Source organism: Pimephales promelas, chromosome 12 (assembly GCF_988280905.1).
Source record: "Pimephales promelas chromosome 12, fPimPro1.hap1.1, whole genome shotgun sequence".
NCBI classification, from domain to species: Eukaryota; Metazoa; Chordata; class Actinopteri; order Cypriniformes; family Leuciscidae; genus Pimephales; species Pimephales promelas.
This window is the reverse complement of record NC_142780.1, coordinates 19,873,004-20,384,584: the sequence shown is the minus strand read 5'-3', so window position 1 is coordinate 20,384,584 and position 511,581 is coordinate 19,873,004. Positions and strand designations below refer to the sequence as shown.

General features: G+C 37.8%; 32 protein-coding genes, 1 long non-coding RNA gene and 1 pseudogene across 42 annotated transcripts; 5 read left to right on the top strand and 29 right to left on the bottom strand.

The window, feature by feature from the left end:
* Positions 1–17,174: 17,174 nt before the first annotated feature.
* On the bottom strand, positions 17,175–18,662 carry apoc2 (apolipoprotein C2). Its single transcript, XM_039679323.2, has 4 exons — positions 18,605–18,662; positions 18,090–18,152; positions 17,809–17,968; positions 17,175–17,634 (listed from the first exon to the last, which is right to left on the bottom strand). The coding sequence occupies exons 2-4, from the start codon at positions 18,136–18,138 to the stop codon at positions 17,538–17,540; spliced, it is 306 nt and encodes a 101-aa protein (XP_039535257.1). The 5' UTR covers positions 18,139–18,152; positions 18,605–18,662; the 3' UTR covers positions 17,175–17,537.
* Positions 18,663–23,317: 4,655 nt separating this feature from the next.
* Positions 23,318–24,853, bottom strand: apoa2 (apolipoprotein A-II). Its single transcript, XM_039679930.2, has 4 exons — positions 24,763–24,853; positions 24,467–24,503; positions 23,824–24,052; positions 23,318–23,739 (listed from the first exon to the last, which is right to left on the bottom strand). Exons 2-4 carry the CDS (start codon positions 24,501–24,503, stop codon positions 23,583–23,585), a joined length of 423 nt encoding a protein of 140 aa, XP_039535864.2. The 5' UTR covers positions 24,763–24,853; the 3' UTR covers positions 23,318–23,582.
* A 1,874-nt stretch (positions 24,854–26,727) lies between these two features.
* On the bottom strand, positions 26,728–27,741 carry apoc4 (apolipoprotein C4). Its single transcript, XM_039679884.2, has 4 exons — positions 27,613–27,741; positions 27,455–27,497; positions 27,234–27,315; positions 26,728–27,136 (listed from the first exon to the last, which is right to left on the bottom strand). Exons 2-4 carry the CDS (start codon positions 27,495–27,497, stop codon positions 26,953–26,955), a joined length of 309 nt encoding a protein of 102 aa, XP_039535818.2. The 5' UTR covers positions 27,613–27,741; the 3' UTR covers positions 26,728–26,952.
* Positions 27,742–29,296: 1,555 nt separating this feature from the next.
* apoc1 (apolipoprotein C1) lies at positions 29,297–30,881 on the bottom strand. The gene is made up of 4 exons (XM_039679343.2): positions 30,762–30,881; positions 30,065–30,133; positions 29,793–29,931; positions 29,297–29,625 (listed from the first exon to the last, which is right to left on the bottom strand). Exons 2-4 carry the CDS (start codon positions 30,117–30,119, stop codon positions 29,565–29,567), a joined length of 255 nt encoding a protein of 84 aa, XP_039535277.2. The 5' UTR covers positions 30,120–30,133; positions 30,762–30,881; the 3' UTR covers positions 29,297–29,564.
* A 6,555-nt stretch (positions 30,882–37,436) lies between these two features.
* Positions 37,437–39,729, bottom strand: apoeb (apolipoprotein Eb). The gene is made up of 5 exons (XM_039680195.2): positions 39,646–39,729; positions 39,194–39,263; positions 38,838–38,991; positions 38,403–38,690; positions 37,437–38,279 (listed from the first exon to the last, which is right to left on the bottom strand). The coding sequence occupies exons 2-5, from the start codon at positions 39,234–39,236 to the stop codon at positions 37,919–37,921; spliced, it is 846 nt and encodes a 281-aa protein (XP_039536129.1). The 5' UTR covers positions 39,237–39,263; positions 39,646–39,729; the 3' UTR covers positions 37,437–37,918.
* A 6,222-nt stretch (positions 39,730–45,951) lies between these two features.
* Positions 45,952–47,611, bottom strand: LOC120484784 (uncharacterized). The gene is made up of 4 exons (XM_039680197.2): positions 47,568–47,611; positions 47,415–47,470; positions 47,157–47,307; positions 45,952–46,784 (listed from the first exon to the last, which is right to left on the bottom strand). The coding sequence occupies exons 2-4, from the start codon at positions 47,452–47,454 to the stop codon at positions 46,208–46,210; spliced, it is 768 nt and encodes a 255-aa protein (XP_039536131.2). The 5' UTR covers positions 47,455–47,470; positions 47,568–47,611; the 3' UTR covers positions 45,952–46,207.
* A 5,540-nt stretch (positions 47,612–53,151) lies between these two features.
* LOC120484779 (uncharacterized) lies at positions 53,152–54,493 on the bottom strand. Its single transcript, XM_089117644.1, has 4 exons — positions 54,457–54,493; positions 54,309–54,364; positions 54,053–54,203; positions 53,152–53,960 (listed from the first exon to the last, which is right to left on the bottom strand). The coding sequence occupies exons 2-4, from the start codon at positions 54,346–54,348 to the stop codon at positions 53,384–53,386; spliced, it is 768 nt and encodes a 255-aa protein (XP_088973770.1). The 5' UTR covers positions 54,349–54,364; positions 54,457–54,493; the 3' UTR covers positions 53,152–53,383.
* A 2,537-nt stretch (positions 54,494–57,030) lies between these two features.
* Positions 57,031–58,548, bottom strand: LOC120484780 (uncharacterized). Its single transcript, XM_089117643.1, has 4 exons — positions 58,499–58,548; positions 58,345–58,400; positions 58,089–58,239; positions 57,031–57,996 (listed from the first exon to the last, which is right to left on the bottom strand). The coding sequence occupies exons 2-4, from the start codon at positions 58,382–58,384 to the stop codon at positions 57,420–57,422; spliced, it is 768 nt and encodes a 255-aa protein (XP_088973769.1). The 5' UTR covers positions 58,385–58,400; positions 58,499–58,548; the 3' UTR covers positions 57,031–57,419.
* A 1,734-nt stretch (positions 58,549–60,282) lies between these two features.
* On the bottom strand, positions 60,283–61,991 carry LOC120484664 (uncharacterized). Its single transcript, XM_039679981.2, has 4 exons — positions 61,676–61,991; positions 61,517–61,573; positions 61,020–61,173; positions 60,283–60,930 (listed from the first exon to the last, which is right to left on the bottom strand). Exons 2-4 carry the CDS (start codon positions 61,554–61,556, stop codon positions 60,540–60,542), a joined length of 585 nt encoding a protein of 194 aa, XP_039535915.2. The 5' UTR covers positions 61,557–61,573; positions 61,676–61,991; the 3' UTR covers positions 60,283–60,539.
* A 703-nt stretch (positions 61,992–62,694) lies between these two features.
* Positions 62,695–64,904, bottom strand: LOC120484785 (uncharacterized). The gene is made up of 4 exons (XM_039680198.2): positions 64,814–64,904; positions 64,646–64,700; positions 63,752–63,902; positions 62,695–63,657 (listed from the first exon to the last, which is right to left on the bottom strand). Exons 2-4 carry the CDS (start codon positions 64,683–64,685, stop codon positions 63,081–63,083), a joined length of 768 nt encoding a protein of 255 aa, XP_039536132.2. The 5' UTR covers positions 64,686–64,700; positions 64,814–64,904; the 3' UTR covers positions 62,695–63,080.
* Positions 64,905–69,242: 4,338 nt separating this feature from the next.
* LOC120484792 (meprin A subunit beta) lies at positions 69,243–85,682 on the top strand. Its single transcript, XM_089118199.1, has 16 exons — positions 69,243–69,264; positions 69,332–69,399; positions 70,690–70,830; positions 72,252–72,264; positions 72,458–72,499; positions 72,671–72,702; positions 72,801–72,873; positions 72,987–73,104; positions 74,379–74,557; positions 74,708–74,926; positions 75,057–75,212; positions 81,285–81,509; positions 81,617–82,048; positions 82,179–82,337; positions 82,489–82,597; positions 84,948–85,682. Exons 1-16 carry the CDS (start codon positions 69,243–69,245, stop codon positions 85,012–85,014), a joined length of 2,055 nt encoding a protein of 684 aa, XP_088974325.1. The 3' UTR covers positions 85,015–85,682.
* A 46,071-nt stretch (positions 85,683–131,753) lies between these two features.
* gtpbp10 (GTP-binding protein 10 (putative)) lies at positions 131,754–140,227 on the bottom strand. The gene is made up of 10 exons (XM_039679506.2): positions 140,059–140,227; positions 139,127–139,320; positions 136,784–136,875; positions 136,159–136,303; positions 135,804–135,877; positions 134,636–134,688; positions 134,137–134,244; positions 133,975–134,052; positions 133,261–133,384; positions 131,754–132,843 (listed from the first exon to the last, which is right to left on the bottom strand). Exons 1-10 carry the CDS (start codon positions 140,089–140,091, stop codon positions 132,602–132,604), a joined length of 1,143 nt encoding a protein of 380 aa, XP_039535440.1. The 5' UTR covers positions 140,092–140,227; the 3' UTR covers positions 131,754–132,601.
* An 8,175-nt stretch (positions 140,228–148,402) lies between these two features.
* On the bottom strand, positions 148,403–171,732 carry nbn (nibrin). Of its 2 annotated transcripts, XR_016145730.1 has the most exons (19): positions 171,577–171,732; positions 170,758–170,879; positions 166,525–166,652; positions 165,522–165,681; positions 165,126–165,229; positions 164,886–165,003; positions 161,664–161,854; positions 161,211–161,308; positions 160,816–160,954; positions 159,138–159,213; positions 158,019–158,293; positions 156,456–157,062; positions 156,303–156,365; positions 155,972–156,136; positions 155,745–155,858; positions 154,085–154,134; positions 152,388–152,451; positions 148,928–149,079; positions 148,403–148,819 (listed from the first exon to the last, which is right to left on the bottom strand). XR_016145730.1 is itself a non-coding variant. In XM_039679504.2 (17 exons), exons 1-17 carry the CDS (start codon positions 171,605–171,607, stop codon positions 152,421–152,423), a joined length of 2,472 nt encoding a protein of 823 aa, XP_039535438.2. In that variant the 5' UTR covers positions 171,608–171,732; the 3' UTR covers positions 152,263–152,420. The 2 variants fall into 2 exon arrangements, 1 of the variants encoding a protein (XP_039535438.2); XM_039679504.2 differs by lacking the exons at positions 148,403–148,819; positions 148,928–149,079 and having other exon boundaries at positions 152,263–152,451.
* Positions 148,430–152,349, top strand: osgin2 (oxidative stress induced growth inhibitor family member 2). Its single transcript, XM_089117642.1, has 5 exons — positions 148,430–148,513; positions 148,691–148,827; positions 148,954–149,145; positions 149,378–149,469; positions 149,838–152,349. The coding sequence occupies exons 1-5, from the start codon at positions 148,447–148,449 to the stop codon at positions 151,123–151,125; spliced, it is 1,776 nt and encodes a 591-aa protein (XP_088973768.1). The 5' UTR covers positions 148,430–148,446; the 3' UTR covers positions 151,126–152,349.
* Positions 171,733–174,971: 3,239 nt separating the features above from the next.
* On the bottom strand, positions 174,972–183,203 carry entrep3 (endosomal transmembrane epsin interactor 3). Of its 3 annotated transcripts, none has more exons than XM_039679408.2 (14): positions 181,849–183,202; positions 181,596–181,652; positions 181,393–181,500; positions 181,166–181,282; positions 180,639–180,746; positions 180,375–180,535; positions 179,986–180,085; positions 179,247–179,319; positions 178,751–179,027; positions 178,347–178,672; positions 178,076–178,144; positions 176,416–176,585; positions 175,636–175,770; positions 174,972–175,527 (listed from the first exon to the last, which is right to left on the bottom strand). In XM_039679408.2, the coding sequence occupies exons 1-14, from the start codon at positions 182,074–182,076 to the stop codon at positions 175,276–175,278; spliced, it is 2,181 nt and encodes a 726-aa protein (XP_039535342.1). In that variant the 5' UTR covers positions 182,077–183,202; the 3' UTR covers positions 174,972–175,275. The 3 variants fall into 3 exon arrangements, with proteins under 3 accessions (XP_039535342.1, XP_039535343.1, XP_039535344.1); XM_039679409.2 differs by having other exon boundaries at positions 178,751–178,976; XM_039679410.2 differs by lacking the exon at positions 181,393–181,500 and having other exon boundaries at positions 181,849–183,203.
* A 316-nt stretch (positions 183,204–183,519) lies between these two features.
* Positions 183,520–188,139, bottom strand: rab13 (RAB13, member RAS oncogene family). The gene is made up of 8 exons (XM_039680015.2): positions 187,583–188,139; positions 186,944–187,004; positions 186,395–186,455; positions 186,151–186,228; positions 185,480–185,569; positions 184,827–184,892; positions 184,529–184,579; positions 183,520–184,270 (listed from the first exon to the last, which is right to left on the bottom strand). The coding sequence occupies exons 1-8, from the start codon at positions 187,704–187,706 to the stop codon at positions 184,199–184,201; spliced, it is 603 nt and encodes a 200-aa protein (XP_039535949.1). The 5' UTR covers positions 187,707–188,139; the 3' UTR covers positions 183,520–184,198.
* Positions 188,140–191,062: 2,923 nt separating this feature from the next.
* Positions 191,063–194,185, top strand: rps27.2 (ribosomal protein S27, isoform 2). Its single transcript, XM_039679875.2, has 4 exons — positions 191,063–191,160; positions 192,205–192,313; positions 192,738–192,848; positions 193,906–194,185. Exons 1-4 carry the CDS (start codon positions 191,155–191,157, stop codon positions 193,932–193,934), a joined length of 255 nt encoding a protein of 84 aa, XP_039535809.2. The 5' UTR covers positions 191,063–191,154; the 3' UTR covers positions 193,935–194,185.
* On the bottom strand, positions 193,908–204,056 carry LOC120484598 (nuclear pore membrane glycoprotein 210-like; annotated as a pseudogene). The gene is made up of 15 exons (XR_016145888.1): positions 203,952–204,056; positions 203,370–203,552; positions 201,577–201,794; positions 199,507–199,592; positions 199,080–199,254; positions 198,827–199,002; positions 198,556–198,749; positions 198,097–198,233; positions 197,727–197,850; positions 197,162–197,314; positions 196,438–196,721; positions 196,126–196,327; positions 195,632–195,748; positions 195,489–195,524; positions 193,908–195,296 (listed from the first exon to the last, which is right to left on the bottom strand). The product of XR_016145888.1 is annotated as a nuclear pore membrane glycoprotein 210-like (transcript).
* A 266-nt stretch (positions 204,057–204,322) lies between these two features.
* On the bottom strand, positions 204,323–211,129 carry LOC120484244 (nuclear pore membrane glycoprotein 210). Its single transcript, XM_089117641.1, is given in 11 exon segments — positions 204,323–205,211; positions 205,213–205,380; positions 205,481–205,517; positions 205,519–205,625; positions 205,690–205,827; positions 208,121–208,258; positions 208,319–208,331; positions 208,333–208,420; positions 208,497–208,565; positions 208,656–208,805; positions 209,450–211,129. Coding segments are annotated over 11 exon segments (1,287 nt in total). The 5' UTR covers positions 209,595–211,129; the 3' UTR covers positions 204,323–204,977.
* A 2-nt stretch (positions 211,130–211,131) lies between these two features.
* Positions 211,132–212,281, bottom strand: LOC148977008 (uncharacterized). The gene is made up of 3 exons (XR_016145729.1): positions 211,985–212,281; positions 211,806–211,884; positions 211,132–211,712 (listed from the first exon to the last, which is right to left on the bottom strand). It is a non-coding gene; the product is annotated as an uncharacterized LOC148977008 (long non-coding RNA).
* A 900-nt stretch (positions 212,282–213,181) lies between these two features.
* LOC148977007 (nuclear pore membrane glycoprotein 210-like) lies at positions 213,182–214,835 on the bottom strand. Its single transcript, XM_089118198.1, has 2 exons — positions 214,589–214,835; positions 213,182–213,413 (listed from the first exon to the last, which is right to left on the bottom strand). The coding sequence occupies exons 1-2, from the start codon at positions 214,747–214,749 to the stop codon at positions 213,182–213,184; spliced, it is 393 nt and encodes a 130-aa protein (XP_088974324.1). The 5' UTR covers positions 214,750–214,835.
* Positions 214,836–220,538: 5,703 nt separating this feature from the next.
* Positions 220,539–271,673, bottom strand: kcnn3 (potassium intermediate/small conductance calcium-activated channel, subfamily N, member 3). 2 transcript variants are annotated; one of them, XM_039679661.2, is made up of 11 exons: positions 271,191–271,673; positions 269,464–270,528; positions 255,940–256,035; positions 246,632–246,928; positions 241,472–241,593; positions 239,118–239,259; positions 230,564–230,674; positions 226,224–226,351; positions 224,829–224,898; positions 222,150–222,189; positions 221,799–221,901 (listed from the first exon to the last, which is right to left on the bottom strand). In XM_039679661.2, the coding sequence occupies exons 2-10, from the start codon at positions 270,481–270,483 to the stop codon at positions 222,151–222,153; spliced, it is 2,025 nt and encodes a 674-aa protein (XP_039535595.2). In that variant the 5' UTR covers positions 270,484–270,528; positions 271,191–271,673; the 3' UTR covers positions 221,799–221,901; position 222,150. The 2 variants fall into 2 exon arrangements, with proteins under 2 accessions (XP_039535592.2, XP_039535595.2); XM_039679658.2 differs by lacking the exon at positions 222,150–222,189 and having other exon boundaries at positions 220,539–221,901; positions 271,191–271,671.
* A 10,400-nt stretch (positions 271,674–282,073) lies between these two features.
* Positions 282,074–300,105, bottom strand: adar (adenosine deaminase RNA specific). 2 transcript variants are annotated; one of them, XM_039679386.2, is made up of 15 exons: positions 299,963–300,105; positions 293,852–296,004; positions 293,380–293,584; positions 290,481–290,629; positions 289,215–289,350; positions 288,864–289,102; positions 288,554–288,707; positions 287,624–287,795; positions 287,444–287,537; positions 286,645–286,764; positions 286,426–286,556; positions 283,406–283,588; positions 283,074–283,186; positions 282,857–282,984; positions 282,074–282,714 (listed from the first exon to the last, which is right to left on the bottom strand). In XM_039679386.2, exons 2-15 carry the CDS (start codon positions 295,879–295,881, stop codon positions 282,363–282,365), a joined length of 4,206 nt encoding a protein of 1,401 aa, XP_039535320.2. In that variant the 5' UTR covers positions 295,882–296,004; positions 299,963–300,105; the 3' UTR covers positions 282,074–282,362. The 2 variants fall into 2 exon arrangements, with proteins under 2 accessions (XP_039535320.2, XP_039535319.2); XM_039679385.2 differs by lacking the exon at positions 299,963–300,105 and adding an exon at positions 297,569–297,707.
* Positions 300,106–303,299: 3,194 nt separating this feature from the next.
* snx27b (sorting nexin 27b) lies at positions 303,300–325,869 on the bottom strand. Of its 2 annotated transcripts, none has more exons than XM_039679605.2 (13): positions 325,402–325,869; positions 317,144–317,375; positions 316,837–317,029; positions 316,654–316,718; positions 307,963–308,067; positions 307,790–307,868; positions 306,569–306,732; positions 306,390–306,479; positions 305,247–305,396; positions 304,980–305,108; positions 304,845–304,904; positions 304,707–304,769; positions 303,300–304,617 (listed from the first exon to the last, which is right to left on the bottom strand). In XM_039679605.2, exons 1-13 carry the CDS (start codon positions 325,725–325,727, stop codon positions 304,573–304,575), a joined length of 1,701 nt encoding a protein of 566 aa, XP_039535539.1. In that variant the 5' UTR covers positions 325,728–325,869; the 3' UTR covers positions 303,300–304,572. The 2 variants fall into 2 exon arrangements, with proteins under 2 accessions (XP_039535539.1, XP_039535538.1); XM_039679604.2 differs by having other exon boundaries at positions 304,721–304,769.
* Positions 325,870–329,114: 3,245 nt separating this feature from the next.
* Positions 329,115–335,230, bottom strand: LOC120484306 (ictacalcin). 2 transcript variants are annotated; one of them, XM_089117640.1, is made up of 3 exons: positions 335,098–335,230; positions 329,783–329,913; positions 329,115–329,532 (listed from the first exon to the last, which is right to left on the bottom strand). In XM_089117640.1, exons 2-3 carry the CDS (start codon positions 329,897–329,899, stop codon positions 329,389–329,391), a joined length of 261 nt encoding a protein of 86 aa, XP_088973766.1. In that variant the 5' UTR covers positions 329,900–329,913; positions 335,098–335,230; the 3' UTR covers positions 329,115–329,388. The 2 variants fall into 2 exon arrangements, with proteins under 2 accessions (XP_088973766.1, XP_039535337.1); XM_039679403.2 differs by lacking the exon at positions 335,098–335,230 and adding an exon at positions 331,361–331,428.
* A 3,151-nt stretch (positions 335,231–338,381) lies between these two features.
* LOC120484255 (ictacalcin) lies at positions 338,382–339,690 on the bottom strand. Its single transcript, XM_039679328.2, has 3 exons — positions 339,561–339,690; positions 338,886–339,016; positions 338,382–338,629 (listed from the first exon to the last, which is right to left on the bottom strand). Exons 1-3 carry the CDS (start codon positions 339,565–339,567, stop codon positions 338,489–338,491), a joined length of 279 nt encoding a protein of 92 aa, XP_039535262.2. The 5' UTR covers positions 339,568–339,690; the 3' UTR covers positions 338,382–338,488.
* Positions 339,691–349,522: 9,832 nt separating this feature from the next.
* s100w (S100 calcium binding protein W) lies at positions 349,523–351,600 on the bottom strand. Its single transcript, XM_039679438.2, has 3 exons — positions 350,947–351,600; positions 350,258–350,400; positions 349,523–349,938 (listed from the first exon to the last, which is right to left on the bottom strand). Exons 2-3 carry the CDS (start codon positions 350,396–350,398, stop codon positions 349,771–349,773), a joined length of 309 nt encoding a protein of 102 aa, XP_039535372.2. The 5' UTR covers positions 350,399–350,400; positions 350,947–351,600; the 3' UTR covers positions 349,523–349,770.
* Positions 351,601–354,870: 3,270 nt separating this feature from the next.
* On the bottom strand, positions 354,871–356,495 carry s100a10b (S100 calcium binding protein A10b). Of its 2 annotated transcripts, none has more exons than XM_039679790.2 (3): positions 356,336–356,495; positions 355,649–355,798; positions 354,871–355,277 (listed from the first exon to the last, which is right to left on the bottom strand). In XM_039679790.2, exons 2-3 carry the CDS (start codon positions 355,787–355,789, stop codon positions 355,107–355,109), a joined length of 312 nt encoding a protein of 103 aa, XP_039535724.1. In that variant the 5' UTR covers positions 355,790–355,798; positions 356,336–356,495; the 3' UTR covers positions 354,871–355,106. The 2 variants fall into 2 exon arrangements, with proteins under 2 accessions (XP_039535724.1, XP_039535725.1); XM_039679791.2 differs by having other exon boundaries at positions 355,649–355,794; positions 356,336–356,473.
* Positions 356,496–359,302: 2,807 nt separating this feature from the next.
* Positions 359,303–363,623, bottom strand: krtcap2 (keratinocyte associated protein 2). The gene is made up of 5 exons (XM_039679789.2): positions 363,465–363,623; positions 362,147–362,301; positions 361,961–362,024; positions 361,407–361,473; positions 359,303–359,638 (listed from the first exon to the last, which is right to left on the bottom strand). The coding sequence occupies exons 1-5, from the start codon at positions 363,466–363,468 to the stop codon at positions 359,521–359,523; spliced, it is 408 nt and encodes a 135-aa protein (XP_039535723.2). The 5' UTR covers positions 363,469–363,623; the 3' UTR covers positions 359,303–359,520.
* A 201-nt stretch (positions 363,624–363,824) lies between these two features.
* trim46a (tripartite motif containing 46a) lies at positions 363,825–376,987 on the top strand. The gene is made up of 12 exons (XM_039679882.2): positions 363,825–364,232; positions 366,511–366,766; positions 367,309–367,459; positions 368,684–368,882; positions 369,599–369,745; positions 369,980–370,075; positions 372,148–372,401; positions 372,609–372,730; positions 372,846–373,193; positions 374,157–374,386; positions 375,354–375,421; positions 375,520–376,987. The coding sequence occupies exons 1-12, from the start codon at positions 364,173–364,175 to the stop codon at positions 375,902–375,904; spliced, it is 2,316 nt and encodes a 771-aa protein (XP_039535816.2). The 5' UTR covers positions 363,825–364,172; the 3' UTR covers positions 375,905–376,987.
* Positions 376,988–378,828: 1,841 nt separating this feature from the next.
* Positions 378,829–381,455, top strand: LOC120484482 (uncharacterized). The gene is made up of 4 exons (XM_039679663.2): positions 378,829–378,919; positions 380,524–380,644; positions 380,835–380,965; positions 381,083–381,455. Exons 2-4 carry the CDS (start codon positions 380,575–380,577, stop codon positions 381,215–381,217), a joined length of 336 nt encoding a protein of 111 aa, XP_039535597.2. The 5' UTR covers positions 378,829–378,919; positions 380,524–380,574; the 3' UTR covers positions 381,218–381,455.
* Positions 381,456–387,836: 6,381 nt separating this feature from the next.
* slc50a1 (solute carrier family 50 member 1) lies at positions 387,837–398,209 on the bottom strand. Its single transcript, XM_039679662.2, has 6 exons — positions 398,009–398,209; positions 397,437–397,514; positions 397,190–397,313; positions 394,323–394,484; positions 391,471–391,590; positions 387,837–391,389 (listed from the first exon to the last, which is right to left on the bottom strand). Exons 1-6 carry the CDS (start codon positions 398,074–398,076, stop codon positions 391,282–391,284), a joined length of 660 nt encoding a protein of 219 aa, XP_039535596.2. The 5' UTR covers positions 398,077–398,209; the 3' UTR covers positions 387,837–391,281.
* Positions 398,210–399,501: 1,292 nt separating this feature from the next.
* efna1b (ephrin A1b) lies at positions 399,502–410,848 on the bottom strand. The gene is made up of 5 exons (XM_039679991.2): positions 410,559–410,848; positions 401,493–401,788; positions 400,963–401,028; positions 400,754–400,849; positions 399,502–400,599 (listed from the first exon to the last, which is right to left on the bottom strand). Exons 1-5 carry the CDS (start codon positions 410,654–410,656, stop codon positions 400,478–400,480), a joined length of 678 nt encoding a protein of 225 aa, XP_039535925.2. The 5' UTR covers positions 410,657–410,848; the 3' UTR covers positions 399,502–400,477.
* Positions 410,849–447,231: 36,383 nt separating this feature from the next.
* efna3b (ephrin A3b) lies at positions 447,232–509,636 on the bottom strand. Its single transcript, XM_039679685.2, has 5 exons — positions 508,935–509,636; positions 462,448–462,734; positions 461,839–461,904; positions 458,954–459,031; positions 447,232–451,189 (listed from the first exon to the last, which is right to left on the bottom strand). The coding sequence occupies exons 1-5, from the start codon at positions 509,039–509,041 to the stop codon at positions 451,068–451,070; spliced, it is 660 nt and encodes a 219-aa protein (XP_039535619.1). The 5' UTR covers positions 509,042–509,636; the 3' UTR covers positions 447,232–451,067.
* Between the last annotated feature and the right edge of the window lie 1,945 nt (positions 509,637–511,581).

The following is a 511,581-nucleotide window of genomic DNA, read 5'->3' as shown; positions in this document are numbered from 1 at the left end:
CCTATCTTCTGGGTTTCTGTCTTTTAAAATGGCTCTTCGTGGGATTAAGCGTTCATTAGTTTATATATTCTCTCCTGAACTTTTGTTTTTGAATGATTAAAGTGCTAAAAAGTGATTGGAAATGATCTACTTAATGAGCACAAATCTAAATGCACATGCTGTCTCAATACACTTTTCTTCAATGTCTTTTACCAACACTATTAATATCACTAGGTTGGCATTATTTATACATTTAGAGAAAACTATATCAAATTAAATGCCTTCAGCCTTTTCTTTTTCTTTTCTTTTTTTCTTTTTAAGTTGTTGCTCTGTGTTTAGTTGTTAAAGGCATAGTTCACCCATAATAATTTGCTCATTCTCATGTCATTCCAAATCTCTATGGAACACAAAAGAAGATATTTTAAAGAGTGTCAACTCTACATCATTAAAGTTAGTGGAGTCTGAACAATGCTGGATCTCACTAATTTTCATTGTATGAACAGATTTTTTTATTAAATGTAAGCCTATATATGAAGAGCTCAGATGCAAAAGCCTCTAAGTGCCATTTTAAATTTTCTTCTAAAATGATTGTTTTTATCAAGCTTGTATATTTAAGTTCAGTAATTTCACTTAAATGGCAATGAAGATTACCTATTAATTGTCATTTAAGTGAAATTACTGAACTTAAATAGACAAGATTGATAAAAATGGTCATTTTAGAAGAAAATTTCAAATGGCATTTAGAGGCTTTTGCATCTGAACTCTTCATATATCTTCTAATAGGTTTGCAATGACATGAGGGTGAGTATGATGACAATTTTAATTTTTGGGTGAACTATAACTTCAAATCTGAGAGTAAGGGACAGATCATTTTTCCATTGTTGTTACAGAGTGATAATATTTTTGTTATACAATTTTATATTCGTTGCAGCTTTTATTTTGTTTTGTTTTTTAAACCAAAATATGAAAATTGAGTGTAAAAGCTAGTTCTTTAAGCTCGTATGTGATGTTCCAGGGTTTTATGGTTGTATCTTTCTCAGTAATAATAGCACACCGTTGTTCAGATGGCACAGCTGGAACATTTTAGAATCACTATGTTGTTGAACACCTTGTCATTTTTTTCCCTGGCCCTAATGTTTAACAAAGCCATGAGCGTTGTTATTTGCTTCAAAAAACAGGTTCACAATCTGCTGTTCTTTGAGTTGGGTCCTCTGCGTGTCAGAGCAAAACCCAGAGACAGTTTTTCGAACACTACGCAATTTCTCAATAAGACACATATACACAAACATGCAGTGCTTTTCCAACAAAACAGTGATTCTAGATTGTCTATGCAGCAGGTTAATTACAATTGAATGAGGTTAAAGAGGGGACTGAGGAGAAATGAGATTGGTGGAGAGTGGGAAAGGGTTTTGATTGGATATAACATTTTTCTTGTTGTATGTAGTTGAGTGTTAATGAATTGGTATGCTTTAATTGTCCACTAGACACATGGAACATGAGCTAATACATTTCTGAACATCTCAAACACTGGAAAAATTATGATGGCCATTTTGTAAAGGCCTCTGTTTCAGACTCCTCGTGGAATTTATTGTGCTTTTTTATCTCAATGCTATTTTTTCACATTTATTGATATAATTTAGCAAAATGTACTCATATGTTCTGTCAGTGCGATGTGTGATTTAGAGTTATGGTCAATATTTGCATACCAAGATATTTGAACACCATTTTTTTTTTTAGAATATTGTAAATGGAAAAATACGTTTTTCTCAAAAAGGATATGGGCTACATGTCTTAACTACTGAATGTTTTTGCAAATTTAGCTGGCATTGCAAGAAAGAAGAGCGCTGTTTCGAAAAAGGTGTCCTACTTTATTTCTGTATGTATGCTTAATGCCCTCCAGGTCTACTGTATATTTTGTGGTACGCATTTGTGAACTTTGTAGCTTGTCTTTTCTTCTGATTGGAACTGTGTAGAGTTTATACTGCCAAAAAAACAACAACAAATCCCAAACTGTCTCATGTTTTGTGTCCAAAAAGTTCTAAAATCGCTGATTTGCTGTAACCTTGAGGTAAACGGTTTAAATGGCTGAATCAGTTGAGTGTGTTAAACATTGTTTCTCACCTTAACATTCATCTCGAGTTTCCCTTTGGAGTTTCAGTTTTTGTTCTATACCTGTAATGACACTTCAGATTTAACAGGCTTTTATCTTTTGTAACAGTCAGGTAAGTATATCATGCATGATCTTCATTAAATGAACCCCCTCAAGGGATTTGTACATGTGAAGACACCCAGTTAAAGACACACGCTTCCGTAGTTGAATGACATTCAACTATGATCATTACATTTTGTAATCTGATAGGTGTGGGGTTTGGATATTTCATCTTTGTGAGAATAAAGTGTCGTATTTATTCATATGCATAGGAACCTTGCTGAGGATTGTGTTTACTTGCAATTGAGTTGTGGAGCGACACGATTAATAGGCTAGGCTTGCTTCCTTAACATGTTTATGGTGCTAAAACAGTTTTTTTATCTTGAATTCTCATTGATTTGTGAATATGAAATTCAAGTAGAACAAAACATGTAAGTCTCAAATCAATGTCAAACCCAGAGATTATTGTAAATCCAGAGAGAACACAAAGATTAGAAAGGCCCAAATATTTTCATCATGATAGGCTACATTTGGACACATTTTTAATTCAAAATCAAAATAATGTTTTATTTAATCATTCATTTTGTAAGCCGTCATTAGCCTATAGAAAAATATTGAGCAGTAATGACTGGCTGACTGTATTATAACCTAAGATATGATCACATTAATGACGTTTTGCAGACAAAAAAAAAGTCAATTGCCTATTGTTAATAGAGCGAAACTGAGTGCTCCTCACAGGATTCGGTGTCAAACTGAGCAGAAAACTGATGGTCAACATGTGACAGACTTGTTGAACAAATTGAGAAATCTGTGTTGGGAAATAATGTTGTTACTTTTGAAATTACTTGATTTCGCCCACGAAAATCAAAACAATGGTAAATGTGTCAGCACCTTTACTTAGTGAGCTGTCAGAATGGTGGTGGTCTGTATTTAACAATGTGTGCCCCCCCCCCCCCCCCCCATTTAGCATATTATGAAATATTCTATGACATTTTGTAGCAGTGTATTCACACTGAAAAGGCAGTTGTAGTGCACTAAAAGTTCCTTGATGATGTACTAGATGATTTGTGAATACACTCCCTCAAGATAGTTGTGTTTTAAAATAGTCAGCTTCCTATAGGCCGCTAGACCGTGTATTTGGACAGCTGCAGTGGTGGAGGAAGTACTGAATCTCAGTACTTAAGTAAAAGTACAAATACCCAGATAAATATTTACTTTAGTAAAAGTAAAAGTAACACAATGACAACCATACTTAAGTAAAAAGTAAAAAGTACTTTATTTTAAATGTACTTTAAGTATTAAAAGTAAAAGTACTTGCATAACAATTTATTATCTTAATGTCTATTTTCTAATGATTAATAAAACATTTAATTCTAACTCATTCAACCTAATAGCCTACTCCTATAATGATGTTCAATAATGATGGAAAAAAATGTCACCATTTCTGAAACAAGCTTGCAATTAGGCAATATCATGCTTATCCTTACTATATGTTAATAACTACAGTATGTTTGGCAGTAGACGCGATTCATTTATGGTGTAATTCTGAACCTCTTGGCTTGCCATAATCCTAACCAAACCAAACATATATTACACACGGTGTGTTTCACGTAAAAACTAATTTTCGCGTATGAGTTGCATGATAAACACACTGCGTGTGAGACGCATTTAGTGACCGGGTTGATATACTGTATCTATGGCAACCAAACGTCACTGGTGAGACAAATGTGCAACGAACGGACGGTCAGATTACGTTTTGGCAGGGGAAAAACTGATCAGAAAATGTAACGAAAATGTAACAGAAGTTGTATAAATGTAGTGGAGTAGAAAGTATAATAATTGCTGCAAAATGTAACGAAGTAAAAGTAAAAAGTAGGCACTATTTATTGTACTTAAGTAAAGTAAAGATACGTGAAAAATGTACTTAAGTAAAGTAACGAAGTATTTGTACTTCGTTACATTCCACCACTAGACAGCTGACACCGCCAATATGTGTCAAACCGTTACCTACAGCCTTGTTCATCCTTGTCTCGGCATCCTGTCTTTACTGAAATTGCTCCTCATTTTCATGTGAGGGGATCATTTCTATGTAGTAGTCATACATAGACAAGTCAGATACACCCTCAGGTGTGATTAGCATTATTTGCCTGTGCTGTCCACTTGAGTTTAGGGAACGAGACAGATTTACGAAGCATCTGCAGATCCCTCTGATTCTGACAGCTCATTCACCCCATCAAACCATGCAACAAATGCATGTTAATGCAGTTTTATATTGAGATGAAATAAGGTCGGAAAATGGAAATTAAATTTTTGATTTATGGGCTGGTGATGGCGCAGTGGATAAGACACATGCCTTTGGTGTGAAAGACCCGGGTTCGAATCCACTGTGAGACACCAATGTGTCCCTGAGTAAGACACTTAACCCCTAGTTGCTCCAGAGGCGTGCGACCTCTGACATATATAGCAATTGTGAGTCGCTTTGGATAAAAATGTCAGATAAATGTAAATGTAAATAATTGTCTGCAGATAATAAAATGTGTTTCATATAAGGAAATGACATGTTCCAACAGGCAGCAGTTGAAAAATATTTCCAGTCATTTTAGATCGGTAAATATTCTAATGGATAGAATTAGGAAGGATGCTTGAAGAATTATGTGCATAATAAAGGAGATTGAGGATATGAGTGAGTCAGCTAATCAGATCCTTTCAAGCACATTGCTGTGCATTTCATTTAGTATATTGAGACACAGATGTTTGAATCTATTCCATTGATTTAAGGATGATTTTCCCTAATCAAAATGCCTCTCCATCTTCTGCCAATACCAATCCACTCTATACTTATCGGTAGTACGTGTCAGGCGTTGTGCAGGATGCAGAAGACGAGGACAAAAGGAGCTCAATGTAGATGCTTTATATTTACAAATTTAACTTAGAGAAATGAAGGGAAAACACTCCAGGACTTCAATTCATACAACTATACATCAACAACGGCCAACCAAGACTAACTGAACAGGAGACTAAATCCAGATACAAATGAACAATAACGAGGTGAGGATAGCTAACACAGATGATCATAAGACCAGCAGGAGACCAGCAGGATCCTGAGAAGTGTAGTGATGACAAAGACAGACTGGTGCAGACGATGACTGTGACATAACTCCCCCCTCCAGCTACGCGCGACTCCCTGGTCCAAGCCCTGTCCTTCCCCGCCTAAAATTGCGGGGCTTCAGGAGGCTTTTGTCTAGGCAATGGAAGGTGGCAGCTTTAGGTGCGTTTTCAAAGGTTATCCCCATTCAGTCGACCGTTGACTAAGTCCGACGTTATCGACTGAAAGGGAACGTCCTGGTTGCATATGCAACCCATCATTCCCTGAAGGAGGGAACGGAGGACGTAGTCCCCTTGCCACTATAGCTGGACCACCGCTGACTCCAAGTTACTCTCGGCTCCTCAGCGAAAAATCGCATTACGCACGCCAATTACATTGGCTCGTTCATTCAGTCGACTGTCGACCACGTCCTCTGTTCCCTCCTTCAGGGAACGGTGGGTTGCATACGCAACCAGGACGTTCTTCACACAAACTGAGGGCTAAGTTCTAAGAAGTTTTCATACTCTTCCAGTGACTCATATTTTCTTACCCATAATCACTTTCTGTCATAGAAGGGAGTTTTGTGGCTTGATTTCATTGTGATATCTCTTAAACTGCTAATTGCAGATCTGTGCATGTGTGCTCATATTATGTGTTGTTGCACGCACACTTAATTTGCTCTTTAATGGTGCAGTGAGCGAGACCTTCATTTTTCACCATGTTCGGCCCTCCATGCTGTGTTTGGGTTCAGAGCAGAATGTTATCAAACCAGCCTTGAAGATTTGTGAAATTATCTCACTTTGCTACTTCAAGTGAGACATTTTTTTAATTAGCTGCTTTTGTGATGAGTTTATTCTTTTTTAATTTGATTCTGTGACTGATGGAAGAGATTTCAGTGACACGTGAACCAGCAGGCGAAATGTGAGTGGGTGTAATTATTGTCAGTATTTGGGAGGGAATTTCTCATGCTTTAAAGGAGGGATAGCAGAAAAGCCTTGACATTACTCACATAGCTGAAACCTTTCTGTTTATCAGTACAACTCAGGCTTTAGCCAAGCACTCGTGATGACCTGTCTAGCTCCCAAGAGTGTAAGTGACTGTGTTCCTTCCAAATTTCTTTTAGCAGTTTTAGCAAATCGGGTAATATTAAGAGGGTGATTTCAAAATTATTTTGAAAGTGACACACTTCCTGCTGCCAGTTGGTGGCGCTATAACTTTGACTCACAATAGTCACATCCATGTGATCGGCCTCTTACAACAAACACACTGCTGAAGTTTCATCAAGATCAGTTAATGTATGAAGAAGTAATAATACACTTCCTGTTTCACGTTTCTCGCCATAATTTCGTTTCCTCGCCACGATTTTCCAAACAACCCTAAATAGCCGACTTCCTGTTGGGCTGGGGTAAAAAGAAATAGTATGAAGGATATATGAACCGAAGAGATCTATATGTGTACCAAGTTTCTTATTATTGCATGCAAAAGTGTTTGATTTATGGACCAAGTTTTTGGACCCTGTTCTAGGGGGCGCTGTCGAGCCCCCTACCGGGTACCAGCTTCAGCCCGGCCCTGATGGCTGCATCTTCTGACCCATGTGCAAAGTTTCAAGATTTTTCGAGCACGTTAAGGGCCCCAGAAGTGCCCGAATAGTCGTCAGAAAAATAAAAAAAATGCTCCCAGATGTAAGATAGTGTAACAGTTACAGCCTGTTACTATCTTCTCTGGGGGCTATGTTCATCCAAGCCACTAGGGGTCACTAGTAGTACCCCGTGTTTGTTACAAATAGGGAAAGTAGTATATCCAGTGTGATTTGCCACATGGTGTTTGCTACTATTTTTGAAAATCCTGGTTTGGGGAAACTATTTGCTTGCTGCCCAAATGTAAGTGATTTTATTTCATGTTTTGATTTCTTTGAACGTCTTTGATTTAGGTGATCTGTTTTTCTTTGTAAATTTATTGTTTTGTTTTGTTTTTTTATGGAAGAGGAGGTGATTTGTTGTATTTCTTTTTAGAGGATTTTTGTGCTGTGGTGTTACTCCTGAATTACTTACCAGAGGACCTATTTCCTTGATTCCCTTGGGAGGCAGTAATCCCAGTAGCCAAGGTATGAAAATAGCCTTTCTGTTGGAAAGACATCAATATGATCTCTTAAAAACTGAAAACAAGTCTGATCTCATCCTGAGGAAATTGACTTTTGATGTCTTGTGTACCTACCACTTAGTCATTCTCTAAAATCCTCACCTAATTGCCTACAGTTACTATGTTTGCTTGGCATGGTGTTAGTGTTTGGCATGTTTGTCAATATTGTCTATATATCAATATATGTATGTAAAGAGTTTCTAATTTTTATGACTGTTTTTTCCATTTTTCTTAGTTTGATTCTTGATTTACATTATATTCCTCCCTGGGTATTTTGCAAATATGATCCCCCCTTTAGTTTCCGTGACTCATCAGTTCTAAGCAGCTGGGATAGTTATAATTGTGATATCATAATAGTAGGATAAGAACCCCTTCCTTAGTTATATAATTCTTACAGTATAAATTATTTTTTAGTTCTCCTGGTTAATGCCCTTGCCTTTAATTTCCCAAACTTTGCATATTGTTCCCTTATACTTACATTTAAGTACTTTATATGTACAATATAATTACCAAAAGTTACACTGTAGATTCGTCTTAATTACCCAGTACTTTCTGGGCTGTAATCTAAAGCATTACTGATCATGTTTATACCATGGGAGTGTGAATGAATTCATCTGTGAGTGATTTTCTATATCCCCTTGCTTAGTTTGCACATGCTGGTAGTGCCAGTTACAGCTTTGGTCAGTTTCTTCTCCTCACTCATGGAGAGTAATGGTAAACCTCTGTGAATAGTGTCTGTGAATAGTTTTACTAAAAACAAGGATCAGGTTAGCAATGTCATCATTCTTTTTGGCTTGTTTACATTGTGAGTTGCAAAGACCATCCCTCTGGAGTAACATGGTGAAGGGGTTTACTTTAGAGCCTAATAATACCTCATCAGTGTCCACAACCAACCGTTGTCTTTAACATAACATCCATCCCACTGTTTGTGGAATTAAAATGCTTCTGAAATGTGTTTCCAGGGGCCACCTAACTCACAACATAAGATATATCTGTCTGTCTATCTGTCTGTTAATTATGCTTTCATATTTGTTTTGTTTTTTATTCGCTTTGGTACTATTTTTACAGATAAGTTGTACATTTTTCAAAATCTTAATATGAAATCTTAGTACGAAAATCCAAACTGATGATCTTGTCACGCAGCTTGTCGTTATTTCAAGATCCCATGCTTTCATTACAGTTATACAGTCCACAATCATTTTCAAACACAAGATTATTGTAATACGTAACGAGAACATTTGGTTTAATCACACAAACACAACAGATCTTATTTCAATTCAGTACTTTTAACAGGCAGTTCATTTAATAGTGAACAATGATACCGTACATGTTTCAAGTCAACTTTGTTACTGAAATAATTACAGTAACACCAGCTACACATTCCACATTAGAAATTACACTTATATAATAAATTAAATAACATAGTTAGCATAACATAATAGTTTTTAGTGCAACACAATTGAAAACATGCTGAAAGGTTGAGGAAAAAGTGCACTTTGTGGTTTTCACATCTGTTGTATATTAGCACTAAGATTAAGAATAATTAAAAAAAAACCTGTAAAGACATCTGAATAACTTTGTTCATGAAAAGTAAAGCCATGTTATTTGTCACTGTAGGCTGTGTTCCGCCTCAGGGTTCTGTTTGCAATGCCATGAAAAGTGCTTTTAAGATGTGAATTCCTGTAAGTGCCGTTATAAAAAGCTGATGACAGTTATTGTCAGTTCTTTTCACATTTTGTACTGTTTGTGCGCACGTGTGTAAATGACCCGTGGAGTGTAATCGCTCCTGCCTTTTTCTTGAGCAATTGTTTTATGTTAAGTCTCTTGAAACTATTCTTGGTATTTTATGTTGGCATTTAAAAGTGTGTTTCAGTTTTGTATGTCCTCAGGCTACAAATTCTCTTCAGCGTTCTTTTATGGTGTGTACTACTAGACAAACACACAGGTGTTGTAAAAAGGAAATTCTGGGTCTTTTGAACACACTGGATGTGTGTAAACACGCTCTATCAATGCACGTCATGCCTTTTAACAATCTATTCTCATTTCTCAGATTGACACACACACACATGCACACAATATGCAGCTTGTCCTGAAGTTGCCTTAGCTTAAGTAAACATGCTTTTTAAACCACAGTGGCAAAAAAAAAAAAAATGAATTCAGGTTCCTGAGATTGGCAGTTATTCCAATAAATTGGAAAATAAAATAGTGTAAAACAAGAAGGGTGAGTTTTATTTGTATTCAATTTGCTTTGTAGACAAAATGTCTTTTTTTTTTCTTTTTTTTTTTTTTTTTTACAAAATGTGTCTATGCTATATGCGATTAAAATGGTGTTGATAGGTGATAGATAAATATGTGTGGCAACCAGAAATGCAGTGCTACTATCAAAGTGGTCGATTTGAGATGTGAGGCTGCTGCTGTGTTCATTACAGGTCCTCTTCAGCTACATTTATTGTAAAACCTTTTGATCTCTCTGGATCATCTACCAGCAAAAGAGCCAATTGAATTCAAAAGTAGCAAGACTGAGTAAAATTCCCAAAAATGTAAATTCCACTCAATCCAGAGGTTAACCTCCATTTTCCATTAGATATCTCAAGCAGTTTTGTGATCTTGAAAAAAATGTTTCAAAAAACGTTATGTCTGACAAAATGATCATAATTGGGTCATATGTAAATATTAAGTTATCAAAAAATATATTTTTGAAACATTTTGTTTTAATTTTACAAAATAAAAGCTGAAAAAAAATGCAGTCGGATCTGTTAATTGTGCTCTCTGAGTTATTTTATGTAATAGTATTTATTAATATTTTGAATTAGCTTTTATATTAAATGTTTTCATCTTAATATTTATAGTAATTGTTATGTGTTCTTGTAATTAAATATATATTTTAGTAGCTAACTTTTGTAGCTACTTTATAGGCTTAAATTATTTCAGTAGTTGCAACGCCTTTCGTCTGATATTTCTTTTATTTTATTTAAATTATTTGTTTTAATTTATTTAATATTTTATGGCGTTGCCATATCTATTTTTTCAATTATCATTATTGTTTTTTATCGAGGGCGGAAACAAAAATGTGAGTTTGTTTTGTTGTTGTCAACATCGCGCTCCATGTGGGAAATTGGAAAATCCGGAGTGGAACAAAGCCGAGTGATTAATACCCATTTTCGTCAGCGGAGAAGAAATAACAAACTATCTAGCCTCCAAGTTCTGTCTGAAATGTAAGTTACTAGTTAATCACTTTAAAGTTTAGGGTAAGTGTACCCATTAAGCCCATTTTCAACAATGAAGTAAAATTTAAAAAAAGAGAAAATAACAATTTATGCTGTTCATTGTTTTAATCAATCCAGTTACTTACCTGACATTTTTTATTGCATACCAATCACATTTGGCAATGTTTTGTTAGCCCCACCCACGTGCATGCTGTAGCATGTCAGGGGACCTCACACAAAGTCATCTCACCAACTTTGGTATTTTGGGATCGGGAGCCTTCAGAAATCAACACATTTCTGCAATTTTCAGCTATTTCTTTGGTAGCTACATTATGTCAAATAAGAGTTACATGTTTTTTTGTGTATGAACAAATAATACTTTATCATTTTATATAATTTTCCTTTAAATGGAGGGATGAGTTTTATTAGCTTGCTTCAAAGCTAATATCTAGGTCAAACCATTAGCCTTACAGAAAGAAGGACTAACTTCCGGAATTAAGCATGTGAACTCCAAAATGTTTTGTGATTCAGATTGGCTTCAATGGCAGTGCCACAAAACGCATGCCAACTATAACCAATACAAGCTAATCTTGAATGAAAAAAATAATAATAATAATAACATTTCTCAATGTGGGCACAATAAAAAGTACTATGATACTTGTACACTCTAAAAAATGCTGGGTTGTTTTAACCCAATTTTGGGTCAAATATGGACAAACCCAGCTGTTGGGTTAAATTTATTAAGTTCATTTTTTAACCCAACATTTGGGTTGGCCATATTTGACCCAAAATTGGAGTGAATTTCGAGTATAGAGTGTATTTGTATACATATCTTGCGTTTTTAAAGGAAAACATTGTCTTTTTTTTTTCACCGTCTTCTTCATCGTCTTATGTTTTTTAATGAAGAATCCCTCTAATGGGAAACTTTGATACATTTTCTGAAAATGTTTATGATAACATTTCTTTGTCTACTTTTACCTTTAACCTTTTAGTTGATGTCATCTTACTCACCTGTATGCCATCGCCATGCGATGGCTCTCGCACAAGAAAAGACTCCAAACCTTACCTTACGTTCTACCTTACAACTATATTTAGATAGGCCTACAAATTACACAATTCTTTCAAATTATGTATAACTGGTCATAATTCAAGAGCCAAGTTGAGTTAAGGCTTGAGATTCCAGACATGAAGAGAAACCCTGCATTCCCCACAGCTTAGAGTCCCTAGGACTGTTTGCTATTTCCTGTCCAGCCTATCTATCCCACCCAGGGCCCTAATCAAACATTATCAAAAGGATTTTTTTTTTTTAATACTTCCCTGTCACTGAATAAATATATTGATGTTTTGCTTTTTTTAAATCAATTAATTTTTTTACATTTTGTGAATCAATGAGGATGTTGGTTTATTTGGAACACATGCAGGCTTAAATGCCAAAGTACCAATTAAGCCCATGCCAGACTTCTAACCTTATTGCTAAATTATCTGTATTTTATATTCTAAATAGTATTATCAAGAGATAAATCTTGCATTTAAAAAAAAATATTTTTTTTTTCTTACAAACGTCAATATCTATGAAAAAACCTAGTCTTAGATTTTGGTGGGCTTATATGTACACTTACCCTAATCTTAATTACGTTTACTTTAAACATTGTTTTAAATTATCTCACTCGCAAATGGATTGAAGGCTAATCTGAAATATTCAGAAAGGTAGAGTTTTATTTAGCCAATTAGGCCCAACTTTTAGCAAAAACAAAATGCCATTTCAGTGTGTGTATTATTATTATTATTAGCATAACAGACAAACGAGCATGATGCATTATCCACTTACCATCAAACATATAATTATGTTGGTAAACCTTGAGCTTGAATGCATGCTGTTATTATGAAACACAGGTGTCCTTTTAGCGTAACACTCTTGAGATCAATATGGTGGCTGTTGAAGACTCTAGATCACTCAGTCTGTATTAAAAGCCCTTCAATGAAACCATTAGAACAGAGAATCAGCACTCACTTAGCGGCCTGGGGAAACAATGGAGGAAGGAGGGGTGGCATGGAGCAAATGACCACAGAGAGTTTACGCAGCCACATAAACAGAGGTGTGTAGACTAGACAGTCTATCTATCTGCTATGCAAAAGAGGGCGACAGAATCCAGCACCATTTACACTATTGTCTGTTGCGACCGTTTAACGTGCTGAATGGCACGTGTAATTAGACACAAATGGAATCCAAATACAATGTTGTAGCTTATTTAGGGGACATGAGAAGAGAACCGATGAGGGGAGAAGGTAAAATGAGATGGAAAAAGCACTTACTGAGATACAGAAGAGATTTGCTCTACATGAAAAGTATGTTCTCTTTAGAAATATGTTGCTAATGTGCTTCAGTTTATTGTTAAAGACCAGTCACATGAGATAGATAAATGGGAGTAGAAGCATGCAGTGTGTGGGGTCTGTTGAAGGATGCCCATGGCTTGCAGGGGAATGTGTGTCCTGGTACAGTAAGAAGTCTGCTTTCCATCTCTATGTAGCTTGGAATTCGTAAAAAATAGAGTGCAATTTAATTTTATATGTGACAAATAACTAGAGTGTTTAAAAAAACAAGTGCACTGCTCTGTGTAAATGAGAAGAAATTATGTTATGCAGGTACAGTAGATTACAACAATGTAAAGAAAAAAAGGGAAATTTTGGGGGTTTATTCAAAGTATTACTAAAAAATTTTAAGAAATAAATAAAACTTAATTTATTATATTTTTAATAATACTTTAAAAAAATATATTTTTTTACTGAAACACACGAAATAAAAGGCGATAGTAAATTGCAGTGTAGTTGACTGCTGAAACAGACGCACCTATTGGAGGACAGATAAGGGGAAAGGATAGAATAGGCCAAGAGGGATCTGTTGGGATGGTTGATGGGTGGAGAAGAATAAGGTAGCGAGAGAAAGAAAACAAGAGAGATAGATGACAGTGGAGGAAAAACAGATGGTGGAATGACTCCAGTTTTGGTCGAAGTATTAATGGACACAGCTGTCACTTGTGTGTGTGTGTGTGTGTGTGTGTGTGTGTGTGTGTGCGTGTGAGAGAGAGAGAGAGAGAGAGAGAGGGAGAGAGAGGGAGAGAGAGAACACAAAGGAGATGTGTGTGAATATAACTAACACTCCTAAAATAAGAAGATTTTGAAACATTTGATTTTCATTCTCTTTTTCTCTTGATTAATTGACGAATCCATTTTCAAGTTTTCCCAAAAAGCCTCTTTCTCCATTGACTGCCTTTCAGTGGTAGCCAAATGCTCTGACTAAATATATTTTTTCAAGCAAAATATATAGTGTATTTCATTATATTATATTAGATCTTTAACAAGTGATCTTTTTAAATAATTTTAATATAAATAAACTTTTTGGTTGTTATTTACATTTATTAAATATTAAAAAATGCGGACAGAGGTAGGCTATTAGACCAGTGATTCTCAACTAAGGTGTCAGAGCCCACTATAGGGGCCTCTGCAAACATCAAATGAGACCTCAGGATGACCTAAAAGGATTTAAAAGAAGACAACAAGTTTTAAAACGAGGTAAAAGCTAAAACGGCAAATATTTCTTATTGTAATGCTCTCATCAACAGCCATTTTTTCTTTCCTTTTTTTCTTTTTCTTTGAAGAACCAGGGTTTCACAGTATTTTAAAACTAGAACAAATTTAATATGTGAACTAGACCTAAAAAAGATAATAGGAGGCCTTGGAGTCATTAAACAATTATATACATCTTCTGCCACCTAGTGCTAATAAAGGAAACAGCACAGATTTAACATGCGTTGGTCATGTAACAGTGAACTCATTAAAACCAAAGATTAATTCAATATCAAGAATCTCTCTCTCTCTCTCTCTCTCTCTCTCTCTCTCTCTCTCTCTCTCGCTCTCTCTCTCGCTCTCTCTCTCTCTCGCTCGCTCTCTCTCTCTCTCTCTCTCTCTCTGTGTGTGTGTTCCTCATGCAGCATTAATGGCTTTTATCAAAGTAAATTAGGCATGAAGAATTGAAAACCTGAGGTATCCCAGTGGATTGCACATCAATGGAAAAACAGAGAAATGTAAAACACTCGCTCAACACCTGAGAGCAGAAAATTAGCCTAGAGACACTCCTCCAGATAAAGAACCCATTAAAGAAAGGACACATTAGCATAACTTTATTGTTTGATTTTTCTGGTTATTATTTCTATATATATATATATATATATATATATATATATATATATTTCCAGGTGCTGTCTGCAAGGAGAGCACGTTTATTTATGCGATCACATAAAGCCACAGAGAATCTCAGATTCTCAGAGAAAGAGAGTGATGGAGAGATTGGTAAATACAGAGAAGGGAGGAATAGAGGAGATCTGTAAGATTCAGTTCTCACAAGGCATAACATATATAAGAAATTAGTGTAACTATATATAAGACTTAATTTGCCAAAGCACATTATGTTTATATTGACTTTAGCTTTTGCTTTTGTTAAAGTCTGTCAGACATAAACGCACACGGATGCATCATCTGTCACAGGAAACATATACATTAAAGGTGCTCTAAGCGATGTCACAAGTCCAAAAGTCAAAGCGATGTCACACATTAAAAGTTAATGTGCCATGTTGTTGTTGTTTTGTTTTGTTTTTTTTTTAATATGGAAGCCCCAGTATAATTTATTATCATAACCAGCCATTTGTAACCTGAATACATATAAATAATGAATGAATAAATAAATAACATGTCAAAGGAGATTATTAAATAGTGCAAATCAACATCATCGTCAACTTTTTCTGCCGTTCCACCATTTTTATGCGATGTGAAGGCCAGGCGATAGTTTTGCCAACAAGATGGTAAGCAACATCAGTTAATAATTGATTGTCACTGTTGCACAATATTATCAGAGTGCATTCACATTTGTTTTTCTTATCAGGCTTAGTCAATGAATTTCACATTACGTGTAAAACTCATTCGAGTCTATAAACAGTTTACAATATTATTTAAACATATTTAGGAATATTATCAACAGAATTATATCAATAACCCACTTGTATTTTTACATTATAATTGTGAATGGGGATCTGAAATCAATCAATTCTCAGTTGAAAGAATAGATGATAGTTTATTCTATTTTCGATGTGGGAGGTGATTAAACAAGGTTGTTGTTGTTCTGAATTCCTTTCAGAAAGCTTTTCGTCAGAATTCAGCTGTTGCCCTGGAGCAAAGTACACTGCCTGCATGCTGTATGGCCACGACTGACCCTTTTCTGCTACTAGATCTGATTGTGCAAACCTGAGGATTTATAAATATTTAAACCTAAAATACGTCTGTATAGACAGCATGACTATAGTGTTGTAGTGTGGGGTTAAACATGAAGAAATATTACTGTCATTACTCTTTCTCATGGTATGCCAAACTTTCTTCTTTTTTTAAACAGCTCTTGAACCAGTGATCATAATGACCACATCTGTTAATCTCCAAAAAAGGACTAAATCATTGAACTCAATCACTATATTCCAACTCTTCTAAGAACAGACTGAAATTTAAATTGTTATTCCCTGATAATCTTCTGCCTGAAACCACAACCGAGTTATGGTCAGATATGTAATTGTAGTGGTATTACATCTTTAAAAAGGTGAAACAGTTGTAATGATGCAGATATGTAGAAATGATTATTGACAAAAAAATAAAAAAATAAAATTAAAGTAGCACAATTGTATTCAACAGTCAGCATATTAGAATGGTTTCTGAAGGATCATGTGACACTGAAGACTGGAGTAATGATGCTAAAATTCAGCTTTGTCATCACAGGAAGAAATTACATTTTAAAAATAAAATGGAAAACAAAGATAATATTTCATATTTTCATTATTTATTACTGTTTAACAGTAATTTGATCAAACAAATGCAGCCTTGGTGTGGATTAAATACTTTTTAATAGTCTCAAAAACAAATATTAAAAAAACTTGCCCCAAATTTTTGAACGTTAGTGTATAGACATGCTTTCTTGTTTAATTTAATATACTGAATATCTTAAATGAAATGTGACAGAACAGTCTGGAAAGTAACCATAAGTAAATAAATAAAATTAATTCTCAGTCTTGTAATTTTCTTAAGTTAATCTAATGTTGCATGATAATTATATGTAATAGCTTATCAGTTTCAGCAATGTCTGACAGACTTATTTTGTGTAATATTTAAATCTTTGAATTATTAAACAAAGAAGATCATTTTACGCTGCTAAAATGTTATTTATTTATAAAGGTCATTATATTGAAATTCCTTAGTCAGTCATGACAAATTGTATACTTAACTGATGGAGAGACTGTTTGCATTCCGTCATAAGACCTAATGTAAATAGTTGATCCCTCTAAAAAGACTTCTGTTTGCAGATTCCATGGAAATTATTCCTGATTCTTCATGGGAGTGTGTAAACTTGCAAATTTTGTGGCACTTATGTTTCCAAATGATTGCTCATTAGAGTGTTCATATTTTTGATCTGTTTGGTATTACATACGCAAAGGCCCACAAGCAAACAAAATGGGTTGTTTTTCTAAAAATGTGGAGTTTTATTGCAACGTGTTAATGCTCATGGACACAGAACCACTAAAAGTTGATATCATACAAGGATTTATTTAATCTATACAGACTACAATGAAACAGTCGATGATTGTTTTAACCTAGACGCATGTTAGAGGTGACCAGGTAACAGTCATGCGTAGAATCTCTGATCTTCATCCAAAAACAGCATGTGGTTGAGCCTTTTACCTGATTTTACTTCACATACTTTGTGTGTCAGGGTGCTTTTGCAGTTGACAGGGCAGAGGTAACTGGTAATTGGGAAATACGAGTTCAAAAGTCATGTTTTCACTCCAGACTGTGCCGTCTTCTTGCGGGATGCATGTCATTGTGATTCCAGCGTAGTGACTGACTCAGGACCAGAAAGAGATGGAGCGGTGTTGAGGTCTGATATAACTTAAGAGCTGTCTTGAGGGTACAAAATGTGGTACACCTGGTCGTTGAAGATCCCGGCATAGGTGCTGACGGCCCGAACCGTCTCGTCATACAGGTTTCTTGATGAGGGAGGAAAGAAAATGTCAGAACAAAATGAATATTGAGTCATCATGGTCAGGGTGATGTGAACATTAAAAGCTCTTTATTGACCATGTAAATCTAAAAGTCCAGAGGAGTTGATAAAGGGGATGTTTGTGAGTACGGACTAGGGCAACATATAAAATTGGACTTACTTGGCTTTCTCTTCCAGCTTGTAGCCCTTGATGCTCTCTACATAGCTGCTGGCAGTGTCAATGCTCTTGTCGTAGTAAGACTTCAGGCTGTCCACCACAGTGGCAATGGTTCCCTTCTCCTCCTCCTCTGCCTGCCTGGGCACACGGAAGCTCTCCGCTCCTGCAGGAGGAGGGAAAGTTTGACCGATGTTTCATCGTCACTTTACAGTACACTATCAGCCACAAAGAGGACATAATACAAATCTAATTGTGTGCGTGTGTTTATGAGTGTGTGTACGTACCCAGAGCAAGGAAAGCAATGAGCACTGTGATCGCCAGAAGCTTGTTCATAATTCCAGGTAGGTCTGAGGGATTCAGTAAAGCACTAGTCAGATCATGAAAATAGGACCACAAGAGGGCAGTATTTTATCCCTTGTGACGAACTCAATGAAGTGATCAATAAGCCAAAAAGCAGATATATTCTGTTACACTATAGATTATGTCTTGTGTTGCTGAACATTACAAGGCAGTTTTAGTAGTATATAATCAATTCATTTTTATTTATTTTACTTTACTTTTTTTTTTTGTAAGAAAGCATATACCTAAAACCTTAAACATTTTTCATGCTTTTTAAAAAAATATATATCTCGTATAGTCCTCTATAAAGACTTGCGTCATGTGCATTATAGGAATTCAGAAGATTTATGGATTCATACGTGCTAAACACTCAAGCATCATAAAATCTGTCCTATCTGAACGTTTTTATAATGCCCTTTAATTAATACAAGTGTGTACAAGAAAACATGGCTGTACTCACAGTTTCTCTTCTGCTGAAAGTGTGTCAGATGGGTTAGAGGCAAACACTCTTTGGCCTATCTTATATATGTGGTTGGATATTTATTGACCTGATAACCCAAGTGCCAAAGTGCAACCATCTCAGATAAATGCTATGCGAGTATGTGTATGTGTGTTTATGTAGCTGTGCTTTTTGCTGGAGTTTGTTGTAAGATAAGAAAGACTAAAATGAGATTACTTGTTAAAAAGATATGGCTTTTCACATAAAGAGACAAACTGACTGATCACATTATACAAAAGTGCTGGCTTTGATCAACAGTCTACAAAAGCTCATACCTGAACTCTTTTATTATGACAATACGCTACGATAGCATCTTTTATATTCTGTGCCACATTCACCAGCAGACAGATTAATGCCCACAGGCTCTTGTCTTGCGTAATTGAACTTCCAACACGTTTCCAAATAAAGTCCTAAGTCTGTTTCACCATAGACACGTCAGCCTGTTCAGGCTACTTCAGGTTATTTGTGTAAAAGTGTGTTTGTATTTGGAATCAAGGTGGGATGTTTTCGAGTTTGTGAAATCAATTTCCTCCCAAATATGTTTGTATAATAGGCTATAATGCGTGGAAATGTTATGAAATTCTTAAACAACATGGAAAGATATGAAGGGGGGAGGGGGGGGGGGTATGTGTTATGTGTTATGCAAAATGGCATATTAGGAGCTTCAGTTTTGACTGACACACTATTGTTGGACACTTGGGGGCATTATTACATTAAAGAAAGGCAACGCTTCCGTTGGTCAGATCGTTCTATAGGCACCTTAACCCTTTGTAATGCATTTAAAGCTAAACTGTTGCATTCTCAAAAAAAGTAAGCTTCTAAAAACTGTAATATTTTTAACTAAACTAACATGCTTATCAAGCATCAACATTAAATTACAAATTATTTGAAATGTACAATTTTACAAGAATTACAGCAAAAGCCTTTCTCAGGCTTTCTCAGTAACTGAGTTATGGTCTGGCAAAGCTTCATAGACAAATCATTTCCAATTTCCAGACAGTTGGGTAATAAGCCATAAAAACGTAACCATACATGGTAGACTTAAAACCAGCTACTGCTGTGCTAAACGATTGTATGCTCATAAAAACGCCAAAAGTTCATGGGACACTAACCTTGTTTTAAGATAAATGCCTTTAATTCGCTATATCTTGGATAAGTACTTCATTACCCACAATCCTGAACAATCCCACAATGATGCATTTGATTGGTGGAAGTCATGTGACTGGTTAACATACAGTAGAGCTAGTTCATTGGTCGCAAGTCAGAGGCGCCCACGCAATTGGATGTGAAGTTGCTGCAGCACAGCCTATGAGCGAGCCAGATGTTGAATGTGTTAGCTGTGCAGCTGCAAATGCGTTTTACATATAAGATCTAAAACTCTTTAGATACGGATTTTCCAAAACGTCAATGGGAGAAATGAATGGGAAATTTACTTCTGGCACCAAAGCTCTCTTGGACTGTGGACGGGACTGTGATGCTCTATGCCTCTGGGAGCAATTGGATAGACCTAAAACCAGTCAGAGCGATGAAGGAGATTCTCGTCTGTTATAGAACAACTTAGTTTGAATAAACAAGCAGACACTGATTAGCTACTTGCTCAACGTTTATTTAAAATGAACAGCAAGACAACTAGAAATGATTTTTTTTTCATTAAATAAATCACACACCGTGAACAAAACCTTAACAAAAAAAAAAACGTTGCAATTTAGACACGCAAATTTAGATGATGTGGAACCAGACGATAGGCTTAAATGTTTCCCAGCTTGACTGTTAGAAAGCAGACGATTGCTGTACCAACCCCGTAAGACCTTCGTTCATCTTCGGAACAAAAAATAAAGATATTTTTGATTGAATCTGAGAGCTAGATCAGTCCTACATAGACTGCCTAAGGGACTGGCTCTTGACGGCCCACAAAGTCATTAAAGAAAAGGTTTAAATATTCCATGTGCCTACAGCGGCTCAATTATAAGTTTATCAAGCGACGAGACTACTTTTTGTGCGAAAAAAACATAAATAACGACTTAATTCGACTATTCTATTACTTCCTTATGTGCGCATGCGCGAGAACTGAGACGAGGACGTTCTTTTCCTTCGACTACTTTTTGTCACCGGCTGCTCCGTTTAGGAGTATTACCGCCACCTACCGTATAAAATGATGATCCATATATAAGGCGCTCCGGATTATAAGGAACACTGTCGTTTTTTTGAGAAGATTAAAGGCTTTTAAGTGCACCTTGTAGTGCGGAAAATACGCTAATTGAAAAGCGTATGTACAGCGTGCATCTTCCTCTGCTTGTAAACAGAAAGTTTTGCGCTTCCAAAAACTGGGCGGTAAAACTCCTAAGCGGTGAGCAGCCGGTAACAAGTCGAAGGAGAACGTCCTCGTCTCAGTTCTCGCGCATGCGCACATAAGGAAGTAATAGAATAGTCGAATTAAGTCGTTATTTATGTTTTTTTCCGCACAAAAAGTAGTCTCGTCGCTTGATAAACTTATAATTGAGCCGCTGTAGGCACATGGAATATTTAAACCTTTTCTTTAATGACTTTATGGGCCGTCAAGAGCCAGTCCCTTAGGCATTCTATGTAGGACTAATCCAGCTCTCAGATTCAATCAAAAATATCTTTATTTGTGTTTCGAAGATGAACGAAGGTCTTACGGGGTTGGTACAGCATGGGGGTGAGTAATTAATGACTTAATTTTCATTTTTGGGTGAACTAACCCTTTAAGTTCACTTATCTGTTCTAAAAATCCGTTCAAAACTGTGATGACGTCACACAATAGCAGAATGCTAGCGTGTTCCAGCCAACAATGGCCTAACCTGTAATCAAAAGGACATAAGTACTCGTTCATTCGACTTTTGGCCTATAATCTATATTGAACTTGCGGAATCAACAATAAAATCTATGTTGATTTAACGACAAGCAGGTGAAAGAGACACATTTAGCCGTTTAGCCCCATAGTCTCCCATTCATTCTGCACTTGCCCGCGATCACCTCCAGTGGAATTCTAATGGAACTGCAACCAAGATGATACACAACGGGGCTAATAGGAAGTGCCAAGGCTCTCCGTTAGACAGGCTCTGGTTGTATTAAGGATTGAGGAAGTGGCATGTCTCCATATAAATAGAAGCATCTCCAGCAGTAGCAGCCTCTGAAGCACCACTAACTCCGCCTCTGTTTCTCGGAGCTCATCTGCAATACGTCACATTTCCTGTCAGAAGTCAAATAGACGTTTAGAGGATGTCTTTAAGATATAATGATTTAGAATGTATGTTAAACTGACATCTTGAAGATGTCTATCAGATGTTGGTAAACAGCAGATACTTTCCAGATTAAGTGAACAGACATCTTGCAGACGTATGTGTGCAATCTGGGATGGAGAGGCAGGGTTTATGACCTATACTTGGACCGGTCACTGGGATACGATCGAGACGTTTTGGCTTCACTTTTGAGGGCTTGTGCGGCACGTTTGTGTTGTGCTCTCGTCATTGTGTAAAGCCCGCCCCATCGTTTCTGATTGGTGCCACAATTCCGATGGATTAGAAATGGGGTTGAATGAGCTCTTTGCCTGACTAATTTGCAGAGCAAATCTAAATTTGCCGGAAGTTGTCTGTTTTTTTTCCCAGGCTAGCAAAAGCCAGTGTAATGCAAGAAAACTACACGTTATTATTCTAACGGATCAAAACAAAACAGCATCATTATTACTCTGAATTGTTTTCAAGCAAAATATATAATTTTTACTTGCATAAATTTTAAGATGTAAAAAGACATTTTCATCTATAGGTGGCAGCAGAGCTGTTTCAAATTTAGATTATTTGATCTATGAAAATCTGATCTACTGACATTAATTTAAGTTGTCAATTTATTATTTACAATTTAAGTCCGGAATTTTGAGTGTCTGTGCGCAAAACCCTGACTCTCTGCTAGTAGGAGGAACCCTTTCTATAGCCCCTTTTTGCAGAAGCGTCAGCACTTCCTGCTCCGTGCCTGCTCGGGGACCACCACCGTGGGGAGGACCCCTAGAAATCTGGGTGGACGAGAACCGAACTGAATTCTGTAACCCTTTTCTATCACATGCAGGATCCACTGAGAAATTTCTGGCAGTAGTGTCCACGCTGCCATGAACTCTACTGAGGGAACCAGTCTCTCGAGACTGGCCTCTTGTATTTGGTTAAACGGACGCTTCGGCGCCCTGAAGCGGCAAACCAACATTTTGCAGATTCTGCTTTTTGAGCATGACTGTATTATTATTATTATTAGTTGACACTAAAATTCTATAATCCAAAAGCTAAAAGTGAAAATTGAATGAAAATATATATTTCTCATTGATGGACAGAATGTGTCGAGTAACAGTAGCTGCTTTTTAGCCTATTATTTGATTCCCTTTCTGTCGAATAACACATTTATCGTTAACACAAGTCATTTTGTGTTTTTTTTCGCTTTCCAAAGACATTGAAATATGATTTAGTTGAAATATGACAATTATGCCATGAGGCTAACGTTATTCTAGAGTCTAATTATGTTCATGTCAGAGCAGGACTGTGGACCTTATCAGTGGTCATAACATAAGTGTTCAATACATGTGTGAAAATTGACATTTCAGGTGTTTAAATAAATACATCATGTTTACATTAATACTTGTGTTCTACACATTAATCACATCCGAAACCAGGGTTTGCATTTTCCAGAGGTTTTTTTTTTATTTCGAATAAGTCTTGTTTCTTTATGAGGCACACAAAATCACTTGACCGAATGTTATTTTTTCTCTGCACTTAACAGAACAGTTTCAAATACACAGATACAGTATATACATGCAAATAAACTGTACTGACATGCTGACTGAGCTGGACAAGCAGTTTCAGATTTGGATCTATTATTGAAGCAATGAAATTGCATGTTTGCTTAGTTGAAGTAGTCAGTGTTTGATGAGCAGTGGACTCTATTCTTGAGGCAGGACGGTATCCAGCACTGGCTTGATGCTGGTGATCGCTTTGTCCAGGGTTTCGCCAACGTAGGGCCGAAGGTAATGGCCATAAGCACCGAGAAGAGACAAGCGAGCTTTGTCCACCACAGGCTCCATCTCACTGGCCAGACCGCTATAAGAAGCACACATGGATTTACTCACAGTTTCCTCACATGATGCTGTAAGAGCCATATGACTAGTTTGAGGCAGCCCTCACCTGATAATTTTGATGGCACTTTCCATTCTTGGGCTTTTCTTAAGTTCATCATAAATCTCCTGGGCTCTTCCTCCTGTTGGTGAGCCCTCTAGCGCTGGCTGAGCTGAGCTTTTGACCTTTTCCCAAGCAGTGACAATCCTCTTAAAGAAAACTGCCTTCAGTCCCTCATATTTCTCAACTAACTCCTTGTCAGGCTCGGGCCATTGCTGTGCCCAGACACACACCGACACTACGAGAGGAAGAAAAGACCTTGAGAATGATATAAGACCACTGTGTCCACCTAAAAACAACATGCTTACCCACATTCACTAAATAATTTCTAGTTGTTATGTGTGAAAAAGAGTGTGTACCCGAGAAAGGTCTGCACAATTATGTGCACTTGGTAAACTGCTTTTCATCGTAACATGTCTGCATGCCACCTACAGCTAAAATGTCAGTCATTCATTTATACAATACTAAATGCAAATTAGACTTGTGACTTATTTCTTGTTTGAATTAAATCTGCCTAAAACTTCCATTAGGGTAATAATTTTGATGAGCAAATCGAAATTAACAGGCTAAACTTCTGTTCTAAAACGTCTTTCTTTTGTCCAGTTGTACACCGGTTAACAAAGCAATACAATTTTTAAGAAATAGTTTTTACCTTGGAGTGCAAGGATGAGAGCAAATGTCAGCTTCATCTGGGAGAGGAGACAGACATTTAGACATGAATATATGTGAGTATCATCAGTTTTCTCTTAAAGTTGAACTCTTACGAACAAAAAAATCAAATGAATAAACAGTCATGAAAATATGTTTATAATGCAATATGCCTTGTTTTCTATTTGCGGAAAAAAAGAGATGCATTTCAATTCTTTTTAAAATAGTGAGGTATTGTAAGTAGTTTAGCCCAATGTTAATGCATGAATGCAAAAGCAACATACTGAAGACTCACTTTACCTTGTGCTAGTGAGATTCCTGTAGAGAGAAATAAAGGACTGGAGTCAACTGCACCAGCTGAGTTTGCAGTTATATTGTCTGCCGTCCATCCCTATATCTGCCTGACCGCTTGACCAAACAAACGTCATCACACACACACACACACACACACACACACACTCAATAACTTACAATCAATCACACACTCATGCTGCATGTATACACACCCACGCGGGTGGACTTACTGTTCCCACAGGGCAAACATGTCCACCATGGTTTGTCCACTCAAAGTCCACAGTTCCCTGTATGTGTATTAATAAGACATGAGACTGTACTTATGAAACCCCTAATTAAAGACGTTTATGTGCTCTGAGTGTTGAAAGATGCACTAGGGATAAATGTATACACTTAGCAGGTACTTTTTATACAAAGCAGCTTCAAAGCAAAGCAATGCAAAAAGAAAAGAAAGAAAAGCAAAGCTTTATATACTTTTTTTATATTAACAATATCCTTTCTTTTCTACCCATTATTAGAGTGATGTTAGATGTTAGCCAAACCTATAGAGAAATATTTCAGCTCAATTCAAATTTATGTGCCTTTCATAATACTGTTATTATACTTTTGGGAGACCTAAAATATTTCATTGGTTTTCCATTGACCCCCTTTGCGACCTCTTATTTATTAAAGCCATTGATGTGAGTGTTTAAAGATAAGAATAGATGTGTACACTTAACAGGCACTTTGATACAAAGCAGCTTCAAAAGAAAAGCAATGTAAAAAGAAAAGAAAGAAAAGCAAAGCTATATTTATATATAGTGTATATATGAAGAGTTCAGATGCAAAAGCCTCTAAGTGCCATTTGAAATTTTTTTCTAAAATGATCATTTTTATCAAGCTTGTATATTTAAGTTCAGTAATTTCACTTAAATGACAATTAATAGGTAATCTTCATTGCCATTTAAGTGAAATTACTGAGCTTAAATATACAAGCTTGATAAAAATGACCATTCTAGAAGAAAATTTCAAATGGCATTTAGAGGCTTTTGCATCTGAACTCTTCATATACTCTATATAAAAGAAAGGATATGGTATACATCCCAATAAATTATTAAATATGATCTGGAAATTTTGCAATTAACTTTTTTTATTAACCATATCCTTTCTTTTCTACCCATATTTAGAGTGACGTGAGATGTATAAACTCTGTATAAACTATAGAGTTATAAAATATTTCACTGGTTTTCAATTGACCACCTTGAAACTTTTTTCGACCTCTTGGGTGACCCCATCCCAGCTTAAAAAAATCCTGCCTGTAAAGTATACATTTTAGTAGTATGTATTTCCCCGGGGTTTAAACCTAAAATCTTGGCATTGCTAGCACCCTGCTCTAGTTGAGCTACAGGAACATAAAGATGAGACAAAAGAGACATTGTTGAAATCATAAATTGCATATGATGGCTTTTTTAATAAAAAATAAATACATAATATTAATATATTAAATATGTGAAATATACTTCTCAACAAGTCTGTAGGCAAACTGAAAGGCTAAAAAATGTATTTTTTTTTACCATTTTTAGACATTCAAATAAACTTTTATCTCTTAACCTATTCAGACTGTGCTTGGACAGCATTTTTTTTTCTTCCATGAGTGCCAGAATCAATATTGTTGACTTTAATGTACATAAACTAATAAGGTTTGAGCAAAGCCTGTCCAAAGGTTGTGAAAAGCTTTCAACATGCCAAATTGACAAAATCAGACTCCGTGAACTTTCCACTTTGGAACATAACGTGTCTAATCTAAATCCGTGGACCTTTCTTTCTCTTTTTCTTTATTTTTTTTTCTCCTTTTTTAATTTTTTTTTTTAATTAGATAAAATATCCTTATTCATATATCCATTTAGCATTTTTGTATCTCATTTTCTTCCTTAATTATTTTCCCATTACCTAATCCATCCACTGTTTCTCATTCAAAGATTCCACAATCCATTTGTTCTGTGACATTATCCGGCACTTTTATTAGTTAGGCGTTAAAAGGAAACATTCTTGCAGTTTAGTTGCACTTTTTACATTACATCATGTTTGCATTATTGCAATGGAATGTCTACATTGGTGGTATATGATTTAGTGCATTATTTCCACAATATCAGTATACTTTAAAACTTAAGTGAGGTTTGATCAGGAGTCTTTTTGTTCCTTAAAGGTCTGTTCTGCTTATTTATCTTGGGTTGATCTGAAGGTGGACACTTTTCTTTTCAGTCTCTCCCAAAAGGAACTTGCACCGTCTTTAGCCCACTCCATGTAAGAGTCAGCTACGGGTTTGAGATGGTCCTCGTAGTACATGCCAACGAAACCAGCGGCTGTGCTGCCAACATTTAGAACTTTAGTCTTTGTGTCCCTGTGTAAGTCAGACGCACAAACAAACAAACAAACATAAATAAAATAAAATAACATGTAAATTTTAGCAGTGAAAAAACATTATGCATTAGCTGTACCTGTACACCTGCTGTGCTCTTCCAAGAAGTCCAGCATTGTCTGGAGCAGCAGAAGGCAACGGGTTGGACAACGTCCAACACACTAGGAGGGCCGTAGATTTACACATTTTAAAAAAGTTGCATGATAGATGTTTCCATTTTTTTTTTTTTTAAATCTATCTATCTTTAGTCTTTTATATCAAAAGCAGTGATGCATAAAATATATACATGCGTAGACAGACCTTGCAACATCACCACCAGAACAAAGAGCACCAATCTGGACATCTGGCAGAACAATCAGTTAAGTTCATCAATTGGTAATAATAGATTTGGAATTGCTTACATATACATTATTACATGGTGGTAACAAATCAAACTTAAACATATAGTACATATGTACCTTTACAGTTAATGTAGAAGTGGAGAAGTATAGATGAGAGAATTTTTTTTTCTTCAGAAGAACTGTTTGCCAGACGCACTGTGGTTTTTCTGAGGCTTTTGCGATGAGGTTGTCTTTAGTTCAGTGTGTTCTTTGAAGAGTGCCAACTTGCTTCAGCAATGCTGTATTTGTATCAATTCAGACAAACAGATCACACCATTTCCGAGTAGGCACTGTCTGCTGTTTACTCAGCAAAAACAAGCTCTTGTGGAGTTTTTTGGTGCAATTTTATATTTATAAATGTATATTTAAAAATAAAATATATAAGTAAATAAATAAAAATCACAATTATATTTGACATATTATATTAATATAAGTATTTATATTTCTCTGGGTTCCATTTGTGGGGTGTCCATAAGGCCCTGAGCCATTTGAGTTTCTCCATTAATTTTTTTTTATTATTTATTATTTGCAGAATGTACATAACAAGACAGGGAACAAACAAAACTGTAAGACACTTCCATTTAGATAAATATAGAGTTTGGATTTAAAAAAAAAAAAAAGGAGCAAGGATGAAGACAAGCATATAGCCAGTATACATGAAAGGAATGAAAATACTAAAAAAAGTAAATATTTTGATAAAGAGAGACATAAAGTTTCAGACTTTTCTATTAATTAATCACATAGAAATATATTAAAGGAGGGCTTTTTTTCCATTTACAAGTATTACCCATCCATACAACTTCTCCATTAATCTTACGATGTTTTAATTTGTTTTGGCCAAAGAAAATGTAAGAGATATTTGGAGAATAATATACAGTATCATTGCCAGATCAGTTGATTTTTAGTTTAGCAACGCATACAGCAACCTTCATGCTGTTGAACTCATCTAACAACTATAACCACTGTATTGTTACAATAATTTATATTTGAACAATAGTATTGGTTCATAGGTATATATTCATGTTAAATGTGCACAGCCTTCCACAAAAGGTCTATAAATATTAGATTATTATATAGGCTAAACCAGTGGAGTAGGTTTGATTTTGAAATTGGTGGGGACGGGGACATCAGTATATAAATATATTTTAAGTTTTGACCGAAATTATTGATAATGTCATGATTAATATATGTCATGATTCCTGTTACCAGCTGACAGTTTTTCGATGACTGTTAGCACATATGGAGGATGTTTCAACCTTGATCCTTTGAAGTACTGAACAGATAAAAACAAGTTAACATTTGTTGCATTTAGGCCAGAGAAATTCAATAGTGGGATGCAATTCAAAGAAAAGGGGTCAGTTAGTCAGTCCTATTGACTGCTGAACTGCATGGCTTGATATTAATCATGGCAATGTAATGATCATTAACTGAGGACAAACACTGACTTTAGCCTGATGTGGTCTGATGCGAGAAGCCCTTTGGCCTATGATTTGCAACTTTCCATAGTGGTCTATATTATATATTTATTGGTTGGTGATATTTTGATGTTATGGCTATCATCATTTATAGTGTGTCTGTATATTGCTCTTTATTGGTTTACCTGACTTAACTACTAAAATTGATTTATAAAATGATGTAGCATATTCCTGTTATGTAGGTTGATACAAATATAAACAATTAATTCAAATTTATATTCAAAATAATTATTTCAATATTTCATTTTTGATATGAACACATTTCAAATTAAACAAACACAAACTGGTTCTTTTTTCATTGTTTATTGTTTTGAAAAAAAAAATTCAGAATGAATTTTTAGATTTCAAATGTTTCCATAATATTTAACAGGATCCTACAAAATTGCCAGATACATTGAGTACACAAATGACAAGCAGATCATCACAGTTTGAAGTCATTTTAAACTGTAACAAATGCACCAGTTGGCACAACAGGGTGGGGGTGATATCACATATAACAGAGTAATTACAGGGTTGCAGAGATGAAGGGTATGGTCATCGTTTTTTTATTTTATTTTATTGGAATGTTTCGGACACCTTCTGCTTCACCTTCTCAAACTGCTCACTAAACCAGCTCCTGCCAAGACAAAAACACAAATTCATTTTAGAAAAAGCAAATGTGAAGCAGCTGCAGTACAGATACAACATGACCATTTGAATAATGCATTTTATAAATAAATATAACATGTAAAGTTAAGTTACATTTGATATATTTAAAATAAAATATGAATTATATGAACTTACTTGGTTTTAGTAGCAAACTCGCTCTGATCCAACTGTTGAAAGGTGGTCTTGGTCTTCTCTGTCAGGTCCTCTGCAATCGCCTTCACCTGGGTCTGGAAAGTGGCGAAACGCTGCTCCAGTGTGGGCTCATCCTGGGCCTCTGTTTAAATTCAGGTAAACATTGTCAATGCATAAATCTCATTTGTACTCATGTGAAATAGCATTATATACTAAGAAATTATGTTTAATATGTCATTAGAATATTTTATCTTAAAAATCAGATTGACAATTACCTGTGTGTACAGCAAGTACAAGCATCAGCACGGCTGCAGCCAGGTACAGTTTCATCTTTTCAGTATTTTCTGTAACACACAGAAAATAAAACGAGTTTAGAGACCTGATTACGGACGGTGCGGCCATTTCGACCGATTTAAGATGAAGTTATTTGATTATATCCTACGTCACAAATAACGTAAACAAGTCACAAGCAGTGCGTATAGACGTTTTTTCCCACTTGTTATTCTACTTCGAAATATATATATATATTTATAGGCTATATATATAAAATGCATTGTAATTTTAAAGAACTATCTGCTTCGACGAGAAGAGTTCAAATAACCTATTTGAGAATGTCTGCTGAATACACGAAGAAGTTCGCTTTTGGAAAACAAAACAAACGAAGATACAAAACAAAACTAAATAAATGCTTATTCTAATCCTTTTTTTTTTAATCATATTTTTAAAGTGTTGTAATTGAATAGCCTAGGCCGATTGTTTTTAACATGGGAAATAAACTTAAAAGCTGAATGTACAGATGACAAGCAATGACGCCTAGATGTCGCCATATACTATTTATTTAGGCTACTTAAGGTAGGAAAAGTAAGTCAGTTCTAATGCTTCTCTGAAAAGCTCGGTAGATTAGCTCCTTACTTTAGACGTTTAGAAATGTATCACGAGAAGAATAAATTTAATGTAGCCTAAAATGCATACCTTGCTTGTAGTCCTCAAGAGAATTGGGTTGAGATTGTGATGACCCACAGATGGCTTGGCCATTTATAGCTGGACTGAGCTGACGTATAGTGTGATAACACCACCTCTGACCTATCAAGACCAACTGTGATCATTTACTCTTCCCGTAGGCCTACATCTCTGTTGTACTTCTTTTTGTTTTGCCATGGCGACAATGGCTCTAGTAAACATCTTAGGTGAGTAAACTGTTTGCCCTGCAGCTGCATGTTCTCATATTGTTCTGTTATTCCTGATACGCATAACATTAATGACTATCAGTTCCATTTGAAACAGTAAATTTCAACTACAAATGTTACAAAACAGTAGCCAATTTTTTTTATGGTGCACAGCCACTGTTACAACGTAAATTCATATCAGGGATTTTACAACTGCTTACATGCTCTTCTCTTATTTTATAACTGCTTACAACACTTACACAATTTCAAATCTCATCTGAAAGTCAAAACAACAGTGTCTGTGGACTATAAATTCAATAAATCTTTCCTCAGTCAAATTCCTCAAGCAAACCTCAGTGTCTACTGCCCCATTTTGCAAAAAAAAAAAAAAAAACCTTTTAAGTTATGCTAAAAAAATAACATTAATAGTATTGTGCTTCATTGGCAAAGTCATTGCTTATTGTAATAAGATAAAAAAGAATCTAAAACTTCAGTTACCATTGTAGCTGACAGCAGTTTTGTTAATATCGATTTCAGTGCTATTTAAAGTTCAATAATAGTCACGCTATGCTATTGAATGGCTGAAACTGGAACTAATACTTGGAGGGACCTCTTATCTGTAATAGAGAATGCATCATTTCTTTGTGTCTATGGAGGCCTTGTAGGTGAGGAAAGAGAGGAAGTGGGCAAAATGCCAACATTTGGGATTCGGGAAATGCAAACAGATAGCAAGCATGTCATGTCATGCTAAGATGGCATACCTTCACCATTCCACTTTGCTGTCAATTCCTTTTAAAAGAAAAATAAAATGATTCAAGTGTTCTATACTTATAAGAAGGTATACTCTCTGTCTACATTCTATATACTTCTCAGAAATATACTTAAATTTTTACTTAAGTGTAAAAATTGTAAATACATTTGGACTGTATTTGGACTCAATCTTTTGATCGAGATATACTTAAAAGTATAATTAGGTATTCAAAGTATACTTGCACTGTAACAAATTTACCATGCCATGGCTTGAAGTTGTGTTAACTCTTTTGGTCAAGTATTAAATAGACTATACTTTTTTTACATAGTTTTTCATACAGTCTTATGAAACTTACATTGTTTGAAAATATTGATTAGAATATTAATATAAAACAGATATGTTTCTAATTCTGCATATCTGATTTTTTTGTGTAGGCTAGCCCACTGGTAAAGTAAATAGGAATTTACAATTAATTCTACTTTACTCTTTCCAAACCATTGACTGAATTTTCCAGTTATCCATGTTTTCACTGTTATATGGTACGGGACACTATTACACATCTTCTAATACAGAATCTCTGAATCAAAACACAGAAGAAGAAGCAGCTGAAAAAAGTGATTGAAGATTGCTCACTCAAAAAATAATGTGATCATCAAACATTAAACAGCATGTAAATCAAAAACTGCTTAATGTTACCAAATGAAATGTGAAGCTTTTTTAGGTTGGATCAATCTACTTCATCTGTTTTGATTATCAGTCTGAATCTATGACAAAAATGTGATTTTCTCAGCTTTTTTGTTTAAAATGTTGCCTTTCTTAATGAAACTTACAGACATTCAAGTGTTGATAATACACTAATAAAATGTTTTTTTTTTAAAGTAGCCTACAATTAAAGGAATTTTTCTAGTATAAAAATATCTACATTTGAACATAGTATAATGCAAGTGCAAAAATATATAATATATAATAATAAATAGTAGGCCTAAACTACAGTATAATGTTATTTTCACTTAAAGAAAACTAGTATACTTGCAGTATAAACTACTAAACTAGTAGTTTACTGAGAGTAAACTTCAGTGTCCATAAGCTACAAAATGTAAACAAATAAGAAACCTTTAAGTTGTGTACTTAAAGTTTACTAGTACACTTAAACAAATACTTTTATACACTACAAGTGGGCCAACTTAGTCCCAAACTGTCAAATTGTCACCTACAAGTTTACTATTAGTACACATTGATATTAGTATACTGACTTCATAAAGTATACTTAAAAATATATACTTGATATATATTTGATAAAATATACTTCATAAACTTAAGTAAAATTATTTTTCTTAAGGGTGTATATGACGTATCTTTCTGGAGACGTTGGATGTCTGAACAAATCTGCAAAGACATTCTTCCTGACTGTAAAGCAAAGATAATGCTGTAGTCTTAGCCTTAGTTGTTTATCAGCGATTAAAGCATACTTCAGTCTAACTATCTGTTTTAGATCTGGAGGTGCATAACTTTGTTGTTTGATGTAAGGACACACTGATTTACTCCACAGCTCTTTAACCTTTTAGCCACATGAGATAGAGATACTGAATTTGGACTGAAGTAAATTGAAGTTGTTTATCTCGGTGTAGTTGCATAACCTTGCTTCATCATACCTATGACATAACAAAGATGCAGGATTGTCTGCTTTGAAACCACCTTTGGATTTTAGGTCCGCAAGATGAGTAGATCTCTATAGTCAACTTTATTGACCTAGTGTCATGCACTAGCCTTCTTAATTGTATTTTAATAAAGGATTGCATGTTCAGTGCTGTAGAATATTTATGCCATAGTGTGCTTAAATGCCCAACACATCACCTTATATGCCAAATTTTACTTCATTTCCATGAAGTTACAGGTCTGGAAATGTATTTATTTATTTATTTATTTATTTATTTACTTAATGTATATACAAAACAACAACAACAACAACAACAAAACATAAATGGTGTTTTTTTTTTTTTACATTAATATATAATAATCAAATAATCCTTAGAAATGTATAGCAGTTTGCTGGTTCCAAAAATATTAAATAATGTTTCCATTAGAATCAACATTTACATGTTTCATTTGAATCATTTCTGAAAATCATTTGACACTGAAGACTGGAGTAATGACTTCTGCAGTACAATTGCTGTGGAATAATTTAGTTAAATATGTTACAATTAAAAATATATTTTATGTATGTTATTGAACTTTTTATATGTAAATTTAGAATAATTATAATGGTATTAATATTTCCCCTTTATTACATTTTTTTGTACTCTATTTTTGATTAAATGACCTTTTTCAAAAACATTAAAATATCCTAAATTATTAATGTCATTTAATATGTTAGCATTTATTATATTCATTTTTAGATTTTAAGTTCCCAAGCCAAAAGTTACAATCTTGCACTACTGATCTTAAATCTGTCCTGAAAAAAAAAACCTGAAAAAACTGGTATTACTCTCATTATAGTGAAGTTTGGTCCCCATAATGGTGAGAATACCAGGTACATGCACACACACACACACACACACAAACTCAGCAGTTTTTGATGAGCAGTGGCCAATGAACTTTGTATTTTTTATTCTCTTGGTCAATAAGATATCTCTGCTCTTTTATTGATTTTTTTTTTTCTCTTTTTTGCGAAATAACATGCTTTCTTGTACTATGGTAGATCTATTAAAAGACTCGATCGTTATAGAAAATGCTGACAGAGAAAAGTGTTCAAAGTGCTTAAGTGCATCATGCAAAGTGTTGAAAGCGTCTAGACTCAGAAGAGGGGAAGTGAGGCTCTGTGCAAATGAGGACATTATGTTTATGCAAGATCACACCAAGAGGCAGTGATCTGCAGTTACCTCTGCTTGGGGGGTTCTTTTGTTAGTCATCTGCAGTCTTTGCTGCACCTTTAGACCAAAGCCATTCAGACAATCCTGCGAACTGCTTACAGCTTTCCTTGTCATGCATGCATGCATTGTTTGCCACTTCTTTTTCTTTGTTTCACATATTCGATGGACCACAGTCTTTCATTTAATGTGAGTGAGAATAGAAGGACTCATAGTGTCTATAGTCGGCGACATGCTGTGCCATCTCAGGTTCATTGTTTCACCTTTGAGACAAAAGATGTGTTATTCTTCGTTTGTGAAAGATTACCTAAAACTTCAAAAACTTACATTTTACAAACCTGCTTTTATTTTATTTATTTATTAAACAAATATTAAGGATGTGTTGTATACAGGAAAAGGCCTAGGCTGGGCTTCTAAAGCTTTATATTATTATTTTTTCTGCCGGACCAGCTGCGTGATTAAAAGCTAAAATCTTCAGATCGAGACACAGTTTGCTACTGAAAAGGAATGTTATTTCTCTTTCACCACAGGCTAACTAGCAAATCCATCCATCTACAGTGAAGAAAGGGACTATTTTTTTCCTTGAAAAACAGGGAGTAACCAGGATTACGACAGATCCTTTCAGGAGTGATTCTCAATAACCTTGTTATGTAATCTTTTCTTTCGTAGTATTATCTTTTTAAATGTTTTATATAGACCATTTCACAAGATGTAAACAACACTGGTCCAGAAGCACTTCCTGTTTCAGTTCGTAATTGTTTTTTTTATTTCACATGTAAAGAAAACATCTTAAAGATGTTTGTTTAACTTTTTGATTCAGTTTTATATGTTCTGTTGGTTGTATTTTATCCCAGCTTTTATGTAGTGTTAAAAAACTGAAACAGGAAGTGCTTCTGGACCAGTGTTGTTTACATCTTGTGAAATGGTCTATAGCTAACACAGTAATAACAAAAGTGGGTTACAAAGACAGAAACTATGATGATAAAAATAAAAAATAAAATAAAAATTAAAAGAGAGGGAGTGAAAGGAAAGGTGGAATCTGGTAAAACGTATGTCCAAATACTGCAGATGGAACTGTTTGTTTGGTAGTGCATTGTTTGCATGCAGTCCCAATGCATTTGTTGATGTGGTGTGTGTTGCTTATCCAGATGTGAATACAAAATAGCAGAGATTAAAAAGGAAAAACAAAGACAGCAAACATAACCAGGGGCACAGCATGTTCCTTTATGCTGCAGTCCCGCAGGCAAATAAATGGAATTTGCCAACACATCTCAACATGTCTTTCTTGAGATTCAAAGCAGCAGGAGAGAGAGAGAGAGAGAGAGCGAGAGAGAGAGAAACAGGGTAACTGTTTGAGAACAGATCCTTTGATCATGAGACAATCAAAGCTGAGAAACATGGATCCGAGAGTAAAAAGTTCTGTGCATCAAGAGTTTGAGGAGAGAGTTTACTTGAAAAGACAGAAAGGTGCATCCTTCTCAAAAGGTGATAGGAAGTGTTTATAATGTTTTTCCTTTTTTCACAAAGGATAATGTCAAACAAAGATTCCTCTCAATGCAAGTCGCTGTGGAAAGTAAAATGTGCATGTAAGCTGATTTGGCCAGTGGATCGTTTGTTTTGTTGTGTTTTTCTTGTAAATGAACAATAGTAAAAATTCTTCTGATTAGGTCATGGCGAATTCCATATAGTCTAGTCTTAAACATCCCCCATGGATGCAGTTTACCTTTGTCTTTAGAGTGTTATGAGTTATGTTCACTATTTAACCCATATCTACACACACACACACACACACACACACACACACAATATGAAAAAAATTGGTTTAATTTGCACCCAATTGGTAATAATTCTGCAAAGTCTTGAATGTATTTAAAAATCCAACATTAACAGACCTTTCCTTGAACTCCAGAACTTAGGAATGCATGGTTTAAATCTCTGGTTACTGGAGAAAGAAAGGTGTTACCTGTGATCTTGCCCACACAAGTCCTATTGAAAAAGCAAGAGGTGGCAGAGAGATGCGTGACAGTGAGCTTAAGTTGGAAATATAAAAAAGTGGAGCTGTCAAGTCTAAACATACAAACACTGAAATGTGAGACCATGCTAACTGCTTTTTGCGAGTGCATTTATGTGTTCTCTGACTATTATTATAGGCCTATTAGTTGTGTGTGTGTGATGTTTGCATGTTTTAACCAGACTAATTTCTTAGCCTGTTATTAAGAGGTTAGTTTAGATTATGGGCCAGAAATATACAGAAAAACAACCTGAATACTTCAGGGACAAGCATTATCTGGTTGTTGTTGATTTGTAAGATGCACTACCCTTCAAAAGATACCGTTCAAAAGATAATTGCGCGTTCTGAGAAAAAAGTCACAATTGTGAATTATAAAGTCAGAATTGTGTGATGAAACTGTCACCAGTGCCTTTGTTTTTGTTTTTTGTTTTTGTGGCGGAAACAAGCTTCCATAATTATGTTCACCAAGGCTGCCATAAAAACTGCAATATTGTGAAATATTATTACAATGTGAAATTAATTAATGCTGATTTGCTTCTCAAGAAACATTTCTTATTATTATCAATGTTAAAAACAATTGTGTTGCTTAATTTTTTTGTGGAAAAAGTGATATATTTTTCACGATTCTTTGATGAACATAAAGAACAGCATTTATTTTAAATAATAAAGACATTTATAATTTTACTCAATTTAATGCATCCTTGCTGAATAAAAGTTTAAATTTATTCATAATTGATTTTTTTTTCTTTTTTTTCTAGTGTTGGGGTGTGTGTGTGTGGGATTGTTATAATGGGAACAGGGAACAGAAATATACTTAGCAAAACACTTGACAAGAATAAAATGAGAAACCGGTTGTGTAGTAGGACACACATTTATTGCAAACAAATTCAAACACAGTAGTGCACAAACATGTACAGTAAAGGAGCATTAATATGTGGATTTGAGGCTAACAACATAATGCTATCTTTGCATATATTCGGATTATGTTCAGTAGATGAAGGCACTTTTGAATTTTATTTTGAATGGCACCAGGTTGGCCCCACTTAGTAGAAAAAAAATCTTTTAGATAACTTCCATGACAAGTTGATTGATCTTAAAATTACTACTGTAAAATATTATGGAAAGTATATCCTCAGACAGTGGGTTAATACTGAGAAAATAAACATGGTGAGTACATGGTATTCTTTTGTCCAATAATGGACAGTGCTAGTCCAGTCAAATCTGGTTCTTAACCACTTATTAACCTCTCACAGAATGAAAAAAGCACATTTCAGTAACACAAAACCTCCCTTCTTGTTTCTGTTTGGTGTTAACACTAGATAAGCGTGGAGCTTTTAAGCTTGAGTGGGAAGAGCTGCTGAGGCCTCCTTGATCTTGTCCATGACAATCTGCAGCTGCTCACGGATCTTCTCGGAGTAGGGGGTGAGGAGGCTGGTAAGCTCATCCACGCGGCCTTCGAGAGAGGTACGCAGTTCCTCTGCGGTCTTTTCCAGCTTCTCCTTCAGAGCTCCAGCCTGGACCTCCAATTGCTCGCTCATCTCCTGCGCCTGGGACTTTATCAGCTCGTTAATGGCACCCAATTTCTGGCTGGCACCATCCTGGGCCTGGGTGAGGTATGGCTCTAAACGGTCCTTCATGGCATCAGCGTTTTGGGAAGCACGAGACTGCAGCTCACCCATGTAGGTTGCCACAGTGCTGTAGAGAATGAAGGTGAAGATTTAATATCTTTAAAAATGACCCATGTTTTCATTGGTTAAATGCTTTATCTACATTTTTTTAAGCTTGCATTTGACCCTATGAAAGCACATCCAGACTCACGTGCGGATCTCCTCTGTGTCCTTGTTCAGGCGTTTCTTTAGTTTGCGTGTGTATGTGTTGACACGGGCTTTCACGTCATCTGCGTTCTGCTCTACCATGGTCTTCAGCTCTTGCACGTACTGAGTGGAACGCTCCTTGGCATCGGTCATGTCAGTTTGCAGTTTGCCAGCCAGTAGCTGGAGGTCTTTGGTCAGCTGACCAGCAGCATCAGAGGCATATGGAGTCAGTTGGGTTTGAAGATTTTCACTGTACGAGCTTAGCTCAGTCATGGTGTCATGAATTAGGGTACTGGAAAACAAACAAACACAGACAGACACACACACACAAAAAAAAAATGGTCACAAACAATGCTTTAGCAGCACATATGCTATTTGATAATGTGAGGATGAGTATGATGGTGCTGTAGATAGATGTTAAAATGGCTGCTGAACTTACTCAAGCTCTCTGCTGATTTGGGACTCCTTGATGTTCAGCACCACACCGTTAGCATGTGTGTTGAGTTCGGACACATACTGCCAAAATCGGTCCACCATCTCCTCCCATCTGGGTTGAGGGGCATCAGCTTGGAAAAGGCTACGAGCATGGCACCCTACGAGGGGTGTGAAGAGACGGTTAACTTTATGCCATATTAGGATATTCACAAATGAGAGAGATAGATAGTTTACAGTGATTACAAAGCTTAGCAGATGACATTTAAAAAGTATGTTTAGTAGTTGATAAGATTCACTATTAATCATTTAATTATGCACTGATATTCAAAACAGAAAAACATTTTTTTTTTTTTTCCATACCAGTAAAAACTGCCAGAGCAAAGATAACCACCAGAGACCTCATTTTGATGGACAGACAAGTACGTTACACCTGAGGAAAGATCAACACAGCAGGAAAAAAACTATTTTAAACCACTGGCACAAAAATAATAATACATAAATAAATCAGATCACCGCCCACATAAAATATAAACTTTGGAAATTTGAACTTAAAACAATTTAAATCCAAACAGTATTTTTAAAAAGCACCTTCTAAAAATGCACACAAAACAAAACCGCATCTGAAGGTACGAGTATGCATGCAGGATTTGCTTTACGAATATGCGTTCAATAGCTTACTCAGTAACAGTAAACTATAAGTTACGTAGACTAAGTAATAGTTTTACTGACAAACTGGTTATTCTGTATATAAACGGTAAGGAAAAAAGTTATTGTTTAGGCTACTTCATTAGTGAAGAGCGAGCGTTACTCACCTGAGAAGTGTGATTTTCCTCCGTGTATGCGGAGAGGGATGTTAGGTCTTTTATACAGTCCCGGGACTCGCCTGCTGCCTTCACAATCGCTGCCACGTGATTTCGCCTTTGTTCAGCTCTCGCGCATCATCCCACGCGTCACTGACTGCAGCAAGTGTGCGAAGTCCGCATCTTTTCGAACCAGGTCGAGAAATATTGCGCAATTTATGTAGCCTAGTTTCTTCTTGAAATTTTTAAGGTCACATTTCCTTTTTATATTCATGTTCGCGAATTGCTCATGTATGGTCTGGTTATTACAGCAACTTTGCGTCCCATATAGCTAGCCAACTCTATAGACAAATAATTTAAAAGAATATCGTTGGCGGTACATAACTTGAAAGCAAAATCTTTATGATTGTCCTTAATAACAGGTAGGCTATTTAATAATATTTATAATTTACTTTTATTATTTTTATTTAATTATTTAGTTTCAGTAGGCTATTTACTGTGTGGATAAAGTTGCTGTCCTCAAACGGAGTTTATAAAGTCAAACAACTGTAAATGTTCCATGCTGGACAGATTCCTCGTGATTAAAGAGACAATTGAGCCTTTTTTGCAGGCGCCAACATTGATGCACGTATACGAAATCGAGATGGATGAGCCTATTTGCATTTTTATAGAGCCCTATTGGCCATAGGCTATTAATGCTATACTAAACTATTACTGTACTCACTTTACACATTCGAATTAGCATTCATATGAGCAACGGCAACAGTGCCCAAGAACAACAGCCTACATTTAAGAAAAAACAAATGTTTCTTTATAACATTTCCTTTCCTTGTAATTTTAGTTGCAATATAGGCTAGTTATTTTATGATGTTATGGTGTAGTAATTGCCTATGAAGGCAAGTGATGTCATAAATTTCAAACAACTGCTGATTGAAGTCCGATCACAATGCCCAAGTTCCACGTCTAAATGGCATAGTGTTTACCTTAAAAGATAAGACATTCCTTAGCATTCTCTGTAGCCTATAATGTAGCCTACAGCCCTATATTTGTTTCAGTGGTTTCAGCGGTTCAACATGATCGTGTTTTTGCAAAACTAATCTTTTTTTCCGGGCCAAAAAGCCTTGGGTAATTGTTGTTGTTGTTTTTTTTTTCCTTGTGACAACGGAAGAAAGCCTTATCACCCTTAATTTGATTCCACCTATTCAGTGATCTTTAGCCCCTTGTCCCAACTTGTCCTTTTTCTGGCTCAGCTCTGTCTGCAGCTGATGAAAACAATGGCTTTATAGTATACAGAGGGCCCAGTATGATCACTGCACATGCAGACTTTACACGCTATTATTTATACTCCTCTGTACGTTCAATAGTTGATCCTTCCTGCGAATAAATTTTATTTTATTTTATTGAAATAGACCACCTATAAAATATTTTATTTTATTTTATGGTCAATTTAATGTTCTTGGATGTTTATGCCTCCTAAGGACGAATCAGGTTGCCACACTTCATATGATATGACGATAAAAGCATCAGACTATCGTAAATGTAACGCCCGTTTCACACATAGGCCTACTCCGTTTGCAGTGTGTATATAGTATACGTATTACGGTATTACCTTATTACGGTACAGGAGCAGCACGCTCTATAGTGCTTTCACATATGTTGCGTTTGCAGTGCGTAACTGATCCGCGGCTGTACCACGAACACATACTCACTATTTTTATTTCAAATCCAGACTTTATGCAGCAACTTTTATTTAAAAAAAAGTTTTGTCAGCATTGCGATTCTCTTTGTACACATACACAAACTTGAATGGACGTATGCAATACAATTTAAACAAAGTAGGCCTATAATTCCATGCATTAATTCTATATACAGTAGTATAGCTAGCCTATTATGTTGCTCAAGCAAGTGGTCAAATATTTAACCATGTAGCCTACTTATATTATCGCAAACATTTTAAATTAAAACTTAAAATTGACAAAAGCAGATTCTTATGCCTTTTCTTTTGCATTTAAATTTTATTGCAATGAATCTTGCATGTCACAAAGAACTTGTTTTTCCACCTCCGCGAATGAGACGAGATGATCATCGTTCATCATGTCCATCACTCAGCCGAGTGTTTTAGCTTTAATGGGGCCGCGTTGAACAGAGCACTCGCAGAGGAATTGGACCTAGATTCATGCCGAGGATCGGCCAAGTGTTTTAGCCTTATGCCACGTTTCCACAAAGCCGGGAATTTAGCGAAACAAACATTTTCCTCCTCTCCGTTTTCAAAAATAACATCGTTCACACACCCGCATAAATACGCCGTCAAACGCCATCAAAACTATGCTAAACCTATTGGCGGCAGTGTAGGGATAAAGATAAAGCCATGCAAGCCAATCACAATCCTCAGAGTCGACAAGAGAGAACCTAAAACGCCGTTTCTCCCAGTTCACACGACAACACAACCGGCGTTTTCAGAAATCTCCACTTTGGCCGGAGTTTTTAGACATGATCGTTTTCTGTGCTAAAAACGGGGTTTTCGTGTAAACGAGAGGCCAAACCGCAGGGAAATATCTGCGCTTTCCCTTCGTGTAAACGGGGCCTTAAAGGGGCCGCTTTTGGGCCGCACAATTTTTGCTAGCTGAGTCCTTGTTGAAGTGAATACTTGCTTAAAACCACGGTCTTAAAGTAAAAAGATGAAAAGTAGTATTTAATTAAACACATTTATGGTGAGATTACTACATTTTAAGGTAGTATCTGTGTTCATTTTTTTGACCACGAACTGTGCGTTGTCAGTTTAATTCAGCGTTTGCAGCACAGCAAAAATAGACTCGGTGCGGAAACGATGCGCCACGCACCTAGAACAGAACGATGGACTGCTTCCGCGTGCAGTGTGAAAGACTTGTTTACATCGAAAAAACGCACCGCGTACGCACTGCAAACGGAGTATGTGTGAAACGGGCGCAAGACGTTACAATGACGTTTATTTTTTGTTGCAATGTGTGTGCCACATGACCACTGACACTGATGAAACGTCTGTTTATCACCAAAATGCTGATGCATTATATCAAAATAGATCCTTCCCGTTTTTGAAAAGAGAGTATAGGGCAACATATGAATACTGCAAACTATGACTGACAGTACAATAAATACATTTTAATTGACCACGAAAGAAAAAGGCAAGATTAAGAAAGATTTATGACTGTTATGGTTGCTTCAGACAGTTTTCGCTTTTGTGTTACCCTCTTAATGGATTAGTTTGATGAAAACATTGCAAACAGTGCTCCCTCTGTAATTCATTTTTTCTGCTTTTGATAACAGTTCTTTCATAAGGAGAAGATCAGTGCCAAATGTTGGACAAAACATTTTCTGTGGGTTTACAATTAGGTAGGAGTGAACTTTTTTTTTTTTGGACTGAATTTTCATCATTAAGTATTTGACATGGTGTTTCACCAGAGTGAGTATTTATTTGGTGTTGCATCTAATAAAGAATGTAATTGGAGAAAATATGGCTGAAAAATTATGACTATCCTGTTTTCAAAACAAACAAAAAAACAATTTAGCTTGATGATTTAATTATAAGCCCATGAAAGGACTTGGTTGTTTATGTCCCATGTGGTTTTTGGATAAATGTGTGAAAGGTGAATAGTAAGCAATGAACGCATGTAACCTCGGCCAACTCATCATTTAGCAGAATGGGGCTGCTACGTCCAGTCTACCGTGTGAGAGGGTCTATGCGCTGATAGCATCTATTCTTCATCACAGCCATGACTCAAGCAGATACACTGACTGGATTTATCTAACACAAACAGCACAAGTAGGCCTAAAATGAGGGTAAATGAACTCTAGTGACTCTAATGTTTTTCTCTTTTCATGCTTTCTGTGGTTTGTGGTTAAGTCCTCAGTTGTGTCATTGGGGAAGATTTTCTACAGTCATTGTTTTCAACATTCAGGCATTCCAGGTCAAAGGCCTCTCAGCTGCTTTGTGTCAGATGAATCAGTCATCTGTATTGTAATCTGTCTTAACCCCCTTGTCTCTGTGCAAAAAGTTATTTGTTTACACTTTATATTAGATGTCTTTAGCATGTACTATACATAAGTTGTTTGGTACAATGTACATGTTGTATTGCAAAACACTTTTGCTGCTATTAAGGTGGGATATAGGTATGGTCAGGGACTGGTTTTGTGATAAAGTTAGGTACAGCATGACCCTTGTCAACAGTGTAATTATAGATGTAATTACAGAAATTGTACAGAAAAGGAATAATTACAGCTGAAATCACATGCAGGTATTTTTTAAAAAAAAATAATGTTAAAATTATTACTTAATGTTACATTACACTTAATATAAAATGGGGCCAGTTATCTTGTGCTGCAGATGCACACATGCAGAAAACTCAGCAGAACTGCTATAAACAACTTTCACAAACTTCTACAAATCCCCTTCCACCCCTTGCATGTTTTTTAAAATGAAATGTTTGGGCTAATTTGATAAAGCTTCCAGTTGCCAATAAGAATGCAGTACTCTCAGTCATTTTTAACAATTCCTACCATGTTCATCAGTGAATTTTCACAATATCAGTGCAGAATGGGCTAAATTAGTTAATCTGTGTCTACAAATGGCCCACAAAACGATATTAATAACAAGCAGATATATGGCTTTGAGTAGAGTTGTGATGTTAACACCCAAATGTTAACTTAACTGTAAGTCAGTTAACTTAAATGCAAAAGTGTACTAATAGTAATCCAAATGAAACAATGAACAATGTTTGATCCAGCCTGATGCCAATGCTAGCTCTGATTTAATAGGGCCGTCATCCTCTGTGTTAGAGCCAGTTAGAGCAATAGTAACCAGCTTAGACTGGTTACAGCTGTTTTTCCAGGAAGGTAGTGTCTTAATAATGATGATATGCTTGAACTCTTGAATGTGAGGATTAGCTTCTTTGTGTGAGGTAGAAGATGAAGGTTGTTGTTTTTTTTTGTTTTTGTTTTTTGATGGAAGTGTGTGGGAGACTCTTGGAAATTTCAGGACATGTACTTTTACAAACCTGCAAGGGCAGCTCCTGACATGTTGCCCCTGGCATTTATGTGGGATTTTTATGTGTTGATCATGATGTGGGTGTTTATAATTTTCTGGCAGCGCACATGTGTTTCAATGCATCCATTAAAAAGGAACTGGCAATCAGTCAATAACAAATGGGTTGCATGACCTGTGTTTGTGGTGGTTTGAAATGATAGTGGGCATCCACTAGGTGGCATATGTGGTTCACAAACTAGTACATAGTACATGGCAGCACCATTGTCCACATAAAAACTTGTGATTGGTGCAGCTCTTATTTTTATAAATAGGCCATTGTTCTAATGATCTATATTTCCAGAGGTCCATTGTCAAATAGTCCTTTGTGTGCATGTGTATGTATATGGGTGCGTGTGTATATATATATGTGTGTGTATATATATATGTGTGTATATATATATGTGTGTGTGTGTATATATATATATATATATATATATATATATATATATATGTGTGTGTATATATTGTGTAATAATGCTATTGTTTTCCACTTTCTAGATTTTAAAAGACTGTATTATCCAATCATGTCACTGCTAAGACAAATGATACTGTCCCATCCTGTAAATTTTTACAAGTATTAATGACATTTGATTTTATACTCTATCATTTAACATCCCGACTTAAAAATAACTACAAGTATAGCTACCGTTTAAAATTTTGAAGCTATGAGATTTGTTTTTTTAAAAGGAATTAACATTTTATTCAGCAAGGTTGCAATAAATTGGCCAATCAGAATCAAGGATTGGAATTAACCGTTTTATAAATGTTATAACAGTTTTTTATTTATTTATTTATTTTTTCGTGTGGTAGTTATGTAGCCATGTCTATATACCTTGTTTGTTTATTTTATCAATGTAAACCAACAACTGTAAAGCAGTTGTTGGAGTGTTTAGAAAAGCGGGATAAAAATTAAATGTATTATTATTATTACTTCCTGTTCACATTTTTTTTCCACCATTAATGTGTTGCCTCACCCTGACCAACTCTTTTGAGATATCAAAAATCTGCTGGAATTTAGCATACTCAATATCTTGAGGAATCCTCTATAAGACTGTATAAGAATGCGAAAGTTGTTTGGCCTGATAAGATCTTTAAGTGTGTGAAATTTGGTTACAAGTGAAAAGCAGAGCCCCTTAAATACAACCATATAGTGTGCGCCACAGTGACCCCCCCCCCCCCCCCCCCTAAAGTTCAAAACTTGCCATACATCTGTCACTCTCTGTTACCCTGTAACTAGTAAAGAAACATTTGAGACATCATCCTTGAACAAAATTTTTAATTCATTTAAACAAATTAATTTCAAACATAGAAATCATTGTTCAAATGTAGATACACGTTTTTCATTGGACCTTTGTGTTTTGTTTCATGGTTGTGAATACTTCCATCAGGTCAATGTATACTGTCAGCAGCGTTTGTTAATGTCGACTACAGAAAGTGAAGAACACACTTTCACATTTAACTGTATCTAAGATCTAATTACATTAGCAGCAATCGGCAAAAGTCTGTTGGTAGGATCTAACTTCTCTTAATGAAGGACTCATACAGGGAGGTGAGCTGGTCCTTCAGGTCCTGTGCGTAGGGGTCCAGCTTTTCCTTCAGGTCTTCAGCGTAGGGTGTGAGACTCTGCTGGACCATCTGGGCTCTCTCTCTAATCTGGGCCTGAAGATCCTCAGCCAGAGGGGTCACGGTCTTCTGGAACTCCTGCAGACGCTGGTCAACCTTCTCCTTGATTTCAGCAGTGTAGGGCTCCAGCTGAGCCTGCAGCTCCTTCACGCTCTGCTCCAGGTTTCCTCTCAGCTCCTCACTCTTCTGGAGCAGAGTGGCCTTCAGGGTCTCAGAATCCAGGGATTCGGCATATGGAGTCATGGCGGTCCTGAGCTCCTCCACTCTCTGCTGGATCTGGCTCTTGAGGTTGTCGGCATAGGGCTCCAGCTGGTCTCTCACAGTGATCAGGTCCTGGCCCAAACGCTCCCTCAACACTTCAGTCTCTTTGGTGATTCTGGTCATCAGCTCTTCAGCCAGAGGATCCATCTGTTTCTTGAGGGTGACGGCATATTCGCTGGCCACATCGGCACTCTGGGTCAGTCTAGCACTGTTAAATGGAGAAGGACATTTGAGTTTCTTATCAGGGCATAAGTGACCAAACTCCATCGCACACCTGCAGGTGATAGGTGCGTCGGATAATAAGACCAGCTAGTCATTCAAGCAGATAAGGAACTCCCGCACACTATCATTACTTGCACTTTTCAATCAAGTTTATTCACACACAACGTTTCGGTCACACGACCTTCGTCAGGAGTATACAAAATGTTCGAAAACATCTCTTTTTAAATGCGTACATGACCACTCCACAGAACTCCATCTGTAAACAATTAAGCTCATTAGGAGTACATATTAGGAGTATATCAGGGCATAAGAAATAATCTACATAGCAGTGTTCTGCAGGTAAATATTCTTGACTTACTTGACGTCCTGTCCCAGTTGGGAAGACCTGATCATCTTGACGGTTTCCTCTGCGGTTTGTGTTGCCTTTGACACATAGCTCCAGAATGCATCAGTCAGCTGCTCCAGCTGTGGCTTGGGCTCATCAGCAGAGAATAGGTTGGCCTGGCAACCTGTTGATGGAACATTTCAGTTTGATCACATGGTATTGTTAATAGATTCTGTAAATTGTTCAAGCCTCGATACATTTTCATATAGTTATTTTCTCTGAATTTCTCACCTGTAAAAACAGCAAGTGCAAGAACCACAAGAACCTTCATGGTGTTCAGTTTTAGTCTATAAGTAAAAAAACAATTTTAATGAATATCTCTCTTTTACATACATGCAAATAGTGCTCTATTTCGAATTAACTAAAAATTGCGAAAGTTCTTACCTGTATCTGTGTGTTTTGATTGACGCTGTCCTGTCTGAAGAACAAGTGTGAAGGTTGTGGTTTCACATCTGTATTTATATAGGATAGGGAGGTGATTGTCATAGTGGAAACCCAAAGTCCAGTGGGTAGCGCATTGCTGTCACTACTCCACATCATAATGCCCTGACTGTACCTATTATCACCAAAGATTCCTGAATTAAACGTAGATTATGATGACTAATTGGACAGTAAATTGTACTAAATGCCAAAATAAATATTGTTGTATATGAACACAAAAGACTTCGTAAAATATCAGTAAAAGAGGCTTATCAATAAGTTGGGAAATGTTTCTCATATCATAGCTGTTTTTTTTTTGTTTTGTTTTTTTTTTTGTTTTTTTGTCTTTTACAATTACAGGGAATTCAACACAGACAATCATTCTAATTTAATTAATTTTCACATAAAGATGTTTTGAATACCACCATTTACTTGATCCATAAAACCAGACTGAAGCTAATGTTGAACCTTTGAACTAATAACAGTAACAAATGATACCAGACTTTGTTCGCTTCCTGATAAGATTTGACACATCACTAAAAAGATATATGTTTTTGATCCTGGTTGAATTGTTGAGTTATATACGTTCATTTCAAGAAGGTGGATACAGTATATTTCTTACTCTTATGTCTTAAAAGTTTGCAGTAAGTCCTTTCAGTTCATTTTAATGAACCCATCAGATATAAACTGACCTCAAGTGATTCTTAGGAGGAGTTGTTATCAGAATCAGGGACTATACGCATTACACTCTGTCCAGGTTGCACATCCTGCTAAACACCTATAGATAAGGGGGGCTGTTTGACCTAGAACCAATTTATTGCTGCTGAAGGATGTATGATCTTCCTATCATTTAAAAATGCAGACTATGGAAACTTGCTTTTTTTTAAGGTACAAGAGAGTTCAAACAAATTGATTTAGAAGGTCAAGTTAACATTTGTCAATGCTATTTGAGTAAGTTAAATAGCATTTTAACTCCTAAAAGTTGACTCTGATGAATTTCAGGGATAATCTGTGAGTGAAGTTTAATTTTCCTTTGGCTAAATGATAGACCTTAAATCTGTTTCACTAAGACAACAATGATTATGAGTTGGCCTTAAATAAGCCATAATAGCCTACTTGTAAACTCAGAAGTTAAAAACTAGATGGAAGTTGAATGTATTATGCTCATATAATTTACCTATACAAATGTGAAGAGACTGTGTGTGACAGTATACAAACTAGTTTGAACATCCATAAAACCAGGGACTCTTTGAACAATGAAATTTTGATTTACTCATCTCAGCAAAACAGTGGAAAAAAAAAAACGAATAATCGCAAAACATGCTATATGTTTTAAAGTGCTCAATATGTAAAATATCATTTATTGGTTTTTTTTTTTCAAAGGTAGCATGTTTTTACAGTAACTGCACAGTAACTGGCACTCACTCTGTGTGTTCGGGTTTGAGGGAGAATAAAACGATTGGCTGGACTCCCGCAAACTAGAACAACCCGGTCTCATCCCAAGACGTCATATAACTGACGTTTTGGGACGTCTTTTGACCATACGTCAATATTCGCCTTTTTAGGGCCCCCTTAAACGTCGGTAGATGAGGTTATGGGATCCTAACTCTACCCCAGACCTAAACCTAACCCTAAACCTAACCCGTCACCTAACTGACGTTAAAGGTAAAGCGTCAGTTGTATGACGGCCCGGGATCGCCATCTACCGACGTTTAAGGGGGCCCTAAAAAGGCGGATATTGACGTATGGTCAAAAGACGTCCCAAGACGTCAGTTATATGACTTTTTGGGATGAGACTGTGTTAACTAGAAATATCTATGAATAAAACATAAAAACTAATACATTTTAATTCATCTGTTGCAGAAAAGCAAGAACAACTAAAACAAAATAGAAACGATTTAAAGGCCAGAGTTTATATTTGTAGACTTCCCTCACCGCGTAAAACTGACTTTTTGTTCAGTGATTAATTCTGTATGCTGGCAAATCCTAATTACTGTACAACAAAGTGTAGATATTAAAGATTTGTTGATAATAACAGAGATGTGTGAGATCGCGATGAACTGATGTCAGCTTTTTAGGAATTATTATGGGAGCGCACTTTGCGCAGTCATGCCAAACCATGCATGACTGTAATTTAGCCTGCTAGTTTTTATGTTGGAGTGTGTGTTAATTATGTGTGGTTTGTGTGTTAATGCTTTAGTAACAAATAATTTATCAGGAGCATTATGCTGATGTGTATTGTGGCGACATGTAGGCTAACTTGAAAGTATTTAGAGGTACAAAAAAATATTTTGCGGGCAGGAGCAGGACAAAACAAATGTTGTGGGCGGGAGAAAGTGACATAGAAAGTAGTTGAGAACGTCAGTTATAATAATGACCCAGGTATTAAAAAATGGAAAATGGTCAGGTTAAATTGGGTTCGGGCTCATAATTACAGTTAATGTGTCGGGCTGGGCTTGGACATGCTCGTGTAGGGTTGCGCTTGCATACCCGAGATCTACCTCGGTGTGCCAACACTTACGGGCACGAATCAGTCGTTTGTCATTGGAGAACTTGTGGAGCCTCTCCCCATTTTTGATGTATTCGTACATCCTGCACAAACACAACCATTTTTGCTAGCTAGGTCTCCATTATAACTGTTAGCCTACTTGGCGTTTAGACTAACAGTAACTAATGGGAATGTGACATCACGCGTATAACTCCGTGGTGCATTGTGGGAGGGATCTGCCATCTTGGGAGGAAATGCTATCCATTATGAGACCGAGAAAAATAGCCAAGTGGGTAATCCATCGACCGGAAGTTAAAGCCTCGCAGGAGCTGCCATCTTGTAGCAGAACTTCACTTGCATTAACATTCCCATTGACTCCCATTCATTTTGACAGCGATCTGAGGCGTTTGAAGACCCCATTTGTCCTTTATTTATTTCAAAAGAAACACGACAATGTATAAAATGCTCCACTTACTACCTTGTAACGTATGTTATGGCCCCGTAGAAGCAGTTTTAGTGAAAGTAGGCTACCATTGTGTCATAACCAAGGGACTCTCTGTCGCACAGTAGAGAGATTACCGTATGGACAGGAGAAGAAGCTCGCGGGCAATCGGGGAAACGTGGAGGCAAAATGACAAAATAATTAATCAGAATACCTAGCAAAAGTTTCTCCTGCTCCTCGCTCATGGACAGCTCCTACTCAAACTCTCCGCCTCTGCAAGTTTCGGAAGGGAATTATTCAGATTTCTTATGCCACAGCACTAGAAGACAGACGGGTTGCTCCCGTCACATCTACGTCGTCTAGCTCTGTTTGAGTCTGCGCGTCAGGGACGGAAGTGCTAAAAAATCGCCAAAAACGGGCTTCACTTGTCTCAATGCAGTTCCAATGAGATCGCTCTGTCCACTTCTTATACTGTCTATGGAAATATGGAAATCTATGGCTTGATGTTTATTTGCATTTTTGCAATAATGCACAGTTTCTTGGGAATAAATGAAGCAAAAGGATGCTGTGCAAAGGGGCTATAGAACTGGTATGGCCTTCTCTCAGCGAGTCAGGCTTTTACAGCCGTTATTTTCTCGTGCCCAAGAAGGACGGTGCCCTCAGGCCTATCTTTGATCTGAGACATTTGAACAAAGTGCTTATAAAAAGACTGTTCAAATTGCTTACGACCAGGAAAATCCTTGTGCACGTTTGCCCAAGACACTGCTTTATCTCTCTTGATGGCTGATTTTGGCACAGTCAGAGTCAGAACTGCTATCTCGCATAACTGTGCTCCTCAGTCACATGGAAAGCTTGGGTCTCACGGTCAACTGGACCATTACTACCCAGTCAGTCAATTTCCTTTCTAGGAATCGAACTGAACTCTGTGGCCATGGCGGCTCGTTTATCGACACAGCCCTCGCGCTCTTTCCAGGAGGGCAGCAGCATCCCCCTGAAGACATTCCAGGGGATGCTGGGTTCAACGCTGGGTTCAGCCCGCTTAGGCTGAACGCTTGTAAATGGTAAATGGATAGCGCTTTCATAGACCTAATGGCCACCAAAGCATTTTACATATTGCCTCACATTCACCCATTCACACATTCATTCATACACCAACGGCGGTGTCAGCCATACAAGGCGCCATCCAGCTCGTCGGGAGCAGCTGGGGTTAGGTGTTCTGCTCATGGACACCTCGACACTTGGTCCGGTTGAATCGAGGATTGGACCACCAACCTTTCGGGTTTGTAGACAACCCACATGAACCACTGAGCCACTGCCGCACCACAAAAGACTCGAAATTCATCCTCAAACCTAGACGTCCCTAAAGTGATTGGGACTCCTTTCATTGCACGGGTCATTTCTCTGCCATCATCTGATAGCGAGAGCAATGTTAATTTTCTTTGCCCAGTCAGGGCGCTGAGGGTTTACACTGCGCGCTTTGCTCCTCTCAGGCACTCGGAGCAGCTTTTCGTTTCGTTTGGTGGGCGCACCAAGGGTCTCACCGCCTCGAAACAAAGCCTGTCCAGATGGATTGTCGATGCTTTTAATGTATTGTGAAAAGCATTATACAAATGAATGTAGAGGAACAGCTGTCCTATAATAGGTCCTATAAATGTCCAATTTAACACACCCTCTTAGGCAGCCTAAAAAACAGCGCCACAAAATGGGCAGAAAATGTATTAGGCAGCTAATTGTGCACTGTCAAAAAAGCAAAATCGAGAAATTCATAAAAACAAACTCTAAAAACTGGTCAAAATTTGGATGTCATTAGAGTAGTGGCTCTACTGTAATGGGACAATGTCAAATTTAACGCACCTTCTGAGTTGGCCGAGAAACAGCGCTGCCAAATGGGCAGAACATGCATTAGGCAGCTTACTGTGCACTATAAAATGCAAAATTCAAAATTTCATTAAAAAAATATTATACAGTAAAAACTGCTCAAAATGTGTATTTCATTGTAGTACCTCTCCTATAAAGAGGCAATGTCCAATTTAAGGCACCCTCTGAGGCGGCCATGAAACAGTGGACAGAAAATGCAATGGGTGGCTTATTGTGCATTGTGTAAAGTGCAAAGTTTCATAAAAAAAAAATTCCACAGTAATAATTTCTCAAAATTTGCATTTCGTTAGAGGAGTAGCTCTAATGTGCTCATGTCCATTTTAACGCACCCTCTGAGTCGGCCATGAAACAGAGCCGCAAAATGGGCAGAAAATGCAATTGAAATCAAAAATGCAACTTTAACTGCATTCTCTGTCAACTTCATTGGTGCATAACTTCAAAATGCAACAGTAAAAATGTCTAATCTTGTGCAGGGTGGCAGTCAAGCACAATGGGTATAAAGCCCCAGAGCAACTTTAACGCCCCCTCAAACACACCTGAGATATAGATCCCCCAATTGAGCCAACAATGCAATGGCTCTTCTAACTGTACTATGTCAACTTCATGGGTCCATGATTTCAAAGTTATACAGTAAAAATATCTGAAATTGTGTTTGATTGTATTTAAGCACAGAAATAAAATGGAAATGGAGCATTTGTAAACTTACAAGAAACAGAAACATCACACAAATTTTTCTCAGAAATAATAAGTTTAGTATTTATTCTAAATAAATATTCACTGTTAAACAAAAAAAGAGAGAATTTGCAAATGTGAATGACATCTGATTTTGCAAAATGTAATTTAGACTGTATCAAACTTTTTTTGGCTTTAGTGTAAGGCATGGTAGGTTGAATAAATGGAGAAAAACAGATCAAATATGTCAAATAGAGTAATTCTGTGGTTCTGTTAAGAACAAAGAAGTCTTTGAAACATCTAATTTCTCTTAATGAAGGACTCGTACAGGGAGGTGAGCTGGTCCTTCAGGTCCTGTGCGTAGGGGTCCAGCTTTTCCTTCAGGTCTTCAGCGTAGGGTGTGAGACTCTGCTGGACCATCTGGGCTCTCTCTCTAATCTGGGCCTGAAGATCCTCAGCCAGAGGGGTCACGGTCTTCTGGAACTCCTGCAGACGCTGGTCAACCTTCTCCTTGATTTCAGCAGTGTAGGGCTCCAGCTGAGCCTGCAGCTCCTTCACGCTCTGCTCCAGGTTTCCTCTCAGCTCCTCACTCTTCTGGAGCAGAGTGGCCTTCAGGGTCTCAGAATCCAGGGATTCTGCATATGGAGTCATGGCGGTCCTGAGCTCCTCCACTCTCTGCTGGATCTGGCTCTTGAGGTTGTCGGCATAGGGCTCCAGCTGGTCTCTCACAGTGATCAGGTCCTGGCCCAAACGCTCCCTCAACACTTCAGTCTCTTTGGTGATTCTGGTCATCAGCTCTTCAGCCAGAGGATCCATCTGTTTCTTGAGGGTGACGGCATATTCGCTGGCCACATCGGCACTCTGGGTCAGTCTAGCACTGTTAAATGGAGAAGGACATTTGAGTTTCTTATCGGGGCATAAGAAATAGTCTAAATAACAGTGTCCTGCAGGTAAATATTCTTGACTTACTTGACGTCCTGTCCCAGTTGGGAAGACCTGATCATCTTGACGGTTTCTTCTGCGGTTTGTGTTGCCTTTGACACATAGCTCCAGAATGCATCGGTCAGCTGCTCCAGCTGTGGCTTGGGCTCATCAGCAGAGAATAGGTTGGCCTGGCAACCTGTTGATGGAACATTTCAGTTTGATCACATGGTATTGTTAATAGATTCTGTAAATTGTTCAAGCCTTAAAACATTTTCATAGTTATTTTCTCTGAATTTCTCACCTGTAAATACAGCAAGTGCAAGAACCACAAGAACCTTCATGGTGTTCAGTTTTAGTCTATAAGTAAAAAACAGTTTTAATGAATGTCTCTCTTTTACATACTTGTAGTGCTCTATTTCAAATTCACTAAAAAGTGTGAAAGTTCTTACCTGTATCTGTGTGTTTTGATTGACGCTGTCCTGTCTGAAGAACAAGTGTGAAGGTTGTGGTTTCACATCTGTATTTATATAACATAGGGAGGTGATTGTCATAGTGGAAACCCAAAGTCCAGTGGGTAGTGCATTGTCACTACTCCACATCATAATGCCCTGACTGTACCTTCAACCATACAGACTTTCAGATTCGGCACAGATAATGGTAACAGTGGACCTTTGTCTAAGCAGTAATACATTTTTTGATGTTTTAATTGGGCTAAAAGGAAAACACATAAAATATTTTTTTGGGCTTAGCACTTAACATTACACAGAGTATGACATTATGTAGTATGACATTTACTGCAATGTCAGAACCAGAACCAGTTTCTTCTAGTTCAGATGACATTTTCTGGTCAAAATTCTTTTGTTGGTCATTCTTCCAAAAAGAATAATCGGTGATTCTGAATGACAGTATCCACACCGGCACTGTGACTGACAGCCTCACAGTCTCCTCAAACATTGTGTTCATTCTCAATGTGCCGTGTCGAAGGTGTTGAAGTACAACTCAAGAAAAATTGATGATTCCGCAAATGACTGCAAATGCAGAATTCGAACAGATATGGCGTCAAAGAGGAAAAACTGCAGACTGCAGCTTTTATATAATTAAAGTCTTAAACCCTAAACAGAGATATCCAGAAAATATCTGGTTTAAGGATATTAAATCCAATTATTTATAGTCAATTTTAGGTACTAAAGACAGTGCCCCAAGTTTAATATTTTACCTAATAAAACAACAATAGTAATAAAGGAAAGATCTGCACATCCTGATAAGATCTAACATCACAAAATTAATTTACTGGCATTGTTTCATATTGATTCTTATGCTTAGCTTCCCAATAGTTAATATGTTTTATGTATAAATGCAGATTAATGATAAAGATATGAAACAAATTAATCATTAATTATTCAATACAAATTAAATGAATTTCAATGACCAATGTCTATTTCAAACTTTCAGCATGCTGTTATGAAATATAAATAAAATATCTATAAACAAAATGCACAAATAATAAGGAATAAATAAATAACATACAAACTTTCAAGGACCTTTGTAAACTGTGGAAAAGCATATGTTTCAATAAAACTTATTTGTATAATGCAGTTGGAGTAATTATTTGTAAATTATTAAAGATATTTTAGTTAAGCTATAGCTATGCTATGCATGTCCACATAGTTGTTTATTTGGAAAGTAACATATAAAATCACATATAGCCTATGTATGCATGTATGTATGTATGTATGTATATATAGCACAAATATTGCAGTATATAAAGATAAACTTTAAAAAGACAAACTAGCCTTCATATAAAAAATATAGTGCCCTTTTTGGTCTTGATTGCAATATGTATCAATATACAGAATATACACATATGGACTATGCATATATTGCAATGTATTGGACAATATAAATATTTAATCCTATATATGTGAATATATTGCGTAATATATCACATGGTATTTTCCAATATGCTGCAATATATTTTTGTTTCGTACGGGCATGTAGTCCCATTCAGGTCGTAGGCATTAAACTTCCTGATTTTTAAAAGACGATATCTCTGCTTACTTTGCAGATACTATTTATGCACCAATAGCAACATTACACACTATTTAAAATGAAAAAGGTGAAATCGCAATCAACCACCCCTTTAAGATTAATATATTTATGGAGTAACCAGGCCCTTTAGCTGTTCCAAATTCACTGTAAAACACAGCTTCATGGGCTTTTTGCTTTATTTTAGTCTGAGACTTCAGCCATGTCTGTGAAACTGGGGGAATGTATTTTATTAGAATAATTTTGCACTCTTATTCAGTGCAAGATGACCACTAAGGTCCACAACACATAGTCTGGTATTATCAACGGTGTAAGCAGGGAATTATTAAACTCTTTTTGGGAAGTTCCCAACCTTATTTAATATTATGTGTTTCAAGAAATCAGTTGAGATGACCTTAATCATTTCTGCCAGCCCATTCTCACACCCAAGGCGTCACTTAACTGAGGGAAGCATTTGGACATGCTTCAATATCTGACGCTTTAGGCGCCCTTTAGCGTCAGTAAGATGACGCCCTAGGATCGCGTGTACCCTACCCCCACCCCACACCTAAACCTAACCGCGTCCTCTAACAGACGCTTTCCTTTAGCGTCAGTTAGATGACGCCGTAGGATCGCGTCATGTAAGTGACGCTAAAGGGCGCCTAAAACGTCAAATATTGAAGCATGGTCAAAGGTGACGCCTTGGGGTGAGAATGCGTTGCATATCCACATATGTAGAGTTGCTTTATTTAAATAATCTTTCGTCACTCTTACAGACTTTTAGAACTATTGTATTAATCTGTCTGTATATAGTGTAAAATACCCCACTTCTTATGTGTAGATAACAAGGCCATTTATAAATCCTGTTTTGTCTGGTGATTTTATTAAAAAAAATGCCCTATTGGCCTTGAGCATTTTCTGAGGGCTATAGAAACTTGTCTTTTTTGAATGATAATTCAGCTATGCTGATCTACGTTACTGGACATAATATTCAGAAACATTGTTTAAAAATGGCATGTGTTTTATTGTTGATAAATAAGACAAATTATTCAATTAGCATTTATAAACTTGCCAGAAGCAACACATTTTCTGTCAGAGGTAATAAAGATTTACTAAACTGAAATAAATACACAGCAGTTTTTACTGAAAGAGAGCAACATTTCTGCATCTAGATGAATGGTTAAGATGCAAACAGCAGCATTTTATTAGGCCAAACACTCATAAATAACTTTATGAGTGTTTGGCCTATCAACTGAAGAGATCTAGTTGATGCCTAATAGTATGATTTAGGTCATGGTTGTGGGAGAGATGTGAGATTTTGGAGTCACAATTCTCATGGAAGGAAAAACAGTTCTGTTAGTGACAAAGAAAGAAGTCTTTGAAGCATCTAGTTTCTCTTGATGAAGGACTCGTACAGGGAGGTGAGCTGGTCCTTCAGGTCCTGTGCGTAGGGGTCCAGCTTTTCCTTCAGGTCTTCAGCGTAGGGTGTGAGACTCTGCTGGACCATCTGGGCTCTCTCTCTAATCTGGGCCTGAAGATCCTCAGCCAGAGGGGTCACGGTCTTCTGGAACTCCTGCAGACGCTGGTCAACCTTCTCCTTGATTTCAGCAGTGTAGGGCTCCAGCTGAGCCTGCAGCTCCTTCACGCTCTGCTCCAGGTTTCCTCTCAGCTCCTCACTCTTCTGGAGCAGAGTGGCCTTCAGGGTCTCAGAATCCAGGGATTCGGCATATGGAGTCATGGCGGTCCTGAGCTCCTCCACTCTCTGCTGGATCTGGCTCTTGAGGTTGTCGGCATAGGGCTCCAGCTGGTCTCTCACAGTGATCAGGTCCTGGCCCAAACGCTCCCTCAACACTTCAGTCTCTTTGGTGATTCTGGTCATCAGCTCTTCAGCCAGAGGATCCACCTGTTTCTTGAGGGTGACGGCATATTCGCTGGCCACATCGGCACTCTGGGTCAGTCTAGCACTGTTAAATGGAGAAGGACATTTGAGTTTCTTATCAGGGCATAAGAAATAATCTACATAGCAGTGTTCTGCAGGTAAATATTCTTGACTTACTTGACGTCCTGTCCCAGTTGGGAAGACCTGATCATCTTGACGGTTTCCTCTGCGGTTTGTGTTGCCTTTGACACATAGCTCCAGAATGCATCGGTCAGCTGCTCCAGCTGTGGCTTGGGCTCATCAGCAGAGAATAGGTTGGCCTGGCAACCTGTTGATGGAACATTTCAGTTTGATCACATGGTATTGTTAATAGATTCTGTAAATTGTTCAAGCCTTAAAACATTTTCATAGTTATTTTCTCTGAATTTCTCACCTGTAAATACAGCAAGTGCAAGAACCACAAGAACCTTCATGGTGTTCAGTTTTAGTCTATAAGCAAGAAATACTTCTAATGAATGTCTCTGTCTTTCAAATAAATGTAAATAGTGCTCTATTTCGAATTTACTAAAAAGTGTGAAAGTTCTTACCTGGGTCTGTGTGTTTTGATTGACGCTGTCCTGTCTGAACGTGTGAAGGTTGCAATTTCTCATCTGTATTTATAGAGCATAGGGAGGTGATTGTCATAGTGGAAACCCAAAGTCCAGTGGGTAGTGCATTGCTGTCACTACTCCACATCATAATGCCCTGACTGTACCTTCAACCATTCAGACTTTCAGATTCAGCTCAGATAATGGTAACAGTGGACCTTTGTCTTTAAAAGCAGTGAAATGTTGTTTGATGAAGTTTTAATTGTGCCAAATAAAAATACATAAAATATTTCTATGGCCTAGCACTTAACATTGCACAGATCTCATTAAAGGGAAGTTTAACTAGAATTCTCCTACTTCCTAAATCAAACAAGAAAAGTATACATAATGGAAATTTTAATTTAGTTAAATTTTAAAGCCTAAACTGAGTTATCCAGAAAAAAATCCAATTGTTTAAGGTCCATATTAGGTACTAAAACCAGACTGAGCCCCAAATTTGAACATTCGACCTTTAAAACAATAAATGATAATGTTCTGCACACTATGATAAGATCTGACGCATCACACTGCTGGTATTAAGTATTTGTACTCTTGACATTTAGCTTTAAATCAAGGTGTTAACTTTATTAACAATGATAATAATTTGCGCTTTATAGTCCAGTCATTTTATGAAAAAATGTTGAACAAATTGCAACAGAAGCAAACTCCATTTTGTATCTTCGATATGTCCTGAGTAAGGAAAAACAAAAGCCCCGAAGAATCCCATTAGGGGAAAGTTTCGAAAAAGACCCAAATATATCCCATTCATACGCCTATTCGTTATTTTTCTCACGTGAAAAGGATACACATTTTAACCTTTAGATATCATCATGAAAATCACTGAGTTGATTACTTACATCAAGACAAACAAAAAAATGTAGTAATATTAATAATTTATCAATACTTCTGCCTGGATTAACATTCATGGGTAGCCTAAATGGGTTCAGACTTTAACGTTAAATCTTTTACTATTAGATGTCAACAAGATTCAAACAAGCTATACCCAATGTTTAGATCTGTTTGGGTAATTATGCAAATATAGCTAATACGTAATTATATTATGCACCGTTTGTCCATGTTAACAAACAATTGCAAAATAAACTTGTAATACATTTTTTGTTTGTCTTGATGTAAGTCATCAACTCAGTGATTTTCATGATGATATCTAAAGGTTAAAATTTTTACCCTTTTCATGGAGAAAGAATAAGGCAAATGAATGGGATATATTTGGGTCTTTTTCTAAACTTTCCCCCAATGGGATTCTTCTTAGCTTTTTTTTTTTTCCTTACTCAGGACATATTGAGGATACAAAATCAGTTGAGTTTGCTTCTGTTGCAATTTGGCTTAAAATGACTGGACTATAATGTGTTTAGAAGGAAACTCCACATAAACTAAGTCTGTATCCCATGGAACTGTCATGAACTCCAGGGATAAAAGAACAGAAAGCAGTTTAATTGTTCAATACAAATATTTGGCTGGTTAAACTACAGGAAAATATTTTGTCACTTTATCATATAATTAATTTTCACCAAAGTTGATGCGAAGTAGGCCTAAATGAGAGATGCGTGGAATAATGCATTTCTCACCAGGTAGAACAACCACTAGAGACGCTGTATGGGTTAGTTAACTCTTTATCTATCTATATCATACTGTATGTATGTATATATATATATATATATATATATATATATATATATATATATATATAATCATTTACATTAAAAAAGATCGTATCACTTCCTGCAAGAAGTAAAACATTTATGATGTGCTAAGAGTGCATCTGCATTTTTTAAAATCAAGCCTGAAGTGAAAGGTAAGCCTCAAATGAAACAATTGTAGAAAATTTTCACATTTCTACTTATCTTTTACATCAGTAACAAATAATAAAATATGGGAGATGTTTTATTTTTGCAATAACAAGGAAGGACAAATGCTAGAAATAATATAATATGAAATATATTTCAAAAATATGAAAACTCAAAAAAAAAAAAAACTTTGCAGATTAAATCTGGGACTGGAGGTCTTCGGTTGTTACAGCAAAAGATTTTTTCATTTCCTGCAGATTTTGGTCAACATTCTCCTTGATTTCTGCAGTGTAGGGCTCCAGCTGAGCCTGCAGCTCCTTCACGCTCTGCTCCAGGTTTCCTTTCAGCTCCTCACTCTTCTGGAGCAGAGTGGCCTTCAGGGTCTCAGAATCCAGGGATTCTGCATATGGAGTCATGGCGGTCCTGAGCTCCTCCACTCTCTGCTGGATCTGGCTCTTGAGGTTGTCGGCATAGGGCTCCAGTTTGTCTCTCAGGGTGTTCAGGTCCTGGCCCAAACGCTCCCTCAGCACTTCAGTCTCCTCTGTGATTTTGGTCATCATATCTTCAGATGGAGGAGTCTGTGTTAGTCTAGTGTGGGGATGTGGAGGGGGAAAGGTGTAATTTATGTTTGGTAACAGAAAATATTTATAATTATAATGCTGATAAATATGACTTACTTGACTTCTTGTCCCAGCTGGGTCGCCCTTATCATTTGTGGAGTTTCATTAGTAGTATGCACTGTTTGGGCAATATAGTTCCAGAATGCATTTATTAAGTGTTCCAGATGTGGATTTGGCTTGTCTTCATTAGATATGTTGGTTTTGCAACATGCTGTGGGAATTGAAAATATCAGATGGTTTAAACGTCATTTTTGAGGCAAACAGAAAATTACAATTTGTGCACAGAGAGAGGTGAGAAAGCCTTACTGGAATAGCATATTTTTAACATGTGTTTTCTTATAATAGCTTCTTCGAACAGTGTAGAAGTAGGATGTTCCTTCAAAACTATAGTCAAGCTTCTATTCACAAGCCTAGATCAAAAGTGTTTTAAACAAATGTATAATGTATCCAAACTTTTGTCTGGTAGAACATGATTTAATATCCTGTTTGGAATTTAGAACCTTTTTTTTCTTCTTCTTTCTTCCGTACTTTATATCAATGGTTATAAATCTAACCTGTAAAAACAGCCAATGCAAGAATCACAAGAGACTTCATATTTTTCCGGGCTTAGTCTGTAAAATAACAACACATTTTTCATTTAAACAATTCAATATAATATAGAACATTTTATATAAAACAGTTTTTAAACTGGTATAGTAAATGTATCTTCTTACCTTTGTCAGTATGATTTAATTTACACTGTCCAGTGTGAATAGCAAGTGTGGTGGTGACTGTGTCATATCTGTATTTAAATAGTAATGTGGATGTGTTTTAATCCCCAGTGGATGTTTTCATCTATATGTTGTGACTACACACTCTGTGTGACAAGATGTGCAGATCTGGATGTCATTTGAAAGGAACAGGACAAAGAGTTGCTAACTCCGTCAGCACTGATAATGGAGTACAGACATTAACATAATGTATGATCTATCATTATTACAGCTAGAAGATACTGGAAAAGGTCCATTTGGAAAGTTCTCAACTTTATCTATCTTTATGACATTTCTCATTTCTGCATGTCCATACATGTGTGTATATATATATATATAGAGAGAGAGAGAGAGAGAGAGAGAGAGAGAGAGAGAGAGAGAGAGAGAGAGAGAGAGAGAGAGAGAGAGAGAAGCTTTATTTAAATAATCACTCCACTGTAAAAAAAAAAATATATATATATATATATATATATATATATTGTTGGTTTAACTTAATAAGTAAGCTTGTTGCCTTAAAATTTTAAGTTGATTCAAACGGAAAAAGTGAGTTAATACAATGAAAGAGATTGATTTAATCATCAAAAACTCAAAATAATATGTTATCTGAACTAAATAAATCATTTAAGTTGATTTGACAAAAGAAAAATTGTTGTGATAACAAATCTTGAAAATATTTTTTTACAGTGTACAGAATTTTGGAAATTTTGTATTAATCTGTCCGAGTATCATATTGTGTCAAATGCCACACTTCAAACGGCTAGATAACACGGCCATTTATAACTCCTGTTTTTCTGGAGTTTTTTATTAAAAAATATGTCATATTAGCCTTGAGCATTTTCTGATTAATTAGATGAAATATATATATATATATATATATATATTTTATATATATATATATATATATATATATATATATATATATATATTATGAATGACAATTCAGCTATGCTGATCTACGTTACTGGACATAATATTCAAAAACATTGTTGATAATGGCAGGTGTTTTATTGTTGATAAATAAGACAAATGATACACTTGGCATTTCTAAATTTGCAAGAAGCAACACATTTTCTGTCAGAGGTAATAAAGAGTTGCTAAACTGAAATAAATACACAGCATTTTTACTGAAAGAGAGCAACATTTCTGCATCTATATTGATGAATAGTTAAGATGTAAACAACAGGATATTAGCTAAAAAATCACTTATCCTATATATTAGTGTCTGGCCTATCAACTGAAGACATCTTGTTGATGCCTAATAGTATGATTTAGGTCATGGTTATGGGAGATATGTGGGATTTTGGTGTCACAATTCTCATGGAAGGAAAAACAGTTCTGTTAGTGACAAAGAAAGAAGTCTTTGAAGCATCTAATTTCTCTTGATGAAGGACTCGTACAGGGAGGTGAGCTGGTCCTTCAGGTCCTGTGCGTAGGGGTCCAGCTTTTCCTTCAGGTCTTCAGCGTAGGGTGTGAGACTCTGCTGGACCATCTGGGCTCTCTCTCTAATCTGGGCCTGAAGATCCTCAGCCAGAGGGGTCACGGTCTTCTGGAACTCCTGCAGACGCTGGTCAACCTTCTCCTTGATTTCAGCAGTGTAGGGCTCCAGCTGAGCCTGCAGCTCCTTCACGCTCTGCTCCAGGTTTCCTCTCAGCTCCTCACTCTTCTGGAGCAGAGTGGCCTTCAGGGTCTCAGAATCCAGGGATTCGGCATATGGAGTCATGGCGGTCCTGAGCTCCTCCACTCTCTGCTGGATCTGGCTCTTGAGGTTGTCGGCATAGGGCTCCAGCTGGTCTCTCACAGTGGTCAGGTCCTGGCTCAAACGCTTTCTCAACACTTCAGTCTCTTTGGTGATTCTGGTCATCAGCTCTTCAGCCAGAGGATCCACCTGTTTCTTGAGGGTGACGGCATATTCGCTGGCCACATCGGCACTCTGAGTCAGTCTAGTACTGAGATGAGAAAAGTTGAAATGTACATTTATGTTAATGCAGTTCAAGATTTGAGTATTGCAAATATAAACTGAGACTTATGGACATTACTTACTTGACTTCCTGTCCCAGTTGAGATTCTCTGATCATTTTCAGGGTGTCCTCTGCGGTGCGTGTGGCCTGGGAAACATAGCTCCAGAATGCATCAGTCAGCTGCTCCAGCTGTGGCTTGGGCTCATCAGCATAAAACAGGTTGGCTTGGCAACCTGGAAAAAAATGCAATTAATTACAAAACCACCAGACAGTTTTCAATCTACTCAAACAGCTAAATATTGCAGTCTATGTATTTGTTCATGTCTGTATTTGTCTGTTTAATTAATTTCTGTTTCATCGTTTCCCCCATTATTTTGGTATGGTATTTTAACTTGAAGTTAAAGACTAGGTAACACTTTATTTTGATAGTCCACTTTAGACATTCAACTAACTATAAGTAACTTTGCCGCTACATGTCAACTAACTATCATTAGAGTATTAGTAGACTGTCAGCTGAATATCTGCTAACACTTTATTTTCTTGATCCCCCAAGAGACATTCGACCGACTGACTATAACTTTTCAACTATATGTCAACTAACTGTCATTAGAGTATTAGGCTGTAGTAGACTGTCAGTAGACTGTTAGATTAGGGTTAGGTGTTAGGCTTTAGGTTAGGAGAACAAGTTTACTTGTAGTTGCTAAGTTACTTATAGTCAGTCAGTCGAATGTCTGTTGGGGGATCAAGAAAATAAAGTGTTAGCAGATATTCAGCTGACAGTCTACTAATACTCTAATGTTAGTTAGTAGAATGTCTAAAGTGACTATCGAAATAAAGTGTAACCAAAGACCATTCTTTTTCATTAAATGGAAGTCTTGGATTCTTGACATAGGCTTTATCTAATATTACATAATGTGTTGATAATAGGTAAAGCGCTTCAGCTTCTTGGTCACAAAAGAACAACAACATGATTTACCTGTGAATGCCACAAAGGCAAGAATCAGACACAGTTTCATCTTCACAGCTTTTTGCTAAAAAGTAGTAAAGAAATAAATGTTATGTTTAAAACATTTCATATTTTTTTGCACAGTGTATTTTACAGACACTTTTAGTAATTTATGATAGGTTGTTAATCTTAAATTACCTTTGAGTCCCCCAGGTATTGCTTAGTCCAGTAACCCTCTGTGAGTCCAGACAGTCTGAGGCTTTATATATATACATGTATGTGTGTGTGTGTATGTGCACAGTTAAATAATCTACAGAAGAAAATCAAAGTCCAGCATCCAGTGCCATGCTGTCAGTGTCACTCCCCCCACAACCTGCTGTAACACGATGTTGTGCTTTGAACCTACTGATAATGAATCTACAAATAAATCGCCTTAGACAACCTTTCTCTTGACTCTAGACAGAGCCATGGTGTATTCAGTGGGAATTTAACTCGAATCTCTTTTGTAAGCTTTGGATAATTGAAAGTCTTTGAAAAGAATATTTTTTCTTTAATTTACAGTTTATTTGTCATTATAATTCACTGATTATCAATTATTGATTAACCTTTATTTAGTAGAATATCACAAATAAATAAGCATACTTCTATAAGCAAATGGGTAGAAAATGCTGTTTCTCTTCATTTTGATTTCATCTATCTATAAATTACAGGAATGCCTGTCTGTCTGTGTGTCTGTTACGCGCATATCTCTCGAACCGTTAGTCCGATGGATTTCAAACTTAAGGGCATGAGTAATAGTGCCAAGTTTGACGTTGTTTGGATTAGAAATGCAAAAGATATATAAATATACCGGTAAATATATCGGTAAAGCACTTAGAAGGTTGTGGTTTAAAAATAAACAATCTGACATAAATACTCTGTTAGCTAAACATTAAGTCAGCTACACTGTTTACTTCTGTATATTATATTTTATTCATGGCCATCATTTGTAGTAGCCTATTCACAAACTGTTTGCTCAAGCGTAGCGTTTTTCATAGTTCACTGTGTATAGCCTGCTCCCTGAATCATCATTTATTTGTGGATGTTAACTGAATCTGTAAGTCAGCTTCGCTGTTTACTTCTGAATATTACATTTCATTCTGGTGCGCTTAACTAACTAAACATATCCTATTCAGTGCGTTCACAGTCTCTTTCACGGCCATCATTTGTAGTAGCCTATTCACTATCTGTAACTATGTGAAATTGAATATGCAATGTTAAATTGCTATGTAATCTAATCTAAACTCCTGCTACCTGTACACATATACCCAAATACATGTCACCTAATATCACCAATATAAATTGTTATGCAACCATGTAGTTCCATTTTCCATATTTACCAGTATGTATGTCATTATGTCAGTATCAGTATTATTTGATTTACCATGCACAAATAAAACTGTCACTGAACTTTTCTTGTGTAATTGTAACAATGAACCCTCAAATACACCAAACCAACAATTACTAAAAATGCACACAAAGAATATTTAACACTAGAATATTTAATAAAACACTATAAAGTTGACCTTTGTGCCTCCACAGTATTTTGTTCAGATTAGGATGTAAACATTTAACTGTGAGGCAGTTCTCGCCTCATCACTTTTTTGTTTGTTTTTTGTAAACTTTTTTTTTTTTGTAATTTACTTTTTCTACACTATAAAATTAAGATTATATCACATAAAAATTAAGAATAAGAATACATTTTGCCATGATACATTCTGTAGAAAACATGACTTGAAAGAGTGCTTTTAAAATGTTTCTAATCAATGGCAACTGCATGCAAGCTGTTGCATGTCTCAAGTCAAGTCACATTTATATAGCACTTTTAACAATACAGATCTTAGCTTTACAGTGATAATAGAAAATTAATGCAGCTGTACACCAGCTCTAGAAGAAAGTCATTGTCTAGCTTAAGTAAGTTTTGGATTTATTAATTTTCTGTTGTAATTTTCTTAATGTGATATGTTTATTTGACAATCTCCCAAAATAATAATTTATTATTGTGGTTTTAATATATATATATATATTAGGGCTGTGCAAAAGTTAATTGCGATTAATCGCATCCAAAATAAAAGTCTGTGTTTACATAGTATATTTGTGTGTGCTGTATATAATTATTTTGTATATATAAATACACACACATGCATGTATATGTTTAAGAAAATGTGTTATTCCTATATAATATATTTATATTTATATAATATAGATTATGTATTTATATATATACAGAATTTAAGCGCAAATAATTCTTAAATATATACATGCATGCATAGGTATTTATATATACAAAATAATTATATACAGCACACTCAAATATATTATGTAAAACAGACTTTTATTTTGGATGCGATTAATCGCAATTAACTTTTGCACAGCCCTAATATATATACATTGTATAATTTTTTTGAGGCTTGAAAGCCTCAGCGCACATCTAACATGAAAAAGTGTGAACAGTTCATTATTCACAATTTCTAATTTTTGTGTTCCACACAAAAAAGAAAGTCATACCCAATTCTGATACTGATTATTGTAAAGGTTTGGAATAACAAGAGGGTAAATGATGACAGAATTTTAATTTGGGGGTAAACTATGCCTTTAAGACAATAGTTTAAAAAAAAATATGATCAATATGTCTGCTCAAGGACAATGGTGCTTTTGTTGAATAACACTAATAATTGTTTTCCAAAGATTCTTTAAATGCTGTTATTAGTACTTTAGAGACATTTGATACGATCATTTGTGTTGAGCTTTGATTTGCATGTGAGAGTTGTTGTTTTCACATAAATCAAGCTGTAGTTTACACTAAGTGGCTCATTCAGCATTATTATACACGTTCTGTTAAACCCCAAACCAGACACACCTCTCTCGTCATTCAGCCAACGTGGAGGGGCAGAGTCCGCTTACAACACTTTTACTGTATATCTGATTTCCTCTGCACATAAAAACCATTAACTGTAGCCTTAGGAATTCAGAGCACAGAAAAAAAAAATGCAATCTGTGTCACACACTGTGCTATTTTTTGTAAACAGTGTAATATTTTCATGAGGTTTCATGTAGCCTACAGTATGTTTCATTTTCCACAAATATCTAAAAAGTAAAACATCTTAATTTAAACCAGACTTATATGACCCACAAATGCATGCAAGTAGAACTCATGTTACAAGGAATTTAAGGAAATGCATACCGGTTTTTCAAAAACATAAATTACATGTTTTTGTCTAATAATATTGTGGGTAAAATCAAAGATCTGATCTGAATACCATTCATTTGTCAAATACACAAGCAGTTTGACTTAAACAATCTGTGTCTTGCACTGTCAGATGACTGTCATCCACTGTTGTCTGAAGGAGACGTGCAGGCAAGCCGGATGCACGGGAAACAGGGTTACATACCTGGGTAACACTTTAAAATAATGGTCGGTAGTTAACAAGTAGCTATGCAGGAAATAATAGGTAGTACTGCATTAACACCTAACTTAATACTATTAACTAATATGGAAGCAATATTAACTAAGCAGTAAGTAATAGGTAATTTAGTACAAAGGTAGTTCCTTGGTAGGTATTTGATCGTTACTAAAGAAATATATCCTCATTGAGAACTACTTGTGAACTAAGAATTAATAACCAATTAATTACTAATCACAAAAGTAACATGTCTAAAAAGTGAACAATTGTGGGGGTTTTATACTCTTAACATGGTCATAACATTTCAGAAGCATGTGCCTCAAATGGGTTCTTTGTGGAAACCAGTTTATAGTTTATATATCCCCCCAAATACATTAGCTAGGTTGAGATTGTGACCACTACTCTTGCCAGGATGGACGCATGTTCTCTGTTTATTTAAAACTTAAACATAAAATAATCCTAATAAAGACAGTTTTTAAAAATAAAATAATTAGGAAGTGATGCTGACACTCTCATGATTGGATTAGTTCACTATTATGAGCTCTATTGAATGTCAGTCACATATATCTCAGACTCCAAAGACCTATAACTTTATGTTACAGTAGCTGCCTTAGGAGGACTTCTCTTTAGGACATGAATATAAACATTGATGTTCACTTGTCAAAAACAAAATAAAAACCTTTGAAAGAAATTGAATATGAAATTGAAAGAAAACAAGTTGACAAAAAGATAGAATCCAATATTTGGTGATAATATAGCATATTAAAAAGATATTTTGAATCTATTTTTTGTAGGCGTTGTCAAAGCACTGCAAATATTGTAAGACTGGATTTCCACTAAGACTGAACTTGAGAATCCTAACCTGTAATAAAACAATAAAGCTCATTAATCTGGAGAGATTTGAAAGAAAGAGTATAGGACCCCAGGACCTCATTTATATATTCATCCCCCTCTTCCTCCTCCCCTCCTTTCACCCTGACTCAAGTCACTGAAAATTCACAAAAAATGGCAATAAGACATTTGATGCATCTTGTGAATCTTTTGTTTTTCCCTTTCATGTTTGGTATCATTTTAAATAGCTTTGGTGAAATTAAGCCCATTTTACTAATCACACTGATTTACCTACTGTATGTGAAATATTGATTCTGTTCTTCTTTTTAATCCTGATAAAGTTCCTGATAATCATGGCTCATTTGGGGCACGAAAGTAGGTTCATCAAATCCAAAATATATTGGTGTAGTATAAATATTTATAACTCTTTTGTTCTGGTCAGGTTATTTAATGGAAATTGGCAGAACTGTCATTGGGAAATCTGTAACTAGAAAACCCCCACACTACACAGTGCTGTGAAGAGTCCTAGAATTCACATACTGCAACACTGTGTTTCTCCCTGCTGTCATGTCTTTGTATTTTAGTACTTTAACATCAGGTACATTCTAAAAAAAAGATGAATAGCAAATGACACATTTATGCTGTAACATTTTCATATTTTATTGTGTCTATGATTAACCAGTGTTTTTTCCTTGTTTTTGTTTGCCAGAAAAGTATGCTTGAAAGTATGTTTCTTTATACAAGGTGGAAACAGAAAATGGAAATGAGCAAAAGGGAAATTTGGTTCTTGTTTAGTTCCTCAAATTAATTGTTCTTGTTCCATGGTGCCTTTTGTAAAAGGGCTGTATTAATAAAGCGTAAATGTCAGCTGAAAATGTTATAGCCTGACTAATACATACGCTCAAAAATTACCCTCACCCTCATATCACTCCAAACCTCAAAATCTTTCGTTTAACTTTGGAACACAAATGAAGATATTTTAAAACTGAGATATTTCTGTCCACTTTGACACTGTGTAACTACCACTTTGATGCTTCAAAAAGTTCATGAAGAGATTGTAAAACTGATATATATATTGAGTGGTTTGGTCCAAAAGAGACTCAATCGTTTTATATGATTAACAGATATATTTTAGACTTTTATTCACACTCATTAAAATTGATCAGCAAAAACATAAACTTAAATCTGATCTAATTTCGGTCGGCTATGCACAAAAATCTGATTTGGACTGACAGTCTGAATTTAGCCTTAGATTCTTCTTGAAAGTACTTGCTTGCATTTAGTGTGCTATAGTTTAGCTCCTGAGATCTCCAAGTGACAACCTGCTGCCCCATGAAAATATCATTAGAAAGCATGGGATTAGTTTCCATTGCTATAAAATTGCCGAATAAAATATCATTACAGAGTATATAAAGATAGGCTAATACACACTGGATGACCAGTAATTTGTTTCTATTAAAATCTGATAAAAAGGGATACTATTCACTTGACTAAAGACAAGTAGGCCTACAAGACCTTCCAAAGTTAAAGACCTCATTATATAGCCAGACAGCAACTTGTCTTTTGAAAATCATATTTTGCATGTTATAGCCTCCTTCCACCTAAGAAACATTGCCAAGCTATTAAACTATGACTAGGAAACAATTTTAAATATTGCCAATACAGAAAAACTAGTTACCAGAAAGACTCGGGAGATAATGATACAACAAGCATATACTGTATTTATTTACGGCTAGGCAAGCATGAATTTATGAAGTTCTTTGTCGTAGGCCCGGTCCTTAGTGAGCAATGCGAGGGTAGCGGAATCTGCATGTCCTGCCTGAAGATGAAGGCAGGGGCGCAGCCGACCCACCTGGAGGTAAAGGAGGGTATACCATCTTGGTGGTGGTTGGCGAGGATGGATGTAATTGGCACCGTCAGTCTCTGCGAACTCAGACAAATGTAAGTACCAATCTTTTATACTGTGAGTGTTAGCACACGATTGGTTAGAAGTGAGGTGACACATGAGACACTGATTGAGTCTCAGAACTTACACTAAAGCTTTCATTTCATGCATTCATGACGTCAAGACTGGATGATTGTAATGCAAAACTACTTGGTGGTGTCCTTCCTTCTCCATTAACAAGCTAGTTCAAAATACAACTGCTAGAGTCCTTAGAAAATATGATCGTATCACCCCAATTGTATCATCTGTAGCCTATATTCTTCGGCACATCCTGCACCAACAATAAAATGTTGCTATTTACTTACAACAGAGGTTCTTAAACCTGTCCTGGAGGACTCCCAGCACTGCAAATTTTGAATGTCTCCCTTAAACTGACACACCAAATTCAGGTCTTGCAGTCTGCAGAGCTGATGAGGGAGACATACAAAATGTGCAGTTCTGGGAATCCTCCAGGAGAGTTTTGAGAAGCACTGACTTGCATGATCCTAAACTGTATAGCTCCACTGTACATAAACTATGAACTTGTACCACACTACAATCCATCATTCTTAAAGTTAAACTTTGGCTCCTAAACTTTGTGATAACCTTCCTAAAAATAACCTCAGACACACTTTTAGTTTACTACAGACCAGACCTTTACTACAGGCTCTAGTGTGAACCCATCCTCATTTGCAAAGACTACAGATGAAGCCAGCAATGTTGTCACAAGGGTTTGCCCTGTAAATCCTCATAGTAGCCCCAAAAGGTAAAACAGCTGGGACCTACATGGGGCCTGAAACAAAAGGTGAAGGATTTATGTGGGCCATCCACTGTAAGGATTTAGAATATGTATCACAATAATCAAAATTATTTTAAACACTTAAATTAATGTCTTCATGTTAAATGAGTACTTGTATGCTCAAAAAAATGGAACAAATGGTTCTTTTTTAATGGAAAGTGTTTGATCATTCAGTGAAGGTTGGAAACAAAAAAAAAGTTTATTCTGTTGTGTAAATATGTAAATGTATAATATGTAAATATATTTTTCTGGGAACTTGGTATGTGGAAGACCAGAACTATAAATATGCTTCTATATTTACATGTAAATATGCTTCTACATAATACAATTTTCCTGTCAATCTGGGTGGAAGTGGCAGTTTTATGTTCTCTCGAATCAGTTTGCATCCGTTTTAAGTTTCTTGTATATTTTTAATATTTTGATGACATGACAAATGTAAATGAGATTATTATTTCAGTAAAGATGCATTTATGCACATTTCTTTTGCTGAGTTTGGCTTTGGCTTTTGGGCCAGCATTACCTATGGTAAGTTGAGAGCTTATTCTACAGCACATTGTCACTGAAAGGGGGGTATGTAGAGTTAATTTTTAAATCTATTTTTCTTAATGTCTGAATTTTGTTTTCATATCTCGTTCTCAGCCCCCACCAGATGGTGAGTACAACACAGTCACTGACATTTCTCTGTTTTAACGTTATTGTAATAAGTGTGCAGGGTAAAAGATCCTGTTTTTACTCCTCACCACTGCCCGATGATATGATTTACTTTTTAGGCTGATTCAATAAAACCGTTTTGTTTTGCACTCAGTGCACACAATGCTGTGTATGTCTTCATATTTTTCTCAAAGGCATTAATGAGCAGTGGAACGATATTCCCGATTTAAACAAAGGTAAAACTCTTTTATAAATGATTAAAAATGCATTTGTAAAAGCAACTTAGTATTCGGCTATGCATTTTTTGTTCTGTTTTGTTTTGCTTTGTTTATAAATCATGATTCACTCCTGTTTATTTTAAGTATATTTATTGTAACCTGAATAGGCTACTTCTTTTATTACTGTAGGTTTAAGTCTCAGAGAAGGAGACATCATGGAGGTGAGTTTTGTTCCAAGACATTCTGCAATATGGGATCATTTATAAATCAGTCGATATAGTATTCTCTGTCTGCATACTTAAAACAATCTGCTTTAAAGCCCCCGCAAAGGAGTGCCATTCTTGGGAATCGGTGGAATATTCCCGTCCCCTATGTGCTGAGTGTGAATCTCAGTAAGAAATGATGGATTTCTCACTTACAGTTTACCAAATCAACTTTCAAAAAGTATTTTGATTCAAAGTTGTATGTTTTCCATCCATCATATGTTTTCGATTGCTGTTTATAGGCATAAACTATAAAGGAATCATTCTGAGAGCCTTTGAGCAGTTCAGACTGAAATCATGTATTGACTTTAAGCCCAGAGCAGCAGAAGCTTTTTACATCTCTGTGGAGAGTCTTCAAGGGTAAAGTATGCTTTCAGTTAGTACACCTAGTCCATAGGGCATAGACTACTCGCTTTAACCTTGCGAACGAGCAGATCTCCTCTGAATCTCTTAAACGGAGAAGCATTCAGTTTCTGCATGCAAATTTCTTTATAGAGAATTCGCCATGGCGCGAGCGCAAATGGCTTTTAAAGGGAATGTGATATGAGACTCTTATTGCACGTTATGCCCAAAACGGACTGCTGTGTAACGCTTCACAATGGAAACCAGACATTCATTTTTCAATGGATAGTTGCCTTAAAATCAGCTTGTTTATTCGTTTTTTCTTTTCTTTTTTTTTTGTTTAAAAAATGAAAAATTTGATTTTGGCTTGATCTTTTTTATTTTTTGTTTGTGGTTTACAAATCGGTTTATGGATTTGATATTTCATTTGCACACGTGGGCGGCGCTGAAACGCCCCTTTCATCTGATTGGTCAAACCGCTCCGCCTTCAGTACGAGCTTTCTTTCTGCCAGGCAGAATAAGAGTCACAAATGCGGCACTGACAAATGCACTAATAAAATAATGCCTGAAACCATCACTCACTGTTAACTACGCACAATATTTGAAGCAGAAATATGTTGCTGGTCAACTCGTGCAAGCGAGCCTTGCAAGCGAGCCACAGTAGGCCTACAGATTATTTTAGCATGATGGATTTCCCATTGATAAATACAGTACAAAAATAGACTGAACTGTACTCTGATAAAATATGTCCTTTACATTAGATAGATGATCTTCCCATAACGGTTACATTAAGTTTGGGGATAACCCAGTTTGTGCAGCTTAAAAATCATTATGTCTAAAGTTCCCATAAAACATGAAATTTGATGAAATAGCGTACATAATTGTAGAAAAACGAATTGCTGTATTGACCTGCCTCGAATGGCGAATTGAATGCTGGGATATTTCTGCCGTCAAGTTCACACAAGTTACCAACGATGCACCGCACCTCGGTAAAAATGGGCGTGTCTACGAGCTAGCAGCAAGGATCAACTTTATGGCTGTCTATGGGCTTCTCCCTTGACTTTGATAAAACATTTGATAAACTCCTCATTTGCCACGACCACAGCTGTAATCTAAGGCTACTTTGCAAATAAAGAATCTTAAATACATAACATCTTTTTTTGTATTTTTTATGACATTTTTGTTGTAAAGTAGACTATATAATTTGACTGGTTGTGATGTCAACATTTCCTTTATTCACTTATGTGTTATGTGAATGTGCTGTTATTTCTTACTTATAACTTATTTTGCAGGTGTTGGTCATTTGTTGGACGTATTTTTTCTGGAGGCCAGAATCTTTCCATTGGTAATGGCTGTGGACTAAAAGCCATTGTCGAGCATGAGTTTCTCCATGCACTAGGATTTTGGCATGAGCAGTCAAGATATGACAGAGATGATTATGTGACAATCAACTTTGAACACATCATTAGAGGTTGCCCTGTAATATTTTTTTTTGGAAAATACTAATTTTATTAATTTGCTTTACTGACCCTGAAGTTGAACTTTCCACTAAAAACTAAAAAGCACTTATAGTAAAAAAAAAAAAGCCATTCTAAATAACTGCTATAGTCTTTATTTTCAGGGCAGGAGCATAATTTCAATAAATACAGTGAGAATGTGACCACCACCCAAGGCACCCCATATGACTATTACTCTGTGATGCATTATGATAAAAATGCCTTCAGTAACGGTAATGGATCCACGATCATCACCAAGCTTCCTGAGTTCCAAGATGTGATTGGTCAACGCCTGGACATCAGTGAATATGATGCGATTGAGCTCAACAAACTCTATAAATGCAGTGAGTATTTTAATTTATTTGGTTAATTTATGGTCTTTATAGCTGTTTTTTTCTTCTTCTAGATAAGGACAATTAATGGATTATTGGAAATTGTAATCAATTTACCTCAGTGTTTGTCTGTTTGCATTAGATTCCTTCATCTCTTTCCTTGACCACTGCAGTTTTGATGATGCATCTCTGTGTCAGATGAGTGTCTGTTCTGCTTCCGTTTATGGCTGGCAGAGAGTGAAGTCAGTGAGTGGCATCAATGTGACTGACCACACCTACTTGAGCAAAGAACAAAATGGTGAGATCCGTTTTAGTCAGTCAGTCAGTTATGGAGGACCAAACCTATAACAACTGTAAAATAAATACATAAATATTATGCAAATAAATGTAACAAATAAAAAAAATAAATGACTATTTATAGAAATAGTCTAGAAATGACTAAATGACTAGAAAATGCTCCCCAAATTCAAAAATTATTTCACATTTCTTCTACATAAATGACCTATTTTAAATACACGTTCATCTTTCAAGAGGTGAAGTATCCCTTTAAGCACTGACCACATTTCTTTATATTTGAGTCCAAGTTCAAACACTATGAAACGCTCCATTAAAGCTAGTGTAGGTCAGAATTTTTTTTAAAAAAACTTTTTTTTCCAAATATCTTTAAACATTCTATATATATCAATGCATAATTAAAATCCAAGTACTCTGAAAAAGAAAGTATAAAAATCGAGTGTCTGTTGACCTCTCACCAGTGTTGTAGTATTTGGGACTCGGACTCGGTCTCGAGACCATATTTTAATGGTCTTGGTCTTGTCATGGACTCGTGTGCATTTGGACTCGGAATTGACTCGTACTCGAAAAATTTTTTTTTTAGGACTCGGACTTATTCCCGAGTCCACTCAAGTTCAATTCAAAATATTTTTCATGATTATTAATGTATGTTAATAAAATATTTCTTTAAATTGATTGACACGCCCAGTGATTGATTTTCTAGTGCACAACTGCACATGACAAATTGTAATAAAATTACTTTTAACACCACCTACTATGTGGCCTTTTTACCCTAAACTGATCACATTTTTTAAACTCTAAGTAAATTCAGTAAAATAAAAAAAGGATTTCTCTTAGTAAATAAAAGTAAATTAGGTAATCAACCCTCACTGGTCTCGGTCTCGACCATCTCTGGCCTTGGACTCGACTTGGACTCGACTCTCTATGGACTCGGTCTTGACTCGGACTCGACTCTCTCTGGTCTCGGTCTGGACTCGGACTCGAGTGAGGTGGTCTCGACTACAACACTGCCTCTCACGACTGTTTTAAAGACAGCTCATTATTTCCATTCACTTCATCCCCTCCCTTCTGGGCTCCTTCCAAAGCCACGCCCCCAAAACACATGAACGCGCGACTCCGACAGCTGAACTGAAGACGCATTATTTACCTGAGACGAGAGGAGAGGAGAGGAAGGAGTGCATGTAGTGACATCATGTCAGACATCATGTCAGAAACACATGTAAATAAAAAAAATCTAACTATCATTATGAAGATAAACAAATAAATTGTATTTTATTACTCACTATCAAGCTAGCATATTGATATTGGTAAAGTTTACAATATATATTTATGGATTCGCTAAGGAGCTAGTTATCTATAAGGCAAAGCTAAAAACAGGTTGCATGATACACGTTTTTCCATTGCCATCATTTACACTGTGATGAAGATGAATTTCGTGTTAGATTCATAACATATATATGTTGTTGTGCATGTAAGAGTTTGCTTGATGAAAGCATTGTTGATTCTGATGAGGACTACACTCCCGAGACAAGACGAGACAATGCGAACAGGTACGACATGCGCAAGTGGGCAGGTCCAGTGTGGCAAAAGGGTGGTTGCCATGGTTGCGAGAGAGTGACAGTCGCCTAAGCCAATCCGTTGTTTCGCCCCGGTTTGAAATAATGAGATGTGTTTAGTGCAGATTAAACGGTCTAGAGTCACTCGATTTTTATACTCTTTTTTTTTCAGAGTACTTAGATTTTAATTATGCATTGATATATATATAGAAAGTTTAAACAAATTTGGAAAAAGGTTTTATAAAATTCTGACCTACACTACCTTTAACGTACGGATCTCTGAAACACTGCCAGCGGGACATTAAACAGGAAGTGTCTGTCCGAGCTGCCAACAGGTTTTGCCTGGGAACGCAAATATCTTTGCAAGGGAACGCAAAACTTTTGCATGGGAATGCAAATAACTTTGCGAGAGAATGCAAAAGTTTTGCGAGGGAACACAAAGTTTCTCTGGGGAACCCAAAAGTTTTGCGAGGGAACTTTTTTCCACCACCACGTTCCTTTAGGGGCTCCGTACATGCGAAAACAGGCTTGTTCGAGATGCGCCTTGCCTCGCCTGAAATTTAGTCGAGAGTTGGCGGCTGCAGGAGGAGTGAAGAAAGCGCAGGCAAGCCGGACAGATCTCTCTTTTCGCAGTGTATCTGACGTGTCAAAGGCGGATTTCACAGGATTCATGGAATTCAGGCCCGTGCATGGTGTTGCTAATAAATTGGATGCTATTGAAGTTTTGTTGCTTTTATATGAAAATAAATATAATGAACAAGACACCCAAAGTACTTATTTAATTCCATTTTAAATTGGCCTACGTGTTATCAATATTTTTTTCTTTAATACAGATATGTGTTTTTAGAAAAAAATAAAATAAAAAAAAATTACATCACATAGATCGCACTGTCAGAGAGTTTGGGAATATCCACATATAATTTATACACATAAAACATGATATCAGAGTTTTAAAATCAAACATTTTAAAAGAGAACAATACATCACGGTTGTTTAAACCAATGAGCATTAAGCTGTGTCGTCAGCAAGTCGTTTCCTATCGTGCTTCTGATCAGCGCAGTCGGTGGAGAGCAACTGCGCGCAACTGCAGAATCCGACAGGTGCGTATGGAAGCTTGTTTCCGCCACTGAATAAAAAAATATAATAAATAATTATGACTTTTTATCTCACAATTCTGACTTTTTTTTCTCAGAATTGCGAGTTTATATCTCACAATTCTGACTTTATTTCTCAGAATTGCGTGATATAAAGTCGCAATTGCGAGTTGTAAAGTCAGAATTGTGTGTTATAAAGTCAGAATTGCGAGATATAAAGTCAGAATTGCGAGATATAAAGTCAGAATTGCGTGATATAAAGCAATTCTGAGAAAAAAAGACAGAAGTGTGACGTTTTTCTCACAATTGCGAGTTTACATCTCGCAATTCTGACTTTATAACACATAATTGCGAGTTTATATGTCGAAATTCTGACATCTTTTTTCAGAATTGTGAGATATAAACTCGCAATTGCGACTTATTAGGCCAATTCTAAGGGGAAAAAAAGACTAACTTTTTTCCCCCTCAGAATAGTTTAAATCTCACAATTCTGACTTTATATCATGCATTTCTGACTTTATAACACGCAATTGCGACTTTATATCTCGCAATTCTGACTTTATAACTCGCAATTCTGACTTCATATCTCGCAATTCTGACTTTATAACACGCAATTGCGACTTTATATCTCGCAATTCTGACTTTATAACTCGCAATTCTGACTTCATATCTCGCAATTCTGACTTTATATCACGCAATTCTGACTTCATATCTCGCAATTCTGACTTTATATCACGCAATTCTGACTTTATATATCGCAATTCTGACTTTATATCACGCAATTCTGACTTTATATCACGCAATTCTGACTTTATATCACGCAATTCTGACTTTACATCTCGCAATTCTGACTTTATAACTCGCAATTGCGACTTTATATCACGCAATTCGGACTTTTTATCTCGCAATTGTGAGAAAAAAAGTCAGAATTGTGAGATAAAAAGTCGCAATTATTTACTTAATTTTTTTATTCAGTGGCGGAAACAAGCTTCCATAGGTGCGCCTTGCGGTCGCGAGAGTTTTTTGACGTACGTCAGCATGACATCAGAGCCAGGCAGACCAATCTCGGACACATTTCTAACCGGCATGCATCTCGCGCTGATCACTGTTGATCGGTTCTGCGCAGTTTTTGCTCATCTCAAAAAAGCCTAAGGATACATATCAGAAGGACATTACATGTAGTCACACAATGCTGACGTTGTTAACTGTAACAAGTTGAGAACAAAGTCTAATTTGCAATGTGATGAATGATAAGCAATTTTTAGATTTAATCAGCGCGATTTACTGCAATGTCAGAACCAGAACAAAAGTGGATGTTACTTACTTGTTCAGATGGCATTTCCATGGTGAAAATGAATATGTTAATGTACTTCCAAAAAGAATAATCTGTGATTCTGAATGCCAGTACCGACAACGGCGTGGTGATTGACAGCTCTCCTCAATCTGTTCATCCGCGCTGTGCAGTGTCAAACTCGTGTAAAATTGATAATACCGCGAATGACTGCAATTGCAGATTTCGAACAGAGATGGCGACAAAGCCAAGTAAACAATGCGGACTGCAGCTTTAAAAAACTTATTGAATAGGCTATAAATGCGTCATAGTAGCCTATAAGTTTAACTGGTCAATTTACTTAATAAGGCACTGCTATAGGGCTGTTACCAGGCAAATAAAATCATTTTCAACAAAATCCATCTTCACACTGCAAATGTGGGATGTGCAGACGCTGACTCTGAATGGCATTAGATATTATTAATTGAGACGATTTGTTCAAATAGGCTACTGATTCTTATAGTGCTATTTGCTATTCTTGCAATGCTGTAGTCTATTTGAACGAATCGTCTAAATTATTTGATTGAACTCACTCGTTAAGACGGTGGCTTAATTGGCATTCTGTTTTAGTTTCATATTTAAACGTATAATTTCATCAATTTTATCATTTCATATTTCAATATTCAAAATGTTATAAAAAAAAAACTAACATAACATTATTTATGCTATTGTAATTGCAGTGCAAATGCACCCACGGCTCCTCTGCATCTTTTTCAGTAATAGAATGCCATTCAGAGTCAGCGTCTGCACATCTGCTGTGTGAAGATTGTGTTGAAATTGATTTTATTTGCCTGGTAATAGCCTAGTGCCTTATTAACTAAATTGACCAGTTAAACTTAAGAACTTAGGCTACATTATGACACATACAGCCTATTTAATAAGGTTTTTAAAAATGAAATTTTTGGAAGATAGGCCTACATTAAAAATGCAGTTAGCTTCTGTAAACGGATCTAATGCATAGCATAAAATGTGGATATAGTGGATAATTTGACGCGCTTCCATGTAAAAGTGTCTGTTATCAGTGGATTCATTTCATGTGTGCCCAGACATTTTAGAAATCCAGACCAGCTGATGTTTTACGGCCATGTCCGGAATAAAGAGTAGACCTATCAATGTATGATAGGCCTAAATAGCTAAGTAAAGTTAATGGACATAAATCGTGATATAAGATTTTGGCCATATTGCCCATCTCTAAGTCATTTATTTCCTGGGACACATGTAAAGTCACGTCCACAAACCTCTTGCGTAGTGTTTGGTCACACCACAAGGTGTCCCTGTGGCCTCAAAGCTTCAGCACTGCCACTCTGAGCTCGATTGTTATGTCTGAGGTAAAACACGCCCCCTCATTAGCATACAGAGCAATAAATTAATAAATATGTAAATGTATGAATAAATACATTTATAAATAAATAAATGTAGACGTAAATGCAAATATACATTGATAAAAGTGAAAATAAATAAAAATGGAAATAAATAAATGAATAAATAAATGTGGGAAAATATATAATTATTCATAAATACACTCTTAGAAGAAAAGGTTCTATATAGAACCTTAAAAGGTTCTGAAGCGCTACGTATTTGGAACCCCAAAAATTGTCTATATCAAAATTCAAGATATGGGGGTTAGAAAATGTATATACTGTATTTATATCATTTTATGTAGTGCCATTTCAGATTTTCTCCTCCAAAAATCAGCATGATTAAATGTGATATTAAGTTTAATAAACAATATTTAATTACAACTACAAAATATTGCAGAATAATGTAATATATTAATGAATAATAGCCTATAAAGAACCTTTGTGCCGAACGGGTTCTTTCTTGTCATTATAGAACCTTTTTTAACATAAAATGTTATTTGGAGTTGAGTAAAGAACCCTATGCTACATATATAGAACCCTTTTTTCTAAGAGTGTAGGGAAATAAAAGTATAAATAGTTTTTAGTAAAAGTAAAATTTTTACATTTATTCGCGTATTTATTTATTTATTTTTAGTCATTCAGTCGCCCAAAAAGAAATGCGCCACTACCATCCACAGTTGCAGTCACTCTACCACCCAGTTCTACACAACTGTTCACCTGTTTTCATGTCTGCAGGGATGTCTTTTTTCATGCACTTCAGCACTGAGGGGAGAAAGGAAGGGGACACAGCCATAATGGAGAGCAAGACAATGACCCCTAAAAGAGACTGCAAAGTCCAGTGCCTGCAGTTCTACTACTATCACAGTGGTAATGAGTCTGATCAGCTCAACATCTGGATCCGGGAGTACCAGAATAAAGCAGACAACAGAGGAACTCTCAAACTAATGGATCGGATCAGAGGTCTGTCTCTTCTTCAAGTACTGTAATACAGGGGAAAGTCAGCCAATGCTTTTAAAATGTTCCTAATTTTTTTTTTTTTTTTTTTTTTACTGTTTCATTTCTTGCAGAACTCCCAGGTAATTACTGGAAACTGCACCATGTGCCACTGAATGCAAATAAAACTTTCCAAGTTGTATTTGAAGCCCGTAAAGGAGCTGGAAACTCCCGTGGAGGCTTATCACTGGATGATATCAATATTTCAGAGACTGAGTGTCCCCACATATGGCAGATAAAAGACTTTTCAATAAGGAAACCTTTAGTACATTACAGTCCATTGTATTACTCCAGTGATGGTTATCGCTTTCAGGCTGCATTAGAGGTAAATCAGAATTTTCATGCCATGAAAATTCATCTGGTATCTGGTGCATATGATGACCAGTTGCAGTGGCCTTGTCCATGGAGACAAATAACCTTCCAGATGCTTGACCAGAATCCACACATGCAGAAGCGCATGTCCTTAGAACAAAGCATCACCACTGACCCTGCTTTGGCATCTTCAAGTGAGAGTCCGATTATTTTTCTCTCACATCATGTGTTTATATGTTACATTTTAACTAAGTTGAGAATCAAAGTTGTTATGTGTAGCTTTGAATGGTCTTTTTAACAATATTTAGCAATATTTTTTAACAGATTGGAACAATCCTCGAAACAAAGGAAGTCAAGTTGTCATCGGCAATGAGTCTGTATTTGTGGGTGATTGGGTTTATATATATCGCATAACAAATGATTATCTGACTAGAAGAGAGTTTATCAAGGGTGGTGACATCATATTTCTCCTCACCATGCAAGGTAGGTTTTTTGGAGTAACCTCAGACTACACGTTTAACTTAAAGCAAACTGAACATAATAAGAAGGATGACAAGGATTCAGTTGGGCGGCTATGATATATTTCTATTGTGTCCCACTTTCTCATGTCTATAAATGTTGTTTTCCAATCCAGATATCTCAGGGCTTCTTCAGAAACACTCTCTACCCTGCCCTAAAGTGACAGTGAAGAACTTTAATGTTTCTCCTGATGCAAGTGCCCAGCAGGGACCATGTGCTACAAGGTGAATATCCTTTGAACCTCTGTTGTGTCCTTAGTCAAAGCACAGAAAAGTAAAATATTTTTTGGAAGTACTTTAAAATGTAAAACAAAATTTAGGAGAGAACATGTATACTGAGTGGTCAGAATTAATGGCATCCAAGCCCCTTCTGATTGGAATGGTTTAGGTATTTTAGATCGATCTCCTCTTTTCACCAGTTTAAGAAGATGTCTCTTCTTAATTATTTGCATATAAGCTGCAACTGTTTTCTTCATGCTTGATGTGTGTGTATATATATATATACATACATACAAACATACATGCATATATATATATATATATATATATATATATATATATATATATATACAGTATATATATATATATATATATATATATATATATAAATGTATGTATGTGTGTGTGTGTGTGTGTTTTCTTTTTTGGTTTTATTATTATTATTCTCAATTTTTTATGAATGACCTTAACTGTTTACTTCCTAATATCTAATGGTTGGATTGGGGAATATATGGGTGGTTTTGGTGCGATGGAGAGCTTTTGTCTTTGTTTTGTATGTATGTATGTTTGTGAAGTATGTTTTTCTTGAGGTCCCCTCGAAAACGAAATGTCACATTTCAAGGGGTTTTCCTCTCAACAATAAATTTAGCACATATTATCTAAAATGGCTGTAAAAAATAAATCAGCATTGTTTATCCTTTTGATTTTTCATTCAAAAAATTGCAAAAATCTAACCTTTCATTGAAGTCAAAGAATTGAAAGTGGGGAGTAAATCACATTATGAAATACATGCTTTTCTCCAAAACACACTGGCCATAATTATTGGCTACCTGTTATTAAATACTTTTTGCAACCTTCTTTTGCAAAGATAACAGCTCTGAGTTTTCTTCTATAATGCCTGATGAGTTTGGAGAACAACTGAAAAGAGATCAGAGACCATTCCTCCATACAGAATCTCTCCAGATCCTTCAGATTCATAAGTTCATGTTGCTGCTTCTTCTCTTCAGTTCACCCCACTCATTTCCTTGGGTTCAGTTTATGGGACTTGGACGGTCATGGCAGAAGCTTCATTTTTGTGTTGATTTTGATGTTTGTTTTGGACCGTTGTCCTGATGGAAGATCCAACCACGGCCCATTATAAGATTTCTAGCAGAATACCATGCATTTGAACAAGATGTCCAGGACCTCCAGCAAAAAAAAGGCCCGCAACATAAAAGATCCAGCAGTATATTTAACCGTAGGCATGGGGTACTTTTTATCCATGTTTGCACCAAACGTATCTGGTGGGTTTGCTGCCAAAAAGCCCCTTTTTTGTTTCATCTGACCATAGAATCCCATCCTTTTTGAACTTCCAGTCATGTCTGTCAACTGAAAACGCTGGAGTTTATTTTTGGAGGAGTGAGGAAGATTTTTCTTGAAACCCTCCCAAACAACATGTGGTGATTTAGGGGTTGTTTGATATATATTTTTAGGCTTTCTGACCCCCAAGACTCAAGTAATCTCTGCAATTCTCCATCTGTGATCCTTGGAGAGTCTTTGGCCACTTTCCTCCTAACTGTGCATTAAGACAATAGACACATGTCCTCTTCATGCAGATTCGTAACATCTTTAGTTGATTGGAACTTCTTAAAGGGATACTTCAGGATTTAGCATTAAGCTTTGTATTAGTAGAAAGCCTGTAGTATTTTCGAATTACCATGCTTTCCTCCCTCAAATCCCCCTGAGACGAGAGATTTATGTATTTTTTGTCTGGAAAAAATCCTCAGATGATGCAAAATCTCATTTTGCGTCATCTGAGGATTTTTTGGCAAGAGGCTAAAGACTACAGCCAGTTGTAGGGGCTGTCCCGCATGTTCTCAACCCGTCCATAGAGGGTGGGATCTCACTCACAGAATGTACAGTGTCAGCCATCTTTTTTTTTTTTTTTTTTGGAAGCTAAGCTAGCAGGATCTTGTTCTGCGGAGAGTATGTTAACTTAGTAGGAGAAAGCTGAGTAGTAGGAGATAGCTGAGTAGTAGGGGTTACCATCCTCTTTTTCCCGGACATGTCCGGCCTTCGAGATAGCACAAATGTCCTGGTTTCAGCTTTTTTTGATCACTTTTGCCATTAATTCTGACCACAACTAAGGCTGGAAACTTACACTGGTATATTTAACTAATATTAGTAACAAAAAGCATGTTTAAGGATGACGTACATGATCAGTTATTTTTCCTCCAATATAACTCCAATATAACTAATCTGACTACATTGTAGTTGTTATCCTTTATCTTCTAATTTTTTTAAATGTGAAAAAGAACTGATTGGTTCTATTGCATTAATAATGTTTATGTTCATATTTTTACTCTTTTTCTTTTAGTGAATGTGCCAAGACTGCTTCCTCACTGATCATCTTAGTGCTTTGCTTTCTTTTGCTAGTGAGTTAATCACGAGAAATCACTAGTATCACTTCGTCTGACTACACATGAGTTCAATGCCAAAGAACTACATCTATCTTCAGCCTGTGGGATATGATAGCTAAATGTGTATGTTAATGATAAGAGCTGAACATTTTAAGTTTATATTCATTTATTTACAATCAATGTTATTCTTAGAGTTAATTATAACAAACTATAAATAAGCAATTTATTGTCAAACTCTTTAATAATGTTATATTAACATATTCTCTGTGGAGATTAAGGTAAACATTTCCCATATCTGAATCTTTTCATTTTTATTAATCACTGCATGAATACTATGGTCTGTAAAATACAGATCCAACATTGAAATGCTATTTTCAATATAAATCACAAAACAGTTTTGCAAGTAATCAGTTTAATAGATATGACTTAAATATTCAAGTGTGTTGGAATGTCAATGTAGAGAATATGCATACAAATTTGACAGATGAAAACTCTGCAAATTCTGAAACCACCCACTGCCTAAGTTTGGCTCTGTCCCAAATAGCACATTTCATAACATTTTCTAAAGCAACATTTTCTAAGGTGTATTTACATTTTGTATATTTTTTTGCCAGTATTTCATAGTTTGTATGTAAAATATAAAGATCTTATTAAATATTAAGAACTTAATAAAAATCGACTGTAGAATTGCACATTTTAAATCTGAATTTTTTTAAATGTGTCTGACCATTAGAATGGACAGTAGGTTTGAAAGCCTGTTACTCACATTTTCAGTAATGCTGATTGAAATTTATTTTATAAAAAAATATATATATATATCACAGTACCGATACATTTTTCAAACTTTTTCACGTGCAGAATATACCGTTCTGAAGTGCTTGAACATATAGCTGATGAAAATATCCCAGATATCGACTTTATGTAGAGTAATGAGTAATGAGGAAGAATATCCATATTTAAAACTTCATAAAGAAAAATAACTTCCGGCCAAAAGAACATATAATTTTGAGTTTCTCTGATCTTCTTGAAACTCTGGGTTGTGATAAAGGGCCATGTGGTACCCCTGTCGTTTTTTTGTGCAAAAAAATACATTTCTCCAATCTTCTTGAAACTCTGGATTCTGATCCATTCAAAATGGAGACTCTAGACCCTTCCAGAGCTGAGATATTGAGATCCCACATAGCATTTATGCCATTATAAATATCTCAATATCTCAGCTCTGGAAGGGTCTAGAGCCTCCATTTTTGCACTCAGGTCTAAGTCCCATGGCCCTCTATCAGAATCCAGAGTTTCAAGAAGATTGGAGAAACTTATTTTTTCGCACACACAAAAAAAAATAACAGGGGTAACACTGTCGTTTTTTTGGGGTCGAAATTTTGAGTTTCTCTGATCTTCTTGAAACTCTGGATTCTGATAGAGGGCCATGGGACTTAGACCTGAGTGCAAAAATGGAGGCTCTAGACCCTTCCAGAGCTGAGATATTGAGATCCCACGTAGCATTTATGCTATTATAAATATCTCAATATCTCAGCTCTGGAAGGGTCTAGAGCCTCCATTTTTGCACTCAGGTCTAAGTCCCATGGCCCTCTATCAGAAACCAGAGTTTCAAGAAGATTGGAGAAACTTATTTTTTCGCACACAAAAAAAAAAAACAGGGGTAACACTGTCGTTTTTTTGGGGTCGAAATTTTGAGTTTCTCTGATCTTCTTGAAACTCTGGATTCTGATAGAGGGCCATGGGACTTAGACCTGAGTGCAAAAATGGAGGCTCTAGACCCTTCCAGAGCTGAGATATTGAGATCCCACGTAGCATTTATGCCATTATAAATATCTCAATATCTCAGCTCTGGAAGGGTCTAGAGCCTCCATTTTTGCACTCAGGTCTAAGTCCCATGGCCCTCTATCAGAATCCAGAGTTTCAAATAGATTGGAGAAACTTATTTTTTCGCACAAAAAAAAAAAACGAAAGGGTTACCACTGTCGTTTTTTTTTTTCTGGTCGAAATTTTGAGTTTCGATATCTCAGCTCTGGAAGGGTCTAGAGCATCCATTGTTGCACTCAGGTCTAAGTCTCATGGCCCTCTATCAGAATCCAGAGTTTTTAGAAGATTGGGGATACTTAATTTTTCGCCCGAAAAAAAAAAAAAAACGAAAGGGGTACCACTGTGGGTTTTTTTTCTGGTCGAAATTTTGAGTTTCGATATCTCAGCTCTGGAAGGGTCTAGAGCCTCCATTTTTGCACTCAGGTCTAAGTCTCGTGGCCCTCTATCAAAATCCAGAGTTTTGAGAAGATTGGGGATACTTAATTTTTCGCCCGGAAAAAAAACAGAAAGGGGTACCACTGTCGTTTTTTTTTTCTGTTCGAAAATTTGAGTTTCGATATCTCAGCTCTGGAAGGGTCTAGAGCCTCCATTGTTGCACTCAGGTCTAAGTCGCGTGGCCCTCTAACAGAATCCAGAGTTTTGAGAAGATTGGGGATACTTAATTTTTCACCGAAAATAAAAAAAACGAAAGGGGTACCACTGTCGTTTTTTTTTTCTGGTCGAAATTTTGAGTTTCGATATCTCAGCTCTGTAAGGGTCTAGAGCCTCCATTTTTGCACTCAGGTCTAAGTCTCATGGCCCTCTATCAGAATCCAGAGTTTTGAGAAGATTGGGGATACTTAATTTTTCGCCGAAAAAAAAAAAACGAAAGGGGTACCACTGTCGTTTTTTTTTTCTGGTCGAAATTTTGAGTTTCGATATCTCAGCTCTGGAAGGGTCTAGAGCCTCCATTTTTGCACTCAGGTCTAAGTCTCGTGGTCCTCTATCAGAATCCAGAGTTTTGAGAAGATTGGGGATACTTAATTTTTTGCCGAAAAAAAACAAAAACGAAAGGGGTACCACTGTCGTTTTTTTTTTTCTGGTCGAAATTTTGAGTTTCGATATCTCAGCTCTGGAAGGTTCTAGAGCCTCCATTTTTGCACTCAGGTCTAAGTCTCATGGCCCTCTATCAGAATCCAGAGTTTTGAGAAGATTGGGGATACTTAATTTTTCGCCGTTAAAAAAAAACGAAAGGGGTACCACTGTCGTTTTTTTTTTGGTCGAAATTTTGAGTTTCGATATCTCAGCTCTGGAAGGGTCTAGAGCCTCCATTTTTGCACTCAGGTCTAAGTCTCATGACCCTCTATCAAAATCCAGAGTTTTGAGAAGATTGGGGATACTTAATTTTTCGACGAAAAAAAAAAAACGAAAGGAGTACCACTGTTTTTGCATTTTGGCCCTCTATCATAATCCAGAGTTTTGAGAAGATTGGAGAAACTTAATTTTTCGCCCGAAAATGAAAAAAAAAAACGAAAGGGGTAACACTGTCGTTTTTTTTTCGGGTCGAAATTTTGAATTTTGATATCTCAGCTCTGGAAGGGTCTAGAGCCTCCATTTTTGCACTCAGGTCAAAGTCTCACAGCCCTCTATCATAATCCAGAGTTTTGAGAAGATTGGAGAAACTTAATTTTTCGCCCAAAAATGAAAAAAAACGAAAGGGGTAACACTGTCGTTTTTTTTCGGGTCGAAATTTTGAATTTTGATATCTCAGCTTTGGAAGGGTCTAGAGCCTCCATGTTTGCACTCAGGTCAAAGTCTCACGGCCCTCTATCATAATCCAGAGTTTTGAGAAGATTGGAGAAACTTAATTTTTCGCCCAAAAATGAAAAAAAAAACGAAAGGGGTAACACTGTCGTTTTTTTTTCGGGTCGAAATTTTGAATTATGATATCTCAGCTCTGGAAGGGTCTAGAGCCTCCATTTTTGCACTCAGGTCAAAGTCTCACAGCCCTCTATCATAATCCAGAGTTTTGAGAAGATTGGAGAAACTTAATTTTTCGCCCGAAAATGAAAAATAAACGAAAGGGGTAACACTGTCGTTTTTTTTTCGGGTCGAAATTTTGAATTTTGATATCTCAGCTCTGGAAGGGTCTAGAGCCTCCATTTTTGCACTCAGGTCAAAGTCTCACAGCCCTCTATCATAATCCAGAGTTTTGAGAAGATTGGAGAAACTTAATTTTTCGCCCGAAAATGAAAAAAAACGAAAGGGGTAACACTGTCGTTTTTTTTTTCGGGTTGAAATTTTGAATTTTGATATCTCAGCTCTGGAAGGGTCTAGAGCCTCCATTTTTGCACTCAGGTCAAAGTCTCGCGGCCCTCTATCATAATCCAGAGTTTTGAGAAGATTGGAGAAACTTAATTTTTCGCCCGAAAATGATAAAAAACGAAAGGGGTAACACTGTCGTTTTTTTTTCGGGTCGAAATTTTGAATTTTGATATCTCAGCTCTGGAAGGGTCTAGAGCCTCCATTTTTGCACTCAGGTCAAAGTCTCACAGGCCTCTATCATAATCCAGAGTTTTGAGAAGATTGGAGAAACTTAATTTTTCGCCCGAAAACAAAAAAAAAACGAAAGGGGTAACACTGTCGTTTTTTTTTTCGGGTCGAAATTTTGAATTTTGATATCTCAGCTCTGGAATGGTCTAGAGCCTCCATTTTTGCACTCAGGTCAAAGTCTTGTGGCCCTCTATCATAATCTAGAGTGTTGAGAAGATTGGAGAAACTTAATTTTTCGCCCAAAAATGAAAAAAAAAACGAAAGGGGTAACACTGTCGTTTTTTTTTTCGGGTCGAAATTTTGAATTTTGATATCTCAGCTTTGGAAGGGTCTAGAGCCTCCATGTTTGCACTCAGGTCAAAGTCTCACAGCCCTCTATCATAATCCAGAGTTTTGAGAAGATTGGAGAAACTTAATTTTTCGCCCGAAAATGAAAAAAAAAACGAAAGGGGTAACACTGTCGTTTTTTTTTTCGGGTCGAAATTTTGAATTTTGATATCTCAGCTTTGGAAGGGTCTAGAGCCTCCATTTTTGGACTCAGGTCAAAGTCTCACAGCCCTCTGTCATAATCCAGAGTTTTGAGAAGATTGGAGAAACGTAATTTTTCGCCCGAAAATGAAAAAAAACGAAAAGGGGTAACACTGTCGTTTTTTTTTTTCGGGTCGAAATTTTGAATGTTGATATCTCAGCTCTGGAAGGGTCTAGAGCATCCATTTTTGCACTCAGGTCAAAGTCTCACAGCCCTCTATCATAATCCAGAGTTTTGAGAAGATTGGAGAAACTTAATTTTTCGCCCGAAAATGAAAAAAAACGAAAGGGGTAACACTGTCGTTTTTTTTTCGGGTCGAAATTTTGAATTTTGATATCTCAGCTTTGGAAGGGTCTAGAGCCTCCATGTTTGCACTCAGGTCAAAGTATCACAGCACTCTATCATAATCCAGAGTTTTGAGAAGATTGGAGAAACTTAATTTTTCGCCCCAAAATGAAAAAAAACGAAAGGGGTAAGTAACACTGTCGGTTTTTTTTCGGGTCGAAATTTTGAATTTTGATATCTCAGCTCTGGAAGGGTCTAGAGCCTCCATTTTTGCACTCAGGTCAAAGTCTCACAGCCCTCTATCATAATCCAGAGTTTTCAGAAGATTGGAGAAACTTAATTTTTCGCCCAAAAATGAAAAAAAACGAAAGGGGTAACACTGTCGTTTTTTTTTCGGGTCGAAATTTTGAATTTTGATATCTCAGCTCTGGAAGGGTCTAGAGCCTCCATTTTTGCACTCAGGTCAAAGTCTCACAGCCCTCTATCATAATCCAGAGTTTTGAGAAGATTGGAGAAACTTAATTTTTCGCCCGAAAACGAAAAAAAACGAAAGGGGTAACACTGTCGTTTTTTTTCGGGTCAAAATTTTGAATTTTGATATCTCAGCTCTGGAAGGGTCTAGAGCCTCCATTTTTGCACTCAGGTCAAAGTCTCACAGCCCTCTATCATAATCCAGAGTTTTGAGAAGATTGGAGAAACTTAATTTTTCGCCCGAAAATGAAAAAAAACGAAAGGGGTAACACTGTCGTTTTTTTTTTCGGGTCGAAATTTTGAATTTTGATATCTCAGCTTTGGAAGGGTCTAGAGCCTCCATTTTTGCACTCAGGTCAAAGTCTCACAGCCCTCTGTCATAATCCAGAGTTTTGAGAAGATTGGAGAAACTTAATTTTTCGCCCGAAAATGAAAAAAAAAACGAAAGAGGTAACACTGTCGTTTTTTTTTTTCGGGTCGAAATTTTGAATTTTGATATCTCACCTCTGGAAGGGTCTAGAGCCTCCATTTTTGCACTCAGGTCAAAGTCTCGTGGCCCTCTATCATAATCCAGAGTTTTGAGAAGATTGGAGAAACTTAATTTTTCGGCCAAAAATGAAAAAAACGAAAGGGGTAACACTGTCGTTTTTTTTTTCGGGTCGAAATTTTGAATTTTGATATCTCAGCTTTGGAAGGGTCTAGAGCCTCCATTTTTGCACTCAGGTCAAAGTCTCACAGCCCTCTATCATAATCCAGAGTTTTGAGAAAATTGGAGAAACTTAATTTTTCGCCCGAAAATGAAAAAAAAACTAAAGGGGTAACACTGTCGTTTTTTTTTTCGGGTCGAAATTTTGAATTTTGATATCTCAGCTCTGAAAGGGTCTAGAGCCTCCATTTTTGCACTCAGGTCAAAGTCTCGCGGCCCTCTATCGTAATCCAGAGTTTTGAGAAGATTGGAGAAACTTAATTTTTCGCCCGAAAATGAAAAAAAACGAAAGGGGTAACACTGTCGTTTTTTTTTTCGGGTCGAAATTTTGAATTTTGATATCTCAGCTCTGGAAGGGTCTAGAGCCTCCATTTTTGCACTCAGGTCTAAGTCTCATGGCCCTCTATCATAATCCAGAGTTTTGAGAAGATTGGAGAAACTTAATTTTTCGCCGGAAAATGAAAAAAAAAACGAAAGGGGTAACACTGTCGTTTTTTTTTTTCGGGTCGAAATTTTGAATTTTGATATCTCACCTCTGGAAGGGTCTAGAGCCTCCATTTTTGCACTCAGGTCAAAGGCTCACAGCCCTCTATAATAATCCAGAGTTTTGAGAAGATTGGAGAAACTTAATTTTTCGCCCAAAAATGAAAAAAAAACGAAAGGGGTAACACTGTCGTTTTTTTTTCGGGTCGAAATTTAGAATTTTGATATCTCAGCTCTGGAAGGGTCTAGAGCCTCCATTTTTGCACTCAGGTCAAAGTCTCACAGCCCTCTATCATAATCCAGAGTTTTGAGAAGATTGGAGAAACTTAATTTTTCGCCTGAAAACGAAAAAACGAAAGGGGTAACACTGTAGTTTTTTTTCGGGTCGAAATTTTGAATTTTGATATCTCAGCTCTGGAAGGGTCTAGAGCCTCCATTTTTGCACTCAGGTCAAAGTCTCACAGCCCTCTGTCATAATCCAGAGTTTTGAGAAGATTGGAGAAACTTAATTTTTCGCCCGAAAATGAAAAAAAACGAAAGGGGTAACACTGTCGTTTTTTTTTTCGGGTCGAAATTTTGAATTTTGATATCTCAGCTTTGGAAGGGTCTAGAGCCTCCATTTTTGCACTCAGGTCAAAGTCTCACAGCCCTCTGTCATAATCCAGAGTTTTGAGAAGATCGGAGAAACTTAATTTTTCGCCCGAAAATGAAAAAAAACGAAAGGGGTAACACTGTCGTTTTTTTTCGGGTCAAAATTTTGAATTTTGATATCTCAGCTCTGGAAGGGTCTAGAGCCTCCATTTTTGCACTCAGGTCAAAGTCTCACAGCCCTCTATCATAATCCAGAGTTTTGAGAAGATTGGAGAAACTTAATTTTTCGCCCGAAAATGAAAAAAAACGAAAGGGGTAACACTGTCGTTTTTTTTTCGGGTCGAAATTTTGAATTTTGATATCTCAGCTTTGGAAGGGTCTAGAGCCTCCATTTTTGCACTCAGGTCAAAGTCTCACAGCCCTCTGTCATAATCCAGAGTTTTGAGAAGATTGGAGAAACTTAATTTTTCGCCCGAAAATGAAAAAAAAAACGAAAGAGGTAACATTGTCGTTTTTTTTTTTCGGGTCGAAATTTTGAATTTTGATATCTCACCTCTGGAAGGGTCTAGAGCCTCCATTTTTGCACTCAGGTCAAAGTCTCGTGGCCCTCTATCATAATCCAGAGTTTTGAGAAGATTGGAGAAACTTAATTTTTCGGCCAAAAATGAAAAAAACGAAAGGGGTAACACTGTCGTTTTTTTTTTCGGGTCGAAATTTTGAATTTTGATATCTCAGCTTTGGAAGGGTCTAGAGCCTCCATTTTTGCACTCAGGTCAAAGTCTCACAGCCCTCTATCATAATCCAGAGTTTTGAGAAAATTGGAGAAACTTAATTTTTCGCCCGAAAATGAAAAAAAAACTAAAGGGGTAACACTGTCGTTTTTTTTTTCGGGTCGAAATTTTGAATTTTGATATCTCAGCTCTGGAAGGGTCTAGAGCCTCCATTTTTGCACTCAGGTCAAAGTCTCGCGGCCCTCTATCGTAATCCAGAGTTTTGAGAAGATTGGAGAAACTTAATTTTTCGCCCGAAAATGAAAAAAAACGAAAGGGGTAACACTGTCGTTTTTTTTTTCGGGTCGAAATTTTGAATTTTGATATCTCAGCTCTGGAAGGGTCTAGAGCCTCCATTTTTGCACTCAGGTCTAAGTCTCATGGCCCTCTATCATAATCCAGAGTTTTGAGAAGATTGGAGAAACTTAATTTTTCACCGGAAAATGAAAAAAAAAACGAAAGGGGTAACACTGTCGTTTTTTTTTTTCGGGTCGAAATTTTGAATTTTGATATCTCACCTCTGGAAGGGTCTAGAGCCTCCATTTTTGCACTCAGGTCAAAGTCTCACAGCCCTCTATAATAATCCAGAGTTTTGAGAAGATTGGAGAAACTTAATTTTTCGCCCAAAAATGAAAAAAAAACGAAAGGGGTAACACTGTCGTTTTTTTTTCGGGTCGAAATTTAGAATTTTGATATCTCAGCTCTGGAAGGGTCTAGAGCCTCCATTTTTGCACTCAGGTCAAAGTCTCACAGCCCTCTATCATAATCCAGAGTTTTGAGAAGATTGGAGAAACTTAATTTTTCGCCTGAAAACGAAAAAACGAAAGGGGTAACACTGTAGTTTTTTTTCGGGTCGAAATTTTGAATTTTGATATCTCAGCTCTGGAAGGGTCTAGAGCCTCCATTTTTGCACTCAGGTCAAAGTCTCACAGCCCTCTGTCATAATCCAGAGTTTTGAGAAGATTGGAGAAACTTAATTTTTCGCCCGAAAATGAAAAAAAACGAAAGGGGTAACACTGTCGTTTTTTTTTTCGGGTCGAAATTTTGAATTTTGATATCTCAGCTTTGGAAGGGTCTAGAGCCTCCATTTTTGCACTCAGGTCAAAGTCTCACAGCCCTCTGTCATAATCCAGAGTTTTGAGAAGATCGGAGAAACTTAATTTTTCGCCCGAAAATGAAAAAAAACGAAAGGGGTAACACTGTCGTTTTTTTTCCGGGTCGAAATTTTGAATTTTGATATCTCAGCTCTGGAAGGGTCTAGAGCTTCCATTTTTGCACTCAGGTCAAAGTCTCACAGCCCTCTATCATAATCCAGAGTTTTGAGAAGATTGGAGAAACTTAATTTTTCGCCCAAAAATGAAAAAAAACGAAAGGGGTAACACTGTCGTTTTTTTTTCGGGTCGAAATTTTGAATTTTGATATCTCAGCTCTGGAAGGGTCTAGAGCCTCCATTTTTGCACTCAGGTCAAAGTCTCACAGCCCTCTATCATAATCCAGAGTTTTGAGAAGATTGGAGAAACTTAATTTTTCGCCCGAAAACGAAAAAACGAAAGGGGTAAAACTGTCGTTTTTTTTCGGGTCGAAATTTTGAATTTTGATATCTCAGCTCTGGAAGGGTCTAGAGCTTCGATTTTTGCACTCAGGTCAAAGTCTCACAGGCCTCTATCATAATCCAGAGTTTTGAGAAGATTGGAGAAACTTAATTTTTTGCCCGAAAATGAAAAAAAAAACGAAAGGGGTAACACTGTCGTTTTTTTTTTCGGGTCGAAATTTTGAATTTTGATATCTCACCTCTGGAAGGGTCTAGAGCCTCCATTTTAGCACTCAGGTCAAAGTCTCGTGGCCCTCTATCATAATCCAGAGTTTGGAGAAGATTGAAAAAACTTAATTTTTCGGCCAAAAATGAAAAAAATGAAAGGGGTAACACTGTCGTTTTTTTTTCTTGTCAAAATTTTGAATTTTGATATCTCAGCTCTGGAAGGGTCTAGAGCCTCCATTTTTGCACTCAGGTCAAAGTCTCTTGGCCCTCTATCATAATCCAGAGTTTTGAGAAGATTGGAGAAACTTAATTTTTCGCCCGAAAAAAAAAAAACGAAAGGGGTAACACTGTCGTTTTTTTTTCGGGTCGAAATTTTGAATTTTGATATCTCAGCTTTGGAAGGGTCTAGAGCCTCCATTTTTGCACTCAGGTCAAAGTCTCACAGCCCTCTATCATAATCCAGAGTTTTGAGAAGATTGGAGAAACTTAATTTTTCGCCCGAAAATGAAAAAAAACGAAAGGGGTAACACTGTCGTTTTTTTTTCGGGTCGAAATTTTGAATTTTGATATCTCAGCTTTGGAAGGGTCTAGAGCCTCCATTTTTGCACTCAGGTCAAAGTCTCACAGCCCTCTGTCATAATCCAGAGTTTTGAGAAGATTGGAGAAACTTAATTTTTCGCCCGAAAATGAAAAAAAACGAAAGGGGTAACACTGTCGTTTTTTTTTTCGGGTCGAAATTTTGAATTTTGATATCTCAGCTCTGGAAGGGTCTAGAGCCTCCATTTTTGCACTCAGGTCAAAGTCTCACAGCCCTCTATCATAATCCAGAGTTTTGAGAAGATTGGAGAAACTTAATTTTTCGCCAAAAAATGAAAAAAAGCGAAAGGGGTAACACTGTCGTTTTTTTTTTCGGGTCGAAATTTTGAATTTTGATATCTCAGCTCTGGAAGGGTCTAGAGCCTCCATTTTTGCACTCAGGTCAAAGTCTCACAGCCCTCTATCATAATCCAGAGTTTTGAGAAGATTGGAGAAACTTAATTTTTCGCCCGAAAATGAAAAAAAACGAAAGGGGTAACACTGTCGTTTTTTTTTTCGGGTCGAAATTTTGAATTTTGATATCTCAGCTTTGGAAGGGTCTAGAGCCTCCATTTTTGCACTCAGGTCAAAGTCTCACAGCCCTCTGTCATAATCCAGAGTTTTGAGAAGATTGGAGAAACTTAATTTTTCGCCCGAAAACAAAAAAAAAACGAAAGGGGTAACACTGTCGTTTTTTTTTCGGGTCGAAATTTTGAATGTTGATATCTCAGCTTTGGAAGGGTCTAGAGCCTCCATTTTTGCACTTAGGTCAAAGTCTCACAGCCCTCTATCATAATCCAGTGTTTTGAGAAGATTGGAGAAACGTAATTTTTCGCCCAAAAATGAAAAAAAGCGAAAGGGGTAACACTCGTTTTTTTTTCGGGTCGAAATTTTGAATTTTGATATCTCAGCTCTGGAAGGGTCTAGAGCCTCCATTTTTGCACTCAGGTCAAAGTCTCACAGCCCTCTATCATAATCCAGAGTTTTGAGAAGATTGGAGAAACTTAATTTTTCGCCCAAAAATGAAAAAAAGCGAAAGGGGTAACACTGTCGTTTTTTTTTCGGGTCGAAATTTTGAATTTTGATATCTCAGCTCTGGAAGGGTCTAGAGCCTCCATTTTTGCACTCAGGTCAAAGTCTCACAGCCCTCTATCATAATCCAAAGTTTTGAGAAGATTGGAGAAACTTAATTTTTCGCCCAAAAATGAAAAAAAAAACGAAAGGGGTAACAATGTCGTTTTCTTTTTTCGGGTCGAAATTTTGAATTTTGATATCTCAGCTCTGGAAGGGTCTAGAGCCTCCATTTTTGCACTCAGGTCAAAGTCTCACAGCCCTCTATCATAATCCAGAGTTTTGAGAAGATTGGAGAAACTTAATTTTTCGCCCGAAAATGAAAAAAAACGAAAGGGGTAACACTGTCGTTTTTTTTTCGGGTCGAAATTTTGAATTTTGATATCTCAGCTTTGGAAGGGTCTAGAGCCTATATTTTTGCACTCAGGTCAAAGTCTCACAGCCCTCTATCATAATCCAGAGTTTTGAGAAGATTGGAGAAACTTAATTTTTCGCCCGAAAATGAAAAAAAACGAAAGGGGTAACACTGTCGTTTTTTTTTCGGGTCGAAATTTTGAATTTTGATATCTCACCTCTGGAAGGGTCTAGAGCCTCCATTTTTGCACTCAGGTCAAAGTCTCGTTGCCCTCTATCATAATCCAGAGTTTTGAGAAGATTGGAGAAACTTAATTTTTCGCCCAAAAATGAAAAAAAGCGAAAGGGGTAACACTGTCGTTTTTTTTTTCGGGTCGAAATTTTGAATTTTGATATCTCAGCTCTGGAAGGGTCTAGAGCCTCCATTTTTGCACTCAGGTCAAAGTCTCGTGGCCCTCTATCATAATCCAGAGTTTTGAGAAGATTGGAGAAACTTAATTTTTCGCCCGAAAATGAAAAAAAACGAAAGGGGTAACACTGTCGTTTTTTTTTTCGGGTCGAAATTTTGAATTTTGATATCTCAGCTCTGGAAGGGTCTAGAGCCTCCATTTTTGCACTCAGGTCAAAGTCTCACAGCCCTCTATCATAATCCAGAGTTTTGAGAAGATTGGAGAAACTTAATTTTTCGCCCAAAAATGAAAAAAAGCGAAAGGGGTAACACTGTCGTTTTTTTTTCGGGTCGAAATTTTGAATTTTGATATCTCAGCTCTGGAAGGGTCTAGAGCCTCCATTTTTGCACTCAGGTCAAAGTCTCACAGCCCTCTATCATAATCCAGAGTTTTGAGAAGATTGGAGAAACTTAATTTTTCGCCCAAAAATGAAAAAAAGCGAAAGGGGTAACACTGTCGTTTTTTTTTCGGGTCGAAATTTTGAATTTTGATATCTCAGCTCTGGAAGGGTCTAGAGCCTCCATTTTTGCACTCAGGTCAAAGTCTCACAGCCCTCTATCATAATCCAAAGTTTTGAGAAGATTGGAGAAACTTAATTTTTCGCCCGAAAATGAAAAAAAACGAAAGGGGTAAGTAACACTGTCGTTTTCTTTTTTCGGGTCGAAATTTTGAATTTTGATATCTCAGCTCTGGAAGGGTCTAGAGCCTCCATTTTTGCACTCAGGTCAAAGTCTCACAGCCCTCTATCATAATCCAGAGTTTTGAGAAATTTGGAGAAACTTAATTTTTCGCCCGAAAATGAAAAAAAACGAAAGGGGTAACACTGTCGTTTTTTTTTTCGGGTCGAAATTTTGAATTTTGATATCTCAGCTTTGGAAGGGTCTAGAGCCTCCATTTTTGCACTCAGGTCAAAGTCTCACAGCCCTCTGTCATAATCCAGAGTTTTGAGAAGATCGGAGAAACTTAATTTTTCGCCCGAAAATGAAAAAAAACGAAAGGGGTAACACTGTCGTTTTTTTTCCGGGTCGAAATTTTGAATTTTGATATCTCAGCTCTGGAAGGGTCTAGAGCTTCCATTTTTGCACTCAGGTCAAAGTCTCACAGCCCTCTATCATAATCCAGAGTTTTGAGAAGATTGGAGAAACTTAATTTTTCGCCCAAAAATGAAAAAAAACGAAAGGGGTAACACTGTCGTTTTTTTTTCGGGTCGAAATTTTGAATTTTGATATCTCAGCTCTGGAAGGGTCTAGAGCCTCCATTTTTGCACTCAGGTCAAAGTCTCACAGCCCTCTATCATAATCCAGAGTTTTGAGAAGATTGGAGAAACTTAATTTTTCGCCCGAAAACGAAAAAACGAAAGGGGTAAAACTGTCGTTTTTTTTCGGGTCGAAATTTTGAATTTTGATATCTCAGCTCTGGAAGGGTCTAGAGCTTCGATTTTTGCACTCAGGTCAAAGTCTCACAGGCCTCTATCATAATCCAGAGTTTTGAGAAGATTGGAGAAACTTAATTTTTTGCCCGAAAATGAAAAAAAAAACGAAAGGGGTAACACTGTCGTTTTTTTTTTCGGGTCGAAATTTTGAATTTTGATATCTCACCTCTGGAAGGGTCTAGAGCCTCCATTTTAGCACTCAGGTCAAAGTCTCGTGGCCCTCTATCATAATCCAGAGTTTGGAGAAGATTGAAAAAACTTAATTTTTCGGCCAAAAATGAAAAAAATGAAAGGGGTAACACTGTCGTTTTTTTTTCTTGTCAAAATTTTGAATTTTGATATCTCAGCTCTGGAAGGGTCTAGAGCCTCCATTTTTGCACTCAGGTCAAAGTCTCTTGGCCCTCTATCATAATCCAGAGTTTTGAGAAGATTGGAGAAACTTAATTTTTCGCCCGAAAAAAAAAAAACGAAAGGGGTAACACTGTCGTTTTTTTTTCGGGTCGAAATTTTGAATTTTGATATCTCAGCTTTGGAAGGGTCTAGAGCCTCCATTTTTGCACTCAGGTCAAAGTCTCACAGCCCTCTATCATAATCCAGAGTTTTGAGAAGATTGGAGAAACTTAATTTTTCGCCCGAAAATGAAAAAAAACGAAAGGGGTAACACTGTCGTTTTTTTTTCGGGTCGAAATTTTGAATTTTGATATCTCAGCTTTGGAAGGGTCTAGAGCCTCCATTTTTGCACTCAGGTCAAAGTCTCACAGCCCTCTGTCATAATCCAGAGTTTTGAGAAGATTGGAGAAACTTAATTTTTCGCCCGAAAATGAAAAAAAACGAAAGGGGTAACACTGTCGTTTTTTTTTTCGGGTCGAAATTTTGAATTTTGATATCTCAGCTCTGGAAGGGTCTAGAGCCTCCATTTTTGCACTCAGGTCAAAGTCTCACAGCCCTCTATCATAATCCAGAGTTTTGAGAAGATTGGAGAAACTTAATTTTTCGCCAAAAAATGAAAAAAAGCGAAAGGGGTAACACTGTCGTTTTTTTTTTCGGGTCGAAATTTTGAATTTTGATATCTCAGCTCTGGAAGGGTCTAGAGCCTCCATTTTTGCACTCAGGTCAAAGTCTCACAGCCCTCTATCATAATCCAGAGTTTTGAGAAGATTGGAGAAACTTAATTTTTCGCCCGAAAATGAAAAAAAACGAAAGGGGTAACACTGTCGTTTTTTTTTTCGGGTCGAAATTTTGAATTTTGATATCTCAGCTTTGGAAGGGTCTAGAGCCTCCATTTTTGCACTCAGGTCAAAGTCTCACAGCCCTCTGTCATAATCCAGAGTTTTGAGAAGATTGGAGAAACTTAATTTTTCGCCCGAAAACAAAAAAAAAACGAAAGGGGTAACACTGTCGTTTTTTTTTCGGGTCGAAATTTTGAATGTTGATATCTCAGCTTTGGAAGGGTCTAGAGCCTCCATTTTTGCACTTAGGTCAAAGTCTCACAGCCCTCTATCATAATCCAGTGTTTTGAGAAGATTGGAGAAACGTAATTTTTCGCCCAAAAATGAAAAAAAGCGAAAGGGGTAACACTCGTTTTTTTTTCGGGTCGAAATTTTGAATTTTGATATCTCAGCTCTGGAAGGGTCTAGAGCCTCCATTTTTGCACTCAGGTCAAAGTCTCACAGCCCTCTATCATAATCCAGAGTTTTGAGAAGATTGGAGAAACTTAATTTTTCGCCCAAAAATGAAAAAAAGCGAAAGGGGTAACACTGTCGTTTTTTTTTCGGGTCGAAATTTTGAATTTTGATATCTCAGCTCTGGAAGGGTCTAGAGCCTCCATTTTTGCACTCAGGTCAAAGTCTCACAGCCCTCTATCATAATCCAAAGTTTTGAGAAGATTGGAGAAACTTAATTTTTCGCCCAAAAATGAAAAAAAAAACGAAAGGGGTAACAATGTCGTTTTCTTTTTTCGGGTCGAAATTTTGAATTTTGATATCTCAGCTCTGGAAGGGTCTAGAGCCTCCATTTTTGCACTCAGGTCAAAGTCTCACAGCCCTCTATCATAATCCAGAGTTTTGAGAAGATTGGAGAAACTTAATTTTTCGCCCGAAAATGAAAAAAAACGAAAGGGGTAACACTGTCGTTTTTTTTTCGGGTCGAAATTTTGAATTTTGATATCTCAGCTTTGGAAGGGTCTAGAGCCTATATTTTTGCACTCAGGTCAAAGTCTCACAGCCCTCTATCATAATCCAGAGTTTTGAGAAGATTGGAGAAACTTAATTTTTCGCCCGAAAATGAAAAAAAACGAAAGGGGTAACACTGTCGTTTTTTTTTCGGGTCGAAATTTTGAATTTTGATATCTCACCTCTGGAAGGGTCTAGAGCCTCCATTTTTGCACTCAGGTCAAAGTCTCGTTGCCCTCTATCATAATCCAGAGTTTTGAGAAGATTGGAGAAACTTAATTTTTCGCCCAAAAATGAAAAAAAGCGAAAGGGGTAACACTGTCGTTTTTTTTTTCGGGTCGAAATTTTGAATTTTGATATCTCAGCTCTGGAAGGGTCTAGAGCCTCCATTTTTGCACTCAGGTCAAAGTCTCGTGGCCCTCTATCATAATCCAGAGTTTTGAGAAGATTGGAGAAACTTAATTTTTCGCCCGAAAATGAAAAAAAACGAAAGGGGTAACACTGTCGTTTTTTTTTTCGGGTCGAAATTTTGAATTTTGATATCTCAGCTCTGGAAGGGTCTAGAGCCTCCATTTTTGCACTCAGGTCAAAGTCTCACAGCCCTCTATCATAATCCAGAGTTTTGAGAAGATTGGAGAAACTTAATTTTTCGCCCAAAAATGAAAAAAAGCGAAAGGGGTAACACTGTCGTTTTTTTTTCGGGTCGAAATTTTGAATTTTGATATCTCAGCTCTGGAAGGGTCTAGAGCCTCCATTTTTGCACTCAGGTCAAAGTCTCACAGCCCTCTATCATAATCCAGAGTTTTGAGAAGATTGGAGAAACTTAATTTTTCGCCCAAAAATGAAAAAAAGCGAAAGGGGTAACACTGTCGTTTTTTTTTCGGGTCGAAATTTTGAATTTTGATATCTCAGCTCTGGAAGGGTCTAGAGCCTCCATTTTTGCACTCAGGTCAAAGTCTCACAGCCCTCTATCATAATCCAAAGTTTTGAGAAGATTGGAGAAACTTAATTTTTCGCCCGAAAATGAAAAAAAACGAAAGGGGTAAGTAACACTGTCGTTTTCTTTTTTCGGGTCGAAATTTTGAATTTTGATATCTCAGCTCTGGAAGGGTCTAGAGCCTCCATTTTTGCACTCAGGTCAAAGTCTCACAGCCCTCTATCATAATCCAGAGTTTTGAGAAATTTGGAGAAACTTAATTTTTCGCCCGAAAATGAAAAAAAACGAAAGGGGTAACACTGTCGTTTTTTTTTTTCGGGTCGAAATTTTGAATTTTGATATCTCAGCTTTGGAAGGGTCTAGAGCCTCCATTTTTGCACTCAGGTCAAAGTCTCACAGCCCTCTGTCATAATCCAGAGTTTTGAGAAGATTGGAGAAACTTAATTTTTCGCCCGAAAATGAAAAAAAACGAAAGGGGTAAGTAACACTGTCGTTTTTTTTTCGGGTTGAAATTTTGAATTTTGATATCTCAGCTCTGGAAGGGTCTAGAGCCTCCATTTTTGCACTCAGGTCAAAGTCTCACAGCCCTCTATCATAATCCAGAGTTTTGAGAAGATTGGAGAAACTTAATTTTTCGCCCGAAAATGAAAAAAAACGAAAGGGGTAACACTGTCGGTTTTTTTTTTCGGGTCGAAATTTTGAATTTTGATATCTCACCTCTGGAAGGGTCTAGAGCCTCCATTTTTGCACTCAGGTCAAAGTCTCACAGCCCTCTATCATAATCCAGAGTTTTGAGAAGATTGGAGAAACTTAATTTTTCGCCCAAAAATGAAAAAAAGCGAAAGGGGTAACACTGTCGTTTTTTTTTCGGGTCGAAATTTTGAATTTTGATATCTCAGCTCTGGAAGGGTCTAGAGCCTCCATTTTTGCACTCAGGTCAAAGTCTCACAGCCCTCTATCATAATCCAGAGTTTTGAGAAGATTGGAGAAACTTAATTTTTCGCCCAAAAATGAAAAAAAGCGAAAGGGGTAACACTGTCGTTTTTTTTCGGGTCGAAATTTTGAATTTTGATATCTCAGCTCTGGAAGGGTCTAGAGCCTCCATTTTTGCACTCAGGTCAAAGTCTCACAGCCCTCTATCATAATCCAAAGTTTTGAGAAGATTGGAGAAACTTAATTTTTCGCCCGAAAATGAAAAAAAACGAAAGGGGTAACACTGTCGTTTTCTTTTTTCGGGTCGAAATTTTGAATTTTGATATCTCAGCTCTGGAAGGGTCTAGAGCCTCCATTTTTGCACTCAGGTCAAAGTCTCACAGCCCTCTATCATAATCCAGAGTTTTGAGAAGATTGGAGAAACTTAATTTTTCGCCCGAAAATGAAAAAAAACGAAAGGGGTAACACTGTCGTTTTTTTTTTCGGGTCGAAATTTTGAATTTTGATATCTCAGCTTTGGAAGGGTCTAGAGCCTCCATTTTTGCACTCAGGTCAAAGTCTCACAGCCCTCTGTCATAATCCAGAGTTTTGAGAAGATTGGAGAAACTTAATTTTTCGCCCGAAAATGAAAAAAAACGAAAGGGGTAACACTGTCATTTTTTTTTTCGGGTCGAAATTTTGAATTTTGATATCTCAGCTCTGGAAGGGTCTAGAGCCTCCATTTTTGCACTCAGGTCAAAGTCTCACGGCCCTCTATCATAATCCAGAGTTTTGAGAAGATGGGAGAAACTTAATTTTTCGCCCGAAAACAAAAAAAAACGAAAGGGGTAACACTGTCGTTTTTTTTTTCGGGTCGAAATTTTGAATGTTGATATCTCAGCTTTGGAAGGGTCTAGAGCCTCCATTTTTGCACTTAGGTCAAAGTCCCACAGCCCTCTATCATAATCCAGTGTTTTGAGAAGATTGGAGAAACGTAATTTTTCGCCCAAAAATGAAAAAAAGCGAAAGGGGTAACACTCGTTTTTTTTTCGGGTCGAAATTTTGAATTTTGATATCTCAGCTCTGGAAGGGTCTAGAGCCTCCATTTTTGCACTCAGGTCAAAGTCTCACAGCCCTCTATCATAATCCAGAGTTTTGAGAAGATTGGAGAAACTTAATTTTTCGCCCAAAAATGAAAAAAAGCGAAAGGGGTAACACTGTCGTTTTTTTTTCGGGTCGAAATTTTGAATTTTGATATCTCAGCTCTGGAAGGGTCTAGAGCCTCCATTTTTGCACTCAGGTCAAAGTCTCACAGCCCTCTATCATAATCCAGAGTTTTGAGAAGATTGGAGAAACTTAATTTTTCGCCCAAAAATGAAAAAAAGCGAAAGGGGTAACACTGTCGTTTTTTTTTCGGGTCGAAATTTTGAATTTTGATATCTCAGCTCTGGAAGGGTCTAGAGCCTCCATTTTTGCACTCAGGTCAAAGTCTCACAGCCCTCTATCATAATCCAACGTTTTGAGAAGATTGGAGAAACTTAATTTTTCGCCCAAAAATGAAAAAAAAAACGAAAGGGGTAACAATGTCGTTTTCTTTTTTCGGGTCGAAATTTTGAATTTTGATATCTCAGCTCTGGAAGGGTCTAGAGCCTCCATTTTTGCACTCAGGTCAAAGTCTCACAGCCCTCTATCATAATCCAGAGTTTTGAGAAGATTGGAGAAACTTAATTTTTCGCCCAAAAATGAAAAAAAGCGAAAGGGGTAACACTGTCGTTTTTTTTTTCGGGTCGAAATTTTGAATTTTGATATCTCAGCTCTGGAAGGGTCTAGAGCCTCCATTTTTGCACTCAGGTCAAAGTCTCGTGGCCCTCTATCATAATCCAGAGTTTTGAGAAGATTGGAGAAACTTAATTTTTCGCCCGAAAATGAAAAAAAACGAAAGGGGTAACACTGTCGTTTTTTTTTTCAGGTCGAAATTTTGAATTTTGATATCTCAGCTCTGGAAGGGTCTAGAGCCTCCATTTTTGCACTCAGGTCAAAGTCTCACAGCCCTCTATCATAATCCAGAGTTTTGAGAAGATTGGAGAAACTTAATTTTTCGCCCAAAAATGAAAAAAAGCGAAAGGGGTAACACTGTCGTTTTTTTTTTCGGGTCGAAATTTTGAATTTTGATATCTCAGCTCTGGAAGGGTCTAGAGCCTCCATTTTTGCACTCAGGTCAAAGTCTCACAGCCCTCTATCATAATCCAGAGTTTTGAGAAGATTGGAGAAACTTAATTTTTCGCCCAAAAATGAAAAAAAGCGAAAGGGGTAACACTGTCGTTTTTTTTTCGGGTCGAAATTTTGAATTTTGATATCTCAGCTCTGGAAGGGTCTAGAGCCTCCATTTTTGCACTCAGGTCAAAGTCTCACAGCCCTCTATCATAATCCAAAGTTTTGAGAAGATTGGAGAAACTTAATTTTTCGCCCGAAAATGAAAAAAAACGAAAGGGGTAAGTAACACTGTCATTTTCTTTTTTCCGGTCGAAATTTTGAATTTTGATATCTCAGCTCTGGAAGGGTCTAGAGCCTCCATTTTTGCACTCAGGTCAAAGTCTCACAGCCCTCTATCATAATCCAGAGTTTTGAGAAATTTGGAGAAACTTAATTTTTCGCCCGAAAATGAAAAAAAACGAAAGGGGTAACACTGTCGTTTTTTTTTTTTCGGGTCGAAATTTTGAATTTTGATATCTCAGCTTTGGAAGGGTCTAGAGCCTCCATTTTTGCACTCAGGTCAAAGTCTCACAGCCCTCTGTCATAATCCAGAGTTTTGAGAAGATTGGAGAAACTTAATTTTTCGCCCGAAAATGAAAAAAAACGAAAGGGGTAAGTAACACTGTCGTTTTTTTTTCGGGTTGAAATTTTGAATTTTGATATCTCAGCTCTGGAAGGGTCTAGAGCCTCCATTTTTGCACTCAGGTCAAAGTCTCACAGCCCTCTATCATAATCCAGAGTTTTGAGAAGATTGGAGAAACTTAATTTTTCGCCCGAAAATGAAAAAAAACGAAAGGGGTAACACTGTCGTTTTTTTTTCGGGTCGAAATTTTGAATTTTGATATCTCAGCTTTGGAAGGGTCTAGAGCCTCCATTTTTGCACTCAGGTCAAAGTCTCACAGCCCTCTATCATAATCCAGAGTTTTGAGAAGATTGGAGAAACTTAATTTTTCGCCCAAAAATGAAAAAAAGCGAAAGGGGTAACACTGTCGTTTTTTTTTCGGGTCGAAATTTTGAATTTTGATATCTCAGCTCTGGAAGGGTCTAGAGCCTCCATTTTTGCACTCAGGTCAAAGTCTCACAGCCCTCTATCATAATCCAGAGTTTTGAGAAGATTGGAGAAACTTAATTTTTCGCCCAAAAATGAAAAAAAGCGCAAGGGGTAACACTGTCGTTTTTTTTTCGGGTCGAAATTTTGAATTTTGATATCTCAGCTCTGGAAGGGTCTAGAGCCTCCATTTTTGCACTCAGGTCAAAGTCTCACAGCCCTCTATCATAATCCAGAGTTTTGAGAAGATTGGAGAAACTTAATTTTTCGCCCGAAAATGAAAAAAAACGAAAGGGGTAACACTGTCGTTTTTTTTTTTCGGGTCGAAATTTTGAATTTTGATATCTCAGCTTTGGAAGGGTCTAGAGCCTCCATTTTTGCACTCAGGTCAAAGTCTCACAGCCCTCTGTCATAATCCAGAGTTTTGAGAAGATTGGAGAAACTTAATTTTTCGCCCGAAAATGAAAAAAAACGAAAGGGGTAAGTAACACTGTCGTTTTTTTTTCGGGTTGAAATTTTGAATTTTGATATCTCAGCTCTGGAAGGGTCTAGAGCCTCCATTTTTGCACTCAGGTCAAAGTCTCACAGCCCTCTATCATAATCCAGAGTTTTGAGAAGATTGGAGAAACTTAATTTTTCGCCCGAAAATGAAAAAAAACGAAAGGGGTAACACTGTCGTTTTTTTTTCGGGTCGAAATTTTGAATTTTGATATCTCAGCTTTGGAAGGGTCTAGAGCCTCCATTTTTGCACTCAGGTCAAAGTCTCACAGCCCTCTGTCATAATCCAGAGTTTTGAGAAGATTGGAGAAACTTAATTTTTCGCCCGAAAATGAAAAAAAACGAAAGGGGTAACACTGTCATTTTTTTTTTCGGGTCGAAATTTTGAATTTTGATATCTCAGCTCTGGAAGGGTCTAGAGCCTCCATTTTTGCACTCAGGTCAAAGTCTCGCGGCCCTCTATCATAATCCAGAGTTTTGAGAAGATTGGAGAAACGTAATTTTTCGCCCAAAAATGAAAAAAAACGAAAGGGGTAAGTAACACTGTCGTTTTTTTTTCGGGTTGAAATTTTGAATTTTGATATCTCAGCTCTGGAAGGGTCTAGAGCCTCCATTTTTGCACTCAGGTCAAAGTCTCACAGCCCTCTATCATAATCCAGAGTTTTGAGAAGATTGGAGAAACTTAATTTTTCGCCCGAAAATGAAAAAAAACTAAAAGGGGTAACACTGTCGTTTTTTTTTCGGGTCGAAATTTTGAATTTTGATATCTCACCTCTGGAAGGGTCTAGAGCCTCCATTTTTGCACTCAGGTCAAAGTCTCACAGCCCTCTATCATAATCCAGAGTTTTGAGAAGATTGGAGAAACTTAATTTTTCGCCCGAAAATGAAAAAAAACGAAAGGGGTAACACTGTCGTTTTTTTTTCGGGTCGAAATTTTGAATTTTGATATCTCACCTCTGGAAGGGTCTAGAGCCTCCATTTTTGCACTCAGGTCAAAGTCTCACAGCCCTCTATCATAATCCAGAGTTTTGAGAAGATTGGAGAAACTTAATTTTTCGCCCGAAAATGAAAAAAAACGAAAGGGGTAACACTGTCAATTTTTTTTTCGGGTCGAAATTTTGAATTTTGACATCTCAGCTTTGGAAGGGTCTAGAGCCTCCATTTTTGCACTCAGGTCAAAGTCTCACAGCCCTCTGTCATAATCCAGAGTTTTGAGAAGATTGGAGAAACTAAATTTTTCGCCCGAAAATGAAAAAAAACGAAAGGGGTAACACTGTCGTTTTTTTTTTCGGGTCGAAATTTTGAATGTTGAAATCTCAGCTTTGGAAGGGTCTAGAGCCTCCATTTTTGCACTTAGGTCAAAGTCTCACAGCCCTCTATCATAATCCAGAGTTTTGAGAAGATTGGAGAAACTTAATTTTTCGCCCGAAAATGAAAAAAAACGAAAGGGGTAACACTGTCGTTTTTTTTTCGGGTCGAAATTTTGAATTTTGATATCTCAGCTTTGGAAGGGTCTAGAGCCTCCATTTTTGCACTCAGGTCAAAGTCTCACAGCCCTCTATCATAATCCAGAGTTTTGAGAAGATTGGAGAAACTTAATTTTTCGCCCGAAAATGAAAAAAAACGAAAAGGGGTAACACTGTCGGTTTTTTTTCGGGTCGAAATTTTGAATTTTGATATCTCAGCTTTGGAAGGGTCTAGAGCCTCCATTTTTGCACTCAGGTCAAAGTCTCACAGCCCTCTATCATAATCCAGAGTTTTGAGAAGATTGGAGAAACTTAATTTTTCGCCCGAAAATGAAAAAAAACGAAAGGGGTAACACTGTCGTTTTTTTTTCGGGTCGAAATTTTGAATTTTGATATCTCACCTCTGGAAGGGTCTAGAGCCTCCATTTTTGCACTCAGGTCAAAGTCTCACAGCCCTCTATCATAATCCAGAGTTTTGAGAAGATTGGAGAAACTTAATTTTTCGCCCGAAAATGAAAAAAAACGAAAGGGGTAACACTGTCGTTTTTTTTTCGGGTCGAAATTTTGAATTTTGATATCTCAGCTTTGGAAGGGTCTAGAGCCTCCATTTTTGCACTCAGGTCAAAGTCTCACAGCCCTCTGTCATAATCCAGAGTTTTGAGAAGATTGGAGAAACTTAATTTTTCGCCCGAAAATGAAAAAAAACGAAAGGGGTAACACTGTCATTTTTTTTTTCGGGTCGAAATTTTGAATTTTGTTATCTCAGCTCTGGAAGGGTCTAGAGCCTCCATTTTTGCACTCAGGTCAAAGTCTCACAGCCCTCTGTCATAATCCAGAGTTTTGAGAAGATTGGAGAAACTTAATTTTTCGCCCGAAAATGAAAAAAAACGAAAGGGGTAACACTGTCGTTTTTTTTTCGGGTCGAAATTTTGAATTTTGATATCTCAGCTCTGGAAGGGTCTAGAGCCTCCATTTTTGCACTCAGGTCAAAGTCTCACAGCCCTCTATCATAATCCAGAGTTTTGAGAAGATTGGAGAAACTTAATTTTTCGCCCGAAAATGAAAAAAAAACGAAAGGGGTAACACTGTCGTTTTTTTTTTCGGGTCGAAATTTTGAATTTTGATATCTCACCTCTGGAAGGGTCTAGAGCCTCCATTTTTGCACTCAGGTCAAAGTCTCACAGCCCTCTATCATAATCCAGAGTTTTGAGAAGATTGGAGAAACTTAATTTTTCGCCCGAAAATGAAAAAAAACGAAAGGGGTAACACTGTCGTTTTTTTTTCGGGTCGAAATTTTGAATTTTGATATCTCAGCTTTGGAAGGGTCTAGAGCCTCCATTTTTGCACTCAGGTCAAAGTCTCACAGCCCTCTGTCATAATCCAGAGTTTTGAGAAGATTGGAGAAACTTAATTTTTCGCCCGAAAATGAAAAAAAACGAAAGGGGTAACACTGTCATTTTTTTTTTCGGGTCGAAATTTTGAATTTTGTTATCTCAGCTCTGGAAGGGTCTAGAGCCTCCATTTTTGCACTCAGGTCAAAGTCTCGCGGCCCTCTATCATAATCCAGAGTTTTGAGAAGATTGGAGAAACTTAATTTTTCGCCCGAAAACAAAAAAAAACGAAAGGGGTAACACTGTCGTTTTCTTTTTTCGGGTCGAAATTTTGAATTTTGATATCTCAGCTCTGGAAGGGTCTAGAGCCTCCATTTTTGCACTCAGGTCAAAGTCTCACAGCCCTCTATCATAATCCAGAGTTTTGAGAAGATTGGAGAAACTTAATTTTTCGCCCGAAAATGAAAAAAAACGAAAGGGGTAACACTGTCGTTTTTTTTCGGGTCGAAATTTTGAATTTTGATATCTCAGCTTTGGAAGGGTCTAGAGCCTCCATTTTTGAACTCAGGTCAAAGTCTCACAGCCCTCTATCATAATCCAGAGTTTTGAGAAGATTGGAGAAACTTAATTTTTCGCCCGAAAATGAAAAAAAACGAAAGGGGTAAGTAACACTGTCGTTTTTTTTTCGGGTCGAAATTTTGAATTTTGATATCTCACCTCTGGAAGGGTCTAGAGCCTCCATTTTTGCACTCAGGTCAAAGTCTCACAGCCCTCTATCATAATCCAGAGTTTTGAGAAGATTGGAGAAACTTAATTTTTCGCCCGAAAATGAAAAAAAACGAAAGGGGTAACACTGTCGTTTTTTTTTCGGGTCGAAATTTTGAATTTTGATATCTCAGCTTTGGAAGGGTCTAGAGCCTCCATTTTTGCACTCAGGTCAAAGTCTCACAGCCCTCTGTCATAATCCAGAGTTTTGAGAAGATTGGAGAAACTTAATTTTTCGCCCGAAAATGAAAAAAAACGAAAGGGGTAACACTGTCATTTTTTTTTCGGGTCGAAATTTTGAATTTTGTTATCTCAGCTCTGGAAGGGTCTAGAGCCTCCATTTTTGCACTCAGGTCAAAGTCTCACAGCCCTCTGTCATAATCCAGAGTTTTGAGAAGATTGGAGAAACTTAATTTTTCGCCCGAAAATGAAAAAAAACGAAAGGGGTAACACTGTCGTTTTTTTTTTCGGGTTGAAATTTTGAATTTTGATATCTCAGCTCTGGAAGGGTCTAGAGCCTCCATTTTTGCACTCAGGTCAAAGTCTCACAGCCCTCTATCATAATCCAGAGTTTTGAGAAGATTGGAGAAACTTAATTTTTCGCCCGAAAATGAAAAAAAACGAAAGGGGTAACACTGTCGTTTTTTTTTTCGGGTCGAAATTTTGAATTTTGATATCTCACCTCTGGAAGGGTCTAGAGCCTCCATTTTTGCACTCAGGTCAAAGTCTCACAGCCCTCTATCATAATCCAGAGTTTTGAGAAGATTGGAGAAACTTAATTTTTCGCCCGAAAATGAAAAAAAACGAAAGGGGTAACACTGTCGTTTTTTTTTCGGGTCGAAATTTTGAATTTTGATATCTCAGCTTTGGAAGGGTCTAGAGCCTCCATTTTTGCACTCAGATCAAAGTCTCACAGCCCTCTGTCATAATCCAGAGTTTTGAGAAGATTGGAGAAACTTAATTTTTCGCCCGAAAATGAAAAAAAACGAAAGGGGTAACACTGTCATTTTTTTTTCGGGTCGAAATTTTGAATTTTGTTATCTCAGCTCTGGAAGGGTCTAGAGCCTCCATTTTTGCACTCAGGTCAAAGTCTCGCGGCCCTCTATCATAATTCAGAGTTTTGAGAAGATTGGAGAAACTTAATTTTTCGCCCGAAAACAAAAAAAAAACGAAAGGGGTAACACTGTCGTTTTCTTTTTTCGGGTCGAAATTTTGAATTTTGATATCTCAGCTCTGGAAGGGTCTAGAGCCTCCATTTTTGCACTCAGGTCAAAGTCTCACAGCCCTCTATCATAATCCAGAGTTTTGAGAAGATTGGAGAAACTTAATTTTTCGCCCGAAAATGAAAAAAAAACGAAAGGGGTAACACTGTCGTTTTTTTTTCGGGTCGAAATTTTGAATTTTGATATCTCAGCTTTGGAAGGGTTTAGAGCCTCCATTTTTGCACTCAGGTCAAAGTCTCACAGCCCTCTGTCATAATCCAGAGTTTTGAGAAGATTGGAGAAACTTAATTTTTCGCCCGAAAATGAAAAAAAACGAAAGGGGTAACACTGTCGTTTTTTTTTCGGGTTGAAATTTTGAATTTTGATATCTCAGCTCTGGAAGGGTCTAGAGCCTCCATTTTTGCACTCAGGTCAAAGTCTCACAGCCCTCTATCATAATCCAGAGTTTTGAGAAGATTGGAGAAACTTAATTTTTCGCCCGAAAATGAAAAAAAACGAAAGGGGTAACACTGTCGTTTTTTTTCGGGTCGAAATTTTGAATTTTGATATCTCACCTCTGGAAGGGTCTAGAGCCTCCATTTTTGCACTCAGGTCAAAGTCTCGTGGCCCTCTATCATAATCCAGAGTTTTGAGAAGATTGGAGAAACTTAATTTTTCACCCGAAAATGAAAAAAAACGAAAGGGGTACCACTGTCGTTTTTTTTTTCGGGTCGAAATTTTGAATTTTGATATCTCAGCTTTGGAAGGGTCTAGAGCCTCCATTTTTGCACTCAGGTCAAAGTCTCGTGGCCCTCTATCATAATCCAGAGTTTTGAGAAGATTGGAGAAACTTAATTTTTCTCCCGAAAATGAAAAAAAACGAAAGGGGTAACACTGTCGTTTTTTTTTTCGGGTCGAAATTTTGAATTTTGATATCTCAGCTCTGGAAGGGTCTAGAGCTTCCATTTTTGCACACAGTTCAAAGTCTCACAGGCCTCTATCATAATCCAGAGTTTTGAGAAGATTGGAGAAACTTAATTTTTCGCCCGAAAATGAAAAAAAAAACGAAAGGGGTAACACTGTCGTTTTTTTTTTCGGGTCGAAATTTTGAATTTTGATATCTCACCTCTGGAAGGGTCTAGAGCCTCCATTTTTGCACTCAGGTCAAAGTCTCGTGGCCCTCTATCATAATCCAGAGTTTTGAGAAGATTGGAGAAACTTAATTTTTCGGCCAAAAATGAAAAAAACGAAAGGGGTAACACTGTCGTTTTTTTTTCTTGTCAAAATTTTGAATTTTGATATCTCAGCTCTGGAAGGGTCTAGAGCCTCCATTTTTGCACTCAGGTCAAAGTCTCTTGGCCCTCTATCATAATCCAGAGTTTTGAGAAGATTGGAGAAACTTAATTTTTCGCCCAAAAATGAAAAAAAACGAAAGGGGTAACACTGTCGTTTTTTTTTCGGGTCGAAATTTTGAATTTTGATATCTCAGCTCTGGAAGGGCCTAGAGCCTCCATTTTTGCACTCAGGTCAAAGTCTCACAGGCCTCTATCATAATCCAGAGTTTTGAGAAGATTGGAGAAACTTAATTTTTCGCCCAAAAATGAAAAAAAGCGAAAGGGGTAACACTGTCGTTTTTTTTTCGGGTCGAAATTTTGAATTTTGATATCTCAGCTCTGGAAGGGTCTAGAGCCTCCATTTTTGCACTCAGGTCAAAGTCTCTTGGCCCTCTATCATAATCCAGAGTTTTGAGAAGATTGGAGAAACTTAATTTTTCGCCCAAATATGAAAAAAAACGAAAGGGGTAACACTGTCGTTTTTTTTTCGGGTCGAAATTTTGAATTTTGATATCTCAGCTCTGGAAGGGTCTAGAGCCTCCATTTTTGCACTCAGGTCAAAGTCTCACAGGCCTCTATCATAATCCAGAGTTTTGAGAAGATTGGAGAAACTTAATTTTTCGCCCAAAAATGAAAAAAAGCGAAAGGGGTAACACTGTCGTTTTTTTTTTTTCGGGTCGAAATTTTGAATTTTGATATCTCAGCTCTGGAAGGGTCTAGAGCCTCCATTTTTGCACTCAGGTCAAAGTCTCACAGCCCTCTATCATAATCCAGAGTTTTGAGAAGATTGGAGAAACTTAATTTTTCGCCCAAAAATGAAAAAAACGAAAGGGGTAACACTGTCGTTTTTTTTTCTTGTCGAAATTTTGAATTTTGATATCTCAGCTCTGGAAGGGTCTAGAGCCTCCATTTTTGCACTCAGGTCAAAGTCTCACAGCCCTATATCATAATCCAGAGTTTTGAGAAGATTGGAGAAACTTAATTTTTCGCCCAAAAATGAAAAAAAACGAAAGGGGTAACACTGTCGTTTTTTTTTCGGGTCGAAATTTTGAATTTTGATATCTCACCTCTGGAAGGGTCTAGAGCCTCCATTTTTGCACTCAGGTCAAAGTCTCGTGGCCCTCTATCATAATCCAGAGTTTTGAGAAGATTGGAGAAACTTAATTTTTCACCCGAAAATGAAAAAAAACGAAAGGGGTACCACTGTCGTTTTTTTTTTCGGGTCGAAATTTTGAATTTTGATATCTCAGCTCTGGAAGGGTCTAGAGCCTCCATTTTTGCACTCAGGTCAAAGTCTCGTGGCCCTCTATCATAATCCAGAGGTTTGAGAAGATTGGAGAAACTTAATTTTTCGCCCAAAAACAGAAAAAAACGAAAGGGGTAACACTGTCGTTTTTTTTCTTGTCGAAATTTTGAATTTTGATATCTCAGCTCTGGAAGGGTCTAGAGCCTCCATTTTTGCACTCAGGTCAAAGTCTCACAGCCCTCTATCATAATCCAAAGTTTTGAGAAGATTGGAGAAACTTAATTTTTCGCCCAAAAATGAAAAAAAGCGAAAGGGGTAACACTGTCGTTTTTTTTTCGGGTCGAAATTTTGAATTTTGATATCTCAGCTCTGGAAGGGTCTAGAGCCTCCATTTTTGCACTCAGGTCAAAGTCTCACAGCCCTCTATCATAATCCAGAGTTTTGAGAAGATTGGAGAAAGTTAATTTTTCGCCCGAAAATGAAAAAAAACGAAAGGGGTAACACTGTCGTTTTTTTTTCGGGTCGAAATTTTGAATTTTGATATCTCAGCTTTGGAAGGGTTTAGAGCCTCCATTTTTGCACTCAGGTCAAAGTCTCACAGCCCTCTGTCATAATCCAGAGTTTTGAGAAGATTGGAGAAACTTAATTTTTCGCCCGAAAATGAAAAAAAACGAAAGGGGTAACACTGTCGTTTTTTTTTCGGGTTGAAATTTTGAATTTTGATATCTCAGCTCTGGAAGGGTCTAGAGCCTCCATTTTTGCACTCAGGTCAAAGTCTCACAGCCCTCTATCATAATCCAGAGTTTTGAGAAGATTGGAGAAACTTAATTTTTCGCCCGAAAATGAAAAAAAACGAAAGGGGTAACACTGTCGTTTTTTTTTCGGGTCGAAATTTTGAATTTTGATATCTCACCTCTGGAAGGGTCTAGAGCCTCCATTTTTGCACTCAGGTCAAAGTCTCGTGGCCCTCTATCATAATCCAGAGTTTTGAGAAGATTGGAGAAACTTAATTTTTCACCCGAAAATGAAAAAAAACGAAAGGGGTACCACTGTCGTTTTTTTTTTCGGGTCGAAATTTTGAATTTTGATATCTCAGCTCTGGAAGGGTCTAGAGCTTCCATTTTTGCACACAGTTCAAAGTCTCACAGGCCTCTATCATAATCCAGAGTTTTGAGAAGATTGGAGAAACTTAATTTTTCGCCCGAAAATGAAAAAAAAAACGAAAGGGGTAACACTGTCGTTTTTTTTTTCGGGTCGAAATTTTGAATTTTGATATCTCACCTCTGGAAGGGTCTAGAGCCTCCATTTTTGCACTCAGGTCAAAGTCTCGTGGCCCTCTATCATAATCCAGAGTTTTGAGAAGATTGGAGAACCTTAATTTTTCGGCCAAAAATGAAAAAAACGAAAGGGGTAACACTGTCGTTTTTTTTTCTTGTCAAAATTTTGAATTTTGATATCTCAGCTCTGGAAGGGTCTAGAGCCTCCATTTTTGCACTCAGGTCAAAGTCTCTTGGCCCTCTATCATAATCCAGAGTTTTGAGAAGATTGGAGAAACTTAATTTTTCGCCCAAAAATGAAAAAAACGAAAGGGGTAACACTGTCGTTTTTTTTTCGGGTCGAAATTTTGAATTTTGATATCTCAGCTCTGGAAGGGTCTAGAGCCTCCATTTTTGCACTCAGGTCAAAGTCTCACAGGCCTCTATCATAAACCAGAGTTTTGAGAAGATTGGAGAAACTTAATTTTTCGCCCAAAAATGAAAAAAAGCGAAAGGGGTAACACTGTCGTTTTTTTTTTCGGGTCGAAATTTTGAATTTTGATATCTCAGCTCTGGAAGGGTCTAGAGCCTCCATTTTTGCACTCAGGTCAAAGTCTCACAGCCCTCTATCATAATCCAGAGTTTTGAGAAAATTGGAGAAACTTAATTTTTCGCCCAAAAATGAAAAAAAACGAAAGGGGTAACACTGTCGTTTTTTTTCTTGTCGAAATTTTGAATTTTGATATCTCAGCTCTGGAAGGGTCTAGAGCCTCCATTTTTGCACTCAGGTCAAAGTCTCACAGCCCTCTATCATAATCCAAAGTTTTGAGAAGATTGGAGAAACTTAATTTTTCGCCCAAAAATGAAAAAAAGCGAAAGGGGTAACACTGTCGGTTTTTTTTCGGGTCGAAATTTTGAATTTTGATATCTCAGCTCTGGAAGGGTCTAGAGCCTCCATTTTTGCACTCAGGTCAAAGTCTCACAGCCCTCTATCATAATCCAAAGTTTTGAGAAGATTGGAGAAACTTAATTTTTCGCCCGAAAATGAAAAAAAACGAAAGGGGTAACACTGTCGTTTTCTTTTTTCGGGTCGAAATTTTGAATTTTGATATCTCAGCTCTGGAAGGGTCTAGAGCCTCCATTTTTGCACTCAGGTCAAAGTCTCACAGCCCTCTATCATAATCCAGAGTTTTGAGAAGATTGGAGAAACTTAATTTTTCGCCCAAAAATGAAAAAAACGAAAGGGGTAACACTGTCGTTTTTTTTTCTTGTCGAAATTTTGAATTTTGATATCTCAGCTCTGGAAGGGTCTAGAGCCTCCATTTTTGCACTCAGGTCAAAGTCTCGTGGCCCTCTATCATAATCCAGAGGTTTGAGAAGATTGGAGAAACTTAATTTTTCGCCCAAAAACAGAAAAAAACGAAAGGGGTAACACTGTCGTTTTTTTTCTTGTCGAAATTTTGAATTTTGATATCTCAGCTCTGGAAGGGTCTAGAGCCTCCATTTTTGCACTCAGGTCAAAGTCTCACAGCCCTCTATCATAATCCAAAGTTTTGAGAAGATTGGAGAAACTTAATTTTTCGCCCAAAAATGAAAAAAAGCGAAAGGGGTAACACTGTCGTTTTTTTTTCGGGTCGAAATTTTGAATTTTGATATCTCAGCTCTGGAAGGGTCTAGAGCCTCCATTTTTGCACTCAGGTCAAAGTCTCACAGCCCTCTATCATAATCCAAAGTTTTGAGAAGATTGGAGAAACTTAATTTTTCGCCCGAAAATGAAAAAAAACGAAAGGGGTAACACTGTCGTTTTCTTTTTTCGGGTCGAAATTTTGAATTTTGATATCTCAGCTCTGGAAGGGTCTAGAGCCTCCATTTTTGCACTCAGGTCAAAGTCTCACAGCCCTCTATCATAATCCAGAGTTTTGAGAAGATTGGAGAAACTTAATTTTTCGCCCGAAAATGAAAAAAAACGAAAGGGGTAACACTGTCGTTTTTTTTTCGGGTTGAAATTTTGAATTTTGATATCTCAGCTCTGGAAGTGTCTAGAGCCTCCATTTTTGCACTCAGGTCAAAGTCTCACAGCCCTCTATCATAATCCAGAGTTTTGAGAAGATTGGAGAAACTTAATTTTTCGCCCGAAAATGAAAAAAAACGAAAGGGGTAACACTGTCGTTTTTTTTTCGGGTCGAAATTTTGAATTTTGATATCTCACCTCTGGAAGGGTCTAGAGCCTCCATTTTTGCACTCAGGTCAAAGTCTCGTGGCCCTCTATCATAATCCAGAGTTTTGAGAAGATTGGAGAAACTTAATTTTTCACCCGAAAATGAAAAAAAACGAAAGGGGTACCACTGTCGTTTTTTTTTTCGGGTCGAAATTTTGAATTTTGATATCTCAGCTCTGGAAGGGTCTAGAGCCTCCATTTTTGCACTCAGGTCAAAGTCTCGTGGCCCTCTATCATAATCCAGAGTTTTGAGAAGATTGGAGAAACTTAATTTTTCGCCCGAAAATGAAAAAAAACGAAACACTGTCGGTTTTTTTTCGGGTCGAAATTTTGAATTTTGATATCTCAGCTCTGGAAGGGTCTAGAGCTTCCATTTTTGCACTCAGGTCAAAGTCTCACAGGCCTCTATCATAATCCAGAGTTTTGAGAAGATTGGAGAAACTTAATTTTTCGCCCGAAAATGAAAAAAAAAAACGAAAGGGGTAACACTGTCGTTTTTTTTTTCGGGTCGAAATTTTGAATTTTGATATCTCACCTCTGGAAGGGTCTAGAGCCTCCATTTTTGCACTCAGGTCAAAGTCTCGTGGCCCTCTATCATAATCCAGAGTTTTGAGAAGATTGGAGAAACTTAATTTTTCGGCCAAAAATGAAAAAAACGAAAGGGGTAACACTGTTTTTTTTTTTTCTTGTCAAAATTTTGAATTTTGATATCTCAGCTCTGGAAGGGTCTAGAGCCTCCATTTTTGCACTCAGGTCAAAGTCTCTTGGCCCTCTATCATAATCCAGAGTTTTGAGAAGATTGGAGAAACTTAATCTTTCGCCCAAAAATGAAAAAAAACGAAAGGGGTAACACTGTCGTTTTTTTTTTCGGGTTGAAATTTTGAATTTTGATATCTCAGCTCTGGAAGGGTCTAGAGCCTCCATTTTTGCACTCAGGTCAAAGTCTCGCGGCCCTCTATCATAATCCAGAGTTTTGAGAAGATTGGAGAAACTTAATTTTTCGCCCGAAAATGAAAAAAAAAACGAAAGGGGTAACACTGTCATTTTTTTTTTCGGGTCGAAATTTTGAATTTTGTTATCTCAGCTCTGGAAGGGTCTAGAGCCTCCATTTTTGCACTCAGGTCAAAGTCTCGCGGCCCTCTATCATAATCCAGAGTTTTGAGAAGATTGGAGAAACTTAATTTTTCGCCCGAAAACAAAAAAAAACGAAAGGGGTAACACTGTCGTTTTTTTTTTCGGGTCGAAATTTTGAATGTTGATATCTCAGCTTTGGAAGGGTCTAGAGCCTCCATTTTTGCACTCAGGTCAAAGTCTCGCGGCCCTCTATCATAATCCAGAGTTTTGAGAAGATTGGAGAAACGTAATTTTTCGCCCAAAAATGAAAAAAAGCGAAAGGGGTAACACTCGTTTTTTTTTCGGGTCGAAATTTTGAATTTTGATATCTCAGCTCTGGAAGGGTCTAGAGCCTCCATTTTTGCACTCAGGTCAAAGTCTCACAGCCCTCTATCATAATCCAGAGTTTTGAGAAGATTGGAGAAACTTAATTTTTCGCCCGAAAATGAAAAAAAATGAAAGGGGTAACACTGTCGTTTTTTTTCGGGTCGAAATTTTGAATTTTGATATCTCAGCTCTGGAAGGGTCTAGAGCCTCCATTTTTGCACTCAGGTCAAAGTCTCACAGCCCTCTGTCATAATCAAGAGTTTTGAGAAGATTGGAGAAACTTAATTTTTCGCCCGAAAATAAAAAAAAAAACGAAAGGGGTAACACTGTCGTTTTCTTTTTTCGGGTCGAAATTTTGAATTTTGATATCTCAGCTCTGGAAGGGTCTAGAGCCTCCATTTTTGCACTCAGGTCAAAGTCTCACAGCCCTCTATCATAATCCAGAGTTTTGAGAAGATTGGAGAAACTTAATTTTTCGCCCAAAAATGAAAAAAAACGAAAGGGGTAACACTGTCGTTTTTTTTTCGGGTCGAAATTTTGAATTTTGATATCTCAGCTTTGGAAGGGTTTAGAGCCTCCATTTTTGCACTCAGGTCAAAGTCTCACAGCCCTCTGTCATAATTCAGAGTTTTGAGAAGATTGGAGAAACTTAATTTTTCGCCCGAAAATGAAAAAAAACGAAAGGGGTAACACTGTCGTTTTTTTTTCGGGTTGAAATTTTGAATTTTGATATCTCAGCTCTGGAAGGGTCTAGAGCCTCCATTTTTGCACTCAGGTCAAAGTCTCACAGCCCTCTATCATAATCCAGAGTTTTGAGAAGATTGGAGAAACTTAATTTTTCGCCCGAAAATGAAAAAAAACGAAAGGGGTAACACTGTCGTTTTTTTTTCGGGTCGAAATTTTGAATTTTGATATCTCACCTCTGGAAGGGTCTAGAGCCTCCATTTTTGCACTCAGGTCAAAGTCTTGTGGCCCTCTATCATAATCCAGAGTTTTGAGAAGATTGGAGAAACTTAATTTTTCGCCCAAAAATGAAAAAAAAAACGAAAGGGGTAACACTGTCGTTTTTTTTTTCGGGTCGAAATTTTGAATTTTGATATCTCAGCTTTGGAAGGGTTTAGAGCCTCCATTTTTGCACTCAGGTCAAAGTCTCACAGCCCTCTGTCATAATCCAGAGTTTTGAGAAGATTGGAGAAACTTAATTTTTCGCCCGAAAATGAAAAAAAACGAAAGGGGTAACACTGTCGTTTTTTTTTCGGGTTGAAATTTTGAATTTTGATATCTCAGCTCTGGAAGGGTCTAGAGCCTCCATTTTTGCACTCAGGTCAAAGTCTCACAGCCCTCTATCATAATCCAGAGTTTTGAGAAGATTGGAGAAACTTAATTTTTCGCCCGAAAATGAAAAAAAACGAAAGGGGTAACACTGTCGTTTTTTTTTCGGGTCGAAATTTTGAATTTTGATATCTCACCTCTGGAAGGGTCTAGAGCCTCCATTTTTGCACTCAGGTCAAAGTCTTGTGGCCCTCTATCATAATCCAGAGTTTTGAGAAGATTGGAGAAACTTAATTTTTCACCCGAAAATGAAAAAAAACGAAAGGGGTACCACTGTCGTTTTTTTTTTCGGGTCGAAATTTTGAATTTTGATATCTCAGCTCTGGAAGGGTCTAGAGCCTCCATTTTTGCACTCAGGTCAAAGTCTCGTGGCCCTCTATCATAATCCAGAGTTTTGAGAAGATTGGAGAAACTTAATTTTTCTCCCGAAAATGAAAAAAAACGAAAGGGGTAACACTGTCGTTTTTTTTTTCGGGTCGAAATTTTGAATTTTGATATCTCAGCTCTGGAAGGGTCTAGAGCTTCCATTTTTGCACACAGTTCAAAGTCTCACAGGCCTCTATCATAATCCAGAGTTTTGAGAAGATTGGAGAAACTTAATTTTTCGCCCGAAAATGAAAAAAAAAACGAAAGGGGTAACACTGTCGTTTTTTTTTCGGGTTGAAATTTTGAATTTTGATATCTCAGCTCTGGAAGGGTCTAGAGCCTCCATTTTTGCACTCAGGTCAAAGTCTCACAGCCCTCTATCATAATCCAGAGTTTTGAGAAGATTGGAGAAACTTAATTTTTCGCCCGAAAATGAAAAAAAACGAAAGGGGTAACACTGTCGTTTTTTTTTCGGGTCGAAATTTTGAATTTTGATATCTCACCTCTGGAAGGGTCTAGAGCCTCCATTTTTGCACTCAGGTCAAAGTCTCTTGGCCCTCTATCATAATCCAGAGTTTTGAGAAGATTGGAGAAACTTAATTTTTCGCCCGAAAATGAAAAAAAACGAAAGGGGTAACACTGTCATTTTTTTTTTCGAGTCGAAATTTTGAATTTTGATATCTCAGCTCTGGAAGGGTCTAGAGCCTCCATTTTTGCACTCAGGTCAAAGTCTCACAGCCCTCTATCATAATCCAGAGTTTTGAGAAGATTGGAGAAACTTAATTTTTCGCCCAAAACTGAAAAAAAGCGAAAGGGGTAACACTGTCGTTTTTTTTTCGGGTCGAAATTTTGAATTTTGATATCAGCTCTGGAAGGGTCTAGAGCCTCCATTTTTGCACTCAGGTCAAAGTCTCACAGCCCTCTATCATAATCCAGAGTTTTGAGAAGATTGGAGAAACTTAATTTTTCGCCCAAAAATGAAAAAAACGAAAGGGGTAACACTGTCGTTTTTTTTTTCTTGTCGAAATTTTGAATTTTGATATCTCAGCTCTGGAAGGGTCTAGAGCCTCCATTTTTGCACTCAGGTCAAAGTCTCGTGGCCCTCTATCATAATCCAGAGGTTTGAGAAGATTGGAGAAACTTAATTTTTCGCCCAAAAACAGAAAAAAACGAAAGGGGTAACACTGTCGTTTTTTTTCTTGTCTAAATTTTGAATTTTGATATCTCAGCTCTGGAAGGGTCTAGAGCCTCCATTTTTGCACTCAGGTCAAAGTCTCACAGCCCTCTATCATAATCCAGAGTTTTGAGAAGATTGGAGAAACTTAATTTTTCGCCCAAAAATGAAAAAAACGAAAGGGGTAACACTGTCGTTTTTTTTTCTTGTCGAAATTTTGAATTTTGATATCTCAGCTCTGGAAGGGTCTAGAGCCTCCATTTTTGCACTCAGGTCAAAGTCTCGTGGCCCTCTATCATAATCCAGAGGTTTGAGAAGATTGGAGAAACTTAATTTTTCGCCCAAAAACAGAAAAAAACGAAAGGGGTAACACTGTCGTTTTTTTTCGGGTCGAAATTTTGAATTTTGATATCTCAGCTCTGGAAGGGTCTAGAGCCTCCATTTTTGCACTCAGGTCAAAGTCTCACAGCCCTCTATCATAATCCAAAGTTTTGAGAAGATTGGAGAAACTTAATTTTTCGCCCGAAAATGAAAAAAAACGAAAGGGGTAACACTGTCGTTTTCTTTTTTCGGGTCGAAATTTTGAATTTTGATATCTCAGCTCTGGAAGGGTCTAGAGCCTCCATTTTTGCACTCAGGTCAAAGTCTCACAGCCCTCTATCATAATCCAGAGTTTTGAGAAGATTGGAGAAACTTAATTTTTCGCCCGAAAATGAAAAAAAACGAAAGGGGTAACACTGTCGTTTTTTTTTCGGGTTGAAATTTTGAATTTTGATATCTCAGCTCTGGAAGTGTCTAGAGCCTCCATTTTTGCACTCAGGTCAAAGTCTCACAGCCCTCTATCATAATCCAGAGTTTTGAGAAGATTGGAGAAACTTAATTTTTCGCCCGAAAATGAAAAAAAACGAAAGGGGTAACACTGTCGTTTTTTTTTCGGGTCGAAATTTTGAATTTTGATATCTCACCTCTGGAAGGGTCTAGAGCCTCCATTTTTGCACTCAGGTCAAAGTCTCGTGGCCCTCTATCATAATCCAGAGTTTTGAGAAGATTGGAGAAACTTAATTTTTCACCCGAAAATGAAAAAAAACGAAAGGGGTACCACTGTCGTTTTTTTTTTCGGGTCGAAATTTTGAATTTTGATATCTCAGCTCTGGAAGGGTCTAGAGCCTCCATTTTTGCACTCAGGTCAAAGTCTCGTGGCCCTCTATCATAATCCAGAGTTTTGAGAAGATTGGAGAAACTTAATTTTTCGCCCGAAAATGAAAAAAAACGAAACACTGTCGGTTTTTTTTCGGGTCGAAATTTTGAATTTTGATATCTCAGCTCTGGAAGGGTCTAGAGCTTCCATTTTTGCACTCAGGTCAAAGTCTCACAGGCCTCTATCATAATCCAGAGTTTTGAGAAGATTGGAGAAACTTAATTTTTCGCCCGAAAATGAAAAAAAAAAACGAAAGGGGTAACACTGTCGTTTTTTTTTTCGGGTCGAAATTTTGAATTTTGATATCTCACCTCTGGAAGGGTCTAGAGCCTCCATTTTTGCACTCAGGTCAAAGTCTCGTGGCCCTCTATCATAATCCAGAGTTTTGAGAAGATTGGAGAAACTTAATTTTTCGGCCAAAAATGAAAAAAACGAAAGGGGTAACACTGTTTTTTTTTTTTTCTTGTCAAAATTTTGAATTTTGATATCTCAGCTCTGGAAGGGTCTAGAGCCTCCATTTTTGCACTCAGGTCAAAGTCTCTTGGCCCTCTATCATAATCCAGAGTTTTGAGAAGATTGGAGAAACTTAATTTTTCGCCCAAAAATGAAAAAAAACGAAAGGGGTAACACTGTCGTTTTTTTTTTCGGGTTGAAATTTTGAATTTTGATATCTCAGCTCTGGAAGGGTCTAGAGCCTCCATTTTTGCACTCAGGTCAAAGTCTCGCGGCCCTCTATCATAATCCAGAGTTTTGAGAAGATTGGAGAAACTTAATTTTTCGCCCGAAAATGAAAAAAAAACGAAAGGGGTAACACTGTCATTTTTTTTTTCGGGTCGAAATTTTGAATTTTGTTATCTCAGCTCTGGAAGGGTCTAGAGCCTCCATTTTTGCACTCAGGTCAAAGTCTCGCGGCCCTCTATCATAATCCAGAGTTTTGAGAAGATTGGAGAAACTTAATTTTTCGCCCGAAAACAAAAAAAAACGAAAGGGGTAACACTGTCGTTTTTTTTTTCGGGTCGAAATTTTGAATGTTGATATCTCAGCTTTGGAAGGGTCTAGAGCCTCCATTTTTGCACTCAGGTCAAAGTCTCGCGGCCCTCTATCATAATCCAGAGTTTTGAGAAGATTGGAGAAACGTAATTTTTCGCCCAAAAATGAAAAAAAGCGAAAGGGGTAACACTCGTTTTTTTTTCGGGTCGAAATTTTGAATTTTGATATCTCAGCTCTGGAAGGGTCTAGAGCCTCCATTTTTGCACTCAGGTCAAAGTCTCACAGCCCTCTATCATAATCCAGAGTTTTGAGAAGATTGGAGAAACTTAATTTTTCGCCCGAAAATGAAAAAAAATGAAAGGGGTAACACTGTCGTTTTTTTTTCGGGTCGAAATTTTGAATTTTGATATCTCAGCTCTGGAAGGGTCTAGAGCCTCCATTTTTGCACTCAGGTCAAAGTCTCACAGCCCTCTGTCATAATCAAGAGTTTTGAGAAGATTGGAGAAACTTAATTTTTCGCCCGAAAATAAAAAAAAAACGAAAGGGGTAACACTGTCGTTTTCTTTTTTCGGGTCGAAATTTTGAATTTTGATATCTCAGCTCTGGAAGGGTCTAGAGCCTCCATTTTTGCACTCAGGTCAAAGTCTCACAGCCCTCTATCATAATCCAGAGTTTTGAGAAGATTGGAGAAACTTAATTTTTCGCCCAAAAATGAAAAAAAACGAAAGGGGTAACACTGTCGTTTTTTTTTCGGGTCGAAATTTTGAATTTTGATATCTCAGCTTTGGAAGGGTTTAGAGCCTCCATTTTTGCACTCAGGTCAAAGTCTCACAGCCCTCTGTCATAATCCAGAGTTTTGAGAAGATTGGAGAAACTTAATTTTTCGCCCGAAAATGAAAAAAAACGAAAGGGGTAACACTGTCGTTTTTTTTTCGGGTTGAAATTTTGAATTTTGATATCTCAGCTCTGGAAGGGTCTAGAGCCTCCATTTTTGCACTCAGGTCAAAGTCTCACAGCCCTCTATCATAATCCAGAGTTTTGAGAAGATTGGAGAAACTTAATTTTTCGCCCGAAAATGAAAAAAAACGAAAGGGGTAACACTGTCGTTTTTTTTTCGGGTCGAAATTTTGAATTTTGATATCTCACCTCTGGAAGGGTCTAGAGCCTCCATTTTTGCACTCAGGTCAAAGTCTTGTGGCCCTCTATCATAATCCAGAGTTTTGAGAAGATTGGAGAAACTTAATTTTTCGCCCAAAAATGAAAAAAAACGAAAGGGGTAACACTGTCGTTTTTTTTTCGGGTCGAAATTTTGAATTTTGATATCTCAGCTTTGGAAGGGTTTAGAGCCTCCATTTTTGCACTCAGGTCAAAGTCTCACAGCCCTCTGTCATAATCCAGAGTTTTGAGAAGATTGGAGAAACTTAATTTTTCGCCCGAAAATGAAAAAATACGAAAGGGGTAACACTGTCGTTTTTTTTTCGGGTTGAAATTTTGAATTTTGATATCTCAGCTCTGGAAGGGTCTAGAGCCTCCATTTTTGCACTCAGGTCAAAGTCTCACAGCCCTCTATCATAATCCAGAGTTTTGAGAAGATTGGAGAAACTTAATTTTTCGCCCGAAAATGAAAAAAAACGAAAGGGGTAACACTGTCGTTTTTTTTTCGGGTCGAAATTTTGAATTTTGATATCTCACCTCTGGAAGGGTCTAGAGCCTCCATTTTTGCACTCAGGTCAAAGTCTTGTGGCCCTCTATCATAATCCAGAGTTTTGAGAAGATTGGAGAAACTTAATTTTTCACCCGAAAATGGAAAAAAACGAAAGGGGTACCACTGTCGTTTTTTTTTTCGGGTCGAAATTTTGAATTTTGATATCTCAGCTCTGGAAGGGTCTAGAGCCTCCATTTTTGCACTCAGGTCAAAGTCTCGTGGCCCTCTATCATAATCCAGAGTTTTGAGAAGATTGGAGAAACTTAATTTTTCTCCCGAAAATGAAAAAAAACGAAAGGGGTAACACTGTCGTTTTTTTTTTCGGGTCGAAATTTTGAATTTTGATATCTCAGCTCTGGAAGGGTCTAGAGCTTCCATTTTTGCACACAGTTCAAAGTCTCACAGGCCTCTATCATAATCCAGAGTTTTGAGAAGATTGGAGAAACTTAATTTTTCGCCCGAAAATGAAAAAAAAAACGAAAGGGGTAACACTGTCGTTTTTTTTTCGGGTTGAAATTTTGAATTTTGATATCTCAGCTCTGGAAGGGTCTAGAGCCTCCATTTTTGCACTCAGGTCAAAGTCTCACAGCCCTCTATCATAATCCAGAGTTTTGAGAAGATTGGAGAAACTTAATTTTTCGCCCGAAAATGAAAAAAAACGAAAGGGGTAACACTGTCGTTTTTTTTTCGGGTCGAAATTTTGAATTTTGATATCTCACCTCTGGAAGGGTCTAGAGCCTCCATTTTTGCACTCAGGTCAAAGTCTCTTGGCCCTCTATCATAATCCAGAGTTTTGAGAAGATTGGAGAAACTTAATTTTTCGCCCGAAAATGAAAAAAAACGAAAGGGGTAACACTGTCATTTTTTTTTTCGAGTCGAAATTTTGAATTTTGATATCTCAGCTCTGGAAGGGTCTAGAGCCTCCATTTTTGCACTCAGGTCAAAGTCTCACAGCCCTCTATCATAATCCAGAGTTTTGAGAAGATTGGAGAAACTTAATTTTTCGCCCAAAACTGAAAAAAAGCGAAAGGGGTAACACTGTCGTTTTTTTTTCGGGTCGAAATTTTGAATTTTGATATCAGCTCTGGAAGGGTCTAGAGCCTCCATTTTTGCACTCAGGTCAAAGTCTCACAGCCCTCTATCATAATCCAGAGTTTTGAGAAGATTGGAGAAACTTAATTTTTCGCCCAAAAATGAAAAAAACGAAAGGGGTAACACTGTCGTTTTTTTTTTCTTGTCGAAATTTTGAATTTTGATATCTCAGCTCTGGAAGGGTCTAGAGCCTCCATTTTTGCACTCAGGTCAAAGTCTCGTGGCCCTCTATCATAATCCAGAGGTTTGAGAAGATTGGAGAAACTTAATTTTTCGCCCAAAAACAGAAAAAAACGAAAGGGGTAACACTGTCGTTTTTTTTCTTGTCTAAATTTTGAATTTTGATATCTCAGCTCTGGAAGGGTCTAGAGCCTCCATTTTTGCACTCAGGTCAAAGTCTCACAGCCCTCTGTCATAATCCAGAGTTTTGAGAAGATTGGAGAAACTTAATTTTTCGCCCGAAAATGAAAAAAAAAACGAAAGGGGTAAGTAACACTGTCGTTTTTTTTTCGGGTTGAAATTTTGAATTTTGATATCTCAGCTCTGGAAGGGTCTAGAGCCTCCATTTTTGCACTCAGGTCAAAGTCTCACAGCCCTCTATCATAATCCAGAGTTTTGAGAAGATTGGAGAAACTTAATTTTTCGCCCGAAAATGAAAAAAAACGAAAGGGGTAACACTGTCGTTTTTTTTTCGGGTCGAAATTTTGAATTTTGATATCTCACCTCTGGAAGGGTCTACTCTAGAGCCTCCATTTTTGCACTCAGGTCAAAGTCTTGTGGCCCTCTATCATAATCCAGAGTTTTGAGAAGATTGGAGAAACTTAATTTTTCGCCCAAAAATGAAAAAAAACGAAAGGGGTACCACTGTCGGTTTTTTTTTCGGGTCGAAATTTTGAATTTTGATATCTCAGCTCTGGAAGGGTCTAGAGCCTCCATTTTTGCACTCAGGTCAAAGTCTCACAGCCCTCTATCATAATCCAGAGTTTTGAGAAGATTGGAGAAACTTAATTTTTCGCCCGAAAATGAAAAAAAAACGAAAGGGGTAACACTGTCGTTTTTTTTTCTTGTCGAAATTTTGAATTTTGATATCTCAGCTCTGGAAGGGTCTAGAGCCTCCATTTTTGCACTCAGGTCAAAGTCTCACAGCCCTCTATCATAATCCAGAGTTTTGAGAAGATTGGAGAAACTTAATTTTTCGCCCAAAAATGAAAAAAAAATGAAAGGGGTAACACTGTCGTTTTTTTTTTCTTGTCGAAATTTTGAATTTTGATATCTCAGCTCTGAAAGGGTCTAGAGCCTCCATTTTTGCACTCAGGTCAAAGTCTCACAGCCCTCTATCATAATCCAGAGTTTTGAGAAGATTGGAGAAACTTAATTTTTCGCCCGAAAATGAAAAAAAAACGAAAGGGGTAACACTGTCGTTTTTTTTTCGGGTCGAAATTTTGAATTTTGATATCTCAGCTCTGGAAGGGTCTAGAGCCTCCATTTTTGCACTCAGGTCAAAGTCTCGTGGCCCTCTATCATAATCCAGAGGTTTGAGAAGATTGGAGAAACTTAATTTTTCGCCCAAAAACAGAAAAAAACGAAAGGGGTAACACTGTCGTTTTTTTTTCTTGTCGAAATTTTGAATTTTGATATCTCAGCTCTGGAAGGGTCTAGAGCCTCCATTTTTGCACTCAGGTCAAAGTCTCTTGGCCCTCTATCATAATCCAGAGTTTTGAGAAGATTGGAGAAACTTAATTTTTCGCCCGAAAATGAAAAAAAACGAAAGGGGTAACACTGTCGTTTTTTTTCGGGTTGAAATTTTGAATTTTGATATCTCAGCTCTGGAAGGGTCTAGAGCCTCCATTTTTGCACTCAGGTCAAAGTCTCACAGGCCTCTATCATAATCCAGAGTTTTGAGAAGATTGGAGAAACTTAATTTTTCGCCCGAAAATGAAAAAAAAACGAAAGGGGTAACACTGTCGTTTTTTTTTTTCGGGTCCAAATTTTGAATTTTGATATCTCACCTCTGGAAGGGTCTAGAGCCTCCATTTTTGCACTCAGGTCCAAGTCTCGTGGCCCTCTATCATAATCCAGAGTTTTGAGAAGATTGGAGAAACTTAATTTTTCGGCCAAAAATGAAAAAAACGAAAGGGGTAACACTGTCGCTTTTTTTGTCTTGGCGAAATTTTGAATTTTGATATCTCAGCTCTGGAAGGGTCTAGAGCCTCCATTTTTGCATTCAGGTCAAAGTCTCTTGGCCCTCTATCATAATCCAGAGTTTTGAGAAGATTGGAGAAACTTAATTTTTCGCCCGAAAACAAAAAAAAACGAAAGGGGTAACACTGTCGTTTTTTTTTCGGGTCGAAATTTTGAATTTTGATATCTCAGCTTTGGAAGGGTCTAGAGCCTCCATTTTTGCACTCAGGTCAAAGTCTCACAGCCCTCTATCATAATCCAGAGTTTTGAGAAGATTGGAGAAACTTAATTTTTCACCCAAAAACGAAAAAAAAAACGAAAGGGGTAACACTGTCGTTTTTTTTTCGGGTCGAAATTTTGAATTTTGATATCTCAGCTCTGGAAGGGTCTAGAGCCTCCATTTTTGCACTCAGGTCAAAGTCTCGTGGCCCTCTATCATAATCCAGAGTTTTGAGAAGATTGGAGAAACTTAATTTTTCGCCCAAAAATGAAAAAAACGAAAGGGGTAACACTGTCGTTTTTTTTTCTTGTCGAAATTTTGAATTTTGATATCTCAGCTCTGGAAGGGTCTAGAGCCTCCATTTTTGCACTCAGGTCAAAGTCTCACAGCCCTCTATCATAATCCAGAGTTTTGAGAAGATTGGAGAAACTTAATTTTTCGCCCGAAAATGAAAAAAAAAACGAAAGGGGTAACACTGTCGTTTTTTTTTTCGGGTCGAAATTTTGAATTTTGATATCTCACCTCTGGAAGGGTCTAGAGCCTCCATTTTTGCACTCAGGTCAAAGTCTCGTGGCCCTCTATCATAATCCAGAGTTTTGAGAAGATTGGAGAAACTTAATTTTTCGCCCGAAAATGAAAAAAAAAAACGAAAGGGGTAACACTGTCGTTTTTTTTTCTTGTCGAAATTTTGAATTTTGATATCTCAGCTCTGGAAGGGTCTAGAGCCTCCATTTTTGCACTCAGGTCAAAGTCTCTTGGCCCTCTATCATAATCCAGAGTTTTGAGAAGATTGGAGAAACTTAATTTTTCGGCCAAAAATGAAAAAAACGAAAGGGATAACACTGTCGTTTTTTTTTCTTGTCGAAATTTTGAATTTTGATATCTCAGCTTTGGAAGGGTCTAGAGCTTCTATTTTTGCACTCAGGTCAAAGTCTCACAGGCCTCTATCATAATCCAGAGTTTTGAGAAGATTGGAGAAACTTAATTTTTCGCCCGAAAACGGAAAAAAACGAAAGGGGTAACACTGTCGTTTTTTTTCGGGTCGAAATTTTGAGTTTCGATATCTCAGCTCTGTAAGGGTCTAGAGCCTCCATTTTTGCACTCAGGTCTAAGTCTCGTGGCCCTCTATCAGAATCCAGAGTTTTGAGAAGATTGGGGATACTTAATTTTTCGCCGAAAAAAAACAACGAAAGGGGTACCACTGTCGTTTTTTTTTCTGGTCGAAAATTTGAGTTTCGATATCTCCGCTCTGGAAGGGTCTAGAGCCTCCATTTTTGTACTCAGGTCTAAGTCTCATGGCCCTCTATCAGAATCCAGAGTTTTTAGAAGATTGGGGATACTTAATTTTTCGCTGAAAAAAACAAAACAAAAGGGAAGATTGGGGATACTTAATTTGTCGCCGAAAAAAACGAAAGTGGTACCCCTTTCGTTTTTTGGACGAGAAATTAAGTTCCTCCAATCTCCTCAAAACTCTGGATTCTGATAGAGGGCCATGAGACTTAGACCTGAGCGCAAAAAATGGAGGCTCTAGACCCTTCCAGAGCTGAGATATTTATAGTGGCATAAATGCTACGTGGGATCTCAATATCTCAGCTGATATGAGATCTAATATGAGAGCTGAGATATTGAGATCCCATGTAGCATTTATGCCATTATAAATATCTCAATATCTCAGCTCTGGAAGGGGCTAGAGCCTCCATTTTTGCACTCAGATCTAAGTCCCATGGCCCTCTATCAGAATCCAGAGTTTCAAGAAGATTGGAGAAACTTATTTTTTGCTTAAAACTTAATTCATTGTTATTAATCACTGCATGAATACTATGGTCTGTAAGATCTAACATTGAAATGTTTTTTTTCAATATAAATCACAAAACAGTTTTGCAAGTAATCAGTTTACTAGATATGACTTAAATATTCAAGTGTGTTTGAATGTCAATGTACAAAAGAAATATGCATACAAATTTGACAGGTGAAAACTCTGCAAACTCTGAAACCACCCACTGCCTAAGTTTGGCTCTGTCCCAAATAGCACATTTCATAATGCACTTTCGGTCTTGTGGATTTACAATGTCTGCTGCGTGCACGTGTCCATTAAGTCCATGAGACCGTAGAGTGTCCCATTTGTCATTTTAGGTCTCAGAAGAGTGCTCGTGAGCACCCCTTTTGAAGTCGATATGTGCCCCCGATGCTAATTTTTGCCGAAACAGCACTGATGCGAGCTCTGCAGTAGACTACTTCCCAACAGTCAAAGTGGTGTTACGTCAAAGTGTGACGCAGTGCGAACTCATAGGAAGACCGCAAGTGTTTAGGGTGCCATTTGGGAAGAAGCCTATGCACCCTGGTTTGGCCTGCAATTGAAACCACCTACAAGATTTTAGTTCCATCTAGTGGCATATGGTGGAGCTGCTACTTGTCTGCAGATGAACAAGAGGACATGCACATTTATGCTAGAAAGGGAAAAAAAATCATGAGGAAGGTTTTCTGATAAACAGCATAACAATAAAACCACTTGAGAACTCAGAAAGAAAACATTTGCACTAACTTTGGCTTAAGTGCTTGGTCAAGTGGTGATTGGTTTAATAATGCCATGCCACAACGGTTACCATAGAAATAATAACAAGGAATTATATATTTATTGTAACAGTTCTACAAAATTTTAAAGTCTCTTTGAACTTATGATTCCAGATTTTCAGCTTGCTGACTTACAAACAAAAAAACAACAACGGTTAAATCTGTTTCTGTGCTTTGCTTTGCTGTCCAAACTTTAATTCATACTTGGATTTGATCAGCATGTGACTTTTTTTGCTTCCCAGTTCATCCTTCCATTCACTCTCACTCTTTGACAATATCTGGTATAGTATAATCTAGTATGAAACAAATCAATGAAAGCATGAGATACCTACATCACAAAAACAGCATAAAATCTCAGCAGATGGCAGTAGTGCTCTAATTCTGCCATAAATTTCTCTGCAAAATGCAAGACCTTGAAAAACAGTGATGCTAACTGGGTAATAAGTAATGAATAAAACTCTGTCACTCAATAGAATTAAATCAAATTTAGATGGAACCATGTTCTATACTTTGTGCCTTTTTAGAGTCTTTTTAGTCTTCCTTACTTGTTGAGGGAAAAAAAAGTTTAATCCAGGCAATATTTTTTTTTTCTGGTCACCCAGCCTGTTCAAATGACAATTTCCCAAAACCTCTTAAAAACCAGACCAGCCTAATCTGACTGCGAGACCAGCTAAACATTACATGAATACACAGATACATTAAAATATAAAGGCATTTAAGGCACAGATGCTACAACCTAGACTGATTTGTTAAATGAAACCATGCCATTTGTGTTCCTTTTAGCCACACATTGAATATTTCACAGGTCTACAAATGTTCAACAGCATCTCTGAGGATAGTTTATGGCCTACCATACCCAAACCTGAATATGTGACCTCAGGTTGGTTGAGGAAACCCCCAGCTGGGTATGGATGAAGTGGGAATCTCCCTTCTCAACTTAAAAAGCTTCTCACTGCGCTGACCCTCAGTTTCTATGACATCCTGTTCCTCAAGTGATTGGCGAATGAGGGACTTGAGCAAGGGCAGTCCAAGGCCAGTCGTCGCAGAGACTGGGACGATGTGCATAAAACGCATTAGTGTTTTAGGGGTGACGTCCTCAGGAAAGATGTGGCTTGAATCTAGGGAAAGCAGAGCATCACTCTAAAGTTATCAATCAAGGAAAAATGCAGAAAAATGTGAAGGTCAGTGCAGTGGAACTATCACATTAGGCCTTCATTTCAGCAAAATGTACTTGTGGTAGAAACTGCCAAAATGGTCAAGTACAAATCACCATTTTTATAGAAATATTGCAGTACATACTTGTGTAAAGAATGGTCATTCTTAAGAGTACTATTAAAACAATTATATAATAAAGCAACCACTTTATTGATAAAAATATCTGTCATAATATGAAATTTCTGACTCACCCACTATATACCTAAAATAACACAAAACAAAGGCTAAGTCTAAACTAATATACATATCTGTGACTAATATTCATGATATTATCTGTATAATATTCCCTAATTACCTTGTTTGCTTCCAACAATACCTACCTTCTTGGTTCTCCAAGTGAGCTTCCAGCTCTCTGAGCTGGCCCTGAGCCTCAGGGAGGTCCATCTTATTTATGACCAGGATGGCTGGCTTGTCTAGCAGTTCCTCCTTATACAACTCCAGCTCCTGATCAACAAAATAGATCAAGAGCAAGTTTTGCAGCAAAATCTTGTATACAGACGCATTTCATTGAGAAAAGCAATTGTTTGAATTAGTTCACGTGTGTGAGTGTGTGTGTGTGTGTGTACACTTTACTTTTTAAAGGTTTGGGGTTGGTATGAGTTTTTTAATGTTTTAAGATAAGATGTCTCTTATGCTCACTAAGGCAACATTTAATTTATTATAAAAAATTGACTTGAAAAAAAAAATGCAGTAAAACAATATTGTGAAATATTACAATTTAAAATAACTATTTTCTATTTTAATATATTTGATAACAATTTATTTCTGTAATGGCAAAGACATTTTTTAGCAGATATTATTTGCTTAGTTGGCTCTCAAGAATATTATTTTCAATGTTGAAAACAGTTGTGCTGCCTATTTATTGATTCTTTCATGAAAAGAAAGTTTCAAAGAACAGCATTTATTTGAAATAGCAATCCTTTGTAATTTTATAAATGTCTGTTACTTTTGATCAATTCAATGCATTCTCGCCGAATAAAAGTTTTTTTTTTTTTCTTAACCCCAAACCTAGGAACGGTAGTGTGTATGTTTACCTTGGTTAAAAGCAGTACAGTTTCAAATGCAGACCTAAACGGGGTGTTATTAGCTAGCTGAAACCCACAGATATCGACCTGAAACAGCAGAACATGAGATTACTATAAAACTCTCCCAGTTCTTAACATTAAGTTCACAACATAACAGACTGAACGCATTACCACAAACATGAGCTGCTTGGTTCTTTCCACATGTTTGAGAAACTTGTGTCCCATGCCTTTATTCACGTGAGCACCTTCAATGAGTCCTGGTAAGTCTGCCACAGAAACCTTCAGAGAAAAATAACTTCTGTAACTCAATCTGAAGAAGTGTGAATTAAAAGAAACAACATATAATATACAATCACATTTGCTAAAGATCTGTTTAAGAAAAATGTAACTGCATACTGTAATTTTTGGTTTAAATCTTGGTTTAACTGTATATTTTAATTTTGGTTTAATTATCTTTATGGGAGAAGGTCAAAACCAAGCTTGTCAATCAGTATGCAGAATAAATTTAATTTAGCTATATCCTTATTAAACACAAAGACTCTTCACACAATGTGGTCTTCTAAACAGGCATGCCACTATTGTAACTACATTAAGTAATGACATCATAGCATCCTGAAATGAATGAATATGTATATGAGTTCAGCACATTTTGAAGAGCATGTCATCCTACCTGCTTGTGGTCATCATACATGATCTTTCCGATTTCAGGTCTTAAAGTTGTAACTAAGGTGGGGGAAAGGGGATGATTGTAAAAACAGCAATAAATATCATATATGCAACATTCTCCCACTTTCAGCTGCTTTTTTCCTGAAGATTTCTTATTATGAGTAAATATTTGTAAGAAAATAAAAAGATTTAACAACATTTCACAGACATTTGACGAAAAGAAATGAAATGTGTCCCTGAAAGGGAGGCCAATATCAAAAGCAGCAGGTGGTATCTGTGTGCCTAGCACACTGTGGACTATGACATGTTCACACAGGTGATTAGGGACCCTGGGCATCTTTCTCATGGTGTTTGTCCAAAGACAGCGAAAAGGTATCTTTAAAGTTATTGAATAAATGAATGAGGCACTTTATATAGCGCTATCAAATGTACTACTGTACACCCAAAGCGCTTTACATTCATATCAGAGGATCTCTCCACAACCACCACCAGTGTGCAACATTCACTTGGATGATGTGATGGCAGATACAGAACAGTGGCACCAGTGCATTCACAACACACCAGCTATAGGTGGACAGGAGAGAGTGAAAGAGCCAATTAAATGGATGGGGATTATTAGGAGCCAATGGGGGAAATATGGCCAGGACACCAGGGTTACACCCCTACTCTTTACGAGAACTGCCATGGGATTTTTAATGACCATAGGGACAGAACCTCGGTTTAACGTCTCATCCGAAGGACTGAAGTGCTTTTGTAACAGTGACCTTAATTTTCTTTTGGACTTTTCCACAGGTGCATGTGCAAAAATTGTTTATGGTTCACTGAAAAAGCATGAAAAACATTGATTAAACCCTTTTCAATAAAGAGCTGTACTTATTTGGATTTTTACAAAATTATCTTTGAGATACAGTCTCCTGAAAAAGGGACATTTCTTTTTTTGCTTAAGATGATAGATAGATAGATAGATAGATAGATAGATAGATAGATAGATAGATAGATAGATAGATAGATAGATAGATAGATAGATAGATAGATAGATAGATAGATAGATAGATAGATAGATAGATAGATAGATAGATAGATAGATAGATAGATAGATAGATAGATAGATAGATAGATAGATAAACTTTTCACTACATTGTTTTAATTTGTTACTGATTTTCAGTACTCACAGGGATAGCTGGCAATCATTGGTTTAGCATGAGACAAGGCAGTCAGCAAGGAGGATTTGCCTGCATTGGGAAACCTGTCAAAATAATACAAGCCTATCAAACCTGTAAAAAATGTTTGATGTGTGTGAGTGAAATACACAGAAAAACAATAACACAAGGAGGGTCACAAAGAATGACACATAGCAGTTGTATGACTTACATCACAATCAGAAAGTATTTACATACCAAGTATAGTTGAATTATGCATTATATTTTTTGTGCAATTTTCCTACATAATGTATAGCACGTTATGTGCTTTACTTTTGACAACAATACTTCCCACCCAAGTCAACATTCTGTGTAGAGATTCTCTCACCCTACAAGTCCAAGATCTGCAATGAGTTTAAGGTCCAGCCGAATCTGTCTGGTTTGACCTTTACTGGGTAAGAACCCAGAGTGAAAAGAGCCACCATGACCACCTCTAGCCACCAAAAGTCTGTCTCCTTCACAGTTCAACTCCCCTAAAGTGAAAAGAATAAAATGTTCAATGACACAGAGTACACTGTTGTCCCTTTTCCACCAACTCTTTGATGGACTAGAACCGTTCTTTTACCATGTTGCTTATGTCGGGGGCCAGGGCGGGTTTCTGTGAACAACAACATGACTGGGAATGGGATAGCTAATACGTATGGCGACATACAAAGTGATGTAACGACGTCGTTCGCTGGGCTCTCTAGTCAGTGGAAAAACAAACAGGTTTTGAGAAGGTTCGCAAGTTGAACCAACTTTGAACCAGCACCAGTTCTGAGCCAGTCCTTTTTTTTTTGGTGGAAATGAGGTATGTGAAAAGGAACAAACAACACAAATTGGCATTTGATATAAAAGTTCAAATGTGAGAGAAAATGTGTAGAAAAACAAACAAAGAAGTGAAGTGATATGAGGAATGTGAAAGGAAAACACTGGATGATCTAGATGTTATAAAGAGGAGTAAATGAAATTACCTAGTATTCTCCCCCCATCCGTTGTGACACTGATCCCAGTAGGTGCGAATACCTGGATGTCCTCTCCTTTCGCCCCTCTCAGAGCATGAATACTGACAAACACACCACACAAAACTTAGTCAATAAACAGCTTTGTGTGAGAAGAAGTCCAAAAAATATGTGTTTATTTACTGCCTTGCGCACATTCTCTTAAATGAAACATACATATTCTGCACATTTAAATCTGAAATGATAAACATAAAAATTAAAGAAATTGTCCACAAGAATCATCTCCTCCTGGTTTGTTCACTGTGCTGATTTTCTGGGTGCATGCAAACAATGAAAACATTCTTGCATTTATCATTATCTGAGCAGCTGGAACGCAAACATATTTAATAAATAACGACAAAGTGTTCCTCACAAAACTTTAGACACGCACTACTTTGATTTTTGGAGCTTGACATTTGGGTTTGCAGTTTCGTTTCGTTACATGGAAAAACATATTCTGCTAAATATCCTGAAAGTTTAATAGACTATTTGATAGCAACTATTTAAAAGATTGTGAATGCATCCTCAGCATGGAGCTAGTAATCCTTCACAATATCAGAACAATATAGACCTCCTTACATCAGATTCACCAGACAAAAGAATAACACCTCCTACAATGCATCTGTTTTAGATTTCTCACTCCAACACAATCAATCAATCAATCAATAGGAGAGATTGCACAATCTGTTACTGCAAAAATAGAGCCCTGTGACATGACACATGCTGCGTCCCAATTCGCTTACTTATACTATGCCCTAAAAGTATGTACTCTTTTTGTGAAGAAAAAGTACATACTTTTGAGTATGTAGCAAAAGAGTAGGCAAGCTTTGGACATACTATCACGTCATCTTTAACGGACGGCTCTGTCGCGTGCTGCGTGCATCCTGTCACCGTAAACTGCCCTGTCAATCATCTTGTCACAGTTAAAATCCTCCATTCAATCTAATTTGATTTTCTACCGTCTCGGAGAGCACGTTGATCTGCCAGTCGTGGGTCTTTCATGCCTCGTGTTTGCAATTTGAATATAATGATGCATTTAAAAGGTAATGGTTAAACATATCTTTACAAAAGTTCACAATGCTGCTGCAGATGCAATATAATGTGGACACCATTGAATAAATTCATTTTCGTTAGGTTAGATAATGATAATTAATCACTCAAACCTCTTTATCTAAACCATGAACCTCTCAACATAACCGCAGGACTCGAACGTCCTCCATGTCTGTAGTTTCTTAACACTTTTTACTCGTGTTTGTAGTCCCAACCGAATCCTCGTCCAACGCGTGATGGTTTGTGGGCAATATCAGCCGTTAAGAGTGTGCAACGATCTACACTTCGGATTCTGACTGGAAATTGTAGACCATCCGTGTCTCTTTAGAACACTCATTTCAACATACTACGATTGGGGATGTACTTATTTTCGAATACTATTTAGGACGTATAGTATGCGAATTGGGACGCAGTTTGAATGTCAGAATGGGAAAGAAAGGTGATTTAAGCAATTTTGAGCGTGGCATGGTTGTTGGTGCCAGACGGGCCAGTCTGAGTATTTCACAATCTGCTCAATTACTGGGATTTTTAATTCACAACCATTTCTAGGGTTTACAAAGAATGGTGTGAAAAGGAAAGAACATCCAGTATGTGGTAGTGCTGTGGGCGAAAATGTTGATGCTAGAGGTCAGAGGAGAATGGGCCGACTGATTCAAGCTGATAGAAGAGAAACTTTGACTGAAATAACCACTCTTTATAACCGAGGTATGCAGCAAAGCATTTGTGAAGCCACAACACACACAACCTTGAGGCGGATGGGCTACAACAGCAGAAGACCCCACCAGGTACCACTCATCTCCACAACAAATAGGAAAAAGAGGCTACAATTTGCAAGAGATCATCAAAATTGCACCGTTGAAGACTGGGATGTGGTGGAACGGGAGCTTTGAGCCCTGGATGTGCATCCAACAAATCTCCATCAACTTCAAGATGCTATCCTATCAATATAGGCCAACATTTCTAAAGAATGCTTTCAGCACCTTGTTGAATCAGTGCCACGTAAAATTAAGGCAGTTCTGAAGGCGAAAGGGGGTCAAACACAGTATTAGTATGGTGTTCCTAATAATCCTTTAGGTGAGTGTAAAATATACATGACACACAAAAATATCTTATTGTGGATTAAAAACATAATAATATTTTGAAAAGACCAAAAAAAAAATATTATATTATACCTACAATATAAGAAATTCCTTCCTATTCCCATTCAGAGGTATTACTGACCATTTCTCTCACCCTTACAATTTTTTCTAAGAAAAAAGAACTCACCTGCTGTTTGAACCAACACCTGCAGTGAAACGTTTGTTAGGGTGTTTGTCCTTGATTTGCTTCAATGTAGTGCCTTTTTTAGCCACCACACTAACGTCTCCACCATTTCCCCCATTTCCCCCTAAACGGGGCAAACCCATTCCTCCACTTCCACCCCTCACATACAGCCGTATATTATCCACAAAGTTGCCATACTGAAATAAAAGAGATGCCGAATTAGTTAAGTTCACAAAACTGTTTATTTCACTTTTGAAAGCATGGATATTTTCAAGCATAAAGATTTTTATTTCTCTAGTGTTGACAGTACAATCAAAAGTATCTTCATTTGTGTTCTGAAGATGAACGAAGGTCTTGGTTTGGAATGACATGAGGGTCAGTAATTAATGACAGAAATGTCCTTTTTGTGTGAACTAACAATTTAAAGTCACGTTTTGCGTTTGTGGTTCAGATAAATCATACATTTCACATAAATGATGTCCCATTTGAAATGTGACCTGAGTGAGCAGAAAATAGCTACGTCTTGAGCATGGTCTAGAGTCGAGGAAGGAGCTTACAGACTCAAGGCACAAACGCTTTGTCAACATTACGCACGGTGCACTTTGCAGCATGCTAAATTTCATTAAAAAGTGTGGTCTGGGCGCATGAGGAAAATGACCTATAGCCTGGGCTACTTATTCACGTCATCACACAGCTGCTAGCCCTAACCATAGTGAGATTTGCCAATAAACGCATTCATTTGTGAAAATAGTCCTATAGCCCCCATTTCACCACATGATGACAATATGGTAAACAAGTTAAGTGTGTTTGTGACAGTAATAATCATATAGTAATTCGTTACACGATCTGTTCATGACACAAAAACTGAGCATGTGAAGGTCGGGCCACCTATGACTTCCTAAATTTCATTCTGTATATTTGCCAACGTTACTAACCTTGCGGAAGCAAGCTCTGCTTGTCCAGACCATCCCGAAACAACTCCTCAAATCCGATATTGTCCTGAACTGGGACACAATCTATCCGTTATTAGTTACAACGTTCCTGATTCTGCATTGCTGGACCAAACACGTGTGTGCTTCCGGAAACATGGCGATGTGTGCTGTGATTGGTCGAAAGTGCTGATGTTTCCGCCTCTCCCAGTCATAACCTATGGTCATAACTAAACTGAAAAGTAAACAATAAATAAATACATTAAACATTTATTTACTTTTTTCTCATGATTTCGCTATATAATTCATAAAATTATATTATAAAATAGAATAGCATTGTTCTAATAGGGGCACGTAACGCAGTCTTGGTATGGCAAACTAAGTTTCATCATGCTAGCATGAAGTATTTAAAACAAAAGTGTTACAACTAGCCCTGTTAGTTTGTGCACCGCTCACCCCTAGTTAGCTTTATAACTTGTTTAAAAAAAAAAAACTTGATTATTTATTTCATAAGACACATACCTAAAACCTGGCAGTATAAATTATGGCACTGTGTCAGAAAACAAAACTGGCATAAGGTAAATATGAGCAAACTCCCTTTGAGAGATAATTAATATTATTATAATTACCATTGTTGAAAACTACGACTTTAAAAAAAAAGGTGTTTAAATATTGTTGGCCCAATGTGTAAGATAAAGTGGGCATGTGGGATTCAGGTGAAGTGGGCGACCTTTACACTTCATTATACTCAAATTAATTAGGCAAAACAAATTGACATTCACTGGTTATTTTGGCATCTACTTTTTAGAAAACAGAAATTGAGTCTGTGCCATTAGGAAATTCAAGTCACAGATGGAAGAAAGGAAAGAAAGAGCAGTATAAGTTATAAGTTAAATATAATTAAATAAATTCAATCTATGGAGTGAAGAAAAGATGAGAGGAGGAAAATGTAGATGAAGAATATAAAGTTTCATAGTATTTATACAATTTATGTTAATTTAAATTGTATATACAGGCAGCATTTTTGATAAATCAGGATTTTTCTAATTTATCAATAAATTTTACATGACAATAAATGTCTGGATTGCATCATCCTTAAAGGGATAGTTCACCCAAAAATGAAAATTAAGTCATTCCTCACCCATGCTGTACCAACCTCGTTAGACCTTTGTTCGTCTTTGGAACACAAATGAAGATATTTTTAATTAAATTTGAGAGGTGGATCACTGCTACATAGGCTGCCTAAGGGATCAAAACTTGACGGCCCAGAAATTCAATGAAGAAAATGTTTAAAAGTATTTGTGTCGCTTGATAAACTTATACTTGAGCCACTGTAGGCACATGGAATATTTAAACATTTTCTTCAATGACTTTCTGGGCCGTCAAGTTTCGACGGCATGTATATATAGCAGTGATCCACCTCTCAAATTTGATCAAAAATATCTTCATTTGTTGACCTACTTTTTGCCCTCAAACTTGAAAAGATTATTTGGTGTTAGAATGAAACCCGATCTTTTCTTGAAATCTTGGAGCCCATTTTTGGATTATTTTAAGAAGATGAGCTTTGGATAAACCCCTTTTTTTTCTATCTCTCTCTCTTTTTTCCCCCTCTGGTATACTTTGTTGTTTAAATGCGTTACTGTGATTATAGACCATTTCACAAGATGTAAACAACACTGGTCCAGAAGCACTTCCTGTTTCAGTTTTTTAACACTATAAAAGCTGGGATAAAATACAACCAACAGAACATTTAAAACTGAATAAAAAAGTTAAACAAACATCTTTAAGATTTCTTCTTTACATGTAAAATAAAGAAAACAGTTACAAACTGAAACAGGAAGTGTTTCTGGACCAGTGTTGTTATACATCTTGTGAAATGGTCTATATTCATCTGCATTTGAGCATTTATTATGTTTATTTTTTTATTCCCCCCCCCCCCCTTTATTTAATTATGCAATCTGATGCTTGCCTCCCTTGCAAATAACACATTAGGCCTATATAAACTGTATTCAAATTGATAGCCTATTATATAGGCTAGCTGGACCTTAAAGTTAACAAAAGCAGGGTAATGAAAAAATTAAATGGAAAAAACATATAGGCCTATCTAAATACACGTGTAACAGTAAGAAGCCCACTTTAGTCACCCTGCAAAAAAAAGAAAAGAAAAAAAGAATAGTATCGGTTAATCATATGCTCTACGTTTTGTGTTGCTTTGATTGTAATTTAATTGTGTTCTTCACGTCAAGAGGTTTTGAGTGTAAGTGGAATGGGCTACGGTCAACAGCATGACGTTTGAAACGTGGGCGCGCAGAGCTTTAAAAGTCTCCAGAAGTCGTTAAACACTCAGTCAAAGTCAATTATTCGCCTCAATAGTATGTCAGGAGACGTTGCAGAACAATCGCAGAAAAGAAACAACTGAACTAAACATTGTAAGTAAATTATCTTGAGTAATGCTATACATGCAGGTATTTCACTTGTTGTAGTCGGAGAAAAAGGACTTTTTTGTTGCTTTTCCAAAAGGTTTTGTTTGACGCGGCATATTTGTATGGGTCGCATAAACCGCAACAGTTTTCAAATCCTAAAAGATTTCACTGTTGATTCCATAGGTTCCAATGGAACGATTAATTGGATTCCTTGACGGCCAGTGGTTGCGCCTGTCAGTGTGTCTGCTCATGCTCGCCACCGCATCATCGGTCTTCATACCCACTCTCGAGATGCTGAATACCGAGAGGGCAGGAGGCGGCAAGACTCCCGGTCACCTGGACGAGATAAACCGTGAATGCTGGGACACATCGTCACTAGCGGTTATACAAGCGCGTAAATTACCCGTTGCCGATACGGTTTCTGGTCTCTGGGACTTCATGACATACTTGAGCGAGTCTAATCAACCCAAACATCAAGGCGTGTTCATGGGGCTGGCGCAGGTCTTTTGGGAGCGGTATGTAGACTGTGTGCTCGCTCGCGCGCACGGACTGGGCAGAAGGGCCAGTGCGTCCAGGCAAGAGATCATCAAAGTGCTAACTTTCCATTAAAAAGGGATTCAAATCTAGTCACTTTACTTTTGTTTTAATTTGAATGTTTGTCAAAATGTATAGTTTGAATGTATTTTATTCATTTGTGACTCATATCAAACTTAAATGAGTAGTTCACTTTAAAAAAAAAAAAAAAAACTGTTGCTAATAATTTAGGCTACTCACCCCATGTCATCCAACGTGTCCATGTCTTTCTTTCTTCAGTCGAAAAGAAATGAATCTTTTTGATAAAAAAAATGGACTTCAATGGACCCCAACCGATTCAAGGTCCAAATGACAGTTTCAGTGCAGCTTCAAAGGGCTTTAAACAACACCAGACGATGAAAAATTGTCTTATCTAGCGAAATAATCAGTCATTTCAAATAAATAAAAAAGTTATTAGTTTTATAAGCACAAATTTGCCTTGCTCTATGTGATGTCGATGTGTGTTTGTGACTCTCCTGTTCGAACTCAAAAATCAAAATGAATGAATCTTTTTTTGAGTCATTTCGTTCATTCAATAACCCCTAAAAGTGAACTAACCCTTTAAGCTAAATTAGCTTGTTAAATGTCCCTAATTCTGGTGCAACGGTGTCAGAATGACATAACACATGCAAACCCATTATATTAAAACAAAAATCTTTTTAAGAACATGTTGTCTCGGTCTACCTGTCCATGTAGGCCTACAATCTGTCTACCTTTAGACATGTAATTTATAAGTTCAATTCACAAATTAATTCACAAACATGTATGAAAAAATGCATAATTGATAAAGCTGTTACATTTTACATATTGTGCAAAACAACTAGACTTATTTATTGCGATAGAGCTGTACAACAATAGGCCTACTGTTTTTTTAAGGAAACACAACCTATTCACTTGGATACAGTCAATTTTACATACCTGTGGCAACAGCAAAATGCCCCTTGAGTTCAGTTAGTCATCAGTATAACACTATCACTCTGGCAGATCTCATGCAGTGCCACAAAAGTCTCAGACAATAAACACAAATTGTGTTTATTGTCTGAGACACTTGTGGCACTGCATGGGATCTGCCAGATCGCCTTGATGACTTCACAATCAATCACAAATCAGCATCTAATTAAGGTACCAGTTGCTCAATTAGTCAACAAATATTTTTTTTAAAGTGAAATTGTAAGTGTAGACCATGTAAAAGCTGATTGCATGTTTGAAGTTGATTGAAAAGTGTGAAAAGGTCATGTTCTTTTCTGCTACAGAGTCATGTTTAGTAGCCTACATCATGCAGTACACAGGTTTCAGAAAGGGTATTGTAGTTGACTAAAACTAAAACCATAAAAAAAAATTCTCTAGGCTACTTAATAATGATTTAATGTTAACTGAAATAAAATATATAGCCTTATTATTATTACTAAACCATTACTGAAACAAAATAGGCTATAATAGCTTGACAATTGACATTAACACACATCAACCCACCACATTTGTTTGGTTGAATTTTATATATTATATACAGTTAAACAGGGCATCAGAAATAATAAACTAAGTGCAATGTATGTTGTCAAAAATATAGATTCTTCTATATCAATACTGAAATATCTGAAACGCTTCCAATACTCATTTTCACACATAAAATCTCCTCAGTACTAAATTGAGTTAATTCTCACTGCTTATGCACTTTAACAGTCAAATACACACAAACTAATGTCAAAGCAGGTTTTGGCGAGTATTCACATGAACACAGTTATGTTTTAAGTGAAGCTAAACAGCGGAGACAGAAAATGACGTAGGCCTAAACAGTATAACAGATCTGTGTGTCCTGTTTAAAGTGACAGCAGCCTAACTTTCGGCCAAATTATGTGATAATTTTTCACCATGGTGTCAATGTCAAAATTATGGCCAGTGAAAATGCTGAGTGGCTGATTTAACTTTGAGAGACCACTAGCCACAGTGTCTGGTGAGCAAAAAAAGATAATGTCAAGCCCTGCTGCTGTGTATGTATGGTCAAGTCAAAAATTAATAATAACAATCTTCATTTCTTAGTGGAAAAACATCCACGTTTGATAGAGCTGATCAAGAGCTGTATTATTGATTGGTTAATTCATTTGAACATCCCCATATGTGGGGTGTGTCTGTGTGTGTTGGTGAGATCTGGTTTAATTTTTTTTTTTCAAAACCAAAAAGCAAATGTTCACTATGATAATTGTACATGTATCATGATAAACCACCATATACTGGTATACCGTTACAACCCGAATATATGTATATATATATATATATATATATATATATATATATATATATATATATATACTCTCACCTAAAGGATTTTTAGGAACACCATACTAATACTTTCGCCTTCAGAACTGCCTTAATTCTACATGGCACTGATTCAACAAGGTGCTGAAAGCATTCTTTAGAAATGTTGGCCCATATTGACAGGATAGCATCTTGCAGTTGATGGAGATTTGTGGGATGCACCAGGGCACGAAGCTTCTGTTCCATCACATCCCAAAGATGCTCTATTGGGTTGAGATCTTGTGACTGTGGCGGCCATTTTAGTACAGTGAACTCATTGTCATGTTCAAGAAACCAATTTGAAATGATTCGAGCTTTGTGGTGCATTATCCTGCTGAAAGTAGCCATCAGAGGATGGGTTTGTTACGTAAGAGAAGAGTCATTTAATGACTGAATCAACGTGTTTGAACCAATATAGCAAGGAATCTAACGAGGCCACTAAAACCACGCTATGACAGATATTGACAAATTCAGTAGAATTAATTATTTTATTAAAATAGTCCAAATGTCGTTTTAGAATTAAAAACCCACTTATACTCACACATTTATGGAGATAAAACGCAAAAAGGATATTTAATTAAAGAAATAAAAAAAAACATTGGCATTTTTGCTAAAGAATATGACTTTTTCTTCTTTTTTACATGGGCTGCGTTGGGTGTGTTTTTGCAATCATGACGCACGCATCGAGTAATGATCGATTGAGATTCCTCCCGTTTAACGGGAAAAGTAGGCTACTGTTATTTCACTGCCATGTGCACGATGCAGACTCTGCGTATCTGGGCTCGCTCTACATGCCTGCCGGTGAGGGACGAGGAGCAGGTGATGCTGGATGGAGACTGTCGCCTGGCAGCTTTCAACGCTGCAACTCACACCGCAGCGACGTGTTATATTGTTCACTATCATCATCATCAAGTTATCTGGCGCTTTCCTAGCGAAAACAGTCAGCAGCATCTTTAGAAAATCATTCATCCATGTTATCCTGATGACTCGGCTTGGAACCTCCCACTAGGGATACGGACTATTTATACCGCGTGCAGCATCTCGAGCCTTCTGATACGCGAATCCAAAAAAAAAAAAAAAAAAACCGCTTCTGAAGATCGTTCGCTTGGAGGTAAGAAAATCACTATTGAAACGTCTTTATTACCATTCCGAATATTAGTCTGCGACTGAAATGTGACCTCAATTATGCAGAAAAATATCAAACATCATATTCGCTTCTGATGTTTTGACACGCATTTGTCAGTGTTGTAATTTTATCTCAGTGTTGTAATTTTAGCAAAAGATTAAAACAACTCCCATTCCTGTGCTCTAAAGGAAGCTGTTTGGTAGCTACTCAGAATTGTACGAATAGATAGGCCATGAAGACAAAAACAGGCTGAAGCATTTTTTTTAACATGCACGTTATTTAAATGTACTTATTCAGAGAAAGTAACATAACTATCACTCCATTAGTTAATATCTGAAATTAGTGTTGTCCTAACTGTTAAAACGTTCTAAATGATTTTTTTTTTTTAAAAACAGTATGCATTTTTGCCAGTATTTTCAGTGTGCACCTACTATTTTAGGGGTGTAAAAACTTATACACAACAGCATATACACTTGCTTTCACAGACACGTGCACGCATGTACAGTACTCACACTCAATCTAGATTCCAGTCTAAGCACTGATAGCCTGTCTGAATGGCACACACAGATATAACATTAGCTATGTACTCTCAGTTATAAGATGCTTATTAAGTATAGTGTATCCTGACATGTCTAATGTTTTGGTTTCCCATCATGTAATAACAGATATCAGGTTTTAAGAATTTAAACAACTTGAATATAGAGATTTGAATGTCTAATGTCAATGAAAAAAAGTACAGCAGCATACAATTCTATTGACTTAACTTATTATCTACGGTTTAATGCAGCTGGAACATTCAAAATTGGCATTGGCTTTGTTAAAAGAGATTTATATCTGAAAAAAATAAAATAAAATAAACCTGTCAGAATCAAGTATTCTAGTGAAAGCAGCGCAATACACGTTATGAGGATTAAATCTTTTTTGAAAACAGACAAATGAGTGTGAAAAAACAAGGGAGCACTGGTCAGCCCATGTGAGTACCCCTTGTAAATGTGGTCAGGAGACTGTTAAATGGGGCAGTGGGGTGGAAATGCCAGTTCCAAACCCTGCCAATGCTTCCCTCCACCCCATACACACCCCGTCCCGCCATTCTCACACCCGGTTATGGCTGGAATCCCACGCACTCTCTCTGGAAAGAGTAAACAACCTGGGTCAAAGAAAAACAGGTTGGGACGGGTGGCTGCGATGTGCCGACTGTCAGCATGCCAAGCCTACTTTTTTTTTGAAAAACATAAACATGGGCAGCATGGATTATAGGCCAAACTGAGGTGTAATCAGGGGGGATTTACACCCGTCAGGTCGAGACAATGAGTGTGCTCATATAACACTGCCTCACTCCATAAAACAGATTATGATTTGCTTTTGTCAGGAAGCTGTGGCAGTGCTAATGCTAGCATTAGCACAGCAGGGTAGTGTTTGAGCAAGGCCATCTTTGCCTACATAGTCGGTGACATTTTTGTTATTAGAACCTTTTGCATATTTAAGATATGACAAGAGGGCAGAAATTGCTGTACATTTGGTTCTGTGGTTATTAAAACACTTTCATACATTCTAAGCTCTCACGTGGAAAAGAAATAGCTTGTAAATATGCAACAACACATCAAAATAGACTTGTGTACAGTACACTCAGCAATCATTCTAAAGCTTAAAACAAAAACAACAATAGACCGGATAAAAGATTTAGAATAGAATTTTCAGGCTATCACAAGTTGGTTACCATGTATTTGTTGTGCATTAATCAATTTCAGATATTCAGTGCGAGTAATAATACGCAAACATCACAACACCATAAGGTACTATTTTAAAGTGGAATGGTTTCTATACAAAGGCTGTTTTAGCAAATATCCACCTATATGGCATTACTGTAAGATGCTAATATGTTGCAGCCAGGATTCATTTGATGTTGATTGACAGATGTCTTTTTTTTGTGTGTGTGTGTGTGTGTGTTTATCAGTGCCAGCTCTAATTCTGGCTACCACTATGCCTCTGCTGGAAGAAAGTTCCGTGCCGAGGGACTGTACTCGAACTGTGCCAGTAGTCATCATTGGTGAGTCATCAAGGAGCAAACATTATCAGATGAATGAAAGACGGGTGTTTACAGCATCAACCAATCGTGATGGCTCTTAGTTAGTATGGATGTAAAGAAATATTTCATAATAATATTGTACAAGAATAAAAGATGCACAAAAATATTGTTACCTTCTCTCCCATCTCCCCTTCACAGGTAATGGCCCTTCCGGAATATGCTTGTCATACCTTCTCAATGGGTATACTCCTTATTTAGATCCCATGGCTGTGCACCCAAGCCCCATCCTCTTTCGTAAACTACAGGAAGCCAAGCATCTTCCTATCACTGAACAGGTACAAACATGAGTGGTGAAACAGGTTGTGGAGTTTAACTTAGAAAACTGTGAACAATTAAAACAATCAAAAACGTTACACAGTCAACTGTGCAATAAACCTATTGCCCGCTGTGTTGTCTTGTAGGATTTGGAGTATCTTTGCGAAGGTTTAGAGGGGCGTTCAGGAAACCCTGTGGCAGTGCTCTTAGACACACTCCTCCATCCAAATGCAGATTTGGGCTTTGAGTTCCCCTCTGTACTGCAGTGGAGGCTGGAAAAGAAACATCACATTCCTCATCTGGTCTTGGGCAAAGCTACACCTGGCGGTGCATGGCACGTGAGTGATACTTTTGTAATAGTAGGGCTTATGCTCTTCACTTACAACTGCCTAAGCTAAAAAAAAATAATAATAATTGAAAAAATAACCTTCCCTAACTGTAAGGTTAGCTTTGAGAATGTTCTGTCATGCTAGTTATCCAATACAACTTAAATTATGTGAAGAAAACCTGGATAGATATTTTTTGTCTAAATGTCCTTCTTTGACAAACTATGTCCTTCTGGTCTCCTAGGCAATGGAAGGTTCGATGCTGACCATTAGTCTTGGTATATGGATGGAGTTACCAGGAGTCAACTACAGAGATTTGACTCTGGGCAAACGGAAGTATGCACTATGGAGGAGAACTGCATACATGATTAAGGCAGCTTCCATTAGTACAGGGACGTCAAGTCCCACTCTTGGAGAACCAACTTACTGCAAAGTTTAGTTACAACCCTAATTAAACACATATGAACTACCTTGTCAAGGTCTTCACTATTGCTAGAAATTCCCAGGCAGGTGTGTTAGAACAAGTTGAGGCTAAGCTCTGCAGGAAGGTGGGCCTCCAGGAGCAGGATTGGACATCTCTGCATACGTATTTCTCAATGATATCACGGGTCTTATCAAACAGAAATATGGTCTAATTTTTGTAATGTTTTAGTAGGTTCTGAGGTTGATGGGTTCCTTTGTGCATCTGTGTGATTTTCTCACAGGGTGGTGTCCAATGATCGAGCCACTCCAGATGAAATCTCCTCCTACTACAAAAATTATGTCAAGCTCATGGGTCTCCAGAAGAACTTTGTGGACAATACCTATGTCACCTCTGTTCAAAAACTTCACCGCAGTCAGGAAAGCAGTATTGGGAATGAAAAGGACACTGTAAATGGTCAATTGAATGGTGTGAAAAATGGGTTTGATAATTGCAATAAGAATAGCACAGAGAACGGTCAGAATGGAGTGGGAAATGGGTTTAGTAATGAGTTACAAACTGGAATGGAGAATAGCATTAGATGGGGAGAGATTGGGGAGGAAGATGAAGATAAAAGAGGCAAAGAAGGAATGAAAGAGACTACTGGGGCGCCCCAAGGGCTTTCACAAGGACTCTGGGAGGTCAGGGGCTACCAACAGTTCCAAGGTGACACTCATGTCCCTTTTAGCTTATTTGCAGAGAATGTTGTCCTAGCAACAGGGGCATCTGACTCTCCAGCACGATTGGGAGTAGAGGGAGAGGATCTCCCTTATGTGTTTCACAGTGTGCGTGACCTTGGGGTGGCTGTCAGCTGTCACGGCAAACTGGGCTCTTCCTCTGACCCTGTGTTGGTAGTGGGGGCGGGGCTTAGCGCAGCTGATGCAGTGCTGTGTGCCCTGAACCATAGGGTTTCCGTGTTGCATGCATTCCGAAAGCGCACTGATGACCCAGGTCTCATCTTTAAACAGTTGCCAAAGACGGTTTACCCTGAATATCACAGGGTCTACCACATGATGTGTTCCCAAATTTACCCAGCATCTCCTGTTGCAAATCCAACAGCTCCAAGTCCATCTTTGTTTCCCGACTACACCAGCTTCCCTGAGCACTGTGTGCTCTCCTTCCAGCCCGACATGCACTGTGTGATGAAGGGATCCAATGGTGTCCTTAGAGTCTTCAAAGTCTCAATGGTGCTAGTTCTGATCGGGACCTATCCCAACTTGTTTTTCTTGAAGGACCAAGGGCAGTACCTTGGCTTGGATCCCAGTAGGCCAATCTCCTGCAGACAGAATCCTGTCGACATAAACCCTTACACCTTTGAGTGCAATGCTGAGCCTGGGCTCTTTGCTATGGGACCCCTTGTTGGTGACAACTTTGTACGCTTCTTGAAGGGTGGCGCTCTTGGCATTGCTAGCTGTTTGCTCAAGAGACTGAAACAGAGGATGAAGAAAAACAGGAAATTGATCGCCGATGAAGGAGGGTGTGGAGGACGGGGAAGAGAAGGAAGTGGGGGTGGAGGAAGAGGATTTGTCTAAGGCTGTTTCATGACAGTAGTCATCTTGGGATGTATGCAGTGAATACTAATGAAACTTCAACTTTCCTTCCACCTCTAAAATAAAGTACATATATAAAAATGAGCAGAAGCTAGGAGAAGCTACTCTCTTCCCAATGGAGTCTTATGTGGACTCGTATAAAAGCATTTTTTTTTTTTGCTGGTCAGAAATACAGTAATGTGCCAAAATGTCTGTCATTTAAAGTCTAGATGGAGTACACTTTACCTCTTGTTGCTGTCAGTTGCCTTGTTATTTGTAATTAGTAATCTGCTCTTACATTACATCACAGAAAGTGCCTAAAGGGCTGTTCAAAATGATAGCGATTTGTAAGCATCAAAGCAACTGAACATCATTCATAATTGGCGTCACAAGCAACAGACTGTTGCTGTTGAGAAGTGACGAGGTTGAGCAGAGCAAAGAGAAGCATCTTCAGTGAAAGTGTGAGAAGCAGCATAAGTCAAGGAGGAGTCTTTAGCAACAGAGACAGAGAAGTTTAACTGGACAAGTTTGGTATTTATAAGGATTACTGCTGAAAGAAAAAAAATATTAGGAGGCCATTTTGTAAGACCTGAGCTATGTGTATCTTTTCTATCAGACAAGATCCAAACCAACTTTACTCTTAACAAGTGCCAAACCTACTGTACATTGAAATTTATAGTAACCATGGTGTGTCTCAGTCGCTAAGGTATTTTTAAGTAAAATAGTTAAATAAGGATTTTCTGATCAGAGAATTCAGATTAATCCGTGTGATATGGTTTGCAACAGGCGTTGACTCCTCAATAAGGCATTTCACAGTACTGAATACTAGTGAAATGTTTCATTTCATAGGTATCTATAGTGCCAAATAAATGTTATAATGCTTTAAAATAATAACTTCTAAAGCATAACGTTTTCACCTCAGCCATTCATACTGTAAGTTTAGATTGCTGAGAGTATCCTTGTGTGGAGTGACAGTTTAGACCGCAGATTTCATCTAAAAACATGAAGGTACACTTGAAGGAACCAAAGCATAAGACAAATCTGAGCTGTAAGAAATACGGAAAGTGCTTTAATTCAGTGCAGAATGGTTGAAGCTGCTTCACAAGGAGATATTAATACAAGGAAGAAATATAACTGCTCAATTTTTTAAAACTTCAACATTTATTACATATAAGTTTTGTACACAGTATTTTTATTATAGACAAATAAATCTCTAATTAAAATGGATATGTGTTTTGCTTGGCAATCTTGTCACAGATATTTACCTTATGAACATTGAGTGAGTATTACGAACATTATTATCTTCTCTTTGCAGGTTTAGGGTTGTACCTGAGAGAAAAAGAGAAAAACAAAACAGATTCAACACAAAAGTAACTTATACAGTCCAACCATCATTCCCAGAAAGGCCCATTCCTGCCCCATTACTGCCAAACGGTGACAATTAGTAACTAATGTCTGAATGATTGAATAACTGAGCAAATTGATATAAACTGGTATGCACTAAAAACCAAACATTACTTAAAGGTCGTCAAATCAGACATCCCCTTCCATAAAACATGTCTGGGACACTTCATTAGCCTGGGGGAGGGAGCTGGAGCAGATTTTAGAAAAACAGAGGTGCCATTTTCTTTTCATTCTTATTTTCTGTGTGATGTTCCCACCCCATGCATGACTGGCTGAGCTGATTCAGAGATCAAACAGTTGTGTTGGACACAACCACACAGCCGTGACTGCCTGTTTGAGGGCAGAGTGTGAGTTTTTCTGCTTTGGCAGGAGGTTTTTTCTGCTTTTCTGCGTTAGCCAGGTTCAGTCTCCAGGCAACAATTCTGTGCCTGACAAGGCCCAACCCTTCTTTTTTATCTAAGAAGATGCAAGCCTAAAGGCTCGGCCAAAGAAGCATACTTTTAAAAGGCTTGCGCACGGAGCGGAAAACAGAAAATTAAGTATACCCGGGCCTTAAGACACAAGATGGTGGCGACATTTCAGTTGTATGAGGACAAAGTCTATGCCAATATCTGAAAGTAAAGTTATGCCAATTATTTGCATTCCATATATATATATATATATATATATATATATACACACACACACACACACACACACATTTGATATGAGTGAATCTACCAAAGAAATAATCTAAAGACACTGACCACTAACTTAAATCATCACTTTATTTTCTGTCCTAATCACTTAGTGTTTAATCAGCAAGAGCTTGTTAGAAATATCAACGGGTCATCACAGCCCAGCGTGACCTCAACTGTGAACAATGACTTAAAAGCAGTTGGGAAATCATTGACGTCATATTTTCCAAGCGTGCTCTGCGAAAATGAAGGATCTGCTAAAAGTAGAAAACACCCACTTCAAGAACTCATGCGTAATGCTGTGACACTGGTGTATCAGACCTGGTAGCTTATCAGCAGCCTGAACACACAGTTGATGAGTTCATGAATCAAGTTAATAAAAAGCGTGACTTTACGAAAGAAACTTTCTGCAGTTGAGTGAAGTTTTCAAAGGTATTTCAAAGCTGTAGAAGTCTACCGCCAAATATCTGAGAGCCTGTCTGACAGAGGATTCAAAGTGGGGCACGATACTGGGAATCGGATCCAATACCTCTGTTCTGCCTAGCCTGCCTCAGTGCGTAACGCTATCCCGTTGCTTAAACCGGTCTCAGCCAGTCCACTCCAGGCTAAGCCCATAGTGTGTCAAAACAAAGGTTATTGTCTCATTGTGAGACTTGATATCTGGGGTCAGAGGTCAGTGTCTTGTTGAATGTAGTGTTAGTTTAGGCAGGTGGCGACTGTCTGCATGAGTGAGAAATGGACTGGGACCAGACAATCTCAGACAGGGTTCAAAAGAGCGATAAATTGCTCACGTCCCACTTGACGTCACTCACTTGATTATGTCTGTTTGATCTATGTCCCACCCCCCCATCCATGTCTGCACAATCACATAGACCACATACCTGAACAAATCTTCTCCCAAAATCTCCTCCCGTTCATTCTGTTTTTCCTCCTAAAAGAGAGAGAATTTATGTCAGGGTTTGGCAACCACTAGTAAGGTTTGAGGTAGTCCTTCTTTTAATTCACAAAGGATTGCCGTAAAGCAGGTTTCTGGTCGTACAATGTGTATGACGTCATTGACATGTTAAAAGACTTTTTAAAGCAAATAAGTGACTCTAAAAAAAAAATCAATCACCCAGTAATGTGTAAATTTTAGGGGTATAGCTCCATAGACCTCCATTCATTCTGCACTTGTCCTGTGAGCACCCTCATTTGGACCCAGAGTAGAACTGCAACCAGTTCAGAACCCGGAAGTTTAATGTGAGTTTTTACTGTCACTTTTGATCAGATGCTTTAATTTCTTAATAAATGGTTATTGCACAGTGATTACCAAGGAAAATCAAAATGTCATTTCATGACAAAAGGCTTTCACACCCTGGCAATCATCTGTATAAAATAGCATTTTATATGGTATGATAAGCATAAAGCTTTGCACAAGAGTAACTTGAAGGGACAATGTGTACTTTTTTAGGTTTTTCATTATCTAAAATAGTTTTATTCATAAATATGTCCTCAATGGTGCACAAATACCTCTGCCAATTATCTGACTTATCCTCGTAAACAAAGAATTTATTATCTTTATATACATGGGACGGGTAGGTCCAAGGAGGCTTCCATGTCGTTCCCCCATCTTGAAAAACTATAATAGCAGAGAGGGACAAAAAGTGCTAGGCCAACATGTTTCCACAACGAGTTTTCATTCAGAGCCAGCATCACGTGACTGAAAGCAGCAGAAACGGAGGAGCAGAGCAGTGAGAGGCGCTTGTCATTGCCCCGGCAAGTTTAAGGCTGCATTGCACTGTTATTTTTAATGTTGGACCATAAATATGCCGAGCCACAGGAGAAGGAATCGCCAAAAAAAGTAAAAAATTTAAGGGACGCTGAAGTTACTTTCTTCTCAACAGTCAATGTTATGGCCTAAATTGCAAGCTTTTTTCATTGCTTGGTTGTGTAATTCATTATATAGGCAGCATAACAGTAGTACATGTAATCTTGATAAAGTGCAATTAGAAGACATCCTGTCATAGCTTTCTGGTACATAACGGCTAACGTAGATGAAACACATTTGAAAAAGCGAGGTCCTGGAGAGCATAATTCGCTTGAATACAAAATACAATTACACTGATAGATGGGAAAAATTCCTACGCAGTGTCCCTTAAAATTATCTAAGGAAAAAATGTATGCAAACTACTGTTTCAAAACAAGCAAAAATACAAAAAAAAATTACAATCTTTTTTTTTTTTTATCTCTTTCATGCTATACTTTAATGTCATGAAAGGCAAAATAACACCCCTGCTAAATGGTCAATGAAAAACAGCAGCCATTTATATTTATATATATATATATATATATATATATAGTATATTTATTATAAAAATTAATGATTAAATAAGTGATTTTAAATATAATTGAGCTTAAAAAATACAAAATAATCAAATTCTTAAAAAAGGCACTATTAAACATCCAATAACAGGCAATGCCATAAATATAATACAATCTATGTATAATGCCCATTTCCCATGAATTGTTGCCACTCATTTCCTTGCTTCTATGGTCTCTCACCTCTGTTGCCTGTTTAAGCCATTCCTCCAGTTCCGAGTTCTTGCTGCGATTGTGAGCCACCAGATCCGAGCCTCCAATAATGTTGGGCAGCCCATTAAATCCAGGGACATTTGCCTAAACATGCACACACAGAAGAATCCATTTAAATTGTCATATACACAGATAAACAGACACTGTGATGCTTTGCCATAATATTACAGAAGCGTGCATGAGACACTCGCTCAGACCTTGCGGAACGTTTTGACATTTTTGGCATTGGAGTCACGGGTCTGTAGTGGGCCAGGTCTTGATCTGGAAGAGGAGGTGCTCACAGTCAGGGACTTAAACTGAAGCTGTATGAGACTCCTAGGCAGCTCAGCATCATTCTCAGATCCAGTTTTGGAGGTTGAGGCCTTTAGATCAACAAAGATTTTATTACACCAACAAGGTTACAAAAAACTGAGGGAAAACAGGGTGAACATTGTGATCATGACCATTGTGAAACCCCGAAAAGATCGGTATTATTAGGTAGCATTGGTCAAACCGACTCACAATAATGTCTGTATTTAAGCCTCTCACCTGCACTTCCTGATTGGCTACACTCACACTGTGTTGAGAAATGCCAATTGGAGTCCTTGAATTCTGAAAGAAAGAAAAAAAAAACATTACTAGATGTTCTATAGATAAAAACAAAATATATTTATGAAAAACAAATGATGGCTGTCTCCGTACCACAACAAAAGACACTTCCTCCTCTTTGACGTCTTCAAGTTCTGGTCTTTTCCCCTTGTTTGCTGACCCATGTGCCGCCAGATCTGGCGTTTGATTGGGTGACTGCTTTGACTGCCTCTCTGAGCCCTGATTTGTTGAAGCTGGGCCTGTTCTGTCCAACTGCAAGTTCTGAATGTTGTTCCTTGTGTCTTTTCTGCTTTTGGACTCAGTGCCCTCTTGCTGATTGGGCAATTGTGGATTATTGCTTGTGCGGTTCGGTCCCAACTCAAGACGTTGTTTTTTATTAGCTGCAGCACATGGAGGCTCATCCATCTCGTCAGACATTATGGATTCAAGCTCTTCAAGTGACATTTCTAAATCAGCAGCTGCATCAGGTTCTTCAGGGGCTGATGGGACGTCTAGCTCTGGTTCCTTCCTCTTTTTGCTGCCAGAGTTTTGACTGGACCCACAAGCCTGACCCAGACTGGCACTGAACTCAGATTTTGACACTGAGCTGTGTTGGTTTTGGGCAGAGGAATTTTGCTGGATTTCGTCTTTTTTATTTTCACAGTCTTTTCTGAAGATTTTGATCTCTGACTGGATAGAATTGGCACTGTCTTCACGGGGCCTGCAATCATAAACGATACATAATCATAAAATAGTTCAAACATCATGCAACCTTTCAATATGAAAATTGAAAATACTGTCACAGGACCCTGTACACCTGGTTTTAAAGTCCATCCTGGGTGATTGATTATGAGTGATCAGTTGAGGTTGAGACACATTAGTTGGTTGTCCTTGAGGCATGTGACTTCTTTTAATCACATTTATTAGACTACATGCAGCATTTTCTGTCTCATTACTTTACATATTGATAAAGCACAAATTTAAAAGTAAAAGAAAAAAATGAAAACAAACTAAATAAATGAAATAAATTTCACTACAAACATCACTTATTCTAGGCAAGCAACTGTATTAACTTCATTTGTGTGTGCTTTTCAACATTGATACTAATAAAAAATATTTCTTGAGCATCATCAAATCGGCATATTAGAATGATTTCTGAAGGATCAAGAGACTAAAGACTGAAGTAATAGCATCTGAAAATCCAGCTTTGAATAAGTTCAATTTATTTTGAAATGTCTATGGCTACGTTCACACTGCAGGCAAAAGAATAGGCATATCAGAATTCATGCAACATTTATGTTACTCTAGTCGAGATCGACATTCGTCACAACTCTGAGCTGATGGACATCACTCCAAAGATTTTACATAACGGTAGTTCTTTGAAAATGGAAGACGGCAGCAAAGTTAGTCAGGGGAGGGACGGCGAGTTGTTATACTCTTAAGTAATACGGTGACAGCTCTATACAAGCAAAACTTGACCTCATCCTCGTCAAAATTCGCTGGCTTCCACGGCACATAATCTTATAAATGTATGACAGTGAGCTGTCAGTCTGATATTGGCCATATTTAAAAAAAAATGACCAATAATCTTAGCAGAAAAATCTGCATTGAGCATTAAGGCTTTCAGCGTGTGTAATGTAATGTAGCTTTAGTGATGTGGTGTGGCATCAGACTTGCCTTTTCTTGCCGCTAGCCTGGAAGAAGTTTGTGAGGGCTGTCTGTTTCTGGGGGGACTGTTTAAGTGTGGTGCTGCCATTGAGAGGTGCTGTCCCAGAACCTTCAAATTCAACTTGCCCCCTGCCCGAAGGTGCAGAACCTTTCTTCATCCTCTGCTCAGGCTCAACCATGCTGCAGCTCTCAGATGACCTCACCGTCTCACTGATGATGTGGAAAGTGGAAGGTTCCGGGCCGAGGGATGAGGATTTATGGGTTGCTGATAGTGTGGAGCCCTCCTTAATAATAATAATAATAATAATAATAATGCAATTTATTTAAGGCGCTTTTCAAACCACTCAAGGTCACCATGCAACAAGTGGCAGCAATAACAATAGTAAAACAGAAAACAACAGTAAATAACAATAACAATAGCAATAAAAAATACCAGTAATAAAAAGTGCACAAAGTAGTCATGGAAGAAAAGTAATTCTGAATAGATGAGTTTAAGTTTGAATTTAAATTGAGCTAACGAGTCTGAATTATGGATGTTGTAGATTAGAAACAATAGGGGACCTAGGACAGAACCTTGTGGGACACCATAGCTAACAAAAGAAGGTTGGGAATGAAATGTTTTTAATTGTACAAACTGTGTACGGTTTGATAGGTATGAAGTGAACCAGGCATAAGGAATACCAGTGATACCAATATCGAATAAACGGTTCAAGAGAATATTGTGTGAAATTGTGTTAAAAGGAAGTGGCAACATTCTAAAGGTTCCAAAAGGAAGCAAATATCCATAGACCCCATGTTAAAATGTCCGTTTTCACAGCATAAATTCATGTTTTTACAAGTTGGTCCTTGTACTTTTATTGTATTTTTCGATGGGTTCCAAGTGCCTGATAGCTGGGAGAGGGTGAATTTTTTCTAATTTGTTAGATTAGTTTGTATTTAGATATAAAATTTATGACAAATAAGGGCATGGTTAACTTTGATTGAGCAGTCAAAACTGAGGGGGTCAATCTTTTTTATATTCCGAAATGTCATCAAGCGTTGTTAGGATTTAGAGATTGTAACATTAGCATTAAAAGAAAACATTTTATGATCAGATATGGTTATTGTTACATCTGCAGTATTTAATACCTTCTTTTCCACGTTCTTTGCGGGACGTGTCTTCTCAGGAGTCTCACCAACTGCACTCATTCCACTTGTAACCATCCTGAAAATATGACCATTGACTTACTTTACAAGACAGGATTGACAACAGGACCGGAAGAGAATACAATGCTGAATAAAGTCATAGTTTTTGTTATTTTTGGACCAAAATGTATTTTCAATGCTTCAAAAAATTCTAAACTAACCCACTGATGTCACATGGACTACTTTGATGATGTTTTTATTTCCTTTCTGGACAAGGACAGTATACCACATACATTTTCAATGGAGGGACAGAAAGCTCTCGGACTAAATCTAAAATATCTTAAACTGTGTTCCCAAGATGAACGGAGGTCTTACGTTTGGAATGACATAAGGGTGAGTCATTAACGACATAATTTTCATTTTTTGGGTGAACTAACCCTTTAACACTTCTTATTATCATTATTTGCAAGTGCTGTAAAACAGTGGTTTTTGAACTCTGGTTCGCAGACTGTGAATTGGTTGGTTTATTTAAAAAAATACAAATAAAAAAACAAATCCAATAATTATAATTTTTAAAAAAGGACCAACACTGGATAGATGGAGAAATCAGACTATAACATTGAATTAACTGATTGTTTGCTTCACTCTAATTTGTTGACTCAGTTCCAAAAGTAAATGCATTTGCTCAAAGTCTAGTTCATTTTAAAGCACAAAAAGCTGTCAAATAAGGCTACTTCTAGTTATAAGGTTTGAACACCACTTAAAATGTTAGATTATTGTTCTGAGGTTCAGGGACTAGTTGCACCAGCAGTGCATAAGTTACAGCCAGTCTAGTTTAGACTTAAATGGACACTAAACCCCTATTCAGATGGGAGTAAGTTTACAAGGGTAGATGGAGTATTGTAATTTTACCACAGGACGTCTGTGATATTAATGGCCAATTTGCACAAGATAAGATATGTCAGTAAAACTAGCAGAAGTGGGAGGGGTAACTCGATTTGCGCATCGCTGTCAACCTCCTGTTGTCATGTGCTTATTACGTTGCTTCCTGATATCACACGGCCAAACATATATATCCTATATTGTATTTATATTAATAAAACAGTTATGTCCAGTCGAACGATGTATTAACTTCAGATTGTGTTGTGTTGTGATCGTGCCTCTAACAAGTGCGTTTGATCTTCTTTCTGATCTGAATGGTATGTGGAAAACACTTGAGTTTTGTCACAGACTTGTTCCAGTGTCTAGAACGCAACTGAATGCTTTTTCAAGCATCTCCATACAAAAACATGGAAAACTACTTTTAAACACGAAATGAAGAAATACGTGTTACCACATGTTAAATGCGTTTATGTTACGTGAGGCAAGACAAGAGAAGAAAGAATGAAGGATAAAGTGAAATTCATAGCCTTTAAACACAACTTTTGCTCACATATTTGAAGGCTTCCAAATAATATTTGAAGGCAACCAAATAAAGTACAGAGTTAGTTACAAACTAGCTAGTAGTTGCTAAGCCTCTAGTGTGGATTTTACGCTACGATTTAATAAAGAACTTCCGGATGGCTGGTGCAACCCTATCCACATTCCACCACATCTAGAGAAGTAAGGTGGTCCAATTTGCTTTATATTTCTATTCTTGAAGACAGAGGTATTCTGTATGATTCATGGCACAGACTTGTACCTGCTCGGGTCCTGAGAGAGCTCAGTGTTGACCACATAGGCTGTGATATTCTGGGAAGGTGCCGCGAGCGCCGTCTCATCCACAGCATTGTTCTGAGAAAGTGTTGCTGCAGAAATGACTGTCTTCACTTTCACAGATTCTGTTAAGAAATGTTGAGATATTGTTATTGATATGTCAGTTTCTGCGTAAAGCCAATCCTTTTGGCCAACAGGAAGTCCAGTTATCAAATTCACTGCCATGAAAAGTCCATAATGCACACAATAAAAAAATAAAGTACAATCAATACTCATCATATTCATCATTATTCAGTCAGTTAACATACTGAAAAAAAAAATACTAAGAAAGAGTAATGTTCTAAAACAGTCCGTCTGCACCGCATGTGAATGTAAACCCACCAGATTGAATAGAAGAACAGGGATTGCAGTATGTTTGATTATTGACATGAATGGCAGCCAATCCAATCTCAGATTCTGTGATAAAGCGCAAGCCGTTTCTGTGTGAACAAGACAAAACATTAGAAAGAAAAAAGATCAGAAAAGATTGAGCTATCTGACTAGAACAACAAAAATGAGTAAAGTAAAACATTTAATATATTTTTCCACAATGTATGCAATATATATATATATTTATATATATATATACATTTTAATATACTTAATCTAATTATATTTAATGATATTTTTCATTATTTTTAAAATAATGGGCATTTTTGCACTAATGGAGCAGGAATGCGTGTTCTGGCACAAACAAACAAGAGATGTGGCCGAAACAAGAGTAAATCCGAAAAAGGGGTATTGGTCAGACGAGAGGTTGAATGGCGAATCCGCAAAAAATAGACACACACACACCTGTGCAGAATTTGGGCCACAGAATCCACCCACTTCTTGGAGTTTGGAGGGATCACAACCTGGGAGTTTCCCGATATCATGTCAACCACACAAGTGCTGCTCGACTCCAAGAGTGAAACGGGCAGAGAGCCCTCATCCAAAAGCCGAAACATCCCTCCTCCACAACTCACTGCCAGACTCAAACGCTTCATCTGAAAAGATACACAAAACATCAGTGACTACAACAATAAAACACTGACTGTAATTCAGATGGGATTACAATCATTTTCTAAATTGTTTTAACCTAATTACAGATTATGTCCTGCAAGAGAGAAAATTAAACTGCAAATTAAGACTAAACTGATGTAATTGAAGCAGGATGAACAGGATGAGCCTTTTAATTTGTCACAAAACAAGAAATTGAACATTTGTTTGCTTTAAACATACATTTAAAAAAAATGTTAGTTTTAATTTTGTAAAAATCAGTAAAGAATTTATGGTTCATTTAAATGAAGATGAAATGAAAAAAACATATACAATTATAAATACCTTAACAACTTTTCTGAAATAATATTTTAGAAAATTAAAGAAAATTGAATATAAATTAATAAATAAAAAAATGAAAACCAGCACACAACTAAAACCAAAATGAAAATAAGTTGACTCTATTTGTAAATAATATTATGACAACACTGTTCCAAATACTAAAAAACTAAATTTGACCTTTTGGAAAAACTAACTTTCTGGGTCTCCAGAGGTTAAAAACTTCCCTCCCTCAAAAAAGAATATGACCATGTGACCCCACTGCACTGCTGTAGTTTCTATCAGCAGGTATTCGCTCACAAACGAACCTGCTGGCTTGGTTACAGCGAATATACCAGCTGTTCGACATCACATGGTCTGCTCTTACTCAGAGCTAATCAGCACTGTTTTACACCTCCTGATTAATACAGAACAGCAGGGATGAACTCCTATGTGACATGATCCAACTTTCACTGTATTTAACAGCCAAGTGAATTAAGATTTTTCAGAGGAAAAAGATCAAAAGATAAAGAATACATTAAATTGGTAAGAAAGGTCAGAGTGCTCATAACTGGTAATATTGTCCAGCATTACAGTATACTTGAGAAATTAAGTAAAAATGAAGGAGTCTTTTTGTAAGTTAACAAAAATGAAGATGCCTTAGGAAGAAAAAAACTTGCACAGACTTGGGTATAGACCATTTTGCAAGATGTAAACAACACTGGTCCAGAAGCACTTCCTGTTTCAACACTACATAAAAGCTGGGATAAAATACAACCAACAGAACATATAAATATGAATCAAAAAGTTAAACAAACATCTTTAAGATGTTTTCTTTACATGTGAAATAAAGAAAACAGTTACAAACTGAAACAGGAAGTGCTTCTGGACCAGTGTTGTTTACATCTATAAAGGTAACATTTTTCTTAACATGTAGTAACTGGGCATGTGAACTGATAGGAGGAAACATGAAAGTGAGACAATAGTCACAATCCTTTGGCCTCATATTTAGTGAAATAGGCCACATCCCATTACGATGCCAGCAGCCAAACCAGAATACAGTGGGGGACATCATTTTTTCATCCCCTGCTGATGTTAGGTTTGCCCACATACAAAGAAATGAAAGGTCTATAATCTTTATGGTAGGTTTATTTCAATGGATAGAGATAGAATATCAACCAAAAAATTCAGAAAAACTCATTATATAAAGGCTGTAAATTGATTAGCATTTGATCGAATTAAATAAGTATTTGATCCCCTACCAACCAGCAAGAATTCTGCCTCCCACAGATTGGTTATGTTCCCATGTGGAACACAGATTAGCCCTGTCACTTTAAGAAAGTCCTCCTAATGTCCTAATGTCAGTGGACACCTGTCCACAGAACCTGTATTTTCCATTCCAACCTCTCCACCACCAGCTCCATGGTCTGTAGCTCCATGCAAGATCTCGCCTCATAGGGCAAGGATGATCATGAGAAAAGTGAGAGATCAGCCCAGAACTACACGGGAGGAGCTTGTTAATGATTTCAAGGCAGTTGGGACCACAGTCACCAAGCAAACTATTGGTAACACACTACGCTGCAATGGATTGAAATCCTGCAGCGCCCGCAAGGTCCCTCTGCTCAAGAATGTTCAGGCCCATCTGAAGTTTGCAAAAAAACATTTTGCAAGTCCTCCCACTTAGAAATCATGGAGGGGTCTGAAATTGTCATCGTATGGTAATAAGCTCTTTGGTCTAGGCCATATTAGTAGTTGGATTATTACTGATTGAATGGGGTGGACAGGTGCCTTTATGCAGCTAACAACCTCAAACAGGTGCATCTAAATGGAGTGGAGGTGGACATTTTAAAGGCAGACTAACAGGTCTTTGAGGGTCAGAATTCTAGCTGTTTTTAGATTATGTCTCTCACAGTGGACATGCACCTACAATGACCATTTCAGACCCCTCCATGATTTCTAAGTGGGAGAACTTTAAAAATAGCAGGGTGTTCAAATACTTATTTTCCTCACTGTGTATCATGCAATGAAATGCAAATGAATTCCCTAAAAAAAAAAAAAAAAATCATACAATGTAATTTTCTGGATTTTTGTATTCAATTCTGTGACTCATAGTATGAAGAGTAACTTCTATATGCGTTGTAAGTGTGAAAAGCAGCAAAATCAGCATTGTATCAAATACTTGTTCTCCCCACTGTATATCCAGCTTTTAATGTATATAAAATATGTCAAACTTTTAATGCATTCTTTCTGACCATTCATTTACACAACAACAGCGTCAATGTGAATATGTGAAAACAGTGGAAATAATTGTTTATGTATTGTTCTAACTATGACTAAGTAGGTTGTATAATTCATAAATACACTACTAAATACTGTTCAAAAGTAAGGGGTTGGTAAGATTTTTTTCTTTTTTTTTTTAAGTTAAATTCACATTTAATCTCCAGTCATCAATGTCACATAATCATTTAGAAATCATTTTAATGTTTATTTTGGGATTAGGATTTTTCAGTATTTTTTAAATAGAAGGTTCAAAAGAACAGCATTTATGTGAAATGGAAATCTTCTTTCTTTGCATCCTTGCTGAATAAAAGTTAATTTCTCTCCCTCCAAAACAACCCTTTGAATACTAATGCATAACAGTCATAATAAATTATATAATGTTAATAGTTACAGTAATGGTATAATTTATAATATTAGTAGCAGTTAAACAATCCCTCTTGCCTGTTTAGAGTTCAAAAACAGAAAAGTTTTCCCCTTGAAGAGGCTCTGTCTCTCGGGTCGTGCACTCAGATCCACGTCCTCTTTAGCCAGGCTGGGCTCATCAATCGGAGGCCTAAATCTGATCAACACAAAACACAGCAACATCTGATCTATAATGTCGATTCAAAATATTGCGTCACAGCTATTTAAATGAAAAAGAACAAGCAACTGTGAGCGAGCGAGAAAAGAAACATTCTGTACCTCTCAGCTTTAGGCATTGGCAGTTTCTGCTGCACAGCCTTGCTAAATGCACTGAAGAATTCAGGCTTTACTATAGGCCGACAGCACAGCAACGCACAGATCGTCTGCCAAAAGAGACATTGATTCAGTGCATGTTCACCAGGGAACTGAATAAGCCCTCAAGGATCAAATGAAGTGCTTAAAGATATAATTCACCCCAAAGTGAAAATTCTGAAATCATTTCAGGTTGTTACAACCTGTGAAAAAAAAGTCAATGGTACCCCAGAACTGTTGAGTTTCCAAAGAACAGACCAAAGAAATTTTACAGGTTTGGAACACCCTGAGGCTGAGTAAATGATTGCAACATTTTCAATTTTTTGGTGAACTATCCCTTTAAGAGGTAAACGGCTTTCTTACCTTAATGGTAACCTTTACAGTGGGCATGACGAGATGCGTGCATTCAAGTGTCCAGGAGTTGACAAGTTGCCCTCCGATAGAATGCACATCTTGAGAGAGGGAGGCTTTCCCTTCATTATCGAGACACGAGGAACACACCACACTGCACTCTTTCTCCAAACTGGGAGGGGAAACAGTGCTTATAATTGGCCTCATAAATATCAGAAATAAATGTAATACAATACTAAATACATAAGCATTAAACATAATGAGAGAATAGCCTAAAGCAAATAAAGTAAGCAACAATGTCCCATTTGTGAACAAATTTTTTTTTTTTTTTGTTGAATCTTTTCAAGAACTGTTTGATCAGAATCACAAAACTGGTCTAATTGATACGTTCACAAAATTGGACAGCAGTGGCTCAGTGGTTCATGTAGGTTGTCTAAAAATCAGAAGGTTAGTGGTTCAATCCCTGCCCGCTTCCACCTGACCAAGATGCATCCTGCTGTGTATACACGAAGTGGACTGACTTTATAAAATATCTTCTTATTAAACAATCATTTCACTTACAAAGTTCTCAATGCTTCGTTCTGCATGTAGGGACCCTCATTATGCTACTGTGTTAGTGTGGGGCTATTTTGAGCCTTATTAGTGGTATTAACTAGTGATTTCTTCATTCATAGCGATTAACTATCATCTCTGCTGAAGAACTGCTTCACTACATCTTTTATCAGTTCTTTTCCCTACAATAACTCTGGTGATCAAGCTAACTTATTTTCTCGAAAGCTTCAATAATCATTTATTGTAGCAACAAGGGGGAAAAAGTGTCCAGTCCTCAATTGGTTCTCCATTTGTAGTGCATTCAGAGATGCTCCAATTTTAGTGCACAGACGGAGCACCATAGGCTTTTGGAACAACATATGGGTCATTTATTTTTATTTTTGGCCCATCGATTCCTTTACCACTATCAGCCATTTGTAAAGCATCCTTACATACACAAAGGAATACATAGTCACATACAAACCTGAACTTGCTCTGAAAGACACCAAATGTGATTTTGTCTCCCGTCTGGAGGGTCTTTGTGGAGCCAGTCTCAAGCTTTTCATCATTGATGAAAGTGCCGTATTTAGAGCTGTCCTTCAGAGTGACTGCCTGCCAACAGTATAAAAACAAGAAAGCACCCTGTCAGACTCAAGATTTACCACAAACCACTGTTAAAGAGCCCCTATCATGGATTTTTGAAAATGACTGTTCACGTGGTGTGGAATATAGCTCTAAGGGAATGAAAACATCCTGCAAAGATTTATATCTGAAAGTGCACTGTATATAAAGTTATTGTCTTTCAAAAGTGAGAGTCGACTCTGAGTCTATGAAATGAATTGTTTTTGAAACGAGTCATTAGCTGTTTCGTAGTGACATAGATACGAAACATAAGCAGTTACTGCACGCGCAGATGGAAGTGTAAACTTGAAGTCTGAAACACAAATCCTTCAGATGAATAGCATCATGTCGAGAAGACGTCGTGTTCTACAACGCAAAGATAGTTCAGCCACTTTGTTTTCATTTACCAGGGACGAGCATGTGAGGAATCGGTGGTTATTAGAGTTCATATTTGCAACGATACCACAACAGTATACGCACAACACAATATGCTGCGTCTGTTTCTTTCATGCTCTATGGCAGGCAGGGTGGACATATATACTTGACATGTTTTATATAAGTGATTTCTTAAGTTATTTACGCCTGTCGGCTGTGTACGGACGTTGGTTTTTGCCGTTATTTTGTATTGAAGTCTATGGGGAGTCTAGTTTGTTTTCCCCAAAAGGGGGGGGGGGGACAAAATTGACAGTTAAGTTCCTGGATGTGCCGGTTGTGCGTATTTGTCGCTGTTATTGGAGTTGTCATAAAGAATAAAGCATCTTGTTGTACTGCAGTGCTTTATCAATATGTTTATACGTTGGGCTAACAAACAATAACTGACTGGGTCATCTGACCAATCACCGCCAATTAGCGTCACGCAAAGGAGTGGTTTGGAGAAATGAGTCGTTGTACGAATCATTTGGGAGTCGGTGAGCAAATCAGGTAAAAATAAATGCATATTAAAAGACAACAAAAGTGTTTTTTGTCATTGCATTCATGTAAAACTGTTGTTTGGGACTCTCAGAAGAATATTAGGAACATTTTAAATGCCATAATAGATGCCCTTTAACTAATCCATCTAAAATACAGCTGTAAGGGAAACAGGGCCCTCTAGGGCATGAAACCTGCAAGCACAAATTTACAGACTGGAACACCATCTCAAGTTAAACATGATACACTTAAAGGTAGGGTGTGGGATTTGCAAAACGGCCACTAGATTTTAAAAAATACACAACTCAGAAGGTCCTACCTTCTTTCCTCCAACGCTGGCCCTGACTCAACCCATTTGAAGAACATGGACATGCAATCATGCATCTGCAAAACTCAGATGCGTGAGATTGCACTTACTCTCTCTCTCTCTCTCTCTCTCTCTCTGTGTGTGTGTGTGTGTACCGGGGCGACTTGCACGAACTGTGACTGGTTTACAAACTTTGAGTATACGCACGAAGGGGACATGCGCACAAAGGGGATGGGGGGAGGGGGGGTATGGTATGACCGTTTGATTGACGCATTTTCTGGCCAATGAATCTAGGTGGTCTTGGAAATGATTGGCTGGGGTTTTTCGAGTCCTGCTCATTCCACAGATGATTAAATTGCTTAATTTTAATTTCAGTGCTTCTAACTCAGTGCCTGTAAGTTGGTTAGGAATAGGATTTCAAGTGATTTTGAAAAAAAAGGTCTAAAAAGAAAATCACATACCCCACCTTTAACTATCAATTCTTATGAAGGTATTTATGAAGGTATTTTTGGAGCAAAACAACTGAACACCTGTGACATTTGAATTTGTAGAGAAAGTTGTAGAGAATAGCCACACATATTTATCAATACATTTAAAGTCACAGAGAAAAATCTTTTAGTTTTGTTGGATTTTTTTTTCTCCAGCAAAGACAGCACCTTCTTAAATTCTGCACTGCAGGTGCACAAATCCTATTCGTTGAATCACAGTCACATACGCTCCCATACGCACATACGCACTAGCTTTTTTGCTACAGTTGATGCAGTGAATAAACACACACTCATATAAAAATGTGAAGTCATAGATAAATTTAGCAAATCTGCAAATTAATATGTGAATTGTGAATTCATGCAATGAGAGTTGCACACCCATAGAATATTTGGTCACAAATACATTGCTTTTCTTGGATTTTTTTCTAGCACAATCACAAGTCCATATCTACAACTGTTTGCTTGTTATATTTTTAACCTGTTAACTGTCACCCCCCCTTTTTTAAATAGACATGAAAATGCACATTTCGAACTTAAATGGTTGTAATTCAAGAATGCTTTGGAATATAGACATATGATTGGTCTTGTTTTAAAGAAGACATTTGGCAGATTTTTGTAAAAGTGAAATAAATTAAGAAAGTGAAACAGAAAAAAAGTTATAGAAGTTTGAGTTTATGGAAATGTACAATGTAAAAATATTAATTATTCATATTTTACATAAAATATATATTTTCAAAACCTGGGCTACTCTAAAATGTCAGAAAGATCAAAGCCAAAAATCTGAACAAGTTGTGTTTCAAATTTTAGGTTGATATCTCAAAAAATGAGCTTTCAGTAAGATTTTGTTTGAGCGCAGTACCAAACTTTTTCACTAGGGCACAATCAGACTCCATTACTGCCCATATAAGGGCGTCTGCATTTCCATTCGTGTTTTGAGTGATATGAACCATTATTTTCACAATTTTCATACAATTTCTGAAGTAGAGATCCTATTCAGAAGTAGCATGGGAAGTTTGGCAGATTTTGATATGAATTGAACCTCTAAGAAACACATACAAAGAACACGCATGTAAGTCATAGCTAGCTGCCACGTCACAAATGGTGAATTTATTATATTTTTCTTGATATTTCAAACTTTTCAGACCTTTTTTTTTCCAAAATAATTGAATGGATTCTATCTTTTGAACTTTTGGCATGAAAACAAACTGAGGTATCTACCATTTTTTCATGATTTTTCATGTTTACTGCTATTTTAAAATAAAGGTCTGAACACGCCTTATAAGTATGAAAATATTCTTGTTTTATATTGATAAATTATGGCTCCTCTGTAATATTTTTTGAAAATCAGTCACCAAATATGGAAACTAGAGATTGTAAGCTTTCAAATGATATATAGTTTGTCAATATTATTTAAGGTATTTACTAAGATATTATTGTTTTAAAAATATAGTGGCAAACGTCCCACCTGTGGGACGGTGACAGTTAAGTGGTTAAAGTGTATTATTATTGTATTTGAATGTTGGGTGGAAAAGATTATTTTTGTTAGTTTAAAAAAAGGTATGCAACTGATTATTAAGAGGACAGCACTGAAGTTTGCTTATATTTTCAACACGGTTTGGTATTGTAATTCAGTACCGCGGTACTATCATATACCATTGTTTAAAAGATGACAAGTGATCAATCAAAGCAGTACATTAATTAAAATAGAAAAAGTATAGTTTTAACATTTTTGACCATTTTTAAAATACCTATATCAAATTAATGTACTTTTAAAATATCTTTTATATTTCTAATGGATTTAGCAATACAAATCTATATTCTTAGTTGTATTCAAAGTCAGTACATTTAATTTTCTTCCCCAAAAACTTTCCAACAAGCTATTAGTAATATACAAATATAATTTATTGCATCCTGAATTTAAATAAGGACTCCACAACAATAATGACTACGGGAAATAATGATGCACATGATTAAACTTCTGCTGACTAATTAGCAAAATAACACACACACACACACAAAACAATAAGTGGTAAATTAAAATTGTATTTCTTTGTAAAACAATTTACATAATGTTGCCTTTAAGACAATCTCATTAAGCAAACTAAGATATACGAACAGACTAAGCAAGCCAAGGAAAAACAAAGCCAAGATGACTTGTGCATGTTGGAAGAAAAGTGCAAACAATGTTTTTGACAATATAAGTCAAAGGCATTGCTATCATATTCTCCAATATGAGCACACCTTTCACTCACTATGGTGGTTTGGTGTATAAGAATGACAGTGGGAGGATGTACAGAAGCAGTCATAGTATTAACGGACTTAAACATCTCTTCATGGAAGAATCTCTTTGTTTTGTTTTTTAGTCAACATTATACAGCACAGAGTTACTGACCTGCTCAGTGACAGTGAGTTTGGCATGTACACGGCTGATGGACTGATCATTGGACAACAGAATCTCACAATTCTTACGGCCGACCACATACTCCTGACCCGGGAGCAGAACGACACATTCCCCTTCAGAAACATAAAGGAAAGATGTGAATTAAGGCATCCCAAGCTATCTAGATAATAATTAGGGGAAACGTGGGGAATTTCTCTTGTTTTGTGACACAATCTTTGTCTGTAAACAACAATAATAAAATGTAACCACTTTTGTAACCACCATTTACTTTTGAAGGGTCTAAAAGTGTTGTTGAACTATAGTTGTCCATTAGTTAAAGTGCAAACTGTCTTGATTTCATGTCAACAGAATGGCAGTCAGAAAGATGATGTCTGCTTGGTAACGTTACAAAAAATATTTCAGGGGTCTGTTATTGATGTGGATCTGTCTGATGAAAATCATAACCATAAGAAATGTAAGTGGTAACCTTTGTGACTGAATTGTGAAACCCAGAGCCACGTTTTGAAAGTAACTGATTGATTCACATTATAAAATCAATTTTTCCTACTTCTTATTGAGAAAATTATCAATTCCAACTCTACATCAGTGTCTGATACACTGTCACACTCTGCCTCAGTGTCTATCCGTGACTGTATACAAGTCTTTAAAAATCGTCCAATAAACAGGAAGACTTGTTATGTAACGTAAACGGAAACATATTACATTACCATTTTTATTGCTTGAATGGATTGCAGTTGGTCTGGATTTTAAGTGCTGCCGTAGTACTCTAAAACACCGAAAAACCGAGTGATTTTGTACATAAAACGTTACCTCCAGCTTCGGATGTTTGCAGTTTCCACATTTCTATACTTGTCGCTTTCTAGAGAATGAATGCTACTAAGAAAAATACACTGGAGCTGTATGAAGTGGCCCGCCACATTTACATCTTCATGTGCGACGTAATCAACTTCAGTTTCAAAATAAAAGTCCTACAGCGAAAGCGATTCATTTCTAAGAATCGTTTCTTTCAAACAGTTTGATTCAAACAACAGCGATTCTTAGGGAGCAGTGAACACCATAGACATCATATAGTGAACACTGCGTAGGGACCCTGTCGAATGGAACGCACCTATGGTCATGGCGTATCGTGCAGTACAGTTTCCTAAACAGGAGTTCGGGAATATAATGAATATAATTAACAAAAACGAATGAAACATTAAAATAAATTAACGGGGCCGCACGATTAATTGAAATAAAGCTAAAAAATCGCCATTATTAAAATACATGCATGTGACCTTTATATTTTACGTATAAAGGGTTACTTAAAAAAATACAGTCTATGATAAAATGCTAACAAAAAAGTTTCGAAACCGCTGGTTGTGAACCAGTTCAACCGATCGTTTAAAAAAAAAAAAAAACCTTGTCCGATGGCACCTGGCGGCCATCTTGTCACAGACAGCTCGATCACCCGTCACTCGTAACATTGCATTTAATGGTGCATGTACTTTTTAAATAACCATAACTTGCTCAATTTTCTACCGATTTTCCCCACCGGTTTGGTATGTTATAAACGCCAGATATGTAGTAAATTATGACACTGCATGTATACTTATGAATAATAAGTGTATAAATAAATAATCATCCAAAATTATAGCCATGTTAATAACGTTTGTAAGAAACCAAACTTTTTGTAAATCCGTCAAGATTTCAACGAGATAATTTGTGTTCGTGCTGATCACTCTTACATCAGGTACCACAGAGCCTGCCAGAAAGCTTGCCTGTGACAAGATGGCCACCGGTGATAGCGATAGAGACTCCGCCATAAGAAATCAAGCCTTTATTATAGAAACAGACACTGCCTCTCACCAGAGACTTTTCACTTTCAAACTAAATCTAAATGTGTATTTTTCATTGTTAAAAATAGACACAACGCATGAATAAATAATAGTGAAATTACTAAATGATTTTAAAACTTTCCAAATTAATTTGATGTGTATACATTTATTCATGTGTTCTTTTTAATATATTACATAACTTGCATTAAAAGTTCATTAAATAGAGCTGTTTTTAAATGTTCTTTTTAGGCATCATATTTACAGAACAACAGTTTTTTCGTCAGTAGTGTACAGTTTTTTTTTTTCATAAATAGGCTAGTCCATAAAATCCTTAAATTAAAATATTCCACTGGGCCATAACATGTCAGTGTATGCCATAAAAGAGGTAGAATATCAAGCTCTTTTTCAGACTTGGTTTCAGTGCATGAAAAAGTTGCAGAATGTGTGTGAGTATATATGATTCCATGCATCAAAGTTATTTACAACAATTAATGCATTTTTAAGCAGCATTGCTACCAATTTAAAGCCATTAGCACCCCAAAGCACTTCTAAACAACTGACAACTGCAATTATTTCTTTAGATGTACATCCATTTCCGAAGACAAAAAGTAGACACACCAGAAGTCCATGGCTGTCTTTCCAATGTATTAGTTCCAAAGAGTCTAGAATGACAAATCCTTAGACATATCGGTTTGACAGTGTCCATTGTCTCACTTCCAGTTCAGTTTTCATGTATAAGCTTTTCAATATAAGGTCACAACTTTTTTAAAACTTCAAGTTTGACATAACTGTACAAGTATATTTATTGCCAGATAATCATTTATATGATAAAATCCTAAATTCCCTCACACATTCTTTGCATTCTAGCTTTGTCAAGACATGTTTGTGTATCTCTGTGTTTGTTGGTGCATTTGGTGGTTAGTCAAAAAGAGAAAACAAGCTTTCTCATTACATGCAGAAGCATTCTGTATGAAACTATTTTACAGAATGGGAAGCAACATTCCACCAAAAATAAAAAAAAAATAAAAAAAATAAAAAAAAGACTCAAATGAATGATCTTAGTTGTTTAAAAAAACAATGAATCCTAATACATAATTGCTGCATCAACCTCAGCTGTTGTGACAATATAAGGTTAAAAAGAACAATTTTATATATGCAAGATGATGTTTTGATATATTTTAGATATGCTAACCAAGATGGTCAATTTGTTAAAAGCATTTTGTGGCTGGTTACAATATTTGAGTGTGTGGTCAATCATGCATTTTGCATGAGCATGTTTGCAAGGCCGTATTCTTGATACTACTCTGATTTTTAGGAAGACAAAAAGTTTTAAAAAAAAGTAAATTTTAGGCTGGTCTGCCTCAGCACTAAAAAAGGCAATTGTCAATGTCAAAATGGCAAAATGGCCTTACTGTTCACAGATTCACAATGTGAATTCCAGCACAGTTTCTAATGGGGAAAGAGTGCGAAGTTAGGTATAAGTAGCAGAAGATTTTATATATGACAACTGTTTTATGACAGAAATGTTAAATGGGTGACAGAAATATCCTATGATGCAAACTACTCTTTTTTTTGTCAAATTTCGCCATTTCGAATTGAAATAATAGGCTGTATTATGTGCATGATTCATGTAATTCATAACTGAATGTAATTACAACAGAAACAATTTTCTTTTTTTTAAAATATTGGTTTAAGACAAGGTTACGGCCATGTATGTTTGTATTTGCATGAGTGCATTGTTATGAGCTGTATAGATAAGAAGAGGTGCCAGAGGTGCTGCATTCTTTCCATATCCATGTAAACACAATGAGCAAGTAAAGAAGCACTAGACGGAACGAAAAATAAACAAAATGGAAGAGAGTTTGTCAGGCACAGAGAGCAGTCGGTATGAAGGTTTAAAGGAGTAGTTCACTTTTAAAAAAAACTTTTGCAGATAATTTACTCACCCCATGTCATCCAAGATGTCCACATCTTTCTTACTTCATTTAAAAATAAATTAAAGTTTTTGATGAAAACATTTCAGGATTTTCTCCATATAATGGACTTCATTGGGAACCAAACGGTTCAAGGTCCAAATGAGTTTCAGTGCAGCTTGAAAGGGCTTTAAACGACACCAGACGATAAATAAGGGTCTTATCTAGGAGCCTTCGAGTCGTGACTCGAAAAATGTCACGAATGCTCATCACAGAACAGAGCAAGGCGAGCATTTGTGCTTATAAAAGTTTTCATTTTTTAAATGACCGATCGTTTCGCCAGATAAGACCCTTATTCATCGTCTGGTGTCGTTTAAAGCCCTTTGAAGCTGCACTGAAACTCTCATTTGGACCTTGAACCGTTTGGTTCCCAATAAAGTCCATTAAATGGAGAAAATCCTGGAATGTTTTCATCAAAAACCTTAATTTCTTTTCGACTGAAGAAATGGACATGGACATCTTGGATGACATGGGGGTGAGTAAATTATCAGAAAAAGTTTTTTTAAAAGTGAACTACTCCTTTAAACTCACAAATATTGGGTGTAGTTTTCAGTCTTTTATTATGGTGAGAACAGGTAAAAACTACATCAAGGGTAGCTTTGCATAACCCTGTCTGCAAGATAAATTCCTCACCTCAAACCTATTTCCCACCTGTTATTCTTTCCTCAAATTTCCCCTCTACCTATTCATGCAGTGATTTATTCCAAAATCCGTGGCCCATTTCAGAGGGCAGATTCAGAGTAAAGAGCCCCTGATGATCCGTGCAGCGGTGGGTGGAGCCTGCGCAGTGATGCGACTGATGTTGAGTTGAGGTCTCCGCAGCTACGCAGGTGGATTCCCCCGGCCCTTAAAGGGTCATCATCGTGCCGACGGGCGTTATGGCGACTGTCGCTATGGGAGTGGTGGTGTCCACGGCAATGGTGGTGGACGTGCTGCTGCTGCCCCCTGTTGGCTCCTAGAGAGTTCCGAAGCACCTTCATAGCAACACAAACATGCAATGGGTTATTCTACTACTAAATTGTACCATACAAGATTTCCATCCGAACTAAATGATTTTATTTATGGTATTGGCTATGCTTTACCTGCTCTAACGGCAGATTTCCATCTCCTCCTGTCCTTCTTTTAGGCCCCTGAGTACAGTTTCCAGCATGCTCAGTTGCAGGGGCCAAGTTACGTTTGGATCTTTGCAGGAAACGTTGAACTAAATTTCTGGTGACCTGAAAGGAAAGGTGAGAAATGAAAATGATAAATGTGAACATATGTACTCGTGTGGACATGTGAATTATTTACACAATACAAATTTGAATTGAATTGAAAATGTTTGTCTTCATATTTATACATTTAACATTACAGAAATATAAGGATGTTTTAGTTAGCGCTTTACTATGTACTACTGAAAGTGCTTTAAAATCATATCTCCCTCAGCCACCACCAGTGTGCAGAATCCACCTGAATGATGTGACGGCAGCCACAGAACATCGACGCCAGTGTGTTCATAACAGCTATAGGTGGAGAGGAGAGAGAGTGATATAGCCAATTCAAATGATGGGGATTATTAGGAGGCCATGATTGATAAATGCCAATGGGGGGATTTGGGACACACACACTTTTGAGAAGTGCAATGGGATTTTTAATGACCAAGAGAGTTGGGACCTCGGTTTAACGTCTCATCCCCAACGTGTCCCCAACGTTACATGAGCAGCACCCCCTGCTGGCCTCACTAACACCTCTTCCAGCAGCAACCTAGAAGGATTCCTATCCTGATACTGACCAGGCTCAACCCTGCTTACTGTAGCTTCAGTTAGCAACCAGGGCTACAGGGTGATCTGGCTGTAGGGGATCAGCATATTTCGGGGTCTAACCTTGAGGTCTCCAAGTGAGCGTGCACAGTCTTTGGGTAAACGCAGGGAAGTGGCTGGAACCTGTTTTGAAGGCAACCGGCTACTTACAGCCTTAATACTGCCCTTTCTGGGCAGGGAAGCAGGAAGTGCCTGAGAGGAGCGAGGTAACAAACCAGCTCCAGACGATACCCCTGGATGACACAAATAAACCAAAGAAAATGTAAATATAGGGGGCAGAGAGACAAATTAATAATAATAATAAAAATGTAATACAATTTTATAATAATGTAGAAAAATAATAATATAAAATAAATTATTTTACCTAAGGAATGATATTTTAGTGTTACTTATATTCTATTCATGTTCGAATTTATATTAACTATTTAATATAAATGATTTTATAATTATATTTTAATATTTATTACAAGTTTCAGTATTTTTTTGTTATGTAATATTGTCATTTTTTATTAGTTTATTTCTATTTAATTTTTTTTTTCAGTTAGTGCCAACAAGGCAACATTTCTAATATTAGTTTATTTCATCATTATTTCTAATAATTATTTAAAAATATTGCATGAGAAATGAACTCCCTTGCTTTGGATGGAGGTTTGCCAGCAAGTCTAACATAGCACTTTATCTGATCCATCCTTCCACATGAGGGATCTTTAAAAAAAAAAAAATCTAATTATAAAACAGATGCATGTTTATAACATTAGCATTCTTCAGAAGGATATGCAGTTTAGCAGGTGCTTCACAAAAAACAAAAACAAAAAAAACAGCACAAAGTTTGACAAGCCACATTCTATTGTTCTCATTATTTAGGAATGATAGCATTTCTCTAACTTCCTCCTTATTACTGTCATGTACATGTCTTGCTCAATTTCATTTTGTTTTCATTGTCACCATTTGCCGGACACCTAGTTCATTATTAGTTGTGGTTTTTAATTAGTTCCAATCTGTTCCCTGTTCAGTTGATGATCTTCCTTTGTGTATACTGTATAAGCCCAATATTTCTTCTGTTCATTGTCTTGCATTTACGTTTATGGTAGTTGTGTTTATTAAAGTGTTTTTTGTATTGATTTTCGTAATCCTGTGTCACGCATCTCTTCTTTGAGTTATGTTGCTAAACAAGAATAGCTGCTGCAGAAGTGCAAATGAAACATGAGATTTTCACAAGAAACTCAGTCTCAATAAATGGTATTTTTACATGAAAGCAAGTAATGAGTTTTGAAACTTGAAATTAATTTGAATTTTTTCTATTTCTCATGAAATTAACCCTTTAAATTTACAAGGGATAGTTACATGTTTAAAGTATACTTTTATTATGTGTTACCAGGGTTATTGTCATTAACTAAAAGTATTTTAAACTTTAAAACAAAATTATTCATTGAAATGAAGCTTAAAAAATAAATAAATAAATAAATAAAGATAAACTAAAACTAAAGCTGAACTAAAAATAAATTAAACTTGAATATATTAATATAAAAAATCTAAAACTAAAAAAACTACAAAAAAGATATATATCTAAATTAATATTTATTTATATTTATTTTTAATATTTATTTATATTTAAATCTAAAATATTATATACATAAAATTAGAATAACACTGTGTGCTACTCCTAATCATAATAATTATACATAATAAACGTCTCTGTGGCCTGAGAATACTAAACTCTTACCAGTTTCAGATGAGGTCTGCGATCCCCCCTCACTGACTCCTTTAGTGCCTCCTAAGAGACTAAAATCACCTGAGGACAGAAGAGCACATGCAAAAACACACGTGACGTCAGACGCTTTACAAGTAATGTGCATTACGTAATCAAATTACTTTGTAACAAACGTTGTAACAAAAACTTTATAATTGAAAGAATTGAAAGGCAGGAACAGACAAAATTAATGTTTTCACATCAATCTCAGACAATGCAGTTTGTTAAATATGTATGTTTATACCAGTGTCAGTCGAAGAGGAAAGCCCTGGTTCACTGTGTGACCTCAAAAGGGGCAAGAACCCATCGCTGTCTTTCCGATCCCGCCCAAATTGCTCACGTAAGCATGGCCTCAGAAGGAGCGGTCCAGGAGTGTGGTCCGTGCGGTCTTCAGCAGGACCTGATAGAGCTGTGGTAGGTGGGTTGCGAAATGCGGATGAGGAGTCCCGTCGGGAGGGCGTGCAAAGCCGAACTCGGATTTCCGGGACAAAGGAATGCTGAGATCCCGCTAAGAACTCCAACTGAGAGCAGCTACTCGCCAACAGAGCTTGACGCCTCAGCAATGGAGACCTATGGAGGAAATAATTAAGATTTACACCTGAGAAGTGATTTTGTTTAACAATTTTTAACGATTTAACTCTTTCCGACCTGTAGGTAGAGGTGTTGTATGAGCTGGGGGAGGAGCAGGAGTTCGATCTCTCGCCTCTGAAACAATGCCTGCTGGAAGGAGCGGCCACCATTCCCTCAGGATGCTGTGTGGAACGGAAGCTGGCATACTCTCCCCCCTCCCCTCCCTCGCTGTCCCCCCGTGGTTGTGCCCGCACACCGACACCCACTTCCATGAGGCAGGAGTCCTCGGACGGGGAGCTGTCATCTGGAATATCCACAATCTCAGACATCAACAGAGAGCCACTGTCCATTGACACTAATAGAGAGAGAATATACAAAATGTGCACATATACACATGGATTCAATAGTATTCATACGCACTCAGCACACCAGTGAAAGAGATGGAGGATTACATAAAAGATGGCATGTCTTACTCTTGACAAAAGTGTATCACAGAAGACACATTTGAAATGAATGTCACTGAAAACACATCTTCACACAAGGTGTAAACAGGGCCTGTTTCCTGAAGGCTCACCTTCAGCACTGAAAGCCGTGGATGTTCCTCTCTCTCCAGACAGCTCACCAGCTTGAGTGTCAAACACTGTGGCCTGTAAATAGTGAGAGTGTCATCATGACCACAGAATTAAAAGATAATGATGATGATGATGATTACAAAGCATGACGATAAAATACAGAATTTGGACTTAATATACACTACTATTTAAAAGTTTGGGGTTTGGTGAAATTAAGAAATTAATCATTTTATTCAGCAAGACTGCACAATATAAATAATAATAATTTGTTACATTAATGTAGCGCTTCTCTCTGCACTCAAAGTGCTTTACATATGGTAGGGGGAACCTCCACCAATGTGCGCATACTGTACACCTGGATGATGTGGCGGCAGCCATATTGCGCCAGAACGCCTACCACACACCGGCTTATTGGTGGAGAGGAAACAGAGTGATGAAGCCAATCATTAAGGGGATGATTAGGAGGCCACGATGATGGACAGAAGCCAAAGGGCAAGTTTGGCAAGTAATCAAAGATGAGTCAACTCGATGCTCAACAAGGCTGCATTTATTTAATCAGAAATACGGTAAAAACTGCAATATTATTACAATTTAACAATGTAACCATTAGGGATACAATTATTGACTACAGGGGGACTTTAAATTGACTAAAATTGACTACAGGGGGACTTTATGTGACTAGAATATATTTTTTTATATTATTTATATTATATATTATAATATATTATTTATATTTTTTACCTGACTAGAAGCCCTTTGACCCATCACTGCCTCATAAGGAGGAGGACAGTCAGTAGGGTACAGAGGCACTGGACTCTCCATTGATCCATTATACGTGACACTGCAGGTACACACAGAAAAAAGGGCATGAGGAAAAAAAAAAGAAAAGGCATGACATGGACGGCGTGTAGTTAAAATGAGCAGATGCCTATTGAAATATAAACATAAATGAGAACCATTTAATGGAACAATACTCAACCAGAGCAGCTCGTATGTAAGCTTCATTACTAAACATACAATTTTGAAATGTTTTAAAGGTTTTCCTAAAAGATTTGTTGGGTGGGATATTGTATTAGCTCAGTACGAAACAACCAAAATAATGGAAGAAACAAATGTGTGTGTGTTTTCACCTCTGTGCATCAGTCTCAGAGCTGCAGGTGTATTCAGGAGGGTAGTAAGGTGGTGGGGGAATGGGTGGAACAAACTCCTCAAAGTCCATCATGTTACTGAGAAATGCATCCTGAGGAGTGGTGCATTCTGGGTTTACAGAACGGGAGCGATGAGGAGCCAGCTACAACAAACAAAGTTGGACGATAGGAACATGTTACATTGTAACATTATACTATTAGTAAACCTAGTGTTTCAGTGTAAAGATGTTGTGCATTTTGTCTCACTAGATGCAGCAGGTCCAGAGAGAAGATATGAATGCTGCAGGTGACTGTGGACAGAGTGCAGATAATGGTGGAGAGAATACTGAGACCACAGGCACTGAACAGCAAGTCCTGCACACACATATACAGTAATATCATGGTTAAATTCATTCTTATTTAGGCACTATTTATATATATATGAAGAGTTCAGATGCAAAAGCCTCTAAGTGCCATTTGAAATGTTGTTCTAGAATGACCATTTTTATCAAGCTTGTGTATTTAAGTTCAGTAATTTCACATAAATGGCAATTAATAGGTAATCTTAATTGCCATTTAAGTGAAATTACTGAACTTAAATATACAAGCTTGATAAAAATGATAATTTTAGAAGAAAATTTCAAATGGCACTTAGAGGCTTTTGCATCTGAACTCTTCATATATATATATATATATATATATATATATATATAGTCACTGATTAATTACACTGACATAACATTTTCCTTTACTTGAAAAAAAAAATCTTGTTTACAATCTTAAAAAGCAGATACCTTGAGCTGGTGACGCACAGCGTGGCAATCAGAATGTTGGTAGAGCACTAGTGTCTCATCTTCTGTTGGAGAGCACGTCTGCTTTGGGTCACAGCAAAGACACAAGCGATTCTCCATCTGGAACAAACACACAGATATTATTTAAAGAGAAGAGAAGAGAAGAGAAGAGAAGAGAAGAGAAGAGAAGAGAAGAGAAGAGAAGAGAAGAGAAGAGAAGAGAAGACTACCTGACAGGTAACATAAGATTTGACCATCTGTGCATTCTGACATGACAGCATGGAACCAGCCAGACTGAGAATCACACACACTGCAGACAGCAGCATGAACAGCGACACCTGAACGAAACAAAAATAACATCACTGCAAAAACTAAAGACTAGCAGACAAATGGACACACTTAAGAGATCATGTTGTGATGATACGGTACATACGACAAGAGTGAAGGGCCTCCTCCATGATATCACACCTACTACTCCTGATGCCACAACCTGTTCAACAGACACAAAAAAGTTATACTGTAAATCAAGGGACATTTTCTGTCCAATGTCCATTATTTTAAAAAATCTGCAGAATTTTTTTTAGATAGATAGATAGATAGATGGATGGATGGATGGATGGATGGATGGATAGCTAGATAGATAGATGACATGTCATGCCATTGTTAATATATTCAAAGAAACTTACGAAGAAGCCAGCCCAGAAAGGACAGGACTGTCTAACACGGGGTGATGAGGTGAAGGCCAGGCTTGTGAAGCTGAAGGCCAACACCATGGCCCCAAGTGCAAGGTGACACAAGCCCAGGTACAGCAGCAGGCGCGCACTGGTCCTCCCAGACATTCCTCTGCGACTACCAGACAAAGCTCGAGACCCCGACATCGAGGCCACGCTACTGGAGTCCGACGGTGAAGGCATGATGGCAACTGAAATACCTCAATGTGACAGTTCAAAGTCAAACGATATGGGATTTGAATGAAGATACTTCTTTAAATACAGTTAGGGTCTATATAGGGTCCTAAAATGAATCCCACCACAGCTGTTAAAACTGAACTTGACACACATGTGTTGTGTTAATATTTTTTCTTGGCGTCGTACATCTGCATTCTCCAATCCTTGATTTCGCCCGCTCCATCGCCCACCTGCCGTCTCTCTCCCTCTGTCCCCGCGGCATTGCGGTACCCAGAGCCTTTAGCAGGCCGAGTGTCTGCCGCATCCGCAGGCCAGAGAAGCAGCTTTGGCCTTCTGGCTACACCGCGGAGGAGGACGCGCGGAACAGGACTAAAGAAACTATCCCAGTCCAGCTCACATCGAAGTGTGTCTTCCCCGGGTTTCTACTACAGAGCCTTACATTCCCCGCCTGAGCTCGGAAGAGACGTCTCGTGAAGCAGAACAGTTTCAGGAGAGGAAAGGGAACGATCGACAGAAAAAGGAAATTACATTTACGAGGAAAAACTCGCTCACTCGCTATGTTGTTCCCATGATGCATCCGTTTGTTTTGTATAATAATTATAACGCCATGGTGTTCCAGGCTGTGAGGGAGTTTGATCCTATAGCCAGTCTCCCCGTTTTCCTCCCGCAGTCACGAGGACACCCGTCCCGTCCGTATCCCGGACATGAGCATCACTACGTAATCGCGCCAGACTTGTAATTGTCGTAGTTTACGTTGTCATTCACGCTGAATATATTTACGTCACGTAAATGTTATCCGATGCCATTTCAGCTTGACTCCGTTTTAGAAAGAAAAATATAGGCAGCGCATTGTGGTAGCACGTGTCCCTAATATTTGTTCAATGCGGCACCGCATTCACCCAGAGCGAGGTGCTGATGCTGCACTGAATAAGCGGTTGCTTGGCAACCTACTTCGACAGTCGCAACGGTTGGCGACATTTCCGCGCACGCGCAGTATATAGCTTTGCGCTTGCATCGAAAAAGAGGTGAGAAATACCGGAGTGGCCAAAGGGGATGTCCGGCCCAGGATTGACATCTTCAATCTACGAAATATTAATAACTGATTATGTTGAAGTCAATGTATGCTTTTTCCTATCAGCTTTTTGTTTGAATGTCTTTTTGTTTTGTTAATGCTTTTGTAACAAGTTTGCTTAATAATTTTGTCATACAAGTACCTTAACCAAGTTTAGTGTTTTGTTCTTCCCTCATATTTAAAGTTTTAAAAAATATTTATTTAAAATATTTGAAAAATCTAAAATATTTCTTCATAATTTAATGGACTAATTAAACTTGTATGGGGTAATTAAAAACAAATATCGCCTATGGACACTCTGGCCACAACTGTACATACAATTTAGATATATATATATATATTTTAATTGCCAGGAAAATAAAAACATTCACAAAACGTTGAGCATTGTTCACTTTATTAAAAGCAGATCATTGTACATTTTCTGAGAAATATGCAGTGTCAAAGAATATTAAAAAGTGTAATAATGCAAAAAGACAGAAAGAAACACACTGTAAATTTTCAGAACACTATTATATCCATCATATCTATTACATCCATCCATACACCCACCCACAATCCATCAATTCTTTTCTCACACAACTCATTTAACATCCTAAATTCTCTTATCCATCCATTTTAAGCGGTCACAGTCGGTAAAAATTGAAGTTATTCACCTTTTATAGCAGCGACCATTCGAACCATTTGTCAGAAAGTGCAGATGAGCTGTCAAACTGGACTATATTTTTATATCTACACCTGAAATATTGCTGAAGAGCGCAAAACTAGGACTTGAGCAAGTAAAACCAACATTGTCAGCATTGTAGCCTAGTCACTGTTTGTGTAGTGCGAAAACAAACATGAAAATAAAAAAAGGTGATTTTCCTCTACATGAAAGCTGTACCCTGTATATCATTTAATGCATTTCATCATACTACTGCCATCTTTCTTGGAAACCACTTCCTACTAGCATTCCATGATCACTTTACAAATAACATTCAGGAATTAATAAAGTTCTTTGTAAGAGTGTGTGTGTGTGTGTGTGTGTGTAGTGAGGATGTCCTCTGGGTAAAGGCATATCTAAAGAAGAAGACACTTGGAGGACTTTTTCTCTGTGCTGTTAGTAATTTTAACCTCTTGGCCAGATGGACCCTGCAAAAACACAAAATATATTAACTCTAATAAAAGGCCTACAGCCTTGCAGCTTTACAGTTCATGTTAATTTATTCTTTAGATCTGTCTGATGAAAAAAAAAAAAAAAAAAAAAAAAAAAACTTGATACCAGTCATGGTGAAATCTACAAATAAGTTTAGTACTTCAAAACTGATTGTGTGTTTGTTTCAGTATTAACATGCACAGACACTAAGCATTCTTGTTCATTTTCTCTATGTACACACACTGGAAACTTACCGACTTCTTATTTGACTTCAGCAAAATGTCTCGAGCAAGAGAAGCAAAAGACTATGGAGAGAAAGGTAAATTTGTCAAAATGTAGACCAACTATATAAAATTCAACTTATTAAAAAGCACAGAATACAGATTTAGTACTTTTTAAGGACATTTTTGCCACTGAAATAGATATCATATCTGAGTAACAGATAAAGATTGACTGTCCCTATAAACAAATCCTACAAATAAAAATAGCATTTCTCTGTTTGCCTGTTAATTTTTTTTGCTAAGTGAACATAATGAATCAGCCAATTCATACCTCCTCAACGTTGATGCTCGATTTTGCACTAGTCTCAAAAAATCGAATACCATGTTCCTTTGCAAGCTATAAAGAAAGAAAAATGACAACAACTTTATGATGAAAATTATTTAAAGGGATAGTTCATCCAAAAATGAAAACGCTGTCATCATTTACTCATCCTTAAGTTGTTCCAAACCTGTATGAAATTCTTTCTTCTGCTGAACATAAAAGAAGACATTTCATAGAACATGGGTAACCAAACAGTTGAGGGATCCCATAGTATGAACAAAAAAATAAATAAAAAATACTATGGAAGGCAATGGCTAATGTCAACTGTTTGGTTACTGACATTCTTCATTCTATCTTCTTTGGTGTTCAGCAGAAGTAAAAACTCATTCAGATTTGGAAGAACTTGAAGGTGATGACAGAGTTTTCATTTTTGGGTGATATATCCCTTTAAGTTTACCAAATGTGCCAAATGTAACAAATTATACATGTGGTAAATGGTGATAAGTTTGTATGTTATAAATCATGATATGCAATGCTGTAAATCATATGACTGAAATGTCATTCAAAGCAAAAACAAAACTCCTTTTACGCACTTGGATGGACAAAGAAAGGCATCTTTTCTCAAACTACATACTGGTAGTGTGTATGACAACAGCACTCACCTTCTCACCCACCTCCGTTGACACTTTCCGCTTGGTCTCGATATCACACTTGTTACCCAGTAACATCCGACTTACACCTGCGGATGCATTCTGGGAAACACAGAAAATAATCATGTGCTCACTTCCTTATTTTGCTTTAAAACTGATACTTGTTTTAACAAAAGGCCCCATGTATTTCTAGTGCGTCTCTTTTCTGGTAACCTGTGCAGGATCTGCTTCCTATGGCATCTTATCAAGAACTGAAACTCACATTTAATGAAGCCTGTTTCATTTTCATCAGAAGAACTAAGTTCAATCCAACTACATATTTTACACCATTGACAAGGGAAAAGCCACTACACACGGTGCTTATGGCTAGCTTCTAGCTTTCTGCGGCTTCTCTTTCAAGCTAGTGACGAAACACGCTCTAAACATGACGTCACAATTTGTCGACCTTCATAGAAGGGGGTGCCCGCGGTTATGTAGATCTAAAAGGTAATAAAAGCTTTACGGTTTATTAATTATGTTCATTATACACCACTGAAAACATTGTTATGTATGTCGTATTCCATTTCTGTTAATAGATACTCAAAATTTTGACACATTTCACCTTTAAAATGTACTATGTCAACCTGTAGGCTACCTAAAACTCCTATAATGACAGACAGATTTAATTTTCCTTTCTCTCTTACTTCTTTGATGCCCTTCATCCAGTTCTGAATATTCTCAAAAGATTTTTCATCAGTGATGTCATACACAAGGATGATGCCCTGAAAGAGATGATCAAAATAAAACACCATTAACATTATGTGTATGATTTGTCATATCCAAATAACTCGAATTAATCTTGGTTTCACAATAATCACATATGTAAGTTTATGGCTATTTAAGGACCAAGAAGATTAGATTTGTTAACATTTGTGTTTCTTGTCTCACCATTGCCCCTCTGTAGTATGCAGTAGTGATGGTCTTAAACCTCTCCTGTCCCGCTGTGTCCCTAGCAAATAAAACCAGTTGCACACATAAGACATTGGAGCAGTCAGAAAGCTTGTCAGTAAAAAAACAAAATAAAAAAAACATGCGACTTATGTAACAACAATCTCATTTGGCATGTTTAACACACATATTTTATAGCAACTGGACTCTGTACTTCCGGCTGTCACTGCCGTTAGACATTAATAAGTTTATTGAGTCAGGTCTGGGACTGAGACTAAACTTGACAATCAGACTCCACCTTTGGCACATTTACACCAAACATACAGTTTTAACAGTCAGCTGTCCAACAGATACACACACTGAAGACTTCTTGTGTACATAACACTGCCACCATATTTGCCCAGACATTCTGTACACATGTAGAGAAATTCAGCTGAATAGATGTGCACAATTTAACTTCTCCGATTTATCAAACAAACAGGACTCACAGCAAATCAAATGTGTGCATCTAATTTTATAATGTGTTTTTTAAATTTATTTATTTTTTACCAGACTTGCAGTTTAACTTTCTTCCCATCAACCTCAATAGTCTTCACTTTGAAGTCAATACCTAGGAAAAAGGGGGAAAAGGAAATGGATAAACAGGAGGGGCAGGAAGGAAGGGTGGACATATTTTAACCCCAAGAGGCTCAATAAAAGTGGACTAGTGCTGCTGCATATGTTTGCTACATTCAGAAACACAGGAGCAGGGATAATGAAATATATGGGTTTAATAAACACCCTGGTTTGTTTTTCAGTGAATTAGGAGGGAGGGAGGGTGGGGGTCTTTTGAAGATCTGGGTGAATGCACTAAATGCCATGGAAGATGGCCTTCATCTGATGCAGAAATGAAGGGGGTGTAACTCGTGGACGTGAGATTGGGGAAATGAGATACAGAGAGGGACATGGAAGAAATAAAGTAACTTAGTGCGAAAGGGCCGGAAATGCAATCAGGGCGGAGGAGGATCCGCAGGACTGATTAAGTTATACTTGGGAAGAGGCTGGAATGAGATGACGTTTAGACTACTAGTACTGACATGAACAAACACTTGGGGTAGCACTTGCTTTGCAAGGTAAAAAAAACTGAGCAGTAGAGGGAAACATCTTGCCTTATCAAACAGTAACAGTTTCATTGTGTAAGTTACTTACCGATGGTTGATATGTACGTTGAATTAAAATTGTCTTCTGCGAAACGGATGATCAGACAGGTCTTGCCAACACCACTATCGCCAATAAGCAATAATTTATAGAGGAAGTCGTATTTCTTTGCCATTGCTAATTTCGCCTGTAGCTTTAATCGCGTTTCAAAAGACTTCCCTCCCGTTTTTGTTAACAAACAGTCACGCGCAGTGTTTTAAAATCCTTCCGACTGAAACGTTTCCTCGTCTGAAACTTCATGGGTTTTCTTTCCTTGAAAAAATGTCACCGCTAAAATCAGTTTTGCTTTGTTGCCGTTGTCCGTCCAGATAAGAGGTAAAAAATCCATTAAAGTTGAAATGTTTTCTTACAGCTCTTTTTCAGAGTGGTGCGGATGCCACGCATTTTCTATTTCTGGCTACGCTGCGCTAGTTTTCTCTCTTGTACGATATACTTAAAGGTATTCATCCATACATAGACAGCAACAGACTTTTTTTTTCCTCCCTAAACTTTCCCTTGCCCGAGTTCCCAAAAGCTGACGTCGAGGGAGGGAGAGGTTTAATAAAGCACTGCTGACGAGAACCGATCAGCGTTTATCAACAGAGGGCGCCATTGCCACACAACACGATGCTGAAACGAAGCACCCGTTGAACTCTTCTGTATTTAGGTCATTTTGTCATTTTTGGTGTTTGTGACGTTGTCAAAATATAAAATATTTTTAGTGTATATATATATATATATATATATATATATATATATATATATATATATGAAGAGTTCAGATGCAAAAGCCTCTAAGTGCCATTTGAAATTTTCTTCTAAAATGATCATTTTTTATCAAGCTTGTATTTAAGTTCAGTAATTTCACTTAAATGGCAATGAAGATTACCTATTAATTGTCATTTAAGTGAAATTACTGAACTTAAATATACAATATATATATACTCCTCCGATGAAATTTTATCCAAAAACACACTACCCCCTGCATCAGAGACTTAAGCCTAGTCCCTGTATCAAATGCATGTTAGAGCTATCTTAATTGAAAGCAACTTGCACTGACATATCTGAAAATATTGTTATGTTATCTGCCATATTGTTTTGTCTCAAGATATTTTTTCTAAGGCACATTTATAAAGCTAATTTAACTAAGGCCTAATCATGCTTACAGTTTTTTTCTGAATGCTTAAGCGCTAATCGTGATTCTTGTAGCACAATTTCTAAAACTATTAATATGTATGGCAAAACCACTCACTGAGTTTGCAAAACTAAAAGCACAAAAACTGCTTTGCACTCAATTTGCAATTTTGTAACACACACTTTGCAAAACTGTAGGCACAATTCACTGCACAACACTCTTTTTGAAGAACTTTAAACACAACTCACTGCTTACACTCAATTACCAAATTTCCAACACACTCCTAGCAAAATTGTACACATGTATGGCTATCATTAACACTATTTTGCCAACTGTCTGGCTCACTTTCACATGTGAAAACTGTTTTAGAAAATTAGTTCACTTTGCAATCAGCCTAAGCACTATAAATAAGTCACAGGTACGCTGTCTGTGTGGAGTACAATGGAAGGAGCAGTAAGAGTGAGAAGAGTGAGAATCAGAGGAGGTCGAGGAAAAGGACGTGGAGGTGAAGAAGTTGGTGGAAGGAGCTAGAAGAGGACAAGGAGGCAGAGGGAGAGGATGTGGAGTTGAAGAGCATACCCGATATGTCATCATATGGGACAATGTTAGTTTCCATAGGGCTGCTTTGGTCCGCAACTGGTTTACAGACCACACATTCTTCATGGCACTCAACCTCCCTCCATACTCTCCATTCTTACGTAAATCCCATTGAGGAGTTCTGGAAAGTGTACGACCGTCATCCTCATCAACAGGTAGTACTTTTACAGGCAATGGAGGAGGCATGTGGAGATATTGACCAGGCATCATGTCAGGCCTGGATAAGGCATTCAAGGGGATATTTTCCCCGGTGCCTTGGACTGGAGGATATTGCATGCGATGTGGACGGAATTTTGTAGGCTGATTGTATTTTTTTTTTTTTGTGTGTGTGTGTGTGTGTTTTTTTTTTTGTTTTTTTTTTTGCAAAATTACTCTTTTGTGTTCTGACTTTGTCTTGGTTTTTATGAGTGTGAATAAACACCAATAATTGAAGTTTGTATCCTTGTATGTTTACATGACACTATGACAAAAGTATGACCTCAAATTGACATCTGTACACAGAGACAGCAAAAGCCAGATGCGTTTTGTATTCATACCATCAGTGTGTAGTTGGCACATTGTGTGCTTAGTAGATGATGGCTTGTGTTTACTGTTTGATACAAAAACACAATTTTTACGAAGGTGTGAAGAGTTAATCTAGCTGTGTTTGATTTTGCAAGATAACTACAATGTTTTGATAATTGGGTGAAAGGTTTTCTTATTTGTGTGTAGAGTTTTGCAAAACTAGCCAAAAGTTACAAAAAATGTGCTTAAGCAATCAGAAAAAACTGTAATCATCATGGCTTATTCTAAACCCTGTCTGTGAAATCAGGCATACTGGCAAATTTTCTAAACAATACTGAAAACAAGCTTTGTTTTTTGCATTGGCTAAGTAGGGATTAGTTGTGCAAATTGTGCCCATATCAACTGTTATTGTCAGAGTAGAGATTTATGTTTAAGTATTCTAAGCTGCTAAATTAAGTAGTCATAGCAGAATAACACAGAAGTTGTTAGTGGTGTTATTTTAGTACTGTTTATTACTATAGCCTAACAACATATTAAGTTTTTATTTTTATATTTTAATTTTAGTTTTAGTAATTTTGTTGTGCTTTTGTCATTTTAATTTAATTTGATAATATTTAGCAAATCTATAGTTAAAAAAAATATTTAGCAAATCTTTACTTAAAGCTTTAGTTAAGTAATTTTAATGTTTTTTTTTTCAGATAGCCTAAACTAAAATTTTAAATTCCATTGCTTTAATTGCCAAAAGCATTGAAATTATTTAATTATAATAAACATGTTTCATACAATATAAAACACCTAATTATGCTTTTGAATGCCGCCTTTATTTATTAAAGGATGCCTTTATGTATTATTAACCCTCTGGGCGTCTTCAGTCAAAAACTACCGAAACCGTTAACGTCTTGACATTTTTTAATGTTTTGCTTCATCGGAGGGGGATAAAACTTGTTGACTTTTGTTGCATTACATTTGTGAACACACAAAAAAATCAAGAAGATGATTCGGATGTTAAAGGGTCGTAAAAGAAATAGTCACACTTATCTTCCTTCCGGTCAAAAATGACCGACCATAGGAAATGAATGGGAAATGTGAAAAAAAATAGGAAAACTCAGAGAAACTTTTGGTGGTACAAACTAGGGTTAAGCATGATATGAGAGAGCCTATGTCACAATTCAACATTCCAACATAGCCCACCGCCTGTCTCAGCTCAATACTTAGTTAATATGGGTTAAGAAGAAATGCTTTTATTAAATATGAAGTGTTTCCTGCCCCTGCTCACGAGCCCCGTTCATATACGCCATGTATTTCCGCTCGCCCCCCCCTTTTCGGCTGCTGCTCCACTGTCGCCAACATGCCTGTAAGTGCGTGCTATTACAATCAAGTCCATTTAAAACGTAATCACACCTGGTATATGGTTTACATCGCATCGATTGATTGGAGGAGGCTTTTGTCTCCATGGTCTAACTGGCCACGTTAAATTAATTGAACATATTTTGAGGTTAAAACTTAGTAGAAAAGGGCGAAGCTCGTGCTATGTGTATAAGACGACAAGATGGCCGCGTACATGCGTTAGAAACTCGTGGAGAGCATCGCTCTTCCCATATAAATAAAACCGTCATTGTTATATGTAGTTGAGATTTAGTAAATGAATAATACGTTAAATAGAATTAATACGTGGAGTAGTGCGTTGATGTGCCTCCGATAGTTTGTTAGACGGAAGTGTGTCATGAATCAGTTCACCCTTTTTAGTGGCAGTGTTGACAATCGGTTGATCAGTCTATCATCGCTCTCAACTTATGTTATTGTTAGATATGTAAAAAAAAAAAAAGTAATTTTTCCCCTGTTCAACGTTTAACTTTAGACGAGTGCACATATTATCGTTGTTGCTGAGTTAAAATGCCATAACATGGCTGCGCCCTGCACTCTTGGAAATGGAAACAAAGGTTCTTTGTTGTCATTTGATGGTTCTATGAAGAACATTTAACAACCATAACCTTGCCACTGCACAAAAACAGTTTCTTTTAAGAATTGTTCACTGAAGGGTTCTTTGGGGGACCTAAAATGTTTTTGTTATAATATAGAGCAGGGATGGGCAACGTCGGACCACTGTCCTACAGAGTGTAGCCCCAACCCTAAAAAAAAAATATCACCTGCCCGTAACTTTGTAGTAATCCCAAAGACCTTGTTTGGCTTGTTCAGGTGTGTTTGATTAGGGTTGAAGCTAAACTCTGTAGGACAATGGCCCTCCAGGACTGAAGTTGCCCATCCCTGATATATAGCATCACTCTGAAACTCTGCTTTTGTAACTTTTTTTATTTCTAAGAGTTTAAAATAAATCTATCATAGCTGAGATTATCTACGCCAGTTGGCAAAGGTGATTGACACATCTCATCACTTTCAGCTCGCGAAGGACTTGTTGCACCCAACGCCAGAGGAGGAGAAGAGAAGACACAAGAAGAAGCGTCTCGTACAGAGTCCCAATTCTTATTTTATGGATGTCAAATGCCCAGGTAACAAGTAGCACCTCAATGCAGTACATGAGATCCACAGGGAGGAGTCGGATCAAGATCCAAGGGGTGGAGATGGGTAGGATTAGGGTTGGGTTTAGGGATCAAGGGATGGATTTGGGTGTATGTAAGGTGGGAGTAGTTGGATCCGGATCTCCAGGTAACATTTGATTTGATAATACAGGATTTGATTTGAAGAAAAGCAGTATTTGACAAGTGGACAAAAATAAAAGTACAATACTTAACTTTAATGAGGGAAATAACTACAATGACCTGGAACATCGTGAGTGACAATCAAAATAAAAATTCTGTATGAGCTGTTTATTTGTGTGTATAACACAACACTGAAAAATTGTGTTCCACATACAATAGACGTGATTTGTGAATTATATTATGTTTGAACCTATTCGCCATTCTCTCTTTGTAGGCTGTTATAAGATCACTACGGTGTTCAGTCACGCACAGACGGTGGTCTTATGTGTAGGATGCTCTACAGTGCTATGCCAGCCTACCGGAGGAAAGGCACGCCTCACAGAAGGTATCGGCAGTGCACAGACACCACCCAAAGCATGAAAGAACTTAGTTTATCAATTTAGAGGTCGCACGGATTCTTAATAATTCTCTCATAAGCAGAATCTATCTTACAGTGGGATTTTCTTTATTTCTGCAGCAGAGCATTTAGAACATGTTGCACTAACACACAAAAAAAAACGTCCTTCAGAATATGACTAATGAATTCATGTTTTCGTGTGGGAGAGCTATGGCTAGAAATGCAATCATAGATCACAGTTGCGCTTAAAGTTATCAGCGCCATGGCAACACACCGACACAGACCTATCTAGTGTTTCCCACTTAATCATTGTTCTCTTCTTGAGCTGTAGCTTGATTGGTGAAGCTCTGAAACTCGCTGCCCTGCTGGCGCACAGTTCACAAGAAAAGCCAATGATTCAGTGGCAGATAACAGTCTCAATGATTCAACACTATCTCATAGTTTGGTTCCCTGTCCAAAAAATAGAAGTTCTATCTAACACATGTTCTATTATTTGAAAATGTTTATAACTACTTTAAAGCACAAATTTATAAAACCGAACGATTTTATAATGTTTTGAGAATTTTGCAGCTGCTAACAATTATTTGATAATTCATTTGTTGTGGAGATTTTTAAAGAGAGAAACATATGTACATATTAAGCAATGTTCTTGGCCAAACTGTGTAAATTGAAGGTTATATATACATATATGAATATGAATGTATTTCTGTTTGTCGCACTCTCTTGTTCTTTTGAAGTCTTTGAAGTTCAAAAGCCCTGTCAATATACGTTATTCAAAATGAAACGACTTTAATTTCTAACATTTATAGATAAGAAAATAACTGGAAAATGTAAGCAATGCACTGGTGAAAACACCTCAAGCACAATAAACAAGCACTCGCTAGCAACTAACATGCAATGATATGCTTATGACCTTATTTAAAACGTTTAAGCATCTTGGACACCTTTTCCTCGCTCTGCTTCCCATAGAAATGCATTTTCCGCTACTGTGAAGTGTGACGAAATATGGAATTAGTTTTTGACTGAATTGTTTCTCTATAAACAGGATGCTCGTTCAGGAGAAAGCAGCACTAGTCTCTCATTAACCAGTATGCAAGGATGAGAGAGACCACGGGAGGAGAGACAGGATTGGCCACTCCACAGGGATTTCAGTGACTCCACCCACAACGAGGCCATGTTTATCATCTATAATGAGATGAATGCTAAACCGAGAAGAGTGCTAGAAAACTGTCAAAGTGCTGTCTGAACACAGAGCATGTGAGGTGTATAACCACCAAACCTGTCCCTCTCTCCCTCTCTTTAAATAAAGGTTCATTTTTCATTTATGTCTGTGTTGTGGTAGATCATTTGCCAGCCAATCTGTATCATCACAGCTACATAAATACTATGGCCTGGTTTCACAGACAAGGCTTAGATGAAGCCAGGATTAGGCCTTCGTTTAATTGAGACATTTAAGTAGCTTTTATAAACGTTCCTTGAAAAACATCACTGAGCATGTTGAGATAAAACTAGATCACTAATTTTTTTTTTTTTTTGAAGATATTTCTGCAAATTGCTTTGTTCATTTTAGTCCGGGACTAGTCTTAAGCTTTGTCTGTGAAACCAGGGGAAAATAAGAAATTCAACTTGATGAGGTTTCGTGTCATGCTTGCCTGTTGACTTGATCTCATCAAATCGTAATTGAAATATTTTTCTCTGAAAATATTGTCTGTTTAAATGGGGGAAATTCAGATTGTACACATGGAACTATAGCACTATTGATCTAAAGTGTGGGGTCAGTCAGATTTTTTAAATATTTTTCTCTTAAGTCTCTTATGCTCACCAAGGCAGCCATTGTTTGATCAAAAATGCTGTGAAAACATTAATTCTGTAAAATAAGTTTCACTATAAAATGTGTGTTCTATTTAAAATGTTATGTATTCCTGTCATGGCAAAGCTGACTTTTCAGCATCATAAATCGTGTTGATTTGCTGCATTTCTTTGAGAACAGTTATGCTGCTCAATGTTTTTGTAATTTTTTTTTTCTTGATTCTTTGATTAATATAAGTTGAAACGAATGGAATTTATTTGAAAAAAAAAGGAGTTTAAGGGAGTTGTAAAATGAGCCTATTTCCAAAAAAAGTGGAGTATCCCTTTAATAAATGTAATGAATTCATGCTGAATACATTACTTTAAAAAATCGTATTGACCACAAACTTTAAAGTAAAAGTAGTCTGAAAATGAGAAATGATACTCTTTAGGAACCTGAAATGTTTTTACTGCTGAACTGTAGATTGAACCATGACAAGAATCTTTCAAGTACATGTTTTTTTTTTTTTTTTTTTAACAGAGGTGCAGTAAGTTAGTTAGTATTCCAGAGCCACTGTTTTCTCTGCAGGACATTTTGTGTTTTCAGTGATGGTGTGATCTACCGATAGAAATAGTTTTTGTCCTCTTCTGAAAAAAGTTAGAAAACATTGATTAAAAAAATAAGCATATCAGGCTCGCACTTTTAAACCAAAATAAGCAAATGAAGGTGACTTTCATACTGACTTTAACATAAAAGTACTGAATACACCTTTAATCTAAAGCGGCTCTATCAAATAAAATGTGAGGGGGTGTCATGCACCTCCTTGAGGCCAAACACACCTGTATTAGAGGGTCTGAGGACTGAGGTATTGTACACTGGAAATTGAACACATTTAAGAGAATATAAGATGTGCAGGGCCTGAGTCTGAATCACATGTCAGACAGCACTGAATCACTGGACAGCAAACATATTCAGTGTTGGTAAAAGTTAAAACTCTTATGTGTGACCCTACCTATGAAAAAGGCAGCGGTGGAGGCCAGTGCAGCAAAAAGAGCAAATGTCAAAATGCACAAAAGCCCAAAATTTGCTCCAAGGTGACCTGAACATTCAAATAAAGAGCACTGTAGTCGTTACAGAAACAAAGTCTGTCTGTTACTGTCACTACAGTACAAACATTTGGGGTTGGCAACATCTTCCATCCTTCAGAAATCGTTCTAATATGCTGATCTGCAGCTCAAGAAGCATTTCTTATTATCAATGTTTAAAATAGTTGTGCTGAGTACAGGGGCATCCCTATTTGCACTATTTTCAGGAATCCTTTGTACATCACAAATGTGTCACTTTTCAGTTTAATACATCCTTGCTGAAGGAAAGTATTAATTTCTTAATAATAATAAAAAAAAAATCTTACTGACCCAAAACTGTTGATTGTTGAACAGTAGAATTTTGCGAGAAGTGTGTTTGTTGCTCTCTAACCTGACTCCTGGCTGTCCATCACTCTAATCACCATCACGACGTGTGTTTGTGGAGAAAGGTCTGTATACAGGGTAATGCTTGCAGTAGACGGTACCTGATCCAGGAAATGTGATGCTGAGTAGACTCTAATGAGGAGGAGGGTCGGGTCTTCATCTGACCGGACCGGATCAGACAAAACAATGTCTGTTGTGTCTGACTGAACCTAATTAGATAAGAGAGAAGAAATAAGAAACTGAAAAGTAATTTAATTTCAAATGCATTTTAAATCCAATTAATTCAGTCAAGCAGTATAATGATTTCTCCCATTCTCACCCTTAGAGCACTGAGCATGTCTGTGGTGCCAAACACTGTGATTTCAGCCACAGGCTGCTGGGAGGACAGTTTGATCTTGGTGACAGGACAATGGAACGCTGGCACATACTGGAGCCGAACAGAAGATTGAAAAGAAGGGGGTGAGTTAGGAAGCGACGGCAGCGCGGCTGGGGTTGATTGAGTCTGCAGACGTGCAGACAGATAGATAGAGACAGGCAGAGTGGACAGAAGATGGAGGATGGAGTCTGACTGGGGCTGCACAGAGATCCTGCAGCTGTACTGAGCTGAAAGAGCACGGCAAGACAGGTCAACCATAAAGGCTAGCTTCATGGGTAAATAAGAACATTTAAATAAAACAAATACAAATTTATTGAAGGATGCTTTAAACATGTAACCAAGTTTGAAAATGTGTTTATAATTCATTCTCATGGAATTAGGTTTATCAAATTGATACTTCAATTGTTTTAATTATTATAACACAGTTGGAATCTCTCAGACGCTAAGCATAACAGGAGGCTTTAAAAAAAGTCAGCGATACTTTGTTGCTGTGGTTCTTCTTCTTTTTTCTTTGAATATGTAAAGGATAAAAGTGCAGACAGTGTTTTCTCTTTTATGCCTTTCTCTTCAGTGATTTAATGTACACTTTTCTTTGTCTGTACAAGAAAAATTGTTTAAAAAAAGTCAGCATCTTAATGTATTTTAAGTTTTGTAAAATGTGTTTCACCTGTGTCTGTACTGTAGAACGGTGTTGAGTGAAAGATTTCCTGCAGAATCCTTATCTCTAGGTAGGGGGCGCCAAAGTGTAAAGAGCACAGTCGCTCTGCCTCAGGATGTAGTTTCTCCTCAATGACCTCCCACTGGTCCAGATTGCATTGAGCTACCAAGCAGAAAGAAAGAGAAAGAGTCAGTCAGACTCAAAACCTCATATTCCATCTGCACAGACATTTGTCAATGTCTCTGAGAGTGAAGATAAGAGTTGAGATAATGAAGATGCATAAGTAAAACCTTCCACCCACCACTTGTTTTAATTGTACTTATTAAACAGTTAGATATAATCACCACTGAGAATCATTTCTAGCCTAAGGACTAAGTATTTAAACAATATGGATTCTTCAGATGGAAATTAATATTTGGAATTATAATTTATCCCTTAATTTCTTTAATCTCTTTAACAGTCTAAATATCCCTCATTATTCTTTAATAATCTTTACGCAATCGGATTGTTGCCATGTCAGATGCTTTGTGTACACTAGCCTTCCTGAATCTCATGTGGAGGTGAAAAGAGTCACCTATGTTGGCAGCAGAGGTGTTCAGATCCACTCTGACTGTGTATTCTGAAGCTTCGGGCCAGTTAGTAAGGACCCTATCAGCAGGAAGAATGATCACAGGAATGGACGCAGACTCCACTGTTACCTGCATGACACCACAAGAGTCTTTGAAATCAAAACATTCACAATGGGTCTGTTCCAAAACTTAGTGAGCTACCGTGCCACATCCTAACAGAGATGGAACCACACAAGTGATCGATTTGGATTTTTTTTCTTCTTCCATTGTCAACTACAATTTATATATGGCTTCACTGTATAGGTAAGGGGGAATAGAGCTATTATGTCACAAAATATGAGGACACTTATGTAATACCACAAATGCACTGATCACCTCTCTGAAGGTTTGCTGCCCACCCTCTAGCCTGTAGTAAACTACTACTGTCCCAGAATTCTTTGCAAATGCCACTCCAGTCTCAGAGTTAATTTGAAGGATCTGAGTTGATGACACATCCCATTTCCCTCGCCGACCTTAAAGAGGAAAAAACAAATGCAAAAACGATCTATACAGTACTATAATGCTCAAAGTATACTTCGGTTTTTATGCGTACACAGGGGTCACATTAGATAGCTTTCCATCAGCTGTGGAGTTGAAGATGACAATTCCCATGATTCCACGTACATTCACGCCAACATCAAGCTACGCTTTTGTTATTGTTTTAAAAAAGTGACCTCTAGCGGCGAAACTTACATACTGTACGCATCGACTGTACGCATACATAAAGTGTTCACATCAAAAATGGAGTGTACTTTGGACTTTACAAAAACTAAAACTAGTAATCGACTGATTTACCCTGCTGGTCTGTTATGGGAGAGCTGAAACAGATGATATCCCCAGAGTGCAGAAATCCTGGGGGCTTGGTGTAATCACTCAGAAATGGGTTTCCAGGGTCTCCGTGCACCCACAAAACAGTTAGACCAGGTGACACCATCTGAACCAAAAACAACTGATTGCCTTTGTCAACTATCAGTTGCACCAGGTCATCTCTGAGACAGAAAAAAAGAGGTTAGACCACTTCTGTGAGTACTTGGAGTCATACAAACATGTCTATCTGTATAATTGCCTGTTAGTGGTGACCAGTGTTTGCATATTATGAGAGTGGAATTGTTGTCCCATGTTGTCATAATATAGAGCTTTAATATGGATGCTCCAGCCCAGAGGGTAGGCAGGAAGGGCTCTCTCATCATCACTGTTCACTGATGACATAATCGAAGCACGTACAAACCACACTGTTGACACCTAAGGAAGGAAAGGTTGACATAAGGATATAAAATGAAAGTTACCTATGGTAATAAATTATTATGATGAACACTCACCTTCACACTGATCAACATTGTTTGGTTGATACCACAAATGTCCACGGCAAAAACCTCCAAAAGAGCCATGCCTGTATCAGGTCCTGTTCTCAACACCCCTTGATCATCATGAGTAACAAGCCCTGCCCCTGAGACACACCGGCTAAAGGTGTAACGGACTGGACCGACTGAGTCTCTGAAAACACACGTTTAAAAACCTGTATGATGTTACCTAGTCACACGTAACCAGTCCGTTGACTAAACAGCAAAATATCTGTGGTTGTTTCTGAGATTTAATGAAACCAACCAGGATCTTCAGAAAATTCTTCAGTAAAAGGCAATGATGTGGAAAAACTTCATGGAGTGGATGCTAAAATATTTTTTTAAAGTTGTGCAAAAAATAAACAAATAAATACACTTTTCTGACATGAAACATGTACAAACTCACTTATTGCTCTGCATGGTGTACTGAGAAAGGGGAGACATGACGATGGAACCCAGGGTTCCTGTTGTTAATTGCATCTCTTCAAACACCTGAGAAAAGAGGGAGAACAAAAGAGAAGAGATACATTTAGAACAAAAAAGAAAAAAAAAATTAGGGAAACCAATTGAATTCAGCTTCTCGAATTAAAAATGTTAGGTGGGACTTGATTTTGTCCATCGGGAATTGATTGGACGGTTGATGTTTCGTGACAGGTTTAGAGGTGTAACGATACTCTCACGTCACGATTCGATACATTTCACGATACTGAACTCACGATATGATATTATTGCGATACTCCAAGACATATGGTAAAAGATTAACAAAAAATGTACTGTTGATTAAAATGGTAACTTTCATATTACATTGTGGGTTTAAAAGCATAGGCTTGGACTTGCTGCTTGTAACCCAAGGACAATGGTGACATCAGAATAACAATATTCATGATTCTGAAGCTGAAAACAGAATTATTTTAGACGAATATGCTTGCACTCTATCACTGACTAAATAGATTTAAAATAATGTAGGACACTTTTACTGGCAACATCAGACATTTGGCATTATCAGGACCCAAATTGAATTATTTTACATTATAATCAACATTATGTATAGTAGTTTAATGTAGTACTGACACTAAAACTTTTTCTCACACAGTAATTTTTATTTTGGGGGAATTGTCCACGATACATTTTGTCACTATCCACGATACGTATTTTAGCATTTTTGTATTACGAAATATTGTTACACCCCTGGACAGGTTGTCCCGCCCTCAGAGACTGATACTGCAGTATCGACACCATTATTTACATTTGACAGGAGGGAACACACATGCAACTTCGCCCGTAAAGGTAATGGGTGTTAAGTATCTGGACAACGTGCACTACTCAGTTTAGCCAATCACAACACACCGGCCCAAACTAACCAATCTGAGCCCATTGCCTCTTTCTGAGGGAGTGGTTTCATAGACTCAGGAAGTCAACCGGAGAACGCGGCTTACAATAAAGGTGAAATTTATGAAAAATAAGACTTTAAAAAAAGAAAAAACACGAATACATGTTAGATTACACCCCATAAACACAATTATGTTATAAACAGAATTATAAATGCCACTCTTTTCACTAAACTCTCTATTCATCAAATAATCCTGAAGAAAAATTATAATTTTTAACAGTAAAATATAGTAAAATACATGTGAAGACAGTAAAATATATGTGTGTATACATAATGAAGAAAATATGAATACTCTTTTCTTTGCCAGCTTGTCAGTTATTCCTTAACATATCATTACTATTTTGGTGTGTGCACTGCACACACTCATCATGGTTTGTAGAAATGTGTGTAAATAAGTGAGCATGCAATCACTGGCATTCTGCCGGATTGTAATTATTCTATCCATTTTGTGTGTGTGTGTGTGTGTTTCACTTTGACTAATGATATGCTTTATTAAATTGGTAAATCTAATGCAATTTCTGCCTCTCTCAGTGTGCTGCTGTGACCAAAAAAGGAACATTTATGACCAAAAATCAAAGTTTTGCTCATCACTTATGGGTGCCCATCGGTTTCAATTAGAGATATGATGTGATGTTTCATTCTCAGAAATGGTTTTAGTATATTACTGAGGGTATATTGATTGCGAAGGTTTGACGTTGATCAAAGGTTTCTAGTGCATCTATGTCAGGAGAGGAAAAGACCTCATGCAACCTTAACACACACACACACACATTGAGGGCCCATGCTTGCAGTTACTATGGAAACTGCCATAACACTTCACCCTGCATATCTCACATAATTGCATGGCAAATGAGAGCAGCGAAAAGAGGGAAGGAGAGAGACTGAGTTCTGGTGTGGGTGTAGGGGTGAAACAGAAAGAAAGAGAAACACCTGGAGGATGAGAAAATAAAATAATGAAAAAAGAGAGGTCTGGGCAGGTGAAGGGAAAAGAGGAAAATGAGTGATTCATAAAAGAGTTTGTGAGAGGACATAACAGCAGGAAGGGGCAAAACGAGAAAGAGAGAGGATAAAGTGGGCATTACTCACCAGTCCACAGGGGTACTGAGGCTGAGTGCAGGAATAGTGATGGGAGAATAGAGGGATGGATGAAGGTGAGGACTGGGAGGAGGTGGTTGACGATAGAAGAGAGAGAGAGAGAGAGAGAGACTAGCAGGGACGCCACACGCCACATGAACTCTGCTCTCCTCGACTGGGGGAATCTCGTTGAACGGTCCTGGAGTATTACCACATCCGAAGACCAACCACTGCACACATAAACACAGACACACACAAGTAAAACAGCGTTTCACCAACTCAATGCCTGCTTATGCAGCAGAGAAATGTCAAATTTAGAATTAATTCATTAATATGAAGAATGCTATCTCAATTATTTATTTTTTTCTATCAATTTGGTGGATATTTTGTGGGTTTTATGCAAAAAAGAACATTTTTAAATAATAATCATTGAGATTGTGTTCTTCATGAATACTATCTCAGTTATTTATAATAATACTATCTCAACTACATATATATATATATATATATATATATATACTGTATATATATATATATATATATATATATGGGAGACTATATATTTAGAGGGAGAGAGAGAAAGAGAGAGAGAGAGAGAGAGAGAGAGAGAGAGAGATTTTTTATGTTTTTAAAAGTCACTTATGCTCACTAAGGTTGTATTTATTTGATCAAAAATACAGTAAAATAGTAAAATTTTTAAATATTATAACATTTAAAAAAAGTTTTAAAGGGACAATGTGTACTAGGAATTGCTGCCATCTAGCAGTGAAAATGTATTTTGCATTCAAACGAATTTCAGCACAAATGCGCGTTGCATCTACGGTAACCATTATGTACCAAAAAGCTATGATATCTTGTATGACGTCTAGCACTTCGTCGAGTGTTCCTTCGGGTGAACGGGTTTGTTATTTCAAACGAACAGCAACTTGACACAATGAACAAACAACTGTTACAGTACGAATTACTGACTGTGAAAAACATGTAAAAACATTGTAATAAGTAGTTGTGCCTTCTTTATTCATTATATTTTCTGACAATGAAACAAACAATGAAAAAAAAGCATATAATTAAGACTGTAACATTGACTTACCTGTCGAGAAGAAAATTTCAAAATCTCTTTTGAAATCTTTCTCCTGCATTAGCTCTATCCACCTGGAAAAAGCTATCCATGAAGCTATCCTGACATTAACTAGTGTTTTTTGTAATCACCGGTCACGTTTCCTTTTACAATCTATTTGAGACTTTTCTGGCGACGAGGATTTGCAATGCAGCCTTTTAAAATTGCCAGGGCAGTGACAAGCGCCTCTCACTGCTCTACTTCTCCGTTTCTACTGCTTTCAGTCAAGTGGCACTGGCTCTGAATGAAAATGTGTTGTGGAAACACGTTGGCCTAGCACTTTTTGTCCCTCTGTGCTATTATAGTTTTTCCAAGATGGCGGAACTACATGGAAGCCTCCATGGACCTACCCGTCCCATGTATATAAAGATAATAAATTCTTTGTTTACGAGGATAAGTCAGATAATTGGCAGAGATATTTGTACACCATTGAGGACATATTTATGAATAAAAAATGTTGATTTTAAATAATAAAATACATAAAGAGTACAGATTGTCCCTTTAAAATGCGATTTATTCCTGTGATGGCAAAGCATCTTCAGTGTCATATGCTCCTTCAAAAATCAATTCTAATATGCCGATTTGCTGCTTAAGAAACATTTCTTATTATTATCTATGTAAAAGCAGTATTTAGTGTACATATGCAGTACATATGAATGATCCTTTGCAGTTAAAGACATTTCCCAACCTGTTTTCCCACGGAGGTGCACATGACCTGATACGCATATCGAGGTGTCCTTGCTTGGGCCGGCCTCAGTGACTCCACGGTAAGACTCCCTGTTGGAAGAACCTCGATGTCGCTATAAAAACGGAAGGGGGCAGGGGGCCAGGGCTGAGGCCCCCCCTTGAATATAACCACATGAGATGAGCCTCAGGCACAAGCGACTGAGCGGAAAAAGGAGAGAACAATGTCACTGAGAGGTTAAGTGGAGTCAAAAGCTCCTGATAATGTCCTTGTTAAATCTGTTGTTGTCTTTTATTAGTGTATGACTGACAAAGGTAAAAGCACTGATCCATCACACTGTCCTATTAAACTCTCATGAGTGTACCAGAGAGCTCCACTGCTCTCTATGTCCCTGCCATGCTGCAGAGTCATACATCAGTGATCAGGAGTGCAGTTTCACATTAATCTTCTGCTACATCCAAACAGTTCATTATCTTAATAAATAGCCACCATAGGGCTGATATAAATCACCCTTTATACAGACATGACACTTACCACAAATCATACGCGCACACACACGCACACACACACACACAAACAGCATACTTTAAGAGGGCTGTAGGCCACCAGTGTTGTCGTCTCACTGATGTTGCATGGCTCTGTTACCACTGTGATGGTAACAACAGCGTGTCCTTGTGAAAGAGCCTCCATTCGGACCCCTCCACAGAATTCAGAACCTGGAGGCAATGATCCTAGGAGAGAGGGAGAGAGAGAGCCAGAAATGTAGAAACAGACAGAAAATATGAATGTGGTGTTCTTGCTGGTTTAAATCACATTAATACATTAATAGGTTAAGAAAAACACAATAAATAATATGTGTACAAGTTGCGCTACCACATTGATTTCAATTAAATAAAAATTTGAGTTCATTAGTTTGACAAATCTCCAACAAACCTTCGAGCGAAAAGTTTAGGAAATAATTATTTTAAAATAAATACAAATAATTTTGGTTGGCTTTTTGAGATTGCATGTAACATCTCAGGCAGCTAAATTTAATCTGTCATGTTTCAAGTATTCAAGTATATCTAAATAAAGCCTTAAAATTATCCCAGTTGGCAAATTGTTTTTGTTATATCATCATCTTTCTTTTTAATGAAAATGGGGCACAACTGTGATGTTGGTCATTTTTATTCGGGTGTAACAACTGCAGTCTCTTTTGTGAATATAAGTCCAAAATTTGACTCTAACAATGTTCAAGTTCACAATCCAAGTGCTGGCTTCACATGCCAGACAGATGTGCGAATTATCGTACATAAATCCTCTGTCAAACGCAAACACGCATATACTCCATCAACTTGATGTTTACGGGCTAATGTACTAACCGGATTTCACAGAGAGAGCATATTGACTTTCCCAGTGCTTTAAATTAAACCAAGAGAAATTAACTAATTAATCCTATTTTAATTAGTACGTGCAGTGGAGAGGAAATCCTAAATGGGGGGGTGTCTGTGTGTGTGTGTGTAAGCAATGAGAGGGTCTCTGTGTGTGACTGGGAGTAGATGATCACTTATTCTTTATGTTCGATATGTCCAGAGGTAAACAATTAGAGCAGGCGGGTGAATGAAAGGGCCATCAGAGTAAGAGAATATTGAAAAAATCAGTGGAGTGTGAATGGATGAACCATGCACAATTGTAGAGATGTAGATGCACCTGACATCTGTGTAAAGATGCCGGAAGGTTCAGTGTGAACGTCCAGAGAGAGTTGAGAGCAGTCTGTGATGGCCACAAGATTTCTGTCCTCCAGTAGAGATTCTCCACATTCAGGATTTTTTGTATCGAAGAAGTTTGCCAGAGAATTTGTACTGGTGCTCCTGTGAGTGTTTGAATGTGTATCAAATACATAACGTGTCTGAGAGCAGGTGTTTGGTGGCTCCTGAATGCCCCAAAGAGCCAAGGGAATATCAATCCTGTCCCCCACATGACAATCGCCTCTCTGAGGAATTAGCTGCAAACGGCCAGGCCTTACAACCATCACCTGTATACATATAATGAGAAACATCAGACACACACACACATATATATATACATAAATATATATATATATATGTTTGTGTGATAGTGAGTGCCAATTTTACCTTCCCAACTACTTTATGTAGGATGTTTTTGGAATCTTTCTGCCTGGCCCCTCCTCTTTCCTGCTAGGACCACCCCTTTTACTGTAACTGTGGCAATTCCACTATCAGACACTTCCCATTTCACAGAGCCACTTCCTCCCTCCACCTGAAAACACAGTCAGTTATTATGCTCCAACATATATAGATAACGATATTGATTTTAACAGCACCTGAATTTTGTGCTGATACAGCTTATTGTTGGTTTGCCACGGAAACACAATCACAGAGGGCTGAAGGGTTAGAGGGTTGTAGATTTCGACTTCCTGTCGCACTCTGATTGGTGGGATGACAGGCCACTCTTCACCATCCTGTTACATAAAACGGTTGTCCAAGTAAAATAAAAATAAAAAATAAAACTAACAGTACTCTAATGGGTAAAGTACTTTATGAAAGAATAAAAAAAAATATTTTTTTATATTAAAAAAATAATAATATATTATTTTAAAGTATAAATGGGACTTTTCAATTTACTGTGCTGAAATATATACTGCATTTATATTTTAAAAACACAGCACCTTAAAAAAGAACCATCAACAGGTCTGTGGAAACAAATTTTTTTAAGAATAACACATGATAGTTATCTTAAATAACTACTTTTACAATGATATAACAGAACATGTCATAGACAACTCTAGATAAATATCACTTTAAGAAAGATGGGAAATCCCATCTTTGGGGTGGTGACGGTGCAGTGGATAAGACACATGCCTTTGGTGTGAGAGACCCGGGTTTGAATCCATTGTGAGACACCAATGTGTCCCTGGGCAAGACACTTAACCCCTAGTTGCTCCAGAGGCGTGCGACCTCTGACATATATAGCAATTGTAAGACGCTTTGGATAAAAGCATCAGCTAAATGAATAAATATAAATGTAAATCCCAACCTGATACCGATACTAACCAGCTCAATAGTCAGCCAAACCACAAAGCAGCACCGCAGCATTTGCGGTGAAGGTCTGACAGGAAAATGTAGACCTGGCTAAAGGATGATTTCCCTTGGAGGCAGTTTGGAAGGTTTTCCCTTCTTTTTTGTCCCATTAATCGAATGGATGATCCCTTTAAGTTAGCGGTTGCAGAACAAAACTAATGAGCAATGTTTCCCCCGGTCCTCATTTTACAGAACCATAACGCCTGCATGACGATCGGATAAAACGCCCCCCCCTCTAAGACGCGTTTCATCTTCTGCAACCACAGTGCCTCCCGCAGATGGAACACGCTGTCTTTTCCTTTTTAAACAATGGGTTTCCCAACACACCCCATGCCTCTCTTTACACTTCACAGTGTGTGTGTCCTCATTTCCTGCTCTATGTCTTATCATGCCCCCTCAGGTGAGGCTCCCCTCTAGATCTGCAAACAGCTTGTGCCATTTACTCCAATAAGACTGAAATGCACTTTTGTGAAATAACCCTCACTGAACTCCTCAAACTGACAAATGAACTGAACAAAATCCCAGAAGTAGGATTTTGACATACTGATGACATTGGTATTGTCTAATTAAACCCATGACAATATCCAACAGGACATTGGTATTGTCTAATTAAACCCATGACAATATCCAACAGGATACCAGTAAAACCATTTTTCAGGGTTCTGGTAATGCAGTAAACATTGATATTGATGTCTGTGTGAAACTATATAACCATCATGTATACATTCAGGTTGCTCACTGATGACAAAAAGACAATTTGCTAAGATTTATCCTCCTTAGTTACTGTTGCTTGCTCAGAAAATGTTTGCAGAACACCCCACAGGAATGAACTGGAGTTACACATGATAACACAAGTCTTGTATTCTTCTGTATTGTAAAATTGTGTTCAAACCTATAGCACAAAGTAATTCTATAGACATACACTACAGTTCAAAAGTTTGAGGTCAAGTAAATTATTTTTTTATATACTACATGGCTGTTAAATGCTTGATTCTGATTAGTTTATGAACGTTTTAAAGTGTTATTTTTCAGTAAGCACACAGCTGAAGTAAGTAGTTCCAGGAAGGTCGCATTACAGCTCCATATCACTTCAGCTAATTATTTAATTTATCTCAAAGGTCCTTATTGCATACAACAGCAAAAGACACTGACAAAGCAAATAAATAAAACAAACAATAAGATGAAAATGACTATTCCTATGTTTTTACTACAAAACATATTCCTATGTTTTTGGTAAACAAAACGTACAAAATAGGTACGTTTTGTTACCTATGATGAGCATACACTTTTTCTCCCGCATCAAACGTACACAAATATATGGAGACACACACACACACACACACACACACACACACACACACACACACACACACACACACACACACACACACACACACACACACACACACACACACACACACACACACACACACTCTCACTCACTCACTCACGCGCGGAAACTTTATCAATATAATAGTTTTGGAACTGTAAAGCTACTGATATTTCAGAGAGGGGGCAACATTGTTGAAGGTAAACTTCGCTTTTTAGTAGAGTTTCTGCAAAAGGAAGGAAAGAAGAACAAGCTATTACCTTTTGAAGATTACAAAAACAAATGAATTCTTTCCTTGGAATAATGTGCACCGATCAATCGTCAAATCTTTGTGTATGTGTTACCTCAGAGACGATGCTATAAAGTGAGGCCTGTATTAAAGTCTTTCCTTTCATGATGGTCTGCAGGAGATGGCAGGATGGATCAGACAAAGACTCGAGTGTCACTAACCCCTCAGTCTCCTCCACAGCAATCACCACATTCTGCACAGTCAGGGTTAAAGATGCAGTGGAGCAAACAGTGCAGAAACTATAAAGCACAACCTGTGACAGGTGAACCCTCGCTGTCATGGATACGGACAGTCAAATAATACTTCCGCCCTGTCTCCAACACCCACCTGTCCTCTTCCTCCTCAACACTCAATGCTGAAACACACAGACAAATGCAAATAAACATAAACTCTCATATGGGTGTGTAACTCTCATAATGTGTGTAACTCACTCATATAGCTGGGCTTCACCACATATACAGAAGTGCGAGGGAGTTGGGACATTATTTCAGGGGGCAGATCTGACTCACAATTGAGCTTGGAACCATAACAATATACTCATATGCCCTTCAACACAATGTTTCAGTGAAAAACACAGTTGTGTCGGATACTGTTGTGTTCAACTGATAGTATCGCATGACCCGGCTTGAGGGCGGTGACTGTTGCTGTTTCACGCTCAACACAGATGATGTCATGTTGGTACATCCTGCCCCTGCATCCATCCACAACCAGGCCGTATCCCTCCTCAGAGAGAGTGACCTCTACAAACAGACAGGACAGTGAGTAATTAGATGCAGGTGTAAAAAGTGTCACATATCTCTCTTGACATATGCAAAGATGTGTTCATGTGATGCAATATAATTATCTAAAAGTGTGAAGTCATGTTGTTAGGGTGTTAAAGTGTTAACATGCAGTTTAAATGCCACATTGGCATGAGCATATAAAAAACACTGGCAGATTGGTAATCTCAGGTGTGTGTTTATGTGAAGAGGTGTTGAGGACACTTGTAAAATGAGAGTCCTGCGTTCAGTTGGCTTTAGAGGAAAGCTCAACACACTCCAGAGCTTAACCAGTGCTTGAATAATAAACATCATGCAATCATTTTTAACATTTTTCTGTCAATGAAAAAGAGTTGGTTCCTGAACTTTAGTAAAGTTTTACAAGCACAAAATTGTATTTGAATCAGTATGTCATGATAAAAAGACCACTATTGCTGGTTTTGGATGCTGATATGCTTGTGTCCCCATTAGAGGGAGATGGATTGCTTTTTTATGATCAGCAAGCTGTCCTTGGTCAATCAGTTTCACCAGCTTCATCAGCATTTTTTTGTTAGTAAACAACATGGCTTTGATGGCCCACCAGCTAAACCAGCACCAAAACAGCATGAACCAGGTTGTATTTGTACCAGTCTCTCCTCCATGCTCTGTTTTCCACAGACTGTATCTGATTGTGGATCCCTGTAGCAGGTATGTATCTCCAGCTGGACTCAGGTGTAGTCTGTCTATCACAAACAAAGTCACACTGGCTGCTTCTACATGCTGAACACCCATTCATACACACACACATACACAAATTACTGTATAATATATTATCATTATCTTCATTATATTTGATCAGCCCATACAATACAAAACAATTTCTACAAGTTTTGTTATCTATGGATAATGTGTCTGTAGGGATGCAAAATATGTTAGTTAGTAGACCTTTTTTTATGTATTATTTATCAGTATACATATTAATATTCTGTTCAAAAGTTTGGGGTCAGTAAGGTCTTTGAAAGAAATCAGGCCTCAGCCTATTTTCAGACTAAAATACATGTTTAAGTTGTTTTAACTGAAAGCACTGATGCAGTATATCTTACAATATGTCAGTTCCATTGTTTTGTCTCATGATGTGCTAATGATTTTTTTCTAAAGCATGTTTATTTGAAGGAATTTCACCGCACTCACGGTAAACAAGGTGCCAGACAGATACAACTATCTCTGAGGTTAAATGTGGCAAAAACAGTTTGTATGTTCTTTTCTAAAGGACATAGATCTTATAAAAAACAGGACATTTTTATTTCAGGAGAAAGAGTACAAGTTGTTTTAGAATGTAAATATCTAGGGGTACATCTGGACTCCTATCTTGGTTTTAAAACTCACGTAAAAAAAGTTTTCAAAAAGATTAAATTTAACTTGGTTAATTTTAGGTTCATTAGAAATTGTTTATCAAATCAGGCAGCAAAGATATATTTCCATTCTATGATTCTTTCTCATGTCACATATTGTTTGACAAGCTGGTCAAACACACATTTGATAGTCCTAAAACCATTAGAATCATTATACAAACAAGCACTAAAAATTTTAGATAAAAAAGAATTTAGTTTTCATCACTGTCACATTTTAAATAAGTATAATCTGTTTAACTGGGAAAATCTTATCAAATTTAAAAATGTTTGTTTAGTTTATAGGATTATGCATGGTTTGGCTCCACCTCCTTTGGCAGATTTTATTAAATCTAAATCTGTTGAAAACAGAATTACAAGAGGTGCAATTAGAGCGGATTGTATAATTCCACGTAGGAAAACATCGTTCGGTCAAGCTGTTTTCTCATACAAAGCTTCACATCAGTGGAATACAGTACCTCAACCAATTAGAGAGTGCTCATCATTTAACTCTTTTAAGCTTAATTTTAAGAAATGGCTTCTACATAACCAACACTGTGAACATTAACGCTGCTCCTCTATTATTATTACTAACCTTATTATTAATTTTATTATAGACCTATTCTTTCATACTTAATTAAATTATATTTAGTTTTTTTTTTTTTTTTTTTTTTTAATTGTATATCCAAATTTGTATATGTCTGTATATATATATGCAGTGTCTTTTTGTATACTTCTAGTTTTATGACTGTTGTATTGCTGTAATTTTTAACTCTCTCTTTTTTTTTATAGTTAAGAGCCTAATAACATCTGGCAAAGGGACTACCAATGAAAACTAGCCTTTGGGCTAATTTGGGTACATTTACATTTAAGAATGTTTATTAATGTACACTGTCCCTTTTCTAAATAAATAAATAAATAAATAAATAAATAAATAAATAAATAAATAAAAACTAGACAACTCAAAAAATAAATAAACTGTCTGCACACTTGAGTCCTATTAATAGCAAATTTAATAGCCAAGCTTTCGGTCACAAAACCATCCTCAGGGCACACAAAAACTCTAAAACATGTTTATAAAAGCACCTTAAATATCCTAATTGAACTAAGGCCTAATCCTGGCTTAATCTAAACCCTGTCTGTGAAACCGGGCCATATAGTGATCCCTAAATTCACTTTTTAAACATTGTATTTAAAACTATGAGTTTTATTTTTAGTATGCTATAAAGTATTTATTTATTATTTTTTAGGGAATATAGTATATTATTTTAAAATTGGCCATTTAATGGTTACCAGCCATAACTTGAAAGTAATTATTGGCTTCTGACAGAATTTTAAAATCTACCTATAGTGTTATATGTGCTATCATACCATATGTTCTGAGTGTAGAAAAGAAGCTTCTATAAGTGCTGAACCACTGTGAATCCCGTACAGCAGGACAGTCTCATCCCTCTGACCAACTTCCTCTAGAGACAGGATATGAGGTGGGGGGACGTACCCGGCATCGTGATGCCGCACAAACCTATGTTAATCAGAGAAAACAAGACGTGCTTTATGCTGATGTGTTTTCCCCATCTCGCTCTCGCTCTCTCTTCACTTTAAGATCCTTGTTCACCTCACTGCCTCTATTGCATCAGACTCCTTCGCCAGCCACCAATTAAATTTCAAACCAGCCAGACAGCTAAAAGTATTTCCTGTGGATCAGGCCAAAAACAGAGCACAGTAATAACCTTCTCATTCTCAACGAAACGGATCTTCACAGTGTCCAAAGGAGATTTGTGAAATGAAAAGTACCTTCAGAGTCAAATGCCTGGACAGATAACTGCAGTGGGGGGTCGTCGGTAAAAAGCTGTCGAGCAGTCGTGACGATCTTAATCCTTTCAATCCGATCAATGATGACATCACAGCGCAAAATATGACCCGTCACTAAAATGGTAATGGGAAAAGTCACACTTCAGAACCCCTTCATGTTCTGTTTTGGATCCGAAACATAAAAAAGGATCATTTTCAACTAAAATTACCCTTGTGTTGTCCCAAACCTGTATGAATTTCTTTCTTCTGTGGAACATATACAGTAAGAGGATATTTTAAAATTGTATTTGAAGTATTAATCATCGGAATTATCCATACACACACAAAATATAAAGTGCTGGGATACACTCAAACGGTCAGTTTGGCATGTCCAATCCACCTAACAGTCTTTGCACTGTTTGGGGGAAACCGGAGCACGCATAGAAAACCCAAGCTGACACGGGGAAAACATCCAAACTCCAGTGGAAAGGAGCAGGGGCTCAAACCAGGCAACTTCTTGCTGTGAGGCGACAGTGCTACCCACTGAGGCGTACAAAGAGACATACTTTGTCCATGCAAAGTTCTGTCATGATGGCGCAGGCTGCTAGGTAATTTTTCAAATTTCAAATGCTTGTCATTATTTTCTGTAGCAGTTGCAGTGCGCTTTCAGAAACATCCACCTTCCCTTGCTCCACCTGTTCAGATCTGCTATGGGCAATTCATGTATGCCGTTTTGTATTACTTGCTCACAGCAGCGTTGTGTGTACAGTATGTATTGGCAGTAGAAATCTCGTACTTGCTCTGAAGCAGCAAATTAACCGCAGCAGCGTAGCAGATCTATCATATCCATAATCATGCCAAACACTCAAGAGAGTTGTCATGACAGAAATCCAATGAAAGTCAATGAAAGTACTAAAACTGTTTGGTTACCAACATTCTTCAAAAAATATTTTATGTTTCACAGAAGAAAGAAAATCTTACCGGTTTGGAACGACATGACGGTGAATAAATCATGACAGAATTTTCAATTTGTGGTGGACTATCCTTTTAATAGATTGAGTACTGTAATGAGATTTAAATGGATATGAGATTTTTAATTCAAGCAGTCAGTGAGCCAAAGAGTGAGCAGACTGACTGCATTCAGCATTTATTTGTCAATTAAAATGACGGTTAATTTCATATGGAAAATGGCTCCATGATTCATAAATTGCTCGTGAAAAAATAACCTACTGCTGTAATGGCGGTGTATTCTGTCTCCCTCTCTTTCTCACCAGGGTCTTGTGCTTGGACCACACTACGAATAGGGACAGCCTGGGAAAGGGACAGAGCTGACACCAAGCACTGCTGACTGCAGGAAGAGAGGGGCAGCGGAGCCGGAGGGCTGAGTGCAGAGAGAGGATGCACCCTGACAATCTCAGGCTTAGAGGACACCCTAAAGTCAGACAGAGACAGCAACAGAGTAGGACACATGACTGCAAGTAAAGCATGCTATTGTCGATATTATTCTTTTCATACTTACTTTCCTGAAAATAATTCAGGCATGTTTCTTTTCAAAAATGTTTCAAATGTAAAAATGTCATGATATGAAACTCTGACACCAATTCAATGAGTTTAGGCCAAAACCAGGCTACAAAACTGTATTATGGAATTATTTTGGATCAAGAAAATATAATCATTATTACTTTAAATTATACATATAAAATAAGACTAGTGTTTGTGATGTTAACTCACAGCAGGTAAAGAATTACTTTGATAATTACACTACAGGTAATTAGGGCAAACATAGCTTTTATTTTAGTTATTTTAAATTGTGAAAATATTTCACAATATTACTATCACTGTATTTTTGATTAAGTATATGCAGCCTTGGTCAGCATAAGAGACTTCTTTGAAAAACATTTTAAAATAAACCCGATTACAAACTCTTGAATGGTAGTGTGTATATAATGTAGGCTAATGCCATCATGCTGATACAATGAAGAGGAAATGAAAAATTGCACACGTGTTAAGAACATTATAGTCATCATTTCACATAAAAACAATTAATAAAATAAAAATAAACAGGTAAAGTTGTGGGACCGCTGGGACGTTTCTTCTCATGTCTGATAAGTGAGGCAATCAAATTCCAGTCTAACTTAAATTGATACGTGTTGTGTATATACACATTATAATTGCAAATTGCGCTATATTTTCTTTATCAGACTATTTATCTTTATCCTTCCATTTATAAATGGAAAGGCCTGAGTGAACCATTAGTATGGTCCAGTCAATCAATCTCTCTTTCCCCTTTTCTCCCTCAATCTATTCAGGCTTTCACACTATTATCACACCAAAAAACACATTACTCTAACCAATTTTAAGTTTTTAACATTCTTCTTGCATTTGCATACATTGGTAGGCCAATTCTTCAGGAAACGCATACTGATTTGCAGGGCAGTAAAGGGGCAAAACAAACTTCACCCTGGAGATGATGCCATAACAAGATTTTTTGAATTTTGTTATTCAGAAAATAAACTGATTAAATTAATTACTTTTCAGACATGACAGCTCGTAATGAGACAGAATGGCATGTTAAGCTGAGTATGCTCCACAGCCCCTGTCACTCACCATTTGTAGCATCCTCTCTGTGCTGTCAGTGTGATGTTCACAGGCACATGAACGCTGAGAGGTAACAGCAGCTTGGGGACGTTCAGTTTAGTCGACTTACTGAGTGCAATCAATGAGCTCATTAGCAGAATCACCCAAACTGCTTTCTCCATCATAGGCATGTTGATATTGCAGCTCTGAAAACCAACTACAATACACAACTGAATACTTCTGGTGGCTAAACAATTATTTTGACATCATTTTCAAAGCAAGACACGAGCAGAAAGCGCAAACAAGTTAATCTCATTTGTAAGAGCTAACAGTTAACTTACATTTAGGTTATTTATTATGCAATTAAGGCGATGGTAACGGCACTTGTCGTTACATGACGCTTGTCGAGGTTGATTTTTTGAAATATGTACTGTAAGCTTTTGATTGTAATCATCGTGTAACTTACTGTTCTCTTACGAGAGGTTCTCTCGTATTGCGTAAGCTAGCTTACGCTACGGGAAAGATTCATCTTTGCTGAGAAGTTGAAGCCAAAAAATTATTCCATAATTTTGTAATCATTGTCAACGCAGTCTCTTCTGAGGCAGACCATGAGCGGGCTAGCTAGCGGCTCATTGGTTCGCTCAGAGAGAATGCACGAACCTATGGGAGAGCGGCGCTGAGTCCGCGGCCAATGAGCGGACGGCGCTCGCTTACTGCGTCACAGCCCGCCAAAAGGGGCGTGGCTACAGTGTATAAAGGTCGCTCTCCCAGCTCGTTCGTTGATTCTTGTTCATTCAGCGAGCTACACGCATCCGCTGTTCTGGGAAGAAGCCGCCGTCGTTGAGAAGGCACCGTCTAGCGAGCTCCGGAGTCTGAGGAAGCCGGCCGTCTGCCACCTTCAGCCGCCCAGCAAGCTAGCGCCATCCGACGCGTATCCTTTCTTTATTATTCCTGCTAAAAGAGCACGAGCGTCTTTTTAAAGATGCCTCGTAATTCCTGCGGCTCTTGCCGCTCTCCGCTCGAGGATGGAGACCGCCACCCCATCTGCGCTCTCTGCCTCGGTGTGGAACACGCAGAACTCGCCCTCGCCAACGGAGGATGCGACCACTGCGAGGACCTGCCGCTGTCAACCCTGCGGGCTCGACTACAGGCGGTCAAAACCGCTCCAGCGCCGCCTCTAACTTCGCCGCGGAAGAAGAAACGCCGCTCCCAGAGGCCGCCGGAGCCCTCTGCGGATCCATGTGGGCCGCCGCCCACCGACCGCTCTCCCTCTCCGCCCCTGCCGGACTTACAGTTGCCGCCGAGTGGCCGCTCTGTCGCCTCCGAGGACACCGCGGATGAGAAGGACTCTTGTTCGCTGCACGCTTCGGACAGCGAGGATTGGTCGTCGATCGGCTCATCGACTAGAGAGTCTGCGGGGACCCGCACCGGCATCGAGGAGGAACTAACGCGCCTCCTTTCTCAGGCCGTTAGCCGCCTGGGTCTCGAGTGGTCTCCTCCCCCTGAGCAACCACCGAACCGCATGGATGGAAAGTTCCTGCACCGGCGCCCGGCCCCCGCCTGCAGCCGGGCTGCACCCTTCCTGCCTGAGCTTCACAGCGAGCTCACGAAGTCCTGGAATGCTCCTCTCTCGGCTCGTAATCGCTCTGATGTGTCCGCTTCGCTGCGCTCAGTGGACGGAGCTGCCGAGAAGGGTTATACTGCCATGCCACCCGTCGAGGACTCGGTCGCCGCTCATCTCTGCCCGCCCTCTGCTAGATGGCGGTCTGCTCATACGCTTCCCTCAAAAGCGTGCAGAGCGACCTCCAACTTTCATGCCCGCGCCTATTCCGCCGCCGGTCAGGCCGCTTCAGCGCTGCATTCGATGTCTGTCCTCCAGGTGCTCCAGAGCGACATCTTGTGTGAAATGGCGAGCAGCGGGAGGCAACCGCTCGTCCTTTCGGATCTGAGAAGCGCTACGGATCTTTCCCTTCGCGCCACTAAAGCCGCCGCACAAGCTCTAGGGAGATGCATGGCCGCCCTCTGTGTCGCCGAGAGACACTTATGGCTCACGCTGACCGACATGGGAGAGTCAGAACGTGCCGCGTTCCTCAACGCGCCTATTTCCCCCACCGGGCTCTTCGGATCCGCCGTCGGATCTCACCGCTGACTACAGTAGTGTTTACCGCCACAAACAAGCCGGTTTCCCTGCCCGCTTGCGAGCGACTAAAAGCCGTTTTCACGGCTACCCAGAGAGTTCAAAGAAAGAGCATAAAAGCCTCAAGTGTAAAAAATGTGCCCACAACCATGTGCTCACGTACACACACAAGCACTTTATGCCCAGGGTCTCTCGCAGAGCCCATTCTCACGGAGCGTGCACTTTCCGCTCCAGCAGCAGAGAACATAAGCACGCCCACGAGCCCGTGCGCGTGTCCCCCCTCTGCCCGCTCTGTCTCAAGGCCCTTAAACTCCTCTCTGAGTGTAAGTCCCGTTGCCTTCCACATTATAAGCGAGCCCACACCCAGTGTCCAGCCCGCAATGTGCAGCAATCAGGGCGAAATCGCCATTCAACCACTAGCCGTATGCTACAAAGCGTGGGAAGCCATCCCCGGCATCTCCCCGTGGGTTTTAAGCATAATAAAGAATGGTTATCGATTACAGTTTCGTCGCCGCCCGCCACGCTCGCGCGTGCGGCTCGAATCCACTGTCAGCCCGGCTGCTATGAACACGCTTCGCTTAGAAATAGCCAAGCTACTGCAGAAGGGCGCTATAGAGAGAGTCCCGCCATCTATGACCGAGTCGGGGTTTTACGGCCGTTATTTTCTGGTCCCCAAGAAAGACGGCGGCCTCAGGCCGATCTTAGATCTCAGGGTTTTGAACAAAGCGCTCATGAAGAGACCGTTCAAAATGCTCACAGTCAGGAAACTCCTCGCGCACGTCCGCCAGGGGGACTGGTTCATCTCTCTAGACCTGAAAGACGCCTATTTTCAGATCCAGATAAACCCTCATCACAGGCCATTCCTACGTTTCGCCTTCGAGGGCCAAGTTTACCAGTATGCCGTTCTCCCGTTCGGCCTATCCTTAGCACCCCGTACGTTCACGAAGTGCATGGATACAGCGCTCGCCCCCCTGCGAACTCAGGGGCTGCGCATACTGAATTATCTGTCAGGACGTCGCAACCGTCAGGGCGGCGTCAGATCCAAGAATCTCTTTCATCTGACACGCCGCATCCTATTGTGGTCCCAGAGTCACCTGCTTTCGCTCAGAGCGACGCACGTGCCGGGCCATCTGAACGACGGTCCAGACAGGCTGTCCAGGAACCTGGTCTCCCCCGGAGAATGGTCCCTGCACACTCAAACAGTCCAAACACTGTGGCGCCTATTCGGCAGAGCGGAGATAGATCTTTTCGCGTCAGAAGAGAACGCTCACTGCCCAATATTCTTTTCAAAGAGCGAGGACGCGCTAGCCCAGGATTGGCCCCGCCGCCCGCTCTATGCTTTTCCCCCGATTTCTCTGCTACCGCAGGTCATTCAGAGAATCAGGGACTCACGCCACTCGGTGCTCCTCATAGCCCCGCGCTGGGAGAATCAGATTTGGTTCCCGGAGCTAACGCGGCTGTCACAGACAGCCCCGTGGCCCATTCCAATCAGAGCAGATCTCCTCACTCAAGCCCGCGGCTCGATCTGGCATCCCCATCCACAGCGCTGGGCGCTTCATGCATGGGTGACCAACGACTACGCGTCGAATTGCCAGAAGGGGTTTTGAACACGATCAAACACGCCAGAGCGGATTCTACCAGAAAGCTCTATGCTGCAAAATGGTCTGTGTTCTCCAAATGGTGCACCGACAAGAATTTGGACCCACGGACGTGCGAGGTTTCGTCTTTGCTAGTGTTCCTTCAGGAGATGCTGGATAAGGGCAGGTCCCCATCCACTCTTAAGGTTTACGTGGCAGCCGTCGCGGCGTTCGCTGAACCCCGGCGCGCCCAGTCTCTGGGCAAAGACGAGCTTATCATCCGCTTCCTCAGGGGAGCCAGAAGGATGAACCCCCCTCGCCCCCCTACGGTGCCGGTCTGGGATCTTTCTATAGTTCTAGAAGCTCTGAAAGCCCCACCGTTTGAACCACTTGAGTCCGTGGAGCTAAAATACCTCTCGTTAAAAACCGTTCTTCTGACGGCTCTCGCCTCAGTAAAACGTGTCGGGGACATTCACGCGCTGTCTTCGAGCGCCGCGTGCCTAGAGTTTGGACCGAGTGACTCCATAGTCATTCTAAAGCCTAGACACGGTTATGTTCCAAAAGCGATTGGTACCCCTTTCAGGGCGCAAGTGATCTCTCTATCGGCGCTGCCGGCATCCGATAGCAAACGTGACGCTGACCGCCTCTGCCCGGTTCGGGCTATCAGAGTGTACACTACACGCGTTGCCGCGTTCAGACGCTCGGAGCAGCTGTTTGTGTCGTTCGGTGGCCGCACCAAGGGACTAGCCGCCTCGAAACAGACCCTATCCAGGTGGATAGTAGACGCGATTGCCTCTGCTTATGCCGCTAAAGACCTGCCTTGCCCTCTGGGCATCAGGGCTCATTCCACCAGAGGCATGGCCTCATCGTGGGCATGGTCCTGCGGGATTTCCATCCACGACATTTGTGTGGCTGCGGGATGGGCTTCCCCCTCCACCTTTGTCAGATTTTACAACTTGGAAGTTCCAGCCTTACAGGCTAAAATTCTGGCGGTCTAGTACTCACAGCCCTCCTATAGAAGCCGCACTATCGGGAGTTCCATCACAACCGGTTCACCCCTTGTGTTCCCCTATGTGCTTATGCATTAGCCTTCACATCACGGCCCGCCTTCGCCGGCCGCCTTGGGCGTTTTTGCACTAGATAGTAACGGCCGCTATCTGGCCGCCGTATTATCTTCATCCACTTATAGATTCCCCCGGTGTTCCCCTGGGATGCTTAGTGGTTACTTAGCGCGCACGGCGTTGACCAGGTGTTCCCGTAGCGTAAGCTAGCTTACGCAATACGAGAGAACCTCTCGTAAGAGAACGAATCGGTTACCTAACGTAACCTCGGTTCTCTCTAGATGAGGGAACGAGTATTGCGTTCCCGGCCGTGCTTGCGCCACTAGCGTTTCGCTTCATGCTACAGAATCAACGAACGAGCTGGGAGAGCGACCTTTATACACTGTAGCCACGCCCCTTTTGGCGGGCTGTGACGCAGTAAGCGAGCGCCGTCCGCTCATTGGCCGCGGACTCAGCGCCGCTCTCCCATAGGTTCGTGCATTCTCTCTGAGCGAACCAATGAGCCGCTAGCTAGCCCGCTCATGGTCTGCCTCAGAAGAGACTGCATTGACAATGATTACAAAATTATGGAATAATTTTTTGGCTTCAACTTCTCAGCAAAGATGAATCTTTCCCGTAGCGTAAGCTAGCTTACGCAATACTCGTTCCCTCATCTAGAGAGAACCGAGGTTACGTTAGGTAACCGATTCGTTTTTACATTAACGTTACCATCAGAACGAGGCTGTAAGCTAGTTACCTGTCTGCGCTGTTTTCAAAGTAGCCTACATGGGTTTTTTACATAGGAGTTATGAGGTTTATAAAACCGAGAAGGGGGTCAATTATTTTACAAGTTTATTGTTGGCTAAAACTATTCTCGTGGCAAAGCATAGAAAGCCTATCATACGTTAGAGCCAAGAGAAATTTGAATTTCAAACCGCGCGGGTGACACGTTGTAACGTAAGTTACATTATACGCTATATAAATTTATAATAAATCCACAATAAAGGTCATTTTATCGACACAGCCATAGTAGACCTAACGTTACCGTACGAAACAAGAACGTTTAAGGCAGCACGGAAACAAAGTCACATTTGGTCTTGTCTGTTGTAAATGTCACTAGGCCCATGAATGTTAAAACTTGAACGATGGTGGATTTAAAGAGACAGATGCTGCTCGTTCTGCCGCTGACAGTCACACAATGATACTCACACACAGACACAGTCAAGTATAGATATATACTTTATTAATTCTCTCTGGTAAAATAAAATTACAAAATAATTTCAACCTCAAACGACACCTCCATTATCTATTTTAATATTAATAAAATCGTTATTTATACAGCAATCATAATTTCCATGAACGAATGAGAAGAATGCTATTGTGTAATTATAATAAATATGAGCTAAAACTGCGTTAGTAATTATTAATAGTAAAAAACCGAGCGATACAAAGCTAGTTCAGTAATGGCATACTGTACAATATTCCAAGCGGATGTAATTCAGTATTCCGGCCACAGGATGTCACTATTAGTCAGTTATCAAAATGGTCTCTCCATTCAAATGGGTTAGAAGTCTCTTATTCCAACACCATTATAATAGAAGCAATTCCACTAAGAAAATGACTATAATCACTCATTCTACAGTTATTTCCGTGTGAGCAGCTGTTCCACCTTGATGGGGTGGTTTTTATAATGTATCGACTGGCTTCAGAAATACTTTGAAATAATGCTTTTCTCAAATGGCTGTTATTCTCTTGCAGACTGTAAAAAGTGCTGTCCAGCTCTCAATGATGATTTGCCATCATAACATTCTCGGTCACTGATTATTTATAATCTCTCTAATCCCAACCACCCCGATCCCCTGTTTTGCAACACACACCTCAGTCCATTTCAGTCAACTATAGACAAAGCACTTTGGTAGCAAAGACGGAATTAGAGAAAGTATGTGTATGAGTGTCCATGCATGTCAACATGTCTGAGACAGTCTCTTCTAAAATGTATACATTCATGGTAACAGTAAAGGGCGTCCTTCTTTTGGACTACGTGAAATATGGCAGTTTTGTCAAAGGGTTTTTGTGCAAATGTTAGCATCTCCTCCAATTGTGATATATTCTGTGGCGTTAAGCTGCGTAATGCTCGTAGTTACAGTGCATCGTATGAGTATGCGTGTATATGGTTATGTCATCACTTCTCTTCATTACGACTGATCATCCATCTCTCCAACCTGGAGGGAACTTCCCGCACCAGTGCTCTCAGCAACTGGAGCTGCTGGTGTTGGGACTGTCCTCGGTGGGTTGAGCCGGGACGGAACCAGAGCCTGAGCCGGAGGGGGGGTTGGCTAGAGGCAGGCTGGCAGCGGTGGGTGAGAGCACAGAGGGCACAGTGGGGCTCAGGACCTTGGCATCACGCTCACGCAGCAGCTGAATGAGTGCGGCATGCTGGGAGCTGAGCGTGGCCGACAAATGAGCGGGCAGAGCGTTAAAGCCGGCCGTCAGCTGCTCCACCCGCTGCTCCAGACTTAACATCTGCCTCTCCAGATCCTCACTGCGGTCATTCAGCTCAGACATCAGTTCATACATGACACTCTGCATCTATGTGGAGAGAGAATGACAGTGTAGTTAGATAAAAAAAATACTGTGGTAAAGTAAAGGGAGGGATACAGGACAGTTAAAGGACAGGGAAAATAGTACAAACACTAAACGAGACCATGAGAAACATTAAATAGAAAAAGTAGAGACAAAGTCAACATGGTGTAGACAATGCATTTTACTTCTTTATGTAATACATGTCTGTGGTTGGATGGGACCCAAAAATGAAAATTCTGTCATCATTTACTCACCCTAAAGTTGTTCCAAACCGGGTTGTATTTCCTTCTTCTGCTGAAAAAGACAAAAGAAGATGTTTTGAAGAATATGGGTAACCACATAGTTGATTGACTTCATTAGTATTAGTACTATTGACTTCCATAGTATGGAAAAAAAAATGTCAATGGGGTCAATCAACTGTCTGGTTACCGACATTTTTCAAAATATCTTCTTTTGTGTCCAGCAGAAGAAATTCAAATAGGTTTGGAACAACTTGAGGGTGAGTAAATGTTGACAATATTTATTTTCTGTTGAACCATCCTTGTAAGGCCCGTTGTTCACACCAATAACGATAACTATTAATTGTATGAGAACAGGAAAGTTCACACCACACCTAACAATAACAACACAAAAATATTATTGGAAATACTTCCAGAATTATTTTTTTCCAGCTAATGAACAATATTTGACAGCCAATCAGTATCTATTTGACTTTAAAGAGCTTGAGCATTTAAAGCGGTAGACAACATAAATAGAATGTTATCGTGTGTTTGGTACAGTAATCTTTATAGCTATCGTTCTTGGTGTGAACTGGCTTTTATCCATCAGAAACTGATTGGATCGTGAACAGTGGAGACAAAATCTCCAAAATATTTTATACCACGCATGGAGTTTGCAAAAAAGGAGCTATTTGGTTGAAAACAGGAAGAGCAATTTCTTATATTTTGATGAAAGATTATGATGACAAACAATTCTTTTTAATACAAAAAGGAAAGAAGTAAATAGGGTCCATTTTGATTTCATCTGTATTATCTTGGTTTCTTTGGCTAGACAGCAATACAATTAAATGGAGACTTTGGCATGGGTCTTCAGTTTCTCCAATTTTTCTTGAGAAAAGCTATGGGCTTGGCTTAGTGTATATAAGCAGGGCTAGGAGGCTGTTTCTCTGATTTTCATCTCTTCAGCGAAGCTCGTCGCATCGCTACAGGGCAGTCTATGAGGACGCTAGACAGCCTGCTGTACTGCGTTGACAATGAATACAACATTAAGGATCATTTTTTTGGCTTCAATATCTCGAAAAGATTAATCTTTCCCGTAGCGTAAGCTAATTTACGCAATACTTGTTCCGTCTTCTAGATACGTTACTTCAGAAGCAAAATACTAAAGGGTTAGTTCACCCAAAAATGAAAATTCTGTCAGTATTTACTCACCCTCATGTTGTTCCAACCCCGTAAGACCTTCGTTCATCTTCGGAACACAAATTAAGATATTTAAGATATTAAGATCACTCCTGCATACTAGTCCATAGGCTTCTTAAGGGAATGACTTGCTGTCCTCGAAAAGTCATTAAAGACATCGTTAAAATAGTCCAAGTGACTACAGGGGCTCAAGCTAAGGTTTATCAAACGACGAGAACACTTTTGTGCGCAAAAGAAACAACAAAAATAACGACTTTATTTCAACTATTCGTTTATTTCTCCCTCTGCGCGAGTCAGGTTACTAGTTTAATAGCGTAAGCTTCTGTTATTGTACGTCACACGCATCACACACATGACCAGCGTCGGCCAATAGTGAGCCTACGTGTGACGTAGCTTTACGCAATCACACTACGTTAACTGACTACAGGCCCATGGAGAAGGAAGTGAATAGTTGAAATAAAGTCGTTATTTTTATTTGTTTTTGCGCACAAAAAGTATTCTCGTCGTTTGATAAAGTTAAAATTGAGCCACTGTAGTCACGTGGACTATTTTAACAATGTCTTTAATGACTTTTCGATGCCAGCAAGAGTCATTCCCTCAAGAAGCCTATGGACTAGTATGCAGGAGCGATCTTAATATCTTAAATATCTTAATTTGTGTTCCGAAGATGAACGAAGGTCTTACGGGGTTGGAACAACATGAGGGTGAGTAAATACTGACAGAATTTTCATTTTTGGGTGAACTAACCCTTTAAGACTTGTTTTCAGAGAAAATATATTGAATAAAGTTTATTTTCTTGCTAGATAAGATCTCGTTTTTTTTTTTTTTTTGTCTTTAGCCATGGGTCTAGTCAAATTTAGTGAGGAATAAAACTTACCAGACAGGCTCACTGAAAACAAGTGTTAATATCTTATGCAATTAGATACCCACACATGCAACATCTTCAAATTTCTAAAGACAAAATGGTGCACAGTGCAGGAACACACAACACACTCTCTTTCACACACACAAAAAAGCACAAAATAAATAAAACACTAGTAACATTCAGAAAAAAAAAAGCCCAAACAGGCACACACCGCCATCACGAATTGCACACATTTTATGTCACTCTTCAGCTTCCTGTCTCTCTCCCCTCCCACCCTCTCCCCATCTCCTCACTCCCACTGTCATCTCATCCCTGCTTTAACACTTGCTCAGGTTGCTAGGAGACACAAAGCCACAGAAACAAATGGGTCATCATGGAAACAGTTGAATGCTGAGATATATTTGGGAAAGCAAAGGTATGTGTGTGTCACCGGGCATTATGTGTTCCCGTCGACGTACTTGCAAGCCTTGGGCATTATAAAGTGTTTGCGTGTATGTAGGTATGATAAAAAACGGAACACAATGTCATCGAAAGTGTGTGTGGGTGTCTACAGTTTCCTAACAGATGTAACGTGCATATGCGTGGGTTCTGATGTGAGACCATGTCTGTGATTTGTGTTGATGATGTGTGTGCATGGACAGTAGTCTTACCTTTGATAAGTCCACCAGAGTATTGGCTTGATCACTGAGTTTTCTCTGTTCCATTTTAACACTTCGCAATCTACAAAATAGAGACAAACACAGCCCATTAGACCCCCTCCTTATCTCACTAGCACCAAAGGCCCTGAGTTGTAAAACGTCAACTAGCTAATCAACTTAATCAGATTGTTTTCTTTATTTGTTTGTTGTTGATGAGAATCCCCCCAAGATGAATGCGCAATTACGGTGTAAATCATGAAAGCTTCAGACTTAAAAGGATTCCATAAGTGTAGGATTTCTTTAAAAAGAAAGGCTTCGGTTTGAAAGGAGCTCTTAAAATTGGCGGCCAGGACCACAAAAAAACAGTGACAGGAGGATTAGAGCTCTTAAAATGATGAGTATGTGTGTGGTGGGCACCCACACAGAGACAGAGACAGAGAATAGTATTAGCCATACAGCAGTCATAAGAAACATGGTCGCTTCAGAAGCATTATGCCGATCTGAAAAGTCAGAGGGTCATGTTATAACTAAATTGGGCTGGCTTATGAATTTGAATTAGGTGACGCAACATTTGCTCAGTAGTTCTAACAAATTTGCTAAAAGGCAAGAGTGCTCTAGACATATTAGCATCAGCACTTGTGTATTCTTCCAGTCCACTGCCAATCCTAACCATTTGGCAGAGGCTTCTGATTGGTCTAAAAGGATAACCCATAAATGAAACGGTTTGGGGCGACATTACGGTGAGAATCAGAAATGTAATTTTTGGATGAACTATCCCTTTTAAGCCATTGTTTTAATCAATTTATCAGCACTAAAAATGCAATAACCATGTTTCAAACAGTGGAGAGCAAAGTTTCTATACACCAATAGAAAATAATGTTCTGTTTACTAAGTCTGCACTGCAGTTTTAATGTCTGCCTCTTAAAATACTCAAGCACTTTAAAGCCAGATTCTGATTGGATGTCAGAATTGTATCGTTCACCATCTGAAAAAAAAAATGTTCTTAAAGTAATTCCAACAATACCAAAATGTCAATAAATTGGTATTTGGATGATACAAGAGATGAATGGTACAGAAAACCATCACAACACTTGTACACAGATTTTTTTTTTAAACATGAAGATTGATAAGTTAGCTCTTACAGCTAACCATTATCAGAAAAAGCTGCCATTCGTGTGCATTTCCATGGGCAGGTCAGACATGCTAACTGCCACAATCACACTTATCACACAATTGGCCACTCAGCCTAAATGTGAAGCACTCCCGATGCTTTTTGTGCGGTTTTAGCGCACATCGCTAAAGTTCTTTGTTGTTTATTGGTCCATCTGCGTGTGTTTAAAGTAACAAGTGCATAGATGAAGGCTTAAGTGAAATTGTGGTGTCTGTGAAGGGAGCTGTTTTTCTCACTGGTGAATGGCTTGAAGGAACTTCCTCTGATGCTTGCGTACACGGGAATGGTCAATTTTCTTCATCAGCTTGGTGTGCTTGTATATCAGCCAAGTCTCTCGTAGAACATTCGCTGCTGCGTTCTTTATCTGAGGGAACATGTCGCCATAACAACAATATTAGCAACAGGAAAAGCACCTCAGAAGAGAGTATTGACAAGTATAAGCTCGGCTTTGCCAATACACACACACAACCTCAAACATCTGCCAAATTAAAGGTCTTTTAGGGAGATATTCCAGAGTGACTTGACAACAGACGTTGTAGCCCATAATTCTGTCGTCTGGTAAATTCATTATTCTGACTGCAGACCAGTGATGTCCAATAAATCGTCTCTAAAGCTGTAAATTTATACATTTGTGGTGAAGTTTTGAAGGACAATGGTAGTGAAGTAAATCCACCTTTTAAAGTTGCAATCATCTGCGTATATGGGATTTTTGGATCTGAATTGAGTGAATTGATATGTGCAGGACCACTTTCCAAATGTATATTTAATTAAGTGATAATGCATTCAGTTAGAGTTGGCGGTATGGTTCTGCTGTCGGCAAACTCCACACCCAAATGCATCAAGACAAACCCTCCCTTTGCATAATTGAAATTCACAAAAATATAATAAGGATTATAGTAAGGATTATTACAATGTAACTTTACTGGTATAACCAAAGACAATAACAGCATTTATTTGCACACTCGGCTTGCATTTTCAGCAATTGATCCACTACATACACGCATTTAAAGACAGCGCAGTCATTGCTATGCTAGCACATTTAGCGCCTGATTAAACAGGATTGGGTGGTTAGATGTGAGTTTTTGCACTGAAAGAGGTACAACAGAATGTCTAGAGTTTTAAATATTTAAATATTTTAAACTCTCAACTCTTGAAGACCTGTGAATTGAAAGATTCATTTGTGAGGTCTTGAAGCCACGAATACTCTTTTAATCTCACATATGGCACCAGAAAAGGGCGAGCAAATAAAGGACAAAATTAAACAAGAAAATCTGCTGGAAAAAAAAATGAATGAGGAGACTTCAAAGGGGCGCCACTTTGGTGGAAAGAACAATTACATCCTCTTTGGGCAATGGAGGGATGACAGAACCTTCCCGTTTTTAATAAGCTCCAGATGTGACAGTATTCCTCCACACATAGGGCAGCACCAACCAAGCTTTTTTAGCACTGCACAGCTCTGATTAATTAACAGTGGTCAGTGTATTTAATAATACAAGAGTAGGAGCTCTGCTCAGGTCTCATTTATGAAAAGAGCCAAAGACAAGGCGAGAATGATGATACCAGATGTAATTTAGGCAGGGATGCTCATAGCTGTCTACAAGTGGAGTTTTCTGGAATATGGAATCCAAAAGACAATTAAGCAGTATTACAGTGATACTGTAGTAAATACTGCTATCACACATAACAGTTCATTACAGCCCCTGTATATCTCCTAAATATACAAACTAGATCATTAAATGTCCTCATTCATACAGTATTGCCATATAGCATTTTTTTTCACATGGTAGTACTAGCCACTGTATGGAAGTATGGAAGAAAATATGGAACAAGAGAGAGAGAGACTGTCATAGATATTGAAGCAGTTAAAAATGGACGTCAGAGAAGGGGGAGGAAAAGGCCAGATTACTGTAATGAAGTCTTCGGCCATTATTGTTTAATATATGGTCAAATTGAAGCCTTCCCATTATAACAGTTGCCAGACTGGCTCACCTTAAGCCACAACTTCACGGTACAATCTGTTACGGTCATTTCTATTATAACTGTAAAGCTCCTTTGAAACTGTCCATACTGTTAAAAGCACTTTATAAATAAAGGTGATAACTGTCAATTCAATCTGAACATTTCTCCAAATACAAAAGATATGCACTTTACAGGCTTCAGCACCAGGTAGTTATAGGAACTACTGGGTGCCCCTAGGACACTGTGATTTTGCCAAGACATGTTCTTGGATCAACATTTTTTTTAATTAGGGATATTGTTAGGACAAAAAAAAAAAATTTCAAAAATTTTGTCCTAACCATATCCCTACCCCTAAACCTAACCTTATCCCTAAACAGTTGTCCCTAAAATCAGAGGGAAATTATAAGTGAATAAACACTGATGTAGAAATCTAACCCTGGTTGGAAGCCTAAACTTGACATAAACTGTAAGCATCCTTCAAATCTGATTTGTTGAGTGGAATGTTGTTCCAAGATCAACAAAGATAGTGATCCAGGAGTGTTGCACTTGGTGAAATCACGTTCACCAGTGGTTCCCCAAGAACTAAATTTCCCCCTGACATAAGCCGACCAACAGTGACATCATTTAAGCACAGCATTCAGCAGCGCAACAACTGGGGATAGAGGACAGTGTGATTGGAGCTGTGTTTTTGTTGTGTGTCGTATTGTTGTTTTCCATGCTCGTGAAGTTGTTTCGTGGAGTAAGCATTTGTAAACTCTGTGTTTAAAAATGGCGGGTGGCGTTGTTTCATATGGCATATTAACGTACACAAATCACTGGTAGATATTATTGTGCTGGGTTAGACCCTTAGCTGAAGATGTTTTTTAAAAAGATAAGAAATCGTTCTTAGTTCCCGTGGCCATAGAAGAACCCTTCTTGGTTCAAAGAACCTTTCTGTAAACTGTTCATAAAATAAAAATTATAAACAATAGTTCAACACATTAAAAATGGGTGTTAAAGGTTCTTTATTGAACCATTAGCCTTAGGCTTTCGCACTGGGGTAGTTATAGGATTTATTAATTAACTTAATTATAGAAACTAGCCACCATGGTGGTTCCCCGAGAACTACATGTTCCCATAGGGCCATTTTCCTGGTTGCATTCACACCGCCTGTTGAAACTGAAGTGACGTAAGCTGACCAACAGCGATGTCATTTAAGCGCGGCATTCAACAACGTCAACATCTGGAGAATGGAGGGCGCCGTGACCGGAGCTGTTGTGTGTCGTGGGGTTTGTGATAACAGGTGGACGTTATGAGATAGAAAGAGCAAAAAGGGGGGCTAAGAGACAAAATCTCCCATAACAACATATCATCATGGCAGAGAAAAAACACAACGCCGCAGATAAAGGCGATAGGTAAATGCTGTTAAACTGTTAGATAGATACTATAGATCTGTAGCCTAGAAATCTAGACGCACCCTAGCGGCAGCAAAAATCATTTCTCAGCCAGTGTGAAGCCATCTTGATGTAGGTCTGGCGTGCCAGGCTAATAGATCTGAACAAAGAACCTTTATTTTTAAGTGTATGGATGATTTTAAACTTGTATCTTGCATTATTTGAATGTCTTAAAAATGATTGTTTCCAAAGTTTTTTTTTTGTTTTTTTTTGCTGAGATGCTATAGAAGATTAATTTGGGGTTCCCAAAAGTGAACATTTCTTAAAATAACCTTTTTTTTCTTAGTGTGAAGACAATTTCCACTATAAACTATGTGCAATGCAAAAGTTCCACGGATGCTAAAGGATTCATCATGGAACAAGATACCAATAAAGAGCATTTGTTTTAAAAGTTTACTGAATAAACAAGTAGTTAAAAATTATCATTTTGTCATGTTCATCAAACAGTAACCTTTAAAAACAATAGTTGCATCAAAGAAAACATTTCCAACCCTCATGAACGCACATTAATTACTGAAGACTGGCTGCTATACGTGTAATTAGTTCACGAGTGCACTTATGAAAACTTGTGCAAATGGTCCCGACGTGATTAGAAAACTTGAATACTTTAGAAAGATCACATTAGCATTTCTATTCAAGGATAGTTTGTGATAAACAATTCTACCCTGAGAAACTTTGTTTGTTACTGTGTCTCCATAGTAACATGTTTGTGAGGTCGAAGTGACGAGAACATTTTTCTGCTTTTTGTAGAGATTTGTAACCATAGTAGCGGCACATTTATCAATCTCTCTTTCTCTTGTACCCCAAAAGCCTGTTAAGCAGAGGCAACTGAGTAAGCTTGAGGTAATAAACTTTTTAAAAAGAGGCTTGTCGTACTCTCTTCACTTGTGGAAGGCATTTACTTTAGCTGCTCATCTGAAGAAGCACTCCACAGCTAAAGTGATTTTTTTTTTTTTTAAATCTGTGTTGCAATTATTGATCACCAGCCTTATAGTCACTGCTGTCAGCCATGATGTTGATACATATTTGATACAGGGAGCTATTTCTGAGTCTTTCATGAGCATGAAAAATTGAAAAGGACCTATTTAGAAAAAGAAAAAAAAACTGGTAGGCTACATATATATGGTTCTCTGAATATAAAGCTGTGCCTACATCTTTATTGAAGCGTGTGTGAGTGTGTTTACCCGTTTGGTGAGCTGTGTGTCCATCATAAAGTTGTGCACATGCTTCTCCGCCTTTGTCAGCTCAAGCTTCCTGGCTACCACGGCAACAACCAATGCAGTGCAACCTGCTCCCTGTGAGAGACAAGAGATGAGGTCAAGGTGTGAAAACACAGAATTATAAAAATACTTTATACTTGTGTCATTAGCAGAGATCACATGGAGAAACATGGAAACATGTCTGATAATAAATGTGATGCGATTGTGGAAAACCCGTCAGATGTCCGCTGGGCCGTTTTTAGGAAGATCAAAAAATAGTTTGAATGATGTTTTTTTTGTCAAATTATTTTTTTCATTAAATTATTATTCTATAACATCTTGTCTCTTATCTCTGAAAATATATTGGCAAAATTCTCTTGTTTATTGGAGAAAAATAGCTATTTATTGTTGCAAGCTGAAAATACTCTCTCAAATGCGACCATTTCTCTGACGCCCGGCGAAGGGAAATGGTTCTCACTGCAGAACATGAAATCCACGGTGAGGAGTCGGATCCAGATCCTACTCCTCCCACCTTACATTCACCTAAACCTACTCAACTCCGCCCCCTGATCCCTAAACCCACCCCTAATCCCTAAACCCAACCCTAATCCTAAAAAAAAAACAAAAAAACAATCTGCTAATTCCTGGGGATGGCAGTGCCCCAAATTATGTCATAATAGACATAGTGTATACACATTAAATATGTGATATGAAAAAAAAGCAATAAAAAATTAGTGCCAAGCATCCTGCTAGCGGGACGGTGACAGTTAAAGGTGCTCTAAGCGATGTCAAATGTTTTTTAGGCCCAAATATTTTTTGTCACATACAGCAAACATCTCCTCACTATCCGCTAGCTGCCTGTCCCCTCAACACACTGTAAAAAACGCAGTCTATGCAGACAACCCAGGCTCCACAATTGGCAACAAAAACAAACAGTGGCAACCCGCTCAATGAAACATAACAAACTGTTCCAGCCAATAACTGACAAGAAGGCCAGTGCAGGGTCAGTGCAGATGAGGAGGAGGGAGGGTCTATCTAGCCTCCGTTTTGTTTGAAAATACTTTAAACGTCAACAAGAAGTCACGTCACCCGACATCGCTCAGAGCACCTTTAATTAAACCTATTTTTTTTTTCTTCAAAATTCCGTCCCTGAAAATCATAGCGATCAGCCAAATTCAGATAAACATAAATTTTGCTACCAACAAGATGAAAAAATAAATAAATAAATAAAAACAGATTTGGAAAGGGCTTGATACCAGCTTTCATATGAAATATGTTATAGGTTTCACCATGTGGTGGGTTTTCCTGGATCGCATCACAAATGATGATTGAAGGAGATCAATGTACGGGCCAGGGAAACATCCAGTTCATGAGAGCATAGAAAAACAAATGAGAAAAAAAAAAATGCAAAGAGCACCTCCCCAATAATTTACTAATATTTCAAGCAAAAATCAAAAGAAAAAATGAAAATGAAAACAATTTCAGCATTATTAGGATTTCTGCAGTGTTACATTCGGTGGCATCATGCACCTATTTCTTTAAAGGGGAACCAGTGGCAGTTCTGTTTGCTTGGTGCCCTAGAGGAGTCCAAGCATGACCAAAGGATAAAAAACTGTCTCTAGTGGTACAGGACTTTTATTCAGTGTGAAAGTTGACCACTTTCAAATCTTGAAACTTTCCGTAGATGTGATGATTTTTATACTGTCCAAACTGTATATTCTATCCCTTACCTACCCCTCACAGAAAATTTTCTGTATTTTTACATTTTGCAGTGTGTGATTTTCACACACTTTACAAGGTGCAGTGTGTGATTTTTAGCTATTTTTAGCTGAGGATCAAGGGTCTTAATATATATTATAATATAGTAATCAGCTGATTGTCTCACTTCAGGAAGTGAAGATAAGACAATGCTGCCACTTTCAGGTGTGCATATGGCATTTGTCGAGTCAGATCCTGAGATGACGGCCATGCTTTCCTGGGCCGCCGCGATCATCGGACTACAGTGGAACCTTCCACACTGTCCTGAGCGCTCGCTGCTGGACGATTGGTTTTTGGGCGATACCTTTTTTTCCCAGATGTGTATTAGGAGATCTCGATATCCTTGAAGACCCCCCAAGTCTTCCAGCGATCCCTCGTTGATCTCCTCCGCCCTTCCTTCCCTAGACGGGGCCACTGCCCATGGGTACACTGGGGTCCCACGCTCTGTCGTGATGCAACAGTGTCCTCAGAGTGCTTCTTCTTGGCACGATCCTAAGCACCCGTTCGAAGCCTGTAGCTTTTCGTCTACACTTGTGGCGAAATTCTATAGTGCTACAAGACAGCATTGTATGCCATGGCTATTGTATGCTATGGTCACTGCATGGCATGGCCATTCTGCTGGTCTACCAGACCCAGATGCCCACAGACATGCACAAGGGCGGGCAGACCCACGGCTCTTCAATGAGCTGTGTGCCGCCACTCACGTTGCTCCCCGAGTGACGAAAGTGGCCGTACGCTCTCTGGATCAGGTGATGCCCACCATTCTGTGGCTGAACCTGTCCGATGTGCAGGATGTCGGGCGGACCCAGACACCCCCATATCCCAGGTCGGCCTCTTCGGCGGTGCGGTTGAGTACTTTGCCCAACAGTTCTCAACCGGCCACAAGCAGACTGAGGCTTATTCTGCCCCAATGGCTGCGCCGTCCGCTCAGATACCTCAGGCTGCCCAGTAGAGGGCGGACAAATATGGGCCGCAACAGCTTCTTCTACTAGAGGAAGAGAGTGGTATCCTCTGTCTTTACCACCATCCACCACGGAGAATGCTGCTGAGACAGAGGTACGCAGTCCCTTTTTCAAGAAACATCCATCCAGTCGGTTGTGCGCAGGCACCGCCCACTCAAGGCAGAGTCTCGCCACGGCCTGTGAGAGCAGTAACATCAGCTTGGATTCGATGCTGGCCCAGTTCCCTGATGACTGGCGGGCAGAGGGGGGGAGGTCCACAGAGCTCGCCCAATCCTCACTGTCCGACGCAAGCATAGAACAGGCCTTCTCTACAGATGCAGCTATCTCGTCGTCATTATTGATGGAAGCAGCAGCGGACGGTGGCCGCTGTCCGTCGGTGAGCGACTCAAGTGAAGCTGGTGAAGCTGACGGGCGAACAAGGATAATCTTTGTCTTCAATATCTTGTGGAAAAAAGGTTTTCCCCTAGCGTAAGATATTATGCAGTATGAGAGAACATCTCGTAAGAGAACTAAAAAGTACACTTGACACAGGACTGAGACTAAGACAAAATTTAAAAAAATAGTTGACAAATTAGCAATATGTGTTAATAATAACTCCTTTTGAGATAGTGTTCAAAACTTTGGGCTGTGATCAGGGGTAAGATTCTGTAATGTTTTAAAAAAATCCCTTATCCTCACGGTCAGGCTGTATTGATTTGATCCTGTTATAGAACTGTTTTATATAGTAGTATAAGATGTAATATACTGTAATCCTGTGATGGCAAAGCTGAATCATCACAGCTTCAGTCCTCAGTGTCACATGATCCTTCAGAAGTCATTCTAATATGCTGATTTGATGAAAAAGAAACATTTATAATTATTATTATTATTATTATTATCAATGTTGAAAACAGTTGTGCTGCTTAATATTTTTGTGGAAGATTATGTGATAAATAGAAAGAACAGATGTAATATATACTGTATATACAGTATATATGTAATATATATACATATATTGTAACATTATAAATTTCACTTTAATTGCTTTTTAGCTAAATAAAATTACATATTTTTTTATCTTCTAGAATCTAGACCCCAAACTTTTGAATAAACCATAATGTAGTTTTCTTGTTCAGGATATGCAAACAAAATTATATTGGGTATATATTATAAGTATTCACATTGTTGTACTGCCTTTTCCCAATTTGGATAAAAACCAGTATGATAATGAGTATGATTGTTGTTACTTTATAAAAGTAATAGTGAATTTAATCAAATATAATTTCATACACTTTACATTTAAAAAAATGTTTTGATACTGGGAAGAAATATGACCCTGACCTGAGATTCTTGATTCATCCATGTACTGAAATAGACTAGGAAACATTAACAGTGTAGACATCACTGGAGAGACTATGATGATACAAAAAACAAAAAAACAAAAAACAAAAAAACAAACACACACACAAAGATTTACTCCCATCTGCACATCACACATGTGTAAACTGAAGATATCAATGACTACACCAAAGTAGTAGAGGTACACAGAGTAAAAAAGACTGAGGCAGGTTGAGGGAAAATGAGGAAATAAACACTTTTGGTAAAGAAGTGGAGTGAGGTAGACAGGAATACAATTTCTGATCAAAAATAGAGGAACACAATAGTTTAACACAGAAAGAGAAGAGGTCTAGAAAGAAATGTGGAGTATAAAGTGATAAGAAGAGGAGATGAAGTGTTAATGAGGTCGGAGAACTACTAATAAGAAATGAAATGGAATTAAAAAGTGACTAATGAAAGTGTGTGTGCTTCCTGTGTGTGGGGCATATATGTGTATAGTGTACTGTATGTGTGTGTGGAGACGCTAATGGAATGTTTTAGATCCACTTGCAGGACATATGGAAGAGAAACGCACACCCCAAAATACTCTAGAGCCAGACATAAAAATAAAACGAAAAAGCCCATTTTCAAGAAGCACTTTTGTTGCCCATATTCACCACTTAATAAAACATGGCGACCATCCACAGAAAAAACAACAACAAAAAAAAAACAGGACATTGTCAAAATGTGTAGAGTTTCCATTTGGCAGCTTGTATATAACAATTTCCAGGCAAAAAAAAAAAATCTCTTAAAGTGACAAAAGAGTGTCAGAATGATCAATTTTTCTGCAAACATATCCCATTGCAGTTTATATTTCGCCTCTTTCCAGATTTTGCAGAATCTTCACTGTTATGATGCGAGAGAAAGGCTAATACTCATCTATAACAATCTTTTATCCTTAAGTTGGTGTTTGAATGAGGAAATTCAAGACACTTTGACCAAATATAATGTCCTCGATTCCACATCTACATTTGCAGACAGGATAGACAGGTGCTTGTTGCATCCCCAAATATTTGAGCTGCACTAAACGACTGGCAAACTAAAGCCCTTCCCAAAAACTCCTGTTTCCGCAGGGCAGTGGTACAGTCTAGCAGAGTTGGCCTTCTATGTTGTCATAGCAACAAGTCCCATAATTCTGCCAATAGAAAGTCATTACAATCACTATCAATAGTAAAATAAATCACATCTGACTCTCTCTCTCTCTCTCTCTCTCTCTCTCTCTCTCTCTCTCTCTCTCTCTCTCTCTCTCTATCTAGAAATATTCAAACCATGATGCAGTTCACACATACAATAACCTGAATACCTGTTCTATGATGAGCAGGTATTTAATTAAAATTAATTTTGGGGAAAATTGAGCCAAAAATGTCAAGATGATACAACTATCCTGATATCATAGTGAATAAACATTAAATAAAAACATTATTAAAGGGTTAGTTCACCCAAAAATGAAAATTCTGTCAGTATTTACTCACCCTCATGTTGTTGCAACCCCGTAAGACCTTCGTTCATCTTCGGAACACAAATTAAGATATTTTTAATGAAATCTGAGAGCTGGATCACTCCTCCATAATAGTCCATAGGCTTCTTGAGGGATTGAAACTTGCTGGCCTTCGAAAAGTTATTAAAGACATCGTTAAAATAGTCCAAGTGACTTCAGTGGCTCAATCTTAACTTTATCAAATGACGAGAAAACTTTTTGGGCGCAAAAAACAACAAAAATAACGACTTTATTTCAACTATTCATTTACGTCTCTCTCTGCCTCGAGTCAGGTTACTAGTTTAATAGTGTAAGCTTCTGTTATTGTACGTCACACACATCACACATGACCAGGGTCGGCCAATAGTGAGCCTACGTGTGACGTAGCTTTACGCTATCACACTACGTTAACTGACTAGAGGCTCATAGAAAAGGAAGTGAATAGTTGAAATAAAGACGTTATTTTTGTTTGTTTTTTCGTATTCTCGGCGCTTGATAAACTTAAGAATGAGCCACTGAAGTCACTTGGACTATTTTAACAATGCATTTAATAACTTTGAGGACGGCAAGTTTCAATTCTCAAGAAGCCTATGGACTAGTATGCAGGAGTGATCCAGCTCTCAGATTCTCACCTCTCAGAGCTCTCAAAAATATCTTAATTTGTGTTCCGAAGATGAACGAAGGTCTTATGGGGTTGGAACAATATGAGGGTGAGTAAATACTGACAGAATTAAAATTTTTGGGTGAACTAACCCTTTAAGCAACTTGGCTATAAAAAATAAAATATAACCGTAAATTATATCATAGAGGATCCTGCAAACCCACATGACGGTAGTATGACTATGTCAGACTTTGTACTTCCACTCAATTTAAGTTCGCTTCTGTACTCAGTCTGAGATAGTGTACTATCTCTCAGTTTTCCTCCAGAAAACGGCCGGTCAATCAACGAACAGAGGATGGGCTGAGAGCTGTGACGTAGATACTAAGAGCAGAGTTTAAGATTGTATTTTAGGTTAGAGAAAACGACCACAGATACGGAGATACGGGATGCAATTCACTCTGTTGTGATATTACAGGCATTTGCAAACTGAAGCCTGAACAAGAAGAGTGTTTGTTAAACATTTTGAATGGAGGTGATGTTTAAGTTGGAGAGAGAGGTGATTGCGTTATGTGATTTGTTTGCAGATAACCAATGATTTTATAGCCCAATTCTAACAATTATAAATTTTATATATTTTTTTTAAACTCATAGTGCAACAAAAATAGCTTTTAACTATTTACTTGATAATTACATCACATGAAATTTTAGCATCATTAAGTTTAAAATATCTATATCTATATATATCTATAAATTGCAGGAACATCTGTCTGTCTGTCTTTCTGTCTGTCTGTGTGTCTGTGTGTTGTGTCTGTCTGTTAATCGCATATCTCTTGAACCGTTAGTCCGATGGATCTCAAACTTCACAAGTGTCTTGCTACGGGCACGAGTAAGTGCAGTGCTGAGTTTAAAGTTCTTTGGATTAGAAATGCAAAAGATATTGCTAAATATATCGCTAAAAGAAGCACACATTGGCCTTTGCCACTCTAGCCGCTGGCCACTCCCCTCTGAGTGAGCACAGCGCAGGACCAGAGACAGAGGGACGAAGAAAGCAGATTTCCTCCCTGAATCGTCGCGCTTATTCATTTGAGCACTCAAACGTACCAAACCAAGTTAACAATTGCTAAAAACACAGGGGCACACGAGCATTATTAGCGCAGGACCAGAGACAGAGGGACGAAGAAAGCACATTTCCTCCCTGAATCGTCGCGCTTATTCATTTGAGCACTCAAACGTACCAAACCAAGTTAACATTTGCTAAAAACACAGGGGCACACGGGCATTATTTTGCACGGGCATTTTGCACTATCTATCTATAAATTGCAGGAATTCTATCTATAAATTACAGGAATGTCTGTCTGTCTGTGTGTGTGTGTGTGTGTGTGTGTCTGATGGATTTCACACTTGACGGGTGTCTTGCTACGGGTGCAGTGCCGAGTTTGACGTTGTTTGGATTAGCTACGCACAAATAAAAATGTCACTGAACTTTTGCTGTGTAATTCTAACAATGAGCACCCAAACACACCAAACCAACAATTACTAAAAAAACACACAAAAACTGATTTTGCACGGGCACTTTGCACTAGTTCTTTAAAATATTAAAAAAATTTCCTAAGCCCATGAAAACAATAGGAATACAAAGATAACATTTTAACAAGTTTTTTTAAACTAGAATTTTAAAAGACATAGACATTTCCTTTTCTTTATCATTGACATGCTTATTTTGAAGTATTGTCGTTATTGTATTGTGTATTGTATAGTGTGTGTGTGTGTGTGTGTGTGTGTGTGTGTGTGTGTGTGTGTGTGTGTGTGTAATTGAGAGAGACAGTCGAGAGAGAGAGAGAGAGAGAGAGAGAGAGAGAGAGAGAGAGAGAGAAAAAAATAAAAATAAAAATCCCAAAACTAAAATAAAAAGAACCAAGTTAACTTGACCAGTTATGGTCAAGTTAACCACGCTTCTCTGTAGTCTCTCTTTAGAGACAGAGAAATTGACAGCGTGTGAAGAGGAAAAACAAATCAAACAGAACAACAGAGAGAAGAATGAAATGAGAGAAAGTGGCCTTTACTAACAGATATTTACACCTGCAAACTCAATATAAATATAAACACACTGCTAAACCATTGCTCTACACCACCTATCAATTATAACAAGAAATACCTGGGGTTTACATTAAGATATCGCCATCATAGCATTATAAGGAAGAATGGCAGTCCTTAAACAGCCTAAATGTGCCGTCCCAAAACACACAAGAGGATTCATCCTAAAAACACTGTTTGCATGTTTGGATTTCTAGAAATAAGATAACGAGAAGGAAAATATATCTTTAGACTGTCCCCTGCCACTGTGGGTGTGAAACCTCTGTGCTATTTGTGTGTGTGTGTTTGTACCATAATTCCTGTGAGCAAACACACTCCCTTGCCACAGTAGGTGTGAGGCACCATGTCTCCATATCCAATGGAGAGGAAGGTGATGGAGATGAGCCACATGGCACCCAAAAAATTACTGGTCACATCCTGAGCATCATGGTACCTGAGAGAGAAATAAAGAAGTAGCGGTTCAGTCTGGAAAGATTTGATTTTTGAAAGCAACTTTGAACAAGGTTCTGGCTGTGGAAGGTGTGGCGAAGCAATAACTGGATGTGAAATAAGCACAAATATCACATCAAAGTTTTCAAATCAAATTATTTGATCTGTTTCCATCTTAATCTGATCTGCAAAGCACTTTGAAGGAAATTCTAGAAAGTCTAAGTGTTTGCCCAGAGGCCTGTCGAGAAACTTTGAGACGGTACTTAAATGTTGGTTATATTTTTGATGCAGCAAAAAAAAAAAAAAAAAAAAAACTTTTCTTATCCTCCCTCCCCGAGAGGATCTCAATAATGGCAAACCAATACAAAACCAAAACCAAACATAGAATAAAAAATAAATAAAAGAAAATAAAACTTAATAAAAGAAAAACAACAAAAGAAAAAATGTTTGTAGCCAATCTTTCCATCCTACTCGTATATACGAGTTCAAAGTAACAACATTTAAGTTGCAGTATGTAATACTGACAGTTAGCGGTTGAAAGCTGTGCTGTAATCGTTATAGCTGTGATGTGAACTTTGTTATTCTTTAATATTGAAAATGATTTTTAGAATTATATCTTTATCGGTACCTTTATAGTTATCGTCTTTGGTGTGAACTGACCTTTAAGGAGACACAACATGAACGAGTACAATTGTAAGTTGATCAGGTAATGTAGAAGGTTTTTATTTTATTTTTAGGTCAGGTCAAATTTTGATCTCTGTCCCAGTTCATTTGCTGGATTGCATGGTTGTAATACACTAGGTTTTCTGCCAACTGACAACTGGTGGTGTTAAAATAGGCTACTATTGGGAAAATTGGGAGTGAGCAGAATCCCACAGACCAAAACAAAACAGACATTCCGGCACGGAACGCCTTTCAGAGAAGAATAACTGTCTGTAGCATTGTTTTTCAGAGAAAAAAGTAATTGAACTTAGCATGTTTCCTGAATCTCTGCATTCAGGAAATATATTTTGGTATATTATGTTTTAGTACAGTCAAAAAAATTGCATACAGCACCTTTATACAAAGGTATGACATTTAATGCTATTTTGATGAATACAAATATTTTCCATTTAGAAAAATAAATGCTTTCACAAATTCTCTACTGAGCACTTTGAAAGAGAGAGCAGGCGTATAACACCACCAAGGTCGTACTGTAGGTTTGATTCCCAGGAAACCCAAAAACTGATCAATAAATATGTAAACAATGTGATTTATTTTTTACTAACTTGAACAAATGAATTAAGCAGAATAAGATCGAGAATGTGTATTAAGAACATGAATAAAAACAATTTCATGTTGACTGCAACAGAAGAAAATCAAAGCCTTTTTATACATTTTTTTTTACGGTACCATCAATTTCTTTAAGTCCTCTTAAGGCATAATAGTAACTTCCCGAGAATATAGTTCACAAAACAAGATCATCCAGTCAGGGGGAGGCCTAAAGCCCACTGTGTGCATGCCAGACTGAGTAAGAGCAGCATACAGCCTGCAGGGAAACTCCTCCTCTGGAAAGGCCTTTAACGTGATGACTTTGAGTGCAGTGCTTATAAATAGACCAGATCCCTGTAGGATCATCTCACAACGACTCTGCCCTGATCATATCTGGCAATGCAAATGTGCAAACCGTCACTCATATAATGCTGCTCGAGCCTACCCCTATCAAAACAATCATCAAACCTCAGGTCCCCAGTCCAGGGAACACTCAAAATTTTAAAGCGTATACCCCGAGACTAACACACATCCAGAGTTTGTAACTATGACAACATGCCTGGCAGAGTCGGAAACACCCACTCACTGGCCTGAGGGCTTAGTTTATCCTGTGACCCTTTTAAGATGCAACATGGGAAATCTGATGATGCATGTCGCAATTGGCTGCTGCCCAGAGTGCATACATGTCTGGAAAAACAGGAAAGCTGTTTAGATAGACAGGTCTCGGGTTTCAGAAACAAGGGTGTGAATGAAAGTGCTCCTTTTCTGTCTCTTTCTCTCTGGTCTCTCTCAGAACAGCAGACGTGTAAGAGCAAGTGTTCGCACACGCGAGTGTTGTCATCCAGGCAGTGCCACTTATTGGTGGGGATTCAGGTGAGTCCTCATTAAGCATTAGAAACTTGACAGCGTCTAGACACAATGGCGCAGTTCCATACACAATGATTTATTTCTTCATTCTTCCTCACCTCTCACAAACTCTTACGGTCCAGGCAGCGATGATCCACAGGGAGATGCTGAAGACTAGCAGCACCGTGCCTGGGCATATGGTCATCAGGGTCTTCATCACAAAGCGTGTGTTAAAGTGCACCTGAAAAGAGAAAAACAACCAGTCGTGTGATTCCTTTCAGTCTGGATTTTACTGCAACAGTAGATGAAGTTACACAACAAGTTGCAAGAAGCTTTACCTGATGGATATGAGCAGTTTTAATTAGATTTTAATTTTATATACATTATATACAGTGGGGAGAACAAGTATTTGATACACTGTCGATTTTGCAGGTTTTCCCACTTTCAAAGCATGTAGAAGTCTGTAATTTTTAGGTACTCTTCAACTGTGAGTGATGGAATCTAAAAGAATCTGTTAGTTTTTCTTTAAGAAGCCCTCCTGTTCTCTACATATCATGTCATTGATAAAACACATATCAGTGACATGATGGGTTTTAACTTCATTCAGGAGATTTTGGTTAACTGCACAACTGACAGATGACTTTGAGCGCACCACCAACGGTGTGTGTGTGTAACCTTAGCGACAAAACGACCAAATTCCGGATCCTGTATTTAAGCCAATAATTTTGTTTTTAAAAATATAAAATAAAGTTGCAAAATGGATTAATTTGGTGACTTTGAAATTGGCAGAGATTGGCAGGCAATGCAAAACAAAACCTTACAAGATATTGCTTAGCTTTGACACTAATCTGTTTTTTGTTTTTTTTCCTCTGGTCTCGGCTTGGTCTTGTCTTGGTCTCGATACCCTCTGGCCTTGGTCTCGGTTTAGGTGGTCTTGACTACAAGTCTGGTTTTTACAAGTCAAGTTTTTGATGACGGTCAATCTCCCTCAGTCTGGGGCTCCATGCAAGATCTCAGCTCGTGGGGCTTCAGTGATTATGAGGAAGGTGAGGTATCAGCCCTGAACTACACGTCAGGACCTGGTAAATGACCTGAAGAGAACAGGGACCACAGTTTCAAAGAAAACCATTAGTAACACTGTAATGAAGTTGCAGGTTCAGAATGTGTGGATGGAAGACAAGGGGTCGGTGAGACTAAACCTCGCCCCCCTTCCCATAAACACACTACGCCATCAAGGATTAAAATCCTGCAAGGACCATCCCAACCGTGAAGCATGGAGGTGAAAAAATCATTCTGTGGGGATGCTTTTCTGCAAAGGGGAAAGGATGACTGCACCGTATTGAGGGGAGGATGGATGGGGCCATGTATCGCGAGATCCTGGCCAACATCCTCCTTCCCTCAGTAAGAGCATTGAAGATGGGTCGTGGCTGGGTCTTCCAGCATGACAACGACCCGAAACACACAGCCAGGCCAACTAAGGAGTGGCTCCGTGAGAAGCATCTCAAGGTCCTGAAGGTCTCCAGGCCTGAACCCAATAGAAAATCTTTGAAAGGAGCTGAAAGTCTGCATTGCCCAGCAACACCCCCGAAATCTGAAGGATCTGGAAAAGGTCTGTATGAAGGAGTGGCCCAAAAACCCTATTGCAGTGTGTCCAAACATGGTCAAGAACTACAGGAAATGTATGACCTCTGTAATTGCAAACAAAGGTTTCTCTGTACCAAATATTAAGGTCTGCTTTTCTGATGTATCAAATGCTTGTGTCATGCAATAAAATGCAAATGAATTACTTAAAAATCATACAATGTTATTTTCTGGATTTTTATTTTAGATTTCGCCAATCACAGTTGAAGAGTAGGCTACCTATGACAAAATTAAAGACTTCGACATGCTTTGTAAGTGGGAAAACCTGCAAAATCGGCAGTGTATCAAATAACTGTTCTCCCCACTGTGTGATAAACATAATATACACAGTACCAGTTAAAAGTTTGGAAACATTACTATTTTTATGTTTTTGAAAGAAGTCTCTTATGCTCATCAAGCCTGCATTAATTTGATCAAAAACAGAAAAAACAGTACTATTGTGAAATATTCTTACAACTTAAAATAATGGATTTCTATTTTAATATAGTTAAAATATAATTTATTTATGTGATGCAAAGCAGAATTTTCAACATCATTACGCCAGTCTTCAGTGTCACATGATCCTTCAGAAATCCTTTTAATATTCTGATTTGATACTTAGCTATTATCGATGTTGGAATTTTTGGAAATTGAGATATTTTTTTCTGGATTCATTGATGAATAAAATGTTAAAAAGAAAAGCATTTATTCAAAACGGAAATCTTTTCTAACTATATATATATATATATATATATACACACACACACACATATACACATAAATACTATTATATATTTGATATTGATTAAACTAAAACATAAAACTTAACAGTATATATTTTTAAGATAGCTTCTATATAATACAAGCAAATAAATGCAAATATAAATCTTTTGCACAGTAAAAAAAAAAAAAGATATATCCTTGCATTGTATTTAATGTTATTATATGCATTTTCTCTAAAAAACAAGCTTCTGTAGTGGTGAGTTGGGTCCCAATAGTTCCTATGGTGGTCTTATTCATATTAAGACCATCAAAAGATCATGTTTGACCTGAAATGTGTCCCACCGGTTGCACACTAGGACGTTAAAACAGCTGTTGTAGATCAAAGGTTGTTCAGTGTCTTCGTTCAAAAGTAAAGACTGTGACCTGAAATACCATAAATTATGTGAAATACTGGGTGTCCTGACTGAAATTTACAAGAAGCCCTTCAATGTTTTGATTTTCAGGTCAGATTGATTCTAATTCAGTTCTTCTCCAAGGCATTGTTGCCATTGTTTGTTTTTACTCAATTTCATCTATACTTCATTGAAAACAATTTTCATCATCGTCATTATTATTATTGATTTGTGTTTCTGAAAAGTCAGATAAAGGGCAGCTCTCCAGAGGGAAGGCGGAGATCTCTGAGCTAAGATGGGCCACACGATCATTAATGATAAAACAGCACATGAGAGGAAAGAGAATTTGCATTTACATCTCTTTGAAACAAGTGCTTCTCTCAAAGGACAAAGTGATTACCCTCTACAATCACCCATTCAAATTAAAGTAAATCAGGACTCTTTTCCCCTGTTTTGGATCATTTCAAATGGCACTGAAGGACAAAACTCAAACTTTGAACTATCAACCACTTGACAGCCACGGCAGTCATTCTTCAACCTCTCTTAAGCACAAAGCTGAAGAGATACACAATATTCAGAGACATCAATCATCCATCTAAAGGGGAGCAGAGATAAACCTGCTTGGAAAAAAAACACACAGCCATCAATCATAAAATCCATTACAACAGAATATTCATCAGTCACATCAACTGACACCGAGCTGTGATGCTGCATCCTAACAATGCAAAAACAATTAGATTAAGCTCCTGTCCAACACTGACCTTCAAAATAAGGTTCGTCTTAATGCTAGTTCACTCTGACCAAACAAATGCCAACACACACACCAAATAGCAAGTGGGTTTAGTTGGATCCAGGGGAGTAACTAAGTAAACATTACTTTTAGTAGCATGCATGACAATAGCTTAGCTCTTATAATAATATTTATAGCTTTTCTAGTAACAGGCCACTTTTTCAGTGGTACACTACAAAAAGTCCAGCACAGTATCACCGTAGAATAACAATGTCATTATGTCACATTTTATGTCACATTGTGTTGTACACTAAGCATTACAGCTGAGCCAACTAAATAGTAATCAAAACCAGGTCCTCTGCATTGATTTGATTCGTTTTAGTGATCAGTTCAATCATAAGGTGCATGTAAATCATCTGGTTCCAAAAGAAACTATTCTCAGATTTTAGTGTCTAAGGGCATTTGCAGCCGTTTTGCCTTTTTTTTAATTATTGTTTTATATGTTTTCAACTAATTTAAATTGCTGTTTATTTAAGGCAAACTTACCTGAAAATTTAGCTTGTAATCAAGATTCAGCAAAAAACCCCAATTGGTTTTGAGAAATTTTGTCTGATAAAATTAAGATTGATTGAATAATTCATTGATTGACCATTGACTTAAAGAAAAAAAAAATTCTATGGAAGTTAATAGGGTCAATCAACTGTCTGGTTACCAACATTCTTTAAAATATATTATTTTGTGTTTAGCAGAAAAAAGAAACTTATACAGGTTTAGAAAAGCTTGAGGTGAGTAAATGATCATAAATGATTTTTATAATGGGTCTTGAAACTGAGGTCTGAGGAAACTGAGGATGCTTGGAGGTAAAAAAAAAAAAAGTCTAAAGAAAAATAGATCAGAAAAGACAGTTCTGTTTCTCTTCACATTTATACAGCTAACCGTTCTCGAATGGTGGGTAGTCAACTTGATTGAAAATAAAGATTTTCAAAATAACCTTTAATACAAAATTATAATATTCATATATTTACAGTTCAAATGGGTGAAAATATCAGCGTTTGTAAAGGGATCATTATATTTGAAAGTCCAAGGAATTGAAAAGTATGAAACCCTTCTGACTATTAGACTGTAGTGTAACAAATTTTCATTTTTAGTTGCTTGTAGCAGTTTTAAAGTAGCTTCCCAAAAACTGTCTGGATCAGTGTTAACCCTGTTGCTGTTTTGTGGGTCAGTGTGAACCAGCAGAATATTTAAACTGTCAGTAAAGCTGAAAGGTTCATCTTTCTCAAGAGACTGAACAAACCACATAAATCCACACAAAACCTCTTTCCTCTAGCGGAGAAAACCACAGGCCTCGATGCTCATGACTGTCCACATTAAAGGGAGCTAAAACATAAAGAGGATCTGTTTATTGAATCTAGGCGCAAGTGGGTCATTGAAGATAGACAGGAAGGGAAAAGCTGACCAGCTGATGAGGTTTGGACTAGTTGGTCTATAATACCTGAAGAAAGCTAGCTGTTAGCATTCCCAATCATCTCAATGGCAGTTGCTTGGATAGCGCAGAACCCTCCAGAAGTATGTGATTTCATGCTTTTAAGAGACCTTCGAACAGGAATCAGGCGATGTGTTACTTGCAAATATATCATTTAGTCAGAATACAATGCTATCAACCAACAGAGGCTACTGGAACCATTCTAACTAGCCAAAAGAATGTAAACAGCAAAAAAAAAAAAAGAGGAAAACCACACTCAAAAACAAATGCTACACATATAATTAACACCCTAAATTCTTTGTTTTGAATCATTGAGTTGACCTCTGACCTTGTTGAGTGCCCCTATGCTGCGGGAGGAGGCGTCGGTGAAGAGCTTGCTATGTAGCAGCATGACTCTGGCGATGAGGTAGAGTCTAAGGAACATGGGTACAGACAGGACCATGTCTAGATCTGCCTCCGCCTGCGAGGGAGCGTAGGAGAAGGCCAGCCGTGCCCGCCACATAAATTTGAAGTCCCCCGGCACCGGGTGAACCGCAGAAACGATCAGCTCCAGAGAGATGAGCAGCACTCGCTCCATGGTCATGGCGATCCGCCAGTCGTCCGCACCATTGTCAATGACGAAGAGCTGAAGGGGAAAAGTCAGAATGGGAAAAGTGAGCACAGTTTCCCGTAAAACCAATAAAAACCAAACCCCCATAAAAACTGCATATTTATATCAAATCAAACCCAGAATCCTGCTAAAATCCAAAAATGACCTTTCATTTGAGGTATGGCTATCTGTAATATATGTTGAAGAAAATAGTTCTTTTATATGTTCTTTTATATTATGCATTTGTTCTTGTTTTTAAATTGTTTTTCTGTGTGTGTGTGTGTGTGTGTGTGTGTGTGTGTGTCTGTGTGTGTTGTTTTTCCTGAGTAACATCCTTTAACCAGCTGATTGATGGCTCTGCCTGTCTTCATTGGATTGGATGGCACTGATTGCAGCAGGTTTAAAACCATCTCTTCCGCTCTTCAAGGAGCGGCTGCGACTTCGGCCCGGTCGCGCTTCTCCTGTCTCCCCACCAACAATGTTATTGTTATATAATTGTTATATATTTTAAGAAGTGTTGGTGAAACGTTCACTCGGTTTTGATAGTGTATTTAGGTTAATCAATTGGATTCTTCTTTGATCTCTCGAGGGAAGATATTTTGTTTTTTTTAAAGTTGACCTTTATGTATTTTTTCAATATCTTAATAAAACATTTATCGTATAACTGTTTTTTTTGTTTGTTTTTTTTGTATGGGAATTTATTTTCTTTTTTCTTATCTGAGCACTGGGCGGAGAGTCGCTTTTCTTTTTATTTATCGTGACTTAACCCTAGATCATAATAGTACACATACAGTAAAAAAAAAAAAATTCATGAGGAAACTCATTGCTCAAATTATCATACTCTATCATATGCATACTAATTTTCTTCTGGATTTTAGAGCAAAACGAAAGAAACAAAATACATCTAATGTATTATTTAATTATTTATAACTAATTAAATTAACTTGGCTTAATATATACGTAGATATAATGTCAAGAGTAAAATCTCATTGGTCAAAACTTCTAAAAGCCAGAAGAGAATTAGCAGGGCCATGTATGAAAATTAATAGGGAACAAAACAAGAAATTAATTTCAAACCTAAATGTATTCATAAATCAAAAAGTGCTATTCAAAAAACGTACAGTATATTAGAAATTCCAGCCCAAAAATGTAAAAGTTTCTTCCTGATTTTAAGACCAAACAGCTCTAATAAATAAAAAATGTTCTTGTGTTGCATTGCAGCATTTTTACTTTAAGCAAAGAGACTAATTGCTTGTCACACCGAGCTACTTAGGACATGCATTAAATAGAGAAAAAAAACGAACGTTATATAACAACAATTCATCATCCATTTAATCAAAAAACTTCAATTACAAATTAATAATTCAGATTACCTCATTAGAACAACTAATAAATAGAGCTGCCGTACGACTAACTGAATGAGTAAACTGTTTTCTCAGAAGCAGGCAGGAGGCAAAATGAGAGGGAAAAGGATTGATGAGTCCCACAATGAGAACACGCTCAGATAGTCATTTTATCCTGCCAGGAACGCCAAACAGACAGCAATAAGCAAACAGAATTCCGCTGGCATAATGTGCACTGACAGTTAAATGACTCTCTCTCTTTCTCTCTTCCCAATGCAACTTCATGTCAGGCGGTATATCAGCAGAGCCTAACGATGGAACGGGAAACTAATTGTGCTGGCTGGCGGTGTTAGATGTGTTTAATGTTAATTGTAAGTGTTAGATTGGCGAGGTTTGTTTAATTGATAAGCAGAAGGCAAGCAGGGTTTTCCCCACTGAGACATACACATCCACACACACACCGTCACCCACACACAGGAGGGGCTGCAAATGATTATACGGGAATCCTGAGAACTCATGAATGAAGTCGGATATCTCTTCTGCTATATATATAATGGCACTCTTGTCTATATTCATCGCAAGGTTGTGTCACAGCACAACAGGTCTTTCGGCATCTGAAAAAAAATGTTTTGTTTGTCTAATTGCTCGTGCATGCTTGACTCTGTGTGTGCGAAGGGCACAGAGCATGTCGTGTGCCTGTAAAATGCGCATGTTTTTTTTTTTTCTTCTGGAAAAGCCAGCTTCGTCATGGTGACTGTTGCCTAGGCGACAACATCAAAGACCAGCCAAGCTTAATTAGGATCCCCTGGTGAGAGAGGGAGAGAATGACTATGTGTTTGTATGTGTGCAATCACAAAAGAGAGCGAGAGCATGAGAAAAGTGAGAGGGAGCGAGATAGAAAGGAGGTGAAAGGCAGGGAAAGAAGCCGAGAAAGAGAATGAATGTGCGGGAAAAATACACGCGTGTGGGTGGGTGGATGGAGAAGGAAAGAGAATGTGTGAGAGTGTGCATGAGAGTGCATGTGAATCTGTGAGAGGTTTGTCTGGATGGGTGTGTGATTTATGAATAATGGTTGACGAATATGGGTCTTTATGACTGATATTGACATCTACAGTGGACGGCGGCTGATTCAGTGTTTGGTTTATTGTAAATAATAAAGGAGAATGAGACATAGAATTCTGATGAACTCAATTTAAAAACTTATTCAACACATATTACACAAAAAAAATATTTTAAAACCATCATTTAATAATTAAATGTTTAATCATTTTATGAAAACTTTTCAGAAAGTTTTTATATAAAATTCACTCTAAAATAACTGAAAAAAGATCAATATTAAATATTATTGTCATAATAATATTAAGTGTTTATTAAATGTTTCAACTTTTAGTAAACAGCAATGATACAATACATTGATGACAAATTTAATTCACACAATTATTATTCTCAAAACATATTGTTTATCATTAGAATGTTAATTAAAGTTACATTGTTTAAACTTTTAAATACATTCAATTGATTAAATTTAATAAAACACTTACTTGAAGAAAAGTACTAAATTAACAAAACATTTTGAAAGCAGTTAATGTTCATTATCATCATCTCTCCCTTTCCTCCTCTGCACGTTACTCCTAATTCATCTCTCCACTACCTCACCCCGTCTCCCCATCACCCATTCAGTCGTTCTTTTTTGGGCCAAATCACCACCAGGATATGCTGAATAATTAAATTCCATTAGTTAAGGTAATCAGTCAACATGAGTGACTGGACCGAGCTGCCTCTCTAAACCCATCAGAGAGAGAGAGAGAGAGAGAGAGAGAGAGAGAGAGAGAGAGAGAGAAACCCAGAACCTCCCAACAAATGAAGGCCAGAGCCAATTAGGAAAAATTAGGGAAAGAAAGGAAGGATGAAAAGGAGAGCAGACAGCAAAATGATGAACGAGAGAAAGAGAAAAATGCAGAGGCTAGAGAAAAAGGGAAATCCAGGAGGAAGACGCATACACACTGCACACAATCACATTACATACTAATACTAAGTCCCGGCTAACATCGTATGATTTTTACTGTCTTTTTTCATTGTTGCTTGCCAGATTATATATATAAACAAAATGAGATCTTAAGTAAAAGTCAAGGCAGACATCAACTGTTTTTATGTCAGACTGTGTGATGCATCATGCACAATTCCACAGACTTTAGTCAACTGACAGCTTTGGGCAGTCAGAGACTGTTCTGACATCCTAACTCACATACAAAAACAACTGAAGTGGTTCTGCACAAACCCTCGCAAACCTGTAATGATGGCAATATTTTGCCAGAAATCGGCAAAGAAATAGGCAATAGGAAAGAAAGAAAAAAATGTGTTGACTGCTATCAGAGGGGAATACTCATGTGGGTCGGAAACTAGAATTCCTGCCATATGTTTATTCCACCCATGACCTCAGCCAGCTGATTTCTTTCTCCTGGCTGAAAAACTGCAAGTTAGCAAATCCAAGTGAGTTGAACAAAATATTGAGGAGGACTTTTACTTTCTGAACATGGACTTCACACCTCTGACTGCTATGCTTATTCTTCTGAGCAAACTCAAGGTATTATATGAAAAACTTATTGAAAAAATTATAAATGTTGCCTAAAAATTAAGTACTAAAATTGCAAAAAAATAAATCAATATTTTAAAAAACAACTAATAAAATGAAAAAAATCAATTAAACTTAAACTAAAATTAAAAATGAAAACCGAAAATATAAAAATAAAAGCTAATTCAAAATATTACAATAGTAGGCTATATAAATAATACTAAAAATAACACACATAACAACATTAATGTGGGTTATATTTATAATTGAACACTTGATGTGTCTTTACCAAGCAGCAACTTTCTCTCCTGAATCCAACACGGAAGTGACTTAAACTGCAATTCTCTACTGGCCGCTAGAAACAGGCTACAAAAGAGAATCAATCCCATATTGCCCCCCATGTTAAAATGGCCAACTTTACAGCCTGGTACAAAAGCACAAATAGTGCTTTTGGTCTGTATAGCTAAATTTTCCCTTCATGACAACTGTAAGGGAAGTGACGTGTGGTGACACACTGTCAAGATGGCGACGGCCAGCTCCACTCACTTTGGGCTTAAAAAATGCTCTTCAAAAACCTACGGGCACTTCGTCCATATTTTTTTAATATTCCATATTTCAACAAATAGCTGTAAATTTCATTGGAAATTTACCATTGACAAATTTGCTAACCAATGTTTTATTCCAGCAAATACCTGTGATATCCCACATCAATGATTTATCCTTTTATAGTCTTTTACAGTGTCTCATGTTGTGTCACCAACCAAATACATGAACTCAAATGTGCAGTGTGTTAAGTCTCCAAGGGCCAAAAAGCTTCCAAAAGCTCATCATAAAAACCACTCAAGCAAAACGTTTCTAGAATAAGCCCAACCTTGAAAATTGGCTTCATGTAATACTGGTGATTTACCAAACTCTTTAATAGGTCTTAGCTGAAGCTGCACAGCCATGAATCATATTTAATGTGGTGATCCAAGCAGTTCACAAACTTTTGCCAAGGATGAAGCCTGTTGGCTCTGAGGAAGAGCTGCACTCACATTAACACATACACTTGAGTTCAAACGCTACCTTGGAGGTCCTTTCAACCATAACGGCAAAGTGGATTTTGACTGAAATGAACGCTTTAGCGTAAGTCCAATCAAGTTCTAATACTTAAAAGTATAAAAGCAGTATAAAAGATAGGTACTTACACATGTCCAAGTTCGCAGATGCTGATGCAAACAATTACCTCCATTCTCCCCACCACCCACCACCAGGATGGTCCCTTCCCCTTCATCCTCCCCACCACTACCAGGATGGTCCTTTCCCATATCTCCTGGGTGGTCGGCTGCTCCCCTGCCTTCAACTTCAGGCAGGAAAAGCAGATTCCGCTCCCCTCGGATTGCACACTACGAAAAAAACTTTATAAATATTTACTTGGCGGGCTGTTAATTAATATATACTTTTGTTAATTTTTTTTCTCCCGAGACTTGAAGTTCGGTTCGCTTGGTTCATTTTATCCGGACCAAAACAACCAAACAAACAAACATTTAATCCTGGTCTAACTGTTTGGGTTCAGATTGGCATTTTTATCACCGAACATAAAAGCCTTGGGAATACGTTCACAACCTGATTGGTCTGTTTTTTGAGACGAAACTTACCGAACATCCAAAACAATGCTGTGTGCTGGGCTAAATGCACTCATTGTATTTGCGGTTAGCTTAAATGTGATAGTATTTTGACCAGCTGCGAACTCGTGAAGAGCTTATAAAATGTGTGGAGGAGTCAAAACAGCAGGGATCCCTCCATCACACACAAACGAAGATCTCCTACGAGACGCGGTTCTGATGACTGTACCGAACTGTGATGGAGAACTAACTTAAAGGTGCCAAATAATAATGAATCTGTATTGCTACCTTTGTAAATCTGGAAATGTAGCGATGAAGAACAAACAGTCATTCCAGTCGTATTCCTTAGTCTCTCTCCTCAAAAACATCCTTAATCAACACCTACTCACATCATGATTTTATCTCCCTTAAACTACATCGATAAACAAAAACACACACACACACACACACACACAGTCTCTGTCAAGGAAAGAGCTACTGACGTCTGACTCACACACATTAGGAGAGAGAGTCTCTCAGCACCACAAAAACGCTTGCATAACGCCAAACGCAACCTGCATGAGAAACTTCTCAATCCAACAAAATGAATGAAACACTGTCTGCACCTTCACAACCACACATTGGCCTGAAACGGAGAGCAAAATGAGTGCCGGAGCTGTATATCTGTGCATATCTGTGTATATCTGTGCATCATGTGTTCAACAGCAGCTTAAAACAGCCTGAAGCAGACGAATAATTCACAGACTCACAGACAGAGGGGGCAAGGGAAGGTTGAATGAAGGTAAAAATACAACCAGAGAGAGAGACCGAGCAACTAAGGTGGGAGAGAGAGAGAGAGAGAGAGAGGAAAACTGATGAGAAGCAGGGGGATGAAGGGAAGGAGAGGAAAACATAACACGGCGTGAGCGAAAGCACACAATGAATTGATTTGAAAAGAGAGAGAGAGAGGGAGAGATAGAGAGAGAGAGAGAGGAAAGGGCATAATTTGATAGAGGCGAGAATGTTAGATGGCAAAAGAGTGATGAGGGAAATTACAAAGTGGGTGGAATACACAGAGATAAAGTGAAAACAAGGGAGAACATTTTGTTTGCATGTATGAGCTTGTAAAGATATTCTGTTGGATAAATGTATGAACAGATTTCACTATGTAAAGAAACACTTTTTTTTTTTTTTTGGCACCATTGACTTCCATAGTATTTTCTTTTTCTACTATGGAAGTCAATGGTCCCAAACATTTTAGGTTCCAATCGTTCTTAAAAATATCTTCCTTTGTGTTCAACAGAAGAAAGAAACTCATACAGATCTGCAACAACTTGAGGGTGAGTAAATGATGATAGAATTTTTATTTTTGGTTGGAGTATTCCTTTAAGCAACACAACTGATTAAATTTAACATATATTTTTATCACTCCATAAATCAGAAAATACTGTCAACAACAGCCATAAATAAATAACTTTTGCCATTATTTTTAGGAATAAAATGTTGTATCAGGAAAATTATATATGAACAAACCCCTCAGTAAAAACCTTCAGATTATAGAAAAGAACAGAACTAAAGTTTAGTCTATGCAAGTGCTACTGAAGTGGCGATTCTGGCTCAATAGGAAGAAAAACTCATTTTGTGAAAACCGTTAAAGATATAAAGTGTAATTGAAATCTACAGACGCAAATAGATAAGTGCTCTAAGTTACATTTAAAAGTGTATTTTTTTGGATGTTTTCTTTCCACTAGTCTGAAAAAATAACACTTTATGAAAATGTCACGATTCATGTCTTGAGTTTTCCTTGTCATGTGTGGACTTTAGTTATTGTTCCGTGCCATGTTTTGTAGTCCTTTGTAGTTTTTCTTGTTGATGAGTTCCCCCAGGTGTTTCTGATTAGCCACGCACCCTTGTTCCCTTGTTTAGCTTGTTTGTCTGTGTATTTAAACCTATGTGCTTCAGTTGTAGCGTGTCGGTCGTTGTTTGAATGTAGCTTTGTTCTGAGATTCTGTTTCTGAGTTTCTTTGTTTCCCGTGGATTACCCTTTTATTTTATTTTTATTATTAAAATTAGAGTCTGCATTTGGATTCGTCCTTGCCTCGTCATTACAGAACGACCGACACCCAACAACTGAAGCACATAGGTTTAAATACACAGACAAACAAGCTAAACAAGGGAACAAGGGTGCGTGGCTAATCAGAAACACCTGGGGGAACTCATCAACAAGAAAAACTACAAAGGACTACAAAACATGGCACGGAACAGGAAATAACTAAAGTCTACACAAGACAAGGAAAACACAAGACCGGAATCGTGACAGAAAAGCCACAAAGCTCAAAATCTCAAAACGGACAGATGCATGAAAAAAAAATGCCTGTAGTGTCTTGCCTTAATATTTAGCGGAAATGTTATGATGAATGGAAAGTTGGAAAAAAAACAGCAATAAACTAAAATCATAATCTTTTGTAAGAAAAAGTATCTATTGTCACTTTTGATCAGTTTAATGCATCCATGCTGAATAAGAGAAATATTCATTTCTTTATTTTTTTTTTTTAAACATACTGACCCTAAAACCTTTGAGTGGTAGTTTAAGGTTTGTGATTTGATTAACTTGACCTGTTGCTGTACACCACTATTATCATTCATCCCTTATTTTTTTTTTGGCCTCCAGCTGATAAAGAATCTTATTTTCATGGGCAGACAGCTTATCTTATATGGTGCAGACAGATAGTGAGACAGGCAAAGTAAAAGCCCAGGACACCCCTTGAAAAATGTGTTTCCAGCTACATCACTGCTGAACACAGCGTCCCTGTGCCATCCCAGAGAACTTGCTGGCCTCAAATGCCCATGTGACATGATTCACCACTGCCCAAAGCAAATATTTTAATTATTAATTAACAATTCGTTTAATAATGGAGTTGCATATTGTGGCTGTAAAACAGAGTGAAACACACTGGAAAGTTATAATAGTTAGGTCAAATATCACATATTGGGCGGCATATCACAGCCCAACCCACAAATAGGGAAGATTTTGCAAGGGAGAAAATAACTAACTACGCCTATAATACATCAATTAACATTATAATATCAAAATACAATGCACATGTGTGTCCTCCTGGTAAACCCTATGTTATGGGGATAAAAGGTCCTCAGGAGGAAAACAGCATATAAATCAATTCTAAATGCAGAAAGAAAGTTTTCAAATGGTTATGTCTATGGAATGTCCGCATAAAAGACATAAAAAAGACTCGCAATTTCAAGTTATAAAGTGTGATATAAAGCCGCAATTGTGAGTTATGAAGTCAGAATTGCGAGATACAAAAGTACAAAAGTCACTGTCAAACCAAAAGATATCTGTTTGTCAATGCAGCAAATTCATCCAACCTGCATTGAAACCAGGTCTGCATTGAAAATTCCACTAAATTCCAGATCGTATGAATTCCTTTTTGAAATAAATAGATTTCGCCCACGGAAATTCATAGAACAATGGTGAATGTGTCCACACCTCAACAATAGACACTAATGTGAGAACATCATTTGTGTGTTTACCTGGACCTCTCGAGCATGGTAAGCGATGATTAGTCCAAGAAGGATGACGGTAGAAAGGCTGATAAGACACTTCAACGCCAGAGAATACATTGAGCTCTGAAAAACACATACACATAATGTTATTACTACACACGCCATTTTTATTTCACGGAGAAATGTTCACTTACAGGTGCTAAGTGAATATGGGGTGGGGGGTCACGCAGAAAATTAAAGAGCTATTTAAGCAAAAAATGAAATGTCTGGCAATATGTCATTTCATTTTATTATAACCTCATGTGACTGACTTGACATGAGCTACAAACAACATTGTTTGCAATTTCAATGAATGGGGAATGGATTTTTCAAGCTTCGGAAGGATGCAAAAGTAGTAGAAGTATTTTAAAAGTGGTACAAATGTCTCGTGCACTACATTCTGAAGTAATACAGTAGATCTGTGTGATGGCATTTTTGGAAATTTTTAATCATGTGATAAAATTCCCTACAATGACATCAAATAAGAGTCTGTCCGATGTTACATTCCTCATGAATAACAACTGGAATTTCAATCAGTTTCTCATACAATTCTATCATATGGCTTCAGAAGATTTGGAATATACACAACTGTTCAGTGGTTTAGGGTCAGCAGGATTTCTTTTAAAGCAAGGAATACTTTTATTCAGCAAGGATGCATTAAATTGATCAAAACTGTTAGTAAAGGCATTTAAAATGTTACGAAAGTTTTCTATTTCAAAAAATATTAAGCAGCACAACTGTTTTCAACATTGATAAATATAAGAAATGTTTCAAATTCAGCATATTAGAATGATTTCTGAAGGATCATGTGACACTGAGGGCTGGAGTAATGATGCAGAAAATTTTGCTTTGCTATCACAGAAATAATTTAAAATATATTGAATATATAATATATAATTTAATATATATTGAAAATACATTAAATAAAAAAGTATTAGTAATTTTTGATCAAATCGAAAGCATCCTTGTTAAGCATAAGACGCTTCTTTCAAAACCATAAAAAAATCTTAAACATTTTACCTCATTGTATTGATACCACTCTTATGATTTCTCCATAGGCTTTTTAAGAATCAATAAATCTCAGGGAAAAAATATGACATTGTTCAAAAATTCACCTTTTGTGTCCCATGGAAAGGCACAAGGGTGAGTAAATGATGAAAGAATTTTCATTTTTAGGTCAACTATCTCTTTAAATAAAAAATGAACAGCACAATCACAACATGTGCATCTGTGCCATATAGTCTGCCAAGACATTTTTAGTGTCTTTTCATAATCTGTGGATTACATGCGCATAACTACAAACTACACACACACAGAATGTCAAGGTAACTTAAATGTTTGTCTGATTGGGTGTGATTGTAGGGATCTCACCTTGACACCTATATACTTTATACACTACCAGCTGCACAAATTGGATTTAATTTACACACACACACACACAGCTTGCTTAAACTCTCTCTTGACTGAAAAGCTAAAGTTCTTAATCATTTCCAGCCTGAGCCTCAATGCTGTCCAGCTGAACCACACACATTATTAGATTGGCCACCCGTGGGTCTAATTTAAGGCTCCATACTGGAGGCATTATTCTACAAGGACAGACAGACAGTGGTGTCTGGGGGACCAACGACTCCTCAGTCTCTCACTTTCACACTGACACACACCCACACACACAATATAAATACACAAGGCTCCTAACTGGAGCACATCCAGGGGCTAACAGCTTATCGATACAACAGCTGTCGCATCATTCTCTGTCAGGCTTTCAAACAAGTCCTAAAGATGATTTTCTCTAACAGGTGGCCCTATTAGGTGGCCCTAGATTGATTGGCCCTTTATGCTCAATGTGATTTATCCAAGAAGATGTTCCTTCATCAGCCCCATGCACTGTTGGTCCTGGAACAACATCAGGAGATGTTGGATATGGTAAAGCCACGACTGTCTGGAAACTAATTTAAACGCACCCAAAACGTACAAATATGCACAGACAATAATACAAATCCACATTAACGTATAATTATTTATATAATGCAATATAATATAAAATATGAAATAATATAATTATATTTTTTAACAAATAATAAAGGCAAAACTAATTAATAATATATTATACCATACCATATTCTATTCTATATTATTATAATAAACAAATAAATACTTTTGCCTTTATTATATTATGTTAAATATATTATAACATAATATAATAAATATAATATAATAGAAAATTATCATCAGTGTTCGTTTTACATTTTTCCTGTGTTTCTGTTAGTTGGTTTCTCATTGTTTCATTCTCATTTGCTCCTGTCGTTCATTTCGTTGATAGGTTTGTCTATGTATTTAGGCTCTGGGTTTCTGTAGCGTACGGGGCCACATTAGGGTAAATCATGCATTCCAACACGGAACCGTTCTAACCATTGACTTCTGTCTAATAATTCACCAGCTCAACTCCAGAAAGTCTGGAGTAGATTGGAGTAGACTGTTGGCCTCCTAGGGCAGCGAAGCAAGTGCATTCTGGGAGTTGTTGTCTTTCATCCACTAAAGATACATAAAAATACATTTTCTGGCTTTTCTCAGTCTAGAATGTTCCAAATTCAAAAATAATTTCACATTTCTTCTACATAAATGACATATTTTAAATACACATTCATCTTTCCAGAGGTGAAGTATCCCTTTAATGCATGGTCATGGAGGTTAAAATTTTATGTTTTTTTTTTCTTTTCTTACCCACCCTTGTAAGTGAGTCCTCAGTGTCTGTGACATGACTATCAAAGCTCATGTTATATACTAGCGTGTGAACAGTGAGTATGATGAACAGACTCATGGCTAGATTAGCAGTTATTGATCCAGGTCATGATGGACACCATGCAGAGCTAATAGGCTTTCTGAGCTCCATTAACTCCATCAGCATTTTCTCACACGCTCAAAATATCCCTCTTTTTCATTTCTCCTCCATTTATACAGCATCCTCTCTTTACTTCTCTCTGGTCCTTTTATAAACACCGAGCAAAACGGCTATGACGTCTGAATAGACAGTCATCTTCGAGCCTTCTGCCTCTCACACAGTTACACAAACACATTCGCACACAAACACACGCACACATTTGCAGTTGAATATACCGCCACAAATACACACAGTCATCTGTGATTCTAATGCAATTACTTCCTCTTGTTTCGATTTCATCATTTACCGCTGCAGTTGGATGAAGTGACTCACTTGAAAAATCTCAAACACAAGCCACATACAACCTGCAGTGCACACACACACACAACGAAAAAAAAATTTTTCAGATCCTGAAACACAAACAAGACTCATGATGTCTCAAGATGGCATGAAATGGAACTTGCAATAATCCTTTTTTCCGTAATTGTAACTTATATTCAAAGTTTCTTGAACAAAAAAAAATGTAGGCCGGGACTTTTTGAACATTAATTGGATTGATGGAACGTCTCTTGATGGAATGATCTCTTGTGAGTGACGGGTTGTCGTGTCCTCGCGTCAGTAAACATATCATCAAAGAATTCATTGCAAAAGGGAGGGGAAGTTATTTTCATTAATGATTATGATGAGATCACATTCATTTTTGAAAAAAAAATTTGATGTGCATGGATTAATAATAAATAAAAAAAGAAATGTCCATTCTGATATCATGGTGACTTTAACCACCAAAGGAAGGATGGTGTGTTCTTAAACTCAAACACAAAAATGCTTCAAGAATATTTTGATATCCAAGACCAGAGAAAGTTAAGGAGGATGAAGTGGGAAGAGATGGACCACTCATATAGGCTAATCACCTTTTGATAGAGTTTGTTTACGCGCAGCTGGACCAGACATTTTAGCATGATTTGTGCAGAAGAAGCTAAGTTTGTGACACTATCACTGTCAGATATAATTGTTCATTTAAAATGTGCAATTGCGATGGAGATTTTGGTCTTTCTGTCTTTCAAGCAGACAGAAAATGTACTTCTCCTGACATAGAAAATAGCTGGTACCAAGATGGCCGCCGTATGAAGTGAACCTTCCCTTAAAGGGGCTTTTTCCTGGACAAACACAGATTTGCAAGATGATTAATGTCACTGTATGTGCAGTGTTGTGTGCGTGACCCTTCATTCGGAGCTCTTTGTCTAAGTCAAGCAGTCTAATGATCTGAACCCTCTGGCCAAACCAATCGCACACACGCCACACTTTATCATTCACCCTGAGACCTACACTCACCCCATAAAGAAACACACAGCAAATAAACCACAATCAACCTTTATAAACACACACACATAAGCCAATAAATACATCACCAGCACACACACACACCACCAACCACAGCTGGTAATATGAGAACCTGATCTGTCACCTTTGCTCAGAGATTGCTCATACATAGATCAGATTACTTGGAGTTTCTGTTTTCTCAAAAAAAAATGTAAAAAAAAATCCATAGGCACAAATTACACAGCTGTGGACATACAGAAGAGAGCAATGAAAATTGTGCCTCGCATAGCTCAACCTAGCTAAAAGTACGGTAAAAGTAGCATAGCTATTAGTTTGGCTGATGGTAGCATTGCAACATTTTAAATCATGCAGCTTTTCATGTAGGGAAGCTAGCCTATATTATTGATTAGTTACATTGCAGGCAGCGTTGAGTAAAGGTTACATAGCCAATTATCATAATTTCAGCAATAAATGTATTTTATGTTGGATGAATCAGAACGAACAATATAATAATTAAGGAATAGATAACTCTTTTGAATCTAAATTGAACTTACGATTTTTAATATGCACATGAAAAATAAGTAGCTTATTGCTACGTTTACACTGCAAATGTGGCACAAGAGCACTTCTGAATTGCCATTTAGGTGTCTTTCCACAAATGCTGCTCTGAGGAGACAAATGCATTTACACAGCAATTTCAACTGTATACTTTGATACTGAAGGGCTGAGAACAGACAGGGTCAGAACAGGTAATTGGTCTGTCTTTTATGCAGTATTATGTCTTTTTGAGCAGGCACAGAGCAGCCTTAACTAAGGAGCCTTAAGTAACAAGGTACTTGTGACTGGAAAAAAATGTCAGTTCCTGATATCAAGAATTATAATTTCATCTAGTGAAGATTGAATTCTAGATATCTATAAATCATATCCAGCAAATCAATGTTAAACTGGCTTGCCATGTTCCTTACAGACCAAACTATTATATTAAACCACAAAACACACACCACCACCAAAAACAAATGTTACAAAAAACAGTAATGTATCTCTCTTAATGAAAAACACACTGATAAGCCCAATTACACACCGAATGGCACACACACACACTTGATTAAACACTGTCATACACCATTACACCCCTGAAAACCCAATTACATACTCCGAGGCCAAGGAAAAAATTGAAACGCACACACAGCCTCACCTACATGCACGCAGTCATACAGGCACATACATTAAGCTTACAGCATTAATGGCCATTTGAAGGTCCTTTTAATTCCGTGAACTATTGCCCCCTCGCTCTTTCACTGACCATTCCTCAGGATGTCCATCTAGTCTCATGTTTCCTTTCCTTTTCCCACTAACTCTTTTTTTTCCGTTATGTACTAATGATTATTGCTCCGGTGAGAGTGCTGTAAAAGCGTTAGTGTGGCAGAAGTGGGATTAGGGTTGGGCAGCCCACTGGATCACCCCTTATATATGTCTCAGAGATGGATTACACATAAACGCAGTTTGTTTTTTTCTGTGGTGGGGACTTTCCATTGATTCGTATTGTTTTAATAACGAGCAAAATACATCTTCTATCCCCTTTTCACCTAAATCTAATCCCTACAGAAAAATGTATGTGTGTGTGTTTGGGATTAAATATATTTTAAAAATGTAATATATTTACGTGATGTCTTTCAGCATCATCATTCTAATATGCTGATTTCTGATCACACTGAATAAAAAACCCAGATACACACGCACAGTGCCCCACGACCTTGTGCATTGGCAACAGGTTGATCAACCAAGGCATTTTGCATGCTTCCTTGCATCTAATAAACAAGTCCAAGCTAAGATGTTCCCAAGGGACGCGTGACAGAGTGTGAAAATTAAGTATTGATTTGACAGGAGCTTTTTCCAAGTATTTAGGGCTGTATATGGTTTGAGCAGACATGCGAGGCTGCTGCATGGCTTTAATGCATGTGGCCTCGTGCAACTCTACACGCTATTGAAACATTTCATCAAGACCTAAAATTACCTTTTTATGACCACATTGAAAACTCAAAATGCCTCAAAAAAATATTCCAGAATATTTCAAAATGTAAAATGCTGTGCCCAAAAATATTGTCTAGTCAAATAAATTGGGTGTCGTTGATCAGGCTCATTTCTATAGACAGTCTGATGATTTGCTTTCTATGAAATTCAAGAAGCTCTTTGGATCATTTGAAATCATTCTGGAAAACATGATCATCAGGTTTTCATCAGGAGTTTGTGCAGCTTGAGTGCTGCTGTAAAAACAAAAGAGGAAAACCAAACGCCAAGACACTCATGAAACTCATGTTTATGCTAACAACATCATTTCTAATGAAAAAAGAAGTCTAAGTAGATGCCTTTTCATTAGTTATCTCAGACATTTGAACCCCACTGTACCGCATATATCAGTTGTGCTTTAGGACAACAATTCTATTATTTAGGATGTAATATAAGGAACTAGTTAATGTAGACGGAAAATAAAAAAGTCGATATGAAAGAAAAAATATTTGCATGAAATACAACAATGCTAGCAACCCACAATGGTTCTGATTTAACACTTGCTGTTCTTATCAGCTCTCCTTTTACCTGTCTATTTAAGGAAGGAAGGAAGGAAGGAAGGAAGGAAGGAAGGAAAGAGTGTGAAGGCACCGGACATCTCCGGAGGTACGACAACTGAGCGTGTAAGGAACACACGCATCTTCACACATACAAACACCTATACACATCCACAACATAGTACCTTTGACAGTTGTATAAATGATATTTAAATATATACATGATTTGAGGATTAATTCATTATAACTAATGGCAATTAACTGCATGTCACTATTTTCAGAGAAAAGCCCCTAAACAAAGATAAGTGAAAGAATTACATAATTGTGTAATGTCTCACTTATATTAAATCACTGAAATAGCAAACAACAACCATCCAATCACCTCCTGATGGACTGGACAAAATCAAGTCCAGTCCTACATCACTCAGATATGCAAGACAAAAGGGAAGTAAAGAGTCGCAAATTCCATTTTATGCTGCCGTTTTGTTATTTAAAATTCCTTATTTAGGGAATAAGTGTATAGTTCAGGAGTTGTGATTAATTCCATTCTTTTTTATTGCATTTTTTGTTAGATGAGTAATGCACTAAATCAGTGCATTGAATCGACAGCCATAATATGCACATAACACTGCTATCCAGAACAGCATACACTTCACATACTAAACTAATGAAATCTTAATTTTTATATGCTCAAGCATATAAAAGTCTTTTTCAGCTTCTTTGATTCAATGCGCACGCACGCACAACTGCCATTTCAAAAGAGACGAGAGCGTTAAGAGGTTAGGAAAATGTTTTGGACATAATGATGCCTCAACAGGAATTTCCTGCTGGTTTCCATCCTTTCAAAAGCAGCTGTCACACACGCACACACACAGTTCAAGCGGTGCAGTTAAGCCATCAATAGGCGCTTGATGATGTGCAAAGGTGATTATCAATAATCAATATAGCCAGTCACTCAGAGATGTGAGAGTTCGGCAGCATCTAAGCAATCGCCTTCCTTATTTATTCCCTCTGCCATCACTCAATTTTCCATTTTAAATAATCTTGTTTCAGATGGGAGTTAACATTCACTATACAGGGGGTGTGAGGAGAGGTAATTCCCCATTAGATGAGTCGAATCAAATTGAAGCAGTTTGGAGGAAGCGGAGGAGCATCAGAATCTCGCATGTCTCTGGACCTTCAACAGTAATGCACTGAGAGAAAAGCCCTTTAATTGCTCTGAGGGGCGATGCAGCACTAACAGGCTTCTATTGTGCTGTTTTATAATGGCTATAATGGTATACAATCAGCATGGACATTATTCATGTGCAAACTTGACTCACTCACCCGTTTTCCATCTGAAATAAAGAGATTTTATTACAGCCTTTCATTTCATCTCTTCTAACACTCACTCGCTTTTTTCTCCCTCTCCAATAACACTCCCCCGTTCACCGCCCACTACAATAACAGAGAGAGAAAGAGAGAAACAGCACTAAGGATAGTGAGTACAAGAAAGAAAGTGAAAAATATCCAGACCCAGAATAATTACCAGGAGAGAAGCGGAAAGGAATCGCCAGAGAGAGGAAAGGGAAAATGAGTAGTAAAAAAATGAGAAAAGAGAAGAGAAAAAAAACGTGTGTGACAGAGAGAAAAAGAGAAACAAAGCATAAGTGGAAAAGAGCGATAGACAAAAGAGAAAGCCACAGGGAAGATAGGCAGCGAAAGAGAGATACTGAGAACAAATTTCCTATATATCTGCCATATCACAAGCACAGGTGCTTGTGATATGGCAGGACCACAACCAACCACACGTACAAGGGATTTCCAGAATACATGCTGAGACAGATCCATTCAGAACAGTGCCAGATGCAAGAGAACACCTCATAACGCTCGCACAGACACACACTTCAGATGACGGAGCTGCTCCAAAACCTACTGAGCATTTTAAGCAACACAAAGACTTGGTTATTCTGCCTTCATTTTAGACAAATTTCAAAGGAGCATTGCATGTAGCGTTCCAATGCAATCCCAGAATGCACTGCAGCAAGCTCATCATACAATAAATCCAATACGCCAGACAATGCAATAGAACTAACGATCATAATAATGAAAATTATCAATAAAAACATTACAGTGTCATTAAAATGTACAATTTACTCAAAATTTATGTGTGCTGTGTTTTTAAGCTCATTGGAGTATCCAGTGGTCAGCTTCTTAACAGGCTAACGTCAAACTCTTATTGGAGTCAATAGAGTTGAGTAATGCTACGTAAAGCGTCCCAAATCATACGGTTTTACCTAATATTTATGAGTGATATGGGTTTTTAAGCTTATTTGAGTACCTAGCTTTTAGCTAAGCATGCTAACATCAAACTCTATTGGACAAAATTGAGAGGTGAAAACCGGTATATAATGTCCTAAATCATGCATGTACCCTAACATGTGTTGTTAAGCTTATGTGTATATCAAACTGTTTTCAACATACTAACTCCAAACTGAATCAATTGAGAGTTGAGTATCTACTGTAGCCTACATATAAGGTGCCAAATGGGTCACTTAAGGTTCCATAATGCTTTTATCGGTTAATATTAGCATATTAGCTTCCTGCCATCAACAAAAATCAGGCAACTGACACCAAAGTTAAATAAGTTGATAATAAGCTCGGCTCTGTGTGTCCATTTCTTACTCACTAACATTTAGTTTTCAATCTGAGGCTGTGGCGTTAACAATGTGTCAGTTACATTCAATCATTTTAACGTATCAACAATAATCATTCACTTACATAACTTCAGCCTCACTGATTTTGAGACTTCGGCTTTATATAAAATGTCACTAGTCTGTAATTCAGCTGAACGTCAGTTCTTGTCTCGAGTAACACTATTTAGGCTGTTACATCTACTTTGATCATCAAGCAACACTCGATGTTTAGCTCAAGCGCAAACTGCTTGGATGCGTGTTCTCATCTCCCATGGGTTCGGAAATTATGCAGAGCAAAATGGTGGTTTGTCATGCATAAATAAAGAAATTCCTTCAAAATGTATAAATCTGTTTTAGGGGAGCTAAACAACACAGTCCACCCAGACCACTTTCTGTATTAAACGGTTTCAGTATTGGGTTTATTGAGCTCAATCATCAACATGCTAGACAGTATGGTGGGTTTAAAAGTAGAAATGTGTCGCTTGAATGTTGGCAGTAAATTGTTTATAATTCACTGATTTTCCCTACAACTACTTTATCATTTAAATTTTCAGAAAAGTTCAGAAGGTCTTCCAGGTCAGACCAGCCACTAGTCATGTACCTGAAATCACTGAAAACTGTAAGTCACACAGAGTTTGATCACTGGATTTACAGAAATCATTTTACTTTTTGAAGCGAGTTTTCTCAATGCTGCATATCTAAACAACTCCTGAAGAACACATTCATTTCTATTTGAATTATCATTCAGCGAGTCATTTAAGAGTCTTCGGAAGGCTTTTCTTGTCTTTCAAACATATAAAAATGTACAAGTTTAGGTTATTTCATATTGTCATGCAATTCCTCCAACTTTTGTTTTTCATTTAATTGAAGTGCCCCCTGAGATTTTAAGATCAAGATCAATAATAAAATTACGTCAAAAATAATGTTAAATAATACAATTCATGTGTATTGTATTATTTAACATTATTAAATAATACAATACACATGTAAATGTGTAAGGATTATGATACTAACTAAAATTTTTGTCATGTAATTTTGAATCAGTAACCGACTACAATTTGTTATTACTAGTAATCTACCCAGCACTGGCCACGGTATGTTTGTGAGGGATGATTAAATGTTCTTCTAGGAACTTGTTTTGGATCCAGAGTCAGACCATCCCTTTAAATAAAGTTTCTAAGCATTTTCTTAATCACACAAATATTACTGATCTCTGCACCATTTAAGAAATCTCAGCTGTCCAAAATTCTTTCTGAGCCTACAGACATCTGATCCTGTCAACATTACGAACCTTGAACTTCTACTGCAATGTGTATGCTCACTAAGATAGACAACTATTTAAAACATTCATGCTCACGCCAGAAACACAGGTGCATCATTACTATCCTCTGTTCCAAAAAGGTGACAAATGCCATACCAATTCTCCATGGATGTTTGTTTTGAGAGTTGATTTTCAGCTTAGCTTGTGAATCCAGATATGGCCTTGCACCCTCTGAATAACACAAGCTCCCGTGATGGGTTTCTGCGATCACACACTCGTGCCCATTCAAACTGAGAAGGCTTTGAATGCAACTACCGAAAAACATTTATTTACATCTCTGATGATTAAGTCGCAGGATTATTGTTGGTGTTTGTGACAAAACAATCGCGCATTCACATTGCACATCTACATATGGTCACTCCAAATGAGTCACACTTTTCGCAGATCATTTGCTTTAAACAAAATGCTGTCATCATCTAATCCACCCTCTCATTGCTCGAAACCTGTGACTTTTTCCAGTGGAACACATAAGCAGTTACTATAAAAAAGGTCTAAGCCGCTATTTTTATAAAAAGAAAATGCAACTGATCATTGGCTTTAAAAGTCAGTCGGAAAATTTTGCTTGGTTTATTTAAGTTGGAAAACAACAACACTAAACAGAAACTATGGCATTTCTGTAACATTTTATGAGGAAGAAAAGGTCACATTGACAAAAGTGTAGAAATGTATGAAGCACCATTTACGCAAACGTCAAACCAAAAGCAGCTTTCTGTTGGTCCCAATGAAGCCGATGCAAAATTCGCATTGTTAAATGTTTTGCCATTATGTGAAATTCCCAATCGCATGGATTGGATACCTATTGAAATGAGGTTTGTTCTCACATGTCAAGCAAGCACTGTTAGGCTGCAGTTTTTTAATCGTATTTCACGAGTTCACACTTACATATAATTTTCTATCTATAGCATGAATGTCATTTCTCGTGGCATTTATACGCCAAAAACAGTTTTTGCGTGTATATGGTACGCGTTTTTCGCGTGCGTATGATTCGCACTTTTTGGCGTAGGCCTAAAATACACACGAACTCCCCACCCCCTCCCCCCTAAACCCACCCCAGGGTTTTTTAGTGCGTAACATAAGCACGGAAAAAGCTTTTTTGACGTATAAATGCCACGATAATAAAAGTTCATTTGATGTGCTCAATGCATGTGCATTGATCAATGTTTACATATGAATAAAAGTCTAAATTAAATCTTTGTATCATATAAAACAAACGTCTCATTGTAAGACTTGGATTAAACTGCTGGATTCATGGGAATTACTTTTCTGATGTCATTTTGTACTTTTTGATGCTTGAAAGTTTTGCTTGATAATAAATAAGATCTGTGTTCAACAAAGAGTTGTGACCCTTACACGTTTTGTCCATCAAGACAATCTTTACAAGTTAATCCAAAATGTCTACATTTTGAAGCCTATATAAAGTTTTTTAAAAACACAAGCAGACACAATAAAGTTAAAAAACCACAAGCAGGTTATAACTGGTGTGTTTTATGTCATAGATAAAAAATGTAAAAATATTTAGAGGCTTTGTAAACCACAGACCTTATTTCAGGCGATTTAGCAAAAACCAATTTTAAAAACCCATAGACTTTAGGGAGAGGGAACCGGAAGTGCTAAAATGCTAACTCACTTCCGCGTTTTAGCCTACAAAGTGACATCGAAAATTCGGCAATCTATAAATGATGACAGAATTTCGTTTTTGTGTGAACTATCCCTTTGAGTGATTTTTTGTGTGGTCAAACATCTGTTCGTGTTGGTTTAATCTCGTTATGTAACTTATATACTTCTTGACTTAAAGGATTAGTTCACCCAAAAATAAAAATTCTGTCAGTATTTACTCACCCTCATGTTGTTCCAACCCCGTAAGACCTTCGTTCATCTTCGGAACACAAATTAAGATATTTAAGATATTAAGATCGCTCCTGCATACAAGTCCATAGGCTTCTTGAGGGAATGACTTGCTGTCCTCGAAAAGTCATTAAAGACATTGTTAAAATAGTCCAAGTGACTACAGGGGCTCAATCTTAAGTTTATCAAACGACGAGAACAAATTTGTGCGCAAAAAAACAACAAAAATAACGACTTTATTTCAACTATTCGTTTATTTCTCCCTCTGCGCGAGTCAGGTTACTAGTTTAATAGCGTAAGCTTCTGTTATTGTACGTCACACGCATCACACACATGACCAGCGTCGGCCAATAGTGAGCCTACGTGTGACGTAGCTTTACGCAATCACACTACGTTAACTGACTACAGGCCCATAGAGAAGGAAGTGAATAGTTGAAATGAAGTCGTTATTTTTGTTTGTTTTTGCGCACAAAAAGTATTCTCGTCGTTTGATAAAGTTAAAATTGAGTCACTGAGGTCACTTGGACTATTTTAACGATGTCTTTAATGACTTTTCGATGACAGCAAGAGTCATTCCCTCAAGAAGCCTATGGACTAGTATGCAGGAGTGATCTTAATATCTTAAATATCTTAATTTGTGTTCCGAAGATGAACGAAGGTCTTACGGGGTTGGAACAACATGAGGGTGAGTAAATACTGACAGAATTTTAATTTTTGGGTGAACTAACCCTTTAATAGTCTGCTCTACTATATGTATGGCTGCATCCAAGAGTTACCACCGATATTTTGGGAACATTATATGGGAAGCATGTGCACTTTCATTCTTATTCACACAGACAGAGCAGGACCAGCAGGAAGTGTCCTCGTGCCCGACCATTCACCCAAGTCCCCGGTACACAAAGTCCTCACCTTATTGTAGACACCCCAGGACAGCTCGGTCTCAATCACCATGACAACAATGCCAAACATGCCGAAAATGAGCGCATAGTCACTAAGTCTCTTCCTCTTTTCGAACAGTGCCCTCCTGTGGCCTAGTTTGTAGCCAATGTTCTGATTCTTACGTTTAGAGGCTTTGGAAGCAGTCCTCCCTGGCCCTCCCACAGCACCGCCCCTCCTTCCATTAGTCCCGCCCCCCGCCGCGCCACCCAGCATGCCCCTGCTCTCAGAGAGGGCGTGGTTCTGGTGGTAGATGGACATTTGATTGGCTGAGGCCTCTAGTTCGTAAGCGAGTCCGTAAGGCGGATCCTCTTTCGAGGAGATGATGATCTCTGGGGGGTTCTGGGATTGGGGTTGACTGTGCTGAGAGGAGGCTGTGGTCACCTGGCCCGCGCTCGCCCCACCCTCTTTGGTGTCGCTTCCACTGTCGGACTCGATGAGGTTCCGACGGGAGGCGCTGAGGCGGCTGAGTGGCTTCATCACGCCACCACTGTACTTGCACGAACTCATCGCGATCTCTGTAAAGGGGTTACTGTCTCGCCTGTGCACCAGGGGACTGGCCTGCCTATGCTTACATCCCCTCTCTCGCTCCCTCTCCCGCTCCCGTTCTCGCTCAGTGGAAGGTGAATGTGAGGAGTAGAACAGCGCATTGTAGACAGGAGACGTCTCCCCGCTCAGGCTGTGTTGGCTACCCAAGCAGGAGGAGAGCGGCGTGCTAGTGGGGTGGAGCGCGTTGGGGATCGGCGTGGACAGCTGAGGCGTCATGGACAGGGGTAATTTTGGCAGCGACGCTGGGGGAAGGTTCGGCGTGGTGGGTGAAGGGGTGCCATTGAGACGCTCCAGGCTACTGTTGCCTCCCGTATGATTTGAGTGGTTGGTCCCAGGGTAGTTGCTAGAAAGGGAATGGGAGATACCACCGAGAGGGAGGGGGAGACGTTGCTCTTCGTCTTCGCTCCCGCTGAGGACCAGACTCAGAGAGGGAGGGGGATCCATGGCAACCAGGCTCCAGCAGGTTTGTTTGTGCTCTGCTCCTCAACTCTGGAGTTTAGTTGGAGGGAGAGAAAGGAAGAGTTAGAGTGATGAACGGATCATTACGTTATTTATAACCGAATAAAATTAGCAGGATCAAAAAAAAAGGCTGGAATAAATAGGGGACTTCCCTCAAATGAATAAATTAAGGATGGATTGAAAGTGTTGGGTGTGAGTGAGACACCAGACCAGACTGAGTGAGTGTCTTTTCGTTGTGAGTGAAAAAAGAGAATACTGATGAACCAAGGAACCCATCCATATCTACTAATCGCTCTGAGCCTTCTCTCTTCCTCCCTTTCTCTCCCTCTCTCTCTCTCTCTCTCTCTCTCTAACTGACACCCCCTCCTCTCCTCTATATCCTTCCAGCAATATCTGTCACATAAATGCTTGGAAGATTCTCACTATTTTTAAGAAACTTATGCAATAGTTAAATTGTGGTCTCTGGACTGACCTGTGACAAATGCAAGACTCATCATATTACCATCATTGCTCTGCACTATTTGGGCATTTGTATTGCATCTAAAATAAATACACGGAAGAGAGCATAATATTCATCATTTAGTACATTTATAACCTTGTTTTCACAAACCTTGTTAGTACATTTATAACCTTGTTTATTCATAATTACAAATATTTGGATTCCATCAAACATCTTTCTCTGTGTCACTTACCTCTCTCCTGTCAATCTATCTCCACCTTCATATGGTGATTTCAAAAGCAGTGCAACAATATTCCTCCACACTTTTTCTTTTTCATGTTGTCACAATCATGCCATCATTTCTTCTTCGGCTCGTTGTCAAGCTGTGATTCCAGGTTGAGGGTTTTGTAATGACATAAGTATAAAACGGTTTTTATTTAAACGAGACTCCTCCCGACGAAAGCTGTTGCGTTGAACACCTGAACAATGATATAAATAAAAGCGGGGAAGGATTTAGAGCGCTGTTTAATATGTCAGGAAATATATCCACCCGTTGCGTTAATTAGCATTATTAGCCTCCTGTGAAGAAAAGCGCTTTAAAGTAGCGTCTGAATATGAGTAATGGTAAAAGTAGCGAGAGTCTGATGTTGTGTAGAAATGGATGCATGTCCTCCAGCTCTCACTCTGACAGCACGTCTCTCATACTCTCTCTCCCTCTCTCCCTCTCAACTTCTCTGTCTTTTGGGCTCCTTCTCTCCGCCCCAGTCCCTCCTCTCTTCTCCTCTCATTGGACACACATCGCTGAATCAAGCAAATAAGGTCTGGAAATACTAGAAGAACATTTAATTTAGAAAAAACACCGGCCCCCTCCACTCCTCTTTCTGCTTTCATAGCACAAATATATTTCTATAAAACCTAACAACAAACAATCGAGCCTTAAAATATGCTTATTATTACAATTGTTGTTAGTCATAATAATAATAATAACAATAACATTAATAACATTTTTAAATAATTAGATATTGATAAAGAATAATTCCAGATTAAATAAGCATGACAAACAAATAAATAAATACAATTATGACACTTCTAGCTGACCAAATCCCAACCAATTACAGTAGCGATGTCTGTTGGAGTTATCATTTTAATTTGTCATTTTCTTCTCTATGTTATGTTTTTATCTTGAGAATTAGAGAGAGATTCGTTGGTATCTTCAGTGATTAAATTCAAGTTGTCAAAAAAAGTGCCATGAAAAAAAATTAAAGCAGCATTACAATTCAATTTCAGTGGATTGCCAACTTTGCAGTGTAATCTGCACTCTTGCTTCAGGTCACCGAATCATGACATTTCTTGTCAACTCTCATCAGCATAGGAGTACAAACACAAAGCTGCAGCAACAGTTTGAAGTGTCCTACCAACAGGTGGCAAAGGGCACAGCAGGACCAAGCCATTTCCCACAAAAGTAGACCTACAGTAACTGCCCCTTTGTCAAACAACAACACCATGTCACCAGGAAACTGCACGGCACCCAATCCTAGTCTAACAGACATCCCTTAAACGGACAACTTTGTATTTAATAAAAATGTGTTTAATAATGACAAAATAACTCACTGTGGCTGGCATTTCTCAAAATATCTTCTTTTGTTTTCCACAGAATAAGATATTTTGAGAAATGCCACAGTGATTTATTTTGTCTCCACACTCAATGGTAACCAAAACTGTTTTGTCACCAATGTCTTTCAATCAAAATGTCTTCCTTTATGAACTTTATTTTTTTGGGAGAACTATCCCTTTAAGATATACTTCAGCCAAACCTTTAAGTGACCTCATTACCAATGTTGACATCCGCTTTTTATGATGATCACAAACCGCTGCCTATTCAGCGCATATGTCCACCACCGCATAGGATGCTGACCCTTGCTAATGCATGTAGATCTAGAAAAAATGGATAAAAAGAAAAACAAAAAAAGCACTTTAAATGAGTTTCCAGGTGAAAGTGGCTCATCACTTTGCTATCTCACGGCAACAGTGTCCTCTCCATCATGTCATTATGTTCTGGCTCCGGTAATTACCACGTAAAATCCAACATTTCAGGCTCCCTAAACCGGATATAGCAAGATGGCACTCCATCAACGTGGACAGAGAATATTTTTCTTGACAGGAACGAATAAATTAAATACTCATGTCACCTGGAAAGACGATTTCCCCAGATTTAGTGACTATTACAGCACAAACCATATGTCGACCCAGTGAAATCATCGGCAGCAAGCGCTGTACTCCTTATCCCGCGCGGTAGTCATGGTGATGATATAAGGTCACGCTATTCCCATTCCCATGTGTCCGGTATCACATCATCTAAGGGGCATGACACAGGCTTAATTCCCCAGCGGCCAATCCAGGAGATTTTAAAACAATGACAATCCAGGAGATATTAAAACAATGACAATCCGGAGATATTAATACAATGACACAGAGTGAAAAGTGGGCAGCTCAAAGACTTAAGGCACTGTCATAGATTTTGAGCATGCAAAATTTCCTCGGACTCTCCAGCGGTCGTGATATGATGTCATTTGATGATGTCTTTTTTAAACATGAATTCAACCTAACAAATAGGCTACACTCAAAATTTACTGCAAAAACATTGGTACTTTTAATAGAGCCAAGAGGTTGTGCCGTGACATATCGATCTTCTACTGTTCACACGGCTTCATGTTTTGCGATTTCACATCCTAGAGGTCACCAAATTTGAACATTGGAATGCATGAAATTCATAATGCTAAACTTTTTTTTTTTTTTTTGCATGAGCTTGCATTTGCGGCTGGATGCGTTTGCAGTGTGACCACCCCTTTATTGTGACCACCCCTTTAAAAAAATAAGTGAAAAAAAAAACCAAAAACAAACCAGCCACTTTTGAAAGGGAACTCCAGAGAAAGGAGAGTTACAGCTGAAAGACCAATGGAACCAATGGAACGGTCAAAGGTGACCGTGCGAGGACAGGGACAAAATGCGACACAGCTGTCCAGTTCTAACCCGGAGAAGATGACGGACATGACAGCTAAGAGACCAGCTCAGAGGACATGAGAAAGAAAAAGGGAGAAATCTGTCATGCCGATTTCAGTCTCTCCGACAGGGAAGATAATGGATAAGCAGAGATGGGAATAGTGACTCCAAACAAGTGATTTTGTTGCTTTTGTGAAGAGAAAAGGTCAGCTCGTTCCTAAAGGACACATATCATATGAAGTGGTGTAATACAGCGTGAAAGTTCGAGAGAGAATGGTAAATGCTGGAAAAACACTGGTCTAATATATATATATATATATATGTGTGTGTGTGTGTGACCAAACAACAGAATGAGCACAGGCAGAATGGTTACCATGCCAACACCAGAGTACACAGACAGTTGTCTTGTCTTCTCTTTTCCCCCCTGTTGGATGAACTTCTGTCTAAATGCTATAGACTAGTCTGCATCGACACAGGAGGAGGAGCTCTCCATCTCACCTTGATCTTGTTTTATTTTAAATTGCACTTCTCGCTAATAGACGTGTAGGCCCAGCGTGTTTGATCCACGAGTGCGCGGAGGGGAAGGCCGCTTCCACGCATCTAAACAGGCCATAAAATTCCCATCATCTCCACCAGGATCGAAAACACACTCACACACCCACCCATGGATGCTAATCAATAGCAGAACAGCATCACTCGGTGGGCAGCGGGGCGAAAACAAACCCACCTTATTTACTGCTAATGTGAACTCAGCAATACTACACTTGAGCTATGCCTCCGCCGGTCCGTTCAAAACACACCGTGTTCTTGAAGTCAGTGGGAGGCGTTGGTGACCCCTATGATTCAGTGGACATGCTAAACTCATGAAACGATCCATCAAATTGAGTCACGGCCCATAATCTTTCCTCCTTCCAGCCATTCGACTCTTCTCGCGGGGCAGTGCTTCCACACCGTTTGATGGTAATGAACAAAAAGGGTTTGCGGGGCTGACAGAGGCAGAGAAATTTGAGAGCGCAATGAGAGCGAGATAAAAGGGGTTAGGAGTGGGAGCAGGACGGAGCCAGGAGAGAAACAAGGAATAATAAGAGAATGGAAGAAGATAAGGAGAGAAAATGACAGGCCGAGGGTGTGACTGATGGGGGGCAGAGGGAGAAAGAGAAGGAGAGACAGATGGACAAACAGAGACATGTAAACAGAAAGAGAGAGGGGTGCCACAGTAACAGTCTGGTGCTATAACGTCAAACACTTTGCTTTAGATCCCATACGAGTATGAACACACACACACACCGCATATCCCTCTTCCAAACAAATAACTACACCCTTTAATGGAAAGATATGGAGAAAACATGCACTTGTTCTAAAAATACACATGGCCCCCCCCAAAAAAGATAGCAGGCTTCAAAAACAGCAGGCGCAGAGTCTAAATAATCCACACGGACAAATGCAACACAATTGTGGTGACGTCCTCGCTCTTGAAACAAACACACTCAGAGAGAAGTATTCTTCATGTTCGCTAATGGACTTCCTTACTGCCCACACGCTCAGGCTCAGTGCTACATCAGCACTCTACACCATCACATCCGGCCATAATGTTCTAGCAGGGTTCGCTCAATGTTCCCCTACTGTTGGCTGATGAAACATGTCTTAAGTGTTTTGGGAGACAATTTTGAATGGACAGAGTAACAAAAGAGTAGACTCGTGGCTCTGTGATGCTGGAGAATTCGATCAAAGTCTGGCAATATAAAGATGCTTTCAATTTCTGATGCAATCACTGAATGATTGAGGATCATTGGCATCGCTTTTGTTGCCCCAATAAGAGCAAAAGCTAGACTCTTTTGTGATTACACTGGTCTACAGCCAAAATACTTCTGAAATAAATAGTGAAACTGCTTATTCTGGGTCACTGAGAACAAAACAATAGACTACTTAAAATTGTTGATTGCTCTAGTTTTCAAGATATGCTATTGGGTCAGGCTACAAACCTTGACTTGGGAATGGCTAACAAAGCGAGTAATAAATGGAAGGGATTTCATTTTAATTCAGAATTGACTAAGAATGCGTTGAAAATACATCTTTGACTGGATCTAGGTTTTGGACAGTACTTACTTTTTAGTTCAAAGTTTGTTTTTATTGATTTTAACAATACATTCTCTGTCCCTCACCCCTCACCATCCAATATGGAGAATGACGCCCATATTATCCATTGATACAAAGTGGACTTGCAAGAACAGAACATACATACAATACTTACAAGCATAAACCTTTAACCAAATACATAAAAAAAAAAAAAAAAATAATAATAATAATAAAATAAATAAAGGAAAACAATAGTAAGCAAAGAATCTGAAGCTGGTATGCATGCTAATTGCATCTTGTTTTTGTGAAACTTACATCACTCAGCTGAAGAAATTGCCTATCAGCTCTAGAAATCATACACAAGGGAGGCAAAACTGGACCACAGCCCTGCAGATTTGAACCCTTGTATGGTGTTCAGGTCTGTTGGACCCGTTTTCATTTTATATCAAAAGAAAAATGATACGATTAAATATTTTTTTTCAAACTCGGACTCATTGGCCTTGGCTCATTTTCTGTGAAGAATATATATCAGAACACATTTTCAATGAAAAGACACTGTACGCGCATGCGAGTTTTGTGTTTCTACACCTGCCGTTCCCACACAAGGTCACAACATTGTTGCAAAATTCAAGCACGGCACATTTTACCCTCTGTCTTACGGGAACCAATCTTTCTTTTCTCATACTCTATCCCAGCTGTGAATTGGGCATGGGACACAATAAATAATAAGCTTTGCAGTGTGGTGAAAATTTCAGGCTCAGTGTACCTTCACTCTGTCCGGGCCTGCTGTTATTGTGTGTGCGTGTGTTCTTTTATGTGGTTTATGAGGACACAAGTGTGTATAATGGGTATTACAACATAAACATGGTTTATGAGAACATCTGTCTCCTTATAAAACAAACGGCTTAAAAAACCTACTAAATGGTGTTTTTTGTAAAAATTGCCAGCATTTTCTGTGATTGGTAGGTTTCATTTGTAAATTTGTTGAATTTTTCCACTCATATCTTGATTATAATTGATGTTATTTTTTTATGTAATTTTAGTAAAAAAAATAAACAAAACAAAAATATGAACAACTAACAAGGGTTAAGTCCAAACCTGTATAAAATCTACATAGAGGTAAAATGTAAAAACTTAAATATTTTTGAAGCAGTAGCCAATCAGTTGTTTGATGATCATATTAGAATTCATCACATCAAAATACATAATAAATAGCACATTTTATCTTCTGAAGAATTGTTGACCAATGTTACTAATGAATACTCATCCCCAAATATTTAAAATCAGATCAATAACAAATCATTTTTGTAACCTTTGCCACCCTGCATATGATTCACAAAAAGCAGATGACAGCGTTTTGTTTCTCAAATTAGCATCTATTGCAAACATGAGCTGACTGTTATTCCTCACTCTAATTAAATATTGCAGACGTTCTGATTGAATGTAGGCTTACATTCTAAGATGTACTTTCACTGCAATAAATGAGCTAACGTCAATAAATATTGTTAGGCAGAAAATATCTATCAGGATTTTCAACCTCTCACCAGTAATAACAGCAATGAAAATCACTTTTGAATTCTATAATAAGGGACTCCACCATAACCCTTACCACAATTTGAACACTGCCAGCTGTTGTTTGGCGTGTGGTGAGAACATACTTTGTTCTCTCCCTGCCGTCTATGTGAGACATACCCTCTGCAGCCCCTGGAAAATTCCCTAAACTAAAGGTGATGCGGTCAGGGTTCGCTTTCTATAAACAGATTACTACCTAAATACCAGTCTATCATCCCTCACCTTTTCATTCCCCACTTTCCCCATTTCAGTGCTCCTCTTTTTCAGCCACTGCATTTTGCTTTCAACCTTTTCAACCTCTATTCATCAGCCTCTTCACTCACCTTCTTTTCACTGTCACAAAATTAGTTAATTATAAGATTTATTTCATTAACATTAAGTAGGCTATCAACAATTAACAATAGGCTACTTGCATGTATTCATGAAAAAAGGATAATAAATGTAGTTTTAGAGCATGCTGTTAACAATGGCACGGCATTTTGACTTTGAACTATCAAAGTGTAAGTTTAGAATTTACATGAACATGATAAGGTGGCGTTTATTTATTACAATTAACAAAGAGCAATGCTTTAAATATTGCTCAATATATGGGGCATTCTAGCTGTCCTTGAATTGTTACAGTGAATAAAATGTTTCATCCAAAAATTTCTAAAACTGGCTGATGGTTGATTTCTGTTCTGAATATCTCATTCATTAGGTTCTCAGATATATTTTTCTTTATTAAATCACTTTAAAACACTAAAAACTTTCACATCAATTGATCAAAAAAAAAGAAGAAAAGAAATATATAAATATTCCTCAAATAAATACAATTTTACAACTGTCCACATGTTTTTGTTCAGTCCTGTCACGTTTACATAAAACAAGCACTGACTACTGTTATCTTGTGATGTGTAGCCTAACCATCAAATCTTTCAGTAGCCTAGCCTACATGGTTTTGTGATACCCAAATGATGCCCTTTGAGGGAAGGTTAGTGGTTCAATATAAAATGGATTCATTTATGAAAGAAACTACATATATTTGGCATGCAGTGCATATAGCAGCACAACCTCAGTAAGCCCCAGATATGCACAGATTTCTAAATACAGTAATAACACTTGTGCTGCCACAGTTGGTGTGTAGGTGGAAGTTAGAAGGGAAAGCCCTCAGAGGTTGATTCCTCTCTCTCTCTCTCTCTCTCTCTCTCTCTCTCTCTCTCTCTCTCTCTCTCTCTCTCTCTCTCTCTCTCACACACACACACACACACACACACACACACACACACACACACACACACACTTCACAGTACATTAGCGCATTTGTCATTCTAGCCTATGCAGGCCTGCAGAACAACTTTGATTCTACTGACTCAGCTGGTGGAAGGAAGGACCGTGTGTGTTTTTCATGCTGTGAGACGTCCAGCAATGTTTGAGCAGTCTATTTCGTTTTAGGGCTCAAAACAGTGTCAGCTGTTGCGATACATCATGCCTCGACATCTACACCCATAAACACACAATGCTAGCGTTTAGCGACCTTAACTTTACTCATTAACCAAGCTCAGTTTTCCCTGTTGTTTTCACCTGGGGCTTTCCAGCTACCCACACTTCATCTTCGCCCTGATTCCGTCTTCTTATTCATTCTTTTCACGGGCATCGATCACCTCGGTTGTTAAGTCTGACGTCACGCGTGACGTTTAGCCTCTTCCGGGTCCAAGCGCTCCGCTCGTCCATATCTAATTAACGTTACAAACGTTAGACTAAGCCCTTTTCTTAAAGGACTGGCTTCGCTTCAGCGCCAGTGGGTGTTAGGGATAAAGGAAAGAATTGTAACTTACCTTATCAACTGCAGCCATTTTCTCTTTTCTTTCTCGTCACAGGGAAAGCGGTAGAATGACAGTTGAATGTCACTTGTTTTTTTTTTAACTCCGATCTATTTAAACAACATGGGACACAGCACTGCGGCATGTTAAAACTCGGGCAAAAGCGGTAAGCAGATAGAGAGGACCCAGCATTTGGACCCGGAAACAGTATTATCAGAGCGTGATTACGTCACTACTTAACAACCATTACTTGTTTGACATATCCGTCGAAAGAAATAGTCGCGCGGACCCGGAGTAGCCCAGATAATTACTTTTTTAGTTGGAGTGTGACCCCGTTTACATCGTCGTAGACACTGTGTACGAACGCTTGATGTGGACTGGCTGTCAGTGCGAGTTATTAAGCTCAGGTTAATATAGATACTCCACGTGCTCTTTTTAATAAAGTGTGAAATTATCAATAAATTTCACTACCGCAGCTGGTGGTATTTTACTCATAACCCATCCTATAAAAATGCTCATACAGAATCAGCAAACCTTCCAGTCAAATTAGTGAGGTGAAAATGAATAATTTCACACTAATGTTCTCTCAATGCAATCTCGCCAGGGGTTTGATCCTTCTCAAAACCTGTCACCTGTGTGTGAACTACACGAAACAGGGAAAGGTCGCCATCCAGCGGTTGTTTAAAAGGTAAGCTACACGGTTGTGAGAAGTTTTTAATTGGTATGAATTCCACTTTCAATGTCACATTTTACGCTATATTTACATTTATGCTAGCTGTTAAACAAACGTCACTGGCATACATCCAGGCAAGAATCAACTTAGATGAAACTGTGTTAGGACAAAGTTTTTGATATTTATTTGCTTTTATTAAATTGTTAGGCCAAGGCTGTCACTTTTTAAATGTCATTTCATACAATGTATTAATTACAAAATTGCTTGATATTTTAAATGAACGTAGATGAAATGCTTAGTTGTCAAATCAATTCCACAGAGGCATACAAGGAAAATAAACACAGCCTAAATACTTATTTTTTAATTAAATGTATAAGATATGAGGATACTCAATATAAAGGGAAACGCATCATTCAAAAAAAGATTTTCCTCACAAAGTTAAGTACTCTCGAAACTTTTGTTTCGTTGCAATCTTGAGGGTTGGATGTCTCATTTGCAGTCCAATAAAAATATTTTAATACAGTTTATATATGGGTGGTTCTGTTACTATTTCTTCATAATATTTAAGGGTGTATATACACACACACACACACACACACACACACAGATACAGAGAAATATAATTAGGCATATTAGTTTGAACTATTTACTCCTTGATTAGAGATAAATAGCAGCACTCTGACCTAAATATCCCCATCCACCTCTCCTGAGGATAGACATACCATCACAATTGTACTGTACTAAACAGAGCGCGTTTACCAAATTTGACTGTGAAATGCAAAAATCACAAGACATTAATCTGCAGCTCATGGAAGGAAAATGGTTTTAAACTGTTTTAATAGAACAGAACTTGTCTTAAAATAATTTGAATAGGCTTCAATGGTTTGATGACAAATGTTTGAGGCATACAGATTCACATTTGCTGAAAGAAGAAACAGAATGTTAATATTGCTTTACTCTCGAAGCAGTGCATTAATTAACAGTGTCTGAACACATGAAACAAGCAATGCAGACTTGAGCTTACAATATAAAGGGTAAAATAATATTCCAAGAAATAGTTCAGATCCACAAAGGTACACACACACACACAAACAAATGTGTATATGATTGGTTTTTGCCATTCACCCATACCTTTCACCACTCAAAATGTAGACTGTTTGGCTGCATGCATTATCTACCACAAGCCCCCCACGCCCGTATAACAAACAATGCACATCAACGATAGTCAAAACAGAACATACACATCTCGTATAAAATTACATCCTAATAATTAAAAGATAGAAAATAAATTGGATTTCAAAGTTACGAATCATTACAAAATATATACATACAATATATACACATACATAAACACACACGCATATGTATAAACTCGTTCAACAGACCTTATATATACATCTGTGTGCATATGTATCTGTATGTACATTATGTATATATTTCAAGCAGTCTAGTCAATTGTTGGTACGTGGAACTTCACAATAAAATAAAATTAAAGTAAATACAGAAGCAGTTTATTCCGTGCAGATTTAAAGCAAACTGAGCATTTAAATGGATAAAAAAAAAGTAGGTAAATGACAAGTTGGTACATGATGAGCAATTTGAAATGATAGTTTACCCAAAAATGAAAATTCTGTCATCATTTACCCTTATGTCATTCCAAACCTTTATACATTTCTTTTTTCTTTTTTTTGAAAAAACACAAAACATCTCTTTTATGATGTCTTTCACTGAAGAAAATAAAAGTCATACAGGTTTGGAACACTGAGGGCAAGTAAATGAGAATTGAAATTTTTGAGTGAACTAACACTTCAAAACTCACAAATAACCAGTGTATATGAATGTCAGTAAATATATCCCTGACTAGCAAAAAAAAACCTGTTATGAAAAATCTCCATTTAATGAAAAATATCTAATTGTAGAACTCGAATCAAAGACTATGAGAGAGAGTGAGAAACAGAATTATCTCTCAGCTATGTAGCCACACAATCGTGTAACAGTATTGAGATGGTCACAAAAGGGAAGAAAAACCCCTATAGTTAAAACTTTCCACAAAAAAAAGAAGACAGAAAAGGGCCAAGATTCTACTTCATGTCTCATCTAGTCCAATTTTCCTTGGGTTTATGGCTCTGTTGCCATGGTAGCATCCGTTACTGCTTTGTCAGGATGGTTAAAGTTCAAATATAAAGCCACAGGCTTACCCTGTTCCTCCCTCTCTGTACCTCCTCAACTCTCTCTCTCTTGCTGCCAGGCACTCTTCCACTCCATCCATCCCTTAATTTGTTCTCTCTTCATCTCTCTCTATCCCCTAAATGCCCTGTGCTGCAGACTGTAAATTGTTGTTTGAGCTCAAAAAGCTATTGGGGTCAACTGCGCAACCCGGAGCCCGCATGTCCGCGGTTCCTCCCCTTAGCTCTATGCCTCTGGCTTCTCCCTCAAAACTTTTTTCTTCCAAGGGCTTTCCGATCCAGGAGCCATATCCATGTTGGTTCAGTGCCAGGAAGAACAGCCTCTTGGCGTCCTGGAATGAAGTGGCAGCCATCTTAGCGTGGGCGTATGACGGCAGTGCCAGCAGATCGGCTCGCCCTGCACGCTGACACAAAGCTTGGAAGAGACGGAACAGATTGGACTTGGAAACCCGTGATACCTCCATCTTGGTACTGGCATAAAGAGAGAAAGACAGATCATGAATGCAAGCAGGTGTCTAGGTCTCGAAGTGCTTCGGATAAATATTCAATTAGCTGGATAAGTGGGAGCTCCTTTTTACAATGGTGATGTATGATGGATGGGTCCGTCTCTCACCTGTCCACTTTGCCCTTGGTGCCATCCAGTACCTCAACGCTGATCTCGTCCGGGTGACTCCAGTTAACGCTGGACTCTTTGGTCTTGTTTGTGTGGCGTGCTGAGTCATACACACTCACCCTGCCCACCTGCAGAGAGCAATCCAGAAAAAAAATGCATGAAATCAAAGGAAAAACAAAAGTTTCACAGTACTAAATGCATTGTGTTGTGTGTGTACCTCAGGGTGGTTGAGAGTAAAGTTTGCTGGTAAACTGTTTTTGAACGCATCACCGTCTCTAGCCAATCGGCAACATACAGCTCGAGTCAGGTGGCCATGGCTGTAGAGATACCCTGAGAAAAAAAATAAATAAAATTTGTGTGTGTGTGTGTATATATATATATATATATATATACACACACACATACACACACACACACTCACATCAAAGTCAAAAAGCTCTAAGTTTCATCAAAGTCAAAAAGCTCTTACTTTGACACATTCTAAAATACAATTTATAATAAATGATCATTTTAATATCTCATTACTCAAAGCATGGCAGCAGTGTTTACCAAGAGTGACTGAGCGCAAATAAACGGGGTGGATGAAGTGGCTAAGAAGCGCCCCCTGTAGGCCGAGCACATTCCAGCGCAGGATCTTGTCGCTGCAGCTCATGGTCCTCAGGCGCTCACCATGCTGAATGCCATCCCAGGTGGGCACAATGTCACTGGACTCCACTGGGATGGTGCCTTCACCTGAGAAAAGGTAAGGTTTAATGAGAACAGAAAAAGGAAAACATGAGAAATCTTGACATGTAAATTGAATGTACAGTTGAGGACCAAATGAGAAGACAATGTAGCATTGTCTACGGTAGCTCTAGAAAACTAGCTAACTAAACAAATAGCATTATCTGTAAGCATAATATGGCTTATATCAGGACTGTCAGAAAAATGTCTGTCACAATACATCATGAGGCTGTTTTTTTACTTCCATGTCAAAAGTCAGGGTCAGACTCAGCACAACAGCTAACCAAGCACAACGGCCAACATCATGTGCAGACTTGTCAAGTTGAATTCAAAAGAAATACATCCGCTTACCTGCCAACCGCTTATGTCACGTAATTGCTTTTCTACTGTCCCACAAGACAATGGCTGTTTTGCCTGGCAAAAGGCCATGTTCACGTGGCTATAGAGAACCTCTTTGGCAAGATAACTGCAACCAGATGGTACAACAAACACTGCTGAGCGCGTCTTATTTAATCTGACATTTAGCGGACTAGAGTTGTGTACCTGAGGTCCTGGAATTACGCCACAGCATGTGCATGCAGCAGTTGGCCAATTAAAGTCACCATGAAATCAAAATGGACACTACGTTTCTTTTTTTTAATGGAATATTGTTTTATTTATTTTAAATATTTATTATTAAAAATGAATGGTGGTACAATTAGGCCTGTCGTGATAGTCAATAAATCAATTAATCGCACAAAAAAAGAGCTTGTTTCACGTTTTACGCTCGAGATCATTTTTCCGGCCACGATAATTTCCATTTGCATGCCTGTTTGTTTTCCTCCTCTCTCTCTACCAAAGAGACCGGACGACAACTCTTGGTTCCTTAGCATGAACTACAGCTTGACCCGACCCGCGGGACGATATTTCCCGACACCATCCTCGAGCGGGCCATTGATGCTTTTCCACTGCATCCATGTGCAAAGTGAGCTGTACCGAATCATATCATGCAGTGAAAAAGCACCATTTGTACCGAAAAGAGGATCTTTTTACCAAAGTGAGGACTTTTTTCGGTTTCAAACCAGATGATGATGCTCAGCAAACCATACATTGGAAGCAGTGTTTAGCCATCGTTTCTCAACCAATCTGTTAAATCACCCCAAACGTCATCACATTCTACAGTATGAGATGGTTAAAAACAAAACTGCTCAATCACAAAGTACCAGTGGCCAGACGAAACAAATGTCTATAAAAGCAACTCTATTCAACGCAACATCATACCCATCAAACTCCCTTAGGCACAAAAAAATTACATATGATAAATTTTTTTTTTTTAAATGACATAATAAAATTACATCTAGCCTGGAAAATACCTTTGAATTTTGTCAATGTTAAATTGCCATTTTTTACATATTTATATATTACATTCTTTTTTTGTTTACCGCATTTGTTTAAATTCGACTGAAGCAAAGAATACTATGTCTTTTTTAATTCTGTCTCGTTCAGGGATGTCTCCATCCGATACACAGCATTGATATCGTGCCGATACTGGCCTAGAACTCTAGATCGGAGAGGGAAAAAAAAAAAGATCCGATACCATATCCAACAATCCTTGAATATTAGCAAATCCCTTGCTGCGACATCAGTTAAGCGACTGCAGATTGGGCGGTTTTGCAATCTATTTTGCGAACAAAAACGAGTTTGTGTGTGTTGATCAAAAAAATTGGGCTGTTTCGGTGGGTTTTTGTAGCCGAAACACCGGCACTTTAGATCCTTCTTTCGGTGACCCTCTGTTCAGCAGGCGGAAGTCTCACTCACTCATACACACACACATCTCTGGCTGACGTGCCCCCTAAACACACTCCCTCCCATTACCTTCGGAGTACTAAAAAATGGTTTTGCAATTCGTCTCCTCAGTTTATAAACCATAGGCTGTAAACACAAGATTTTGATGCATATGCAAGCAAGGGTTTGTGCGGAGTGCGTGCGCAATGCATGGCACGGAGGCGAACACTTGCGTTTTCCTTTCAACAGTGGAAACAACTTAAAATACTCTATCATTTCTCAAATTAACTGAATAAAGTTGTTTTATTTGAATAAAAGGGTGGCAGTCTTTTATAATCAACTGTTGTTGTGAGATGTTTTTAGGTTGCTAATTGAGCAAAGTGCTTCCATATATTTTATTAGTATTAGTTCAAGGAAAAAATATCGGATTGATATCGATATCGTCAAATAGCCAAAGCTGCTGCATTGGTATCGGAAGTGAAAAAGTGGTATCGTGACAACACTAGTCTTGTTTGGTAACCTAATGTTCAGGGTCTGTAGATCTTTAAAATAGTAAATCTTTTCAGAACCGTGATCTTTATTCCAAGCAAAAAATCGTGATTCTCATTTTAGCCAGAATCGTGCAGCTCTACTGTCAGCTACAAGAATTTACTTGAAGAGGAGCATTTCATTAAACACATGCACTACATTGCATTTTTACTTGCCTGTTCCTTCAATATTTAATGTGTGTTTGAATAAATTCATGTTTTTTATTACAAGGTTATTATTATAAAAACTTCCTTGAGTAATTTAAATACAAGTAGCCTACAAATCAGTTAATTTTAACATTTAATATTATTATGAGGTTCAAAATCAAGTCACGACCACATGTTTTCTAGTTCGAGATGCCATTACACTCAGATCACAGACTATCACAACTGCTGTTTCATGCTGACTTTAGGATCGGGAAATTCAAACAAACTATGACGGCATGTGACAGTTGACACTGAAAGAAAAAAAAAATTATCAAATCCTTCAGAAGATCGTGTATTTTTTTATACCCCATTTATGCAGTTATTTACAATTCTTTTTCAGTCGCTTACCGTTCTCCACCTTGGTTCTGAGCTTGCCCTGTTTTAAGTTCTCGAAGAGAGGCATGTGTCCAGAGAGATTTTCTTCAGCAGCCTCGCTGCACGACTTATCGAACAGAGCACCATCGCCACATGGAGCAGTGCTTTGAGACAAAGAAATAGGCATGCGTTATGTTTCCATATAAATCTCTGTTCTAAAACCAGCTCGATGAGAGGAAGTGGATGTCTCACCTAATATAGAGATGAAAGGTGATGTCAGATTTGATCTTCAGCTTGCCATCATCTGCCACCTCAAAAATACTCCCATCACCAGGGCTTTCCCAATGTTTCATCAGCTCACCGTACAAAAACCTGAGCCATACAGATTTTACAAATAGGTGTTTTGTCAATATATTGCTTTTTTATTGCAATAGGGCTGATCAAAATCAAATTTGTGTAACAGTTACAAGTTGGTTCTTTTTGTGCATTAGTCTTATTTTTTTAAATTCTAGATTAAAAGTTAACTGTGTAAAAAAGTTACATAAATAAGTTACATAAAAGTTACATTACCTTTATTACTGAAATATTATTAAATTAAAAAACATATAATACATTAAAAACTGTACTAATGTACAGCTACATATGAAGAGTTCAGATGCAAAAGCCTCTAAATGCCATTTGAAATTTTCTTCTTTAATGATGATTTTTTATCAAATTTGTATATTTAAGTTCAGTAATTTCACTTAAATAACAATTAATAGGTAATTATCATTGCCATTTAAGTGAAATTACTGAACTTAAATATACAAGTTTGATAAAAATCATCATTAAAGAAGAAAATTTCAAATGGCACTTAGAGGCTTTTGCATCTGAACTCTTCATATATATATATATATAGTACACTGAATATATTAGTCAATATTATTTATGAGCTGCTATGAAATAAGACTCCATCTTGAAGAATGAGAAGGAAAAAGCTGTAGAATGAGAGGAAAACTGAATCATGGGATTGAGAGTGAGGGAGAGAGAAAGTTCTGCTGCAAGCTGATACCGGATAAAGCCTCTCCTGGAGATGATTTCTGCGTGGCAGTCATTAACGGTGTCCCCTCGAAGACTAAGCTCCTCTCCCTTAACACAGCGGTTTCCTACATGCGTAAGACAACAATTATGGCATATCTCTAATTAGATTGCATACATCATGTTGGCTCTGTCTGTGTTTAAGTCTATGTACCTGTCCCAAGGCTGACAACTGTTCCAAGTGTATCTGATCCGTTTCTCATAACAATGGTGGCAAGAATCTTCCTACCCAGAAGGCTGTGCTGGATGCGAGCTGTGAGTGCATTAAAGCGCTGATGGCTTAGCATGGCGATCTGATCATGCATCGTACTCCCTGATACTGGCAACTGAAAAATACAAAAACAATTTTAGTAACTATTTCATTACATATCTCATTTTAAGATTTTGATAGGTCAAGAGCAGAATTGACTGGTCAAATACTTCTGAATAATGACAGTTGTACAGGGAAATAACGTACAACTGTCTCTAATCTAGGAAATTTGTTTCCTATAGATCATTTTGCAAGATGTAAACACTGGTCCAGAAACACTTCCTGTTTCTTTATTTCACATGTAAAGAACAAATCTTAAAGATGTTTAACTTTTTGATTCAGTTTTATATGTTCTGTTGGTTGTATTTTATCCCAGCTTTTATGTAGTGTTAAACAACTGCAAAATGGTCTATAGAATAAATATATCAAAAGAACAGCATTTGTCAAACATTAAAATGTTTGAAAACTCCAAAGCGCAGACCAGGAGACTAGGGTGTATCTTTTTAAAAAGGGTTCTTTATTGCTGTTGCATTGCTGAAGTCTGCTTCGTCCAAAAATCTTACAAGGGTTACATAGAGGTGGAGACACCCTGAAACAAAGCATGTAAATAAAGTATACAGGTTTAACTCTTACTGGAAATTCCCCAGCCCTTATCTCATGTAAATGTTGTGCACAAAATAGTTATAATCAGACCCATTACCATTTTTTTTGTTCATTTTGTACTGCTTTCAAATATATTGACCCCTCCATATTTAATGGTAACTTTGTTGCATAGTTAAAAGCTACTGCTTATTTTATTATGAACTTTTATTAAAGTGTCTGCGTGCTTAGTACCTCTGGCGTGAGCTCTCCAGTACGTGCTGCTTTCTCTGCTTCTCCGATGAGCACTCGAAGAGCAGCGTCTGCTGCCTCCTGCTTCCCCTGCTTCTTATTACTAGCACACACTGCAGGAAACCACCGCCCTCCCAATTTAGCCTGGTAAGTAAACCTTTAAGAAAAGAGAGATGAAATAAAATGTGATATGAACTTTTTTTATTGTGTGCCAGAGCAGTGCAGAGTCAGACACCGAGATGAAAATCCTGCTGCTTCTGTAATAAGCACATATAGATCAATAAAATGTGACAAAGTAAGAGTGCAAGAGTACTTGGGCTCGTGTGAGAGTCCGGACTGGCCCACAAGGCGGATTTCAGCTGCGAAGCCTCGAGCACGGGCATACTCGAGGAGGCCGGACACTGCGTTGTTGTTCAGGTGGTTGATGAGGTCACCCACACCTGCTTCATGTGCCGCCTGGAGCTCAGATGCCGTCAGGGGGGGTAGCGAGGGGCACGCAGGAATCGCTGGTTGAGCCTCATTGTCAGCCAGAGCCACGAAATTACCGGGAGGCTGGAAGAGAAAGATTGAGTTCAGTTTATCAGCATATACAATTCTCTTTTTTCCCCTCCCATCTTTCAAAGTGCTCTTTTTCTTCTTGTACTGTTGCCAAATCTCTCTTCACCTTGTTAAGATGTAGTAGTCCATCTCTCATTAGCTCCTTCACGGCCTCCTCCGCTGCCAGCTGTTTCGCTGCTTTCTTACTGGGCGCTGAGGCTTCTTGGAAGAAACGTTCCCCAACCTTAACACGGAACATAAACCTGACAGAGGAAGTAAGAAAAAGCAAAGATGGTGGGAGAAAGGAGTGAAAAATGACAAATCAGTCACAATGGACATTGGCCTATATTTTCAAATCTATTAAGGCAGTTTTATTCCATTGAGCTCTGATTCAAATAAATGCTTGGAAAAAAAGTTTGGTTTCCACAAAAAATATTAAGTAACAACATTTTACACCATTGATAAAACATCCTTCTTGAGCACCTAAGACTAATTTTAAAATGATGATGTGACACTGAAGACTGGAGTAATGATGCTGAAAATTCAGCTTTGCCATCACATGAATAAATTAATTTGAAAATATATTAAAATAGAAAACAGTTGTTTTCAATTGAAATAATTTTGAAATATAGGTTCATAGGTTCATTAAGCAGCCTGGGTGAGCTGAGCATGAGCAAAAGACTTCTTTAAAAAACAAACCTTACGACACAACTACAACCAACTACCTCTACCTTCATCAGCTATTCAGATGTACTTTGTTACACCGATAAAGCACACTGAAACTGAGAATGACACAGAAACAAAAATATGCAATTTATGCATACAAGCATGCTGTCAATTCCTGTTTTTGCCAACTAGAGCCAATCAGTAAGGCAAGTTTGGCAGGCAGTGCTACATTTGCATCAAGGCCAGTAATCAGAATCGCTCTCTTTCTAAAGGCCATGAATATCCACTGGCACATGACAGAACTATACATGCATGTTTGTGGAGGCTGTTCTGAACCTAACAATACTAAGATTTCTCATTTAATAAGTTCATTGTTAATAAGTTCATTGTTAAGTTAATAAGTTGATTGTTTCTTTTACACAAAAGAGGAACAGATAAAGAGATAAGAATAGCGCTACCAAAAAGACAACATAAAAGCTCAGTAGGTTCTATAGAGGGAACAAAATTAAATGGGGAAAGAGTGTCGAGGACTTTAAAAGGAAGAACGAGAATGAAGAGAAGAGATAGTACAGAATGTGCTTGGAGGTGTGGAGAATGTGAGGAGAGCACAGGGACAGAAGAGCCTGGCAAATAGAGACACAATACCATGCGATAAAAAGCATGTGGCTTTCTGTAGCAGGATTAAAGGGATGTAACCTAAAGTTCTTTACTGTGGGATGCATTTTACCGTGGATCATGGGGTGGCCCTTCCTGTCCTGTCTTGATAAACTGGATGGCATTCCCACTGCGCTGACTGTGCTCCATCAGGACAGAAACGGGATTCTTTCCTCCAGGTAGAGACCGAGAAAGAGCCTGGGGCGGAGTATCGGTGTCACCCTTTAGAAATGATATGAACAGAACGATAGAGGATGAATAAATAAACAAATTAATCAATTTTTATTTTAAATTAAAGGATTAGCTCACTTCACAGTTGAAATTTCCTGATAATTTACTCACCTCCACGTCATCCAAAATATTCATGGCTTTCTTTCTACAGTCAAAAATAAATTTGAGGAAAATATTCCTGGATTTTTCTCCATTTAGTGAAGTGGACTTCAACGTTTGTCGACAGGTCGAAGGTCCAAATCGCAGTTTCAATTTAGCTTCAAAAGGCTCTACACGATCCCAGCCGAGGAATGATAGGAATACCGCTTTACCGCTTTTTAATTCTAGGACAGGAAGAGCTAAATAACCTTATCATTGCATCTAAACCAACAACATGTTTATTAGATCCCACTAAACTAATGAAAGAAGTGTTACCTATAGTGGAAGAGCCTCTTCTCAATATTATTAACTCATCTTTATTCTTAGGTCATGTTCCAAAAATATTCAAGCTGGCAGTAATAAAAAGAAACCGATCCAAATAACCTAGCAAACAACAGACGCATTTCAAATGTTCCATTTATGTCTAAAATACTAGAAAAAGTTGTGTCCGCTCAATTGCGCTCTTTCTTGCAGGAAAATGATATCTATGAAAAATTCAGTCAGTCAGGATTCAGAGTCAGACCGCATCATAGCACAGAAACTGTGCTAGTTAAAATTACAAATGATTTACTTTTAGCTTCTGACCAAGGCTTTATCTCAATACTAGTTCTACTTGATCTTGGCGCTTCTACTTGATTAAGCCGGTTTAGATCATACTTATCAGACCGCTATCATTTTGTCTGTTTAAACGTGGAAAAATCGAAGATAACGTCAGTAGACTGTGGAGTGCCGCAAGGATCGGTGTTAGGCCCTCTGCTATTCTCAATATATATGCTGCCACTAGGTAATATTATAAGAAAACATGGAATTAATTTCCACCGTTATGCTGATGACACTCAACTATATATTTCATCACGACCAGATGAGAACATTAACTCATCTAAATTGACAGAGAGTCTAAAAGATATAAAATGCTGGATGACGTTTCCTGTTATTAAATTCAGATAAAACGGAGGTATTACTTATTACTTACAATACAAATTCAATATAGAAGGATGTCTTGTTACTTTATCCACTACAGTAAAAGACCTAGGTGTTATACTAGACTGCAACTTGTCTTTCGAAAATCATATTTCATATGTTACAAGAACAGCCTTTTTCCACCTTAGAAATATTGCAAAGCTACATAACATGCTATCTGTTTCTGATGCAGAAAAGTTAGTTCATGCATTCATGATCTCGAGACTTTACTGTAATGCTTTATTAGCCGGTTGTCCAGCATCCTCAATAAACAAGCTACAGTTAGTGCAAAATGCAGCTGCAAGAGTTCTTACTAGGTCAAGTAAAAATGATCATACAACACCAATTTATCATCTCTACATTGGTTACCTATTAAGTTCTGTATCAATTACAAAGTATTACTACTGACCTATAAAGCCCTAAATGGTTAGCTTTAGCTCCTGTGTATTTAATGGACCTTCTATCGCCCTACAGTCCATCGCGTTCTTTAAGATCACTAAATTCGAGGCTTCTGGTCATTCCTAGGATATCTAAATCCACCAAAGGAGGGAGGGCGTTCTCGCATTTAGCTCCAAAACTCTGGAATAGCCTTCCTGATATTGTTCTGACTCGCTGTCCCATTTTAAAAGTAGATTAAAAACATCTCTTTAGCCAAGCATTCAAATAATGCTTACCTTTTATTCATCTGTTGAATCAGATCGAATGCTTTAATATTATGAACAGTAGCTATACTAATTATTTCCCATTTGCTTCTCCGAGGAAAATGGCTTTTGTCAGCTCCAGTTTGTATCCAACCTCTCACGGAGAGTTCAGATGCCCCAACACCTCCAAAGAGACGACTAAATGCCTGTGAAGAGACGACTCGATGCCTGTGAAGAGACGACTCAACGCCGGCGATATGTTATGCCCTAAATTATTACATGATTAACCAAATGTATTTTTCCATGTACATTTCTGAAATGCACTTCCTGTAAAGCAGCTTTGAAACTATGTATTGTGAAAAGCGCTATACAAATAAATTTGAATAAGGGTCTTATCAAGCAAAACTATCCATCATTTTTAAAAAAAAAAACAAAAAAAAAACAATTATATACTTTCTAACCATAAATGCTCGTGTTGGATGTCCATGACTTCATGTATTACGTAATCGCTGTAAAGTTCAGGCAGTAAATGTCTTTGCACGTTCACTTTGTAAACACTAGGTCGGTAATTTTTTGCTCGATAAACAAAATTATTCCCTATTCCTCGGCTGGGATCGTGTAGAGCCCTTTGATGCTGAATTGAAACTGCGATTTGGACCTTCAATCTGTTGAAGTCCACTTTACGGAAAAACAAATCCTGGAATGTTTTCCTCAAAATCCTTAATTTCCTTTCGACTGAAGAAAGAAGGACATTAATATCTTGGATGACATGGGGGTGAGTAAATTATCAGGAATTTTTTATTCTGAGGTGAACTAATCCTTTCAATATAATAATCCTAAATCAATGTAATATTTTTAAATTTAATATTTTTATATTGTAGGTAATATACAAAATACATATTTTATAAAATGCACATTTAAATTAAAGGTAAAATAGGACAAAGATATTATCTGTAGAAGATTAAATGATCAGTTTTCTTGCAACTTTGAAAACAAACATACTAGCATTTCATCTGACAGGTCAGTGGTTGGCTCAGCTCCCTCCATGCTCGATTCTTCCTCTTCATCTCCATCTCCACCTGTTCCCTTCATCTCCTTCCAAAGAATCTTCAGGGTTACGGCTGCAGCATCTTTTTTGGCCACTTTTTTGTTTGAACCCTCAGCTGGTGGAAACCTGCGACCATCTAACATGACCTGCATCCGAAACCTGGAGACAAAAAAAAAAAAAATCTCAAGCTATAAACTTTATTTAAATATAAACAGTTTGTTTCTACTAATTCTTAATCATGCAATCTCATTAAACTAAAAATTCACTAACAAGAGAAAATTACTTTATAACTTCTCCAAGAATATATGGGCTGTTTCACAAATTCTTAAATTAATCACAGCTGTGTGATTACAAAAACAGGTCTTAACACAGGCAAACAAATGCTGACATGCATTGCAACCATAAACAAACTTTTCATCTACTGACCGGGGATCATGTGAGGGTCCAGACTGCTCCAGAAGTAGGAATTCACAAGTGTGTCCAAGATGCTGAGCAAACTCCATCAGCCCGCTAACTGGGTTCTTACTGCGGGCCTCCTTGAGTTTCTGGAATCTGCTTGACTCCAGGCTTTGAGCTTGGGGAGGGGGAGCAGCCAATGAAACAGCGACCTCAGAGCGGATCGTGTTCAGGAATTCTGGAATATCATCAGATGCCCACTGTGAACGTTCTCCCCCATTACTGGCCGTATCCTGATAGTATGAGAACTGATGGGGAGGAGGTTGGAAGGAGCTGAAGTTGGAGGAGGAATGATCACTGGGATTTGGGGGTGTTGGCTCAAGGCCAGGTATGTCAAGCTCTGAGTTACCAAAAATGTTATTGTTGTCCAACATCTCCACCAATGGATTTTTACCCCCATCCATCGGCACTGCTCCAATATCACCTGAAAAATCATATTCATCATCTGGTTCCAACTTGACCGCAGCTACATCTACAATCCCTTCAGCTGCCAAGTTAAACATCTCGGCACTGTTAACATCCCGTTTTTCAGTCGCCGCAGCTTTTCGTTGGCGGTCCATCTTCTCCTGCCGGTGTGCACTAAGTGACCATGTAGGTGGAGTTACTTCGGTGTTGCGCCTTACATCACCTTGTTTCTCCATGGCATAGAGTGTGGGATTAACCTGCTTGGCACTGCGCAGCCCGAGGTTCTTGGAGATCACAAGCGAATTACCCGAACCCACTTCATAGAGGTACTGTAGGATCTTCTCTTTGCCATCTTTAGAGTCAGCCATTGTTGACACGGTTACCAACTGTACTGCAGGTAAAAGAGTCTGTTGATCCTGGACAGGAATCAACGTTTCACAGGTAACGTCACCTTCAGAGTCCTCCGACTGGTCACTGATATTGCCGTCAGCCTCTACGAGGATCTGTGATGCAGAGGGAGCACTGGTGTTGGTGAGATGCTCTGTAGCCTCTTGTTTTATGGATGAACTCTGACCTGGCTCTTTCACCAAATCCTTTGAAGACTGCGATAGGTCTCTTCCTTTGATTGGCTCACTGTCCTCTTCCTTGCAGAGTCTCCACAGAGGAGGGACCTCACCTTGCTTCACTGCTTGGTTTGTCTTTAAGAGGGCATATAAAGCCTTATTAACAATCTTTTTGGGAAGACCAAGCTTTTTGCCCAAGGCTCTTGCCTGAATGGTCTCGTCTGGCCCGAGTGATGTCAAGAAAGCAAAGACCTGTTGCTGGATCTCTGGGGTCAAATACAGAGACTCTCTGACCGAGCCAGAAGAACTGAAAACCTTGCTGGAAATACTACTACAGGACAAAATGTCAGAGTTGTCTACCCTTGTTATTCGGTCACTTAAACTCAGACTATGAAGGCTAGAGGACACATCATCTGCCTGTGCATTCCAGTAATGCTTAGTCTGTTGATTTGGATAATACTGTCCCTTCTGATGAGGGTGATTCCACCCCGACTTTTTCTTGGGGTTAAAGTTAGGCTCCCTTTGCCAGTTTCCTCTGCCCCTCGTGTAGCAGTCTCTTCTTCCGAAACTGTTACCGCTTGTTTTGAAGTCTCGATAACCTGTCTGGTAGTGGAGAGGCCCAGTTGATACCTTTTCCCCTTGGCTAGGGGTTTGGGACCCTTGTTGCTGGGGTGCTTTGAACTGTGGAGCCTGTGCACTTTGCCCCCTGAGGAACTGCACCTGGTATTGTCGGAAACTTACACTATTTGGGTCGGAGATCTGATCATTGCTGTGGTGGGAGGATGCCCACAGGGGTGAATCAGAAGGACTAGGGGGAAAAGGATGACCACGTGGAAGCACGCCAGGAGCACCCGGGTAAGAGGAGTTAAGAGAAGGGTGCAGATAGTTGCCAGATACAGAGCCGGGGCTTGGGACACAAGGGCCCCGTTGGTGTCCAGTGGTCGTGTGAGAATGAAACTGAAGTTTTCCCTGTTGGGGAGGGAGGGAGAATCGCTGGCAATCTTTGTTAAACCCTCCTCTACCTCTGCTCATAGCGCAGGGGTCGGGGGCGAGGAGGGAGTAGCGTTTGACTTTGTGGACGTGTTAGGATGAGACTCAGCTCTCTGGATGTAATGTCACAATGATAGCAATAGGATAGTCTGTGCACTGCTTCCTCTGCAGAGAGACATAGAAAAACAGAAAAACCCATTAAAGAATGCAAAGTGAAAGCAAGCTTTTTGATGTTGCAGTGTCACTGTCCAGACACACAAATTCTGTTGGCACATTTCTTGGCAACAGAGCAGACTGTAATTTGAACACTTGGTAAAAGGCTCACAGATTAATTATTCATGTTTATTGTGACACAATCAATTTATTTCTGGCTTAGCGAGTAATTTGCGAATCCTTATGGTGAGGAAAAGTGGTCATGGGTATTAGAGGAAAGCATTTTCAAGGATATTCTCTCTCAACGCGAGAAATTGTAGTAGCTTAAGCACAATGAGTAAAGCTGTGAGACTGGAAAAACTTTGGAAAACAGAAAAAAACACTTTTTTTACACAAAATGCAGTACTCTACTACAGCATAGTACATGTATGGTGAATTGCTGTGAGTTTAAAATAAGTTGATTACTAAGATTCACAGTACAGCAGGTCAATAGAGAGTTTAGCCATCATTCATTATTTTTAATAGATTCAGGAAACAATAGCTCAGAAAAGTAGCAAGGTTATCACACATTACATAATACACAAAGTAAAAAAAAAAGATTGTGGGAGGTAGGGCCTACATTTTTCTAACCACTTAATTTTTGCATGTTACTTTTTGTTACATTCCAGTGTACAATGAAAATTATTATTAAAAACCCACATACCTCATATCCTCCAATCAAACCCTAGCATAGACGAGAAATAATTCAGCACTTTGATGCAGCTCCACATTTTACTTCAGATATAATAGTGGCAGCACACTTCCTAATTAAGCTTAAGCAAGAAGGAAAGTTATTCTGCTGCTCAATCTCTTTCCGTGTGCTCCTCCATGAGCATTCTGAAGAGACAGTCACACTTGACACTTTGATATCCCTAATACAAATCTGATATTTAAGTGGCAAGTGATATTAAGTGATATTTACACTCCTTTCAAAATACACTGAGGTAGCACAGTATAGAGATGGTATTCAAATACCCACGGTACTAACACGGCACTCCAAGGTAATTTCCTTTTTTTTTACCAAGGAAAAGCCTGTTGTGAGAGCAGAAAGTTTAGCCAATTAGCCATTTAAATAAATGAATGCCTTCAAAACTGAGAGTTGAGGTAGATGGGTTATTAAACATTTAAATATTGGAAAATGACAATATTTCTAAGAAAACAACTGCATATGACTCCTAAGTTTTACACATTCCCATGACTTTGGAAATATCTGTATTATGTTTCTGTTCAATTTTAAAATTCCCTGATAGTTCTAGCTGGGTGTTCTATCTATGACCATGGAGAGATGGGAACCATATACAAATTTAGAATAGGCTATTCTATCACCAAAAAGCGTAAGTGGGGCCCTCTAAGGATAAAAATAATAGGGTGTTTGCTACAATACTATGTATCTAAAGCCTTCTTTAAAATTAATTACTGACTCCTAGTTTTAGCACAGATTCTATCTACAGTAATGGTTCAGTCACTTTGACAAAAAGAGTGTTTACCTACACAAGTAAAACCCCATTCAGACGAACACGAATAATGATATACATACCACAAAAACAACTAAAGGTAAAAGACAGATGAACTTGACAGATAAACTAGGTAAGGCCCAGACTCGTGCACTGACTAAACACTGTTCCGCGTGCAAAACGAAAATGAAATAGACGGATTAAACTCCAGCAATACTCCTAGGTTTTCCCTGGTGGCCTCTGCAAATGGTTTAGATCCACAAACTCCACAACACGAGATGATCCTGAAACTTGTATACACTTTTGTAACGCGTGTTGGAAAAACTATATAAGCAATAAAAGAAAATAGAAACCAATCGTAAACGCTGAATGTTGCGAACTAATTACAGACCACTTTAAGTTTCGTTTTCTATTCTCCTCCAAGCTCGCAACCCGCATTTCGCTAAAGTGACAGCAGGCGGCGCCATTAGTCAGGAGCTTTTGAAAGTTTCATAGGCCTATTTTACAGTTTCATAAACTGTAATTACACCATTTGGTAATGACAAAATCTTAATGGAGTAAAACGTATCTGAAAACACAAATACCAAGAAATCGTTCCACGGTTTTAATAAACTGTGAAACAACTCGTGCGGGGACGACTGTATTCATATTACTGCATATCAGTTAACAGCGCGACAGATTAATACTGCACTGCACTACTCATTTTATCATAGGCGTTGAACTATTGGTTTCGTTTCAGATTTCACCAGCCAGCAGACGGAAAGCAAACCTCCACCTGCGACCCTCCCAGATGCATAATACATGAGGTTACAGTGCGGTGACCGACATGAAACTGCACTGCAGTTTATAACCTCCTGCTAAAGCCTGAGGTGGCTTAACATCTTCAGGAGCTCGTGCTAAGTGTAAAACGGTTCTGAGGATGAGCGTGCCTCGACTTCACTTCTCTAAAAGAAAAGGCCTGGAAAAATATTGGTCATGTACAAATGTCTCCAGGAGGCGCTTAATAACAGAGTTTATCCAATACACACAGTCACGCAAAGTTATCACTATGTAACTAGCTCAGGGCTTTAGGCTACATAGACAGCAACTGCTTCACCATATTCAATAGTTGATGTATAACGTATAGCCTACGAGTATTCTTTAAAATTCATGCTAATATATTATTAATATGACTGCCATCTTTACAATTATTATTTTGCGTCACTACATTTATTGTGAGGTAAATTGTGAAACGAATAACGTACTTTTTAATTTAACGTTAAATGTTTTCATACAGCCGTAGTGTGGCCGTAACAGTGTGAAGTGATTGTATAAATAATCATTATGGTACTTACTTTTTTGTTTTTGACCAGAATACCTATTAAAATGTGAATAGCTCGAGTTTTTAAAATAGTATTTAATAAGTAACCACGGAGATATTAAGATAACCACGGTCTCTCCTTCGCTTCCGTCTCATGGGACCTTATTTCGGAAGAAAAAAAAAATATATATATATATATATATATATATATATATATATATATATATATATATATATATATATATACATATATAGGCTATATAAGTTATATTTCTTGACTTTGAAAGTCAAGAAATTCACAGTTTTTCATAATACAGAAGAGTAACATTTAGTTTTAAGTGAAAATCGCTAAATAACCTACATCTCCGGGAAGCGAAACAACGAGCAAGATCCGTTGCTTGTATGTGTGCAGTCTGATACAAAACACTCAGGCATGACGGAGTAACGTTGACTAACTGGGGCTTGTAGTAGGCTATTTGGTCTTAAACCACAACCGTTGTTCATCAAACTGCGACTTTCTTGACTTTAAAATGCATCTTTTAAATTGACAAACATAATATGTAATTCAGAGCACAATTCAAACGAGATCAAAAAGATTTGTTGTCTTTCGCCATTGACTGCCATATGGTCGACCGGAAGGGGAGGGACTTGGCCTCTCTAATAGAGAGAGTTCCGTACGAAAAAGAAATGTGGTACAATGTCTTTGCGTTATAGTAATATCATGGTTTTATTTTTGTTCTTACAAAAAAAAAAAAAAAAAAAACATGTTTTCTAAACTAATCCCCAAATATCTTCTTGGTCCAGTATCAACAATCCCTTTAATTTATGAAAACCGAAAACTAGGTAACGTTACAAGGACATCGGAGGTTGCTCAGTTTAGATGAAAACATCGCTTTATGGGCAAGTAAGCAAATACAACGAGCTATATTCCATTTGCTAATCATCTATTCAACTGCAAACATGCAACAACATTCAATTAAAGGTAACTAGGGTAAAAAGAATCAATGGACACGGCATATTGACTATTCTTTCGACAGCCAACGCCAATCCGCGATCGGAGAAGCTTTGAAGCATTTCTCTCACTCCAGGAAAATCCACTTCCCACTCCGTTCCGAAAACGCGTTGATGTAGTAAGTTACATAAAGCTATGTAGGTTACATGGAGTAAATATACTTACATGCGCACTGCAGACGACGTAAACAATCCTGCAACGTCCCTGCAAGTCAGGCCACATGCAGATTGAAAACACAGCGCTGGTGAATGACAATGAAATGTGGCGCGTAGCTGCGACGGTGTTTTTGACGCTCTCTGATGACGTAGGGCTTCGCAAGAAACCGCAATGTGATCCTGAAAGCACGATTGTTTATTCATTTATATAAATGAAACAGCGATTTGTGTAATGCAGGACTTGAAATTGTTTTAGTAAATAATGCTCGGTGTGGTTTATAGCTATTCACTATTCACATGTCGATCAGTATGAAAAAATGTAATATGATATCATAATATAAAGAATAATATTCAGTTGCCTGATTTTCCCACGGATTTTCCTCAATCCGAAGAAGGGGTGGGGGGGTGGGGGGGCCTTGGGAGTAACTAGGGGGTCCGTGGAGAAGTTTAGAGAAATGCAGTGTAAAAAAAATAAATAATAATAATTAATAATAATAATAATTTAAAAAATGATTAAACCAATAGCCTACTTAAACATATAATATAAAATAAAAAACATAATATATTAATCAATTACATTAAATTACTCAATAAATAAAACGTTTTATTAAATTTAAAATAAAAACAGTACATTAATTTAGGGTACAAATAGGGTACATTTTAATAAAAAAATAAATAAAAATTGATCTGAAAAGAAAAAAAAAAATTTTTTTTAAATAATATTTTACACATTTAAAATAGGCCTATATTTTTAGGTTAATTGGGTCTTTTACATGAAAATATGTAGCTGCCTTTAAATATGAGGATCACTAGGGATTGCAGGAGTCATAGCCTATTTGGCAGTTCATGGCATCTAAAAGATTAAAAGATAACCTGCTCTGGAGGTAGCGATATGTCCAGACTGTCGGCTGCAGCCTTGTTTTGTCTGATTTGGTGAGCAAACCTAACCAGGCAGTTCTAAAGGTGTACATGACAGACTCTGTGACAACTTAATAGACCCATATCAGCAGCGTTAGTGGCAGGTTGAACTTCCTCAACTGGCAAAGGCAGTAGAAACTTGTACTAGGCCTGACGCTCACGCTGCTGCTGAAGTGACACAAGCCGTCTTGTGTTTCAGGTCCCATTTGTTCTTTAATTGTTAAATGCCTGATAAAATCACTGGGGTGAAGGTCAGTGACATGACCCACAGAGAGCAACACTACTGTTACTAATCCCATTCACAATTTATACAGCTGCTAAATTATTCCTGCGTTGGCACCTCTGCCCACATCTTTTTGATGTGTATAAGATACACTTTTCAGTGTATCCGTCACTGGTTCTCACTGAGAGGTCACCAAAAGGTCACACAGACAGAAGCTTTGGGTCAATAAATCAATTTATTTAAAAGAATATGTTACATTTTATTATAATGCTATGAACAAACATTTTGCCTTTACATTAATTCATATCAACTTGAGATATCGATTTCAAAACCTCCAGGTACTGTATAGTTTGTTTTGTTTTATTTGCTGTGTGTCCTACATTGCTTCTTTAGGTTCATACTAGTCACTTTGTGCCTGATTTTTTTGAAAAGGTTACCCAAAACTCACAACGCTGAAAATACTGTACAGAGATATTTGAGTTTGAATTCCATATTCAAATAAATAAAAGTTTTCACCAATAGAGAAAAACAACCAGAGCAAACAAACGGAGAGAATGAAAGAGTAAAGAATGAGAGAGGGGAGAGACAACGTTAAAAGTCTCATCTTAAATCTATGACAAGCCTTTCTGACAAGAAAGAAGAGACATTTGTTCCGTATGCTTGCACAGAGGCTTTGCGTGAATCTGTGAAATCCCATGATAACCAGCATAACTGTTATACAAGACAGTAATCCAACACAACATAAATGGTTCTGATCAAAGTCGTTGCGTATTCAATTTGTCTATTAAATGAATATTCCTGGTTGAATACTAGCCAATTCATTCACCTCTTTAGTAAAAAGGTTAATCAAATAAAAAAAAAATACAATCAAGGATATGGTGGAGCCAATATTTAGAGGATTTAAAAGCAGAAATATGAAGCTAAAACATAAATTCTTCTTGTAAAACTTGTGTATTATTTTAACTGTAAAGTCTTCAAGTTGGATATAACATTTTACAGAAAACAAACAATCTGAGAAACACACACAACACACGTGTTAATACACATTATGCATTGTGACTGTTTTAAATGTCAGTATTTATCTTTTCCAGATTGGCCCCATTAGTTTCCATTATAAGTGCTTTACTGTAACCCAGATTTTTAATTGAAACTACTTTTCTTGTAATCAACATTGTGCCGATAAATATGAATTTGTATTGAACCAGGAATATTTCTTTTAAGTCAATGAATGTGATGAAACTTTTAAAGGAACAATGCAGTCTTTTAACACACATATGTTATTTAAAAACTGCAAAACATGTCCTGACTGGTCTGGTCCGACAGATTTGTATGCGCCTGCGCTACAATAAGTAAAATTGGAGCGGGAGTGGAAGGGGGAAAAAAATTAAATGGTCACACACTCACACAGTTTGATGTAGATGGCTTCCTGTGCGGTCAGAGCCACCTACTGCTGAATGAAGGCATGACAACCTAAAGCTCATAAAACAAACAGCCCAATATTCAAGATAAACACTACTGGCTTTCCAATTCAGTGCTTCACATTTATAACACTGTTAATACTGTTCAACTGAAGTAACATATGAGATGAGTGAACACCCACACAGCTCTTTTACAGATGATTTGTTCTGCGCAGGTGTTTTTTTTTTTTTTTTTTTTTTTTTTTTGTGCCAGATCCACACAGACTCTGCAGATTTACAACACTCATAATTCACAAGTTTTTCAGCCCTTGATTGTTCACTCATTCATTTATTCATGCATTTAGCTATCAATATAGGTATGTTTAGCTGCATGTGTTCAGGTCAATGACAAGCAAGAGTGCCCATGAGGAGAAAATATATAGAGTCTATTAAAATTGAAATAAAATAAAAACAGGCCTAAAAATCCAAGTATATATATATATATATATATATATATATATATACACTCAAAAAAGTTGTAATAATTATACCAAATTTATCAGTAAAAATATAGCAAATATGAGGGGCCTTTGAAAATGGTGCAAGAGAAGTCAAAGAAGTTGAGAATCACTCATTTAAAACTTATTTTGAAAATGTATTTAAATTAAAAAAGTATTGTTTTTACCATTATTATAAATGATCATCATTATGTTTTTGGAGGGGAGGGAGGGGGGAGTTAAACCACATGACTTTAAATCCAGAACCACCCTAAAAAAGAAGGAAAAAATTAATAAAACTTACAAAAGATGTGTATTTAATATCTTTATATTTGAATCGCATTTTTAACATTTTGATTTGAATAAATAAAATAGATTTAAAAGGAACGTCACGTCATTGACCCATTTAACACATTTTACCAGGAGAAAATTCCATTAAAATCTGCACAGAAATTACATCTGGACCTGGTGATAGCTAATGCAACCAAATACTGCTTTGAAGAATAAGACAGATGTGAGCACAAAAAACCCAATTAAATTAAAACCTCAGTTCAGCTAAAGGGCTGAAAATCTGTACAAACCTACTACCAACACAGTGGCAATAGTGAGGTAAGAGACAAATTAATGTGGAAAAGCATGGAAAGTATTGATCCGTCTCTCTTGCCCTTTTTTTCTCTTTCTCTTTCCCTCTCTCAATCTGATTGTCCAAGTGGAAAATGTAGTAATGTTTTTGTTTTATATTCTTTTTTGTTTAAAGGTCCACCATGTAACTTTTTGGTTTTCGAAATGTAGGCTATATAATGAGCGAGTACATCATGAATCCATCTTCCAAACTGCGTCTCTGCATTATCCTGAATCACTTCGGTACGCCTATAATATGAGTTTATATTCGGGCTATTTTAAACCGAGCAGGATGCCATTACCGGCGCGACCTGTATAGACATAAACTCCGGCCACAATGTTCTTCCGCAAGACTCATGCAGTTTTGTTTAATAATCGCTAGAGCGCTAAAAGTTACACAGTGTACCTTTAAATTGTCACATTCTGAGAGAGCATCTCTGCCCTCACAGGTATACGTGTTAGTGTCAGGATGATACATTAGTCAGTTCGCTGACATTTCCATGTCTTTAAATTGACACACTCCTCAGAAGAACAGTTCAGTCTCTCAGTTGTCAGCATCTGAAGACCTCGTCTTGTGACCAGTCACATGACATGAATTAATCACAATGCTGGTGCCATGTCAATGACCACGTCCGTCTCCTGGAGCATTACAGCCTCTGAGTGCCGTCTCTTCTGTCCTGAGCTGGCGGTCAACTCCAGTACGTCCAACATAATTCTGTCCAGTCCAATGAAATGAAATGATGACGGAAGTCTTTAAAAGTCTCTTGTAGTTTCTTATTTTCATCATTGCACTGTGATTGTGTCATTTCCTGCTTCATATCTTCGTATTTCGTTATGTGTGTATCAGTGGTGGAGTGCATGTAAGCATATGGGACTGGTTTGAAATGTTTTCTGAGTCACTGTATGCAGATTTTAGTGTACGTGTGCATGTTTTCGAGAATTCAAGAGGAGATGATCTCTTCATTCATGTGCCTCCATCCCTTCTGTGTCTCAACAGCTGGAAGATATTCTGTCAAAGATAGACATGCTTCAGAAGAGCACACATTATAGATGGACATTAATGTCCACAATTCAGTATGGAGGCAGGCATAGCCTTACCTTACCGCACATACCATCTTTACTGCAGTTTTTATTGTCCTTGTCTGTGGCCTCCTCTTCAACCTGAAAAATATATCAATCTTATAATAACACAGAGCAAAAGACAAGCAAACACTAATTTACAATACAAGTACCCACCTCTTTTCTCCATTTGAGCTCACAGAAGACTCTCTCAAAGCACTCGTGCATGTAGTTGAACTGGAAAAGAAAAGGCATCTTTAGTGCACAAGAATAAATGCAAGTTCCAAGATCACATGGACGTACAAGACTCACATAAGGAGTAAAGATTTTGACCCAGCGAGGTTTCTTCTCCCCTCGCGCGTACTCGAAACAGAAAGCCATTCCCTCTTCATCCGTGTCCCATCTCTGCATCTCGGACCATTCGAACGCTATCACCTGATTCTGTAATCGCACAAATGGAAAATCATTAAGCTGTTGAACAGTTTTTTCTTACTTATAAAAGTTAGTTTCTGAGTGGTATCAACAACATGTACTACAGTTAAATTATGACACCTAGCAAGCAATGTTTCACACATTCACCTCTAGAGTGCCATCATCTGTGCACGCATGGAGTTTAAAGTGGTGGATGCTTATCGCTGTGACGACGTGACCTTTCCTCCGTGAGTCACAGGAGCAGTGCGGGAAAGTGATCTCATTGTAACCCTCACATGTCCTCAGAATACCTAAATACTACACAGGAAGATGGTACAGAAGATTAAGATTCATTTTTCACAATCACCTTTCAATTAGGGATGTACTGATATTAAAACTCTTTATTATCAATGTTGAAAACTGTTGTGCTGTCTGATATTTTTGTGGAAACTACCTTATTTTCCGCACTTTAAGGCGCATCGGATTATAAGGCGCACCTTCAACGAATGAGCTATTTTAGAACATTTTTCATATATAGGGCGCACCGGATTATGAGGCGCATAAGATACTGCAGTCAAAGTTCCGTTTAACTGGGTTTGCGTTATGCATCCACTAGATGTGCTAAAGGGAATGTAGCGAGTGCGCGGCGCCGGAGGTGAGGCGTTTATTGGTGTGAGCGCGCTGGGGCGGGCACGTTTACATTCGCAGCCTGACTCCTGAGTATTCAATGTTCGGCGGCTCGTTGACAGCAACAGCTGGCCGTTTTGAATGAGACGACCCGGTTACTGTGAACGGGGAGCGCTTTATGAACATTCTGTGACGCGCGAGCAGCGCCGGGACAGTGTGTCTGTTCGTGTGAGCGCTCGTGAGCGGGAGACACACATAACCTGATTTATACGAGGTTGAACTGGCCGTGTGACAAAGCAGGCATAAGATGGACACAAGCGCGAGTTCGCGGGCAAATTTAATAACACTGAGCGTTGTTAACCAACTGATCCATATATAAGGCGCGCTGTCATTTTTGAGAAGATTAAAGGCTTTTAAGTGCGCCTTATAGTGCGGAAAATTCGGTACGAATAAAAGAACAGCAATTCTGGGGCACACATTATAGATGGACGTTAATGTTAATGAAACTTCATGATATTAAACGTTCGCCATAGAAGCGATATTTGATTTGAGAGCTGGATAATTCAAAATGGAAAAAGGATTCAAGATTCAAAACTTTTTTTGCCTTCCGCAGAAAACATAACAGCACACACACATTTTTCATTTTTGGATGAACGATCCCTTTAACCCCCAGACCAGACTCACCATGGTCATTTTCCTCTGTTCAGAGAGCTTTTGGAGTTGGTAGGATGTCTCTCCCACTTTGATAAATCCCTTTTTCACATCATCCAGAGCCTAAAAGAGAGAGGAAACAAGTAAACACCAGTACAGACTGAAAACGCTTAGACACAAACACACAATTTCTTGAAAAAGTGCACACAAACCTGATGGAAGCAATAGTTGATAGCCAGCTCGTTGTCATTGAGAAGAATCTCTTCCTCTGTGGTGAAGAGCCACTTGCGGAGTGTGAGGCAGGTGCCTGGGATGGCAGATGTGTAGTTCTGAACATACAGCTTGTGTGGAAACTCATTAGGGGCCAGCTTGCGTGCTGAGAGATCGAGAGACAGAAATATAGAGGCAAATAAGCAGTAAGAAACCGGGACAGAGAGAAAGTGTGACAAATGATGAGTCCGAGTAAAAAATCATAGAAGGACTTTATTATGTACTTCATTTATCATTATATATTACTTTACATCATTAATATTATATATTGAGGTATGAAAGTTATATAAAACCAGTCAATAAATATTGAGCTTGATTAGAACACAAGACCCTGCTACTTAAACACATGAGTTGAGACATGCTAGCCAAACATGTTCATTTCAAGTACAGTGATTTTTGACGCATCAAATCATAAAATGTGGATGGGTGTTTTTTTTTTCACACTGGAAAACTGGTGTGCACACCTACACATACATTTTGGTTTCATTAAGTGACTGGATAAGAAGATTAGTAAACAAATAGGCATGAGATAACAAACCCCATACATGCAGATAAGTATGTGTAGGTGTGATGTTGACAAGTGTATTTGATTTATATATATATAAAAAAAAAAAACATCTGGTCTGTTTCTGCTTCAGAATAGAAAGGTAATTAATAAGGTTTAAAATAAATACATTTACATTCTGCAAAATTAGGTCACAATTGTGAGATACAAAGTTAAAATTTAGTACAAAAGTACAATGTATTTCTTATGTAATATGTGAAATTGGTTTCCTTTAAATTCCTAGCTGTATTTGTAGCTGAGGCCTGGAAGAGTTTGGTTAGTGTTGTTCATATCAAGAAGACTGTTTTCAGGGATGAAAATGCAGACGATTTGTCTAATACTTGCTAGAACTGGTAAAGAAAAACCCGACGCCTTTATTACTGTTCGTATCTTTGTGTATCAAGTGCTGAGGAAGCCTCTGGAGCTGGTATTCAGATATGGTAATAGGCATTCCCCCACCCCTGAAAAGCGATTTATACTGGAACGCAATCTTAACCGAACACGATTTCAAAAGATTTAAAAAATCTGAACGAATAGTCACCTTAGTCACTAGTAATACTTAAGACATATAACAGGCATATAACATTGTCATTTAGGAAAAATGATGAAGAGATCTCACCAAAGGAGTGGTTAATGACTTCAAACAGAGCAAAATAACTTGCAGTAATGCTGTCCATCCCAATCTTCATTACTACAGCCTGGGGGGGGGGGGGGGGGGGGGGCAGTGAGAATTAATGAAATGTGTGAATTTAGAAACTGATTTAGATAACTCAAATGAGTTCAATACATTACCTGGTAGACCTGGTCTGTTGTGCAATTCTTTCTCACCCGGACCGTAACTGTAGTTTTGTCTGGCATTGCTATCCTTAGCTCCACATCAGAAACACCATTATAGTTCTAGGAGAAATGAGAGAGGTTCTTAAAAATACAGTCCAAACAGATAGAGCAGCACTAAAGGCTGCTTGTCCATCGTGTGCCTGAGAAACACCCCGACAAGGTACAGATTCACACTCACAGCTGAGCAATGGAACATGCAAATGCGTACACAAACAACGACATCTCTGCCACATTTTCAAATGAAGGAAATTCAAAATTCCTCAACAAATTAAACAGATAAGACAAGATCCATCTGTTTTGAAAAGACATACAGGTCATTTTAAGCCCTGAGCGGACTGTTCAGAAAGTCTTTATTTTAGCTCTCTCTCTCTCTTTTAAACATTGTTCTATTATTGCCTTTAGCTAATGTTTTGGTATTAGAAACGTATAATTGCTGTGATGTCAATCGTGCCACTCATATGAAAGACAGAGGGCGTAAGAAAACTGACTCTCTGACAGGATAGCTGCATGGATGGATGGATAGACTGACAGGCTTGTAGTTTTAGGGTCATTAATGGGGAGAGAAGGAGAAGGATCAATTTACGGGAGTTGTTCTTAAAGGGCATATTGCAGGTTAGAGGACCCAACGAGTCAATGCATAGAAAAACAATGTAGGAACTAGATTTTCTTTAAAATATACATATAAACACGCCACAGAAGCTTCTAGAAAATTTTACTTCCGCGTCTGAAAATGGGCGTGGCGGGCGTGACGCAATGAGCGGGAGAGCGGTCGATTCACACAACAGGAAAACAATGAATCGCAATGACATTTCGGACGCTGAGGAAATACTCGTATGACGGATCAAGCCATAAAGTTATGAGCCTGCTATGCTAAAGAGATCAGGGACAGGCCAGGATAATGTCAGACAGAATGGTCAGAGAAAAATTGACCTGTGATGTGAGGAGAACCAGTGGAGAACAGGACAGGTGCCTTTTAGGTGAGAGACGTACTTATAGTATACACGTTCGCTAACGATATACACTGTGCTCACAATACTGTACAGATTATTATGATCCTATAACAGGCCAGCAGACATTAGTATGTTTAGGGTAGATTTATATACTATTAAATGTATAAAAACTTTACTTGAGTATATTTCTATACTAAAAGCATAGGCTATACTCGGGTAAATTTTTAATACATATTTTTCACCTTGGTTATAACATAAACAGAACATTAAAGGTTTGAGTATTTAAACAACCAATTTTGTTTTTCAATTACAAGTTTTATTTAGGGCATGACATGACTAAGTTACCTATATAACACTATTTGATGCCATTGGTAGTATACGACGATCAATATTCTTGCTTCGGCATACCATGTTGAACTCCATCATATTGCCGGGATGCTAATCATTTGATCTGAAGTGAACGCTACACACGACCGTGTTTTCCGAGCCGAGAGGAGAAATCCCGTCTCTTCACCTGCTCAAACCGCACCAGGAACGAAAGATAGGCTATATAGCACAGTCACTTTTATTGTAATGGAAACTTGTGGACTCGATCTTGAAGTCCTGACAGGCTGGAGTTTTTGCAATCTCCACAAACACAATATTTACCATGACGATGATAAATTAAAATGCAAAAACTAACGAAAGCACACTGACTGACGAGCGCTCTCACTGAACACCAGCCTGCTCTCACTGAGCCGAGGCTGCGGCTCCCTGCTATGACGTCAAATGACGCGACGTTGAAAAAAAAGCCGTTTTTACTAGCAGTCCAAGAAACGCTCACTTTATCTTCTAAATTAGTGTCCTTATGTTGTTTTAAAACATTTTAAATCCTGCATTAACTTTTCATATGGTATTTTCATACAAGGTTATCTATAAATTTCGATTTTTTTTTTTACCTGCAATATGCTCTTTAACATTTATGACTGCAAGGTCCCCACTGTCAAAACCAATACTTGAAGGCCCCTCAAGATATTCTTATACTTCTGTTAAAATGGCAAAGCTATTCCTTTTTTTTTTTTTAATGTCGGTTTTCCTTTTTGTTATCATGGCATGAGCATGGAGCGGATTAGTTCAACGTCAAGCTGATAAAAGTAGCCTATTATTGTAACATTGAAGTGGGAGTTTACATGAGTTTCCAACATGTTGTGTGATGCTTTCTCCTGTGTGTTGAAAGTCTCAGTGTGGCCGGTAGTGAGTGCTCGCTCTTGAGTTCGAGCCTTACAGTCTATGGTTTGAGCATGCACAAGTGCACGAGCGCTGTTGTTGCAATCTGAAACATCACCGCTAGAGGCCACTAAAAACTACATAAAGCACCTTTAACCAGCCCCAGTTTTTTGCAATTCCGTGATCGCTGATTAAGCTTGCATAATTTGCCATTTCACCATAAAATTGATTGCAAAAATTAGATCGATAAGTAGATTGTTTGGTCATTATTGCATCTGCACATTGTAGGTCTTAAAATGACATACATCTAATATCCACCCTGCTGTTGGTGTTGTTAATGTTAAGATGATAATGTTAAGACTGTTTAGATGATTATTTGAGAACTTTTTACTTACATTAGGCAAGTATTTGTTTCACTGTGGATAGCTAAATAGATTTTGGTAATAATCCCACGCTAATACGCCTTATTCACGGCAGCGCCATCTTTGATTTTTAATGAGAATGAAAGCGAGGCTGTGAGGGATAGACATCTGTTCAATGGGCTGTACTGTTATTTAATGTGGTTTCGTTTTGTTCTGCTCATGAAACACTGGAAAAATATCTTTCCAAGAAATTTTAGTTGACAAAAAACTCCTGAAAATATAAGCTGTGGAAAATTGCAAGTAATCTAGGAGTTTTATTCACCTTTTTACAGCGGATGCCATTGGAAACACGGTAAGTCTATCCCTCACAGCCTCACTTTCATACCTGTCATGGCGCTGCTCTGAATAAGGTCTATGGATTATATTATTAAAGATAGATAGTAGGCCTACATCATTAGACTAGTCTAGCTAGCTATATGATTGCCAAACAATTAATATATATGAAGAGTTCAGATGCAAAAGCCTCTAAATGCCATTTGAAATTTTCTTCTTTAATGATGATTTTTATCAAACTTGTATATTTAAGTTCAGTAATTTCACTTAAATAACAATTAATAGGTAATTATCAGTGCCATTTAAGTGAAATTACTGAACTTAAATACACAAGTTTAATAAAAATCATCATTAAAGAAGAAAATTTCAAATGGCATTTAGAGGCTTTTGCATCTGAACTCTTCATATATATATATATATATATATATATATATATATATATATATATATATATATTTGTTCATATTTGTGGAGACTGGGTAAGGACATGCACCACACTAAATATCATAGGTTAAATATGACACTAAAAAACATAGGTTTTAAAAGTTAAAATGTGTCAATATTTGAGAATTTGAATATAAGAGACCTAAATAAACAAGATTTAGGCAATGGGCTTTATGCCCAGCTGCACTACTTCCTGAACTTCAGCCAGCTCCTTGTTTCCTGTCTGCCATTATTGGCCAAATTGATTAATTCAGGTGTGTCTGATTATTGTTGCCATGACAACTGAGGTCAGGCACACCTGGATTAATCAATTTGGCCAATAATGGCAGACAGGAAACACAGAGCTGGCTGAAGTTCAGGAAGTAGTGCAGCTGGGCATAAAGCCCATTTATTTGTCCTTTGTGTGATGTATGGCTATTGGGCATTTAAACAAAATATGGCAAATGTGATATCCTAATCATATATTATTTTTATAACAAATCGCAAATTTTTCACACATTTATTGAAATTACCACCACAAAATTGATAGCCAAAAAAATAAAAAAATAAATGTGAAATCCTGGTGGGACTGTTTTTATTTAAGGTTCACACAACCACTGCTTTAAGCAACACTTTATAATCGACTGATAAAGTACTGTGATTCAATAAACACACTGCATTCAATTCGAAAACAACAGCAACAGAAAAGGGAATTGAGTTGAAGAGTCTATAGTTGAATACATGGTGATGTATGAGAACCTCTCTATCAGTTTGTCCTTTTTGAGAGTCAGGACATGTGTAAACAAAGGCGTGTTTTCCTTGCTTAACTTATCTATCACACTTTGTCTTTGAAGGGTCTTTGTGACTCAGTCACATTCTTTGATCGGTGGCCATCGTCCATGATTCAACTTTTGAGTCAATGAGATTGCAATGCTTTAAGTATGGTCCTTATGTTTTTATGCAGATGTATCAAGATGAAGAAGGTTTTTGCAGGACTACAGATTTGTTAATTCTCTTCAACCTTTTTTTTAACTGACAAAAAGTACAAAGAAAAGTTTTCACTGAACAAAATAATTGTATTTTGGGGGGTGAGTAATTAATGACTTAATTTTCATTTTTGGGTGAACCAACCCTTTAAAGGATCTTCTGGTGGTACTCAAGTCTTTCCATCTCTTCCCGGGCCTATTCGGCAAACAAATTTATAACAACTCAGGGTAATGGTACACAGCAGCCATCTGACAACAAACCAGGGTGGTTTTCATTCACCAGGCGGCTACAGTTGTATTACCATCCCGACAATGGTCCAAACGTTTCACCAACGACTGTTTCCTTAACTTGGGCCAATACAGAGCTGGCTTCGATGAACGTCTTAAAATAAAACGATCGAGCTACCAAGCAACAATTTCTGTTTTACTGTACAACAATTACTGTTTATGCATCAGTAATTCAAGCCAGTGACTAAAATATCAACTTCACATTGTTTCTTTAAGTAGGGTGAAAATAATCTAATTTAAATTGTGAATAAATTATATACAGAAAGCGATCAAAGAACAATCTTTCCACACAGCACGAGTTTATCTGGACAACTCGTTATGAGTCAATGACACACGTTACACAGCACAGCAAACCTCTTAATGCATTTGTGAAAGCATTAGAGAGAGTGCAGAAACTGCGTTGCAATGATAAGATCTTCATACTCGGGATCAACAAACTGTCATCTGCTTGCTCAATGCTCACCATGGCAAAATGTGATGTGATGGGAACAGATTGAAATACTTTAAAAACTTCTCACGATTCGTTAATCTCAATAGCTGTAATTGTAAAAATGTATAATAGTTGCAGTTAAAGTATTTGAGAGAGTTTAACATGTAATATGTTGGACTTTGGGACTTCTAGACTCATTGGATCTGGCTCAGTCCATTTCCTGTCCCACTCATAGGTTAGGTCATACTCTTGGCCTTATCATGACTCGCGGGGTGTGACTGTGTCAACTTGTGAGGTCTTGATCTCTGACCACTCTCTTATATGGTTTGACATCTGTGCTGTTCATCGTCATCGCATCATTACCTCATCTACAGTTGATGACTTTGTTGCTGCTTTCCCTGTTTCCGATTTCGCCTCTGGTGCTGGACTGGCATCGCCTCTATGTCCTGACCTTTTACTCTCCTCTTTCCATACCATCTGCTCTCAGATTATGGACTCCGTTGCGCCCGTCGAGCAAAAGATGACCAAAGGTCCTATAGACCCCTGGCTTAATGATTCAACCTGGGTTGCCAGGCGTCAATGTAGACAGGCTGAACGAAAATGGAAGAAGGATAGATAGGCTGCAGGTGTCACTGGAGATGTTTAGAAAGAGTCTTGTCACCTATCAGAAAGCAGTGAAGGAAGCTAAAGGACAGTACCTTTCTAATCTCATCTATAGCAACAGCCACCATCCTGGAATCCTGTTCAGCACAATTAATTCTGTTATAAATCTCGAATCTGCTGCTTTGAATGATGTATCTGAAAATACATGCAATGCATTCAAAGAATACTTTATAGACAAGGTTTTGTCTGTCATCACACAAGCCCCTGCTGTTGCCTTGTCCACCCGAGTGGTGCAATGTATACTTTAGAACTTTGAGGTTGTTTCTCTTGCGGACCTTAAAAAAGCTGTCCATGAGTTGAAGCCTACCACCTGCATTCTAGATGCTGTTCCCGCTAAGATTTTGAAGGAGGCTAGTGACATCATAGGTCCCTTCCTTGTCCCCTATATAAACACCTGTCTAAGTTTGGGCACTGTGCCCACTGCTGTCAAACACGCCATTGTTAAACCGCTGCACAAGAAAACCAACCTTGATCCCACAATACTATCCAACTTCCGCCCAATATTTCACCTGTCATTTCTGTCCAAGTTAATGGAGAAGCTAGTTTTCTCCCAGCTTCAGTCTCATCTCCAATGACATGACATTGGTGAAAAATTTCAATCTGGTTTCAGATCTAGACAGCACCGAATCGGCACTGCTGAGGGTCCATAATGACATTCTTGGGGCCCTGGACTGTAAAAGCTCTGTGGTTTTGGTGTTACTGGACCTGACCGCTGCATTTGACACCATGGATCATGCAATTCTCAACTCCCGTCTTCAACATGTTGTCGGTCTGCAGGGCGGAGTGCTTAATTGGTTCACTTCATTTCTTACCAAAAGAACTTTTCAGTAATGCTTAATGACTTTTCCTCCTCACCAGCTTCTCTTTCCTCCGGTGTGCCTCAAGGATCCATCCTCGGTCCGATTCTGTTTTTTTTGGAGATGAGTTGACCAAGTGGCAACATGTAAAATCACAACGTTAATTTCCATTTCTATGCTGACGACCTCCAGATTTACCTTCCTGTGATTCTGAGTAATCTGCGCTGGATCCCCTCCACAACTGTCTTCAGGACATCAAACAGTGGCTTTCCCAGAATTTCCTTCATCTGAATGAAGGAAAGACTGAGTACATCCTGTTTAACCTAGACTCACCTAATGGGTCTCTCAGTTTCAATTCTCTAACACCTCAGTTTGCACCCATTGTGCGTAACTTGGGTGTTATTTTAGACAAGAGTATGCAGTACGATGTACAGATCTGTACAGTCGTGAAGGCAAGCTTTTACCAGTTGAGGCTCTTAAGGTAAAACCATTTTTGTCCAGAGCTGACCTTGAAAAGGCCATTCATGCCTTCATCAGCTCGAGGATAGACTATTGCAATGCCCTTTACATTGGACTTAATCACTCCTCAATAGGCTTCAACTGGTACAAAACTCAGCAGCACGTCTCCTTTGTAATGCCTCCAAATGCTCACATATCACCCGAGTCCTCCTTTCGCTCCACTGGCTTCCGGGGCGGTTTAGGGTGGAGTATAAGGTTCTGCTGTTTGTGTTCAAGGCCATCAATGGTATGGCCCCGGCCTACCTCGCAGAACTATTAACGGTCTATCAACCAGTCAGAACCCTGGGCTTCTCTGAATACACCTCTTTGGTGACTCCTAAGTTCAAATATAAGAAGTTTGGAGGTCAGTCATTTCCCATCCAAGGCTCAAGGCTATAGCCTAGAAATCTAGACGCACCCTAGCGGCAGCAAAAATTATTTTGCAGCAAAGTGTGGTCTAGCAACTCTCCATAGACATTTTAGCTGGAAAAACTCAACTCTGGTAGGGCCAATCACATCGTGTATAGAGTCGGCGGGCGGGCTTAACATAATGACGACAGAGTTGAGCCGGTCAGAGCAAGCTCGGACATATTCGGTTTGAAGTCGTTCATCCTCGCACGCGCTGTTACAAAAAAGCTGTGGCGAAACGATCAACTTGTCATTTTTGCCCACTCGTGCTGTGTCGTCGAGTATAAAGGCTTTACTCTGTGTCATATACTCTGATCGGTATAGGTGCACGGACCTCTCCCGAATCATCTCCAGCACCCCGAAGCACCACTACTCCGGCTCCGTTTTCCTCGTAAGCTGATATTAGTATTTAAACATTCTCTATGATATAATTTTTTTTAATGACACACTGTCTCTTTCTCTCTCATACACACAAAAACACACACATACTGTCTCTTTCTCTCTCACACATATGTAGGCTAGTAGTTATAAACTCTTTTGACTTTTAATGATTAGTGTTTTATAAGTTTGTGGGTCATGTAAAAAACCAAAAAAATCCCTTATTTTGGGGATGGATCCTGGGAAATCTCTCTTATTTTCAATGTTGACAGCTGGACTGGATGCGGTAAAAGTTTAATATATCAACTCGCTCCGCTGAGTACGTCACCGGCTTCGTTGCTCTGATTGGCTGTCGCGCTATCCAATTGCGTGCAGAGAGAATTTGAAAGACAACCGTTTATCCCGCCCCTCGGATTGAGCCCTGTCAATGAAGAGTTTCCAGACCTAACATCTTGATGTAGGTCTGGCATGCCAGGCTACCAAGGCTGTGGAACGCACTTTAACCTCACCTATGAAGTATTACTACGTTGAGTACTTTTAAATCGCAGTTGAAAACACATCCATTTAGACAAGCTTTTTTTCGATTCAATTGCTTATGTACACTTAGGTTTTTATATATTGATGTTTTACTGGAAAGCACCTTGTGCACCTTTTGGCTGTTGTAAGGCGCTGTTGTTGTACGCCCCCTTCAAACAGTGTTCAAATCAGAGGCTAAATTCAGGCTAGGAAAAAATGCCTTTTATTTCTAAATTATGACTATTTTGATCTAAAAAACATACTAACATTATAAGGGCAATCCAGGAAACATTACAAAATAATAAAATAACCCCATGTCATGGGACCTTTAAAGTTACAAAGTCTATTGCAATAATATCATTACTGTAATCTGGTACCATGCCAGGCCTAATATAGACAATGCCTTACCTCATCAGACTCCGACAGAAACTCCTGCATGACATCGCTCTCCCCGATTACCCGAACAGAGCATACTGGTGAGATGAAGAGGGAACGGCAGAGAAACACAGAGAAAGAATGTTAGAAACATCTGTAAACAGTTATTTTCTAGATTTTCATCTCACGTCTCCTTCCTGTCTCGTTCCCTATTACCTTTCTCCAAGTATTCCTCCAGCCCTCGTCTGCGAGCATCTAGCTGTTGCTCAGACAGGGAGAAAGGCCATTTCCCTGGCAGCTTGGGAAATGCAAAGTTAGCAAATTCCCTCTTCAGATTCTGATGCAAGATGGCAAACTCTCGATAGCGCTTGGAGCACAACTGCCTGCCTGCCATGTACACGTTGTATACCTGACACACACAAACACACACACAATCCTTTAAAAAATAATACGGTGAAAATAAATCATCAGGGAAAAAAAATACCAGTCATGCGTAACCAGGGACGGAGGATAAAACACTCACAACAAACTTCTCCCCGTTCTGTTCCACATGTTTGTAGGTGGGCACTGAGATGGGCACGGCCTGCTTGTCACTGTAGTCATAGCAGGACTGCGAAGAGCCATCGTCCCCAGGATCAAGACTGTCCGTCTCTGGCTGAGGAACCGACAGAATGGCCAAGACCAACTCTTTCTCTCCTGCTCGGATGAGATCTACCACCTGCTTATGAGTGGCCCCTTCCACATTCACCCCATTTCTGCAGATCGAAAAAGAAGAGAGAAGGATCTGGTTACAGAATTAAGCTGGTACTCTCAGGCAATACCTTATAGCAATGTGACGTTAAATGGTTAATGCTTTAAATCTGGCCTTACCCGCACCTTTTAGAGGGTTAAGGTCAGATCAGATATCTCTTAATCCTGAATTACTACTTAGGTGGAGATCCTGGAGCTCCTATTTTATGGTCTAATCTTTACAGGACTCAACAATAAGGGTGTGAGTTTCGGTTCAGTTGACGGAACTGTTACTTGCCCTTTCAAGCTAGTGCTGTGATGCCACTGAAAGTTAGTTTATGCCTGTATAATATCCAATATCTAGCTTGTTACACATTTTATTTTTGTAAAAATGTATTACTGTTCAAAAGTTTGGGGTCAGTAGTATTAATTAACACTTTTATTAAGCAAGGATACATTTAATTTATTGAAAGTGACAGTTAAGACATTTATGGCTTGTTTCCACCGAATACTAAAGTACTGTTCGGGACGATAAACCCTGATCAAGTGTTAGATGTTGAAGAAGATCCCGTTCTTGCTTCTCGTAAAAAAATAACATTATGTTGCAATGGTATTGTTTCAACTGTATATATATAAATTACGCCTATTTTGTTGTCAATCCCCTAGTAGTATGCGCAAGTGACGATTCTCTGTCAACCAATCATCGTTCTGCAGTGAGTCTAGCTCCACCCTTTAGGTACCGTACTACTGTGCTAGGTACCCCAACAGAAAGATCTCAAACAAAGTAGTAAGGTACAGTATTTTGGTACCATTCACAACTTCTGAAAATTGAAAGAATTATAATTGCATTTCGTACTTCACGTTCACGAGTCCGAGTGAAGCTGATGAAGTAAGACACTGCTGACGTGTTCTGGTGTGTCCGTGTATTTGGGTTCAAATAAATATGGCTGGGTAAAAAAAAAAAAAGTCTTTCTCTGTGTCGAAATCCTTAGACATAAACGAAGCTAAGGCACACCAGATAACACGTCAGCAGCGTCTTACGTCAACACTTAACGCGGATTAACAAAAGAACCGGAAGAGAATACAATGCTGAATAAAGTCGTAGTTTTTGTTATTTTTGGACCAAAATGTATTTTCAATGCTTTAAAAAATTCTAGCCCACTGATATCACATGGACTACTTTGATGATGTTTTATTTCCTTTCTGGACATGGACAGTATACCGTACATACATTTTCAATGGAGGTACAGAAAGCTCTCGGACTAAATCTAAAATATCTTAAACTGTGTTCCGAAGATGAACGGAGGTTTGGAGCGACATGAGGGTGAGTCATTAATGACATAATTGTCATTTTTTGAGTGAACTAACTTTAAAGCTGCAGTAGGGAGTTTTGAGAAAACAATGACTTAGCATGAAAATTTGAACAAGCACAACTTACAGGTCCCACCCCCTTTCTTTCTGCTGCGCTACATACCTCCCTCAACAGCGGAGCCTGCTGTGAACACGCAGGCTAGTAAGCAGGGCCACCTATAGATATCCATAATAAAGGCTAGATGTCTTATGGCGGAGTCTCTAGTTGTGTCCCAATGTGAAGGCTGCATCCTACGAAGGCCATTTTTGAAGGCCGATTGCATCACACCGGCGCGGCGAAGGCTTCCCTGATTCAAAAGCGATGCCACATGCATTACACCATAAAAAAAAGGATACATAAATGGATCCTAAGCGGCCTATCTTACCCTATAAGTCATTGCGCTGGTGACAACAGCATTTTTATTTAAAAAAGAAGGGCGGCCAAGAGTTTGGTGGTGGACAGCAAATTCACATTTAAATGCAAGTATTATGTTTTAATTTACTCACATAGCTAGAACTCATTCGTCACCATTGTGTGGTTTCATTTGTCATGTGGTTTGAGGCAAAACTTGAGCTAATATTAGTTTAATAATTCTTTTAGGGAACAAGGAGATAGTTCAATTTCCTCAATTGCGGTCTGAAAATGGCCAGTGTAAGACAATAACCTATTTGTAATATTTGCACTAGTCTGTCTCACTTGTGCAGCCTACTATAAAAAATATAAATGGCAATGGGGTTTCACTTGTATGTAGTGCTGTCAAATTGTCATTTTATTTTCCTGTCTTAATATTTTTGAAGTGGTTCCCTTTTGTTTTAGGAGAATTCTGGAGAAAATGGACCTGCTGGAGAAGGTGACTATAATATATATATATATATATATATATATATATAGTAAGAAAGTTTGAGAGATCTTTGTTTCAATGCATTGTGTCATTGTTGTTGTTGTTGTTAACCGACATGCTTTATTTGCTCTGCCTTAGGACTGCAAGTGTCCTGGGACAGGTGTGTGAGCGGGAAACCCAATGCTGAAACTCCTCATGGATGAGGTGTTGGAACAGACCCACTCCACCAACCGCCCTGTCCTCATTGCCTCCATCCCTGAGGAGACACCAGGGCCGAGTTCAGGAGTGTGTGACCAAGAAGAGGACGACCCAGCAGCACCAGCAGGAGCATCAGCACCAGAGAAGGCGAGACAGAGAAGACGAGTTTTTGGACTTGATTAGAGAAGACATGAGACTGCCGAGGCGACGAGAGTAGGAAAAGGATGGACAAGCTGTTTTCTCCTCTAATATATTCTTGTTTAACTTTTTTTTTCACTTATTTTTGTTTTTAAATAAAAAAAAAAATTCCGTACATTATTTTTTTATTATTCATTATTTCATTATTTTATGCAACTTTAAATGTGTAAATAAAAGAGAATTCATGGCTCTGGACATTGTTTAGTTTTATAATGGTCTCTGAGTGTTTGCAAGGTCGATACATTTAAACTATATACTTTTGTGTAGTTTAATGTAAAACAATGCGTAGTGTTGCTGTCCTGTGAGGGAAAAAGTTACTTCACATTTGTACGTGAACGAAGTATCTACTTAACGAAGTACGAATTTCCTTACATTTCACCGCTGGTTATTTTGAAAATTAAAGTAACAAAATGTAGGTCTGTATATTAACAAATATAACAATATTAATCAATTGTTGCTAACTACAGCTGCGTCCCATATCAAAGTGCGCATTTGAAGCGCTCGGACCAGTCTAGCCTACGGAGGAACCAGTCTAGCCTACAGAGAATTGTTCTTGTTGCCTAGCAACTGTGACTGACAGCTGCCGATGACGAGCGGGAGTAAGGTTTGCGCTACACTTTTATTATATTCAACTGGGTTTTATATTCAAATAGGGTTGAAAACCTGTGTAAATATGTTCACCCTTGTCCATTTCTGTACATAATAAAAATAATATATGACTAGCCTATATATATATATATATTTATATTTTAACATACATATGTGCTTATGTACGTTTTCTTTTCTTTTCATATTTCATTACATTATTTACACAAGTTAACACCCAATACTTGAACAGTTTAAAGTGTATTCCGGCCATTCAGGACGCAGCCTCTGAATTGGGACGCAGTAAACCAGCTCTGGCCATGGTCTTGGCTAAGCCAGAGAATGTCTAATTGAAGAGAATTGGCACTGGCTGGTTACTTCCGGGTTCTGGACTGGCTGCAGTAACACGTCTCTGTCCATGCGGGGGCGCTCGAGGTCGAGTGCAGAATGAATGGGAGTCAATGGGGTTTCACCCCCAGAAATCCTTTTTTCTCAGGATGTAATTTTCTGTCAAGTAATTTGAAAGTTGCATTCAAAAGGGAGGGTTAAGATAATGCACTCAGCTGAAAATTGCATTTTTAAGTTCACTTATCTGTTCTAAAAATCCGTTAAAAACTGTGATGACGTCACACAATAGCAGAAGAGTGTTCCGGCCAACAACGGCCTAACCTGTAAGAAATCAAAAGGACATAAGTACTCGTTCATTCGACTTTTAGCCTATAATCTATATTGAACTTGCGGAATCAACAATAAAATCTATGTTAATTTAACGACAAGTAGGTGAAAGAGACACATTTAGCCGTTTAGCCCCATAGACTCCCATTCATTCTGCACTCGCCCGTGATCACCTCCAGTGGAATTCTAATAAAACTGCAACCAAGATGATACACAACGGGGCTAATAGGAAGTGCCAAGGCTCTCCGTTAGACGGGCTAATATATATGACTCAGCGGCACCGGGGCTGAAACATCCTCCCCATGTCCTCCAGTAAAATATAAAACAAAACAAAAAAATGTCAATAGCCAATTCTGTCTCCATAGCTGTTTACTCAATTATATCAAATGAATGATCAGGATGGCAAGTGGCAACTGTACTCTCCCACCGTTGCTTGGCACCAGGAGTGGTAATAGGGAACACCTGGTTGCGCAATTAGGAAATCAAACGAAGGCTACATGGTGCGTCCTTCGAAGGACGAATAGGTTGCATCCTTCGCAGTCTGCGGCCTTTGAAGGATGCAGCCTTCACATTGGGACACAGCTTCTATTGTCATCACCGTTGGCCATCTTGTCACAGGCAAGCTTTCTGGAGGGCTCTGTGGTACCTGATTTAAGATGAGTGGTCAGCATGAACACAAATACTCTTAATTTGTTGCAATCTCGACAGATTTACAAACAGTTTGTTTTCTTACAAGCGTTAATAATGTGGCTATAATTTTGGATGATTATTTATTTATACACTTTTTATTCACAAGTATAAGTGTCATAACTACATCTCTGACCTTCATAAAAAACCAAACCTTTTGAAAATCAGTAGAAAATTTACCATTAAAACACAATGTTTTGAGTGAGCGAGCTGCCAGTGACAAGATGGCCACCAGGTGCGGACGTCGACCTCAATTGGCCAGCAGTGCGGAGAAGACATCTAGCCTTTATTATGGATATCTTTGGGGCCACCGTTGACGGCGGATAAACAGTTAAGGCACATTAACTAGTAGGAACATCACCAATATGCTTTACATTGACTAAGGCCGGCCCATACTTAGTTAGTCCTCAAATCATTACGTACTTTGCTAAACAAGTAATGTAACTTTATAACTTTTGCACCCTTACTATAAGTTATAAATAGCTAGTAATTGATTTTAAGTAGGGAGAGAAAAAAAATCTATTTAAATCGTAAATCAGATTTTTTTAGGCCATATCGCCCAGCCCTAGAGCAGGTGCCACTCAAGAAATTGGCAGTTTAGGTTGTTTCTCTGCCATTAGCACATGGACAATCTTGAGTTTAAACGACGCACTGTGCAAGAGAGGGGTGTGATCAGCATGTACACCAGCGTGATTGACACTGCTAAGACATTCCTCCTGGCTCTGATTGGTTGTTTCTGACCGGGAGCGGTGTATTTCTCCAAATGGCAATAAGACCACTGGGAGGAACCAGAGGAGCTTGATTTTTTTCACAGATTATCTGTCTCATATTCTACTGTCAGGACATAATGACAGTTTTAACAAATATGTAAAAAATATATATATATTTTATATAGCTTTAAGAACAAAATCAGCAGATTAGTATGTTTTTCTGAAGGATAATGTGAGGCTGAAGACTTGAGTAATGATGGTGAAGATTCAGCTTTGCCATCATATATTCAAATAGAACAGTTATTTTCCCAATATTTTGAACAAACTAATATTCTGAGGTTTCTTCAAAAAACCTATGTGGTGGAGCCAGGAAAAAAAATTAGCGGGTCAAATAAAAATTGTAACTATTGGCCCAACTGATTATTAGGAAAAAAAATCCTTATATTTGAGCTCTGCTAAAAGTCAGACTTTATTTAAAAACTGAGCAGGTCTTACTCAAAGTCTCATATCTTCTGCCCTGATAACCTGAGTCTGACCTCAAAATCTGTGCTGTGCAAGATGTCATTCTGACTGTAATGCAGATTTCAGAGCAGAAATCATTCAGGACATAAAACAAACCCTGATACCAAAGCGATGTGGTCCAAAGAGAACAGAAAATGTTTAGCAAAAAAAAAAACCCCTAGTAAAACCACTGGAACAAAGTACTTAAAGAGTTCCTCAACAGCAATCACCAGTGCATTGACATTCCCAGTCGTCTGTTTCTCGTAGACACTCAAATACGCTCTCACTCAGCCGCTCAAAGAGCTTCACTGAACGCTCACTCTTCCTCCTTACTGTACATAAAAAAGCGGTAAATATCATGTCGCCACTGAATCATAGTTTTGTACTGCCTACAGTGTGTCCTCACACAATCCCTCTCTTTATGACACAATCATGAGGGTTCTCAACTCTGGGCCTCGAGGTCCACTTTCTAGCAGAGTTAACTCCAGCTCAAATCAAACACACCTGAACTAAAAATCTACAGGCAGGTGAGTTTGATCAAGATGGAGCAAAACTAACATACAACTACAAGATACAAGAGAGTAGGTTAACCTGCTTCCAGACAGCCCAGTTCCAAATGGACTCCTGCTTTCTGAAAACTGAGCCCTCCATTATATGTTTGACATGACATTCAACGTGGTAACTGGGGAGCACAAAAGATTGAGAAATTTTAAGGTCTGGGTATTGATACAGATTTAGAAACCATCCATATGTTTTTCAACTGCACGTAGAAAGTTATTAGGTGTAATATTAAAACATTCGCCAACAGTACATCACCATTACAAATGGAAGTGGAGTTTATAAGATGGATGAGAATTGTTTTGCCTCCATGTCTTAACTTTACACTGGCTGATGCTGAGCTCTGTCACCTTCAACGCCACAGAAACCACTCGTCACCATGGCAACCAATGCCAGCATCAATGAGGTGCCCTGTGAATATTAACATGCAACCGGAACCGCTCCAGTGCAGATTAGACACAATAGACAATACCATCAACAAAAAATAAATTGTAACAAAAAAAACCCCAGACATTTCTCCTAACAGACATCCTCTAATGTAGTCCACAGATAACAAGTCTGCGGTTACATAATCATGCTGCAAATGTTTGAGATCACCACGGTTATAAAAAAAGGATGTGCGGATCACTGAGGAGTGTGCGAATAAAAGCTATTGTTCGCCCAATTGTCCACTGAGATTCATTTCGATTTTGACCCAGTGTTGCTCAGAACAGTGCGCAGTCAAGATGAGAAGGAATGAGAGAGCTTGTCTGTTCACTGTGCTGTATGTGACCTGAATCTGCAATGAAGACAAACGCGACCAAACACAAACCCCCTTTATCTGGTGGAAATGAAGCAGCCATTCACGCAGAGACATACACCGATGCATATGACAGGCAGAGACACTGTGTGCAAAGACAAGTTAAAGGGATGTTTACGAAACAAAAAGCATGTCATCATTTACTCACCCTCATGATGTTCCAAAACTATTACTTACTTTATTCAGAGAAACGTAACATAAGAGGTTAGCCTGAATGTGACAGACTTCATCCACCTTTAATTTTTTCCCCCCCATACAATAAATAAGTCAAAGTGTAGTTCTGGTCTATAAAAAAGTAATACAGCTTTGGAAATACATGAGGGTCAGTGAATGATGACATAATGAAAAATGGGAGACTGCATTGTAAAACCTAACAAAGGCAATTCTGTGACTGTATGCAATTAGATGGCCTTGAAATTGGTTAATAAAGTCAGTTTAATAATAATGTTTGCTAAAAATACGATATGGAATGCTTGCAAATCCTAGATGTTTCAATGACGAGCTCTGATGTGTTTTGAATATGAAATTCTTCACATAACTGTAACCAAGTTGACTATATTTTTTGAGGGAAGCACTATTGCATTTGTATAGCCTACCATATAAGTGCTATAGATTCTGAATATACTGTAGCCAATATTTCGAGACTTCACAGATGTATAACTGCAGTGACATGGTTGGCTAACTTTCAACTACTCAATCCAATATAGCTACATCCCATCAACCCATTTATTAGCCAGGTTAGCAGTTGTACTGGATTGCAGCGTGATTTATCTTATCGGAAACCTTTAAGTGTTTCAAAAACACTGCTTCCTTTCGCTCCTGATATTTTTAAATCCGAATTAGGTCCGTTTCTGTCTAATAAGGGACGGCGGTGGAGGTGGACAGCGCGGTTAAGCGGCTGCTCGCGCTCCTCACACGCGTCCACAGATTATTTACATTATAAACTTACACTTCAAGAATACGGTCCCCTTTTGAGATTCCAGCTCGATCAGCCGCACCGCCCGGTAACACGGCGCTGACGTGCTGCAGCGGGGCGTAAAGTTCGCCGTTGATGCTTCTCAGCTGCCCTCCTTCGCTTACTTGACCGCGGACGTTAAAGCCGTAGCCCGAATCCGACTTGACGATGCGGACCAACCGAGGCCCGGAGATGACTGTGGTCGTGACGAGGCCGCCGGCGCACGTCGCCGAGCTCATGCCGGACCCGTTGCGAGCCGCCGAGTGAAGCATGGAAGGGGCAGCGGAGCGAGTGCCGTCTCCTTCGACAACATCTGCCATCTTTATTTAAAGAAATCCTGCCTCAACAGCGGGTACGGGCGCCGAAGTGCTACATGAGCTTATTGGCTGGCGGAGCGCGTCAGACTCCAGACGGGAAAGACTGACGCCAAACCGCCCCCGTCACGAGACACTGCTGCATTTGCGTGCCTTGAAAGTTACTTCTGTCACGTAACAACAAAGCAGTGCACCATGGGATATGTAGTTTCATTTAACTACATGTTTTGCATAGAATAGATTCCAATTCTATTAATAATTTAAAATACATTTTATGTAGATTATATAAATAATAATATAACAATTTTATTAAATTGAGGAGTCACGTGCCGATTTGGGCGGGGTCTGAGCCGGTGTGGTGAAGAGATGGGTCCCATCCGTCTATGGTCCCATCTTAGTTTAGGACCCAAGCAATCCGATTGGTTCAAAGCTAGTTTTCTGCTTAATCGCTTTAGTGAAAATCACTTTATTATAGAAGACGTTAGAGTCTACGTTATAACGAGTCATTATGTCTTATAATTTATAGCCTATGTTTAAAGTTCTCGACTGAAAAACTAGTAAATGTCGTGACACAATAAAATTTGTATTTTTAAATTTCGCTGCCTTTTCTCTTCTGCTATTGACACAACCTACTATGAAAAACACTATACCTCTGCTTTTATCTTTTATCTTATCTTGCACATTCCGTAGGATTTAGTTAAAACTTGAGTTAAAAAAAATATCCCTTAAGACGGCCACCACAAGATGGAGACATTTTCTTCACATATTGCACGAGTGCAAATATGACAGTGAATGTTAGTGGTAGTTAGTTGCAACTTGTCTGATCCCTGAATTGGGAAACTTGTGCTTTATACTCCAAACGAAGTTTATAAAAAAAAAAGTGACTGTACATATGTGTGCATCTTCCCCTTTAATGGGCTTTATGCACAGCTGCACTAGGCCTACTACCTGAACTTAAACTTAAGCCAGCTCCTTGTTTCCTGTCTGCCATTATTGGCCAAATCGATTAATTCAGGTGTGCCTGACCTCAGTAGTCACGGAAACAATAATCAAACACACTCATCAATTTGGCCAATAATGGCACACAGGAAACAAGGAGCTGGCTTAAGTTCAGGAAGTAGTGCGGCCTGACAGGTTATGATGTTATAGTTTATGTCAAGATGTCATAACAAAGACATCTTAAACAATGTCATATTTGCATTCAAAATGTAATTATAGAGCTGGTAAGTCCCGCCCCTTCCGCTAACCCCGCTGGACCGTCAATGCAAGTGAATGAGAGAAAATAATTATTTTCTAATCCCGTTTGAATTGTGCAATGAACGTGACATATGTTGTCTGTGAATTTGTTATATAATGTTTCGTGTAAAGAATGCTGCAATTTAGCGGGTAGAATTTTCATACGGTTAGACTTTGTGTGAGAGCACTTTGTGGACTACAACTCTTTCGACGTGTTTGATATACATCACCCCCACTAGCACACGGATCCCGCTAAACATGCCTGTGTCTTTGGTGCACTTTACCACCTTCTTTTAGGGGGAGGACAAACTAGTTGAGATGGTGAAAATCGTGATTTGCATAGACATCATATAGGATATCTATGGTGATTTGTGGAGGGTAAATGTGTTATGCGGCAACGTCATATGCGACGTGTGGTCTTTCTCATTATGTCTATTCCACAACTGAGAATCATACAATATACTGTCAAACTCGTTACATGAGAAATTATATAAAAAATTCACAGACAACATATGTCACATTCATGGCACAATTCAAAAGGGATCAGAAAATATTTATTTTCTCTCATTCACTTGCATTTTTCAACCTAAAGGTCCACTTGGAGTTTTACGGATGGGCGGGACATACCAGCTCTATTGAGCGAAAGACACTTAATGACAGTTGCCGTTATAAACATGCATAAACCCTATTTCATATTTAAGACATATGTCATGTCATGGTTATGAAGGTGTCATGTCAGTCTTATGCACACCCCTTCAAGTAAAGTGTTACCAAGTAATTTATTCATTTTGAATCTTATTTTGAAAGGTTAAGAAAGTATATTTGCCCTAAAGTCAGAACATTTTGTTTTTATGTTTTGGCCTTGTCAGTCAAAAAAAGGGGAGGGCATCAATAGGGTTTAGGAGGTCCTAAATTGATGCCCTCCCCTTTTTTTTGTAATTTGGACTAATCTAAATGAAGTCATTTGAGTGTTTCAAAAATTATTATTATTTATTTTTTGTTTTTGTGAATGCTGGGACAGGAGAGTTCTTGGTTGCCAAACTGTTAGTAATGTCCTGTTGTGGCCTTCCTGATATTGCATATAACAATATGTCTCTATTATGGAGGGTTTATATATATATATGAAGAGCATGCAAAAGCCTCTAAGTGCCATTTGAAAATTTCTTCTAGAATGATCATTTTTATCAAGCTTGTATATTTAAGTTCAGTGATTTCACTTAAATTGCAATGCTAATTACCTATTAATTGTTATTTAAGTGAAAATACTGAACTTAAATATACAAGTTTGATAAAAAATCATCATTAAAGAAGAAAATTTCAAATGGCATTTAGAGGCTTTTGCATCTGAACTCTTCATATATATATATATATAATGTGTCTGTGAGTATATGTGGTTAAAATGTAATAAGACTTTGGTGTTATCTTAATATTATATGCAGGGAGAGAAATAATATTCTTTTTGTTTTGCTTTTCACCTCTGGTGTTTAAGTGTTTAAGACCAATTAGGTCCCTCTCTGTTTAATATGGGGGCGGTGGTGATGGAGTGCACTAGTGTGGAGCATGCTCAATGCAATGGGCTGGGATTCAGAATGATGCACAAATTGGCTGGTTTCACAGACAAGGCTTGCGCTAGTCCCAGACTAAAATGTTTGAGCTGTCTGAACTGAAAGCAACTTGCACTAATATCTTACAATATGTCAGTGCCATTGTTTTGTCTCACGATGTACACCAGTAATGTTGTTGTTTTTTTTTCACGTTTATAAAATCTACTTTATTGTCCTAATTGAACTAAGGCTCTATTCCGGCACTGTCTGTGAAACCGGGCCTAAATGTTTCAGAAGTCTGATCTATGAACTGTTCATATCATGACATCTATCAAAATATACATCTCTCTCACTAATCAATTCATGTGAGGCCCCCTTTGGTGTGGTGTGGTATTGTTTTCACATTTCCAGGAAATGATCAGTCTAAATGCGTCACTGTCATTTTATAGTGTAATTTGACAATTGTCATTGTGAGTATGTTATGTTAGCTGTGTCAATGAAAGGTGAATGTTTCCATATAGTATAGTTTTAATATAGCCTTAAGATTTAACAGATTAATTAAACTGCTGCCACAAACACACATTTCCAGAGAAGAACACCCACATATTGTAAGTTAATTCAAATCTTTAAAAAGTTTATTTTATTATTTTTTTTTTTCAGATGTACCATAACTTTACAGGCAAACAATTTCTGTTTGGACAAAGTGTAGGACTTTATTTTACAGTCCTGTTCCCCATGTGCATACTCATTATAGAAATGGCAAAATAACTAACCATGAATATACCCCTAGAAACTAACCTTAACCCATGTTATATTAACCGTATCTTACCCAGTGCTTTCTTGGGTAAGTGCACGTACTGTAAATGTACAAGTGCAACCGGACTAAGTTATTTACCCTTTTTAAAGTTTTCATTGCAAAGCATAGTGATGCTGGAGATCAGGGTGACGTACTCCTGGAAGTCCACAACACCATCAGCATTTGCATCCAGATCCTTAAATATTTTGTCCAGAGCTGCCTTGTCTTGGGTTTTCTTTAACACAACACATTCAAAAGTGTTGTCAGAAACAAGATCAGTGCAGTGATGAATCAAACGCCCCATATTTATTAGCTCAAAAGATATTCATTATGAGAATTAATTTAAAAGGAAATAAAACATTGTTTTAAAAAAAAATTATAGAAAGGAGCCATTTTAATACCTAACTCTTAACAAAAATCTAATAACGAAAAGAAAAATTATATTTCAAATGTTCAATGTATGAAACAATTACTCCGAGACTCACTCCAAATATGTCTCCTAGCTCTGCGGTGAGGAGGTCCTTCAGCTCGCTTTTGCTCAGGGTCAACTTGTCTCCCTCTTTTCCTGAGTGTTTATGAAAGACTGCAATCAGCTGAGCCATTGCTTTCTGAGTTTCTGTGAAATTAGAGTGATACAAAACAGGTGTGTCATTAATAACAATAATCAAGCAAAGTCTACGTGTCCCCAACATCCAAAATTATTAGTAGTGGAGTGGAGATGTCAAAAATACACATATATGAAATGTCACGTCCAGCAACAGCATAACAAACAGTTCAAGTTACACCCCTCTGGAGTCAAACATAAGAAGGGCGGGACCTGTAATTGTCTAAAGAGTGGGAGTTTTCAGAAAAGGGGGGATTAAAAAACACAGTTTTAATCACGGCCAACACCCTGCACATTCCCTTTAATTAAGACGTGAAAGAAGGAAGGAAAGAGGTCTACTCAATTTTGTAATTTCATCCACTACCAACATGCTTCCTCTTCCCAAAACACACAAACTCTTAAACTATTGTGTCAAAATAAAAACTATCTATCTAAGGCTATCCAAATAATTAATCAATGGTTGAAAAACATACCACATACAACAGGGCTAAAGGCGCACCGGGGTAAAAGGCACATTTGACGGTCTTTTAGACCCAGATGGCACAAAAATTCAGCTCAGCACTTTTCTTAACCAACCAATTTTGATGAGGCATGTGGAAATTTGGCAGGTTTGTTTTTTTTTTTTTTTTTTTTGGTGCTGATTTGATCTAATATATATTTTTCAAAATGTTGTTGATTTATGTAGCAAAGGAGAATCGATAAAATCAACAATTTTTTGAGACCGGTCCTGTGAATGATTTTAAGTTTTATTCAAGGTACAACAGTTTATCAAAAATGGAGGAATCTGTAAAAGTATGGTATTTAGGGTAAGAATCATATTTTAGAGAGAATCACCATTTGTAATGAAACCATTATTTAAAAAAAATTATATTAATCATATAATAAAATGCCATATTTATTTTTTATTACTATAAAGCTATATTAAATTGTTATGGGATCTCATTTAGTGCTTTCAAAATCTTTACTTTTTAAAATAATTTTGTTTCTGTATTTTTAAAATGAACATTTTAATCAATTTCTTTACTGAATAAATGGAATTATTTTATTGATCAAAATACACATTAGAATAGTGAAAACTTTGCTAGTGATTGTTGAAGTTTTAACTTAAATATTATTAAAAATCTAAAGTTTGTGCCTTTTACCCCATGCTGGTTTACCCCATGTCAGATTTTTAAACAAACAAACCATTTTTATTTATTTTCACACAAAAGCTGTTACTCCAACAAAGTTAAATAAAAAACACTTTTTTGTCTGCAAACATAGGAGTAGTGAAAAGTACAATTTTCTTAAGATTTTGCATTTAGCCCCATTGTACCGAATATAGGCAATAACTCAATATAAGAAAAGGAAGGCTGCAAGAATGCTTAAACCATCAAATACAGCATAGTGCTCTATATTACAGTGCCAATCATTAGTTCAGAAGATAAAACATTCAGTAAAAAAATGTAAAGTCTCTTACGTGACATGGTGTTGCAGAAGATTGAGGTGAGCAAGGCGTGATAGAAAAGTAGACCAAGCGAGTGCGGACTGAAGGGACAGATCGAGTGTTATATGCAGTGTAAAATGCCACACACCCCTAAATTCACCCTCTCAACATTCCAACCATTTACACACAAACACACCTACATTCACATCCCTCTCTTGTACTCTGCCCTACAGGCTATGCTCTCTTATTGTTCATCCCCTTAAACCATTGAAACACCTGTTGACTTGGAGTTTGCCAAATATTGCTACACACTCTCAATGAAAGTGCGTATCTATACCACAAATGTAATTTCTTGTGCCATTTGTATGCCAAAAATGTTTGTTTTGCATGCATAAGCTATGCACTGAAAACCCCTTGGGTAGGTTTAGGGGTGAGGGGAGTGGGGAGTGCATGGCATGCGTATTAAACAACATAAAGTGTGTATCATACTATGCATGCGAAAACTGCGTATCATAAAGACGCAAAAAATATTTTTGACATATAAATAGAAATAATATTTGTTGTATTCGGTAGATACGCACTTTCATGAGATCAAGCAGGTTAGCTTGGCATCTCCTTGTAAAGTCTCCAACTCAAGTTAAACCAGTTCCTAACTGTAAATAAAGCCTCATATTTGAGCCTTTGGGCAAATCCATTGTCAATTGCTTCTGATTTGTCAGTTACATGGGTGTATCTGAGAACCACTTTTTGTGAAACAGTGAAATAATCTTATAGCCTACTACAGAAATTAAATCTAACAGTAATTATGTTGAAACTCCAGTTGTGAAATCATTATACGGCATAGGCTACTCATTTGCTAATATACTCAAGTTGAATGAAAATGTTAAGTATTCTTTTGCAAAGATGTCACCTGTATTCGTCAAAATGACAAAGCCCATAATTTGTTTTCTTTTAGACTGGAAATAACTTTTACATAAAACATAGATAGACACAAATATAGTGAGTGACCTGAAACTGAAATGAATACAACTTTTGAATGTTATAACAACAAATTCATTCTTTGAGATTAAAGTTCTGAACATGAGATAAAGTTCATTCCATGTGGCTCTGAGGACTAAAGTATCAGTTTAAAGATCTATTATGAGGGCCACCACAAGATGGAGACATTTTCTTGAAATATTGCATTCCATGAGCTGCAGTGAAGATTGATGTTTAGAAGTTATTTGCAACTTGTCTGATCACTGAATTGAGAAAAGCACTTGTGTTAAAACAACATGTGTTGAAAAAACAACATGTGTTAAAAATACTCCATAATAGAGTATCAGTGGTTAAAGCTAAACGTATATTGTAAAACTTTCATGTTAGCTTAATAATACAAGGAAAAACGGACAATAACAGTTGTGTTTTGAAACATAATTTCAACAACATAATAACAACAGTAAAAGAGAAAAAAAAAGTTATCTTGGTTTCCTGAGATAAGGGAACGACTATTGCGTCTGCTAGACGTGATGGGGAAAACTCCCTTAGTGCTACTTCATAGCTATAAAAGTTTAGTGATCTACATGCATGCTTAATGGCTTCTCAGTACGAAATGCACAAATCAATGGTGGGAAATGCACAAATCAGTGGCGTAACTGCATGGAACAATCATTGCACAGCCCTCCAATCCGAGTGCAGATCCCGCAAGAAGGGGCGGGGCATCTGCCTGTAAAGTGGCTCATTTCGCCATATGATTCAGGTTAAATAAAATGAATCGATAAACGCCGTACACAATAGTAGTTCCCTTATCTCAGGAAACCAAGGTTACGTTAGTAACCAAGTCTTCCCCTTTTGAACGGTCACTTCGTATTGCGTCTGCTAGACGCGATGGGGAACTAACCCAATCATGCCGTGCTACTGTATGTAAGCAGAACATGTTCTCTGGCTCCAGCCTGGCACACTTGGACATGAGCCAGGAGGGCAGTAGGGCTGATGGGCTAATCGTGCCCTGAAGAGTGTTCAGAGATTGTTCGGAATGGTGGGCCGGGCTCGTTCAGAGGTCAGCTCCAACTATACAGAGAGGATATGTGAGGATAAAATTTGGTGAAGTTGGGTGGCGAGGACCAACCAGCTGCCTGCCGCACATTTGTCACCAATAGATACCCACTCACGAAGAGCTGCTCCGACTGTCTGAACTGTGCAGAGCACTCTACATGCTCTTCGGGCCCATACCGGGCAGAGCAGGTGTAATTGTTGCTGGACTTCAGATGTGTGAAATGCAGCAAGCAAAATTACTAGAGCTTTGAACGGAGTCAGAAGTCAAAAGCACTTTGGGCACGTAGCAGTGCCTTGGCTTGAGGGCGACTTTAGAGGTCACTTGGTCCAAACTCTTTGACAGAGAGTGCTTGACGGTCGTCTACTCACTTGACTGATGCGAAGGCTAGCAAGAGTACAGTCTGCAAGAGTGGCTTTAATTCAACCGACTGTAGCGGCTCGAATGAAGATCCTTTAAGGGCTCTGAGGACCGTTGATAGGTCCCAGGAAGTTATGGTAGAGGGGCAAGGCAGTTTGAGCCTCCTTGCCCCCTTCAGGAAGCTGAAGAAATTGTAGAAATGAAAAAACCAGCAGTACTTCACATAATGCAGGGTCTTCTTGGCTCTGGGCTGAGTACCATCTGGAGAAGACGGACCACTTAAGGGCATAGAGGCATCTTATGGACGGGGCTCTAGCCTCATAAATGGTGTTTTTGATTCTCGCTGAGATCTCCCATCGAGGGGTCACACATGGAGTGCCAATAGTTTGGGACGGGGGTGCCAAATCGCCCTGTTCGCCTAGGAAAGAAGGTCTTTCCTCAAGGGTATCAGCCATGGGGCTGTTGTCAGCAGCTTAATCAACTCAGGGAACCAAGGTTGGGTCCATACAGTGAGGGGTCACTAGAAGGACAATCTGTTTGATGACCTTTTGATCCGTTTGATGACCTGAGGGAGGAGCGCAACTGGAAGAAAAGTGTAAAGAAGGAGGCCGGGCCATTTGTGGGCCATAGCATCCCTCCCTTTAGAGATAAATATTGGGCAGTGAGAGTTGTCGACCTCTGCCCTCCCGAAAATACTCAAGATCATTTGGACCGTCTGGGGATGAAGGGTCCATTCCCCTGTGGACACATTGCCCCAGAACAGCATGTCTGCTCCCTGGTTGAGTTTGCCCGGCACATACGTCGTGAGCGCAGACCTGCTCTTGTCAGTAGCTGTCAGTGTGGAGTGGTGAAAAGGAGAGTAAGGTATTACTTACTCCGTCCACTTTAGTGGCATGCAGCTATATATATCTAAATTATAGGTGGGGCCCACCAACTAAGAACGTATTGCTGCAAAATCTTAATATGTTACCCAGTGTAAAACCACAAACAATAAAGACAGAAATGAACTTTTTATACATTTATATCAATTTAGGGAACAGAAAACAAATAAATAAACAAAACAATGCATTTATATGAACATAAATTGAATTGAAACCAGTTCAACAAATGAAAGCAGTATACACCCAAATAGTCAAAAAAATCAATAGAAAGACATTTATAAATGAAATCTTGCAATTGAGTGATTCTTTGAGTAATTAATGAAATCACTATAAAGAAAGTTGAAGTAGTCAATTTTCAGGATGAAGTCCATATACAAAAAAACAAAAACCTTCAAAAGTTCTTCCAGTAATCCAAGGAAATCCAAAAAAAAATAAAAAAAAAAATAAAAAAAATAGATAGCCTACAGACATGGTGATGCAGTGAGATCAAAACTTACATGATTGAACTGGAAACAAAGTTTCTCAATCAGGACTCCAATGAGCGTTGCAGGAGGTGCTTGGATTAGTTTGATAAAACCAGTGTGCTGCGTCCCATTTCGCATACTATCCGTCCTAAATAGTATTAGAAAATATAATTAGTACGTCCCAAATCATAGTAGGCCTATGTTGAAATGATACCCGGATGGTCTACTTTTTCCGGTCAGAATCCGAAGTGTAGATCGATGCACATTCTAACGGCTGATATTGCCCACAAACCATTGAGAGTTGGACGAGGATTCGGTTAGAACTACAAACACGAGTAAAAAGTGTTAAAAAACTACAGACACGTGGAAGATACGGAGGACGCGCGAGTCCCCGCGGTTGTGTAGAGAGGTTTAGATGGCTTTGAGTGATTAATTATCAGTATATAACCTGACGAAAATGAATTTATTCAATGTTGTCCACATTATATTGCATTTGCAGCAGCATTGTGAACTTTTGTAAAGACACGTTTAGCCATTACGTTTTAAATGCATCATTATATTCAAATTGCAAACACAAGGAGAGCATGAAAGACCCACAACTGGCAGATGAACGTGCTCTCCGAAACGGTAGGAAATCAAATTAGATAGAATGGAGGATTTTAACTGTGACAAGATGATTGACAGGGCAGTTTACGGTGACAGGTTGCACGCAGCACGCGACCGAGCTGTCCGTTAAAGATGACGTGATAGTATGTCCAAAGCTTGCCTACTCTTTTGCTACACACCCAAAAGTATGTACTTTTTCCTCACAAAAAGAGTACATACTTTTAGGGCGTAGTATAAGTAAGCGAATTGGGACGCAGCACACGTTTCCCTCTTCCAAACTGACTTGTTTTATACTACTCTCCTTTTGAATACAAAAGATACTAACGCTCATGCGCCCCCTAGTGGTGTGTATGATACCAAAGTAACAGCTACTGTTACAGTATGTCATTGGGGTCATCAGGTGGGCACCCTGCTTCATTGACGTTTCATTGATTGAAGCCCAGAACGTCTCCAGAAGGCACAAAGGTGTTCCCAGTGTCCCAGGTACACCCCCCTCCGTGCCATACACTCCATATCCCTGATGGTCTCTGCCTGGCAGGGGCGTACTCCCTGAGTCGGGCATAAGCCTGTAGAGTCGGGCATAAACCTGGCCTGTGAAGGCCAATGCAAAAGCGAGGCGTGTTTCGGTGCAAACATTCCCTAGTGCTATTTTTCAGTTCCAGAACAAAATTCCATCACTGACCAGAAAAAAATCTATTCTTAAATCAGTGGCGTGTTTCTCGTTGTTCATAATCCTGTTTTAAGCGTGCATGCTTGGCCATAATGTAGCGGGTGCACAACGTGCATACGCTTGCAGCAGATGCAGCAGTTTTTATTTTTGCAAATCATATATTATAACAGGGAAAAATATTAACACATGAGGGAAATCATTGTGGTGTCCATGAAGATGTAAAAAATGTAAGCCTAAATCTAGCTTACACATTTGCCCAAATTTTTCAGGCTAATTGTAGGTAGATTTATAATATATAGAATGTACGTTAGACTTAATGGCAATAGGTTACTTTCATTGCCATTACAGTGAGGGGTGATAAACTGAGAAATGAAATTTTCTTTGAGCTTAAGAGCTGTAAGTTTCAGAACTGAAAACGTCCTTGTTAGTTCAATATAAGCTTTTATTGACACCAGCCCCAGCAAACGACTCATTTTTAAAAGTGGGGAACTATGATGTCAAAGAGGATAAAACACCACCCCCGCAGTAGAAGATCAACTCCTATACAGTCGGTTGGTCTGGGAACGCCCATACCACGTCACGTGATATGAATTTAGCCCGTGGGGGAAAACATTGCATTGGCGCTAATTGAAATACATGTGACAATCATGCCAAAGAGTTGCTGTGTCGTTTTATGTACCACCAATAAACTAACAAATTATAAATTGAAGTTCTACATCCTTTCTAATAAACATACAGAACCGGACAGGAGGACAAAATGGCAAAATTAATCATAACTTATTAGATTACTGTGTGAGTAGATCCCTGTATGAGATGTTTAACTCATATTAGGCAATGGGCCAGATTTGTCTGATTACATCCCTTACGAAAAAGAACTCCTACGGCTATAAGTATAATACTTCTGTGATGTTCTGTAATACCTCTGTACTTCTAGGCTATATGTCCCAAAATACTATGGTATTCCTATAGGATTAACGTTACTATAATATTTTGTCCTAAAATACTACAATATTCCTATAGTTGTTTTTCATAAGTGATGTCTCATTCACATTAGCGTTATCACCTGAAGGTTATCAGCTCAATACTGTAAGCACTGTCCATAAACTTAACATAAACTGAGGTCCCAACTCTCTGTGGTCATTAACAACCCCATGGCACTTTTCGAAAGAGTTGGGGTGCAAACCTGGCCAAAATCCCTTCATTGGCCTCACCCTCTATTAATCATGGCCTCCTAATCCCCCTCATTTAAATTGGCTCTATCGCTCTCTCTCTTCTTCACCTATAGCTGGTGTGAACATGCTGTTCATTCGGGTGGATGTGGTTGACATTATGTATAATATAATATAATATAATATAATATAATATAATATAATATAATATAATATAATATAATATAATATAATATAATATAATATAATATAATATAATATAATATAATATAATATAATATGATATAATAAAAAGGTCACGAATCACCCATTATTAAAACAAATTGCTTTAGCATTCTTTAGAACAATGAAGAGTAGTGAACACAAGAATACCAGTGTAAGACAAATGTTTCTATTGAGGCCACTAGAGGGGACTAGACATGAGTTTGGCTTCAGTATTCCCTGGCACTACTTTCAACAGCAGCAGACCACATAGGCTAGCAGTCAGTATTCAGAGACAATGGGCTGGGATTCAAGAATGATGCACAAAGACTGTTGGGTGGTTTCACAGAAAAGGCTTAAGCTAGTCCCAGACTAAAATGCATGTTTGAGCAGTCTGAACTGAAAGAAACTTGCACTGACATATTTTAAAACAAGCCATTGTTTTGTTTTAAGATTATTGTTCATAAGAAATGGTCAGTCCATATATGTGTCACTGTTCTTTTATAGTGTTATTTGACAATTCATTGTAAGTATGTTATTATGTTAAGTGTCAATGGAAGGTGAATGTTTCCATAAGAAAAATGGCAGTTTTAATATATCCATAGGATTTAATTAAACTGCAGCCACAAACAATAAACACACATTTTCAGATAAGAACACCCACACTCACATATTGTAAGAATACAGTTTTAATTCAAAACATTAAAAACATTTATTCTTTTTTTCCCCAGATGTACCATAACTTTACAGACAAAACTTTTCTGTAAGGACAGAATTATTAACCCTTAGTAAAAAAATCATTGCAAAGCATAGTGATACAGGCGATCAGGGTGACGTACTCTTGGAAGTCCACAGCACCATCAGCATTTGCATCCAGATCCTTAAATATCTTGTCCAGAGCTGTCTTGTCTTGGGTTTTCTTTAACACAACACATTCAAAAGCGTGGTCAGAAACAAGATCGATGCAATGATGAATCAAACAGCCCATATTTATTAGCTCAAAATATATTCATTATGAGAATTAATACAAAAGAATGAATCATATTTATTTATAAATAATATTATTTATTTAATGAAAATATATATATTTCATTATAGAAAGGAGCGATTTATGTAATAATGAAAAGAGAAATCATATTTTAAATGGAAAATGAAACGACTAGGCAGAAACTCACTCCAAATATGTCTCCTAGCTGTGCGGTGAGGAGGTCCTTCAGCTCGCCTTTGCTCAGGGTCAACTTGTCTCCCTCTTTTCCTGAGAATTTATGAAAGACTGCAATCAGCTGAGCCATTGCTTGCTGAATTTCTGTGAAAACAAAGTGATACAAAATAGGTGCGCCATTAATAACAATAATCAAGCAAAGTCTATGTGTCCACAACATCCAAAATTATTAGAAGAGGAGATGTCAAAAATACACATATATAAAATGTCACGTCCAGCAAAAGCATAACAAATGGTTAAAGTTACGAGTCAAACATAAGAAGGAGGAGAGAAGGGAGGGATCTGTAATTGTCTAAAGAGTGGGAGTTTTCAGAAAAGGGGATTGAAAACCACAGTTTTAATCATGGCCAACACCCTGCACATTCCCTTTAATTAAGACAGAAGTGAAAGAGAAAGAAAGAAGGAAGAAAAGAGATATACTCGATTTTGTCATTTTATCCACCACCAACTACGAAAATGGTAAGTTAACAAAAGCTACCAAAAAATGAATGGTTAAAAACAAAATACTGGACTAGCCTTCAAATCAACATCAGAAAATGAAGGCTGCAAAAATGCTTAACACATCAAATACAGAAGCAATGCACTACAGTACACTTAGTTCACTTTAAGTCTCTTAATAGTCTCTTACCTGACATGGTGTAGCAGAAGTTCACGGTGAGCAAGAAGTGAAAGAAAAGTAGACCAAGCGAGTGCGCACTGAAGGGACAGATCGAGTGTTATATTCAGTAAAATGCCACACCCCCCAAATTCACCCTCCCACCTTTCCAACCATTTACACACAAACACACCTACATTCACATCCCTCTCTTTTACCCTGCCCTATATGCTCTCTTATTGTTCATCCCCTTAAACCATTGAAACTCCTGTTTACATTGAGTTTGTAAAAAAAAAAAAAAAGAAAGAAAGAAAAAAAAAGAAACAGGTTGGTTTAGCATCTCTTGTCCTTATAAAGTGTCTAACTCAACTGGTTAAACCAGTTTCTAACTGCACACAAACAGCCTAAACCTTATACTTGAGCCTTTGGACAAATCCATTGTCAAATTCAATACCCTCCCCTGAGTGTCAATGTAGTATGAGAACCACTTTAGTGAAACTGGAATCACTGAAATAATATTATAATGCAGACATTATATCTAATAGTGATTATGTTTTTTTTAAGGCCTAATCACTTATGCATGAAAATGCATGTTTTCTGGTATACAAAACTTGAATGAAAATGTGACGAAGTCTTTAGCTAAACGAATACAGTTATATTCATCAAAATGACCATGTCTATATTTTTTTTTCTTTACGACTGGTAATAACCTTTACATAAAAAACATAGATTGGCCTAATTTTAATCTGAAAAGTAAGACTGATTGCCCCAAGTCTAATCTAGTTGGTCTAGTTCTTAAGACACATTCTTAACATAAAGGCTGGATTCATGCAATTGGCCTATCTAATTTTTCCACAGCCAAAGGGCACAAGTTTAAACCATTAGGTAATGAAATTGCACACTGTATTTGTCATTAATCAGAAAAATATGTCATGAATACACTGCTTTAAGTTGTGTTGCAATCATAATGGAGCTGCTCCAGTAGTCTTATCAAGCCCCGCATGGTTTAAATGCACAGGATTATTGTGATTATTAAAAACAACAGAAAAAAAAAAAAGTACTGTCACCGGGACATTATCCTCAAATGTACACCTTTGTACCTAATCTACCCTAAGTGTAGATTCGATCTTAAAGGGACAGTACATCTCAAAATTCTGTCATAATTTACTCTCCCTATGCTGGTGTTCCAAAATTGTATGACTTTTTTTAATTTTTTTTTTTTTGTAGATACAGTGAAAGTCAGTGAATTCCAATGTTGACCCCATTGACTTTCATTGAATGAACAAAAACAGTTATTTTCAATCTACACTATCCCTTTAAGGTACAGATATGGACACTTTAGGAGTAGATAAGGTTCATATGTATTCCGCCCTAATAACAAGATGTTGTACCCCTAAAGAGACAATAATGTACTTTTTTTTGTCTGACAGTGCACAGCCAAACAAAACTAGTCACACAAAATATTAAATAAAAATAGAAATAAGGAATACTGTTTACAAAAAATGCAAAAATAGCATTCATTCTGATTTGAAGGGGGAACGGAGAGGTACAAAGTTAATGTGAAAAGTATTAAAAAGTACTGGTATTCCAGTGACCGATTTAAAGACAGAGCTGGAAATAAGAGAAGGGAGGGAGGGGCGAGGGAGGGGTAAAGGAGGGGGGGGGGGGTGGAGGAGATGTCTGTCCTTATTTAACATCTGTCTTTATGTAATAGTGATGGTGACTCATTCGAGTAGAATTTCAGGGGGGGGAGGGTTTTTCTTTTTTTTTTTTTTTTACCACAGTTGTTCTTTGTGTGCGTTAATACATTTTACTTTTTTGGTGTGCTGTTTATTTCCCTTAAAGGGATAGTCCACTAAAAAACAGCAATTTTCTCATCATCTACTCACCATTCTTTAAAAAAACCATTCTTTTGTGTTCTGCAGAAGAAAGTCATACAGGTTTGGGATAACAAGAAAAAGTTGATAAAGTATTTGCATGGGTGATCTGTTCATGTAAATGAGTGAGAAACATACACACATGCTCACCTATGTGTTCATATAAAGGCAAGTTTGATGCAGCAGCTGCTGGGAGAAGACAAACAAGCTTGTGATTAAATCTCATGCACTATGTGGCCAGTTTCCTCGTGAGTCACCATCAAATACATTCTCTGAGTAAGTGGGACCTCCCTAGTGCCATTTTGACCACGAGTGTTAGTTAGGGTTGGCTTCAGACTCAGTGTTTCACAGTGTGTGTGCGTGGAAGAGAACGTGAGAGGACAGGACATGGCAGAAATGCTTGTCATGACAGGAAGTATGCCTTTCATTGAAGTTATGAATAAATGTGCACAAAAGCTTGGTACAAACTCATTCCTTTTTCATAACAAGAAAAAAGAAGAAAGTGATTGTGTATAGATATGAAAACAAGACTTTTCTGCAAGTCAAAAGACATTATCTTTGCTCTGATTAGCTACAGTTGACATGAACCACTTATTATACTGTGCATGTTGACAGCTAGTATACAAAACACACACACATCATGAAAAACAAAATGAACATCTCTCCCCTTCCCCTTTCCCCCTTCCCATTCCTATATTAAATACAGACATCTGCGTCACTAATAAGAATTTAAAGCAAAATTGGAAAAAGATGGTAGTTAACAGAAGACATTTATCTTTTTTTCCTGCCGCAATGAACCAGCAGTCATCCAGAACACAACAGGTTGAAACATTCATTTTTTCAAAGCTCACTCTAATTTGCATTATATCTTAAGCTGCCTTTAAAAGAGATACCTAAATAAGATGTCACACAGGCAAGTTGGCAAAATGCCCTTTTTTTTAATAAAAGATAGAGTTCTGTTTTCAAGGAGATTGAATTCAGATCAGCCTAACAATTGAAACTATGATGACATTTCTAATAAGGCCCTATGAAGGGAAGCCTACAGCCATGTCACACAGCTGTGTGTGTGTGTGTGTGTGATGAGGCCTGTTGGTGTGAATTTTAGGGCTATCAGTGAGACTTTACATCTCTGTGAAAAAAAACAAAAAACAGATTGCTGTAAGACCTGAGAGCTGCACTGAATCTTTGGCCTTTTCTTCTGTATAATATTGAATTAATGAATCAAAGGTATCCAGCTAACACTGAACATTCTTGGCAAGGTTCTTTCAAAGTTATGTACAAAGTTCTTCCAGAAACATAAATAGAACATTCGTTCAAAGTGATCTGGTCTTTAATAACTTTATCAAAACATTATCAATTCAAACGTGACTACTTCCTACTTTTTTTCAGATGGTTCAGAGAACAGTTTTTCTGAATTGCTAAAACACTAAACCCCATTCTCTGAACCAAATTCTCAATAGTCTAAACCAATTTGTCGAATGAATCACTCTTTCTGCAATACATTAAACAAGTTCATGTATTTTTTTTTCCAAAACTCTAAACACAGGTAGGCGAAAGCTAAACACAACTACAACATAGTTGTCACCATTTGCGTTTACACACAACGACTCAAAATTGTTCACATTTCTAATGATGTGATCAAACCAACTGTACAAGTCAGTTCAGATTCCCAAAATTTGCTCAAAATGTTGCACTGAATGTTGATACCCAACAATGGATGGAAACAATATAAGAGGGAGAGAAGGAAGAGTGTGCGTAAGAGGTGGTGAACGAGAAGGATGAGGACGAGGAAGATCAAGGTGTGTATAGTGTTGTCAATGCTGACTCTGCTTTAGGGGTTTTCTCTTTCCCTCAGAGATGACAGTGTGTGTGATGAGGAGAAACTCCTTCGGCCGGACCAACATGAAGACATGATGATGAAGCTGAATCAATCTCTCTCACTGACCGTGATTCTGCAGTCGCACAACTCTTCTGAGTGTACTCAGCCCATTCTCACTCAAATGCATGGTCAAATGCTTCCCAAGGCGTCAGTTAGGTGACGCCTTGGGAAGCATTTGACCATGCTTCAATGTCTGACGCTTTAGGCGCCCTTTAGCGTCAGTTAGATGACGCCCTAGGATCGCGTGTACCCTACCCCCACCCCATACCTAAACCTAACCGCGTCCTCTAACTGACGCTTTCCTTTAGCGTCAGCTGGATGACGCCGTAGGATCGCGTCATGCAAGTGACGCTAAAGGGCGCCTAAAACGTCAAATATTGAAGCATGGTCAAAGGTGACGCCTTGGGGTGAGAATGTGTTGGTGTACTCTACTGTAACATGCTTTTCATTGAGAGTTTTTTTACTGTAACCTTTTTGGCTGTTGTAGTTGGGTCGTTGTATTATGGTGAATATACAGACATTCGATAGGCCTACTATTCAATATTCAGTACAATACACTTGCAGTGGATATAGTATAAAATGTTTTCACCTACTGTAAGTTGTCATTATACTTTTTTTATGTAATTGCAAAATTTGTTTACTTTGTTATAATACACTTTTTTTCTGTAGCTGCATGCTTTAAATTCTGTGTTCTCCATTTTTTGATGTAGTGTCTAATGAATGATCTGTAGTGTTTATAATTTTGACTTGCTGTGTGTATGATCTGAGAGCATTGTGTGATTTTGAGCACAGGTAAAATGGCTTTGAGGCAATTGTTTGATTTTGCCAGTAGAGTCAGCGGTTCTGTGAATGTGGTTAAAAATGTGGTTTTGTGTTTAAGGTTTTGAGAAAGTGAGTGATGGTTTCAAGAAATGTAACATTCAGCTCTGTGAGTATTGTGATCTGTCTGTGAATGTTCAAAGTTCTGTTTTATGGTCAAGACAAGTTATTGTTTGTTTGCCCCATCTTGGGTCTTTGTTTCTGGTTGTAAATATCCGTGTTTTGTGAAAGTTTTGCTCTTGGGTTCTATTTCGCGTAATGTAACAGAAACGCTTTGTTTTCTTATTTAACTTCTATTCTTTTGTACATCAGAATGGAAAACCACGCCTCCAAATCCCATGTCTCTCTTTGTCTCCCTTTGTTTCCTCCTCTCTCACCCTTTCTCCCCCCCTCTCTCTGTGGGCTGATAAAAGAAAATGTTTTCCTGCTGCCAGCTTCTCCACTCTGGTATACTGGAAATCCTCCAGTTTTAAGCTGCTTGTTCTGTGCTGTGTTTTCTACTCTTGTTTGCTTCCATTATGCTTTCTCTGCTCAAAATTTGTCCCTCAAGTGAAATAGTCAAATTAAGTTTTGCTTTTGTAATTTGCACAGTTTATCCAGGGGAAACTGCTGGAAGTGAAATGGTGCATTACAATCAGATTAGGTCAAATAAAACAGTTGCACACTGTATAATGTTACACAAAGTATAATGACACGTGATACATAGCAACATATCAATATAAATCACGTATAAAATCTGATTAGCCTTGCATCAGATTTAATGAATTGATGAATTCATTCAAGTTGATAGAAAATAAGCCTTAAATGTCCACTACAACAATCACATTAAGAACCGAGCCCTAGCATCCACTACACAGAGTATCCTCTCATGGTGAGCAACGTTTTTAAATTTCCATGTGAGCGTGGTTTAGCACGATATGTTTACCTTCATGATGTGATCATCCTCCAAACTCTTTCATCACCAAGGTTATATACAGCCTAATACTGATTATGTTGCATCACGCTGGAAATATAAACTGTAACCGTGTCAACTGAGACAAACTGAAATGTTGTGCGATACATGGTGATAAAGAATATTAAAAAACATTCTAATCAATTGGAATTTTAAGTCAGATAAGGACTGTTTAATTGTCTTTTTTTCAGAAACATTTACCTGCAACAAACTGTCCAATTTGTCCCCCGAACAAATTAAATTAACCACATTTGTTCCCTCTTTTGTAATACTAATACTATCTAATACTATCTAAAGCAGTTGACTTCCAATCACGTTATTTAGAGAACAGCCAAAAGTGTGAGTGTGTGTTGTTTGTGAGCGTGACTCTGAGGTATTGAGGTTTTTTTCTGTGTTTCTCATCACCACTGTCCCTAACTAATTTAACTTTGATCATGCAGTCATCTCTCACTAAACCTATACCGCAAAGTCAGCAACCCATTTTAAACTTTCCACAGGATGTATGTTTTTTTTTGGCTTACTACCATGTGATCCATTTTTACACAGTGAAAGTCAGTATGTTTCTAAAGTACGCCGACATTGGCAAGTCACCTTCATTTATATAGCACTTTAAATGTTGTTTCAAAGGAGCTTAAATAAACAGGAAAATAATGATCAATGATGTAAACCGAATTCAATTCTTCTGTAATGCAGCTCCAAAGAGACAACAGTGTTATTTTTCTACATTCTGAGCTCAATTCGGTTCAGTTTAATAATTGTGTAAAGTTAATTACGAAATGAGTTCAGCTATAAAGCAGCTCTGCAGAAAACAGTGATGTCATCGTTCGTCTTTTTACTTCCGTTCTTATCCAATGCTGTCAGTGCATTCAAGTCAATAATATTGCAGAAGATTAAGTGTCCTAACTAAGCAAGCTAAAGGTAACATTGGCAAGGAACCCAAATATCATGAGACAGAAATGATTACAGTCTGCATCACAATTGTATTTTACTGTAGAAGCACCTACATTTGGAACTTGAGTATTTTTGTGCAAAATGAAGGTGTGTCTGACCCCTCTGAGACTAATAACCCTGGAGTCTTTGTTAGTCTTAATAGGACTTTTCACACTGTGCTTAACAACGGGTTATCATCGCTCTAAACACCGCTTTTAACCCTGGGTAAAGGAATGTTTCACACTTGTAATTTAGAAGGGGGGTTAGCACCATTTTTTAGCCGGGGTTATGAAACTTTTGTGGTGCCAAAACTTGCAGTGTGAAACAATGCAGTGTTAGAATGTTACAGCTAGACACTTAGCAACAGACAACCAATCGCGTACATATTTGTATGCTCATGTGTAGTAAATTCAGCATTTGAAAGGAAAAATGTCTAATGCTAACAGGAAATGCAACAATTTGAGTGAAGAAGAGAGCGTTTCATTCTTACTTTTATTGTCCGAAATGTCAATTCATTATAAACTCGATATTACAGTTGAAAAATATGAGGATGCACAATGCTAGAGCTTTTATGTAAACAGGTTGAACAGGGTAGACACGTAAACACTATGTGTGTACCAATTACCTCCATTCACTACTCCAAATCCATGTTCCAGTCAGAAGCCTGCGGTCAGTGTTCAATCTGTATATGTAATACTATTCCCATTACAGCTCTGAAACTTGATAGCATTATTACAGTGACAGTCAATTGGAAATCACTTTTGTTGTTGTAGGTGTATTCTTTTTCGCTACATGGATTTATGTAAATGTACATTTTAAACTCTATTTATCACCTCTGAACATTATTATTTTTATGCTTATATTTGTCTTTTTCCTGTGCCTTTGTTCAGTGTCTTTGTTAGCGTTTAGTTGGCTTTTCTTTCATTCGTTCTTAAACAATTGAAACTGTCACCATGTCACCACACCTAAATCATGCCAAAGGAATGGCATGCATGGGTGGGACAGCAAATTAAAGATCAAGTCTTCAGTGACTGGATTTAAGCTCTGAATTTTGCTCTCTTCTTAATTTAAATAATTGATTTATGGAAAATTTTTTCCTGCAAGTTATCAGGCATCTAAACGGGCAAAAGATGAGTCACAGCCAGCCAGTATTTGAATGCGGTTTAAAGTCATGCATCTCATGCAATCATGTTTCACATCTCACATAAATGGGGTGGTGATGGCGCAGTGGATGAGACACATTTCTTAAGTGTGAGAGACCCGGGCTTGAATCCACTGTGAGACACCAATGTGTCCCTGACCAAGACACTTAACCCTTAGTTGCTCCAGAGGTGCGACCTCTGAAATATATAGCAATTGTAAGACGCTTTGGATAAAAGCGTCAGCTAAATGAATAAATGTAAATGTACATAAACAACCAGTCTCTAGCAGACTTGGTGCGTTCTGACATTGAGTTACATCATGTGATCTTCCAGTAAGAGATTAATGACTTTATAACATTAATAATTGAATACACAATGTACGGTAGACTAAGTCGAAAGATTACACACACATACTCGTCACCAACAACACAGTAAATACACTCATACATTTGCTAAGGATATACTTATAAATCTGTGTTATACACATTATGACTTTTGTCCAGGTTTCATTATGTTGGGTGCAGAGTATTTCTTCCAAGCAAATGCCATCTGTACTGTGTAAACAAGCCTAATCGAGATACTGTTTGTGTGCTTTGTGTGTTTAGGAACATGTGGGTGTGTCCGCTCTTACATTAGACTGCGATACAGGTGTGGAGGACAGGGACTGCACTCTGGGAAAAACAATATATACTGCAGAGAGACAGGTCTCCCTGCAGGAAGCCTCCATGCAGCATGTTTCATGAATTGATTGATATAATACATAGTGCGGCTGAATATGTCTATGAGCACACTGAAAAGTAAAAAAATAAATAAACATTATAATGTAAAATTAATTATTTAAGATTAATTCCTTAAGACATTTAAAAAGATGCACTTTTTGAATTTATAAAGTAAATTAGTAACACTTATTGTACAAATGGTCACATGCTCTTGATGTTCTTAAACATTCACATCATGCTAGAACATTAGGTTTCAGAACCTCACGCCGAATGCTGCTTTAATTAAAGTAAAAGGAAGACAAATTAAATAAGGTTATTTTTTAATAATTTAAAAAGAAAGAAAGCAGGCCACGATCTCTTTCGATCTCAGCGAGGAGAGCTGCATAAAATTTTTAGCTGCTGCAAGAGCCAGGATCGAACACAAGTCTCTGGCATGGAAGCTTTGTGTTTCGCCACTGAGTCACAGGGGCAAAAGTCCCTGCTAATGCTGTTAGCCCTTGCTAATGCTACATCTCTTCTGCCTCCCTTTAGCTACAAGGAGCCCCAGAAGAAAACCTGAGTTATAGTTTTATTCCCACGTTTTGAAGAATAAAAGTTACGTTTGCTGCATTGAAACTCTGCCTCGTGTATTGTTCTGAGTTAACCCTTCCAAGTCTGGTCTTTGAAGGTTACACTTTGCAGGTACATGTTGTAATATTTTGGTATGGCCTGTTCGCATACACAAATGTGAGAAAAGAATTAGTTGACTGAAACAGGTACAGACGTGCTCCTGAAATACACTTCTAAAGCGCCTATTATGTAACAATCTATTATCTTGATCTCTTTGACTGTTATATTGGAAATTTGAATGTAGATTTTTTTATTACAGTCCTAAATTTCATCTTGGGTCTGTAAATGTGACGTAACCTAACCGACCGATCACCTGACAATCAGCTATAGCTGGATTGCCTGTAATCAAAATGGGTGGGTTATTTGCCTTTGCATTGCTGCAGAAACGTCAATTTCAATAAGTCAATGAAACACTTCAAACAAAACTGCCTGCAAACTGTCAGCACACCTCTGTTTGATCTAGGCTTTTATGAAATACATACACGATAGGGCAAGGTAGGGTAGGTTAATTGTGTTTTTTTAATTTGATTAATATATAGCATATATTTCATGTAAATTTTATTGACTCTTTCAGACAGACTTTTAAATGACTTTTGCAGGGTATTACCTACTTTACCTAAAACATTTTGTGAGATTGTTTTAAGGTTACTGCACATTCACAGAGGATGACAGCATTTGTAAAAAAGGTGTGACAGAAACATTTGTGCCAAAGAATGTATCAAAGCGATTCTCTTATTAGAACAGATTTGCATGCATGTTTGCATGGAGCAAGTAGGTCAACTGCCATAGAGTACAAGAGTACAAAAAGTCAAATTAGTTGCATTCTTATAGCGTTTTTTACATGCACTCAAATATATTTATGAGTTGAAATTAGTTCATTTCAAACATTATTGATAATTAATATTAGTGTTCTAAATTATATATTTAAAAACAATATATAAACTCATTGATTTAATTTAAGTTTTCTGAGCAGATTAAAACAAATAATTAGCCGACATGATATAATAAATGCAATAATTGGTGTGTGATGTCATAAAAACTAAATGAAGAGAAAAAAGTGAGAAGTCCTTATGAGTACACAAGAGGGTTTTATTAGTGTCAACAGAACTACAAATTACACTTTTGCTAAATGTCTATAAGTAAATACAAGAGAGGATCAGCATTTTGCACAATTCTGTCATAACACCATTTTTTTTTTTATTGTGCTATACTGTCTAACGTCATATCAAATTGTTGACAACATGAAAACATACAGTGTGGGACACTGAGAGGTACTTTGGGAGATTTTTTACTTTGGGCATGTGAGAAATGTGTGTTCACTTATCCTGACCCCCTCTGCCCGTTTCCTTGCCGTGCTTCTTCATATAGTAGGCCCTGGCTAGACCAGAAATACACTGACTGAATTCACGGAAGTTCACTTCTCCATCATGGTTCTTATCCAGTTCTTCCATCACCTCCTTAATATTCTCTGGATCCACTTTATCCTGAGACAGACATAGAGGGAGGAATGTCAGTCCAGTTATTACTTACCACTCATAGCTCCAAAAAAAATGATGAAGGGTAGCAGTGCATGAGATATTAAAAAGTATGTTAGCAAAGGAATGAAGAGCATGAATATTTTTGAGATTCCATCATGCGTGTTACGACTTGTTTGGGTAAACACTTCTCATGCAAAGTTGCCATAATATGGCTTGAGCCATTGCACAACATTATGCAATAGATTTGTTGCAACATGTTGGGGGTGTATTACTTCTCCCAACCAATGACTATTTTTCTCAAAAACTTCATGCATCTCATTCGAACCTTAAATTCAGGACTGGTCAGTTGGGCTTTAATGAGCTGTCCGAGTTCAGCCTTACTGAGCTGGGACTTCTTCTCATCTGTACCTGCATAAACCTCAAACATCTCCACTATGGCCATGATTGCTTTCTCCAGCTCAGACATGTCTATAAGAAAGAGATTCATGAAGTGACAGTTATAACCTCTTCATGCTCAATTATCATCCTAAGTCACCATAAATAAGGTATATGGCCAATGCAAAACAAACAACACATTTATATTTGCTGCAAGATGTATCCACAAAATGATGGTCTGTAACTCAGGAATGCAATGCACTGTTAAAATACAAAGAGTCTGAATGCAATTAGATGTTGTATGTTTTTTTTCCCCAGTACAATAACAGTCAGTGGGTTCCAATGATGCTTTATTTTGGACCCAACTGACTTTAAATGTACGGACAAAAATTATTGACACTTCAAATATATACTTTTCCGTGTTCTACATGACATGATGGTGAGTGAATAATGACAAAACTTTAATGAGACATCCCTTTAAATAAGACTCGAGTAAAAAAAAAAAAAAATAGTCATGCATTACATTTTTTTTCATCCATCATATTTTGCTGTAAATTTCTCTAGTCTGTTTTTAAAATCTGTATTTCTTTATTTGTGCACTTTCTTTTTCTCTTTCTCTTCTTATTTCCTTGCACTTACCTCAGTGTTGTGGTTCCAGAGAAGTTATGGAGATGTTTTGTTGGAGTAAATCGTCTGCTGCTTTTAAAGCACAGATTTTACTCTCCACAGCACACACACAGCGGGAGAAATGATTCATTCTTGGGCTATGAAGGATTCACACCCTATGCAGTCTGGTGAGTCTGTAAAATAATACAGTAATCTGTTCCAATTTTTAGATTCAAATATGACATCCTGCTGTGTTTTACTATGGTTATGCAATTTGATCATAGTAAAACAAAACAAAAACATTGTTTTGGGTATTTCCCAAGTCAGACTGTATGGGGAATCTGAGTCACAGTAGGACATGAGTGACTCTTTCGCGTTCGACTGGGTGTTGCCCATTGTACTTCCTTCCACGTAGAAAACTGTCGAAGCCTGAACTAACTGTTTAATAATATCTCATCTTCAACATTTAGGGAAAAGCTGAAAGACTCATTGTGTAGCTATGACGTTGTTGGCTATATTTTTGTGGAGGCTTGAATCACAAGCTTCAAACGAAGCTTCATATTTGCAGTAAACAGTGAAACACTTATCCTCTCTAAATCTAGCCTTCAGACATCAAAGAATGCCTGATGTTTGCAAAATGGTCATTTTTAAAGGAGACTATACATAAATACTTTATCCGCAGTACACACAAACGCTAACAATAATGAAGCCATCTGCAGACAATAATGCATGCAATGATGCACAAAACCATAGGGCCTACTAGACAATGCCTGCTCATCTTTATGCTCTGTTGAAGTGGAGCAACATGATTTTTCAGTATTTCCCTTAAGCTTTTTCTACATGACATACAAAGACACTGACTCATCATCCAGTGTCGTAATATAAGCTACTTCTTGGAGACCGAAGAAGTAAACAGCCAGATAAACAGCCACACCCTAAATAACCAAACATTTTTATCATCTTCTATTATTGATCATCACAGAATCTTTTTTTTATATATTTGCAAAACATAACCAAGATGGTAATACTAACAGCAAAGTAATGTCGGTGAATGTAAATTCCACTGAAGTCTACCTCTAACCTCTGAGAAAACCCTTTAGGCTGTGGACTATTAAAAATAAGGGTGTGTGCTTTTAACTGTGCTCTATTTAATTAGGCTATCTTTTGTTCAGTGCAGGTTCTTCTAGATTGTAAGGTAAGTCTAACCTCAGGTGTTTTAATGAACAACCACACCTAAGCAAATATGCACACACAAAAAGAGCATTATAGGAGCCATAGCCTATGTATAGGTGCCATATCCATGAAGACTCGGGAGATCATGAGCTCTACTGAAAAACTAGGTCTAGTGACCGTGTTTAAGTGCATAACGGTGTTACAAGTACTTACTGTAATAGTAGTAAATTGCATTACGCATACCTGAATAACATACATAACTTAAACAAACCCCTTTAAGTTGAATTACTCAGTAGTATCTACTAAAATGTGTAACACTGTAACACGTCTTAACATTGTGTCTCCAAAAATTAGACTATTGCCCAGGGGCCTTATAAAGTAAAAAAATAAAATAAAATAAATAGCAAATATAATCATTGGTGTCACCATTCCAAAATAAAAATGTTGGAACACAAGTGTTTATGTCAGTTCTAAAATAATCCATCACAGACATTCAGCAAAACAGCGGTCTAAATTTAATACTACAGACATGTTTGATCTTATATGTGGAGGGGGAAAAAATAATTGTTGAGTTACTTTTCTACGAGACAGAAATATAAAAGTAGGCTATGAGAGAAGAGGAAGGAAGAGCCAGATGATGGAAGAACTGAAGTGTGGAATACTGCTGACATCTAGTGATCATCATCATCCTAAACTGTAACTAAACTGAGCTGCGTCACATGAAGTGAGGCTTTCCGTGTTTACCGTGTTGTGGCATCCGCTGTAAGAAGCTGTATAAAGCTCCGATGTCACTTATAATTTTAAACAGCTAGCAGCTAATAGGCTTGTCTGTTTTTTTTTTTTGTATACTGAATTTATCTAGTATAGATAATGCTGTGATTCGCCAACAAAACACGCCAAAAACACAATACCAGTACAACTCACTGAAGTTACGTCTATCCCTTACACAGCCTGGCTTTCATTTTTTTTTTTTTCATAAATAAAGGAAAAGATGGCGCTGCTGTGAATATGGTCACATGACAGACACGTTTCCCTTTAAAAAAATAAAATAAAAAAGTGTCCTTTTAGAGTGTTTATGTATTATATCAAGTATTATAAATTATGTGCATACTAGTGGAAATAATAATTGTAATTGTATTGATATATTGATAGTTGAACTGAAGATCCAAGGTAGGTATTTTTGTATTTTAAGTCCAGACAAATCAGGGGGGGGGGGGGGGGGGGGGGCATTAGCACGGGTCCCATGACTCATGTGACTGACACACCCTTAAGAGTCATTCTGGTTGCAAAGAGTAATTCTGGTTGCAAGGCAACGCGACTGTTTACCATAGACTGTTTACACGGATTTCAAACACGCCCACACACATTGCCTATAATCGGTGGTTCCCAGTCTATGGTGGTTCCTGAGGAGGGAGGGGACACATTTTAAAACCACCAAAATGGTTTGAATCATAATCCTAAAAGTATATATTATTATGTAAACTGAAGTCAGGTACATGTAGCCTATCTACAATCAACACCAGCTTGCAAACACTCTGCATGATGTCGACTGAGGTAAAAAAAAAAAAAAAAAAAAAAAAAAAAAAAAAAAAAAAACCAGCCGAGTAATAATGCTCCACAGATCATACAATAAAAGACCCAAGGAAAATAAGATTCAATTAATGTGATTACAGGGTTGCATTAAATATTGATTTGCCTGTGGTTCAAAGTTAAATCTGTGTTTGGTGTTGTTTACTGAATGTCTGATCTGTGAACAGAGGATTAAGTGAGGGCAGGGATGATTATCGATTCAAAATAGAAAGCATTCAGAAACATATTTATTTTTTAGTTATAAAAACTAATTTCAGGGCAATTCAATGTGTTTGTTTAAATAGGCTTTTATCTTTATATATTTTAAATGTTTATATCCTGGGCAGTGATCTGATTTATGTAACAAACTTATGTATCATACTGTATGTGTAAGTGGATTGGAAGAGACCTTTGTGATATTACTCATTATTATGTCAGACAATAAGAATCCCATTATTTATTTGAATTTTAAAGGAAACATGGATAAATAATAAAGGCAGTCTGTGAATTTGGCTGCTCTTTGAACATTCAGTCACTGTTGAAGTCTGTAATTGACCCATTTATGAAAATGATGTTTCCCCCAGTTGGGTTGCTCTTAAGGATTGGCATTTCTGTGTTATGTTGTTGCTATCATGCCATTTGTGTGTCTATTAGAGTTTTTTTTCTGGGTAAAGCGAAGGTTGTTTTGTAGCCCTTCTCTCACTATAAGAAAACCGAATTCAAAACAGAAACGTATAAAAAATCTATACATTTTTAAAAAATAATTTCAGGTAGCCTATATATTGCATTATCATTTCAAGTTGAATAAATATGCTGTTTGTTGGGACATAATCATGCCCACAGAAAGTATAACAGAGCTGACAAGTAATTTAATATTACAAGCATTGTGCTTGAGTAAAGAGAATTTAATTCTGATATATATAATCAAATGTGGGGAAATCTGCATGAAGGACAAAAATAGAACCGTTCTGTAGAATTATCCTTATTATATAAATATTCATTCAAGCTAGTTCTGGAAAATATGTTAAGATTGTATTTGATACTCTCAAACTCAATCTGAGATGTTTTAAGTTCCAATGTGTCTGCACCCTTAAAACAATCATAAAGGGCATTTTGCATTTTCTTTTTAAAATGTCTCCAAGAGTTTCATCAGATTAACGTCTGATCTGATATCTTTCTAATTTTGCAAAGTATTTTGGAATCCAGCCACGAACAGAAAATTAATGAGTGTTTATTTCCATGGTCGAACTTACAGGACTTTGGAGAATATATTTTGTGCCCGATGCTGACACTTATAAAAACTTAAACATTTGAATATCACTGGACAAAAATGACAAAACATAATCTTTTGCAAAACATACATACAGTGTAACTGTAGTAAAAACTTCAAGGTATGTGGCTGAAAGTGAAAAACATATTAACATATTTTTTTTGCCTTCACGTTTGGTTATTTAATTCTTTTTGACACCAGCAGGAGTCTGCTTATGCAGCTGGTAGATCTGTTCACAGGCAATGGAGAGGCCCACCACAAGAGACACGAACTCTTCAAAATTCACCTCTCCATCTCCATTAGAGTCCAGATCCCTCATAATCTTGTCAATGGCAGCAGGGTCCTTCTGAGTCTAGCAGAAACAAAAGATACATGTTTGCAATTTAATAGAATCATAGGTTTCCACAGATTATGGAAAAAGAGTGAAATATGAAGAAGATCTGAATAATTCGGAATGGATTTCAGAGGTTCCTTGCTCAGGGCCCTCCTACAAGTCCCCGCACTTGAGGGGAACGGACCAGGGGGCGCTTCCACTACCTTGCAATGGGTCCCACCCCATGCTTAGTATGGCCCTGCCCGTGCTATACAGTTAAATTTAAAGGTTCTTTATAGCCATTCATGGTTCTTTTGTGCATTAGAATCTTTCCACAGCATAAAATCATTACAGGGCCCAGGCCAATGTTTAAAGATATCCCGTCTTGGGTGATAGATGGAAATGTGTACCTTCAGAAAGCTAGACAGTTCTTTCTCCATCAGCAGTTTGAGCTCTTTGCGACTCAGGGATGCTTTGCTACCCTCTGTGTCGGCATAACGGTGAAACACCATGATCAGAGTTTCCATTGCTCTCTCCAGGTCAGAAGGCATTTTGACTGTCTGCAGTGAGAGATAATGTGTTAGTTTTTCTGTCTCATCCCTTAATCAAACTGGATATTATGCAAACAGACATTGTTCTCCCATTGAGCAGATTGGGAAACAGAGGTGGATTTTTCCATTTGGAAATGAGCCAAAGTGTGAGTAATGCCCACTAGATGTAATGCCAAATAGATGCATTAAAAAGACATTTATTATAAGAAGGCCTATGTCCTGATGTAATTGTTTAAAGTATTTCAGAATTAATCTGTTATTGTTAACTTTTATTCTACCTATAAAAACGCTTAGATTAAGTTAGTGACACTGACATCAAATCTGTGCACACACACACACACACACACACACACACACACACACACCATTTAAAAAGTGCAATTCGTATCTCAAAGTCATTTATACTATCACTTAACAAGTAGAAACCTTACAATACTCTTTTAGAAAGTCATGCCAAAAAGTACTCAGTCGATAACTAAAACAATGATGTAGTATGCCTATTTAAATGTAAACTTGTTCCAGAATGATAAAAGTTTGCGTACTTACGTTGATAAAAGGCAGAGCGTCACCTGAAGATGAAAAAATGTACTGAATGTCCTGTGCAAGAGTTGGTCAAGCAGAGGAGGAATTTATACCGGGGCTCCGCCCGAATGAGTGTGAGGTTGGGTGGGACTGGGAACTGTAATGTTAACTGTTTAGGGCTTAACGTGACTGGAAACGCTGACGGGTTTACAGTACAAACGCGAATGAAAATGTAAACTAATGTAACAGTGCTCCTGTTACAAATTTATGAACGAGAAAATCCAATCACTTCTGCTGGAACAAAACACACCTTAAATCAATCACGCGTGAAACCAGTTAGACCATCAACCAGTTAAACCAGCAAACCACACTTGTGAAATAGAAGTGTGCATACATAATGTAGCCTACTTCAAATCTTATATTCTAAAACGTAGCATACTTGCAGATACATTATTAAAACAAAAGGCAACTTAAATGTAGGCCTACTTAAAGCGAGTAGACTTTCATGACTGCATTTTAATGCTATTGCTATTGTTGCAATTTTTTTTTTATCTTTTGTAGTGCTTTAAAGAAGTATTCTTAGTTTGATGTGCTGATTAACACATTACAGCATATGTAAACTTAATTATGATTTTAACTGTGTTTTTTAAAATAAATTGTTTCATCAAACGTGTAATTAAAGATCCATGTAAATACCACAATGCTTGTCAGTACACTTATTTAAATATGTGTACATCATATTTAAATGACAATAGAATTATGAAATTACATAAAGATGTATGCAAGTCCTATAAGTGGCTAAGAAAAAACACTCTTATGTTAAACTAAGTAAATATAAATGTAATAATACATTTTCACTAAATTATTATTGTTCAAAAACACAAAAAATTAAGTGTTTAAAAACATTACATTGAGTTTGTACTTCAGTATATCCTTTTATTTCAGTACTCTTTTTAAAAGTATAAGGTGTACTCCTTTTTCACAAGGACAGATTGCTTTTAGGCAGAAAACAGTTGCCACTAGTGGATACATATTCCAGTGGAATATATATATATATATATATATATATATATATATATATATATATATACACACACACAGTATATTAATATGTGCTCCTGTACGGTCAATGCATTCCTATGCATGTTGAATGAATGGTAAGTCAATATGTTTTCACAAGGAGGACCAGCCCTTTTTATTCCTATAAACCATTTCATCAAATGTGTGACTCAAAACTTTCACAATGCAACTCGTCTGACATTACACAACATGTCTGACTCTCCACTTTGAAAAAAAAATGTTAGAAGAGGATGCTTGGCAAGGGATTATTTTTAAGGGAAGGGCTGCTGTTTTTGGCAAAGATAAGACATGGCCTGTTTCAATCTGCACAGTAGGCATGAGGGGATGTCTCTACCCAGCACACAGGAAGTGGCTTTAAAGGGGTAGTTCACCCAAAAAAGAAAATTCAGTCATCATGTACACGCCCTTAAATTGTTCCAAGCCTGTATGAATTTATTTATTCTGCTGAACACAAAAGAAGATATTTTGAAGATGTCTGCAACCAAACAGTTGATAAGTCCCATTGACTTCCATAATATTTTTTCCCATATGGAAGTCAATGGAGTCCATCAACTGTGGTTATCCACAGTCTTATAAATATCTTTTGTGTTCAGCAAGACACTGCTATATCACTTTGGAAATGAAATGTAATCTTTATAGGACATGAGAAAAGGGGAAGAGAGAGAACGGTCAAGGGTGGATGACGCATTGGTGTTTTTAGTAAGCACGATTGTATTTGTCACAGTTGAATTCTTTGCACATCTCTGGATTTTTTTTTTACCACTACAATTCTCTTGTTACATTCCTTTCAAGCTAGGGCATGACATTTTTTAAGTGGTCTAACTGGCAGTTTGTTTTCCACAAAGGGCTAACAGATAAACATCTATGCATTAATGTTATAACGAAAGCAACATGAAGGGGAGAAAACATTAACTTTCACAACTACAGCATTGGTCCATCCAGAAAAGACAAACCGATGTGGAAAATAACTAAACTAGTTACTGAACAAATGGGCTTCCACTTGTTTTTGTTTTTTTTGTCCTTCTGAATAATCAATGATTATGTTCATATAGCCTGGCAGAACCATTTTGGCAGAGCAAGGCAACTATCTGGTTTTAATTTGAAAAGCATTACAAAGATTTGTGTGAGCGTCAACTGTGGTAGAGCATTCTTTTAATTCCATGCTAATTTGAAGCTTATCTGCGTGTGAGGTTTGAGTAGGATAAATACAATGACAATGACTGAGTTTTTTGTGCGGGGTCAGTAGCAGTAGCAAGACTGAGTAGCAGGACTCAGCTGAGAGTCCCAGGATGCATTGTGAGGCCTTAGGCAGGAAACCAGCACTGTTTAGCATACACTGAAATCACTTGGCAGGTTAGTCATTTGGAGTCTCAACTCAATGCAATAATAATTATTTCTAAATAAACTGCAGTTTACATGTTGTCTTCAACCAAAAATTCACACTAAAGTCATAATGAAACTTGGGATGTACAGTGAAATTTAGGCTGGGGACTTGGTCTGAACCATCATTTGTTGAATGAACTAACTGTGAGCTTGACAACAAATTTTAAGAAAACGGTGGGTTTAAGTGGACTTTGATGACTGGTGAAGTCCAGCATACGTCACTTGGGCGAATTCTGCCGTTTCACAGGAAAAGGTACATTTAGTCGGGAGAACAAGTATTTGATACACTGCCAATTTTGCAGGTTTTCCCATTTACAAAGCACGTAGAAGTCGGTCATTTTTATCATAGGTACTCTTCAACGGTGAGTGACGGAATCTAAAAAATCCAGAAAATCACGTTGTATGATTTTTAAGTACTTCCTTTGCATTTAAATGAAAGAATCCATCAAAATAAGATAATTAAGATGCATAAAGTAAATTTTCGTTTTGTGCCGACTATAAAAGGAAAACAAGAGTAACTCTCTGAAGGGCCATTGATTTTTTTTATATCAACTTTTAATAACAAACCCCTTAAACAAAAACAATTTTGTAAACAGAACCAAAAACCACACATCTATGACTGGTATGACAATGTGTTTAGTTATTTTTCAGTGTGGATGGAATGGATAAAAAGTCTGCTGTTGGCAAACACATCTGATTTTGTAGCTTTAGCATACAGCGGTGTGGTGGCTGATGTCATAAGTGCTTCAGTTCTTCCTTTTGCCCTTGCTGGTGAGTTTGGCAGGGGGTGGAGCAGGTGCTGCCTGGTAAAGAGCTGCTGACACTTTGTTGATGTAGTACAGTGCGATGACAGAGAAGATCAGGCTATATTGGAGAGAACAGAGAAAGAAAGAACAAATTAACAGTGTTGAATGAGGTATATTTGACCAATTTGACAGGTAGCCTACAAAATTCAAGTGGGTTGTCAACAATTTTTAGCCTGACTTCGTCATACTCATATTCTAGTGAGAATATGAGTCTGAAACTGCTTCATTGGGCTTTGATTATGAGGCGTGTCTTAACCGAACCAGGGGAAAAAAAACCCTCTGCACTCAACTGGATAGTCGGTAGACCGACAACCAATCAGAGCAATGCAGTAAGTCAACTACTTTGCATATCACAGTTGTCAACAGAACTTACTTATTTTAGAAGTAAAATAACAAGTGTTGCTTCTTTTACTTGATCCTCCATGAGTGCGACCAAAGGAGAAACCACAACGACCAGAGGCTTTTCGTCCCATCTTCTTAGCGACCATCGGAGCCATCTGATAAGTTGCACTTTTGCCGAATCATGTAGGAAGGACGGCAAAGATATCTTTCCGATCGACAAATGCCTTGATTGCAGTTTTCTGTTTGTCTATTAACATTAATGCGCTGTCGATTCATTTTAAAACCAGACGAAGCAGCGTAATCTATCCATCTCAATTCTCCAGCTGCAGAAACCAGTTAAGTGCTAACCAATGCCAACGCTGTTTGTGTATAGTAGCCAGTTAGTTTGATGCTATTTTGTGTAAGACAAACATGTATAAATTTCAAAAAGTTATAGGCTATGTCATCGCAGCAAACTTCAGCTGCAGTTATCAGTGTACAGGATAGTTTTAACACAGTTGCCACATGTAGACTACACCTAAATAAAACGATACACTGAGTAAACTATGTTTTGTGAATAGATAAATGGTTGTTCATTAAATCGATAAAAAACATTTATTCAGTTATATTAACTGTTTGTTAAATCAGGAGAAAACAGTATCTCAAAAGCTAACAAGCAGCAGTAGCATTTTCAAATAACAACATATCGAAATTCTTATAATAATAGTAGAATAGAATAGAATAATAATAAATGTTAAACAAATGTATCATTCAGAAACGTTTTGTAAGAGCCGTGTGTGGTGAGGTTCTGCTTGACTCTCTTCATCGCCGCTTTCTGGGTCCGATTCTGGCTCAAACTGATACTGCAGTATCGACACAATTATTTACATTGACCAGAGCACATGAAACATTCACCCGTAAAGGTAATGGGCGTGAAGTTTCCGGACAACGTGCACTAAGCAGTTTAGCCAATCACAACACACCAGCCCAAACTAACCAATCTGAGCCCATTACCTGTTTCTGAGGGAGTGGTTTCATAGAATCAGGATGTAAACCGGTCGTTCAAATGACAGAGGAGAAAGCGGCTTACAGTAAAGGTGATGTTTATGAAAAATGTTTATGACTTTAAAAAAAAAAAAACAATCACACGAATACATGTGATATTGCACCCCATAAACACAATGCAAAGAAAAAAAAGCAGTAAACCACCCCTTTAAGTACTTATACAATGAACTTATTTTCAAATTATGCAGAAATTATATAAAGAAAATTATATAATTACATAAATATATATTAAATTATATAAAACTTATTTCATAATTACACAAAATAATAATACAAGAAAATTTTCATAATCAAGAACATAGTGCAACATTATCCAAAACAACAGATCAAACATCATAATATATGATTAATATTTATGAGGAATAAACCCAGCAAAAGAGAAAAAGAAAACCAAAGGACAGAAAATCAAAATCATTTAAACGTTTTTAAAAGCAACTCACCACGTTGTCACGCACACACGATGCACCAAACCAGACGCAAACAGAGAGAGGAACAGGCACACGAGAACTAAGAGAACAGAGATGAAATATTTTTCAGTTAAGTGCATATTTTAAATCTTCATTAAAATCATTTAGATTTTAATTCAATCTGATTACATTTGTCTATCAAAATGTAATTGTACATTATTAAAATGGCATTATTAAAATCTTCTGGTTAAATATACACCGACTGCTGTAAGCAGTGATTTCGTTTTTTTTTATTTATTTTTTTTATTTGATCGTAGAAGTAGCGATATTGTGAAACTTTATTACAGTTTCAAAACAACTGTTCTGTAAGTTTAGTAAGTATATTTTAGAAATATACATTTAAGTAATTTAAAGTCTTTACTGTCACTTTTAAATATTTTAATGCATCCTTGCTGAAAAAAAAACCCACTTTTTATTTTTAATGGTAGTGTAAGTGTTTCTTCATTCATTTGAACTTTCTGCAAGTGAGGAGGATACACCTGACAATAGCAGTATTTAACATAAGGTAACTAATAAGGTTCACTTACTCTCTGGGAAGATTTTGGCTTGGAAGCCTTTCCCGAAGACAAGGTTCTCCAGGTTATTGAAAGCCTGTAATTGCAGGTTAAGAACTACACCGAAAACAGATAAGCCAAACTGAGCAAAAACGTAATATTAAGCCTCAAGGTTAGACAAACTACTACTGTATGCATGTCAAAGCAACAGAAGGATACTGTAAGAGAGCAGACAAACAGCACAGACCCCAGGAAGCCCCCCAGGATGGTCAGCCACTCTGAAGAGCCCAGCTGCCGACTGAACATCTGCATTCCTGCAAACACCAGAACGGACAGCAGACTGGACAACACCAGGGAAGTACTTGTGTTCACCGCTGGAGGGAGCGAGAGATAGATAGATAGATAGATAGATAGAGGGAGAGATAGATAGATAGATAGATAGATAGATAGATAGATAGATAGAGATAGAGATAGAGAGAGAGAGAGAGAGAGAGAGAGAGAGAGAGAGAATTTCGAAATCCATTTATTACAAAAATTAAAACATTATCCAGTAAATTAACACACTGTTCAAATAAAATCTGAACAGACAATAGAAAATTATCTTAAGAGGGATGCAAAATGCAGGTTGTCATTAATAATCTCACACAAAGCCCCCTTTTTGCACCAAATCTGATCAAAACAAACAATATCATTCATGGCTTTAAAATATCGAAAATTATTAACTAATATTACTTAAAGCTTTATAATAATTAAAATAAAGCTGTCGAATTTGAATTGAATACATTAAGAAATAATTAAGAAAATGTACGCGTAACAGTTCTAGACAGATTCACGTTAGTCTATTTGGTTCCGCGACGGGCTAGTGTTCACTACGGAACCATTAATTTGGTTCCGTGGGAAGAATCAGAAAAATACACTTTTGGTCATCTATTGATTTACAGACAAGAAACGTTAAGTTACGCAGACAAAGGCAAAAAAGCATAAACGTAAAGGGAAAAGCGTACTATGAATCTATTATGAAGCAGGTAAATGTGCAAGAATTTGGACACGTCAGTGTAACTTACGCTCTTTAAAACGTTCCGTGTGGAAACAATCAGAGAGGCTGCAATTTTCATATACTGTTTTGCTTTTTTAAAAACAGTAAGCGCACACTGAATTAAGTTATTATTACTATTAATATTATTAGTATTTTCTAATAATACAATACCAATAACAATTGAAAACGTATGATATGTTTAGCAATTGTTAGCGGTGAGCTAACACCATTCATACTGTATACATTTCTTCTTTTGGTTTTTTCGAAACACAAAGGGTCGAAAAGAAACCCCAATTCAACTTATTGTTCATGTTCACAAAGCGATTTAAATGAGAAACTGCAGCAAGTTCCATTTTTTTTCCCTATTTGTTCCCATTTAAAGGCTAAAAACTTTTAACTAGCCCACCCGTGTACTATCTGTCCCTTTTTATGTTCATATGCGTGCAAAATAATAGCTCAAATTTCAACGTTTGATATAGTTAATGTAAAAGCTAAGCTCACCCATGTCGGACAGCAATAAGGTAAAGAGACAGGTTTAATTCTCTTGTTCAGTCTCGGGCAGCAGAGCAAAGATGACGCGCTTCTAACGTCTAAAACCTGTGCCAAGTGTAAATTCCCCTGCACTACTACCCTACAGCTCCATCTAGTGGACAGAAGAGTGCAGCACATTCACTGCCACATTCTATTCTATTCTATTCTATTCTATTCTATTCTATTCTATTCTATTACATTACATTCTATTACATTATATCCATATATTATATCCATATATGTATACCAAAGACTGTAATAGCCTACCCATAGACATCATCAATGGTAAAACCATCCAAGCGGCTCTCATGCATGCTCAGCTCAGCATCCATGCGCATGCTCTTCACTGATCTCACCCTAAACACCTCATAACATCCATCGGATGGCACAACATCCGTCAGAATAGACCTCAGCAAACACTGTTGGAGCCCCCCTAAATCAACATGGATTACGTTAAATTGGACCTCTCTTAGACACAAACATCATTACAACGTAACTTAAGGTTTAACAGCCGTCAATTTCAGCTGCATGCTCAACCATTTTGTTTTATTCCGCGGACTCCTCATCTTATAAACAGTTAGTTGTTTAAACGATTCTCTAGCCCTATGTGGAAAAAGCGCTCAATAATAGCGTTTTTTTTTCATTTGCTATTAATATAACAATCGGCATAGTTCAGCAATGGCAGATGCGGAGTTGCAAACCTTTACATCCATTATGGACGCCCTCGTGCGCATAAGCGTAAGTACATTTGCATTATTAAAACCACATTACACGTTTTCTGTCATTTACACGCGGCTGTTATTTAACCCACGAATGTGAGCATTTGATTGTTTTCCATGCCCAAATCTAGCATAAAAAAACAGTTAAAATAGAAACACCAAATTATTTAGAGCACATTATTTGCTAGATTATGAATAACACCTGTAAGCAGAAACCGAGTATATTTTTCATCCTGTTCTGCTAAAGCGCGTGTAGGCCTCGGCTACGTTTCCTCTTTTATGGATGATTTATTTGCAGTTGCCTACAATATCAGAATATGTAACGTTATATTCTACACGATTGAACAGACTGACGCATTCGGTCTACATTAGAATCATGATTGATGCAGAGCAGACGTGGTGCAACATGTTCATTGATCAAATTGTTTGAGAAGAGGTAAAGGAAACAGAAAGTAGCCTTTAAAATCTAGGCTATAAGAAGCGGATAAGGCCCTATCGCTGAGCTGCTGTCGCGCGGATGCATGTTGCCATAGAGACGGGATGCAAGAGGGTTGAGGTCGCGAGCTATGGGAAACGTCTGGAAAAAACTAGAGTCAGTGTATAAAAGAGGAACAGAAGACAGCTAGGAGAATTTAATTATTTCAATGGCTTATTGGCAAATAAAATGTATATGCTGTCAGCTCTGGGGAAAATAATGGCTAGATACTGAACATAAAACAGCTAAAAATAGCATAAATTGATTTGGTCAGGCTTTTAGATCATCCTGCTAAACCAGCCAAACCAGCTGAGCACATGCCTGACTGGGACAGCTGTAAAGGTCAGCATTTTCTTTTTCAGTAAGGGAACCTTTTAAAAAATATATATTATTAAATGATGGAGATTAATGGAGTGCAAACAATGCATTTTTTGTAGCAGCCTGGTTCTAGAAATATTTTTCCCCATTTATTTTTCCCATAGAGATTTAACAAAGTAAAAGTGTTTTTTTAAGAGTTAGAAGCCATGGACCATACTGGTCACAAGCTGAATAACAACATTACAAAGTTTAATGTTAATCAAACATTATTTTTTTTATTAATTATTTAAAGAATATGTTGAAATAATATGGACTAACCGGTTTGTCAAAAGCATATCGATTAACAACCTCAGAGCTCACAGTATATCTATCTTTAAAGATGTATAAGTTATCCTTTAAAAATAATTTCCCTGTGGATTTTTACTTCTGGAAACCGACATAAATTTAGATTCCAGTGGAGTATGATCAAATACAAAAAAAAGTGATTAAAATGTTAATTCCTTATGGCAGAAATGAAACTTGGTTGGCAGGAATTGAATTGTACAAGATGTGTGTGAACATAGTCTGTTATACAATAGCCAACATCAAGTTTTTCGAGGTTTTCAAGTTTTTTGAGGGATGATTTTCTTGTACTTTCCAGCCAAGTTAAACGTCCGAGTTGCACTCCTTTTGGGAATACCAAAGATGACTGACACATTTGAACAGATTTGTAACACAGAAACAAGTTTAACTCGTAAATCTCAATTGTCAAAATGTAGCTACTACCAGTCAGCTGCCTACATTTTAATTCAGTATCTATTATCAGTCATTTGTGTGAATACATAGCAGACTTCATGATTTGAATGTTGCATAAAAGTATTTCCATAACTGGGGAAATTTGTTAGCAAAATTAGAACGAAAAATTTATACACCTTTAATAAACAACATGACTGTTTGTGTGTGTGTGTTGTTTTTGGCATTTACATAATTATCCTGATGCAAATATTCAGACTTGTATGACACGTTCATACTGACCAACCTATGCACATAATGTCAACCTAAGAAAAAACTCAGTCCACAGCACAATCCATAATCAATTTCAGTCATTGAAATAAAAAATAAATTAAAAAACACTCAAATACACTGAATAAAAAAAAAATGGTGTAAAAATTTCTGGTAAATTTCACAAATTGTATTTTCCTGTGAAATCCACTCTAATAATCTTTTTTTTTTTTTTTTTTTTGCAATTTTGAAAAATCTAGGCCTATATTTTTCAGTGTGTATAGGCTAAAACAAAAATAAAGCCTACAGTGTTGCTTCAAAAACATGAAATGCACATGGAACATCAGGAATGAGGTTTATTATATTATATTACATTATATTATATTAAAGCTTTTACCTCTGGTTATATATGGTTATGATCTTTCTATATCAACATAATCTATGGATCTGTTGTTTTGTTGCATGTCTGATTGTGTGTTTTCCTCTGGTAAATATTGTTAAAACTGTCCCTTTCTCTGTCTAGTCTAATATGAAGAGTATAGAGAGAGAGCTGCACTGTCCCGTGTGTGAGGAGATGGTGAAGCAGCCGATAGTGTTGCCATGTATGCACAGCGTGTGTGTGCTGTGTGCGGCAGAAGTCTTGGTTCAGAGAGGATACCCGCCCCCCGAGCTCCCCCCAGAGCCCAACACACCGACCTCAAGCCCCAACACACGCTCTCCCCGACAGACACGCAGACCTCCACCCAAAACGGACCGCCTAGACCGGGTGATCAGAACAGGTTTGTGTGTTCCTTAATAGACAGCGAGATCAAAATCTACGAAATCAACTTGCACAGACATATCTGAAAATATGTCTGTGCCATTGTTTTGCCTCAAGATGCACACCAGTAATATGTTTTTTTCTAAAGCATGTGCATAAAAGCTAAATGTCTTGATTGAACTAAAGACTAATCCTGGCTTAATCTAAACCGTCTGTGAAACCAGGCCCAGATTAAATAACATTTAAAACGATGACATTGTGATGTGACTTTAGCATAGTTTCACTAGTTTTTCTCCGTGCAAAAAGTTTATATATGCTTCTGTATCGTTCAGATCTATTGCGTCTATGCAGGACTTTGCAGGTGCGTGTGTTTTTAAATGTAGCAGCCGTTGTGATGGACTGATTCTGAATGTGTCAGCACCCACAGGACCTGGATTCTGTTCTCCTTCTGCATTGATTAGCTTTTCCTTTCTTCTTCCTGCCTTAGATTTATAGTGGCTTAAAGAAGCTTTAATGTGGAAACAGCTTTTTCTATCTGCATCTCTCCCCATTTTTGTGCAGTGTGTGGAACACATCCAGGACGGAGGCGTAAAGACACCCCTCCCGTGATCATGCTGTTCCCCTGTCCCACCTGCGGAAAAGATGTGGAGCTGGGAGAGAGAGGGCTTGCAGATTGTCTGAGAAACCTCACACTGGAGCGGATAGTGGAGAGGTCTTTCACACACACACACACACACACACACACACACACACACACACACACACACACACACACACACACACATACTCTGAGAATTTTGAAATTTAATTCCAGTAACTGTACTGTAATGTTGCTCTACTGGTTTTGAACAATACATCAGATGTTCTGAACTGGCGTCTATTCATATACACATCACTGGTTGAATATTCTCACGCAGTCTCAGTACGTGGACCAATCAAATCACCTTACTTGGATAGCAAAATGAGGTCAAGAAAAGGCGGAGACAGAAAATATTTACTTACTTCCTTCCAGAAAACAGCTTGCTTGACTCCATTCCATATAGTAAAAATGTGCACAAGCAAATCTGGCCCTAAAAACAACACAAGACTCGATTAAAACTTAGGACTTAGGAAATATAGGACTCAAAATGAACAAATGTGTGTCAAAACCTAAATGACTTTCTCACAAATGGAGAAGAATGGTCTAGCCACTCTTAACCATATAATGAAAGTGAATTAAGGATGTTGAGCATGCATATTACAAGGATATTGGCTGTTTATTACTTACAAAGCACATATTCATGCCTTATTCTATATGACCATATTCTACATCCCTTAATCCTTCCCAATACCTAAACTTAACTACCTTACTAACTATTAATAAGCAGTAATTAGGAGTGTATTGAGGCAAAAGTCCTAGTTAATAGTTAGTTAATAGTGAGAATTGGACCCTAATCTAAAGTTTGACCATGAATTTATGCAATGTCCCCACTATTTAACTAAAATGAGTGAGCTAAATAGTACAACATGGAAACAAATTCTTGAATTTACAAATTCTTGAAAAGAAACAATTTTCTTTTTTTGACATTTTTCCTTCCGCATGTTGTGTGCAGAGCTCCTTACGTGGCTGTGTGGCACAATGTAAAAAAAAAAAACAAAAAAAAAAAAACACACACATTAAAAGACATTTAAAATATATATGTTAAATCATATACTATATATATATATATATATATATATAAACAAGAAGATAAAAAATAGGAGAACGGCGTGAGGCCTGTGACGTGATTGCTGATGAGCATGTCTCGTATCTCTCATGGTCGTGCGGAAGCATAAAAGGAGGAGCGACGACAGTGAAGATCGAGAGAGGACCAGGCCTGGACTGTTTTATTTTACAATCATGCCTCATCCTGTTCGCCTGCATACATGTAACCCAAGCCTTTCTCCATGTGTGTAGGTACAGGCGGACAGTAAGTCTTGGCAGCATGGCAGTCATGTGCCAGTTCTGTAAACCTCCTCAGGCTCTTGATGCCACCAAAGGCTGCGCTGACTGCAGGTCCAACTTCTGTAATGAGTGCTTTAAACTGTACCACCCCTGGGGCACACCACGAGCCCAACACGAACACATCATGCCCACACACAGCTTCAGACCCAAGGTAAGCGACACACGGGACCCTTCAGAGAGAGGACCACCACAAACACAAAGAACGGACAAACACTGAGTCAAACATTTAACTCCAGGTCAGACTGTGTTTACATCCAGGGTCCAAAATTTATATATATATATATATATATTTATATCTGCATAAAATTAATACATGATGTTAGTTAACTGTGCGATTTGTATTATCTGAACTGTACATTTCTGAAATATGGACATTCATTGGACACGTCACTGAAGACTGGAGTAATGATGCTGAAAATTCAGCTTTGACATCATAGGAATAAATTACATTAAAATAAAAAATATACTAAATGAAACAATATTAAAATAAATAAATAAAACACGTTTTTTATTATTAGAAACAAAACATCAATATTTTTTATTATTAATATTTATGTAGAACATATATTTTTGTCCATTATATAGGCCTAGTTTGTCTCAAAAACTTGAAGACGCACAAGTTTGTTTTGACATAAATGTGCACTAAATAGCACAACATACTGAATAACGTATTGTCCTTCAGTTTGGATCAGGATTAATCAACCACATGCAAATAATATTCAAATATTGTCCTTTTCCACAGCAGTCGACAGAGGATTTTTGATAAACAAACGACAAAAGTCTCAAAAGTTCCCCTTAATCTAATTTCCTCCTTCTGGCCTTTTCCTTTGTCCATTTATCTTCTCTCTCTCTTTCACTCACTTGCAGGTATTAGTTTGTGTGGAACATGAGCAGGAGAGGTTGCAGTTTTACTGCAGGTCATGTCAGCATCTGTTGTGTCCGCTTTGTAAACTCCGTCGGGCCCACAGTGGACACAAGATCATTCCTATTGCGTTGGCTTACCAAACTCTAAAGGTATCCATTCCTTGTATGCTCTATAGAGCTTAATCTTTAGACTATATACAACATAATAATGCCCAACATGCCCTTCTTTCCTGTATAAAATGGTTATTTGGGCTAATCTTTCTAAGCTACAGCCCTCTAGGTGATCAAGGGTAGAGGGGAAAGGATTTCCTCAATGACTAGGCAGCCAGCAGAAGCTCTACAGTGTTGTTGGTACTCATCTTTCTCCATGTTGTGAAATCACAGGAGAAGATCACCAAGGAAATGAACTACATCTTGGGCAATCAGGATTCTATACAGGCACAGATCACCCAAGTAGAAAGCGGCATTGCTCAGACTGAGGTACACAGCATTGGTGTTTATGAGACAAATACTTCACCCTAGAGTATAGACCATTTCACAAGATGTAAACAACACTGGTCCAGAAACACTTCCTGTTTCAGTTTGTAACTGTTTTCTTTATTTCACATGTAAAGAAAACATCTTAGATGTTTGTTTAACTTTTTGATTCAGTTTGAAATGTTCTGTTGGTTGTATTTTATCCCAGCTTTTATGTAGTGTTAAAAAACTGAAACAGGAAGTGCTTCTGGACCAGTGTTGTTTACATCTTGTGAAATGGTCTATATGAATGGTGTGAAAACGGAGGGAGAATGAAGTTGCAGGTTTTTTTGCAGTCAGAATAAAAAAAGATGGAAATTGCGAAATATTAATGAATATCATAATAACTGAAAAATGCATTTGTGAAATATAAAGAAAATATATATGTAAAATTGTATATTAAGTTCAAATTAAATTGGTATTATTTATATGAATACTTGACGTACTACGATTGCTATGTGGTCAGTATCATGTGACCTACCAGCGTCAGGTATGTTGCTTCACTGCGATGTAATCCTTTCCCATGGCCTCATGGGATAGTAAAGTGCCCACCGTATGCACACTTAAAGGGTTAGTTCACCCAAAAATGAAAATTAAGTCATTAATTACTCACCCCCATGCTGTTCCAACCCCGTAAGACCAAATCCAACCTTCGTTCATCTTCGGAACACAAATAAAGATATTTTTGATTGAATCTGAGAGCTGGATCAGTCCTACATAGAATGCCTAAGGGACTGGCTCTTGACGGCCCATAAAGTCATTAAAGAAAAGGTTTAAATATTCCATGTCTCACAGCGGCTCAATTATAAGTTTATCAAGCGACGAGACTACTTTTTGTGCGAAAAAAACATAAATAACGACTTTATTCGACTATTCCATTACTTCCTTATGGGCGCATGCGCGAGAACTGAGACGAGGACGTTCTCATTCGTCTACTTCTTGTTACCGGCTGCTCACTGCTTAGGAGTTTTACCGCCACCTACCGTATAAAATGATGATCCATATATAAGGCGCTCCGGATTATAAGGAACACTGTCGTTTTTTGAGAAGATTAAAGGCTTTTAAGTGCACCTTGTAGTGCGGAAAATACGCTAATTGAAAAGCGTATGTACAGCGTGCATCTTCCTCTGCTTGTAAACAGAAAGTTTTGCGCTTCCAGCTATATCAGCACATCATCTTATACGGTAGGGGGCGGTAAGACTCCTAAGCGGTGAGCAGCCGGTAACAAGAAGTAGACGAATGAGAACGTCCTCGTCTCAGTTCTCGCGCATGCGCCCATAAGGAAGTAATGGAATAGTGGAATAAAGTCGTTTTTATGTTTTTTTCGCACAAAAAGTAGTCTCGTCGCTTGATAAACTTATAATTGAGCCGCTGTAGGCACATGGAATATTTCAACCTTTTCTTTAATGACTTTATGGGCCGTCAAGAGCCAGTCCCTTAGGAAGTCTATGTAGGACTGATCCAGCTCTCAGATTCAATCAAAAATATCTTTATTTGTGTTCCGAAGATGAACGAAGGTCTTACGGGGTTGGTACAGCATGGGGGTGAGTAATTAATGACTTGATTTTCATTTTTGGGTGAACTAACCCTTTAAGAATCCCGCAGGAAGTAGTAGGTCATCCGGGTGCTTTTTGCCTACTCTTTTATGAGTACAGTGAATTCAGAAATAATATTTTATATGTGGAAATTAAATCTAAAGATGGATAATATTTCACTGTCTCTCCAGGAGTATACTGTGTTTTTTCAGTGGTGTTATAGTGTACATTTATTTGTGAAACATAATGATGATGATTAAATGTGATGGTGGGGGATGATCAAGATTAAGTGTGAAAAATAAGAAAAGGTATAAAATATTTAAATTTAATTGACAATCATTAATTAAAATTATAATCAGTATTTTAAAAAATGATCAATTTAAACATTTTAATATAAAATAAATATTGGCATTTAAAACGTATATATTTATGATGTTTTAAAATATATGTCAAGCTTTGCTCTTTCCTTTTTCTGTCCTGCTCAATCTCTTTACCTCTCAGGTGAACAGCGTGGTGGCTAAGGAGCAGTTGACCCAGTGTGTGAGTGAGTTGCGTGGTGTGCTGGCGGAGCGTCAGGGGGCTTTGGCCATGTTGATGGAGGGGGCTCGTGCGCAGCGGGCAGGGGCTCTGAATGCACAACTCTTAGAAAAACAGAGTCTTTTGGAACATGCAGGACTGCTCACATACACTCAGGAGCTTCTTAAGGAAACCGACCAGCCGTGCTTCGTGCAGGCCGCCAGAGTCACACACAACAGGTTAGACTGTGTTCGAGGGTGTTTGTTGCTGGGATTGCGTGAATCTGTTCATTTATGAAATACGAAACCCACAATAGCCTATTGTGTGTTTCCATTAAAGGCACACAAACATTGGAAGATTATGTTACACATAGTCAATTGTTTTACAGATAGGTTCTTTATATTCATTAAAGTGTTACTTGATTTTTTTATCTTTCTTCTCCTCAGGCTGGTAAAAGCAATAGAACATCTTCAGCATTTCTCTCTAGCTGCTGATCCCTCGTTTCGACACTTTCAAATAGACGTCTCCAGAGAACTCGCAGCACTCAGCAGCATGGACTTTATTCAAGGTTTTCATAAAAACTCAGTTTTCAAAATCCGTAAATACCGTGAGTTGGTTTTCTAGGTTAACAAGGTAACAATTTGAATTCTCATCTTACTCGACCCCTCATTTTCCTTCTGCAGCCCCATTGGCTCCTGTGATTGACACTCAAAAGACCCTGGCCTATAACGAGCTCTATTTGTGCTGGCGCCTCCCACAGGACTCCGCCCCCGCCTGGCACTACTCAGTGGAGTATCAGAGGAAAGTGGGCGGAGCTGGAGCATTATGGGGCAGAGTCTGGTCTGACGGAAGCTCAGGAAGTAATGGCACACACTGTCCTTGGCAGCGTCTTGATGATGTGGGCGGGACCAGTGCAGTGGTTGACAAGCTAGAGATGGACAGTGTGTATGTCCTGAGAGTTCGTGGCTGTAATAAGGCAGGGTTTGGAGAGTACAGTGAGGAGGTGTATCTACACACACCTCCTGCACCAGGTAAGACACATCCACTCACAAAAATACAAACACACTTGCATTTGAACCACTTCAAAATATCAGTTATTCAGAGACATTCGTTTTTCCTCAAGCTTCCCAGTTTTTCACATATTGGATGTTTCCTTGTTTAGCATCTTTTCCAGTCATTCCACTTCGTTGACTTGGAATTTACATCCTCTATTCCTATATTTATCCATCCATTTATTAATTCATCCAATTATTCAACTACTTTAGTTTTTTTTTGTTTGTCTAGCTATTGAATTATTCAATAATTGACTGATTGATTCATTTATATCAGTTCATCCACCCTCCATCCATCCATTTATTCACTGATTCATGCCTGTTTGTTCATGTTTTTTCACTTGTCCATCCATCTGTATCAGTTATTATCTATCTATCATTCATTGATCCATTCATACCACAGTTCTATTACATCAAACTGAACCTGTTCTTGTTTTGTGGTATTTTATACATATCATATTCTCTTTTTTGCTTTCTCTCATAGTTAATTCTGTTGCTTATCACTAGTATATTTCTCAGTGCTTATCCACAACTCTTTGACACATTTGTTTTTTTTGCTCTTCTCTCTGTATTATTTCTCCTTGTGCTTCCTGTTATTCTCCACCTTCCTTTGTTCCTATTATCTCTGCTGTTTCTTTGACTTGTATTCCTATTTAACTGGAATATCAGCTGCTCAATCTCCTCTGAATCCTAGAGTCCTGGAATATGTACAATGTTCCTGCTGTCCTCTTTGTTTCCCCTCTTTTCTCCAATTTTCCTATCCCATTTCTTCCCTTTTATGCTTATTCATACATCCCCCCCTTCTCTGCTTCTTTCTATCTTCTATTTATATGTTGTTTCACTCCCTCATCCTCTTCTCGCTTTGTGTTCTGCCCTAACCCTATGACCTGACCTTTCCAACCCTATCCTCCACTCCTCTCCTCCTGAATACCACAATCTCAGTGTTGTCGTTCTGCCTGGATTCGCGCTGGGGCCTGCATGCGGAGCGGGTGGCATTGGGGAAAGGGCAGACGTATGCCCGGAGTGTTCCCGGGATGACCCTGTTGCAGGCAGCTGATCGGGCCCTTACCTCGTGTCACCTCACCTCTGACCTCCTTGTGGCCGACGTTTCTATCACACAGGGACGACACTACTGGGCATGCTCAGTGGAGCCTGGATCCTACCTGGTTAAGGTGAACATACATACCATTCAGCAGTTTGCAGTCAGTACGATTTTTATTTTCTAAGAAATGAATACTTTTAATTCAGCAAGGATGCATTAAAATGATCAAAAGTGGTATTAAAAACATGTATAAAGTTACAAAACATAGCATAGCCTACAATAAAAGATGATGAATTTCAAACCTGAACCAATCATATTGAAGATCAACATTACAACATTAGTCTTTAGTCTGCCACAAATAAACAACAACATTCAAATCTCATTGTGAACTCAAATGTCATTGTGAAAAAAATAAAAATAAATTACTGTTGTAACAGTTTGTAAATCAGACCTTTCAGGCTATTGCCTAATGCTAATAAGCCTTATGCCAAAATTATTATTACAACTAAATTGTAGGTCATTAAATAGAAAAATTAAATGTGTGTAGATCTGTTTTGTGTAACCAGACATTAGGCCCGGCCGAAGTATTTTTTTGCATGCAGTGCAACTTGCGATGGCTGGCTGCAGGACGACTCAACCTCCATGGACAGCGTTTAATGTTTTATAACTACTCAAGATTTTTCTTTAGCATAATTTTCGGGACAATTAGGGCCAGATTCGGGACAACAGCTTAGATTTCGGGACTGTACTCAATTTTTCGGGACGTCTGGTCACCCTAGATACAAGGTATCCACCCGACAGCGACAATATATATAAAGTTTTTTAAAAAACTTTAAAATGTCTAAAAGGTTATTTCACCAAAAAAAAAAGAAAAAAAGAAAATTATCCCATAATTTACTCACCTTCAAACTATCCTAGGTGTATATGAAAAATATCCATATCCATCACTAGCTTCCATTAACGGCCGTACACGAGTCAAATTCTGGCGGAATAGTGAAGAAAGTAATGTACACCCCGATGGCTTGAGGGTGAGGAAATTGTAGGACAATTTTTCTTTTTGGGTAAACTAACCCTTTAAAGGATGTCTATGTGTGTAGGTGGGAGTGGGTGTTGAAGCAAAACTGCAGGAGTGGTTCCATCTTCCACAAGACATGGCAAGTCCACGGTGAGGAGAAACAGAGAGTTTTTAAACGTTTTAGAGCTGACTGAGAAACGCAATGTTATTGATGATTATTTCCTCCCCCCCACCCCATTTCACTTTAGGTACGATCCAGACAGTGGTCATGACAGCGGTGCAGAGGACGCCCAGGACTGCCCTCCTCCATTCTGTTTCCTCACAATGGGCATGGGCAAGATTTTACTACCCAAGTCAGCTAACACTTCTACCGGCCCACTCACTGCCCCCCTGCCACCTCGCCTCGGACTGTGTCTGGACTTTGAGAAGGGGCGGCTCACTTTCTACGACGCACACTCTCTGCGAGTGTTGTGGGAGGGGACTGTCGATTGCTCCGCCCCTGTGTGCCCAGCCTTCTGTTTCATTGGTGGAGGGGCTCTGCAGCTACAGGAGCTAATAGCTAATCGCAGTACAGAGCAGAACCCGCCAAGAAGAGTGACCATCCAAACACGTGCCACCGATGCCGGTCACTGAAATCTGATCGCTTTAAAACTAGTCAAATCAGCACCTTTAGGCAAATATTCTTTTATCGTTTTCTATCGACTTTGTTTACGAGCTTATTTCATAGCTAATGATGTATTGACTGATGATATTTTATATTAAGATTCAATTTAATTTCAAAGTATACACATTAAAAAAAGGTTATGGATGCTAACAACATGTAGCATGCTAACAACATGTAGCATGCTAACAACATGTGGGTCAGCATTGAATAATGAGGAATCGTTAATTTTTATGGCTACAAAATAAAAAGCAATGGAAATATAGTCCATGTATGATTCAGGTTCACTCGTGACAGTCAAAAGGTTCTTACAAAAACAAATGATTCCTCGCTATTTACAAACTCCTTTTCCCTGCATTGTTAGCATGCAAACCACCCAAAATGGGTGTGCTAATAGTTAGTATTACACCCTGATTTATTCATTGACAATGTATGTGCTCTTTACAGGAATGTTAAAACGTCTTGACGTGATCATGTTGCAGTTCTAATCCATTTGAGACTGTCATGTTTCTAAGTAGTTCCCGATGTATTTGAATTGTGTTGCTACTTTGAGGCTCAGCTAAGATGTCAAACCTTGGTTGGACATGTTGTCTTGGTATCAGTCCACGTTCTGTGCATAGAGACCTTGTCTGTTTGGTTGTTTGGGCCAAAACAGGGTTGACAGTTGAAGTGAAATGAAAAGAACCTGCTTTTGTGAGATTCCTACAGGTGCCTGCTCAAATGTTATACAACCGACTCCCATTTGAATGTCCTAAATACCGGTAATAATATCCAAAACACAACTGTCTTGACACATCTCATACTTTTTTAGGCTTTTTTCATTATCATTTATTTATTCATTTTTTATTTGCAGAATGGGTATGGCAACAACAATTTAGCGGGTAAAGTAAACTTTTCAGAAGTGAATGCTGCTTATGACCGTGCAACTGTCAGTTGTGAGTCGGTGTGTGTCGATGTGAGTGGGCATTTTTGAATTGTATGGTGAACGTCAAATGTATTTATTGCGCGTGTGTGTGAGTGTGTGATATTGCAATAAAGAAAGACAGTTGCTGAAAGCTTGGGTTTTGGCCATATTTTCTGCTACTTAAGTGCATTGTTGCAGATTCAGGTCTCGTTGTGTGAATTTATATTGTTGTTGATATTATGTAGCATTTCTTAAAATGGCCCTTTGAAAACAGGCAAAAAGTTTGTATGGCAGAAGTGAAATAAAGCATCAATGTTTCTCACAGAACACATTTTTGCATTCCATGATGTGCTGCTATTCCATTGTCTTTTTATGTAAACGAGCTAGATGGACGTGTTTGACTGTTGAAAGTGCATATGACACAGAGTTAAGCAATCACGTTAGGATTTTAAAAAACACGTCTTCAGGTCTTGCCTTTTCCCCATTCCACGGCCCTGCGTCTCATGTATATATAGTTGAAAGTAAAAACCTTAACCTATTTTTTTTGATGAGTTAAAGCAATGTCAAAACATATGTTGTTATAACTTTTTGATAAAAAATAAAAAAAAAGTTTTTCCTCACCTAAGACTGTGAACTTTAAATCTATTGCACACAAAACTGACAAAGATTTCAAATTATACTCAGATATTCAGTCATACTCGGGTCAGGTCAAGTCAGTTGTGTGCTGGATATCTGGGCAATTGTAAACTGTAAAACAAATGAAATAGTGGTAAAATCACTGATTGTGATAAAACCACATTTCTGTAGTTTCTCATTTATTACATGTTCTTTCGTATGATGTGAATTTTTGACACTCAGAAAGTCCTACATATAGTGGCTGTTGTCAATTAAAGTGAAAGTAAAAGAATGCTTCTTAAACAAAACAAAAAAGCTGCTTGTTAGTCCAGTTTTTGTTTAATCCACAGGTGATCTAAAGTTACATGTCCAACCCACCCATTTCAATGTTTATTTTAATGCACTACAGTAGTGGAAACCAGTGTGAGAACATAAAACATACAGCATGCAACAAAATTCTATGTTTATTTATATATGAATGTTGCAGTCCTCAAACATTACCTTGGGATCAAAACTGAATAAAAAAAACATGGCATTGTATATATATATATATATATATATATATATATATACATATATATATATATATATATATATATACATATATATACTGTATATATATGAAGAGTTCAGATGCAAAAGCCTCTAAGTGCCATTTGAAATTTTCTTCAAAAATTATCATTTTTATCAAGCTTGTATATTTAAGTTCAGTAATTTCACTTAAATGGCAATGAAGATTGCCTATTAATTGTCATTTAAGTGAAATTACTGAACTTAAATACACAAGCTTGATAAAAATGACCATTCTAGAACAAAATTTCAAATGGCACTTAGAGGCTTTTGCATCTGAACTCTTCATATATATATATATTAGGGCTGTGCAAAGATTAATTGTGATTAATCACATCCAAAATAAATGTGTGTGTGCTGTGTATAATTATATATATACACACACACACACACACATGCATGTATATATTTAAGAAAATGTGTTATTCATATAGAAAATATTTATATTTAAATATAATATAGATTCTGTATTTATATATACTGTATACAGTATTTATGTGCAAATAATGCTTACACATGCATGCAAATGTATTTATATATACAAAATAATTATACACAGCACACACACGCACACATATTATGTAAACACAAACTTTTATTTTGGATGCGATTAATCACAATTAATATTTGCACAGCCCTAATATATAATATATATGCCATGTTTTTTTATTCAGTTTTGATGCCAAGGTAATGTTTATATATATATATCATTATGTTCCATGACAGTCACAAAGCGAATATATCAACAAACCAGTAAGTAACGTCACACCTCCATAACTTGTTTTTTTTTTCTTCCCTCCCACTCCAGTTATTTGTGTTCATATATAAATCAAACGTGCGTCGTTTTTATCATTTCCTTGTTCAGAGAGCTGGCAGTATCTCTTCAGACTTGATACAGGTAAGCAGCACATGCACTCACCTACTTTTCTCGACACAAACTGTTGGTTTACTTTCTCTCTTTCCATTTTCACCATTCGTTTCCCTCTGGTGTCTTTTCACACTCCAGTGTTGCAAGCCATACATTTTAACATTCTCCAAAAAGAATTTAAATCAAAAAAGAAATGTACCAAATTATTTTTTATTTAAGTTTTTTATCCCATGCTTGTCGTTTTTTGAAATTTGTGACGTTATTGCTTGATTTTTTTTTCTTTTTGATCAAATCTATAACAACCCTAACAACATAATATTTCTCTAACATAGGCCTACTGCTGGTTTAAGATATTAATAACATATCACTGCACAATATCATAATTTTATTAACCTATTAGATCAGTTAGCAGATATGGAACCACAACATATCAGGTATTGTGTTAAACTGTAATTTGTCATCAGCGTTGTTTTAAAAATAGATTATTTTTTTTTTATAAGTAAATTGATGAATATCTACATATTGATAGGTGATGAACTTTAAAAAGAATATATACATTCAACCCCAAAATGTTATAATTTACTTGCCTTCATGAGGTTTCACACATGCATGACTTGGATGTTAGGAAGAATCTTTTTCCATACAAGAGAATGGCGACTGAGACTGTCATTCTGCCAAACTTCTCCTTTCATGTTCCACTGAAGAAAGAAATTCACATGGGTTAGAAACAATAAGTGATGGGAGAAATTTGACTTTTGAGGTGAACTATCTTTTAAAATGTTCCACTTACCCACTATTCACAAGCTCTGTCAATGTGGTCGGCATTTTTAGTTCAACAAAAGCTTGCACAACCTGATCGACAGCTTGAATAACTCACTTCAGTGAGCATTTAAAAGAAATCACATGTTTGCATTCTTTTCGAAATGATTGTATTACCCTGATGGAAAGATTAGTGGAATGAGTCACTGATAACCAAGGTTTTCCTGACATTTTTTTTTAATTTTTTTTATGAAATTGTCAAATTAACAACTGCCAATATCCATGGCTATTTAACTTTCTTAACTTAAAATATGTTTTTATTTACTAAAACATAAAAGCAGTAGCCTATTTTCATGTCTAATAAGACCCATTTATACTATGTGAAATAAATATAAAGCCGAATACTTAAACTCTTAAGCATTAAACTGCCAAATTTGGACAATTAGGCATTAAGGTGTTACAAATGGTGAATATCTGTAAAGCTGCTTTGAAACAATTTGTATTGTGAAGCACTATGATAAAAAATGTACATGAATTAAAGACCCCCAATTAGTACTATAGAGTCTGGAGAACATTTAATTTGAAGTAGGCCTATCTTTTTTTCTACAAACTTAGATGTATAAACATGATTCAGTTCACTATTTTTGTAAAAAGCGGAATTACATGTACAGCAATATCAAATTAATAAATTAAAACACATGCTTATTTAATTAATACTGTAAGTTAACAGAGATTTGACAGCCATAAGTTACAACAAATGTTTCCAAAACTTATCTCAAATTTGTCACGGACCAATGCATAGCGATAGCAATGTACTAACATATCCACATTTAATAATTTGCTGCTCTCAATTTATTCCTCATTTACTTTTACAGCTTCTCTTCATCTTCATCTGACAGACTTGTTCTTGTAAAACATCTGCAGAAATGGCAAATTTTGTCCAGCTGGTGGGAGTGTTGAGCCTGTGTGTGCTGGCTGTAGCGGTCTACGCTCAGGGTGAGTATCTAATCACAGTTGTTCTCTCATTGGAGATCACACTGAACTATTATTTTCTAGTCTTAATCACAATTATCAACATCAGATTTTTTTTTTTCCGTCAGTGCTTTGCCTTTTCATTTAGTTATGCTATCTCTTTTTCCTATGGATCTAAAACATTTTAATTTACTTTCTCCTTCTGATTTAACAGACAACAGCAATGCAATTCCTCCTAGCATTGGAAATGAGATCTGCACATTCTACACTCAGGGTGGGACCCTCCTTCTGGACGGGCCAAAGGTTTTTGAAATGATGCTGATCGAGTTTGGACGGGCAATCCAGGTCTGTATACGTTTTCTCAAATCATTGATAAATCAGCAAACATGACTATATGATGTTTATGTAAATAGGGAGGGCTAAGGGATTAATGGAAAACTCTCTCTCTTACTCTCTTGGTAGACCTTGACCCCAATGGTGACTCAGCAATGGATTGATGATGTAGATGAGGATCATGACAAACGTCTCAACCTGGCAGAGTGCGCCAAACTCGTCCAGAGAGTCTCTGACTCCATTCAGAGGCCTCCTCCGCAGTAAACAAGACCTATCAAATGATAAAAGTTGCTTAAACATGTACGGAAGTATATGCAACAATAAAAAATAAGATCTCACTTTATTTAGTATGTAGGGCAATAGCTTCATCTCATGTAGGCTAATCTTTAATAAACAACATTGTGACGTAACATTTAAATACATTTATTGTCTGAGGAATAACTTTAAAACCAGGAATGAATGTATCTTTGGAAAATGAAGAAATAAAATCTGGTCAAAAACACTGTTGTAAAGTTCAGGGGTGAATTCAGGGTGATTTGGACACTTTTTTTTTTCTGAGTTTTATGTAACTTACACTGTTGCTGTATTTAGAGAGAAGTAAGAGATTTACTAGTAAGTAAGCGAATAATTGATTCACTTAAAGAGCCCCTATCATGGATTTTTGAAAATGACTGTTCATATGGTGTGGAATATAGCTCTAAGGGAATGAAAACATCCTGCAAAGATTTACATCTGAAAGTGCACCGTATATAAAGTTATTGTCTTTCAAAAGTGAGAGTCGACCCTGAGTCTATGAAATGAATTGTTTTTGAAAAGCTGTTACATCGTGACGTAGAGACATATTGGCCGCGCCCAGTTACAGACAGAAGTATAAACTTGAAGTCTACGCATTCAAATACTAGTAGTTAGTTAGATAGTTCAGCCACTTTGCTTTCATTTACCAGGGACGAGCATGTGAAGAATCGGTGGTTAGAGTTCATATTTGCAATGATACCACAACAGTATAGCCCGATTGTGTTCTCATCATTTTAATTACGAATCGTTCAAAAACATAAATGAATTCAAATGTGGATTCGCAAGCGGTTGTTCCTGAAGGAGGGCTCAGTAACTTACTTACCCAGTGTATATGGATCAGCTTCCTCCTATGAATCACAACCTGTAAGTATTATTAATAATTGTTGCTTTTATGGGTTTTGAATGGTTTTGTAGCGTTGGGGCGCGAGGTGGGAAGGCGCAATAAGTATGTGTATGCGCGTGTGTGTGTAAGTTACGCTCAGCGCTAGCCTGACTTCGTTATACCAGAGAATGTCTAATTGAAGAGAATTGGCAGTGGTTACTTCCGGGTTCTGGACTGGCTGCAGTAACACGTCTCTGTCCATGCGGGGGCGCTCGCGGTCGAGTGCAGAATGAATGGCAGTCAATGGGGTTTCACCCCCAGAAATCCACTTTTCTCTGGATGTAATTTTTTGTCAAGTAATTTGAAAGTTGCATTCAAAAGGGAGGGCTAAGATAATACACTCAGCTGAAAATTGCATTTTTAAGTTCACTTATCTGTTCTAAAAATCCGTTCAAAACTGTGATGACGTCACACAATAGCAGTATGCTAGCGTGTTCCGGCCAACAACAGCCTAACCTGTAAGAAATCAAAAGGACATAAGTACTCGTTCATTCGACTTTTGGCCTGTAATCTATATTGAACTTGCGGAATCAACAATAAAATCTATTTTTATTTAACCCCATAGACTCCCATTCATTCTGCACTCGCCCGCGATCATCTCCAGTGGAATTCTAATGGAACTGCAACCAAGGTGATGCACAATGGGGCAAATAGGAAGTGCCAAGGCTCTCTGTTAGACGGGCTCTGGTCATACTCATTTTCTATTGAGAAAATGAGTCCGAGATCGCTCCATAGGGCTTTGATTATGAGGCGTGTCTTAACCGAACCAGGAAACCCCCCCCCCCAAAAAAACTCTGCACTCAATTGGATAGTCGGACAGACCTACAAACAATCAGAGCAACGCAGTAAGTCAAATACTTTGCATAGCATAGCTGTCAACAACAGAAGAACTTACTTATTTTAGAAGTAAAATAACGAGTGTTGCTTCTTTCACTTGGTCCTTCATGAGCGCGACCAAAGGAGAAACCACAACGACCACAGGCTTTTCATTACGTCCCATCTTCTTAACTTAGCGACCATCAGAGCCAGCTGATAAGTTACACTTTTGCCGAATATCTTTCCGATCGACAAATGCCTTGACTGCAGTTCTCTGTTTGTCTATTAAAATGAATGCGCTGTCGATTAATTTTAAAAACAGACGCGACAGCGGAATCTATACATCTCAATTCTCCAGCTACAGGCATCTCTGAGGGAAACCAGTTAGCGCTCTGATAACGTGATGATTACGTCCCTGCAGATCATCTGTCCATCATCGTATAAAGCCCGCCCTGGCAATCAGATTGGCCCGTTAATTTTTTGCCTGATCATAATTACTCCTCAATGGATTGAGTCTAGACCGAACTTCCAGACCAAAAAATGTTGTGGGCGGAGTTCGGGCTGGCATCCAGGCTAGCTCAGCGCAGCTTCTAGGTCTCCAATGTCAATTTTTTTTAAATATGTGAAATGTTTGTCACTGTTATTGGAGGTGTCAAAGAATAGAGAGTCTTGTAGTACTGCAGTGCTTTATCAATACGTTTATGCGTTATGCTAACAAACAATAACTGACTGGGTCTGTCATCTGACCAATCACCGCCGATGAGCGTCACGCAAAGGAGTGGTTTGGAAAAATGAGTCGTACGAATCATTTGGGAGTCGGTGAGCAAATCAGTTAAAAATAAATGCATATTATGAGACAAATAAAGTGTTTTTTATCCTTGCATGCATGTTAAACTGTTTTTGGGAACTCCAAGGGGCTCTTTAACTGCCTAATGAAAAAAGAAGCAACTTCACTGCTCGAGATGTTCTCTGTCATAAACTCTTTTCACTTTGTGTAGATGTTTATGCTAAATTTTTTTGTCAGTCTTTCTGACTTATTCAGACCTATTCTGCTTCTTCGATTGTAGGTACTCCGCTGCTAAAGCAGTTAAAGGGTTAGTTCACCCAAAAATGAAAATTCTGTCAGTATTTACTCACCCTCAGGTTGTTGTTCCAAACCTCTATGTGTTTATTTGTTCTGCTATACACAAAAGAAGATATTTGGAAGAATGTTTTAATCAAACAGATCTCATTCTCCATTGACTGGTAGTCAATGGGGAATGGGGAAGGTGAACTAACCCTTTAATGTCTAATTGTTGCTCTTCACATCACCAATCAACACTACGCTACTAGTGTATCTGTAGGCGGGAGCCAATGAGTGCGCTTAGTGAAACATCACGGGCCAAATTCCACATATTTGGCTCGCCACTTGGTGGAGTATGTCCACTGTTGTGGTTGATGTGCAACTATGCAATCAACAACCATGCATACGCAAGAAAATGGCTTTTTGAATAGCTGTGTACTGTAGTGACCTCTATGCTTGAAAGGGTTAAAAAAAACTAAAATAAACAAACCAACAAAAAAAAACATTATGACTAGAGCCTACAGTCTTCAGTGGGGAAATGTTCCTTCGCATGAGATTGCAGGGATTCCTACTGAAATGACTGCATTTCAACAGCAGAATTTCGTCGTACTTGTACAAAGGTGTAAAACTTTAGAACCAAACTACTGAATTCACGCTTAAAGACTCCAATGAAGGCTGAAGTGTGGAGGTTTGGCTGGTTAATGTGACCTAAATCAGGCCCTGGATGTCATAACTACACCATCTGGCTGCAAAATGCATCCATTCTCCATTCATATGTAGGTCAATCTCTATCATAAGATTATTCTTTACAGATGGGCCTACATTTGAATGGAGAATGGATGCAGACAGATTTTTTTTCTGCAAGCAACATATAAATCATATAGTAGATATGTTACTAGTGCCCTTTTTGAGAGCACCTAACTCTTTCCCCTCCAGAGTCCAGCATTTTTCTAAAAAGTTGTCAGCCAGAACCAGCGCCATGCATTTTTGATCATTTTCACAAAATTCGCATGGCCCCCAAAATAGTTTCCTGAGTGAATATCCGAACATGCAATACATCAAAAGAAAGAAGAAAGCATCTGCTTAAAAAAAAATATTATCAAGGACTAGGCCTAGGACCATACGTCAAAATTGGATTCAGTAGTAAGTTATGCTATGATGATCAAACCATACCGTATCGAGTCCATCAACACTCCCAAAGCTTGCACAGCCCTATAGCTCGTCCTGGGTCCACATTTCATTCGGTAACAATAGGCAGTTTTGATTTATATTGCTGTTTAATGTTGATGCTCGCATTATGCATGTTCGTTTTCTGCGTCTTCTTTGCCTGTTTTTTAATCTGGAGATACTGTACTCATTTAAAAGATGTGTAATAGCGCCGCCTACCGACCGTAAAACTATGGAAACCTGGTGGAAACACGTCAATGACGGGGGAAAGAGTTAAAAGTATGAAATGTATTTATTTTCAACCTGTTTCCTGCCTTTAAACATCACAATTCACGACAGTGGCTAATAAAGGACAAGTTGAGCAACTGCCGTTGAAATGAATGGGAATGCTAACAAGTAGGCTACATTCTTGGTCTCAGAAACCAGGAAGCATTAGGAGAAACACATCAAAAAGATCTGAGGTTGGATGAGAGAGTTGAGTAGGTTTGAGAAGGAAAGTCAGGCAATGGAGTGCTAAAGCTTGAAATAGCAGTTTGAATGCCTTGAGTCTGCACAAGTTGATCGTAAATGCCAGCCTAAAGCAACTGCACATGAAACAGAGAGACAGAGAAGATGGTAAGACAGTTGGACAGGAGAAAAACAAGGTCACCATTACAGTCTGTGACCTTTGACCTAACCTGTTTTACTAGCAGACTTTCAGTTTAAGCTGAAATCTGTGACAGAGGTCAGCAGGTGCCTAGGGGTGTCGCTTGTCTGTGCATGTGTCTTCTGCTCACTGTCTCATGTTTATTAAGATTTGATGAATGAGTCTATCTATTAAAAACATGTTGATACAACTTGTGGTGCTTTTGGTGTCTTTGTCCAACTCATCTATAGTGCTGGCGTAAAGACAGAAGCAGACAAATACAAACAAGCACGATTTTTAGAGACAGATAATTAAGGCTGCTATAAAAAAAAGAGATATGAATGAGATTGAAGTAAACAACAAATGCGATACAGGAGAAGGGCTGAAGGAAAAAAGGCGTGAGCAGCACATTCATCTTCCTCTGTCTCTGCTTCCCTTGTTCAGGCTCTTCAAAACAACAGCTGGAGCTCTCACAGGTGTGTTTTACTTGCTGAAAGCTGAAACATATAAGCTGACTTTGCACGCACACACACACACACACGCACACACACACACACACACACACACACACACACACACACACACACGCCAGCATGCTGATGCAGCAAACACACACCACTGTTTTTCAAGAGTTCAGCAAACAAAAGTTTATTACATACAACATTTATTTGTATCATGTACAGACTACAAGACATATCTTAAGTCACAATTCAAAATGTATGTTTTACAAAATTTCGAACAAAATTCTGTAAAACACGCATGATGCTGGAACTATCTTCACTTCTCTGAGCCTTTTTGTTGCAGATTTTATATATAATGCAGTGTAATGTCGCATAATGTTGTACTGTAAGTTGATTGAACTATAAAAAGTGAGTTAATACAATGGAGATAAATTTAATCATCAGAAACTCAAAATAATAAGTCATCTCAACTAAATAAATTATTTAAGTTGATTTGACAAAAGAAAAAAATGTTGTGATAACAAATCTTGAAAATATTTTTTTACAGTGATCAGACAGTCTCTAACAAAACAAAGACATTCATGAGCAGAATTTATGATGCATTCTCTGACGTGCATAAAAACAAAAACTAATCATTGTTCATGTGTTCATCTGAATGACTGAAAAAGTCACTGAGAAAATGCATATTAGCAACCTAGACAGGTTTAAGGTGGTGTGTATGTTTGTGTGCGTATCCCAGAGACAGTCTCTGATGCAGGAACCAGTGGTATCCTGTTTTGCAAAAGACTCCCATTGTTGCGTTGATTAAGCATACACACTCCCACACGTACACACAACACCACAGCTACTGCACTGTTAGTGATGAGAACAGAGCAAAGTGTCCGAGATCAATCAGATGTGATTCATAATAAACGCATTTGCCCGGATGCCTTCACACAATTGTCCCATCAAGAAACACTGGACACCACAGAGCAAAACACACACACACACACACACACACACACACACACACACACACGAGCATCATGAGTGTTGTCTAGTCTTTCTGTCTCCACATGGCCATCCATTACTCCTAACTGTCCAGGCCCCATCTGTTTATTTATCTGTCTACTGTGTAACAGAGACGGTTTACAGTGTAATTGGGAGTTTGTCATGGCGTGGGCGACTTTCATATAGAGAAATGGCGATGGCCTCCGACCAAATAATTGTAAATTCTATATTCATTTTCTTGCAAATTATGGATTTTTCCTTTATCTCCTTTGATTTAAGGAAATTTTTTTAACTTTAACTTTATTTCAACAGGTTCGTGCATGAAAGTTGCTTTCTGTTTTCAACTCATATGGTTGTATTTTTATTTTAAAGTGTGTTTCTTTTAATGGCACAATTTAAAAAAATATATGCTAAAGGCATAATTATTAACTATTAATAATGGATTTGCATACAGTACACACACACACACACACACACACACACACACACACACACACACACACACACACACACACACACACACACACACACACACTACATTAAGTGATGTAAGAGCATCAAAAAAGTAGAGAAGAAAACAAAAATACCCCTTAAAACAATAGTTTAATCTGTATAGGCCACATAATATGCTACAATTTTAACATGTCATCGGTTGAATAGAAAAAAAATCACATCATTCAAAAGGTCAGTAAGATATTTTTTAAACACATAGTTCACCCAAAAATGAAAATGAATTTACTCACCCTCAAGTTGTTGTTCCAAACCTATTTCTTTGTTCTGCAGAAATTAAAAGAAGATATTATTAAGAATGTTTTAACAGTTTTCAATCCCCAATGACTTCCAAAGTATTTTTTTGTTTATATTATGGAAGTCAATACAGGTTTAGAAGAGGGTGTGTATACTATAAATGAAGACAGAATATTCATTTTTGGGTGAACTATTTCTTTAAAGTCTCTTATCACCCGGTCTACATTTATTTTTTAGAACAAGTAAATACAGTAAAAACAGTAATCATGTGACATTATATAAAACTCAGTTTTGTTGATGGTTTTAAAAAATGCTAAAATATATATATACTACATTATACAGTAGCCTACTAGTAAAAAGTTTGGACACTTAATCTCACCAAGCCTGTTTACGTACAAAAATAGAGTAAAAAAAAAAACACTGTGAAATATTATTACAATTTAAATCAACTGTTTTCTATTGCAATATAACATTTTAAAAGCTAATATGTTTACAAAAATAGCTGCAAAAGGGGGGTGCAACCACAAAAAAACATAAAATTCTCGGGCCAGCAGCATGTGTCCAAATTTCAATCTTAACCATTCTATTTCATCAGAAACGATTTTAAAACAGGGCTTTAAGTGTAAAATACCGAACTTGACCATTAAAAACCCTTTGACCGGTACTGTTTGACAAGCTTATTTATATTTACAATCAAAACTGTACATTAGTTTGTTGCATTTCCCCCGCTGTCTGTGACCCTCTCACTATCACAGCAGAATGGACATGACCCATTTTGGTTTGAAAACCACTAATCTTCTTACATGTTAACATTTACACAAAAAGCATTTAGACAAACATGGCTGAAGACTAAAAAGTGCTTTTGTCTTCATGCGTGAGACTGCCATAGTCATCATTGTTTCTCTCACAAAAGAGGTTTGCCAAACACTAATTCTTTCAAAAACACACTCTCCTGATGAACAATCACCAGCCACAATCCTTTCCCCCTTTCATGTCTTTCTCTGAGAGGCAGGCAGGAAAAACATGTAAAGACTCCATACAGGCACTGAGAAACAGCAAACACATGGTTCTCACTCGCTCATGTTAACCAAGGCCAACTGCAAACAACACACACACTCAAAAACACAGAGAGCTCTACAAAACCAAACACCTAATAGCGGGAGATAAAAGTGCTGTTATTTCCCACAGAAATTAAAATGTCTATCAGTACGCGTTACGCCTCGGCTTTTGTATTTTAGTTTTCATTGCTCACAATCAGTGCTGATCCTCTTTGAGACCAGAACAAAATCCTCTCACATTCCCCTGCTAAGCTCTCATAACTTCTTCTCTCAGTCTCAACCAAATATAGAAGGCTATATTATATAAAAATTTATTTGAGCCATTTTGCCCCACAGAAACAACATCACCCCAAATCCCCTCTGATGTAATATACAACGTTGCATAGGATATAAAATAGTACAAAGAAACAAAGACATTTCAGATTAATGTAAAACCATACAACACAGAAGCCATAAACAATACAACAAGTATAAAAATCAACATAATGACCATTTTTATTCACAAAGCCAAAGTCTTGAAGACTTGAAAAGACTACCGAATGATGTACAGTAAGACCCAGAGTTATTTCCCGTCACAGACCAAACCTGTTTACCATATGCAAAACAACATGGACTGCATACGATTTTCATCTCAACATCTAATGGGATACGAATATGTAATTTAGTGAATTAGACAATTATTCTTCTCCATATCCTGCCTGTCACCACAACTCACATGATTAAAGCCATCAGATTTTGTGCGACTTTGGTGTTCTCTGAAGGCTTATTGTAAAGTATATGGTGCTCTGACAGTGAGAACGATTAGAGAAAAAGAGCTTTCAACTACAAAACAAGAACTGTGAACACTGAACAGATGTGTGCAAGATTTCCTATTTCCTGTAATCTCTGAGACAGATATTCTTAATCCAACGGCATTCAGTCAGACAAATGTTCTGTTTCTACACAAAGTTTCATTTGGAGTTAGACGCGCGGGATTAAATAGCTGCCAAACTGCCATTTGGACACAATTAGGAATAATATTATAATAAGGTAGTCTATGATTAATGAGCGATTCTGTAAACACTACATGTACTGTATTTAATGTGACAGTTTCCAAAAGGCCACTCAGAACTGTATGTAGCCTACCCAAGATACAAAAAGACACCTGCTTAATATTAACACATCGTTTCAAAAGAAAGGGCTACAACAGGAAATGTTTGAGCTCATGTTTTGGGGTGTGTCATGTTTGCAGATTTCAACACTTATTAACTAAGAAATACCTGCCAAACAAACTCAGAGAATCCTCATCCAAATAAGGATCAACCAACACTTTCACTCAGAGAATTTAAAAATGTACCAGAAATGAATGTACCGTCTGCCATTATTTACTCGTCCTCATGTTGTTCCAAACCTGTATGACTTTATTTTCTTTCAAAGTCTGAGGACACTTCCAGGCAGCACAAAGAAATTCTGAGGAGATTATTTTCCATCCAACTACAAAGAATAGGTACAGGAACTTTCAAGTCATAAATGTATTAAAAAAATAGATCTAAACGATATAAGATAGTCTGATAATCTTAGTGAGCTTAAGAACCGGATCCATCATATGTATGATCCAGGATCGAACTAAAAGCTCCAGTACCAATTCTTTGAAATTGCATGGGAAAAAACATTGTCCTCTTTTTGGGATCAGAAATAAAGAAATACAGGATTGGAATAATAGGTACATTCAGATTTTTGTTTTGGGGTGGGGAGTAACATTCCTTTAATTAAAGAGATATTTCACTTTATATTTCATTAAAAAAAAAGATCTCATCATTCAAGTCATCATTTACTTACCCTCATGTTGTTCCAAGCCTGTATTACTTTATTTCGTCTGTGGAACAATAAAGAATAAATTCTGAAGAATGTTGGTAGCCAAACAGTTTTGGTTACCATTGACTTCCAATGTCTATATCTTCTTTTATGTTCCACTGATGAAAGAAAGATTTGGAACAACAACATGACAGTAAATGGTACCAGCAATATCATTTTTTTTTTTTTGCTAAACTATCCCTTTAACTAAAGACAAAGATAAAGTGAAAATAGTCATCACAGAATTTACAGTGGCAGTTTCACTAGATGCTTGAGTTCAGAAGGTATCATGATAGTCTGATACCAAAAAAAAAAAAAGCCAAGAAGCTCTTCCGGCTTGGGTAACAGAAAGTGGCGAAGGCACTTAATTAGATTCAATGTAAATTCCCTCTCAGACTTGGATGAGTTTATAGGTGGGCTTGTTTGGAATGACAGCTCCAAACCACCAGAAAAGGAAGAAGCGGATGAGGCTAGTAAAGATACCAGGGGTGTTGGGTACCTGAAAAACAAACAAAAAAAATGTGACAATTTTTCCTTTACCTCAAACCACTGTCTCGGGACAGTCTCTTCATCGTCTTACCATGATATAATAGTCTTGGAGCTGAAGGCCATACAGCGTCCATGATGTCGATGTGAAGAACGTAGCGACAGTCAGGGAAAAAGACAACCGCTCCACAGACCTCGTTCGCATAATATCCAACTAGTGGAAATGAAGAACACAAATTATTTTTAAATTTTTTTTTTTTGAGAGAGAGAGGAGAAAGATGCTTTTGCTACTTTTTTAATTGATTAAAAGTAGAGAATTGAAACATGATGCAGGCAGGACTCAAACTGGTGTCTTCTGCTTCAGCACCTAGGATCAGTAAATCTGGAGCACATGTGCTCACCACTGAGTCACAGCTCAAACCAGAACTGGTTATTTACACTCACGCATTGTCTCTCCTTTAAAAACTGCTATTGATGCTCGCAGACAGGAGGGAATGATTGAGGCAAAAACAGGAAGCAACAAAAGTGGGTACGAGAATGACAGGAAATACACCACAGGGAACAGGACAGATAGACAGAGCTGGACTGATAAATAGGGAAAGATCCAAAACAGGAAGATGGATACTGCGAGAGGGCACAGAAAAGAAGGATGGATGGAGTGATAAACAAAAGCTGGAATGCCGGAATGATACCAAAAAACAAGATGAGGACAAATGTACAATTATTTTAAGAGTTGATGTATGCTTTATGCAATATGTAATGGTGTCACAGATAACATAAATGTATGCAATAATGTTTAACTTTTAATATGTAATGTTTGTTGATGCATGCAATTAAATAAGTTTATATTCATATATATATATTCAGGTGCATATATTCTGGGAATGTCCCAAAGTATACGTGTATTGGCAGGGGATTAAAAGGGAAATTAGTAAAGTTTTAGGAATAGATATATTTTTTTTTTGCTTGTTGGTTTCCCCAGTTTAGTAAATCCTACTTATTTGTATTACATAATGGCAGCCAGGAAGATAATCACTGTGAACTGGATAAAGGTGCATTAACCCACTGTTACAGAATAGACACAAAGACTGATAGACTGAGATATATATATATATATTTGAAAAAAAAAAAATGACTTCAGTTTTGTAGTATCAGATCTTTTTTGACAGAAGCGGGCACTTATTGAAACATTTGCTTGAAGGAAGATAATGTCCTGGTATGTGGTGTATTTATTTAATGAAGTGCTTTAACTTTATATTTTCTTTAATTTTCTTATTCATTTCTTTAATTTTCTTTGTTTGTTTCTTTAATTTTCATGATTAATATTATAAGTAAATGTTATGTAACAGTGTTTTGATTTAAAAAAATAATAATAATACAGTTTAAAAAAAAGTTTTATTATGTTGTGGTATTCCTGTCATTTTTATATAATTCTCAGGCTTTATTTTTTCAAAAACTTATTCTTCATTATTAGTCTTTTTTTTCCATATTATGTTTTTATGTTTGTTATATTGTTTATTTAAAGCTGCAGTCAATAGCTTTTTTGGGGTTAAAAATTATTATTTGAGAAAATATATAAGCAGCCAGTGTTCAACACTATCTGCTTGCCTTAGCTCGATTCAAAGCGATAAGCTTGTAATAATGTTTTTTTACTCCAGTGGCACTGGTGGATTAACGTGGGAGATTCGAGCATGTCTTTGTTTCATTACGTCACATCTATACATATAAAGAAGGAGTCTCGGCTAGTATAAGCTATATTGCGTGTGAGGATGTTGGAGGTGGAGATTTACAGCCTTTTCTCACAGCACATGATATAATTAAACATCAATTTGATGGCGGATCCAGAAAGGTTCAAACGACAATCACCAGTGACAACTAGAGATTCACCCACTGTAAAATGCAAAAGACTTCAGAGTGGCTACAGAAAAAAAAGAGTCTTTACATGTAGTCACGCAATGCTGATGTTGTTAGCATTAACAATTTGAGAACCAAAAATAATTAGCATGGTTTTTCATGATATGATAACTTATAAGCGATTGTTAGATTTAATCAGCGCGATTTACTGCAATTTCAGAACCAGAACAAAAGTGGATGTTACGTTCAGATGACATTACCAGTGAAAATTATTATGTTGGTCATACTTTCAAAAAAGAACAGTCTGTGATTCTGAATGCCATCCACATAGTCTCCTCAAATATTGTGTTCATCCGCGTTGTGCCGTGTCGAAGGTGTTGAAGTACAACTCACGTAAAGTTGATTATTCCGCGAATGACTGCAATTGCAGATTTCAGACAGAGATGGCGACAAAGAGGAAAAACTGCGGACTGCAGCTTTAAGTAAAACATTTACATAAAACTGTACATAAGTAAAGATTGACATAAATTGAATCTGTCATTTACTTTGTCATGTGCGTCATTGACAGTCCTGGTAATAGGCAACTAGACTTCTAAATATGTTCTTTATGTGCTTTACGGCAATGTATTTCTATGTGCACTGGACATTTTGTTTTGTTTTTTTATCTTTCATCTTGCACTGTCCTTGTTTTGCCCTGAAATGTCTCTGACTTCTGTACCATGGCACTACATACCGTTTCATGTGTAAATCCAAGATTATGTCTAAAATTTGATGTAAAATATAAAGTACAGTCAGTACATACATTGTAAATTCAGTAAATACATACTTTAACAAACAGATAGGACATCCTATTATTGCATTCAGACCGAACATGTTGTGGCCCTGAGACTTCTTCAGAAGATGTACATTTTTTAATATTTAGACCACATCTATTATTGACTGCCATCAGGATGTGAAGAAGGTTTCAACCAGTTTAATAAAAAGCATATTTAAAAACATTGCCTACCCTATCTTTAAATACATGCATGTACATGCCTGTGGTTTAAACATGATTAATGCTGATTATAGGCATAGGTGTGTGCGTGTACTCACAAGATCAGTGAGCGGAGAGAGGTACATGCTGATGGTGAACACACTGCAGGCGAGGCCCAGCTGAGAGAGTTGAGCTTCTCCAGGAGGAATCACCATAGTAAAATACACCCAGCCCACACACAGCACAATCACCATCACCAGTGTCTGTGAGAACACTCGCCTCTGAAACACACACAGGTACAGCATACCTTAGAAAAATGTTCATCATATTTGTTCTATACAATGGGTTTCAAACGACTGGGTTCACATTATAAAAGCTGGGATCCAAATTCCATTTTAAAGGGATACCGTTTTTTTCATATTAAACTATGTTATTCCCTTAACTAAGACGAGTTGATGCATACCTCTCTCGTCAATCGCTTTGGCGCGCGAGACACTTTGAAAGCACTTATAGTGAGGAAAATAAGTATTTGAACACCCTGCTATTTTGCAAGTTCTCCCACTTAAAAATCATGGAGGGGACTGAAATTGTCATTGTTGGTGCATGTCCACTGTGAGAGACATAATCTAAAAAAAAAAAAAACCCCAGGAAATCACACTATATGATTTTTGAACTATTTATTTGTATGGTACAGCTGCAAATAAGTATTGTGTCCACCTCCACTCCATTTAGATGCATCTGTTTGAGATTGTTACCCCATACAATCAGTAATAATCCAACTACTAACATTAGTAGTTGACCAAGACCAAAGAGCTGTCCAAAGACACTAGAGACAAAATTGTACACCTCCAAAATACTGGAAAGGGCTACGGGGAAATTGCCAAGCAGCTTGGTGAAAAAAGGTCCACTGTTGGAGCAATCATTAGAAAATGGAAGAAGCTAGTTTTTTTAGATTATGTCTCTCACAGTGGACATGCACCTACGATGAGAATTTTAGACCCCTCCATGATTTCTAAGTGGGAGAACTTGCAAAATAGCAGGGTGTTCAAATACTTATTTTCCTCACTGTAGCTTAGCCCAGTTTATTCAATAGGGGCCAAGCAGAGAAGCAACCAAACACCTCCATGTTTTCCCTATTTAAATAGAGTTACACGAGTAGAGTGACTCGACCAAGAATGGCGAGACAAAATAAAACGTTACACTTTTCTAAGTGTGTAAAGTGGATAACTATAATGTATGGCGGAATAACTCAGCAAGTGCTTGGGAGCACTTCGACTCGGCGTAGTAATATCATCACTCGTGAAAAATCCTCTCCCTCTCCAGAGTGATGATATTACAACGCCGACTCCATAGATATCCACCTTATTCCTACGCCCCATTACACTTTGCGCAAATTATGGGTGTAACTTCTGTTAAGCTGTAAACAATCAGTGAAAGGCTCGCTCTATGAACGCAATGCGTTAAAAAAGTGTCATTAATCGACTCACAATTCAACCATCGAACATTAAAATAAAATGTAAAAGTTTTAAAGAATCAACAGGTACTTTCAACAGACCGAAAATAGCCCGAAACAGACCGAAAAGAGTCTTTGGTTAAATATCACTCTAGGCAAATATCTGTATTGTACAACAAGCCTTAATCAAAAATGTTCATTAACTTCAGCATTACGTGAATATATAAAAGTGATTCCCGTCATTTTGACAGATAAATTGCATTTACCTGTGAAAACAAACCTGGAAAGGGACATGAGGATTTGAGGAGAATAAGGAGATATTCTTTGTGCATTCCAGTGAATTATTATTGGAATATCGTAAATTAAATTCGGGAGAACAGACCACAAATGTGCCGTATATGGTGTCATTTTTCATACTTTTACAGCGGATTACAAAGGAAAAAATAAAAATCATCACGAGGAAAAGAAAGCAGCGACTGAAAAGAGCTTTTGCCATAGATATTCATATTCTTATTATAACATGTCACGTTAAAATACCAAGTATAACGTTATTCTCATGATGTCTGAAAATAAATCATGAAGGAAAATTGACAGCTCATCCAGATTCATCCAGACAAACTGACGGATCAGCTGTATTTGTAGGGCAACCTTATGATTTGAAATGATTCGTTTTAGCCTTTTTAAATGGAAGTTCCCCAAACCGGAAGTGCCACCCAAAATTCAAAACGCAGTAAGGTCGTCAGGAATAAGGTGGATATGTGCACCGAGTCGAAGTGCTCCCAATCACTTGCTGTGGTCTTCCGCCATACATTATAGTTATGCACTTTACACGCTAAGAAAAGTGTAGCGCTTTATTTTGTGACACCATTCTTGGTCGAGTTACACTACTCGTGTAACTGTATTTAAATTGGGAAAATGTGGAGGTGTTTGGTCGCTTCTCGGCTTGGCCCCTATTGAATGAACTGGGCTAGTGCAATCAAAGTGTCTCGCGTGCCAGAGCGATTGAGTGCACACACTGAGATGAGAGAGGTATGAATCAACTCATCTAAGTTAAGGGAATAACATAGTTTAATATGAAAAAAAACGGTGGAGTATCCCTTTAAACCTGAAAATAAACTATGAAGATACTTTACATAATTTATATGCTGATAATATAACCTGTAATAACAATATTTAATTCATTTTTATAAAAATTGACTTTTTACATTTTTAACAGATTGGTATTCTAATAACATAATTTGTAATCAAAAATACTGAATTAACTTTTAAATTTAACTTTGCACTCAAGTTGTTAAGTTGACGATATCGTGTGCAATTATAAATATAAAGTCAAACCGTTATTCTGCTAATGTAATAGACGATAAAAATATTGCATTTATTTTTTTCTTTTCACCTTTTTAATCAAACTGTTATGCTGGTAATTTAATTTGTAATTAAAATATTGTATTAAATTAGATAAAAAGGTAAAAAGAAGCCAGAGGTCTTGAACTCCGACCCTACTGTAAAATCCATAACACTGACTAAATGACAAACCTTCTCTTTGGTATAATGACAATAGGTGATGATGTATAAGGTCTGTAAAGTTGCCCCAATGACGTTTACAATAATCACTGTTCCATCTCCCTTCAGTAATCCATAGTAAAGCCAACCTAGATTACTAAAAACACACACAAAATGATCATTCAGACTGAACGGACTTCAATGCATGATGACCATTGCATACATGAAGTTGTATGCAATAACTAGCAAGAACTGCAGGTGTCAAATAGAAAATACATACTTTAAGCATGTGGTAAGGAAGGGCAGAAACTGAACGTTATCTGAACACTGTGTGGCCTTCATTTTCTTCAAGTCTGTCCTGCAAACACAAAAACAGTATAAACTTACTGGGATAGCAAGCGGATACAACAGGTTATGCAAAATGTAATTCAAATGCTCAGCCTCCAAATGTTTATATGCTCAACTTACAAATGCAAACATATAATGAAGATGTTAAAAATGCACTATGGTTTCAGGAAAAATACTATAATTACTAGTTATTGTTAACCATGTAAAATCTTAATGTGAGCTCTTCTTGCAAACAGTGTTGGCTAATATGAAGGTTTGCTGTTGTACCAATAATTATAGTAGCCTATGTTAGAAAGTAACATTGAATTTGAATTTGTGCGAAGGCAGCCACTCTCTTAGGAGAAACAACATTATAGTTTCAGAGTTCATAAATAAAATTTTAATATATAACTTTGTTTATTCAAAGTATTTTAATTAATTTACAGAATACTCTGTATGCGTGTACATTTAACTGTCGAATATAATTTGTCATATCAAGCAATTGTAGAAATTGAAGTAACTTACAATCCCGTCGTGAACATCCCGACGGTGAATATGATGCACGCACATGATAGCAGCTGCAGAAAATCCATAGACTGAAAAATCGAAAATTGAGCTGTGCTTCTGTACCCCTGTGCTATCAGGCAAATAAATTATATTTACAAAACCTAGTATCCAACACTAATGCAACGCTGACGTCCACTTTCTCTGTTTCCGTGTTTGTAATCAGTGTGAACAGCTTCCTTCACTGTGATTGGTTATTCACAGAATGATGCTCCTATCGTCATTTTGTAGTCCGGTTGTGTAGTTTATTTTATTTTATTATTATTATACAGAATTCAAGTAGCCTACAAAAATGCATGGCATACTTCAACGATCATATGATTTTCGTGTTAATACAAAATTCTGAAGAAAACAAAACAAAACAGAACAACACACACACACACACACACACACACACACACACACGGTAAGGGTGATTGTCCAAAAAGCCCAAAGCAGAAAGTTTAATTGCATTTTAATGGCATTAATGACATTCTGTCATCAATTTAAGAGATTTTGCAAATAGCTTCAAATCATTCTTCCAGAGTCCAGTTATGTTGTGAGGCGTACAGTGATTCTAGTTTGTTTGTAATATATGAGAGATTTGTGAGATTTAAAAGAGATTTTTGTGATTTAAAACGATGTCGTTTTTAAAAGTACTCGGTGCAAAGCACAATCGCTTTCTGAAATAAATTGGTTTCAGCACTCCGGTGCTTCGAAAAGTGTTTTAACTCATGAAAATAATTATAAAAATAATTATAGAAAAAATATTATTGGAATTATATGATTATTGTATCTTTATTACAACCCATACAAAGTGAACTAAACATAAACAAACTAATTATGATTAAATAATGATTTATATCACACTTTCATCCCTTATGGAAATGTTTTGTCTGCAAAGAGCATGCTTGAGATTAAATGAAAAATAATTTAAATTAAAAAATCAAATAAATTAAAATCAAATAAATTAATCAAATGTATTATGTAATTTAGTTGAAATGTGCAAAAAGTGTGAAATTTTTCATTGTAGGATACATAAATTGCAAAGTATGGAAAAGACCAAAGAGTACAAAACAAGACAAAGGAGATTATTATTTATTTTCAAAGACAAAATGACCCTTTCAGAATTATATATATATAAGTCTAATATAATAAATGTCAAAAAAAAAAAAAAAAAAAAAAAGTTGAGACTGCCAAGAAAAGTTACTTCCTGGCACCCAAGTGCCACTTTTCTTTCATTCATCTCAACCCCATCTGAATGTTTGTTTAAAAGCTGTGAAGTCCTGGCCAAGAAGAAGAGATGAAAAGGGAACGAAAGAGGACAGGAAGAAAGTTTGATGGTGGTGTTTTGACAGTGTTAAACTTTACTCTGTGGCCTCAACTGCACATAATTTGTCTGTGCTTCTCCAAAACTTTGTTTTCTTTGAATCAGTTGAACAATATTTATTAAAAAAAAAAAACATTCAACACAATTTCATAATTAACAAATGTCTTTATTTTATATAACTCTTAATATGTACATTTTTACACAACCATTTACAAGTTTATAAACCAATACAAGTACAAAATAACTTTTTACAAAAGAAATTGTTTTTTTTTTTTTTAACTTATTTGAAACAATTCATTGAACCGTTTTAAATTGTTTGTGTATGTCATGCTCTCTGTCAGAAGGCCAGCTTCTCTCACTCTCGCGCTCACTCACAAACAGCACAAATGATCATTCCTGTTCAAAACCAAATGTTGTGTTATGAAATAAACAAATCTGATCTCATCTATAACATTATTCCAGAACATTGTGTAGGGTGTGTTCACATTACATCACAGAAACCAACTGAAACTACAGCAACACGAGATCCAAAACACAGGAAAATGTTCGATAGCTGTTCTAGATTTACAAACACTGTTATATGCATGAACATCAATTCTTTATAAGGTGCAAGGTCAGGGTCAGCTTTAAGAAAAATCCTGTGATCTTTGGCTCAAATCAGTACAGTAGAGCAAAGGTCTCTATCAAACACAATATCTAGCCTATTGTTCTCCCTTGTGATCTCAATTCCAGTTATCCAACTGATGGTTACAAGACAAGCACTCCCGGCTTTAAGGTTTGTTCTGAATCACATTGGTAAACAGATTTGTGAAGAATTTTCAGGAAAAATGAGCACATACGGTCTACAAATGTAAAATAAAAAGAGCTGCTGGAATTATAGAACGGTATATACTCATAAAAAAAGAGAGAAGGTTCTTCAAAAACACCTTTCTCTGGTCACATCACTCTCACGAACACAAATACAAACACGTCACTCAGCAACTTGCACACCAGCACCAAAACTTCAGTTTGTATAAAAATTCTTCATAGAAAATCTATTTTCTGAGCCGGTAACCAGCACCGGCATTAAAGTCTGTTGTGTCCTAACGGACCAGCGTCCATAAAATCTTCTTGTATCAGGCTCAGTGGAGGAGCAGAAAGATGAGTATGGAGATCAACGTGACGAAACTTGAGACGGGAGACACACGAACACCCGAACTGCCCACGCTCCTCTGCACAACTGGGATCATGGCAATAGGGTCATCTGAAAGTAGAGGAGAAGCATGATGAGTACATTTCGTGATCGTGTAACTTGCGTAAAGGCACTCTAACACCTCGGCTTGAAAAGTCAAAAAATTCCACATCTTTTTCTAAAGCAAATGGACACGCTGCCAAAAGCGAGGAAAAGAAGTTCTCACCTGCTGGAAGCCTGTTTGATGGGTTATGTACTCCTCCAGCAGCCTTTGTTTCCATTTCATCATCATTCTCAACTATCTTTTTCTTGTTCTTGGAACCTAGAACATTAAATGATATAGTTGGACTGTTAGTAAGGCTTCGGTTGTCCTTGTAATCTAGTAAAGATGGCTGAAATGTCTAGTTGGTTAAGCGAAGAACTGATTTGACTTACCATGAGGGCCAACAACATCCACCTTCAGTCTCAAACACTCCTGTCCATGATGGTGAAGAGGTTTGGCTGTGGGAAAACACATGGAAAATTTAGAATTGCAATCTGTAGTAATATATTTGTAAATAATAAATAATTCAATGTGTTATTAAATGCTAAAACGTTCATTTACGTTGGTTTTGTAAGGAAAAGTTTAAATTTAATGACACATGGTATACAAAGTAATAGCTTAGTGTACATATAATAAATTTTTTTTTAAAAATTAAATAATTAAATGTAATAATTTAAATATGCTTTTAAAAGGTTACAAATATTGTTTCCCAAATATCCTGAATAATGCATAAATATATTTTAGTTTTTGGGGAGTCACGCCACATGACATGATGATGAAGGTCTTCAGGGGTTTTCCTGATTTGTTTTTTTTTTACCAGCAAATTTTGTATTTTTTTTCTTCCGACTTATTGGTCACACAACATGCATTTTGTGTGTGTTGATGCACACAACATCTCACAAATACAGACGTGGATACTTACAAATATAGTAGTAACTCTCTCCCTGGCGGAACTCCTTGCCCAGAGTGAAGGGAGTGAAGCGCTGGAACTTCTCCGAGAACTTCTCTGGAGCGTGAGGAGCGAAAGGTCTGGAACACTCCCAGCGCAGCTGATCGAAGGACTGCGGCTTGCAGTTCTCATAGTCCTCCAGCTCCACCATATAGAGCACGTACCGCTCAGCCTCCTGGGATGGGATCTCGCCCCGTGCGTAGTGAGGGCAGATGATGTCTAGATAGTCATTGATGCGGACATCCACGGTGTAATCATCCCATAGGAAGCTGGAAGAAATAAGAAAAAAAAAATCCATGAATGGCTGTCAACCTTCAAAACACAGACACACCTCACGGCTCAAAAAAGAAACTTGATGTTCACAAACAAACAGAAACATTGACACGAAACGGCTCCAGGCAAGCGTCATCAGTGCAAAGCAAAAGCGAGAGCTACACCCTGATGCACGTGTGTGAGTGAAGTGTGTTCACCCTTCACCTGCTGCTTTTATTTGGGTGAAACACCCTGTACAATCCCTCTTTTCTTTTTCTTTTCTTTCTACTCTGCATTTTGGTGTCACGTTGGGTGAAGGAGTGTTGAGGGAAATTGTTCAACTGTGTTTTTCTTAAAGTCCTCTATGAAAAGATTTCCTTTTAATCCATTTGTCTTATTTGATTTCCATAAGCATTTTATTTTTTTTAAACTATACATTTTTCTGCTCAAGTATTTCACTTAACATTTTAGAATAAACTTGAATTTCCCTTTTTTTATTTTGTCACACAAATATGATTGAGGGGAACCCCATATAGGGGGTATATATATATATTACATGTTTACTTTGACAGCCCTAAAATACTTTTTGTTCAAACTCTCACTTTTTTCTGTGAAAATCTTGAAATCCCTTGCCTTTGTGTGATCCATCACAACCTCTTCCTTGTTTTCTTGGTAACAGAGATGGAGCTGCTTAGACTGACTAGCTCTTTGAATTGGCTCTACAAGTTTTCACAGCCTCCTCTCCGTCTGTCTCTCCTTTTATTGTCGTCTCATTTGCTTTTCACATTTTCGTCTGATCTGAGCTTCCCTGCTGATGTTACCAGATGTACAAATGACAATTCCACAGGCCGTTCAGTATGTTGTGCTTTCTATGTCTTTGCTTTCATGTTGTCACTGATTTATTATTGTGAATTTTGTCTCACGTTTCTGAATAACATATCTGAATAAATCACAATGTTTTTTCCGGAACACTCACCCCCGCTTTGACCATACAATGCCCCGGTTCAAACCACATAAAGTATCTGATTAGCTTTGTGACTATTATAAATTATACGGCATTACATTTCCATATAGCTACCAAATATCATTAAACACAGTCACATAAACATTTACTCACACGGCCCTCACATGAACCGCCATCATAACACAAGGCGGCCTCTTTCCCCCCAGCATGCCCTTTGCTCTATTACTTTCTCCCTTTTGGCACATGTATTTGTTGTTGTTGCCATCAGGAACTGTGGTTAAATGACGGGCAGACACACAGGCTCCTGACGGGCCCCCTGTTGTCCACTGCAACCCCCTTCATTTCTGTCTCTTTCCCACTGTGCCTCTGCAGTAAGCATTAGCCGACCTGTCTAAACAGCCCAGCGGTCCATTCAGACGGGGGGTAAACATACACATCACTGCGCTCATTAGCCCCGCTTAATGCAGAGATTAGAGTCAGTCTCGCACGGCTTCTAATCAGCAGCGTGTTCAAAAGACGGGGTGTACGCCTTGCTAAGCCAGCTGACTTTTCTGTGTGTGGGAAAGCAGTGTTTTTTTAATGTGTATTCAATATGGCAATCAACACATCAGAGCTGATGAGACCAAGTAAGGGTGGATGAGATGCTAATGGCTAAAGTGATTCTGAAACAGAAATCAGTGTGAACGGTTTCGGCGGTTTTAGTTTCGCCCTGAATTTTCTTGGGAATTAGACTGTGTGGTTGATTGCCCCGTCTCACTTCCTCTGAAGTCCCTTTGAAGCAGCTGATCTGGAGCTGTTTGAAACCTGGCGGCAAGATCAAGACAACACCGCAAATTGGGTGTCATTAACTCACCCCCCATACATCAGCCTAAGGCACGGGTCTAATCTCTTTTTAGGGGGGTCACCAAGGTGTTTGCCTTTAGATACATTGTTGCCATATCAGTTATTGGATAATATACATAAATATTCCTGATGAATGTCATGAAACATCATTATATGGAAAAATATTTTGGTAACACTTTACAATAAGGTTCATTAGTTAATATTAGTAAATGCATTAACTAACATGAACTAACGATGAGCAATGCATTAGTTACAGTGTTTATTAATCTTTGTTAATATTAGTTAATACAAATACAGCTGTTCATTGTGTGTTCATGTTAGTTCACAGTCCATTAACTAATGTTAACTAATACAACCTTTGATTTTAATAACGTATTAGTAAATGTTGGAATTAATATTAACTAAGATTAATAAATGCTGAAGAAGTATTGTTCACATATTGTACATGTTAACTAATGTAGTTAACTAATGTTAACTAATGAACCTTATTGTAAAGTGTTACCTTTATTTTGTTACTGTACTTCTTTTTATTTTTGATACTGTATTTTATTTTTATTATTATGATTTTTTTATAAACTGTTTTAATTATTCTGATTTCTTTTGATTAGTTTAATTTCTTCCATGTAAAGCACTTTGAATTGCCAATTTGTATGAAATGTGCTATATAAATAAACTTGCCTTGCCTTGCCTACTAAACATTAGGTCTATTATATTGTTAAATTTTATTCTGACAATTATAGACAGGTTAAGTGTAATACATAACAAATTCAGCACATTTGATATACTGTACATCATGTTGTGATACCAAATATTTTCTTTAAATATAATAATAATCATCAATCAATCAAATTCATTTTTTAATTCTGTACATTATAATACTGTTATGTCAAAACACTTTCATAGCACTTACAATTACTTTAGTTTGTAGTGTTTTATTTTTTATTTATTTTGACAAAGTGGTATTGAACATCAATTGGCCATTTATAAGAATATATTGGATTATCTGTGTGAAAGGGTCTAGTGGGTCCTCACACTATGATTCCCATGCCACTCTAATCTCTCTGAACTGATCCAAGGCCAGCCGCCGATAGCTCAAACAATCCCAGATCAGCTCTGTTGTGCTTTTCCTTCTGGTGAGCAGTCACTTCAAACGCCAGTGGCCACTGTTTCCCGTGTGACACTTGGCTCTGCGATGGGCCGAGTGTGAGAGTCACGCTGTTGTAAGAAGGGCAGTGTCTGTACCTGCGGCCCCTGGGGGCCACATCACTCATATGTTTATCACAAGACACAGAGGAGCCTGTGTTTAAATGTTTGCTTGTCGGCTTAAAGAGTTTGATTTTAAAGTTGCACTCAGTAATTTGTTTACGCTGACTAATTAGGTTGGTCGAATGAGTCGACCTCCTGTAGAGAATTTTTAGGCTACTAATCGTCTAATAATGTGTCAGTCGCTAAAAAAAAAAACAGTCCACAAAAAAACATGTTCTTGTTCACCAAATCGGCATATTAGAATGATTTCTGAAGGATCATGTGACCCTGAAGACTGGAGTAATGCTGCTGAAAATATATTAAAATAGAAAATTGTAATAACTCACAACAGCTGTTTTACTTTGTGATCAAATAAATGCAGCCATGGTGAGCATAATAGACTTTCAAATGCATAAAAAACTACTTTAATATGTAAAACTAAAGCTTAATTTGCTCTCAGATATACGTGTTTGTCCCCTTTCCCCTCAATAGTTTGTCTGCACTCCCCCTCTTTCACTTTTGGCTGAATGTTTCAAGCTGTCAAGCGGGTCAGTAATGTCAAAGTTCAGGGTCATACTTTTCAGACACACCCTTACTACACAGTTAGCAGAACACACACGCACACACACACACACACACACACACACTGAGAGACGGTCAGAGCTGTGTGCTTCAGAGCAGATGTATCCACTGCCAACTGCACTATGCTCGCTGTCAGCAGTTGACACACACACACACACATACACACACACACACACACACACACAAACAGTGGGCTCGGTTACTGAAAACCTTTAAGACCTGCTGCCTGTCATGACAAGTATTATGATCCTATTTTAGTGGCTTGTTCTCACACTATCAAGTAATAAAACCTGTCTGTTCAAGCGCGTGCACGAAGCTTTCACGCTATTTTTGTCTGTCTGCCTTTCTTTCTCCACTACAAGTATAATATACAGAGACGTCTCAGTGTTACGCCTTCGTCCCGTTAAAGTCTGACAGGTTCAAGGTGCTAAGTCACCACTAAGTGTTTTTAACCTCACCGCTCTCACTTTCTTTCCGAGCAGTCCTTCTCGTCGATTACAGGCTGGTAATTACCCCAGCCGTAGTGGAACGGGTCGGAATGCCAGCCAGCTAATCCGCTCTTCCAAACCAGGGATTATCACACGGAGCACACGGATCACACCGCTGCTATTCACCAGCACCAGGCTTATCCAATACGGCCCGTTTGCAGGGGTTAAAGTGGGGGTGGGGGGTTACAGATACATGTTTCAAGTCAAAATGGAGTGGGGGTAGGACTGCACAATATATTGAAATATCGCAAATGTGCAATATGATCATGATATGCATATGACAAAGTCTTGATCTTACTAAAATGTTTTAATACTTAAAATTAAGTTTCAACAGAGAATAACGATGGTCTCACATATACTAGGTCCATTTTATTGTCCATACTGTTTATAACAGGAGTTTTACCAATATTTTGAATTATGTTCTGCTTTAGGTTGTGTTTTAGGGTTAAAGTAAATGTCTGTAAACTTGTTGTTATTGCAATCAAGCTATTGCATTTTTTCTTCAGTACCAAGCAGAAGCGGAGGTTGTGTGATTGCACAGATATGAGGCTATTTCAGTGAAATATTGTGTGAGTTTAGAGCAGACAAACAAAATTTCACCCTATCCATCACTGTCCTTTTGCTCCACCCCTGTCTGTTAATATTTATATCTTTCTATCTTCCACCCCCCTTCCATCTTCTCCACCCTTTTTCTTTTCCCATTCTGTTTAAAACCACATTATAAACCTGGGCCTCTTCATTCAGGCTAATTTTTTGGAGAAACATTCCTTTCTTTCTATCTGACCTCTAACCCGTCACCCATCCCCCGTCCTATCTTTCTCAGTCCGTTCCTTACAAAAGCCTGATTTCCCCCTCCTCCCTTTGTCTTTCACTTTTAAATGGATGCTAATTGCCTGTTGATACACTAGCTTGTTGTTTGGTAGCATACTGTGAGTTTTATTCAAAGTCAGCGTCTCTGTCACAAAAAAGTAAATGTGAAATAATAAACTGAAAGCAATATTCACTGAGAGAAATAAAAATGATCATCAAAGTGATGTAAGCATTCTGTAGGTGGCGACAGTGAGCTGCAGAAGACGCTGAAGTCAAACACTTGACTTGAAGTTAGTAAGTAACACCAGGAAACAAGTTTCTGGTTCTTTTGTTTACATTTGTGAGGTCACACACTTTACTACACCGACAATTACACAATCTAGCACACTACAGACAGAAAAACAGGAAAACTCCGACTCAACAGAGCAGTGAGAATCAAAATAGTAATCAGGGACTGAACAAGATAGACAAAGGGGGATGTGTGGGAAAAAAAGTGGATGGAAGGATGGGAGCATGGGGAGGGTAAGGACATATAAAGAGAAATAGTAAGGAAGTCTGGGCTGGAGATAAGGAGAAGAGAGGAAGAGATCAGAATAAGGGGCTTTTAAAGGGATTCAAATGGGTGGAAAACAGCAAGAAATGTAAAAACAGGTCCAGGGTCATTCATATACATAACAACTTTAACCTGAACATCAGATTATTTCCGCCGATTATTAATCATCATACCCTAAAATGGAACTATAATCTGTGGAAAAACACAACAGAGCTATGGTTTCGTAATCAATCAACCCCGTCGATGGTAGAACATTCTATAATGCTTTGTGGAATTATGGATTATATTTTCCATACACATCCATTTCTGTGTAAATCGGGATTATACGCCGCTGGATTACACTGGAGTCTATAAATATATACAGTGATTTTTGTGTGAATGGGTCATTCAGCCAGATTACACACATCTACGTATAATCTGAGGCTGAACCGTCCGTTTTACAGATTACAGACCTGCCTACATAGCCGGCTGTTTTTGCGTGCATCTATGAGCCAGAAACAGAGGTAAAGGAAATAGATTTACAGCCTGTCTGGAATCTGTCTGGATATGAATTGCTGATCTGTCTGCTCCCATCCTCCTCCTTTAAGACAATCCAGCACTAAATGCTCAGATACATGTAAAAGATCAAACAAAGTGAATCTGGCAAGGAAGGGATGGACAAAGAGGAAATGGAGTGGACAATGAGTGGACAGCTGAAAGGTCAAGTATAGCAACATGTTTGTTGGAAGGAATCCCAGTCTACTAAATATACCCTAATCGCACATTCCCCCTGCATGCGAGCCAGCAAAACTTTGACGAGGGATCACAAATGCATATGACAACACATATGTGAAAATAAACACATGATTCAAGTCGAAAGTAATCATTTGATGATGCGAACATGACGAGATCGTACCCTTCCCCTTCGGCGCAGTCAGCGTGCAAGCGTAGGCATGAGTCAAGCACAAAAACAGACTGTCAAAAACAACGTCCAGATGTCAATCCGGACCTGAAAATCCAGTCTCCTCGAGGCGCAGACTCACGCACATACCCGTCAAACAAGAGAATCAGCCACGTGCTGAAGATTAAATCATTACTGTTCATTCACACCCATTCAAGCAAAACAGTCTAGTGTGCGTTTGTGTTTGTTTGCACACAAACACTTTTACGCAACAGGCAGAACTAGATGATCACGCCAATTAATATTTAACATCTATCTGGCATTGATTAGTCGAGCCTTGCATAGTAACTGATTGAGTTTCACAGACTGATTGAACAATCGCTGGCTTTTTATGGAGGTCGTTAAAAGAAGAGAAAAGCAAAAGGATAAACCTGATAAAATTGCAGTTTTTTCTTTTTTCTTAAGATTAATGAGAAAGATTTAACTTGGAGAAAAACACAGTTCCCACCACACCTGCCAGATTATGACTAGCTCAAGAAGGGATTATATTTACAACTCCAGTTTTGATGTGTGGGTGTTTGTTTCTAACATTTTCAATGTTGATAGAGTGACATTGCCATGGTCTCAGTGTATGTGTGCAAGAATGAGAGCTTTAAAAGTCGAGATCCGCACAGATTTTTAATGTAGAGATTTTCTGAGGGCTTAGCGTTTCGTTATTACACATTTTCTTGTTGTGCTTACGCAACCCTTTCCGTGGATGTGGTCCATGTCGGGACTCGGGATTAGGGACTGGACAACGCACCAGACTGCTGCCACATAATCCCCTCCACCTCTTTTTCTCCATCTCCATAGAAGTCTAACTCAAATTACCAATCCTACCCGGATCCAAGGAGCTCCTATTACTCCATCCCTGTCTCTTCCACCTCATTCTTTTCACACCAGGTCTCTATTACATGATTTCTTGAAGCTATCCCTCCTTCTGTCTGTGTTCAGGAACAGCTGCTGCTTCTCTCTCGACCTCTCTCTGCTGGCTGATATTGAGCCAGGCTCTTCTGAGACCATGTCTGGTTAAGGCTGGTACACTCATGTTGAGCGAATACGACATTAATAAATTGCTCACTGAAAGCCGACTGAATCACAACAGTCGGTGTGAATCACCTGTGACATCATGAAAACTTCCAATCGGATCATGACCATGAGCACGGATTCGGTTCAGTTATCACCAGTTAACTTTTATGACAACAGGCTTATCATGGTGTACGTGAAAAATCCAGCTGAAACAAGTCAATGTTAATGAGAAGCGGGAAAAAAGATGCCAGCACATGGTCAAAGGTTCTGTTTTTATGGCCAACAAGCTTCTGTTTTTCTTCGCAAAAACCAAAGCCTAATAAATTGCTCTGATTGCTGTCTTTCGTATTGATCTCTGGAAAGTGCCTGATGACCTGTCCTTCTTCACTACGAGGAGAGATTACAAATGCAATCATTTGATGAAACACACATCAAAGTGATGTAATGTGTAACAGTATTAATTCCATACTAAGAGTAACAAGATACCTCCCATAAAAAGTGCAAGCTACTACTAGATATATTAGTCCAGTGTGCTCATATCATTATTTAATGCTTTGTGTATCTGTACAAATTTGGCTAGATTTACTTTACAACAAAAACACTGTTTTGCTGTACATCTACAGGTTTGTGTGAGGGACAAAGTATAGCCTAGTAAATAATAAATATCATCTAGTAAGACGCCCTGTCAATAAAATGTCCACACAAATAGTAAAACTAACATGTGTGCATGTATATTTAGGCTGATCTGTCTGTCCATCTGTCTGGTTTCTTTCCATGTACTTCTCGGCCCAGCTGCTGTCTCTTATACTGTAATTATCATGTCATTCACTCACGCATGTTAAAGGTTGTTAGACTAGAGACAGAGATAATAATCAAAGCAATGAAGTGTGTGATAACTAACCTGAAAGCGTAAACAACTTGAACTAACATAACTTGTAAGCCAGGGTAATGATTTGCCAAGTTAAACGAGTTATGTGTTTCATTAATCAAAACACAGAATGAAAACAGTTGGGAGGAAATTACGAGAAACTGCAACAAAACATTACAAACACAGATAAAATAAGATGTCGCTAACGGCTTGTGAAACTATTTAGACTGTTAATGCAGTAGGCTAGCCTACATATAGCCTATACCTAACTCATTTAATAATACAGCGTACTTTATGACTTAAGTTTGCATAGGGTCCAAGCTTTTACAACTTGTGATAGCTAGGTTTTAGGCTACAGAGATTTCAGATATCACAGATGAAAACCAACAAGAGCTACATCATATAAAGAGAAAAATTATTTACATAAAGGTGGAAAACTGCGGAGAGATTTCACACAAATAAAGGAGCATGCAGTAAAATACTTACTTTGCGTTCGAGCTGTTCCAGTAAACACTGTGTCGCTCGGCAGACGCGTACCAGGCGCTGACGCTCACCGCAAAACACACCAGATACAGAAAATCCATTGAGTCCGGGATTTAATGCTCTTCAGAGGAATATATACGAGTGCAAAGGATTGTTTTGCACGTTGAAGATGAAAATATAAATTTCCCTACAGCAGTGCAAGAAACCTTGAAAAACTATTGATTCGGTTTACTTGAATAACAGGTTTGTATGTGAGTCTCTAACAGACACAGTCGCAGTAAAGCCTGAATAAATGTGCGCTCGGTCCTCTTTATCAACAAGCTAAAGAAGCCACGCCTTCAAGTCTAAGCAGCCAATGAAAACAATGACACTTTTTATGTCGACACCCCTCTACGCACAGGCTGTCAATTGAAGTGAACAGATTATGACAAGTACTGTCTGTAAATCAGTGTTTTAGTATCATTTATACCCTATAGCCTAGGTTTAATTTAATGCCTATTTTGCTTTTTATTAATTTTGTCATTTTGAGCTTTGTCCTTTGATTTTACAGTTTATTTATTTTCAGTTAGTAATTTAGAGCTTTAACTGATTGCCAAGGCAACATTATATATATTATGGTAGCACTTTATTTCGATAGTCCACTTTAGACATTCTACTAACTATAAGTAACTTTTCAACTACATGTCAACTAACTGTCATTAGAGTATTAGTAGACTGCCAGCTTAATATCTGCTAACACTCTATTTTGTTGGTCCCCCAATAACAGACATTCAACTGACTATAAGTAACTTGGCGACTACAAGTAAATGTATTCTCCTAACCCAAAGCCTAACACCTAAACCATAACCTGACAGTCTACAATAATATACTAATACTTTAATGAGAGTTACTTGACATGTAGTTGAAAAGTTACTTATAATTAGTAGAACGTCTAAGTGACTTTTGAAATAAAGTGTAACCTATGTAGTAAATAATATTATATGTGTGGGTTATTTCAGCTTTATTGATCAAAATGTTTCTAAGAATAATAACTGTAATAACAAAAATCTGCATTTTTAAATATTAAAATGTAGTTGTCTAATTCTAACTCACATCCTTCCTGCGTATACCTAATATACAAGTATTTGTTTTTTATTATAAAGTAACCCAATGTTCTATTTTGTTCATTGTTTTACATTGGTCATTTTACATTTATTTATTTTTTAATCTATATGCCTTTTTCAGGGTTTTCTCAATACAAGCCTGAAATGGCTATATTTCTATAGCGTACCTGCTGGATATAACCCTGTTCCGCATTAATCAGTTTGACAGCAAGTTGAGTAATTTACCGTGGGCAGTCTTTTCCAGTTATGAAATATTACGTTTGGAAACATTGCGTTTCATTCTGTAGAATAACAAACAAAGCAGGCTTGTCCTGGGTATCAATAAAAAAAAAACAACAACCTGTAATCCTGAAAATCCCCGTTTACACCTGTTAGCGTTATTATGACATCCGCATACAGTCATCAGGGCTTTTCCCCCTCATCCCACCTCCACAGGGTCCCTCTAATCCAGGCCTTGATACTCATCCTCACAGTGATAGCAATTATCCTCTCTTTTGTCCAGGTCTTTTTGACTTGAGGGTATAAGGTGAGTCTGGTGGAAAGTGTGTCTACCTGCGAACTATTTTGGGCTGGCTAGGCAGGGCTGGGCAGGCTCATACATGCTCCATGTTGTTGAAGGCTTCAGTTTGGGACGATTAGTCAAAACTGAGTGTATAAGTGAGGGTGCTTTTCCGTCTGCTGTCCCAGGTGAACAAGGACATTATGGATCTACAGTTTTTATTCAGTCTGAGAGTTCAAGCAGAATAAAGTATGCTTATGAGCTCCATCAGCGTAGGAGGTAGAGCTCAGAGCAGATCTACCCACAGCAGGCTTCCCTTTACAGTCGGGCTTGGCATCGAGCGCTGAGCCCTATCACAGTCTAGGACAGAAGCTGAAATGTCTTATTCTCTCTTTTCTTTGCTCTAGTACACACTGTCTTTTTTGTTCTCTCACTTCCCTCCTACACAGTAGCCGATGTTGTCTATAAAGTGTGGATAGATCCGTGCAAGACATTTGTTGGGCCATACTTTCCACTTGTGTGTGTGTATGCGAATGAATGTGAATGGGCAGTTGTCCAGCGTCCAGAGCAGTGTCTGAACAAAGGCCGCATTTGAATAACGGACTGCAGCTTTACAAAGCGATCAAGGTGTAAACGGCTTCACCATTCAGCCTGGAAACCCTGCATCCAGTCCAACACAAATTCTCTAATGTCGTGTTAATGTTACAGTATGTAAAATTGCTCCTTCATTGTTCTTGCAGCATTCAGCCAAAGTGACCATTTCAATGGCCCTCGGGGTCATTTAGCGAGGGCAACTTTGAGGTAACTGCTTGCAGGATATCTCAACAAAGCATTCATGATGAAAAATGAGAAGAAGGATCATTTAAACAGCACTTCATAAGGTGTTGTTATTAGAGTTAATTTAGCGTTTAAGCTGTCAAGTTGCTAATGGATATCCTCATGGGCTCCGTGCAACAAAGAAATTTATTCCCAGCTTTGATTAGCTTCTAACTTCAGATGGGAATGATGAAACATCTCATGAAACATGTATTTATTCCTCATTGAGAAACAAGCCCATAGCTGTTATCCTGAGCTCAATATGTCTCCATGGAACACTTACTTTGTTTGTTAGTTGCCTGACATGCAAAATTACGCCTTAATTATGCAACAAAAGAACTGGCTACAATAATAACATCGACAACCTTTATATGCTTCAAGCTGTGTCTGCCCTTTGGGCACTGGCAGAAAACATTTAAATGTTTTGGTTTCTGTACCTCACCTGAGTCTATCATTACTAAATATCTTTTTTTTTTTTTTGTTAATAGCAACACTTGCTCCTAAAATGGAGAAATGGTTGGAGTGGGTGGGTTAATGATGATCAAATATGGAAAAGATAGTTAATATGGAAAATGTGGTTAATATGATAAAAGGTGAAGATGGGTGTAAAAGCCGTTTAGGGTTGGGTTGGAAGTGGGAGTGTTTCGTTGCGTTAAAGATACAACCAGAGGCATACAGAGAACCTGCTATTGCGAAACACTGAGAGGGAGAGAGGTGAAAAGGAGAAAAATGGAGAGCAAAATAGATTTACTTTGGAGGTTGCATAATATAAATGAACAAAAGTGATGGATGACCTGGAGAACGGAGTAGGTGTTCATGTAGGAGAACATCAACAGAAAACGAAATAATCAAGAGTGCAAAAATAGAGAAAAGGAAAAAGCCTGGCACTCCCCATATAGGATTATCAAGCAGTTCTATATTATTAAATATTATTACAATTTAAAATATAAGTGTGACTTTTTTCTTGTAAGTGCAAAGCTGATATTTTCTTCAGTGTCACATGATCCTTCAGAAATCATTCTTTGATGATTTGGTACTCAACAAACATTCCTTATTATTGTTTATCATTGTTGAAAACATTGTGCTGCTAAATATTTTTGTGGTAACTATTTTTTTAAAGATTTATTTTATGAATATAAAGTTCATTAGAACAGAATTTATTTAAAATATTTTGTAGCAATATATAGGCTATTGATCAATTTAATGGAGCCTCACCGAATCATAAAGAAAACTTTTGAATATATTCCTTTTTTGAATTAAAAAATAATCAAATGCAATACTTTTGCACTTTATTTAACCTATTCATTTAGTACATTTGCATACTCTCTCTATTTCTGTCTCTGTGTTCAAACTTTGCATTTTTAAAAAATTTAATAAAATAATTAATTAAATAAATTTGCACTTTTTTCTAGAAATCATGTTAATAACATGATAGTTGGTGCAAATTCCTTAATTTAAAAAATAATAATAATTGAATGAAAGAGATATATTTTAAATCCTGCAAATTCCAGTTTTACAGATTTTCAACGTTATCATTGAATGTATGAGAATATTTCTTAATTGATTCATGCATGTGGACACATGAATTGAGAAACTATTTTAAAATAAATCTGGCAAGCTGTATTGAAATCAAAGCCTGTATTTTATGACCTCCATCTGAGGTCATCAATTAGAAACGCAGCAGTCTGACCCCATGGCACACATACACACTTCTGTCGCCCTATTTAACTCCCTGCTTGGTCTCATTGCGGCACACTCCAACAAGCTGTTCTCTTTTTGTGGGCACAATGGGATGATCTCTGATTAGCATACAGGTGGTCTGCATTGTGGACCCGGCTCTGGATGAAGGCACACTCTTATACAATGGAGCTCCTGTTACTCCACGGGGGGCAAATGAAAGACCACGAATGCGTTCAAAAGCTGATGTTCACACATACTCGCACACTTCTGGTTCAACTCTTAAACACAGGCCAATTATTAACTGAACTATTCTCTGCACAGACATTCAGTCATTTTCTCTGCCTCTTCCTAATCATTTCTCTCTGTCTTTTCTCCATGCGCACTTTCTGGTTCTTGAAGCACTCTTAATGTTTTCCACCTCATTCCTTTCATGACCCATTACTGTCCTCAAGCTTGTATAACCCATTGATCATTTTTCATGTTCTTTTCAACTATTTCTCATTTACTCTCTTATGCTTGAACTTTTCGTCTCTTCTATTAAAAAGAAAGATTTGTTTTTGACCTAATTTTACACATCTCATTTTATATACTTATTTATTTATTTTAAGTTGCACAATTATTGAAGGTAAACGTGTTTAGCATTCACAGACTAACTCAGGAGATCATTTGCTTTAAACTGAAAATTTGATCATCACATCCACCTTTGTCATTTGCAACCTATATGAAGAAATACATAAAATCTCCATCCCCTTTTACATTTATATCATGAACTTATCTTGTCATATTTGAACTTAATTAGAAAAAAAAGTGTCATGAGGCATTTTTTAAGGGGTGAACAATGGCAGTCCTGCCTCACATGGTGCCCCATCATTATTAATTCAAAGTCTGCTTTGGTGTTTGCACCCGATCTCTATTGTTCTGGCACATTCTTGTCTAGTTAAGCATGTTTCTCTTGCTCACTCTCAGTTTGCACAAAGCCTCTATAAATTTAGAGGTGGTCAGAAGGCTTAGTGTTATGATTATGAATTTTCTTGTTTTGGTTATGCAAGCTCAAGCTTTATCATGAAAGTGGACCATGTCAGGATTAAAAAGCCGCAGATAAAAGACTGGTCTATATGCAAGACGGCTGCCAAAGTTTCTCTTTATTTCTCTCTCTTTCTTCTTCTGCACCTCCTCCAACCCACACATACACACACGCATGCACACACACCACTACCAATTATCATCCATATCTAATCTTGTTATTCCCCCCTTGCTTCATCAGGTGTCGTCTATCTTTCCTCATTCTGTTCTTACTGAGTTATTTTGCTTCTGTTTCCTGTATTTCTTCAATTACACTCACGTAAACACTCTTGTGGAGAAGGTTCTTAAACCACACACACACACACATATACTGTATATATATATATAGTTATTATATGCTGAACAGTTATTTGTAAATGTTAGACTGTAAAATTGTAAAAAACAAACAAACAAACAAAAAACTGACTGTTTAAACAAGAATATTCACATTTCTTCCCAGCAAACGTCTGAACAACAACACAACTAACAACATTTAAAAATCTTTCACATTAACAATTCTCTGACTGACTGATTGTGAAACTGGGTGACTAGAGAAACACAGATCACTGGCTGTGCTGTTGTCATGACATTCTTGTTTTTTCTGTCGGCTGCGCATGAGAATAAACAAGCGGCAGATACGCTGAACTAGTATTGTTCATGTGATTGTGATTCCTGTCTAAACAGAGATATATATATATATATATATATATATATATATATATATATATATATATATATATATATATATATATATATATATAATATATATATATATAAAGTTTGGGGATTTTTTTAATGAAGTCTCTTATGCTTTACAATTTAATATAACTGTTTTCTATTTTTTAAGTGTAATTTATTCCTGTGAAGGCAAAGCTGAATTTTCAGCATCATTAGTCTTCAGTGTCACATGATCCTTCAGAAATCATTCTAAAATGCTGATTTGCTTCTCAAGGAAAACTTTCTTCTTATTATTAATGTTGAAAACAGTTGTGCTGCCCAATGACGTTGTGGAAACCTGTCAGTATTATGTTCTGTTTAGTTTTAACTGCATTTTTTTTTCTTGTAACTGTTTTGCCTGTGTTTTCCATTTATTCGTTTCCATAGTTACCAATGAGTTTATTGATTAGTCCCACCTGTCTCTTGTTCAATTCCTCACTATCCTTTAGTATTCCTATTCCTCATTTGATTTGGTTCTTTGTTTAGATTGCATCACTGTTATGTGATCCCAGTGTGGATAATCTTCATTGTGTTGTGTTTTTTTAAAAAAGAAATAGAGCAAAAGATCCCTCTCCTCTTCATTTGTTTACCCAACTGAACTAACCATGATACTTTTTTCAGGATTCTTTTATGAACAGAGGGTTCAGTAGAACAGGATTTATATATAAAAAAGTAACATTATAAATGTATTCAATGTCACTTTTGAAAAGCAAACTTTTGAACAGCGGGTGTATAGGCCTGTCCTTTCAAAGCTTAAAGGGCTAGTTCACTCAAAAATGAAAATTATTCTCATGTTGTTACAAACCCGTAAGACCTCCATTCATCTTCGGACAGAGATTTCCGTGGATGTGGTCCATGTTGGGATTAGGGACCGGACAAGGCCTATGACGAAGATAGTAGACATTGTTAAAGGTTGTATCAGCGATTGTGGGTGACGTCAATCAATCAGCTGGGTGGCCAGATACGTGAAAAAGTCTGCTGCATTACGCCACCAAGACTCAGTTAAACTCAACATTTTCTTTCAGTCTTCTGTCCTCAGGTCTCAGAAACTCAATTCATCAGCAGTGAAAGACACAGATTCGAGGATCCCAGATGGGCTGATTTTATTGTGGAGGCGAGACACGACGGGTGACAATTTACACTCTCGTGATCTCACACATCACTGTATGTGTATATTTGGCTTTCTAAGATGTTCAAACACAAGAACAGAGGATATAACAGGAACAAAAAGGCAGACAGAGGGATGCTGGATTATCCTCTGAGCTGAATTGCAGTCATTGTTTAGAGAACCATCACCATGACACAACTGCCTACACAATGACACATTTTTTTTAAACCATAAATGCCTTTTATTGTGTATCTGCATTAAAATAGAAGTAGCACTGTCATACGGTCAGCATTACTGGAAAGCATGCTGAATAGAAATGTGAATAAGAAATGGTTATGTTCTAGGTTTGTTTTTCGTGGCACAACAGAATAAATAATAATTATTTACATTACTACATTTATGCATTTAGCGACATTATACATTGGTATTGCATGGAGCTATAGCATCAAGTTTGATTCTCAGTCACAACACAATTACTATTAAATACACTAAGCTTCTGCCAAATGCAAACATCTCAATGTACTTCCTTCTTTAAGTGCTATTGCAGATGCTGAGCTGAACTGTAAGTGAGGTGTTAAAGGACGAAGGCTGATAAATTCGTAAGGTCGTGACCTGGTGGAGCTTTACACTTCTAACATGCTGTAGTGGGCTTACATGTCTATGTGACTGGTGTGTTCATGAACATGTGAATCATAAAAATACACACATTTCATAACAGTTGTAACATGAGAGCATATTCTGTAAATAACATGCTCCAGAATGTTTGTGCATATGCTGCACAAATCATTCCACTTTAATCCGTTGAATTTAAAAGACCTATAGGTCTATTTAGGACGGTCAAAATGTTTAATTATGATCAATCTTTTTAGACACTCAGTCGCTTTTAAATAAAAGAAAACAAAATAATGGGCCTTTGTATAATTATTAGGTTCGGGAATTTGTGTGGGTGACAAATAGTGTAAATTTATGCAGTGCTCTTTACTCATCTCACAACAGTCTCTGCATTCGTCCAATTTGTATAATTCCAATTGAAATGCAAAAAAATGAAACAAATTTGCAATAGCTCAATAATAAAATGACTTCCAACACAATTGAGAAGTATATGCTAGAATTGAGAAGTATGAGCTAATGACCTTCAGCTGTTGTTCAAACTTTATTAATGATATTTAGATGAAATTTAACAGTAGAACAATGAAAATTCTAGAATACAGACTTTTTGAATGGTGCCATTCACATGGAGCACAGTGAAGTGAAACAACAACAACAACAAAAAAAACAAAAAAATTTTAAAAGCTGAACTTATTTCTAAAAAGTGCAGCATGACCGAAATGCGGCAAAAAAGGCACTGTTCAAACACCGACTGGGGCTCTCGAGATCCAATTTCCTGAGAGCTTAGTCCCAACCGTGATCAAACTCACCTGCCTGAAGCTTTCTAGTAATCCTGAGGACCTTGATTAGCTTGTTCAGGTGTGTTTGATTAGAGTTGGATCAGAACATTGCAAGAAAATGGATCTCAAGGGTCAGAGTTGCCCACCCCTTTGGCAAAAGCAGTGCAGTGTACAGTTTCAAGGTTTCGAGGTTTTGAATAGCCCTATGACACACGGAATTAATGAAAGTTTTTTGATTAAGCAGTTAACCCTCTGGTACTTTTTGCATGTCGGTCAAAAATGACAATTTCAATGAAATTATTGTACTATATTTTAGTTTGATAATAATTTTTATTTAATATTTTGCATTTTTAGGAGATTTTATGGTAGCCTACTAAATTATATTTATGCGGCAGTTATACGCCATTTAATCCAAAATGATTTAAACTTCATAATGAGTCACAAATTCCGACCCCAATGCACAGACTGAGAGTCCGTCTACAATGCAAAAAAAAAAAAAAAACCCGAAAAGAATGATACAAACAGTCTTAATGCAAAAGAACTTGGCTAATTTCTAATACCATTTTTTTACACGGTAGGAATTGGATGCCATGTGTCATTCCAAACACAAGCGATATTAATCCCTTCAGCCCTTGAAAACTGTGACTATTTGCTGCATATATGAGTATGGGAGATTTGAATGCAGAATGAATACATTTTTATATATATATATTTCATTATTTTTTTTATAAAATATGTAGGCTATACATTAAGGGTGCATTACAAACAACAGTTTCGCACGTCGGTAATGGGACCCCATTTATAGGGGCGTTCCAAACGAAAGGGCCTGTTTACACCTGTTTTCACTTTTAAAAAAACTTTTGCTGATAATTTACTCACCCCCATTTCATCCAAGATGTCCACGTCTTTCTTTCTTCAGTCGAAAAGAAATTAAGTTTTTTGATGAAAACATTCCAGGATTTTCTCCATATAATGGACCTCATTGGGACCCAAATGGTTCAAGGTCCAAATGAGAGTTTCAGTGCAGCTTCAAAGGGCTTTAAACGACACCAGACGATGAACAAGGGTCTTATCTAAGACCCTTCGAGTCATGACTCGAAAAAAGATTTGTTCATTTTGATGTACGAGTTTGAACAGGAGAGTCACGAACGCTCATCACAGAACAGAGCAAGGCGACCATTTGTGCTTATAAAACTTAAACTTTTTATTTATTTTTTGAATGACCAATCGTTTCGCTAGATAAGACCCTTATTCATCATCTGGTGTCGTTTAAAGCCCTTTGAAGCTGCACTGAAACTCTCATTTGGACCTTGAACCGTTTGGTTCCCAATGAGGTCCATTATATGGAGAAAATCCTGATGTTTTAATCAAAAACCTTAATTTCTTTTCGACTGAAGAAAGAAAGACATGGACATCTTGGATGACATGGGGGTGAGTAAATTATCAGCAAAAGTTTTTTTTTAAAAGTGAACTACTCCTTTAATGCGTTTTCTCTGATCCGTAGCTATCCGATCGTGAAATGCATTCAAATGCATTCAAAATGGATTGAAATCTGAGCAAGTAGTCTGAGACATATTGGACAAGTTAAATGCATGTGGTTGTTGAAGCCAAATATGTAAATTTTACTTCTCCCAAAATGGTAAAAAAAAAATAAACACACATCGCATTATATTCCGTTAGTCAAATATCACATCGCCACAAATGTGTTGCTGAGGATCTCTATAGCAATTTGCTGCAAATGAAGCTGAAAGTTTGGCGTCACATGCTGAAGCTCAACGCAAAGTCTTTGATCTTGATATAAGCTCACGATAAATAAAATTTAGCTCATATCTGTTGCTTTTGTTGATGTGAACTCCATTAAATTAGCTTAAGCTTCCAAAGTTTGGTTTTATATTCGTTTTACGGAGACAAATATATAGAATGCTACTGGGAAAATCAAAGTCAAGTCCAAAGTCAGTTTTATAATATCAAATTGAATAAACTCATTAAAGACCTAAAAAATTACATCCGTAAACATTATTATTTAACCATATGCGATGACATTGACAGATGTCATATTTCCTTTACATGTAATTTCACACTCACTTTGTCCTTCAAGTCCAAAAAAAGTACACAAAATGTATATTTTAATCCATTGTGTACAAGTAACTGTCAGAGTAAGTGATCCACTCTGTGTGTATTTATGTATGTGTGGAAGAGAGGTAAAGAATAAATGTGTATTGCACACCAGGCTCTGACCACACTAGCCTCTGCGGTCTAGTCATGGTTTCTCAAGTCCTCTCTCCCTCCTTCTCTTTCACCTTTTCACCCGTGTCTCTCTCTCCTCTGGCCTCTTCTTCATTTAAGAGTATTTCAGTGTCTCATTGTGTATGGTAATTGTTAGATACCGTTGTTGCAACACAGCATTTTCTCTTTTCTTTCTTCTTTGGTGTGATTTATATTGCTGTTGCCTTGAATGTGAATCAGTCCGTGATTCTACATAGAAAAAAAGCAGTAGGACTTTACAATAAGTAAAGTAAGCAACATGAAACGAAAGTTGCAATAATGTTTACGGAGTGAAACGGTTTCTCGGACAAAATGTGAAATTCGAAACAGAGATTTTGCACTTTGGGAAAAGGACACCATATGTAGGGGCGTTTCAAACAAAAGGGCCTGTTTACACCTCGTGACACGAAACGAAATCTATAAAATGTGAAAATGTCGGGCGGGACTTGATTTTGTCCATCAGGATCATTGTCATTTGCTCTAGCTGTAATCTCAGTAAACACATGATCAGGGAAGAGATGTCGCTGCAAGAGTAAGGAGAGGGGAAGTTACTTAGATTAAAGATTACGAGGGCACATGACTTAAAATAATATGCACAGATAAATCATTTATAATAAACACCACATAATACCATTAAAAAAACATTGTCAATTTTGATTTCAAGGTGACATTAACTATCATGATGAACTAAGAATTTTGTTGTATGGTTGTGTAGTTATTGTGCTATGTGATTGTGTCGTGCTGTTTGTTTGGCGGGGTGTTTGGGACAGCCTGTGTTATTGGCAGCAGGAAGCGTGTGAAACTTGTTGCATAAGTGACACATAATTAACAAGAACTCTGCGTCTAACACTTACTCTGCCCGTGAAGGGCTCTCCCTCTGGCCATACAAACACACACATGCACCTGGTGCTGGATATTTGGGATGGACTGTTCTACATTATGGATATTCCCACAGGACATAAACCAGAAACAAAGGCGATTGATATTATGAGCTCATGTAAGAGTGTGTTCATGCAAATACGAGTAGATGTGAGGTTTTGTTAAAGCAAATAGTTGCAAGGGTGTAATTAAACCTAAAGCCGACTTGACCACTTGTCAATATTTAGTCATCTCAAGGGTATTTTTTTCTGAACATAATTTACATTTTTATTAAGACTGTTAAATAACGTGTGCCCATATTATGTTTTTTCAGATATTACTTTTCCTGCAGTGTTTAATAGCTTTTTGTGAATGTAAAAGGTCAAAGTTTCAAAGATTGAAGTGCACAAAAAATTATAGTCATTGTCTCTCAAAAGAAGGACCAATTCTGCCTGAAATAAGTCACCAGTAATTGCAGTCTTACTTCCTGTTTAATCTTATATAGCTTTGTAATTTAGTTGTTAAATGCCAGCCTATGGTCTTCATTGGCTGCCCTCAAACAACATGTGACCCACTCTCAAACACAGTAGTTGTTGCTGAGGCCTTGAAGAGTTTGTTTCATGTTGTTGAAAATATGTTTTCTGCGCTGTAAAAGCAAATCCACTTTGCTTGCACTTCCAAAGAATGAGGACTTGATATGATACCAAAGTAACCTTTCACATCACTGCGTATACAAGTTCTGAGGAAGCCTCCGCAATGTAAATTTAGATATGTTAATGAGTGCTTCATTTCGACGCGCCCTGTAAGTGGGCGACCAATCAAAACAGACTGGGCTGTCTGACCAATCAGAGCAGTGAAGGCTCTCGAAAAGGAGGGGTTTAGAGAGACTGAATCCTTAGAGAAATGAGGTGGTATTATGAGAAAATAAAGTGTTCTTTTACCTTATACGCTTACCAAAAGAAGGTAAAAGAACCAATTTTAATATGTTTAAAGGGCATTTTAATAATCTAAGGAAACAGTTTCCACTATAATAACCTTTTGTGGAACGGAAAGGTTCCATGGATGTTAAAGGTTCTTCATGGAACCACCGGTGCAAATAAATAGGCATCATTTTTAAGTGTAGATGGATGTTAAATTATTGGAGACTTCCAAAACAAAATTAGGAAACTTTCATTTAATTTAGGTTTTAATTGATTTTCCAAACATTGAAGCATTTGCATTTCTAGTCTGAAGTTCCACTTTTTTTTATGGCACAATTTTCATTAAGGATGTGAATTTAACACTGGATCTGGAGTTTCAAGTTGTTGTTTTTTTAAACTGGTGCAGTAATAAGATTGGTGCAACTTGATGCATGAACATATTGAATGAAATTGAAATATTTATTGGTTAATACAGCTAATTTAAAGGACTAACAACTGCAACCACATACAGTATACTCTACAGTTTGATTTTGGGCAGGACTATTTTAAGCAGCATGCCAGCATGTAGTGTTCAGAACACACAGTGCACGTGGAGAACTGTGCCGTTTAAAGGGGATTATTGTTATTATCTTATGCTTACTGAAGATCATTAAGTTTTAGTCACAGAACACTATGTACTATAGCAAACATGTGGAAATAAACATTTAAATCACAAAACCGGTTATAAAATCTCTTCCAAATCCAATTCCTTGTCTGATATTGTCAAAATAGGTGGGTAGTTCTTTTTGGGTAGTCAAAGTTCAAAACTAGAAATGCAAAAAATATGGGGAAAATATATTAAACATCCTTAAAAAGTTTTATTGCGATTTTTAACATCTTTCTTGATTCATGATGTCTTCTACTTATTTTATTGATGCTCTTTGCAAGATTTATTTTTATTGTATGATTTGAAGGAGAATGACAGTGTTTATGCTTACCTCAAATACACATTTTCTTTTGGGGATAATAATTTATATTTCATTTGAGAAATTTCAAATAAGAAGTTTCCTTGCTAAATTAAGAAGTAGGCCTAATGAAATAAGGTAGCAAAAGAAAATATATCTTAAATATTGTTCTTGCCCAAATAGTATCTTTTTAAGCACAAATCAAAAAAAAAAAAAATGTACTGAGGTTTATGCTTAAAAAAAACAATAAACCTCTGTCATCATTGAGAGAGAGATTTTGGAATCTCAAGGTGGGATTGTCTTTGGAGAAAGGTAGTCGTCTTAAAATCATATACAATTTTACCTCAGTTAAAAGTCTTGTTTTCAGGATGTTATTTTTATCGGACATCGGCAAAAGTACTGATTTTGTATTTTGTATTTACTAAGGCAATGGCTGAATTGGCCAGTGTTATGGAAGCACATGTGTGCGTGTGTTTTTGGGTCGATGAGATTGAGTAGATTAGGATCTCCATTACAGAACACACGGTGTGACGTTTGCCTGGGGGGATTGCTGTTTATTTAACCCAATTAAAAGATTAGCTCGTCTACGCACTAGCCATCGATAACACTCGCAGTGGAAACCAGGGAGTAATTATGGGTTTAGAACAAAGAGCACGTCCAGTGGCCACAGCAGAGCCTCTCTGACTGGCCACATCGCTTGCTACAAATGTGTGAGCCAGTGTGATCTGGATTTAGTTTTTCAAACCTGTTTATTTTTTTTTTTTACAATACATCTGGTTTAGTTTGTTTACAAATGTACTTAATTATCAGAATATGATTCATGTCAAAAATATTTTCTAAGCTAATGTTTCCATTAAAGGGATAGTTCACTTTGAAATTAATTTTTGATATGTTTTAGCTTACCTCAAGGGAATCCAAGATGTAGGTGTCTTTGTTTCCACAATATTGTCAATTTTGACATTTTTCAGTCAAACCGTTGTTGTCTATCAGTCATACACTGGAGGCTAAGGGGGTCCACCAAAATGTGTACTTACATTTACGAGTCATTAAATCATGTTTAATTTTGACTTCTCTGTGCATGCTTTTTGGTGGACCCCCTTAGCCTCCAGTGTATGACTGATAGACAACAATGGTTTGACTGAAAAATGTCAAAATTGAAAATACTGTGGAAACAAAGACACCTACATCTTGGATGCCAGCTAAAACACATCAAAAATTAATTTCAAAGTGAACTATCCCTTTAAGTTATAAAAACGTTATTTATTAAAGTAACACTATGTAGTTTTTAACCTTCATAATATATTTCCAAGACCCTTGTGATGGTACATCGACTTACAATAGGTTAAATGACATGTCTTCCATAGCCTGACGTGGTCTGTATCGCTTTTACTTGCACTTCGGGTTTCGGGAAGTAACCAGAGTACAAACAGAACTACAAAATTCGACTGCTTTGCGGCATACGTCACTTCCCCCACCACTTACTAGATAAACAGCGAGCGTGCGGCAGTAGGCTGCGGTAGGCTTAATTATTTACGACAGCCGTAATGGACAATTCTGCTTCCAACCTGTAGGCAACCACAGAGGAAAAGTTCCTTGGTGTTGCTTTAATATTCATAAACCACTAGAATAAATTGTTGATTTGTGTAATTACATTATCCCAAATATTTCCATGAATGTTTAAATCGAGAGAAATAATCAGTTTTAACCAGGACAAGGACCGTGTCCCTGCGTCACTTATCAATGACACCATACCTGTTACCGTCGATTTCCGGTTTTATCATGTGGAAACCATGGAATCACCAAAGACGCTGTAATATATTATGTGTTTTATTGCATAGGTGAGCAACTGTTTGGATACATTCATCGACAGAAAACGAATCATTGGTAGCTCAACACAGTTAGTCTTATTGTTTAAATATCATTTGTACGCTGAAGCATGTCTCATTCGTATTTTGCACCCGCGCAAAGCGGGCTTTTTTCCTCCACAGACGCACAGAGGTCGACACGTCAGAGGTGGGGGTAGGAGCAGTTCTTTCCCAACGTTCTTCCACAGACGACAGGATTCATCCTTGTGTGTTTTTGTCCCATCGTTTATCACCTGCTGAGTGTAACTGTGACATTGGTAACAGAAAGTTGTTGGCAGTCAAGTTAGCGCTGGAAGGATGGCGTCACTGGTTAGAAGGGTCAGGGGTACCTGTTATCATATGGACTGATCACAAGAATCTAGAGTACATTAGAACCGCCAAAAGACTCAACTTCTATTCAGGCTCGGTGGGCACTTTTTTCGGGCGTTTTTACTTTTCTCTTTTGTACTGCCCTAGTTCCAAGAACATCAAACACGATTCTTTATCTCGAATTTTTGACCAATCCGAACGCCCGTTTACTCTCAAGTGTATTTTAGCCGAGACATTAATTTTCTCCACTCTCAGATGGGAGGTCAAATCTAGGGTCATGAAGTCCTTTCACAAAGTCATGAACATCTGGATGCATTCACTTCACAAACAAAGTTTCACTCTTCATTTTTTGCTTGTGACAGCAGCACACACAAAAGTAAACCTCATTTTATGTATATTTCTAATTCAAAACTGAAGTGATGTCTTAAACTAGGCTAATAATCCAGTTTGCCTCCATTGTGTTCTTATACCACATCATGCGGATTACCTCTATTATTCTAATATTCGACATCAATGTTTGAAATAATCTGTATCATTGGTCTTTTAAATGACCACCAATTCTTTGCCTTAACTGTTTTTAAAATTGATTTGTAGTGATTTAAAAAAAGCAAAATGATGTTTAAGATAATTTTAGATGGAGCACAGCATGTTACATTACCGGACATGTCAACTATCTCAAAAAATGATATTAACCCACTTGCATGAGGGATATAAGGGAAACTTTCTTGCTTGTTTTCCAGGTTGTAGTTTTGTGTGCTGCTGGAGATGTACTGTGACATGTTTTTGATTTCATTTGCCTCCCTTTTCTTCATTTCCAGTGTTTCCTCTATTCTGGGAAGGTCCTAATTACAGTCCTCTTATGTGTGGTAGTACCAAGAGGCCTCTCACTTGCTCTCACTGACTCATACACTCCTTCAACCTTTCATTATGTCACTCCTCTGCATTTCTGATTTACATCCATTCACATCCTATAACTCTTCCACCAAGGCTGATTTCTCTCCTCTCTCTCTTTCTATTGAGTTTGTTCAGCTCCCACCCCTTCCACCCACATAAACCTGACATTTCCTGTTTATTCTGAGCATGTATTAAAGTAGTAAATCTGTTAATGAGAACCAGCGATCCCTGCACAATTGACCACCTGATCTCTAATGAGTTTAAATTGAGCATTTGGTACAATATGTAAGAATTTTGTAATAAAATATCCAAAACTCACTTGCACAGTGTGATTACCTGCAGTTGTGTACTAACAATATCCCAAAAGTCTCCAGATATTTTTTTATTTCAGAGAAATTCCAATTTTAAATAAGTGGCTGTCCCGGAAAAAAAATGTTGCCTGTCAATGACGCAATATCCGCGCTATCCTCGGTTTCGATCTACATAAACGAACTAACACGTAGTGTTACACATGTAGTAGTACACACATTTAGATGCCGTTTAGACTGATAGTGTAGTTTAACTCACAAGTTTAATTCATCTAATAAACTGACCTATGTGAGTAATCCAGCACTTGCGGGAAGTTCGGAGGAATTAAAGGTCCTTATTGCTTTATATCCGCGGAACTCACGTGTGATATCTGTCACTTTAGCAATCGCGACCTGCTTCATAACACTGTAATGTTTAAAAACATGAATGTTTGCCCTCATCCATGAACAGTAGATCCATCAGCTTGACTGCAATTTCCATCATTCAGCTCATCATAAACATGTTATTGTTGGAAACTGGCAGAAAAAAAACACAACATATTGTGTCTTTATTCTGCAACACTTTAGTTTAGGGTCTATTTCTCAATATATTTTATCTCACTCACTATGCACTATATATCTATACACTATATGTCTCACTATACACTATATATTCTTCATCCAAATGGCAAATGTCATAGTTAATAATTAGTTCCTATTGAGAACTGGATCCTAATCTAAAGTGTGACCCATTAATCATATAGCAATACATTGCAAACTACTCTGAACACCTTAACAATCACTTAGCAATGCCCATGCAACCATCAAAAACACCAGCAACTTATTATTATTTGTTAATTCTCTTTAACCTTTATTTAACTCACAGAAGTAATATTTCCAATGTTTTCACTGACTGTGTGTTTACATAAATGTATTACACCTAAAAGATTATCAGGAACATCATACTAATACTGTGTTTGACCCCATTTCACCTTCAGAACTGCCTTAATTCTACGTGGCATTGATTCAACAAGGTACTGAAAGCATTCTTTAGCAATGTTGGCCCATATTGATAGGATAGCATCTTGCAGTTGATAGAGATTTGTGGGGTGCACATCCAGGGCATGAAGCTCCTGTTCCATCACATCCCAAAGATGCACGATTGGGTTGAGATCTGGTGACTACAGTGAACTCATTGTCATGTTCAAGAAATCAATCTGAAATGATTCAAGCTTTGCGACATGGTGCATTATCCTGCTAGAAGTAGCCATCAGAGTGGCCATAAAGGGAATGGACATGGTCAGAAACAATGCTCAGGTAGGCCGTGGCTTTTAAACGATGCCCAGTTGGCACTAAGGGGCCTAAAGTGTGCCAAGAAAACATCCCACACCACCACCACCAGTCTGCACAATGGTGACAAGGCATGATGGATCCATGTTTTCATTCTGTTTACTCCAAATTCTGACTCTACCATCTGAATGTCTCAACAGACCCCGGTGGGGTCTTCTGCTGTTGTAGCCCATCCGCCTCAAGGTTGTGCGTGTTGTGACTTCACAAATGCTTTGCTGCATACCTCGGTTGTAACAAGTGGTTATTTCAGTCAAAGTTGCTCTTCTGTCAGCTTGAATCAGTCGGCCCATTCTCCTCTGACCTCTAGCATCAACAAGGCATTTTCGCCCACAGGACTGCCCCAGGACCACACCCCTAAATGCTACTGAAGCAACTGCCATGTTATTGAAAACTCAAACATGATGAAACTTGAACTCATCTGACCACAGCACACATTTCCAATGTCTTCTTCTGAGATGAGGTCGGGCACAGAGAACTCGGCAGGATCTCTGCATTGAACAGATGTATAGCTTTCTCTATGTATAACAGAGATTCAAGTTGCATTTCTTGATGCAGTGGCAGACAGTATTAAGTGACAAGGGTTTTCCAGAGTACTCCCAAGCCCATGTGGCTATTTTTTAACACAGTAGCATGATGGTTTCTCATACAATGCCATGAATGAATTTTTGAACACTATTACGTATAGTAGATTGTGAAAGACTTATACCTTGCAATCTTGCATTAAGAAATGTGAAATTTGAATTGTTTGAGAATTCGATTTCACTTTATTTGGATGGTTCCTTTAAGCTACATGTCAACCAACTCTCATGAGAGTGCTAGTAGAATATTAGTAGACTGGTAGGGTTAGGGTTAAAATAAGTTGATGTAGATTAAAAAGGGACCATCAAAATAAAGTGTTACCAACAAATCTCTCATGAAATGTGGCATGAAGGGGTCAGCCATGACCCTTCTTTGCTTGCAAAGACTGAACCTTAGCTGGATACTCCTTTTATAGCCAAACACAATACACTCGCCTACCAAATTCAACTGCGAATTGTGGACTGTTTCAAAAGAGTTTAACTTGGATATTCTCTAATCTTTTCACTTTTATTTAGCCTCTGTCCCAACCGTTTTCGAGTGTGTTGCAGCCACCAAAAACAACATTTGTTTACTGTATATTCACAAAATAAAATTAATTTGGCCAGTGAAAAAAACTGTTTGTATTTTTGAGAGAATGAACAAATAACAGATACTTGATATCCTTGCATTTTACAAAATGTCCGAACATTTCTGGAATTGGGGTTGTAGATGACGGCATCACAGATTAATTTGTGGGTTCAGCTCAGGTCTTTGACCTCAGGCAGACATGCACACGCATAAGCCAAAGTTAAAATATGAGAGATTAATATGATAAGAACAGAATAAAATATGTTCCATGGACAGAGAATAGGGATGTTTACTTCAGCATATCTGCAGATTACAGAGTGTGAATAAGCATGGAATAAGTCGTCAAGGATCACTGAGTGTGACCTAGTTGAGTTGCTCCAGGCATGTTAAGCTGCAACAACTGAACCAACCACACAACTTAATCACACACATGGGTGACACTTCTGTAGAAACTTAATCAAGATCTCATGACCCAACTCTTTTCAGACACACATATAGATTTCAGCTCATGCCAAGTCTGTGACCACACACACAGACCCAAATCCTCTCCTGACTGCACAGACGGACTTTATCTGTGACCACACATACAGTACATCCAAACATACCCTCTCCTGACCTGTCTGACCCTACAGCGAACACTTCTAGCCATGCCACGTTTTATCCCAAACACGAGACGCTTCTTACCCCAACATGAGCTTATCATTCAGAAATGCTTCGATTCTCTGTGCGTAATGCACTATCTGGCCTGCCAAATGTCCAGCACACCCTTTTCTGGCCTGAATATACAAATCAGATCACCAACACTGACCCTGATTTCATAGTCCTGCCCAGTAATGAATCAGTGTCTCCTCCTGCCAGTCCAGCCCAGATCTCCACCCAATCCCTACAGAATTATAACTCAGTCTAAAAGCATCTTTAACACACAAACAAGTAGATTAGTTAGAAAAAAATGTACATGAAACAATCAGCTTTAGTGAATACATTTTTTCAGAACCATTTGTTACATTAAAAAAAAAAAATAAGTTCAGAATGTGCCTTCTTCAACAGATGGAATATCCTACTAAAATACTCTTGAGTTTCCTGAAATACTAAATTAGGTCACATTACACTTTTCCTTTCATTCACTTCCATTCATACGCATATGAATGCTGGAGACCAAAACGCAAGCTTGTGCAAAGAAGTTTCATATTTCGTTACGTTCAAGTTTGGTGAACTCTGACCTTCGAAGACGTGTTACCAATAGAATACCGGTGTATCAATCAAAAGAACACAAAAGTTCAAGCAGCAGGTTTGCAATGTTGTAGGAAAGTGGAGTAGTATTTGGATTATTATTCTTTCTTATGTTGAATTATTGCTCAACCAAAAAGACAATTTAGAGCATGATGTCACGTCATTCACTACCATTACAGTGACTGAAGAAAAATTGTCAGCTCAAAGTCTAATGTGACCATCCGATCCCATAAATCTACAGCGCAAAGTACACCAATGTGATCTGATTACAGAGCAAATGATTCTTTTGAGTCAGTTCTTTTTAATGAATCAAACACACAACACAGCTAGTGTAGTCTGACTCCTAAACAAATGATTCTTTTGAGCTGGCTGTTTTTAGTGAAATCAAACACAGGGCCTACAGTGCAGCGAATAGCTTACAAGTAACCGGGAGATTTAAAACAGTAGTTACTAGCATTGATACACATTATGCATTAGTCAGTACCAAAAACAGTATTTTAACAAAAATACACAAATGAATGTGTTGTCAAATTGTCTTTAGTTAGTATAGGCTCTTGTTTAGTCAGTGACTCGGTGTCAACATGTTCTGAGAGAATTAGATTAAGATTTTACATTAAAATGATCCAATTCTTTAGAAATATTTATTGCTTAACAGTACCTTTCCTTCTCATTTAATGTTTTATTTTTGTTTAATTATTTTTTATTAATTTTCATTATATTTCCCAGTTTTAATAATATTTAGAATTATCAATCCCCAAATTCCCTTAGACTTTCCTTTGGCTTTACTGTGTCTAACAGCAGGATTTGCGAAGATGATTTGCAGCAGGGTTTCCAAAGATCATTTGTGCGCCGAGTTTCGCATTTAAAGATTCACATTAAAAGCTCTATCGCTCTCATTTTCACATTCATTATTTCACTGCATGTGGAGACTGCTCGGCAGGAGAGAGAATGAAAGAGGGAACGTGCGGGTCGAGGTTCAGGCCACGGGGGTGTTGGGTATTAATTAAGTCCAGCTCGTTACCGGCTCCTGGCAGTCTGGTTTGCTGCGACAAATCTAGAACAGCTGGGTCACATTATGGAAAACCAAACCCCCATTTTATTACAAGTCAACAGGAGCACAAATTCAAATATGTAAAGGTATTCATTCATGTGTATGTGTGCACCACTGCATATCTATACTGTCCGGTTCCTTATTCACCCAATCAAGAAGGAAAATTCAAAGGTCATGATCAATGTCTTCCGTGCAAATCCGAATGCTTACGTGCATCTAGGTGAACCTAATGTGTGTGTTTGTGAGCACGCTCTCAACTGTAATAAGGGTGGTTGACTGAGAAGAAAATTTCAGTGTGATTCCTTATCTCAATCGAATGATGTATTCCATGTGTTTATGGCCTGAGGTGGACTCCGGTATTTACACAGGAAGGACTTTTACCTCACTGTAAAACACATGAGAGCACCTGCAGAGAGCCGAGAGGCAAAACGTAACCATAAACGGCCATGTTGCATCAGATTGAGCTGCACTCGAACTTGAATTGAGATCAAGTATCAAACATATGTTAGATGATGTGGCCGTGAGGACAATAAGGCAAACCTTCATGCTTTGGGTCCCCCTTTTAATCTGAAATCAAAGACCTGGGGTGACATTCCTGCCCTGTTGGTGCCCCTGATGTATATTCAGTCTTTCATTTATTAATCTAGGGGATCGGCAAAGAGCACTTCAGGCATTAATGTGAAGTCGTTTCAGAAATGTTTCAGCATGTTGCCCTTTAATGATTCAGTTATACAAGAGCACAGAATGTTACACTTCGAAAACTAAACTCCAGGATGGGTGTTACGATTTCTCATAAATCCATGCTCATTCTTGCATAGATCCTCTTTTCCTCAGCGGGCTACTGTTTATAATTCCCTTTCTTTTTCTTTTTCTTTTTTTTTTTTTTGGTTAACAGTTTGCTTGCATAAATTTTACCACAGGATAAAAGTCATTAGCGTTTGTGTGACTGTTAATGTTCACAATGTTCTCATTTATCACACATAACTTTTGTTTAGCAGCAGCATTTGAGTTAGATTGATGATTTCCAGAGAAATTATTTGAATATTTTTATATTGCAAGTTACTTCTCTGCATGCAAGGAAATGACTTCTGTGAAAGATTTGCCTGCCGGTGGGACTTATGAAGGGTTATGAATATATTTTGATGGAGAATTAGAGAGAAAGTCTGAAATGATATACATGAGGTGGGTGATGTGACAGTTGAACTGCTTCACAGCATCTCATTCATGGCAATTCATTATACAAATTAAAAAAAAAAAGCAGCTTATACACACAAAGTTTGTTCTCTTCAACAAAGATTCTGTGCAAATGTATGTTTATGGTATAAATACAAAGTTTGGTTTCGTGTGTCTCTGTTTGCGTGTGTGTTTACATGGCCGGTGATGTCACTGAATTTGTATTGTGGGTTTTGGTCGTGGTCTTGTGTGATATAAAACAACAGGACTCTCAAATTAAAACCAGACAGAAGAAAATATTAACTTCAGCATATGTCATTGAGGATCAGTTAAAAACAAGTGGAAAAACTGAGAGGACATACGGACAGATGACATGGGCTGAAAAAAACGTACAAAAAGTTTCAATGCATATTGCTTTATTCAAAAATGTATTTATTCAAATAAGCTAACTAAAATTAAAATGCATTTTTGGATATTTTGTAACAATTTAATTTTACTGAGTGCCATTTAATTTTTAAAATGGAACTTGATTCATTTAAATTGGGACAAATAATTTGTTGACCTTATTCTGGATATTCAGCAGTCCATATCCTGAATTTGTTGTTTGTTTGTTGTTGTTTAAAAAAACACGATATAATCTGTATTTTTTGTACTGTTTTTTTTATATATTTGTTGTATGCAAAGAAAAAAACAATATGCAATATTTGCAATAAGTTTTAGCTTTTTTTTGCAAACATAAATAGAAGAGTGAAAAGAAAAATAAACCTAAATAACTATGTCTACATATTTATTAACTGAATAATTAACATATTGAAATAATCTATTTTAATTTATATTGCATGGAAAATAATCGAAATCTTCCTGCCAAGACCTCAATCTTATCAGGTTTGCACACTGTAAATAATCTCTCAAAGGGAATCTTAGGAAAACACTGATGTAAGAAGCTATGACATCACCTGTAACATTCAACTTACAAGCAAGTCGCATATTTTCTATCCATAACTGCATGAAAGCTGTCACAACCTCTGTTTGCCTGGTGACTAAACGGTGGAATACCCTCCATAAATAGACCATAGCAACAAAAAACCTTCATGGTTTGTGGGCTGTTTTGTCGAATTCCTCTAGTGACTCATAAGTGATGTTGATTGCAAAGCTTCACAGTTTTATATTAGGTAGATAATATTTTATTCTCAGATCTGAGTCAATGTTGCCTGATAATTTTATCTCCTTGCGAGAGAACAAGTGTGTTTGCGCTTCTCAGACATCTTGTTAAAAGCAAATAAAACTTATATTCGAGTTACACATCTCTCTATCCACAGTAGTTCCTCTGTTTCCCAGTCTTTTAAAGGGTGGTGTGATGTTTGTGAACTCTGTGTGATCTGACATCACTGACATTGCAAAGGAGTAGGAGTGTGTGTGTGTGTGTGTGATTAACAATCAAACAATCAGCCCCTGTGACTGTGAGAACTCAAGGGCAAAAACACAGAGATGTATGGATGAATAAAAGGGGGCAGATTGGGAGGAAAAAGTGTGAACAAGTGTCCGTGCCTTTGAGGAAATGAATGATATGAAACTGATTAAGAAGGAAATAACTCTGCCCTACTTTAAATATGCTGTATGACGGGGGTCTGATGGCTGAGATTATGATGCATGTCCCTGTGACTGAGCGTATTTATGCTGTTATCTGCTCTTTATTTTTTATGTGACCCTGTCCTGTCATTTTAATATCTGTGCCATATAAAATGTAATACGAAAAACGACATACAAAATACTAGGAACCCTGTGATCCGACCCTTGACATTAACTCCCTCCCCTTCTGTTCATCTGTCCATCTCTGTAACTCTCTCTCTCTCTCTCTTCACTGAATGGATTGAATATGCTCTTTTAAAGCAAGGTTATATAAGTGCTGTGTTTGTTAGTCGGTTCGGCTGGTTGGGTCATGGTGAAGTGCAGAGGATTGAACTCCTCAAACTCAACTCTGATAAGTTCTAAATAAATTATGAAAGGTTTAAAAAGTACCGTATATCTGGTTGTAAATCACGGGAACATTTAAGGTCTTGGTTTGGAAAATGTTTGTCAGTGTGTGTGTGTGTGTGAGAGAGAGAGAGAAAGAGAGAGAGAGAGACTGCAACTGCCTGTGTGAGTTTTTTCTTTTCATTACCTTCAGTTTCGTCAGTCTTTAAAGGGCAGAGGGGTTTTATGAGACCCCAATATGAATCCTCTGATACATGTTTTTATCATGGCAAAACTAATGTCCACTTTCCCCTTATTCGTGGTGGAATCTGTTTCAGTCGATAAGTTTCTTTAACTATGGGAACTTCTGGCCCTGTGGACTAGAAAATAAACTAATAAACTGCACTTTTCACTCTCACTATTTAAATGGTCCACTATTATGTCTATAGTCTATACATACAGATGTCATGTTTGTTAGCACATTTCATCATTTCCACCTCATCTCAAATGACGATGATGAAAATTAGACTTTTGGATAAAAACTCCTTTGTCTTGCTTCTTAATTTCATTTAGCATATTATGTAACCCTAAATACACACAATTACATTTTCACACTTTTCGCATAATTTAGCATAATGAACTAGCATGATTAAAAATGACACGTAACCAATATTCTGCTCACATGTAGCACTTATTCAAATTTTTACTTTCCTTCACCAATCACATGCCTCGTGTTCTCGACACTGTCTTTGGTAAACTAGCACCAAATATTGAATAAACTTTATTGGTGGCAAAATTGTTGCTTGTGATGGTAATGAGAACTGTGGGTCATAATTTGTTTGAAATGTATATAAATGATTTTTTGGGCATAAAAAAAGGGTAATTTAACTTTTTGATCAGCATAATTTAAAATAATTAAGTAATAATTTCAAAAAGTACATCATATTTTGGGATTGAAAACTGAGAATTTAATTTTTAACTAATTTTAATATATTTTTTATTTTTCTATAATTTTTAATGATTGAGTGTGTATTTTCTTCCCTCCCTACAAAAAAAAAACTAAGCTGATTTGATTTTTTACTGTTAAAATCTATAGTGTTAGAAGAATACACAAATAATCAACATTAATCTCTGCTTGTTTTGTGATTTAATTGTTATTCACATCTTTCGATAATGCGTTGGTAGGTGTGAGACAGCGCATTTGTTGTTCTTGTACTGTCGTACATGACTCAGAGTAAACAGACTCTTAATTCACACCCACTATAGGCTGGATTTGAGCACTGAATGCCATGTTTACTAATGTGAAGGAACAATTTCAATCTGTCTTTAATTCCAAAGACACATCTGAGGGTCATTTGGGGGCATCCCATCATTGACTGTTTGCAGCCATGGGATTGACATTCTGTCCACAAAATGCCCAAATCTTAAAATCTCTCCGCAAAACCCTTCAGAGGGTCATTTGGTTTGTGGCGGAACATCCAGACCTTGTTTCGACCCAATCGTGCAAACCTGCAATTGCTTCACTCATCATTGGTCATTCAGTGTCACATAAGGACAGACTGACCACACTGAGCTGATTTACTGACCTTCAGGAGATTACTGGGCAAATCAGATAGTAGCCTAGAGTTTACTAAATGAATTAGCAGGGAACAGTGATGGAATGAAAGTGTATAAATACACACACATACTCTCACATTCATCAGCTAGAAAGAGACACAAGAGATGTGCCAAGTTTTAAATCTGTACCAAGTTGTTTTGTTGTTTTGGGGCTTTACTGGTTGTGCAATGGAATGATCTTTTAGACATCCCATTACACTCGCCCCGCACTGACAAACCGATACATTGACCGAAAATAAACTTTTGAAAACCTTAGCAATCAAAATCATACTTTACTCTTCCGTACAAAGCTCGATCAAACAGTCATTAATTTTTTTTTTTTGCGCTATGGTATTTTTGAAAAAAAAAAAAAAAAAAGGTGCAATTTTGAACATGTGCATCCTTCTGAAGAAAGGGAAAATCAGGAGAACAGAGGGCGCAGTTGGATATTTATTGTGGTCTGTTGTGGGAATCCAGAGCAATCTCACAGATCTGAATAATAGACTGTGTAATTATATCCAGATGGCCACAATGCGTCGCATAAAGTGAAGAGAAACCTGTTGAAAAACTGTCAGGGAGGAGAAGAAATACTGTATGTTCACCATCTTGAACACTAATCAGAGGACATGTTTCACTGCTGAAAGAACCAGAAATCTGTTCCTGTTACTTGAAGCAATACAACTGATATTGAGTGTTTTTAGGCCTACTTGTTAAAAACCTTTGAAACATGCCATAAATCCTATGTTGACAGTTGAACCAAGACTCTGAATCAGTATTCAGATGCAGGTTTCCAAGACTCTGACGTACACTATTGTTTTCTCGCTAGAATATTTGCAATACACGTTGATTGGATTACTGTTAACACAGAAGAAACACGCCTAGAAATCTATTGTTTAAGATACTTTTGTCAACACAGGAATGAGTGGCCATGATGACTACAAATGATCTTTGGTAAATAAGAGCAGCTGCTCTATGTTTTTTAAGTCTGCAGAAATGGAAGTCATGTTGAGAATTGAGATTCAGTGACAACTGTATTTAATTCCATTGAAAATTGTTATATTACAGTATGTGCTTTAACACAAACTGAGCAGCCATTAATTTATACTTAAATAATTCTGAAATACACACTACCATAATGTTTTTTAAACAAGTTTAATGCTCACCCATTATTTTGATCCAAAATACAGTAAAAACACTAATATTGTTAAGTATTATTAATTAACCTGTTTAACAATTTGCAAAATAAATTTACTATCTATTTTAATATCTATTTTAAAATGGAATTCATTCCTGTGATGCATGGCAAAGCCCCATTTTCAGTATTCATTACTCCAGTCTTCAGTATCAAGATATTTTTTTGAAAAAAAAAAATTTTTCAGGAATTTTGATGATATAAATCTTACTTAATATGACCTTTGTCACTTTTGATCAATATAATGAGCTCTTCCAAAATTAAAAAAAAAAAAATATGAATTGCTTTAAAAATAATATCTAACTGACTCCAAACTTTTGAATAACCAAGATCATTTTCTTGTACTGTAATTATGTTTATTCTGTTTGTCCTGAAGTGGTTTTTGCTTTCAAGAATTTTGACTTGTAGATCAGTATCACATAATTTGAGATCACATTTGTCTCTTCCAAATTAAAATAACCTCAGTGTAATGAAATAAACCATGTCATTCATGCGCTTGAGATTTGATTGTCTGGCCTATCAAACATGTACTGCAAACCTGTAATGGCACTGTAATGCTATTATGATTCAAGAGGACATATTGATCAAAGCAGATATAGATCTCTGGCTGTATTAGCTGTAGTAGTTTTAAGCTCTGTTCTTAAGCTGAAGTTTAGTCAGTCAGTCTTGATCTTGAGAGGATTCACTTTCCCACTATAATCAAATATATCCAATTGGATAACATGACTGGAGAATATTTAATGCACCTTGTAGGGATTTAAAAATGCAGTGCTCGATTGGAAAGGCCATTAGAAAATCCACTGTGCAAAGCTGAATTTTGAGATTGTGTAGCCTATGTGCTCACATTCTCTGTGTAAAGTTGCAATGTAATACCCCTGAAAGTAACATTTGACAAACATACTTTGTTTGCAGTCATGCATACTGTGTGACGCAAATAGGAGTTGTGTGAAAAAAAAATGTTTATTTTTTTTATTTTTTTTTTAATGTAAATGTTTCTTGAGCACCAAATCAGAATGATAAATCATGCGAGGATTACTGAAGATTGAAGTAATGGCTGGTGAAAACTCAGCTTTGCCATCAAATAATTAAATTGCATTTTAAAATAGAAAAGTGTTATTTTAAATTGCAGTAATATCAATTATTACTGATAAATATTACTATTACTGTTCACAGTATTTTTGATCAAATAAATTAAGCCTTGATGAGCATGAGCAAGACAAATCTTTTAAAAACATTAAATAATCGTACCGAGCCCAAACTTTTGAAAGGTAATAGTTTGGCAGTACTTTTTATTAAATAGATACTAAAAACATAACATACAATGGGCTCTATGCACGGCGGTATTTCCAGTGAAGGTCTAAGGATGCTCGATAACTTCCGCCGATCGCAGAGTCCAATGCAATACCGAGAATTTATATTGAATTTTATTCTCCAAACGTTAGTCACAAAAACAGACAAAACAGACACCCCTCGTTGTGTTTATGCTTCTTTTTAAAATTATATTAAATAAACATAACTATATATAAAATTACATCTAAACGTATGAAAGTTTAGTTTCTAAGACGGGAGGACAGATTGGAAAGACTCTGCCATAATCCCGTTTTCCTCGGTTTTCCTCCGATTTAATCTCCCCAACCGGAAACTGAAGAGCATCCTTGCGTCAAATGCGGAACTTATGCGTGCATTTAGCCTATTACTGCAACTGCATTCTCTATAGTAACGAAACAGACGTCATGATTAAGTAAGTGTCTAATTAGCCTATGTTTCGTAGTTGTTGTGGGAGGGGTGACGTTAATGGACGGGGTAAGTGTATCATCCAGTCAAAGAACAGTGTAATGCAATTAGTTTGAAAAGTCTTAAGAGCTCAGACCCACCCCATCTGCTCATCTACACATGTAAACATAGCTAACACATATTGTGTACATTAGCTCAATTCCCACAAACAATCACCTGGCAGGAAAAAAAAAAGGATATCAAAATCTGCAAAATATTTGTCATATTTCATACCTTTTATGGACTGAAGATTATTTAATAGTATGCATTCTTGTGTGTGCCCGGGGTGTTTTAAGGACAATGTCTGGCCTTAGTTACAATTAATCCATGTCCCTGGGTTCATCTAATTATTCAATTAGGTCAAGACATCCGATATCTATAGCAGCCCAACCCAGTGACCCAAGCTGAATGACTTAAATAAAACCAAAGCAACTTACAAACAAAAAGGGATTTCATGAGAATTGTTAAAAATGAATGGCTTTACAGCGCTCAACGGTAACTAAGGATTCAAGTGGTCGGGTCAGTAATTCAAATTTTGACCTGCCCTGCCAAAATGTTTACTGGCCCCACCAGAAAAAAGTACCCTAATAAATGAATGAATTAACTTAGTTATTGTGTTTATGTCGTTTGACCCATGCATAACCTTAATAAATAAGGTTATGATTCAGATACCACTAACATTTTTTCATTCTTGATTCCAGTTTGATACCAGAGCAAAAAATACAAGCCAATATAAAATAAAAATATGATTGAGTAAACGGTCAGTACTAAAAAAAAAGAACAAATCCATCAAATTCTACACTCAAATAAAAATAGAAAAATAGAACAAACATACAAACAAAATAAAAAGTGTTTTTTTCTGTTTTTTTGAGGTAGGTCTAACTGTATAGTTCTCTTACGAGAGGTTCTCTCGTATTGCGCAAGTTAGCTTATGCTACGGGGAAGATTCATCTTTTCGAGATATTGAAGCCATAAATTTACCTTAATTTGATTTTCATCTCTTCAGCGAAGCTCTTCGCATCGCTGGATTCTGCATATGCACCGTTTGTCCACGTAAACGAACAATTGCAAAAAACTTGTAATACATTTTTTTGTTTGTCTTGCGATGTAAGTAATCAACTCAGTGATTTTCATGATGATATCCCTAAAGGTTAAAATTGTTACCCTTTTCACGTGAGCAAAAGAATGAATATGCATATGAATAGGATATATTTGGGTCTTTTTCGAAACGTTCCCCTAAAGGGATTCTTCAGGGCTTTTTTTTTCCTTACTCAGGACATATTGAGGATACAAAATCAGTTGAGTTTGCTTCTGTTGCAATTTGTTCAACCTTTTTTCATAAAATGACTGGACTAATACGGACTGGCGATGGTCTTAATTCCCTATGAGTGCTTTTGTACTTGCGCCGGCCTGCGTTGCCGGCCGCCTTATTCCCTGCATATCTGGGATCCCCGGGATTCTGTGGGACTCATGAACCGCTCTGTGTTCACATTCTCTGGGACTTTTTCTTGGATGATTGGCGCGCATGGCGTTGACAAAGGGTTCTTTGTCAACGCCGTGAAAAATTAAAAACACAGGCAGCTTCCGATATATTACTGTGCTGTAACTTTAGACCTAATGCAAGGCTTAAAAAAATGTGCAAATGATAAACTTTCAGGTGATGCAGCACTAGCCCGAACTGTCCTGAGCATTATTAACACTCCTTAGCATCACTGTCTCATCTAATATCTCTAATAGAGTCAACATTTGTGTTAACTAAAATCCCAATAATGAAATTGGCTCCAGAACAGAAAATGTCCGATTTGTATTAAACTCATCCAAGATTTGAATAGGAAATGTGTCAGTATCATATTGGTCACTGTGCTTAATTGAAATCTTGTGTCAAACTGTATAAAGCTTACATAGGATTTTGGTCAGATTCCTTTTTTTTTTTTTTGTTGTTGTTCACTGTAACGTTTTTACTTTAATTTCCTTTTAACTGGACAATAAAAGTAACAGGCGAGTGTTGATCTTTTTTTATGATATCTTTTTTGTGATATTTTATTTCATATTAATATTTTCCTATGTTTTTATACTTGATACACACACATTGTATAATGCTTTTCAGTTACAAAAGTAAAAGAACATGATTGGAAATTACATTAACATATTTCTCAGAGGACTGATTTTGGACCGTTAATGGTTTTGGTATTAGTCTGGGGAGCATATTTGTGCTTGCATAATGTGCTAATGCTTAAGCTTCATATACAGCACTGCTGTACTTTATTTGCTACATGTCAAACAAATACAAAATGATGGTGATGGGCAGAAATTCAAAGTCTATATATAACATTCATCTGTTGAGGGCTGTATGGATGCAGCCTTAAAAAAGGATTATGCATAAAAAGAGAGGGGATGGGGAAGAGAGAGTGGGAGATGAGATGCCTAGAGGGTTAAAAGCGGAAAAGGATGCAAATCAGAGGGTGACAAAAATTCTCAGCAGTTGGCAAGCGAAACATTTCAGTCATTTTTGCCTCGATACAGACTAACTGACTAATGAAACACCCTTTGCCGCATATAGACCCGCCGTATGACTGACAGCTCACATGCTTGCCACATTTAGCTTGCAATAGAGGGGACAAGAATGGTGATGATGTCGCTCAGAAATATGAAGTGGGCATTGGCGAAGCGATTGGACAGTTATTAATATCATTAGCGCTGGATTAGCTCTTTGCTTTTACCCCACTTCAGTCCTTCCCCTGCCAGCGCTAAGCATTACACTGCTAATCTCATCTCCCTCCAGTAATGACACTTTCACTGTCTAGTGTTTACGGTCATTTTGGAAAATTACAGAGAGAAACAAAATCATCTGGAGCAGGGTGCGAAGGCAAGGTTAATTCTCTGTGTGAAATATGGGCTTCCGGGGAAGCGCTTATAGAGTAATGAGGCTGCTGAAGGCGCTAATGAGTACGTGGGAATCGTTTTGCTTTGAGGAGAATCAAGTAATCGTTTTTCTGAGAAGTATTTTAAGTTGCGCGCAGCATGACGCCAACATGACTAATCATTATGGGTATGCTAATGCATGCTAATTTATGCTAACATAGTTACACTGGAAGATTATTTCTGATTGGGCCATATGGTGTGAGTGGGTGGGCCTTATTCACACATTAAATTCTCATAACAGATTCCCCTCATTTCACTGAGTCAAGACGGAAACTATGGCAAACCACGGAAACCAACAGTTATAGCACTGAGCAATAAGTGGGTGGAGAGGCTTCCTCTGAAAGTTCAGCAAAGATCAGGAATTATCTTGTGGAATAAAAAAAAGACAGACGTGTACCTTGTTCTGTCCTCTTTGCATCAGATTTTTTTTAGACAGACACAAACCTCCTAAACAGAGATATACAGAAAAAAACTGTAAAAACACAAAAAGGATATTTTGCCTAAATATAAATATTCTGTCATCATTTACTCACACTGTCCAAAATCCAAGTCCTTATTTACTGATAATTTTCTCCTTTACAGAGCCGTTAAAGGATTAGTTCACTTCAGAATCATAATTTCCTGATAATTTACTCACCCCCACGTCATCCAAGATATATTAATGTCTTTCCCTCTTCAGTTGAAAAAAAGTAAGCTTTTTGAGGAAACCATTCCAGGATTTGTTTTCATATTGACTTCAACGGGAACCAATTGAAGGTCCAAATGCAGTTTTAGTGAAGGTCCAAAATGCAGTTTTAGTGGAGCTTCAAAGGGTTCTAGATGATCCCAGCCAAAGAATAAGGGTCTTATATAGCGAAATGGTGCCATTTTTAAAACACAAACAAACAAAAAAATACAAACATTTATATACTTTTTAACCACAAATGCTCGTCTTGCATTAGCTGTGATGCGCCACACATTACGTAATCACGTTGAAAGGTCATGCAGTGGAAGTAAAAATATGTTTACAAAGCGAATGCGCAAAAACAAAGTCAAACGCCCTTTCTAAAAACATGTAATAAAAATAAAGTAAAACAATGATGTCGGACGATTTTGAAGTTGGATTTTGGAGAAGTTTTTTTGCCCTACCCTACATTTTCCACCTACGTCAAGTTACTGCCTGACCTTTCCAACGTGATTGCGTAATGCTTGAAGTCCTGGGTGTGCAAGACGAGCATTTGTGGTTAAAAAGTACATAAATGTTTATTTTATTTTTTTTTTTTAAATAACCAATTGTTTGGCTATATAAGACCCTTATACTTTGGCTGGGATCGTCTAGAGCCCAACTGAACTGAAACGACAATTTGGACCTTCAACCCATTGGTTCCCGTTGAGGTTCAGTATATAGAGAAAAATCCTGGAATGCTTTCCTCTTGGATGACATGGGGGTGAGTAAATTATCAGGAAATTTTAATTCTGAAGTGTACTAGTCCTTTAACCACTGTGACTGGATCAATTGAATCATTCTGAATGAATCTTTTTGTGTTCCACTGAACAAATAGCTCCAAAGTCTTACATATTACATGAGTAAACCATTTGATTAATTTCTCCAGAGGTACATCATCTGTGTTTGCAAATGCAGTTTGAGTTGCTTATATAAGAGTGAATGAAATATGAAATGGCTATGAAATATGGAATCTTTACAATACATTCATAAGAATTAATTGATTCATTTTGCAAACAATCTGTATACAGAACTACTATGTCAACTGTCAATGGAAATAAAAATATTAATGCAACTGGCTCATATATAGTCAATAGCTCTGTTAAAATGTGTCTATGCAATCACTGTGCTTGTTTCACATATTATATCATAAGTGCTAGACTCAATTCAGATGGTGTAATCCCAGACCCATCCTCTTATACAACAGATACAGTGGGATTAATTTATGGATAAGGAAAAACTATCTACAATATTATTTTTCTGAACAGATGAAACAGAGACACCTGGTGGTGACCTTAAAGTTAAACTGCTCCCGAATGTATGAGAAGGTCTATGTCACTTAGCATTTTTGGGGGCCTATGCTGATTACAAAAAAATCAGCATTGCTGATTACACACTAATGACCAGCCTGAAGGTGCAGACGGTTTCAGTTTGCAAGTGGTACAAGACTCAATCTGAGTCAATCTGGATAGAGAGCAGCAAGACTCATACGACCTGAATATAATAAGTGGTTGATGGTTGGTGGCACTCCAACCCATTACAGTTATGCCCTTCTCAGGGTCACCATTACAGATGCCAATGAACCTAAATTGGAGGAGTCACACTATGATGGTGAACTGCCAAAAAACAGCCCAGTGGGTCGTTCTGTTCTAAAACCAGTGACTCTGACATGGGGCGCAACGGAGAAGTGATCTACAACAAGCATTACCAGTAGTCCTACAAGTTGTACATCCAAGCTAAAGATAACTGTCCCCAATCGGCTCGGTCCATAGTCCTTGTATCAGAGTGAAAAATCAGAATTACAACACACCCGTTATCAGGATCCAGGGCAGCGGACTTGTGAAGCATGAAGAAGGCGTAGCTAAAACATCGGATAACATGCCTGTGGGCAGACAGCTGTGGCTCTGGTGGATGTTTCAGATTGTGATGAGAGTGAAAATGCAGTTGTGACCTGTGTGGTCACTGGGGACATCCCATTCATTTTGTGTTTAGTTTGTGAAAACAGCAATGACCTCAAGATGAAGTACTTCCTCCGGTACACTACTGGAATATGAGGGATCAAAGACTACAGGATTGGAATTGTGGCAGTGGATTCTGGCAACCCTGTACTATCAAGCACAAACTCCCTGAAGGTGCAAGTGACATACATGAATGACAACTCCCTGGTCTTCTCATCCACTTTGTATGCGATAGACTTTGCTGAGGAGAATCAGCCAGGTGACAATAATTTGGATGTGGTAGCCACAGATACAGACAATGGGAGTAATGCAAAGTTGACATCCAATATCACTGGTGGATCAGTCCCTAAAGAGCTTTTCGTAATTAACTCCAACACAGCAGAAGTACGTGTCACAAGCAAGTTGGACCGCAAGCTTTCAGCTTCACGAGTTACAACATCCCTGCAGCTGCAGACGCGCAAGAGTATTCATATTGAAAGTGTTTGTAACGCGTAACAAAGGCAGCTCCAGTGCTTTTGTTTACATCATCTACCTTGTGCACATTTAAAAGACAGAAAACTCGGCTGAAAGAAAAAGGCTGCAAACTCTGGTTTGATTTGGGTAGTGCTAGATATTGTCTTTGTATTATATAATCAAAAGAAAGTTTCTACATTATTTTTCAGGCTTGTTTACTTTAGTTATTTTTTTAATAATACAACACCAATACTTTCACCCAAACTGTATAATCAAAAACTAGTTTAAACGGGTATATTTTTGATTTTCAATTCTCGTTATGAGAAGTAGGCTATGAGAAAGTTGCCCTTATATAGCATGTCTATTAGGCCTACCTCCAGGACCGGGTTGTAGGCGACTTCTGCTGCTAGTTTCTGCGGCAGCTGAGCGATTAAAGTCGACATGAAAGTAACAGAAGCTGCGATAGTCTTTTCTTCCTTCTTATGATATCCCCGTGAAACGACTTCTTGATGTAGGCCTAGATGTAAACAGATAAAAGATTTAGGACGGGTCTTGATTTTGTCCATCTGGAATTGATTGCTTGCATCGTTGTTGGTGTTTGCTATTGCTGTGATCTCATTGTGAGTGACACATGGTCCCGATCAACGACGGCATATTAATTAAAACAAAGATGCGGTTTGACTCCCTTTAAAGGGGTCATGAATTGGCGTTTTAAATTCTATTATATTGTTTTCTGAGGTGAACTTATGACGTTCGCTTGTTTTTTGCATTCAAAAACATCAAAATGAATAACTAATAAGCTATTTTCTACCCTCGGAAACGCACGGATTTTATGGGCGTTTCGCACTGAAGACTTGGAAGTTACGTTAAACGCCCACTGGATAACAGTTTTGCATAATAATTTTTTCAACTTACCTCGTCGGTGTACGTGGGTAAAATGTTTTGAAAACATCCATCCGTAAAATGGCACCCGGAATGATTCGCCCATACATGTTCGACCCAGAGTCCATGTGTTGCACTGTTGCACAATTCCTGTCAGATCCAATATAGACGGAACAGCACCATTCTTTACTCTTAATCAGTCTGCAACTCCAGTCTTGTTTACAAAACAATCCTCAGTGAAATGAAGCGAACAGACGACGATGTTTTACTCTCATCAGCTGGAATGTCATTAAAAAATAAAGTTTATCCATGCTGTCATTGGAATCCAGAGGCAGAAGCATGTCCTCTTCCACAACCAGGCACTGCACCATATTCTGTATTTCTCGGTATCTCGATCCGGTTTGTCATCACGAGGTCCTATGTTATTTAGCTGTGCGTGTAATGCACGTATCGGTGGGCGGGGCTAAACCGGCCGTGTTCTAGTAGAAGTTGATCTTCTTCTGCAGGGGTGGGGTTTTATCCTCTTTGACATCATAGTTCCCCACTTTTAAAAACAAGTCAAGTTGCTGGGGCTGGTGTCAATAAAAGCTTTTATTGGAATAACAAGGACGTTTTCAGTTCTGAAACTTACAGGATATTCTTATAATATGATAACCTCTTAGATGTCAAAAGCTCAAGGAAAATTTGATTTCTCAGTTCATCACTCCTTTAATAATAAACTTTGCAGTTATTTATTTGTTTTAACTTTTAAATTTTTAATTACTAAGGTTTTCCTACATGGACTAATAGGCTACTGCAGATGTTCAGTTGTTGGGCGTGTCTAATCATTATACTAGTCTACATTGTATCATGGGAAATTTTACTCATTAGCACCATCATTTGATTTAAAGAGGCGTCTTTGTCCTGTTCCCACCGCAGATGAAGTCAGCGTCTGCTCGGTGTAGCCGGTAGCACAAAGCAGCGAGTGTCTGTCTGCAATCAATCGCCGTTATTGTTACAGCGTGTTCAGACCGGGTTACTCACGCGCCAAGCCACAGAGTCATTAATGGAACGTCAGTCATCATAGGCTATACAAGTTGATATAGTCTGATGTTGGTTTAGCCTATGTTGGGGGTGCCGTTATTATTTTATATTGTAGTATTTTATAAAATGTAGTTTTAGTGCAGTCTAAATTAATGTTAGAAATCAAGCAAATTACTTTAAATCAAGTAAATAACTAAAACATAATAAATAAACAGTTATTGAATTGATTATTGATATAGGCCAACCAACTGTTTACATTTTCACTCTGCTTTCAAAAGGCTCTTTGGAATTTATGAAATTAATTAAAATTATTTTTTTGAATTGTTTTAAAAAAACAAATTTGTACATAATTTTGTATACATAAGTATAGTAGGCTAATCTTGCACACAGACAATTAGTTATCTGTGTAAGTTGGCCCAAGAAAGATTGCACAGGATGTTAAAATTGCTTGGATGGGTGTTATTTTTAAAAAGTGACATGCCCCACAGTGTCAATTGATAGGCCCTAGAAATATCTTCATGAAGAAGTGATTAGATAAGAGGGTCGGCCTCTGATAGTAATCCTTTCATCTTTGGGCTGCTTGCTTCTCTCACTGCGCAGAGATAACCAACACTATGATAATAGATTCAAAAGAGAGTGAACAAAATACAAGAGATTACAAGATTGTAAAAGTATGGCTTGTTTTTGATGACAGCAGTGGGAAACCTGAAACTACATTTTATTTGCCGATGGGGAATCAGAGTGAGGGGGAGATAATGTTTGTGTAGGCTACTCTTATTAGATTTAGTGCTTTGGTTTCATCTGACAGTGATCAAATTCAGAAGGACATTTCAATACCCAAACAGACGAGTTCATAAACTGTGTTGTTGTGTAACAAATATGAATCAAAGGCTTGGTGTGTTTTTTTAGCATGATTATTATTATTATAAGCTTTGTTATGGTTTGTTCAGTTTACAATTTCTTTTTTCAAGTTCTTTAAATTCATTCCAGTTGAAGGTAAACATGATTGTAGTTGGTTGTTTCCAACACTAATAAATGCTTTTGTTGTTTCCTCCAAAACAATACAGTTTCTTTGAATCGCACCCACTCACACAGAAAATGCCAAGACTAAACAATGGAAAACAACTTGCATAAACACACGCATTCATACCGTCCTCTAGCTTTATTACCTTTTGATGTCTCAATCTTTCGTACACTCACACACACACACGCACACACTGAAAGGTAATTTAGGCTAGTTTTAAAACAAACATCAAGTTCTAACAACTGCACACACGCACACACACAATTCTCGTGTCCAAGTTTTTGTAAGTGCAACATTTGAAGAGTGATACTTTGCCTTATCCACTCTTCTGAAATATTACATTTTTCAATTTAAAAAAACAAAAAACAGAACCCCCGAAAAACCAAATGCACAAAAAACACAAAAGACAACATAAAACAAATTAAATGTAGATCCAAGTCTGTAAATTATAATTCAGAGCATTCAAGTTAGCGTTCGGTTTGTTCTGAAGTCGCTCTAAATCAGTGAACCCACACCAGCCGTAGTGATGCAATAAAAAGCAGACGTAATGTTCCAGAAAAACTGAAATGATTTTTCAGAGCAATGATACAATTAACAGCTTTATCATTTGTTTAAAGACAGTCTGTAGGTGTGAGAGAAGGTATCCATTATGAATCTAAGTTAGAAAACCTCTACCGCACATCATTTCTCCTACGCCACATGCCATTGCTAGTTTAAGCAGTATTTGCATGTCTCTAGAGCGAGAAGCAGCGCTGGTTGCTATTATCATGAGCCATGATATGATGTCATCGTTACCACCGTGATAAGGTCCTAGTCTATGTAAAAAGAGTTAGAACCTTAATTTTGAATCTTGTTGTAATTAATGCATACACTGCCGTTTATCCCTTGAAAAGCTTGTAAGAATCCAATAACTACCCGCCCGGAAGCATTTGTGTGCTTGTATTACTCTTGGCAAAAGTGTCACCAGAAATGTTGCCAGTAATTGCTGTTATTTCTTTTCGTGTGTGTGTTGTTCTGATTTCCTGCTGGACTGTCGTGCCTTTAGGTGTGTGTATAGCTGAATAACTGTTGCCGTAGAAACGGATTATAACCACCAGACCCCTCAATTTCCATTCGGTCTTGCTGATCACCACCGAAAGAAGTCAAGTAGCAAGCAGTGACAACCGGTTCCAACTGGAACAATCCCACTGAAGATGGTTTGCAGTTCTTCCGAATCCAGCGGGTATCATTGTGGTGAGCGGAGATCGTCCACAATGTTCACACATAAATAAATGCATGTGTTTTATGTACAGTGTCTGTGTAGGTGTCCATCCCCGGTTCAAGTCCATAAAGTCTAGAGGAGATTATTCCAGCATCACTGAGCTAATACACTCACTAACTTGCTCTCACTCACTCACCCACCAAGTCTCACGCACACATTCTCACTCTCTCACTCTTAAAGCACCTTTTATCAAAAGGAAGAAGGAAAGAAAACAACAACAAAAAGCTATTTGGCTTCTGTTTGTCTCATTGTGTTTAATGCGTTTGTGCAGGCGTTCGTGCGAAATCACTTCTTTCTCAATTTTCCGCATCACAGAACAACCATATCGGCCCCTGCCTTCATGTGTGACCACGATACGTTCAAATAAGAATCAGATGTAATTGGATTTTTTTAACGCTTTATAAATTGTCGCCTCGTCCATACAAAAGTACAAAATTAACTGATTTAGAGTCTTTGAGATTTCTATTATAGACTTGTTTAAACTCATCAAATGAATATTGCTACTCATCCCTGACGGCAATTACACGACCATCCAGCGGTTTGAACGTCTCTCTGGCAACAGAAAACACACACAGAGAGCAACAAACACTTTTGGAATTGGATTGAACGGTTGTTCAGATATTTTTCCGGGTTCGAGCGAATAGTAACCCGAGCTCCTCGATGGTTTCGTTTTCAGATCTCATCAGACAGAATCTGAGACGCTTTTAAACTCTTAACCTGCCAATTCACAGATAATGGGGCCATCAAACCTTCACAGCGAAGGAAAGATCCACTCCGCCCCCAAGCACCGAAGGCGCCACACAAACACATAAACACACACAAACACATACAATCTGCACTATTGAAACCGAAATGGCATAGTTCTCATTATGGTGTTCATATCTGTTTTACTATCGTCTGCACGACATGAAAACTATGTCGCTGTTTTAAGACATGAAAACAACTGTTGAATTGTGGGCTGGTGCTTGACACTTCGTAAGCTGCCGCAGTGCCAAGTGTTCCGTTTATTTCCTGTTCCTTTCCCAGTTTTTATCGGCAAACTTATCGGCCCTGGATCCTTCCTTCCCCCAAGGCCTCGTTGGTGTGGTGACGGATAGAAGGTGGATGCTAGGAGACAGAGAGGGCGATGAAGAAAAGTGATGCCACGGTTAGGAGAAGGCGATCTCTGGATGGACTGCTACCGCTGATGCTCTTCTCCAATTTAGGGACCTCTGGATTATCATAGTCATCTAGAGACAGACAGACAGATCACAATTACCAGCTGGTCTAGACAATATTGTTGCGTGACTCACTAAGGTATTGAAAACCAGCTGAGGCCTAAGGGAAGGAGTTCAAAATAAAACGTGTTGACTCAGCCAGGTATGCTCTGAAGATGTCTGTGTTTGTGTGGAGCAGACAATGAAGTTGTGAACACAACAGACTAAAATGTAACTATTATCAGCTATAAGAGGAATGTCCGATGTACCCAACTAATCTATGGAATTTTGCAACATCATTGACAGAGACGAACATCTAACATAACCGGTTTGCTGGTGTCTTCCAGCTCAGGGACTCCGTGAGACAAGTTTATAAACACATCATGTAACGTCTTCACTTACAGGTGAAAAGGAACAGTGTGTGACGCAAATTGGTTGCCAACAAAAATCTCCAGACACGCACACATTACATGAATGTGTTTTTGACAGAATAATATGATGTTACACCTCTCAGACAAAGGGAACATTTTTCTTTTATCACCCTTTTATGTAGATAGCAATCACAACAGTATTTAACTATGAGACTTAATATTATTACCATACTTGTTTAAATCTGTTTCTGTAGTCTGTATTTTTTGCTTTTTATATTCCTTTAATAAAGTTTTGTGTTAAATAATACCTGTCAGATTAAAAGTGTAAAAGTTACTGTGCAAATAAAGTGCATTATAATCACTATGGCAGGGCAATGTTTGATTGACAGGAGTCCTTGGATGCCAGGCAGGAGAGAGGAGCTGTGTGGGATGTTCTGGAACATGTTTACCTGCTGGAATTCAACACTGTGCCAACATCCACAACTCGGGCGAGATAAATTCACATGACCTGAAAGAATAGATGTCTCCAGCTTGTTAGTTAGCTTGAATTTGTACTGTGTTGTGTCATCCGACTTTGTGAAGTTGTTTTTCGTTTGGAGAATGCATTACAGAGATGTTTTGATGAGCTTGTCCTATCAGTGACCTGAACAGGAAGTCGGATCTCACATTACGGAACAAAAAGAACTTTTCATCAGATATAATTTTGTACTAACACTGTCCAATAAGGTTCAAATGGTTAAAATAAGTTTAAGTTTGTATTTGGGTATAAAAAAAAACAAAAACAATTAACAGCAATTTTACAGCATTCATTAATTTGTGTTAATGTCAATAAGCTGTTGTTCAATGTTAATTCAAGTTTGTTTATACATTAGCTAACGTTGATTTCTACAACAATATGTTAAAAATATAGACACATTCAGCATAGACACATGAAACTGATGTGTTTCTTTTTAACTTTATATTTCTCAAAGAACCTTGATCAAATGATCAAAAAATTTTTTTTTTACATATATTTAAAAAAAAAACAAACTGTCTTTATGTCCTGACAGTAGAATATGAGACGGATAATCGGTGAAAAAAAAAAAAAAATCAAGCTCCTCTGGCTCCTCCCAGTGGTCCTATCGCCCTTTGCATAAATACACCACTCCCGGTCAGAAACAACCAATCAGAGCCAGGAGGAGTGTCTTAGCAGTGTCAATCACGCTGGTGTATGAGCTGATCAAACCCCTCTCTTTCACAGCACGTACAGTTGTTCAAACTCAAGATTGCGGTGTGAAAAGCTGTGCTAATGGCGGAGAAACAACCTAAACTGCCAATTTCTTGAGTGGCACCTGCTTATAAAACAAAGACGGGTAAAAGGAAAAAGACAGATGACAATAAACAAGCGAAAAAGAAAGAATTAGACAGAGCATTGACTTTGTGTCAAAACTCTAGCCGCGTAACATGTAGTTTAGATAAAATGTCACGCACTGTGAAAAGCAAAAATTGAAACCTGCAAATTCACTGGCTTGTCATGCTGAAATAATGTTGTGGCGAGCAGGACGAGGCTGAGGTACGTGAGAGTGGCACGAGGCCGGTGGCGTGAGCGATTATGAACGATACCTGTGATGCATCGGTCTCGCATCTCTCACGGAGAGCGGAAGCATGAAGGAGGAGCGACGACAGTGAAGATCGAGAGAGGAACAGGCCTGATTTTATGTTGTGATTTTATGTTCTCCTGGGGCTGCTGGCTTATACTTTCACTTTGTATTTGTATTTGTTAATTTATTATTAAACTTGTTGAACGTTCGCCGGCTCCCGCCTCCTCCTTCCCATAACAACTGAACCCCGTTACAAATTTACTAGCAAACCTTATCTAGCATTAGGCCTACACATCGGCATCGCTAGAATTACTTGCATACTGTTACGTTAGTTACCGTTATATTATCTAGCTATTTATAACTTATTGAAAGGGTGCAAAGTTATAAAGTTATATTACATGTATTGCAAAATACGTAATGATTTGAGGACCAAGATTGTAGTCAAAGTTTGGGCAGGCCTTAGTCAATGAAAAGCATATTGTTGATATTTCGTCAGATATTTCGTTCACAGCAGGCTCCGCTGTGGAGGGAGGGCTGTAGCGCAGCAGAGAGAAAGGGGGTGGGACCTGTAAGTTAATAAATAAATAAATTAAAATGGGAAATAAATGGTACTTGAGCACCAAATTAGCATATTTATTAGATTTGCATTACATAATTAAATTGCATTTTAAAATTAAAATGTTTTTTTCAACAGCTATTCCAAATCCTAATAATTTCAAAATATTACCATTTTTATTGTATTTCTGATCAAATAAGCAGCCTTGGTGAGCATAATATAATATTTATTATTATAATTATATTATATATTAATTGTATTATATATTAATTATATTATATATGATATTTATATTATATTATATTTAATATAATGCACACACACCAAACCTTTGAAAGGTGGTGTATATGTACAAACTAATTCTATTTTAGATAAATAAATTCTGTATAAGTTTATTGTTAGTGTACTGAATGTCTATTGTATTCCAATATTCCTTAAAGGATTAGTTCACTTTTGAAAAAACTTTTGCTGATAATTTACTCACCCCCATGTTATCCAAGATGTCCATGTCTTTCTTTCCTCAGTCGAAAAGAAATTAAGGTTTTTGAGGAAAACATTCCAGGATTTTTCTCCTTATAATGGACTTCAATGGGAACCAGGTCCAACCGAGGTCCAAACGACAGTTATAACAGTTACAGATGCAGCTTCAAATGTCTTTAAACGACACCAGACGATGAATAAGGGTCTTATTGTCACATCCGGCCAGGAACGAAACAGAGAGTGAATCCAATCGCAAGCATTTATTAATTACACTAACAGATAATCCAGGGACCTCAGAACAGGACAGACGAACAGGCAGGAACCGAGTGACATTAAACAACAACCGACACCCAACAACTGAAACACAGGGGTATAAATACACAGACAAACAAGCTAATCAAGCTAACAAGGGGGTGTGGTAAATAAGAAACACCTGTGGACACTGAGCAAAATCATAACAAAAGACAAGACACATGGCAGGATCACATGACAAACAAGGAAACACGTGATACACAAAGCAAAACAAAACCCACAACGTGACATAGCCTCCCCCCTATGGGCGGCTCCCGACGCCCCTAGTGTAACACCCAAAACAAAACCCAAAACACAAGTTCAGGAGGGTGGTGACGCGGAGGTGGTCCTGGGGGAGGGAAGGAGGGCCAAGTCTGTGCAGGGGAACAGGACCAGACTTGGAGCAGACGACCAGGCGAAGGCCAGGGCGGAGCAGGACCAGGCGAAGGCCAGGGCGGAGCAGGACCAGGCGAAGGCCAGGGCGGAGCAGGACCAGGCGAAGGCCAGGGCGGAGCAGGACCAGGCGAAGGCCAGGGCGGAGCAGGACCAGGCGAAGGCCAGGGCGGAGCAGGACCAGGCGAAGGCCAGGGCGGAGCAGGACCAGGCGAAGGCCAGGGCGGAGCAGGACCAGGCGAAGGCCAGGGCGGAGCAGGACCAGGCGAAGGCCAGGGCGGAGCAGGACCAGGCGAAGGCCAGGGCGGAGCAGGATCAGGCGACGGCCAGGGCGGAGCAGGACCAGGCGAAGGCCACGGCGGTGAAGACCCCTCGGGCGGCCACGGCGGTGAAGACCCCTCGGGCGGCCACGGCGGTGAAGACCCCTCGGGTGGCCACGGCGGTGAAGACCCCTCGGGCGGCCACGGCGGTGAAGACCCCTCGGGCGGCCACGGCGGTGAAGACCCCTCGGGCGGCCACGGCGGTGAATTCCCCTCGGGCGGCCACGGCGGTGAATTCTCCTCGGGCGGCCACGGCGGTGAGAGCCCTTCGGGCGGCCACGGCAGTGAGAGCCCTTCAGGCGGCCGTGGCTGGGACACTGGGCCCCCCCCAAAAAATATTTGGGTTGAGTCCCCGGGTGAAGGGCAGATGGGGAGTGGATGGTCTCGGGCTGGACGGTCTCGGGCTGGAGGGTCTGGACGGTCTCGGGCCGGACGGTCTGGACGGTCTCTGGCTGGACGGTCTGGCCGGTCTCTGGCTGGACGGTCTGGACGGTCTCTGGCTGGACGGGCTGGACTGTCTCTGGCTGGACGGGCTGGACGGTCTCTGGAGGGCTGGACGGAACCAGCAGTGAAGAGCATACAGTCTCTGGAGGGCTGGACGGAACCAGCAGTGAAGAGCATACAGTCTCTGGAGGGCTGGACGGAACCAGCAGTGAAGAGCATACAGTCTCTGGAGAGCTGGACGGAACCAGCGGTGAAGAGCATACAGTCTCTGGAGAGCTGGACGGAACCAGCGGTGAAGAGCATTCAATCTCTGGAGAGCTGGACGGGACCAGCGGCGAAGAGCATTCAGACTCTGGAGAGCTGGACGGAACCAGCGGCGAAGAGCATTCAATCTCTGGAGAGCTGGACGGAACCAGCGGCGAAGAGCATTCAATCTCTGGAAAGCTGGACGAAACCAGCGTTGAAAGCTCGGGCTCGGCAGGGCTGACGGTGAGCGCAGGCTCGGCAGGGCTGACGGTAAGCGCAGGCTCGGCAGGGCTGACGGTGAGCGCAGGCTCGGCAGGGCTGACGGTGAGCGCAGGCTCGGCAGGGCTGACGGTGAGCGCAGGCTCGGCAGGGCTGACGGTGAGCGCAGGCTCGGCAGGGCTGACGGTGAGCGCAGGCTCGGCAGGGCTGAGCTCCGGCAGGTCGGTCTTGGCGGACAGAGAATCGTTCAGCAAAACAGCCTGGATGATATAGTCCTTCAGACTACAGCTAGGGTGATGGAGTGGCATAAAGGAGTAGAGTGGCTCGGATAGCCCTCCTCTGAAGAATACCATCAGGCATACCTCATCAAAAGATGAGACAGGTGCCAGCTTAATAAAGTCCATAATATACTCCCCTAAGGACTGATCTCCTTGACGGAGACACATAATCTGTGCTGCTGGATTCATTTGGAGGTCGGTTGTTCTGTCACATCCGGCCAGGAACGAAACAGAGAGTGAATCCAATCGCAAGCATTTATTAATTACACTAACAGATAATCCAGGGACCTCAGAACAGGACAGACGAACAGGCAGGAACCGAGTGACATTAAACAACAACCGACACCCAACAACTGAAACACAGGGGTATAAATACACAGACAAACAAGCTAATCAAGCTAACAAGGGGGTGTGGTAAATAAGAAACACCTGTGGACACTGAGCAAAATCATAACAAAAGACAAGACACATGGCAGGATCACATGACAAACAAGGAAACACGTGATACACAAAGCAAAACAAAACCCACAACGTGACACTTATCATGCGAAACGATCGTTTATTTCAAAGCTTATTCCAAAAATGTAACTTTTCTAAGGACAAATGCTAGCCTTTCTCCATTCTGTGAGGCGCGTTTGCAACGTCACGTAGTACGTAATTACGTTCAAAAGGTCACGGGCGACGTAGCCAGAAGTACAGAGTCAGAGTGTTTACAAGTTGAACGCATAGGTTGAACGTGAAAACTAACTCAAACGCCGTTTACAAAAAAAGGAATTAAAAGGTAAAACAACGATGTCGGACGATTTTGATTCTGTATTTCCGGCTACGTCGCCCGTGACCTTTTGAACGTAATTACGTATTACGTGACGTTGCAAACGCGCCTCACAATATATTACAAGGCTAGCATTTGTCCTTAGAAAAGTTACATTTTTGGAATAAGCTTTGAAATAAACGATCGTTTCGCATGATAAGACCCTTATTCATTGTTTGGTGTCGTTTAAAGACATTTGAAGCTGCATCTGAAACTGTTATTAACTGTCGTTTGGACCTCGGTTGGACCTGGTTCCCATTGAAGTCCATTATAAGGAGAAAAATCCTGGAATGTTTTCCTCAAAAACCTTAATTTCTTTTCGACTGAGGAAAGAAAGACATGGACATCTTGGATGACATGGGGGTGAGTAATTTATCAGCAAAAGTTTTTTCAAAAGTGAACTAATCCTTTAATACAAGCAGGAAATGGTTTGTTTTTATTGTTAGAAAAAGCATAGAGAATGGTATGAGCACAATGCCACACACATCATCTTCTTGTTCTCTATTATTCCCCAAAGGCCAAATAAAAGTTGCCTTTGTGTTTCTTGCATCTGTATTTGTGATTGCCTGCGTGTTTGTGCGAGTCGCTCTGTACTAATATCATGTTCCTTTCGTACCGTAAAACACACTGCCATTAATGGGACTAACTGCTCCAGCAGATTTACAGAACTGACATTAAGAATCCTGCAAATGAGAATTTATGTTTCTAACGACTTCAGAATCCAATTTTATTTAAATTAGTAAGTGCTTATGTGTTTTTTTTCTTTAACTTTAAAAGCACTTGCAGCATTCCAGAGTTTAATGTCAGTTTTGTGAGTAACTTTTGATTTGTTTGTAGAAGTTCACTTTAGAAATGTACTGTATAATTGCCATTGTTTTTGTTTTTTTTAAGTTGGTCAGTACTAATAGAAAAGCAGTGAGAGGGTTTCTTTTGTCTTTTGGACACAGATGTATGGAGCAGTACTGAGACGTGTGGCTTCCTGAGACCCGGCTGGCCTCTTGCGGTTGTTCTCTTCCCCTCTCTGGCCTGTTTGAAAACTGAACCCCTGATCGGAGCGAGCGGGAGAGAGCCGGTACTCAGATTCCAGTTATTGGAAATCGTTGGGTGGCTCTGACCCAGAGACGACCCAAAACACATCCACATCCATCTGTCTCAAAACACACGCTCAGAAAAAAAAAAACCCGGACCAGATCGATGCCTCTTTATTCCTTAAAACACTTGAAGTCAAATCAATTTATTTTCTCTCATTTAAATGGTGCGGTCGCCACTGTCCTTGAGTCAAGTTACCGCAGTGGTGAGGAAGTGCAGGATGCGACAGTACGGCTGGGAACTGGAGGGCTAGTTCTGCCACTCCTAATCAGCGCTAACACTAGCCTCGGCGCTAATCAAGCTAACTATAGCCAGGCAAGCTCACGCTTCGTTTGCCTTTTAGCTTGTGGCTTCATTAGTGTCAGTCATTGCCCATAAGATGTGTGTTAGCAGATATAGGCCACTGTATTTGTTTGGTACACGCCGTGTGGCAGGAAAAGCAAATTAGACTTGATCTCATATGCATTTTTTTTTTACACATTCAAATGACATGAAGTGGATTTAGCTTCTTAACTTCACACCCAATTTGATTTATAACAATAAATCTGCCCTTACACACACGCATGATTAATGAGCTTGCTGTGCAACTACGAAAAAGGCGTGTGCATGCCACAGATCTGGGCGTAGAAACCTTGGGTGTAAATGTCAACTTAATCAGTGATTTATCTGCATATGTATAAGTGTCAGTGTGGTCCGTCTGGTGTGTGTGCGTAACTCACCGAGGTCATCGATTTTGATGTTAGGTCTTAGAGTGTAGTCTGGCTCTGTGGGCTGGGGCTCATCATCTGAATCAGATGCTGGGAAGACATGAAAGGAGAATCAGAACACACACTCTCCCCTCTCTCTGAAGGATCTTATACATGCTCTCAAAGGCCTTGGGAATTTATTTGTAAGCTCCTGCAGGCCATACAGCAGTGGATGGAGGCTACTTACATCAAAGGGATGCCTTATAAATCACGAAACATTGGTCCACTAGTCGACAAGTTGTCTAACAACTAACAATGATCAATAGTCAAGGGATTAACTGGGATCCCACCAGTGAGCACTTGGGCTATCAAAATAATGACAATGTCAATTTTAATTTGTGTTTTTATTCATTTGAGATTTTTTTTTTGACACTTTTACTGAAAATTATGATTGCTGGTAATTAATATTTTTTATTAAATAATTTTATGTTTTTAAAAGTAAAATAATAACAATCTACATATATTTTTGTGGGCTATTATTCTCTTTTAATCTGCTTTGAAACTATATTATTTTAATATTTCTAGGTATTTATTGTAAAATGCTTAGTTGGTAGACAAAAATACATTCTGCTTAACAGAAAGAAAAAATATGGTCATATAATATTTTAATAAATTGTTTTGCCTTAAGAACATGAACGGTGAAAAATCCAATTATTATTCTGAAATAATATTTCATTATTAGCTTTGGTATTTAGCATTGTTTTAATTTAGCAAAAATTAAAAATCCTTATGGAACGGTTGCATGGCCAACTTCTTTATGTGTCCCATTATGAGCATTACGTTTTTTAAGATGGCGCATAAAGTTTGAGTACAGCTTTTAAAAATTGCATTGGAAAACTTACACTTTTTCATTTCTGCCAATATGGATCAATGATTTTGATGACATCATTCTGCACTTCAGCTTCTCATCAGATTTTCTTATGAGCGATCATATGTGCATAGTCGGTGCATACCAGAAAACATATCGTACCCATTTGAATTCTGCACAGAATGCTATATTTTAAAGCAGTGTGGAGGAGAAACGGTTAGCCGAACTGTGATATAAACAAAACGCTATTGGCAATTTAAAAAAAGGGAGGAGCTGTTCCAATGTCCCGCCCTGTCTTCCTGTTTCAAAGAAAATTACGTCAACACATGTCATTGAATAATGCTACGAGTTTCGAGAAACGTCGGCGGGCCTTTAAATGCCCCCATCACTGCACACGTTATCGCTCTAATCTAACACACCTGACTCAACTCATCAGCTCATTAGTAGTTTTCCACATCCTGATAAATACATCAGCCCTGCTTCACTCGTTTGATCACAAGGCACTGGAGTTCAGACCTGGCTGAGCAAGAATAACAGATTCATCTTGACACAAGAACTCAGAGACTCCAAGATAGAGGGCAAAGGTTAAGATAGCACACAGTATGCTCTCTCTCTCTCTCTCTTTCTCACGAACATACACTGAGCAGGGATATTATTAATGAACATGAACACTGACAGAAAGAGAGGCTGAGGGGTTAAAATAACACTGAATTCTGGAAGGACCTGCAACAAGAGAGAAGAGGGAGAAAGGGAGAGGGGGAAGAAATAACAGAGGTGGAGCGATAGAATGATTTCCCAATCTTTGTTTTTGTCTTATATATTGTTAGTTTTTAACTGCATTCAGCTTGACATTATTTCAACAGGGCAAGAACTTTTAAATATAAATTAAATAAATTCTAAGACATTTTAAATATAAATTTACAGAGACCCACACATGACATGCAAGAGAAACAAATATATATCGCAGACACAAATTCATTCCCTCATTTTAGTTAAATAATGGCCACGATATAAATTAAAACGGGGGAATTAATTAGTACAATGTGGCCACGATTTACTAAAATGAAGGAACATTTGAATAAGTGGGGAAAAAAATCTTAATTTATGGCAATTATTGAGCCAAAACAATTAAACAAAATCTTAATTTTTTATATTTTATTATATAATTTCCCCCCATGTTTTATTTTTTATCTTTTAATAAGTGACAATTTATACTTCATAAACTTAGGGTTGGTATATTTTGTTAAGGTTTTCGAAAGAAGTCTCTTATGCTGACCAAGGCTGCATTCACCTGATCAAATATAAAGTAAAAATAGTAATATTGCAAAATATTATTACATTTGTTTAATATTATAATAATATTTTAAATGATAATTTATTCCTGTGAATTCAAAGCTGCATTTTTCAGCATAATTACTTCAGTCTTCAGTTTCACATGGTCCATTAGAAATCAGTCAGATATGCAGATTTGCTGCTCAAGAAACTCTTTTTATTTTGGTCTTGCTATTATCAGTTGAAAACAGTTGTGCTGCTTAATATTTTTTTGTAGAAACAGAGATTCATTTTTTTTCATGATTCTTTCATGAAAAGATTGTTAAAAATATCAGCATTTATTTGAAATCGAAATATTTTGTAGTAGCATACATTTCTTTACTGTCACTTTCTTGCTGAATAAAAGTATTATTAAAGAAAATAATAATAAAAACTTACAGAATTATGAATGGTAGAGTAAGTTTAACAAAGTAAAGTCAAAATCTTTTCAAGTACACCCTGAGGTATGCGTATTCCTGGTTGGAAACACTTTAGTGCCAACAAACAATATTAAGACATGAAATCTAGTTGGGAAAGAGTGGGAGAGAGTGCGCTTTCTGTGTAAACAGATTGATTAAATCCTCAGAAAGACGGATAGTAGAGTTAAAGAAAACTGGACTGAGGTGGGTGGACAGGTGGATCAATTGTCTGAAAAATAGAATGGTTGGATGGATGGATGGATGGATGGATGAAATGAGTTGATGCAATGATGGATAGATGGATGGATAGAGGTCGATACCTGTTGAGCAGCAGACATACACTCTTAATCTCAGGCAGCTCCGCCCGTGGTGATGAGTGGGTGTGGCTAAAAAAACAAGAACATGTCAATCATCTGTCAGTCATCTGAAATACTGTAATATTCTGGAAAATTGTCTGCAATATTAAACACAGAAAAGCTTTAAATAAGTAATAATATCTAGTATCCAAAAAGAAGCTTGTACTATGTAAATGGTAACTTGTATAACAAAGCAAGCATGAGGTCCTACAGTATATATTACTGTACTGTATATTACATACAGTAATGTAAATACACCGATTTATGAACTTTATATTTAAAAGTATATATATATATATATATACACACATTTAAGTACAATGCTTTATTTTATTACTTAAAAATCAACATATATTTAAGGCAGGGCAACAATTTTAAATTAATATTCACATAATACTGACAATTTGGGGAAAGGGATGATGTACTAAATTGTTATTCAAATAATGTTGTAATTCCAAAACAATTAAAAAAAATTAAGCAGAATATATTTTTTCTTTCTTTTGATGGACATGTCTGACATTCATATACTATAATACGGTAATGTAAAGCTGTGTTACAAAACACTATACTCACAGATATAATAATACTCGTGCCCAACGTGGAACTCATAGCCGAGCGAGAAGGCGCTATATCGCTGAAACTTTTCCGAGAACTTGATTGGTGCATGCGGGGCATGGGGGCGGTTACACTCCCAGCGTTTGAAGCCCAGCTGCGGGTCACACGTACGGTAACCACGATAACTGACCATGTAGAGCACGTACTGCTCAGCGACACCTCTCTGGCTGCTGTTGTAGTGAGGACAGTAGATATCCAGATAGTCATTGACATTCACCTGCACAGTGTAGCCCTCCTTACGAAGTCTGATGACACAGAGAAACACAATTTATAGTCAATTATTGCTCAAAATGTATAAATTAAATGTATTACCCATACATTCACCAAGCTAAAAAAAACTTTCACTTTGCAAAAAAATAAATAAATAAATAAAAAGGAAAAAAACAAACAAACAAACAAAAAAAAAATCAGAATAGCGCAAATTTACATAAATTACAAAAGGAAAGTTTATGTGTGGTGCTGTGTCCGGTCACCAATCTTTTAACAGGGTTCCACATTTTTGACTTCAAAATTCCACTTTTCCAGACTCAAATTTCCAAACCTCTCTGTAAATTTGTAAAACCATAAATTAACATAACAGGTTCATACATTATTTTAAGCATTATTTGTTGTATATAAGTAAATATTTTCACTTTCTGTTTTTTTTTTTTTTTTGTATTGGTTTTCTTGAAGTGATACCATGCACTAAAATGATGAGAATAAACCTTTATAACCTGCATTATTGACGTTATATACAAAATGAAAAGCCAAAAAAAAGTTTTTTTCAGCCCCATTTGACCTTGATCCACTGATCTAAGTGGAGCTCATTTACTTTTTTTCTTTAAATAGATACATTATTTACATTTACAGCATATTAGGCTCAGAGCAAAGCAGGTAGCGGTATTGTAAAATCACACACATACACGTCTTTCCTTTTTCTTCAAGGTTAAATGAGGACAAATAAGTTTTCACACGATGATGGATGCATTTTCTTCGGTTGAAGTTCAGGCAGAATCAGTGCAAGCTTGTATCAGACATTTGCATTTCGGGGGAAGCTCCCTCGGGCCTGAGAGATAGAGTGAAGGTGAGCATGAAGAAGGGAGAGACGAGAGTGATGGCTGTGTTGGGAGCTGTAGTAGTAATATATTGTTATCCCGCTCCAGTGCGCAGCTGTATTGACAATGAGTCTTACCATTCCAAGACTGTGTCTGATGAAAGCGCGCGTAACGCAACGTAGGCCTACTGTAGCGAGCGCATGCAGCTCTCGCGGGGCCAGTCTTACTGCAGGTTGGAGAAGTTGCATTGCAAGTGTCAGGATTCAAAACACAAGCTCGGTCCCTTCTTCACTGCACTCGTTTGTCAATGTCACACCATGAGACGCCGAGAGGATAGAGTGAAACTCAGCGGGCTCTCAATGATGTAGGATTACTGCCATAATATCGTCTGACCAGCAGGTGTCAGTATTTAGATGTGCAAATGAATATCAATTTCTTTTCCTCGGTTCTAGGTCACTTCTCCTGGGAGATTATTATTATTCAATTATTAAATGAAGATCAAACATGCTGCATTAACGCCTCTCCCACTTCACACTCGTCTCTGATCCTCACTCACTCACTCCTCTCATTCTATTCCTCCGTCTCACTACTGACTTTTAAATGCAAATGATGGTGGAAGCGCAATGTTTGCTTTTTGTCTGTAGTATAGGCTATATCACGTCACACCCTTCTACTACACACATTCATCCATTCAACACCATGTGCAAAAAGGAAAGGGAACCTAAACCTAAAATATAAAGATTTTATTGTAAAAAAAAAAAAAAATAGAATTATTTGCCACCATAGTCTATACAGCAAGAATGTAACGTGCCTCTTTTTCTTACACTGTTTGCACCAGTCCCAAGAGGGAAATCATAGGCTACTTTTGGAACTTGTCACTTTTCACTAAAACAATGGGGCCCATCAACTGTCTGGTTGCCAACATTCTTAAAAATATTTTGTGTTCAGCAGAAGAAATAAATTCACACAGGTTTGAAACAACATGAGGATGAGTAAATTTCCATTTTTGGGTGAACAATCCCTTTAATGGCCAAATAAAGGAAAGCTACATTTCAAGTTGTTGTTTACAGATTTTTCCCCCCTTTTTTTATTTTCCGGAAAGACATTTCGTCAGCTGAACAATCGGCATGTTGTTAGAAACTAGCACAATCCATGTAGCCTATCCCTCACAGCCTCTTTATTCATGACAAAAATGAAATAGCACTACCTCCCTGCCAAGGTCTATTGAGTAGCTCTAGTTGTCACAACAAAATCTGCCATTAAAAAAATGTATTATTGAGCAAAATTCAAAATTAATGAGATAGCAAAACTGTAAAAGGTACATTTAAAATGTAGGCTATTATCATAACCATTGTTTTTGCCAATAAATATTGTAATGAATTTAAAATCAGATTAAATAAATGTTTAACATTTAAAAGACTTGCCCAGTCCTGAATTTTTCAAAACTATTTATTGTTCAATTAAAAATATACACTTAGGCCTATTCCCTTGACCATTGGCTATATGTAATGCCAGTTTTGTTTGTCTTTCATTACAAACTTATTTGGTGTGATGCCAGTGAATGGGGATAGGTGGAGGACTGATGGAAGGGAATCTGCAGTTGTTTTTATGTCCACGAGGGGGCGATGAAGAGAAAAAAAACGTTAATCCCACTGTGGAAGATTTCAAGTCATTAAAAAAAATGATCCTGGAGTACTTAAAAAAGGCTGGCACACATTTTCTTCTCAACTCAGAGTAGTAACCCCTCTGTATTAAAAGGCAAATCATTTGAACTACTGAGCTAACATTTGAAAGAGCATGCATACACAGTACACAAGGTTTATGTGATTGTATGCGTACAGGCTGTGTGGGTCCAGGATGCAAGATGCTGAGCTAGGCAGCAGGTCAGAGCAAGATCAAGACTCCCTGAATCAATGTCACTATGAGAGAGAGAAAGACAGAGGCCAAAGCTTCTCCAAAAGAACAAAAGCCAAGAAACGCAATAATACCATCTGAGAAACAAGCGTTTTACTTCGCTTCATTAATCAAATGTTGCAAGTACACCAAGACATCCCATTATTACAGTCCATGTCTTGTTTTTGGACACATATTTATTTAAAATCCTCACCCTTTTACATGTAGAAGTTGAGTAAGATGCACATTTTTCATACCATTACATGTGCAATTGTGCCTACAGAGCATATCTGTATTGAGACAGAGAGAGAGAGAGAGAGAGAGAGAGAGAGAGATGGCAGAGCTGAATCAGCACAACAGGAGAAACAGCAGCTCTCTTCTCTTCCCTCGTTGTTCTTTTCTGTTCTTCTAATTAAGCCCCTCAATCCGTTTAATTAAAGGAGAGCATCTGTCCTGTGAACAGTTGACAAAACACATGTGAGGTGTGCACAAACACACATGCTGTGCTCTATAAAGGACACCTGCAGATCCACTGATGACTGTGTGGACTAAAAGTAAGAGTGTTCAGTTAACATCCAGACCTCTGTATCAAGTGAGTTAAGCAATTTAGGGCCTTTCACATTAACAAGAGTGCTGGGGTTTCCGAATATCATGCGATTCGACCGCAGGTAATCAGCTGTGCTGATGTTCAGAACATGTTCAGATGTTTAGACAGATTACCATAGTTTTGCTAGGGGATGAAAAGTTTTAAACAAAGCCAAACCATTCTCAGGTGTTCATTTACCTGAGTAAATTATCCAATGACTCAATCTTTAGAATCAATTGATTGAGTAAATGATTCAGTGATCACCTGTTACATACCTCAACAAATCACTTGTGTAACTGATTCAGTGGCTGCGTCCGAAAGCTTAGGCATTGACTTTGCAGGCAGTGACTACGTTTACATGCAGCCAATAACCCGTTCAAAACCGGCATATTAGCAATAACCCGGTCGCGAACGGCCATGTAAACACCAGCAAAAACCCGAATATGCTCATATCCCGGATTTTAAAAACCGAGATATTATACCTGGGGTACCCGCCTTTTCTAACCCGAATTTTTGGTCATATAAACGCGTATCGACATATCCCAATAGTGATTTGTGTCCTGCGCATGTTCTATTCGCAAGGAATCTTGGTCTTTTAAGGTAGAGAAACTTCTCGGCGCATACAAAAATCCGTGAGCAGTATACCGGAAGTAATGGCGAGACCAGGCGAGACCGAGACGCAGCACAGCATACTTTTGGAGTGAGCTCAGTAACGTTACCAGCATCAAAGCGCAAACAAAGGTGATCGCTATCTGCCACGAACTATTTATTATCCGCGTGCTGCTGTTGTTGTTGTCTTTGGATACAGGAAGAAGAATCGGAAATGATGCATATTGCGTCATAAGGTTGTCCGTAAGTTTAGACGCTAACCGCGCGTCGCCGTTTACATCGGGATATTGCAATTCCATGTATACAGGAGAAACTCTCTCTGCTCACGCATGTAAACGGGTTATTCCTAATGTTTCAGAAACCCGAATAGTAACCTTAACCTGAAAATTGGCTGCATGTAAACGTAATCAGTGTTTGAGCATGAAGATGCCTCACGAAAGCACAACGGTTTAAGTGTCTACAAAAAAATGTGAGCTTTTGAGTGAAGTTTTGAAAAACACCACCACCACCACCAACAACAACAGCAACAACAACAACAACAAAATAAAAACAGGTGCATGTCTTCCCTGATAGTATTTAGTTCTCCGTGTTTCTTTTGCCCTGTTTATTTCTATCTCCATTTTGTAGTTCTCATCTAATTATTTGGTCAATCCCTACTCATTTTTGTTCCTCTCTCTCTTTTTTTTCACATGTCTTTTCTTTCCTCCTCTACAGCGGTAAATTATTGAAAGGTTATTAAATTAAGAGGCAGAACCACTGCCGCCGGCTCACACACACACACACACACGGCTGAAAACGTGCCAAATGCCACCCCAATAAAATGAATACACGATTCCACTCTCTGCAGCCAAACTACTATTCACTGGGTTCAGAGCAGGTTTTTAATCAATCAAACGTTCTCGTAATCAGTGTTTCAGCCGGGAGAGAGGAAGAGTGTGTATTTGGTTTTAAATCTGCTAAGGCATTGATATGTGTCTGAGGGGGAGAGTTCAGCCGCTGTTACCTGCTCTCAAGGCCGACCTCATCACCGCTCCCCTCACATCAAGTGAGTGTGTGTGTGTGAGCGTAAATCACACACCCCTCCACTCACTTCCCCTCGTTTCAAAGCCCATTTGCCACAGGCAATTAGAAAGCAACCAATCTCTCGCTCTCGCTCTCACTTTAACTCCTCTCTGCGGATCATTCTCTACGTCTCACTCCTTTCTGTCGTTCTCCCTTCCTCTTCTCTCAGTCTTTATCGATGCAGTCGCTCACTGTCACAGCACTGATGGCGAGTTTTAGCCTTCTGAACTGTACTAATCCAACAGATAAATTCACTCTCACTCAAGCAAAGTGCCACTTTCCGACATTGGTCGATAGTATGTGAAGTTAAGTAAACCCAGGAGAGTTTGTTTATTAAACAGAGAGTGCAGATTTGATTTTCAATACACACAATATTTCATCCCTTTCAATATATTAGTTCAGTCTAGCCATTTTCGATTTGCTTCTCGGCCACCTTTAAACGGACACTAGTGAACAGGCCTCACGCACACACACACACATACTCGCTGGTCATCACTTTACTGTTTATTACCCCCTTTCTTCTGAACAACAATGAGGAAATGGCTCTCTCATTCTCCTCTGTATCTTTTCTACACCCCCTCGCTCTCTTTATTGCAAGTTCAAGTAAGTTTACAGAACACAGCTCCCCACTGAGCAATGAAGAGGGAGAATACATCAGTTGGGACTTGTTTCTTTGTGTGTTTGGGCATATAAATGGTGTCTATTTCCCATATACTGTATGTTGGTATTGCCAAGCCGCAGTCTGTCCTGTTGTATAAGGCTATCTTTAATGTGTTGACTTTGATTAAGATCTGTTGGGCATATCGAGCGCAACAGTAACCACCCATTTTTTCATTAGCCTTTTCCCAAAAGCGTTTTCCCATTATTTTCTCCATAGAAAACTTTAGAAGTGAGGCGATGTGAAGGTGATGAATAAAACCACCATCAGCTCCAAGATGAATCACAACCTTTAAATCAAAGATAAAAAAAGTATATGAAAGTATAAAAAGCTCAAAAGGATATGAAACACTTAATGTGTTTTTATAAGGGAATGGGTGAAGCATAGGGATGGCTATACTACTATTGATTTTATATTAATTGATTCAGTGTATTAATTAAATATTTGTAAACAATTAAAAAGTTGTATTAAAGGATGTATTAAATTGATCAAAAGTGACAAATACATTTAACATGTTACAAAAGATTTTGATTTCAAATAAGTGCTGTTCTTTTTCACTGTTCTATTCATCAAATAATCTTGAAAAATTTTTTTTTTTTACAAAAAAAGTGTGTGAGAAATGTGTCTTGAGCACCAAATCAGCATATTTTATGGAGCTGATATTCCATGGGAATGGTTTGGCTCCATAGACAATCGTGTTCTCAATCGTGTTCATATTCTAAACAATCGTGAATTCGTGAAAATTCAGCACAGCTTTAAATGTGATTTTTAAAAAACTGAAACAGAAGCATTTCCCTTTAAAATAATAACTCTCATTGTAGCTCATTGTACATGTCAAAGTTTTGAAAGCTTTCTAAGGAACCATTGAAAATCAATTTCTCTATGGCTAATGAATTGAAATTTATTTACTGAATTTGAATGGTGCACTCACACCATTCCTGACTTTCAATTACTATAGAAACACATTCTTGTTATATGTCTGGCCGAGGTGGAAGATAAAGGAAGATACTGATCACAGGGTGAATACAAAATTTCATTAATATCAAATCCTTCCACTTTGCATTTATCTTTGTGTGTTCCATCCCCAAAGTAATAAATCAATTGTTTCTTCTAGACGCCCCCAGAGAGCAAATGAGAATGTTTTCTAAAGTGTCCTGTTTCTCAGATCTTTCTCCAGAGAAAAAGACTTTAAATCTCAGACGTGTCTCCTCAAGCGTTTCAGAAGAGGTCTTAATGTTCCAAACTGAGCTTAAATCTGCCAATATCCTCAATCTCTGCCAGGAAAAAGTCAGATTTCAAATTCTCATCAAATTCTTCCAAGACCAAATCACATGAGCTCCATCTACACTCATTCAATAACTCTATACTCTGTCAATAGTTTTTTGTGACTCTTATGACTCAACAATAAAATTGTAGGAGAATCATCTGAGACTATTTTGATACTAAAGAGATAGTTGACCTAAAAATTTAAATTCTGGCATCGTTTACTCATCCTCAAGTTGTTTCAAACCTGTAATGACTTTCTTCAGTCGATCACAAGATCATTTTGTGTTCCAAAGAAAAAGACCATCGTGGTTTAAAATGACATGAAGGTGAGTAAATGATGACAGAATTTCTATATTTAGGAGAACTATCTCTTCAAATGAAACATACAGTATTTATGTCTCCTAAGAGCAACCTTTGAACAAATACATTTTTGCTTCGCTCCTTTGTTTGTTTTTTGCCCTACTCTGGAGCTTTAAATGGATCTCTAAAACAATCTGAGACGGGCAGAGAGAGAAAGAGAGAGAGAAAGACTGAAGCAGTGGTCTAAGCTCGCAGTTCCAATCTAAAAGCATCTGAGTACAGGCCATGTGTCATGAATTAAAATTGAATTAGCATTGACTGTGTGTGCGCGCGCGCGTGTGTCAGAGATGGATGATGAACGACAGAGATGGATGGACACATTCGGGCGACTGAAGGAGAGGAATGAAGGGATGAGGAAGAAGAGAAATGCAAATGAAGAAATGAACGACAGGAACAGAAGTGAGAAACTGGGACGGAGAGACTGAGAGAAGGTGAAACAGGACGTTGAACTAAAGAGGAGAAAGAGGACGTGTCCATCAGGCTCAAGTCCTGTACTCTAGGCCAGTCAGACTCAAATAGTTTCACCTTAGAACCCATATTTGTTCAACGCATTTTTTAACTTTTGTGTGAACAAAGTAACCATTAAAAATGAAAAAAAAAAAAATTATGCATTAACTGGATTTAATAAATCTCTCAAATTTAATAATACATAAATAATCATCTTGGCAGACAATATTTCACAGGGTTTGAGTTGACCACAATTTTGTGCTCTGTTTAACAGACAATATATATTTTTTTTTTAATATTCTGCAGCCTTGTTTTGCAAAATCCAGAAATTTTTGCAAAATGTCCACTTTTTTTAAAGTGGAAAAAGGCATAATATGCTAAATTAACTGGATTTTTATATTGTTAATGCCAGTGGTGGAATGTAACGAAGTACAAATACTTCGTTACTTTACTTAAGTACATTTTTCACGTATCTTTACTTTACTTAAGTATAGGGATCGACCGATATGGATTTTTTAGTGCCGATACCGATACCGATTTTTTCCCCATCAGCCTTAGCCGATGACCGATACGGGCTGCCGATTTTCTTGAGCCGATATTTGGAGCCGATACATTTTGCTCCCTCAATTTACATCTTAAAAATAACATGATGTTAACAAATGTTACAGGTCTCAATTTAATAAAAGTAACATTTAATTAACTTCAAAAATTAATATTTAACAAATAGTAAAAACATGTGAGGTAGAACAAGAAGAAGTAGATAAACAATTTAACAAATATTAAAAACATAAAGTAGAACAAAAAAAGTTCAGTGCTGAAAATAAATATTTAAGCATAAATTAAATAATTACACTATTGCACACAGTAGCAACCAGCATAAAAAAGTGCACAGTGCACACTGTACTTCATTTTAAAAGAAACGAACTATGTACTGCATGGTTTCAATTTTTCTACATAAAATAAAATGAGCATGTCTAGTCTCTTTATATCACTGCGATGGCGAGGGAGACACCACACGCGTCCAAACCTCAGCCAGGAGAGCGCTGAATAAATCTCCCACAAAAAAACACTGAACAACGTTGGCATTACTTAATCCTATGACCAGTGTTCGTTACAGCACCCGTATGCGTACTAGGGCTGTCAAAATTACTCAAATGGCGTTTGCATTTTCCCTCTAAAAAACATATTCGAACATCCCGTAGCGCGTTTTGTTGTTGACGCGCATTACATCAATAACAGGACACATTAATGCAAAGAGACATAACTACTAGTATTAGATGGTTTATTTGAGTTTAAACATATTTAACAACGTATTAAAAAGCAAACTAAATCAACTAATGGCCAAGACCGCAGAGCTCACTCTGTCTCGCCCTGGACTCGCTCAGGCACTCTCTCTCTCTCTCTCTCGCCCTCACGGTCTCTGCGCGTCGGTTAAATGAACAACAAACAAATGTTGAGTGCTGATCAAGAGTTTTGTGCAAGCAATTTAAGGTTGCGAGTCGCGACTCGTGTCCCAAATATAGCAGGCTTCAGTTCATTCAGTGATTGAAGTTTCACAGTATAGAACCGACAGTGAGCGCTCCGAGTGAGCTGTGCAGCTGTGGTAACGTTATTAGTCTGCAACCGCGGGCGTGTTTTTCCATATTCAAATATTAATTTTCACCTTCAAAATTAATACATATTCGAATGTAGAATATTCATAGACAGTCCTAATGCATACTGAACGGATAGCCTACACCTTAGCTATTTGCAGCTCCCTAATACAATGGCAAGCAGTTAAGTTTTATAGACATTCGCGTTTTCCATTTGGACCCACAAACTTGCTTAGTTGCAAGCACATAACAGTTATAGGGCGACGTGTTTCCATTTTCAAAGTGTTTGACAATATTTCAGCAGTCAAACATTTAAAAGATCCTTTGAAAGTTTAAGTTAGCATTCTCGTGAAGAGCAGGTTGCACTCTGCTAGTGGGGGAGGGCGGGGCACGTGAACTGCAGCATCTCCAGCAGCACGGAGCTGCCCGTGGCCGCCTGTCTATAAATAACGCCGGGGGAAAAAAAAATATCGGCGAACGTGCAGCGGTGTATCGGCCGATTCCGATACACGTAAAAACTTCAAATATCGGCCCGATATATCGGCCGGCCGATATATCGGTCGATCACTACTTAAGTACAATAAATAGTGCATACTTTTTACTTTTACTTCGTTACATTTTGCAGCAATTATTCTACTTTCTACTCCACTACATTTCTACAGCTTCTGTTACATTTTCGTTACATTTTCTGATCAGTTTTTCCCCTGCCAAAACGTAATCTGACCGTCCGTTCGTTGCACGTTTGTCTCACCAGTGACGTTTGGTTGCCATAGATACAGTATATCAACCCGGTCACACTAAATGCGTCTCACACGCAGTGTGTTTATCATGCAACTACGCGAAAATTAGTTTTTACGTGCATAGGAAACGCACCGTGTGTAATATATGTTTGGTTTGGTTAGGATTATGGCAAGCCAAGAGGTTCAGAATTACACCATAAATGAATCGCGTTTACTGCCAAACATAGTTATTAACATATAGTACTAAGGATAAGCATGATATTGCCTAATTGCAAGCTTGTTTCAGAAATGGTGACATTTTTTTCCATCATTATTGAACATCATTATAGGAGTAGGCTATTAGGTTGAATGAGTTAGAATTAAATGTTTTATTAATCATTAGAAAATAGACATTAAGATAATAAATTGTTATGCAAGTACTTTTACTTTTAATACTTAAAGTACATTTAAAATAAAGTACTTTTTACTTTTTACTTAAGTATGGTTGTCATTGTGTTACTTCTACTTTTACTAAAGTAAATATTTATATGGGTATTTGTACTTTTACTTAAGTACTGAGATTCAGTACTTCCTCCACCACTGGTTAATGCTCTACCCACTTACTAATCACTTTCAGAGGAAGTTAAATGTATAAACCGGAAGAAAAACACTCTTCAACTGAAGTAACATTTTTATTAGTTAACTTTTAAAGTGCTGAATTTTTTTCCCCATTTTTTTTTTTACAATGTATTTTTTGCTTTCAGTTTAATTTTAGTTAAAGGTGTAGTAATTGTACTGAGTGTTCTTGTCATTTTTATTACGTATTGTTTTTGTTTACATCTAAACATGAATTTCTTGGCGTCATCACATTGTAAAAAGGGATCAGTTGACTTAACTTAAAAAAATGAGGAAACCCATTGCACAAGTAAATAAACATCATACATAAATGAAAAAATTAAGTTATGTCGAATTGTCTAGTTCACACAACTTAATTATTTCAATTACGCATGAGGGTAATAGGTTTAGGTCTGGGGTAGGGTTAGGGTTTAGGTGCGAATTCGGCCTAACATGATCAGACATTTATCACATTAGCGCACAAGAGATCCAACCAACATGTTTTGTTGAGTCAGCGGTTATATACAAACAATACAAAAATAAGGAAAGGTTGTTGCAGCAGTGGACCAGCTCACCAATCTGGCTTTCTGCCTCTGGTGTGCACACGCACCCTGTAACGTTTGTAAACAGGAAACCCGTGTATAGTTACAAGCTACTAAATTTGAAGATGAGAAAATGCCTTGGCAGTTATCTGAAATAAAATAAGTTTCAGTTTTTTACATTTTATTTTATTTCAAGAAATGAACATTTTAGGTTTTAGTTAGCAAAAACAACAATAGGTCCCGAGTTCTTTATGCATTTTAAAAGCTAAATTATTTAAGGGTCACTTTCCTAATAATAACAATAGCAACCAGTTTTAACAGCAAAGACATTTGAAGGCAACTCCCCAAGGTTTGTTACGGCCAGTAACTCGGCTTATTTGGCATATTTCCGGCCTTGGAGAAAAATAATCATTTGAGGTATTGAGGACAATGGACAAGTTTAACCTAAATGGCTGTTATGGTGCTGAGGACAAAAGCAACTTAAAAGGCAGAGTACAAAAAGACACTTCACAGTTCCAGCTAATCTCAAACACTCAAGTCTGCTAAAAACGACAAACCTGCACACCTTTATTGAGCTGTAGTTTCAAGACATTGACCTCTGTCCCTCACATTGATCCAAACCGAACCACACTACCTCATCACATGTGCACAGGCGCACTCCCGCCGTGTGGCATGTTTACAGCCTGGATATTGGTAGTTGGGAGGCTCTTATGGAGAATCAATACAGCGGTTAAGAAAGGAGCAGATTGGACCAGTGTAATGGTCTCAAGTACTCTCTAAAAGCGCTTTCTTCCGAACCCGAGCCCACCCACTTACCCACACACAGATGCAGGGCTGTCATTAAACTACATTTACACTCGCACTAACACTGTTTACACGGTGGGATCTCTCTGTCCATGAGCGGCTTTGAACGGGGAGAAACGTGTGAGCTGCGTATCCAGTTCAGTCCATGATCCCTGAGAGTCCGGAGGACACGTGAGCCGGAGTAAATGGCACATAGGACTCCGCTGTAAGTGTGTTTGTGTTTCCATTAACCTCGCTGGCCTCTCTCCTCTCCCACACGTCTAATGTTGCCATCTCCTCTCGTAAAAGACGTGAAAGTGTGTGGCAAAACAAGATGAGGAGGGATCGACAGTGTGTGTCTTTTCTGTTTGTGTATGTCTTACTGATAAATATTTGAACGCGTCTTTTGCCCACAAAACAAAAGCTTATTTTGTCAAACAAGACAGATGAACCACTCTCCTTTGTTTCTTTGACCTCTCTTTCATTGATTCTTTCCGCTGCAGAAAAAAAAACAGCTGGTGATTTGCTGGTTATATCTGGTATTTAATGGTCTCTCAGACTAAAACCCCTTTTAAACCAGCTAACCGACACAAGCTTAAGAGCAATCAACTAGCTTAGGCTGGTTTAAGCTCTTTTTTTATCTTACTTGCTTTTCCCTTTTCAATAGTTTTCATTTACTCTGTCACTTTCTGCTCTCACTTCCGCATCTGTCTGTCTCTGTATCTCTATCCTCCATCTGTCTTGGTTTCTCTTATTAATCTTGGGCACTCATTTAGACACCTCTCTGCTGTCTGTTGTTCTCTTCTCAAGACTCATTCTCCCTCCTTCACTCTCACTCACGTCTTTTCGCCTTTTCCTCTTAATCTTATGATTACTGTTGCCATATCATGTCAATATGCCACTTCAGATGTTGGTGACATCTGTCAATCATTCTCTGTATGCCTGTACTACTATTTGACGCGAGTAGGGTTTTTCTTTTCCCAGAATGTAATTAAAAACATGGGAAATCCTTTTAATCGCTTCAGAGTGGAATACTATTTTTAAATGCTGGTAGCAGTTTATAATTTTATTATTTTCATTATTATAATTTTTTTATTAAAACATAACAACCAAAGCCAAGAGTTGAATTTAAAATAATAATAATAATAATAATAATGATAATTAAATTTGATTTAATAATTTTTTAAAAAAATTTTAACATTATACAATAATTAATAATAAACTACTTTTATTACTTCAATTTAATTTTTATCCAGTTACCAGCATTAAAAAAACAACGAAAGACCAGGTGCTGAATTTAAAATAACAATAATAACAGTAATAACAATTTTCAATAAATATCAATAAATACTAGTTGTTTAATATATATATATATATATATATATATATATATAGTTGTTTAATATATGTATATATATACATATATATATATATATATTAAACAACTACCAGTATTTACAACTACCAGTATTTATTGATATTTATTGAAAATTGTTATTATTATTATTACTGTTATTATTGTTATTTTAAATTCTACAAAAAATTAAAATAATTAAAAAATATATTTTATATATATATATATATATATATATATATATATAATTAATATTTTATATTCAACTCCTGGCTTTGGTTGTAACAACAACAATAATCATAATACATATTATTTCAGCTTATTTCTTATACCAGCATTAACAAACAACATTCAAAGACCAAATTTAAATGATAAAAAATAATGTTTAGTGGAAATAAGAGGTGACAGAGAGCTGAATGACAATTTTAGAAATGCCATTCATTTAGATTTTCAGATTATAATCTGAGAATAGAAGCATTAAGTGTAATTTTTATTCATTTTCTTTTTATAAATAGGACAATCTGTTGTCTGTTATCTAACTTGTTGTTGTTAGCATGTTTAACACTTTTACGTTTTCTCTGAAAAAAGTAAAAAAAATAGATTATATATATATATATATATATATATATATATATATATATATATAATAAATATAAATATATCAAAAGTCCACTTCATCATACTAATATCCTCTTCAATGTTAATGAAGGCCATAATTGAATCCCTGGAGGCATACATATAATGTTAAGGCAAAAGATTTTCTTTTATACATAAGAAGAAATTTATTAACAGAGGTTTATTACATCTGTAACCCATAATATGATTTATGACTCGTGTAGATAATGAGGTCTAAAATACAGAAAAAGAGCTTATTCATAAAAAAAATACCGAAACTGTACGCATACGCACAAACAGTTCCCCCTCTATTTATTTCACCCACTTTCCATTGTCAGCGGGCAGCCTTTCTCTTTCTCTGCTACAGGGGATAAAAATTTAATATCACAGAACAAGAGAGAGTGAGGATGAGAGAGAAAGAGAGAGAGAGAGAGAGAGAGAGAGAGAGAGAGAGAGAATTTTCACAGTCCCTTTACAGTCCATTCCATTCAACAGCGCACACACACACACACACACAAAAACATCCTCTACAACTCGAACAAGTTCACATTCCTTATAACGTGCAAACAAAACCAACTGAGCATATCTGTAGTAACACAGAGGAGAAAGAACGAGAGAAGAAACTAGATGTGCTACAGATAAAGAAGCTATTCAGTTAAACTGATTTTGGCACAATGGAGAAAAATAAAGACAAAACAGAGATAATGGAGAACACTGTATAAAAATGAGAAGCTTTACCTTATTACAAGTAACAGAGATGTGATAAAATGACTGCAAGAGAGTAATTCAAAGTCATTCACTCCCGCTTGAGGTGCGATATAGCCCCATGGTCGAGTTCACCGACAATTACAGCACACAAATAAACTCACACAGATGTATACTGCCAATTAATATTTTTTTTCTGTGTGCCAATGGACATTTAGTTTTGTTTTCACTCCTTCATCATGCTTAGCTTTCCTCCCATGACACTTTTCTTACACTAAGAACACAACGTTTTGGTGCAATATGATGTACTTTAAGGTATGCATAATATAGGAATACAATAATGGTTATTATTTTATGTGTTTATGTTTTTTAATCTGTAAAATTAGATATAGAATATATTTAATTGTGCAAAGCTCATTTCCTCCATGCGATTCACACAAACATATAAAAATAATATCATTTCTTTATACAGTACATTATAATCTACTTGTAGCATTCACTCATCATTTAAAATTACTAATTTGAGTGTTTTTGCTATTTTTATTTAGTCAGACATAAATGTATGATTGTTATATCTAATTTGTCAAACATTATGAAAATCTAGACAGTAAAAAGAGAACAAAACCCCTACGCATCCATGTACAGATACAGAAATAGCCTCTTTAATAATATTATGATTTTTTTTAATTTCTGCTATTTATTGCATTAAAAATCTGGTAATCAGAAATTTTTTTATTTTTTGTGCATCCCTTCTACTTGAATGTATTTACCGTGATGCATGCGCATTGAGAACAGTCAGTACAAAGTACCTTACCACGCTGTGCAAAGTGAAACTGTGCAGTTGCTTTTGGCAGGCTACTTGATTTGGAATGACCTTAGCTGGTGTAGCCTAATGTAGTCAGGTGGATTCAACCCTTTTAAATAATATTTTTGACTTGAATAAAACCAGTTCTTTTAGATGTTACCACACGAAGCACATTTTTTAGGTTACCTGATAACATTCTTAACAGTGCTCTTTGTAAGGGTCATGTAATTCTTTTTCCTTTTTTATACAATCTGTCCCTTTCTTGTACCCTTCCTCGCTCAACTCTTTCTTCTATATTCCACTATCTTTGCCGTTATTTTTTTTCTTTCATTTCGTCCTTTCTTTCTCTCCCTCCCTCTGAGCTGTCACTGGGCCATATGTAAAATATCCGTATTTCTCTGTGCATTTCTCATTTAACTCCCTCCTTATCTCCTTGGACTGACCCCTTCATCTCTCCCAGCCTCCCTTTCTCGATTTCACTCAATCTGTTTCTCTCAAGCTCCCTCCCTCTCTTGGTTGCTTTGTATCTCTGTCTGTCCCTCCCTCTGTCTGTCGCAAAGCCTGATTTGTAGGAAATCCAGCAAAACCGATGTTTCAGTCATTTATCGAATTTGAAAAAACATGCTTTGCTATTTTGACAAATAAAAATTTGGTCTCTGCAATTCCCAAACATTCCCACAGTTAAAATAGGAATTAAAGGTGAAGAAGTGCAGTTGCTTCAAAGATTGACCAGTAGAGAAACAAAACATTTTTCCAACTCGGCTCACTGGAATATCGAGCCCGTTCTCATCCCTGGTGACGCCATATGACATTTCGTCGAAAAACTATGCACATGGCAACCTTTAGCATAAATATAACACGCAGAACCCAAGGCGTCATACAGGTGACTGGCATCCTTTAGCATCAATATGAGACCAAGCGTGCTGCACAAGCCCTCAAAAGTAAAGCCAAAACGTCTCGATCGCCCCCCCCCAGTGGCCGTTCCTAGTATAGGTCATAAACTCCGCCTCCCCATGTTATTTCACAGGACGTGAGACCAACTAAACAATTCAATTACACTTCACATATCCTTTTCCCAAAGATAGTTTCTATCATTTACAGTAGTTTATATCACTTTGATGCAATTTCAAGTGTTTGTTTTTGAAATAAGTTTGCTTTTTAATTAGTTATTTGATGCTATAAAAATGGTGCTGTGACATCATGATTGACAGGTTCTCTGTGTGAAGTGGTCACTGAAGCACCAGCTGACTTTTTTCATAATGTTGACTATGTCAATGCATTCTCATCCTTTAGCATCATATGTGACGCTATATGACAAAACGGCGAAATACTACGCAGGATTTATGATGCCTTGGGTTCGCGTGTTATATTAACGATAAAGGGTGCCATGTGAGTAGTATTTCGCCGTTTTGTCATATAGCGTCACGTATGACGCTAAAAGATGAGAACGGGCTGACTATGTGGTTAGTAGTTGTATTTACCTTATTTTAACAAGGTTCTGCAATTTGCAGACATCAATGGAGAGGAACGGAGCAGACAGAGGCCACTTAATAAAAGTGCAGGGGTGTGTGCTTGTGATTGATTCAGCGAGAATGAGGGCGGGGCCTTGATTTCGCGGTTTTACTTCCTGTTTACGATTACGAATGTCTGGTCCTGAAAACGCAAGTGCGCAGACTCAAGTTCCAAGATGTCTGCACCATATCGGGACACTGGCGGCTTCAGTTCTCTCTGATGGAAAAGAGCGAAGGGGCGTCGTCCATCTTTTTTTACAGTCTATGTGTGAGACGCAGACCCTACCTCAGACCTAAACCTATCCATAACAATGCGTGTTATATTGATGCTAAAGGGTGCCACAGTATTTCGATGTCTATATGACACCAAAGGATGAGAATGTGTTGGAATATCTTGCTTGTGGAAACATTTTCCCAAACATTTCTTTTCAGTAGGAACTGTTAAAAGGAATAAAAGTGTTTTACCAGTGTTGTTCAATTACTGGAGTTTTGCAAATAATGTAGGTAGATGCCTGTTTTTCCAATGAGCCTATGTTTGATTGTCTACTGAAACAGATCACATATTGAATCATGTGACCAGATCACAAGAAAAGAACACAGTGTCAAAGGTCTTTTTTCACATATAAAGGAAATAAACAGTAAAAAAAACCTGGAAAGGGCATAACAGCTCATGATATAATATGTCACATTAAGCATTACGATTTACTGACACATAAAAATAAAGCACGATGGAAAATGTACAACCCAGTCAGTCAAAGTGACAGATAATGATTCCACCAATCCTGGACAACATCACAGGAATTCACACATAAACTCTCACTAAATCCCCTCAAACATTCTGTGTCCCAGTATCCCGTTTCTATTTCCGTCTCTATTCCAGCCGTGTGACAGAACACTCACTTTACAACAGAGAGGAGCGAGTCTGCGGTAATTAACTCTAATTAGAATAGCTTCCCCATACAATACAGTTCCCTTTCAGAGAAAGAGCAAGTGTGGCAGGAAAAGCGAGGCAGCTGTTGATGTGTGTCCAGAGGAGGTCATTTCAAACTTCATCTCCTGGTGGAAAAATGCCCTTTGTGTTAAAGTGAGGATGAGGTTGTGGGTGTCTGGAGGACGGATTCTCTCCAAATGTCCAGACTTCCTTTGTCGTAAATAATTCCAGACTGCAATCTATCATAAATAGATTTGGTGCAGCAGAGGACGACTCTCATTTATAGTGGGCAAAGGAAAGGAGACATTGAGCTTCAACAAGGTCAGGTTATCCTCCTATTTTCTTCATTTTAAAAATGCTGGGTTGTTTAAACCCAACTTTGGGTCAAATACGGACAAACCCAAATGTTTGGTTAGCAATGTAATTAAAAAATTAACCCAATGACTGGGTTTGTCCATATTTTACCCAAAGTTGGGTTAAAACAACCCAGCAATTTTTAGAGTGTTTCTTAGTCATCTTTTAAGGCCTATGAGTGAGTCACCTCATTGGCACAACTAACTAAGGTTATCCCGTAGTTCTCTTAAATAGTTAATTTACCCCAAAAATTTAATTCTGTCGTCATTTACTCACCCTCATGCCATCTCTTTTCTGCAAACCACAAAATAAGATATTTTGATATTATTTGTTTGATACTGTATACAAATATTTATTTGTTGACTCTTATTTCCTCCTATTTTAAGATTTAATATGCATGCAGTTATCTTCAGGGAACTTAAAGGGGCAGCAATAATTGGTCTAATATATAATATTTAAGGAGAATCATCTCTTGAAGAGCACTGTGCATTTAAGAGTAACGTCTTACTGTGTCCATCCATGCATTCCTTCTTTGATTAAAGTTAGCTTTATAAAATATATTTGAATACAACATATTTTAATATCTGCCATAAAATTAAAATAATTGCTGAATCAGTATTTCTAGCTCATTTGAGAGCCGTTTGCTACAGTGTTTTGAAATTACATCACAAATCAAAAGAATAGCAATGTGGCGAGATGGTGAATAATTAACCAGCGGACACATAAACACACAGACGTCCTCTCACTGCAAGCACACGCACAGACCATCTTTTCTTTTTTCAAATTTTCAGAGATCCAATCTATCAGGCACAAAAGCTCAGACGAAACATTAGAAGGACCATAATCTGATCTGTGTTCATTGCAATGATTATGACTCCAGGTTTTCATCCATTCCTCAGGGCTCCCACAGTAATGTGCTGGATGAGATCTTCAGCAATGACGAAGCAAAGAATGCCATCACTACCTGGTCATCACTGAGAAATAAACAAGAAACAATGAAGCCTGAATCCTGGCACACTGGTTTTTACAGTTGGAGTCACATTCAGACGAGGCCATTCCGGCTCCAGTGCGCCACAGTCACCTTAATTCCCACTCGTGAGAGGGAAACTAAGAGGTGCTCTAGGATCTAATCAAATATTCATAAGGATGACATATTTAAATGAGAAATTTCTCCTGTGCTTTATGCTAATTTTGATAGTACACCTTTCAGCAACGTAACACATGCTCATATCCAATTCACAAGATGATGCTGGTAGACTCCTTTCAGCATGAACATATCACACGTATATGGGCTTGTAACTAACTCAAAAGGGAAAGATCAAACTAATACCCCATTTGTTATTATGCACTGATCCTAAAACTAAAAGAAATATTTATTTTTGTAAAAAAAAAAAAAGCTTGTTTAAGTAAAACAATTCCTCAACTGATTCTAATTACTACATCGAAAACAAAAATAGCATTTATAAAATTCAAATGTCTAAAATGAATTAGGGCTGTGAAACGATTAATCACGATTAATCGCATCCAAAATAAAAGTTTGTGTAATTATTTTGTATATATAAATACACACACATGCATGTATATATATATATATATATATATATATATATATAAGAAATATTTGCATGTATATACTTTATATACAGTATTTATACATAATTCATATTATATATAAATATTAATATTTGATACATTGAGAACACATTTTTCTTAAATATATATGTACATGCATGTGTGTGTATTTATATATACAAAATAATTATGCACACTATGCACGCATATATTATGTAAACAAAAACTTTTATTTTGAATGCGATTAATCGTGATTAATCGTTTCACAGCCCTAAAATGAATAACAGTAATTTTTAAAAAATGGATAAAAAAAACGATAATAACCTTGATACAGATGAAGAATATGAACTTTATATTGGTGTGAGGAAGAGACTGAGGTCAAAGGTCAGATTGAAAAAAAAAGATGAAAAGCTAATTCCATAAATGAATACTCAGCACAGTAAAGCTAGATGGAGGAAAAGAAACCAAAAGCGAGACGGATGGAATAATATGGACCATAAGAGGCCAAAGGCGTGAAGGAAAAATAATACAGCATTTCACAATATTTATATATCAGAACGACAACATTTTAAGAGCTTATTTTTTAAGAGCTTATCTATCTATTCATCTATCTATCTATCTATCCATCTATCCATCTATCTATCTATCTATCTATCTATCTATCTATCTATCTATCTATCTATCTATCTGTCTGTCTGTCTATCGCATTGCCAGAGATTGTGGGTAAATTCATGCCTGCATTAATTCAATTTCATTCTAATCATGAACAACACTGATGGACAGAGAGGGCAGGAGAGAAATAGAGAAAAGGAGGGAGAGAGAGAGAGAGAGAGAGAAAGAGAGAGAGAATAATCACACTTTGAGCATGACATCCAATCTCTTTTTCCATCATTCTCTTTCCTTCTCTCTCTCTCTCTTTCTTTCCAGGTCTTGGCCTTTCTCTCTTGTTAGGGTTTGTCTGCTGAGAGCTTCAGTAAACAGGCTCAGGCTCATATTCTGTAATGCTTCAGTCCAGGGAACTGAAAAGAGATTGTCAGTGAAAAAGGTTTCGATTTCACGTCAGACACATAGGTTGAGTTTACGTACATAAGCTCTGTAAATAGGTTTCGATTTCTAATTCTCAACAGATGGGCACAGTCGGACCCCTCCGACCCACAAATCCAGCTTTAAACACTCCGACACGAATTTGTCCTATAATACACACACACACACACGAGGGAAATCATCGCTCTGCATAGTTGTACACCTGAACCATTTGCTCTTTATGAGTGTGTGTGTTTCACCAGTGAGACTCCACTAACTACTGATGGCCCTGATCCAATCCGGCTCTCCCAGGAGCTTATCCCTCCATCCCACTGTGTGCATGTGCATGTGTGTGTGTGTGTGGCTCAGATAGGAGTCTCACTTAGTGGACCAGAAAAGCAAATTACTCTGAAGTTCACTTTGATGACTTGTTAATTTGATTGGTCAAGCATACGGCGCGAGCGTGCACGAGCGATTAGTACATAATATGATTATTCTCGTAAGACTAGCGGTGCCGCTGTGGAATAAAGTCACTCTCCCAGTGCGGCGAACCATGAAAAACCTGTTTAAAAAGCAATTCCTGTGTGCGCCGTACACACACTTTAATTGTTTCATTGTTTTATTATGATGGCGAGCACAGTCTTTAATGGTCAGAGCACTCCAAAATAGTTACTCGCCTGCGGCGCTGATGTGAACGATCGAACGGACACGGTTTGATGCCGTCGGGCCGAAAAGGGAGTGATAGAGTCGTTCCTCTTACGCATTTTCTCTTATCTTGAGGGCTAAACTAAGCGGGGCCGCCATAATCAGCTGTGTCGTATGGAGTGAGAATGCCGCTTTATAACGCACACTGCACAGTTTACAGATAAACACATTAGAGTCATATTTCACCCTCCAGCACAATGACTGCCAATCAGCGCAGCAGAGAGGCAGTGAGTGTGTGTGTGTGAACTAGAAGCAAGGATATGGCTCATTTATTGAACATTAAACCCACTAGGCATGGTAAAAAATAAGGCTCCGGAGCGAGTGACCGCATTCGAACAAAGAGTGAAAAACAGCCCAAGGTGCTAAAAGTCAGATTTAAATATTTATATTTCTACAGTACATGCTGAAAAGTCTCAGCTATTCGGTGAGCACACAAACACCTCGGTTTCAGACGCACAGTAAGAGCGAGGATAAAGATTGCTATTGACTGTGGCCGGGTCTCATTCGAGGCACACCTCAAGGTAATCTTTCTAAATATTTGATTGTCTAATACAATTTTTCTGGCCCCATTCTTTTTTTCCACCGTGCATAGAAATAGTGGTCAAAATTGGTCTTGAAACACAGCGTCACCCTCTCGCTCGCTTGCTCTAAAAGAGATGTATAATTTAAATGGAAAGATTAGCTGTGTGAACACGCCGTCCACCCCGGCAGCAACGATTCCACTCTGCTGAATCAATACTCATCAGATCCCTCACTAAACAGCCAAATATAAACTAAAGAAGTGAATCCAAGTTTAATGGAATCTAGGCCTTTATCTTCCTCAAGTGCCTTTCTCACTTTATTCAATCACAGCAATCACTGAGGAAATAGCTAATGTTAACAATGCAAGGTCAAATAAAGCTCTGATATTCCTTCGTAACAAGCTGGTGTGAAAGGAAAATTAACAATCTGAACAAAACTGAGTACAAAAGACGCAAAATTCTCACAGTAAATCGAATTCCTCCCTTGGAACAAAGATTTGGTCACAGTGGGCTATATTTCCCCTCTGTGAAGCTCTCTGTGGGAGTGATTTGTGATTCATTTCAGACTAAATGTTACGATCCAAACCCAGGCTGAGGGACCCCGTCAAATTGACATGCTAATGGGCTAGCGTGCGCGCCTAAAGTAGCAATGCCAGACTCAAACGGACACATACATATGAAAAAAAAGTCTGCTCTTTACAAAACAGCGTTTCAAACACACACACATATCCATATGAATGAGTAGTCAGACGGTCCTTTAAGCTCAGGGGCCACGTCTGTTCTTTAGACCGATAGGAAAGTATCAAACCCACTGCTTTAGCAATTTAGCATTAAAATACGACAAAATCTCTGGAATAAATTGTTTGAGATTCCAGCATCAACCTTAAACCTTTCACCACACACACACACTCCTGTCACACTATTCCTAAAGAAACTCATGAGTTGAGCTTTGAGTGCAGCTCAACCAAATTGATGTCCATGCAGCTCAATGGACCGTGACTGCTCTTCTTATGGGGCATCAGAGGAGACACAGCATGGCCCCAGAGAGAATGGGAGAGAAGGAGGAAAGAGCAAAACTGAGAGAGAAGGAGAGAAAGGGACGGATGAAAGCAGGAATGTGATGTCCCGAAGTCCCCCAGTGTGAGTGTAAGCTGTTCTATTTCACACTGCGGCTCCTCTGAGCCCAGGATTTACTCGAGCCCTCTACATGCTGTCAACTAGACTCTCAAAGATCCAACACTCATCTCTCCTCTGGCTTCCACTGCCTTCCCTCCTGTCTTCTTGGCTACAGATGATGTTTATCTGTTCGCCCCAATAATGTGGATTTATTTACATTGTGTATTTGGTGTGGGTGTTTGCTTCTGCTTCTTCACAGGCTGAGATGCGAGTTGTAGAAGTGTTTCGATCAGCTCAGACACAACGCAGACTCATCTCAATGTTGTACTAAACGATCACTTGAAAACTCACATGCAGTGTTGGCAAAATATGAAACTGTACATGCCTCGGTCAGCGAAAGACAATATCAGAGTCCTTGCTCCAGTACACATACACAAACACTATGACATCAGAGCAGAGGGGGTTCCTTGCATGCATTCCTTTTCAATCTTAAACTTTAATCTTTACTGTATATATATATCTTTAGGTCAAGAAAAAATTGAGAATGAAAAAAGTTTGTAGGGATATAAAAAGATTTTTATAGGGTTTTATTTTCAGCCTGTCATATTAATATTTTTGCATACAGTTCAGTCTATGCAGTACATAGTAATATTTAGAACTCCTGATTTTAGTGAATCTTTACTTTTGTACAAACAATTCATTTTGTGTTGGGTCAATGTAAGGTCTGCACCCTGAAGCAAAAGCAGGAGAGAAACACTGCTATACACATACATACACACACACATATACATACATACACATACATACACACATATACATACATACATATACACACACACACACACATATATATATATATATATATATATTTTTTTTTTTATACATATTTTTTCTTTCTTTTTTTACAGCGTTGGAGCTTCAAACTGGTTCGGCCATAGACAACATCACAAATTCATGGTCTGAAAAAGTCATGGAAATAAGTATATATTTAAAATAAAACTTGCCTGCAATCCAGAATGATAACCTAAGTCTGTCTGTTTATGGTCTAAATAAAATCAATACAAAATCTTTTTTCAGTAATGATAAGCCTTTGGTCAGAAAGTGTGGGAACACTGATTAGAGAATCGGGTTTGTTTGAATTCTCAAGAAACCTTTGGCACCACCTCCCAGATAAACTGGCTGGAGATCAATAGCACTTTTTCCTTTACTCATCCACATTGAGAGCACAGATCAAAACCAACACACTACCAAGAGTTAACACCGTGACCGACATAACTAAACACCTCTGATTGTGAGGATAGCATATCCATAGCTCCACATAGCTAATCTGACAACTATCTGAAGAGCAAGATAATCCTGCAGGAGATAGCACAGCCAGCACATATAGTGTAAAGCACTGTAGGATGACAAGAATGTAAGGGTTTGGCAGTGTGGTAAAGCCCTGTATATCACAGTTCTGTGATTAACAGGCGAGGCATGCTACGCTGTACTGCAAACATCTTCTAGCTGAGGCTTTGCTAAGAAAAGCGGTGAGGAAGGCAGGTGGGCCAGTAGAGATAACCATTTGGCGGGAAACTGTGCCGGTGTGAACAGTAGTTAATGGTTGATAAACCCTGCCCCCCAACACAACAGGTGAATCCCCCTTACACTAGCATGCTAGCAGGTGGCGAAATCTCATTTGAAATTCCACCACTACAAGGTTAGAGTGTGAGAAATCCCATTTCAAAATCTCTCTTTGCACGGTTAGTTGGTGATTTCTGCTTCACAAATGAGGGATCTGTCGAACATGGCATTTCCATATGCTCTGACTGAGGGCTTTAAGCCTAGACTTTTACCCAAAGGGACGTGGCACTACGTTTGCCTCAGGCTAGCTCTTGCTGGGCTCAGATACTGGATTTACTGCGGAGATATGTGTTGACAAGCCATTAACAATCAATCTTCACATGGCTATTACAGATAATATATATATATATATATATATATAAAGAAGATTTGGGACATTTTTTTTTTTCTGAACAGAGAAATTAGTAATATTAAAAAGCATTTTATGTATGATGCAAAACATTAAAACTTAGTTTACCCTAAATATATATTTGGTTGTCATTTTCTCTCATTGTTTTAAAGCTGTGTATGCGTTTTTCTTCAGTGGAAAAGTATCAGAAAAGAGAATATTTTGAATATCGTGCTTGTCGCTCGACAAGCTCGACTTGCAACGAAGCTTCAAAATAGACCAAAATATATTAAAATTAGGCACCACAATATATATATTTGTCAAACAAAAAAATGTAAGTAAAAATCAAAATCCAAATTAACAAAACTCCTGACAATTGCCCCAACTCTTATATTGAAGCATTCATAAAATGTTTTTTTATTTTTATTTTTTATTGGATCACAGCAATGATTGATGTGGTTCACAAAATCGCAAATTATTCATTGAAGAATTAGACTGATTTGCAATGGTTCTTCAACTAAGAGCTTATCAGAAGATTACGAGTAAATACATTTTTGATCACATAGGACTATTTAACATAAATAAATAAATCAATATTTTACTTCATGTATGAAGCTTGACAGCTTTAGTGTAACTTTCTACAAATGAGCGAGCAACACTATTCATCTAATTTACATATACCAAACGCATAAATGTCAAATTCATTTTTGAGTGAACTAATCTTTAAATTTAGCTGCATGAAAGCAGGTTTGCAAAATCAATCAATCTGGTAGAATGTATAGAGTCTAAATGGATGCAATGAGGTTGATTTTAGGAGTCTAGTAGTTAGATCCAATGTTCCTATCAGCAGCCTGGCAGACAGTATGCACTGGGAAATGCTACGAGTCACAGCTTGCAGCTGGTATTCTTTGACCTTGGACTCGCTATAAATAGCAAACAGGTGAAAAATCCCGTGTGAGACTCTTCTGTTATGTGGTTAGCCGATGACAGAAAGCACAAAAACCACTTAAGGATCTTCTCCCAGGCTAACAAGCCAGCCTCACATCAGCTAGAGACGTGTGGTCCAAGGCCACTAGCTCTCCCATCTGTAGTTACTAGGTTTTTGTGTGACACTGCTTTATTTGTTAGCAGCATTAAGGCATGTACAGGCTCAAAAAAAGTGTGCACTGCTGTATGTAGTTTTAATTGTCCCAATGGGAGACAGCTGTAATGCTGACTAGGACAGATACAGATATAACTCAAAGAACTGTGCAGCACTATGTGACCAGCACTTTCTGTGTTGGTTTAAGCGATGTTCTCAGCTCATCCAGTTCTACTCCGTTCACCTCATTCACCCTGCCTGCGAAAAATTCATCAAGCAGAGACTGTGACAGGCTTCCCCCTTTTTATTGATAATATAAGACGTGTCTGATGGGTGTAAACAGGAGGAGGAAGGAATCTGCAACAGACGCCCAATAACAAATTAGAAATTCACTTCTAATTATCAATGACAAAGTTGCCGGTGGGAAACTCGCATCCCTGATGGGGCGTCGCTACGCTGTCGATTGATTCCAACTTCAAAACAAGACGCCAATGCCCAGTCAGGCTCTGAGAAATGTTTATCACTAATTACGAGTGACAAAGCCCTCCTCCAACCTCTCATTCCAACATTAGTGCTGTCTTTGACTGGAGGCTGGTGTATAATTATGTCAAAGTGGCGTGTCAAAACCAGAAAATATAAGCCGATTCCGATACGCTCCATTCAGTAACTTACCCAGTGATGCCAGGGTCTCTGTTAGTGACAGCTTTTGCAGATTTACACTCCGTTAACTTGTCTAAAAAACACACACACACGCTCCCACACACATATAGCCATCATATAGTAGGCAGCCAAGTGAAACTTGAAATGGTTGAGAGAGGCTTTTTTTATGATATGTGTATATGCAGCAGTGAAATGGAGTGGGTAATTAATACTGAAACCAGTGGCCACTTTTGCAATTAATACTGTTAATCTTTCAGGTGAGCTATCAACAAGTGTGTGATTATGTGATAGAGTCAGTAGTTGTGGCTCAAACAATGTACAGTATGCATACACTTCACACTATATATGTACCAGGCAGTACATGTATTTTATCCCCTCCTTTCCACTACTTAATGAAAGCTATGACAATTGAGTGCATGATGTGTTAATTAAGTGCATCATCTTGGTATTTGAAGTGCACTCATTCTTTTTGGAATTTTCAGTGTGAACACACTGCTCATACTAGATTTATACAACAAAATGACATAAGGGACACATCTAGTGACACATGACTACGTTACAAAAAGTGTTTAGCTGGTTAGCACAGCTCAGTTACTTTCTTAGTTGGTCGACAGCCATTCTGAGCGCAAAAACATCTTTCTATTGACTGCCTTTCAAAATTAGTTGCTAGCAACATATGCTTATAGCACACATTGCAAGTAGCCTAATTCATTATGTTAAGTTTTTTTTTTTGTAAAAAAAAATTTTTTGGAAGGCATGAAATGTCTAAGCAATGAGTTTCTTAACCCCAAGGTTAAAAAGGGAAATATTTAATTTGACATTTTTAATTTTGTTAATATATACAGATAAAGTGATTTTTTGCTATTTCTAATCAGGCACAGAATAAAATACCCATAAAAAAGTTCTCAGACAGCCATTGTCCGAGTAGGTATAGTTTTGACAAAGAACAAACTTTGCAAGAGTCAAAAAAGTATGTTCTATATTGGTCACATGAATAAAATTTGGATGTACAACATCCGCCATATTGTTACTGTCACATCCATCACTTCACTGCCATTCACAACTGCTGTCCCAGCAGTATAATGGGCACTTTAGTATTGCCGGAAGCATCCGAGTATACTTTTCACCAACAGTTTTATACTAATTTCAGACACTACTAATCTCACATACTGTATTTTGTCTACTAAAAATATAAAAATAGTAGGGAAGTAGGCATATTCAGATGCATGGATACATTCACTGGGTCATGCACTAGCCAAGCAACTGCCATTGAGATGAATGGGAACGCTAACATAAAGCAAACAAAAATGGTAAATTCAAATGCACCACTATGAAGGTCCAAACTAGTGTTTGACATGGTAATGTATTTAAATCTGGACAAAGTCATATCTCTGCGTCATTCATATCCACTTTGTCTCCGACCTACATGATATGACTGACAGAGCACGACAGGCACACACAAACAGCATATGGTCTGCAATGCTGACTGTATATCACTGTGGCAGTGTCACATGAGAGTTCAATCTAATTACAATTGACCCACATTATAATTACAATTGATTGGCAGTCAGGCATCTCTTTCGCTCTCATCTCACCCCGTCCTGACTCCAGACTAACCAACCCCCCTCCCCACCCCTTTCCTTTTTTTCCCTGCCTTGTCCACTCTCGTTTCAGCTATTCCAGTTTCATTCAAATTCAGATAGGCCAGACATTCTGAACACAAAACATACAATAATACCGATATGCTCCACACCACAAAAACACTCATACAGCTAAAGCTGAAAATGTAGCAGAGAATGATATTATGTAGATTAAATAGATGAAAACACTGAAATATTATGATCAAATAATGTATTCAGAGCTGGCGCACCGTGCATATCTTATTAAATTGTGCACGCACGCACACACAAACACACACACACACCAGCTTTTCGCTGGTCTGCTGCAGTCCCAGTGGAAGAATAGAAGACCCCTGTATGTTCCAGCTGCTGTACATCACATCAAAAATAATAACCCCGGGCTCCAGAAGCCGTGTGTGCGAGCCAGGCCATGCACATGTGTGTATTATGAATATGAGCAGTACTGTGAACATGAATGTTCCTGTGTGAGTGTAGGAATGCACACTCAAAATTACACGTATAACCATGATGTGCTTTAGTTCACGTGCATGTGATTGTAAATATGTATGTACATGTATAATGATGTGTGTAAACCGTATTGTAAGCGCTTGTTGCTCAGTGCGCGTGTGTGAAAAGTCTGTTCGTGTCATAGAGTGCTGCAGAGTGTTGTCAGCTTGCTGTCATTTTGAGCCTCAGATAAGACCCAATCTATAGCAACAACATGCCATCCCTCTATCCATTTCTCTTTCTACCCATCTCTGTTTTCCTCTCTCTTTCTCCACTCCCCCTCCTCTAATGAACCCTTTTCTCTCCTCTCCCTCTCTCAATTATATTTAACTCATGACAGCTGTTAGAAATATCTCCTCAGACCTGTGACAACTGCAATACTGAGGAAACGGGAACTTTTAAATGAGTTTACCTTCACAGAAGTGTCTGTACGTATACTGTTTATATGCTAATTTTGTTCATTTTATTATGCTGCGATTTATAGTTATGGAGTGTGCTATTGTGTTGCGTATCTCAGTTCACATACATTCATGTGAGAGAAACAAGGGTGTAATTTGCTAGTATTATTAGGGAGATTTGTGCTCTTAATGGAGAATTATTAATGAAAATTATTAGAATAACTGCAATGTTAGTATTTAAAACACATTTCCAAGGGTAAAAACATTTTTTTATGACGATTTTTAAAAAAAATTAAAACCTGTTTTATTAAGCCACTGTAACACAATTATTAAACTGCAGTGGATTTCATTGGTTGTTTTACGTAAAGTTACAAAGTATCAAAGTTACTTAAATGAGGGGAAAAGGCTGTGTCTTGGTCAATTTCAACATAAAGGTTAAAACAGTTCTAAAATAATCATTCTAAATGTAAAATCATAGCACAGTCGACACCACAGCTATAACAATGACACAGAGAAATGATATTGTTGGAATTACTGTCAGAACTTTATTTTTTCATCAGCCGATGAATGATAAAAACAGTGATGGCCAATCAGAATCCATCCCAAGAGCTCAAGCATTTAAAGCGGCAGACGACAAATCTGCAGCGCAAACAATATCGTGCTCTGGTGTGGACTCTAATATTATCGTTAGTTAAGTTAATGTTAAGAAACAAGAGAAATATGCTCATTTCATGCAGCCGTCATTTTGAAATGGCTCCGGTGGAAAAGAAAAAATATAAAATATAAATAATAAAATAAAATAATAAAATAAATAAAATAAAAAATAAATAAAAATGTAATATATATATATATATATATATATATATTAACATCTAATTGTTTAAATCACGGCAGCAGCTTCAGGTTTGTATAGTCCAAGACAATGTTGTCTATCTGTACTTCGGGATTCTTCCCACCGGAGCCTTGCTTTCGATTTCAAAATGGCAGCTGCGTGAAATCAGCATATTAAAAGCATTAATAGATATTTGACTTTTAATTGAGACACACTACCCACACTTTAACGAAAATATAAGTAGTAAATCCTTTGAAATTAACATTTACATAGAGTATAAATTCCTTACAAAAATATTTACATATAGTAAGTTCAATAGTTATGTATAGTGCAATGACGTACTACAATAACACTTTACACCTCTGTGTTGTTGACAAAAACGTGAACTCATATGTTATGATATAGCCTATCTCATAATTAAAACTAATTTAAAACCATTTAAAACTAATTTAAAACGTCTTTGGCTAAATAATTTTTTTAAAAAATTTCACCTGTACTTAAACTTAAAAAACACTTAAAATCTAATTATCAGTATGTTTACACACCTCTGACAACCCACAAATATTATTTGTGCATTCTCTTGCAAAATTTCATCGCAAAAATTGAGTCTGAGCACACATGTGAGTAAAACCAGAGTGGAAGAAGAAAAGAGCTCTCACCACCCACACCCCCAAACCACCAGCTTCCTCTTTATAAATACCTACCTGTGTTCTATTCATTTCTTCTTTTCTAGACATCTCCTTTCCTTTCTTTGTCTTTCTCCCAGGATGTGACACAGAATTCTGTTAACTGCTGTGAAAATGCATTTATTACCATAAGCCTGCAATGCTAACAACTACTCTTCCAGACACACTCAGACAGTGGGACCTGCAGTAGGGCATTGATATTCTGTGCAACCACATACAGGCAAGAGAGGATTTTGAAGTAAAGACTTATGTACATACACACACACATATGCACGCACATGCACACAGAATCTGTTATACATTCAGTATTTTATGGATTACATGTGCATGGAGGAGTTACTGAGTGTTACAAAAATAAGGGCAGTCAGACAGAAAATGCTTCAAGAGGTAAATTGATTAAAATGCAATGAGATGGATTTTGGAGAGAAAAAAATCTAGGCCTGTCGATTTAAGCTATTAATTTTGTGTGATTAATTACCATCTTTTTTACCAACCATGTTTTTAGTGAATCTGCAGTCAGCTACTTCTAGAGGTAAACGTTGATACATTTATACAAAATATTCTTTAATAATCTTACATTGTTATTTTGGGGCCTTTTTTCAGCAAAATATTGATATTTGAACTTAAATCCAACTAATTTGATTTATTAACTGACATATGTAAATAATTTGATTAAAACGTCAAACTATTGACAGCCTTGAAAAAAAATGCCATACACAGACAAAACACAAAAACACAAGCAGACACACACAAACGTACACTCATTAGTGTGACAGAGACCCAATCCTGAAGCACAGTCTGACATTGGCTGATAAAAAAAGGCCATTATACAAGGTCATAATTTAGCTTGTCCATTTAAAATCTCTCCATTAAAATCCATGTTGTGCACGCGCGCGCACACAGACACACACCAACTTTTGCTAATTCTCTAATTATGTTCATGATTATGGTGAACAGGGCACACTCATGGCCTGGCTAATGATGGCTTTAATGGACAAAAATCCCCATTAAAAGTCCCATTCTACACACAGAGAGAGAGAGAGAGGGAGAGACACACACAGACGCAAATGCACGTAAACACACAAACACTTATATAAAGGCTAAGAGCTCACAATTCTCTATTAAAAATGAAATATGCAAAGGGGAATATGGAAACACTGTGTCATGGAAGCAGCAGCTGCGATTTTTTGTCTTCCATTTTCTTAAATAAAGTTTGCACACTATTTCTAAGCAGCAAGGAACTACATGAACTGACACTGAAACAAATACTTATATTGTAGTTTGATTCGAGCATATTAAATAATAGTCTAATAAATGTCCATTTAATTTTACTTCACAAAACTATTTTGAGAGTAGCTGCATTCTATTCTTAGTATTTATGATATATCTTTAAATGGCAGAAATATACTATTATAGATGTATGTTATTCCAGATTCAACCAATGACTGTTTTCAAACTGGTTTCCCTAAACACTCAATCCATCTGCCATTGGTCAGCTAAACAGATACGCCCCTAAACTCATTGAGTCAGTGTTGCTATGCTATGCCAGTCAGGATCAGGACTCTCTAACAAACAAAGTTTTGAAAGCCCCAAATAGCCACAGTGTTTACACTTTTTGTGAGAATCAACCAACACATTGCTCATGTATAGTTGTCTCTGCATATTAAACTGCCAGAAATGCATTTTATTCACATCCAAAAACAAAACAATTACACACTTCACCTTGAGGCACTGTTAATGCAGGTCTAAACCTTTGAACACTACCGCCCTGATGTGTTGACAAGAAATAAAATGAAAGTGTCATTTAACCACTGCTAAAAACCCTAATCCCTCATTGGTCACTCTAGTCTAAACTAACATGAAGCAGCAATTGATTATGACCTGTTTGAAAGCCTCTGCTTTTCAACCTCTTCACGTTTACATTTGCATATGAGATACTTTCCGAATTAGCTTGTCTGTCTAGATTAGTGCTTCTCGATCTCCTACTTGTGCACTTGCGCGAGTGTGTTCAAATGGATCACATGAGCCAGTTGTCTTTTGCTGATGTGAAAAGAGGGCAGAAAGCCTCAAACCACCCAATTTTACAGAACACACACAGACAGGGATATATCCTGCTGTCATGTGTCTGGATTTCAATGTGTGCACGAGTTCTAGGCAGCATTTCACTATATATGTGTGCGTTTAAAGGCTTTGAATCCTGTCTGTGTGCAAGATAGCTGTTGTTCTGTGTGCCAGAGCTCGAGAGCAGAGCAACAAGAGAATCAGAGAGAGACAGAATGAAAGACTCCAAATGCTCTTTTTCTCCTCTATTCATTAAGATGAGATGACTCTTCCATTGAGCGATTCACCTCTATCAGCCTGCTGGATTTAAATGAGAGAGTCACGGCTCTTCCTGTTCAAATCACAGACATTTACACTGCTCACTTCCCCTTCTCCAAAGGACAAACACACACAGATAAAGAGACCACACACATACACTGAGGGGGACCACACAGACAACCATACAAAGTCGTTTATTAGTGCGTATATGCACATTTATGTCTGTGTGTGTGATCTGAAGCACACTTAATGTCTTTCTCAGCTGAAAAAAATAAATACATTTAAACCAGACTAAAATAATTGTTTGTTGGTTTTAAAGGGATGTTTGGACATCTGCCAGCTGAATGTTGGATACACTTCTAGCGAAATCGAAGCATCGGACTGGCGTGACGTCATTTCGAACAAAATCGGACCAAAATAACGTTTGTTACTTAAGAGGTTTTTTTTAGTAGCTTGAAACATCCTACCAAAGCAAACTTTCTGGAAAAGTTTGCTCCGGCTGGTAAACACCTTGGAACTTTGAAATCTTCTCCAGTTCATTTTCAGTCGTTCAATTAGTCGAGTTCAGACTTGACAAGTAAAAACATGAACATGAACCCACATCGAGATGTTAGGTATGGGAACTCACCATTGGAATGCCTCAAGGCCTGTTCACAGCGGGACGAATTTTGCGTGCGTTATTCGCCGATGTTTAATGCCTCGTGACTAAAAAAAGGGCGCCAATGTGAGTGTGCACACCGACGCGTAAAAGCGTCATTTTTAAAAAACGGGGTTCGCCGCGTCAAAAACTATCCGACCAAAGAGATTGGCGCTTTTGCTCACATGTTTGGTGTTTCTGAAGAGACAGAGTAAAACATAACTTGGGGGCGCTCAAACACAAAACGGTCTTGCCGAGCACACATATGCAACGGTGAAGAAGATATACGCGTCGCCATCTACACAGCCAGGAAGAAATAAGACGAGGAAGATGCAAGGCAAGATGAATGTAGAGCTGCTGTTCTCGTTAGTGCTAGAGCATAAAGAACTATATGACAAATGCGACTGGGACTACAAACATCTTGATAAAAGAGAACTGTTATGGAGTTGTATTGCAGAGCAAATTGGCACCATCTAATGTCAGGGAATGAATTTGCATGTTCACTTGGCTCATCGTCAGTGAAAATCGCTTGGGTGTGGACACAAAAAACACATTGAAAAACGCTGACGAATAACGCGTGCTGATATTCGTCCCGGTGTGTAAGGGCCTTCAATCTGAGGGCCGGGATAAACGGTTGTCTTTCAAAATACCTCTGCATGCAATAGGATAGCACCACAACCAACCAGAGCAGCAAATGGTTGCGGATGAGTGAGTCCCATGCGTTTTCCCACCAGGGTATGTTGTCGTCAAAACTCTGAACCGATGCACCGATCCACATTTTTTCACTTCCGATCCGATCCCGATACCTGACTTTGGATATCGGCCGATACCGATACTTTTCCGATACCAGAGCCGTGTTTGCTTTAACACTATTTATCATTATTGTTGATTTTATATGATGCTGAAATAAACTCCTCTCTACAAGCAAGGATGATATGTACGTATGTATGTCAATATATATATATATATATATATATATATATATATATATATATTAAACAATAGATATAAACAATAGATAGACAATTAAACAAAGATACACATTATACAGGCCTACACAGTGCTTTAATTTCAGGAAGGTCTAGTAACATTATTCAGGTATGGTCTAAAAAGAATTATAATAAAGTAATCAAAAGTAAAATAGCACTGCAAAGTTTATCATAGATAGATTTATGCTTATTAAAGCTGAAGTTATTCATTCAAGAGCTGTGAGTGATTTTCTCTTTGGCTTTTGTTGTTTGATTCTCAGTAATGTCGCAATCGTCACATTTATACTGCTGCCCCTTTAAGAACGAGTTCAGATTTCATATCTACTGATGCACCATATTTTCTCCCAACTATTTACATAACTACGTTCATTTTAGACATAAACGGTGGTTTAAGTGTTAATCTCCAAGCCGGTCGTTTTGACATTTTTGTGCAGGCTACATTTGATCGTTTAGACGCGCATATGAAGCCCAGAGTATAATTTGCTTGTCTTGTTGCAGTCTGTTTCGGAGCGCGCGCGCATTGGGAACAGAATCTCTTGCGCAAATTTTGTGCTTTTAATAGCTCTTTTTATTATTAAAAGCGTCCCGCAATTTAGCAACAGCAGAGACTGCATTTTACAACAATCACCGATCGTGCTGCTGATTCTGTCTTAAAGTTTTAGTTTTAAGGAGAAATGACAGTGCACCGCCGCGATGGGAAGTTGGCTAGACAGAATGCGGCTATTGTTTTTATTGTTTTTTTACCTCAATACATTCTTTAATCTTTGGAAATCCGACTAATATCACAGATCTAAAATGTAACCAGGCTACGTTTGAATGTTTAGTTCTGTCCTCTGTCGTCACGCATTAAGCAGGGCTGTCGTGTTGTGCTTGCTGTGGCACTGCGTGAGAGAGCTCTCTCTTTCTCTTCTGGACTGCGAATTGCAAACATGCATCACAGACAAATAGTTTAATTTATACGGCTTTACAAAAACATTGCATTTTGCTGTCTTGCTCTGCTGTGGTGTTTCCAGTGTGAAGTATTTCCACCATAGGATTTCCACACAGCGAACATGTTGGTAGCTCAATGCTATCCTGCTAGCTGGCTGCAAACTGCGGAATGGATTTCCTGAGCGGGGGTCTGTGTGTGTCTCATTGAGCCCTATTTTTTACAGTCTAAGATTGAGCTGCACCTCCGTTCAGGATACCCATTCCACAGTTTGCAACCAGCTAGCAGACTAGCAGCCCCGGGGAATCCCTTTTGGAGTCATTTCAGCAGCCAACGTTAAAGCGCAGACATGGATCATAAATATCGGATTTCTCCGCAGGTTGGATCGGAAAAATCCGATACGTGAATTACGCTGGTTTCGGGTCCCGATACCGATACTGGATCGGATCGGCCCCATCCCTACTCTGAACACATCTTACTTTTTTAAGAATGGCTTAATCTCTTAACTCCAAGTCCTCCAGAGTCGCGGCCAAAGCCAATTTGAAATACCGCCGTTGGCCAGCAGCAGCAGCATTTTCTTTGTTTTCAAGTAGCAGGGAAATCCCGCGGGACCATCACAACTCTGCCGTCATTATGTTAAGCCCGCCCACCAACTGTATACGCAATGTTTTTCCAGCTCAAAATAAATTTTGTGGCCACTAGGGTGCGTCTAGATTTCTAGGCTACTGAAGAGCTTCTTTATTGTAGAAACAGACATTTTAATTAACTGATAGTGACACTGACACCTTTTTTAGTGTTTAATACAGAAAAAAACTGCTTGTTTAAAACAATATATTGTATAAAGTGACGTGATTGGACATTTGTCACGACTGTAATTTTTGTGGACAGCATAGGGATGTTCGTTAACAGTAGGCCTATGTCACTTAAAAGGTATTTCAAACGTACTTTTACCGCTGACCAAAGAACAAACCTGTTTTTTCTCAAGCTGTACTGAGGGAAGTTTGCCGGCAAGGGAGACATGAGCTCTGTTCTACTCTTTGAGGCGTTACAGATTAGAAATGGGCTGGCCATAAATTTAGAAATCCAACTTTCAGATAAGGACTGAATCTTGGCCATTTCACAAAAAGAGGGATGATGAGACCACAAGAGATGGTGTTTCTATGTAAATAATTTGGTTATAATAAAACACAGCGGTGTGAGGCGAGAGCCGGTGTTGTTCGTTTCATCATCATGAGTTGTAGTAATGAAAGGTGTGTCAAATCTGGCCTGCTTTTGAAGTGAATAATTGGAGACTGGAAGAGGCTCGGAATACACATTTCCATCTGCATTAACATTCTCCCTGAAGTACAAAACAGACCCCCTCCTACCGCTGCACTGTCAAAAATAAAAAGTTGAGAAAGCTAAAAATGTCATGGCGACATGAGACTACAGAACAAAAAAAATTGTTAATGCCGAACAGCATGCTGAGAATCACCAACCCTTAACAAATCAGCATTGTTCAATATTAAAAATCTTACAATTTTCAGTTAAGCTATAGCTGAACAAACATCCTGGAGTCTATTCTTCGTATTTCTCGCTTAATACATCTGAGATTATTTGACAGATGCCAGATCTTCTAATCGTGGTTACTGATCTCTAGATAATTTGATTCTTCAAATGGATTTTCAGATTTGATTAAGGATCAAGTTGCTTGAGATAACTGCATGCTCTTGTGTACATTGGCGAGGGCAGATATATCGATACTCAAAACCATGATAATGCAATATAATGACATCACATTAAAAAGAGAACATCACACACCTGGCAAAAAAACTTAATTTCTGGACGTTTCTAAAATTCATAGATAAGTGAATTATGTGCGATTCCCAGGTATTTCTAATATTTCATGATTTCTAAGTAGTATTTAGTATTAATAAAGGCTTTACATTTTTAGCAATTCATTTCATTGGGCCTGTGAAGCAGATTTGTTACATGACAGCATTAATAAAAGTTTGTTAAGGGTCAAGAACATTTTTTTAATGGCTCAGCAGACAACATTTTTACCAAGTCTGCATCTCCTGCGCTGCATCAAGCCACTCCCATAATTGCTGTTCAAATGAATGCACAGCACAGACTAAATCATATGTGTAAGACTCCAATAAAATTATTAGATAATTATTCCCTCACAAATAAATCTCTCAGTGATTGGAAATGTCTGTCAGCTAGGCAACAACATTAATGATACTACCTGGAACTAAGGATTCACAAAATATGAATTGGTTATCGGCTGAGAGATATTTTTATCTACACTGTAAAATTTTACAGTTTCACTGTAAATTATACAATGAATGAGTTGTTCATTTTCACTTTAAAAACTGTAAATTGAACGGTATTTTGCAGTAAAATTACATTAAATTTACCATTAGATATATCACAGTTATCTACCGTATATAGAAAGGAAAGTTTCTGTTGACCAATTTACAGTTTTTCACTGTAGCATTTTTACAGTTTTTTACCGTTAAAATCACAATAATTTTTTTACAGTGATCATTATGAGGCAATATACTGTATATGTATTAGCCAATACTGAATTAAATAATTATGCATTCTTGGCATGTTTTTGCTCACTTTAATACTCACTTAAATTTAGTCTTTAAAAACAATATGTACAAAATAATTTAAATGCAAATCTCAAAATAAATATACATTTTTCATACTGTACTATATAATGTTATGATGCATAAATTCACTTAATATTTAATACCGTCAATTTTAGTTTTTCCAGTTTCAGTTTCATTTTCATTTTAAACAAAATAGTATAGAATTTTAATACTGACCATTTATTTATTGACCATAACATAACAATAATTATCATTAATCTGTATCTGCCATCATTTTAAAATACATAGCAGTGCATGCAAAGACATGATGAAAAACTAACTACAAAATGCCCATAAGCACAACAATTATTTATTGGATTATTACAGTGTGCCAAGACTTCTGGGATCACTGCTCCCATCATGCTCTTGGAGAGTGTCACACAGTTTGGAGATGGGTAATAAAGAAATAAAATGGCATTCATAAGAATTTAAAGGAGATGAATGAAACCAAGGGAGGCTGAGCCACATAAGGTGAGGCGAGTATTAAAAACATTAAATGAATAAATAGTGTGATTATGAATAACTAAGTAAAGGCGCCGTTGTAGAAAAAAAAAAGAGCGTGGAACATCTTCTTACATGGCATCCCCCTGCATTCGTTGCAACTCTCACCATGACGAAGAATAAATAAACAGAAGTGATTGGTGTGATAAGTGGATGTGGTTATGCACAACTGCCTCATTCATCAACCTCAGTTGAACTGGCTTTATTTATTAAGACTGCTGCTCTTCACATAGATACAAACATCATAAAGCACATCAGGCGCGCACACACGCACAGACCAGCTTCCACTCAATGATAACACAAAGTTGATGAACGAGAACCAGGTCTTCTCTGTCACTTAGATGGATCTCTCCGTTTACTCATGAATATGCACAGAGCAATTTGCATATGCAAACCTCTGACTGTTATCTGATTTATGAGCTTTGCTGTTCAGTTTTTTTTTCATCGGCCTGCCAATCAAATCCCTTGTTTATGCATTGCTAATGACAATTCAGGAAATAAACAAGTTGGATGCTTATCCTCAAGATTTTAACCTGCATACAGTGTGAAATCAGCTCACCTCACCTGAACCAACCTGTAAGTGTGAGAGCCATCTGCACAACACCTGGACACACCTGTGCTCTCTCTTGCACAGACACACACACACACACACATACTGCAAGCTATGCAATTACCTGTTCATCCAATAATCTGCTATAGTGTTTCCTAGTCTTACATACACCCTGTGTTCGTCCTTCATCAGACCACTGTTCGTAAATTCTCTGCACTGCTGACCGGATACAACGCACAAATCTGGCCGTTTCAGATACACTCTGAGTCAGTCGCCTTGCCACAACTTTTTGGCCCTTGTCAAAGTCGCTTAGATCTTAATTCATGCCCATTTCTCCTGAATCCAACACAAACATTACAAGAACTGATTGTTTGCTTACCATGTAATCTACCCAGACCTTGTGGCCTATGTGGCCTTGTTAGGAAATGATCAACAATATTGGCTTCTCCTGTGATTGGTCATAATGTTTTGGCTCACCAGTATACAAGTGTATTTAAACAAGATCTTCAAATATTTTAGAACCGAAAAAATTGACACGCTTGTCAGCATGCATTTTTACCTAGCGGTACAGTAAATAGAAGTTCAAAAGCAGAAATCACATTCGCCAGAAGTGTATCCCTGAATACGTTCATGATTACTTTCGAAATAAATTTACATATAAATACATCAAGAAAAACATTAAAGGTGCTTATCTCTAAAAAGTTTCACACAGTTAGAAATTGATATTTTTTTGTGAAGAGCTAGTCATCTGAATAGTGTACACTCACATACTGTATATGAGATGTACACTCATAGTAGTTTTCTACAAAAACTGTTTTAATTATGTAAGGTGTGGGTCAGTCTCCATGTTCACCATATGAAGAGTTCAGATGCAAAAGCCTCTAAGTGCCATTTGAAATTTTCTTCTAAAATGACAATTTTTATCAAGCTTGTATATTTAAATTCAGTAATTTCTTCATTGCCATTTAAGTGAAATTACTGAACTTAAATATACAAGCTTGATAAAAATGGTCATTTTATAAGAAAATTTCTGCATGGCTGAAGAAGCAAAGGTTTGAAGACAGAAAGAGCAACAAAGACAAAAACGAGTGTAAACATCTAGCATAAACAAGGTGGAAAGATTTGATGATGGATAAAATATTCAGTATGTGATGCCCGAGTTGCTTATTATTTAGTTTGACAGGTAAGTGAATTAATTATTTTGTAAATGGTGTCTTAAACTCATTATTATCAGTCTAATTTACATAAAACTCATTGAAAAGACCACACACCATTTTGGTATCCGTATAAGCAGCCTGCATGAAGAACAGCAATGATAACACTAGCTAAAGAACTTTTAAATGTATCTTTTAAAAAAATCCATAAGGCAGTTGACTTTGGCTTATGCTAGAGGCAGAAATATTTTTTTAGGGATTATGAAGGTCGACAGAAATCTCATAATGAAATCTGTCACGCGTCTCCTCCCCGAAATAACCATATAGAGCTTACAACGCCTTGTTTTACTATGCATATCTTCTACTATATATCATTTGCATATGATTATTCATCCACATGATAACATGTTAATGGTACAAGACATTAGGAAAATATTAAATACGGATGTGCCATCACATTACATTAATAAAAATAATTTAGTAGCCTATCCTTGCCTTGTTTTTGAATAAATAAATCAAATAGTGTAAAATACATTTCAGAGAAAGTTTCTCAATCTTTTCCACTGGCCAAACAGTATTTTTTAATTGATTTATATTTTGAATGGAAGCAGATAGACCTTGTTGTGCATTATTTGCACAAAACTATTTTCTCAGACAATGTGCTATTATAAGCAACATCTCTGTAGTTAAAACACTAAAACACAGCAGGTCAGAGGAAAAGTGTTCAAAGACATTGCATCCACAGCCATTTTTTTTAAAAAAGTTGTAACTTCTTAGTAATGATTTCATGTAGTGTTCAAGTGTTTAACCCCATTGATGAGACTGGCATATTTAATTCGAATCGATTTAATATAAATGTTTATATCAGAAGCAAAACATGTAAATCATTTTTTTTTTTTACGTAAACTGTTATTGTGGACATGCACTGTATTTATGATTAGGACTCATAATGAAGATTTGCGGTTTTAACAGTCATCTGCCGTTAGATAGGCTATATATTTCACTAATCGGCCCAACACGCTCGCTGGTGCGGACATTTATGAAGAGATTTGCTTCAAGTGATAGGCTTGGTGAGTGAAAATATATTTGTATTATCTTTCTGTAAGTATAATTCACTTTAGATTTTCTATCCAAAAGTGACCAAAAAGACATTAACTCCAGCTCACCATCGGTGTCGCCAAACTGCTCCATCTTCAAAACGTTCGTACGCATGGGTCAGAGTTTGTGTGAAGGTGCGCAAATATTCCCGTCAAGTTTGTTTTTATAAATCACAACAAATGCGCCCATTTCAGGGCCTGTTTTTGTGCATACGCAAAGGTTATAAATGAGGCCCCAGGGCTGGAGAATTTCCGGTAACGAGTTGAAACCTATGCTTCATTTACATGCTTTGTTTCAGAGTGTCTCCACCTTTATGTAACCCCTCCCCCTAGTAAGGTATATGAACACAAGGTATATTTGCTTAGTCAGACTTTGGTTAGATGGACGAAGCAGACTTGACGAGGACTGCAGCTACCAACAGCTCGTGTTTCTCAATAAAGAATCCAGCTGAAGATACAAGTCTCCAGGACTTCACTTCTGAGTTTTCAAACACTTTAGAAGAAAAAAGTTCACAACACCATGACGATGATAAATTATATAAATTAATAAGTACAAAAACTACCGAAAACACAATGACTGATTTTTTTTTACCTGCAATATGTTCTTTAATGTTAAGATAGATGTTAGCACAAAAACAAATGTCTCAGGTTACAACCGTAACCTATGTTCCCTGAGAACAGGGAACGAGACAATACATCGAATGACGCAATGGAGACGTATTGTCTCGTTCCCTTCGAAAGGGAACGTCTCAGGTTACGACTGTAACCTATGTTCCCTGAGAACAGGGAATGAGACAATACGTCTCCATTGCGTCATTCGACGTATTGTTGAGTTCCCCTCGAAAGGGAACTTTGATTGGATCAACAGTTCTGATTCACCCAACACTTATTTGCAATTTTAATGCTTTTCAGGCTGGTGTTTTCTACTCGTGTTCTGTAATTGGTCTCTAACAGAGTGGAGATGTTTTCCCCTGGAGTCCACACTCACTTCAGCTCTATAACATTATACATGTGTTGTGCTTTTTCTACATTACATACCACAGTGTTCCCTCATGTGACTGTAATCCTTACGTCAGCAGATGTGTGTTTGCCACGAAAACCAGCAGTTTGCATTTATTCAACTCTGTTTCCTAATTATGCAGAGAGGTTTCTGTATTTTCTCCGGGACACGCATCACTGGAGCGAAAGTGTAGGGCCGTTAGGATCACTGCCCACTCCACGCTCAGTAATTGTCAGTGTGTGTGTGTGTGTGTGTGTGTGTGTGAGTTGAAGGTACACTCTCAGCTATAACTCTCTTAGAAGATGAATGAGGAGGCAGTGGACTGGTTGCTTTGTTTTAGTTTTTACCTCATAGCCGACGGCACCTTGCTTACTGTTTACACCAAACATGCTCTGCTCGAAAACAAAGACGTTTAGTTGTAGAACACTCACACACGCGCCCTGTATCACACCCCCGAGTCAAAACACTATCCAGAGAATAATAGCTTGTTCAGTGTAGTCCACGGCACAGAGAGACAGAGTGACTGTGCAGCTCTGTCTGTAGACCCAAATGCAGCACACTGACCACAGCTATTAGCGCTATTAGCATGCTGTGCTACATTTATGCTGAGAATATGCGGGCATAAAGTGCGAGTATAGTTCAACATTCACCAAAACAGTGCTTAAATATCTCAGCTCTAAATCTCTCTCTCTCTTTCTCTGTGCTGTATATCTAGGCCACACTGAGGTAACAGGGTGTCATCAGTATTGCAGAGCAGTAATGGAAAGAGAGGGAAGTCTACACAAATAATGTTAGCTTACAGGCTAATTTCCCCCAAACACTTTAAAAAAAACCCAAAACAAAGTAAACACTTCCTGGAACAAAAAATAATGAGGAAAACAGTTGCTCATAGTAAAATGGGGTTAATGTTCACACTTTCTACGGTGCAGTGAGCCGGAAGTGTGTAATAGCATTTGCTGTAGAAGTCTTATTAAAAATAATCCTTGAAAATAAGCCAGTTTAATTTGGTTTTATCACGTAGCATGTCCACCCCGTGCTGCTCCCAATGCTAATGCAGTTAGACACTGTATGGTGAAACTGGGTGGAAGAGGCACTTTTCATTTCTCTGCACAGTGAGAACTCTAGTGTAAAGCTAAAAGCACATGGAGGCGCAGATATAATGTAGAGCTAAACACCTAAGGCGTAAGCTGGCCCACGCAATATCGTTGTGTGCAAAATGGCCCTTATTGCGTGTTGTTTTATTCAATATTTTGACTATCGCTTCCAGTTGCCAATAAGTAAGACTGTCCTTGGACATTTTGAATTTTCTTCAAAATCAGAAGATTCAAATCATTTCTTAAAAAAAAGTGTGTGTATTTTGCCTTGCAGTAATTAGATGTGATTAACGTCAAATACAATACGTTCACACTGTATGATTTTGGACACAAAGGAAAATTTTGGAGATTGTTAAATATTTGTCTTGATGTACTTTTCAACCCTTTAGACTCAAGACCTCCATTGTCCAACAAAATTTTCAAGGTGTAGGCTACCGGTATAATGTTTTAATAACAAGGTCCGGGAGAAGCATGTTTAAAGTCTGTCAATTACTTATATACTGTATATATATATATATATATATATATATACATAGCCTACATACATAGCCGACTCACCGAAGTTCGTCGACAATTTTCTGCATCCCTCCTCACTCTCGGCTGGTTATTATTGCAGTCAAGGGATATGGGTGGGGGTGGGGGAGTACTGTGGGTTTGGGCCAAATTCTGAGCTCGGAGCGCTCCCCTTGGACAGAATGCCAAATACGTATACTTATTTATTCTGATTATTTGAGTGTGAACTTGTGAGATTATATATATATATATATAAATATAATTGATTAGTAATATTAATTTGAATAAGTAATGCTATGGCCCTCTTGGAAGTTTGCTGAGGCCCCCTAGTGGGTCCCAGCACCCTGATTGAAAACCTGATTGAAGACTGTAAATGTTTGCATTTGCATGGCTTTACTACGATCAATTCATAGTGTTCATATGGTCCTTTGAATAAAATATTAATTCTAAGATTTGTATAAAGGCCCAAACTGCATAGGAGTGAAACACGAAGAGGGGCAAAATAATATCCAAGGGGTGTCCAATGTCGATTTTAGGACCATAAAAATAATACAATGTGTGCCTGGCTTAAAACAGGCTCCAGATTTTTATATAATCACTGTAAAATGTGTGAAGGGTAAGTGAGTGATTGAGATTTAGATATGAGTACCTGTAAATAAGAGGCTCTCAGGAAGGTGGGCTGCTGCAGGTCCATGTGTTTAATTTGATTTTGATTTAGGCTAAATTTGTATTCTGCCCTACTTATTAGTGTGAACAGTACCTGTAAACTCAATTCCTGCATTGTTTCATAGGTTTTAAAACTGGTAGTGCCAGATGACAAACTAATACACCAACACAACCATCTATAACTGCGCCATTGCTCTAATTTACAGTTCAGTCAGACCATGACCTAAACATCCCAGTCATTCTAATATGAAGTAAAATAATGAAGTGTGGGAGAAAGAGAGACTGAGTGTGTGAGTGTGTGTGTGTGTGTGTGTGTGTGTGTGTGTGTGTGTGTGTGTGTGTGTGTGTGTGTGTGTGTGTCAGTGAGAAATGCTGAGATTGAATGGTGTCACAATGCAGGCATATTGAGGTCATTTTTAAAAAGTGGCGCTAATTACAGCAGATGGAATGAAAAGAAACTGGGGACTATTACACTGGGCTTCAAGTATGAAAGAGGGAGGGGGTGTCAGATAGAGACTCCATGAGAGAAACATACAGAAGTGTGAGTGAAGTGATGGAAAGAAACACAAAAGGAGGATAGAGAGAAAGAGGTTCTGTGAGGACAAGAGTGCAAACCTAAGATATTTCTATAATTTCTATAATCTACATCAGACATGTAACTGAACTAAACTCATTTGGGGCAGAAGTCACTCCTTGTCATGTCAGTACATCTAGAGTTTCAAGTGATTGTTTCCATGTTTTCTGGCCGACTCCGACACTCCCATCGAAGCTTGAGGCATAAAACTGCTTTGTGTCAATTACTTTAGTTAAAAGCAAATGGAACAAAAACCTTAGATGAGTACCAATTTTAACAACTTACGAGACTACAAAGCACTACTATTCAACAAACATCTGCCTAACCTACATTTAGTTGTTTTTGAGATCGAGAGGTTAATAAAAATTAATCACTCCTTCTTTTTTTAAATGCATTCAAACAAACTCCCGCATTGATTATGGTCATACAAAGAGATGCACAAACACTCACATTACACACAAACAGATCCCCAAAAGCTACTGATGCACCTAACCCCAAAAGGGAATCCCAACAAATACTAGGTAAACCTCTAAACTGGTTTCAAAAAAGATTGGTTTATATTAGCTACTCTCCTGGCTAAAAAAACCCCCACATATTTAAAAAATCTGTTTAAATCTATTGTCTAATAAATTTGGATTTATTTAAAGAAAATGGACGATAAAAGCTACTTACGATATGTTCGAACTGTTCCAGTGTACCGCGTGCCTGGCTGCAGTCACGAGGTCAAAGTTCGTACAGGTGATCGTCAGAATAAAAAGACAGAGCGCGAAGAGTGCCATAATCCCTCGATCTCTCGCTTTTCTTCTCAGTCTTTGCAAGATCTTCTCACCCCACGCGACTCTGCGCTGGAACCATCCCGTTCGGTAAAGAAGGACAGGAAGAGATGCGACCTAAAGCGCAGCTCGCTCAACTACTTAGATAGCTACGGGTTTTCGCAATCTATATGTTATATTAAGTGTTTAAAAAGTCAGAATCCATGGCAAAGACCCCCTCCCTCTGTCCCCATGGCGTCAACCCCAATCCAATGGTCCGACAGGAGACCACCACTGTTCGCGCGCTGATGGGTCTCCGCGGACGGAGCAGGGAGGTGCAGGCAGCCGGATGGTTTGAGTTTAAATGCGGGAAAGAGGTATATGTCCACCCTGTAGCGTTGGGAAAACTCGTGAGATTACCAGGCTCCGTGATTGTAAAACTATATTCTCTTTTGTTGATGCTGCTCGTGAGATCGTATCTGGTTGGCTGCGCGTGGAGAATCCTGCGCGCGGCTGCGGAATGTTTCACACTTACAAATTGTGTGACGAACAAGTGCTCGAGCGAGTTTTATTCGCTCTCTTTGGCCATATCCTCTCTCTCTCTCTCTCTCTCTTTCTCTCTCTCTCTCTCTCTCTCTCTCTCTCTCTCTCTTTCTCTCTCTCTCTCTCTCTCTCTCTCTCTCTCTCTCACACACACACACTCTCTCTCTCACCACACACACACACACACACACACACACACACCAGCGTGCGCGCTGTTTGGTAGGCTGTGCTCGTTCCGTCACCAGCTCCGCCTCCTGCCCAGGACAAAAGCGCGCGTCCGTTGGCTCTAGCTCTGAGCTCTCGTCTTTCAGAGATGCTTTCAGACAGCTTCTCTCGCGACGGAGGAGAAAACTTTAATTCATATACTAACTAAACATTTACGACGGGTACCGTTCCTAGAGCAGTTTTAATTACCACCACAATCCTCTTACTGTCTGTCAGAGTGCATATCCTATTATCCGCAAACCTCCATCCTTCTTTACACACCTGCTCTCTCTCTCTCTCTCTCTCTCTCTCTCTCTCTCTCTCTCTCTCTCTCTCTCTCTCTCTCTCTCTCTCTCTCTCTCTCTCTAGATCAGTGTAAGTCTTTTCTAATATGGAATAATTATGGGAAATCCTCTTAGGAGGGTGAATGAATGGATTGATGGATGGCTCATCTCTGTCCTTCACTCATGGGATCTCCACACACAGGATGTTGAGCTGATGTTAATGTTCATATGATAGTAATCAGTCTCGCTTGATCATGTGTCATGTGAGCCTTCCATAATTATACAGACACCTGTACAGATACACAAATTATCTATCACATTTAGAGGAAAAGTGCTATGTAACAGGCTATTACACGAACATCGATGTCATGATGCCTTAAGACACGTTGCCTTGGTGATAGTCATGATAGTTTTTGATTTTTTTTTCACCAAGAATGAGAAAAAGCGAGGGAGCGAGAGAAAGGAGAGGGTTTCAGGGCAGGGATAGTTGCAGTTTGCCTCCCGTCTGCTGGGAATGAGTTGGTTAAGCAGAAGTCAAAATGATTTATTGGGAGAAAAGAAGGGAATAGAGGGAGAGAGGACAGTGAGAAAGAGAGGAAGAGATTAGGTGTCATTGGGGAATCCCTCTGTCTTTTCCTTCTTTTTGTATTTTACTATTTCTCACCTGTCTTTCCTCCCTGCCCATTTGTAAAGCATACTACCCCCCCCCCCCACACACACACACACACACACACATTCTCCAGCTCCTCCTGTCTTCGCCCTACACCCATTGTGTCAAGCTACATTGACTCTTTCGAAGTCTATTTCTGTCCTTCTTTTGTTCGTTCACTCTCTCGTGATCTACCTCTGTCACCTCTTTGTGTGCCTCACTCTCATTGGCCTGCCATCCTTCTCTCCACCACAGTTTCTATGGCATTGACGAAATATTGCACTCCTCTTTTCAACAGTCGTTCCTTCGCCCTGTCAGCACACAAGTTTTTGGACTCGAGCAAAAAAATGGAAATTGGTACGGTAAGTCTAGAGGAAAATATTCCCTCTTCAACATCCCCTTCACACACACACACACACACACACACACACACACACACACACACACACACACACACACACACTAAGATTCCATGTATTTTAAGTATGTTGCAAATTGAGTTTGAAATTTGCAATCATAAATAGCTCCTAAATTGTAATATTCAAGAAAGTCAGTTGTGCACTCCCCCTAGAGTGAGAGATTTACATATCCTTTCTATTCCATCCTTTTTTTTTTTTTTTTGCATTTGTCTATTTACTACAATTCAAACCATTTTATATGACCCTGACAGGCCATTGTCAGTTTTCATAAAACATCTTTCATTTGCAATACTGCCTCCCAATTCAATTGTGTCTCTCTGTCTCAGGAGCAGATGATGAAAAATGGTAGTGTATCATTTTCAGGCCCCGTGACACCGTGGCCCTTATGACATTTAGCTCGGGGAGTTCCTGCTCGGCTCTATCCGTCACATGGCTGGTTCTCGCTCTCAAATCCAATCTCCACACACT

Coding starts and splice junctions, on each gene's coding strand:
- efna3b (XM_039679685.2), bottom strand. CDS start 509,041: ATGGCACTCTTCGCGCTCTGTCTTTTTATTCTGACGATCACCTGTACG. Junction 462,735..508,934: donor TGGAACAGTTCGAACATATC/GTAAGTAGCTTT, acceptor CTGTGTCATCAG/ACTTCGTAAGGAGGGCTACA. Junction 459,032..461,838: donor GTATGTCTGCTGCTCAACAG/GTATCGACCTCT, acceptor ATGTCTTCCCAG/CATCTGATTCAGATGATGAG.
- adar (XM_039679386.2), bottom strand. CDS start 295,881: ATGAGCAGAGGTAGAGGAGGGTTTAACAAAGATTGCCAGCGATTCTCC. Junction 286,557..286,644: donor ACCTTTCATCTCTATATTAG/GTGAGACATCCA, acceptor TTTGTCTCAAAG/CACTGCTCCATGTGGCGATG. Junction 283,187..283,405: donor TTTGCGCTCAGTCACTCTTG/GTAAACACTGCT, acceptor TTTTTTTCTCAG/GGTATCTCTACAGCCATGGC.
- LOC120484255 (XM_039679328.2), bottom strand. Junction 338,630..338,885: donor AGCTAGGAGACATATTTGGA/GTGAGTTTCTGC, acceptor GTTGTGTTAAAG/AAAACCCAAGACAAGACAGC.
- entrep3 (XM_039679408.2), bottom strand. CDS start 182,076: ATGCCTTCACCGTCGGACTCCAGTAGCGTGGCCTCGATGTCGGGGTCT. Junction 181,283..181,392: donor AATCTTATGTTACCTGTCAG/GTAGTCTTCTCT, acceptor TGTTTGTTCCAG/ATGGAGAATCGCTTGTGTCT. Junction 180,536..180,638: donor CTCTGGACCTGCTGCATCTA/GTGAGACAAAAT, acceptor TGTTTGTTGTAG/CTGGCTCCTCATCGCTCCCG.
- rps27.2 (XM_039679875.2), top strand. Junction 192,314..192,737: donor TATGGATGTCAAATGCCCAG/GTAACAAGTAGC, acceptor CTCTCTTTGTAG/GCTGTTATAAGATCACTACG. Junction 192,849..193,905: donor AAAGGCACGCCTCACAGAAG/GTATCGGCAGTG, acceptor CTCTATAAACAG/GATGCTCGTTCAGGAGAAAG.
- LOC120484779 (XM_089117644.1), bottom strand. CDS start 54,348: ATGAAGGTTCTTGTGGTTCTTGCACTTGCTGTATTTACAG. Junction 54,204..54,308: donor TGCACTTGCTGTATTTACAG/GTGAGAAATTCA, acceptor TTCCATCAACAG/GTTGCCAGGCCAACCTATTC. Junction 53,961..54,052: donor CAACTGGGACAGGACGTCAA/GTAAGTCAAGAA, acceptor TCCATTTAACAG/TGCTAGACTGACCCAGAGTG.
- apoc2 (XM_039679323.2), bottom strand. CDS start 18,138: ATGAACAAGCTTCTGGCGATCACAGTGCTCATTGCTTTCCTTGCTCTG. Junction 17,969..18,089: donor CATTGCTTTCCTTGCTCTGG/GTACGTACACAC, acceptor CTCCTCCTGCAG/GAGCGGAGAGCTTCCGTGTG. Junction 17,635..17,808: donor AAGCTGGAAGAGAAAGCCAA/GTAAGTCCAATT, acceptor TCCCTCATCAAG/AAACCTGTATGACGAGACGG.
- kcnn3 (XM_039679658.2), bottom strand. CDS start 270,483: ATGGATCCCCCTCCCTCTCTGAGTCTGGTCCTCAGCGGGAGCGAAGAC. Junction 246,929..255,939: donor ACCATGCTCGAGAGGTCCAG/GTAAACACACAA, acceptor TTTCCCCTTCAG/CTCTTCGTCATTGACAATGG. Junction 224,899..226,223: donor TTCCTTCAAGCCATTCACCA/GTGAGAAAAACA, acceptor TCTATTTTGTAG/ATTGCGAAGTGTTAAAATGG.
- LOC120484784 (XM_039680197.2), bottom strand. CDS start 47,454: ATGAAGGTTCTTGTGGTTCTTGCACTTGCTGTTTTTACAG. Junction 47,308..47,414: donor TGCACTTGCTGTTTTTACAG/GTGAGAAATTCA, acceptor TTCCATCAACAG/GTTGCCAGGCCAACCTATTC. Junction 46,785..47,156: donor CAACTGGGACAGGACGTCAA/GTAAGTCAAGAA, acceptor TCCATTTAACAG/TGCTAGACTGACCCAGAGTG.
- LOC120484785 (XM_039680198.2), bottom strand. CDS start 64,685: ATGAAACTGTGTCTGATTCTTGCCTTTGTGGCATTCACAG. Junction 63,903..64,645: donor TGCCTTTGTGGCATTCACAG/GTAAATCATGTT, acceptor ATTTTTTTCCAG/GTTGCCAAGCCAACCTGTTT. Junction 63,658..63,751: donor CAACTGGGACAGGAAGTCAA/GTAAGTAATGTC, acceptor TTCTCATCTCAG/TACTAGACTGACTCAGAGTG.
- trim46a (XM_039679882.2), top strand. CDS start 364,173: ATGGCAGATGCGGAGTTGCAAACCTTTACATCCATTATGGACGCCCTC. Junction 367,460..368,683: donor CTGGAGCGGATAGTGGAGAG/GTCTTTCACACA, acceptor CCATGTGTGTAG/GTACAGGCGGACAGTAAGTC. Junction 372,402..372,608: donor GCCAGAGTCACACACAACAG/GTTAGACTGTGT, acceptor TCTTCTCCTCAG/GCTGGTAAAAGCAATAGAAC.
- krtcap2 (XM_039679789.2), bottom strand. Junction 362,025..362,146: donor TGTTTGTCTGCTCTCTTACA/GTATCCTTCTGT, acceptor CTGCAATTACAG/GCTTTCAATAACCTGGAGAA. Junction 359,639..361,406: donor CGTGTGTGCGTGACAACGTG/GTGAGTTGCTTT, acceptor TCTCCAATATAG/CCTGATCTTCTCTGTCATCG.
- gtpbp10 (XM_039679506.2), bottom strand. CDS start 140,091: ATGGTCTGGACAAGCAGAGCTTGCTTCCGCAAG. Junction 134,245..134,635: donor TGTATGATGACCACAAGCAG/GTAGGATGACAT, acceptor TTTTCTCTGAAG/GTTTCTGTGGCAGACTTACC. Junction 134,053..134,136: donor CCAAGCAGCTCATGTTTGTG/GTAATGCGTTCA, acceptor CTGCTGTTTCAG/GTCGATATCTGTGGGTTTCA.
- LOC120484792 (XM_089118199.1), top strand. CDS start 69,243: ATGGCTCATTTGGGGCACGAAA. Junction 75,213..81,284: donor CTTGAGCAAAGAACAAAATG/GTGAGATCCGTT, acceptor TCATGTCTGCAG/GGATGTCTTTTTTCATGCAC. Junction 82,598..84,947: donor CAGGGACCATGTGCTACAAG/GTGAATATCCTT, acceptor TTTTTCTTTTAG/TGAATGTGCCAAGACTGCTT.
- efna1b (XM_039679991.2), bottom strand. CDS start 410,656: ATGGATTTTCTGTATCTGGTGTGTTTTGCGGTGAGCGTCAGCGCCTGG. Junction 401,029..401,492: donor AGAGAGTTACTACTATATTT/GTAAGTATCCAC, acceptor GTTTTCCCACAG/CCAAACCTCTTCACCATCAT. Junction 400,850..400,962: donor GGATGTTGTTGGCCCTCATG/GTAAGTCAAATC, acceptor TTAATGTTCTAG/GTTCCAAGAACAAGAAAAAG.
- snx27b (XM_039679604.2), bottom strand. CDS start 325,727: ATGGCAGATGTTGTCGAAGGAGACGGCACTCGCTCCGCTGCCCCTTCC. Junction 304,905..304,979: donor TCAAAATCTTTACTCCTTAT/GTGAGTCTTGTA, acceptor TTTCTTTTCCAG/TTCAACTACATGCACGAGTG. Junction 304,618..304,720: donor TAAAAACTGCAGTAAAGATG/GTATGTGCGGTA, acceptor TATCTTTGACAG/AATATCTTCCAGCTGTTGAG.
- LOC120484482 (XM_039679663.2), top strand. CDS start 380,575: ATGGCAAATTTTGTCCAGCTGGTGGGAGTGTTGAGCCTGTGTGTGCTG. Junction 380,645..380,834: donor TGTAGCGGTCTACGCTCAGG/GTGAGTATCTAA, acceptor CTGATTTAACAG/ACAACAGCAATGCAATTCCT. Junction 380,966..381,082: donor AGTTTGGACGGGCAATCCAG/GTCTGTATACGT, acceptor CTCTCTTGGTAG/ACCTTGACCCCAATGGTGAC.
- apoc1 (XM_039679343.2), bottom strand. CDS start 30,119: ATGAAACTGTACCTGGCTGCAGCCGTGCTGATGCTTGTACTTGCTGTA. Junction 29,932..30,064: donor TGTACTTGCTGTACACACAG/GTAATTGTCAAT, acceptor GAATTTAAACAG/AGGCCCAGGATGAGCCCACA. Junction 29,626..29,792: donor GAGTTTGCTACTAAAACCAA/GTAAGTTCATAT, acceptor TTGTCTTGGCAG/GAGCTGGTTTAGTGAGCAGT.
- slc50a1 (XM_039679662.2), bottom strand. CDS start 398,076: ATGGATTTTCTGCAGCTGCTATCATGTGCGTGCATCATATTCACCGTC. Junction 391,591..394,322: donor TCTCTCCGCTCACTGATCTT/GTGAGTACACGC, acceptor CATTTCCACTAG/TTGGATATTATGCGAACGAG. Junction 391,390..391,470: donor TCCAAGACTATTATATCATG/GTAAGACGATGA, acceptor TTTGTTTTTCAG/GTACCCAACACCCCTGGTAT.
- LOC148977007 (XM_089118198.1), bottom strand. CDS start 214,749: ATGCCTATGATGGAGAAAGCAGTTTGGGTGATTCTGCTAATGAGCTCA. Junction 213,414..214,588: donor CAGAGAGGATGCTACAAATG/GTGAGTGACAGG, acceptor GTCTGACTTTAG/GGTGTCCTCTAAGCCTGAGA.
- osgin2 (XM_089117642.1), top strand. CDS start 148,447: ATGCCTCTGCTGGAAGAAAGTTCCGTGCCGAGGGACTGTACTCGAACT. Junction 148,828..148,953: donor ATCTTCCTATCACTGAACAG/GTACAAACATGA, acceptor GTTGTCTTGTAG/GATTTGGAGTATCTTTGCGA. Junction 149,146..149,377: donor CACCTGGCGGTGCATGGCAC/GTGAGTGATACT, acceptor CTGGTCTCCTAG/GCAATGGAAGGTTCGATGCT.
- apoa2 (XM_039679930.2), bottom strand. CDS start 24,503: ATGAAGCTGACATTTGCTCTCATCCTTGCACTCCAAG. Junction 24,053..24,466: donor TCTCATCCTTGCACTCCAAG/GTAAAAACTATT, acceptor TTCCTCTCGTAG/TGTCGGTGTGTGTCTGGGCA. Junction 23,740..23,823: donor AGTGCCATCAAAATTATCAG/GTGAGGGCTGCC, acceptor TGCTTCTTATAG/CGGTCTGGCCAGTGAGATGG.
- rab13 (XM_039680015.2), bottom strand. CDS start 187,706: ATGGCAAAGAAATACGACTTCCTCTATAAATTATTGCTTATTGGCGAT. Junction 185,570..186,150: donor GGATGAAGGGCATCAAAGAA/GTAAGAGAGAAA, acceptor TGTGTTTCCCAG/AATGCATCCGCAGGTGTAAG. Junction 184,580..184,826: donor CGAGCATCAACGTTGAGGAG/GTATGAATTGGC, acceptor TTCTCTCCATAG/TCTTTTGCTTCTCTTGCTCG.
- apoc4 (XM_039679884.2), bottom strand. CDS start 27,497: ATGTCCAGATTGGTGCTCTTTGTTCTGGTGGTGATGTTGCAAG. Junction 27,316..27,454: donor TCTGGTGGTGATGTTGCAAG/GTCTGTCTACGC, acceptor CGGCCCTCCTAG/TGTGTTGGACGTTGTCCAAC. Junction 27,137..27,233: donor AGAGCACAGCAGGTGTACAG/GTACAGCTAATG, acceptor TGACTTACACAG/GGACACAAAGACTAAAGTTC.
- nbn (XM_039679504.2), bottom strand. CDS start 171,607: ATGTGGAAACTGCAAACATCCGAAGCTGGAG. Junction 165,230..165,521: donor CTGTAAAGGTTACCATTAAG/GTAAGAAAGCCG, acceptor CTCTTTTGGCAG/ACGATCTGTGCGTTGCTGTG. Junction 161,309..161,663: donor GTGGCCCAAATTCTGCACAG/GTGTGTGTGTGT, acceptor TTGTTCACACAG/AAACGGCTTGCGCTTTATCA.
- s100w (XM_039679438.2), bottom strand. CDS start 350,398: ATGTCTGAGCTGGAGAAAGCAATCATGGCCATAGTGGAGATGTTTGAG. Junction 349,939..350,257: donor TGACCAGTCCTGAATTTAAG/GTTCGAATGAGA, acceptor TGTCTGTCTCAG/GATAAAGTGGATCCAGAGAA.
- apoeb (XM_039680195.2), bottom strand. CDS start 39,236: ATGAGGTCTCTGGTGGTTATCTTTGCTCTGGCAGTTTTTACTG. Junction 38,691..38,837: donor CAAATCAGCAGAGAGCTTGA/GTAAGTTCAGCA, acceptor TTTGTTTTCCAG/TACCCTAATTCATGACACCA. Junction 38,280..38,402: donor GACACAGAGGAGATCCGCAC/GTGAGTCTGGAT, acceptor CATTCTCTACAG/CACTGTGGCAACCTACATGG.
- LOC120484306 (XM_039679403.2), bottom strand. Junction 329,533..329,782: donor AGCTAGGAGACATATTTGGA/GTGAGTCTCGGA, acceptor GTTGTGTTAAAG/AAAACCCAAGACAAGGCAGC.
- s100a10b (XM_039679790.2), bottom strand. CDS start 355,789: ATGCCTTCTGACCTGGAGAGAGCAATGGAAACTCTGATCATGGTGTTT. Junction 355,278..355,648: donor AACTGTCTAGCTTTCTGAAG/GTACACATTTCC, acceptor TGTTTCTGCTAG/ACTCAGAAGGACCCTGCTGC.
- LOC120484664 (XM_039679981.2), bottom strand. CDS start 61,556: ATGAAGTCTCTTGTGATTCTTGCATTGGCTGTTTTTACAG. Junction 61,174..61,516: donor TGCATTGGCTGTTTTTACAG/GTTAGATTTATA, acceptor CAATTCCCACAG/CATGTTGCAAAACCAACATA. Junction 60,931..61,019: donor CAGCTGGGACAAGAAGTCAA/GTAAGTCATATT, acceptor TCCCCACACTAG/ACTAACACAGACTCCTCCAT.
- LOC120484780 (XM_089117643.1), bottom strand. CDS start 58,384: ATGAAGGTTCTTGTGGTTCTTGCACTTGCTGTATTTACAG. Junction 58,240..58,344: donor TGCACTTGCTGTATTTACAG/GTGAGAAATTCA, acceptor TTCCATCAACAG/GTTGCCAGGCCAACCTATTC. Junction 57,997..58,088: donor CAACTGGGACAGGACGTCAA/GTAAGTCAAGAA, acceptor TCCATTTAACAG/TGCTAGACTGACCCAGAGTG.